This window comes from Ovis aries, chromosome 23 (genome assembly GCF_016772045.2).
Source record: "Ovis aries strain OAR_USU_Benz2616 breed Rambouillet chromosome 23, ARS-UI_Ramb_v3.0, whole genome shotgun sequence".
In the NCBI taxonomy this organism is placed as follows: domain Eukaryota; kingdom Metazoa; phylum Chordata; class Mammalia; order Artiodactyla; family Bovidae; genus Ovis; species Ovis aries.
The window spans coordinates 32,555,329-33,064,660 of record NC_056076.1 but is presented as its reverse complement, the minus strand read 5'-3'; the positions used below and the strand labels follow the sequence as shown (position 1 = coordinate 33,064,660).

At 41.9% G+C, this 509,332-nt stretch overlaps 5 protein-coding genes, 1 long non-coding RNA gene and 2 other non-coding genes across 30 annotated transcripts; 6 read left to right on the top strand and 2 right to left on the bottom strand.

Moving 5' to 3' along the window:
* The first annotated feature begins 39,480 nt into the window (after nucleotides 1-39,480).
* On the top strand, nucleotides 39,481-142,649 carry TTC39C (tetratricopeptide repeat domain 39C). 3 transcript variants are annotated; one of them, XM_004020472.6, is made up of 14 exons: nucleotides 39,481-39,651; nucleotides 82,767-82,815; nucleotides 85,802-85,930; nucleotides 89,032-89,146; nucleotides 91,411-91,765; nucleotides 93,858-94,026; nucleotides 122,470-122,563; nucleotides 125,657-125,764; nucleotides 134,257-134,366; nucleotides 135,413-135,536; nucleotides 137,037-137,134; nucleotides 137,479-137,583; nucleotides 138,855-138,893; nucleotides 139,409-142,649. In XM_004020472.6, the coding sequence occupies exons 1-14, from the start codon at nucleotides 39,500-39,502 to the stop codon at nucleotides 139,496-139,498; spliced, it is 1,737 nt and encodes a 578-aa protein (XP_004020521.3). In that variant the 5' UTR covers nucleotides 39,481-39,499; the 3' UTR covers nucleotides 139,499-142,649. The 3 variants fall into 3 exon arrangements, with proteins under 3 accessions (XP_004020521.3, XP_060261199.1, XP_060261200.1); XM_060405216.1 differs by lacking the exons at nucleotides 39,481-39,651; nucleotides 82,767-82,815; nucleotides 85,802-85,930; nucleotides 89,032-89,146 and having other exon boundaries at nucleotides 91,583-91,737; XM_060405217.1 differs by lacking the exons at nucleotides 39,481-39,651; nucleotides 82,767-82,815; nucleotides 85,802-85,930; ... (1 more) ...; nucleotides 91,411-91,765; nucleotides 93,858-94,026 and adding an exon at nucleotides 99,932-100,016.
* Nucleotides 112,667-112,773, bottom strand: LOC114110499 (U6 spliceosomal RNA). The gene has a single exon (XR_003586751.2). It is a non-coding gene; the product is annotated as a U6 spliceosomal RNA (small nuclear RNA).
* On the top strand, nucleotides 141,505-162,919 carry CABYR (calcium binding tyrosine phosphorylation regulated). Of its 14 annotated transcripts, XM_060405223.1 has the most exons (8): nucleotides 141,505-143,943; nucleotides 144,346-144,507; nucleotides 145,702-145,791; nucleotides 148,539-148,711; nucleotides 148,811-148,864; nucleotides 157,966-158,313; nucleotides 161,178-161,785; nucleotides 162,831-162,919. In XM_060405223.1, exons 4-7 carry the CDS (start codon nucleotides 148,564-148,566, stop codon nucleotides 161,774-161,776), a joined length of 1,149 nt encoding a protein of 382 aa, XP_060261206.1. In that variant the 5' UTR covers nucleotides 141,505-143,943; nucleotides 144,346-144,507; nucleotides 145,702-145,791; nucleotides 148,539-148,563; the 3' UTR covers nucleotides 161,777-161,785; nucleotides 162,831-162,919. The 14 variants fall into 14 exon arrangements, 9 of the variants coding, with proteins under 9 accessions (XP_060261206.1, XP_060261201.1, XP_060261204.1 ...); XR_009598143.1 differs by having other exon boundaries at nucleotides 143,525-144,507; nucleotides 157,966-161,785; XM_060405220.1 differs by lacking the exons at nucleotides 141,505-143,943; nucleotides 144,346-144,507; nucleotides 145,702-145,791 and adding an exon at nucleotides 146,152-146,211.
* Nucleotides 162,920-163,212: 293 nt separating this feature from the next.
* OSBPL1A (oxysterol binding protein like 1A) lies at nucleotides 163,213-385,050 on the bottom strand. 5 transcript variants are annotated; one of them, XM_004020467.5, is made up of 29 exons: nucleotides 384,835-385,050; nucleotides 375,572-375,745; nucleotides 371,392-371,514; nucleotides 364,060-364,145; nucleotides 363,070-363,144; nucleotides 341,750-341,861; nucleotides 337,093-337,178; nucleotides 335,823-335,967; nucleotides 325,807-325,868; nucleotides 325,663-325,707; nucleotides 324,744-324,817; nucleotides 324,566-324,629; nucleotides 316,569-316,667; nucleotides 314,643-314,765; nucleotides 303,883-303,964; nucleotides 288,015-288,121; nucleotides 251,122-251,284; nucleotides 230,535-230,691; nucleotides 203,077-203,152; nucleotides 182,943-183,077; nucleotides 181,680-181,777; nucleotides 180,356-180,538; nucleotides 175,771-175,878; nucleotides 174,344-174,433; nucleotides 173,121-173,247; nucleotides 170,422-170,538; nucleotides 169,725-169,848; nucleotides 168,614-168,704; nucleotides 163,213-164,454 (listed from the first exon to the last, which is right to left on the bottom strand). In XM_004020467.5, exons 3-29 carry the CDS (start codon nucleotides 371,510-371,512, stop codon nucleotides 164,352-164,354), a joined length of 2,853 nt encoding a protein of 950 aa, XP_004020516.1. In that variant the 5' UTR covers nucleotides 371,513-371,514; nucleotides 375,572-375,745; nucleotides 384,835-385,050; the 3' UTR covers nucleotides 163,213-164,351. The 5 variants fall into 5 exon arrangements, with proteins under 5 accessions (XP_004020516.1, XP_011958854.1, XP_027816581.2 ...); XM_012103464.4 differs by lacking the exon at nucleotides 182,943-183,077; XM_027960780.2 differs by lacking the exons at nucleotides 288,015-288,121; nucleotides 303,883-303,964; nucleotides 314,643-314,765; ... (11 more) ...; nucleotides 375,572-375,745; nucleotides 384,835-385,050 and adding an exon at nucleotides 280,625-281,119.
* Nucleotides 163,922-171,024, top strand: LOC121817740 (uncharacterized). Its single transcript, XR_006057782.2, has 2 exons — nucleotides 163,922-170,169; nucleotides 170,376-171,024. It is a non-coding gene; the product is annotated as an uncharacterized LOC121817740 (long non-coding RNA).
* On the top strand, nucleotides 212,136-212,242 carry LOC114110510 (U6 spliceosomal RNA). Its single transcript, XR_003586762.1, has one exon. It is a non-coding gene; the product is annotated as a U6 spliceosomal RNA (small nuclear RNA).
* A 21,434-nt stretch (nucleotides 385,051-406,484) lies between the features above and the next one.
* On the top strand, nucleotides 406,485-434,862 carry IMPACT (impact RWD domain protein). Of its 4 annotated transcripts, none has more exons than XM_060405215.1 (11): nucleotides 406,485-406,614; nucleotides 407,702-407,830; nucleotides 409,162-409,214; nucleotides 410,278-410,340; nucleotides 417,215-417,300; nucleotides 420,429-420,551; nucleotides 422,911-423,008; nucleotides 425,689-425,762; nucleotides 429,652-429,742; nucleotides 431,083-431,217; nucleotides 432,811-434,862. In XM_060405215.1, exons 1-11 carry the CDS (start codon nucleotides 406,579-406,581, stop codon nucleotides 432,865-432,867), a joined length of 945 nt encoding a protein of 314 aa, XP_060261198.1. In that variant the 5' UTR covers nucleotides 406,485-406,578; the 3' UTR covers nucleotides 432,868-434,862. The 4 variants fall into 4 exon arrangements, with proteins under 4 accessions (XP_060261198.1, XP_011958852.1, XP_060261197.1 ...); XM_012103462.4 differs by having other exon boundaries at nucleotides 432,231-434,862; XM_060405214.1 differs by having other exon boundaries at nucleotides 425,662-425,762.
* Nucleotides 434,863-470,652: 35,790 nt separating this feature from the next.
* HRH4 (histamine receptor H4) lies at nucleotides 470,653-484,879 on the top strand. The gene is made up of 3 exons (XM_004020464.5): nucleotides 470,653-470,986; nucleotides 479,366-479,529; nucleotides 483,927-484,879. Exons 1-3 carry the CDS (start codon nucleotides 470,734-470,736, stop codon nucleotides 484,725-484,727), a joined length of 1,218 nt encoding a protein of 405 aa, XP_004020513.3. The 5' UTR covers nucleotides 470,653-470,733; the 3' UTR covers nucleotides 484,728-484,879.
* Nucleotides 484,880-509,332: the final 24,453 nt, after the last annotated feature.

The window sequence follows — 509,332 nt, the reverse complement described above, 5'->3', positions numbered from 1 at the left end:
AATGATGTGTAAACTGTGAAGTGCCATTCAGATGCTATTGCTGGGGTGAGAGGCTTAGGGACCAGCAGGATCACCGGTGGTTGACCTGTTCACGATGGGTCCGTGGTTGGTGTCATTTTGATCCAGGTGAATGGGGCCTGTATTGGGGAAAACCAGCTTGAATCTCCCCAGGTAAGTCAACCCAGGGGCATCCAGTGACTAGAGTGATCCTGTGCCTTCATGGTCTGTCTCCTTCACTATCTCCCAGGGCACCTCTTGACCTCATTTCTCAAGACATGGGGTGGCTGGGTTTTGGCCACACTCCTGATAACCCCGTGTCAGAGAACAGTGGCCCTGGGCAGGACATGGTGACCTTCCCGCCCTCCCAGAAGGGAAATAACCTCACTTCCCCAGAGACCTTTGACTTAGATCCTCTTTCCTCCTCCCTACCCCACCCAGTGCTGCCCTGCCCAGAACCCCAAACCGTGCCTGCTGCCCTTCCTTACCGCCTCATCCACTCCACTCTCTTCCAGCTCCCCAGTTCTCTTTTCACTCATTCCAAATTTGGGTGGGTCTGTGCCAGCCCCCGAAAGACCTGATTCTCAGGAATGAGAACTCAAAGCCATCATGTAAGTGGAACCATTTTAAAATAACATTATGATATTGAATACAAATGGTATAAATGTTGATCACAGGAAAATTATAGAATTACCCATAATCTTATCACTCAGAATTCTGTTTCTGTTTGGTGATGTATCTGTTACTCAATTTTAAATGCATATTTATTTCCTTGTAAAATTACGATGATACTGTAAATATTATATATATATATATATATATATTTTTTTTTTTAACCACCTAGTGTCTCCCAAGTCTTTGACTGTGGAACATTCCATCAGATGAATTTACCAAAATATATTTGACCAACAGTTATTAAGCAACTGGCTTGTTTCAAATGTTTGCAATTATAGGCAACACCAGGATGAATAAGTCCTGGAATATAAAATTTATTGGTTTTCTTAGGATTAACTCCCAGGTGGCGCTAGTGGTAAAGAACCTGCCTGCCAATGCAGGAGACATAAGAGACACTGGTTTGATCTCTTCCCCAGGGTTGGGAAGATCCCCTAGAGGAGGGCACGGCAACCCACTCCAGCATTCTTGTTTGGAGAATTGCCATGGACAGAGGAGCCTGATGGGCTACAGTCCATGGGGATGCAAAAAAGTCAGACACGACTTAGCACACATGCAGGATAAATTCTTAGAAGTAAAAATCAAAGGATATGAGCCTTCTTGTTATTAGCTATTACCAAATTGCTTTCTAAAAGTTTTCATCCCCATACATCCAAATCTTTCTTTAACTGACTTTAGCCCCATGCGTGCATGCTCAATTGAGTCTGACTTTCTGCATTTCCGTGGCCCAAAGCCCACCAGGCTCGTCTATCCATGGGATTATTCTGGCAAGAATACTGCAGTGGGTTGCCATTTCCTCCTCCAGGGGATCTTCCCAACCCAGGGATCAAACCCTCGTCCCCTGCACTGGCAGGCAGATTCTTTACCACTGAGCCACCTGTGAAGCCTGACAGTAGCCCCTGACATCACTAAATATAAACTCACCAAGATCAGCTCATGGTTTTCAAGACAGGGAGCAGCAGTTGGACTAAGTTAGTTCACAGAGACCTTCCATGCTCCAGGCTCATTTGAGCCAAATGCACACCACCTGGAAATGAAGGAGCAGCTGATGGGCTCTGATGTGTGATGCCACAAAATGCCGTAAGGAATCGAGCAGTTCCTCTGTTTCTAGAAAGGAGCCAGGTACTTCTTGGAGGCTTGAAGAGAGGACTCTGCTCCCTGAGCAGTGGCTAAACCTCAGTCATAGGTTTTTTCTGGCAGCTTCTTCCTCCTCCACCTTGTAAGTTATTTTTTCATTTGTTTGGTTTTAAATCACATCATTGCTTTATTTCATGTATTTAGTTCTCTCCTTATTTAAATTTATTTTTAAATTGGAGGAAAATTGCTTTACAGTGTTGCTTTTGTTTCTGCTGTACAGCAACATGAATCAGCTCTAAGTATACGTATGCTCCCTCCGTCTCCAGCCCCCCTCCCCCTACCTCACCCCTCTAGGTTGTCACAGAGTTCCAGGCTGGACTGTGAGTGTTACATAGCAGCTTCCCATTAGTTCTCTATCTTACATATGATGTCTGTCTTATAAGTTTGCTTTCTTTGTGATTGAAGTTTTCCATAAGGATTTGCTCAAGCAAAACTTAAGGGCAAAAGTTCAAGTCCTCATCGCCCTGCCCTACCCGCCATAGAAATCTAATTACCAGGAGTGATCATGGTAATAACAGTGGCAGGCAACAGGCGTGTCATGTTTCCAGCTTTTTAATTTGCTAAACAAGAGAATTTCTCTGCATAAAAATTCTAGCATAATGTCTGCATGCCTTTGTATGGAAAGTGGAAGTGATAGTGTTAGTCACTAAGCTGTGTCTGATTCTTTGTGATCCCATGGACTGTATGTAGCCTGCTAGACTTCTCAGATTGAAATTCTTCAGGCAAGAATACTGGAGTGGGTTGTCATTTCCTTCTCCAGGGGATCTTCCTGACCCAGGGATCGAACCCAGGTCTCCTGCATTGCAGGCAGATTCTTTACCATCTGAGCAACCAGGGAAACCCTTTGTAAGGAAGGCAGAAATAAAATTGGAATAGCCCTGTAAATCATTATCAGAGTGAGAAATAATTATTCTCCCAGAGTCAAGGGCAAGGTCCTGAGATGAATACTATTTACTGAATATGCTTTCTCTTCCTTTGCTCATAAAGACTTCTCCGACCCCAGACTGCAGAGTGTACCTTTCCACTGCCAGAAGGGTTTATTCCCCATAAATTTGAATGTGGGGTTTGTTTTGCTCGACACCGAGTCCATGATAAAATGAGATTGGAGGGTTTGGGGCCGAGGGGAAAGGCCAGAACTTGCAGTCTTCATGAGTCTCGGTGATGGCACAGCAAACCCTGAGTAAGCCATCTCTGGCTCAAAAGGCTTTTGCTAATTAATCAGTAATGCATTTCATACTCAGGGAGCATACATTCCTGGACAGTTACAGTGGAGCTGGGAGTCTGCTGATGTGCCTTGGCGTGTGGTCCATTCCCAAGGCAAATCTCTGTAGGAATTTACTATTCCTGCAGGAAATACGCTTCCTCAGAAATAAAGTGTGTATTCTGGGAAATAAATGACTACATTACCTAGCATTCAACTGCAGTGCTGTCAACAAAACAGGATCCTTCATGTCCTGTTTTTACAGTGTCTTTGCTGAAGGGGAAGCCCTGAGAGGGAATAAAGTGTCTCGTGGGATTTCAGGGCTGTTTATCGGCCCAGAAAGCCCAGCTGCCGCTGTGATGGCTCCTGACAGGCCGGGACCCCAGAGGGTGTGTCTCCTGCCCCACTGTTACCCGTCATCCATCTCGTACCCCTTCCCCTCCATGAGAACAAAGCCCCTCGGGAAAGCACCCCCAGGAGAAACCTTTGCCCTTGGAAGTCACTTGGCTCAGAGCCACTTCTTATTCCCTTGATCTTGTCATCTCAGTTGCATTTCAAGCACGCATGCTTTCTGTCGTATGGTTTCGAATATACTAGAAGTTCAAGAGACAAAAAGTTAAGTCTTTTACTTCAGATGTCTTCTCTGAGAGTTACCTGAGATGATGGATGTAAAACTGTTATGAGACTGTCATTGTTAATTTTACCACTGTTAAGAACACTATAAAACACAGAGCAGAGGTATCCCATGTTGGGTACTTTGTTATGGCTTTAGTTACTCTGCGAAAGGAATTCCAGTGTCCGAAAGTATGAAAGCTGGGGTGCCTCTGAGAAAGCGTTGACCCTGAGTGGGGTGATGGTACCTCACTGCATCCATACCTCCCTGAAAACCCCATTTCTTATGCCCCAACTTGGACAAGTGTCTCCTGCCTTTAGCCTTTACCTTAATCAGCTGGAGTCTCTAATAAAACACCGCAGACAGAAGTGTATTTTCTTGTGGTTCTGGAGGCTAGAATTCTATGATCAGGGTTCTTACCTCTTTAGTTTCTGGTTAGAGATCTTCCTGGCTTTACGTGGGCATTTTCTTGCTGTGTCTTCATGTGGCCCTTCCTTGGGGTGTGGTGGGGAAGGCAGAGAGCCCTTTGGTGTCTCTTCTTATAAGATTAATCCTCTCTGATCAGGGCCCCACTCATTTTTTAAAAATCTTTTATTTATTTATTTGCCTGCATTGGGTTGCTAGTTGTGGCATGGAGCATCTTTAGTTGTGGCATATGAACTCTTAATTGTGGCACCTCAGATCTAGTTCCCTGACCATAGACTGAACCTGGTCGCTCTTCACTGGGAGTGTGAAGTCTTAGCCACTGGACTACCAGAGAAGTCCCTATTATAACCTCAACAACCCTAATTTTACCTCCATAAAGGCAGTGTTTCCAAATACAATTTTATTGGAGGTTCAGTCTCCAACGTGGATTTTGGCAGCCAGGCAAACATTCAGTCCATAACAACCTTCAATAGATATTTTACCCCTGGTGACTGAGGCCCACGTGGTTTCCCTGTGCAGGGACCAGAGAAGCCGTTTAAAATCCTCTTTTCTTCAAGATATGTCATCACCTGCCCCCACCCCCAGAAAATTCAAGAGCAATGAGGGGATATCCAAGGTTACATCAAACTCCCAGAGACCTGGAGATGACTCCCTTGCTGTGCTCAATCTCTCTTTGAGAGCTAACGACCCCGCTCAACCAGATGCCCTGACACTTGAACCACAGTTATGATCCCATGGCAGCACCGGCATGGGAGAATGTTAACTGGACTCACAGAAACTCAGCTCTGCCCTCCGCTTCATGCCTAAAGCAAAATGATAATTTTTTAACGCGTTTGGAGAAATCCAGTCTTGGGAGAAATGAGAGGTCAAGAGCTCACTCATGGGAATGAGGTATAACAAGTGATTGGTTTTGCCTTGATCTCAGATGTTGCTCGGATGTCCCCACTTTTGCTCAACCAGTACAGCGCTGCTTTTTCAATAGGTAATCGGCAGGCAATATGCTTAGCTAGCCAGCGTCGCTTACCTAGTGGCTCAGACAGTAAAGAATCTGCCTGCCAATGCAGGAGACATGGGTTCGATACCTGCATCAGGAAGATCCCCTGGAGGAGAAAAAAGAAACCCACTCCAGTATTCTTGCCTGAGAAATCCCAAGGACAGAGAAGCCTGGTGGACTGCAGTCCATAGGGTCACAAAGAGTTGGACTTGACTGAGCAACTGAACAATAACAAAGCCAAAATCACAGACCTACTTCTCAGAAGATGACAAGATTATAAAAGAATCATGAATAAAGGTGAACCCCCTGCTCTGGAGATTCTGATTCTCTAGGTAGGGTCAGGGTCTAGAAATCTAGATTTTTAATAAACACACCAGGTGATTCTCATAATCAGGCAAATGTGGGAAATACATTGTTACAGAGCAAATACTTTTATTAAACAGGACATCACATTTCATTCCCTCTTAGGTCTGCCTAGAAGATGATCCTGTTGCTAGCATCCAAACCAGTTATTGCTCTGACAGAGAATCTGCATTAGATGTTATGGGGAGGGAGGTGGGAGGGGGGTTCATGTTTGGGAATGCATGTAAGAATTAAAGATTTTAAAATTTAAAAATAATAAAAAAAATTAAATAAATAAATAAATAAATAAATAAGGGTAGGTGTAGCCTTAGGATAGATGCTGAGTAGCAGAAACCTCCTGAGCTGTTACAGCTGCGGAGAAAACCAGCTGAATAAAGCCAGCTGCTTCTGACCTTGTAGCAGTTGGCTCCACAGTTGGTTACCTAGCACAGGTTGGAGTTGAAGCTTTGGGGATATCACTCCTAGGGCCTGTCTCACCCACTACCATTGACAGCACCTTTTCACCTCTAGTCTCTTCTCACCTTTGACGCTTACCCCAGGCTGACCCTCCCTATGGTTCAGGGGAGGGGAGGCTGACCCCTTGCCTCCCTCTGACCTTGACTATGTCTTGCTACCTACTGTGGGTATTCTTTGCAAAGCAGTTGCCCAGTTGCTACGGCTGTTGCACATTAAAGCCTCCGCTTTTAAATCAGAGACTTGAAAGGGTGTAACCAGCGAGCTCATAGGATCTACCACCTCGGCATCACCTGAGATGCGGGCTGTGGGATGGAGTCAATTGAGGAGGGGACGGCTGCGCAGCCAACCTCCCTGGTTTCCCTTTGCTGAGCCTGATGTCCCACCGGTGACCATAGGGGGCACTGTGCGGCGTTATTAACCACGCCTCCCTGACGCTTCCAGATTTCACAAGGAGTCGCGGAGCAAGCAAGGTGCATGGGGCTGGTGCCCAGTCCGAGCTTGCTTGTCAGTAGTTTTGGCCACAAGAGGTTAGTCTTTGGTGAGGGAGGGACCACAGGGAGGAGCTGCAGTGGGGGCTGCAGTAGCTGAGGATCCAAATCCAGGGGCCGATGGGCCGGGGCGTGATGATTGAAACTGAAGGGTCCATAAGGCAGAGAGTCCTTCGAGCATCTTCTCCGGCATCTGTTGGAGCGTACTCATTTTGTTTGTTGTTCAGTCGCTCAGTCGTGTTCAACTCTTTGCGACCCCATGGACTGCAGCACTCCAGGCTTCCCTGTCCATCACCAACTCCCAGAGCCTGCTCAAACTCATGTCCATCGAGTCGATGATGCCATCTAACCATCTCATCCTCTGTCGTCCCCTTCTCTTCCTGCCTTCAATCTTTCCCTACTGTTTATATTCTGTTGTTGAGTTCTCACTAAGATCGCAACAACTAATGGGTCCCTTTGAGTTTCATGCCGCCTACAGACGTAGGAGATGTAGAAGGAAGAATGTATGTTGTGAGCTAGCTGAAGGGCTGGAGGCCTGGCCCTGGTTCTGATTGGAGCTGTCGTCTTTGGCAGGTTTTCTCACCCCGGAGGGGAAAAAAAAAAGCCCAACATTGTCTGGCCCACCTGTTGTTCTCTAGTCACTAAGTCCGTGTCTGACTCTTGTGCCATCTCATGGACTGTAGCCCACCAGGCTCCTCTGTCCATGGGATTTTCCAGGCAAGAATACTGGAGCAGGTTGCCAATTCCTTCTCCAGGGGATCTTCCCCACCCAGGGATCAAACGTGTGTCTCCTGCATTGGCAATCGTGTTCTTTACCACTGAGCCACCAGGGAAGCCCAGCCCACCTGTAGCGTTAAGGAACAAAGGCAAAAGACTCCTTGAGGCACCAGCATGCTTTAGCTAGGTCAAAGTCAAAGCCCTGCCTGGTACAGAAGAGGGTGCGTTAGCCTGGACTGCTGTCTGTGCTCTGTACACTGAGGGTCCCACCACAGCCCCAGAGGAGGCTTGGTGAAGTCTGGAGAAGGGAGGCATTCTGACCTCATCTCTTTTGAAAACAACTGACTGTGAGTGCATTCACCCCATCTTGCAGACCTGAAAGGCTCAGAAAGCTTAAGAGATTTGCCACAAGTTCAAAGCCAAGTCCTGGGTTATATAATGGTGACAAAAAGTGGAAAGACCAAGTTGGAGGGTACCTGAAGGGTAGTAACAGTGTGACATCTCTCTGCATCTCTGAACCTGACCTGCTGCTGACCTTGGATGGGGAGAAGCTGGGGTTGCAGAGAGAGATGACCGCTTCCAGAGTCAGCTGAGAGGGGAATGTTTCAAGTCATAGTTACCCACTGTTATTGCGCTGTCAGTTGTTCCACAAATCCAAGAGCTAACATCCCTTTGCTCTGAAGACACTGCAGAATAATTACAAGCTGGGTGAACCCCCGAGGTCGAAGGAAAGGAAAAATAAAACTAATTACTACCCAGGGCAGGCATTCTCTGGCCTCAGACTTTAATTTTTTTCCTTTGGTATTTTCATTTACACACTCACAAAAATGGAGATAAATCTAAAATAAAAGCAAAACCTGGTTGCATTTGTCCTGTTTCCTTCCAGTAAATTCTTTTATGTAAATTGCTTCCTCCCTGTGCCTCAGGTATAATAAATACTCACTGAAGGAAGGAAAGAAAGAAAAAGCACAAGTGGGAGATGAATTACAGTGAAGAGATTTCCCAAACTCACTCTCCCTAGCATCGTCTATTTTACTACTAAAGGTTAGGGGGGAATCTGGAGAAGGCAATGGCACGCCACTCCAGTATGCTTGCCGGGAAAATCCCATGGACGGAGGAGCCTGGTGGGCTGCAGTCCATGGGATCGCAAAGAGTCGGACACGACTGAGCGACTTCACTTTCATGCATTGGAGAAGGAAATGGCAACCCACTCCAGTGTTCTTGCCTGGAGAATCCCAGGAACGGGGGAGCCTGGTGGGCTGCCGTCTATGGGGTTGCACAGAGTTGGACACGACTGAAGCGACTTAGCAGCAGCAGAGGGAAATCAGTCAAGGGAAGAATTTCAGAGATGACTTGGCAGCTCATCTATTTGGTGAAAACTGAAGGAACCTCTTCCCTGGTGGCTCAGATGGTAAAGAATTCATCTGAAATGCAGGAGACCTGGGTTCAGTCCCTGGGTCAGAAAGAGCCCCTGGAGAAGGAAATGGCAGCCCACTCCAGTGTTCTTGCCTGGAGAATCCCATGGACAGAGGAACCTGGCAGGCTGTAGTCCATGGGGTCACAAGAGTCGGACATGACTTAGCAACTAAACCAGAAAATCACCAGTATTCTTTCCTGGAGAATTTCATGGACAGAGGAGCCTGGCAGGCTACAGTCCGTGCTGTCACAAAGAGTCAAATATAACTGAGCACAGCAAAAACAACAGGTATTATTACTCCATTTAGCAGAGGAGTAAACTGAAATTCAGAGAGTAAGTCTCAAGATTATGTCCAGTCCTCATAGAATGATGATGACCACATTATGTGAACCAAGTGTTTCTGATGACCTCAGGGAGGTAGGGGCCTGCTGACCCTGGAGGGGCTGCCCGCTCCCAGAGACAGCTGACTCCTAGAGAGAGTGGAGCACTCAGCAGTGGGCACGTGCCTGTCATGTGCTAACAAAACAAGCCAGAGCCCACCACCTTCTCTGTGGCTCTCACACACAGGGCCCTTTTCCCTTACCATGATCACCTTGGGGCCAGTCACCATGCAGCTGGAGACAGTCCCATGCCCCAGAGTCACTGAACTTACTCAAGCTAGCCCATCCTCACCCTGCCTACCCTGCCTCTCCCAATCTTCTGCAGAGACCACAGGGCAGGGCGGGTCCTTGCCCACATTGTCCTCTTCTTCTGCTTCCTGACCGACCTGGAATCTTCCCCGTGTGGCTCCCCAGTATCATGGGGTGTCCTCTCCTACTGCTATCCGTGAGTATAAATAACAAGTTCTGTTTTCAGTGGCAATTATCTCCTGCTGGTCTCACCTGCATAATAATACCTACATTTTTTTGGTTTTGTTTTTTCCACTAAGCAATATTTGAAAGTATAGTTGAATTACAGTGTTGCGTTAATTACTGCTGTACAGCAAAGTGACTCAGTTACGCTGCTAAGTCGCTTCAGTCGTGTCCGACTCTGTGTGACCCCATAAACAGCAGCCCACCAGGCTCCCCCGTCCCTGGGATTCTCCAGGCAAGAACACTGGAGTGGACTGCCATTTCCTTCTCCAATGCAGGAAAGTGAAAAGGGAAAGTGAAGTCCCTCAGTCATGTCTGACTCTTTGCGACCCCATGGACTGCAGCCTACCAGGCTCCTCTGTTCATGGGATTTTTCCAGGCAAGCGTACTGGAGTGGGGTGCCATCGCCTTCTCTGACTCAGTTATACATACATATATATGTTCTTTTTCATATTCTTATCCATTATGGTCTATCACAGGATATTGAATATCATTCCCTGTGCTATGTACTAGGACCTTGCTGTTTACCCATCCTATATACACTTGTTTGCATCTGCTAATCCCAAACTCTCAGCCCATTCCTCTCCCACCCACTCGCCCTCGGCAACCACAAGTCTGTTCTCCATGTCTGTTTCTGCTTCATAGATACGTTCACTTGTGTCGTATTTTAGATTTCACATGTAAGTGATATATAGTAGTTGTCTACCTCTTTCTGACTTATTCACTTAGTATGATGACCTCTAGTTGCATCCACGTTGCTGCAAATGGCATTATTTTGTTCTTTTTTGTAGTATTCCATTGTATGTATCTATGATATCTCTCTGCATTCATCTGTCGATGGACATTTAGATGGTTTCCGTGTCTTGGCTATTATAAATAGTGCTGCTGTGAATACAGGGGTGCATATATCTTTTAAAATTGTAGTTCTGTCTGGATATATGCCCAAGAGTGGGATTGCTGGATCATATGGTAATTCTGTTTTCAGTTTTCTCAGGAACCTCCACACTGTTCTGCATAGTGGCTCTATCAGTTTACCTTCCCATCAACAGTGTAGGAGGGCTCCCTTTTCTCCACACCCTCTCCACCATTTGTTTTCTGTAAACTTTTTACCAATGGCCATTCTTACCGGTGTGAGGTGGTATCTCATTATAGTTTTTATTTATATTTCTCTAATAATTAGCGATGTTGAGAATCTTTTCATGTGCCACCATGTTTCTTCTGTGGATAAATGTCTCCAGGTCCTCAGCCCATTTTTTGATTGGATTGTTTGCTTTTTTTGTTGTTGTGTAGGAGCTATTTATGTATTTTGGAAATTAATTCCTTGTCGGTCACATTGTTTGCAAATACTTTTCCCCATCCTGTGGGTTGTCTTTTTGTTTATGGTTTGTTTTTGTTTATGTTTGTTTGTTTATGGTTTCCTTTGCTGTGCAACAGCTTGTAAGTTTGATTAGGTCCCGTTTGTTTATTTTTATTTCTATTGCCTTGGGAGACTGACCAAATATTGGTATGATTTATGTCAGAGAATGTTTTGCCTGCATTCTCTTCCAGGTGTTTCATGGTGTCATGTCTTATGTTGACATCTTAAAGCCATTTTTGAGTTTATCTTTGATTATAGTGAGAGGGTGTGTTCTGGCTTCACTGATTTACATGGGACTGTCCAGCTTTCCCAACACTACTAGCTGAAGAAAACCTGTGTTTTAATACACACATCCAGGGTTATCCCTGCATTAACTTGCCTCAAGAACAAGGAAACAGGAGGGAAACATTGTATCTTGTGTATGACTAGTAGGTACTGCTATTCTCAAAGACAAATGATAGCCTTCTAGAGTATATCTCAAAGGCATGAAGAACCACTGCTCATGTCACCCTGCAGCCCTCTCCAGCCCCAGACAGCAGCCATCTGTTTCCTGCTTTGTTGGTGATGGGGAAAGGGAGTGTCAGAATATCTGGGGAACCCCAATTTGCACATGCATCCGAGGGCGGAGGGGGAGTGTAGAAAAGACAGTGAACTCTGCCCTAAAACAGAGTCATACTTCCCAGGTGATGGGTATCCATTCTTCCTGAAAGGCTTCTTCCAGAAGCTTTTAAATGAGGGGGCTTCTCAGGTGGTGCAGCAGTAAAGATTCCGCCTGCCAATGCAGGAGACACGGGTTTGATCCCTGAGTTGGGAAGATCCCCTGGAGGAGGGCATGGCAACACACTCCAGTATTTTTGCCTGGAGAATCTGGTGGACAGAGGAGCCTTGTGGGCTCGCATGAGAGTTGGGGTAACAGAGGGGTCCATGGGGTCGCAGAGTTGGACACAGTATGCACACAAAGTTAGCTCCCTATCGACAATTCACCTAATTAGCATACTGACAACAGATTATTAAGCCTAGACTTCAGATGAAAATACTAATTAATCATCAGAATAACTCCATTCCGCCTGGTTCCCCCCACACTGTTCTGGGCTCCCACACACGAGTTGTGTACCTCCTGGAGGCCTCCTCACCCGGCACCTCATCTGTGGAAGCAACTGACACCCAGTGATCTTAAGGTTTCTCCACGACTCTGATTCCTCTCACCCTCTCTTCCTTGAAGTGACTCCTGTACAGGAATAGAGAAATACCACGTAACGCTCTTAAAACTCAAACACTCAGTCACCACCTGGACCCACATCTTCTTTCAAAGGCATGCTTTTCAGAGGAGGCTTAGTCACCAGAGACAGAGCCAGCTTTTGTGGTGTGAGTCACACCATTAATAGGACCTCGCTGTCCAGGGTTGACCCCAGGGGTTACAGTCAGTGCGAGCTGGATATGCTGGGGACAGCCCAGAAATGTTGGTGAACATTATTACTCTTTTTGGTATCAAACAACTGTTACCTGTAAATGAGGGTGGAGTTACTTCTGCAAATACTGGGGGGCCCTGGGGCCCCACCTGAGTTCCTCCCTCTGTGCAGAAACCCAGACTCGCGTCCATCCATCTGCCTACTTTGTGGCTCCACTTGAATGGCAACAAGGCAACTGAAGCCGAATTTTCCCGAATCTGAACTGTTGATTCACCCAAAGCCATGCACCTGGGGCATTACTGCATGTCCCAATTTCAGTAAACAGTCTCACTGTCTACCTCATGGCTCACGCCAAAATGCTCTGAGTCCTTTTCAGTCACTTTTGGTTCCTCCGGCCAATCCTTTCAGTTCTAACTCCTACGTGCATCTCGCATCTGTCCACAAGTGTGTTTCCACAGCACATCCCAAATCAGGCTGCCGATCTTCCTCCTATCATGCATGATTTTTTCTTTAATGCATCAGACAGGTCACATCCGTCAAAAGAATTCTTTATTAAGAAATAAATGTTAGAGACACTTATTCCAGTGAATATATTAGAATCATTTAGTTCAATCAGAATGGAAGGGAGAAAGCCAAAGGCATGATACTTCTTAGGAAAAAGATGAAAAAGAATTCAAGTCCCTTAGGTATTATAACAGAGGGCTGAGTACAATTTTCTGTGCCAGTCAATTCATATGTTGCTTTAGGATTGGCAGTTTCATTCTAAAGGAAGTAAGTAGTGTTACTCTTTGAAAGTCCTGATGTCTCTATAATTGTTCTTACAAAGCAGCCAGCACATTTTCCTAAAACTAAATACAAAACAAGTCGGTCTGACCCATCTGGGCTTTGGGTTCACCCCACTGGATTAGGATTTATCGTCTAAGGCTTTCCAAGGCAGATGTCCTGTAAGCATTGCCAGCCTTTCTCCTTAACAATGAGCTATAAAAGGCTTTAAAGCTCAGAGTCTCCTCTCCCCAAGACTGAGTCATCAGTCTACCTTTTCAATGTTCTTTGCTAACAACTACTTATTAGTGGCCTTCAGTTTCTGGCTTCAGCATAATTTTTAATAACTTTCAGTCCCCTTTCAGGATTATAGATTTTATGGTTTTCCATTTCAACATCAAAGGGTATGGGATGTACATCCTCCTGTGACCACACCTTCCTCCCCTGCTTAAAGCCATCAGGTGGCTTCTCTTGGTTTCTGGAAGTCCTCATCCTAAAGTCAAGGCCGTGGAAGTGTTCCTTCCAGCCACCTCACTAGTCCTCTGTCCCCTGACCCCAGGTCACTGGCCAGCCGCCCACCCTGCCCTGTCCCTCTGTCACACACTCCACCTCTTGCCTGAACGCTCTTCCCTGGCTCGTTTCGTAACTGATGCTTCCAGCCTCAAACATCCCTTCTGGATTCCTGCCATAGGCTGAGTGTGTTCAGCTACAACCAAACTAGTTGTAGCATTATAAAAAATGGAGGAACAGTAGAGGCTTATTTTTCCCAGATGAGCTGACTCTGGAGGTAATTTCTGGCTGTGGTTCAGCTGCTCTGTGACGTCATCAAAGACAGTCCTTGCAGCCTTCTGCTCTGTGAGACTTTCATTAATGTCTGCATCCTTGCTGGTTTGTGATCTCAGAAAGGCCATTGCCAGTCCAGATGGCTCATTCATTTTGTCCAAGGCAAGAAAAAGAGGGGAAAGACACAAGGCTTCCTCCTCACCTAGCATCATCAGAGTCCTCACTGACCCCCCCAGACACAGGCTGCTTTCCAAATCTTCCTGGCTCGGCTTTTGTGCCAGTTACTCACCCAGGGGAGCGAGATTACCATAACTGATTTAGACCAGCCTTGATTCACCCCAGGGTTGGTGTGGGGGCTGCCCTCCCACAGTCATGGAGACCCTGTACGCCAGCTGAATGCACTAGGCGCTTCTAGAAGGGAAGAGGGCGGTCACATCTCTGCCCCTTACTCTGTGTCATGGCACCCTAGTCATGCCCTTTATTGCAGCAGCTGTAACCTGTAAGACCTTGTGTATTTATTTATTAACTTGTCTGTTGCCAGTGTCCCCCTCTGGAAGAGAAGCTCCAGGAGGGCAGGGTCCAGAATTCAATAAGTGTTTCTTGGATCCATGAGTAGAGACGCCCACTGCCATTTCTGTGACCACTCAGCATACATCAGCTGCTCTGCACACTCGTCACTGCTCCAGGGGTTCCAAGTGGCCCCTCCAGCTAACAGATGTGGAAGCCAGAGGCCTAGAAAGGCCTCACATTTGTGAAGAGAGTGGTGGAGGCTGGTCTGAGTTCCAGTAGCCACGCTCCAGGAGTCAGTGTTTCTCAGGTCCCTAGATAACCATCATTCCATGATGAGGAAGCTGCCCACTGCCCAGTTCGCATCCCCTTGGCCGTCTGTTTTCAGGGTCAAGATGCTTCCTTGTAAGTTGTTCTTGTTTGTGCTGAAAGGATCCAGTATGCTCCAAACCCCAGCACACCAGAGTCCACTTGCCTTGCCAGGTGCAGCCTAGAGGGGCTTGTGTGTGCTCAGTCACTTCAGGCATATCTGACTCTTTGCAACACTGTGGACTCCTCTGTCCATGGGATTCTCCAGGCAAGAACATTGGAGTGGGCTGCCATGCCCTCTTCCAGGGGATCTTCCCAACCCAGGGATTGAACCTGCATCTCTTGTGGCTCCTGCATTGCAGGTGGATTTTTTACCCGCTGAGCCATGTGGGAAGCCCACAGCCTGGAAGTACAGGTGAGTTATCTCCAGGAGGAACCAGCATCAGCAGGGCATGGGAGCTGGTAGACAGGTTCTCCAGCCTCTTGCTTCAGGAGGACAGTTGTGACATTCCGTGTGCTCCTTGGGGTTCCAAGGGAAAAGAGCCTCCCCTTACTGTGTAGCACCCACTGCCACCTCTGAATAGCAACCTGAGACCACCTCTGAGACCTCTAAATAGCAACCCTAAGACTGTCCATGTCCAAAACCAGAACCTGTGAATATTACCTTTACTGGCAGAAGGGTCTTGGCAGACAGGATTAAATGAAGACCTTGAGTTGGGGAAGACTATCCTGAATTAGGTGAACCCAGTCTCCTCACGTGGGTCCTTACAATTAGAGCATCTTTCCCAACTGTGGTCAGAAAAAGTATGATGACAGAAAAAGGGTCAGAGAGATGAGATGTTGCCGGCTTTGAAGATGGAGGAAAGGGCTGCAAGCCAAGGCATGCAGGCAACTCTGGGAAAGGAATGGAAGTGGATGGTCCGCTGGAGCCTCCAGAAAGGAACACAGCCTTACTGAGACCTTGATTTGAGTCCAGGGAGCCCTGAACTGGACTGCTGCTCTTCAGAACTATAAGATAACACAATTATCTTGTGTTGAGTTCTACCACTGTGTCTGTGGTTGCTTACGTTGCTGTTGTTGAGTTGCTAAGTTGGGTCCAACTCCTTACGACCCCATGGACTGTAGCCCTCCAGTCTCCTCCGTCCATGGAGATTTCCAGGCAAGAATACTGGAATGGGTTGCCATTTCCTTCTCCAATGGCCTCATATAGTTAACCACAAACTACAGTGATAACAAATAAACTCCATCCCCTTAATAACATGCACTTATATCAGTTTTTTTCTTCTTCCCTGTCTCTCCCTGCTCCTTAACTCCTACTTGCCAAGATAATTATTACCTACAGCCAAGTCCATGTCTCAGGTATTGTTTAATAGAGCAGCCAAACCAAGACACAAGTAAAAAGGATGCACTTTTTACTGACCTTATAGTTTTCATATTCCTGACTCCACTCCAATGATTCTGGAATTGATTCAGAGGGCAGCTAAGATTCTTGAAACTCCAGGCTTCTAGGCAAACTTTTAAGTTGTAATAAACCCACAGTTTTCTCAAATGAATAATTAACATGCTCTTGACATCTGAGAATTTAAGAAATGTGTAATCATTTCAAATTACATATATAATTGATTACTTCTAAATGTTGTCATCATGATTCGTGCTACGTGGGAGGAATTCATGCCTTAAAGAAACATTATTAAAATGAAGTGGAGCTCAGCTGTTTTAATGAGCTAATGATCTTTTGAAAATGTGCTAGTTTATATTGCTTAATGATGGAATTGATACTGTGAAGGAAATAATATTACCTATAGCATCACCTGTAATAAATATCACCTGTAATAAATAATCATCTGTATTGGAAAGAACACTATCATCAATAGTGGTCCACATGGAGAGCGTTTTTTAAATTCATTATTTTAAATGTATTTATTTTTAATTGAAGGCTAATTGCTTTACAGTATGGGGTTGGTTTCTACAAAACATCGACATGAGTCAGCCATAGGTTTACCCATGTCCCATACAGGGATCTTTGCAGGTTCCACTAAATACACGTCTCTTCAGTACACAGTTGTTCAATGATACACCTTTTTTCTGTTTTCACAACTTCAAGAGTATGTTCGTGCATCTTTAAAAGGAATTCTAACCCATATGAAGGAGTTGTGCGGTAATTACAAGGCAGCAGGAATCCTGAGATGGCGGTGTGGGGATGGTACAGGAGCCTTAACCGCATAACTGAGTCCTTACCCACTTTACATTTCTTTTCTAGTAACTACTCGGTACGCTGCTTGAGTCTGAAAAGGTGCAGGTCACTTTCTTTAGAAGAATTCATAACAAAGGACGATTGGAAGATGTACATGTCAGGAATCCTGTTTCTGGCTCACAAATCCTCTGAGTACATACATCTGCCATAAGAGAGAGATTTCTATAAATAGCAGACTGGGCAGTGGCTGGCTAGGCTCTGCGCTAGTGCCCCTGTGATGCAGAACTTGAGTAGTTGACTCCCTGAGCAGCGGTGAGCAGGCGCTGTCTGCAGGGCTCAGTTGAGCTGACAGCTCGGTGCTGGGGAGGGAAGATGTGGGGGCTCCTGACCCAGCGGAGCCGCCTCACTGCAGCCACCCAGGACCACTTCCAACTTGACGCAGTGCATCTTTGGACAGTGAGGGCTCTGAAAGCATTGCTCAGAGGAGACTGGGGTCTCCCTGGAACTAGATGACAACTAAGTAAGCATAGAAATCGCCCACTCACAGTCACCAGGCAGCTGGCGTCCGTGTCTGTCTCCCTGTCAGCTTCAGGAACCTGAAGAGCCAAAGCTGGCAGTGGATTCAAGAGCAAGCAGAGAAGGGAGACGGGACACGCCAAGCCTGTGAGATGCTCCCCTCCATGGTGCTGCATAGCTGATGTGACAGTGTGTGAATCGGTTGGGGTTCATTAAGTTTGTGTGCCTAAGGGTAAATCGGGGAAGGAGAATTGGACAGAGGGAGGCAGAGGGAAAGGAGGGAGGCTCTGCTCCAGGATCTACAGTGAGATTTTTGAAGCATGTGAGATTCATCTTCACGGCCTTCCCATCTCTCTGTGTTGGGTTTTGGAGCCTCCCAGGGCCCACACCTGGGGCAGCCTTAGTCAGATCAGGTCCCATTTCCAAGCTTTCCTCCTCACCCAGACCAGCCTGTCCTGCATCCACACGGTGAGATAGCACTACATGCCTTTTGTTGTTGTCAGTTGTGTCTGACTCCCTGCGACCCCACGGACAGTAGCCTGCCAGCCTCCTCTGTCCATGGGATTTCCCAGGCAAGAGTATTGGAGTGGGTTGCCATTTCCTTTTCCCAGGGATCTTCCTGACCCAGGGATCAAACCCAGGTCTCCTGCATTAGCAGGCGGGTTCTTTAGCACTGAGCCACCTGGGAAGTCCCACATACCTTTTAGAGCAACTAAAATTTAAAAGATGAACTACGTCAAGCGTTAGGTGACAGTGGAATTCCCTTATACCCACTCTAGTATTCTTGCCTGGAGAATCCCATGGACGGAGGGGCTTGGTGGGCTACAGTCCACAGATCGCAAAGAGTCAACTAAGTGACTTCACTTTCACTTCACTGTCAGGAGTAGAGAAGGACACAGACACTTGGGAATACAACTGGCAGATCCTAAAAGTTATACCTACCACCCGACCCATCCATCCAGCTTCTAAGTATTTAACCAAGAGAAAAGGAAATAGATATCTGTACAAAGACATGTACATGAATGCTCACAGTGGCTTTATTTGTAGGAGAAAAACTAGAAAGAATCCAAGTTTCCCTCCAGATAAATTAACTAACTATGCTGTATCTACACAATAGAATACTACTCAGTAACAAAAAGGGATGAACAGTTAATACATGCTTCAACCTGTATGAACTTCAACATGATTATATTGAGTGAGAGAGGCCAGATACTATAGAGTCTATACTATAAGATTTTCATTTCTGTTACATTCTAGAAAGTGCAAACTAATTTTTAATGACAGAAAACAGGTAAGTGTTTTCCAGGCATGGGTTAGGGCATGGAGTGGGCTGGAGCAGGAATGATGAAGGGCCAGGGAGGAAACTCGTTGGAGGAATGGATTGTTTCATGATCTGGATTTGTGGCAAAATTGAATTTCCTCCAGATATACAGGTTTCTCTGGTTTATACATATGTCAGAACTTATCAAATAGTATACATTTTATGTGTGCGGTATATTGTATGCCAATTATACCTCAATTAAGCTTTATTTTTAAGTTTAAAAATTATCCATGAATAATGCTTCTAGGCTTTAGCCCTTGACCTTGGCCAAGATGACTTCTGCATAATCCTTTGCAGAGGAGGCAAAGTCTCCTTCACTTCTGGTCCTAAGCCAACTGTTGAGCAAACACTGTAATCATAATAATAGCTGTCGTTCTAGCCCCTGGCTCATAGGAAGTACTTAACTTGTGTGTAGCACTAATCCTTCATGCGTAGTAGTTATATGGATTTAAAAATTCATTAACCAAAGGAATATAAGAATATGATTTTCCAGTAAGTTTTATATGAGGCGACATCTGTGAAACGCTGCACATGGCAAGAATGTGTATTTCTTCCAAATACACAGAATAAAATGGAGGAACCACTTACCAAGGCCTCCCCTGCAAAAGGTCCTGGAACCGTCTGATGATCCAGCCAGTGACTCAGAATCTGACTTAATGCAAGGAGTCATCCCCATGAAGATGCTGATCAGGGCAAAACCAAAATGGTTAGAAGATGCCTCCGGGAAAGAGCTGCCTGGACATTGGGCACAAGGAGCAAAGCATTTTAACTCAGGCAAACACAACTGAACTAAAAACAGCTCAAAGAGAGTGTCTGTAACTCACACCAAGTATTTAATAGCTGCAGTTTTCATTTTTTATTGCTGAGTTCAATTCACAAAAACAACAATAAATTTAACATCTGTTCTGTGTCAGCAGTATGGTAGTCATCTTTAAGACTGTTATGTATTAGAATAAATTACAAGAGGCAATGAAATCTTATTGCCAAGACTTCTTTATTATTTGGATATAGAACATGCCCAATCAGAATAAGTGTAGAAATTTCAAGAGACAAAGAAATGGAAACAATTGCCAGCTGGGGTGCTTCCTTGTCTGACTTTTTTTTTTTTTGAAAGTTTAATTTTTTACTGAAGCATATTTGACTTGCAATGTTAGTTTCAGGTATGCAACATACTTATTCAATATTCGTATAGTTTACTCCATTAAAATTTTTTTCACTGGAGTATACTTGCTTTTTTTATATGCAAGCTTTTGTGGTTATCATGCCTTATTACCTGAAACATTAATAGCTACAATGTCATTTCCTCCATGTCTGGCCCAATAATTTAACACAAACAATGTAGAGGTTATACCGAGTGTCCGGTTAACTTGGTTGAATAAGGTCCCATGAGTGAGAAAAATGTATTTGGAACTCCCTTCCTACAAATGAAACCCTATCGTCTTCCATTCATTAAACAGTTTTCTGAGTTCCTCCATGGTCCTGGGTATGTGCGATGGTGAACAATACAGACATATGGTCTTTACGCTGGTGGAGCCTACGGGCAGAGGGTAGATCCAAAACTAAATGTATAATTACACACTGTAATAAATGAAAAGATGTTTGGCCAAGAAAGCTCAATATACTGCCTCCCTGTCCTTTTAGTTCTTTTCAGAAACACAAAAGGCATTCTCCACGGCCCCCTAATTGGAGCATTTTTTCTGGGTTTTTGAATTAGTTGTAATTATGTGCAGTTGACATCTTTGTTCTTGGAGTGCAGCAGCCTGCTTGAGAAGCATAGCCTGCTTCTCTCAAGGCTAAGTTCTAAGTATCTGGCAGGCAGGCAGCCTAGACTGACATGCCACGCAGAGATGGAGCCCACAGCCAACCTCTTCAACCACTGTGCTCCTGGGAATGCAGTGCCGAAAAGACACGTAGGCTTCCTAATCCACCCATCTAGGTGACATCTAGGTGAGCCACAATGACATAAGCAGGTTCTGAGCAAAACTACAGGTGAGTTCTTTACCACTAGTGCCATCTTGGAAGCCCAGTGTCAAGTATGTGGCCTGCTTATCGACATTAAATAATTTAGCAGACCCCCACTTGTAGTTCTTGACCCTTGGCTTGATTGAGAATTATAGAAAAAGACCCAGAAGTTCACTGTGAATATCAGTTAAAGCTTATATAAGCAGTAAGATGTAGTCCTCCAGCTGTGAGGCTTGGAATCTAGTCTTCCACTCTCCTTGAACTATTGTGAGTGAAATGGCGCATCAAAGTTCACATTTCATAAATATGTAAATAATATCACAATGAGCAACACCAATCTGGATAATTATTTAAAGGCACTACCTATTATAAACCAGAAATTCATTTTCTAAAATGGTACACCAGTTTGATTATATGGGGAAACATAATGGGAAAGAAACAATTTGATCTTAGAGGTTTAGGTGGTTCCTATGACTTCACTGAGACTCAACCAGAAATCTTCATTTTAATATTAAATGCTTGTGCACCACTAAGACCTGAAGCAGCCAAATACGAAAAAAAAAAAAAATCTTCAATGAGACATTACAGTTAACGAAGCTTTCACATCTGAGGTTCAGCTGGAGAAATTCATTTTGGAAAGCATTTAAAACTATTAGGTACATGAATCCCTGGACCCATATGAAGCCATAGCAATAAAATAGCAAGAAGTAAATGGAGGCTAAAATCAAGGGAAAACAATCAGTGCAAAAGCTGTCCTGTTATTTTCATGATTAGTCCTTAGATATTCTGGCTGAAGATACAAGAAGAAAAATGTATTTCCCTCAGTAACTGTCAGCTTGTTTTGTGTAGTGGTTTTCATTTGTTTATGGTAAGATAATAGAGAAAAAGTTCTGGAAATTGAACCAATTGTAATAGCAAAAGGAAACCGGTCAGTAGCTCTAGGATCTTGTGTGAAGGTCCTTCAGTGTGGTCAGCAGATATTTTATAAACACTTAGGCAATTGCTTGTGCTGTGTGCTTAGTTGCTCAGTTGTGTCCGACTCTTTGCCACCCTATGGACTGCAGCCCCCCAGGCTCCTTTGTCCGTGGGGGGATTCTCTGGGCAAGAATACTGGAGTCGGTTGCCATGCCCTTCTCCAGGGGATCTTCCCAACCCAGTGATCGAACCTAGGTCTTCCGCATTGCAGGCAGATTCTTTACCAGCTGAGCCACCAGGGAAGCCTAAGAATACTGGAGTGGGTAGCCTATCCCTCTCCAGGGGATCTTCCCGACCCGGGAATCAAGCCAGGGTCTCCTGCATAGCAGATGGATTCTTTACCAACCAAGCTATCAGGGAAGTCCAGGGAATCTCTTAGGAACCTCAAATTGCAAACCAAGAGAGCATTTTATATCTGTCTAGAAATCTGGGGGAGCAAATGGAAATGAAACCTAGGGTCTTCCTTGTATGCATGTGTGCTAAGTCACTTCAGTTGTGTCTGACTCTTTGCGACTCCATGGACTGTAGCCACCAGCCTCCTCTGTCCATGGGAGTCTCCCAGCAAGAATACTGGAGTGGGTTGCCATGCCCTCCAGGGGATTTTCCCAAACCAGGAATCGAACCTGTGTCTCTTATGTCTCCTGAACAGGCAGGCAGGTTCTTTACCACTAGTGCCACCTGGGAAGCCCAGAGTCTTCCTTAACAAGTTCAACACCTTGTGCCTTGCAGCCCCTACCTTACTTCCCATTGCCATTGGAACTATCACCAGTTGACCTAGTTCCAAGACTTTTAAAAACCTCATCGTTATGTAAGTAATGCTAGCCCTCACAGCCCTGCTGTACACTGGACAACTGTTTCTATCAAGTACAATACTCAGCAAATGCCAGATTCGTGGCAGCAGAAGCTACGAGATGCCTTGTTACACTTGACCTCACCCTTGGCTGCACTGGTCATCCCCTGGGAGATTTGTGATGGATATGCTGATGCTTGGACTTGTCCCACCTCATCCATCATCAGAGATTCTGACCTCATTGGTCTGGTGAACATGCTGGGTATCGGCATTTTTTCCTTTTATTTTCAAAATAATTATAGCTTCACAGGAGGTTGCAAAGTTGTCCCTAATGGTTACATCTTACACAGCTATAGTTATGATATCAAAAGCAGGCAGCTTGCATTGGTATAATGTCTGTGCATAATCCCATGCCTTGTGTAACCACCACTGTAGTTAAAATACCTGAACTTCCTAGGGGGCACAGTGGTAAAGAATCCACCTGCAATGAAGAAGATGTGGGAGAAATGGGTTTGATCCCTGGGTTGGAAAGATCCCCTGGAGGAGGAAATGGCAACCCACTCTGGCTTTCTTGCCTGGGAAATTCCATGGACAGAGGAGCCTAGCAGGGTACCGTCCATGGAGTCAAAAAGAGTCAGGACACAGCCAAGCAACTGAGCATGCGTGCACAGTTAAGATACAGAACTATTCCATCATCCCCAATATCACCGTCGTGTTACCCTTTACACTATCACCTACCCACCCTCTCTCCCTACCATTCTGACAAACACTCATCATCTGTTCTTCTCTTTACCTCTGTCATTTCAGGAATGTTATATCAATGGATTCTACAGTATGTAATTTTTGAGGTTGGCTTTTTCACTCAGCATAATCTTCCTGAGACCCATTCAAGCTGTGTACATCAATAGTTCATGCCTTTTTATTGCTAGTTAGAACTTCATCATATGGATGTAATCTGCTTAATATTCACCTGTTGTGAAACATTTTGGTGGTTTACGGTTCAGGGCATGAATATTTGTATTTTTGCATGAGCGTAAGTTTTCATTTCTTTGGGATAAATGCCAGGAGCACAGTAAGCTCAGTTGTGTGTTAAGTACATGTTCGGTTTTTTAGAAGCTGCGAAATGTTTTCGAGTTGCTGTACCATTTTACTTTCCCACCAGTAATGTATATAGAGATCCATTTTCCCTACATTCTTGCAGTATTGTCACTGTGTTTTATTTTAGCCATACTGGTCGGTCTATAGTAACAAATCATACTGTGGTTTACTTTTCATTTCCTTCATGACAAATGAGGTTGACTATCTTTGCATGAGCTTATTTGCTATCTGTATATCCTCTTCACAGAATGTCTCTTTATGTCTCTTGCCCATTTTTCTGTTGCATTTGGACATGGGGTTGGGAGGCAGATTCGAAAATTCCCCAGATGTTTCTAAAATGAGGTTCAGTTCGTGGGGCACTGCCTTCTATCATCTGTATGTAGCATAAACTCTAAACTTAAGCTGTTACACCTGTGATAACCTTACACTAAGACCTGTGTGGTCAGGATCGCCTGGTTACACGTGCCTGCAGTACAAGGGAAGAGAGCAGGAAGTGTTTTCCAGGAGCTCAGGTGGTCCGCTTGTGCTCACTACAGGACTGGATGGGTGTCTGAAAGTGTAGAGGAGAATTCTGAAAATGTGGGCAGAGTACCTTCTGCCTCAGCATCATGGTGTGTGTGTTCTGTGTATGTCTGTACATGCCACATATGTAAAATGGTCATTCCCAGGCCCCAAACCCAGACCTACAGAATCAGAACTTTTCAGAATGGGGCCTGGGAACCTGCATACCTAGAACATGTGGTTTCTGTGCTGTCAATCTGAGACCCACCTTATTCAGGGAAAAATAAGGGCCCCACTTTCTACTTGGCCACAGGTGGTACCCTTCTGTTAAGGAATTGGCTTCCAGAGGAATTCCCTTCAGCCAGTCTGGGCTTAGAAATTCATATCTCCATCAGAAACCTGGGTCTAGAGAGGGCTGGTCTGGTGTTTGCATACTTCCATGCTGTATTCCAGAAGCAGTCCTCACATACAATCTCACCTCTGTGTTGAGAAGCAATCATTTGTGGTAATCATAATGTTAATAACAATAAAGAACACGTACAGAGCACTGATTATGTGCTGGACTTCTCCCACACACTGGCTGACTTAATTCTTATAACAACTTACAGAGAGGTTATTATATTCTCCATTTCGTAGAAGAGGAAACCGAGGTTCAGAGGTCTGGTCGTTTGCCCAAAGCCTTAGAGCTAATAGATGACAGGACTGTCTTTGCTTCTGGAATTCCCTCTCATTTATTTTTTTGTCCTTGGTTGTCCCAAATGCCAGTGTTTATTAATTTTTTTCAGACTACTTGAAGGTGAAGTCGCTCAGTCGTGTCCGACTCTTTGCGACCCCGTGGACTGTAGCCCACCAGGCTCCTCCGTCCATGGGATTCTCCAGGCAAGAATACTGGAGTGGGTTGCCATTTCCTTCTCCAGGGGATCTTCCCGATCCAGGGATCGAACCCAGGTCTCCTGCATTGGAGGCAGACGCTTTAACCTCTGAGCCACCAGGGAATTTCTTGAACCTCACTGAAAACAAAAAGAAGCACTAAGAGTTTATAATTACATCTACAGAGCTCTGAGTAGCCTAAGGGGTCACCATTTGTGTAGCAGGAATAAGTGCTTCACGGAGTTTGCATTTCTGAGGATCTCTGTGGTGCAGCGTTGCTGTGTAGACTGTCAGCGTTGAGCTGGTTTAAGTGGAGAGAGAGGAGCTCTCGGGAAGACTGAAGTGGGGAGCTACTGTACAGAGGCAGAAATGACTTCCCTCCTGCTCCTCAGGAACCTGCAATTAGGGGCAAAGAAGCCACACCCTTTTAAGTACACACATGTGGCTCTGGCCCCATTTTCACAGCCGCCTGCCCATGGCTGGCTCAGGTGAAAGCTCTTTTGTTTTCCGCGGGACATCCTGCATCATTTGGGTGAGCGCCTGGGTTCTCCTAGTGGCTCTGACATAACTGATGTTTTCGTAATACCCCCAGCCTCATTGCTTGTGGTTCCTGGTGGCCTGCCCTGGGGCTCGTCCTGTCTTTGGGTCCCAGGTGTGGTTTGGGGCTGTGGTCACAGGGGTATGAAGACATGGTTTCTCCTGTGCCTTCCCAGCTCTTGAACCAAAGCCTTCTCGCAAGGTTTTTGGGAATCAAAATGGATGGAAAGCAGAGCCCGAAGCAAAGCTTAACGTGTACAGCTTTGTTCCAGGAGGGCGAGTAAGGGAGAAAGGAAGTGAGTCAAGGAGAGCGCGGAAGCAGGTGCGGGTGGAGGTACGGCCACGCTGGCCACGCGAGCCACAGAAATCACGCCTGACCCTCAGCCGGCAGGACTCGACGGGGAGGCCGGAGGGCACCTCTGCATTTGGGGTTGTGGGTCACCGGGAGGAAGGGCCAGGAGTTCATCCTCTGGCTTCCGCCATCTTGACTCTCACCGGTCTAAGCTGGTGGCACGGGATTCGGCTCTCCCTCCATTCGGTTGTCACCCACCCCCTCCGAGATGCCATGGGACAGCCATCTTCTGCACCACCCTCCCCCGCCAGAAAGGTGGCAGGGGCATCACGCAAGCCTTCGAGTGATGGGAAGGGCCAGCTCCTTGCAGGCTCCTCGGAGGCCTGGGTTGGGCAGCAGAGCTGCCCCCATAGTGGCCCAGAAACAGTGTACCAGCACCCCACTCTCGGGGAAACTGTCTGTCAATGATGCCAGAAATGAGACTATAGCGGGAAGCAAGTAGCAGGGCCCAGCCAGCAGAAGGGGGCCAAGGGGAGTTGGGGAGGGCATGGAATTCAGGGCCCGTGCAATACCCTTCCCAATTTCAGCACAGCGTTTGAGTATCGAGTTTCTTCGTTACAAGCCACAGGAACACACTTCAGCTTTCTTAAGTCGGAGAGGAATCTATTGGGTGTAATTGAAGAGCTTTTGGAGACTGGAGAGTGGGTCATAAGGTCAGCCACTGGGAGCTGTCCCACTGGTTAGCCTAAACGGTGGCCCCTTCATACCCCGGTCACCACAGCACGCCTCTATCACAGTCCCACCATCAGTGCCTCCCCATGAGACTGCACACCACAACACACATCTCCAAAATAGTAGAGAGAAGGTGATGCTGGTTATGGGGTGAGCTGTATTCCCCTCCCAAATTCATATGTTCAAGTCCTAACCACCCAGTACCTCAGCATGTGACCTTATTTGGAGATTGGGAGGATGTTGCATGCACGCATGCTAAGTCACTCAGTCATGTCCAACTCTTTGCGACCCCATGGACTGTAGCCCACCAGGCTCCTCTGTCCATGCGATTCTCCAGGCAAGAATACTGGAGTGGGTAGCCAATTCCTCCTTCAGGGGATCTTCCCAACCAAGGGATCAAACCCGCGTCTCTTATGTCTCCTATACTGGCAAGATGGTTCTTTACCACTTGTGTTACCACAGTGGTATATTGCAGAGCTCATCGAGTTGAAATGAGGTCATTAGTGTGGGCCCTAGTCCAACAAGATCAGTGTCCTTGTGAAGACGGAAAGCTTGGACACAGACATGCACAGAGGGAAGACAGTGTAAGGAGACATGAGGAAAGATAGCTGTCTCCAAGCCAAGGAGAGGGGCCCAGAGCAGAGGCTCTCGTGCCAGCCATCAGAAGGAACTAACCTGCTGGCACCTTGATGTTGGACTTCTGGCTCCCAGACCTGAGAGGCAATTAATTTCTTAGTTAGCCCTGGAAAACTAAGGTAATTCTGGAGTGTCAAGAAGAGAGGGGAAAGAAAGAAAATCCTCACCACTTTGCTGAACTCTTTGTAGATAGCAAAGGCACTTTGATATATTGAGTTGGCCAATACATCATAAATTATGGAAAAGCCCCAGAGACCTTTTTAGCCAACCCAGTACCTTATCCCACCTGGCAGGGCTGGGATCTTTATAGTCATGCACGGCTCTGCTCTGAGAAGCACCTGGCACTTGGTTTAATGCACTGTGGTTGCCATCTTGAAATTCTCTAGGCTTTGAAAACAAGAAACCCCACATTTTCATTTTTTCAGTGGGCCCCACAAGTTACAAGTCATGTAGCTTGGTCCTGACTCCTGGATATCACTGCAATCTGTGTTTACTTGTGAGACAAACAGGGACTTTGCCATGATTTGTGTTTATCGATGATGAAACTGAAGCTGAAAGAGGTTAAGTAACTTCATCAAGATCAACAAAGGTAACCAGAATTGGATCAGGAGCTGAGGTTTCTGATGCAATGACCTCTGTGTACCATCCAGTTTGATATTCTGTAACTCAAGAACTCATCTAAAAAACAAAGAAAATATGGAGGTAAAACCTTTATATGGTTTCCTTGCCTTCCTTCAGTTATCTTGACTAAAGTTCAGCGCACGAAACCAGGTGCTGTGTCCTCCGGGTGACCTTTGATGTCCCTGCCTGCCTAGCTGAGAAGTTCCTCCGCCTCCTTCGCCTGGTGACACTGTCTTTTCGGCTGGTCCCCTTTAGTCTCCTCTTATCTGTCTTCCTATCAGATTCTGTGTCTCTGAAGAAGCAGGTTCTTGCCTGCCTGGGGCCCCAGGTCAACCTAAGTTTGGGTTTAGATAGAAACTGGTAACCTTGGGCCACTGGATCTGTGCCATGGATGTTGGTAATGTGGTCTGTGGTCATGGATATTGAGAAATAGGTTCAGGAATCAATTGACCTCTTCTTTGGTTCTAGATATTCAGCCTCTTGGCTTTCCTGGGATAAACCAACCCTTCTAATCTGCGTTTTGTGGAGTTTCATCATCTCTCCTTGTCTGTCTGCTTTTTCTCCTCTCTCTCTTCTATTCTCTCTTTGCTTTACTGATGCTCTGTTGTCAGTGAAGTTCCTTAGGCTCTCCTCTGATTTCTTTATCTTTCTTTCAGCCCCTAGTCTTTCTCATAGTCCCTCAGTCCTTCACAGCTCTGGCCCCAGCATCACCAACACATCTTGGAGATTTCCAAGTCAGTTACATCATCGGTGTCCTAAGGAGACATTTAATAAAGTTGTGCTTAATTTACTCTTGGGTTCCACTCAAATAGATCATTTTCCAAATCCATCAGTGTTTTTGGAAGAGGTAGGAGGTTTTAGGCTTTTAAAATGTTTTTTCTTTTCCTCTTTGTTACAGAATGGAACATTGGAGGGTGAGGTGTGCAGTAATTGTGTTGTTTATTCATTCTCTGAGGTAGATATAAGTTGCTCACCTGCACTCCTCTCTTTGAAAACAACTTTTCTCCATTCTGTGTGGGGCTGTTAGCCAGGATGCTCGGCCAACCCCCTGGCTGCCTCCCCACATGACCAAGGCCAACCAATCAGAATGCTCTATCCTCCAGTGCGGGGATCGGGGTTGCCAGGTGACTCGGGCAGCACTGATCAGAACCATCCTTGACAATGGCTGCATAGAAACTGGAAAGTAAGATGTCTCTTCCTCTGGGAATGGGTGATGCTGACAAGAAAACTAAAAGTGGGGAGTGGGATCTAGATTTAAAGATGACTTGAGAAGATCTCTTAGCTTGGTTACTAGTTTAAAGTCAGTGGAGATGGAATTGACCAGCAGCCATTTAGAGTTACTAAGGCTGGTGATGGGGACCTCCCTGGTGGCTCAGTGGTAAAAAAAATTAAATCCACCTGTCAATGCAGGAAATGCAGGTTTGATTCCAGATCCAGAAAGATCCCACATGCCACAGAGCAACTAAGCCCGTGCCCCACAACTACTGAGTCTGTGCTTTGAGCCCACGGGCCACAACTCCTGAGGCCCACATGATCTGAAGCCCGTGCTCTGAAACCTGAGAAGCCACCACAATGAGAAGCCCTCACACTGAAACTAGAGAGCAGCCCCTGCATGCTGCAACTAGAGAAAAAGCCTGCACAGTGGCAGAGACCTAGTGCAGCCTAAATAAATACATAAAATGATTTGGAAAAAAAAAAAAAAAAGACTGGTGGTGTTAGGGAAGACTCAAATCTGGCAAACAGGGACCTTGAATTTCTTATACCCCAGAACGATGATTCAAGGTGGGGAATGGATCATTCTGAGGACTTTTTTTTTTTTTGGATGTACTAGGAATTCCGAGAAATGGAAAGTCCTTGGGTGGTGCTTTAGGCATTGGGAGACAGGCGCGCTAAACTCTTGCCGCGTATGGGGCAGTCCTGCAGAATGGAGAGCTGCCTTGCTAGCTGCTCTCCCACTGCAGGAGAGAAAAAACTAAACCTGTAAAGAGAAAGCAGAGTCCCAGTATCTCTGAGAGCATCTGTTTTCAGCTCTGCAGTTGCCTGAGACCCACACTCAGGTCACGTCTTTTCCTGTGATGCCTCTTTGGGTTGGTTTTGTTCACCAGCAGGAGAACTGAGAAGCTCATGTACCAGGGAGTAAGGAGTGCTCTGGTTTTCTGCAGTTGCCTCTTGTACGTCTCAAGTCTTCTTCACGTTTAAGTGGCCCTTCATACAAAGTCAAGTGAAGTCAAATTCCTTACCAGCTCCTCATTGCCCTTACCTTCCTTCTCGCCGCATAGAAAACCTTCATGTCCTGACTCCTGCCCCCTTCCCCAGCATCATCCCTCGCCCATTCCTGCCTCAGCCCACACTCTAGAACAAGAAGACATCTCTAGAAGAGACGTCTGCTGTTTCCCATGGCCATGCTCTTGCTGTCCCTCTGTCTGGGGTACACTTTCTACCCTTCTCAGTTATCAGAATTCCTCCTTCCTTCATAGGAGGAAGGCTGCATGAACCCCCACAGCAGCCCGCATATACCTCTATCTTAAGACCATTTTATGTTAAGGTTATCTGTTGGTGTGCCTGTCTCAACCACTAGACCAGAAGATTCTCAGATTCGGGGACATCTTCTTTAACTTTGTCTTCCAGTACACCTAGCATACAGTGGCTGGCACCTGCTGTTGAACTGAACTGACCCTTGTTTTAAGTAAAATATAGTAATTAATTCATCTTAGACAACATCTGGGATACACTGCAATTTATATAATGCATCCTTCTTGGAGTGAATCACTGGTGGACCTATGACCTTGGTATGACATGTGTGAGAAAGCTCTTCACAGGCAAGTGGTTTTTAGATTTGCTTGAATGACTACAGAGAAAAACAGTGGAATGGTTATCTTAGTCTAGAGGAATGAAAAGTTGTTGTTGTTGTTGTTTTAATTTACATGAGATCGTTTTCGTTCACTAGGCATGTCTGGTAGGGCAGAGATATGAAAACAGTGACTTTGCTTTTGGGACAAAGGTGAAGGGCTGCCCACTAGAGGTAGTTTTCTTTCTGAAAAGGAGAGTAAAGAAGACAGAGCCCAAGCCCAGAAGGCGGTTGTTCTTTGTGTGGTTTGGGAAATGGAGAAACTAGTCCCTGGGTATCTGGGCATCCGGTTCCTTGTTGGTGGATATAAACTTGCTCTCATGTTGCCTTTTCCATCTCACAGTCACCCCCTGTCTTCACTGTTTTTGTCTCAGAGGAGATGGCAGGGTGAAGGAGGTGAGGAGAAGTGAAGAAATGTGTATTTTTAGCGCTGACACAGCTGAATGTTCTGAGTCTTCTTTTACAACCACATTTAAAAATAAATGTCAAGAGTTAGGATTTAAGTGATTTCTCGGTGTCCACATCCTCCTTTTCTCCTTAATGAGGGCCTGTCTTCTTCTGTCTGGTCACCGCTCTCTGTGGAGTGTATCTTTCAACTCCGGATGTATCAACCACTAATTGACAAAGCGCACAGAATTTCTTAAGGTATTACATGACACACTTTTGTGTTAAAGGTCTAAGGATATCCCTTTATCCTCAGATCAATAATACATCCAAGGATACACAGATGCTTTACCACCAGCATCTCCCGTTAAGCTGTACTTTCACTCATTTATTCATGCAGTGTTTCTGAAACATATCCTATGGGTAAGAAATGTACAAAGATGAGCAGTAGCTGCTCTACTTTCAGGATTATCACTCAGACAACTGTTTCTCAGAGGGCTGGTCCCTGACGTTAGCCTCACCTGGGGTTCTCAGTAGAACTGTAGACACTTGGGCTCCACCCTAGTATTAGTGACGCAGATTACATATGAGATCATATATTTTCCTGCATTCAAATCACATAAATGTGTATTACTTTGAGCTCCCCTGGAGCCTCAGACGGTAAAGAATCCACCTGCAATGCGGGAGACCTGGGTTTGATCCCTGGGCCAGGAAGATCCCCTGGAGGAGGGCATGGCAACCTACTCCCGTATTCTTGTCTGGAGAATCGCCATGGACAGAGGAGCCTGGTGGGCTACCGTCCATAGTGTCACAAAGAGTTGCACATGACTGAGCGACTAAGCAGAGCGTATTACTTTGAGGAAGAGGTGATGAGATGGTCATGTGAAACTCAGAATGATGTGTGTGTGCACGTACACCCCCTCAGTCAGGTGTGTGTGTGTGTGTGTGCATCCCCGCAGGCCTCCAGGAGGTACTAGGTTTTACTGTAACAACTAAGACTCACCCACTCTGTCCAATAAGACTTTAGACCTCACTTGAACCCTTACTGGCTGTGTGGCCTTGTGAAAATTATCCAACTTGTTTGTATATCTGTAAACCTGGGATAAAGCCCACCTCACAGGGTTCCTTTGAGAATTAAGTGGAGCAAAATGTGTAAAGTCTTAATGTAGCACTGAGTGTGTTGCGATGGCAGCCAATAACTAATACTGACTTATGGATACTCTTCAGGATGAAATTTTTTTAGCAATAAACTTTTTTCTGCATCAAATATGTGAAATAAAATAAAACCCATAAATTCCCTTCTTCCATCATTTTTCACTCAGTCATTTACAATGATTTAAATTTTATATGAGGTACAGCTTTATTGATGTATGAGTTATATCCTTTAAGATTCACCATTCACAGTATACATTTCAATGGTTTTTAGTATATTTGCAGAATTGTGCAGCCATCTTGGAAAAGGGAATGACTACCCACTCCAGTCTTCTTGCCTGAATAATCTCATGGACAGAGGAGCTTATCTAATTATAGAATATTTTCAAAATAATTTTTTCATGTGTTTGTGTGTACTCTTCATAAGGAAGCAGATTGTTTAATAGAATATTTTAAAACAAATATCCAATGTTATACATGGTAGTGGATTTTTTTCTCCTTTACATACAGAGCTTTTTGAAAAGATATTTTTCATCTTTCTAATTCCTTTTCTGGAATTGTCTTCAAAATTTTATTCATGTTGTTAAAACTACCTTCAGTTGCGGTGGATTTTCTTTTGAAGATAGATGTGAAAGTAACAAAAAATAGTGATTAACCCCCTTTGATAACTAATGGGGGAACTGAAACTGGGTGATACTATTTGGGGGCTCAAAAATCAACGACTGGTTATAAGTTAATGATAGAAGTGTTCTGGTGTGGTTCATATGCTAACTGTGAAAGGGTAAAGAATCAGCAAATTAATAGAAAATCAGTGAATATCAGTTCAAAAGTTAAATGTCTGTTATAACCATTTCAGGAGTAAATCCAGGAATTAAAAAGATTCTGACGAGCTTTGTACTGAGGTCTATAGATATGTATTTGACTACATGTTTCATCCGCAGTGTTGAGAAGCCTCATAATATTTGTCTAGATACTGGCAGCACTTACCGCTGTTCTGACAGTGAGAACACTCAGTGAGTGTCCTGTGAAACACAAGAATATCAGGGCACTCTGCTCAGTGGTGTCCATTCATTTGCACAAGCAACACCAGTGTGGGATTACCCACATTTCTAGAAAACTTTTTCAACTAGTTCCTTAAGGTACTGTGGGGAATTCAGTGGTGCTGAGTTTTGGATAGGGACACCCAGATTGCTAACTTAACCCCAGAACAGAACACAAGTGATTAAATGAATAAGGCATGATTTTATGTTAGCAGTGTGTCTCTTGCAAAGATAAAGCAACCATAACTGACTGACAAATATGTTACACGCATAGGACATAGAAGATGCATTTTTAAAAAACATTCATACTAAATATTATTGATTTCTCTGTCCAGTCCTTCAGGCAGTGTCAAAAACATATATTAATGAGTTATTAAAGCAGAGACAATTCACATCCAAATGAAGAACTCTAAAACCTAGATATTTTTACTTAATATTTTTTATACTCCTTGAATAAAATCGGCACTTCTTCCTTAGGCTGCATTAAAATAGCAAACTTATACTGTTTATATTAGAAATGGTTTAAATTAATCATTTCCGTATGATACATTTGGTTACTTAATTGCACAGATTTTCTTGTAGCTGGATATTTCAAGATAATGCTGTTGGGAAAAAAGATAGCTCTGTTGACAATATAAGACAAGGAAGAGCCACATGTCTTCATTAATATTAGAAAACTAATTGTGTAGATTCAGACAGTATCTTGCTGCTGTAGCTTACTCATGTGCCTACCCTTTCAGCTACTTGCCTTGAAGGTACTGATTGTCTTCATATCATTAATGAGGGAATTGAGGCCAAAGAGGTGAAGTAAAATTGCCCCAAGTCACAAAGGTAAGGCCTTGCAAAGCCCAAACCCTAGTCTATGATTTAAATGCCTGGCCCAGTCTCCATCTCCCTGCAACTTCCAACTCACCATACACTTGACAAACAGGGGCTGAGCACCTACCCCCTACTCTAGACTGTCTGAGGGAATCTGACTACATTTCATGATTAGGAACAAGTCTACCAAGAATCGCTGCTGCTTCCACTGACACAGATTCACAGAATGGTGTCCCCTCCCTCCGTCTACAGTCAGGGGAGAAGCCTAGAGGTTCGAGGGTACTGATGGTGCCATGTATTGTCAGCGTTGTTCTTTAGTCCCTCAGTTGAGTCCGACTCTTTCCGACCACACGGGCTGCAGCCCTCCAGGCTCCTCTGTCCATGGGATTCTCCCAAGCAAGAATACTGAAGTGCTTAGCCATTTCCTTCTCCAGAGGATCTTCCTGACCCAGGGATCAAACGCGCATCTCCTGCATTGTCATATTCCCTGCCACCAGGGAAGCCCTGTGTTGGAAGTTAGTGTAGGAGCAGCTTAATATCTTAGTATAATAAGGCCAGGATTGTTAGCAAGGCATGGATAACATTACATGAAGAGAAGGCAAATAATTTCCTTAGTAAAAATGGGGATTCCAGATATAAATTAATCACAGTGGAAGTTGTGCTTAGTTTTAGGTACTCCAGGAGAAAACCCACCAGGGCACTGAGTAACTTTTGGCACCTCTCCCCTCCCTCATCCATGGGGACCAGAACTCCTCTGCCTCCCCCACCACGTGCCCCCGACTGCACCCCAGAAGTCAGCAGACCCAGACCTTGAAACCAGAGATACACTGTCCCTCTCCAGAGCAACAGTCAGGGAACAGAGAAGAGAAGCCTTGGGCATTCCCCAGAGGCACAGGTCAAGAGAGGGGACCAGGGGAGGAGGCTTGATGATTTCTCTGAGGAGGAGGAGGGATGGTAGGTAGATCAGGGAACAGCAAGAACCAGTGCAAGGGAAGGAGAGAGGTTAAAGGGAAGGGATGAAGGCAGAGAGGCAAAAAGAACCAGAGCAGGGAGGAGGGAGCAACAGGAAGGTGGGGAGATGGAGAAGGAAGGTCTCTGAAGGCCAGGAGAGGACCCAAATTTCCACCGAAAGACGCATCCCAATCAGGGGCTTGGGCAGGAGGCCTCACTGCTGGAGCCACCCTGGGGGAGACAATGATCTAAACTCTAGTAAACACCTGTTTAAACACACTGGGGTCCTTTGGGTGTTTGGTTTGGGGAAAGACAGATGAGGTTTCCGATCAGAAGGGGATGGTGCTCTGTGGTCACTGCTCTAGTTTCCAGGGCAGGATGACTGTCCTGTCGGACACATTTTTCCTCCTGCTGGAGAAACAGCCAGGTGGACCCCCATGGGTGCTCCCCTCCTTAGAGGCCAGCTAGTGACCCACCTGTGACCAGAAAAGAAAGGCCCCGTCCACAGAGTCTGACATACCAACCTTTGCTTGACCTGACTTGCCTTCTAATTAAAAAGCAGTTAACTAAATCTACCCTCACAGAGCTAGCCTACTAAATCTTCAGGAGAGTTCAAGGACTGAGTTGGATAGCAAAGCTAGCATAATATGAAAATATAGTGTGATATTAATTTCTCTACTTTTTTCTTCTTCTCCTTTTTAGAGTCCCAGACATTCTAGAGACCTGCATTTATTTCAGCTGGTGGTGCAGATTTACAGAGATATATTAAGGCATTAGTTACAGAGATACATTAAGGTTATTAGTATTACTAAAGAATTTTTTTTAATTGGAGGAAAATTTTTTCTTAATATATATATTTTGTTGACTTACAATGTTTCTGGTGCACAGCAAGGTGATTTGGTTATACATATATTATTTTCAATTATAGGTATTATAAGATATTGACTATACAGTAATTGGAGGCAAGTTGCTTTACAATGTTGTATTGGTTTTTGCCGTATCACTCAGCTCAGTCATAATTATATATATATATCCTCTCCCTCTTGAGCCTCCCTCCCCTCCCCTCATCCCATCCCTCTAAATCATCGCAGAGTGCCAGGCTGGGCTCCCTGTGTTATATAGCAGCTTCCCACTAAGTATTTTAATATGCTGAAGCACAAGCAAGATTTTCTTAAAGTAGTGTAGTGTCTAAAGGCATTTAAAATATGATTCCAAAATCCAAAACATGTTTAAGAAGACAAGGTTAGGGAGAGTTTGTTGGTTGTCTTTCTCACATCAGGTTTCTACCTCCCTTTTCCTAATAGATATGGAATTTCCCAACCAAGGAGTTTGGGTTGAATTGGTTCCACCTTCCAGATCTGGGAGAAGACTCTGATGGACTTAATCCAATCATGATAAGCCACCCGCCGCCCACCCCACCCCCCCCACCGCTTTCCCCCCTCACACTGATTGATTAAGAATAAGGACCTGAACACAGGCCAATCAAAGCTAATGTGGCTGAATTCGAGGATTTTTGTTGTTAAGAGTTGAAGCAGTGCCTTCTTATCGGATGTCAAGAGGCATGTGGGCTAGGTTTTTCTGTTACTTGCAAACAAGACATCTTATTAAAAACAAAATCTACTGGGTAAAGGATAACACAGATATCTAAAACTTCTCACTGATCGTTTGAACTTGGAGTTTCATTTTCATAATGAAATCTCATGAGGAACCACAAAATACTGACAATACCCACAAGAGGTCTATGGAAAGGAAATGGGTTCTTTCTCCCTCTTCCATCAACTCCTCTCTCTCCTTCCAAAGGAAACACTTGGGTAAATTTTATTGGTTCTGCAGGAGGTGCTGAGAATTTCAGTTTCAATTGCCTCATGCCCTAATGTGTTAGTAATCTAGATTTTTTTTTTTTCCTTTTGCAAGTAATATACACCACAACCGCTTAAATATCTGTCATTAGCTGGCATTATTAGCCAGTGAAGAAGCACAACCAGCCTTAATTCCCCACCTGCTAGGTGAACCCTGAGCAGGTGGCAGTGCCAAACAGCTGCAACAAGTGTAACTACAGGTCCATGCGTTGTCTGCCTTCAGGATCATGGAGCCCACTTTGAATGCTGTTTGTGTCCCTCATCACAGAGCAAATATTTGAAAATGTCTGTTCATGCTGCTGCTGCTAATCTAATTGTTTTTGGTATCTGGTTAAATCCCACTCAGCACACATCTGGTGTATATTACATGGGAGAGTTTTCCTCTATCCATAATGCCCCCTCCCTTGCCTATTATGGGGTGCTGGGAAGTTGCACTGGATCTTGGTCCCTTTCAGCAGTTCAGTTTCACAAAGTCTGCATAACACATTGTGCTTGGTGCTTGAGATGGAACTAGCCCCACAAACATTGCTTTGATTTTGTTCACCCCACCTCCCACCCTCAGCTGCAGGGTCCCTGGAACAACTTGTTAACAACTCCCAGGGTGCCATCAGCACCTTCACTCCCCACCCCCCACCCACTGTTCTGGAAGTAATAGGGACTAGAGACCTGTGTGTAGCTGCCTTCTCGAGTTGAGGGAGTACAGGCAGTCTGCTAAGATTGGTGTTGCTCTCCTGGTTTCGCTCCCTTGTTGTTGTTGTTTTTAAATATTTATTTACTTGGCTGCATCAGTTCCTAGCTGCGGCACAAAGGCTTAGTTGTCCCGCTGCACCTGGGATCTTAGTTCCCTGACCAGGGATCGAACTTGTATCCTCTGCATTGGCAGGCAGACTGTTAACCCCTGGACCAGTAGATAAGTCCTTTCCTCCCTTGTTGACTAGATTTCTTCAGAGGTTTCGGGGTGGATGCTTCCACAGATCCAAAGTTCAGGCAGCTCGTAAACACTGGGCATGTCGTCAGCTCTCATGAGCGCTGGCAGTGTGTTCCAGGGGAGTTCCTTCTGGGACAGAGGCCTGTGTAAGCCATGTGGCCACTATTGTACCTGAGATCTGAGTTAAAGGACCCTGCTCATCAGAACACACACACATACAAACCCACATACACACATTTATCAACACACAGACACCTCTGTCACTGGAGTTCTGGCACTGAGTGCTGGATCAGTGGAACCTATAACCTGCTGATGCTTGAAAGTAACACTATTTTAAATGCGTGTGTGCTTGGGTTAAAAAAAAAAATGGTCCACTTGTCGAATCCTTTTCGGAGCACAAAAGGCAATGATGTCCTCCATTACAAAGTATTGTTTCCCAAGGCTGGGGATAATTCAGTTTCTTGCTGCTTTTCACTGTTCTAATTTGTGGCCCTAGAGGTACTCAAGAATTAGCCTGGTGTTGTAACAGTTACACACAGCAGCTGAGAAGTGACAACAATTCACATTACCCTGAAATTTGAGATTGTTGGGGATACTGTACGGTATGGGATGGCACAGACTATAAAATAAGTGATAGCCAGTTACAGTATGAAATTATATTATTTTGGAAAACTTTTTGTGATCAGTCATCTTGTTGATTCCATTATAATGCTGGATATGATACTTAGAATTCATGGGTTATCTCAAAACCTGAACATTAAGTTTTACAAACAATTACAGTGGTTAAAGCTTGGTCAAAGTTTCTCCAAACTGAATTTGATAAACTACACTTAAAGAATCACGACGATTTAAGAAAGGTGGTTTAATTATACATTAAGATCATAATCTTGATTGTAACACCATACGTAATTGATTTTGCTAAAATAAAAACGGGAAGAGTTAATTTATGGAAACTCAGAAAAACTGATTTATGTATTGTCTCCCTAATATTAACCCCCAACACACACCACCAGTCCATCATCAGAATTTAGTAAGTAATGGCTAAATTCAGTCATCTTCGGCGTTTTACTGACTTTTCGGTCCTACAGAAACTGCAGCTTTATAGTCATTTTTCTGTTGCATTGATATGAAACTGTAATTGTTAGAGTGAGAGTAGAACGCAACTGAACAGCTGAATTTATAACTTAAATATTTAGGTGTGTGCTAGCTGAACCCCTATTTGTTTCCTTGCCCCACGTTCCGGAGCCGGTGGGTGGCCAGACCCAGGCCCTCGCCCCTCTAGTTCTTCAACTCTGAGCTCCGGGCAGCCTTCGAGCAGGTGCCCGGGGCGCCGCCCCCGCCGCCCACCTCCTCGCGGATTGGCTTCCGCGGCTAGTGGGCGGTCCCAGGGTGAGGATAAAGTTGGGTGGCGCGCGCGCCGTCTGCGTGGGGTTTCGGGCTCTCGGGGTAAAAGCGCTGCGCGCTCTCGCCGCGGCCCGGGCGGAGTTCCCAGTTCGCTCTCCGATCCCGCTCGCCCTCTCCAGCTTCCCCGCGACTCCTGGGTCCGGTACTTTTGGAGGAGGGGGTCAAGGGCCGGGCCTCGGAGTCTCGAGGGGGTCCGAGCGGGCTCAACGCGCTGGCTTCGGGCTGCCGGGCGAGGGGCGCGGTGTGAGGGCCGGGGCCCGGGTGGCTCGCGGGGGCTGCAGGAAGCGAGGGCAGCCGGGGCTCGGCCCCCGCTCCGCCCGGAGAGAGACACCCGGAAACGGATTCACCGCTTCGGTGGCCGCGCGAGCTGGGCGCCTCGGAGGGGGAGCGGGCGGGCGGGCGGGCGGCTGCTGAGTAATCCCCGCGGCGGCGGCGGCGGGAGGCGGCGGCCTGGGCGCCCACGTCCCCGCCGCGCGCGCTGCAGCCCGGCCCCGGCTCCTCCCTCCGCGCCCGCGCCCCGCGCAGGTAGAGCCGGGCTCCGGGCGCGCGCGGGGGCCGCAGCGGCTGCCACCCCACCTCGCCTCGGCCCCGAGCAGAGCCTCGCGCGCCCATGGCCGGCTCGGAGCAGCAGCGGCCGCGGCGGCTGGACGACGGAGACGCGGCGGCGGCGCCCCTGCAGGACGCGGAGCTGGCCCTTGCCGGCATCAACATGCTGCTCAACAACGGCTTTCGGGAGTCGGACCAGCTCTTCAAACAATACAGGTGACCGGCGCGCCCCACTCCCCCGCACCTTCCCGGCGATCACTACTCCCTGGCGGGTCCTCGCTTCCCCGATTCGCATCCCTCGGCCTCTGCACCTTGGCCCCGTTTCCCTTCCGCCCCCACCCAGGCTCCGCGGTCCTTTCTCTCCGCGGGACCCGCAGTCTCCCCTGCTTTCTCCCGGCCTCGTCCTGCCAGAGGAGCGCCCTGTGTCGGTCCGCTTCTCTCTCGCGGGTCGCGTCCCCCGCCGCCGGGTCCGGAGCCCGTGGGCTTTGAGATCTGGACCGGACGCGATTCGAGCGGCAGCGAGCCCCGGACTTGCAGGGCCGTGACTCCGGCGAGGCGCGCCGCCCGCGCTGCCTTTGTGACACGGGCCACACCAGCTGCAGCGTGCCTGCTTCGTGCTCCTCGCGTTACTGTGCATCGTTGTGCATTCCAGACGCTTTCATTGTTTGAAAACAGATATGCATAACTGCCTGGCCATGTAGGAGTTAAAAAAAAAATCCAGCCGAGCTCTGCTCATTCACCTCTGTCTGCCTTTTATCTCAAACTCAATCCCCAAAATGAGTTGCTAATGCTTTTCAAGCAAGCGTATGCATTTATGATGGATTTCTCTTAACTCAGGGGTTTGAAGAAAATGGAGGGATTTTAAACATACGTGGGAGTGAGAGGAATCACACGTGTGTTCAGTTAATTGTTTGATTCGTCTTTTTAAAGAATTGAAGCGAAAGAACTAAAACCTCGTAGCTTTCTCGTGTGTGTGGGAGGAGCCTTCAGTTTCCTCGCGGAGCAGAAGAACCTGCTTTCTGGTTTAGGAAGCAAGTTTGTGATTTGCCCTTTTAGTGTCAGGACTCAAGGATGTTGATTGGCAGCTCCCCTGTCAGTGTTTTAAGGGCCAATTGCTGCCGGTCTTTAGGGCCGGTGTTTGGTAGGTTTTAGGGAACTCCTATGCAGCTGTGATTGAGCGCCACTGCCTGTAAGCAAATGAGAGGAGAGCTCAGCCTGTGGGATGCAGGCGCCTGTAGTTTTCAGACATAAAAGAATGGTGGTTTTCACCGTTGGGAGCGTCCGCAAGCGTAATGGCAAAGCGAGTATTTCACAAATAAAAACTTTTTCACTAAGACATTTTACTTTTAAATCAGTTTTGAAGAAAAAAAAAAAAAACCCCGCAAATGGAAACTTCTTAGCTCTATTCAGAACACTTTATTTTTAAAGCATACAAATCTGATTTCAACCCAGAGTTTCATCAGGGATTTCCAGAGGATAGATTTAAAAGACTTACTTGTCTCTCAATCTCTCATGCAGGTTTTTTTTTTTTTCCCTCCAAGCCATCTGAGAATGTATTTAATGAAAAATTTTATTTACTGTGCTTTGACTTTTCCAAAAAGACATACTAATTTATGTTGTATGAGAGGGGATGGAGAAAGTCTTATAGAGTCAAGTTAGTTTTCTTTGGTTGTTGATCAAGATATGGTATTGCTTCTTGCTTGGAAATGTTCTGTTACTTTAATGATCTCTCCACCCGTTCCAATTGCTTTAATGTACTTAAATTCCTGTCTCACGGTTCCCAGATACTGAAAGCATGAAATAACTCTCTTTGCCTCACGGCCCTATGGACTGTAGCCTGCCAGGCTTCTCTGTCCTTGGGGTTTCCCAGGCAGGGATAGTGGGGTGGGTTGCCATTTCCTCCTCCAGGGTATCTCTTCCTCCCAGGGCAGGGACGGAAACTCTGTCTCCTACGTTTCCTGCATTAGCAGGTGGATTCTTTACTGCCGAGCCGCCTGGGAAGCCTCTATGCATCATTACTAGAGGGTGAGTTATGAGTGCTAAGGAAGGCGTTTCTCTGCGAGTGTTGGGGGTGAGGGGAGGAGGTGTCCAGGCAGGATTTCCACTGCATAGTTAGGAGCTGTGGCTGTCTGCTTGTGTTTTGAAATGGGAACCAAGGATAAAGGAACACGATGTTGTGGTATCTCTTCTCTGCCAAGCACAGTTCCTTATATTTGAGCTACTCTAGTGACGACAAAGGAGTGAGGTGTATTTCGTCCTCAGTGTTCTCAGTTATGAGGCACTCAGCTTCTCAGTGTTTAGCATGGGCCAGGACATAGGTGCCGTGGTTCTCAATCCAGGGCTCTTTTCATTAAACCATTCTTTACTGTCCCATCTGACTGATTATATTTTGTAATTTGCCCCGTGACCTTGTTTGCCAGCAGCTTAAACTCTTTTAGGGGTGGATAGTAGTAGCGTCATCCTATCAGCTTCCCGGCAGCCAGGGCTGCCCTAGTTTCGCTACTTTCGTAGCTGCTGACTTTGATTTCTCAGTTGGCTTACTTGCCTGTAAAGTGGGAGTCGCGCATTTTAATGGGTGGTTAGTATTAGAATCCACGGTAGCTGGCACCATGTAAGCCATCAAACACTGACTAACTTTTGAACTTGATGCTTTCTCCACTATTATTGTACTTTCTACTTGATGGCGTGGTTTGAGTAGAAGACAGAACGTCCCGAACGCAGGTAGCCTTTCTCTTTAAAGTTGGCCTGGACTGTGCACATGCGCAGTCGCGTCTGCCTCTTTGCTACCCCCGGGCTATAGCTGGTGGGCTCCTTTGCCCGTGGGACTGCCTCAGCAAGAAAACTGGAGGGGTGTGCCATTTCATTTTCCAGAGGATCTTCCCAACCCAGGGATCGAACCCACGTCACCTGCATTGTACTAGGATTATTACCGCTGAGCCACCAGGGAAGGCCTCACATAATGCATTTCAAAAACTTAGGTCCTACTGTCCATTGGGACACTTCTCTTCCCTTTCCAGGGTTGAACGGGCTGCTGGAAAACCCAGCAGTGGTTTCATACTCTTTGAGGAACACCTCAAACTCAGTTTATTTGCTGAAGAGAGAACAACTTGATTATCTCATTCCTTAGGATTCTTCTGTCACCGCCCTTCCCTTTCCAGTAAACATTCTAGAATTTTATCATTACGGTTTAACAATAGAAACATTTGTGTCTAGTGTAACAGTAACACTGTAGGAAAATTAAGGCAAGAAGGTCACTTTCTCTTGCCACATTACTAGGATGATAGTTTCACCAGCAGCTGCCTAATGAGAAATGATTACTTCATAGAAACACTATCATGAAGGTCATTCTGAATTAGGGAAAGCTGGGGTTGTATAATTTAGATATTATACAGATAGGAATGTGGGCTTCCCAGGTGGCTCAGTGGTAGAGAATCTGCCTGCCAGTGCCGGAGACACAGGAAACACGGGTTCGATCCTTGGGTTGGGAAGATCCCCTGGAGGAGGGCATGGCAGCCCACTCCAATCTTCTTGCGTGGAGAATCCCATGGACAGAGGAGCCTGGTGGGCTACAGTCCATAGCAAAAAGTTGGACGTGACTGAAGCAACTTGGCATCATGCACATACACAGTAGAGGCTTTCTCTTGAGACGTAAGACTCCATAGCTGGAATTTCAAAATGGAGCTGTCACTTCTATTGTAACTATAGTAATAATATAACAAGCTGCCCAGTTGTTGATGCTGAGCCCCCATCATGTGCTTGGAGATGTTTTTGCAGAGGCTGAGACAGATTGGTGCTGATTTAAGCCCAACAATATATACCTTTGTAAGTGTGTGATCCTGATCCTCCATAATCACATTCTTTGTGTTGATCTGAGGGCTCAGTGCTGTAATCCAGCAGTGCTCACTCCCCTTCCTACACACACACACTTTTAACTGATGTTCATGTGTGTGATGCACACTCAGACCTTTAGGACGTCAGACTTATGACAAGAGACTGTGGCTATGTGCATGAGGCAGGCTCTAGATTTTTAGGTGTTGAGTTGCAGGTAAGCTTGGCTGGTGGGGAGAATCTGGAGATGTAGCCATGGCTGTTGTGGCCTGTAGGACTAGAGAGAAGCAATGTGTAACCCAGCTTGAAGGAAAATCTTACAGGGGAACTGAGGCTGAGAGCCATGATGGGATAGAAGTGAGCAGGTTGAAAGAGAAGGAGTTGGGGGAGGGGTGGGGGAGGAGGAGAACACGAGTGGAGGTGGGTGGACATGGAACTCTAGGAGAGAGATGTGAGTTGGCATCTGGAGAAGGGGGGTGAGACCTGGCAGCTGATCAGTGTTATTAGGTTGTCACGTCGGATGGGTTTTCCACACTTGTCTTCTTCTCAGATCTGCTGCTTGGTCCACGTTTCCTGTGAGTCAGTGTTGCCTTTCAGGGTGTTCAGTTAACTCATGCTCTCCATGCCCCTCACCCACCACCGTGTGGCCTGCACATCTGTAATTAACACCCGGCTGCTTGAGTCTCAGGGTCCTGATGTCACCATCTTTCTCTTTGGGGCTTGAGATGTTACTTTTGTAATCGGCAGACTAGGAGAGGTGAAACTCTGACTCCAAGGAGGACAGCGGACATTTGGAGCTCCTGAGCTGACGAGCTTTGCGGTTCTTATTTCACAGGCCTGGCACTTACTGTCCCTCTGCCCCTTGAGACCACCATTTCCATCTCTTGCTTTAATTCCCGGCATTCTTTCTGACCCTAAGACATCTGCACTATTTACCCCTGCCAACACGACTGCCACTTTCTGGCTGTAGATATTATTAAAAAGTCCTGTTTGGTCATTGTCAGGTCAAACAAAAAGCATATAATAGAATGAATGATCACTGATGATAAATATGCATAAATAAGGGCTTGATAGAGAATTAGTGCATAGTCGGTATAACGAATTGTGATATTTTTCTTTTTTCTGTCTTAAAGTATAAAAATGGCAAAAATGTATTAAAAACAAAAAGCAACAAAAACTCATGTTTAAAATGAATGTACAGGTCCTAAATTGTGTTAACACATTTTATGGCATATACAATCAAACTATTACATGTGGCCTTGTTTGTGAGCAGGTTGATTATAGAGCCAGTCTCACTGTAGAGATGGCTCAGTATAATTCGAGATTTCAGACTAGACTCTATGGGCCAAATGGGGTTGACTGGTTTTGTAAATAAAGTTGTTGTTGTTTTTTTAAATTTTTGGCTGTGCTGGGTCTGTGTTGCTACACGGGCTTTCTCCCGGCTGTGGTGAGTGGGGCCTACTCTCTAGCTGCAGGTCTGCGGGACTTTCATTGCAGTGACGTCCCTTGCTTCAGGGCACAGGCTCTAGGGGACGCAGGTTTCAGTAACTGCGGCACGTGGGCTCAGCAGCTGCAGCTCCCGGGTGCTAGAGCACAGGCTCAGTGGTTGTGGGCACGGGCTGAGTTGCTCCATATGCATGTGGGATCTCTCTGGATCAGGGACTGAACCTGTGTCTCCTATGTTGGCAGGTGGATTCTTTACCACCAAGCCACCAGGGAAGCCCAGTAAATAAACTTATTTTAGGATACAGCTAGACTCACTTCCCAAACGAACTTTTTGGCCAACCCAGTATCTTCTTTGGTGGTTCAGTGGTAAAGAATCTGCCTACCAGTCCAGGAGCTGCAGGGGACATGGGTTTGATCCCTGGTTGGGAAAGAACCCCTCAAGGAGGAAATGGCAACCCACTCCAGTATTCTTGCCTGGGAAATCCCATGGACAGAGGAGCCTGGCGAAGTTGCAGAGAGTGGGACAGGACTGAGTGATTAAGCAACAACAAAGTATTATGTGAACAACAACAAAGTATCTTCTTCATGAAGAAATGAATAGCTATACAGAGCCTACAGCCCACAAAGCTTAAGGTAGTTACTTTCTGGATCCTTACAGAAAGTTTGATGTACAAACAGTGGTACAAACCACTGTTCTTCCTGGAAAAACTTGAAAGGCTGCTGTAAGAGACCTGAACCCATATGTGTCCGAGCCTTTCATGTGCCCAGCGGTGTGTTGGATGCTCTGGACTCCAAGGGGAGCCTGCAGGTTGCCTGTGGGCTCCACATGATCTGGCTGCTCCCAGAGCTAGGTGCCTGTGCCTGGCTGCCAGAGGCTCCGGAGAGTCCGTAGGTGCAGAGATGCAAAAAAGGAGAAGCAACAGGAAGCAGAAATGGTGTGGGCAACTAGTGGGAGGGAGGAGGCTCAGTCGCTGCCCTTTTCCACCCTTCTCAGCTCAGCGGTGTGTATATGCAAAGGCTGGGGGATTTTTTTTCTCCTCCCAACTATTGCACTGTCTGAAAAGATTCTAATTAAATATTCACATGGCTTAATTGGGATGTTTTTTAAAAATGCAGTTGCCTGTAGAATAACGGGCAAGTTTGCAGGAAATTATTAGGAAAAAGTGACCACCTCTACAGTGGGGGTGGGGGTGGCATGAGGCTTTCTCTTCCTCTAGTTATACGAAACCCCCTGTGGACCCCCCAAACACATCATTGTGCTTCAGGGGTTAGACCTTTTGCACAGACTCTTAAAAAAGAGCAAAAACGTTTATCTATTAGGCTGTGCCGGGTCTTAGTTGTGGCATGTGGGATCAAGTTCTCTGAGCCGGGACTGAACCTGGGCCTCCTGCGTGGGAGCACAGAGTCTTTACCACTGGACCACCAGGGAAGTCCCTGCACAGACTCTTCTACATCCCACTTTTTACACCCCAGTCTCCTCTGGAGATCAAACCAGTCAGACCTAAAGGAAATCAACCCTGAATATTCATTGGAAGGACTGATGCTGAAGCTCCAATACTTTGGCCACCTGATGCAGAGAGCCAGCTCATTGGAAAAGACCATGATTCTGTGAAAGATTGAGGGCAGGAGGAAAAGGGGACGACAGAGATGGCATTACCAACTCAGTGGACGTGAGTTTGAGGAAGCTCCAGGAGAGAGTGAAGGACAGGGAAGCCTGGTATGCTGCAGTCCATGGGGTCACAAAGAGTTGGACACGACTGAGCGACTGAACAGTAACAGCTCCTCTGCCAGGGTTGCCCTCCTCCTTACCCAGTGACAGCAGAGGGAATATGAAGAGGGAATTGGCTGAGAAGGACTCTCGGAGAAGAGAGAAGATAAGGGAAGCTCAGAGAGCAGATGGCTGTTATTTCAAAACCTTGCTTAGTGCCAGTTTTGCCCCGTGAAAGAGGTTGGGGTGCCCAGGGAGGAACTCCTCTCTTAGACTTTTTCCATTGCTTCCTCTGTCTCACAAGTTCACAGTATGCTGTCCGGCTGGTAACATAGGTCTAATCTGGGATTGAATAGATCTTTTGGGGGTGGACCTGGGGATCTAGTCCTTACTTTAAGCCTTATGATTTGGGGAAGTGCATCCCACTTTCTGGACAGGAGACTTTGCATGCCTGTTCTTTGAGGTATAGTTGACACGCAGCACCCTCGTTTCAGGTGTTAACACAATGATGTACTATTTATATGTGTTGTGCAGCAGTCGCCACAGTGAGTCCAGTTAACATTTGTCACCGTGCATAGTTACAAACATACGTCCTAGAAGGCTGTTTGTTAATTGCTGTCTCGATTGTGTAGTGATTTCTGATGTCTGATTTGAAGACAGGACTGGACTCTTCTTCGTATGTAGAGATGCTTGCTGGTTGGCCAACTCTACCCTTTTCCCTCTAGCTAAGGTTGCTTTCTCCATCTCTTCCTTCTTGCTCAAGAATTTCAGAACATGAAAACTCGATACACAACAGGGAGTTACTCTTGTCTTACAGGAAAACGGTCAGTCTGTTAAGACAGAGAAAGCCCTTTGAGAAGGTCTACTGTGTGCTGGGCTCAAAGGTGAGAAACAGGTGCCTGCTTCAAGCAGGCGTGGCTCACTGAATACCTGTCAATCTGCTGCACAGTCACTTTAGCAGTCTTACTCAAAGCTGGAATGTCTGGGAAATTGCTGGTTTAGGTGCCTTTTCCTAAGATACATCAAAATAAATACATAAGAATCATAAATTATTGGTAAATACTAGGTGGTACTGTCTCTGTGCTAGGTCACACACTCCCCGTGTGTTCATCCTCACTTTATTTTCCCCATAGTCCTGTGCAGGGTGCTCTTGTCACCTCCCTCTTGGGGCGGGCGGGGTGCGTGGTGCCCAGTGATACTGGCTGAGCTGCCCAAGGCCTCACAGTAAGTGGGTGAGCTGGGTTTGACCCTAGGGTGTCCGGCTGCAGAGCCTGTGTTTTTAACCACTGCACCACACTATCCTGTTTTTGTAATAACCCTTATACTATGAGAAGTTGGCTTCCATGTGGCTTCTGTCACTTTGGGGTGAACTCCCCACTCCAAAGTCTGCAATGCACACTCCAGCACCCACAGGCAACCCAGTAAACCACCAGAGAGGTCTGTCCACAGGGAGTGTGTCACCCCGGTTTCAGATGTCCTGTGGCTCCCAGCTGGCCTCGGGGTGAGGTCCCAGGTCTTGTCCTAGGATGGATGTGCTCTGATCTGGCCCGTCTGCTTCTCTGCCTCCCTCCTGCCCCTTCCTTGGTCCCTTCCTCCTTAGCTGTGCTGGAGAATTTTGCGTCATCTGACTGGTTCTGACTTGTTATACATGACACAACTCAGGTTCCCAGGAGGAGGTGCTATGGCCCCTTGGTTGCTCCTCCATCCCTTCATCCAGCTCTGTGATGTGAGGTCGCTGTTGACATGGCTGCCTGTCTGGGTGCGAGGGCTGAGATGGGTAGACGTCTCGTCAGGTGTGCCTGAGGCCACCCTTCCTGAGGTTGCTGCAGACTTGTCATTGCCCTTTATCTGCACGTTCAGCCCAGGGGCACTGCCTGTTAGGAGCCTTGCTTCCTCCAACCCCTGCTGCATCCTGATGTGTAGTGGGCACATCCAGACCCTGTGGAGAGGCTCTGAGCAGCCCTGAACTGGTGCTCTGCGTTTCATACGTAGGTAGCAGGGCTCCTGTCTGGCCCTTCAGCCTCTTCCCTTTGGTGCATCCAGGCTGCCCAGTGCTTGGTGAGGGGCAGTGTGGAGCAGGGCTGCCAGCCAGCCTGTCCTGGTCTTGACAGGCGCCATCAAAGGAGAAGTGGAGGCTCTGATGAAGTCTTCTGCTTCTAAAGTGGCCATGGGTCTCAACTGCATCCAACCTGGGCAGGTAGCTCCTGGGCTGAGCTATCTTCTGCTCCTTGTTGCCTCTGGCAGGCAGACCCACCTTTCACGTCTCCCATCAGCCACCCCCGGTGCTCTAGGCTGCCCCAGGTGGGGGCTGCATGACGTGCTGGCGTCACTTGCCTCTTTGGCATGAGAAGGTGACAATCTAGCTTCCTGACTCCACAGTCCCTGTCCTGAATTTCTGGATGAACTGGTCTCTGGAAAAACTTGGAGGCTGGGAGGAGAAGCTTTCCAGACAGGTGGCTCGCAACTCTCTCAAATCTAACACCCTGTTTTTGTAACAGATGTTTTGTAATTCTCCTTCCACGATCCTAAAATGAAATCGATAGATGAAATGACCTAAGAAAAAAATGACCCGTGACACGTACACTGTCTAAAAGTCAGCACAATGCCCAAATAGTATCATAAAGGAGAATAAGAAATTCATAATAGAAAATTACACGTATTTCAAACCATAAATGCTCAGCACACCTTCATCAGAAGATAAAGTCATTACGTGCTTGCACCTGTGTATAATGAATAAATTTGGATTTGAGAGACAATCTGAAGCCATTCCATAGCAGAAAAACGAGAGCTTAGGTGCACTTGACGCAAAAGAGGTAACAGACCACACTGTTCTGTGTACGTTAAGAGAAAGCAGAGAAAGCCTTAATTGAAGTAAGATAATATGCCACAACAAGCCACAGGCTGTTGACATGGAGAAAATAAGGAAGCATGGCATTTTTGTAATGAGCCTATGTCAGGGTTATGTCAACATAATTCCCTGTATTAGGACATAGGATGTGTGCTGACAGAGGGTCTCACAAAACAAACTCCCATCTTTAAATCCCGCGCCAAACCAATTCCTCTGGAGACCAAAGCCTGTAATAGATTTCTCAGCTTAGAGGATGAGTTGGAAAAAAGTTTATAGCAAAGCTGGGGCAGGAGATGTATAACGCTCCTCCCAAAGGTAGTGTCAGAGTAAGACAGAAAAATAAGAAACCCCAAATAAATAATTTCTGTGTGCAATTCTAATGATACAGATTTCAACATGCTATAGATCCTTAATAGTGGATGGCAAAAATGAAGCTTATTCATGAAAATCCTTAATTAAATAATGAAATATCTGGATTTTCATGGTTCTTTAATAATTTGGCTTTAACTATATTTAAAGGAGTTTTCAATGTCCCTGTGAAATTCTGGCATGTGACTTTTGCAAACGCGGGCTGGCGTAGCTGTGGTGTGTTGTCAGCTCAAATGCCACAAGCGGTGTTGCTGTTGGTGGCATAGTTTTCTAAAATTGTGAAGACATTTTGACAAAGGGTATATTTAAACACGGAGAGAATGGTCTTGTGCTTCTGTGTCCAGGGAAGTGGATTCTAGAACTAAACAATGGAAAACTGTGTCATGCATGTGAATTTCCACACGTTCGGGGGTTGTGCAGGACGTGGGGTGTGATACTCAGGACTCTGGCACATTGAGGATGGCCAGGTCCTGGGCGCATTCTGCTACAGTTGTTGTGTCGCCCCAAAACGGCCCCCACAGGTTTCCCAAGGACCTCCATTAAGAGGTACTGGGCTTGCGGGTGTGGAGCTCAAGACAAGGTTCGTCTCTACAGCTGGGATCCCAGGGCTGCTGGGATCAGAAGCAAGGGGAGGCAAGCCCTAGCTGGCAGGGCCACTGGACAGCGCTTGTGCTGGAGGGGGCAGTGCCCCCAGTGAGTCTGTGACCTGGTGCGAGGCAAAGTGCAGGGTAGGCCTCCTCCAGGGATGGCCCCACTGGCTGCTGCTTCTAAACCCCGGCTTTTCCAGCTCACACACGGCTTCTTCCAGGGCCCAGACACCTCCAGGAAGGGATGTCAGCACAGGTTCTTTTGTCCCCTTCCAAGTGGAGGGTGGACCCCTGGGGCCCCTTCCCATCTTCTTTCTCATTGCAGAGCCAGCCTGCAGGACCCGTGTCTTTCCAGCCTCAGATGATTTCAAAGGCCTCCTCTCCCGAGTGTCCCACTTGGGTCTTCCTAATTGTGAATCTCAGGGTATAAAATAGTCCATAACTATATAGTCCAAACTATCTCCTAAGAAGTATGATTGTATTAAAAATCTAATCGAAAGGCCAAGATTGAAGAGGTGAGCAAGCTTTTTGCCCAGTAGGTTACTCTCACACAAAAGGGGTCAGATCCTCAGAAATCAGGATGCAATTGCCCCAAAGTTAGAAAGTCAAGGGGACCACAAAAGTGATTCCTCTAGAATGGAAGGAGATACGGCAGAAAGTGTCGTGTCGATTTTCTGAAAGCAGCTAGCAGGAACCACACCACCACCACCACGCATACACATATACACAGTTTAATTTCAGGTAGGGCACCTCCATACCCCGACTCCCAGAACTTTCCGTGGACCCACCCTCAGCCATGCCATTACCTGTATCCCATGGTACATGTGCGCTCAACCTGTTCTTTACCTGCTTGATTGCATCATTGTACTCCTGGGTGGGGCTTTTCTAGTGCAAAGTTTCTGAGGGTGATGTGTCTCTCTGGGTTCCCATGCTTAGTAAGCATTATTTGCTGTTGTTCCCACTTTGGCCTCTGATCGTCTAGACGGGCGCCTTTTGCTTCTGAATTCACTCTCTTGCCTCATTACTATAGCAACCCTCCCTCAGGTTTTACTTCCATGATGTAAATCGCTCACTGGATAAACAGATTTTCAAATGTTTGTATCACTTCATCTCTATCATAAGTAAAAAATGTTAGTACTATTCTAACTGGACAGAAAAGGAGGAAACATGACTTTTTATATCCAAATCCAAGTTGAATTTACTAAATGACAGAAACTCGGGTCTTGGGAAGCAATTGGTTTAAGTGGAAATCCACACTGCGTGGCATTTGGGGGGACTGCTTCCAGGATAACCAGTCACTGTTCAGGCCTCAAATGCTGCTTGTATGCCCTTCCCTTGTCTGGAATAGTGAATTGCAAAATCTCTAGTTATGTATTGTCAGCTCATCTCTGGAGCAAAGAAGAGTGGAATATCTTTGTGTCTTGTCAGTCGGGCTCACCCTTAACTTTTGTCGTTATTCAGTTGCTCAGTCATGTCTGACTCTCTGCCACCCCATAAGCTGCTGCACACCAGGCTTCCCTGTCCTTCACCATCTCTTGAAATTTGCTCAAAGTCATGTCCATTGAGGGCTTCCCAGGTGGCGCTATCAGTAAAGAGCTCACCTGCCAGTGCGGGAGAGATAAGAGATGCAGGTTCGATCCCTGGGTTGAGGAGATCCCCTGGAAGGAGGGCACGGTAACCCACTCCAATATTCCAGGGCTTCCCTGGTGGCTCAGACAGTAAAGAATCCGCCTGCAGTGCAGAAGACCCTGGTTCAATTCCTGGGTCAGGAAGCTGCCCTGGAGTAGGGCATGGCAACCCACTCCAGTATTCTTGCCTGGAGAATCCCACGGACAGAGGAGTCTGGCAGTCATAGGGTCACGCAGAGTCGGACAGGACTGAAATGACTTAGCACGCACATGTCCATTGAGTCGGTGATGCCATTCAACCATCTCATCCTCTGTTATGTCCCCTTCTCCTCCCGCCTTCAGTCTTTCCCAGCATCAGGGTCTTTTCCAATGAGTCAACTCTTTGCATCAGATGGCCAAAGTATTGGAGCTTCAGCATCAGTCCTTCCAGTGAATATTCAGGATTGATTTCCTTTAAGATTGACTTGTTTGATCTCCTGCTGTCCAGGGTACTCTCAAGAGTCTTCTCCAGCACTGCAATTCAAAAGCATCAATTCTTTGGTGCTCAGTTTTCTTTATGGTCCAACTCACACATCCAAACATGACTAATGGAGAAACTGTAGCTTTGCCTATATGAGCATTTGTTGGCAAAATGATGTCTCTGCTTTTTAATATGCTGTCTGGGTTTGTCATAGCTTTTCTTCCAAGGAGCAAGAGTCTTTTAATTTCGTGGCTGTGGTCACTGTTGGCAGTGATTTTGGAGTCCAAGAAAATAAAGTCTGTCACTGTCTTCATTTTTTCCCCATCTATTTCCCATGAAGTGATGGGACTGGATGCCACAATCCCCTTAACTTTATTGGGGTCTAAAATACGTTGAACCCATCAGTTGCATCCTGGTCTGACATATGACACTTGAACTATCCAAGGCGAAATGGGGTTGGCTATTGTAAGCCTGCAATTGTTGGAGAAATTGGCCATCTCCTGGCCAACACCAAGGTTTGTAGCAACTCAATTGCCTAGAAAAGAACAGTTATGAGTTTATAGCTGGAATGCTGTTTTCTTTAGCTCTCAACCATGGGCTTTCACAAGTTTTTTGTTACTTCTGTGTTGATGATTGGTGAGACACTCATTCCCTTGAATTATTAAAATTACAGATTGAGCTGAAATTACTCCTCTTGAAATACCATGGGGAAAGGAGGAGGGAAGGGCCATGGGTGAGAGGAAACAGCTGTCTAAAAAGTTTAGCCAAGGGTTGGAAACTGCTGTGGTGAAATTCCTCCGGATTTTTGTTCTGGAGAGATTATCAGTGTAAAAATGGCAAGAAATGACAGAATGGTTTTTTTGTGTCCCTTGTGTGGTAGTATTGGATCAGAGATGGGCTTATGAGAGACAGTTGTTGTTCAGTCGCCCAGTCCTGTCTGATTCTTTGCAATCCCATTAACTGCAGCAAGAGAGAGGATGGTTGAGGCTAAGTTGAAATTGTGAGCTTTTCTCTTGATAGAAGACTGAGTTTTACCTTGAAACGAAACCTCATCAAGGATCTATTCTGTTCAAGTCTAAGTTTATAGTTAAAGAAGCTTGTAAATAATGAACCAAATCCAAATGAAATTTTCCTGCCCTATGAAAAGAAAGTGGAAGTGTTAACTGCTTAGTTGTGTCCAGCTCTTTGTGACCCCATGGACTGTAGCCCACCAGCCCCCTCTGTCCATGGGATTCTCCAGGCAAGAATACTGGTGTGGGTAGTCATTCCCTTCTCCTGGAGATCTTCCTGACCTAGGGATTGAACTCAGGTTCCCTACATTGCAGGCAGATTCTTTACCACCTGAGCCACCAGGGAAGCTCTTTCTGCCTTATGGTCTACTGAAAACTAAAGGAAAATAAGTGTTTTGGTGAGAGAAAAAAACTTTCTTATGAAGTTCAGAGTTGTTTACTGAGCACTAATTTACTAAAAGTTTATTACAAAGAGTACATCTCTATAGTTACACTTTGAAATGCCTTTTCAACTGAAAAATAGAGATATCTAGAATTTCTAGGTGATTAAGATAATTTAATGTTTGAATTGCTTGTATAGATAGCTGAGTGTACTTAATTCTCAGAGTGTTCATGCAGTTTGTGGATTACTGCCACAGATAATAAAGGAGAGCCTATGTTAATTTAAAGATGAGAAAATTAATGAAAACATTATCAATTTTGTTTACTTAAAAAATAAGCTTTGAAGGGTTGTTGGAAAGACTTTTTAGCTAGTTGATAACGTGTGGTTTGGATGACCTCTGTTTAAGTTGCTTATCGACACTGGTGCCGTCTGCTATTAATGGAGATCTTTTTTGTTTCTTTCTTTTTTTAAAAAATTAATTATTTATTTTACTTTATGATATTGTATTGGTTTTGCCATACATTGACTTGAATATGCCGTGAGTGTACATGTGTTCCCCATCCTGAACCCCCCTCCCACTTTCCTCCCCATCCCATCCTAATGGAAATAATTGATTTGATTGTCTGTCTTTATGATTTAAGATAGAGAAGGAACTAAATGCCGATGAGTTAGGGAGATGTTTGATACACATTAATGACACAATTAGAAAAACTGTAGGAAAAAATTGACTTTATTTAGCCTAGAGAGTTATTTTCAGAGTAGATCAGTAACTCTAAATGAGCATCAGGCTTTAGCAATAAATGAATATGAATTAGTAAAGCTAGAGAGAAATTGGAATAAAGTAAGAGGTATCACAGTCTGGTAATCAGACAGCAGACTCAGTCTTTGCTTGCATTACTGGGCAGGTGAAGAGCAGCAGTGAGTGGTAATCAAGTTGGGGATCAATGCTTACCGTTAATGCACGCTTTGACGGGCACATTTTACCCTTAATCCCAGTGCTCTCCACAGCCATGCAGATAAGTATTATCACTGTCACTTGGCTCCTGACACAGTCCCTCCTCCCCAGCCCCCAATGATCTTTCATGTCTTATTGCCTCTGCTGAGTGAAGTCTTAACCCAAGTTTAAAAGACTGAGTGGGACATCTGGCCCCAATCCCAGAGTGTATGCTGGTTTCCCTACTTCCTCTGAAAAGAACTCTTGCTGTGCAGCTTGGCATCGCCCAGCAAGTCTTGCAGTCTCAGGGTCTCCTGTACTTCTGCTCTTCTGCCGTCCCCGAGCTCAGTGGGTGGCCCCACTTGAAACAAGGTTACAGACTCCAGAAGTCTCAAATGTCCTCTTGGCACCTCTCTCATCTTCTGCATTTGCCAGTTTTCCTCCCTGAGTACCCCTTGAGTCCATTCACTTCTCTCCACCGCCACATTATCCAGACCACATCTCCTTGGGCAGTTGCAGAGCCCAGCTGGTTTCCTCTTACCCTCTCTGTCCCTCCTCCCCAGCCCCCAATGATCTTTCACATCTTATTGCCTCTGCTGAGAACACTTTCATGACCTCAGTGGTAGGCTGAAAAGTGGTCCTCCAAAAGATACCTGTATCTTAATCCTTGGAACCATAGTGTGTTATCTTGCTGCCTTTGCTGTTCAGTTGCTAAGTCATGTCTAACTCTGTGACCCCATAGACTGTAGCCCACCAGACTCCTCTGTCCATGGGATTTCCCTGGCAGGAATACTGGAGTAGGTTGCCATTTCCTTTTCCAGGGATCTTCCCAACCCCGGGATTGAACTCATATATCCTATGTCAGCAGGTGGATTCTTTACCACTAAGCTGCTGGTGTTACCTTAGATGGCAAAAAAAAAAAAAAAAAGGATCTTTACAGACATGATTAAGTTAAAGATTTTGAGATGGGAAGATGATCCTGGATTATCTGGGTGGATAGCCAATCCTCCCGGAGTGAGGATGTAATCACACATATTCTTGTAAGAGGGAGGCAAAGTAAGATTTTATACACGCAGCAGGGAAGACTGTTATGAAAACAGAGCAGAGAGGTTTGAAGACATCAGCCTTGAAGATGGCAGTGATTGAAGCCACAGCCCAAGAATGCGGGCAGTCCCTGGAAGCTGGAGAGGTCCAGGCATGGCTTCTCTGGAGAGCCTGTAGAGGGAGCAGCCCAGCCCTGTCCACGTCCTGATCTTAGCCCAGGGAAATTCTGGACTGCTGGCCTCCAGAACTGAGCGAGAGGAAAAATCTCTACTGTTTTAAGCCACCAAGTTTGTGATAACTTATTGTAGCAGTCCCAGGAAATGAAAAATAACCTCCTCCTGCTCTCAGGATCAGGACCAAAGTTTCTAACAGCTTCTCTGCAGTGTGCCTTGGTTCTGTTTGGCTTGCCCCTAGACCATTTACTGCTTTATCTGGTTTGTTTCCTTATATTTCAAAATAATTTCATTGTGTTCCTTGTAGGCTGGGGCTGTACAAAGCCAAGGAAGCTCATGCTGCAGAATAGGTTCATAGCTCCTCTTTTCATATGATGAAGTGGAAGTGTTAGTTGTTCAGTCGTGTCAGAGTCTTGGTGATCCCATGGACTATAGCGCACCAGGCTTCTCTGTTCATGGGATTCTCCAGGTAAGAATACTGGAGTGGGTTGCCATTCCCTCCTCCAGGGGATCTTCCCAACCCAGGAATCAAACCTGGGTTTCCAGCATGGCAGGCAGATTCTTTACCGTCTGAACCTCCAGGGAAGCCCCTTCATATGATGGTTTATATAAAAATGGAAGAGTAAAGTAGCTTTTAAGTTGACAGTGATTTTGGTTTCAACAAGCTTAAGAATCTAGATTAACCTTGACTTAAAACATCGGCGCTTTATCAGTCATGTCATTCTGTAGCCTTATGTTGCATGTCTGTGCTCTTCCCTTACTCTGACCACTTTCAAATTCTTGAAGATTCTCAGAGAATCATGTTTCTTTCCTCTGGGCATCTTACCTCAATTTATGATTATACACAGATAGCACTTGCTTTGCTTGGTTCTAAACTGCATGCATTTCAGTTCCTGGAGGTTATTAGTTAAATAACCAGTCCCCCAATAACATGGTTCACATTTCAGTTCCATCAGTGTATAAACTGTGACTAACCATACACAAGCTGCTACTTCTTTAGCCCACAAATCCCCATAGATGTAACAAATACATATCATGATCAGTGGCCAATCACATCACTTCTTGCAGAGTCTGCTTGTCATTGATCACTGCACACCTCTTAGTTCCCACAGACCCCAGAGTATATTGTTGTTGCCTCCTTGTCTCGTACTGATAAACCCATGTGCCATTTTACAAAATTGGCCATTTGAAAGAGAGATTTGACCAAACAAAGATAAAAGTGCATCAGAGAAAAAGGAATCCCTTCACATTAAAGGAATCAGAAGCACTTTCACAACCTTGAAAGCACAAAGGCTACAATGTTGGAAGCAGACCTAAACTTGGTGAGAAGTATGATGATTCACCAAGGCATAGCAGCAAAAATGCTCACTCTGCATCTTGAGTTCTATGACAAAGAGAAAGCATGTGCTGTTCAAAGACTCCTGATAGTTACTGAGAAGTAAAACTCTTTAATGCTCAGTGTTTCTAATGGTTTCAATTACAAGCTACTAAGTAAATAAATTTTACTGTTTTTAATTTTCCTATACATGTATAACTGATAGTAAGAAAGTTTAAACTTCTCTAAATTGTGAAACATACAGAGGGATATAATTGCCATTGTAACCATTTTTAGAGTACACTTCAGTGGCATTAAGTCCAATTACGTCATTATGCAGCTGTCACCACCATCCATCTCCAGAACTTTATCTTTCCAAACTGAAATTCTGTTTCTGGTAAACAACAACTCTTCATTTCTTCCTCCTCTCAGTCCCTGGCAGTCATCCTGTCTTTTTGGATTTGATGACTCATAGGACCTCATATAAATGGAATCTTATATTTTATAACTATACTTTAAAATACATATAGTACTATATATGTACTATATGTATAGTACTAATATGTGTAAATACATATAGTATTTGTCTGTCTGTGACTGGCTTATTCACTTAGCATGTCTTTAAGTTTCATCGTTAGAATTTCGTCCCCTTTTAAGGCAGAATGATATCCATAGTGCGTGTGTATCACATTTCGTTTATTCATTTATCTCTCCATCAAAGGACATTTGGGTTGCTTCCATGTTTTAGCTATTGCGAATAATGCTGCTATGAACACAAATATACAGGTGTGTCTTTGAGATCCATCTTCAACTTTGGGAGGAATATACCCAGAGTGGAATTATTGGATCATGCTTCCCTGGTGGCTCAGACAGTAAAGAATCCGCCTGCAGTGGGAGACCTGGGTTCAGTCCCTGGGTTGGGAAGATCCCCTAGAGGAGGGCATGGCAACCCACTCCAGTATTCTTGCCTGGAGAATCCCCATGGATAGAGGAGCCTGGTGGGTTACAGTCAGTGGGGTTGCAAAGAGTTGGATGCAGCTGAGTTGACTAAGCACAGCCCACATGCGTGATAATTCTATTTGTAATTTTTTGAGGAATTGCCATACTGTTTTCCATAATTGTGATACCATTTTGTATTCTCATCAACCGTGCACAAGTGTTCTAATTTCTCCACATCCTTACCGACACTTATTATTTTCTTTTTTTTTTTTAGTGTTATCTCATTGTGGGTTTGATTTTTATTTTCCTAATGATGAGTGATGTTGAGTATCTTTTCATGTGACTATTGACCATTTGTATATCTTCTTTGGAGCAGTCTCATGTCTTTTGCCATTTAAAAGTCCTTAAAACTTTTATTCTTTATTGGAGTGTAGTTGATTAACAGTGTTGGATTAGTTTCAGGGGTACAGCAAAGTGATTCAGTTATACATATTCGTGTACCTGCTCTTTTTCAGATTCTTTCCCCATGTAGATTATTACAGAGCACTGAGCAGAGTTCTCTGTGCTCTGCAGTAGGTCCTTGTTGGTTATCTATTGATACTTTAAATAGAGTAGTGTGTAAATGTACTAATGTGTTCATGTTAATCACAAACTCCTGATCTATCCCTCCCCCTCCCCTTCCTCCCTGGTAACCATAAGTTCACTGTACTATTTTTTAAGATTCTGCATATAATCTTAGTATGATATATGAATATCTGCATATTCACTTAGTATGATAATTTACAGGTTTTCCAATTTGCTGCAAATGCATTATTTTATTCTTTTTTGTGACTAATAGTCCATTATATATATGTACCAAATATTCTTTATCCATTTATCTGTCGATGGACATTTAGGTTGTTTCTATGTCTTGGTTATTGCAAACAGTGTTTCAGTGAACATTGGAGTACATGTATATTTTCAAACCATGATTGTTTTGCCAGTATTGAAAAATCCTTGGCTTCCTGGGATAAATAGTACTTGATCATAGTATTTGATCTTTTTAATGTATTGTTGGATTCGGATTGCTAGCATTTTTTTTTTGAGGGTATTTTCATCTATGTTCATCGTGATACTAGTCTGTAATTTTCTTTTTTGTGGTGTCTTTGGTTTTGGCATTTGGTGGCTTCATAGAATGAGTTTGGTAGTATTCCTTCCTCTGCAATTTTTGGAATGGTTTCAGAAGGATAGGTATTAACTTTCTCTAAATGTTTGATAGAATTTGCTTGTGAAGCTATCTGGTCCTGGACTTCTGTTTTTTGGGTGTTTTTAAATCACAGTTTCAGTTTCAGTACTTGTGATTGGTCTGTTCATATTTTCTGTTTCTTCTTGGCATAGCCCTGGAAGATTGTACCTTTCTAAGAATTGTCCATTCCTTCCAGGTTGTCCATTTTATTGGCATATAGTTGCTTGTTGTAGTCTCTTACGCCTGTCTTTTATCTGAGGTGTAGCTTTCCCAAATATCAGCAGAGTGCCTTCCAGTACTGTGTTGAATAGAAGTGGTAAGAGTGGGCTCCCTTGTCTTGTGCCTGATCTTAGAGGAAACGCTTTAAGTTTTTCACCATCGAGTATGATATTTCTGGTGGGTTTAATGTTTTGATAAAAGAAATTTAAAGGTCAGAGGTCAATCATAATTTTTCCCATTTATCATTAAGGTCTTTTTGCATGTTTCAGCATCCAGGGTCCTTCTGGGGATCCTGAACTGCTGTGTCAAGGGGTATTGCTTGCTTTCCCTAATGTAATACTTTCCTCCACTAGACTATACTCCTTAAGATGAAGAGCATTGTCTAATTTGTTCACTGTTGTATCCCCAGCACCTTGCCTAATGTCTGGCATGTGGTAGGTGCTCAATCAGTAAGTATTGCAGGAACAGACCTTGCTTCCAAACATGAGTTTTACTGGGAGTCCTATGTCCATGTCATGCATTCCCCCATACTTCAAGTGTGCAGATCCCATGTGATAGAAGACTTGTCTGGGGTATTGGGAAGTAGCATTGGCTGGTCTCAGATTAACCGTCTCCCTGGGAAGATTATAAGACCACGAGATGTTATCTCTCACTTGTTTTAAAGCTTACGTATGTTGGACATTCTGTGTAGTGTTCATTGGTTATTGTAACACTTAGTATTCTCCATTTACCACTTAGACACTGGATACAATCCCTTTTAAAATAGAGAATTAAGGTATTATTCATTAAAATGCAGTTCTGTATTAAGTAAAATACAGAATTAAGGTATGATGGTGGTGAAGTGAACTTGGTGTCAGCGTTACTGTTGGGAACTCTGTGCTTCAGGGAGCTCATACAGGGCTGTGGCATTTTGCATGGATGTGCACCTGTGGGAGACAGGTGCCTGAAATCAGGTCAAGAGAGAAGACATTTTATCTTTTTTCATTCTTTAGGCTACATATGGAGACCTCTTTGTAGGTAGGGTCTCAACTTGGGGATCAGTAAAAATGGACCTAACAAAGCAGCAGTTTCTGTACATTCATGTCTCTGAACAGTCAAATGCAAGTCTGGCAGTGACGTTTAGCTCTAACAATCCCGCAGCTCTCTGGAAGGGTGTGTGCGTGCTAAGTCACTTGAGTTGTGTCCAATTCTTTGTGACCCCATGGACTGTAGCCCACCAGGATCCTCTGTCCGTGGGATTCTCCAGGCAAGAGTACTGGACTGGGTTTTCATGCCCTCCTCCAGGGAGTCTTCCCTACCCAGGGATCAAACCTGCGTCTCTTATGTCTCCTGCATTGGCAGCCGAGTTCTTTACCACTGGCACCACCTGAAAGGGTAATGTTTGCTTAAACTCGAACTCTTGTTATTTTCATTTATAAATTACAGATTTATTGATTACCTACTGTGTTCAGATTACCGTGTTAGGTTCTAGGAGGAAGAGACCCTTTCTGTGCTTTCAAAGAAGTACTGATCTAGCGAGAAAGGTCACACAGCATCTAATTTAAATGGAGTCTCAGAATGAGGAGGGAAACAAGGCAGCTAGGGCTGCCTAACAAAACACCACTGATTAGGGGCCCAAACGACAGAAACTTACTTTCTCACAGTTCTGGAGGCTGGAAGTCCAGGAGTGGAGTGTCAGCATGGTCAGATTCGGATGAGAGCCTTTATTCCTGGCTTGCACGTGGCCTCCTTCTCACCGTGTCCTTGTGTGGCCTTTTCTCTGAATACAAGTGGAGAGTGAAAGAGGAGAGAGGAACCTCTTCCTCTTCTTATAAGGTCATCAGTCCCTCTAGATTTGACACCCATCCTTCTGACCTCGGTTAACCTTAATAACTTCCTAAAAGCCCAGTCTCCAAGTCCAGTCACACAGGATGTTGCAACCCCATGGACTAGACAGTCCATGGGAATTCTCCAGGCTGGAATACTGAAGTGGGTAGCCTTGCCTTTCTCCAGGGGAATCTTTCCAACCCAGGGATCGAACCCAGGTCTCCCACATTGCATTCTCTACCAGCTGAGCCACAAGAGAAGCCCCTTTCACTTCTGACCTCAGTTAACCTTAACAACTTCCTAAAAGCCCAGTCTCCAAGTCCAGTCACACAGGACGTTAGGGCTTCAGCATGTGAATTAGAGGCAGGTGGAGGGCAGCACAGTTGAGTCCATAATGATAAGCATCCCAGACCTTGATGAGGACTCACCATGTGCCAGGAACTTGCCGCGTGTTCTCACTCAGTCATCCCTATGACCCTGTGAGATGGGAACTGCCATTTCCTTCCATTTTACAGGTGAGGAAACCGAGACTTGGCAGAATTAAATCGTTTTTCAGGACCACTCACTTCAGAGCCAGGTCTTGAACCCAGGGCTCTGGGAGTTGGAAGAGTGTCAGAGGAAGTGTCCTGGGGATGAGTAGGCAGGTGGCATGGGGGCACTCGGGCAGGTGGGGCAGCCTCTGACTCTGGGTGTGCTCCTCCCTGGCTGCACAGAGAGCATGCATGAGACGCGATGATGGAGGTTGTTGCTAGTGAAGCAGATGGGTGTGTGTTCTGTGCCATGGGTTGTTAATCTTGCCCTTTGGTGGAGCCATTGGGGGTTTTTGAGCAGAGGAGTGACGTAAGGCTTTTGTTTCACAAAGCTAATGCGGAGTGCAGTGTACACAGTTAACTTGGAGCCAAAGAAGCCCCACGGCAGTTGTTACAACACACGCCCGGGCTCTGAGGGCACTGGGAATCCACGAGAAAGGTTTAAGGAAGTAGAATCAACAGGACTGTTTGGTTTTCATTTGATTTTTCTTGTTGGGGGAGGAATTTTAGATATTCCAGGTCACTGACTTGATGTTGCTGCCATTCAGAGAGAGACAAGGAATACAGAAAGAGGAACACATTGGAAGGATTAAGTAATGTAACAATTTCTTCATCAATTTGTCATCAATTGGGAAATGTTATAGCAAATGTTTAACTGTCTTGGGAAAGAAATGTATGTTGTACTGAACATCAGAAAAGGAATTGAAGGAGCTAAATTAGTGTATTGGAGGGGCCTCTTATGGACCTTGATGAATCACTAGTGATTATTTAAAAAGTCAGTTAGGGACTTCCCTAGTGGTCCACTGGTTAAAAATCCACTTTGCAATGTAGGGAGCATGGGTTTGATCCCTGGTCAGGGAACTTGGGTCCCACGTGCCACAACTGAGACCCACCCGATGCAGCCAAATAAATACATAAAATTTAAGAAAATCAGTTATTGCAAGGGATTATATACTGAAAGAATATCTAGTAGACACTGTGTTCTGATTTTTGATGTCAGGCCAAGGCCTTGCCTTTTCTGAGTTTGCTGACGGATTCTCAATTGGGTTCCCTGCATGAGCCTCACCTATAAAGCATTCCTGTGATTTTGAACACCAGGGTCTTTAGAGAGGAGCTAGAGGGCGAAGTCATTGGCAGAGCAATCTGAGGAGCTTTTAATCTAATCCTAAAGGAGCTTTCAGAGTCATATGCCTTTGTCAGTCATATGCTTTTTCAAAGCATATGATTATTTTTCATATATAACACTTTTTAGAGTCTTGTTTCATCTGTTTACACAGTAAACAATGAATTCGATAATTGCAGTTAATAAAGGCAACAGGCACAAACATGTTTGGGCACAATTACTGCCCTTCTCTCAGTAAACACAGGAAAAGAGCCCACTGGCTGGAGTGTTTGGTAGGTGAAGGTCGTCTATTTTTCTCCCTCTAATCTTGGGTAATCTAGAGATTTAGGTGAGTAGAAAGTGGTTGAGTTTTGTTTGCTTGTACATGTGTAAACAATTGCAGGCATCAGTTTGAGAGGGTGGTACCATAGTTTTCTGGGCTGCAGTCTAAATTTCTGATTATGTTTATAGCAGTTACAAAAAGGAATTGTGGGTTGTACATTCTACAATTGTGAGTTGTCTCATTCTACAGTGAGAGTTTAAAATGAAGCTCATATATTAGTTGAATTTCTCATTAGATACAGTAGTGAAATGAATCAAATTCAAGAAAATAAGTGGGGGACCTGAGGGATTGTTACATTCTTAGTGGGAAATGTGTACAATTATTTCCTTTTGAGACTTAGATTTAGATATGTCCTTTCATAATTTATGGCTTCTTAGATTCCTAATGCTGTCAGTGAAAATGATCATTGCTTCAGAATGAGCCCACCCACTTTCTAGAAGTGCTAAAGGCATGGCTAATTGTAGCTTCTAAAACAACTTGCACACTAAGTCCATTATAACAGAAACTCACTTTCTCTCCCTTGATGACAGGATTAGCATTGATTAGCTAGCACAGGAGAACACTCACCTCCTCCTGCAGAGAGCCTGCGTTCGTGGAGCACGGTGGGCAGAGCACCCAGCCAGTGACTCCGTGGTGGGTGCACAGTGCAGGGAGTGGCCCGGGAGTGCTATTTGCCAGCTCAGAAGAGACCTAGCGAACATGAGATGCAAACGTTCTCTGATGCATGGTCCAGTGGCAGTATGGGTCTTTGTCATTAAGACCGGAATAGCTAGTAATTGGCAACTATGTTAGTGATCTCTTCCCTCTCATCTGTTTTCCTGGTTTTCTTTAGTCATTTTAACAATGGAGAGACATCAACGCTCTTAATGATTTGAGTGGGGGTATGATATCATTTTTTATATTATCAAATATTTTGAATATATAAAAAGTACAGCATATTATAAAAAAATAGGTGTCCTTCATACCCAGGATTAACAGATGTTACCATTTGCCATGTTCACTCCAGATATTTTTAGAGAAATAAGACATTGCGGTTACAGTTAAGATCCCCTTTGTGTTCCGATGCAGTGCCTGTTTCCCTTGTTCCCATCCCGCTGCCCTCAGATTGGCATATCTTTTCCAACCACATTTACACCTTTATTTCTCTCTATAGACAACATATATGTCTGTGTTTTTAAATGTATATAATAAGGATCCTTTGCAGATTATATTTTCCACTTAGTTTTTCATTTTTGAAGTCTACCCATGTTAATACATGTAAGTAATCATTTTAACTGTTTAGCATAATGTTTATGTAAGTAGAGGATGTACTTGTTCATTACCAGTAACTCTTTAGGTGAGTTCTGTTTCCTTCAGACCCCTAGCAGGGCTTAATGAACATCTTTGTACATGACGGACTTGTGAAAAATATTATCTGTGCATATGGCTGGACGTGGAATGATTTGTTAGAAGGATCCGTGTTAATATATGTTGCCAATTCTCATCCTGGGGCACACAGATTTTTCTTGAAATGCTTGTCCTTTTATCCATATAGATATATACATATATATATGTACATGTAATTTTAATTTTAAGATACAGTGCCCTAATGGCATTTAGGGTTACAGGAATTTTTCAGGGAGTCAGTTGTATGTTGAGCATACCTGTGCACTGAGGCATTGTGGGAACATCTATAAGCAGTTGGGAGCAGGGACCATGCTTCTCATAAAAATTCCTGGGTACAGTGCCTGTGGGGCAGTGCATGTTGGTGATAAAATACATGAAATTATATGGGGGAAATAAGGCATTGGAGAAGGCAATGGCACCCCACTCCAGTACTCTTGCCTGGAAAATCCCATGGATGGAGGAGCCTGGAAAGCTGCAGTCCATGGGGTCACTGAGGGTCAGACACGACTGAGTGACTTCCCTTTCACTGTTCACTTTCATGCATTGGAGAAGGAAATGGCAGCCCACTCCAGCGTTCTTACCTGGAGAATCCCAGGGATGGGGGAGCCTGGTGGGCTGCTGTCTGTGGGGTCGCACAGAGTCGGGCATGACTAAAATGACTTAGTACTAGTTGTAATAATAAGGCATGGTTTCTATCCTCAGGAAGTTGTGAATCTAGCTGGGGTTACACAACATACACGTGTGAAAGATAGACACTTCTGAAGGAAACTAAGAGTGGTAGAAAGTAAAATTTATAGAAATAGCTTAAATTCAACAGAAGCAGCATAGGTTGAAAAAAGGAGGGGAATCAAAAACTACTTGGTGATAACCCTTTTTCTTCCTTCCTCCTCATCTTAGACCTGAAGGTTTAGAGAAACAAGTTATAGAGCACTTAGCCAACACACTGGAAAATGAAGGCAGAAAAACCAGAGCTTTCTGAGAGTGCACTGGGCCAGAGACGCCAGGCCCTGTGCTGAGTGGCAGGCCAGGCGCTCCAGACGTGTCCCGGACACCTGCCAGGCTCTGCTGGACTGCGGCTGCTTTACACAGGGCCCCAGACTTTCCCATGCTGTCCCCACGCTCAGTGTTTCCACGCACACTCATGCCGTCTCATCAGAGTTCACAGGTGGTTTCTGGCCCTGAGCTGTAACCCCTGGTCCCGTAGACATCCCTGAGCAAGGGTATGCGAGGGGGTGCAGGTGTGGGAGCTCTCTGGACGGGAGGAAAACCTGTGGCGGCGAATGGCATTAAGGTGATTACAGCAGGCACAGGATCGAAGTTGTTTTGCACCTGCATAGCGTTTCAAGGAATTCCTCCCAGGCTCATTTACCTCTCCCGTCCAGCATCTCACAAGTCAGGACAGCATGTTAATTTCTTGCCAAAAGTCTCTTTACCCTCCAGCTGTTGGATTCTTCACCTGCTGGGAATGAAACTTCTGTCACAGACGTTGATGGGAAGAATAGTTTTGCACGTGTGTGTGTGCTTCATAACCAAGTTTGCTGGAGCCATGGAAAACACTGGGAATCCTGGTTTCTTGCTGTGGATGCGCTGTGGGCGCAGGTCACAGAGAGGCACCCTGGAAAAAGCGGGATCGTTTTCAGGGTTGGCGTCGGGTGTGAAGAGGAGAGGAGAGAAAATACAGAGGCTGAGAGGAGGAGACAGCAGTGAAGGGGTGGAGGGCTTGCAGGGGTGCGGAGCTGAGAAATGAGACAGAGCTGGTGAGGGCCGGACAGCTGGGGGACCGTGGCAGGAGTTTGCTGCATGATGGACAGAGGCTGCTGGGCAGGGGCAAGGGGGCACGTTGCAGTGTTCCTAGGGAAGGCTGCTTTTTTGGTGTGGACTTTTTTGGTCTGGGGAAGGCCAATGTGAGACAGTGAGGCTGAGGTGGAGGCTGGTGTGAAAGGAACAGGAGAGGAACAGAAAGACAGGGCCCCCAGCTCCCAGAGACTGGAAGATGAGGAGCTGGCTGTCGCAGTGGAAGGACTGAGAAATACTTTGGGGAAGGGGAGCTTAAATTTGGTTTAACAAAGCAGGTTTTAGTAAACACAAGAATTCTTTACTTCTGGGAGGAGATACTAACAGTGTTCAGTTTTTCCTTTCTAAAAGGTTGACGTTAGAATCCAGAGTATTTTAGTTTGCAGGAGTCTTCCAGCATTGTTAACTTCAATGGCTTCATTGGAGCAGAAATTTTGACAATGCCTCTGTGCTCAGTCGCTCAATCTTTGTGACCCCATGGACTGTAGCCCACCAGGCTCCTCTGTCCATGGGAATTCTCCAGGCAAGAACACTAGAGTGGGTTGCCATGCCCTCCTCCAGGGGATCTTCACACCCTGGGGATCCAGCCCAGGTCTCCCGCATTGCAGGCACATTGCCTCTAAGACTTTGATATTCGGAATGTGATTTGGGACCATCAGCATCACTGAGGGGACTGTTAACATGTGAGATCTCAGGCCTCACCTGAATGAGAATCTGCATTAAAAGGCAGGATTTGAATGTGAAGTAAAGCTTGAGAAGCAGTTTCAACGTACTTTTTTGTGACTTTTAAAACAAATTTTATAACCTAAAACATTTTTATGACATATTGTTTATTTACTGAAAGGTTGTAATAAATGCCAAAAATACCATTTATAAAGTGCTTATGTAAGGCTTTATTTGAATCTTTGATAAAACTATTGAAGAAAGAAATCTCACCTGAAATTGTTATTTCAAGTCATAGGAGATCATTATAGAATATAATGTTGATAGTGCTTTATTGGAGACCAGACCCACAGGGGAAGAGAAAGGATATGAAAATAGAACACCATTTTATCCATTTAACCATATTTACTTGATGCATTGCCTTTTTTTGAGATGTTCATATGATTTTTGTTCTTCGATTTGTGAGTGTGGTATATATCATACTGATTTGGGAATATCGAAAAATCCTTGCATCCCTGGAATAAATCCCACTTGATTGCGGTGTATGATCCTTTCAATGTTTTGTTGGTTTCAGATTGTTACTGATTTGTTGAAGATTTTTGCGTCTATGTTCATTAGTCATATTGGTCTATAAATTTATTTATTTATTTTTGGTATCTTTGTCTGGTTTTGGTATCAGGGTGAGAATGGCCTCATAGAATGAATTTGGGAGCGTTCCTTCCTTTGCAATTTTTGGAGTAGCTTCAGAAAGATAGGCGTTAACTCTTCTCTAAACCTTTGGTAGAATTCACCTGTGAAGCCATCTGGTCTTGGACTTTTGTTTGTTGAGTATTTTTAAATCACAGTTTCAATTTCAGTACTTGTGGTTGTCTGTTCATATTTTATATTTGTTCTTGGTTCAGTCTTGGGAGATTGTACCTTTCTAAGAATTTGTCCATTTCTTCCAGGTTGTCCATTTTATTAGCATATAGTTGTTTGTAGTAGTCTCTTACGCCTGTTTGTTTTTATCTGAGGTTTCCCAGATATTAGCACAGCATTTTTAATTTGGCAAAAAAAATGTTTTCATTCTGATATTGAACAGAATTTCTTGTAGACAGATTTAATCTGTTACTTTTTATATGATTTTGTGGTCTGATAGAGCCTTTACTAGAATAGAAATAAAAATACAGCATTATAGTTTAATAATTTGTGTGAGACTAACAAACCAGTGAATTTGGAAAACAAATACATGTGCTTTCTAAAATGTTATGAAGGTTTGGAGTTTTGATATACTTCGTAAGCTGTTAAGACATAGTTGCGTGAGTAGTTAAGGGCTTTTGAGAGTGAATTGATTTTGTTAAATTTAATTAAGTGCCCTATTCTTACTTCCGTAAACAAATGAGCTCTTTTTACAGGCTGCCCTTTTTCATTTATGCAAAGCTGCACACAGCCTGAAGGCAGTCCGGCCGGGATGAGTGGGAAATCTAAGGGCTCTGTCATTTTGATTTGAATTACTTGTTGATTTAAAAAGAATGATGGGCTAAACATCTGAATTCCATGTGAAGTTTTGGTTAAAAGAGGTAGTCTTTTTCTATATCTATTCTGGAGCGGCGGTTTTAGTGTAACTTCATTTGAGTAAATGGGCTTCCCTGGTGGGTCAGAGGTAACGAATCCACCTGTAATGCAGGAGATGTGGGTTCGATCCCTGGATTGGGAAGATCCTGTGGAAGAGGGCATGGCAACCCACTCCAGTATTCTTGCCTGGAGAATCCCATGGACAGAGGAGCCTGGCAGGCTACAGTCCCTGGGATCACAAAGAGTCGGACACGACTAAGCATGCACACATTTGAGTAACTGTTGCCTTCTGTGTACTGTAATTCTGTTTATTAAAAAATCATCACAGAAATGTAAGATACTGCTTTCATGGGATGTATCAGTGACTGCTGTTTTGAATTTGGTTTTATCTTCAGTGGGCTGCTCAAAGCAGGAAGTTCTTTTGGGGTTTGGGCTGACTGTAAAAATGTAGGTTAAAAAAAGATTAGTTATTTCCTATTGTAGACTATACTCTTAGTAAAAACCACAGTGATTATTTAAATTTCAGATTGTTAAAAATTAAATGCAGTTATAAAATGAACGTACCAGTGCGTGATTGTGAAGTTCTAAGATGTTTGCCAACTCGAGAGAAAATTTATAATTACATAATAAAGCAGTTTTACTTTCAGAATCTGCCTTTATAATATCACCATAAATATTTTTTAGACTCTTAGAGGTGAATAATTTAAGAAATAGGCTTGTAGGGTGAGTGAACAAGGAAGGCAAGAAATCACTTTTAAGTATCTTGTCTATTCTAGAGACTAGAGATAGCATCATCCACTCAATGGACGTGAATTTGAGCAAACTCTGGGAGATAGGGAAGGACAGGGAAGTCTGGCGTGCTGCAGTCCATGGGGTCGCAAAGAGTCTGACACGTCTTAGCGACTAAACTACAACAAGAAATGTAAGAATGCACCCTGTTGTCAGGAGTAGCTTAAGTATGAGAAAGATGCTTTTCTTTATGTAGACCAATCCCTTATTTGTTGCCCTTATTCGATAAACACTTACATTTTACCTTCCCTAAGCCAGCCACTGTGTAATGAATTTCTCCCACTTAGCAGAATAGGTTGGCAACATGAAAGGAAATATACAATATACCCTTGACATAACTCAACATGCAGATATCACTTTCTCTGCTTTCTTTTAGTTATTCCTTTGCTTGTTTGCACTGCTTCCCTCGTTTATTCAGTGGATGAATGGCATTCTAGATGGCAGCCCAGGTTGGGCACCATTTGGTGGGAAAAGATGCACTAGTGTGTGAGTAGCATTCTGAAGGGCAAAGGCTAAGGAAGCAGGGACAGCCCAGAGAAGGGCACTAGCCTGACCAGAGGGACCAGGAAGGGTGGCCTGGAGACAGCACCTTCTGGACCACGGCCTGGAGGATGAACAGGGGCCAGTGAGGAAAGGGAAGGTCAGGGAACCCTGTGTGCGAAAGCCCAAGGCAACAGAGCGCGATGGTCCCTTCTCACAGTTTATCTTGATTTGGAAATTTTATGGGTTAAAGTGAAAACTGGGCGGGGGAGGGGGGAGTGCAAACAGTTTAAAAGTTTCCCTGCTTTTCTCTCAAACGCTTTTTGTGTAGATGTTTTCCCTTCTAAATATCACCATGCTCAATAGTCTGTCTTATTCATTAGACCTTTTTAGTGAATTCAGGCTTCCCAGGGGGCGCAGTGGTAAATCTGCCCACCAATGGAACAGGCATAAGAGACATGGGGTCAGTCCCTGGGGTGGGAAGATTCCCTGGAGAAGGAAATAGCAACCCATTCCAGTATTCTTGCCTGGAGAATTCCATGGGCAGAGGAGCCAGGTGGGCTACAGTCCGTGGGGTCGCAAAGGGGCGGACGTGACTAAGCGTTCATTACACCAGTGAATTCTAACTCAGGAAATAATTTGGAAGTTGAAAGATGGGAACTTGGGGCCACACTGTTCTCCCTGGCTCTCCCTTCGCTTTCAGGGTCATTCCTCATCTCTCTCCTCACAGGCCTCACTGGCTGGGTGCTGGGGATACTGGGAGGGTGGCCCTCAGTTCTCCAGGCTGCCAGCTCCCCAACCAGCCAGGCACTCTGTGTCTTGCATCCTGCTGACCATTTCTCTTCTGTAAAGTGTGAAGTTGCTCAGTCGTGTCTGACTCTTTGCGACTCCATGGACTGTAGCCTACCTGGCTCCTCTGTCCATGGGATTTTCCAGGCAAGAGTACTGGAGTGGATTGCCATTTCCTTCTCCAGGGGATCTTCCCGACCCAGGGATCGAACCCAGGTCTCCTGCATTGTAGACAGATGCTTTACCGTCTGAGCCACCAGGGAAGTCTCTTCTGTAATTGGTCCCCAAATCTCCCTTCATCCCAAGTCTAAGATATACACCCCTGAATCTACTAGCTCGTCTTCGTAGGATACCAGAGGCAAGCCTAAAAAGTGAAGTCCTGTGTTTTGCCACATAATTGTAGAACCAGTCCGTATTTTAAATTACTGTAGTGGCTGTGAGGGGTGTCTTGCCATATGCACGGGGATGCGTTATTCATCCTAGAAATGCATCCACTGGGACAGTTGTGCCTAGGAGATTTTCCTGGGACTCTTGTCTGAAGGAAGTCAGGTTCAAGGGCCCAGTTATTTTCTCAGCGCTGTGTAGAGAGGCTCATTCGTTCTCTCTACCTGTAGATAATTACTTCAAGCTGTAGGGAGAGACAGACTCTCTGCTGCTGCCCCTGTGTGGGGAGGAGCCCCAGAGTCTCGCCCCCAGAAATCCTCCCATGCCCTACTGCAAGCTGATGGCCTCACTTCACTCTCAGTCCAGTGAGAGTCTTTCATGGTTTCTTGGCACCAGGCAGTGAATTGCAAGGTCATTTTCTGATAAGATGCAAGGCCACATCACAAGCAGTTGATGTAACAAAAGTAAACGGTCAGCCACCCTAGTGGCTGTGAGTGCAAACATTGCTGAGCACATGGCTCCCTGGGAACTGGCGGCCTTCCTGGATCTGAGCGGGGAGCCCCTGGGGCCGGCTGAGGGAGCACTAACGACCCCCAAATCCCTAAGAAGAGTGGGCAGACGATAAACACAAGTCTGAACAGATGATCAGACCTGATCCAAATGCTCATAAATCAAGTCATCAGCTGAATGACTGATTGCGAGGATCCGTGTTTTTAGAAACAGGCTATCCTTTAGCTAAAACGTCACCCAAGGATCGCACTATGAATTGTATCTGAAAGAGTAGACCTTTCTGTGGAATCCTCCACTGCTGTCTTCTGATCAAGAAAACAGGCGTGTTTATTTTTTTTTAGAGTAGAGTTTTTATGGGCTCGAGTTGATAAAAGTCCCATTTCTGGGAATTTGTTAGAACCTGTGGAGGAAGGCCCATCAGATGAAGTGGCATGAAGCGTGGACTTTTCGGGAGATGGGTGGTGGGTTTATTAGACAGCAGTGGATTAGGGCTGGTGATCTGCTAGGTTCTGTCCTATAAGCTCAACACAATGGCACTTGGTGAAGATGGGCTTCCAACCTTGGGGAGCTTTCACTTATTCAAACAAATGAGTGACTAATGGGATAAATATAAAATGGTAAGTACTCTGCAGAGACTTAAAATGCAGAGATGCAATTAGTCTTATTAATATATCCTCTTAAACGCTAGAGAAAGCGACAGAGTTGGCAAGTAGCCTCTGCTAGATTTCATCAAATGTGATATTCAAGGACGCCTCATTCATCTTTGAAAAGGATGATGACAAAGGATGACTTTGAGTAAAATGAACTGTCCACTCGCTTTCTGTCACCATTTGTTCTTTGAATATTTCTAGCAGCCAAACTGGACTGTGTGGGCTCCATTAAGAGGCATGAGCCTTCGTGTTTATCTTTGTGTCTCTGGTGCACAGTGCAATATACTGTATACTTGGTATTAAGAAATATAGTTTGTATGGAAGAATGACCCAAAGCTTATTAGTGTTTTTCCTCTAACACTGTGTATAAAAGAGGTCATTTTTCATTTAGTTTTAAATTATAGAATTTTATGACCTGCATATATGATTTTAAAATTAAACATCTGTTTGTTTTTTTAAGTTAATGTATAGTTTTCACCTAAATAACTGTTGATGAAAATGAAGAGCAGCCTGGAAAACCCTCGCTTGTTTCTTTGACTCTGGTAGTAGATTGTTGGCTTTTGTTGGACCTGATTTCTTTTTTTTTTTTTTTAATTTTATTTTGTTTTTGACTGCGCTTGGCCTTTCTCTAGTTGCGGTGTGCAGGGGGCTTCTCTTCATTGTGGTGTGCAGGTTTCACTGCAAAGGCTTCTCTTGTTGCAGAGCACGGGCTCTAGGGCATGTGAGCTTCAGTAGTCGTGGCGCACACACAGGCTCAGTTGCCCCGCGGCATGTGGGATCTTCCTGGGCCAGGATTTGAACCATGTCTCCTGCGTTGGCAGGTGGGTTTTTAACCACTAGGGAAGTCCTGGGCCTGGTTTCTTAATCACTCTCCTTATCATTTGGCTTGGATAAACTTGACACTTCAGTCCTTCACTGCGCAAGCTCAGAGGTGGTTGCATGCTATGGGAAGCTACTTTAAAATTGGAAATTTATCAGGGAGAATTAGAAGAAGTGGAGCAATGGGGTCTGTGGACCGGCTTCCTAATTCTCAGATCTGTCAGGGGGATGATACTTAGTGAATGGGATAGATCCACTGGGATTCCTATGAAGGCGATTTCTTTCTAGAAAAACCAGATCATGAATTTTATATTCCAGCTTGTAAAAAGTTTCAAAGGGAAATATTCCACTGATGCACTCTGATCCTATGTGAGACCTAGGGATGCTGTATATCACATGTAAAGGAAGCATGTACCTTTTAACTGAGGTGCTTTCAGAATAATCAGACTTTCCTTTTGAAAAATATCCTTATCTATTGCAAATCATGTCAAGAAAAATCCTTTCACATTCTGTTTTCCTTGGTCACCATCTGAGGGAATAGGGTACTTTTCTTGCTAGACCTGTGCTCTAGAGATTTTCCTTGCTTCCTTCTGAGAGCCCTCTTCTGCACCCAGCACATGCTCTGTTTAGCCATGTTTGTTGACTGCATGGTGGTGAGTGAGTTGCTGAGAACGTCGCTGTTCTTCCTCGCTTTCATGATATGAGAACAGAGAAAACTTTCAGTGTCTTTAGTCAGTGAGGACAGTTTCATATCTTTGACTCAGGAAGGTTAGATATCCCAGTCTGTATTATTGCTGCCACATCCTCGAATTAGGGTTGAAACCTCCAAGTAACTCACTGGGAGAATTTCCCATGTCTGAGTAGGGTTTAAAAAAAATGTAAGATCAGTATATTTGGGAAACATAATTGATTGCAGAAGAATCAAGTTCATCTTAGCTGTTGTGCTCACAGTGTACTCAAAGTTAGAGAACTTGAAACACAGGGCAGTGAAAATTGAGCCAATCACTTAGGGGCCCACAAGTCCAAATTAAGTGAAGTCTGCATTCAAGTTGTTGGCATCCCCAGAAATCGAAACGTTTCAAGACTTAATCCAGTTAATACGGACTTCAGTATGCTTTAGATTTTAACTCAGCTTCCATTAAACTCCTTCCTATTGAGCTTTTTACTGATTATTTTTCTTACAAGTTGTAGGGAGGAGTTAGCTAGATGGAAGATTTCAGTATTAAAAATTAAAAAAATGAGATAATTCATTCAAATGGCAAAAAGTTGTGTTTCTATTTGATATCTTTGTTGTTGTTCAGTTGCTAAGTTGTGTCCGACTCTATGCGACCCCACGGACTGCAGCACACCAGGTTTCCCTGTCCTCCACTATCTCCCAGAGTTTGCTCAAACTCATATGCATTGAGTCAGTGATGCCATCCAACCATCTCATCCTCTGCTACTCCCTTCTCCTCCTGCCCTCAGTCTTTCCCAGAATCAGGGTCTTTTCCAATGAGTCGGCTCTTTGCATCAGGTGGCCAGAGTCTTGGAGCTTCAGCTTCAGCATCAGTCCTTCCGATGAATTTTCAGGGTTGATTTCCTTTAGGACTGACTGATTTGATCTCCTTGCAGTCCAAGGGATTCTCAAGAGTTTTCTCTAGCACCACAGTTCAAAAGCATCAATTCTTCAGTCTCCTTTCTTTATTTTGAAAGGGATGCATTTAAGATCTTACGCTGCTTAAGTAGCTAATATGAAAAGCAATACCCAAGTCATTTGCATTTATTTTTGGAAAACAATCCAACTCTTGGGGAGTCCCCTCATATAAACTTCTCTCTTTCCTTTGTGGTGAGGTGCATTTCTCTATCAGCCTTTTGTTAACAGTGCCCTGGGCTACAGCTGGGCACAGCTAGTCACTAAGCGAATAACTCACTCCGATGTTAGCAGGTTCGGAGAAGGCAATGGCACCCCGCTCCAGTACTCTTGCCTGGAAAATCCCATGGACAGAGGAGCCTGGTAGGCTGCAGTCCATGGGGTTGCTAAGAGTCGGGCACGACTGAGCAACTTCACTTTTGCTTTTCACTTTCATGCATTGGAGAAGGAAATGGCAACCCACTTCACTGTTCTTGCCTGGAGAATCCCAGAGACAGTGGGCCCCCGTCTATGGGGTCGCACAGAGTCTGGCGTGACTGAAGCGATTTAGCAGCAGCAGCAGCATGTAAGCAGGTTTGGGCTGTTTTGCTGTTGAATCGTCCCATTATTCTGTTTGATTGACTGGATAATATATATATATATATATATATATATTCTGTTAAGAAATTGTATCAAAGCAACAACTGAAACACAGGGAGTACTTAGAACAACTAAATTGACTTAAATGATGCACTTTTCTCTCTAAAAGGTGTCTAAGTATAGAAAGTCTGCAGTGACATTACTGAGACGCACATGGTGATCAGAGCATCTTTAGTTGTGACTGTTTATTCCCGCAGGTACACACATTAATCATGTACAGAATCACCTTTAATCTTATTGCCCCTCCCCCACAACCAGTATTCTTTTTTTTTTTTTTCACTGTTTATACATACTGGAACATAATGTACACAGAACTTTTGTTCATGTTAAATTCTGTCAGGCATTTTTCTAGGTGATAATATTCCATCTGGTTATTTCATGACTCATCTTTTCTATTGTAGACTTCTTTCCATTTTCAGAAAATTTTTAGTTGTGGTAAAATAAATAACGTGGTAAATAACATAAAGTTTACCATCTTTAACCATTGTTAGGAGTACAATTAAGTGTATTTAAGTACATTCACGTCGGTGTGCAGCCCATCTCTAGAACTCTTTTCATCTTGCAAAACTGAAACTTCATATCCCTTAAACAACAACAGCTCATGCTCTCCAACCCCCAGGCCTTAGCAACCGCCCTTCTACTTCCTGTCTCTAAATTTGACTGCTCTAGGTATCTCATGTGAAATCATACAGTACTTTTCATAACTGGTTTATTTCGATTAGCATAGTGTCCTGAAGGCTCATTCATATTGCAGCATGTGTCCGAATTAACTTCTTTTTAAGGTCAAATAGTATTTCATTGTTTATACCCACCATGTTTTGTTCATCTGTCCCTCAGTGGACACTCAGGTTGCTTCCACCTTTGGTTATCGGTGAATAATGCTGCTAGAGTATGGGCATGCAAAAATCTATTTGAGTTCCTGGTTTCCGTTCTTTTGAGTGCATTCCCGTGTGAAATTGTTGGGTCACGTGGTAATTCTATTTTGATTTTTTTATGTGTGTGGAGCCATGATACTGATTTCTATGGTGGCTGCATCATTTTACATCGCCACTCACAGGGCACAGTGGTTTTCATTTCTCCATATCCTTGTCAACACTTGTATCAGTATATTTTCTGCTGTTTTGATGGTGTCCATTTTAATGGGTGTGATGTGGTATCTTGTCGTGGCTTTGATTGGGATTTCCCTAATGATTAGTGGTGTTGAACATCTTCTCGTGTGCTATTAGTCACTTGTATATCATTTTTGGAGAAATATCGATTCATGTCCCTTACTTGCTTTTTAATCAGGTTGTTCGCTATTTTTGTTGAGTTGTAGAAGTTCTTTATTTAGTCTGGACGTTAACCCTTTGTCAGGTGGGATTTGCAAATATTTTCTGCCATTCCATACGTTACCTTTTCACTTTGTTGATTGTGTCTCTTGGCACAGAAATCATTGCCAAATCCAGTGTCACGAAGCTTTTTCTCTATACATACAGTTCTTTTTCCCACCCAGGTTTTTCTTATTCTGGATAATGTTGCAGTGAATGACTTCATGGACTTAGCTTTTTTTCTTCTGTTGGCATTATCTTACTTTACTTGTAGAAAGACAAGTGAAATGCTGAATCAGTTTCGTCTCCTTAAAGCCCGTATTTGAAAATACACAGAGGCTATCACAGGTCCTGTTAGCAAACATTGTGTCTCTGAAGGATGGTTTGAGGCTTCTAGAGAAGCACTTAATGATGCCTCGATGGGTGATTCTTGACCCCTATTATCCTCTGGACTGTAATCTTGAAAACAGCATGGGTCACAGAAAAGGCACAGGCCTTTTAGGAGCAGTCCGTGTAGGGGGTTGAGTTTAGGTGACTATTTCTTCAGTCTTCAGGTTTGAAGGTGACTGCCATGGGCTGATGAAGTTCAGATGGCCCCAGATTTCCTTGGTAATACACCAAGTCCAGCCTCCCCACTCATTTGAAGGGGAGAAAAGTCATTTTGGAGATTCTAAGAATGTAACATTATATGAATACAGGACATTTTCAGAAAAATCAGTCTTAACTCTTGCCATTTGCCACCATGTTTAGGGGATAAAATTACATTTGAAAAAGCACATGCGGTTAGTTATAATTACTTAATGGAAGGATATTCCTTTGAGAATCAAATATGTATGTTACCTCCCACTATATTTTAAGAAACAGTCTTCATCAGTCCAATTTTTAATCTGTTAGAGAAACTTTGTTGTTTTTAAATTCCCATGGCAATGTTCATAAATTTAGAAACAGAATATCCACTGCATCTTTGTGTTTTTAACAGTTTTCCCACCTTTGGGAGAGGCTTCAGACAGAAAATTTTAAGTCATTTTATTACTGATGGTTCATACTCAAAAAGCAAACTATGACAGTGATTATTAGAATCCTTCTCATCAAAGAATTCCAAAAGACATCACCTTTGGGGAGTGTTTTTATGCTTTTTTAAAGTTTTTATTTTAAATAATAGCTTATAGCTTCCAAAGTATATAAAATAGTTTAATCCATACCCATGTTCCAATCAGGCAGCATTAATCAAGTCATGGGAAATCATGTTTTATGTACACTTCTGCTGACTTTTAATTCTCCTACCTCAAATTATTTTTGAAACGAATCTCAGCCATCATTTCATCTGTAAATGCTTTCATATTCATCTCTTTAAAAGTCCTTAAAATGTAGGAGTAATACCATTTTCATACCTAAAAACTTAATACTGATTCACTAATAGCATCAAATACATATCAGTGATCATTTATCTGATTTGTTTTTTGAATTTTCTCTTTTTCATAAGGAAAAACTTTCCATATAGTAAAGAATATGTAAATATCACAGTGTCAACTACTTACATCCAGATAAAAGATATTTCTAACATCACAGCATCCTTCCTTGGGCTCTTTCTCAGTCACTACCCCCTCAAAGGTACCACTGTTGTGCAGTCTGTCATCATTAGTGGTCAGAATAGTGATTTCGAACTTCATGTAAGTGGAATCATTCAGTATATACTCTATATCCGACTTCCTTCACTCTGCATCCGTGAGATTAATTCATGTTTTTACCTTTAGCAGTAGTTTGTTGTTTTCACAGCTGTGGACTATTTCGTCCACTGCTGCGATTATTTGATCCATTCTACTGTTCATGGGCATTTGAATTGTTTCCAGTTTGAGGCTGCTAAGAATAATACTATTAAAAAACCATACATGTCTTTTGGAGGCATAATAATGCAATTCTGTCGTACGTGTATACTTAGGAGTCAACTTAGTCATAGACAGACGTGTAATTAGTAGATCAGAAATGTGGGTGGGATGAGGGGAGGAAATGTGGATGGGGCTTTAGTAGAGTGGGCATATTGCTGTAGTAAATACTGCTAGGCAGTGTCTTAGAGTCCAGAGACTCCACATCTCACTAACACATGGTGTTATTACCAGTCCTTATAAGTGTGGCCAGTCTGATGAGCATATAGTGGTATCTCATTTTGATTTTAATTTGTGTTTCTCTGATAATGAGTGCTTTTCAACACTTTTTAATATATGTATTAACTTTTGGATATCCTCTCATGAAGTGCCTGTCCAAGACTTTTGCCTCCCCCCCATTTTCTTCAACTGGGTTGCCAGTCATTTTTTTTTTTAACTAGTTCATGGATGTTCTTTATGTGGTCTCAAGATGAGCTGTTTGTTGAATATGTGTATTTGCCATTTTCAGTCTCCTGTGAGTGACCAGAAATTCTTAATTTTAATTCAGTTATGTTATTAAGTAATGTAAATCTACAGCTTTGTTGGTCTTGCAAATTTGATTTGGCCCTTCTAAGTATTTTGCTTTTCCATGTATATTTTTAGTTTAGTTATGGAGCACTTTTTATCTCCATGTAGATTCTAGAATCAACTTTTCAACACACCCTCCCCTGGGATTTTGCTTGAGATTGTATTGGAGCCACAGTTCAGTTTAAGAGAAGGTAATTGCTGCTGCTGTTGCTGCTAAGTCGCTTCAGTCATGTCTGACTCTGTGTGACCCCATAGACGGCAGCCCACCAGGCTCCCCCATCCCTGGGATTCTCCACGCAAGAACACTGGAGTGGGTTGCCATTTCCTTCTCCAGTGCATGAAAGTGAAAAGTGAAAGTGAAGTCACACAATCGTGTCTGACTCTTAGCGACCCCATGGACTGCAGCCCACCAGACTCCTCCATCCATGGGATTTTCCAAGCAAGAGTATTGGAGTGGGGTGCCATTGCCTTCTCTGGAGAAGGTACTATGTCAGCAATTATGAGTCTTCCAATCCCTGAGAATTGGATGTCTCTTTATTTACATCAGTGTTTCACAACTAGGGTTGATTTTGTCCAGATACTACATTTGGCAATCTGGAGACATTCTGGTTGTCACAGCCTTTGGGAGCAGTGTGTGTAGAGGGAGGCAGTAGCTTGTACTCCTGTCGTCTTGTAGGTAGAGGACAGAGACGCTGCTCAGCATTCTACAACGCATAGGACAGCACCTCCCCGACAAAATTATCTGGCCCCAAATGTTAAGAGTGCCACTGTTGCAAAATGTTGACTTTCTCATTTTCTTTATTGTTGTGAGTTTTTGGCATAGCAGCGTTGTGCATCTTGGGTAGAGTTATCCTTAACTATTAATATTCTGGTGCTATTGTGATTGATAATATTTTAGGTTTCGTTTTGTAATTGTTGCTAGTGTATGTGTGGATAGAGGTGAAAAAGATGTGAGTTCTATCCCTGGGTCAGGAAGATTCCTTGGAACAGGAAATGGCAACCCATTCCAGTATTCTTGCCTGGAAAATTCCATGGACAGAAGAGCCTGGTGGGCTATGGTCCATGGGGTCGCAAGGAGTTGGACACGACTAAGCACACACACATATTTGTATTTGTTGTTTTATATGTCTCTTATGTCCCAGTTGTTTTATATGTATTTTACAAGCTCCCTTGCAGTTTTCTCCTCCTTACACTTTTTTATTGTTGTTGCAGAAACTAGCATCTTTCCTTCTTTGCCACCAGCATTGGTGTTGATGATTCTTGCACGCTTTGAGAACATTTCCAAATCTCCAAGTTTAATCAGTTCATGTAGAAACACATGTGGGGGTCAAGGTTGATTTAGAGGAGCTCGATTAATACATGATCACCCGGATCAGGTCAATGGAACAAGGGACTCTTGTTAGATGAAGTGCTTACAGCACCAGGCTAAGGGCAGCAGGAAGATTCCTGCTTCTCCATCAGTTCATTACCAAGTGGCTAATGCACCTCGGTGGCCTGGGGTTTATGGAGACAGTACCTCAAGGAGGGAAAAATGTTTCTCTTGGGCTGATTTGTCACTTAAATGAGAAGAGGGTATGTGAAGTACTAAGGGCTTGGCTAGGGCACCATGAATCATTAATAGCCTCGGCTCCCAGAAACCTAATTTTAGTCCAGAACAAGAAGCAAATGTAGCAACACTAGGCTCTTGATTAGCTTCTTTCGTTTCTCTCATGGACAGTGGCTGATGTGTGAGCAGGGAGCGGGCAAGGATGGAGGAAGCCGGGCTGCTCAGCGATTGATTGAAGTGTGTCTGTTTCTGAAAGGCGGAGCTCTTGCGTTCCATCACTGATTTGTCTTTGTTGGTTGCCCGCTGTGTGTAAGGCATGACGATGAGGGGGACAAGGCAGAAAATAGCATTCTGGAGAGGACCCTGATTACACAATCCAGATTATAATACTGCGAGATGGGAGTCTGTCATGACAGGTTAAGGGAGAGCCGTGGAGTGGAAAACTGACCTCTGACCTGGCTGGTGCAGAGTTGGGAGGACGGAGCCTGCCCTGCGTGCTCGGGAGGTGTGTTAGAGCTGGTTCATGGCTGTGAGCGCTGGTGTGGGATTCTTCACCCGTCACTAGACCTTCCTAATTCTTGTAGATCTAAGTACCTGTGATGCGGGGGTGGATAGGCTATTCGTCACCTTAGAGTTGGAGTAGCTACCAAGTTGATAGAGGATTAACATTTCAAATAAGAGTTGCTGATCCTCACCCTTGCCCTCAGTATACACCCCCAGTCCAAGAGGAAAATGGATGTGCTTGCCATTTGACCCAGCAATGCTACCTCTAGCAGTTTATTCCAAGAGTAAGTTTAGACTCTCTGCAAAGATACATGTACAGGGATGTTCCTCTGAGCACTGAGTATATGTGTATGTACACATACATATATCCATCTAAATGGCACACTTTTCCTCCCATACATACCCCCAAACACACACATGGTTACATAAGACATAGACTAAATTTCCTACAGGGGATTGACTAAATACATTGTTTGTGACTTTGTTTATAGTAAGCATATATTATTTACATAATAACAAAAGCAGGACCATTATTTTTAAGAAAGCTGTTACAATTTGCTTTCCTTTTTAGCGCCGTTTACAGAGATTTGGATTTTTGTACTAATTGTGAATTTGAAGCAGAACGTTTATCCTTATATTCTTTAAATTGGATTGGTACTAGTTTCATCTGGCTTCATATGTATAAAATCGGATAATGACTGTGTCTTATAGCAGGGTGGTGACTGGCTCCATGAGTCATTCTCAAAGTTCTTTGCATGGGATAAGTGAGTTTGGCTTAAGTTATAAAACCTTTTGGTCCACTCTGAAAATAATATTTTATGTGTGCTAACCTTTGAGCATGTTTTGCATTTTAAAAGGAAATATTAATGTCAAATGATATCACTTGTATGTGAAATCTAAAAAAGCAATACAAATGAGCTTATTTACAAAACAGAAATAGACTCACAGACATAGGAAACAAATTTATGGTTACCAAAGAGGAAAATGAATTGGGGGGGGGCGCGGTGGGTAAATTACAAATTTGGGATTACCGTACATATTGCTGTACATAAAACAGATAACAAGGATCTACTGTAGAGCACAGGGAATGCCTTGTGATATATTCAATGCCTTGTGATAACTTGCAGTGGAAAAGAATCTGAAAATATATGTAGAACTGGATCACTTTGCTCTGTACCTGAAACATTGTAAATCAACTGTACTTCAGTTTTTAAAATTTATAGAAATTTAAAAAAATAAATGTTAATAATCTTCCTTTGGCCACATTTTCCCAGATATCAGATTGATTTACTAAAGCAACACCTATTATAATATGACCTTGTTCTTGCTTTGAAGAGTCAGGTGAGGGGGAGGTTCTGTAGTGATAGATATGTGAACTTCCTTGCCTTTTTTACTTTATTCTTGGGGTAATTAAATTGACTTGAAGACCTTAACAACTTACATTAAATAATTATTAGGAGTCTGCAGTGATCCTGGTATATCAAATGTTTTTAAAATTTTTACAAGAAAGTAATTTTAATTTTACTTTGTTTTCTTAACAGAAATCATAGCCCGTTAATGAGTTTTGGAGCCAGCTTTGTCAGTTTTTTGGTAAGTTGATGTGGGAAGAGGTTGTGGTGGGAAGGAAGCAAACACCATAATGTCTGTCTTTTAATGGTTACTGGCTGTATAGATACACTCTTGTGGAAAATTGCAGTTTAAAACTGGAATATAACTTTTGCCTATACACCAACACGTATGAGATCAGTTCAGTTCAGTTCAGTCGCTCAGTCGTGTCCAACTCTTTGCGACCCCATGAATCGCAGCACGCCAGGCTTCCCTGTCCATCACCAACTCCCAGAGTTCACTCAAATTCACGTCCATTGAGTCCGTGATGCCATCCAGCCATCTCATCCTCGGTCGTCCCCTTCTCCTCCTGCCCCCAATCCCTCCCAGCATCATAGTCTTTTCCAATGAGTCAACCTCCGCATGAGGTGGCCAAAGTACTGGAGTTTCAGCTTTAGCATCAGTCCTTCCAAATAACACCCAGGACTGAGCTCCTTTAGAATAGACTGGTTGGATCTCCTTGCAGTCTAGGGGACTCTCAAGAGTCTTCTCCCACGCCACAGTTCAAAAGCATCAATTCTTCGGCCCTCAGCCTTCTTCACAGTCCAACTCTCACATCCATACATGACCACAGGAAAAACCATAGCCTTGACTAGACAGACCTTTGTTGGCAAAGTAATGTCTCTGCTTTTGAATATGCTATCTAGGTTGGTCATAACTTTCCTTCCAAGGAGTAAGCGTCTTTTAATTTCATGGCTGCAGTCACGATCTGCAGTGATTTTGGAGCCCCAAAAAATAAAGTCTGCCACTGTTTCCCCTGTTTCCCCACCTATTTCCCATGGAGTTATGGGACCAGATGCCATGATCTTAGTTTTCTGAATGTTGAGCTTTCAGCCAACTTTTTCACTCTCCTCTTTCACTTTCATCAAGAGGCTTTTAGTTCCTCTTCACTTTCTGCCATAAGGGTGGTGTCATCTGCATATCTGAGGTTATTGATATTTCTCCTGGCAATCTTGATTCCAGCTTGTGCTTCTTCCAGCCCAGCGTTTCTCATGATGTACTCTGCATATAAATTAAACAAGCAAGGTGACAATATACAACCTTGACGTACTCCTTTTCCTATTTGGAACCAGTCTGTTGTTCCATGTCCAGTTCTATGAAATATCCTTCCTTAATTTAAAAAATTAAATGCTTATGTTTTCTAGAGTATTATATTTTTTCCAAGCAAAGTCCTTTTTAAAATAAAAATGTAATTGAAAGATCAGAGGGCTTCCCTGGTGGCTCAGCTGGTAAAGAATCCACCTGCAATGCAGTAGACCTGGGTTCAATCCCTGAGTTGGGAAGATCCCCTGGAGAAGGGAACGGGTACCCACTCCAGTATTCTGGCCTGAAAAATCCCATGGATGGAGGAGCCTGGCAGGTTACAGTCCAAGGGGTCACAAAGAGTCGGACAGGACACTTTCACTTTCCAAAAATTAAAAATGCATTAGAGTTTAAAATAGTCAGACTTTGGATAATGAAAGTTTGAAACTAAACTTTTATTAAGTTTATCAAAAGTTTATTATTTATTATTATTTATCAAAAGTTTAAAACTATTGAATAAATGTGGACTGGAAGACAAGTCAATTTTGCAGACAAAGTTTCTCAGTTACTACTGTGTTTTTGAATGTTAGTATTTAGGAATTGAGGGAATAGGTTGCAGTTAGGTTTTAAAGTAAATTGGGCAATGCAGAAAATTGAATGCTTTTGTTTTTCAGAAATACTTATCATACAAACTACTTTCAAACATAATTTTAAAGAAAGTATCTTGTATATAACTGCAAAAAAAAAAAAAAAATAGTCCTAAGTAGAGACTGAGAGAAGTAAAGTGGGGAAAGCATTTAGATTCCAGACAGAAAAAACTCACCAAATGGGCGTGTTGTATGCAGCCTTGCAGCACCAGTGACAGGCACCAGACCAACTTCTGGTGACATGGGTTTTCATTCAGGCTTCTTTATTCTTATTACCAGGTAATAGAACAAATCTTTTTTAACAATTCTTAAGGCCTACTGTTTGCAGCATAGTTCCAGATCTTAAGGAAAGTGGTACCAGGTGGGGGTCATAAATGGTACCCACCCGTGTAGCAAGGAAGGATGCTAGAGAGACTTGGCAAAAGGCTTGCTGGGTGGGAGGAGGTGAGTGGGGGAGGGAGCCTGTAGCAGGGAGGGAGGCTTGCACAAAGATGGCTAGTGTCTGGTTGGAATGGAAAAGTAGTCTAGAGTCATACAGAGAAGGCCTAGGATACCAGAGTGGGCAGGTTGCATGTGATGGAGGTGGAGAACTAGTCACAGTGAGTTCATCAAGTCCTTCCAAGAACCTGGAGTCCTGTCTCTGCCCCAGTAGCGCATTCATCTCAGAAATCTCAGTTCTTCTGGGGGAAAGTAGCAGGTTTTCAGCAAAGAAGTGATCATTTCTATCCCAATGTGGCCTGAAAAAGTCTACCAGGATTGGGTGCTCAGAAACTAGCTGTCAGTGGGAATTTTTCACTGGGAACAATAAGAAATGAGTTCTTTATAAATGAATCCATTGGAATTGCTGTCCCTGAAAAGACTGATAGTTTTCAAAGAGTACCTGCTGGCTGATGTTTCATTAGCATTTTTTGCTGTGCTTGATGGACCCAGGGATCCCATGCATGGGTAGAAAGTCTCTATTCTAGACGCTGAATTAAGTGGGCCAATCAGAAATTGTATACAATGATTCTTTTTGTTACTGTGTTTAATAACAAAACCTTGTAGAACAGTAATTGCAAGGACATGTGTTAAGCATGTATTTTTTCATGCTGGTGTAGTGGAGATAATGTTCTTCATATTGAGATTATATTTTTTTCAATGAATAGTGTGTGTGGTAGCATTCTGATTCTTTTGCTAGGAATAAGTCATTTAGATGGCTTTCCCCCCCTCCCTCCTAGTTCGGAGTTGTATTGTGATAAATTGGCCTAAATTTTCAGACACTTGCGATTCATTCATTCTTTCCTTATTTCTTTCTTTGGAAGAATGCCATGATGACATTTGAGGAAGAAAAAATGCAGTTGGCGTGTGATGACTTAAAAACTACAGAAAAGCTGTGTGAAAGTGAAGAGGCTGGAGTAATTGAAACAATCAAGAATAAAATTAAGAAGAATGTAAGTACTGTGTCTTTAGGTTATGAACTATGTGCCTCTTACTTAGAACATTCTTCATTTACTTGGTTTTTGGTGTTTAGAATATGACTGAAGCACCGAGCGAGTCTTACAGCTTTTGATTACGTAAAGCATATTTCTTTCTTTTTTTAATGTGGACCATTTAAAAAGTCTTCATTGACTCTGCCACAACATTGCCTCAGCTTTATGCTTTGGTTTCTTGGTCCCAAGGCATGTGGGATCCTAGCTCTCCAACCAGGGATCGAACCCACAGCCCCTGCATTGGAAAGTGAAGTCCCAAGCACTGGACCACCAGGGAAGTTCCTAAAGCATGTTTCTTAAAGCAATAGAATCCCCCTTAGTCATTAGAACTTTTCAGTGCATATTCTCTTGGTATCTTAACATTATCTTCTTCCACAGTTGGCTCTGTGGCCAGGACGATTGTCATGACGCTTTCATATATGTGTTTCATGTTTTGCACTTTGGCATAATTCAGGAATTTAGCTACTACCTCCTTTTCCCCAGGCCTTCCCGGTCTTGGGTAATAAAATAGTCACAATGACATCATAATCCACTTGTCCTCTTTTTTTTCTTTCAATTTTCAGTGCAAAAGGGCTAGACTTTAGAGAGGTGTCCTCCTACCCCTGATGTTTCTGGAGCACCCAGGGGTCTCACACGTGTCACATGTTTAGCTGACAAACCAGCCTGTTAGTTTCAGACAGCAAGAGCCACTTGTCTTTTCTGCTCCCTTACGTCGCTCCAGGTGGCTTCACCTCTGCTCTGGCTTCTGGGGTCTCCCATGAGGAAGCCATAGATGGGCCCAGAGTACCGTTTCCTGTGGCTGCAGAAGGGCCAGAGTTCTCGATTCCTCTCTCTCCAAACCCTATATCAGTCAGTGACCAAGTCTCGTTGCCTCTTTCTTAAATACGTCCTGAGTTCATCTCCTTTCCTTGCCAGTTTCCTAGGCTAGCCAACAGTCTCCACTTGCCTAAGACAACCCTCACTGGCGTTTCTGCCTCCAGTCTTACTGTTCTCTAATTTGTTTTCCAAAGTACAGTCACTGAGATGCAAATTACATGTTGCTGATTTCGTTTTCAGTGTCCCTGCCCCCTCCCCCCGACCACTGCCATCACACTAAAACCCAGACTTCTTTATGTGGCATTGACTTTTCGTCTCCGTAGAATTTTTGTATCCCTCTTGACCTGGTTCCTGTCTTCTTTAGTTCTTCCTCGATGTCATTTTCTCCAAAGACACATATACTTAGTCCTAAGTCCTGTTCATGTGTCTCCTACAGGTTCCCATAGTTCCCTATACTTCATCCTTCAGAGCATTTGCTACATTATATGGTCATGAGTGTGCCTTCATTAGACTGTAAGCCTATTTACGTGTCTGTCCTGAGCATCTAGTACCATGCCCATCACATAGGTTAGTAATCAACATTAGTAATGGGTCCTAATGCAATTTAAAAAGCATTATCACATGGGGTAGAGTATCTCACTAGCCCTTCCAGCATCCCTGCAGAGTAGATGTTATTATAAGCAAAGAAAACAGAGGCATCAATAGATTGACGTTTTCTTGAGCAAACAAAGTAATAGGTGCTGGAAGTAGGACCAGGAACAACAGGGACCATGGGTGAATTCTACTAATCTAGAAAAAAGAGAAGCCAGCCATTTTGTCACATATACTCGGCATACTTTTGTCATGCTTGCAAAAGGCTGTCATTTCTCATATCATCCTGAAAGCATATGAAAACTATTTAACCTGTTTCGTTCAAGTTTACCTTATGTTAAGAAGGCACTGTTCTATTTCAGAGTGAATTTTCTTCATTTAGCATTCATAAAACCAAAATCTTACTAAAAAATAGGGTTTTAGGTAGTCATCTTTAGAGGGTATCGACTAAAATTTCAAGTGCAGTTTGTGATTCATTCAAAGCTAATTTTTAATTGAGAGTGTTTTCTCCTCAACTAACGTTATAATCAGGTTCCAACCCTCACATCTCAGTCGCATGCACCAAAGGAATGAACCCTAATATGGGTCCTTCCTGAAGGCAGATGACTGTCAAGTGGCTTTTCACATTATTTACCTGGGGTGGTGTTTTATGCCTTTAGTAATTTTTTTTTTAATAAATAACTTTGTTGTTTTTGTTCCTGTTGTTCAGTTGCTAAGTCATGCACAACTCTTTGTGAGCCCATGGACTGTAGCACGCCAGGCTCCTCCGTCCTCCACTCTCTGGGAGCTTACTCAAATTCAACTCATTTGAGTTGGAGATGTTATCCTACTATCTCATCCTCTGCTGTGCCTTTTTCTTGTTGCCTTCAACCTTTCCCAGCATTAGAGTCTTTTCCAGTCAGTTGGCTCTTTGCATCAAGTAGCTAAAGTATTGGAACCTCGGCTTCAGCATCAGTCCTTCCAATGAACACCCAGGACTGATCTCCTTTAGGATACACTGGTTGGATCTCCTTGCAGTCTAAGGGACTCTCAAGAGTCTTCTCCCACACCACAGTTCAAAAGCATCAATTCTTAGGCACTAAGCCTTCTTTATGGTCCTGCTTTCACTGTACATGACTCCTGGAAAAACCGTAGCTTTGGCTAGATGGACCTTTTGTCAGCAAAGTGATGTCTCTGCTTTTTAATACACTGTCTAGACAGGGAGGCCTGGCGTGCTGTGATTCATGGGGTCGCAAAGAGTCGGACATGACTGAGCAACTGAACTGAACTAGGTTTTTAACTTATATATATACAACTTACATAATGTAATAACTTTTTAACTTACATTGTTTTGAAAATGGTAAGACACTAAAGTTTTGTGTGGGCTTTCATGTTCCCCATGAAGTGTTTCTATTATTGAGAATATTTGTCTTTTAGTTACAAGGCTCTTTGAGTTACAGCATTGTGTTGATAACAAAATAAAGCTAGGCTTAATGGAGGAAGCTAGAACTCCCAGGCTCAGAGTGTTGTGTAAATTTGGTCTTGGATTTTAGTGACAACTGTTCCATACTTCCTATGTGAAGTTATTCCGCCCAGTAAAGTAATAGTTTTTTTGGAAAGAGTGTTGTTGTTCTTGGGTGTGATTTATCCGTGTGTACTTTCTTCCCACCAAACAGGTTGATGTCCGAAAATCTACCCCCTCTATGGTTGATCGGCTTCAGAGGCAGATAATCATAGCTGACTGTCAAGTTTACCTGGCTGTGCTCTCGTTTGTAAAGCAAGAATTGTCAGGTATGCTAAAGCATTGTTTTTTTAACAGTTTTTGCTATTCAGTGGACACAACTGGTAATACCCCACACTTTTTTTTAGAACACCTTGTATTTCAGTCTTTGAAAACATGTGGCACCTGTTTGGGGTGTGATTTTGGTTTATTACTTGAGAAATTGATACCATGAGGGCTTAAGGTGAATTTAGTGGAATAGTTTTAGTTCCAAAATCATTTTCATCCTCTTGTCTGCAGCTAGTCTGTCATACTTAGAGATATTACCTGTGCCTTAGATAGAGTGATAAATTGGCAGGTTTTTTTTGGTGTGTGGGTGGGAATCAAGCTGCGATAATCACCCTTGAAAGTGAAATATAACCAGTTCGTTTCTCAGAAAATTGTTATTGAAAGCCTGAGCATGGACTAAAGATTTCCTAACATACTTGAATGACCAACATTTTAACAACCCTTAATGAGGAGTATAAACTGATTCTTATTAAGTTTGCCCAAGACAAATTTTGTACAAGGATTTTGTAGCTTTAATATCTTCAGTGGTGTAGATTGGAATGGAGGCTCTCAAGAGTTCACTGTACGATTAACTCTGATACTAGTTCTTCCTCTTATGTGGTTTTATATCTCTGTTGCCGACGGCAGATATCTCACTCTTTGGAAGCTAGGGTCTACTTGAAAAAAAATGAGTGTTCAATAAGGAAATCAACTATAAATCACAATGAGAAAAGCATTTTCTTCCAAACCCGAAGTGAAGAAGGGTTTGTTGCTGCTAAGTCATGACATACACGTTTCTTGATCTGGACTACTGGCAGCCAATTTCCTTTTCTTTCTTCTCTGTCTCCATCTCATGCTTGAGGATGGTATGTTTCTTTGGCTCAAGTAAAAAGGATTTAACTTTTATTGTGACCTCCTAAATGTGGACTTTCTAGAAATTATCTTTGTGGGCTTAAAAAAAAATTCAGAACCTAAAAGTAGACAGCTCTTTTATTCAGTAGGAATTTTTAGGCCTTCAAGCCGAGGAGACAGTGTCTCAAGTAATTCTGAGAAAACTGCTCCAAGGAGTTGAAGGAGGAGTCAGGTTATATAGAAGTTTTGCAACAAAGAGCAGGTAGTGTGAACATCAAAAAATGATTGTTGATTAAAGGAAACCAGATAACCCAAGTTAAGGGATTAAATGCTTTTCTGTATATGGGAAGATACAAGAGTCTGGGCTCACTGAAATCATTCTGTTGATATGTACCTCAGCTATCTGGGGCCAGTATCCTGTTCTCACCTCCTGAGCTTCCTCAGGGCTCCCTGTAGTGAGCGGCTGCGGTCTGATGACTGCTAGAGGGCAGGTATTCTTTCCTTCCTGAGTTGCCTCAGGACTCACCAGCTTACCATTTGTGCTGGAGAGGCAGGGAGGCTGGGGAGGGAGACAGGTTCTTCCATACCACCCGAGGAAGGAATCTGCACTGTTACTTGGAGGTGATGCTGCAGAACAGCCAAGTGTCTAAAGTACAGGTGTAATAAGGTTTAGCCAAGAGCACTCCAGTGGTTTCATAGAGACTGCCAGTGGTGGTTCAGGAATGCGGTAGAGGATTTGACACTACCTGTGGGATAAGTTGGATTCAGATGGTGCTTGCATTTATTTCCTGATACTAGGAAAGAATGAAGGCAAAAGGAGAAGGGGTCAGCTGAGGATGAGATGGTTACATAGCATCACTGACTCAATAGACATGAGTTTGGGCAAACTCCAGGAGATAGTGAAGGACAGGGAAGCTTGGGGTGCTGCAGTCCATGGGGTCGCAGAGACAGACCCGACTGAGCAACTGAACAGCAGCAAAGATGCTGCGCCCTCACTACTGTGTGGTTGACTCTATTTAATGAACAAAATAATACATGGTTCTTGCCATCCAGACTAGTAAAGTGAAAGTGTTGGTCACTCAGTCATATCTGACTCTGCGACCCCAGGGACTGTGGTCACTAGGCTCCTCTGACCATGGAATTCTCCAGGCAAGAATATTGGAGTGGGTAGCCATTCCCTTCTCCAGGGATCTTCCTGACCCAGGGATTGAACCAGGGTCTCCTGCATTGCAGGCAAATTCTTTACCAGCTAAGCTACCCAGGAAGCCCCGAAACAGACCTCAAACAAGGAATTTAAGCCCTGTGAAGAAAAACCAGTTGTCATGGTGGATAATAGTTTTTTTTTTTTTTCTTCAAGTCATTCTTCAATATATTTATTATTAGTGTAGGAAAATGATTTCAAATGCTTTTTTTTTTTTCATGCTTCTCTTTATAGCATATATAAAAGGTGGGTGGATCCTTAGGAAAGCCTGGAAGATTTACAATAAATGCTATCTGGACATCAATGCTCTTCAGGAGTTGTATCAGAAGAAGCTAACAGAAGAGGCTTTGACTTCTGACGCTGCAAATGATAACCACATTGTGGCTGAAGGGGTGTCTGAGGAGTCTCTGAACAGACTGAAAGGTGCTGTGAGCTTTGGATACGGCCTTTTTCACCTTTGCATATCCATGGTGCCCCCAAACCTGCTCAAAATCATCAACCTGCTGGGTTTTCCTGGAGACCGCCTGCAGGGGCTTTCTTCACTGATGTATGCAAGCGAAAGTAAGGACATGAAGGCCCCTTTAGCTACGTGAGTAGCTATATTGCAATGCTTTGGTAGATAATATAGTTGAAAGTAAGTAAGCAACCATCAAAACCTTTATGGGAAACTTCAGGTAAAATCAGTGCTTGGTTGGTTGACATGTTGCCATGCCTTTTATGTTTCAATGGAATGCCAAGGACCATGTTTTTGGTGATGTTAAGGAGTTAACTTTGGAAAACAGAGAGAAGGAAATGGCAACCCACTCCAGTATTCTTGCCTGAAGAATTCCATGGACAGAGGAGTCTGGTGGGCTACAGTCCATGGGGTTGCAAAGAGTCAGACATGAGTGAGTGACTAACTTTCTTTTGGAGAACAGAGCACTGTTCTTAAGTCCCATGAGTCCTGTATTTAATTTTTATTTATTCATTTTTTAATTTTTGTGAAAAGTCCCTCTTCTTCACCATTTTCTTTTCAAAATTTATTTTTACTTTTTTGATGAGTCCTGTATTTTAAGCAGGCAAAGTGATCATGATTTATAAGCATTTAAAAGCACTGACCCTGACCAGTCACTGAGATTCATAATCCTGATTTTGGATTTCAGAGGATATAAATTTCATAAGGCTGTTCTGTGATTCTGAAATCTCTCATATCCTCATGTTGGATAATTTTTCTTGAGGACTCTAGTTGGTCCATTGGTCTCTTACTGTGGCCTGGATAGTCTGTGCTGTTCAACTAAATTGAGTTATATGGTATTGTTCAGACTTGAATTATAATTATTTAAATAGAAAAATGTGAAGAAGCTGATATAACCATCCAGAGCAAGGATTTATCCATTTCATCATCAATTAAAAATTGTATTTTTTTTTTTCAATCTGGTAAATGTCACCGACTCTATGGCCATGAGTTTGAGTAAGCTTCGGGAGTTGGTGAAGGACAGGGAAGCCTGGCGTGCTGCAGTCCATGGGGTCACAGAGAGTCGGACATGACTGCGTGACTGAACTGAACTAAAACATCTCCTGCTATTTGCAGTTTGAATGATTTTATGAAATACTGTTTGTGCTTTGATATTGCACCACTTGTCAGAATTTTTCCAAAAGATGTTGGTATCACAGAGAACCTTAGTGAGCTAGATTTCTGCTTACGTCAGTATTGAGGAATTTGGATGTCTACTCCTAATTGTTTGGTAGCGACTGTAAAAAGGTCATTCCTTTTTCATTGTAAAAATATTCATGCCTTCCCAAACTCATTATATTATACTAACAGTGGTCCTTCATTAATTTGACTTAGCAGGTTTATAACTTGTGATAATATGTCTTTTTAAAAGACATTTTCTGAGAAAGGAATGAACTGAATTAAAAATAATGTGAATTAGTCTGATCTCCAGAAAAGGATCAAATTTATGCACACTGGAAGCATATATTTACATAAAAACATTTGTTGTGTTGGTTACACGATTTTTGTCTTTTAAAGCCGATCCCAGTGACTCTGTTTTGTTTACCTAGTTTAACATGGCCTTTTTCTTGCAAGGGACAAGTTTGAAGTGAGAGAATTTTAAGTAACTTATTTGTTTGGTTTTCAAAGGCAGAGAAAGGGCCCTTCTTCTATTCCTGTAACTTATTTTTACTTAATTTGGTGTAATTTTGATTATGGTTCCTGTATTTAAATTCAGGGTGTGAGGCTTACTTACAGTCTAACTTTTGTGAACACAAGGGAAAACAAACGCTTTCCTTTTGTAAAAAGTAATGTGGAAAGTAATTATAAGGGGACAGTAAATTCATGATCACCAGTCACCGTCTCTAATTTATGCATTGATGAGTACAGAGTAGAATTCAGAGATTTACGTTAATGATGCCTTCAGCAGTCCGTCTAGAAGCCTTAGAAGAACTGCGTGCTCCTGTCACCTTATTCTCCTCCCCTGACGGGAGTATGCTGATTTATACATTGTGCTCGAAAGTCGTGGTTTTCCAAATATGGATCGAAATAACACGGGGAAAGATACAGAGTTTTACTTACTCAGGGACTGCTTAGCGAGTTTTCTGGAAGAAGTGTGTATGGGAGGAGCACAGGCTGCTTATTTTCGAGATTGGAAACACTGGCAGCAAAGTGCGCGTCTCTCACGGGTTCTGTCCCTCTTCTTCAGATTAGCGCTGCTCTGGTATCATACTGTGGTCCGCCCATTTTTTGCCTTGGATGGCAGTGATAACAAAGCCGGCCTGGATGAAGCGAAGGAAATTCTTCTCAAAAAAGAAGCTGCTTATCCAAACTCTTCCCTCTTTATGTTTTTCAAGGGACGCATACAACGACTAGAGGTACTGTGCCTTCTCCAGCTTTTTAAAAATAAAGCCTCTGTTGCTTGAATCTCTAACTGTCATTCAGAAGGGGCTAGTTCCTAAGGAGCCAGAATGTCACAGGGCTGACATTTTGCGTCTTGCGTTCGTCATCGCTGTGGGAGCCTCTTCAAGGAACCTGGAGTGTTTATTCAGTTCCCTTCTGTCCGTAGCTATGGGTGAAGCAGGGCCGGGATCCCTCAGAGGTAAGACAAGATGCTGTGCCCTGAGCTGAAGACACGGGAGCCCTTGTGAATGTCTTAGTTAAAATACTAGGTTGGCTAAAACATTTGTTCGGGTTTTCCCATAAGATGTTACGTGAAAAATCCGAACAAGCTTTTTGACCAACCCAATACGATTTTTTTCCTTCTCTGGAGTTACCAATAGTCTATTTCCAAATGTTCATCCTGGCTGGCAGTTGATTCATGCTCATGTTATTGCCTGAAATGTCAAGGACAGCAAAGACTCTGAAACAGTAGTAGTCCGTATTACTTTTTCATGGGCTTCATGTGGCTAGGTCCTATGCCAGGGGCTTTCACACACACCATCCCATTTAATCCTCAGAACAATCCCAGGACAGAGAGAAAGATCTCCTGCATTTTACAGGGAAGGTCAACAGGGTTCTGAACAGGCTTCATGTGACCTCTGAGCTCACCCAGCGAGCTAGGCTAGGCTTTCTCATTCCAGAAACACCACATACCCTGGCCTTTGAGGGGGTTCTGCTTCTCTCTGCACCTCTTTTTTTTTTTTTTTTTTTTTGTGGCTTCCCAGGTGGCTCAGTGATAAAGAATCTGCCTGCTAATGCAGAAGATATAAGAGACACGGTTCAGTCTCTGGGTTGGGAAGATCCCCTGGAGAAGGAAATGGCAACCCACTGGAGATTCCCATCGATAGAGGAGCCTGGCGGGCTACAGTTCATGAGGTTGCAAAGAGTCAGACATAACTGAGTGTGTCTGAGTACTAGTATGTGCCCCTAATTGTACACAGTCATCTACAGGAAGAATATACCATCTCAGTGCCTGCCTACCAGTACCTGCACCTCTTTTTTTATGTCAGCTTGCTTGAGGGCACAAGGAACTGAAGAAAAATGAAAATCTTTTTTTAAAAATGTATTTATTTTTAACTGAAGGATAATTGCTGTACAGTGCTGTGTTGGTGTTTTCCATACAACAGCGTGAATCAGCCATAGGTATACAGATGTCCCCTCCCTCCTGAATCTCCCTCCCACCTCCCACCACATCCCACCCGTCTAGGTCATCACAGAGCACCAAGCTGAACTCCTTGAGTCATATAGCAGCGCCCCACTAGCTGTTTTACATACAGTAATGTATATATTTCAGTGCCAGTCTCTCAAAGTTTCTCTTTGCCGCACTGCGTCCATAAGTCTGCTCTCTATGTCAGAGTCTCTATTCCTGGCCTGCAAATAGGTTCATCAGTATCATTTTTCTGGATTCCATATATATGCATTGATATGATATTTGCTTGTCTGGTTTCACTCGGTATAACATCGACCTCACTAGAACTGACTCACACGAATTCGTTTTTATGACTGTATCACAACTTCTTTATCCATTCATCTGTCAGTGGACATTTAGGTTGCTTCCGTGTCCTGGCTGTTGCAAATAGTGCTGCAATGAACGTTGGGGTACATGTATCTTTTTAAATTACGGTAAAATGAAAATCTTTGTAAGAACTGAATCACGCATGTGAAAGAAGGTGACTGTTAACACGATGTTCCACCCACATGCTCACTAGCAGCTACTAGTGCATTAGTGTGAGGTGTAATAACCTCTGCCCTCAGTTAACCAGGCATCCACAACATAATCCATGCTAGAAGTCAGCCCCCTTCCCCCCAAAAAAAAGCCCACACGTGCTTGTGAAGATGTTTGCCTAGGAGTGTTTTCATAAGCACAGGAAGTGATTTTTTCACTAATTTCTTGTTGGCAGTAGAGGGTATGTTACTTCCCCAATAATGTCTCTCCTCAATGAAGTGTCTCCTTAAATCGAAGGACGCCTTACGTTTATATATGGAATCATATTTTAAAGATTATACTAATATTTACAACTGAAACACTAAAACCTCCCCAGGATCAGACTTACGTAAACCCATGTCCAAGTCATTTTTCTTCTCATTATTTTGACACCGTTTTTCTTTCAAGTCAGGCTCATGAGCCTTCAGTGACATTTCTCTTCTTTTCTCTTGCTTTCTTAAAAACGTAGTTTTGATCAGACTCCTGTGTGATCCAGTCTGCTGTTAGTGAATTGTTCTTTCAAGCTCAGGGTTAGGGCCCTATATGTGGGGAAGGATGTTCAGGCTATTGAGGTTCCCGTCTCCCTTGGGTCTGTGCAGGGGGAAATAAGCCTGTAGAAGGAAAATTTTAATTGACTCAGCCTTCTCACTTCAGTGGCCATTTCTAAAATGAAGAAAGCTGGGGACAGGGTAAATGCTTTCTTAGATGCATGATGCCTTTCCTTTAAGAAACTGACATTCTGAATAACTCTGAACATGACGAGACTAGGTTTAGTGTTCAAAGGAGACTTGCTTAGTGGGGGTGAGAGCCTGACATTTGCAGTTGGGTTCAGTGCAGCAATGAGGCCAGGCGTTAGGCATGTCTAGATCTCTCTTGATCAGTGGATGCCCTTCCATCTCTCCCTTGATCAATGAGTGCTCTAAATTGGGTTTTGAAACTGCTAAATAGAAATGCAAAAGTCAGGATTTATGTTTCATTGTGCTTTCCATAAGACCCTGATGCTGGGAAAGATTGAAGGCGGGCAGAGAAGGGGACGACAGAGGATGAGATGGTTGGATGGTATCGCTGACTCAGTGGGCATGATTTTGAGTAAGCTCCGGGAGTTGGTGATGGAACAGGGAGGCCTGGCGTGCTGCAGTCCATGGGGTCGCCAAGAGTTGGACACGACTGAGTGACTGAACTGATGCTTTCCATTTTCATTAATTTTTCAGCTGGTGCTCTGGGACAACCCAGAGGGATAGGGTTGGGAGGGAGGTGAGTGGGGGGTTTAGGATGGTGGGGCACATGTACCATCATGTGTATGGCAAAACCCACCACAATATTGTAAAGTAATTAGCCTCCAATTAAAATAAGTTAATTAAAAAGAAAACAATGCTTATCTTGTACTGAAAACTAGTAACTTCTTTTTTTATAAAAAAACTTTTATTTTGAAAAACAGTTATTTATGTTTATTTGGCTTTCTTAAGTCTTAGTTGTGGCACATACGAAGCGGGATCTTCGTTGAGTCATGTGGCTTCGTCTTTCATTGTAGCTCACAGGCTCCAGAGCGTGTGGGCTCAGTAGCTGTATGCGTGAGCTTAGTTTCTCCCCAGTATGTGGGATCTTAGTTCCCTGACCAGGGATTGAACCCACATCCTGTGTATTGCAAGGTGGGTTCCTAACCACTGAACCACCAAGGAAATCCCTAATAACTTATTTTCCCCAAAAAAACTCAATTTAGCATGATTTTACCTTGTCCACAAATCATCTCTGGTAGGGACTGAGTGAAAACTAACTCTGAGTGCTCACTCGTTGTCATTGGGTTGGTTCTAGAAATGAGGAAGCCACAGCATCATCAAAGGGTCTTATTTATAAGCATGATTTGGGAAGGCACATACTGCTGCTACTGCTGCTGCTGCTAAGTAGTTTCAGTCGTGTCCGACTCTGTGCGACCCCATAGACGGCAGCCCACCAGGCTCCCCTGTCCCTGGGATTCTCCAGGCAAGAACACTGGAGTGGGTTGCCATTTCCTTCTCCAATGCATGAAAGTGAAAAGTGAAAGCGAAGTGGTACCCCCAGCAGATGTTCAGTCTCTTTCGCAGTAGGTCATTGGGATCTGAGTACCGGTGGTAGACTTCAGAGCTCCTCTGTCATGGAGCAGTTTGCTTATCCAGCTGATACTTGGTTTTAAGAAAAAAAAGGCTGAAAGATCCATTCCTGGTCTTGATTGGTGAGCTGAAGCCTGAGGGTCAAGTGAAATGTGATTGTTTCAGTTTGGCTCTTCCTGAAGGCTTACAGGATAAGAGAATTTTAGGGCTAACTTGAGATATTATTGGCATTTTCTTCATGGCATCCAGACACTGGTGTTTCATTAATCTTTCCAAATGATCATGTAGCTAGGTATCAGATGGTGGCATCCTTCATTTACTGAGGAATTGCTCAGAGAGGCTGTGACATAGCTCTTCTCAGACGCTTATTGCAAGGCCTTTAAGCTCCCAAGTCAGTTTATGAAAGCTTATAGGGTTTAGCTGACAAATTTGCTTGCAGAAAATCTTTTTCCTTTTCAGTAAGCATTTGGGTTAGAGATAAGGCTTCTTGAGATCTTTTTTTTTTTTTTAATTGGAAGATGGTTACTTTACAATGTTGTGTTGGTTTCTGCCCTACAACAACATGAATTAGCCACAAGTACACATATGTCCCCTCCTTCTGGAACCTCCCTCCCACCCCCGACCCTTGAGGTCTTTTTATCCATGAGCTTCTAGGGAACATGGTCTGGGGGCTCCTAATTTTGGCAAGTACGTCATGTGACCTGGACTTCACTTCTTCGGTGACTCAGAACTTCCAGTTGTTTGAACAGCTGCTTCTGTGCCAGCTTGCTTTTGTCCAGGATGACCGACTCAACACCAGCTGATGTGTTCATTTTCTTTTATGTTATTTGCAAATCAGGTGCAGGTACCTACTCTCTACGTTTCACGAACAGCCTTCTGCATTGTTTGAGACAGTTTGAAATCCATGGGGAGGGTGATCTTGAGCACATCCACCCCATCCCACCACTCGCATAGCCCTTGTGGCCATGTCTTCATTATTCTGCTTTGTCGTGGTCTAACTCTACACAGCGGTGAAGTTCCGCACCATCAGTGGTTCGTGGGGTGTTTATGCATCTTCAGGACGCCAAGCTCCTCTGCTCTTTGAGAGTCTGGGCCAGGTTGCAAGAAGAGCTTTCTTTCTTTGCCACCTTGGCTTCTCCCCGCTGTGTGTCTACAGTACCCCCACCTCCAGCCTCCTCCACCCTCTTGTCTTATCCTCCTTACCTGTCCTGTCTCTAGGCTTCTCCCATGTGACTTAGCATGTAGCCATGAAGAATACATGGGTTCACACAGAACTTGGCATGTGATAAACATTTTCCAAGTAGTGGAGTGATGGTTGTTGTTATTGAGTGTTTAAGCCTGGAAAGTCGTGTTATCAAATTTGCTCTCTTTTTAGGAGAAAGAACTTGTTTTGGTGTTGAGAGCTATCAATTGAGCTAGGCCTGTGATGGGCAAAGTAAGTATGGAGGACTTAGAGCTACTGCAAAGTACCCTGAATTTCCATAATGCACACCGCTGTTAGGAAGTGGACCCAGGGATTATATAGCAATCTCCATTTTAAAATATAAGCTAATGGTTATTATTTTGATTTTAATATATTTTTCATCCCCTTAAACTTATGGTAGTGATAAGTCCATTACCATCCAAGTGATTAATGAATACTTTTCTTGGTTATTTAAAATTATTAGGAACAAGTCTACATTTCAGTAAACTTCCTATTTCTCTCTAGTCTTCTTTTTTTTAAATAATATGGATTGGCACAAGTCCCCTCTCCTCCCTTTTAATAATCTACTTAGTATGTAATATACAAATACATGTATTTGGTTTTATGTATATATACACACCTTACATGGTGTAACTACTTAGTTATGAAACTTACTTTTTAATATTAGTCTTTCTCTAATTGCTCAAATATTTGAATGAATGACAGTTGATGGACATATTCTAAAGAAGTTACTTTATGAAGTTTGGGAACTTTTTGTGAAACTGTCTTCCAAGCTTGCACCCATACTTTCTAAGTGTCCTGCATGTTGGCATGGAAAAACCACAGGTTTTGTTCTTCAGGAGCAGAAATGGATCTCCCACGAAACTGGCGCTCAGTATGTTTTTATCGAATGGACTGATGAGTCTGTTGGCAGGAAGTCCGTTGATCAGGGTGAGTGATGGTGTTTCTTTAAGGGAGGAAGCTGGTCATCAAGGACTGTCACCTTTTCTTGGTGGCATCTCAGCCTGTTTCTACAGCCAGCACAGAAGGTGATGATGCAAGAAGGTCTCAACATTTGGTGTCAGGGTACCAACTCAGATACTGAAGTCCTGATGGGCTGGCTAAAGAAGCATGACTCAAAAGAAATACATTTACAGGAACTAAGAAAGTAAGAAAACAAAGATCATGGCATCCGGTCCCATCACTTCATGGGAAATAGATGTGTAAACAGTAGAAACAGTGTCAGACTTTATTTTGGGGGGGGGGGCTCCAAAATCACTGCAGATGGTGACTGCAGCCATGAAATTAAAAGACGCTTACTCCTTGGAAGAAAAGTTATGACCAACCTAGATAGCATATTCAAAAGCAGAGACATTACTTTGCCGACTAAGGTCCGTCTAGTCAAGGCTGTGGTTTTTCCTGTGGTTATGTATGGATGTGAGAGTTAGACTGTGAAGAAGGCTGAGCGCCGAAGAATTGATGCATTTGAACTGTGGCGTGGGAGAAGACTCTTGAGAGTCCCTTGGACTGCAAGGAGATCCAACCAGTCCATTCTGAAGGAGATCAGCCCTGGGATTTCTTTGGAAGGAATGATGCTAAAGCTGAAGCTCCAGTACTTTGGCCACCCCATGTGAAGAGTTGACTCATTGGAAAAGATTCTGATGCTGGGAGGGACTGGGGGCAGGAGGAGAAGGGGACGACCAAGGATGAGATGGCTGGATGGCATCACGGACTCGATGGACGTGAGTCTGAGTGGACTCCGGGAGATGGACAGGGAGGCCTGGTGTGCTGTGATTCATGGGGTCACAAAGAGTCGGACACGACTGAGCCACTGAACTGAACTGAAAAAAGTAAGTGGGTGTGGTTGAGGTCTGTTGCTGGAGGGTTGAGCCTCTGCACTCCCCTAGCTCAGGCGGCTGGGGTCTGTGCTGTGACAGCCCCTCATGGTCACAGTGATGACGGCCTTGCTCCATGAGAACCAAGAGGGAGCGTGCCCAGGGCCTCAAGGCGACAGCCTGCTTGGGTTTGTACTCCCCCTACCAGCCCTTGCTTCCGACAAGGGTGTGTGACAGGATGTGGTTTCTTTTCCCCGTGAGCAGTGCCCACAGGGACGGCTTTGATGGTTGCCCTTGACTTTGTCACCCTGGTGCTCCATGGCCTTACTTTCTGTTACCTGTGCGGTTCTGTCTGTGTGAAAGGCCTTTACGCTTCTGCCCCATCATTCCGTCTCTGGACCTTCCTCCCACTCATTATTTCAGGTTGCAGTTCTTTCTCTCTGTACTTCTATTGATGACAGTTAATTGTTTCACTCTTGCGCCTTAGAATAAACGAGAGATCTGTGTTGCTTTTTTTAGCCCCTCAGCTCATGATTGTGGCGGGGACAGAAAAGTGAAGGTTGATCCCCTTGGTGATTAATTTATCAGACAGAGACAAGAGGCAGGAGGGCTGCAGGGGACTTGGAACTTAGGGGCCAGAGCAGAAATGGCAAACCCAGGGGGGCCTGTGCCCAGGCACCCGTCTCGGGGACTTATGACTAACCAGAGCTGTCGGGTGGCAGCATTGACGAGCAAGCCTGCCTCTTGTATCTGAACAGCACGCCTTGCCAGCATGAGGTAATGTTGTTATTTATAGGATCAGGAAGAAGGCAATGCAGGAAGAGAAGTAATTCCCCAGGGTTCTATTAATTGTAGTCTTCTCTTCCGATCTCCGTGGTTCTTGTTATGACTTCAGGCACCAGGAGGTAGGGCAGCCATTTATTCTTAGGACACAGAGTGAGAGATGGGTTTAATCTGATGTAGGAGAGGTGGAGGATCAATTTGTCTTCACTTTCCAGTGCGATAAATCCAGTGTGTGGTTTAATGACTGTTCACTGAAATGAGATGATGATAACCCAAATTGCTAATAGGTTACATGCATTTGCTCTTCTTTTATCTCTACCCTTACAGGCCGTTGGGTTGAAAAGCCAGTAGAAGGTTAACACCAATTTATATCCCCAAGCTCATTAAATGTGCCTAAGAGGATGAGCTTTGCCTTGCTTACACGGGCCCTGGTCCTAAGGGCAGGGGTTAAAGGCAGGGTCTATTGTTAGGTGTCCTTGACAGCGATGCCGCTAAACCGATTCCACTGCTCAGCAGCAATAATGCTGAGTCACGTGCAAGTGGGTTGTCACATCATGTCCTAATGCTTGCTGCATGTGACAAGGGGGTGCCTCTCTTTAAAACACATACATAATAGTTTATTTTAAGATGGTAAGCAACCTCATAAAAATAGCCCAGCAATAATTAAGATGTTTTGCTTCAAGTTGGTTTGTGATGTGTAATGTATATATATGAAACTCCAGGCAGTTTTGCTTACAAATCTAGTGTTTACGTATTTGAAGATAGTTTTTATAGATAAGTGCTATGGAAACTATGTAGATTTCCATGGTTACTAATTTGGTTTTTCCGTTGTTGGGATATTTGACAGTTGTTATATACCTGGGATTTCCCAGCATTTCTCTGTGATAGAAAAGACCACGTATTATCTTAGCGTATTTTTACTTTTTATTTTCTTGAATTATTTCCTTTGGCTATAGCTTCAGTGGTGTCATTGTTTGAATCACAGTTCACACTTTGTAACTTTTACTGAATGATGAAAGATGATACTCAAGGAATAGTGAGTCAGTTTAATCATTCATTATTTTGTACATGGTATCAGCAGCAGTGTCTCAAATATTACTGATAAGACCTTCTGTTTATATATCAGAAGACTCTGTACTGCTAAGATGGCAATACTCCCTTGTTTTAGCTGTTTCAGGTTCCTTGAATTTAGTATCAGTTTGTACATTTCTGCGAAAAAGCACACTGTGATTTTGATAGGGATTGCACTAAATATGTAACACAGTCTTGGAAACAACAAAATTGGAAGATGTGTACTTCATAAGCTCAGCTGTATTGATAGTATTTACTATTAAAAATGTACATGAAAGAATATATGCAAATGACAAACAAGCACATGAAAAGATGCTCATCATCATTATTATGAAGAAATGTGAATCAAAGCCAAGTGAGATGCTGTCTCACATCCACCAGAGTAGATACAATAAAGACCACCCAGTAAGAAGACAGGCATGTGGAGAAATTGGAACCCTCATTCATTGCTGGTGGGAATGAAAAATAGGGTAGCCACTTTGGAAAGCAGTTTGGTGGTCAATCAATCAACATAGATTGATTATATGACCCAGAAGTTCCCCTCAAGAGAGATGAAAACATATATCCATATTATTCATAACTTAGCAAAAAAGTGCAAACAACTCAAATGTCTGTCAACTGATGAAGGATAAATAAATATGTATCCATACGGTGGAATAACTTTCAGCAATTGAAAAGAAGACCAAAGTACTGACACGTGCTACAGCATGGATAAACCTTGGAGACACCTTTAGTGAAAAAGCCAAGTCACGCAAGAACATCCATCGTGCAACGGTTTTATGTAGATGAAGTCCCCAGAGGATGCAGATAGCTTACTTGGGGATGGGTGGGGAGAATATAGAGCAACTGTTAGCAGGTACAGTATTTCTTTTGGGGTTGATGAAAGTATCCTAAACATATATTGTAGTAATGATTGTGCTCAGTTCAGTTCAGTCACTCAGTCCTGTCCAGCTCTTTTTGACCCCATGAATCGCAGCACGCCAGGCCTCCCTGTCCATCACCAACTCCCGGAGTTCACTCAGACTCATGTCCATCGAGTTGGTGATGCCATCCAGCCATCTCATCCTCTGTCATCCTCTTCTCCTCCTGCCCCCAATCCCTCCCAGCATCAGAGTCTTTTCCAATGAGTCAACTCTTCATGTGAGGTGGCCAAAGTATTGGAGTTTCAGCTTTAGTATCAGTCCCTCCAATAAACACCCAGGACTGATCTCCTTTAGAATGGACTGGTTGGATCTCCTTGCAGTCCAAGGGACTCTCAAGAGTCTTCCCCAACACCACAGTTCAAAAGCATCAATTCTTCGGTGCTCAGCTTTCTTCACATCCATACATGACCACAGGAAAAACCATAGCCTTGACTAGATGGACCTTAGTCGGCAAAGTAATGTCTCTGCTTTTGAATATGCTGTCTAGGTTGGTCATAACTTTCCTTCCAAGGAGTAGCGTCTTTTAATTTCATGGCTGCAGTCACCATCTGCAGTGATTTTGGAGCCCAGAAAAATAAAGTCAGACACTGTTTCCACTGTTTCCCCATCTATTTGCCAAGAAGTGATGGGACCAGATGCCATGATCTTAGTTTTCTGAATGTTGAGCTTTAGGCCAACTTTTTCACTCTCCTCTTTCACTTTCATCAAGAGGCTTTTTAGTTCCTCTTCACTTTCTGCCATAAGGGTGATGTCATCTGCATATCTGATGTCATCTGCATATTCTCCTGATAATCTTGATTCCAGCTTTTGCTTCTTCCAGCCCAGCGTTTCTCATGATGTACTCTGCATCTAAGCAGAGTAACAATATACAGCCATGACGTACTCCTTTTCCTATTTGGAACCAGTCTGTTGTTCCATGTCCTCTTCTAACTGTTGCTTCCTGACCTGCATATAGGTTTCTCAAGAGGCAGGTCAGGTGGTCTGGTATTCCTATCCCTTTCAGAATTTTCTGCAGTTTATTGTGATATACAGTCAAAGGCTTTGGCATAGTCAATAAAGCAAAAATAGATGTTTTTCTGGAACTCTGTTCCTTTTTCCATGATCCAAAGGTTGTTGGCAATTTGATCTCTGGTACCTCTGCCTTTTCTGAAACCAGCTTGAACATCTGGAAGTTCATGGTTTACGTATTGCTGAAGCCTGGCTTGGAGAATTTTGAGCATTACTTTACTAGCGTGTGAGATGAGTGCAATTGTGTGGTAGTTTGAACATTCTTTGGCATTGCCTGTCTTTGGGATTGGAATGAAAACTGCCCTTTTCCAGTCCTGTGGCCACTGCTGAGTTTTCCAAATTTGCTGGCATATTGAGGGCAGCACTTTCACAGCATCATCTTTCAGGATTTGAAGTAGCTCAATTGGAATTCCATCACCTCCACTAGCTTTGTTTGTAGTGATGCTTTCTAAGGCCCACTTGACTTCACATTCCAGGATGTCTGGCTCTAGGTGAGTGATCACACCATCGTGATTATCTGGGTCATGAAGATCTTTTTTGTATAGTTCTTCTGTGTATTCTTGCCACCTCTTCTTAATATCTTCTGCTTCTGTTAGGTCCATACCATTTCTGTCCTTTATCAAGCCCATCTTTGCGTGAAATATTCCCTTGGTATGTCTAATTTTCTTGAAGAGATCTCTAGTCTTTCCCATTCTGTTCTTTCCCTCTATTTCTTTGCATTATCTCTTCTTGCTATTCTTTGGAACTCTGCATTCAGATGTGTATATCTTTCCTTTTCTCCTTTGTTTTTCACTTCTCTTCTTTTCATGGCTATTTGTAAGGCCTCCTCAGACAGCCATTTTGCTTTTTTGCATTTCTTTTCCATGGGGATGGTCTTCATCGCTGTCTCCTGTACAGTGTCACGAATCTCATTCCATAGTTCATCAGGCACTCTATCAGATATAGTCCCTTAAATCTATTTCTCACTTCCACTGTATAATCATAAGGGATTTGATTTAGGTCATACCTGAATGGTCTAGTGGTTTTCCCTACTTTCTTCAATTTATTCTAAATTTGGCAATAAGGAGTTCATGATCTGAGCCACAGTCAGCTCCTGGTCTTGTTTTTGCTGACTGTATAGAGCCTATCCATCTTTGGCTGCAAAGAATATAATCAGTCTGATTTCATTGTTGACCATCTGGTGACGTCCATGTGTAGAGTCTTCTCTTGTGTTGTTGGACTCTATGAATATGCTAAAAACCACTGAATTGTATACTTTGTGAATTTTGTAATACTTGAATTATATCTCAATAAAAATGCTTCCAAAACATGTTACTGAGGGTATTTTCAGTAGGAGTATATATTCTTTTTTCCTTTGGGTATAATCTGTTGATCTAGTCAAGTTTGACTTTCGAGTAAGAAATGTTTTTATTTAATCAAATTCTCCTGTCTAATATAATCATAAGTTATGTTTGGCATATATTTCCCCTTTTCTATTACTGTCATTTTGAGAACAGTCTTTACATTTTATTGTGAAAATTTGAACATTGAAACATACATGCTTTTGTTACAACTGATTTCATTTCTTCGGAAATAATGTTTGTCTTCTCAAACTGGGACACGTAGACTGTTTTTTCTTCATACTGTAAAATGATATTTTAAAAACTCATATTCCCATACCCCTTTGCATGTGCAGATGGCTATTAATTCTGATGCCTACTAGATTCAGGAATATTAACATTTAAAAAATTATTATTAAAGTGTAGTTGATTTACAGTGTTGTGTTAGCTTCAGGTGTACAGCAAAGTGGATTAGTTATACAGATGCCTTCTTTTTTTAGATTCTTTTCCCATATAGGCTTTTACAGAGTACTGAGTAGAGTTCCCTGTGCTGCATAGTAGACTCCTACTAGTTACCTGTCTTATATATAGCAGTGTGACTATGTCAGTCCCAGTGTATACATCCCTGCCCCCTACCCCCTGGAAACTATAAGCTTGTTTTCAATGTCTGTGACTCTACTTTTGCTTTGTAAATAAGTTCTTTTGTACCCTTTTTAGGTTCCATGTATAAACAATATCATGCATTTATCTTTTTGTGTCTGTCTTGCTTCACTCAGCTGGATAATCTCGAGGTCCATCCAAACATTGTTCTATTTAAGGTTGTTTATCTTCTTGTTATTGAACTAAATCCTTAAGATAGGTGGAATCTATTTTTGATTTATCTTTATTTTCTACCTATTATAGATGTTTTAAAATGAAAATTAAGTGGCTTTGACAGTTGTGGTTCTGTGTCTTAGTTATAACAAATACATGACCATTGCCTTTGAAAATATATATTAGTATTTTTATACTTCTGTTTCTGTATAGTTATCAGTTTGTCAGGTTCTGTGTATTATAAGGAAATTTTAATACTTGTATTTCTTCCTCATTTCTGATGGTATCTCTTCATTTACTCGTCACCCTTTACGTCTCGTTACTCTATATTTTTTACATACATCTGTACATACTAAACAGAGGTTCAAGTGAAGTAAGTATGTGTACATGTACATACTTATTTTGGATTAAGGAGGAACTCGAATTCAGGCCTTCTGTCTCAATCCAATTCCCTTTTTACCTTTTATTTGCAAATAAGTTATATATATGTGTTATATATTTTACATATATTCTAAATGTAATGTTATGTATATGTAATAATAGTATATGTAGCTTACTAGCAAATAACATATATTTAAATATTTTTATGGACTACAAGGAGATCCAACCAGTCCATTCTAAGGGAGATCAGTCCTGGGTGTTCATTGGAGGGAATGATGCTAAAGCTGAAACTCCAGTACTTTGGCCACCTCATGAGAAGAGTTGACTCATTGGAAAAGACTCTGGTGCTGGGAGGGATTGGGGGCAGGAGAAGGGGACGACAGAGGATGAGATGGCTGGATGGCATCACTGACTCGATGGACATGAGTTTTAGTAGACTCTGGGAGTTGGTGATGTACAGGGAGGCCTGGTGTGCTGCGATTCATGGGATCGCAAATAGTCGGACACGATTGAGTGACTGAACTGAACTGAAATATTATTATAAATATCCAAGAAGGCTTATTCTTATTGGGCTTTAGAAATAAACTATTTTAAAAAAATGAGTTGCTTAATAGAATATTTTTTTCTACATTTTGGAGAAGCAAGTCAATTAAAGTAATTAAACCATCATTAAACATTTGAAAGTTGTTTAATTGAAAGTTGAAACATTAAGCATTTTTCAGTTGTTGTTACGTACTGTTTTGAAATTAATTCTTTTATAACTTTTATTTCTTCAGTAATCTGAAGATGTCCACTTACTGTTATACTCATCTTAGTTTTATATTTTACTTTTTCTTATTTCCACATATTTTTAAGACATATGACTATATCCAGGCATGTAAACGTGATATTACTTTTTATTATTAGTGGTGTTTTTATAAATTTATGTTCTCCTAATTTATGATTGGACTTAAGAGTTTCATATTGGTTTTTATAGAGAGAGATTTGATTTTTTAATCAATTCATATTTTACTTTCACTTTATTTGTGGTTTTCCTTACTTTAGCTTGTTTTATAGTTCATTTTCTTAATATTTATCATAACATATTTGTCTTATAAAAATTTTGAAATGTTAGTGTTCTTGTTTAGGGATTTGATTGTATCCCTTGAAATTCAGCCTGCATTTCGCTGGCCAACTGAGTGTTTGGGAAGCTGTGATCCTATGATGTAATAAGATACACACTGTAGCTGAGGGCTCAGATCTGGAGGCTGACTGCCCGTGCTGAGTCCTGGCTCCTCCACTCTGGCCCAGCAGTCTAGATTTGTTGGTGGTGTTCAGTCGCTCGGTCGGTTATAACTCTTTGCAACCCCATGAACTGCAGAACGCCAGGCCTCCCTGTCCTTCACTATCTCCAGGAGTTTGCTGAGATTCATGTCCATTGAGGCAGTGATGCTGTCTAACCATCTCATTCTCTGTTGCCCCCTTCTCCTCCTGCCTTCAGTCTTTCCCAGCATCAGGGTCTTTTCCAGTGAGTCAGTTCTTTACATCAGGTGACCAAAGTATTAGAGTTTCAGCTTCAGCATCAGTCCTTCCAATGAATATTCAGGGCTGATTTCCTTTAGGATGGACTAGTTGGATCTCCTTGCAGTCCAAGGGACTCTCAAGAGTCTTCTCCAACACCACAGTTCAAAAGCATCAATTCTTTGGCTCTCAGCTTTTCTTTATCGTCCAGCTCTCACATCCATACATGACCACTGGAAAAACCATAGCTTTGACTAGATGGACCTTTGTCAGCAACATAATGTCTCTGCTTTTAATATGCTGTCTAGGTTGGTCATAGCTTTTCTTCCAGAGAGCAAGCGTCTTTTAATTTCATGGCTGCAGTCACCATCTGCAGTAATTTTGGAGCACGCCCCCCAAATAAAGTCTCTCACTATTTCCTTTGTTTCCCCATCTGTTTGCCATGAAGTGATGGGACCAGATGCCATGATCTTCAGTTTTTGAATGTTGGGTTTTAGGCCAACTTTTTCACTCTCCTCTTTAACTTTCATCAGGAGGCTCTTCACTTTCTGCCATAAGGATGGTGCCATCTGCATTTCTAAGGTTATTGATACTTCTCCAGCAATCTTGCTTCCAGCTTGTGCTTCTTCGAGCCCAGCATTTCTCATGATGTACTCTGCATATAAGTTAAGTAAGCAGGGTAACAATATACAGCCTTGACGTACTCCTTTCCCAATTTGGAACCAGTCTGTCATTCCATGTCTGGTCCTAACTGTTGCTTCTTGACCTGAATACAGAGGTCAAGGTCTCAGGAGGCAGGTCAAGTGATCTGGTGTTCCTATCTCTTTAAGAATTTTCCAGTTTGTTGTGATCCACACAGTCAAAGGCTTTGGCATAGTTAAGAAAGCAGAAATAGATGTTTTTCTGGAACTCTCTTGCTTTTTTGATGATACAACGGATGTTGGCAATTTGATCTCTGCTTCCTCTGCCGTTTCTAAATCCAGCTTGAACGTCTGGAAGTTCATGGTTCACATACTGTTGAAGCCTGGCTTGGAGAATTTTGAGCATTATTTTGCTAGCATGTGAGATGAGTGCAATCGTGCAGTAGTTTGAACATTCTTTGGCATTGCCTTTCTTTGGGATTAGAATGAAAATGGACCTTTTCCAGTCCTGTGGCCACTGCTGAGTTTTCCAAATGTGCTGGCATATTGAGTGTAGCGCTTTCACAGCATCATCTTTTAGAATTTAAAATAGCTCAACTGGAATTCCATCACTTCCACTAGCTTTGTTTGCAGTGATGTTTCCTAAGGCCCACTTGACTTTGCATTCCAGGATGTCTGGCTCTAGGTGAGTGATCACACCATCATGGTTATCTGAGTCATGAAGATCTTTTTTTGTATAATTGTTCTGTGTATTCTTGCCATCTCTTCTTGATATCTTCTGCTTCTGTTAGGTCCCTACCATTTCTGTCCTTTATTGTGCCCATCTTTGCATGAAGTGTTCTGTTGGTATCTCTAATTTTCCTGAGATCTCTAGTCTTTCCCATTCTGTGGTTTTCCTCTATTTCTTTGCATTGATCACTGAAGAAGGCCAAGCTTTGAGAAATACAGAAACAGGCATGTAGGAAGGGCAAACAGGGTGTGGGTCACCCATGGTGCAACCATCATCTTCTGGGGAAGATGACCCAGGAGAGGGAATATTTGGATTGGCTCTTGAAGAGTCAGTAGGAGTTTCCAGATAGATATGAGAGCATGGTGCATGATCCTACATTCAAGCCTAGACCCAAGAAGAGGCCCCATGATGGGGACATCCAGGCTCAAGGGGGCTGGAGCATTTGGTGGAGAGAGGCTGGTGGAGTTGGAGTGACCCTAGAAGCAACAGATGATCTGAATTCTTTCTCAATCCCACTCTCTGCTCTTATAGAGGAGTTTCTTATACATGTTATGTATATGAAGCATGTATTTTCCTTTGCTCTCAGAGTTGCATTTATGATTATGTTTGTTTTCATTTCTGCTTACTATGGGGTTGATTTTTCCTTCAATTTGGATTGAAAAGATGATAACTGTATTTTAATTGTTTTTCTGCCATTCTAAAGCAGGTTTGCATATCCACACAGGTGGCGTTCTGCGTCTTTGTTCTCCCTTTCCTTAGGCCAGTGTCTGGCAAACTCCTATTGCTGGATTGCACAGAGCTAGTTTTAGGAAATAGTGTTCCCCACTTTACCTACCCCTGTCCAGAGCTCTTCTTTGAAATTCTGTGTTTTCTCGTAGTATTGCATTGAACCCTTCCATTTTTCTTTATGCTTCTGGACTCTCAGCGTGTGGGCACACTGCTTTCCTCAATCTGTGCATTTCTTTTTTTCTTGTGCTAGTCCTCATTTTTCTGTGGCTCTGAGAGTTTGTTGTCATTGTTTCAGAGCTTCAGGTTTTGACCTGTAGCATTGCAAAAAGATCTTCCCTGGTGGCTCAGATGGTAAAGAGTCTGCCTGCCATGTGGAAGATCCCCTGGAGAAGGACTTGGCAACCCACTCCAGTATTCTTGCCTGGAGAATTCTGTGGACAGAGGAGCCAGGAGGGCTGCAGTCCATGGGGTCGCAAAGAGTTGGACACGACTGAGCGACTGACACACACACACACAAACATACACACAAACATACACACACTCTCTCTCTCTCTCTCTCTCACTCAAGAGCCCTGGACTCAAAGTCTGAAGGTCTGGTTTTGGCTCTTTCATGAAGAATGAAAACCCTCTCTACTCCCACATGGTTGCTTACATGTCAATCAGTCTTGAAGAACAGTGAGACCTTGGTGAAGCCAGTCTTCTGGGGCTCTAGTCCTGTACCTGGAAAATCAAGAGGGTTGAAGTAAATCAGTGTTTTCCTGAAGCATCTTCCTTGGAGCACTGATTTGATGGACTAGTTAATAACATATTCCATGAAAAGAGGTTTCATATCATTTAAATTAGGATATCCTGGGGCTTCTTGGAGAGTTTAGTGTTGCATCATGAGGGAGGTAGTCTGCATATCTGCTGTGTTCACCCAAGTTGCTTGACCAGGAGGATTCTTTTTCATATTGTAGCCTGTGAGACATAGAAACATTCAGTATAACACACTTGAGAAACACTGCTACGGTGCCCTGCTCAGTCATGTCTGACTCTGCAATTCCATGGACTGTAGCCCACCAGGCTCCTCTGTCCATGAGATTTCCAGGCAAGAATACTGGAGTGGGTTGCCATTTTCTCCTCCAGGGGATCTTCCCGACCCAGGGATTGAATTTGTGTCTCCTGCGTTGCAGCAGAATTTTTTTACCACTGAGCCACTAGGAAGTCCTTGAGAAACACTAGGCTACATCATTTTTAACATTTCTTTCGGCTTACGAGTTGCATGCTTCTGTGAATATACTAAAAGCCACTGAATTGTACACTGAATTTCCTTTAAAAGGAAAGAATTTTCTCAAAGCTGTTACATAAAACTTTTTTTCATGGTTCTTGAATTTTCAGAACTGTGACTACCTGGCATTTCTGCCTTTTACAATGTATTTTTTAATTCCTCTTTGGAAAAACCCATATACCAGCTTGTCCATTTGACATCCTTTACAGAGAAGGTCATTCAGTTCTAGGAAAAGTTTTCAAAGTCACTTTCCTAATTATGGCTTCTATTTGTTCCTCTCACTTAAGTCTCTGTGGATATTAATCCCCTCCATCAGTTTCCCAGGTTTTCCTGTTTATCTTGAATTTCCTGTTTTATTTTGTGTAGGGTGTGACTCTTTGTAGACTTTTTTTTTTAACTTTATTTTACTTTACAATACTGTATTGGTTTTGCCATACATTGACATGAATCCGCCATGGGTGTACATGAGTTCCCAATCCTGAACCCCCCTCCCACCCTGTATCATCTCTCTGGATCATCCCCCTGCACCAACCCCAAGCATCCTGTATCCTGTATCGAACATAGACTGGTGATTCGTTTCTTACATGATAGTATACATTTCAAAAATATGGAACGCTTCACGAATTTGCATGTCATCCTTGTGCAGTGGCCATGCTAATCTTTTCTGTATCATTCCAGTTTTAGTATATGTGCTGCCGAAGCGAGCGCTGTAGACTTGTTTTTATGTATTTCTATGGTCTTTGTTTTTCTGGGTTAATTCTTTGCATCATCATCTCCTTCACTTGTGTTGAAAATTCTTTGATAGCACCTTTAAAATAAATACATTTCTTTTAAATTTACTGTCATCTTTCATATAGGTTCCTCTTCTGCAATTTTCAAAGGCAGCACAGGGTAGCGGAGCTCAGAACAGACTCTTCCACTTCCTGGCTGGCTGAGCTTTCTGAGCCTGTGTCCTTGTCTGTAAAGAGAGGACAGTGCCTCCCCTGTCAGCCTTAAATAATGTAGCATGGATTCTGCAAAGGGCTAAGCACACAATGCTTGGTCAGGACTTTGCCTGTTTAGATAGAACTGTGTCTTGGTTGTAAATCCAGTATGAAGCATTTCCCCTCACCAATTTTGTCAAAGTCATGGTCCTTACTGTTGAGGGACCAAGGACATCCTGCAAGTGGTGCATTATTCAGCTCCTCTACCCTTAATGGTGGATTTGGTTCCATAACTCACTTAGCAAGGAAGGTGCTGTCCATTTACATGGAGGTGCTGAAAACGCTACTGCTGTATTCCATTTGTGTGTAATCAGAGATTTGTAGCCTGTAATGGAAAAGGCCTTCTGGAGGGGATGCCAAGAGAACTAGAAAAAGCCTGTGTCCCAAAATAAACTTAGAATTTGATTATGAAGACTGGAATGTGAATGCATGAGAAGGGGATTGTATAAGACAGTAACAAGGGCTCGATGAATGGGTGGTGGTTGTGGGTGGTGATGACTGAAGAGGGGGTGGGGGTGACTGGGAGGGGAGCTGGTCTGTGGAATGAGAGGCACGGAGGTGAGGACTGTTGGCTTTGGAGTCTTGCTTCCCATTTCAACAGCTCTCCCTCTAACAGGCGCAAGATAAAGGGTGCCACGTATGTTAGCTTTAATGTTGGTGATGATTAGACCAGAATAAGCTTGTTTCAGCAATGATCTTTAAAGACAGGGAGGGGACTTCCCTTGTGGTCCAGTGATTATGATTTCACCTTCCAGTGCAGGGGGTGTGGATTTGATCCCTGGTCTGGGAGCTAAGATCCCACATGCCTGATGGCTAAAAAAACAAAACATAGAACAGAAACAGTATTTGTGTTTCAATTCAATAAAGACTTTAAAATGGTCCACTTAAAAAGATACTTAAAAAAATTTTTTTAATGTAGCATAAGGATGTATATTTTCAACTACCTTGTTAGATCCCTTGGGAAAGGAAATAGCTACCCACTCTAGCATTCTTGCCTGGGAAATCCCATGGACAGAGGAGCCTGGGGGACTGCAGTCCATGGGGTCTCAAAGAGTCAGACATGACTGAGCAACGAATACACTTTGTTATGTCTAAAAAATGCATACTCGTTTGGAAACATGGTAAAATACAAAAGTGCTTCAAAGAACAGATACAAATCTTGTATTCCAGAAATAGCTGCCGTTTACCTTTTTCTAGGTTCCACAGTATTGACTGAATTATCAGTTGTAGATGTGTGTCTTCTAAGTACTCAATGACAGTAGGCTCTGGGGGAGTTCTCATGTCAGAAATGTGCACAGGCCATGAAAGAGGAAGTGGGGATTCAGCGAGCATCCCTGTGGTGTAGAAGTCTGGGCATTATCCACTAATCTGTAATCTGTGTAGTTGGCAGGAACACATGGCATTCGTCCAGAGCTTAGGGACTCACTGCATTTGCTAAGAAATGTGCTACAACGTCACCATCTTTTCTTGCTGACTCTCTTTCATTTCTCATGTTGTTCACATCAGACAGTCCCTCCCTTATATATGGGATTTTATTAGGAATTTCGGAGGACTCTTCTTATAGCCTTTGCACTTGCTCAACATTCTTACTTTAAACACAGTCCCCATCATCATTTCGGAGGAGGTTGATTTGTGTGAACACATCTCAGGAATTCCACCTGTGTCTAACAAACTCTGCTGACCGATTACTTAAAACGTCTTGAGAGAACGTGCCTGTTTCAGACTCTTACTTGTTTAACAGAACTGAGGATTCCCAAAGCAGATGCAGCGCCATCCGCTGGCGCAGTAGCCGAGTCCACGGGAGAGGCTGTATCCTTCAGTCTGCCACCATCCGTGTGCTCTCCTCCCTGGGGTCTCACTCACAGAGGTAGGTGACACCAGCATCATTTGAAGGCCAGCGGACTGGCTCTGAGCTGAGACCGCTCTGTCTGTGAGTTGGTGCTGTCATTTAATGTTAAACACACCTTTGAGGTGGCACAGGAGAAAACTGCTCATTTGGGAAGCAGAGTCTTGGCGCTTCAGCCTCAGGGTTGTCTGGAACTTGCTTTCCCTCCGGCACTAGAGTTTGGGCCAGACCCCTGAAACAACTTGGCCTTGTTTCCATTTTTGCTTTTTTTTTTTTTTTTTTGCAACTCTAGAAATGGGACTGTTTGCTCAGTCGCTGGATTGAGAGAATCCTGTCAGCTTGCTATTGCTAGTGAAAATCTGAGTAAACAGGATATGACACTAAGCTTATAGTGCTGACTCTGATGATTATTCATACTTACTGTGTCTTCACAGTGTGCTCTGAGAGCTAGGCATTCATTCTTTCGTTCATTTCTTTGGCTTCACTGGATCTTAGTGGCAGCCCACGGGGTCTTTGATCTTCGTTGTGGCATGGGGATCTTTTTCAGTTGCTACCACAAATAGGTCACCTCTAGGTGACCACAAGCAGAGTTGTAAAAACAGTTTACACCATCTAAAGGAATGTAGAGGATGAAGCAAGTAAAATAGTTTGTATAATAAGAAAAAAGTAACTGTCAGGAACAAAATCAGAAATTAATACAAAAATATTAGTTGTCTAAATCCATTTATGTTTACCATATCTCTATACAAAAGATTATAACTAAGATTAGGATAAAAAAGAAATTAACAAACTAGATACATAGCAAACTAAAAATATTTAAATGGTGATACAAAAGTAAAAGCTAAAGTGTAGACAAAATAAATCAGGTGTATGTGAATGGAAACAAAAGACAGTAATGATAATGTCAGAATTGAAGGCAAAATGTATTAAAGGGAACAAAGCTGGTTTCAAATGTTATGGTGCTTGACAACTAAACTGTAACAATCTTAAAGTTATTTCTTCCTAAGAAACAGCATTTTTTCTTAAACATAATAAGAATCTGGCAGAAATACAATTATGAGAAACTAACAACTCTGTCATTCTTTGGTATAGTTTATAGTAAAATACTGACTTCTCTGCTCAGTTTTGCTATAATCCTAACACTGCTCTAAATGCAGGAGACCCAGTTTGATTTCTGGGTCAGGAAGATCCGCTGGAGAAGGGATAGGCTACCCACTCTAGTATTCTTGGGCTTCCGTTGTGACTCAGCTGGTAAAGAATCCGTCTGCAATTCAAGAGACTTGGATTCAGTCCCTGGATTGGGAAGATCCCCTGGTGAAGGGAGTGGCTACCCACTCTAATATTCTGGCCTGGAGAATTCCATGGACTGTATAATCCATGGGGTCGCAAAGAGTCAGACACGACTGAGCAACTTTCACACTCTAATACTGCTCTTAAAAAGTTAACTTTACTAATTAAAAACAAACCTGGAATGTTTTCGAGTGTTCTGAAATAATTTGTGAGAAGCTGAATTACTAATTACTGCATTGTTGTTTTTCAGTCACTAAGTCGTGTCCAACTATTTTTGACCACATGGACTGCAGCACACCAGACTTCCCTGTCCTTCACTTACCTCCTGGAGTTTGCTCAGACTCATGTCCATTGAGTCAGTTATGCCATCCAACCATCTCATCCTCTTTTGTCCCCTTCTCCTCCTGCCTCAATCTTTCCCAGCATCAGGGTCTTTTTCAATGAGTTGACTCTTCGCATCAGGTGGCCAAAATATTGGAGCTTCAGCTTCAGCACCAGTCCTTCCAATGAATATTCAGGGTTGATTTCCTGTAGGATTGACTAGTTTGATCTCCTTGCAGTCCAAGGGACTCTCAAGAGTCTTCTCCAACACCACAGTTCGAAAGCATTTTTTCAGCGCTCAGCCTTCTTTATAGTCCAGCTCTCACATCCATGTGTGACTACTAGGAAAATGACTACATGGACCTTTGTCAGCAGTGTGATATCTCTGCTTTTTGATATGCTGTCTAGATTTGTCATAGCTTTTCTTCCAGGGAGTAAGTGTCTTTTAATTTTGTGGCTGCAGTCAATCTGCAGTGATTTTGTAGCCCAAGAAAATGAAATCTAACACTGTTTCCACTTTTTCCCTATCTATTTACCATGAAGTGATGGGACCGGATGCCATGATCTTCAATTTTTGAATGTTGAGTTTTAAGCCAACTTTTTCCACTCTCCTGTTTCACTTTCATCAAGAGGCTCTTTAGTTCTTTGATTTCTGCCATAATGGTGGTACCATCTGCATATCTGAGGTTATTGATATTTCTCCCGACAATCTTGATTCCAGCTTGTGCTTCCTCCAGCCCAGCATTTTGCATGATGTACCTTGCATATAAAGTTAAATAAGCAGAGTGACAATACAGCCTTGACATACTCCTTTTCCCTATTTGGAACCAGTCTGTTGTTCCATGTCCAGTTCTAACTGTTGCTTCTTGACCTGCATACAGATTTCTCAGAAAGGCAGGTAACATGGTCTGGTATTCGCTTCTCTTGAAAAACTTTCCATAGTTTGTTGTGATTCACACAGTCAAAGGCTTTAGCATAGTCAATGAAGCAGAAGTAGATATTTTTCTGAAATTCCTTTGCTTTTTCTATGATCCGACGGATGTTGCCAGTTTGATCTCTGGTTCCTCTTTTCTTAATCCAACTTGAATATCTGGAATTTCTCAGTACATGTACTATTGTAGCCTAGTTTGAAGGATTTTGAGCTTTACCTTGCTAGCATGTGAAATGAGTGCAATTGTGAGTTTGAACATTCTTTGGTATTTTCCTTCTTTGGAACTGGAATGAAAACCAATGTTTTCCTTTATATTAGAATAAAGCAAATACGTGTTTGGTGCTTGCTAATATTCAGTGTTTTAACTGGTGTGTGTGTGTGTGCACGCGTGGATGCGTGTGCACACTCGCTCAGTTCCTCAGTCATGTCTGACTCTTTTGGACCCCCTGGACTGTAGCCCACCAGGCTTCTCTGTCCATGGGATTTTCCAGGCAAGGATGCTGGAGTGTGTTGCCATTTTCTCCCCCAAGGGGTCTTCCAACCCAGGGGTTGAACCCCTGTCTCTGTGTCTCCTGCACTGCAGGTGTATCCTTTACCAGTGAGCCTCTGGGAAAGCCCTTGTTAACCAGTGTCCTACCCAATTACAGTTGTCTATTGCAAATGAAGAGACAGCATGGTCACTATGTGCAAATGGTTTGAATGTTTCCGTGGAAAATCCAAAAGAAAAAAATATAAGAATGTTAAGAATTCCTGAGTGTAACAGACATTATACTTGAAAAAAAAAAAAATCCAAAGATTTCCACATACCAGCAATATTCACTTGGAGAATAAAATGGAACAACAGATCCCTTTTTCAGTTCCAACAAAAGATAGAAAATGCCTAAGAAGACAGCTCAGGAAGTCCCGAGTAACTGGAAAAACACTTGGGATCTCTGTAATCACAGTGCAGTAGCTGTCAGTCCTGCTGCTTTTAATTTGGCAATAAATATGCTCCATTTAATCTGGCAGAGATTCCTGCTTTTATTCTTCATGGCTTCCTCTGGAGGCAGATTAAAGCTTGCCAATGGTTTTTCCTTCCTTTTTGCCAGTAAGGAAACTGAGGCTTTTTTTTTGTCGTTTTTGTGACACAGTGTATCAGGGCACAATTCATGAGACAAAAGCCGATGTGATACTAACTCTTGATGTCCTAGCCTTTTCATACTAATCTATTTTCTGTATTTTCTTCAGGGTACATGTATTTCTTTAAAAATTAAGCTGGGAATTGAGTGTCAAATTGAGAATAATTCTCCTTTCTCTGCTGAGCTGTGGCTATTTTAATTTGTAACTGTAAGGACTCCCGCGGATCACTTTTGTTTTGAATTGTTTTGGTGAAAAGAGGGAAACATATTTCTACAATTTTAATGGCTGTTCATCGTAATTCCTTAATGAGTGATCAGACTAGAAGTGGAATTAATTTTGTAGCTATGCTTGCTCCTGGGATAATGCCGTCAAGCTCCATAAATGGCCTCGGTACTTTCCATTTCTATTTGGGTGCTTATAACACAAAGAGCCTGGGACTTTCTTCAGAGGTTAATTTTTATTTTATTGATTTACTTCTTTAGCTAGCTAGCCATGTAGGGTCTTAGTTGCCGCCCGTGGCATCTGACTAGGGATTGAACCTGGGCCCCCTGCATTGGGAGCTCGGAGTCTTAGCCACTGGACCACTGGGGAAATCCCCACAGTTTAATCTTTAAAGAGGTATGCTGCTCTGGTTTCCCAAGACGTTTCTAACAAATTACCATACTCTCTCACAATTCTGGAGGCTCGAAGTTCAAAGTCTCTGGGTGCAAATCAAGGCGGTGGGCAGTGCAGCCTTTGGAGGCTGTAGGGAAGCTCCATTCCTTGCCTTTTGCCTCTGGGGATCACGTAGATTCCTGGACTGAGGCCATATCACTCCGACCTCTGCCCCTGTGGTCCCAGTGCCACCACCTCTGCTTCCATCAGGCTTCCCTGGTGGCTCAGATGGTAAAGAATCTGCCTGCAATGCAAGAGACCCAGGTTCAATCCCTGGGTCAGGAAGATCCCATGGAGAAGGAACCAGCAACCCACTCCAGTATTCTTGCCTGGGGAATCCCAAGGACAGAGGAGGGTGGTGGTTTCCAGTCCGTGGGGCTGTAGGAGTTGGACACAGCTTAGTGACTAAACTACCATCTACTTGCGTCTGCTCTGTTTCCCTCTTGTAGGGATTGTTGATTGTATTTAGTGCCCTCTGGATAATCCAGGAACTGGCCCTCTTCTCCAGATCTTTCATTTAATCACGCCTGCATCTCTCTCCCTGAAGAATGCATGCTCTGGAGGCAGTTGGAGCAGAACTTACATACTAGTCAATTGCTAGCCCCCGACCTTGGCCAAGCTACCTAACCTCTTTGCACTTCAGTTCCTTCATCTGAAAATGGAACTAATACACACCTATCTCGGACTCTTCAAAAGGGTTAAGAGAAATAATGTTGATTCAGCTATTACTTGGTTTCTTATTTTCTTGAGTTGACAGCTTAGTTTGGACTCGTGTGTGTATCTCCAGAGCCCATTCCATCCCGGGCACAGTAGTTGTCTGATAAATGTTGACTGAGTAGTTTTCTGCCCTCTGAAGGGGAGTGTGGCATTGCACTGCCATCTGCTGGACCTCGGCTGGGGTCAGCTTGGTAGTGATGGGCCATGCCTGTGTGAGAGTTGAGAGCCATTAACTTGGGAAACTGGGGAGATCCATGCAAAGCAGAAACCCTAACACTGTGGTTTCTGTGTAAATGGGCTAAGTTGAGTGCATGTGTGATGCAGGGGAAGAACTTTTTTTATTAATTTATTTTTGGCTGTGCTGGGTCTTCATTGCTGGGTGGGCTTTCTCTATTGTGGCACGTGGGGGGCTACTCTCTAATTGCACCGGCTTCTCACTGCTGTGACTTCTCTTGTTGCAGAGTACAGGCTCAGTAGTTGTGGTGCATAGGTTGAGTTGCTCTGTTAGTTGATCTGTGGGATCTTCCCAGACCAGGAATCAAACCTGTGTCTCCTGCATTGGCAGATGGGTTCTTTACCGCTAGACCACCAGGAAGGTCCAGGAAGGAACAATTGATCCAGAAAGTTATAAATGGGCATAATGAGTGTCCAGATCTTCCCACACACACGCGCTTTTCTTAAGAGATTGATTTTTTACCTTTGGTATCTTGGCTTTGTGGGCTTCCCCAGTGGCTCAGCAGTAAAGAATCTGCCTGCAATGCAGGAGATGCACGTTCCATCCCTGGGTTGGGAAGATCCCCTGGAGGAGGAAATGGCAACCCGCTCCAGGATTCTTGCCTGGAGAATCCTGTGGACAGAGGACCATGGCTGGCTACGGTCCTTTGGGTCTCAAAAGAGTCAGATACCACAGAGCAACTAAACACACGCATACGTAGACACACACACATCTTGGCCTTGTGCTCACAAATCGGTGTAAACGTCTCGCGGTTAGGGAAGGGAGCTCGATTCATTCCTGCGAGGGTCCCCTCGGCTCAGTGTTGCGCTCCTTGAGAACACAGGTTAGCGAGGCAGCGATGCGTGTGTTCTCTGCCTGCCTGCCGAGCACTTGCGGGGTGACACGGGATTGAGCGCTCAGCCTGAAGCCTGCTGCCAGCAGAGTGAAGGGTTACGGGGCATGAGCAGTTACTGGCCCAGCCGTGGCCTTGGTTCATGAGTCATTCGGCTCCTAGTGCTCCTGAGTCACAGCCTGTCCTGCACATCTCCTTGCTGACTCATCTGTGCCCTGTGTAGGGTCCGGGGGCCTCCTGCAGTGATCAGGCATCACATCACTGAGGAATGTGGTGGGGGCTGGGCTCGGGGAACCGACAGCCCCTCTTCTCAGACCCTTCATGCTTGCTGCTTGCAGGGAGAGGAGGCAGCTGGAGCATTGGAAAGGGAGTGCCCTGGGAGCAGCAAAGAGGGATGCACAGGACAGAGTGCTGAGTGCAGGGTGGAAGAGCATCGCGTCGCAGATACCCGCGGGAGGGAGAAAGGAACACTTCTGAGCGTGCATCAGGGCTTCGGGACATTGAGGATTCATATCACTATATTCTTAGTGATAGGTGATACTTAACGCCTGTCGTTGCCATATTTAGGGTTTAATCTACCTCCCTTTCATCCTGATGATGCCTTTTAGGTGCTCTCACCAGTTACTTATGGCCACAGATCAGCAGACTTTGAAAGAGATCTTTCGTGGAAGGAGAAACTAAATGTATTTAACCAGGAAAGAGCAGGATAGACATTTGAGAGTCTCTTGGGCTCTAGACAGTACTGGACGAACGCAAAAGTAGGAAGAGAAATCTGGATCCTCAGTTTCTAAAGTGTCCGGAGAATAGAGGTGATGACCAGAAGCAATCTGACAATAGCACTGAGCTGTGGGGTTGAGAGTGAGGGGGTCCCAGAAGGGAGAGCGGCTGAGGCTGGACCTGGGGACTGGCTCCCGACAGTGCTGACTGCGAGTCTCTCTGGGCCCTGTGGGTATACACAGGAGGAGGACGTGCAGTCCCTCTCCTGTCGAAGTCACCTGTCCCAAGGATCAGCTCAGCTCATCACTGGACTCCACCAAGTTCTAGTGTACAGGTGCACAGAGAGCCCCAGTGGCAGGAGGGGTTGTGGGCCCAGCCCTCCCGGGGGGTCTTTCTGGCTGAACAGAAGAGGTACGCTAAGCTCGGTTCAGCTCACAACCATGGATGGGGCCATTTCCCCAGAAGTCTTCAGATCGCTCTCTTCTATACTGCTTAATCTGTTTAAAGTAACTAGAAGGGAAAAGACACTTTTGAATTTGGGGAAAAAACGCTTTTGTTGTTCAGTCGCTCAGTCACGTTAGACTCTTTACGACCCCATGGACTGCAGCACGCCAGGCTTCCCTATCCTTCACCGTCGCCTGGAGCTTGCTCAAACTCATGAACTTTGAGTCGGTGATGCTATCCAACCATCTCACCCTCTGTCGCAATGTTAATGATAGATCTTAAGCCAGTGACTCTGTTTTCATTTTTTTTCCGTAGTGTCAAATCAACAGTGCCTTGACTTCCTTCCATACTGCTCTGGAGCTTGCAGTAGACCAGAGGGAAATCCAGCATGTTTGTCTGTATGAAATTGGTAAGTGTTGAATGTCGGTCCAGTTGCCTGTCATGAAATAGTATATTAACACAGCAGTTTATGTCCAGCTTCTTGTCCTGCAAGTGTTAATGCATGCCTGTGCGCTCTTTCACTGGTAACGCTGTGCAGTTTGTGTCTTTGTGAAATGCTGGCTGCCTTTTGTAATAACAGTACTTTGTTACCATAGCAGAAGTAGCGATACTTATCTCCGTGAATTCTCATTACTTCTTTCCAATAATTTGTTCCTTTGACGATTTGACTCTAGGCTAATAGGCACAGTTGAATGAATAGAGTAAGAACCAATTTTGGGAAAAAAAAAAAAAAGAACCAATTTTGACTCTTTTATTGGACTGGATATTAAAATTCAGAACTGTTATCTCTTCCCTCCCACCAATGTGTACCTGAGAAGAAAAGTCCGGCTTAGAGATTGGGTGAATGGATTCCAAACCCAGTTAGCTCTTCTACCAACTAACTAGGAGACCTCGCCCTGCAGTAGCCCTTGGAACAGCTGTGTGGTTTAAATGAAAGTACCCGAATGAGCGTGAGGCAGGGTACCTGGCACACGTGTTAGCCACTTCCTCCTGCTTCTCCCCTCTCGGGAGATGCATTTATAGACAGACTCGGAGGCATTGTTTGCCCAAGATTTAGGTCCCCTCTCCCAAAGGGGGAGATCGCTCCCCCAAAGTTGTTGCTATAATTTTTTTTTTTTTGGCTGACTGCAGTAAAATATATTAGTGATTCCATAATCCTTGACTGTGACAGTGGCTTAATTATGCTGAGAAGCATAAACACAACTTTGGACTTGAAATAGCAGAAACACATTTTAGTAAGGGATTCATGCTTTTTAGAGATTGAGCCAAGACTTCAAGGTCACACTGTATATAGCTCACGTACAAGGAATGAAGGAGGGAGCAGAGACGGGAGAAAAGATGAGGTGGTGATGAGAACCAAAAGTTAAATTGAGACTCCAAAGGCTGTCGTCAGAGACACAAAAGAAGAGATGGAGGAAGCCTGGGGAGGCAGTTGTCACATGGCAGCATGGACCTTAAAGTGCCTGCTGCTTGCTTGCCTGCCAAAGATACATTTGTCTTCCTGAATCTTTTTTTTTTTTTTAAAGAAGAGTGCTAACTGATTGAGAACTGCCCAATAAACAGTATTACATTTTATAGGTCTGTGATAGCTTAGAAAGTGAAGATCAAATGTGATCCAGTGGGAAATACATTTTTCTGCAGTCTAACCTCTGCTGGGGGGCTTCCCTGGTGGCTCAGTGGTAAAGAACCCACCTGCCAATGCAGGAAATTTGAGTTTGATCCCGGGGTCAGGAAGCTTCCCTTGGAGAAGGAGATGACAACCCTTTCCAATATTCTTGTCTGGGAAATCCCCTGGACAGAAGAGCCTGGCGAACTACAGTCCATGGGGCCACAAAAGAGACATGACTTAGCAACTAAACAACAACAACCAACTTGCTGGAGCTCTGGTTTGTGGCCATAACGTGGAAGGGAATATGGTAGTATAGAACTTGAACTGGCTTTGATGACCTTTCATGTTTCTTGTTTAGGATACTCTTTTTTTCTTCTAGTTTCATGGAGATAGAGTTGACATGTAACATTGTAGTAAAGTGTCCAACATCAAGATCTGATACTGTATATATTGCAGACTGATCATGGTGGCCTTTTCTTGTGTGTGCACCACTTCTGGGTCTGTGGAGGGGCAGAATATTAGAGCTGAAGAAAGCTTAGAAATCATGGAACCCAGTGCTGGGGTCTTAGGGTTAACCTGGGGTGTGGGTGGAGGGCGGGAACAGCACAATCAGAACTCAGCCTCCTTATTTTGGTTTGGTGCTACCTCCCACCTCTACTTTTGCACTGAATCCAAGTCTTACCCTGAAGTCTATTTTAGGATGGAAATAACTAGCCCCAGGTTTTACTCTAAAATACGTCAACTTCATATCATATCCCTTGGAGTTTGACGCTGAATTTCCTGGAAGTGTGGCTTCCCCTCATCCCTGTAGGGTGTCAGGTGACGTGACTTCTTCGTGGAGTGGATAACAGAATTTGTTAGGCAGATTGCAGAAAGGAGAGCGCGATGGCCTTTGATCCTCAGCCCTTCCCTCTTCTAAGCCGTGTGACCCTGAGCAAGTCACGAAGCCTCTTTATGCCTTAGCCTTTCTCCTTGGTCAGGCGCGGCACCATCAGCCACCTTTCCAAGACTGCACTGGTGTTAGAATTACATCAGATCCCTGGCACACACAGGGCTGGCTCTGTGATGGGGAGCTGCTGTTACTAACAACAGAGGATAAAACTCCTTATATCCTTGCTGCTGTTGCTTCTCCCCACCCCTACCTACCCCCAGGATGCCAGCCTAAGGATGTTTTTGCTCTGAGAGAGCTGGGTCCTTTCTCTGCCCCCCAGAGGGAGAGTGGCAAATACTTAATGTCTCACTGGCTCGCTCTCTGCTCCTCTGAGCAGTTTGCTAATTACCAGTGATCGTGAACGCGCTGGTGAGTATGTGAGACTTCCGAGGTGGTCACCGTGTTATATAATCTAGTAGTCTCTTTTTCTCTGCCTGTTCTTGGGAGAGAAGCACTGCTGTGCTTAGGTTTATTGCACAACTGGAGACAAATTAGACCATTTTCCTCAAAATCTTTATACCTTTCCCTTCTATACTGCCTCACCGGTTGTGAAATCAGAGATGCTGTGTCTTCCTCAAAGCATCCCACTGAAAATGTTTAAGAAGAAAAAGAGAATTATGAAGTTCTCAGGTGGTTTACATGGAACACTTGCAGAGGAAGTCAGCAGGATGAGAGATGTATAACCTACAGATGGGCTGAAAAGCCTGTTATTTTGCTGTTCAGTCGTTAAGTCGTGTCCAACTCTTGCAATCCCATGGACTGTAGCTCACCAGGCTCCTCTGTTCATGGGATTTTTGAGGCAAGAACACTGGAGTGAGTTGCCACGTCCTTCTCCAAGGGATCTTCCTGATCCAGGTATCGAACCTGTGTCTCCTTCATTGTCAGGCAAATTCTTTACCACTGAGCCACCAGGGAAGCCTGTGTTACTTTAGGATCCTTTTCTAAAAACGTCTGTTTCACAGGTTGGTGCAGCATGATAGAGCTGAATTTCAAGGACGCGTTCGATTCCTTTGAGAGGCTAAAAAATGAGTCCCGGTGGTCCCAGTGCTACTACGCCTACCTAACCGCAGGTGAGTGGATCCCGGGACACGTGGTCACAGCACGCCCTCCTCTGTCTCAGACTAGCGCCTTCTTGCTGTTGGATGGAGAGCGACGGGCAGAGGGCAGAGGGTGCGGAAGAGTGTTCTTGACAGTTTCCCACAGCACGTGTTGTTGTTTCTGTTTAGTCGCTGAGTTGTGTCTGACTCTTTGAGAACCCATGGGCTCCAGTAGCCAGGCTCCTCTGTCCTCCACCATCTCCCGGGGCTTGCTCAAACTCACGTCCATTGAGTCGGTAATGCCATTGGACCATCTTGTCCTCCGTTGTCCCCTTCTCCTCCTGCCCTCAATCTTTCCCGGCACTGGGATTTTTTCCAGTGAATCAGATCTTCAGATCAGGTAGCTAAAGTACTGTTTTGGACTGCAAGTAAATAGCAGCTGAATACAGCTCCCACCCACCCAGTGGAACATTGGGAACTTCGGCGCTGCACGCCCTGCCCCTTCCAGTGCCCCCCCAGGGCTGGGTCCGTCACATGCTGGTCCTGGACATGCCTGTTATGACATTCTCGTTTTCATACACTTTGTCCTAAACAGCCTCAACTTACCCTCGCCCCTCTCCTTTTTTTCCTCAAATCTATTGTTCGTTTATCAGGCGCTTAAAGAATTTTAAAGCATTGAACACGTCTTTTAAATCGTGTTCATATCTTCGTTTGCATTGTTAGTGCCCTCGTTTTGAGCTGCACAGGTTTGGGGTAGTCTGTTCCAGCATTGTTTTGCCTCTTAACCCAGTTATAATTAGTGTGATTTTGCAGAGCACAAGGTGTTTAAACATTGCATGTCATTATGGCAGAAACAACTTACACTTTCTGACAGGCGTATCAGTGTACGTTGCCTTTTCCCCTGTCATGAACAGATAGGTAAAGACATGCTGCCACCTGGTGGACAGAACAGCTCTCTGTGCCCTGAGCCCCATGAATTGCCTGTGTGATGCAGAAGGGTTTAGGTAGGGATTGAAGAGACCCAGGGAGTGTACTTCTCCTGCCTCTAGCAATGAGCTTTCCTTACACACCCACAGAAGCGATTCTTTTACTTAAAATTTAAAACTGATCCAAGCATTATTTTAAATATATTCTTATTTCTCTGAAGGTTTGCATTTAACAGAACATCTCCTGTCATTCCATCCCTGCAACTGGTCTCTTTAAAATGGGAAAAGAAGTAACAGTGACCCGTGTGTATATCCAGAATGTTCTGGAACTGCAGTCCATTAGCAATCAGGATGGAAGCCCTTACACCCGCAGGCCTTCCTATAGACCTCACAGGGTGTTAATCCATTTTCATCTGGCTCTTATTGTTGATGTTTGAGTAGGAATATTTTCAGTATGCTGCTAGGATACTTTAAGGGTTGATTTACAGAACTCAGAGGCATCTCATGAAAATTGCAGCTGTTTATTGAGTGGGCTTGGTGTGCCCTGCACGGTGATGAACCAAAACAGAGAGGCTGCTGTCGCTGTGGGGTGATAGGATCAGGTAGTCAGTGTGAGCAGGTATTTATTTATTTGTTTTATTTTAATTGGAGGATAATTGCTTTACTATATTGTGTTGGTTTCCGCCATACATCAACATGAATCAGCCACAGGTGTACATATGTCCCCTCCCTCTTGAGCTTTCCACCCCTTCCCACCTCTCTAGGTTGCCACACAGCACCTGATTGGAGTTCCCTGCATAATACAGCACTTTCCCACTGGCTGCCTGTTTCACATGTGGTCCTTGTGTTTCCATGATACTGTCCCCATTCGTCTCACCCTCTCACACATTGTGTCCACAAGTCTGTCTCCATGTCTGCGTCTCCACTGCTTGATGAATGGATAAAGCTGTGGTATATATACACACAATAGGATATTCCTTAGCCATAAAAACGAACACATTTGAGTCAGTCCTAATGAGGTGGATGAACCTAGAGCCTGTTACACAGAGTGAAGTGAGTCAGAAAGGAAAAAACAAGTATCATATATTAACGCATATATATGGAATCTAGAAAGGTGATACTGATGAGCTATGCATTTTTTTTTAAATCTTTGTGGAGCATAGAGCATGAAGAAATAAATGTACAGTGTGGCTCTATAGAGGAGCATTTATTCTCACTGGAAATCCCAGGATCACATCAGTTGTAGGAGATGATAAAGCATGAAAGACTCCAGTCTCCACCTCTCCACTGGGGTTTCGTGAAGATGATGTGTGAAGAGCTTCACATAAAGAGGGCTCGGCGGGGGGCGGGGGGGCGCTCGCCATAGAGCTCTCAGTGCAGGCTGCTTGCAGGAGCTGTTATCTGAGTTGGCTTGAAGGACTGGTATGCGTTACAGGCAGCGCCTGAGAAGATGGGCATTACAGGACTGGAAGCACTGCCACTGGGGACTTAGTTCCTTGTTGTTGTTTTAAATCATTTTTCTTTTTTTCTCTACTCTTGGCAGATTTCAATTTACAATACAGTATTATCGTCTGTAGTCACCATGTTGTTATACATTAGATCTTCAAACCTTGTTTATCTTATAGCTGAGAGGTTTCTTTAAATTATGGTTCAGTTCAGTTCAGTCGCTCAGTCGTGTCCGACTCTTTGCGACCCCATGAATCGCAGCACGCCAGGCCTCCCTGTCCATCACCATCTCCTGGAGTTCACTCAGACTCAGGTCCATCGAGTCCGTGATGCCACCCAGCCATCTCATCCTGGGTCGTCCCCTTCTCCTCCTGCCCCCAACCCCTCCCAGCATCAGAGTCTTTTCCAATGAGTCAGCTCTTCTCATGAGGTGGCCAAAGTACTGGAGCTTCAGCTTTAGCATCATACCTTCCAAAGAAATCCCAGGGTTGATCTCCTTCAGAATGGGCTGGTTGGATCTCCTTGCAGTCCAAGGGACCCTCAAGAGTCTTCTCCAACACGACAGTTCAAACGCATCAATTCTTCGGTGCTCAGCCTTCTTCACAGTCCAACTCTCACATCCATGCATGACCACAGGAAAAACCATAGCCTTGACTAGACGGACCTTAGTCGGCAAAGTAATGTCTCTGCTCTTGAATATACTATCTAGGTTGGTCATAACTTTTCTTCCAAGGAATAAGCGTCTTTTAATTTCATGGTTGCAGTCACCATCTGCAGTGATTTTGGAGCCCCAAAAAATAAAGTCTGACCCTGTTCTACTGTTTCCCCATCTATTTCCCATGAAGTGATGGGACCAGATGCCATGATCTTCGTTTTCTGAATGTTGAGCTTTAAGCCAACTTTTTCACTCTCCTCTTTCACTTTCATTAAGAGGCTTTTTAGTTCCTCTTCCCTTTCTGTCATAAGGGTGGTGTCATCTGCATATCTGAGGTTATTGATATTTCTCCCAGCACTCTTGATTCCAGCTTGTGTTTCTTTCAGTCCAGCATTTCTCATGATGTACTCTGCATATAAGTTAAATAAGCAGGGTGACAATATACAGCCTTGACGTACTCCTTTTCCTATTTGGAACCAGTCTGTTGTTCCATGTCCAGTTCTAACTGTTACTTCCTGACCTGCATAGAGATTTCTCAAGAGGCAGGCTAGGTGGTCTGGTATTCCCATCTCTTTCAGAATTTTCCACAGTTTATTGTGATCCACACAGTCAAAGGCTTTGGCATAGTCAGTAAAGCATAGATGTTTTTCTGGAACTCTCTTGCTTTTTCCATGATCCAGCGGATGTTGGCAATTTGATCTCTGGTTCCTCTGCCTTTTCTAAAACCAGCTTGAACATCAGGGAGTTCATGGTTCACGTATTGCTGAAGCCTGGCTTGGAGAATTTTGAGCATTACTTTACTAGCATGTGAGATGAGTGCAATTGTGTGGTAGTTTGAGCATTCTTTGGCATTGCCTTTCTTTGGGATTGGAATGAAGACTGACCTTTTCCAGTCCTGTGGCCACTGCTGAGTTTTCCAAACTTGCTGGCATATTGAGTGCAGCACTTTCACAGTATCATCTTTCAGGATTTGAAACAGCTCAACTGGAATTCTGTCACCTCCACTAGCTTTGTTCGTAGTGCAGCTTTCTAAGGCCCACTTGACTTCACATTCCAAGATGTCTGGCTCTAGATTAGTGATCACATCATCATAATTATCTGGGTCATGAAGATCTTTTTTGTACAATTCTTCTGGCTCTAGATTAGTGATCACATCATCATAATTATCTGGGTCATGAAGATCTTTTTTGTACAGTTCTTCCATGTATTCTTGCCACCCCTTCTTAATATCTTCTGCTTCTGTTAGGTCCAGAACATTTCTGTCCTTTATTGAGCCCATCTTTGCATGAAATGTTCCCTTGGTATCTCTAATTTTCTTGAAGAGATCTCTAGTCTTTCCCATTTTGTTGTTTTCCTCTGTTTCTTTGCATTGATCACTGAAGAAGGCTTTCTTATCTCTTCTTGCTATTCTTTGGAACTGTACATTCAGATGCTTATATCTTTCCTTTTCTCCTTGGCTTTTCACTTCTCTTCTTTTCACAGCTATTTGTAAGGCCTCCCCAGACAGCCATTTTGCTTGTTTGCATTTCTTTTCCATGGGGATGGTCTTCATCCCTGTCTCCTGTACAGTGTCACAAACCTCATTCCATAGTTCATCAGGCACTCTATCTATCAGATCTAGTCCCTTAAATCTGTTCCTCACTTCCACTGTATAACCATAAGGGATTTGATTTAGGTCATACCTGAATGGTCTAGCAGTTTTCCCTACTTTGTTCAATTTACATCTGAATTTGGTAATAAGGAGTTCATGATCTGAGCCACAGTCAGCTCCTGGTCTTCTTTTTGTTGACTGTATAGAGCTTCTCCATCTTTGGCTGAAAAGAATATAATCAATCTGATTTCGGTGTTGACCATCTGGTGATGTCCATGTGTAGAGTCTTCTCTTGTGTTGTTAGAAGAGAGTGTTTGCTGTGACCAGTGCATTTTCTTGGCAAAACTCTGTTAGCCTTTGCCCTGCTTCATTCTGTACTCCAAGGCCAAATTTGCCTGTTACTCCAGGTGTTTTTTGACTTCCTACTTTTGCATTCCAGTCCCCTATAATGAAAAGGACATCTTTTTTTGGTGTTAGTTCTAAAAGATCTTGTAGGTCTTCATAAAACCGTCAACTTCAGTTTCTTCAGTGTTACTGGTTGGGGCATAGACGTGGATAACTGTGATATTGAATGGTTTGCCTTGGAGACGAACAGAGATCATTCTGTCATTTTTGAGATTGCATCCAAGTACTGCATTTCGGACTCTTTTGTTGACCATGATGGCTACTCCATTTCTTCTGAGGGATTCCTGCCCGCAGTAGTAGATGTAGCGGTCATCTGAGTTAAATTCACCCATTCCAGTCCATTTTAGTTCGCTGATTCCTAGAATGTTGACATTCACCCTTGCCATACATAATGTAAAATCTACTTTAACCATTAAAAAAAATCTTTTTTTGGCTACACTGGACAGCTTGCAGAATCTTATTTCCCCAGGCCTCTGAAGGTGAAAGCCCAGAATCCTAACTACTGGACCGCCAGGGAATTCCCTGTTTTAACCATTTTTAAGTGTGTGGTTCAGTGGCGTTAAGTTCTTTGATAGCCATCACCACTGCCCAACTTTCTTTTTGAAAAGTGAAACTCTATGATCTTTATTTATTTTGTGTGTGTGTTTGTGTAGCAGTTTTATTAAAGTGAAAAAGGGACAGAGAAATCTTCTGACACAGACATCAGAAGGGGGATGGAGAGTGCCCCACTGCTAGTTTTGATCAAAGCCTTATATACTTTTACCAGACCCATCCCCACAACATACTTCTTAAGGTAACAAGACTAGTTGGAAGGTTCTTGTTAAGGAGAAACATGTCCTCAAGCAAGATACATTGTTACGTTGACTAAGACAAAACAATGTGGAAAAAAGTGCTTGTCCTTTTCGCCTTCTTGAGGACTCCAGACCTCTATCCCCTTCCCAAAGCCCCAGACCCCTTTCTCCTCCTCGGGGACTTGGGACTTCTTATCAGCCTACCTAGGAATTGACTCTCTCATTCCCCTCTTTTCTTTTAGGCGTGGAACTCTATGATCTTTCAACAAGAACTACGCACCCCCCCGCGGCACCCCACCCCCCCCCCCCGCGCCCATGCCAACCCCTAATAAACTCTGCTCCTTCTGTCTGTATGAATTTGACTATTCTAGGTTCCTTAAGCAGGTAGCCTCAACAGTATCTGTTGATTGAATCTGGCTTATTTCACTTAACATAGTGTCCTCAAGGTTCATCCATCGTGTACTATGTGTCAGGATTGCATTCATTTTGAAGGCTGAATAATATTCCATCGTGTGTACAGACCACATTTTGTTTATTTGTTCATTGTCCATGGACACTGGTGGTGTTCCCACCCTTTGGCTGTCGTGAATGATGCTGCTGGGAATGTGGTTCTTTTTGAAACCCCGGTTTCTGTGCCATTTAGTACATTACCCGAAGTGTAATGTAGGAAGTGGGATGGCTGGACCATATCCTTGTACTATTCTTGCAAATTTTCTATGAGTTTGAAATTACATCAAAATAAGTTACCCCAAAAGATTAGAATATCTCTTTAAGGGCTTCCCTGGTGGCTCATTGGTAAAGAATCCACCTGCCAGTGGGGGAGACGTTAAGTTTAATCCCTGGTCCAGAAAGATCCCCTGGAAAAGGAAATGACAGCCCACCCCACTGTTCTTGCCTGGAAACCCCGTGGATAGAGGAGCCTGATGGGCTACAGTCCATAGGGTCGCAAAAGAATCGGACACGACTGAGCGACTAATGACAACAATAAAGCTTAGTCCTTATGGACGGGCCAAGCATCCTAAGTCTGTGTAGGTCTCAGACTTAGGATAAATCAGAGATGCTCATGCTTTCTAATATCTGCATCCTTTGAGACAACTGTCTGTAACTTATGAAAAGGAAGTGGTATATATATGCTTTAGGATCTGAGGTACTAGTGTTATAGACCTGCAAAGGTGATTCAGATCCTGATATTGTTGATGTTTATGACTCTCTTGTGTGCCCACATTTGCTCATTCCTTTTTAGAAAATTATATGACTATATAATAATATTATCAGTTATGTAAGGAAACCCCAAGCTAGGGGCAGCAGAAATTACTCTTTTTCACTGATTTACTGTGTGACCTCAGGCAAGTCTTTTAACTTTCCTGGGTCTCTAATACGATCAAATTGTTTTACAAAACAATCACCGACCTTCCTTCTGGTTTTGAAATGTTGTAACACAACAGATGAGGTCATTTTGGATGGGTTCAGACCCCACATTGGGACCAGTACTGCTTCCAAAACTGAGAATAGGATTATCTCTCCCTTTTCATAGTCAGGCTAATCCCAGTGATTCCCAGTAGAAATCTTCTGCCTTTCCCATCACCTTGATATCCTCAGCTTTCTCCAGGCCTTGCTGCTTGTGTTTCTTTGACCTTCCAGTAGCTGCTCATCCTCTGACATGCCACAGCCCTGTGCCTGGCTTGACCAAGCCCCAAAATGTGAGAATGGGACCATCTAGTTTTAGGATTGCTCAAATAAAGAAGGAAGAACTAGCAAATCAATGGGCATTCCAAGTGGGGATTGAAAAACAGTATGTGCCAAAGACAAAATCAAGAAATTAACAGAAAGGAATTCAGTGTCATAGGAGTTGCAAAGAGGATGACAAAGAGTGGTTGGTAAAGTCAGATGGAGGAGGTGGGACTGCAGCCTGGTATGAAGTTTGGAGAAGGGAGAGAGCAGGTGAAGCAGAGGCAGTGTGATTTGAGTCTTTGCCTGGGGCTCGGGGTAGATGAAGATCAAAGTCTTAGCCCCCTCCAAGGCTCAGCTTGGCTGCATTGTTCCTTAGAGCTGTCCGACCACTCCAAAGAGGAACCATCCCTTCCCTCGTTGAGCTTTTTGAAAGTAACTTTGATGCCTGGACTCCCAAGGTGCTCTTCCCTGCGTCCATTGTAGCTCTGGAATTGTGGGTGATCTCTCTCCAGCTGAAATTCAAGTTTCTTCTGGCTGTAAGCACGTGTACTTCTTCTTCACATCCTTGATGGTGGCTGTAGGTAGTAGGTGCCCAATGAACATACCCGTGACTACTTCATGACAGTGAAGGACTGTCATATACAGGACTACTTCATGACTTTCTTTCCAGGCACAGGGATGTCCCTCTACTAGTGTGAAGCTTTCACAGTCCTCCCAGTTCTTGCCTAGTTTTCATTTTTCTTCCACTTTCCAAGTGTGTGAGCTCTAATGGGACTGTGCTCCGTGACAATATCTACGACGATAGTTTCCCCAACATGTTCCTGTAAAGTTCAGGGAACCTAGCAGCAGGGAAATAATTATTGAATCAGTGGAATGAGGATCAGCAGGTTGGTGTAGTCCCACATGTAACAGTCTTTACAAATATCTCCTCCCATTTTCTCCTTTGGTAATAACCTTTTCCAAGCGTCATCGACCTGGGTATCCCTTAGTGGTATTTTCCCCCTAAATACTTTAAAGATTATGACGATGGTTTCTTACAGTTTGTCAGGGAGCCACCGGTGATGTGGACGGGGCACAGATTGTCTTTAAAGAAGTTCAGAAGCTCTTCAAAAGGAAAAACAATCAGATTGAACAGTTTTCTGTGAAAAAGGTTTGTTGGAACTTGTTGATCTGGTGTGTCATTTATAATGGATATTTCTAACCATGGTCACCTTGGACAGCAAATGGAAATCCTAGGAAATTAGGGAATCCTGTGCAAAGCTGATCTCCTTGCTGAGCAAGTAGCTCACGACTGTGAGAGAATATTCTGGCGTGTCATCCTGCTCCGAATGCAAAGTACTGGTTGGTTGCAAATAATTAAAGCTATTGTTTGCTATTGTTTCTTTGAATGAAAAGAGACATTACTGACCCTATGGAGCTCGTGAGGCCCTGGAGAGGGAGTGCATATATCTGAAGGGTGAGGTAGCCTCAGAGGAGTGCAGATCAGCAGAACCTGGGCAAGAGATACAGACTCTGGGTTCTCATCTAGTGAAACTGCCACATTGGGTGATGAATAAAGAGCAAGAGCATGCATCAAATTGACCAGCAGAAAGGCCCAGGGCTGTAGTGAGAAAGGCCCTCATATATTTCTGTACTTTTTTAAGAATACAGTTTAGCTGAATTATAGTAGGTTATAGGACAACTTGTCATATCCTGAATTCTGCATGTTTTTAGTTGGACGTTTTTATTGAATGAACATTTAGTGGTTTAGTTGAGTATAAACTGGGTTGTAATGGGGAATGCCCCCAAGAGGACTGGGACTAATTAGAACACTAAAAAGTCAATAAAACCATAACTAAAAGGCCTCTAGTATTACAGCCTTCATATAAACCCATTGAGTTAATATCTGTCACCCAGCTTTTATAAATTCCTTTGACTCAAACCGAAATGAATCTGGTTTCATCCTGCAATTTTTAAAATATGTCCTGGATCTCGACAGTAGATTGAATTGAATAATGAGAGAAAGGCATATCTACCAATATAACAAAAATAAGAAAGCAAAATTCAGAGAGAAATTTTCTTTTTTAGCTTTCTTTGTGGGAGGGGATTTTTCATATCAAATATGAACCATGCATTTTTTTAATGTCTCTGAAGTATTTGTTTTTTTAGTTTGTTTGTTTGTTTTAAATGTAGCCTAATCATTCTAACTGCTTGCAGGCAGAGAGATTTCGGAAACAAACCCCAACCAGAGCACTCTGCGTGCTGGCATCCATCGAAGTGTTGTACTTGTGGAAAGCCCTCCCCAACTGCTCCCCACCGAACCTACAGAGGATGAGTCAAGGTAAAAAAGAAAGTACACACAGCAGCCTGTTCCTTCAGTGTCTCACTCATCTGCTCTGACTCAGAGTACAAATCTGTCACTCTCTGGGACTGATGGCCTAGTGGTTAAGAAAATTCCATCACTTAGGTATTAGGGATAGAAAGCCCTGGAAGGGACAGATTCAGGAGTGTGTGGTGATGCTCTCTGATCATCGGGGTTATTAATCTTTTGGAAATGTCATCTTAGGTATATGCTGCCCTTCTCCAGAATTGATTTTGTATTAATATTTTGGACTCAGATTTATCGGATTGTTCTGCAGTGACACTAGTTTGTGATCAAATATAGCATTTTCCGTTGAATTCCAGTGGAATTGGGCTAGTCTGGGTCTTTGTTGCTGCATGCAGGCATTTCTCTAGATGGGGCAAGAGTGGGGGCTGCCGTTCATTGCAGGGTGCGGGCTTCTCATTGCAGCGGCATTTTTGTTGTTGTTTCGGAGCACAGGCTCTAGGGTGCAGGGGCTTCAGTAGTTGCAGCATGTGGGCTCAGTAGTGGCAGCTCCCGGGCTCTAGAGCACAGGCTCAGTAGTTGTGGCAAACGGGCTTAGTTGCTCCACGGCAGGTGGGATCTTCCCAGACTAGGGATGGAACCCATGTCTCCTGCATTGGTAAATGGGTTCTTTACCCCTGAGCTACCAGGGAAGCCCCTGAGTCCCATGCTTTTATCATCAGACTTAGATGTCTTTTGCTTATTAAGAAAAAAAACAGGTTTCCTCTCAAAGGTCAAAAAGTTTGTCAGTATTGATATTCCAGAGCAGAGTAATACATCTCCAAAAGAAGTTGTACACTGAGGCCTTGTATTTAGAGTAGGCGTGTAACCCTCCCAAGGAGATTGAAAAGTGAAAGAAGGTGAAGTTGCTCCGTCGTGTCCGACTCTTTGCGACCCCATGGATTGCAGCCTAAGAGGCTCCTCTATCTATGGGATTTTCCAGGCGGGAATACTAGAGTGGGTTGGCGTTTCCTTCTCCAGGAGATCTTCCCGACCCGGGGATCAAACCCGAGTTGATCCCACATTGTAGGCAGACGCTTTACTATCTGAGCCACCAGAGAACCCAAGGAGATTACTTGAAAGGAAATAAAATCGTTTTCGGATGCGCAAGTTCTGCTCTGTTATTTAAAAAGATTCACAATTTAAAACCCATTCCTGATTGTTGATGCAAGTCTGGAATGTCTACCAATGTCTAACTCAAAGGAACAGTGAAGAATCCTAGGGACTATGTTCTTTTGAATGCACAAGTGTAGGCTATGTATTTAGAGATAATTCAAACACACATGCAAATATAAAATATAATTGGCAGGCACAAGAAAGATTATCACTTTCTTGGACTAAGGAGACTCACTAATGGATGAGGAAGGGGAACCTTCTCAGTTTGAACTCAGTAGGTTGCTAAGCAATGAGATTCTTAACTCCTGATGATACTAAAGTGAATGTATTCCCTTCTTGCTGTCTTTACTTCTCTTTAAGCTTGCCATGGAGTAGATGATTCATCTGTCGTTGGATTAAAGTATTTGCTTCTTGGTGCCATACACAAATGTCTAGGGAACTCGGAAGATGCTGTTCAGGTAAACTGTTCATGTGGTGTGATAGCTAAGGAAACTGAACTATGAAAAGCTACATATAGGCTTGTGAATGAGAAAAAGGAAAAAGCATTGCACAAAGCCAGTCTCCCGTCACAGCATGAATTTCATCCACTTCATTAGATGAAGGTCATCCTCTCAGATGCCAGAAGTTGGTGATGGTTCATGTTCGTTTTTAATGTGACTTCAGAGCCTTTGAATATTTCTTCACCTATGGGCTCCTTTTCTGACAGTATCTGTTTATCAAAGATGACAATCTTAATTGGTGGAGGAGGAAGTGAGGAGGCAGTTTTGTTAGTTCATTCCAATAACATCTGTATTACTTTCAGTTCTTTCACAGAGCTGTCAAAGATGAGTTGTGTCGTCAGAATAACTTATACGTTCAGCCATATGCTTGCTATGAACTTGGCTGTCTTCTATTAGACAAACCAGAGGTAAGATCTTGCCTATTTTCTTAAATAGTGTTCATCAGCAAAACTGTGGAAGTGAACAGGCACAAAACATCCTTCATTTAAAACAAGTTGGGTTTTTTTTGTTGTTTTGTTTTCCTTGATTTCACATGGGATGAATCCAAGAAGCTACTAATCCTGTATCACTGAGTTGAAGGACGTAATCTATTCCCTGGAGTTACAATGATAAACATAGCTTTTGGAACAAAAATTCATTTGAGGCAGAATCATTCTTTTTTTTTTAGAGTTATAATATGATTATAATATAATCATTATAATATGATGTAATGTGGTTTATTCAGATGAATACAGAATTACATTGTGATCCCAGTGCTATCATTTATTTTTAGTGTATGATACCAATTAAGTTACTTAACCATATACTTTGTTCCTAATCTATAAAACAGGATAAAAAATACCTGCCTTTCCAATTTAATAAAGACTGTAGTGAGAATAAATGAGGATGATGTGTAGGATTACTTAAAATTTTTTAGAATACCTTTTAAATTTGATGGATTATTAAGATGTATATTTAAGCACAATGGTGCAGTTTTTAAAAAACAGAATTTTAACAGTGCTGGATTTGCTTAATACCCTCTTTTAGAAGCTCAGTTATTGACTATATAAAATTCTAAGTTTCAATAAATTCAAGTCAGCTTTCAAATATATGGATTTTTTAAAAAGTTGAGCTAAATCAACAGAAATATTCTAGCCTAATCCTTAAATATGTCATCTGATAAGTCTTGTCATTTGAAATTCTAATTTTACCAAAAGAGAAAATGCAGTTCTTATGAATTTTGGTAGAAATTTCTAACGCCATATTCTTTAAGATAATTTTTACTCTTAATGCAACCTAAAATACATATACATAAAATACAACAAGTATGATTTATCTCTTGAACAATGAAGCTGATTGTTCTCAATTAGTATTGCCTTCAAAAAGAGATCTAGCTTACTGACTTCCAATAAACTTAAATTATCAAATTTAGATTGTTTAGTAGGGTCTTAAACTATTTTAACTCTTTTAGTTGTTTATAGAATAATAGTTAAAATTATGAAAAATTATCAAGTAATTCCTTGATATAAACATCATTATATTAAAGAAAAATTGAGTCATTATGCTTGAATGAGCAGTTGACTCCCCTCTAGGTCACCATGAATTGCTGGAATTAACAAATCTTCTATTATAACAATTTCTGCTTGAGTATATATAAACATAGGTGTTAAGAGATAATGTGTTTTTCTTATATTCATAGACTGTAGGAAGAGGCAGAACTCTCCTTCTTCAAGCAAAGGTAAAAATGCCCAAAAATCCCCAATCTCTCTTTTTCCAGTGACCTTGTCCTCTGTGTGTACTCTTGAGCCTGAATTCAAGAGGTTTTGTGAAAAGATTGTCCTGGTTGATAATATTTCTGGAGGGGGAAGTCATAACTGAATCAGTGAGCAGTTGATTTTTAAGTAAAATTACACAAAAAATTCCTATGAAATTGCTCATCATGCTTTATAGAAACTCTTCTTGTTTGAGTGGGAAAATAACTTGATTTCACAACTGTGTTCGTGAGTTGAGAAGTTTAGCAGCAACTTCAAATAACATAAGGGAAATTTTCCAAAGACAGCGTTTAATAATATTCAGTTGACATTTTAAAAACAGACAAGAATTTGAAGTTTGGGGAATTAAAAAAAAAAAGTGAATGTGAAGCCGTTATTAGGAGCATAAGGAGTTTTACTGTGGGAAGCACAAGGTGCAGTGTGGTTAATACTGTAGGCGCACCGACAGCTTAGCTAATAGTCTCTCTCTCTGGTCTTGCAGGAGGATTTCTCTGGCTACGACTTTGAAAACAGGTTGCATGTCCGCATTCATGCTGCTCTGGCCTCAGTGAGGGAACTGGTCCCTCAGTGACAGACCCCGAGTTCCTGCTGTGTCCCTCCCCAACACAGGTTCTGCACTTTAAAAGCAGAGCACACCGCTCTTACGAAGATCAGCTTTTCTTCCGAAAACCGTCTGGGCCCAGGACACGTTTCCTCAGTTAGGCTGATGTATTAAAGATCTCCTCTTTTAAACACATAGCTTAAAAAAGAAAAATGATGATGATGGTAGTAATAATAACTAACCACCTGGGGAGAGGGTTAAGTGACCTTGTTCAAACATTTTAGTTTTGTGATTTATTATTTTTAAAATAAAAGTAAACTAAATATTCAACCTGCCATCTTGTAGGAATGCCTACCTGAAGCACACATCTGACTGGGTAACACAACGTACCTATAAAATTATTAACAGTATCACAACATAGTATTTATATTGTGTTTTGAAAAAATAGCAGTGCTTTCCAGTTTTACTTTATCCTCAAACTATTCCTGTGAATAATAGCACAGATATTCTAATCTCCATTGTCCAGAAAATGAGCCTCAGGCACAAAAAAGCAAATTGAATTATTCCAATTAATTATTCCTCTTATTATAGAGTCTTGAATAGAATGCAGGTCTCCTGACCACAGACCAAATAATTTTTATTGTAAAAACAAATATAACCCAGAATTCCAAGTTTTCCTTATTAAAAAAAAATACTTCTCAGCTGAAGTTGCGTCATCAAAATATTTATCTCCAGATTGTCTACAAAAATGTTTCAAAGGACAAACATTTTTTTCCCTTTGAAAGCAAATAGAAGATAGTTTTACAGCCCAAAGTATAGCTGTTTTGCGAATGTATTAGAAGACCTAGACTACAGACAAGATTAGTAACACCTACATTATAGGTGTTTCCCATCCTTTGTTATTAATTGTCTAATTTCCAAGTTTTGGAACTTTTTCAGCAAATTGCATGAAAAGGCTGTTCTTGAAAGCACACAGATTTTTTTGCCTCAAAGTATTTGCTGGTGAAGGATTTGCTGGGCTGTCTATTGCCAGGATTTAATCATTTTCCCCTTAGCTCAGGTTATTGATATTGTAAATAGACTTCAAAGTTATTTTTTAATCCTTTGTTGCTAATTTTTATTGTCATTGAATTTACCTCTTTGTTCAGTACTGCACACCTGTGTTTTCAAAGAATCTAAATACCTCAGTCATTTTAGAATTTATGTCATCATTGTGTGGCTAACCTGGATCAATCTTAAGGGTAGTTATTTTTAAAATTTCCAGTACCCTATAGAATATCCTCTTGGGGTGTCATTTAATTTACATATCCTTTTAGCTGACGTATAATCTCATAGAACATCAGCAGTTTTAATATTTCACTTCAAAACAAACATGGGAGGGGCAGCTAGAGCTTTGGCAGCTTTAATCTACTTAATCAGGTTTTGAGGGAATAATAGTTTCTTTAAAAAAAAAGTTTACTCCTCACTGACTTTGGCTGAACTTGCTTCATGTTTTTTTTACTTACAAAGCGCTTATTAACATTGACTTTCTTTCTAGTGGGACTGCTGCATGGGTTTTAGATGCTAGCCAGAGAGAAAAGATGCCTACCTACTTTCATGAATGGGAAGATCCAGGAGCCAGGTAGATGCCTTCTGAAGGGAAAAATTGGTGTCTAAAAATTTTAGATACCTGGTTTGAAGGAAAGAATGTTATGAATCTTTAAAATATGGCTCTCGCCATTTTCATGTCCTCTTGGTTATAGTTTATATGGCAAATTTCTCACTTATGATTGTGGAGCATTCTGAATCATGAAGTTCTTGCTCCAGTATTCATACTTATTTGAATTTTCAGATCAGGCATTGTTCAAACTACTTATTATTCAGTAGTAAAAGATTACATAAGGCTTCATACTTTTCTGCTTTAACTGCTTTAAAACTTTTTGTTTTTCCAGAGAGATCTCAGGATTTCAAATAAATCTGTGTTCAGTTCACTTCACTGAATATACATGATTGCAACACTGCTCAGTGAGTCTCTTTACTAGTCCACGTATAGATATGTTTATAAACTGTCTCTGCTAGGTTCCAGAGAAGGCAATGGCACCCCACTCCAGTACTCTTGCCTGGAAAATCCCATGGATAGAGGAGCCTGGTGGGCTGCAGTCCATGGGGTCGCTGAGAGTTGGACACGACTCAGTAACTTCACTTTGACTTTTCACTTTCATGCATTGGAGAAGGAAGTGGCAACCCACTCCAGTATTCCTGCCTGGAGAATCCCAGGGACAGCAGAGCCTGGTGGGCTGCCGTCTATGGGGTCGCATGGAGTTGGACACAACTGAAGCAACTTAGCAGCAGCAGCAGCTGCTAGGTTTGATGCAGCCCTGGCAATTTATCTGGAACCTGGTGGTAGAGCTCTGAGAGGGGGTAGACAGTGGTTCTGAAAATACTAAAATGGCAAAACTGCGCTGAGTACACAAAGCCATTAGATTCACTGAAATCTGAGTACATGATTGAGTGGAGTAATTTATAACAGTCTGGCCTGCGTGCTGTGACTTACCCAACCTTTGAGTTACTGTTATCTGCCTGGAAACCTAGTTTGGTGTAAATTGCTCTTTACCCCTCTCTGATGAAGAAAATAATCAATAATCATGTTTGCATCTGTGTGTGCTTTTTTAATATTGGCATCATTCCTTCCCCTTTTCCTGTTTTGGAGGCTGTCAAGTGGACCTTCTAATTTCTAAGTGTCAGATATATTTTTGTATTAGATTGTGCCTATGATGAGAGAAATCTCTAATGTATATTTTCTGTACTTGGAACACAATTATAATCTGACACACTTTGAGGCATGGTCTAGTAATAATATGTACCTCTGTGATTAATGTATTTAAGATTTTACTTTTATTGGGATAGGTAGGTATCTTTTTGATTTTAGCACATGATAGCTAAGTAAAGAATTATTACTTTCAGATGTCACAGAAAATTAGAATATTTATTGTCCCATATTGTGTAAGTCAGTTATTTAGAGAATTTGCATTTTTATCTTTCTGACAACTAAAATTGAAAGACAGTGCATACATGGTTTTTTAAAATACACACTTTGCTTTGCTATGTAAACTTTCCTAGTTGATTGCTTCCTTAAGCAGATTGTGGTGGCAAGTATTCAAATATGGATCTTTATCTATGAAGATACATGGTCACACAGTCACGTTTTGTTTGTTATGTCTTTTTATTTTGGTTTGGATGTTGTTTGTACATTTTATTTACATATTTTTTGGCCCCACCACTTGGCTTGTGGGATGTTAGTTCCCCGACCAGGAAATGAACTCATGCCCCATATAGTGGAAGCTCAGAGTCTATCGCTGGGCCACTAGGGTTTTATTTTATAGAAAAAATCTTTTTAGGCCCAGATCCTCCCAAGAAAAGACATAGTTGGGGTGGGGGGAGGCTTGAACTTGAACTTAGGAAAAGGAAATACTTAGAAAATTTAGAAAAGGGCAGGGAAGGGAGAACAAAAAAAGGTAAAGTTAGTTCCTAAAGGTGGGGCTCCTTCAGTTAAAGTGATATTCACCCACTTGGCTAACTTGTGAAAACTAGCAAGGGGGCTGAGTTCCTAGTTGATCAGGATATTCAGTAGAAGCAACACACTTGTAACTTAGATGGACTCTGGAGTGGTTCTCAAGTTGTAGTTTTACAACTACAGAGAGATAGTAATTCAATAGGTTCTAAGTAGGGCTTGAGAAATCTGTATACAGGTCAGGAAGCAACAGTCAGAACTGGACTTGGAACAACAGACTGGTTCCAAATAGGAAAAGGAGTCCGTCAAGGCTGTATATTGTCACCCTGCTTATTTAATTTATATGCAGAATACATCTGAGAAATGATGGGCTGGAGGAAGCACAAGCTGGAATCAAGATTGCCGGGAGAAATATCAATAACGTCAGATATGCAGATGACACCACCCTATGGCAGAACGTGAAGAAGAACTAAAGAGCCTCTTTATGAAAGTGAAAGAGGAGAGTGAAAAAGTTGATTTAAAGCTCAACATTCAGAAAACTAAGATCATGACATCCAGTCTCATCACTTCATGGCAAATAGATGGGGAAACAGTGTCAGACTTTATTTTTGGGGACTCTAAAATCACTGCAGATGGTGATTGCAGCCATGAAATTAAAGGACAATTACTCCTTGGAAAGAAAGTTATGACCAATCTAGACAGCATATTCAAAAGCAGAGACATTACTTTGTCCACAAAGGTCTGTCTAGTCAAGGCTATGGTTTTCCGGTAGTCATGTATGGATGTGAGAGTTGGACTATAAAGAAAGCTGAGTGCTGAAGAATTGATACTTTTGAACTATGGTGTTGGAGAAGACTCTTGAGAGTCCCTTGGACTGCAAGGAGATCCAATCAGTCCATCCTAAAGGGGAGATCAGTCCTGGGTGTTCATTGGAAGGACTGATGTTGAAGCTGAAACTCCAATACTTTGGCCACCTGATGCAAAGGTCATTTGAAAAGACCCTGATGCTGGGAAAGATTGAGGACAGGGGGAGAAGGGGACGACAGAGGATGAGATGGTTGGATGGCATCACCGACTCAATGGACATGGGTTTGGGTAGACTCTGGGAGTTGGTGATGGACAGGGAGGCCGGGTGTGCTGCGGTTCATGGGGTCGCAGAGAGTCAGTTATGACTGAGTGACTGAACTGAAGTAAGGCTTAGGAAGACCTTTTTAACAGACTCCTAGGATAAGTCTAATGCAGATAGAATACATTAGAGAGAGATGGCCCTAGGTTATCATCTTTTGGTAAGTATTTAGTAAATCAGAGAGTCAACTATATGGCAGAGTTATACATATTATGGGGCTGATGGAAAAAATGCTTCTAACCCTTTGGTTTTCTAAAGCAGGAGATTGCTGAGCTGAGTTTTAGAGGAGGAGAAAGATGCATTCATGTGAAAATGATGGCTGGAAAGATGTCTCAGGCCTTGGACCTGATGAGCAAAGGCACAGAGTGACAAACTGCATGTGTCTTCAGGTCCAGTCTCTCGAGGGTCAATGGAAACCAGATGGTAAGATGAGATAGTTACACAGGTCACTGCAAGAACCGTGGACTTCTGTTGAAGCAGGGAGGGACGGGGAGCAATGGAGAACCAAGTAGGTTTGTATTTTAGTTAGATCCCCAGTGACTGAAAGAGATGAACACAAGGACAAGAAGATTGTAAAGCCACATCAGATCACTAGGAGTTCTAGAAATTGAGCAGCACAGAGAGGTTTTAACATTTGTTAGGTGCTTATGCTGAAACAGTTTGCTTTTCAGAGGAACTTGGACAGAACTTCCACATTACAGAAATGTGGAAAAGTATATAGGCTTGCCTTCTGTGTTGCAGATTTAGCACAGTATGTAACACCTAGTCGGTGTTCAAGGTGACAGACCAAGTTTGGTTAGGTTACGTAAGCATATGTCCCTCATTCCAAAAGTCACCATAAATGAGATATCAAATGTTTGTACTCGGGGTTCTTAGCTCAGTGTCGTTACACCTATGATAATTAAATATATTTTAAACTAAACAAGTGGAAAGGAATCGTCCACTTTCATTTCTCTTTTACTTACACTACAAAGTCGGGGGGAGAGGGTGAGGAGACAGTGATGAGCACCAAAAACTACCACCTGCAGATCTATCATCACACTCAAAAGTCACACTAAAAGGGCATTTCTTCTTTTAAAATGTAATATTCATAAGAAGAAGGGGCTTGTCTGCCGCATAATAGGCACTCATTAGTAGGTAATGGACAAATTAATATCCTCATAAAGTGGTGTGTGCAGCATAGATGTAGGCCAGGGTTTTAACACTGCTTCTTACTGTAACCTGCTCTGGTAGTCTTCATTTTTTCTCAAGTTAAAGTTTTGTCAGATATGTGCCCTGATGATATTTAATCGTTGATTTACAGTGATTCTTGTTGCTTTTTAAACGTGTGGAAATAGATTACAACGAAAGCTGCTTGGAATTTGACCATCATGACTCCGATGGTATAAATGCCCAGCACAAACATTAGAGCCCGAACGGGGTAGAGAAAAAGCAGAGGGTATTTGAAGGAGTCAGTTTCACTTGGGTAAAAGGGAGCTAAAGCTACACTGTCCTTACGGACTTGCAACCTGCAGCTGATGGTATGGTTTGCGAAGGATATACCATGCCTGAAGTATTGCAAGATCTGGAATTACGAGAAACAGGAAGATTCGGGATCAATGCCAAATTCTCTTTCAGCAGGCATGTTTCTTGAGAGGAGGGCTGTGCTGCACCCTATTATTGTACCAGTGTGTGTTGTGTACATCGGCAGAATTTTTTTTCAAAAAGGTGAGTAGAGAGCAACAGAATAAGGGGGACAGGGGAGAGTAGTGTGATGCAGTGACAGCAAGACAAAACTGCCGTAAATCTCTTTTCTTCGAAACTAGACCCAAAATGGAGAGCCTGCTATGGTGTGGAGACTCCCGTTTCCTATGCTCCTTTGTATTCTTGCTTGAAAAGGCAAAAGCACTCCTCCCTGCTCCGCGGAGTTCCGACCTTTGTGTCTCTCGGCTTCCCATTGGCTGTGGCCGCCAAACTCCCGCCTCCTTCCGCGCCCGTTCAGAGCTCAGAGAGGGCCAGGCTTTGTGACGTAGGCCTGACGTGTCCCCCAGGAGTATAAAAGACCCTACCGGGCGCGCAGTCTCCTCCAGGAGCCGCCGGCAAGGGGGCAAGGAGGAAGCTCAATAGAGCGTGGCCGGAAAGGAGAAGGTGATCTGGACGAAAGCACCCCCCCGCCCCGCGCCGCCCCCACCCTCTTCCGGCTTGGCGACAGTTAGGCCCTCGAGGTCTCTCGAGCACGGTGTGGTTGCTGGAAGGTTCCTCTAGAGTCAGGGGAGTGGGAGGCCTGCGGGGAGGGGCGGGCCCACATCCGCCAGTGAGGCGGTCAGCGCCCTTGAGGCGGACTGGACTTGCGGGTCCGGGTGAGCGGGTCCGCCACCGCCAAAGTAGTCGATGTGGAATCGGGACGCCTGCTCTCCCAGGTCTCTCTGCCCTTTCCACCAAACCAACCAAACGGCAAAAACGAACACCCGGCGCAGTCTTTAGGGAGTGAGTGGTGGGTACCCTTGACGTTTCCTGTGGCTCCGAAGCCCCCAACTCTCGCATCTTCAGCCAAAGGCGCGCCGTTCCTGTTCAGGCGTTACTTCTCTGTGGGGGTAGGGGTTGTAAAATTTGTTGGTTTTAGACAAATATTTGTCAAATATAAGTTTGGGGAGAACTAATAAGCTGTCATTTTACACAGCCCTCAACGGCCCTATGTGTGACTTTACCCGGTGATGTAGGTACGATCCGTGTCACGGTCATTTCTCATCTTTAGGACGATTCTTTGTAAGGCACTGCACTGCAGGACGCACAACCCTTGGTCCTGGGGCACTAAATACGCCGCACATTCTCGTGGGGTGGGGTGGGGTGGGGTAGAGGCGCTCCCCTCACAGTTGGTAGCACCAAGTGCTGACTACAGTTAGCTGTCGGGGTTCCTGGTAAGCCACTTTGAAAACACTACCTGCCTACTCAGCTCACACTGGGGTGCACAGGATATACTTGAAAAAATACATAAGAAATGTACATGTGTCATGCATTTAATTACTACCTGTGTCCCTTCAGCATGTGGGCCTGCCAGAGGTACACTACTAGTTAGTTTAAAGACGGTTTAATTCAGTGAAGCTGTTGGATGAAACTCTTAATAGTAAGTTTTCATTAGGGACTTGAATATAGTATCCTTAATTATGTTCTCAAAGAGTTTGCTTTGGCCAAAACATTTTTTTTCTTGACCTTTGGGAAGTTGTACGTTTAAATATTCAGCATTTTGCTATGCCATATGAGTTGCTTTTTATTAGAGGCTGGCTCCTTGTATAATGGCTGTAACTGAACTGTGTCACTTACCCTATGAAACTCATTATTCTATTTATTATAGAGATATTGTTGAGGACCTGGTTCATGATTACACTGTTCTCTTTATGAGGACCCATAGGAGAAATTTCTCCTGGGACCCAGTGCCCAGAATATCTGTGATTCTCCCAAGCATCTATTGTTTTTTAATCTCAGGAAACCTGAATCATTTAACTGTTTATTATGTGATGGCTTCTTGGTAATTCAGAAGGCTGATCTGACTATCGATCTCTAGTGTAGGACCTAAGGTTTTTGTATTGAGATACTAACTTTACCTGTGGCTTAATCCTATTTTTCCTACCATAATTTCCCTCTTAACTACTGAACTGGGTTCCTTAAATATTTTATTTTGTTCTTTATGAGTATTTATAAGCCTTCTTAAATGTTTTTAGAATGAAATAAAACACACACAAACACTGACAGTTTAGGGTAGCAACCTCTGCAGCTTAGAGTTACAGTAAATGTTATGCAATGCCTTTGGTACTACTTAAAATCCAGAAAGCCAAGAGAAGGGAAAGAGGAAAACTAGGGTAGAGGTTAAGGGAAGATAGGAGAAAAGAGGTATGGATGGTGGTGGGTGGTATAATACCACATGTAACTACTCTAATTTTAAAAACAAAGCTAAAATATATACACTTAAGGATGATCAGTGTGTCTGGGGATATGCTTAGGAGAGTGAGGGGAAAATATTTTCTTGTAGAAATTTACTCTATTTGATGAATGTACAGAAAAGCCAGTTCCCAATGTGGTTTGGAAGGATGTTTCTTAGGCACAGATAAATGAGCTTAATAATTTATCTTTCTTGAAATTCTACTGCACAAAATACTTACTGAATTTTGTAAAAACAGGTTTTGTCTGGTTTTTGTTCTTTGTTTTTAGTAGCATCCTAGAGTTGCTGGCAGGGCTTTTGCCATGGATTTCTATAACAGTACTTGATTGCTCATCTGCACATGATATATTGTTGGTAGTATGGTTTTTATTGTTTTTCAAACTACCATTAAACATTAGTTTTCCTTGAATAAATACCTAGAGATCTGCACTAAAACTAGTAATTTTAATAGGTTTATTCTTAGAAACTGTAGTTAACTCATAACATTTTCAATAGTAAACTTCCATACTATTTATAAGACTGTTTTTCTTCATTGTAGTTGAGATTACAGACATCCCGCCAGCATGATTTCTTCAAAGCCCAGACTTGTCGTACCTTATGGCCTCAAGACTCTGCTTGAGGGAGTCAGCAGAGCCATACTCAAAACCCATCCACCCAACATCACCCAGTTCGCAGCAGTTTATTTCAGAGAACTTATTCTCTTTAGAGAAGGTTTGTTACTGCTTTAGATTATACATTTGTTGCTTTGAACAAGAAAGTATTTTAAATTGGGAATTTTATGTATCTCATTTCCTGTTCTTATTTCTTCAGGACATTCTTGTCTGGATATAAAAGATCTGGTTAAACAATTTCATCAAATTAAAGGTAAGTACCATTAGTAGTAACAGTTTCATAAAAACCTAGTTATGAATTACTGTATCATGCCTAACATATGCTCAAACTTAATGATACAAATATTGTCTGTTTAAATAATTACACTGATGTTTAATCACACTGATGCTTTATTTTTTATTACTGAATCAGTTTTTTTAAGAAATCTGACACTTTGCAGGAAACCTTCAACTTTTGTTGGTACCATGAGATCTAGAAGGAAGGGTGTGTAAACCCTTTCCAATATGCCATCTTTGAACTGAATTTTGTAGTGGTAAAGACTCAAATTATAATGAGACACAATACTTAGGAATGTTGTATATAAACTCTCTCTGAAGATTATTTTAATAGAAAAGGTTAGTCACCCTTGTTTTTCCCCTCCCCATGACGGTTTAAACTGTAGTCCAGCTTGGAGGACAGGGCAGCAATTAGGTGTCATTAAACATACTTTTCATAGAAAATTCAGAAAAGTTTTTCATATTATGTGGTCTCTGGCCTGTTTTTGGGATTATAAGGCTGTATATATCTGGTTGGAGGAAAAAATTGTTTTATGTATATGTATGTAAATGTCTATCTTATGTGAACATAACAATGAAACTGAGGATGGATGAACAGTGAGGAAGTCAGAAGGGGAAAAATGTAAAAGGCAAAATTTACATGATGAACATTTGGAAAGATCAATATGAGCAAAAGAGTCTATACTGGTTAAATCCCAAGAACAGGCACACATGTCTAAAAGAATTGAAAGAAAAAGCTTTTGGAAGAATTCTGTGGAGGAAACGGTGACTTACAGTGAGTGTGAGAAGTAACTAAGTAATGCTCCACTGGCTGACCAACATTTTGGAATGACCATAGAGAAAAAAGGTAGGATCAGTGAGTTACAGCCATGTTTATTCTCTGCTACTGATGTCAATAGATAACTTAGCCAAGATAGGGAGAAATTAGGGATAAAACCTAAGAAAATGTAAAAATCCTGAGGGCTTGGACCTACAGTGACAGACACACCCGAAACAAAACAAGACAAGGAATATCAAGAGTCAGCATTTCACAGGGTAGGGGAGTGAGTCGCCACTCAAATAGGAATGTTTTATTGTCTAGTCTGGTGGCTTCCCTACAGGGTCCTGATGGTATTCTCAGCTTACCATGGGAAATAGGTCTGGGATTTGCTAATAACCTTGGGGCTTCCAGGTGGCACCAATGGTAAAGAACCTGCCTGCCAAAGCAGGAGATGTAAGAGACACAGGTTTGATCCCCGGGTCAGGAAGATCTTCTGGAGGAGGGACAGGAGGCAAAGTTATTATGGCCTTTGTACTAGTTTATACCAGGAGCTGTTTGAGAGGACTGGCTGTGCAGGCTGGCTATGTTTGAGAATGGTGATAAAGTCAGTGAATCTTTATGGCGGCAGGTAACTAAGTGGTAGCCTTTGAGACTTAACTTGTTTACTGAAGAGTTTATCCACCATTCAATTTAGGATATGGACTAAAGGGATGGATTTTGGTCCAGCAGGGATTAACATCTTTGAATCTCAGGTTCAAAATAAACAGACTGAACTAATGGAGCAGCTGTACTTCTGATGGAGGTAAGGGGTAAGAGACACTGCTCTTTCTCTTCTATAAACTATAGGTATCAAGGAAATTGACAGAGCATGTACAGATAATCCTGAAAGCAAGCTCACTGTATGGCTGTAGAGACAGATTGCTCTTTAGACAGCAGAGCAGAAACAAATGTTGTTTGTTCTAGTTTACCACAGAGCAGGGGAAGGTAACACAAAGGTATGACCAGAAAATATAATGAGTTCAGTGTTACAATCCAGTATTGATGTCTGCCTTTTATTGTCATCCCAAATGGGTTAATGGACTTCTACATTATTATATATAACACCACATTGTAAATCAACTATACCTCTATTTAAAAAAAGACAGCACCAGTTATTAACACTTAATGATGTGGGCAAGAGCTTAATTGCCATCCCTAATGCACTGGTGTCCACTCATCTCCCAGATACCAGATGTATCCCCCAAAGTTATTTCCAAACTGGTGAGTTTGCTGCCTAGCAGCATTACTACCAAGCTACCCGTATGCATGGGAAGTATGGAGATAAGTATGTCCTGCACAGACCGTTTGATTCAAACACTTCAATTTGGGATTTTTCCTAGAAGGAGCCCCACTGTTGGTAGGCCTTGTCATAGGACCAGTACTGTTTACCTATCGCCCACCACCTTCAGAATTTCATGCAGAGTCAGGTGATGGAGAGAAAAGAACCAGATATGGGAGCAAACTTTTCTCACTTCTGTCATTTCTCATCTTTTCTCCCATTTTCCAGAGCCTGCCTCTATCCAGCCTCCACTCTGGCAAATATTTCACCTATGTGTGCTCATTCCCAAAGGTGCTCATGAAAAACCCTCTTTTGGATCCTCTTTTGACTTTTCTGCCATTTGATTAAATAGGTCTCACTACTGTATCAGTCAGTGAAAGCGTTTCTATTTCTCAGTCTTCTCAGGAGAATTTCTTCACTAATCTGCATGAGTCATTGAGGGGACTTTAGAAACTCAGGCACTATTTTAAGGCAAAACAGTTGTGTCAAGTTCTACCACTCAGTATATCTAGCAAAAGAAGGAGAATAGAATTTATTGACTACCTGTTTTGTCCTAGGCAAAAAAGTATATTTTGTCAATTAAGACAACTCAGTTTTACTCAAGAGAAATCTGATGCTTGGGAGTGAGTTGGTAACTTGTAAGTTTCTAAAATACTATTTGATAGAGTTGGGATCTCAACTTAGATCTTCTTAGTAGCATGAAGATTTTCCTAGTAGTATGACTCTCTTTCCACAATAGACAGAGTAACACACCAGTAACATTTCTCTAGAAAAAACTTTACTTTTTGAACTTGGAGCGAAATCTCAGTTCTCTTTTCCCACATTATCTCCCACTTTTCACTTCTTCCTCCTGTCAGCTTCTTGTATGGAGCCTATAGCCCAGATTGTACTAATTCTGACCTTTCCACCACTCCATGAAGAGGGCAGTGGTCTCTCCATCAGAGTGGCACCTTCCATCCTCCTAAGCTTAATTGAGTCTAGTTTCCAATGTTATTCCTGTCTTGGCTTCCAACAGAGGCAGGAAATAGCCACTACTTTGGAAGAATCAAGAAGGCTTAGGCCACCAAGGTCCCCAACCCAATTAGCCTGTTAACTATTCTAACTGATTCTGGTTGGACATTCTTGGTGTGGCCATAGTTGTGAACTGCTGCTGATCACTGAGCCCAATTTCAGTTTTTATGTAGCATCAGAGTAGTTATGTGTACCATTAAATACTGTCTTATGTATTCATATTAGATATAACAATGTCTCCAGTTTCTTAAGCCCAATTCTATCTTTATGCCTTATAGAATTCATTACACATACTTGTAGCTTATCCACCTTTATTAAACAAAAAAGGAATATCTATTTCAGGACTATCCATACCAAATTTTATGAGGCTTGGGTGTTCACTCTACTTTTCTGGGCAATTTTTTCAAGTAAGGCTATACTGATTTCCTAAACAGGGATGAGTATTGTGTCAGAAGGAGTCTTTCATTTCTTTGCCTAGGCAGGCTGGTAATTTGTACCAAGATAAGAATTTCATTAAGTTAAAAAACTGGAATAATTATCTGGCGATGTTGTTGGGAGTGGGGCTTAGGTCCTTCATGCTTTAATGCTGTGGGAAGATTAAGTATTTGGGGAGTAGTCTATACTAAAGAATGGAGAAGGCAATGGCACCCCACTCCAGTACTCTTGCCTGGGAAATCCCATGGACGGAGGAGTCTGGTAGGCTGCAGTCCATGGGGTCACTAAGAGTCGGACATGACTGAGCGACTTCACTTTCACTTTTCACTTTCCTGCACTGGAGAAGGAAATGGCAACCCACTCCAGTGTTCTTGCCTGGAGAATCCCAGGGATGGGGGAGCCTGGTGGGCTGCCATCTATGGGGTTGCACAGAGTCTGACACGACTGAAGCGACTTAGCAGCAGCTATGCTATAAGAAAAAGGGTATAGTTGAGAGCTGGGGTCAGATTGTCAAGACTAGGGACAGAAATACAGGGTCAGGATTAAGAGAGGAGAACGCTGGGCTGAGAAGCAGATAAGGAAAACCAGATGAGGTCAGGAACACAAGGAGAGGTCAGTATGAGAAGCAAGACCATCCTGGGCCTTATAAGCTAAGCATCTGACTGCTGGCCAGACACTTTGATAGCTCCCTATCAACCCCAACTCTTCAGTGTTGTAGGTATATTTCTAAAAGATAAATTTTTTCCTGTTTTTTCCTATTTGCTTTGTTGATCTCTACCCATTGAAGCATTAATTTGCTTTAGGGAAAAGGCAATAGAGTCTGCAGCAAAGAATCCATTACTCGATTCATAATAAATCCATTACTCGGTTCATAATAAAAACGGTAACACTTTGGAGTTGTAGAAGAGCCTGTTTTTGTTGAGAGATTTTCTTAGAATTTTCAAGACCTAATGTTACCAGAATCAAGTTTTTACTTTAGATAAACCATAGAGGAGGCACGGAAAAAGACAGGCTCCAAGGCCATTTCCTGTGGCACAGGAGAGGGAAGTAGAAAGTCCTTCTTGACAGTGGGATTGTGGTGCATGAAAAGTGCTAGCTGAGGCTAAAACTGGCGATAAGGAAGGTAGGTAGAATTTCTCATCAGAATTCCCTAAGACCCAAGCAGGTGGCTTGTTCTCTGCATTCTTGGGCTGCCTAGAAAAATGCATGCTTCTCAGGAGCTCACTGGTAGCTCACTGGTAGCATGGTGCTGCATTTAGCACATCACATGCTACATTCAAATCCTACACTATCACTGTCATGATCAGACCTTCAGGAAATATTGGTTGAATAAACTAACTGCATGTGATGCACTGGATTAGAAACACTGGAGAGTCTTTCTCAGATAGGCCTGGGAAAATATTTGTTTCCTATGGTCTGTCTGGCTTTTGGTGGGTCCAAATGTGTTTAGATGTCTCAGAGTCCTGACTAGCAAGTAATCCAGATGGGAAAAGTGAAGTGACTCAACCCGGCAGAGAGCTAAGTGCAAAATGTCCAAGCTGGGACCAAAATACTGTCAACTAGTCCTTAATTGCTAAAGACAACCAAATTATGCAGAATATCTTAGTCCTTCAGTGAATTAAGCACACAGACCACCCTTTCCAGAAAGTAGAAGTGTGAGTAGAAATACAGTGGAGTCAGAGACCAGCACCCAGGTAGTATGCGTTACGCTTCTACCTAGGTAACTAGGAGGCAGCAGAAAAACACAATGTGTGGGTCAGAGCCAGAGCTCAACCACAAAAGTTCACAAAACTTGAGCCCCATATTCACCATGGTAGCATTTTTCAAATTCGTGTGCAGGAAAAGAGACTAAGCAGAGACTGGAAGTAACTCCAGGAAGAGAAAACAGCAGCAGAGTTTGGGGCTACTGACGGGGCTGGGATCTAGGTGACAGCACCAGAGAGGAGGCAATTGCAGAGAAGGGTTTCCCAAAAGTCTGCAAAGATACTTTCTTTGGTTATTTTGCCAACTCCTAAGGTGCTCATGTGTGGACTCCAAGGTTTGAGAAGGCTTAGCAGAGAAGAGCTGCTGGAAGACTGAAAGCTAAGTAGGATTTTCACAAGTGGTACAGTGTTGTGGGGAGGCTTTGGAGTTTGGACTCAGCCTAAATGAAGAGACTTCTGGAAACTGGCAATTCAGTTGAGACCCCAGGAACATCACAGCCTGGGAATAAGGACAACGTGCTAGGAGTAAGGAAGTGTAATATACCTACTTTGACAAAATATAAAATGAAGTCTCAGGAGGATCATATTTGCCATATTAGAACAAGATCAACACCATTTAGAAGAAGGTAATTAAAAGATAGAAAGCATGGATGAAAAGCTGGAGAACGTCAACAGAGTAAGGCTCTAAAAACAACAACAAATGGTTATTCTGTAACTTCAAAATAAATTTTTATTAAATAGCTTTACTAGCAGAAGACAAAATTAGGAACTAAAAAACAGGGTAGTAGAAAATACCCAAATTGAAGCAAGAAGAAAAATAAGAGGACAGAGTGTAAGATAGGTGTGGGACATGATCAAAAGGAGGGAAAAATGTGTAACTAGAATCAAGGAGAAAAGAGAGTAGATGAAAAAGTGGCCAAGAATTATCTAAGGCTGACTGAAGGGCATCAACTTACAGATTCAAGAAGTTTGAGCCCACAGCAGAATAAGTACAAAGAAAACCACACCTCAGTACAGCATGGTCAAATTGCTGAAAGAGACAAAAATCATGAGAACAGGAAGGATAAAGAGGTGTATTACTTTCAGGAGAATAATCGGACAAATAGCTGACTTCTTAACAGAAACCACAGAAGCCAAGACAATGAAATGACATCTCTAAAGTGCTGAAAGCAAAAGCTGCCAACCTAGAATGAACACATCCTTTAAAATGAAAGAATACATTCTCAGGCAGACAAAAGCTAAGGTTACAAGTCAGCAATCTTTGGAACTGTTAAACAGACCTTTAAAACATTAGGAGAGAATGTTTTACCTTTTGTAGATAAACAGAAACTCAATGTAAATTTAAGTTATATATATATGATAACTCATATGTATATATTTGTTACATTCTCTTATGTATTCTAAACCAAACCCAGTGGTTAATCTAGTGCTTTACATTTCAAAACCGTTATTATAGCTTAAGGCATTTGATCTCAATGTGATGAAATGTGACATATGTGTCTGTGTGTATATATATAGACATATAGTATAATGGGGAAAAACATCCTGCATCTTATCACCAGATTAAGAAATAGCCAACTAATTTTAATCAAAGCTGATTTAAAATTTGATGTCACATTTCAAAACTTTTTAACTAGGTGTTGATTTATTCCTTCCCCATTTATATGTTATTTGGCTCAGATGGTTAAGCGTCTGTCTACAATGCGGGAGACCCGGGTTCAATCCCTGGGTCAGGAAGATCCCCTGGAGAAGGAAATGGCAATCCACTCCAGTACTATTGCCTGGAAAATTCCATTGACAGAGGAGCTTGGTAGGCTACAGTCCATGGGGTCACAAAGAGTCGGACACGACTGAGCGACTTTACTTTATAGAGTAACTTTTAGGTGAATAATTCCATTTAATCTCTACAAAGACTCAAGATCTTACAGACTAGGAGGCTGAAGCTCAGAACCATTGGCTTGGCCATTAAATCTATTCAGTTAGGCCTAAGATCCAGACTTTCTCATATACCTTTTTACTATGAAAAGTTGTAGGGAAGGCAGCAATGTCATAAATTCTGAGTTGTTATGATTCATTATTATATAATGCTTTACCTTTCCCACTCCAATATTCTTGCCTGGACAATTCCATGGACAGAGGAGCCCAGTGGGCTACAGTCCATAAGGTCACAAAGAGTCAGACACGACTGTGAGCTACCAACACTTACCTCTCCGGAATGGTCATTAATAGGGGACTTCCAAAGGCAAAAATAAGAAGCATAAGGATTAGTCTCTTAGATTTGATAAGCCTGTTTTAAAAGGACACATGGCCTTCTCACAGTTGCTGAATTCCTCTAAGTGACATCTCAGATGGGTCCTATGCAGGCGATCTATGGACTTCAGTGATCCAGTCTCAAAGCTGATTGTGTTCTTGAGAATGCTCATGGTAAATAAATGACTGCCAGCTTTGGGATTGGAAGTCCCCATGAGGGAAAAGAGAGTTGCTGGCATAGAGTGGGCAGGTGAGTCTAGAGAGGAGTGGGCTTGGGTTTCATGGTGGCTCTACCTTCACTGCACTACAGGCCTCAAGTTCCTTTAGCAGTGGGTGTCCTGACCTTGCCTTTGCCCTAAGGGTGGGCTCAGGTGTTCGGCTGGAGGGACTCCAGACACAGGAAGTTCACACTCATAGGCCCTTTGTGAAAGATGGAAGCAAGGCAGAAGGCCAGAGAGGAGTCCTGTGTCAACATCAAATAGAGGACTCCTTCCTAGCACTGGAGGAGAAGCAGAAACATTGGCTCAAGACTGACCACAGATAGAAAGCAGAGATCAGCTGCCATGGATGACCCACAGGAACAGTGAGAAAGGACCACCTAGGTCAGCGAGTCCCTGCCTGGCATCATCGATGAGAAGCAGCAGGCTGCCCCCAGGGGGAAGAGCAAGAGTGTAGGAGAAGGGGCTGGGGGAGAACACTCTCAGGGCCAGGACTTAACCCCCAAGCACCGGTTTCTTTACCATGAAGACACGTTTCCAGAGTTTTGACTTGAAGCAAATATAATCTCCTGAGGCAAATTTAACTTTCCTTGCTGATTTAATGACATTAGGAAGATGCTTCCCCCAAGAGGTAATCCTAAGTGGGCAGATATGAAAACGTTTGAGTCATGACTCAGGTGGTTAGACAAACATGCGTGACAAGCACAATGTTGAGTCCAGAAATGACTTTACAGCAGTTTTCCAGCTCTGGGAGTTTCTGTATGGCATCAGTTGACTTGACCTTGTGAGCCATGGTTATTTTCTTCCCTTCCAAGGACTTGCTGAGGCCCACTTCCAGAACTCTTTCTGCTGCTCTTGTCTGGGTCAGTGCTTCAGCTGCATCAGCCCACCTTGCCAGCAGGTGCTAGCGTGTTTAGATAAGAATACATGACATTTTCTAATGTAAAAATATGCTATAGTAGCCCAGTTTTACAGTTGAGTAAATTGAACTTTATATACCAGTTTTCTTAAAGAATGCCTTTTAATATGACAGCATGTGTTTCATTTAAGGTATGAAGTGTTTTTTTCTTTCCCCAGTTTTCTGTGGAAGTTTGGATCAGGGGATTTTTTCAGGGATGTTTTCAGCTGATTTATGCTGCAGCTGAAGGTGGTATCTGATTATTAGCTTTTGTCATTGTGCTACTTAAGTAGTCCCTTATTTCTCTTCAGTAGATAAGGACAGGGGAGTTTCACTGCCCACACTTAAGTTACAGATGTTCGAGAGTGAAACAAAACTTTGAAGGTTGTGTACATGATGACTTTGGTATGCTCAATCTATGCTTCCTTTAAAATTCCTTTTTTGAGGACTGTGTACTTATTAACTCATTTGACCTTCATTTTTAGTGGAGAAATGGTCGGAAGGAACGGCACAAGAGAAGAAAGCAGAAAGTGTGAGAGAGCCAGAAAAAACATCTACCATTTCCCTAGAGCCTAAACGGATGGAAAAATCGACAGACACAGAGGAGGATAACATAGCAGCGCTGCTGTTCAGCAGCAAAACCACTCAGTTCCCGTCAGTCCAGGCCGACCTGGCCTCAGAGCCTGAGGACACAAGCGAAGCACCCCGGGGCCCGTCCAAACCGACCAGCCCTAAGAACGCTACCCCACCGTCCTCACCGTTGCCAGCGGCCGTCACTTCCGAGTTTGCCTATGTCCCTGCGGACCCTGCCCAGTTTGCTGCTCAGATGTTAGGTAATGTTCCATCTGTTCATTCTGATCAATCTGAAATTTTAATGGTGGATGTGGCAACAAGTATGCCTGGTATTTTCGAGGAGATGCTGAGCTCGAAGGCTGCTGAAGAGAACGCGGTGGCCACTCCTAGTGTGTGTTCTGGCAAGATGGTAGCAGAGCAGGTTGTGAGCGAACAATCTGTCCATGTACGTGTGGGCAGTAAGGCTGAATCACCAACGGCTTCCTCATTCCCCTTGCAGGGTGAACAAGAACCTCCTGCTTGTGACCATGCTTCTGAGGTCCCTTTGCAGGCTGACATTGAGGTGACATCCACCATGCACATAGCCTCTATCTATAATGATGAGCCTGTAATCGAAGGAGTTACTTATGTTGAGCAGTTACCAGAACAAATAGTTATCCCCTTCTCTGATCATGTTGCTCGTCTTAAAAGCAAGGAGCAGTCACCACCACACAGTCCCATACTTGTAGTAGGCAAGACAGCCTCAGGCGGGTCTGAAAAATCTGTGGGTTCCGCAAAATTTGTGCAGTTGGAGAGTACAAAGTATGACTCCTCAGTCCATGTGGAGGCAGACGGCTCTACCAAAGCAGTGAGCTCTGAGAAATCTATGCACCTTGAAGTGGAGATCTTTGCGCTGGCCCCTGACAGTGCTGGGCAGGAGTCCGGGGAAAACCCTGCGTCCCAGGAGACGGAGGTCAAACCCGCGCGCTCAGGGTCCATGAGATCATCTAGTGGCCCCCAACCTCCTGTTCCAGAAGGTCTTTATGAGCCAGAAATGGACCCAGAACGGGATGCAGCACCTTCCAACGAGGTTTGATGGAGCCAGGTAAGAAAATTACTTACAAAATTAAAAACTACACTTCTGGTGACATCTCTATTTCAGGTGACCATCTAGGTAGGCTCCCTGCAGACTGGTCAGAAGTCTTTCAATAGTACTGAAAATGCCAAACCTATTTAAATAAAGGCTTTGTTGTATTTGAGATTTTACTCTCATGAGATGAGTGATTTTAAAGTGACATCACCACCGCTTGGCCTCAAAGTTTGGTTGAGTGCTCTTCCGTTGTTTGGACACACCGTGTCGCGAAAGATGTTCGAGCCTGTTGTCAGGCACAAACGTGCTCATGTGATCTGGATCCTGCTACTGCAAAACTGTAATCACGGGGTGTTGGTTTGAAATTTCTCACTCGTGAGTGTAAAAGCGAATGGCAACAACGCATTTACCTAGGTGGTGGCATTGAAACATGGAAGAAATGGTGGTGTGTTTGACTGCTTTCGCGCTGAGGGAGAGCTCTGCAAGCTGGTCTGGGGGGCCAGTTGAGCACTGCCGTCTTGCCTGGGGGCTTCCCACAGTGGAGGGAGCAGCTTCATAGCTGGATGGAGAGGGGAAAGGTCAAGGTGAAGTTCTGTCCCTCAGGGGAGCAGGGTGGTAGCGGCAGCAGGAAGGATGGACATGCCAAGGCTGGCTGGCTTCCATCATTACCCCAACAGGAGCCTAAATCAACCTGCGTGCTTGGCTGCTGAACTATCACTACTGCTCTCCCGTGACACAGACGCACCGTCTCCCCTCCCGTCTTGGTCTAGTCAGTGGCCTTCGGTCCACCCACCCTCCTGCTTCATCCAGGCGAGTGCAGCGGCCCTTCTCCCTTAGGTAGCTGGGACGCGCAGGGACCAACACCCCCCATTCCTTCTGCAGAAGCTCTCTCAGTCACGACTCTTACCAGAGTCAGAATGATAAAGAGGTGTTACCACAGCAGGTGTTTAGGGATGAAATTGTCTGGCAGTGTGACGGGGACTCTGCACAGCTGGAAAGGCAGGGGGCAGCGTTGGAGCGTAGCCTGTGGGCGCTGGCATTACACTTGTGGCCTGGGCAGCACTTCATCCCAAGTTACTGTTCTCAAGCGGCTTAACTGCTTCCAAAGCACTGAAGGTATTTCACAGACACCTGACGACTTCGCTTGTGCTTATCTTTAATTAGCTTCCAGAGGGATCAGTTTCAGGAGCCTGAAAACGCAGCTTAATCATGTGCATAGTGTCTTTTTCTTTCCTGAAGAAGGAAGAAAAAAAAGCTGCACAAAGGCTATATGTTGCTCTTCTGTCCCATCTTCTGGGACTCAGTTCTCCACAACAGCACTGGCTTCAACTAGGCAACTCTAACCTGACATGATAGCATCCTTGGTGGAAGTGGATGGATGGCACCCCAAGACCTTTTTTTTTCTTCTTCCTTAAAGAGCCACTGTGCGAACACGCAGCCTTCTACTGCCACCTAGGACCTATAATTTCAAGGCTCGCCTAAGCCCGAGCAGTGCTCTCAAGTACTGAGTCCTAGAGTATGTGATGTTTTGTGTGTGGTGACCAAATGGCGGGCTACGATGGCACCTGTGAGGGCCCGATACCTGATTATGTGATCAAAAGATGCCACCTAGTGCTGAGTGCCGATTTCTTCCGAGAAGAGAAGAATCATTATGCAGATGCAGTAACTCTTTTTCCAGTGGCTTCACACGCTCTTAAGTTGATTCTTTTGGTGGAGCTGGAAGTGCTGACTCTTCATTTCCTGAGGACCCTGGAGAAGCCAGGTCTAAAGTTAAGTTCCTGGAAACAGCAGCTTAGAATGAGACTGCTCCTCAGCCACAACCCTAGTGTCCCTGCCACTTGCTATCAAAACACTGTTCTCATTTTCCAACTGTAGAGAATCTCTCTTTCACATTACCAAACACATTTTATTTAGCCCTCTCTATAGCATGCTTTATGGCACATATTACTATAGCTGTTTGTTTATATGTAAAAAAAAAAAAAAATTACATTTCTGTGCATAGCGCCTGATACAGAGACCAAACCTTTAACGCCTGCAAATTTTTTTTTTTTGTAGCGATAGCAGCAAGCGAAGCAGGACAACCACCACCATATTCTAACATGTGGACCCTTTATTGTCTAACTGATATGAATCAACAAGGCCACCCATCACCGCCACCTGCACCTGGGCCTTTCCCCCAGGCGACCCTCTATCTTTCTAATCCTAAGGATCCACAATTTCTGCAGCATCCACCGAAAGTTACTTCTCCAACTTATGTGATGATGGACGACAGCAAGAAGACCAGTGCCCCGCCTTTTATTTTAGTAGGCTCAAATGTTCAGGAAGCACAGGATTGGAAGCCTGTTCCTGGACACGCTGTTGTTTCCCAGTCAGAGGCCGTGAAGAGATATGCCGCAGTGCAAGTGCCCGTTGCTCTTCCTGCAGACCAGAAATTCCAGAGACACGCCCCCGCCCCCCAGAATGCTAGTCCTCCTCCAAGTGGACAAGCTGTGCCCAGACCAAAAAGCCCAGTGTTCCTTTCCGTTGCTTTCCCGGTAGAAGATGTAGCCAAAAGAGGTTCAGGATCTGGTGACAAACGTTCTCCCTTTGGAAGTTACGGTATTGCTGGAGAAATAACCGTGACTACTGCCCATGTTCGCAGAGCAGAAACTTAAAACTGGCAGGTAAATTCTCCTCCTCGTGTACCTGGGCCTTTGCGTTCTTGGCAATTTGATTTGTTGACCTGTAGACAAAGGTATTTTAAGACAGTGAGCTGAGTGCATGCCTCCCTGACGCCCAGTTACTACTCGGTGCATGGCAGGCACACAGCACCAGGGATGCTCACCAAGGCTCTGGTGTCAAACGTGCACCAACCAGCTCCTTTACCTTTGAACACCTAGTCCTGTGTCTAGCCTTGCAGAAGATGCCAAAGGGATGGAGTCACAAAAAGACAGTCTTATGTGGTCATTGTAATCTAGCTGGCAGGTTTAAAGGGCGGGGAGGAGCAAGTTGAGCAATTCTAGAGGCAGCACTCGGTCCATGTGGTAAGTGTGCTCCCTCGTACAGTGAGTACTCAGAGCAGAACAAAGAGGGTGGAGACACATTAAAGAGCTAAAAAAGCAGCGTTAACTGTAGTTTTATCCTCACAAATCAGTACCTTTTTCTTCAACCAGTACTTATTACCACATACACGAGCACAGAGGTACTGATGCAGGCCCTCGTCTATTAGATGAGGTGATCTGGTCCCAGTGTAAACAGACATGTGCCTAGGAGGAGCTGGCCACGCAAGGAGCCCACAGAGTCCAAAGGCAGGAAAGAACAGACGAGAGACCCTTAAGGTGAAGTCAGATGGGAAGAGGGGACCTGCCTCCCAAATGAAAAGATGGGATTAAGAGTTTAGTGGGGAACCCGAAGACAGCATCTGAACCCCAGAAGCTCGATGTCAATTAGAGGCAAGTGCAAGTGGCATAATGACTATATTTAAGGAGGCACTGTTTTCAAAATACCTTAGGACATTTACTTACTCACACCCTTTGTAGACTTCGGTGGAACTGTCCAAATGGCTGTCTTGAGCATGAGATGCCAGGATATTTTAGTGCGCATGCACAGGTAACATTAGTTTTGAGCTTAGCAGAGCAGGAGCATAGGACTTGCATTTCTGATCATCCACTCATTTTACATGTTCAGTTGTATGAATAAACAATTTACTGTTTACATTATTCCTAACAGATGCCGAAAATGACATTGTTTGAGTCGACGTTCAAGGTGGAGTCTGCCACCAAGCGCACTATATCAATAAACTTCATGCAAGCATAAAACCTTGTCATCTTGCTTATTTTGTAACTTAGGGGGTATAGAAACAACATAACCAGGTCTTAAGCACACATTGTAAAAAATATATATATTTCCACTCGAGCAGTTTTCTAGCAAGGTTTTCCACTTACTCATTCCCTGCGCTCACACCGAGTGAATACAGTGGCACCATATTCTTCTACTGTACTTACCCAGAAGACACTCAGTGCGAACTTCTTTGTAAGGACACTCTTGACAATTTAGGATCACATGAATTGCAACTGTGAGTATATTTGAAAGTTTAAATGAAACCACACTGTTTAGAACATTCTAAAGCCTTTATTAGCATCAGGTAGATTATTTCATTATAACACTTGTTAACTTTGAGACAGCCATTGAAATAACTTACTGGCAGTTAACCTAAGGCCCCTAGGAGCAAAATCTCAGTCTGGGGTTGGGTAGATAAATACCATATGATTAATGTACCCCAATTAAAGGGGCAAAGCTACTGTACAGTAGGTCTCCGTACATATCCTAAGTACACAGGTGCCTTGAAAACCTGAAATGCACAAGACCTCCTTTTATATAGTTTGATATTTATAATACATGAATACAACTGAGTTTCCCTGGTGGCATTTGCCACTGGAAGTTGAAGCATTTAAAAAGGTTTGTCATTATGTAATGATGGTGCCTAAAACCTCTATTTCTATGGTACTTTTGTGAATTGCTAGGTTTTATACATATTTTCAAACATACAATTCAAACACCTTTTAATTCTAATGACATTAATTATAGAAAATTGTAAAAGTAAATTCAGAGTACTAAAATAAGCAAATGAAATACCTTTTCCAGTTTTGAATTTTCAAATTAGGAATGTCTCTTCCAAACATTCAGGCATTTTTTTTTTTTCTTTTTAGGGATGGGAGGGGGCAAAATTGAGAGGATTAGTGTAAAGAAAAGCCATCTTTTCAGTGTCTTTACAAAATGACATACACCTTCTCTATATTTGAGCATATAAACCTTGTATAGGAGAATTTTAAACATTTCAAAGTTAAATCTAAAACATTCAAGCATGGCAGCATAAAAATATTCAAAATAACTTGATTTGGGTTACTATATAATTCCATAAAGCTAAAGTTACATTTAGGTATAAACCTTCGGTAAATATGGCAACAGCAACCATCAAAAGCATATTTGCCAGCAGTTTCCCATACCTCTGTATAAAATAGTATTCCAAAGAAGCACGACCGGATAGCAGAATTACCCATTTTTCCTAAGACTTTCATCACTGGTATCACCCTATACCCCACTTCTGTTGGGTGAGGTGCAAGTTATCATGAGAGGGTTTTTTTCTGTTTTTTTTTTTAAAAGATGAGTAGAAACCAAGGAAGAAAATTTTAAAACATAGGTTTAAGACTTATCTGCAGATGAGTCAAAACGCCCCAACTTGTCTACATTTTAATAAATGTCAGGCAAATTGAAGTAGTTTCTGTCCCAGTAGCTGCCTGAATAAAGCCAGTCCTGGGCTCCGCTGTAGGGATTAGGGCCTTGATGGAACCACCTGTTAAGACAAGATTTACAAGGGAAACTGTTTGCAATCACAGAATCCTCACTGCTTCACCAGCTTGCAGACTCCCCTACTGCAGTGATTCACTTCATTCTGTGAGCTAGAGGTTTCCAAGACTTAAGAAATGTTTTTAGATAGCACTTACGTAGAACAACGGGCTTCCCGGGTGGCTCAGTGGTAGAGAATCCACCTGCCAGTGCAGAAGACATGGGTTCCATCCCTGACTCGGGAAGATCCTCTGGAGGAGGAAATGGCAACCCACTCCAGGACAGAGAAGGCTGGTGGGCTGCATATAGTCCATGGGGGTTTCAAAGAGTCAGACATGACTGAGCATGCACCCAGTCGTGCTCAGAATATGTAAAACAATATTCTGAAATGTGTAATAAGACCACTTGAAAGATAAGGATTTTCCATGGCATTCAGTAACGGTATCTAATTGTCCACCACTTACCTTCCAGAATAAAGCAGCATTTAAGCAATGAGGAATAAGGAATCAGGGTGAGGAGACTTTTACAGTCTACCTACAGTAATAGGAAGGTGCCTGATTCAGAGTAAATCTCCCCACCCCAAAATACTACTTCCATTTCACAAATGAGGAGCTCAATGTCAGAGAAGTTAAATAACTTGCTCAAGCTAACCATGATATCAAATAAGCCTTTTTAAAGATCAGTTTCCAAACATACTATGTTACACATAATCCACTGAAATTAATCTGGCCCACATCTTCCTTGGTCTCTCTTTTTTCCACACTAACATAGATTTATAGGCTGCATCTAGCTTCTAACAGCCTTACCCATCTGATCAAACTCTAGAAAAAGCTGCCCTAATTTTCTTGCCCTTTAAAAGAATTCACCCATTTCCTAAATATTCCCAGCTTTCTTGAGGTAATGGAAATGCAAAATTCTTCAAAAGGTTCCAATTTCAATTTGTGTAACATTTTCTAGTAAGATTTAGTTTTTCAGAGTAATATTTATAAAAAGTTTCATGTCTGTCATTCTTTCCAAATAAATTGCCTCAAAAATATTTAACAATTAAAGTGAGGTTAGATAAATCCCAAGTGGTCCCTGTTAACCACTGCAGCAACACGAAAAGCCCCAAGACGGAAAACGTGCTTCAGGTTAGGCAAATTCCTTGAAGGCTGAGAAAGTAAATGCCCATTAGGCCCAGATTTCTAAATTATTACAGAAGTTATTTGGCTTTGGGGACTGACTTTTCCTTAATTAAAAAATTTTAAAGTCAAATATCAGTATCAAATATTTATCAAGATATGTGTTTCTTAAGACTTTGGTAACCACGCTGAAAATACTTTAAGGATTTTTCTTTGATCAAAGTCACAGAATTTTTGTCTAAATGAAGCATACAGTTTCACTCCTTTTGGTCTCAGAAGTCCAAGCAATAAAAGCACTTTTGTAACCAGGCTTAACAAAATCCAAGCACTTCAGAAAATCAATCAAATCAAAATCAAGGTCATCAAAAATGACTCTAAAAATTAACCAAGCCTCAGGCCTGCACCACAGGACTTCCTCCATACAAAGTGGACAACGGGCAAGTCACATGCAAAGAGACCACAGACCAGGAGATTCAATAACAAAGGACTCTTTTGGATTCACACATAAGCCACTGAAGGCCATGTCTGCAGGGCCTCCCTGTGCGGAGCACTTGTTCTTGGGAAGAACTGGAACACAGCACGGAAGACAATCAGGTTTGAGGATCTGATACTAAGGACTAGAGTTTCTCTCAATGTCTGGTCTTCTCATTTCCAGCACTCAGGTCTGGAAATCTCTGCTGCTGTCGGTGTATCCCCTCCACAAACAGAAAAGTCCATGCTGTCTTTCCAAAGTCAAACACTTTAGACAAGCATGGGCAAAAAAAGAGGGGATGGGGAGATGTCTTTGCTGCCTTTTAGCCAATGTTTCTAAGAATCCATGAGTCTATGTCAGTAATGTGTGTGAGTCAATGACTGACGTGTGTGTGTTAGTTGCTCAGTTGTGTCCAACTCTTTGTGATCACATGGACTGGAGCCCGCCAGGCTTCTCTGTCCATGGAATTCTCCAGGCAAGAATACTGGAGTGGGTTGCCATTCCCTTCTTCTGGGTGTCTTCCTGACCCAGGGATCAAACTTGGATCTCCTGCATTACAGGCAAATTCTTAACCATCTGAGCCACCAGGGAAGCCCCATGTCAGTAATACAACATTCTATAATGTAATCAGTAATATAACATTCTACATAACATAACATTCTAGAACGCAGTTAATTCTGCATGATGCTCTTACTGGGGGAAGAGAGGGCTTCACCACATTTTGTGGCGTCATCACCCACCTTCTCTTCAAAGCCGTGTCTCTCCCCAGTCCCACCCCTTCCTCTCCACATAACCCCACTTGCTAAGGTCTCTGGGCTTCTCTCAGAAAACAGCGCAGGCTCACAAGCAGGCATTTTCATGTGTATGAACTGCAGTTTAAAGCCTGAAAAATCCCAGAGCCTGAACTTTTTTCAAATGACTGAAACTGGTATCAACATGAAAGCCAGCTTTTAGTGTGGATGAGTTCGGGACAGGTTATAGTAAGGACTGGTTTCAACTCTCCCCTGCAAAACACACCCCTTTAGAAGCTGCACAACCTCTACCCCGACACAAACTGAACCCAGCTGCTCAAAAGCACATTATCAGCCAGAAGACCCAGTCAGAGAACACCACCTCTCACCCCTAATGGGAAAGGGCTCCAAGCACATATTCTTTTGACCAAGGGTCAGCAGCATCGTTTTTAATGTCTGTATATCCATATAAGAACTATGGATGCTAAGAGACAGCAGTGGAAGCAAGCATGTGTAAGGCTCCAAACTGGAGCTCACAAACCTAGCTTCCAGTTTTATTTCCAGGCCACCACAGAGCTGTCCAAAGCTCGTTGCTTTCTGAAAGTAAGACTTCACTCAACAGTAAACATGCTTATTGGACTTTCGCTTACTTCGCACACTTGAAAATGTGGTCAGAAAAATAAAGGAGTTAATTAGAAATACAGCACAAAGTGGGCTTTCTGGAAAAGACTAAAAACAATGATAAAAACTTATCAAGTCTTTTCAGAAGGGATTGTACTAAAGCAGTGTGGTTTTGGTTTTTGTGGCTCTTTCTAATCATGGTCTGCAGGGTGTACTTGTCCCTGAGCAACTCTCTCAAATGAAATACAACCAGCATTTGTTTCTTCACGTACAAGGGGATTTCTAGACTAATGGCTTTCAGAGGTCCCCCGGATTCTGCATGTGTGCGGGTGGGAGAAGGTGAACCTCGATGCTCAGCCCTCATCCTACATCCGCAGCTCTGTGGCCATGTGCTCTGTATTTGCAAATTCTTCGTATGTTCATTGGCAAGAAAGATTTTGATGCTAACAAAAAAGAATCCCAAAACTGTTAGACTTGATGATACCTAAGATCATTCCTGGTTCTAATAAAGGTAGAAGATGCCAAAGGGGCTACCAAGTAATATCCTCTAAACTGTTTGTGAAATTATGCCCACACTGGCTCTGAAATTTACTTAACAACTCTGAATAATGGGACAATGGTTTCTATTATATAAGTGTAAAAAATGTTTTCGTTCTATTCCTGTTTATAAGAGATTCTATTACTCAACCCAAGTGACTAAGTAACTCCTGATTCTTTTGAAAATTTTTCAAAACTTGGACATTTTACTGCCCAGTTTCCGATTCTTATTGGAATCCAAGATGTCACTTTAACAAACTGTATTTCCTCGATGTGTGCCATGTTTGGAAGAGTAAAGGAATTGTCTAAATGTCCTTGGATCCATGATATATGTATAAGCAAAGCTCCTAAAATTTACTCAAACAACTCTGAGCCTGTTTCATACCAAAATCTGTAACTCTACTTTCCCTCTTATAGAAGGGACAAGTGTTTTGCTGGATAAGGAAGAGAGTTTGCTTAATTGACATCGACCTGTGTGAACTGTACAGAAACATTTTAACCTTAATTTCCAAATAGTCCTTTTTCTTTGCACATGTGCAGCCCTTTCAGCTTGAACTTGGTCAAAGGAAAGTACTTTTCTCTCACGCCCAGGGACAACTCGGAGGGTGTGGTGAGCCCCGCTCTGTAGTCCACACATCTGCCAGCCCCCCACCTCCATCCACACACCCCAGCCCCTCGGCGCACCTCGTCTTCCAGTCCTCCTCCGACTTGGACCTGTTCTTGCGGGCCGCTCTCTGTTTCTCCTCGAGTCGCTTTTTTTCTTCACTAGCTTGATCTAGAATCAGCGTAGCAGTGAAAAAACAGTTATTGTACGAGCAGAGGCTGCCCGGAACAGCACCTGGCACACTCACTCCATGGAGGCATGTGTTAGCACAGCCACCCTTTATCAGAACACAAGCACCACAGTTACGGCATGTCAAAACTTAACACAGCCCCAAGCTGGTGAGAGATGACGCTGGCATCCAGGACCTCTCACCTCCTTCCACAGCCTCTGTCTTTACCCAAGGAGCCTGCTTATTCTTAAGACCTCAGAAGTCATGTTAAAATGCTTCCCTGATGGTCCAGAGGCTCTGCACTCGCAATGCAGGGGGCCCGGGTTCAATCCCTGGTCTGGGAACTAGATCCCATATGCCGCAACTGAAAGCTTCCCCATGCTGCAACTGAGATCTGGCAAATTAACACACATGTGCTTCGTCACTTCAGTCGTGCCTGGCTCTGTGCAACCCTATGGACTGTAGCCTGCCAGGCTCCTCTGTCCATGGGATTCTCCAGGCTAGAATACTGGAGTGGGTTGCCATGCCCTCCTCCAGAGGATGGATCTTCCTGACCCAAGGATCAAACCCGAGTCTCCTATGTTTTCTGCACTGGCAGCAGGCTCTTTACCACTAGCATCACCTGGGAAAAGTATAGGTGCTCAGTCATGTCCGATTCTTTATGACTCCAAGGACTATACCCCGAGGACTAGTCAGAGGACTAGCCCGACAGAGGACTAGTCTCCTCTGTCCATGGGATTCTCCAGGCAAGAATACTGGAGTGGCTTGCCATTCCCTTCTCCAGGGCATCTTCCTGACCCAAAGATAGAACCCAGGTCTCTTGCATTGGCAGGTGAATTCTTTACCATCTGAGGCACCAGGGATGCCTTGTGTTAACACCTAAAATGCTAACATGTAAGATGCTTGTGCGAGCATATAAAATGTTATGCCCTAACAGACTAAAACGCAGACAGTGACTGGGAGTAAGGCAAACCATCCTCCTCAAAGAAATCCACCTTCCCTGGAGCTGCCAGGCACATTACCTATCTCCCCATTCTCCATGGCTCTGATGTCAGGCCGCAGCCTGCAGTCTGTCTTAGGAATCACGCTCTCCATCTCCTTGTCTACTTCATTCAAAACCATTGCAAAGCTAGTAAAGTTGTACATCTAAAAAGAAGAAAATGTTCAAATTAACATGTACTGGAGGTTAATGCAGAATGAAACCCTGAGGCTAGAAGATTCTACGGGGATCCCCTGCTCTTTTCTAGGGTGATGATGGCCGGCCTCTCTGCACCCACACATCTCCATGTTTTCTCCCAGGTCTGTGCCAGCTGTGGGAGTCTGTCTCAAGGAAACCCCCAGGTGACACCACCATCACCTCCAGGGAGAACTATGAGTAAACCAACAGTCTCCATTCACATGAAAAGTCTCATTTGGTAGATCTGGCTGCATCACCACGGACTTAAAGAGAGTCAGTCCTACTCCTCAGTAAGTATAGAGGAAGCCCCTTCAAAGGCCCACACCCGTATGTATGGAGAAAGCCCCACAAATGCCCACCCCAAGGCATCTTGGCCAGACACCAGGAGGCCTGGGCGGCAGCAATGCCAGGGCCTGGGCGGGAACCACAGAGGGATGACTGAGGAGCAATTCGATGACCCGCTTCTCACCCCCGCCCTCCTCTTGGTTCCATCCAGGCCGGGCAGAGAGCGCCATCAGATCCAAGTAAACAGGAGGCCTTACCTGGGCCGAGTTCGGAGGCCGCGGGGCTATTCGCCACAGGAGAACGCTCCCGGGGATGACGAACACACTCTCGGAATCCGGCATTGGCATTTCATCAGACTCCTCAGAAGCACTCACCTGGAAGAGCCAACAGAGGAACAAAACCGAAATGCTTTGAAAAGACTGTGCTTACAACCGTGAATATTCACCAGAAGGACTGATGCTGAAGCTGAAGCTCCAATACTTTGGCCACCTGATGCGAAATGCTGACTCACCAGAAAAGACCCTGAAAAACTGAGGAAAGGGCCGGGGGTGGCAGAGAATTAGACGGTCAGATGGCATCGCCAACTCAATGGACATGAGTTTGAGCAAATTCTGGGAGTTACTGAAGGACAGGGAAGCCTGGCGTGCTGCAGTCCATGGGCTCGCAGAGAGTCGAACATGACTGACCACCACCACCAACAAATTGTAAAATAAGCAGTTTTCATTGTGCGGCATTAGAATGCAACCCCATGAGTGCCAGGGCACCGAGCCTTTCTCACTCTCACAGCCTCACCTTTCGATCCAGGCCAGGAAGCCAATAAATGCGGGTCGAGTGACTGAGTCCATGCTGGGAGCCTGCAAGCCTGTGTTGTGTCATTTTTAGGGGCTATGGGCAAAAAGGCTTTACCATCACCACTGCAGTCATCATGCCTTTACTGTCGTGTTTTGATATTTTTAAAGCTTTTTTTTAAAATCCAAAATAACTCATTTAAGTAGTTCGTGGAACATTATGAGGGCAAGAAAAGGTTAAACTCTTGGAGCATTTAACTAAATTTATCAATGACCCAAACCAGCAGGGATCCTGAAAGTTTTCAATCGAAAGACGTCAGGCTAAAAAAGAAAGCAGCATCTCCACTGGCTGCCTGCTCCCTCCCCTTCCCCAGTGGAGCTATGCCAGCAGCTCTCTGTATATTTAGTCCTTACGTAACTAGCCCATAAAGTTATATATATAAAGAATTTAAGCCTTTGGAAAGTGAAGTCATATTCCCAATGTCATTGTTACCAAATCTAGAACTACTGGCTGAGACATGGGATTTTAAAAACAGCAACAAAGAGGGGACGACACTGGTAACAAGCTTCGCCTGGCATCTCAATATCCTCAGGAGCATCAGAAACCCACAGTGGCCGAGGCCCTGGGAGGTGAGACTAGACATGGGGAAAGCGTGAGGGTGCCTTCTCCAAGGGGCAAGGCCCTTCTGTCTGCAAAGACTGACCGGGGCTTTATGGGACATGAGGGAGATTTTCTGGAATTTCCGCAATGCCTTCTGCTGTACTGAACCCCACTTCTGCAAGGGGAGAGCAAGGCTCTGCCTCTTGCAAGCAACACAGCGGGGCGAGGGGAGCCGGGAGCAGAGAGCCAGGCTGTGATGCTCAAAGAGGATGGTACCTGAGCTGTCTTCACCCGGGGCCCCTGACCTCTGTCAACTGCTCTGACACGACGGTGCCATTACTGTCTCCATTTTACAGATGAGGTGCTGAGGCAGAGAGAGGGTAGGGATCTGCCTAAGATCAAACCACTCAGAAGCGGGGGAGGCAGGATTCCAAGCAGAGCTCATGTTCTGATCCCTGATGCCCGTTACTGGAAAAAAATAACCAGTCCTCCAACGCTTCCTGTCCAAACAGGTGCAACCTCTCTCTAGCTCAGACTCCAGTGAGCAGTCCAGCCTCCCAGGGTCCTGCGACAAGAAGCTGTGGCCTCACAAGGGGAGAGTCTAAGGTTGAACTGTCCCGTTAGGAGGAAGCTTCCCAAGAGGAGGATGGCCGTCAAGCAACAATTTCCCTTAACTGTGATGCTCTCAGCTCCCGGGATCTCAGATACAGAGGAGGGCAATAACACTGCTGTCCGCATGAAAACCCACCTGATTATTCTGGGTGTAATTTCAAATATTCAGAAGAGCTCAACTGCTAACGCACATAAACAGAAAGGAGAGTAAGAATATTTGTCTAAGACGAACTCCAACTTTCCAAAGCGATGTGAATTCAACACTGTGTGTAACTGCATAGCACACACCCATACTCCATGGGAGAGTATCCCAAGCATTCACTAGCAAGTCCGATCATCTGTTCATTACTGTATAGCACATGCAACTCTGCTCAACGTTATGCGCCAGCCTTGACGGGAGAGGGGCTTAGGGGAGAACAGATACATGTATATGTACGGATGAGTCCCTTTGCTGTTCACCTGAAACTGTCATACCATTGTTAAATCGGCTATATGAAAGTCACTCAGTCATGTCTGACTCTTTGCGACCCCATGGACTGTAGCCTGCCAGGCTCCTCTGTCCACAGGGATTCTCCAGGCCAGAATACTGGAGTGGGTAGCTGTTCCCTTCTCCAAAGTGTCTTCCCAACCCAGGGATGGAACCCAGATCTCCCACATTGCAGGCGGATTCTTTACTGTCTGAGCCACAGGAAAGTCCAAGAATACTGGAGTGGGTAGCCTATCCGTTCTCCAGCAGATTTTCCCGACCCAGGAATCCAACCGGGGTCTCCAATTGGCTTTAGCCAATGCAAAATGTTTTTGGTGTTAAAAACAGCAACAAAAGTAAAATTAAAAAAAAAAAAAGGTCAAGGAGAAACATCACATGCATGGCACCAAGTATAAAAGGTAACACCGTGACCCACTAACAGGCCACCATCCAGGGATCCCCTCGATTCCATCTTCTGGGATTGTTTACCTGTTTGCTGTTCTTCTTCTCTTCAGTATTTTTCTTATCATTTTTTTTGTAAGCATCAAACGTGGCTGGGTCAACACTGTACAAACATTCTGTCCATTTCCCGTAGAGGGCACAGAGCTTCTTTTTACTGCCGAGAGAAATCAATGCTGAGCCAACAATTAAACCAGTGTCTTGGGGTAATTGAATATTATCATAAACTGAAAGTACTAGTCACTCGGTCAAGTCCAACTCTTTGCAACCCCATGGACTGTAGCCCACCAGGCTCCACGGAATTCTCCAGGCAAGAGTGCAGTGGGTAGCCATACCCTTTCTCCAGGAGATCTTCCAGACCCAAGGACAGAATCTGAGTCTCCTACATTGCAGGAAGATTCTTTGCAGTCTGAGCCATCAAGAAAGCCTCTCTTTTCATAAATAAAGATGCTTACGAATCAGATTCTTTAAAGAAATAGGTATTTCTTGCAGAAGAGTATTTCAATTTCCTGAAATGCTGTTTCCTAGATAACAGCAGGAAACCTAGACAGCATGTTAAAAAGCAGAGACATTACTTTGCTGACAAAGGTCTGTCTAGTCAAAGCTAAGGTTTTTCCAGTAGTCATGTATGGACATCAGAGCTGGACTACAAAGTAAGCTGAGCACCGAAGAACTAATGCTTCTTCCAACTGATGTTGGAGAAGATTCCTGAGAGTTCCTTGGACTGCAAGGAGATCAAACCAGTCAATCCTAAAGGAAATCAGTCCTGAATATTCATTGGAAGGACTGAAGCTGAAGCTCCAATACTTTGGCCACCTGATGCAAAGAACTGACTCATTGGAAAAGACCCTGATGCTGGGAAAGATTGAAGGCAAGAGGAGAAGGGGATGACAGGATGAGATGGCTGGATGGCATCACTGACTCGGTAAGTTTGAACAAGCTCCAGGAGTTGGTGATGAACAAGGAAGCCTGGTGTGCTGCAGTCCATGGGGTCACAAAGAGGCAGACATGACTGAGCAACTGAACTAACAGCAGATTTTCTTTATCTTCCTTTTTAAATTTTTTTGGCCAGACCACACCACATGTAGGATCTTAAGTTTCCCCATCAAGGATCGAACTGTGCCCCCTGCAGTGGAAGCATGCAGTATTAACCATTGGACCACCAGGGAATCCCGGTGTTGGCAGATTTTAATAACAACACTTTACTCAGTGAACAACACCTATACCAGTCAACATTTAAAATGGAACTTTACCTTTTATCTTGAATGTAGCCTTCAACTTTGTGTAATTCTTTACCAAAAAGGCCGCACGGCTTAAAATTCAACACGCATTTGTCCCCAGTCCTGTAAAGGAGACAGTGAGCTCAGGTTATTGTTCAACATGGAAGCAGCAGCAGAGAACAGTGACTCTCTGGCAGCGCCTGCTGTTTAATGATTTTCTAACTCACACAAGGCTCCACACAGAGAGTATCACAATTAATCCATAATCAGTACTGAACCCACCACAAAGGAAAAGCAAGCAAGATCCATAAAAAAATAAGTGAGTTGCTGCTATGGAATGAATATCTACCTACTCCTCGTTCCAATTCATATGGTGAAGCCTCATCACCCATGTAAGGCTATTTGCGGGTAATCTGGTCCTAAGGGTGGAACTGAATGGATGCATGGTCTTTGAATAAGAGACTTTGGGGAGATGATCCCTCCCTCTGCCCCGTGAAGATTTGAGAAGATGGCCAACTTGAAACCAGGAAGAGGGCCTTCCCCCAGCACTGAGTCTGAGGCCACCCTGACCTGGGCCTCCCAAGTCTCCAGAAGCATGAGATATAAATGCTGCCCTTGAAGCCACCCAGTCCACCATGTTCTCTCACCACAGCCCGAGCTGACTAGGACACGGGCCTAGGCTCACAGTAGAATTTGAATCCACCTCTTTCCAACTCTCCTATCCCTCCTGTCACTGGCCCCATGTGAACAATACAAGCTAAACGGTGTCAGCAAGATGAGCTGAGGGAGGGAGGAATGAAGATTCCCTGAGGCTGCCGAAGCTCTGAGTTCACCAGTCTTCCATAATTAGAGACTTAAAAATATAAACTCTATTCATTAAGGACTTCCCTGGCGGTCCAGTGGTTCAGCATCCAAGGCAGGGGACATGGGTTCGATCCCTGGTCCTGAATATTCCACATGCCATGAGGCAACTTAGCCTGGGAGCCCAGCTACTAAATCCTGTTCATTAAATGGACTGGCTTCTATTTACTACAGAGTTACACTGCCTGGTTCTTAAGTTGTCATTAGACTCTACTAGAATTTTTTTTTTAAATTTATCCACATATACAGAACTTTTAAAAATGATTTATACATATATTCTTGGCCGAGCTGCATAGCTTGTGGAATCTAAGTTCCCCAATCAGGGACTGAACCCAGGCCTTCCACAGTGAGAGTGTGGAGTCTTAACCACTGGACTGCCAGGAAACTCCTTGTAACGCAATGCACTTTTTTTTTGGCCACACCACATGGCATGTGGAATCTACATTCCTGGACCAGGAATCAAACCCAGGCCCCCTTCATGGGAAGTGCGAAGTCTTAACCACTGGGCCGCCAGGGATGTCCTCTACTAGAACTTTTACAGAAAGACTACCAGACCCCTCTGACGCAAATGAAGGGACGGGGACGATGAACCATCTCACTTGTGGTTTGTGATCTCCACATTGCCGTATTGCTCAATCCAGAGCTTTCCCACGATGATGTTGTGCACACAGCATGTAGGATTCGTCCACGTATATGCTTCATTGTGTCTAGAAAACAGAAAGCCAAAGCCCAGACAAAGAAGTGAGAAGTGTTACTCTGTTTAAAAAGCACATCTGCCTCAAATGCCATGACTCAGGATAACCTATCAGGCTGCTGGAGAGCACTCAACTCTAAGACTATAAAAACTGCTGATGTTAATCCCAGTAAAATAGGTATCATTTGGTTGATTCTTATTGTTTCTTAAAAGGATGCAAAAACTTCAAAACAAAACAAAACTATGCTTCTACCAAACTCCAAATTAAACTATGTACATAACCATCTTAAGCCTTCAAAAGTTTGGTGAAAACATAATAAATTTAGAGGTAGAAAAGAAAAATGGTCTATTTGGTACTTTCCAGCTTGCCAAAGGGAAAAACTTGTGTATGTGAGTAAGTTCCAATTTTACACATTCTTTGCTTTTGAAAACACTCATTTTACATCTTCATACACTTATGCGTAAATGTATTTTTAATTCACAAGCAGTAAAATTCACTTTTCTTGGTGTTATCTAGTTCTGTGAGCTTCAGCGCATGTGTAGATCATTGTAACTAGTACCACAACCACCAATTCCATCACACCCTCCACCAATTCGCTCATGCTGACTCTCCATGGTCAAACCTTCCCCCACCTGGAATTCCTAAACAACTCATCTGTTCTCCATTGCAATAGTTTTGCCTTTTCTAGAGTGTCATATAAATGGGATAATACATCATGTCCCCTTTGAGATTAACTTCATTTGTATAATACATTTTAAATTCTATGTATCAATAATTTGCTCTTATTTCTGAGTAGTATTCTACTATACGGATGTATCACAGTTTAACCATCTGGGCTTCCCTGGCGGCTCAGAGGTTAAAGCGTCTGCCTTTAATGAGGGAGACCCAGGTTCGATCCCTGGGTCAGGAAGATACCCTGGAGAAGGAATTGGCAACCCACTCCAGTACTCTTGCCTGGAGAATCGCATGGAGGGAGGAGCCTGGTGGGCTACAGTCCAAGGGGTCGCAAAGGGTCAGATATGACTGAGCGACTTCACTTTCCTTTCCTTTCCTTTAACCATGTACTCACTGAAGCATGCTGGGTTGCTTTCAGTTCTTGGTGATTATAAGTAACACTCCTATAAACATCTGGGCATGGGTCTTTGTGAAAATACACCTCTTTATTTCTCCAGAGTAAATGCCTATGAGTGAACTGAATCATCTGGTTAACAGAAGGTCAACTCTGTAAGAAACAGCCAGACTGTTCTCCAGAGTGGCTCTACTCTTTTACCAGATCCCCCAGTAATATATGAGATTTCCGGTTGCCCTGCATCCTAGTCAGTACTTGATACTGTCAGCTCTAAAAATTTTGATTTTAGACATTCTAACAGGTGTGCAGTGGTATCTCACTATGATTTTAATTTTGCATTTCTCTAATGACCGATGCTGTTGAGCATATTTTTGCGTGCTCATTTGTCATTCATATATCTCTTTGGTAAAGTAACTGTTCACATCTTTTGTCTAATTTCTTACTGGGTTGTCTGTTTTCTTACTGTTTTGAGAATGCTTTATATATTCTAGATACAAGTTCTTTGTTGATAAATGATTCACAAATAATGTTTATCCATCTCTAACTTCTCTCTTTGTTCTCTTAAGAGTGTTTTTCACTGAACAACAGATTTTTATAAAATCTATCAATTTTGTTTCTTCTAGATTATCCTTTGGTATTATAAGATGTCATTGCATAACCCAAAGTCATAAACAGTTTCTCTTGCTTTCTTCCAAAAGCTTAAAGCTGTACATTAGATTTTAGCCTATGATCTACGTTGGGATCATTTTTGCCTAGGATGTGAGGTGTAAGTTGAGGTTCATTTTTTAACACATGCATGTTGAACTGTTCTCACACCATTTGTAGAGAGGACTGCCCTTCATTACTCAATAGTGCTTTCTTTCACCTTCATGAAAAATCAATGGACCATGTTTCTGTGGGTCAGTTTTTGGATGCTATTCTCTGTTCCACTGATGTATGTGTCTGTCTTTCTGTCAATACAACAGTCTCGATGGCAACAGCTTCACTGTAAAGTCTTAAAATTAGGAGGTAGGAGTCTATCATTCTGTTCTTCCTTTTCAAAACTATTTTGGCTACAGTGTTTCATCTGTCTTTCCAAATAAATTTTAGGATCCACTATCTCTTGATCTACCAAAATTCATCCTAGGACTTTTAAATTTGGATTGTGTTAATACACACTGTTTATAGATCAATTAAAGGAGAACAAACATACGAATTACATTAAGGATTCCAAGTACAGTGAGGCATGGTAGATGCTCCATTACTCAAGACAGCCTTTGATTCCTGTAACCAGGGTTTTATAGCTTTCAGCCTGTGGATTCTGTACATATTTTATTATCTTTATTCTGCTGTTGAATCTATCCCAGCTATTACATTTGTTATTGTATTTTTTCAGTACTAAAATTTCCAGAAATATGTCAATTTCTTTGCTTCAATGTCTTTCTATTCACTTTAAGAGTATTCATCTTTATGTCATGGAGTATAATTATAACAGCTGCTTTAAAATCTCTGATACAAATTTCAATATCTGAGTCACTCTAGGATTAAATTCTGTTTATTACTTTTTCTCCTTCTCCTTCTTTTTCTCATATAAGGAGGTCATAGAGTATTTGTCTTTCTCTGACTTCTCTCACTTAGCATAATGTCCTTGAGGTCCAACCATGTTGTTGCAAGTGGCAAGATTTCATTCTTTTTAATGGCTGAATAATATTCGTGTATGTGTGTGTACCACAATTTCATTATCCATTCATCTAATGATGGATACTTGGGTTACTTCCAAATCTTGGCTGTTGTGTGGAACAGGTATATATATATTAATATAACACATTATACAGGTATAATATGTATAATAATGTCATGGGGGTGCAGATATCTTTTTGAGATAATGTTTTTGTTATCCTTGGCTAAGTATTATCCCAAAGTGGAACTGCTGGATCACGGTAGTTCTACTTTTAATTTTTTGAGGAATCTCCAAATTGTTTTCCATCGAGACTGAACCAATTTACATCTGCCAACCATGCACAAGGGTTCCCTTCCACTGTGGTTTGATTTGCATTTTCTTGATTAATGACATACAGTATCTTCTCATTCCTGTTGATCATCTGTATGTCTTCATTGAAAAAAATATCCATTCAGATTTTTGGCCCATTTTTTAATTACTTTTTTTTCTTTTGCTACTGAGTGGTATGAGTTCTTTATGTATTTTGGATGTTACCCTATATGATTTGCAAGTATCTTCTCCTATTCAGTAGGCTGCGTTTTCATTTTGTTGATGGTTTTCTTTACTGTGCAGAAGCTTTTTAATTTGATATAGTCCCACTTGTTTATTTTTGCTTTTATTCTTTTTGGTGTCAGATTCAAAACATCATTGCCAAGACCTATGTCAAGGAGTCCACCACCTGTGTTTCCTCCTAGAAGTTTTATGACTTTCAGTCTTAGGTTCACGTTTGTAATCCATTTTGAGTCAATTTTGTGTGTAGTGTAAACCAGTGGTCCAGCTTCACTCTTGAGCATGTGTCTGTCCAATTTCTCCAACTCCACTGAGAACAGTCATTCCACTGTATATTCTTGGATTCTTTGTTTAAATTAATTGACCCTACTTGCATGGACTTATTTTTTGGGCTGTTTCACTGATTTATATATCTGTTTTAATGCCAATATCATATCTGTTAATTACTATAGCTTTGTAACACAGTTTGAAATCAGGGAGCATGATGCCTCCAGCTTTGTTCTTCTTTCTCAAGACTGCTTTGCCAATTTGGGGTCTTCTGTGATCCCATACAAACTGTAGCATTGTCTTCTTTAACTTGTGCAAAAAATGTTATTGGAATTTTGATAGAGACTGCACTGAATCTGTACACTGCTTTGTATATCCATGAGCACAGAATTAACAATTTTACTTCCAATTGCCTCAAAAAAAAATACCTAGAAGTAAATTTAAGCAAGGAAGTGGAAGACTTGTATAGTGAAAATGGTAAGACGGGAATGAACAGAACTGAAGATGACACAAATAAATGGAGAGATATTTCATGGCAATCTTTTTATATCGCAAAAGGAGAGAACTTTCAACTAACCTAATGTCTAAGATGTGCCAATGTGATTGTTATTTCAATATTTCTCAAAGTGAATTAATTGTAAAAGATGATTAAACAAGGCATTACCACCATGATAATGTCACGGACTGATTAACTCCATTTAATCTTAAAATAGATCTAAATAAACCCACTGTCATAGTTAAACTGTTTACATATACCTAGGCTGACTAACCACGGCTGTTGCCACATTTCTCAAATTCTTTTACATGACAGCAGAAAATTTATGTCTTATAAAAGCAGCTTTGTTTTCTCCAGCTTTCGAACAACAAGGTCAGGTCTGCGTGTAAGTGTATATGCTAATGAGTACGTACACATGAAATGAGTAAAAGGTATGATTCTAACTCACTCAAGAAGCTCCAACGTGATGGTTCCTTTGGGTTCTGCTTCTACGCTCTTCCCCCAGAACTTCAGTTTGGGATAGATTGAGCCATGAAAGATGAAATCATTGTTCAATCCTTCAGCATGAAATGCACTAATGGGTGGGTGATGGCTGACCTGCTCAGAGATGAGTCTGAAACCGAGGTCATCTCTTAAGATTTAAAAAAAAAAAAAAAAAAAAAGGTAGTGTTATAATAAACTCACCACAAAATATATACATTATTGTCATTTCAGTCTGAAAGCAATGTTAATATATGTACTACCATGCGTAAAACATACATCAGACGCCGTTGTATAGCACAGAGGGCTCAGCTTGGTGCTCTATGATGATGAGAGGTGGGAAGGAGGGTGCGGGGGTGAGAGGGAAGCTCAAGAGGAAGGGGATATATGTATACTTGGAGCGGAGTCATGTTGTTGTACAGCAGAAAGCAATACAACATTGTAAAGCAACTATGCTCCAATTAAAAATAAATCTTTTTCAAAAGCAATGTTAAAGTATTAAGGAAATGGATTTGACAAACTGAACAATTCTTTATCATCCTGATGAAAAGGACAATACATGAGAAACTGCAAAAATGCACCCCAAACAACTAAAACCAGTGTTATTATACATCGAGCTACTTAAACACATTAAAACAAGGAATACCCATGAATTGTGGTGATTTTCATGAATTGACAATACTAGCCATGTAAATTTAAAACTTATCATCCCATCATCCCTTATACTATCATCCCTTAAGTTAAAACTTATCATCCCTTATACTAAGACAGAAGAATCTAAAGTGTCTCCTTTTCAAACATCTAGGGAATAAATGAGATCAAAACTTGTGGATAGAAGAGAAAGATTCAGAAAAACAAAAGCCAAATGAATTATCTGTGTGTAAAGAAGCAAGCAATTGCAGGCAGGCAGGCAGTACTGCACCCTTAGATACATTCACTGCCTCTATGCCAACAATCTAAGTTTATGCTAATATATTTTATACAGTTATTTTTTTAAAATCTATCCTAATGGGCTACATAACTAGAACGGATGATGGCTAATCCTGCAAGATCAGGAATACTGAAATTCTTTTATTTACTTTTAAATAATGTATTTACTTTTCATATATGCTTTCATATTTTTGACAATCTCTAAAATAACAACTATCACAGAAACAAACATCAAAATTGTTACCTTTTCTCCAGTCATACAAAATGTTGGTAAATGCTCAAAAAATATCCATTTTCATTTGAAGAGCTATATAAATCATGCAAATTCAACTATCCGCCTGGAATAGAGTGGAAGATCTTACCGAACTAATTCGTAAGTCTCTCCCAGAAGTGGGTTGAAAGGCTTTCCAGTGCGTTCCCACTGCGAAGCAACAGCAGAGACAGCAAATGCAGCTACACACTGTGGGACAGAGAGTTAGCATTAGTTAAAAATAGCCTCACTGGCTCCTCATTCTTTCAGGAACTGAACTTTTGCTGAAGACAGTAATTTACAAAATGATTCTGTGGAGTTTAATTATGTTGTATTTTTAAGATGGCTTAATAAGCAAACTAATAAGCCAATGTGGATATTCAGAATGAAAATGACTCTGAGTCTCTTCCTGTAAGTCATCCCAACTGTGGTTTTCATAATATACTCACAGTGTTACAAATACTCTCAAGGACTTTAAAAAAAGACTCTCAAATCTGACATTACTTTTAATTCCTTTAAAATTTCTAAAAAGTACATCACCAGATGGTAAAGAATCTGCCTGCAATGCAGGAGACTCAGGTTTGATCCCTGGATCTAGAAGATGCCCTGGAGAAGGGAATGGCAACCCACTCCAGTATTCTTGTCTGGGAAATCCCATGGACAGAGGAGCCTGGTGGGCTACAGTCCACTGGGTCACAAAGAGTCAGATGTGACTGAGTGACTAACACTTTCACATCCCTTTTAGGATGCGGTAAAGAGATAAAACCAAACAAACTGGTATCAAGTCCAATGAGGTTGGGAAAAGCTGCTTTACATACATGAAAGGACACAAGACTCCATTTAGAATGCTATTGCTTTGTTGGAAGGAGAACAGTGTATCCACTCTCCCTGTATCTAGTCCATCCATATACATCACATGAATATTTCCCTTCAAAAAAAAAATCAAGACGTACAATTCCTCCTTGTCCTCTTTTTTAACCTATAGTAGTATGTGTATATTTATATAAACACATAAGCATAAATACGTTTATTTATATGTGTATGTATATACATGTCTTCCTAGAAACACTCTGAGAAGTCTGAAAGGCTGAATTGTCTTCCCCCAACACAATGCCACTTTCTAAAACAATGAATCAGAAACAGCTCACCAAACTCAGGTTTGGTTTTGGACCTTTCTGCTTTCTTCCAATCCTCACTGGTCTGCGGAAGGAACACAGATGACAATCCAAACATGCTATGTATTAATAACATTTCCTAACCTAGCATTAAACTTAACATGACTTCTGTGCGTGTAGGTTGGGGGCGGGGAGGCAGGGGAGGTGGCAAAGAAGACCTTCCAAGACTTCAGTCTTTCCCAGGGCTTGGTGACACGCACCTGCATCCTTTCCACAGGATCAGCGAGCGAACTGGCCTTGTGGATGAGGTATGTATGCTCCATATATTCAGTGAGTCGCTGGAGGAAGCTCAAAGGCTCATTAAATATAACTGGCATGGTGATCTTGGAGAGTTCCTAGTGAATAAGAAAATGGAAACTGATGTCCAAAATACACAGTAAACCTACATGCTTCCGTCCCGACATAACAGGTTCCTGGAAAGAAAGTCACAGAAAACAGCGACCCAGGAAATTTAATTAGTATTAGTTCAATTTCCTAAGTATTCCCAGATCATCTAACCATGTGGAATATACTGTTCTAGGCCTTGAAGGAAATACAAAGACTACCCAGACGGTCTTCCTTGGCTTCGAGGAGCTTGCAGTCTACTAGTGATCAGTGAGATGATGACTGTTACTAAGTCTGCCTCAGCTCAGAATTAGCAAATGACAAATAAAGGTGATGGGGACGCAAAGACCAAACATCTCCACAATGGGCTAGGAAGCTACTGCAGAGACCATTTTGGGGGACGATTTTTCAAAAGAACTTCAGACTGCTTTTCACAGACAATATTGAGGTTTTCTGAGCACATTCATATGCATTATGAACTAGGGTGCTAGACGGCTAATGTATATTTCACAGAATAGATATTCAATTCTGTCTGATAGAATGACACAATCATGTAGACTTCCGAGAATAATTTAATGACTGGGCAGGGGTCCTCTAACCTCAATTGCAACCTTTCACCTCTATTTACCATATCCTGGGGCTTCCCTGGTGGCTCAGAAGGTGAATCCACCTGCAACATAGGAGACCTGGGTTCAATCCCTGGGTTGGGAGATGCCCTAGAGAAGGGAATGGCAACCTACTCCAGTATTCTTTCCTGGAGAACTGCATGGACAGAGGAGCCTGGTGGGCTACAGTTCATGGGGAAGCCAAGAGTCGGATACGACTGAGCAACTAACACTGTCACTTCCACTACCATATCCTGCCAGCAAACAGGAGCACCACAGGATCTTAAAAAAAAAATTCATTAGATAACAAACTTATCTTGGTTTTCTCTAGATTATTCTGATAATCTTCCCAACCTTCCACCTATCATTATTTACCTTTCTCGTGGGAATCAGGTCTTTCATGAAACCTGCTAACTAAAACCACGATCATGTGAACAATCCCAAGGCACCATCCAGGCTGAATGCCATCTGCTTCCTCCCACCCCTCTAAGCATCTACATTCTTACACATGTGCACAATTAAGAATAAAGTGACCTTCACAAAACTACAACCAGCATGTGCACACGCACACACACAAAAGAAGCTCATGTATTATCATAAAACACTGCAGAATGCAGACAGATGTAGCATCTCAATGTAATGAAAAGAAATGATAGGTTTACACTGCCTCTCTGGGAAGACAAAGGAGAACAGGAATGCATAAGGAGATAAAGAACAGAAGGCTCTTTACTATGTAACACCCTGAGATCTTGGTAAATGCAGAAACTCACTGGTGGGCCAAGTCAAGAAAGGGGGGACTGCCAAGGCTTGTCTTAACTGAGATGTCTCAGACTCTCCCTTTTACTTAAAATACCTTCATGGGTTTTTTCTTTTTTCTTTTTTAAAAAGAGGAGTATGCAATGCTCAGTAATAGAAGTAAAAACATGAAAATGCTCCTTTCCTTAGAGGCAAAGCATCAACAACAGTTTGGGGTACACTGTTGTGTATACACACATGTATGTACATGTGTGTGTACACATACACCTTACTGGATTTTTTAAAAGCATGGCATCTGCTCTGTGTACTGGCTCACTGACTTGCCTTTTTTGCTGTCCCGGTGTTTGGAGGTCTTACACACACGTACAGTACATCACTAAGTCTGTCAAGCTCTTTGTAATCCCTGTACTATTCAGTGGTTAAGACATCAGAACCAGACTGAGCTCCATGACAGGCTCTCTCATTTAGCAGTCATGCAACTCTGGCCGAGTTAAACTCTGCCAGCTTCCTTACAATACCATGGCATTAATCTAACAATGTATATAGCATAATCTACTACAAAGCATTCTTCTAAGACCATTACTTGCAAAACACTTAAGACTAGTTCTCGGCACATTAGCAAATGCTACATTTATTCATTAAAAAAAAGTTTTAAGTCTATATATACATAGAAGGGAATGGCAACCCACTCCAGTATTCTTGCCTGGAGAACCCCACAGATGGATAAGTCTGGTAGGCTACAGTCCACGGGGTTGCAAAGAGTCGGACACGACTGAATAACTTCACTTTCACTTATGGTATATGGCTATACCATGGACTATATACTATGGTATATAGCTATACCATGAACAATTTAATCTTTTAGAACATGAGCAAATATGGTTTTAAAGTAAATTTCTATAAGTGGGTTTTTTAGGTCAAAGGTGTGTACTCATTTAAAATTTTTACTGTTACTCCCAAGCTGAATGCCTTCCAAAAAGCCTTTATCCTATTTGTACTCCTACCACTGCTGCCTGGAAGTCAGATTTTCTTTTAACATCAAAGGGAGGAGCAGTACTTCCAATCTGTTCATTCAATCATGGTCATTTTCTTTATAGAAAAGTTTAACTGAAGGATAGTCAAATATTGAATGGGGCAAAGTAGTCCACTTTTAAATCTAGAATGAAGATTAAAAAACAGAATCCTAAACATAAACATTAGGGAGTATCAGACCACCTTACCTTACCTGTCTCCTGAGAAAGCTGTACGCAAGTCAAGAAGCAGCCGTTAGAACGACATGGAACAAATGCCTGGTTAAAAATTGGGAAAGGAGTACAACAAGGCTATATATTGTCACCCTGCTTATTTAACTTATAAGCAGAGTACATCATGAGAAATGCTGGGCTGGATGAATCACAAGGTGGAATCAAGACTGTAGGAAGAAATATGAACAACCTCAGAAATGGATAAATTCCTGGAAACAACATACCTACCAAACTTGAATCATGTAGAAATAGGAAATCTGAACAGATCAATTACTAGTAAAGAGACTGAAGCAGTAATCAAAGACTTGCCAACAAACAAAAGTCTAAGACCAGATATCTTTACTGGTGAATTCTGCCAGACATTTAAAGTAAAATTAATACTGATCCTTCTCAAACTATTCAAAAACAGAAGAGGAGGGAACATTTCCAGTCATTTTACAAGGTCAACATTATCCTGACACTAAAACCAGAGAAGGACAAAAGCAGACCCAGAAAAGAAAATTATAGGCCAATATCCACGATGAACACAGACGTAAAAGAAAACATTACCAAGCTGAACTCAACAATACATTTAAAGCATCATACACCATGCTCAAGTGGGATTTAGTCCAGAGAAGCAGGATGGTTCAACACAAGCCAAGCAATCAATATGATATACCACATTAGTAAAATGAAGAATAGAAATACATGATCATTTCAATAGATGCAGAAAAAGCATTTGACAAAATTCATCCTTTCACGGTAAGTTCTAGCCAGAGTACTAACGCAAGAAAAAGAAAAGGCATTCAAATTAGGAAGTAAGAAGTAAAATTATCTCTATTTGCAAATGATATTATAAATAGAAAACCCTAAAGACTCCACCAAAACACCAATGGAACCAATATGTGAGTTCAGTGAGTTGCAGGGTACAAAACCAACTTACAAAAATCAGTTGTGTTTCAATACACCAAGAATAAGCTATCAGAAAAAGATATTAAGAAAGCAATCCCATTTACAATATCATCAAAAAGAATAAAATACTTAGGAATAAATTTAACCAAGGAGGTGAAAGATCTATACACTGAAAACTGTAAGACGTTAACAAAAGAAATCACAGAAGACAGGAATAAATGGAAAGATATTCTGTACTCATGGATTACAAGAAGTGAAGTGAAGTCGCTCAGTCATGTCCGACTCTTTGCGACCCCATGGACTATAGCCTATCAGGCTCCTCCGTCCATGGGATTTTCCAGGCAAGAGTACTAGAGTGGGTTGCCATTTCCTCCTCCAGGGGATCTTCCCTACCCAGGGATCGAACCCAGGTCTCCTGCATTATGAGCAGACGCTTTATCCTCTAAGCCACCAGGGAAGCCCCATGGATTACAAAAGTTGTTAAAATGTCCAAACTACCCAAAGTGATGTAGTCAATGCAATCCTTATCAAAATTCCAGTGGCATTTTTTCACAGATAAAGGAAAAACAATCCTGAAATTTGTATACGACCACAAAAGACCTTGAATAGCCAATCTTGAGAAAGAGCAACAAAGCTGGAGGCATCGAGCCCCCTGATTCCAAACTCTATCACAAAGATATACTAATCAAAATAGTACAGAACTGGCATAGTAATGGACAGGTGGATGAATGGAATAGAGAGCCAAGAAATAAATCCATGCATTTATGGTCAACTAATTCTTGCCAAGAATACACAATGGAAACAAGCTAAGTGTCCATCAATGGATAAATGGATCAAGAAAACACGGGTGTGTGTGTATATCTATATGTGCACATATACATGAATATTACTTGGCCTCACAAAAGGAAATCTTGCCATTTATGACAACACGGATGAAACTGGAGGTACTTATGCTAAGTGAAATAAACCAGACAAATACGGTATTGTGTCACACAGAGGCGAACCATAAAAAATATATATATATTGAACCAATAAAAACATAGTAGAAAGTCATTGCCCAAGGGCTTCAGGGTGGGGAAATTACGCAGAAGTTGGTAAAAGTGTATGAACTTTCAGTTATAATATGAATAAGTCCCAAGGATCTACCACATAACATGGTAGACAACTGATAATGCTGTTTTGTATGAAGGAAAGAAGAGGAGAACTTAAGTGCTGTCACCAAAAAATGCTACACATGTGAGGAGCTGGGGGTGTTAATTAGCTTGATGGGGGAATCCTGTCACAATACATACATACATCCAATCATCTTGATATAGACTTTAAATATCTGTCAGTTGTACCAAAAAAAAAAAAAAAAGTCCACCAAGATGGTCTCTTTTAAAGCAACTTGACCATACAAAGTACACATATAGAAATAAAATTCTTCCAACATATTTTTTTTTCCAACATATCTTTCTAAAAACTTTTAACTCAGCACCTACTAGGTGCCAGGCACTGCTTTAGACACCAGATTAAAAGTCTCATTATGCAACTTCCCTGGAGGGTCCAGTGGTTAAGACTCCACACTCTCAATACAGGGAGTGTAGATTTGAGCCCTGTTCAAGGGAACTAGATCCCACATGCTGCAACTAAAGATCCCGCCCAGTCTAATTAATTAATTAATGTTTAAAAACATAAATGTCTTGTCATAGCCAATCCTGACCCGGAATGCCCTCACTTCCCATAATTTTTTTTTGGGGGGGGGGGTATCTCTTCCCCGGTAGAACTTCAAAGCCCAGTTCAAGCCTCTCCTCCTTGATTTCTCATCTCTCCCAGCTCTTGGAACACATAATCTGTATTGTACAAGTGAGCATCTGATCACAGATTGGATGACCTGCTGCTATGTCAGAAGTATTAACCAACACAACTTGCTAAGTACCCAGTGATACAATTCCCGAGGGAAGGGATAATAGCTCATACTTGCCTGTGTCCTCATGCCCTCAGAACAGAGCACAACACAGGTGCCCCTGCCCCCACGTGCTCCCGTGTATTCCCACTGTCCCCGAGTTTACTCCGATTGGGCGTTTATCACAAAGCACTAGCCTCTCTCAACTCTTTCACCGGAATACAAACTCCCTGAGCTCAGAACCCTCTTGCTGAATGATGCACGCTAGTTCACATGGGAAAATGTGTGAAAAAGTAGGTTACAATGCAACATGTTTAAAAATATTTTGTAAACTCTATGTTATATAGAGAAATATTAGAAGGTAGCGGTATCAAAAAGTTAACAGCGGTTGTCTCTAGGAGTTGGAAGTCCAGGTAATCTTGATGATCTTTGCGCTTTTCTGTATTTTCTAAATTTCCTAAAAGGGACGTGTATTTCTCTTACAATCAGGGGTAAAACAAGAGATACAATTTAAAAATCTTAACACTTTCAGCCTGGCCAAAGGAAGGGATGGGGAAGCTGACAACCTGGAACCATGGAAAGTGGACCACCTTAGGACACACAGGCTGACATTCTGCTAGTCATAAATTAGACAAAAGAAATACAGTGTATCTGGCATGATGGAAAAGGAGGAGCAGCTAGATACACTCAGAATGGTCCAGTCCTGGGGTCCCGGGACAGCAGAGTGTTGTGGCTGAAAGAAGGCCTTCTGAACAGAGGGCACAATAGTGGCTGCCAGGGCTGGGTGTGGGGGAGAGGGGCAGAGGGGGCGTTGCTGACCCAGGGATGCAGAGCATCGGCTACGTGAGATGAAAAGAGTTTCGTGGAGAGAGAGCGGTGAAGCAGCACAAGGATAAAGTACAAATGCCACTGAACCGCACGCTTCCAGTTAGAATGGTAACCATTACACTGTATGCATCTTATAACTTGAAAAGAACAAAAGAAACGAATGGGCTGAGAGCACACGCCCCTGCTACCTAATGCTGGTGTCACTTCTCCACCAAGCGGGGACTTCGCTTTTGGGATTAGATTAGTTAGCTCACACGAAACACTCACAACAGCGCCAGGCATACATTAGGCGAGCAATGCATGTCAACTATGGGATCACTACTGTTAGCAGCACATGCAAGACGGCCAAGCCCTCCAAGGTTGTGAGGAGGCAAGGTGGCTTCAAAGGCTGGGATACCGTGTCCTGTCACCTGGCAGCCAAGCTGCAGAAGCGCCACCCTGGGGGCAGTGTGGCTTGAGTTCTGACCTTAAAAGGTGAGGGAGTGAGGGAAGGACACCTCTTTCTCCCCTCCTCCCCGCCCCAGCCGGGAGGCATCGTGTAGTCCTGCCAAGGCTGGCTGTCGGGTCCAATCGCCAAGACGACAGGGGCTTCACCAGGGTGGCGATGTGAGCCCTGGCCCTTGACGGTATGTGACATGAGTGATGCCATTTCTGACTCTGCTCTCGTTTCTACATTTTGCTTTGTGGTGCACACGAGCAGGGTGAGGTTTAAAGGAATTTTAAAAGGATTTATTCAGTAAAGGAATGAAGGACTTTACCTGGAAGTTTGAATTTGAACTTTTCCCCTAAAAATACTAGAATGGCTATTAAACACTCACTGAGGGAACAAAAGATATGCCAGTGGGTGACACCTGCTGCTTTCATAATGATGGTGGGCTTCCCAGGTGGCGCTACTGGTAAAGAATCCGCCTACCAAAGCAGGAAATCCAAGAGATGTGAGTTCGATCCCTGTGTTGGGAAGATCCCCTGGAGTATGAAATGGCACCCTACTCCAGTATTCTTGCCTGGAAAACTCCACGGGCAGAGGAGCCTGGTGGGCTGCCGTCCACGGGGCCACAAAGAGTTGGACACGACTGAGCGCACGCATACACACTATGCACACACCATAATCACGGTGGCTCAGGGCTTCCCTCGTAGCTCAGTCGGTAAAGAATCCACCGGCAATGCAGGAGACCTGTTCGAGTCCTATGTTAGAAGATCCCCTGGAGAAGGAAACGGCAACCCACTCCAGTATTCTTGCCTGGGGAATCCCATGGACAGAGGAGCCTGGCAGGTTACAGTCCATGGGGGTCACAAGAGTCGGACATGACTTAGCAACTAGACAATGATGATGACGCCAGATGGGAATCCAGGCCTAGGGCCTTAATCTTTTATCTCTATGCTATGCATTGCCATACCCTCACATATATATTCCTGAGAAAATAAACAAGCAAGAATGGGACAGTCACAAGCCTGCTAGATACTGGCTATTTAGCACCTGTTGGTTAGACTTCATATGAATCAGCAAGTCAATGAAAGAGTGTGGTGTCAACTCTGGAGACCAAGTCACAAAGGACATGGTTTTATCATCCATTCAATGGGCAGATTCCTTTTTAATCATTTGAAAAGCTTCCCAAATTCTAAAAGGGTCTTTACATCCAATTTTGTCATCAAGAATAATTTAAACACCTTCCTCCTGCTTCTTTCAGTAATTCAGAATGCAAGCACTCAAGAAAATGAAAAGGCAAGCTTGTGGCCCAAGTAACAGGGAGTGGAAGGGACAGAAAAAGCCCTGATAGAACATACAAATACAGATCCAGACAACCATAAAAACCACCTCGACTGTGTAGAACAGTCTAACAGATTATTTAAAATATAGCAATGAACTTGCAATTTTTTTTGCCTCTATTAGCCTGTAATTATTATTAAACTTGGAAGGAAAGTTATAACCAACCTAGAAGTGAAGTGAAGTGAAGTCGCTCAGTCATGTCCGACTCTTTGCGACCCCATGGACTGTAAGCCTACCAGGCTCCTCAGTCCATGGAATTCTCCAGGTAAGAATACTGGAGTGGGTTGCCATTTTCTTCTCCAGGGAATCTTCCCAACCCAGGGATTGAACCTGGGTCTCCTTCATTAAAGGCAGATGCTTTACTGTCTGAGCACCAGGGAAGCCCCATAACCAACCTAGACAGCATACTAAAAAGCAGAGACATTACTTTGTCCACAAAGGTCCATATAGTCAAGGGCTATGGTTTTTCTAGTGGTCATGTATGGATGTGAGAGTTGGACTGTGAAGAAAGTTGAGTGCCGAAGAACTGATGCTTTTGAACTGTGGTGTTGGAAAAGAATCTTGAGAGTCCCCTGGACTGCAAGGAAATCCAACCAGTCCATCCTAAAGGAGATCAATCCTGGGTGTTCATTGGAAGGACTAATGTTGAAGCTGAAACTCCAATACTTTGGCCACCTGATGCGAAGAGCTGACTCATTTGAAAAGACCCTGATGCTTGGAAAGATTGAGGGCAGGAGGAGAAGGGGACAACAGAGGATGAGATGGTTGGACGGTAACAACGACTCAATGGACATGGATTTGGGTGGACTCCAGGAGTTGGTGATGGACAGGGAGGCGTGGCATGCTGTAGTCCACGAGGTCGCAAAGAGTCGGACATCACTGTGTGACTGAACTGAGCTAAATCTTACAATTATTTTAATTGCTTAATTTAAATTTATAGAATGAAATTTATATAATGGATATATAATGAAAAACTTGGCAATACAAATTATATTTCGCTCCCTCTTGGAAATTCACAGAGACACCACTTTTACTTACAAGACAATGAAGTTTGGTACTGGATTCTCTAGATGCTGTATACAACCAATGAATAGGGTATATATTCCAGTAATAGGAAAAACAACAATGCATATTATGAAGGTCAAGTTTCAGGAAGAAACATGAGCTAGAATGCTTTTATCACTGAAAGCTTCAGTCAGCTGGAAAAATTAAATATTTATGCCAGGCAATTCTACCTTGTGACCCAGCTGAAAGCAAAGTTTAAATTTATCCATGCAAATTAATAGCAACCAATGATGAAACCGAAGAAACTCTTAATTGCAGCTTCTCATCAGCTGACAAACTGAGAAGAAAAAAAAAGCAGGCTGCTTTGTCCCTTAAGCACTATATAAACAACCCACAGGCAAGGCCAAGTCTGAAATGAGAAACAGTTTATAAGTGTTACGCCTAGCATCATAATGGCCAACCGTGCAAATATTTAAGACCCGGGTTAGACAGAGCAGCTCAGCTTGGGTCTTAAGCTAAGTCTGCCAGTAGGCAGGATGCTCACCCAGGTGTGCAACCCAAGCACTAGGCGGGCTGCTAGGTTCCTCACTGACGGGCAGCACTGGTAGCAGCCTGGGCTCTGTCCCCTGGGTGTGCCAACGTTGGCACTGGATCCTCTCTCCACAACAGCCCTCCTACCTTGCACAGCTACCAAAGACGTGAAAATGTATCCTCCTTACACAGAAGGGCCTTGGACGGTCAGAGGTCTCTTTCCCATCTCATGCTACCCAGTCCCCTCCCTCTCCACAAGAGGTCTGTCCTCTGTAAGTTGACCATCACGTGAGGGGTTCTTGCCATCCTAATACACCAATCACACCCAAAGTGGCCACACCAAGACCTCGCAGGACAGCCCTTGGGGACCACTCTGGAGGAACAGACTGAACAAGCCTGCCACTCTCCTGCCTCTTTCTGTGGTTACACCTCTGCTCCTCGGCTCTCACAGACCAGCCCTGGGGAGCACGCCACCCAGAAACAAAGGAACTACACACCGGACAGGGGTGTCTGTGTGTGAACTGAATGAACCACACCATGGATAGCTGGATGCAGCCAGTGGCAAAAAAAAAAAAAAAAAAAAAACAACACCATGGAGGAAAAAGACAAGAAAAGCACTGAAGGGCAATATATTCCTTTCCTGTTCTTCCTGTCTTGTAGCTGTACACTGTCAGGGTTGGGAGGCTGCGCGAGCCCTCTTACTAGACCAGCACCAGGTGGGAACATGGAAGGATGCCTAAAGCACTGGCTGGACGCTTGGACCAGAGCCACGGTCTCCACACTGTAGTCCCCGAAGGTTCCCTGTGACTGTGGGCAGGGATGCTGAAGGGGAACGGACCCATGGGTGCTCACCCTCCACACGCGCCTACCTAAGAACTGATGGGCCGAGGATGCACCTGCACTGGAAGTCACTCTGTGGCCCTTTTCCCACTTCTTTTACAACGCCCTTTGTTTGATAAAGAGTCTGCCTGCAATGCGGAAGACCCGGGTTCAATCCCTAGGTTGAGAAGAACCCCTGGAGAAGGGAATGGCAACCTACGTCGGTATTCTTGCCTGGATAATTCCATGGACAGCCCACAGAGTTGCAAAGAGTTGGACACGACTGGGCAACTAACATTTTCACTTTTCATTTACTTGGTGCAGGGAGGGGTGGGAGACCCCACCCCTTACACCATCCTGAATCCTAGCGTAGCAGTTTTGCCCCAATGTGTGAAAATCTTCAGGACGCCAAGCAAAGGAAGTTTAGAAATACAGTACTGGCCACACTGCTATATTTAAAATGGATAACCAACAAGGTCCTATGGTATTGCACAGCTAACTCGGCTCAATGTTATGTGGCAGCCTGGATGGGAGGGAGTTTGGGGGAGAATGGATACATGTATATGCATGGCTGAGGGCCTTCGCTGTTCACCTGAAACCATCACAACACTGTGAACTGGCTGTATCCCAATGCAAAATAAAAAGCTGAAAAAAAAGAAGAAAGAAATACAGTACTGGTTCGTACCAAGGAAATCTCCTTAAGTCAAGGCCTGTTGTTTCTCATAAGACAAAGACCCGACATTAGAAGCAGGGTCTTCCGGTCACTTCTCGGATATTCATTTCAGATCACTGTAGAGTGGGGTGGTAGAGATGACACATTTTGTTTAACTACTTTGCCTCTTCTGCCTCCTGTCTCTTAAGTCGGTATTTATGTTATAATGTACCCGTTTGGGCAAAGCTCCGATCTTATCTAGAGCTTATATTTAGAATTCAAGAATGAGACAGTTGTCGTGACACAGACCAACGTGTTTATCTGAACCCCAAAATAACATCACAGTCCTGACAGTGACTGACCGGGGATGCGTCTGAGGTCACTTGGCAGGTACTCTGCATCAAGAGAATGAGAGGAGTCTAAGGTTTTCAGGGAAAACATTTAAAGCTCATGGTAAGACAAAAGAATTTCATGAAAAAAAGATTATACAAGGTACGTTTTAGGGAAAATATCTTCCGTTTTCTCAACCCACTCTCAGTATTGCAAAGTAGATGTGAGTTATAGGAACAGAAATTGAGAGCCCTGGCGAAGCAGCTCCGCTGCATTTCCCAGAGACCCAGACGCCCAGGACTCCAGGGAGGGTAACAAAATCTCCTGCAAGTTAAGAGTTTTCTAATGTGGTTTCCAATAACGTTAAAAGAAGTCTTAATTGAGCTGTCAACTTGTGGATCATAAAAAATTATTTTTGATGGGTGATATATTACCATTTGACTCAACGTACAGTCGGGAAAAGGCCAAAGAATGGATGATATTGCTAGATATTAAAAAAACACAGAACTCCTACTCCCATCTATTAATATAAGCAAGCCTTCTTAATCTTCAAATCTACTAAAAAATAAGAACATAACTGTTACTGCCCTGTCTCATTCTAGCAATGCATGAAATTCATTCTCAGATATCTTAACCCAAATGAAAAAATCCTTTTTAATGAATAACATTTTATCTTTTGTGGTACAGTTTCATAAACTTTGTAACATTTGTTATTTTGATCATTCATGTAAGAAGAAATTGAAACTTCTAGTACTCAAGTCTTATGGCCATAAAATATAAATACTTAAATTTTAATTTTACTCTATATTTTTGGGATAGCAAAGTATGATACAGTACTCAATAGAAGACTTACAAAGATGAAAAAAATTGGGTTAGGGTAATACTCTATAGTAAATATAGAGCGGAAATAGGAGTTAAAGGAGCAAAAAACCAGATAAAGTTTTCAAATCTCTTATGGAATTTGGTTGTACTGAGTAACTTTAAGAATGATTGAATATTTCCACTTTAGTAACTTAGTATTTACAATATAACAGATCTTCCTCACCCTTTTATAATAATCTAACATTAAGAGTTCCAAAGAATAGCAAGAAGAGATAAGAAAGCCTTCAGCGATCAGTGCAAAGAAATAGAGGAAAACAACAGAATGGGAAAGACTAGAGATCTCTTCAAGAAAATGAGAGATACCAAGGGAACATTTCATGCAAAGATGGGCTCGATCAAGGACAGAAATGGTCTGGACCTAACAGAAGCAGAAGATATTAAGAAGAGATGGCAAGAATACACAGAAGAACTGTACAAAAAGGTCTTCACGACCCAGATAATCACGATGGTGTGATCACTCACCTAGAGCCACACATCCTGGAATGTGAAGTCAAGTGGGCCTTGGAAAGCATCACTACGAACAAAGCTAGTGGAGGTGATGGAATTACAATAGAGCTATTTCAAATCCTGGAAGATGATGCTGTGAAAGTGCTGCACTCAATACGCCAGCACATTTGGAAAACTCAGCAGTGGCCACAGGACTGGAAAAGATCAGTTTTCATTCCAATCCCAAAGAAAGGCAATGCCAAAGAATGCTCAAACTACCACACAATTGCACTCATCTCACATGCTAGTAAAATAATGCCCAAAATTCTCCAAGTCAGGCTTCAGCAGTACATGAACTGTGAACTTCCTGATGTTCAAGCTGGTTTTAGAAAAGGCAGAGGAACCAGAGATCAAATTGCCAACATCCGCTGGGTCATGGAAAAAGCAAGAGAGTTCCAGAAAAACATCTATGCCAAAGCCTTTGACTGTGTGGATCACAATAAACTGGAAAATTCTGAAAGAGATGGGAATACCAGACCACCTGACCTGCCTCTTGAGAAATCTGTATGCAGTCAGGAAGCAACAGTTAGAACTGGACATGGAAAACAGACTGGTTCCAAATCGGGAAAGGAGTACGTCAAGGCTGTATATTGTCACCCTGCTTATTTAACTTATACGCAGAGTACATCATGAGAAATGCTGGACTGGAAGAAACACAAGCTGGAATCAAGATTGCTGGGAGAAAAATCAATAACCTCAGATATGCAGATGACACCACCCTTATGGCAGAAAGTGAAGAGGAACTAAAGAGCCTCTTGACGAAAGTGAAAGAGGAGAGTGAACAAGTTGGCTTAAAGCTCAACATTCAGAAAACGAAGATCATGGCATCCAGTCCCATCACTCCATGTGAAATAGATGGAGAAACAGTGGAAACAGTGTCAGACTTTATTTTTGGGGGGCTCCAAAATCACTGCAGATGGGGACTGCAGCCATGAAATTAAAAGATGCTTACTCCTTGGAAGAAAAGTTATGAGCAACCTAGATAGTATATTCAAAATCAGAGACATTACTCTGCCGACTAAGGTCTGTCTAGTCAAGGCTATGGTTTCTCCAGTAGTCATGTATGGATGTGAGAGTTGGACTGTGAAGAAGGCTGAGTGCCGAAGAATTGATGCTTTTGAACTGTGGTGTTGGAGAAGACTCTTGAGAGTCCGTTGGACTGCAAGGAGATCCAACCAGTCCATTCTGAAGGAGATCAGCCCTGGGATTTCTTTGGAAGGAATGATGCTAAAGCTGAAGCTCCAGTACTTTGGCCACCTCATGCGAAGAGTTGACTCATTGGAAAAGACTCTGATGCTGGGAGGGATTGGGGGCAGGAGGAGAAGGGGACGACAGAAGATGAGATGGCTGGATGGCATCACGGACTCGATGGACGCAAGTCTGAGTGAACTCCGGGAGTTGGTGATAGACAGGGAGGCCTGGCGTGCTGCGATTCATGGGGTCGCAAACAGTCGGACACGACTGAGCGACTGAACTGAACTGAACATTAATATTTACGGCTCCAAGACATTTAGCAGAAGTGCCCGCAGGGGCAGGCACCTACTCAAATTTTTTGTCCAGATGTCTTGGTTGCTCAACCTGGCACTGGCTCTGGTTTCCAAAGTCACTAAGCATGGTGACCCATGACCTAACCACTGGGTGAGTCCTGCTGACAAATCGTAAAAGGATTGGAGAGAAGAGGAGAAAGAAAACAGGGGACACAGAAGACAATGGGATTATGACATTAGAATCCTTTAAAGGACGATGGGAGTAAGGAAATAAGGAATAAAGAATTCAAACTCCCAACCAACACCAGTATTAATGCTCAGATGGGAATTTGCTTAGTAAAAGCTTCAATCACAGAGAGACTTAGGATTGAATTCCAGTTATGTAAAGTATTCATTTCATGTAGTATATAACCCAACATTGGGTAACATAATCCTGTCCAAAACAAATTGGGAGAAAAAAAAAAAAGGGTGTCATTAGTTTTGGAAATCTAAGTCTCTATGTTCTTTTGGGAAAGAAAGCAAAGGAAAATGTGTCCTGTGTGTGGCAGTGGAGGATGGAGCACAATAAGCCTGGCTGGAGCAGGTCCTCAGGCCCAGGACGTCACATGCCTGAAGACACTGACTTTCTTTCCTGATTGGTGGTGTTTAGGTGCTAAGTCGTGTCCGACTCTGCGACCCAACGGACTGTAGCCTGCCAGGCTCCTCTGTCCATGGGATTTTCCAGGCAAGAATACTGGAGTGGGTTGCCATTTCCTCCTCCATTCCTTCCTGATAAAATGAAGCTATACCTAGACCACATCTGGCAGGCAAGAGCCTATCATGGATTCTTAAAAGCCATGTCTTACTGGCTTCCTGACACTATGCCATAAACTACAACATCATAAATGAGGAGCACTGATTTCGAGAGCTGGGAGGGGACTGGGAGGTTTCCAGCAGAATGTCCACTCTCCCCACTCTGCTCTCACCGCTCAAGTCGACAGAGATGTCATGAAAAGCTATGGTGTGTATCAGATTTCCTCTGCAACTTTTGAGACTTCTTATCATAAAAAGATAAGCCAGGGCCTTCCTAGTGGCTCAGACTGTAGAGAGTCCACCTGCAATGCAGGAGACCCAGGTTCAATCCCTGGGTTGGGAAGATCCCCTGGAGAAGTGAATGGCAACCCACTCCAGTATTCTTGCCTGGAGAATCCCATGGACAGAGGAGTCTGGTGAGCTACAGCCCATGGGGTCACAAAGAGTCAGACACGACTGAGCGACCGACACTTTCTTTTCATCATGAAAAGAAGAAACTGAATGTGAAGCTATGGGAAGAGCTAGCTGAAGGGTCTGTCCATGGCTTCTGAGAGCTACTCACACAGAAAGGACCTGAAGCCAAGTGACTGGACTGCTAAGTGGAACAGAATCACCAAAGTGCAGTGGGAGAGTTTTCAAATCTACCTTCACTTCAAATTCGAATCCCAATTGGTTTCACAGCCACCTAGCACCTCACACAGGCTGTTACCTGAGGGGTGCTAAGTTGCTTCCATCCTATCCAACTCTTTGTAACTCCATGGACTGTAGCCCACCAGGCTCCTCTGTCCATGGGATTTTCCAGGCAAGAATACTGGAGTGGGTTGTCATTTCCTTCTCCAGGGGATCTTCCTGACCCAGGGATTGAACCTGTTTCTCATGTCTCCTGCATTGGCAGGCGGGTTCTTTACCACTGGCACCACCTGGGACTGACACTTTGAAGTTAAGGTAATAAACTCTATGAATGTTAATACTCTATGAATGCTGCTGCTGCTGCTAAGTCGCTTTAGTCATGTCTGAGTCTGTGCGACGCCATAGACAGCAGCCCACCAGGCTCCTCCATCCCTGGGATTCTCCAGGCAAGAACACTGGGGTGGGTTGCCATTTCCTTCTCCAGTGCATGAAAGTGAAAAGTGAAAGTGAAGTTGCTCAGTCGTGTCTGACTCCTAGCGACCCCACGGACTGAAGCCTACCAGGCTCCTCCGTCCATGGGATTTTCCAGGCAAGAGTACTGGAGTGGGGTGCCATTGCCTTCTCCCTATGAATGCTAATACCTTCTAATTTTTGACCTATTTTCCTTGGGAGGGGAGAGAAGGAGGCAGATATGAGAGAGGTTGATACCAAAAACTACTTTAAAAATTTACTCTGGGGATGTTACTTGCTTTCTCTCTCAAGACCTGCTGTACTTTAAATCTCCATTGTGCACAATGCTGGCCCTTTTGGACTGATTCTCCTGCCCTTTAGAGGGGAACCTACAACAGCGCCCAAAGAACAATACTTCCAAATGCCAGATCACATGAATAAATATTCATCTAGAACATTACTCTCTTACAAAACATCACCAGGGAACACTTGCCCCGAATATTGCCTCCTCTGCAGCTCTTTCTCTATGATTTTATTCAGAAAGTTCTACAGACACAAGTTTCAAAACACGCCATGGTCCCCTTTCAACCCAAACAGCTCTGTTTTTATTTGCTTTATCTATGATTCAGCCTGTCTCTGTACAAACAGTTCTGCACCTAAAAATAAAGGTAAAGCCATTCTTCTGAAGAAATAGCGCATCTTTCCAAGTATGCCAACATAACATTATATACCATCTTTAAAAGGATGGTTAATTTCCATTTAGATATAATGCTTGCTTGACACATACACCAGATGACTGTCAGTTAGTAGCCTGAACAAACTCAGGACACTACTGCTAACTCTGACATCCAGTGAGACAGGAGATGGCAGGAGACAGACTTAAGAGAGAGAAATACAGAAAGCTGGACTTTCCCTGATCACCAAAAAACACCAAACCACATCTGGTTTTCATACAAATTCTGTTGACTCAACAAACGTGATTCCAATTCTACAGTAACTGTGGATTTTATACACTGCGCTGTGCTCTGCCTCTCAGCTGTGTCCAACTCTTTGCGATCCCATGGACTGTAGCCCGCCAGGCTCTTCTGTCCCTGGGGATTCTCCAGCCAAGAATACTGGAGTCGGTTGCCATCCCCTCCTCCAGGGGATCTTCCTGACCCAAGGAATCAAACCCAGGTCTCCCGCATTGCAGGCGGATTCTTTACCGTCTGAGTAACCAGGGAGCTCTTTCATTAGCAGGTTACAAAATCAATTTAATGAGCTAGAGTCAGCATTGATCTAACAGAAAAATATCATTTGTTTTAATGACGAGCATTTCTTATGAAACTAGCTTTAAACACACACATACTGATATACTTACATATTGGATCTCACTGATAATTACGTTTACTAAGGGTTTGAAAATATTAATTCTATAGGATATCATTTTTTGTCCTGAAAATTCCAGTTAAGAGATTAATGTGTATAATTAACATTTTATTTAAGAATATATACATTTGCCTTGTCCTGATGAGTCTTAATGTAAACAAAATGGAGTTAGAGCCCAGGTGTTCTGATTAAATGTGATTGAAAACCAAAAGTGAAAGTCTCTTAGTACTGTCCGACTCTACGACCCTATGGACTATACAGTCCATGGAATTCTCTAGGCCAGAATACTGGAGTGGGTAGTCTTTCCCTCCTCCAGGGGATCTCCCCAACCCAGGGATTGAACCCAGGTCTCCAGCATTGCAGGTGGATTCTTTACCATCTGAGCCACCAGGGAAGCCCAAGAACACTGGAGTGGGTAGCCTATTCCTTCTCCACTGGGTCTTCCTGACCCAGGAATCGAATTGGGGTCTCCTGAATTTCGGGCAGATTCTTTACCAACTGAGCTATCAGGGAAACCCTAAGTGTCGTTAACTATTGATAATGATGTTGAGCATTAAGCTAAACCAGGGACTGTCATGACATTTTACATAAGTTATCTTATGTATCTCTCAACACAGCTATAAAGTAATAATTATTCTTCTAACTTTACTCAGGGAAGCAAGGCAACTTGCCCAGGGTCTCAAAGACAGGAAGTGGTAAGACCGGCATAAATCTTATTATCCAGCTACAGAGAGGTTAGCTGAGTTACTCTCCATACAGTGAAAGCAAAAGTTAGTTGCACAGTCATGTCTGACTCTTTGTGATCCCATGGACTGTAGCCTGCCAGGCTCCTCTGTCCATGGAATTCTCCAGGCAAGAATACTGGAGTGGGCTGCTATTTCCTTCTCCAGGGGATCTTCCGACCTGAGGATCTAATCCGTGTCTCCTGTATTGCAAGCATATTCTTTACCAACTGAGTCACTAGGGAAGCCCTTAAAATAGATGTTTCTGAGATTATCTCCTTGGACATTATGTTCAGGAAGTCTCAGATGACATTACTGCATGCAGAGAACCCGAGTGTTTGAAAAATGCTAACATGGGCACCCCAGCAGCTGAAAAGGATTTCAGACATCAGAATGAACATGTTTAGGAAGTGACTACATTTCCCAGTAGGCTTCCCAGGTGGCTCAGTGGGTAAAGAATCTGCATGCAATGCAGGAGACACAGGAGATGCAAGTTTGATCCTTGAGTCAGGAAGATTCCCCTGGAGGAAGAAATGGCAACCTACTCCAGTATTCTTGCCTGGAGAATCCCATGGACAGAGGAGCCAGGTGGGCTACAGTCCATGGGGTCGCAAAGAGTCGGACACGCCTGAAACGATGGAGCACAGTACACTTCCCAGTGCAGGGACAGTTCCTGGGGTACTAAGGATGCACTTTAAATTGCAAAATTAAGAAACGTCATGCCCAAGCAGATTCTTTAGCAGCTCAAGACTCACATGCTTTAAAATTTTCATCATTCTAGTTGGTCAAAGGTCATGCTGGAAGAAGTAAGAGAACTTTACTCAGAATCCAAGTCTGACTGGCATAAGGTAGTGACGTGGACTACTATTTTAAAGGGAATCTAAGGATTTATATGGATTTCTCAGGTGGCTCTGAGAGTAAAGAATGTGCCTGCAAGGCAGGAGACACAGGTTCGATCCCTGCATCAGGAAGATCTCCTGGAGGAGGAAATGTTAATCCACTGCAGCATTCTTGCCTGGAGAAACTTATGGACAGAGGAGCCTGGTGGGCTACAGTCCATGGGGTCGCAGAGTTGGACACAACTGAAGTGACTAAGCGTAGGATTTATATAATACTCAGTTTCGCCATCCATCTCTCTCCTCCCGAAAAATCAGATCCACCTGCAGATAACTAAGCAAAAATACATTCCAAATGTCTGACATATACCACACTTACAAAGTACAAAAATCTGCTCTGTGCACAGAAGTGTAAGTGAAATTATATTCTATACTGTGGGGAGTCTGTTCTTTCTGAGAGTATTTCTGAGTAATTCCATGCTGCTGCTGCTGCCACCAAGTCGCTTCAGTCGTGTTTGACTCTGTGAGACCCCAGAGACAGCAGCCCAACAGGATCCTCCATCCCTGGGATTCTCCAGGCAAGAACACTGGAGTGGGTTGCCATTTCCTTCTCCAATGCATGAAAGTGAAAAGTGAAAGGGAAGTCGCTCAGTCATGTCCGACTCTTAGCGACCCCATGGACTGCAGCCCACCAGGCTCCTCCGGCCATGGGATTCTCCAGGCAAGAGTACTGGAGTGGGTTGCCAGTGCCTTCTCCAGAGTAATCCCATGGGTACATACAAATGTGGTGTGACAATGAGGCAAGAGCATTTTCTTTTCCTATTTCCTTATAATGAAAAGTCACATGAAAGTCATATTAAATAACATAATAAATGGTTAAAATTCTGTCAGGAAAACCTAGTGATAAGAATTTTCCTAATTTCCGATTCTCAAAAGTTTTCAGAAACGTTGTGTATCACTTAATGCCAACATTAAGATTCTCTTCCAAGGATATGCATGAAACACATATCAGCTTCATATTGTGGAAATCAGAGTTAACTTACCATTCCGATACATTTTCTGAGGATGCTCCAGATACTGAAGTCATTTCTGGAAAACATAGGGGAGGGCAGGCTTGTTCTAGGAAAAAAAGAAAAGAAAAACAATATAACCTTAATAGCACTGGCAGTAGGGAAAAGAAGCTACTGTCATCACCACGAAAGCCACAGGCATACATTAAGGAGACATTAATATGCACGTAAAAATCTGCATGTGCAAAAGCAACAACACGAAGGATGCTAAATATCACTAGTCACTAGGGAAATGCAAATTAAAACCACAATGAGACATCACCTCACACCTGTAATAGCATCACCCAAAGATAAGGGATTACAAATGCTGACATCAATGTGGAGAAAAATGAAAGCTGTGCACTGCTGGTGGGACTGTGAACTGGTACAACCACTGCAGAAAAGAGTGTGGAGGGTCCTCAAAAGATTAAAATTGAACTCGCATAATATCTACCAATTCTGCTTCTGGGAACACATTAAACACTAACTTGAAAAGATGTCTCCATCCCCATGTTCATAGCAGCATTATTTATGAAAGCCAAGACATGGTAACAACCTGAGGGTCCACTGATAGATGGACAGTAAGATGTGGTATGTACTTCTCTGTCTCTGTCTCTCTCTCTCTCTCTCTCAGACACACATACCCACACACTCACAAAGAGGAATATTATTCAACCATAAAAAAATGCAGAAACCTGACCATTTGCAACAAAACTGATGGACCTTGAAGGTATTATGTTAAGTGAAACAAGTCAGACAAAGACAAATACTTCACGATCTCACATGTGGAATCTAACAGTAATGACAACAAAAGCCTCATAAAACTCACAGAAAAAAGATCAGATTTGTGGCTGGAGAGAAATGGAGAAAGGTGGTCAACATGCACAAACTTTCAATTATAAGATAAAGAAGTACCATGAATATAATGTACAACGTGACTATAGGTAACACTGGAAGATATAATTAAGATACATAGCGAAGTTAAGAAAGTAGATTTTAGAGTTCTCATCACCAGGAGAGGTGAATGGATGATGACTAAATCTACTGTGGTAATCATGTCACAATACTGCAAAATGTAAGATATATGTAACTCGAACCACTGTACTGTACACCTTAACCTTAGTGAGGTATATCAATTATTTCTCAACAAAACTGGAAAAAAGGTGCATCATCATAGAGAGGCTAAAACAGGGTCATTCTGGGCTTATATTCCCAGTCACTGCTATTTTGGGCCCTCAAAAATTTCAGAGCAGATCAACTGGCCCCACATCCTCACAGCTGTCCTGATCAGAATTCTCCTAACCCTCCTGCGCTGCTGTCCAGCTATTCAAACCACCTCAAAGGGACACTGTTCTGGCATATCTGACCTGCTGTCTGGTCTAAGACAGACCTCTCACATTCTGATACTCAATAAATTATTTTCCTTTAGCTATTAAATAATGGAAACAAAAATGCCATCTGATAACCTATTATCAGATTGTTTTTAAGAAATTAAATGGGAAAATGCCAACTCCAAACCCAAAGTAAAATTTAGGCTGGGCATCATATATCAGTACTTTCCCAGAGGTACTGATACTGAACCAAACTCAACCAATTCTGGATATACGGGAAAATCCTCTACAAATTAACCTCTAGAGAAGGAACATTCCCAAAGCCTCTGCAGGAGCTGAGAAGTTGCTGAGAGGAGGGTGGCTGTTGTCGGCGAAGGGTCTGCTGTTCCAATGAGCAACAAACCGGAGCTCAGGCATCCTGAGATCTCAGCACTACCAGGGGCAGGAGCAGGGGGTGCCCCGAACAACTTCCTGAAACACCCTTATAATGATGCTTTCTTTTCCATTATCTTAGGTTATGGTCAAGGGTGCTGGTTTTCCAATGCTGTTTGAAACATACCCGTGTAACTAAAATATTAAAGAAAATTTGAGAGAAGAGCATTGAGACATATACAGTACCATGTGTAAAATAGATGACCAGTGAAAGTTCGATGTATGAAGCAGGGCACCCAAAGTTGGTGCTCTGGGACAACCTAGAGGGATGGGGTGGGGAGAAAGGTGCAGGGGGGCAGTTCAGGATGAAGGGGACACATGTATACTGTGGCCAATTCATGTTGATGTATGGCAAAAACCAGCACTATATTGTAAAGTAATTATCCTCCAATTAAAATTAAAAAAGAAAATATTAAAATTTTTACCTTCTATAGAATCTATTTCTATAAACTACTTCAAATTATACAAGTTACTAAAATTTTAAGTTTTAAAATAAATAATATTTTAAGATCCTCCGTGGTAGAATCCTTCTGATTTTCCTTTTTTTAGGAACATACACTGCTCATTTGGCAGATTTGTTATCTGCCCAATCTGCTGGATAAGTGGCCACAGATGGTACTGAAATCACATTCTCTATACAATCTAAGACTATCAATCTCGATGATGTGAACAATTGAATCAAGGGATAGAATCTCTGCCATTACCTAACATTTGCATGTATAATACAGTTTTAGAGATGCATATCAACTACATTTTTCATCTCTTGTCTATTAAAAAGCAAAATCTATGTCTAGGAAGTTATGAGCCTAAAATAAGTTTTGTGAAAACTGAATAAGGGACTGTATTGTCCCCAACAGATGCTTACATTAAATGTATGTGTATAGGTTACTATTCTAATTAAAGGCAAGAAGAACAAAAAAAAAAAGGACATATTTTACAAGCAAGAAGGCAGGAGATAAGAGACATCCAAGCTTTACTCGGAATAGAGGTTTAAGTATTTGATGAATGAGTTTTGGAAATTTATAAGGCCTTTTGGTACACATTACTCCTTTCATAAAGAATCTAGAGGGGTAGGATGCGGTGGGAGGTGGAAGGGAGGTTCACAAGGGAGGGGACATGTGTATACCTATGGTTGATACATGCTGATGTATGGCAGAAACCAACACAATATTATAAAGCAATTATCCTTCCATTAAAAACTAAATTAAAAAAAAGAATTTGGTTTATGTTGTGCTACTTAAGAGATCAACACTAGGGTCACTGGTGGAAGCTACAGGACAGCCAAGGTAACTATACTATAAACCTAACATTCTATAAAGCTAACATAACAGCTATGAGCCTCCCTGGTGGCTCAGTGGTAAAGAATCCACCTGCCAATGCAGGAGACACAGGTTCGATCCCTGGGTCGGGAAGATACCCTGGAGAAGGAAATGGCAACCCACTCCAGTATTCTTGCCTGGAGAATCCCATGGACAGAGGAGCCTGGTGGGCTACAGTCCATGGGGTCACAAAGAGGCGGTCATAACTTAGGTACTAAATAACAACATAACAGCTAACATAAAATATAACCTGTCTTATAGTTAATTCGAAATAGGGGAGACAAGAGATCTCAACAAGGAAGGGCTTCAAACAGATGCTGGAGGATCCCTTTCGGTCATGGCCCTGACAGGCATTCCTGCGCTGGGTGGGAAGTTGGTCTCCATCAGCTCGTCCAGGGATGTTGCTAAACGTCCCACATGGAATAAGACAGGTCACCACACCAAAAAATCATCCAGCTTCTAAAGAGCCTCTTGATGAAGGTGAAAGAAGAGAGTGAAAAAGTTGGCGTAAAGCTCAACATTCAGAAAATGAAGATCATGGCATCCAATCCTATCACTTCATGGCAAATAGATGGGGAAACAGTGGAAACAGTAGCTAACTATTTTTTGGGGCTCCAAAATCACTGCAGATGGTGATTGCAGCCATGAAATTAAAAGATGCTTGATCCTTGGAAGGAAAGTTATGACCAACCTAGATAGCATATTCAAAAGCAGAGACATTACTTTGCCAACAAAGGTCCATCTTGTCAAGGTTATGGTTTTTCCAGTAGTCATGTATGGATGTGAGAGGTGGACCATAAAGAAAGCTGAGGGCCAAAAAATTGATGCTTTTGAACTGTGGTGTTGGAGAAGACTCTTGAGAGTCCCTTGGACTGCAAGGAGATCCAACCAGTCCATTCTGAAGGAGATCAGTCCTGCATATTCACTGGAAGGACTGATGCTGAAGCTGAAACTCCAATACTTTAGCCATCTGGTGTGAAGAACTGACTCATTTGAAAAGACCCTGATGCTGGGAAAGATTGAGGGCAGGAGGAGAAGGGGAAGACAGGGGATGAGATGGTTGGATGGCATCACCGACTCAGCGGACATGAGCTTGGGTAAACTTCGGGAGTTGGTGATGGACAGGGAGGCCTGGCGTGCTGTGGTCCTTGCGGTCGCAAAGCCGGACACGACAGAGTGACTGAACTGACCTGAACTGAATGTCAGTAGTGCCAAAGTTGAGAGACTTATCATAGAAATGGGACTTCTGCAGTGGCTCAGATGGTAAAGAATTCGCCTGCAATGTAGGAGACCTGGGTTCAATCCCTGGGTCAGGAAGATTCCCTAGAGAAGAGAATGACTACCCACTCCAGTACTCTTGCCTGGAGACTTCCATGGACAGAGCAACTTGGCGGGCTACGTCCACGGGGTCACAAAGAAGCTGGACATGACTGAGCAACTAATACATACTGTATACTGTATCACAGAAATATGAGAGTTTCACAGATAATTTTAAACTTTGCAGTGTTTTTCTTTTTAAAAAAAAGCAACAAGATAAATTAAGTTTAATAATATCTATGATTAAACCCAATAGGGTCCAAAATATTATCATTTCAAATGTAATCAATGTAAAAATATTAGTGAGATATTTTATACTTCTCCCACACCACGTCTTCAAAATCCAGTGTTGATTTTACACTTAGAGTACATCTCAATTTAGCTACCACATTTTTAACAAAATGAAATGCAGTCTTACCAAAGCAGTAATGTTATGTTTAACGGCAAAATACTTTGTACTGCTTCACTTTTACAAACTATATTATGAAATTAACAATAAAATCTATCCTTATTAAAATTAAGTAAGACTAAAGACTCAGCTTCTTGGTGGTCACACTAGACACATTTCAAATGCTCAAAAATCACCTGTGTCTACTATTGGACATAATGGATTTCCGTGATTACTTCTGAACACAAAAGGCTAGGATTGCTCTCAGACTGTAGAGAAGAGCACAAAATTACTCACTTACATGAGTCTAAAGTCAATGAGAAGCAACACAGTCCACAGCCCAATCATTAAGAGGAGGTGAAATCTGCAGTATTATCTAAAGAAGCAGAGGGAATGGATTTTTTGAAATTAGGTAGATCAAAGTTTAAAGAAAATGATTTGTACTTAAAAGGGTATGTTTCTATATTTCAAATGTTCACTCCTTCCACACGGGGGTAGGGAAGAATAATAAGAATTCCCTACTGATCTTGGATGAGGCAGTGTTACTCCAGGCAGAAATCAGAACCATGGAGAGAGGGCCTCAGAGTTTTCAGGCTGAGCACACAGATCAATCATTCTCTTGCCTTCGAGTTTATCTGAGAGTCATTATCCTGAATTCTATGCTTCCTTTTTCCCTTCACACAGAGAGAAAACACCCTGTACCAGGGACTGAGAGCGATGTGGCCCGGTTCTATTTTCAACCATACAGATGCCACTCTGACTGTGGACACAAGGGCACAATGACTGGTCTTTAAAGGAAGGTCCCATCCCAGTTGCTTCATCTCCGTGCTGCTCAGGGCTCAGCCGCTGCCCCGACACCACGCCCTGCATCACAGGGTGTACACAGACCCCCAGCTGAACCGAGTTAACGTGAAGTGTGACTCACAAAGGCTGTGCTGGGTTCCCCTTGCTCTGAACATGCTGTGCAAAATTCAGACCACTGGCCCCCATACCTTTGGGAGATGCGCCTGTCTTTACCAGGCCACTGAGCTCCTCTGGGTCTTAGGAATGGGCATGGATGTGTCCCATGGGAACAGCACATGCAGTGTAGGCCCTCACAAAAGGGGAGGAAAGACCCAGGGGAAGGGATCCAGGGCTGCAGCCCATGCCCCTGCCTCCCAGCATGAAAGTGAAAGTCACTCAGTTGACCTTTGTGACCCCGTGGACTATACAGTCCCTGGAATTCTTCAGGTCAGAATACTGAAGTGGGTAGCCATTTCCGTAACCCAGGACTAATCTCCAGCAGGGTGATATGGCTGGCTGATCTACTTCAGGTGGAGGCTACATCTGCAGTGAGAAAAGGGACAGCCGAGATAGACCTAGAGATTGTCCTACTGAGTGAAGTCAGACAGAGAAAGAGCTATACAGATGATGTCGCCTATACGTTGAATCTAAAAAACTGGTTCAGGGTTCAGCTCCCTGTGTTATACAGCAACTTCCCATTAGCTAGTTACTTTATACATGGTCATGTATACGTTTCAATTGTACTCTCTCAATTCATCCCATCCTCTCGTTCCTTTCCCCCACTGTGTCCAAAGTCGGTTCTCTATTTTGCATGTGTATTCCTGCCCTGCAAACGGGTTCATCAGCACCATTTTTCTAGATTCCATATGTATGCATTCATATATAATATTTGTTTTTCTCTTTCTGACTTCACTCTGTATAACAGGCTCCAGGTTCATTCACCTCACTAGAACTGACTCAAATTTGTTCCTTTTTATGACTGAGTAATATCCCACATATATCACAACTTCCTCATCTATTTCATCTGTCAAAGGACATCTAGGTTGCTTCCATGCCCCAGTTATTGTAAACAGTGCTGCAAAAAAACACTGGGGTACATATGCCAATGTTCAATTATGGTTTTCTTAGGGTATATGCCCAGTAGTGGGATTGCTGGGTCAGATGGTAGTTTTATGTCTAGTGTTTTAAGGCATCTCCATACCATTCTCCAAAGTGGCTGTTATCTATTTACATTCCCACCAACAGTGCAAGAGCGTTCCCTTTCCTTCACACCATCTCCCTCATTTATTGTTTGTAGATTTTCTGATGATGGCTATTCTGATGGGTAGTGAGGTGATAACTCATTGCAGTTTTGATTTGCATTTCTCTAATAATGAGAGATGCTTATGTGTTTGCCAGACATCTCTAAGCAATGCAATTTTAAATGCACTCCAATGTGCTAATTTCAAGAAACGAGGTTTGTTGGTGTTCCATGGTATACTTAAATTCCATAGTTTTTCATTTTCCCTGTCTTCATTCATATCCTCTGTTATTTCTGTACACATCTGTCACTTACTAGAGACTGTAGCTCCTCCTGAGATCAGGGACTATGTCTTATTCTCTTCTGCATGCCCCACATTGCAGAGTATTTTGCACGCTAACAGATGCTGTATGTCTTTACCTAACATCTCAAGTTAAAATGAGCAACAGGAAGAAAACCAGCAAAAAAATGAAAGATATGAATAAGTGGTAAGTGAGGCATGAAGAACACAGATAATCAAATTTTCTGCCTTTAAGTGATCTCTTAAGGAAACATTTTCAAAACCAAATTCCTTAACATATATTTTCAGATCCATTTCTTAAATCTTCTGAAGGAATAACCATTTTTAGCAGAATATTCATTAGGATATTTAGAAAAGCATAAAACAATCTAATTCTAACCTTTGATTCAAGATCAAAAGAATCCTAAGAACTAAAAATCTAAGAAAATAATTTCATAGAGAAGCAGACTTTAAAACATGTATAACTGTAACACTGAAAATTTACATGTGTACACTTACACATGTATTATGTGTTTTATACTTCTGTGTGTGTTTCTTCTTGCACTCATTAGGTGCTTATCACCTCTCCTTTACAGCTATCAGAATTCTTCTCTTTTCCCCCAAATCATCCCTTCCATTAGTCCCAATTTAAATATAACCCTAAAGAACACAGATTGTATTTGAAACTAACCATTTGTAATTTTGCTTGCACTACTGATGTTTGCTAAACACCCAAAATGAAAGTCTTCCAAACAAGGAAGCCATTAGGAATAAACTAAAAAAAAAAAATTATATTCAAAAAATTGAAGACTAGATTTCAAAATGATGCTGCATGAGTAAATTATCATAGTAATTAAAAGCCTTATTTTCACAAATTATGTAAAATCTTACATAGTTCATCTGGGGTACAATTTGCAAATCTTTTATAAACGTTTAAAGAAAATAATGGGCAGAAAAAGCCTAGTAATCTCAACGTTAATGCAAAAAGATACTCTTACTTAAAAGTTAATTAAAAAGTATCAAGTTCCATTTTTGGAAATGGATCACTCTCTATCCTTTCTTCCTCCTGGTCAGGATAAACAACCATAGAGAATATAACACTCTTATTAACCCTCCACTCATTACTGAAGGACATGCAAGGCTCCTGTTGAGCATTTACTTATATTCTTATTAAATGAGATTCTGAACTCTGTTGAAACTGTGGTTGGAACACCACAGGTACTCAGTAAATGTTGAGATTTTATGCCAGTTGGTTTTCTATTAACTAGGGCTCTAGGTTGAGTCCCACAATCCATTTGTCCTATAATTTTTCAATAGCAATCAAAAAGGGCTATTATTTACTCTCAAACTATTATGTCATTCTCATTAAAAGATACTGATGACGTTAACCTGAAGAACACACATCATTAATGATACTAGACAGAACCAAGGACAATGGATAATATTTGGGAGAAGCAGAGGCAAAGATTTCTTAGAGTGAACCCCAAAAAGCCCTAACATAAAGGAGAAAAGTTGTAAAATGGATTTCATAAAACCAAAACCTTGTGTTCAAAGAAGGTATTAAGAGGTCTATTTATTATTAAGGCAATGGAAAGGTGAGCTATCAACTCAGAGAAAATATACATACTACATATGTCATTCCTAAAGGAAATCAGTCCTGAACATTGATTGGAAGGACTGATGCTGAAGCTGAAACTCTTAATACTTTGGCCACCTGATGTGAAGAACTGACTCATTGGAAAAGACCCTGATATTGGGAAAGATTGAAGGCAGGAGGAGAAGGGGATGATGGAGGATGAGGTGGCTGGATGGTGTCAACGACTCGATGGACATGAGTTTGGGTAAACTTCGGGAGTTGTTGATGGACAGGGAAGCCTGGCGTGCTGCAGCTCATGGGATCGCAAAGAGTCAGACATGACTGAGCAACTGAACTGAACATATATTTGATAAAGGATTATATCCAGTGCTAACTTTAGCGGCATATATACTAAAACTGGAATGATACAGAGAAGATTAGCATGGACTCGGCTCAAGGATGACGCAAAGTCATAAAGTGTTCCGCAAAGTCATGAAGTGTTCCACATATTTATAAAATTGATAATTAATCAGAATCTACAGGAGCTACCCCACGCCCGAGGTCAGGGGCGGAAGCCAAGAGGAGCAATCCCAGGTCCAAGGAGTGGCGGCTGCATGGGCGCAGGAGGACCGAGAGGAGCTACTTCACGTTCAAGGTCAGGAGGGGTGACCTCATCGAAGGTAAGGAGCAGCGGCTGTGCTTTGCTGGAGCAGCCGTGAAGAGATACCCCACGCCAAGGTAAGAGAAACCCAAGTGAGACGGTAGGTGTTCTGAGAGGGCATCAGAGGGCAGACACACTGAAACCATAATCACAGGAAACCAGCCAATCTGATAACACGGACACAGCTTTGTCTAACTCAATGAAACTAAGCCATGCCGTGTGGGGCCATCCAAGATGGGCAGGTCATGGTGGAGAGGTCTGACAGAATATGGTCCCCTGGAGAAGGGAATGGCAAGCCACTTCAGTATTCTTGCCTTGAGAACCCCATGAACAATATGAAAAGGCAAAATGACAGGGTACGGAAAGAGGAACTCCCCAGGTCGGTAGGTGCCCAATATGCTACTGGAGATCAGTGGAGAAATAACTCCAGAAAGAATGAAGGGATGGAGCCAAAGCAAAAACAATAGCCAGCTGTGGACGTGACTGGTGATAGAAGCAAGATCCGATGCTGTAAAGAGCAATACTGCATAGGAACCTGGAATGTCACGTCCATGAATCAAGGCAAATTGGAAGTGGTCAAACAGGAGATGGCAAAAGTGAACATCGACATTCTAGGAATCAGCGAACTAACGTGGACTGGAATGGGTGAATTTCACTCAGATGACCATTATATCTACTACTGTGGACAGGAATCCCTTAGAAGAAATGGAGTAGGCATCATGGTCAACAAAAGTCTGAAATGCAGTACTTGGATGCAATCTCAAAAATGACAGAATGATCTCTGTTCATTCCCAAGGCAAACCATTCAATATCACGGTAATCCAAGCCTATACCCCAACCAGGAACGGTGAAGAAGCTGAAGCTGAAAGGTTCTATGAAGACCTACAAGACCTTTTAGAACTAACACCCAAAAAAGATGTTCTTTTCATTATAGGGGACTGGAATGCAAAAGAAGGAAGTCAAGAAACACCTGGAGTAACAGGGAAATTTGGACTTGGAGTACGGAATGAAGCAGGGCAAAGGCTAATAGCGTTTTGCCAAGAGAAAGCACTGGCCAAAGCAAACACCCTCTTCCAACAACACAAGAGAAGACTCTACACATGGACATCACCAGGTGGTCAACATCTGAAATCAGACTGATTATATATATATTCTTTGTAGCCAACGATATAGAAGCTCTATACAGTCAGGAAAAACAAGACTAGGAGTGGACTGTGGCTCAGATCATGAACTCCTTATTGCCACATTCAGACTGAAATTGAAGAAAGTAGGGAAAACTACTACACCATTCAGGTATGACCTAAATCAAATCCCTTATGATTATACAGTGGAAGTGAGAAATAGATTTAAGGGACTAGATCTGATAGAGTGCCTGATAAACTATGGATGGAGGTTCGTGACATTGTACAGGAAACAGAGATCAAGACCATCCCCGTGGAAAAGAAATGCAAAAAAGCAAAATGGCTGTCTGAGGAGGCCTTACAAATATCTGTGAAAAGAAGAGAGGCGAAAAGCAAAGGAGAAAAGGAAAGATATAAGCATCTGAATGCAGAGTTCCAAAGAATAGCAAGAAGAGATAAAAAAAGCCTTCCTCAGCGATCAATGCAAAGAAATAGAGGAAAAGAACAGAATGGGAAAGACTAGAGATCTCTTCAAGAAAATGAGAGATACCAAGGGAACATTTCATGCAAAGATGGGCTAGATAAAGGAAAGAAATGGCATGGACCAGAAGATATTAAGAAGAGGTGGCAAGAATACACGGGAGAACTGTACAAAAAAGATATTTTGACCCAAATAATCACAATGGTGTGATCACTCACCTAGAGCCAGACATCCTGGAATATGAAGTCAACTGGGCCTTAGGAAGCATCACTACAAACAAAGCTAGTGGAGGTGATGGAATTCCAATTGAGCTATTTCAAATCCTGACAGATGATGCTGTGAAAGTGCTGCACTCAATATACCAGCACATTTGGAAAACTCAGCAGTGGCCACAGGACTGGAAAAGGTCAGTTTTCATTCCAATCCCAAAGAAAGGCAATGCCAAAGAATGCTCAAACTACCACACAATTGCACTCATCTCACACGCTAGTCAAGTAATGCTCAAAATTCTCCAAGCCAGGCTTCAGCAATACGTGAACCGTGAAATTCCAGATGTTCAAGCTGGTTTTAGAAAAGGCAGAGGAACCAGAGATCAAATTGCCAACATCCGCTGGATCATGGAAAAAGCAAGAGAGTTCCAGAAAAACATCTATTTCTGCCTTACTGACTATGCCAAAGCCTTTGACTGTGTGGATCACAATAAACTGTGGAAGATTCTGAAAGAGATGGGAATACCAGACCACCTGACCTGCCTCTTGAGAAATCTGTATGCAAGTCAGGAAGCATCAGTTAGAACTGGACATGGAACAACGGACTGGTTCCAAATAGGGAAAGGAGTACGTCAAGGCTGTATATTGTCACCCTGCTTATTTAACTTCCATGCAGAGTACATCATGAGAAACGCTGGGCTGGAAGAAGCACAAGCTGGAATCAAGATTGCTGGGAGAAATATCAATAACCTCAGATATGCAGATGACACCACCCTTATGGCAGAAAGTGAAGAGGAGCTAAAAAGCCTCTCGATGAAAGTGAAAGAGGAGAGTGAAAAAGTTGGCTTAAAGCTCAACACTGAGAAAACGAAGATCATGGCATCCAATCCTATCACTTCATGGCAAATAGATGGGGAAACAGTGGAAACAGTGCCAGACTTTATTTTGGGGGGCTCCAAAATCACTGCAGATGGTGATTGCAGCCATGAAATAAAAAGACGCTTACTCCTTGGAAGGAAAGTTATGACCAACCTAGATAGCATATTCAAAAGCAGAGATATTACTTTGCCAACAAAGGTCCGTCTAGTCAAGGCTATGGTTTTCCAGTGGTCATGTATGGATGTGAGAGTTGGACTGTGAAGAAAGCTGAGTGCTGAAGAATTGATGCTTTTGAACTGTGGTGTTGGAGAAGACTCTTGAGAGTCTCTTGGACTGCAAGGAGATCCAACCAGTCCATCCTAAAGGAGATGAGTTGGGTGTTAATTGGAAGGACTGATGCTGAGTCTGAAACTCCAATACTTTGGCCACCCCATGCAAAGAGGTGACTCACTGGAAAAGACCCTGATGCTGAGAAAGATTGAGGGCAGGAGGAGAAGGGGACGACAGAGGATGAGATGCTGGATGGCATCACCAACTCAATGGATGTGAATTTGAGTAAACTCCAGGAGTTGGTGATGGACAGTGTGGCTTGGTGTGCTGCAATTCATGGGGTCACAAAGAGTCAGACACGACTGAGTGACTGAACGAAACTGAATTATATGCAAATGGAAAGGAAATCTAAAAGAGAAGGGATATATGTAAACATGTAGCTGATTCACTTTGCTATACAGCAGAAACACAACACTGTAAAGCAACTATATTCCACTAAAATTAATTTTGAAAATTAAATCAATAATACACAGACATACAGCTCAATTTAAAATGGGCATAAGCCTCAGGCACTTCCCAAAAAAAACTTTAAAACTGACTCATAAATGCATGTGTAAGTGCTCAAAATCATTTACGAAGTGTAAATTAAAACCAGGACGTGATTCTGTGTTATACCCATAAAGCATTAAACGTTGCTGAGGCTGCAGTGTAACTGAAATTCTCACACAGAGAAATGGTACACTGACTTCGGCAAACATTACAGTAACTTTCTGTAGCTAAGTACACACCCTCTCTAGAACCCCCAAATGCTACTCCTACATAACAAAGTGAAAAACTGTCCATAAGGAAGACGTGTATAAGAATGCTTAAAGCAGCTTTATTCAATAAAACTCCCAAGTGAGAAAAGCCCAAATGTCCATTAACAGGGATACAGAGAAACAAACTGCTGCACATTCAAACGATGGCATTATCACTCAGCATTAAACAAACTGAACGCTGAACCACATGACATGGATGACTCTCAGAAACACTGAGCGATGAAAGCCACGCTAAAAAAGAGATTGCACGCAACACACTGCTGTGTTTCAAATGGATATCCAACAAGGACCTACTACTGTACAGCACCTGGAGCCCTGCTCATTGTTAGGCAGCAGCCTGGATGGGACTGGGTTTGAGGAAGAATGGATACATGTTTATGTATGTGTATGGCTGAGTTCCGTCCCTGTTCACCGAAAACTATCACATTGTTAATGGCTGTATTCCAATACATGGCAAAAAGTTTTAAAAAAAAAGAGAGAGAGAGAGAGAGCACATGCATATTCCATCCGCAATGCAGTTCAATAATAGACAAGAATAACCTATCGTGACAGAAATGACAATGGAGGGTGGTTATGGGCGGGGCGGGGGGGGGGCGCGGTGGTGGTTAGTGACCAGGAGGCAGTTACAGGGAACTTTCTGGAGTGATGGAAACAGTCTGCATCTTGATGGGGGGAGGGAGGGTTTGTTTCATGAGTATATGAATTTGCCAAAACACATCAAATTGTATATTTAAGAGCTTGAATTTCAAAGCATGCTAAATTTACTTCAACAAAGAAGCAAAAAGAAATTATAATTTGTTGGTTTCCCAAACTTTTTGGTCTTAAGATCTACTTAATTCTTAAAGGTTATTTGTGACCCCAATGAGTTTTCTTTTATAGTGGATTACATCTATCACTACTTACTGTATCAGAAGAAAAAATAAAAAACACAAGTTTTACTTATTAATAACAGTAAAATAAATATGCTAACTTAAATGACATTTTTGTGAAAAAAAGTAACTGTATTGTCCAAAACAAGAATACCTTAGTAAGAAGAGTGGCATTATTAAACACCTTTGCAGTCCCTTTAATGTCCGGTTTTACAGAAGATAGCTCGTTGCTCATAACTGCTCCTGCACTGAATCAGTGATGTCGCACCATCACGTAGTATCTAGAAAACTCCACTGTATGCTTATTAGTGGATAGTAATTTTAAAAAGGCTAATACCTTAGTAATATTAAGCAACTTGTTTTAACCTTGTGGTTCTCCCTAAAAGGATCCTAGGGGACCCCCTCTCCCCAACAATGGTCAAAAGACTAGTTTATAGAAGCACTGGCATAGACAGTCAGCAAAGGGGTCATCCGCTTTCCACAAGGTATCTTTAGGAAACTTTAGAACAAGTCAATTAAAAAAAAATTGATTCAATAAATATGGATTGAATTTCAACTACCATAATTGATTTTGTGACTAAGAGGAGGCTGGATCACAAAATACTCAAGAATGTTTACAGTTGAGATACTTCAGTTTCAAAATGTTATTTCATTTCTGGAGTCTGTTTCAATACTTTAACATTTAAATCTGGGTATAAAACAAGTTTCTCTGGCCTTGCAACTCAAGGAATTTCAGCTTAAGTTGATGCAATCTGGTTTTTTTTCATCATGAAAATGATGTTTTCATTAAACCAAGGAAAACAATGCTTGCCCTCCAAAGTTGACTTATGTCCATAGTCTTAAAAATGCTATCACTCTTCAGTCATGGAAGAGTAAATAAAGTTGTACTTATATGTGGAGATATAAGATCTTCAAAGGCATTCTGTTTATATGAAACATTTCATAAGTGTAATATATTAGTATCAACACAAAATAACTAAAATATATCTATACAATACAATGACGTTTCTAAAATCTGTCTATCTCCATTTTCAACAGAAGCAAGCTTGGACTGATTACAATATCAATGAGTACACTGATATTGTAATGTATCTTCTATCAACTTCCAGACTTGAATTCGGACAAACAGAGGAGTTGCAAGTTCTCTCTGCATACCCAGAATCAGCACCTAACTTAGGGCTGAGTCAGACATGCAGGTCATGGGGTTAGGTGGACAGCTGGGTATTTAATCTGCTCCTAGACATCTTCATGTTGAAATCAGCCTTTAGTCTTAGAAGAAAGTCCGTACAAGTCTAAGATGAGATCCTTAAGACTAGTCCAGAGCCTTTTCAGGGACTATGCATATTTTTAAAAGTCCAACAACTTGGTTTCCTATTTTAAGCTTACTGTGGTAACTTTATGTAATTATCTGATATTGCTATCTGGTTTTGCAGTGTATTTTAAAGATTATTTTTCATTTTGATCTCTTAAATTATGAAAAGCCTGTAATTATCACTTAATAAATCTGGCTCTATATAGCAAGGAGATGAAGGTGATTATATGGCCTTGCTTTATAAGAGCTATTACTTATTTTCATTTTAATAAGTTAAAATGCATATTTAAAATTTCAAATTGCTTTCCATATGGCTTTCTAAAATTTAGAATTCTTTGTCCAACTTCAGTAACGTAATAAATTGACTTCCTATTCTTGTTAGTTTATTACCTTTACCAGATTAAGAGGAAAGCCTACAGAAACATCACACCGCCAAGCCAACATGGACCGATGAACACATACCCAGAAAGCAGTCGTTCAGTTTAGAGAGAAATTGGCCCCTTGGGCAACAGGATTTCCTCACGTCAAGCCTACTGAATGGTGTTTGGCACAGCTGGCAAGAAGGCATGACACGTTAAGTTAAGGCCGACCTTACTTAACTTAGGGACAGAGTATGTATTCTCTGCTCAGCTTATCTCAAAGAATTAACTAAGACTTCATGCAATGAGGGGGCTGGAACAGATGTAAACTAATGAAGTATAGAGAGCAGGTCATGATAAGGTCATCTAAGACCTAAAGGAAATGGTCTTAAAGACAGAGAACACAGACAAAATGCAAGCTGCTGCGCGCAGTACAAGTCAGAGCCAGTTTCTTCATCCCTGTCTCATCTGAAAGGCTGACCTAAGCCCCTCTGCAGTGTGGACAGCTAAGCAGCACAGACGCAGGGAGCACGAAATCTTCTACTAACACCTTCCCACATTCCAGAAAGGATCTAAAGCTGTTTTGCTGCCAGTAATTTTGTTGGCAGGAAATGGGAAAGCAGCCTTTCCTGACTATAACAGGAGTTTCTTGGACACTACACTAGGAGAGGTCCCGTCTTAGAACCCGGGTGTGCTCCAGTTGAACTAGGAGTCTGGCAGCAGGCAGTGTGAGGTATGGCAAGACCCCAGAGTAGCCCTGAGCGCCTGATGGCAACAGTTGATACCTGAACACAACTCTGGAGCAAAGCTGTGTCTAACAGGCTGCGTGTCACCTGGACACTGCAGTTAAGGGCTTCAGATCCCCAAAACAAGAGTCTGGGGACTATGCAAGGTGTGGTCAACAAAAAGAGAAGACACACAGAGGAGCAGATATGCACTGGATAATTAAGTATCCTTCTGCAAACACTACTCTGCCTCTTTCTGTAGCTCTGAACTTTTTAATACCATTACTGGATTAAGAGGAAAGCCTACAGAATCATCACATTGCCAAGCCAACATGGACTGATGAAAACATATCCAGGAACCAGCCCTTCAGTTCAGAGAGCAGCTGGCCCTTTAAACCACACGCATTTTTCTAGAATGAACATAACAGTTTGTGATCTGCTTTAGCCAGATCAATAGCCTGACTTAACTTCCTTTTAGAGTGACCTGAGATCTTTTTGACTGCTTACCCATCAGAGGGACAGAATTTCTAAGGAGAGATGAATTTCTGGTTCCTTTCTTCTCTGCAACACATAACACCTCCATGGACGTTATTTGACATACATGCCAGTTTCCTTTCTGATTTCTTGGAGCCCAGTAAGATACCTGTACTGCAAAGCACAGTATTCCTCTCTTTCCTAAGAAGGTTTCTTCTGCTAATAAAGATTACACAGTGTCCTCAAACACAACAGTCAGGAGGAAGAAGTCTACCTCACCTTCTGAGATTTTCTTGTTCTTTCCAATAAGATAATGTCAATCATAATCCTGGGAAAAAAGCCAAAAATCTTGGCCTTCACTCATAATAAGAGAACACACAGTTATTGAAGAGGAACAATTTCCATGGAACATTACACCTTTAATCACTCCTACATCCTTTGGAATATTCTACTTTGGTAGGAAATCGGTAGACAATAGAGATTATAGGAAGAGAAATTTTTATATCTGTTTGAAACTGGCAGAATTTTCAATGCATTCATGTGTTCTTTTGTATACTCATGTTAATACAAGTGGAAATGTGCAAAGGCCCAGAAAATGCGTTCCATGTCCACTGTAATTAGCAACAGTGCCTAGCTCTGAGCCAACAGCAGATGGGTGATTAATAAACTCTCTGGGACTATGATGATGTTAATTCTCTGCAAATTATTACATAAAAGAAACAAACAGAACTGCACTGATTAAAAGCTGGGACAGACTGTTTTACATTTCAGAATATCAATCCAGGAATTTGCCTAAGCATATAAATCTCTGTTCTTCTAAACATCTATGAAGACTCTAAATTTTAAGAAAATAATGGAGGCTCTGAAGTCAGAATATCTGGCTTGCCTGCAGGTCCTATCATTTATTTGTTAAATGATCTTGGGCAAGTCAATTAAACTTTCTGTGCTTCAATCTGTTCATCTGTTGAATTGAGGCTATAACAATAATTGCCCTACCTATGACTCAGAGCTATTCTGAGAATCGAAAGCTATGGAGTTTGTGAAAGTATCTTATATATATCAATTTACAATCCAAATGTACGTTGGGGCCATTAATATTACGCATCTGAAGATGCAGAAGCACTCTGGGTCTGAAGTTAACACACTACAGCCAGAAGACAGTGGCTCCAGCAAACAGTCAGACCTAGGTTCTAACATCTTGCTTCTGGACTGTGCTTTTGTGAGGTGTTGCTCAAGTCAGAGATGAAGCATGGATGGGCTAAATGCTAGCCAAAGCCACAAAGCTATGCTATGTCATCTAGCCAGAACCAGATGCAAAAGGAAAGCGTACTATGTTGACAGTTCTCGATTGCTTTATTATCATGGTACACTTTCACCTACTAGAATTTTTCACAATCTACTTAAGGGACTCAAAGACCCAAAACATCAAAGCACAAAAGCGAGACAATATTGTGAAGGATCTGTGTTTATAAATAATCTACTTGGTTCACCCAGCCAGCCTTGCTGAAACTGGGGTTTCTCACAGCCCAGAACACACTATTTCACTCCAGCTCTAGTAGGACACCAGGCTCCGTCTCTTTGCTCTAGCACAAGTCATATTATATTCCCCATATATCGTCACAGTGTGCAGATCTGATGACAGTCATCTACGCTTTCCACATTTGTCAGACACAGAGGCAACGCTTCCTGCTCGAGAACCAGGATGTGTAATTAATGTGAGTCTTTTCCAGAAGAGCAAGGAATTGGCTCTGAGAATCCTCACTGCAGCGGAATGGCAGCTCATGCTTAGACTTCATATCCTGGCTGAGCATGGTGCTGTACCAAACATGACTCAACAACAGGCTGTACCCCATGAATAGGATCTGTCACATTCTACAAGGCTTGAATGAGCTGTGTAAAGAGTTGTGCATGAACCACGTTTTCCAAAGATTTTAAAGGTACAAGGCAAAGAAACGGTTAAAGGATCTTTTTGTTTTGAAAACAAAATAACTTTCCTAATTTACATCTTGCAAATCCTTACTCACGTCCCTGGTAGCTCAGATGGTAAAGAGTCTACCTGCAATGCAGGAGGCTGGGGTTTGATCCCTGAGTTGGGAAGATCCCCTGGAGAAAAAAATAGCAACCCACTCCAGTATTCTTGCCTGGGAAATCCCATGGACAGAGTAGCCTAGCAGGCTATAGGCCATGGTGTCACAAAGAGTTGGACACGACTGAGCAATTCAACAACAATAACAACTCCTTATTATTATATATGGTGCCATCTAAAATAGGAAAATCTTTCTGTGTTAACAAGCACAACAAACAATACAGAACTCTATGTCCCCTGAGGCTGTTTTCTCCTTCAGGCAAAATTCAGGTTGGCACGGTTCCAATGGAAGACACTTCGATGTGTTTGTAAAGACCAAATCCCACCGGTCATCAAAAGCCAAGATGCCCAGTCTATGAATTACCATTAAGAAATGGCCAGAGTAAACAGAATAAGGCAGACCATTAAAAGACTAAGCTACACTGACTATTTCCCAAGCACTCAGAACCTTGTGTTTATGCACATGGAAGAGAAGGAGGCTGCATCTTCAAATAGAGTAAGATGCCAAGCAAGGAAACACATTTTATTAAATATTTAATTTCTTCTTTCTTCTGACATTCTGAGGATTATAAGTGCATATAAAGCAAACCTGAAATAGAAAATGGATATTTACCTAAGAGATTCAAGAAGCCTAGGGATAGAAAAGAGAAGTAATGAGACCTCTGCATGGGGAAGGTAATATCAAGGGACTAAGGAATGAATAACAGGCTTCAAGCCTCTAGTCACCTTTTGTTTACACTTCTGACAACATAAGCTTACAACCGGCCATACCTTTGTAATCTTAATGAAGAAAAACTATGTTTAGATGTAACCATTACTTTAAAATGTCCTTATAAAATATAATGAAAAGGAACCATAAGAGATAGTTTTCCTTATCTCGCATTCAAAAGAAAACAATTGTATTTCAAAATAAACACTTTTATTTTAGCTACTTGTTTCCCTGAATATTCACTGGAAGGACTGATGCTCAAGCTGAAGTTCCAATATTCTGGCCATTTGATGCAAAGATCTGCCTCACGGGAAAAGACCCTGATGCTGGAAAAGATGGAGGGCAGGAGGAGAAGGGGGCGACAGAGGATGAGATGGTTGGATGGCATCACCAACTCAATGGAGATGAGTTTAAGCGAACTCTGGGAGTCAGTGAAGGACAGGAAGACTGGTGTGCTGCAGTCCATGGGCTTGCAAAGAGTCAAAAGTGACTTAGCAACTGAACAACAACCTGTTTCCCAAATTTCAAAGGCCAAAGTAAACTTCTAAAACCCATCCAAAGTCCTTTTCTTATGAACTAAAAAAAAAAAAAAAAAAGTTCCATTTATTTACTTTTGCTTAAGGTTTATTAGTTTTCTACTAATAACAGCACCTGAGATTTAATGAGTAAAAATCACTATGATTCCTTTGCAAAGATTATCTCATTGAATTATCACAACAACCCAACAAGGTAGACCCTGTTATTATATCCTTTTTACAGAAGAAGTTGGATTTCAAAGTGATTACAACTTGCTTACAGTCAGGAATGTGGTAGATATGAGATCAAACCCAAGTAACTCTTAATAGCTACACTTTTCTAGGTCACATTTTTTTCAAAGGACATATAGTGATAAGAATTACATGGTAATTATCTGCTATGTGGGAGGAATTAGAGATTTTTCTAAGAATTATCGTCCCTTTTGACAAACCTAGAAAAAAATATTTTCAACTAGTATCACATACAAAAAGCTAGTAATGGTATTACAGAGCAGCTAAAAATTAGTAAGTTGAACACTCCTAGAAAAAAATAGGCAAGATGTATTAGCAATTCACAGGAAAAAAGTACAGATAGATCACAGAAAGATTCTCAATCTCCCTCAATTCAGAAATGGGCACTTCAACAGAACAAGGGCTTGGCTTGTTCATTACTGTAACCTCAGCACTTTGAATAGAATATGGCATTAATAGTAGCTCATCAAAATATATTTGTCAAACAAATAACTTGGCACATATGTATTTTTAAAAAGCAAGGGCAAGAACTGTATGCCTGCATTTTCTATCATTAGTGTGAAAAACAAAATTGTATGTATTGATGATTGCAATTGGGAAAAGGCAGAAGAGTGGGAGTTTAAAAAGTGGAAGTTAAAATTTGCAAAATATACCCTATTACATTTCTGAATTTTGAACCACATGAATCACCAATTAAATATTTTTAAAGAGAATCATCTTTGCACACACACATATACACATGCATTTTTAAAGAGCTGTTGAAGAAAAACCCAACTGACTAACATCAAAGCAAATGAGACCAACAGAATTGAAATCTGCTCATGCTGTGTGCTAAGCTGCTCAGTCGTGTCCAACCCTTTGAGACCCCACGGGCTGCAGCCCACCAGGCTCCTCTGTCCATGGGATTCTCCGGACAAGAATACTACCATTTCCTTCTCCAGGGGATGTTCCCGACCCAAGGATCGAACCTGTGTCTCTTGTGTCTCCTGCAAAGGCAGGCAGGTTCTCTATCACTAGCATCCTGGGAAGCCCCAGAATTTTTAACTGTTAAGTATTTTGCTTAGAATTCCTAAGCATGACCAAGTGTTACTGGAAAGAGTCTGTGTTTTTCCAACTGTGTTTTATAGATCCCCAAGCTCCCAAGAGGCATTTTAGGGGTCAGGGCAAGATCAGAAGATGGGCCTGTGGGCATCTAAGCCTCGGCTCTTTCTTTCAAAAGAGCAACTCCTTTTAACTGACTTTTTAAAATTGGTTGGGAAGAGGTTGAGTTCTCTAGAAAGAAGCCTCCAGGACTTTCTCAGTGGTCAAGAATCTGCCTTGTAATTCAGGGTCACAGGTTCAATCCCCGGTCGGGGAGCTAGGATCCCCCATGCCCTGGCGCAACTAAGCCCGAGGGCCACAACTAGAGGGCTGGTGTACTGCAACGACAGATCCTAAGTGCCGCAAGTAAGACTTGATGCAACCAAACACATAAATATTGAAGAAAAGAAAAAGAAACCCTCAGGAAGCCTTAAAAAAAAAAAAAAAAGATGCCTTCATTTTCCTAGAGTCACTCTTGGCAGTAAGTTCAGCAAGTCCACTTTGGTTTGTGAAGATAATTATTATAAATCTTGACTCATACTACCTTTTTCCCCCTTTCTTAACATAACCCCAAGTGACCACAGCCTGCCAGCTTCTTACCCTAGATAAAGTTTTTCTTATTGTTTCAGGTTATCTTTTGAACTCTCTTTGCTGGTTGACTAACCCCCATCTGCCAAGCTGGCAATCCCCTCTCCTGGTCAAGGAATCTCCAAATATGTTTTTGCCGGAGAGACAGGTGCCGCGTGGAATCGGAGTGGCCTGCTGGCTCTTACTCCTCAGCGTTAGCCACTGTCATCCAACTTGCCAGTCTCCGTGTCCTCTGATGACAGAGACCCACGGTTCCAGAGACAGGATTGTCTCTGGCCCAGCTTCTCTCTTTAGAGGACACAGCACCTTCTCTCTCAACCTTCTCTCCTTGAGCTGTTACCTGTTTCCTGGTCCCGAGCACTCTTCTCGCTTGGGCTAGTGACACAGGCTGGGGTCTGCTTTGTTAATGAGCAAGGCCCCACAGGAGAGCTGCGTGAGCTTCTAGTGATACTTTTTTTTTTTTTTTTTCAATTACAGTCCTCTGCTTTCCAGAGAAAACAAGTATCCTGAGTCAGGGAGTAACGTGAGAGCATAAAACACGGTGTCTCTGGAACCTGCATGCTTCAGTCGTGTCTGACTCTTTGTGACCCTATGGACTGTAGCGCAACCAGGCTCCTCTGTCAATGGAATTTCCCAGGCAAGAATACTGGAGTGGGTTGCCAAGCCCTCTTCCAGGGGATCTTCCCAACCCAGGGATCGAACCTGAGTCTCTTGTGTTTCCTGCATTGGCAGGCGAGTTCTTTACCACTAGCACCACCTGGGAAGCCCCAGGCACTACCTCAAATCTGGCTAATTCTGGGCAAGGCTCTTCCCCCTAGGTCCTTAGGTGTCTCTAGACCCCTGGTCACTACATGACAAGGAGCTACCCCAAACATTTCCTGACAGACAAGGGTGTTTTTCTGCCCAGGGTACCTTCGGGCCTCTGAGTGGGGTGACTTGCTAGTAATTCTATGTGTGCGTGTGTGCTCAGTAATGCCTCGCTCTTTGCAACCCCCTGGACTGTAGCCCACCAGACTCCTCTGTCCATGGGATTTTTCAGGCAAGAATACTGGACTGAGGTGCCATTTCCTTCTCCAGGGGATCTTCCCAATCCAGGGACTGAACCCACATCTCCTGCTTTGACAGGTTGATTCTTTACTGCTGAGCCACCAGGGAAGTCCAGGTGGGTTTGTACTACTGATAAAATATATCAGAAGCTGAATAATTTTTATACACAACTAACAACATTTTCTCAGTATAATCCTACTTCTTGGCAGGCTGCCTTAACTTATATTCTCAACCTTTGTGTTTGACTTCAACATGTCAGGATATTCTTCACACACAGAAAACAGCTGTTATTCAGTCACCCAATAATTCTAAAGTAGTCACGAGGGATAAACCAAGGGTAAACTAAGGGATTGTCTACAGTCTGAATCTACCACTTCAGCAAACTAAACATTTAAGATTCTTGGCCACATTTATGAAAGAATGCAAGGCTTTTATTCAGGTAAATACATCAAGAACAAGTACATTAATTAGAGTCAGATAAAACTTAGTCCCTATCACATTTCTGTTGTAAAAAACCCTTCTTTATTTTAAAATTGCAAAGGTATTTTTACATTTTCTTATGAAAATTTTATTAAGTTCTGGCCTTACACATTTATGTTTGGTTCATCTAGAATTTAATTTATATTTGTGAAATAGAGGGCCATTTCCTTTTTTTTTTTTCCTGTATTAAATGATTCTCCCAGCAGCACTAACCTAACAGTCCATTTTTTCCCTCCACAATCTGCTATGTTGCCTCTCTTACATATACCAGGTTTCCTTATACGTCTGGGTCTTTGGACCTTTTACTTTCATTCTTCAGCTCAGTCTTGCCTGCAGGACAATTCTGCACCAAAGATTTGTAATCAACTTGGCATTTAGTCAGGCAAATGCCTTCCCTCCCTCAAACCAGGTTCTTGAGCAGTATCTTGGCTCCTCAAAGCCCTCTGAGCTTAAAGATATAGCTCAGAAACCATTTTCCAACTTCCAAGGTAAAGTGCAACTTCACTTAAAAGCATGTTTGAGTCGATAGATCAATTTGGTAAATCAAACTTATGATAATGACTTTTCCTTCTTGATAAGTTTTATATCCTTCAGTATTCGTTTCATGGTAAGTGACTTTTTAATAAATATTCTAAAATCGACCTCCACCCCCAGGTTTAACTGCAGTTTTTGTCTGTTGATGGTGCACAGAAATGTATTAATAGTTAGCTGACTTTGTAGCAAAGCAACCTTGCCAAACTTTCATCGTAACTATAATGATTTATCTGTAGACATCTATGGTTCTGTTTATTCCTAAATCTGGGGGCTGTGTTATGTCTCTAGCCATGGCCTCTGAACAATGTTGAACAGAAAAGGTGATGGCAGGCATCCTTCTCTTATTCCTGAAATTAGAACTGTTGTTTATAGTTCATTATCAAGTATTTTTTTGTTCCAACTTTTAACCAGATTAAAGGAGTTCTCTTCCATTTGTAATTTGCTGATGTTTATTAATCATGAATGCCTAATTTCATTGAATGTTTTTTCTTTATTAGGATGATCATAGGCTTTTATCTTTTAATCTAGTAATACTGGGAATACCATTTATAGCATCATAACATGAATCCAACATTTCAGATTCTGACTAGCCTGTTCTACGTTAGCATCTTTCACATTATATATATCCAGATTAGATAAATATCAGTATCTGTACCAATTATACCTTAGGTCAAACTCCTAAAACGTTAAAAGAGGAGAGCTCAGAGTAAGTGTAATAAATTGGGCCCAAGACTAGAGAACTGATCCCACAGAACACAGACCACCGAGACGACAATAAGCCCTATAAACATAAACCTGACCAGAATGGTGAAAGCTAACCTTCCACAAGGCAACTCAATGTATTTTCTGGAAAAAAGTGCCATCAAAACAAAGCACTTATTTTGTATGTTTTCCGTCTCTGCACTATTTTTGGTTCTAGGTCTTAAATCAGTCTCTGATTCTGTTGATATTTCTCTACAACTAACCTAAAAGCCCAAAGACATGCACAGAACCACAGAAAAGATCAACGGCCAGCAGAGTACACAGCCTATCAGGAATTCAGAGTGAATTAAAAAACACAAAATACTTTTTCTCCCCAAGTCTAATCATATCAAAAGACATTGTAGAAGTTTCCTAAACGTCAATATGGTAGAAAAACCATGTTTCCAAGATTTCAGTTAGCGATCACAAGACTTTCAGAGTGAGAGGAGAACTCAGTTCATTTAGTCCAAATTTTTATTTAAGAGATGAGTTAATTTACCTAGCCAACAGATGAATTATTTTTGTGGTAATCATCACATAGGATGGATTAAAGATCCATAATATCTCTGTTTTAATTATCATAGAAATAAACTCAATGAGTCTGGCATACCTTGTTTTACATTAAATGACCACGACATAGGCCTTACAGCTTATGATTCTCTGGGTCAGAGATTTTTCAAACTGCACTCCATGATGTCATCCTATGATAAGGGGGTAGAAAAGGGAACAAGAGGGCAGAGGTTCTCCAGAGTTAAGCAGATCGTTGTTGAGGAGAAGGAGAGTAAACAGAGTTAAAAGAGGTCACTTACACCGAGTGCCGCCCGTGTGGTGGGCACTCTCCTAGGGACTCCATGCTGACACACCAGAGAGGAATAGGAACAGGGTCTGCAGTGGCTTCATATATTATATTTGGGGGGAACCTGTTGTTTCCATAATCCATACTACAGAAAGTAAAGCCTAAGTACTTCCGTTGGCTAAGAACATGAAATAGATAAAGTGACTTCAAGTGCAGCAGGGGACGGGAGGCAGTTGGGGTGGGGGGTTTAAGGGAAGAGACTTCCACATCTGCGCCATTCTGGGTTGGACTAATAAGAGAGAACACAGACTACATGAATACAGTATTAATATAATAAATTTCTGTCAGATGCAAAATAACTCCTGTTATGATGCATTATGGCACACACACAAACAGGCTCCCAGGCTTTTGAAAAGCCAAGAAATTCCCCCTTCAGCCATAGGCTCTGACAGCATCTAATAAGCACAGTGTTCCTTCCGATATCTTAACGATTCTATCTCACTACTTGTGTACTTTGAACATTCCAAAGATTTCTCCTGTGTTGTCAATAGACCATCATGATGTATGTTAAACAGTTAAAGGCTGTCTTCTCTTTAGAGGCCAGGAAACTGAGATCTGCTGGGTTTACACTTAGGTACTTTATGGCCTGCACAGAACTGAGTCCCAGACCATAAAGGAGAGGATAGCAACTGCAGCGCAGAGTCAGGATGGGCCCTCACGGCTCAGGACAACAGCTGCTGTGATAACCTCCATCAAAAGATAAACACCAACAAGCATGTTTAGAAGATACCCTCTAACTGCACAGAAGAAAACTCTGGTCTGTTTTCTAAAACTCACTGATTTTTTTCAAATAAGTACAAAGAAAAAACATTCCTTGTTAACATGGGACAGATACATATCAGAAGTGCTGAGTACCATTTTTCAGTACAACAACATTTGAGACCAATGGTAGCCAGAATCCTATAGAGAAACAAAGTTAAAGCTATACAAATCTATAAATATTAAACAGTAAAAAAAAAAAAAAAAAACTTGTAGAAATTAATAACTACTTATCCCCAAAGTGCTTTTTACAATGACAACAGAATACAGTTTTCACTGACAATTTGATAAAATATTGTACCCTATGAATACCAGCATGTACACAAGGCACTGTGCCTATAAACTTGTGTGAAACCAGAGAACTCCAGTGTCTGTGACATCTCATTAAACTGGGACAATCTCTAGGACTAAATCATCAAGGGAATAAAAAAACAATACTAATGTTATTAGACAGTATTAAAGGGCTATGTTCAACAAACCCCAGGTCTTAATAAAAGTCTCTGTTTAAATGTAACTAAATTGTTTCAATAAGCAGGCAATATTACCATCCATTGTTAACAAAGCCAACAGGAAGATCAAATGACAAGAAACTAAAATAGCATTGAGAGGCAGAGTCATTAAAGATGCATGCTCAAAAAAAGGAAGCCAGCATCACTTTCAACAGGGAGCTTGAAGAGCCTTTCTAAACAGCCAGTTGAAGGATTTACGGTTCCCTAAAATCATGGTAGCCAAAACCACGTTTTGAGCTTAGTTCCTGCAATGACAGCTGATGATGTTCTTTCTGTAAATGGACTAAGTATTTAAGTCGAATCCTTTCCTTGAGGTGCTAGAGCAATATACATGTTCAGCAGAGAGGAAAAAGCAAAATAAAAAATAAGGACTCGGCCACACACTTTGGTTTACAAACCCAAATGCGCTTGAGAACAGAGGCGGCAGTGTTGGCTGGGAAAGGCCTTCCTACCTGTGTTTTTTGATGCCATTGGAGAGCGCGTCTCCACCACCACAGTCCTTGCCTTCGGACATTCTGTGCTGTCTACTGCTCGGGGCTTCTGCTTCCTCGTCAAAGGAGTGTGCGGTCACTGCTTCCAGTCTGCTCAGGGACCCTTCGGACTCGGAATCTGCGGCAGAGCAGGTTCACAGTCAATGAACTGGGCTTTGGTGCGAGGCTGCCGTAACAATGGATTCCCTCCCTTCATGCATCAGGCTTTGAAACTTAAGCAGCCTACTTTGTCCTTCAACAATCCAGCCGTTACCTCCTCCTCAGGGATTTCAGAGAACCTGCACCCAGTAAGGCTAAAGGGGATTTAGAAAATGGATACAGGATTATATAAACTTACAATTAAACAGATTTCATACATTAAAAGAGACTTTACAAAGATTACCTAATTCTTTAGGAAATTGTATTCAGTGGTGTCCCCTCTAAAAGAAGTTGTTGTTTTCCTTCCCTTCTCAAAGCAGTTTAAACATAACTTTGAAAAAGCTTTTTTAAAAAATTCATATATAAAGAAAAAGTTACAGTTGGATGTACTTGGGGAAAGCATACATTTCATATGATACTAGAGGTACAAAGGTAATTTTTAAATACTTAAAAAAACACTTCTGGTTTTTATATTACTTAAATTCTCAACAGCAACAGCCTGAAGTAGCCATAGAGAATCTAACTATGAGGCAGGCATTTTTAGGAATGAAAATGCCACATTCCCAACTGCCTGTGTATTGAGTGTGGAGCCATCTGCCTGATCGGGAATAGCAGGACAACTTCTTTCCATACAATACGGTATAGTTTTCAGGCGCACACACATGGCCTTCCTTTCCTTTCAGCACCTCCAAGGTGCTCTGGGGTTAATGAGCTTGCTGACGCTCTCCTGGTTTGTTAGTTGGGTTTTCAGACTCTTTAACGTTCTGCATATATATAAATTTAACACATATATATGCATATATATATAATGTTCTGCATAACATTCAAAGTAGCAGCCACTCAATCTCCAAGAGACTTTAAACGATGCCTACATTTATATTAATAAGTCAATTCCAGATAACGTGCAACTATCCTTCAGCAGATGACCATACACACAACTGTCCTCTGCTCTAGGGAAGTCCTCCTACATACATGCAAGCAAACTCCCTATTTAAATAAAAGTTTCACCCATCTGCCTAGTATGTATTATGGTGCTCAGGAAATAGTACTTTCTTTTCCCACTACTACATTCTGCAGCTCAGCCCAAATCATGGGCCCTTCTTTATATCACATTAGAACTGATTAGTAACAATTGCTACACAGCTGCAGCTTGCCCAGCACACCTTAAACTCTGGACCCTCGGAATGGTGCAAGTTATCTGCCCAAAAACTCAGTACTAGGGAAGTTATCTTCATTTTCTATAAATATAGCTTTTTGTCCTGACATATACCTTATAGCAATGAAAAATATTTTAATGTTAAGTTTAAGGGATATTTATTTTTCACTGTCAATTTTGGCAGGTAGTAACATTTTATTGCAAAACACTGAAAACCTGCATAGCCAGTGACAGGAGACGGTTATTCCTTTGATGAAATAAGCAGCTGCTAAAATTATAATAAAATAGAAAAATACTTTTAACATAATACTAAGACCAAAAAAAAAAATCAGGCTACCATTTTACAACTCTAAAATACAAGCAAAAAAAAATTTAATTTTATTCTGCCTTAGAGAAAAATCAGTCTGGTTCAGGTAAACAGGTTAAATGTCCAAACGAGAACAGTGAAGTGACAGAAGTTTGTCCTGGGCACAGTAGCAAAGGATACAGGAGAGGTGCTATCTCCCCCAAATTGGGTTCATCTCTCAGTGGGTATCAAGCAAAGAGATACAACCAAGCCAGAGAGCGGGAGAAGGAAGGAGTTTTTAACTGCAGCAAATAAAGAAAACACCAGGGATCTTTCTCAAGGCAACATCTCCCCAACACCAAAACTAGGAAAGTTTTAAGCTAAGTGTGCATGCATCACCATCAAGTGGCCTGGGCAGTATATGCCTATTCATGAAGGGGTCTTGAGCAGAGGAGAATTTCTGCACGGAACTGGGGCAAATGTTGACAGGACTCCAAGCTTCAGCTGACTTAAGTTATGAGGGTCAGAAAAGGCCAAGAGCATCTTTCCTTAGGTTCCAGTTGATCTTGTGGTTGAGGGCTCAAGGCAGAGGGAGGGGTGTTGGAATTCTACAAAAGAGCTCAAAGTGCTTCAGGCTAATGTTTACTTTGAAAACAGAACTGGGAGTCTTTACAATTGATTTATTAACTTTGTTACTGTAACTTCTCTTGCCTGATAACAGTTCTGTTTCATTCCCTTTGATCATTAATTACTGAGACCTGTTCAAGGGCAAGCATTTCAGGCCAGGCTTAGCTCTTCCCCTGCAGCTCAGCTGGTAAAGAATCCGCCTGCAATGCGGGAGACCTGGGTTCCATCCCTGGGTTGGGAAGATCCCCTGGAGAAGGGAATGGCTACCCACACCAGGATTCTGACCTGGAGAATTCCATGGACTGTATAGCCCATGGGGTCGCAAAGAGTTGGACACAACTGAGTGACTTTCAGTTTCACTTTAGATCACAAAACAGCTTAGGCCCAAGAAAGCCATGTCCAGTCCAGTTCATTTTCTTTGGGCACCAGCCGCCCTCACCTTAGCTGCCTACAATGGTATGGCAGGTAAGTCTCAAACAATGAACGTTGTGCTGAGAGAGGAGTTTTCAGAGGAAGCAGCATGAGGCACAACCCGGACCCAAGAGGTGACAGTGGTCTTGGCGGGTAGACCAGGGTGGTTTGTTCACGTCTACATATTCCTGTTTCATGTGAAAAAAGAATTTCAAGTGCCAAATAAAATAATTTTGCCTTTATTGGTTAGTATTATTCATGATGCATTGTTACTTTATAATTTAGATGTCAGGAAAACCAAAACGCACTGAAGCAAAAACTTCAAGCATTTACTGAACATCACTCTGCACAGGATACTGTGTTTGCTATTGAAGGGATACAAATCTTAAGATGGGGACAAATCTACCTCAAAAGAAAATTCTTAACAAAAAGCAGATACACAGTAAACACTAACAAGAGGTAAGGCAGAAAGAGCTGCTGTGAAGTAAAGACTTGACTCAAAATAAGATTTCACCTTACTGAACACCAGCTGGAGACCAACCACCTTCACCCAAGCATGGGAGCGCTATGCTTTACCCCTAGAGACACACGTAAGATGGCAATATAGACTCTGATTGCTCCACGTGACTTCCTCTTTCTGCCCCCTCTCCTAGGCTCTCTCCCTGTTCCTCCCAACTCTTCCTTGTCTCCTCCATGCTCCCAACCTCCTTCTCCCTCTAACAGAATCAGGCTATGCCCACCCTTCCCCTGAAGGGCTCTACCAACAACCTCCATATTGCAGTCAGTCCAGTGATCATCTGTGAATTCTTATGGTGACTCATCTACCACATCTGACACTGCTTAATTCATTCTCTTTCTTTATCTTGTGCAAGGCATGACAGGATTCAAGGAACAGTAAGATCCGGTCCCTGTCCACCGTTAAGCAGAGGCAGACTGTTTTGTGAACACGTGAGTTCAATGAATTTTTTTTCCTGGTGCCAGAACAGAAGTCTGCATGGGGGCAATGGGTCACACAGGCGGTATCAGCCAACTTCACCCAGTGAGGGACCGGTTGTCTAGAGGAGATTGTGACTGATGGTTGAGCTGAGTAAGCCGACAAGGAGTAAGAGTGGGGGTAGGGGAGAGAGTTACAATAGAGGAACTGTCCTCTACTGAGCAAAGGGAATGGACGGTCCACGGCAGGGAGAAGAGAACATTTGGGGAGACGGGAGTGGACGACACGAGAAAGGAGTGGTGATGGGGCGGCTGGGTGGACATGAAGCTATGACTCAGCCATGAAGCTGACCACTCAGGGTGAACAAAAATCAGGGGCAGGCAGTGGGACAAGGAGGGTATAAAATGAAGCAGGAACAGGGTAGTACCCCAGTACCTGCCATGAGGTTCTTACACCTGCTAGAAGCAAATCGCCCGGTCATCTCTAAGCATTCTAGCTTCAGAAGGAAATGACATCAATGACGTGATTCACAGTGTCCTCGAGATAAAAACTTGTTGATGGAGAACAAAAAGCTCAGTTGCTAATAAGAATCTACTATATAGCACAGGGAACTCTACTCAATGCTCTGTGGTGACCTGAATGGGAAGAAAATCCAAGTAAGAGGGATACACATATATGTATAGCCAATTCGCTTTGTTGTACAGCTGAAACTAACAACACTGTAAAACAACTATACTTCAGTAAATGTTTAAGTTCAAAAACTCAGTTACTTCTAGTACTATGTATATAGTACTACATGCTTAGACTTACTTTGTTGGCAATAAGGTTGTTGTTTAGTTGTTAAATCATGTCCAGCTCTTTGGCAACCCCATGGACTGTAGCCTGCCAGCCTCCTCTGTCCATGGGATTCTCCAGGCAAGAACACTGGAGTGGGTTGCCATTTTCTTCTCCAGGGAATCTTTCAAACCTGCATCTCCTGCACTGCACTCTTTACCACTGAGCCACCTGGGAAGCCCATTGGCAACAGGGAGCCAACCTCAACTTCCATGCCTTCATAGTATGAGTCGTACCAATCTGCCTCCAGCAAAGCATCATTTCATTTGCAGACCCACAGATTCAGATATATTTAAATTCAAACATGTTTACCTGAGTAGCAAAGGTCACAGCCACTGTGGAGGTTTATTGATTAAGAAGGCAAAGCCTGCCTATAAGATTAATTTTCAAGTGACAGATCTTAGTGCAACTAAGGTGATAATTCAATCTTAAAACATCAGGTTTTTCAATTTTGCCTGAACATACACGTATCAAATAGACCAGACATTATCTGCCATTCAGTGTTACTGGGCAACACAGTAATGCCTTAGTGGAAAGTATCAAGTATTGGAAAGACTGTGCTTAATGCGTCATACGGTGGTCACGATAGTAACAGAGTACTGTACATGCTTTAAAAACAAACAGGGCCACAGAGGTGGGGAGTTGCTGGTTAGTGGGTACAGTTTCATTTGGAGATGATGGAAAAGTTCTGCCAATGGATGGCAGTGTTGGTTGCACCATCATGTGCTGGATGCAACTGAACTACATGCTTAAAAATGGCTAAAATGATATACACACTATGTATGTGAAGTCGCTCACTCGTGTCCGACTCTTTGCGATCCCACGGACTGTAGCCTACCAGGCTCCTCCATCCATGGAGCTCTCCAGGCAAGAGTACTGGAGTGCGTCGCCATTTCCTTCTCCAGGGGACCTTCCTGACCTGGGGATCAAACCCAGGTCTCCTGCACTGCAGGCAGACGCTTTACCGTCTGAGGTACCAGGGAAGCCCATACATTATGTATATTTTACCACAATGAAACCAAAACAAAACTCAAACAAGCAAACAAAAACCTGTCAAGCCAAAGCCACATATCCATCATGCCAGATGTGTGGACTATATTCTCGTCCTGTCATCTCTCACCTCAACGCCAATGACGAAGCAAAGCCACACAGACACAGAGCAATCTTGATGGATTTTTATACAGGTGTATTTTTAAACACAGTAGCAGAGATTTTAACAAAATCCATAGCGAGATTTTGAACAAAATTAGTCTTTCACTCTTCCTTTTATTTCCCACAAGATAAATGCTCTAGTTCATGTACAAGCATTTAAGGCAGACAAAATCTCTGCCTGATTATCTTCCCAATTAAATCAACAGTCTTAGTAGAAAGCTTGTTTACAAGTCTCTGATGGCCCAGATCTTGAAGGCTCTGTCCAAGTTGGGGACTTAAAATTATTTCTAACACATTTTGGATTGAACACTATCCCCGCCTTTCAACCAAACATCATGGAAGCCAACTGCTGTGATTGGGTTAATTTGGCTTTGGAAACTTCGCTCATCAAGTTGTATAAGATATACAACCTGTATGTCAATCATATCTCAATAAAGTGGCTTACAAAAAACCCTTCAGATTAAGAGGATCATTACCTCTATGCTACTTTTTTTGAGTTATTCCTATTAAAAGGCTGAAAGTAGAGGTCATAAAGTTAACAATAGAAACAAGCCAACGATTCTTATGTTCTCCTGATAAACATTTTTTTAACATGACCTTTGAAAACTAGCTTGAGAACAAACAGTACAAAGGAGCAAGATGTGGAAGACTGTGGATAGTGTCCAAATAACCCCTCCCCGTTACTTACGGTTAACAGGAAATGGTCAAGAGGCACACATGCTCAATTTAATACCTTCATTGTTTATGGTTTCCCCAAGAACCAGGCATGTTCTAAGAATGTCCAAGGTAACCCAAAGTAACCCAACCTGAAACTATCAGTGCTAAATTTTTATTCAGCTTTAAAATACAATTTTACAGACTAAAAAAATAACATAGTAAACACAAAGGACACAAGGAAAATCAATGAGGCCTACCACCTTCAAAATAAATTGTAAACAGAAAATCAGGAATCAGGATGAGTCCAGAAGGGGCTGCCAAGAGATTGCTACAATAACCTACAGAGGAAGTGACAAAAGCTTGAAACAGAATCTTGGCAGCAAGTGACAAGAGTCAGAGCCATTCTAGACATATCCTCCCCAAATGAGGCGCAAGGTCAAAATGAACCAAATGGTATAGTGTTGATTACCACAGAGTTTTTTTTTAAAAGGACTGGCATGTCCCCAAGCAACTAAATCTACTACTGTTTTCCGCAACTTGCAAAATCTGCACATGTAATTGCAGATGAGGAATTATTCAAAATGTGGTGTATGGGCTATTGAAAATTTTATCTGTTTTGGATGACTAAATTTGGAGCTTCCCATTTGTCTTGTTGACATTCTTAAAATCATTTTCAAGGTCACCTATGCATACATTCTACAAAGAAAATAATCCTAGAACTAAGGACCAGTTACAAACTAATTCATACAAATGAAAATGAAGTATTTTCATGTGACTTCAGTTTAATAAATCAACGCTCACCAAATAGCTACCACATACCAGGTAAAGGGCTTGTTGCTGAAACAGTTTAGAAAGATTAATGAGATATGGGTGGTGCCCTCCAAGTAGTCAAAGTCCAAGCTAGTGAAAGACACACAAGTAAACAAATGTTTACACAAAGTGTGGGAAGAGCTGAAGAAGCCACTCTTAGGGAAACCAGGGAAAGTTTCCATGCAGAGATGGCATCTGAGCTGCCATGATAACTAAGAATTCAAGGCCAGGAAAGAGAATACCAGGGGTGAGAGGAACAGCAAACAGTCCAATGGCCTGAAAGAACAAGGTGTGTGTCCAAGAACATCTGGCATGGCCAGAGAGGAGGGCAGCCAGGAGGGAAAGATGTGGTCATCAGAGATAAAGCTGCAAAGCGGGTCAGATCACAGAGTCTATACTGACCCTGTAAGTACGGAGTATGGAGCCTCTGGATGCTCTGTCAGGGAGAGGTTAAGACCCATTTGAGACTTTACAGACAACTCTGAGCTTCCCTGGTGGCTCAAACAGTAAAGAAACCACCTGCAACTCAGGAAACCTGGGTTTGATCCCTGGGTTGGGAAGATCCCCAGGCAAGAATAATGGAGTGAGTAACTCCAGTATACTTGCCTGGAGAATTCCATGGACAGAGGAGCCTGGCGGGCTATAGTCCATGGCATCTCAGAGTTGGGACACGACTGAGCAACTAACATTTTCACCTTCTGATGCATCAGCATCCCAGGGCCACTGTAACAATGACTATAACTTAATAGATTCACTGACCATGAACACTGGGGGAGAAACAGAAAGACAAGAAGACAACTAGATACTCAGAAATGGGGAGGATGTGAGGAAAGCAGGTAAGAGATGACTTTCACATTTGTAGTTTGCACGGTTGGTAGACGAGGAAGCCATCAGCCAAGACAGGCAAGGTCAGGATGACAAGGGGGCAGGTCAGGATGACAAGTCCAGTTTCCATTATTTGGAGTTTGAGATGCTTTGGGCCAAAGTAGGACTTTTCAGTAAACAGATGCAAAGTCTAAGAACATCACTATCCTCCACAACCAACTCATCCTCAAGTTCAATTTAGCCTTTGAAATGTACCCCCAAATTTTTTTCACTCAAATATCTTCACTCCTAATCTGTGCCAAAATCTATGCCAGTTGTGAGGGGTGCAAAGTTCTTCAAGGAATGTTCTATCTGCTTGAGTGACAGGGCAGGGAAAAAAAAACAATCGTATAAAATGTCAACTACAGGAAATACTATGGCACTACGATGCATGGAAAACTCAGCAGTGGCTGCGGGACTGGAAAAGGTCAGTTTTCATTCCAATCCCAAAGAAAGGCAATGCCAAAGAATGCTCAAACTACCACACAATTCCACTCATCTCACACACTAGCAAGGTAATGCTCAAAATTCTCAAAGTCAAGCTTCAAAAGTACATGAACCATGGAACTTGCAGATGTTCAAGCTGGATTTGGAAAAGGCAGAGGAACCAGAAATCAAATTGGCAACACCTGCTGGATCATCAAAAAAGCAAGAGAGTTCCAGAAAAGCATCTACTTCTGCTTTATTGACTATGCCAAAGCCTTTGACTGTGTGGATCACAATACACTGTGGAAAAGTCTTTGAGAGATGGGAATACTAGACCACTTTACCTGGTATCCTGAGAAATCTGTACGCAGGTCAAGAAGGAACAGTTAGAACTGGACATGGAACAACAGACTGGTTCCACATTGGTAAAGGAGTGCGTCAAGGCTGTATATTGTTACCTTGCTCATTTAACTTATATGCAGAGTACATCATGAGAAATGCTAGACTGGATGAAGCAGAAGCTGGAATCAAAATTGCCGGGAGAAATATCAATAACCTCAGATATGCAGATGACACCACCTTATGGCAGAAAGTGAAGAGCTAAAGAACCTCTTAATGAAAGTGAAAAGGAGAGCGAAAAAGTTGGCTTAAAACTCAACATTCAGAAAACTAAGATCATGGCAACCAGTCCCATCAGTTCATGGCAAATAGATGGGGAAACAATGGAAACAGTGAGAGACTTTATTTTGGCTCCAAAATCACTGCAGAAGGTGACTGCAGCCATGAAATTAAAAGATGTTTGCTCTTTGGAAGAAAAACTATGACAAACCTAGATAGCATATTAAGAAGCAGAGATGTTACTTTGCCATCAAAGGTCTGTCTAGTCAAAGCTTTATTTTTTTCCAGTAGTCACATATGGATATGAGTGTTGGACCATAAAGAAAACTAAGCACCGAAGAATTGATGCTTTTGAACTGTGGTGTTGGAGAAGACTCTTGAGAGTCCCTTGGACTGCAAGGAGATCCAACCAGTCCATTCTAAATGAGATCAGTCCTCAATATTCATTGGAAGGACTGATGCTGAAGCTGAAACTCCAATACTTTGGCCATCTGATGCGAAGAGCTGACTCATTGGAAAAGACCCTGATGCTGGGAATAATTGAAGGCAGGAAGAGAAGGGAACAGTAGAGGATGACATGATTGGATGGCATCATCGACTCAACGGACATGAGTTTGAGTAAGCTCCGGGAGTTGGTGATGAACAGGGAGGCCTGGTGTGCTGCAGCCCATGGGGTCGCAAAGAGTCTGACTTGACTGAGCAACTGAACTGATGATGCATGGGGCATCAACAGTAGGGATCTGATCTAGCCCAAATGTCAAGCAAGCTTCCCTGAGGAACAAAGGTCAGGATATGTATTCATTAAAGCAATAAAGAGAGGAACTGAAACTTTCTATCCAAGTTGCTTTCATGCAAACTCTTGTCATCTCTCATGAAGGACACCTGGATCTCAAATCAATTTTAACTCTCAACATACACACTTGCTAACAGACTGTAAACTCCTGAGCTGGGATCATGCTTTATTTGCTCTTAATTTCCAATTCTTAGTATAATGCAAGCATATTATAAAAATTCACAATGTTTACTTTAAAAAAGGAAACTATAAAATACTAACCTGACATCATCGGTATACTTGTTTGCTGCTCCCCATCACTTACAGATTAAAAAGCAAATTCTTCAGCAGAACCTTATCACAAGACTCATTACAGGCTGGTCCTGAATTACTTTTGTGGCTTCATCTCATCACCAGTTCTCAGCATTTGGAACGCTTAACCCCTGCTCCGGCCACAGTGCATTTTCACGATGTCTTGGAAAACAATTCTCTACCTTCGTGTGTGCTAGCTTCCTCCACAAAGCATACTCCACCTCCACCTTACCCTGCTGGAGAACTCTTCACTGACTCTCTACTCAGGCACCAAGAAAAACGGCTCCCTCACAGAGGAGCTTACACTCTACTTGTAGGAGTCCAGGAGCAAATGAACAATGTGTGTGAAAGATTCTTTTTTTTTTAAGGCAAGAGAAAAAGGAGAGAAAATAATGCAGTGACGGTCTTTCTGAGCAGAAAAAGGAACGGAGTGGAGGGGCAAGCCCTGCAGATGTTTGGGATGAGAGAGCTCCGGGTGAGGGGAAGCGAAGGCCTGAGGGGATGCACCTGGCAGGAGCAGGGACAGCCTCTGAGGAGTGATGGAAGGAAGGGACTGAGGAGGACAGGGCAGGCCTCAGCAGGCAGCAGGCAGCCAGACGGAGGGCACCTGGCTTTTATTCCAGCTGGAAGCAAAGCCATTACAGGGTCCCGTGCAGGGAACTGATCTGAAGCGACTCACGTTTGGAAACGGTCCCTCTGAACGCTGCACTTAAAATATTGCCGGAGATGAAGATGCACGCAGAGAGACCAGTCAGAAAGCTGTCACAGTCCAGGCGAGAGATGACGGGGGCCCGGGTGGTGAGAGTGGAATGATGATAAGGGGTCAGATTCTGCTGAATGTGGTAGGAAGAGCTGACAGAATGTGTTGATGGACTGAACGTAGATTCGACATCTTTCTCCCGACCCCCCGAAAAAAAAAAGAAATCAAAGAACAATTTTTTAAAAACCAAAACAAAACAACCCACAGTCCATGACAGATAATTCAAAGGTTCTCAACCTCAGCTGAAGCAATTGTAAAGACGCATCCTTCATCCACCAAAATATGCAGGAGGGACAGGCTTGTGAGCAGTAGTGAAGAATTCTCTTCTGGACATTTTAAGACACTTAGGAGATCTCACTTAAGTGACCGTGTCAAGTAGATAATTAGACAGGAGTCTGAAATTCAGAGACAAGACTGAGTCTACAGACACAAACTGACAGATTTATCAGAATTTGGGCAATATTCGCAGGTGTGGGACTAGGTGACGTAACGCAAGGCAAGCTGTTCAAGCTTTAATGTCTGCACAATCCCCTGCAGATGTGAAGAAAACTGCCAATTCTTATTCACTGAGTTGGGACCTCTGGTTCTGCAATTCCGACAAGCTCCCACGTGACGCTAACGCTACTCAGAACTCACTCTGAGCACAAGGGCACTAGAGCAGCACCGCCCAACCTTTCTGGCACCAGGGACCGGTTTTGTGGAAGAGAATTTTTCCACAGACTGGATGGTGGGGGATGGTTTTGGGACGATTCAAGCGCATTACATTTATCGTGCAATCTGTTTCTATTATTATTATTAAACTGGCATATGTAGTGAAATGATGATACAACTCTCCATAATGCACAATCAGTGGCAGTCCTGAGCTTGTTTTCCTGCAACTAAACCAGGGCTGACGGAAGACAGTGACACCCATACTGCACTGCTTATGTTTGGTCTACTGCGTGAACTTTTTGATTGCTGTACTGCAGAAAACCTTGCTTCACAAAGAGAGAATGCTGGAAATGGAAGCAGGCTTTTCAGTGCTTTTATAGCAATCTTAGAATATTCTACCTTGACTTTAATTCAGAATCCATGGAGATCTGAAATTGTCTCAAACATATTTTTAAGGCCACCGTCATTTGTGATCTCAAGCGGTCATGCAAGCAATGGGGAGAGGCTGTAAATACAAATGAACCTTCACTCACTAGCCCATCTCTCACCTCCTGGTGTGTGGTCTGGTTCCTTACAGGCCACAGACCAATACTGGTCTGTGACCAGGCGACTAGGGACCTCTGATCTTGAGGGTAAATGCAGAAAAGAAAAGAATGACTGCACTCCAGGACATTCTACTACCAAAAGTGAGAAAGATGCAAGAACACTAGCAAAGGAAACAGAAATAAAATCAAATGAGGGTGGTATTCTGGAAACCAAGCAAAGAAAGCGCTCCACGAAGGAAGGGGGCATCAGCAACTTGAAGCGCTGGTAAAAGGCCGACAAAGATGCAAACTGGGACAGGACCATGCACCTAGGCAGCTGAGCCTGTGACAGTGGTGACCCGGTCAAGAGTGGCCGCTGGGAAATCATGAGAACAAACGTAAATAGAGGCTGTTCAAGAGAGAATGCTAGAAGAGCAAGGTGATGCAGGTCAAAGTATTTGTATAGGACACAGCATTTCTGAAAGATAAAGACAGCTGATGGGAACCAGGAATAACTGATTACCCGGGAGAGATAAGGAGATGTACTAATATCCTGATGAAGGTTGAAGTGCTAGGTTCGATCCCAGGCTGCGTAAGATTCTCTGGAGTAGGAAATGGCAACCCACTCCAGTATTCTTGCCTGGAGAATTCCACGGACAGAGGAGCCTGACAGGCTACAGTCCATAAGGTCACAAAGAGTTAGACACAATTGGGCATGCACGCACACACAAAGGATAAATCACGTTAACCAGTGTTTTACCTACAACATATACACATCATGAGTAAGCTGCTGGATAATTTTTAATGCTATAAGCCCAAAGTGAGATTAAGAGCCCTTGGCACTACTTAAGATTTTCCACAGAATGCTGTACCATATTCCACACAAAAGGTGTTTAATAACAGTCACAGTCTGTGGTACCCAATTTGCTGCACATCACACCAACCAATGAACGTGTTCTGTCCTGGGCAACAGAGGAAATACACAAGTTCACACGGTAAGGTCTCTTGTTCTTGAGGGAAATGCAGGCTTAGGGAAAGACAAGAAAGAAATGCACAAAAAGTGATATAATGAGAAACAGGGCAAGAACAAGGTAGCATGGCTAATCATTCAATAGATAAATAAGGACAAGAGAAAAAAGTGCTAGGAATACAGAAGTGAGTGAGCTCTTCAAGTTCTGGGCAGGTCCAGACCACAGTAAAGACTCACAGAAATGGCCCAGGCAGGAAATGTCCAGGTATTTCAGAACTAACTAAACCACAGGACTTCCCTGGTGGTACAGTGGGTAAGAACCTGCCTGCCAACGCAGTTAGACACGGGTTTGGTGTGTGGTCCAGGAGGATCCCACAGCCACAGAGCGACTGAGCCCGCGCCCCATGTGCGTAAGTACTTAAGCCCAGGCACCCAGAGTCTGTGCTCTACAAGAGAAGCCACCGCAGGGAAGCGCAGCCTGGCTAGCCACAGCTAGAGACAGACCACACACAGCAAGGAAGACCCATAAGAGCACCCCCCCCAAAAAAAAACCGAAATAAGTAAAAATAAATAAATTTTAAAAAACCTAAAATGCAGGAGGATAATGGGCTTAGGAACATAAAGAACGGAACACATGGTATCTTATCAGCCTTCCTGCCCACACTTCTGGTCACTTTGATCAAACCCTGCATCTTCTATGTGAAACTCTCAGCAGATGTCATTACTTTTCTCAGCTATTACCAACTGTAGTTGTTGGATTAAACGTTATTTCACAGGGGTCATAACTTCCTATGTTACTCTCCTCCAGACAAAATCAAAGTCATTATATTACCACTCTCCACTCTTAAAGCTCTGATTTAAAAAGACATGAGCACCCACCCCTGCAACTGCTGAGACATGCTAAAGCTGGCTTCGATTTCATAACCTAACTTTCCACTGGTTTTGCCAATCTACACTATAGGATTTGGATGCATTATTCATGCGCATTTTGACCAAAATAGCATTAAGAGTTTAAGCAAGAAAGCCTTTTTTGCACAACTGATCTCAACATGTTTCTAAAAAGGAAAGCGAACAGACAGTAAGAAAAACAATAAATTTTTAAGTTTTAAAATTCAAAAGGCAGAAATTTTTGTGCAACTGCTATCCCAGACCAGTACTAAAGAGCAAGAGCCATGAAGTTATTTAACTGGTTAAGAAACGTTTCAAAAATAATGCCTTAGGAAATCACTAGCGATGCATAAGGTCAAGCACCTTTAATTTTCTCCCCGTTAGCTACTTTTTCATTTACCCCTCTCTCTGAGAGCCAGTCTCTTAGCTCCCACATTATGGTAAATTCCTGGAGAACAAATTTTACCTTTTAAATCATCCCAGTTCACTCCCTCTGTCACCTACCCCTCCTGTTCCCCACAGTATCCACAGTGGAGCACGCAAGCTGCATGAAATTAGCAAGTGTTATGGATTCTTTTGTGTTCTTGATTGAAAACCAATATATTTTTAGGGAGGGCAGAAATATCAATGACATTCGTTCAACAACCTGCACTTAATAAACGTTTAGAGAGCAGTTTAGTCTGTGCTAAGTACTTCAGGAATATAAATAGACAGGGTCTCTCCCATCAGATGGGCTTCCCAGGTGGTGCTAGTGGTAAAGAGCCTGCCTGCCAATGCAGGAGACATCAGACTTGGGTTTGATCCCTGGGTTGGGAAGATTCCCTGGAGGAGGGCGTGGCAACCCACTCCCGTATTCTTGCCTGGAGAATCCCATGGACAGAGAAGCCTGGCGGGCCATGGTCCACGGGGTTGCCAAGAGTCAGATACGACTGAAGCAACTGAGCACACACGTACTACCACTGAAAAGAGACAGGCACATCACAACCAAAGGGCCTTGAAAGAAATGTAAAGGCAAGAAACGCAGAAGATGAAACAACTAACTGAGGGAGTGGGAAAAGCTGCCCAGAAGAGGAGATGGTGATCATTTAGAGACATTTGAGAGTTTTGGTAGGAGAAGCAGGTGCAATGGAAAGAGCGGAAAGATGGCAGAACATGCAGAAGGAGCTGCTTCATTCTTCCCTGAAGTGGAACCTACTACATATTATAATTTCTGTGTTTTACTTGCACAATAGAATTTTTCTACAGAACTAGTCAGTCTCTAGTTTCTCATTAAATCCTTTGTTTTAATACATATGAATGTTTAGCCCTCTTCCCAGGAAGTGTTCACTTACAGGTAGTAGTATCAGAAATTTCACTCAACATAACCATTTCATTCCTTAAAGATAGACGTGCAATGAAGACAGGAAGTGAGGCTTCATTAGGTTTAATGCCTTCTCATCTGTTATAGAATGGAACTCAACCCAATTTGTGAGAAAGAATGTTTGCCGTATGGGATCTGATGAAATCTTCAGTCACTGAGCATACTGGAAAAAAAAATTTAAATAATTAAAAGACCCACGTGGGGTTGGAAAAAATACTCTACACTGTAGGCTTATATCAAGGTTTGTCTCACCTACTGTAGTACATTTTCACTGACCCTGCTTATCTAAAAAAATTTAAAGGGAAAACAGGAAGTCACACGGATTTAATTTTAAAGGAAGTAACAAGTTGTAACTGACTTTTAAAAAGCAGACTAAGCATTTACTGAAAATTATTTAGAAGTATTTTAAAAGAAGTAGCTTTAAAAGACTTTTCTCATTTCTTTTAAACATTAAGGTAGGCTTGATTTACTCTATTATTCTGATTCAGAAATTATATGAAATGCAAGTTTGTATACTTGTTCCTGCTCTTGTTTACCTCCCACCCAACAGCCTCTGTCACATGTGCGTGGTGAGGATGGAAGATGGCCGGTGTGGCTGGAACGAACAAGGACGGGCAGGGTGGGGTTCACGTCGGGAGCCTGGAAGGCCCGTTAGGGAGTTTGGATTTTATTCCAGGTGCAGTGAAGAGCCACTGAAAGATTCTGGGCAGGGGAATGTGATGCCATGACTGTCTATAAAGCATCGGTGTGGGTGGTATGTACAGAATGAAGTCAAGAGGGCAAGGTGGGAAGCACGGCCATCAGTTAAGAGGCTGGACAAGAGCAGGCGCAGTGCAGGTGACGATACTGCGAGTGAAGGCGGGGCAGCCCCTCAGTGCGCCAGCACTGCTTACAGTACACACGAGTTGTTTATTCCCCCCGATAATCCTATGACCCACTTGCAGATGCAGAAACGTGGCACAGGAAAGCGAAGTCATTTTCCAAAGGCTACAGGAATTGGTAGAACCACCGTTTATCAACAGTCTTCCAGCAGCAGCACCTACACCTTTAATGATCACCTTGCAGTAACAGAACACAGATGGATTCAAGGTAAGACTGAAGGGCAGAACGGACGGGCCCTAGGCTGTGTTTCGTGGAGGGGGCCTGAGAGTGCCATGAATCTCCCGGATTTCCAGCTTTAGGGGATGAAAGAGGCGCCATTTACTAAAATTAAGCAAATTCCAGGAGGAAAAGGACCTAGGAGGAAGATCAAGAATCCATCTTTTATTTATCCAGCTAACAACTGAGTATATACATATTTCACAAGAGGTCAGGGCTGGAGAAACAAATTCCAGAACTGTGGTAGTCAGAACAACTGTCCCTCCTAGTCTCTGGAACCTGTGGAGGGGTCACCTTCCACTGAAAAAGGACTCTGCAGGTGTGACTGAGTTAAGGGCCTTGACTTGGGGAGGTTGCCCTGGATTATCTAGATGGGTCCATTGTGATTGCTATGGTCTTTATAAAAGGAAGGGAGGAAGGTCAGAGAGATCAGAAGTCAACTTGCTGGCTTTGAAGACGGGAGGATGAGGCCTCGTGCCAAGGAATGCAGGTGGCCTCTAGAAGCTGGAAATGCAAGGGGGCAGATTATCTCTACAGCCTCCAGGGGAACACAGACCTGCCAACACCTTCATTACAGGACTTCTAACCTTCAGAGCTGAGAGAATAAATCTGCATTATTTAAGCCACTACATTTACGGTAACTTCTTTTGACAACAATGGGAAACTATTATAGGAATTCTAAGTTAGTATTTAAGATAACGTGGTATTGAAAGAAACAGGTGAAGGAGATGAAGAGGTATAAACTTTCACGTGTCTAGACTTAAGCTGACCGTTAAAAAATGTGCAGAAATATCAAATCACTATGTTGTGTAAGTAAGTGTTAGTCGCTCAGTCATGTCCAACTCTTTGCAACTCCAAGGACAGTAGACTGCCAGGCTCCTCTGTCCATGGGATGTCCCAGGCAAGAACACTGGAGTGGGTTGCCATTCCTTTCTCCAGGGGATCTTCCTGACCCATAGATCGAACCTGGGTCTCCCACATTGTGGGCACATTCTTTATTGTCAGAGCCACCAGGGAAGGGCATCCCTGGGCGGGCAACAGGAACTAACACAGTGTTATAGGTCAATTACATTGCTTCAAGAGCAAATAAACCCACAGGAAAAGCTCAGATTTTTGGTTACTGGAGGTGCAGAGAAAGGGGAGGGAGAATAGATGAAAGGAGGTTTCAGAGGTACAAACTTCTGGTTACAAGATAACTAAGGATGTGACATAGATCAGGATAAATATAATCAGCACCGCTGTATGTTATACATGAAGTTGAGAGTAAATCCTAACTTAGAAGTACCATCACAAGGAAAAAAAATTTTTTCTATCTCTTTAATTTTGTACCTTATGAGATGATGGATGTTCCCTAAACTTGTGATAATCATTTCATGATTTAGGCCCCATCATTAAGCTGTATACCTTTAACTGACAGGGTTGTAAGTCAATTATTTCAATAAAACTTGAAGAAAAAAATAAAGGGGAGGGGGGAGAAACTGTAGGTGAAAAAATATCTAAACCAAAGTTCTGGAGATGGGTACCAGAACGAATCAGGAGGAAATGGCCTTAATTAAAAGGGAACACTTCTTTTGTAACAGAAGAGAAAGAGGAAGTGGGAACGAAGGCTAATGTGTAGATTACAGTGAGAAGATGAAGTCATTCCCAAATGATGGCTTTTATGATCTCAGTGAATTACGTGGCTGGGTCACCAGCAGGGGAAGACTTCAACCCGGGTAGCCGACTCGCAATTCTAATAGAGTTCTACATTGCACCAAAGGATTCCCAAGATTTGCGGCAGGAAGGAGGAGGAGTGGCCCAAGAAAGGCTACTACGTTCAGGCAAGTGTAATAAAACTCAGGTGGGTCACACAGGGCAGGGACCTGTCACTGCTCGCCTGTCACTCAGGGCAACAGTCCCTCTCCCTCATCTCCTCCAGCCACGTGGAACACGCGGACTCAGCGGGGCGCGGACTCCACGCCAGGATCCTTCTCAACACAGCAACCCAGCAAGAGGCAGGTACTGCAAACAGCCCTGAACTGGCACTTGAGAGGAAATTCATTTTCTAGTCCTGACCGAGAGACTGTAGTTCTTTTTATCTCCTTCTCCCCGAGGAGACGACTATGGAAACAAATGTTAAAATACACCCGAGAAGCGGAAAGATGAGAGCATCCCCTGAATGTCTATCAGGCAGAGAATGACAGAAAATTCTGCTCAACCGTATCACTGACTTTCACGGAACCTTTAACAAGAATGAGCTAGAGTTGTAGTACTGGTGGGAAATATACTGGTGTATTATTTCCAAAATACATTGTAACATGAAAAGCAGACCCAGGACAATTACATAGCTACTTCCACTCACCATTAAAAAAAAAATAACAGCATAGATACACAGGCACATATACATGGGATTGCTTTAAAAAGGTCTGCAAGAGAGTGTATCAAGCTGTTAACAAGAACCTCTGAGGAAGCGTGCAATTAGGATGAGGGATGAAGGGAAAATTTCACTGGTCACCACTATAAGAACTTCTCTCTTGAACTGTTTATAACACGATCTTTCTTAAAAATTAATTTCTTTTTAAATGACGAACGCAACAAACAAAGCTTTACTGTATAGCACAGGGAACTACAGGCAATATCTTGTAATAACCCATAGGAAAATAATTTCAAAATTAATATATGTATATATGTATAACTGAATCACTTTACTGTGCAACTGAAACATTGTAAGTCAACTAGATTTCATAAAATATATATATTAAAAAAAAGATTATCAATGATGAGCAGCTGAAGCATGTAGGTTCTTTTACATTCACATCTCTTTCTGGATATCCGAACAGAAGGAACACAGGGGATAACGGTACAGGATGTGGCAGAGGACAGACGGGAAGACATGTCAGCAGCCTTAGTGACTTCTCCCCGCTTCCCCCAATCAGGCTAAAAGCCTCCTTTAACCCCGCCACTCATTCCACTGCTTTCAAATCTGATTTCTACTTTCTCTTCCCAATTTGAATCACTATTTTCACAAATACCCCATCTAATAGCCATCATCGTAGTCGTTACAATCCGTTCTCTAATTATTCCCCAATCAGGTTGTTAGAATTAGCTTTCCCCCATCTTTTGATCATGTCACACTTCTAAAATTAATGTTCCTGTGTGCTCTGCTGATCTTCTGCAATGAACCTCTTCTCTGTTAAGTCCACCAACATCACTTTCCTTGTCCTGTATCATCACAGCACTTTAACTTCCTTAACCAAACTTTCTGTAGCTCTCATTTCTGTGACCTCTCACTGCGCTTCCTGTGGTTTCCTGTTAGGAATGTGCCCCTTAACTCCATGTCCACTGAGATCAGCTGCCACCATCAAGTTCTCTGAGACCCAGCAATTGCACACGTTCATCTACTAAATAAGCGCTTAATTTCCTCACATAGAACTGTTCTCAGTCTCAGTCGTCTCCAGCCATCCCCTCCAGGATTCCTTCCATGACTCTACCCACATCCACCTCAAATTCTAAAGGAAATTCATAAAAAGTCAAAGCTACTCAGCAGTACCTCCTCTTGAAAGTCATTCTTAACCCTTCACATACATCGCCCATTTTTTGAGTACCTGGTACCTGTCAGGCTCTACTGAACATACGAACTCATTTAATTCCAACTCGACTCACTGCAATGGAAACTGTAATTATCCCCATTTTAAACATGTAAAAGCTGAAAACCAGAGAGGTCATGGGATTTGCCCAAGGTCACACAGCTCACACCAGTGTCAGAGGCAGGATTTCAATTCAGAGGATCTGGCTTTAAAGCCCCTGCCTGCTGCCAGGGTGCTACACTGCTCTGAGGCCAAGGGAGGTTCTTCCTTTTCTCTGTTCCAGGTACACTGTGGCCTCACCTCTCCCTTCGGCACCCAGCATACCATATTCCTTAACCAATTCCATAACCAATTCTTCCTTATCTGTGTCCTTTACTCTTAGACCTCTCTGAGGATATAAACCATCCACCTCTCTGTCCTTTAACAGGTAATAGCACCTTGTACCAGGAGGTATTTAACAGTCAGTGAATAAAATAATAAAGCAGATTCACAGCCCTCTGGCCCTACTGGAGCACAGGCTGTCAAAAAGGCAGACTCAGTGACGACTTCTGTTTCAAACTTTCGGGCTCCTGCCTTAAAAAAAAATCACACAAAAAGTAGGTCATTGGGGAGCTGTAGCAATACATTTCCATCTGTTTACTCCAGGGAACTCAAGGTGACATCTACCTTAAAACAACATTTAGGTGGTCAACTGTGAATTACCAAAGACCCAGATGGCGGGGTTCTAGAATTACCTGACAGTGCGTCATAGAACTCGTCCTCACTAAAGATGCTCAGAGGCGGGGAACCTTTAACCAGAGACTGCTCTAATTCGTGATGTTCAGTGGCTAGAGTCGCCAGCGCTTCTGATAAAATTTTGTTTTTTTCTTGTTCCTGTTCCAATTTAAAATTCCTCACCTAGAAGAAAACAGATAATACAAAAAAAAGACTTCAGAGTGACAGGAGAGACAGACTTACTCAAAAGGATGTGAAAATAACTCACGTTAGACCCAGTTCAATTGCAACATCAGGAATGAAAACAGTGGTGCTACATACGCACGCTTGAAAGAGCAAAATTACTAAGCTAATTTTGTTCTTCCCGTGGGGACTCTTTTCATAACAGCTCCAGCCAATGCAAATAGATTAAGAAAAAGCAAACAAATTCAGCCCAAGTGATCAGGACCTTAGTAGAAGGACATCAGTCAATTTGAAAATCATATAAAAATTTATTTTAAATAGTATTTCATTCAACATTAATCAAATTAAACCAGCTTTTGAACAAAATAAAGAATTAAAACTGTTGTAAATATTAAAATGTGAACCACATCAAAGATTAAGACATAATCCTCCGGTTTACTCTCAAAAGAGTTGGTATATCAAATAAAGAGAAACAAGAGGCTAGGTAATGACATTTTAATTACCATTTTCCAATCCAGATTTTGATTCTGGTTGCATATTTTACCTTGAGTTTAGTGAACAAAAGTAAATAAATAAAAGATTATAGAGAAGGCAAAGTCATACTCCTTTGATGATATAATCTGTTCTTCCTATCTAATTCAAGAGCTTCTGAATTTGAAGTTAATTAAAGCCTTCTAAAATTTAAGTAGTCTAATTCTCATATAAAATAGCAGGTACCAGATTCAGTATGAACAGTTTCATCCACTCTTGTATTAGAACTCTGAAAATCACAGCTACTCCATCAACTCCCTCAATTTCTAGGGGTCATGTGGGTCTTTAGACAGGAGTTGGAAGAGCTGGGATCCACCTAATCTCAGATTTCTCTTGTGCCTGTTTCTTTACCTATAAAATCAGGATTCTACTGCCATGGAAGAGTCTCATTGGTGGCTTCAACTTAGTGGTCTTCAAGAAAACAAAAAGAAAAAAATTCAACAGCACAACCTATTTCTCAAATCTCAACGCATGAAATCCAATGTTTCAGGAAGCAGCAGTGCATAGGAGGATGCTGGGTCCAGATCGGGAGCCTCTTGGACTTCTCCCTCCAGGCCCAAAGCCAAGGGCTGTTCCAACAATTCGGGGCAAAATTAGGGTGACCTCCAAAACCCCCTCCAGTCAAAACGCCTGCCCCTGGGTCTTCACCCTGGTGACTTCTCCCCACAGCTCCCAGCTGCGCTCTGCTGAACTCCGCTCCCACTTCCTGGCCTCTCTCTCAGTCTCCTTCCTGTGGTCCCCAAGGACACAGCATCTTCCTCCACATTCTGACTCCACAGTCACACGTATAGGGACAACGCTCCAAGAATCCTGGATATGACTTAAAATATAGCCTTACCAGAAAATGCTAAGTGTGTAATAAAAACAGAATTAAACCCTCATTATTTTGGTAACAGCTCTAGTCCTTGGGTACCTTAGTATTTATTATCATTATAGGAACATACTTATTATTAGAATTACAATAATGAAATATAAACAGCAATAAATGGTAAGCAATAATGTGCAGAGAAGACCCAGAAAACAGGAAAAAATTAAATAGGTATATAATTATAATTTTTAAGAAACTGAAAAATACATGCAAATGTTCCTAGAATCTAAAATTTTATATCCAAGGAGGAAATACTCTTGGTATAGCTGAAATCAACCTTAAAAAAAGCTGTTTTTCCTCCACTTGACCAGGCAATTCATTTATCTATAAATAAGGACTACAGAATTCATCATAATATCCAAAACAAACCCTTCTTTAGATGGAAAAACATCAGCACTGCTGCAGATTCCAAAAAATGCCATTGCAGATTCAAACTCTTTCACCCCTATCCACTCCTCTTTCATTAAGCTTAGGTTTGTTTTTTTTTAGCTGCTCAAGTATCAAAATGCAAATGTGCTACTGACAATGTACTGTTCTACATAGTGTTTTAAAAAGTGTTAGTCGCTCAGTCGTGTCTGACTGTTTGCAACCCCGTGGACTGCAGCCCACCAGGCTCCTCTGTCCATGAGATTTTCCAGGCAAGGATACTGGAGTGCGTTGCCATTTCCTTCTCCAACTGTTCTACCTAAGAATCAACTAAGTTACCTCTTTTGGGTAAAAAATATGTAAGTTCTAGTTTATTGATTTTATTGTTAATCTCTTATGATGCCTACTTTATAAGTTAAATTTAATCACAGGTATATGATTATGTATGTAATCATATGTATAGGAAAAAACAGTACATATACACATTATTCAGTAAATCCAGTTTCGGGCATCCACTGGCGGTCTTGGATCATACCCTCCCCAAGGATAAAGGGGGAAACTACTATAGTTACTGAAAAAAAATTGGTTTTAATGCTTTAAAACGTCTATGTTAAATTTAAATACCTGAACTCAATCCCTAGATTTCAGAAAAGGGACAAAATAAATGATTGAGGCTCCAAAATATCAAGTTCTCCCAACAAGATTATACTCGAAATCCTGATCTTTTTATCCATGAAAAGCAAACACACCTGTATTCTGCTGCCTCAACATCTGTTCTCAGAGAAGACGGTCTTCAGAGAAGGAGGGAAAGGGGTGAAAACAAAAGGTGGAGAAGAGGCTCTGACCACAGACTGGATTTCACCTCGCTATTATCTGTCAGCTGATCTGAGGACACATGTATTAGTTTCAAGTCTAACAGGATCTGCGATACTGAAGTCATGTTACTCTCAAACTTCCTGCTGAATGGCAACACCTCGCCATCCGAAAAAGGGATGCAGCTGAGACAGCAGGTGTGCGTAGCACAGAAACTGCACTAGGGAAGAGCTGCAAAGAAGCACCTAAAAACATACTTCACTGGCATGGATGCTTTTTGGTCAATCAGATCAATCAGCTGGAATAGTCAGCTGGAACAATCCAAATCTAACCCCGCTATAATCTCAGTAATTCAGAAACACTGGGAGGATACCTGCACTGGAAATAGTGTAAACTACTCATCAAGCCATGCAGAGTGTAACTTCATAAAATCCTCGTCTTACTTTCCAAGTCTGTCTCCAAACTCTCATTTGCTAGTTGAGCAACTGTGGTGTGAGATAAACAGTACCTGCATGCAGTCCCTCTCTGCAGTTCTAAGTGCTGCTCTTCACCTTCGTGTGTATCAATTCACGCACACGGATGACTCAAAGGATAACTACCCTATTATTGTTCAAAGAACAGATAACTTCACAAAATTAGTAAAACCCAACATGCGCTTATAATTTAATTAGACCATTTCCAGCATATGGACATTTTCTTTTTCAAATTTCACATAAAATTCACGCCCTCAGCCACTCTGCCACAACATAAAACCAAGTAAACATAAATGTCAAACTTTTTATTAGAAACATTTAAGAACTGAATCATCACACATTTAATAGTTACACATTATTATCAACTATTAGTAGACACATTGCTCTGTGTCTTCAGTTCCTTCAGACTAATGCACATTCAAGCCTTTCCAATAATCTCCAAAATCACCTTAACACGACCCCTCTTTCATCTTACTCAATTTCATGCTGGCAGAAGAAACTCACAATGAATACTTGCAAAGTGTTCTTCACTCCATCAGTGAATGGATGCCAACAAAAGAATTCAGAGTTTTAAAAAGCCTTGGTGCTAGCCAGTGAATATACATTTTATCAACTTCTCCTATAAAGCACCCTGCTATTTACCTATGTTCCCAAGAGGTTAAGCCAGGCAGAGGCAATGATTAAATCTGGCAAAGACACACCACTAAGTGGGAGTAAATTATTAGTATTCAGAGAACACCATGTCCAATTATCCAATTATAGGTTAGGTGACATTCTGGCTCTGATGATCAATCTAGTAAAGCTCTTTCAACCGGCTACATTCCAGTCAGTTAACAGCATCAGTCAGTCAGTTCAGTCGCTCAGTTGTGTCCAGCTCTTTGCAACCTCAAGAACTTTAGCATGCCAGGCCTCCCTGTCCATCACCAACTCCCAGAGTTCACCCAAACCCATGTTCATCGAGCCGGTGATGCCATCCAAGCATCTCATCCTCTGTTGTCCCCTTCTCCTCCTGCCCTCAATCTTTCCCAGCATCAGGGTCTTTTCAAATGAGTCAGCTCTTCTCATCAGCTGGCCAAAGTATTGGAGTTTCAGCTTCAGCATCAGTCCTTCCAATGAATATTCAGGACTGATTTCCTCTAGGATGGACTGGTTGGATCTCCTTGCAGTCCAAGGAACTCTCAAGAGTCTTCTCCAACACCACAGTTCAAAAGCATCAATTCTTCAGTGCTCAGCCTTCTTCACAGTCCAACTCTCACATCCATACATGACTACTGGAAAAGCCACAGCCTTGACTAGACAGACCTTTGTTGAAAAAGTAATGTCTCTGCTTTTGAACATGCTATCTAGGTTGGTCATAACTTTTCTTCCAAGGAGTAAGCGTCTTTGAAGTTCATGGCTGCAATCACCATCTGCAGTGTTTTTGGAGCCCAGAAAAATAGTCAGCCACTATTTCCACTGGTTCCCTATCTATTTGCCATGAAGTGATGGGACCAGATGCCATGATCTTCGTTTTCTGAATGTTGAGCTTTAAGTCAACTTTTTCACTCTCCTCTTTCACCTTCATCAAGAGGCTCTTTAGTTCTTCTTCACTTTCTGCCATAAGGGTGGTGTCATCTGCATATCTGAGGTTATTGATATTTCTCCCAGCAATCTTGATTCCAGCCTGTGCTTCCTCCAGCCCAGCATTTCTATGATGTACTCTGCATATAAGTTAAATAAGCAGGGTGACAATATACAGCCCTGACGTACTCCTTTTCCTATTTGGAACCAGTCTTCCATGTCCAGTTCTAACTGTTGCTTCCTGACCTGCACACAGGTTTCTCAAGAGGCAGGTCAGGTGGTCTGATATTCCCATCTCTGTCAGAATTTTCCACAGTTTCTTGTGATCCACACAGTCAAAGGCTTTGGCATAGGCAATAAAGCAGAAATAGATGTTTTTCTGGAACTCTCTTGCTTTTTCCATGATCCAGCGGATGTTGGCATTTGATCTCTGGTTCCTCTGCCTTATCTAAAACCAGCTTGAACATCTGGAAGTTCACGGTTCATGTATTGCTGAAGCCTGACTTGGAGAATTTTGAGCATTACTTTACTAGCGTGTGAGATGAGTGCAATTGTGCAGTAGTTTGAGCATTCTTTGGCATTGGTTTCTTTGGGATTGGAATGAAAACTGACCTTTTCCAGTCCTGTGGCTACTGCTGAGTTTTCCACATTTGCTGGCATATTGAGTGCAGCACTTTCACAGCATCATCTTTCAGGATTTGAAATAGCTCAATTGGAATTCCATCACCTCCACTAGCTTTGTTCGTAGTGATGCTTTCTAAGGCCCACTTGACTTCACATTCCAAGATGTCTGGCTCTAGATGAGTGATCACACCATCGTGATTATCTGGGTCGTGAAGATCTTTTTTGTACAGTTCTTCTGTCCATTCCTGCCTCCTCCTCTTAATATCTTCTGCTTCTGTTAGGTCTATACCATTTCTGTCCTTTATTGAGCTCTTCTTTTTTCAGCATCAGCCTTTCTCATTTCTTATCACTGGATGTACAGCTATAACAGAACATACTGGCTTCAGACTGAAATACATCTTAAATACAAAAACATCTAATTTTACCTCTTAGATAAGGAATTACATTAAGACTTATTTCTGTGGTTAGAGGACCAATGATATGCTGACTTTTCTCTGCTGTTGCCACATTGCTGTTGAAAAGTGAGTCTGGTCCTTTACAGCTGGGTAAGGGTTCTGCCAGGTTTCCTTAGAGGTTCAGTGGTAAAAAACAAACAAACAAACAAAAAAAAAACCCCACCTGCCAATGCAGAAGACACAGGTTCGATCTCTGGGTCGGGAAGATCCCCTCGAGTAGGAAATGGCAACTCACTCCAACATTCTTGCCTGGGAAATCCCATGGACAGAGGAGCCTGGTGGGCTATAGTCCATGAGGTCACAAGTCGGACATGACTTAACTGAACAACAACCACAAAGGCTCTTCTGCTTGTAGAAGATGACAGCGTTGCTGGAGGTGGGAGGCATAGCGCTCTCATGTGACCTCAAGCAGAGGTTATCTAGGTTCATAGCTAGGCTGAATCATGCTCTCAGCCCAGGAAAAGTAAGATTTGATCTCATGTCCCAGGCACCATCAAGTATGGAAATACATCTTCAAGACTGGATGGTAGACACGCACTTTGTTTTACAGATTTACAAAGTGCCCTCACACACATTAGATTTTAGCATTTTCATTGACTTTCATGCCCTGCTTCTACGCTATCTCACCAATGCCTCTCCAACTGCACAAATTTTTTTATGTTTCTCAAGCCCTTTCCCCCTCTCCCCCTGCCCCAGTTCTCCTCTTACTAAGAAAGACATTTAAAAATAAAGAAGTATCAGCGGCCAAGCAGATTTGTCTGATGGGAAGAAATTCAGATGAGGGAGTATATGGAAGGAAGGTGTGGGGAGGGGAGGGGGACTGCACAGACCTTGCTGTGCTGTGCTTAGTTGCTCAGTCGTGTCTGACTCTGCAACCCCATGGACTATAGCCCACCAGGCTCCTCTGTCCATGGGGATTCTCCAGGCATCAATACTGGAGTGGGTAGCCTATCCCATCTCCAGGAGAACTTCCCAACCCAGGGATCGAACCCAGGTCTCTTGCATTGCAGGTGGATTCTTTGCCATCTGAGCCACCAGGGAAGCCCCAAAACACTGGAGTGGGTAGCCTATTCCTTCTCCAGTGGATCTTCCGGACCCAGGAATCGAACCGGGGTCTCCTGCATTGCAGGAGGATTCTTTACCAGCTGAGCTACCCAGGAAGACAATAGATCTTACAGATCAATGTGAGAACCCCGGCTTTGACTCTGACTGACATGAGGAGCCATTGGACAGCTTTGAGCAGAGAAGTAATGTTACTTGATTTACATCTTAACACAATCTCTTTGATAAAAGCTGAATAAGAGACCTGGAGGGGAGGGCAAGCTTAGAATGAAAAAGATCTTTAAAAGGCTACTGGGACAATCCCAGTAAGAGATGGATAACAGCAATGGAGGTGATGAGAAGTAGTCAGATTCTGCATGTATTCTGAAGGCAGGTCTATGGGATGTGAGACAGGGTCAAGGATGACTCCATAGTTAAAGAGAGAGTCATCTTGACCCAATGCAGGAAGACTACAGGAAGGACCTGGAACAAGCAGGAACTCATACATGGTAAGTGGGTGGTATCATCAGGCGTTCAAGGGCAGATGTCATGTAGATAAGTGAAAGAAAGTGAAATCGATCAGTTGTGTCCGACTCTTTGCAGCCCCATGGACTGTAACCCACCAGGCTCCTCATCCATGGAATTTTCCAGGCAAGAGTACTGGAGTGGATTGCCATTTCCTTCTCCAGGGGTTCTTCCTGACCCAGGGATCGAACCTAGGTCTCCTGCATTGCACGCAGATGCTTTACTGGCTGAGCCACCAGGGAAGCAGATCTTCAGGGTCAAATTCCAGGCTGGAGATACAATCTGAGAGTCCTTCGCAAATAGATTATGTTTTAAGCTGTAAAACTAGATAGAATCACTAAGGGAGAAAGTGAGACAGGCACAGGAAGAAATCTAAGGACTGAGCTTTCCCTCTGGTGGGAGACACAAGAAAGAACCGGCAAAGGAAACAGACAAAAACAGGTGGAAGGTGGGGGGTTGAGTGAAGAAAACTCAGGAGTGTGTGCTAATTCTAGAAGCCTAAACAAAGTACTAGAAGGGGGAACAAGTGATTATGTTGAACACTGATGACAGATCAAATAACATGAGGTCTAAGAAAAGCCCTCTAGATTTGATGATGAGGAAGTCAATGGTGACCTTGACAAGGACAGGTTTAGCACAACAGTGAGAGAACACTGAAGACAAAGGCTTCACAGGACTGGGTCAGAAGAAATGAGAGGGGACTTGGAAAGGGCAAGTACGGCCCATTCTTTCTGCTAGAAAGGAAAGGAGAGAATTGGGGCAATTGCTGAAAGGGGGTGAGGGTCAATAAGGCTTTATTATGAAATATATGCCAGCGTGTTTCTACATCTATGGGAAAGATTCAACAAAGGGGAAATTAATGATATAGGAGTCAAAGGAGAGAACTGCTGGAATAAGGCTTCTGAGTTTGCAAAAAAAGGATGGGATCTAATCCATACGAGTACAACTGGCCTTCGCTAAGGCAGGACAGCTCATCCTTAGCTGGAGGAGAAAAAAGCAGCATGTATGTGTCCAGATGCAGGTTTCCTCAGTGGTTCAGCAGCAAAGAATCCACCTGCAATGCAGGAGATGCAGGTTTGACCCCTGGGTCGGGAAGATCCCCTGAAGGAGGAAATGGCAACCCACTCCAGTATTCTGGCCTGGGAAATCCCACAGACAGAGGAGCCTGGTGGGGTATGGCCCATGAGGTCGTAAAAGAGTTGGGCACGACTAAGAGACAACACAGCATGCGTCCAGATGCAGACAGGTAGGTATGTGTAACCGAGTGTTCTTTTAGAGGTTCCTTTTGTCTTGGTGCACGTAAGAACTGAAGAGAACAGGAAACAAAGAGGTCTTCAACCAGTAGGTCCCAGTATATGCCTTACACACAGCATTGAAAAGTGCACCCTGAGATTTCAAAGGAGATCAGATCCAAGGCCCTCCAAAGCCTCATTCACACTCATCTGGTCAACCCAACACAAAGCAGCTGTTCCAGCATTTTCCCTTTGCTTACAGGAGACCATGGCTTGCTCCTGGCACTGTTACATGCTCCGTTCTTACTGGCACTACCGTGTTCCTCAATCTGGCTCCAGCCAACAGGAAAGGAAACTCTGCTGGGAATTGCCTCTATACTTCTTTGCCCTTCAGCCCTGTCTTGGGAATGAAGGAGAGGGTGTTATCTTCTTGTTGACTTACTGATAAAGCTCTAAGTAAAATGACTGCAGTGGAGCTTGGTAATTGCTAATCATCTGTTAAATCCATTACTCTCAAATGTATCTTCAGACATTTCAAATCAAGGAGGAATTGTGCAATAACTGTGTAGTCCTACATGTAGGACAGAGCCCAGTAACTAGTCACTCAAGCAATGTAGTAAATAGATGAGTTTTAAAAGCAAAGGCTTAAGATACTCGAATTAATATAAACCCAGAATATTTGATAGTTATTTTTGTCAGATTGATTTAAAAATAACCTCTCATAAAAATAAAACCAATGGGAGAATAATGCTACAGACAAATGACCATACGTCTAAGTTGACGTTTTACATGTTTTTTTTTTTTTAAAAGAAGAAGTAAAAAAGAAAAATGTCTTCTGAAAGAAAAGTACCATTCACTTCCATGGTATGCCACCAACAGCAGATTCAATACACATGAACTTCACTCCCTTGCTCAACAGTTCTGGCATTTAAAATAACTCGGTACAAGTAAGATCTCATAGTAATTTTCTCTTTCAATTGCAAAGCTGAGTCAGTTGATACTGTAACAGTCACATAAGGAACTACAATAACCAGTACTTTCCATAACTAACATTTTACATTCTAGAAGTTAGCACTTACAGAATTACATTCCTAAAAGCACCACATCAATGTATAATCTCCAAATTATTCTAGTTATAGTGCATTAAAAATTTCAAAAGGTTTTTACGTATCATGTAAATTACAGAACAGGATGTTAAACTGCCATGTAATGGCATGTATTAAACACACTGCAAACAAATTCAGTGTAATGTCAAAAATCATTGCTGGCTCTATGAAAATGGTAAAATTCCAAATCAACCTACTCAATAAAAGTTCAGGAATTTTAAAAGGCCTATTCTTTTAACCATGTCTCTTAAATTCTCCATTAAATAGCTGTTCATGAGTGTATTCCCTAAGTGCCCAGAATGGGTTGCCTATGACATGCTCAACAGTTAACTGCTGAAATAGCATTTTAAAATGAAGAAAATTCAGGAGTGCAGTAACAGGAGAAATAGACGGGGACTGACGCAAGGCAAAACGACTTTTATCATAAAATCTCTTTAACCAGTATTAACAAGTATTATTTTTCACAGTTTATTCCAGAACCAATCATTTAAGTGAGCAAAAATGTCTCTTAAAATCTGTGTATTCTTAACTTCAGTATAAGAGTTCACCTAGCCAAAAAAAGAAAAAAAAAAAAGGACTTCATAAGCATTTGTGTAAACAATGGTTCTGCTTACACAGGGCTGTTACTGTGTCTACAACTGATAAAGTACATGCATAGCATTTTAGTTTTCAAAAGGCACTTTTACACACTGTTAGAGTTCATTAAATCTTCCTAACAACACTATGAGGAATGCATATATGTTTAAACTGAAGATCATCATGTTTAAGTAACTTGCCAAAGGTTAGCAGAAGAATACAAAACTGAAACCAACATCTTTTAACTTGGAATCCTGTAAGCTTTCCAACCCATGGCATTGCCAATAACCAAAATATCCAATAACACTGTTGACAGCAATTCATGACCAAGAGTCTTAGAAGCAGTTGTTCAGTCTCTCAGTCATGTCTAATTCTTTGCAAACCCATGGACTGCAGCATACCAGGCTTCCCCATCCTTCACTGTCTCCCAGAGTTTGCTCAAACTCATGTCCATTGAGTCGGTGGTGCCATCCAACCATCTCATCTTCTGCTGCCTCTTCTTGGGCCTTCTATCTTTCCCAGCATCAAGGTATTTTTCAATGAGTCAGCTCTTTACATCAGGAGGCCAAAGTATTGGAGCTTCAGTATCAATCCTTCCAATGAATGTACAAGGGCTGACTGCCTTTAGGACTGACTGGTTTGATCTCCTTGCAGGCCAAGGGACTCTCAAGAGTCTTCTAGCGAACCAGTTTGAAAGCATCAATTCTTTAGCACTCAGTCTTCTTTACGGCCCAACTCTCACATCCATACATGACTGCCAGAGGGCCTCACATTTTTGGGTAGATGGGATTACTATACTGATGGGCCAGACAGATGAGGGAGGGCAAGTAGAGCTGCCTGGACCACAGCAAAGCACTTGTTATAAAACCATCCCTTGGACTCCTGTCAGGAATGACATCACTATAAAATGGTGAGATTGTTACATAGACTAGGAACCTGACTGCAATCACACCCTCCAGGAGAAGGGTTTCGTTTTTTTAAAGATCTCTTCTGTTCCTAACCTGCTTAGAGCTAAGATTCTCCACTATGAAGAGTGTACCTAGAGCAGCTGTAGAGCTGACTTGGTTTTTTATCAAAAAGCCCAGTTTCAGCCCCAATCTACTGCCTCAAGACAAAAAATGAACAAGGTCCATGTACTGTGATTTCTCCCAATATCTAGTGTCCTCTTCTTCCTTAGTAAGAAACCCACTTTGTTAGCTGAACTCACTGCCCTGCATCTTCTTAAAAATTTTTTTATTTTATGCTGAAACATGGTTAATTAACAATGTCAGTCAATCCTAAAGGAAATCAGCCCTGAATATTCATTGGAAGGGCTGTTGCTGAAGCTCCAACTCTTTGGCCACCTGCTACAAAGAGCCAACTTGTTGGAAAAGACCCTGATGCTGGGAAAGACTGAGGGCAAAAGAAGAGGGCAGCAGAAGATGAGATGGTTGGATGGCATCACCAACTCAGTGGACTTGAGTTTGAGCAAACTCCAGGAGATAGTGGAGGTCAGGAAAGCCTGGCGTGCTGTAGTCCACGGGGTCACAAAGAATCAGACATGGCTTAGCGACTGAACAAAAACGAACACCATCTTAAACTCTACTGCTCAGTCTTTCTGGCAGCTGTGGCCACATGACTAAGTTCTGGCAAAGATGGAAGTAATTTAAGGAATTCACCGGGTCTCCTTAAAGGGAAGGGCACAGTCCTATTTTCTGCTTGCTTATCTGTTTCCTTCCTCCTAACTAGAATTTGGTATTTGGAACAACCCCCAACACTTGAAACTGCCATGTAGTGTTTTTTCAAAAGCACCACTAAGTATTCTAATGCGGCTTCTGGATAAGAATTGCCAGTTTAGGGGCTTCACTGGTAGTCCAGTGGTTAAGAACCTGCCTTGCAATGCAGGGGACCTGGGCTCAATCCCTGGTCCAGGAAGATTCCACATTCACGAGGCAACTTTAAGTCTGCGAGCCACAACTACTGAGCCCACATGCTGCAGCCACCGAAGCCCATGCACCTCGAGTCCGTGCTCCACAGCAAGAGAAGCCACCGCAGTGAGAAGCCTGCACACCCCAACTAAAGAGTAGCCCCAACTCAAGGCAACTAGAGAAAGCCCGTGCACAGCAAGGAAGAACCAGTGCCGCCAGAAGATTAATTTTAAAAGAAGAACTGCCAACTCAGGAGAATTCCAATTTAGTTAAAAAATATTTGCTGGGCACGTACTACTATATTTCAAGGTAGGGTTAGGGATACAAAGTAGAAGAAGAGATTGGTGAATCCTTGGATAGTTTATAGTCTGGAAGGAGAAAAAGACAGCCGCTTCACACTCCTGCCCAGTACACCTATTTAAAATGCAAACTCAGCATTACTGTTAAGCTTTTCAATGGTTCTTTATTTGCTTTCCCTTACAGTCTCCAAAGCGGAGTGTGTTTATCCATGAGACATATGAATATTAGAAAGTCTTTTATATTTACTTTTGTAAAAAATGCTAGACCATATGTTACATATACAGATACGATACAGACAGACTGACAACGGTGCCATCACACGCACCTCCATGGATCACCTGGTCAAGGGTCAAGTGCAGGATACCCAGTAACTTCAGGGAAGAGTGGTGACCCCCCTCAGAGGCTGACCAAAGTGCCTGCTTTCAGGGTATCGTGACGCACACCGCACTTCATGAGAGCATGGTTACAAGGATTACAGACTGTATTATCTAGATTTAGTTAAGTCACAAAATACAACCACAGCATCAAGACCATGCCAAAAAGAACGCCAGACTGAAGACAATACTAATGATGGTAACGAAAGGAGCAAAGAGAATAGAGCAAAGGCTTCTACTGCCGGCGGGAGCTCTTTGCCAGCTACCCTGGTTAAAAAACAAAACAGGGCACATATAATCAGATGACAATAAGCCAGTTCTCCAGGAGACTATATGAAATATGGATGTATGTAGATATATGTATAGAAATCTGGATGTGTGCAGGTCACCGTCTATTTATGGGTTGTTGGTGGCACTTGTGGTAAAAAACCTGCCTGCCAATGCCAGAGATGTTAGAGTCTCAGTTCAATCCCTGGGCTTCCCTGATGCCTCAGTCGGTAAAGCGTCTGCCTGCAATGCAGGAGACCTAGGTTCAATCCCTGGGTCAGGAAGATCCCCTGGAGAAGGAAATGGCAACCCACGCCAGTACTCTTGCCTGGAAAATTCCATGGATGGAGGAGCCTGGTGGGCTACAGTCCATGGGGCTGCAAAGAGTCGGACATGACTGAGCAACTTCACTTTTTGTCTTTCGATCCCTGGGTTGGGAAGATGCCCTGAAGAAGGGAATGGTAACTCATCCCAGTATTTTTACCTGGGAAATCCCATGGACAGAGCCGCTTAGTGGGCTACAGTCTAGAAGGTCGCAGAAACAGATGCAACTGAGCACGTATGCACGCATTATCTCTTGAGATACAAACTAAGAAGCACATGAAGTCATGACATTTTTATCATTTAAAATCTGAGCATCCAGCAGGTGAAGATACCACTGAAGAAATCTGAGGAGGTTTATTTACAGTCACAAGACATACAGAAGTTTTAGGCTTTAAATTTCTTCACTAAATGTAATCAAATATTTAGCAGTCTTTTAATGGTTTTTAATAGAAAAGACAAAAAGCTACATCATTTGAGAAAACACTTATTCTCAAAGTACAAAAAACAGCAGACAAAGAACAATGTGATGAAAAATTCAGATATATTCCTTTGTCAGAAAATACTGCTGTAAGATAGAAAAAACTGCTGAAGATATTTAGAAAAACAATTTAGTGTGGGATATTTGCTCTATAGAAAATTACAGCTGCTTTGAACATGTCTTGGCTAAACCATGTTAGAGTAATGAACTACAAGAATTAGGTTATTGGTTTTTTTTAAATGAACCTCTAAGGGGAAAATGTATCAAAGAAGATATATTTTCAATAATAATTAAATAAAAATGTTTTATGGGAAAAGTGTGTATATATATATATGTGTATATATATATATATAAATGTAATATCCTGATGAAGCCGTTATTTTGACCTAAGGTTTTTACACAACCACCCAATTTTAAAATGAGCAAAGAACTTGAACAGACTTTTCTCCAAACATATACAAGTGGCCAACAAGCATAAGAAAAGAGGCTCAATATCTTTAGTCATTAGAAGAATGCAAATCGTAACAATGAGGTTATCATTTTACACCCACCAGGAAAGTAAGTGTTAGCAAAGATGTGGAAAAATAGAATCTCTGTGCCCTGCTGGTGGGAATGTAAGATGGAGCAGATACTGTGGAAAACACTGCAGTGGTTCCTTGAAAAAGCTAAACATAGAATTACCATATGACCCAGAAAATTCACTCTTAGGCATATACTCGAAAGAACTGAAATGTGTCCAAACGAATACTTGTGTAAAAATGTTCAGAGGAACACTATTCACAATAGCCAAAAGGTAAAAACAACTCAAATATCCATAAAGGGATGTAGGAATAAGATGTGTTACACACATACAATGGAAAACTATTCCACCATAAGTGAGAAATTCCTGATACACGCTACAGTGCACACGATGCCCGAAAACAAGCTGGAGAAGCAACACTAAGGGTCACACGTTGAATGATTTCATTTCCAGGAAATGCCCCAAACCGGCAGATCCACATAGACAAACACAGATCAGTCATTTTCATGGGCTGGGGGCAGGACTGGGGATGGGGAATGACTGCTTAATGGGTACAGGGTTTTTGTTTTTGTTTTAATTGGAGAATGATTACTTTACAACATGTTGGTTTCTGCCAAACAACAACATGAATCAGTCAGAGGTATACATATGTCCCCTGCCTCTTGAACCTCCCTCCCACTCTTCTCTCCATCTCATCTCATCCTCAGGGTTCTATTTTGAAGTGATAAAAATGTTTTGAGTGACAGTTGTACAACACTGTGAATTACCAAATGCCACTGAATCTTATGCTCAAAATAGTGAATTTTATGCTACATAAATGCTGTAACTTTCTGAAAATTAAAAACTCAAAAAACCCCCACAAAGATGCATTTCCTATACGATCCAGCCATTCTACTTGCTCCTAGGTATTCACCTAAGACGTTATGAAAGGGTATGCCCACACAAAGATGTGCAGTAAGCCAACACCTGGACACAATTCAAACGTCCATCAAGAGGTGAATGAACTGTGGTACGTCCATAAAGTCGAGTACTGCTCAGCAATAAAAAAGAATGAACTATTGCCATGAGCAACAACTCAGATGGATCTGCAGATAATTAAAGAAGCTGAACTTCCACCATGCCCACAAAGGTATGAGTCCACATACGTAAAATTCTAGGATGTGCCTACTGAGCACTAATTAATTAGGGACAGAAAGCTAACCAACAACTGCCTGTGAACAGGAAAAGAGGGTGAGGTACTACTAAGGCAGGAATAAGCTTTGGGGAGTAACACAATTATTCCTAATTCTGAAAGTGATGATGGTTTTACAATGTTAACATGCCATCAAAGCTCACTAAACTACACTTTAAATGTGTGCGATTAATTGTACGTCAATTACACCTCAATACAGCTAAAAATTGAGCATATTTAACAATGGCATAGCGAAAAGACCGCTCACTTAGTGGCAATGGGAATTTAAAATACATTTCTTACATACTGCAAAGAATATGTATGACAAAGAAAAATACTCTGATACTATGGAAGACAATGAAGGATATTAAACTGCACTGTATACTGTATTTGTGTTATTTGCCAATGAACGGACCAAGACCAATCAAAACTTCCTGCCTGTAGTTGCCAGGTTCTAGTGTTTATATTCTTGCCTATACTTTACAGAATTTTTTATGTCTTTTGTGTATCTCATAATTTCACAATAAGCAAAATATCTTTACGTGTATCTATTTATGAAGTGATGTTTGCAAACTTTTGCATCAGATTCACAAATATGAAAAATCTGTATTTGCATCAAACACAAAATGATGCTTACTTATAAGGTATTCTCCAATAGTGCAGTGTGCAAGGCTCTCTTAGCCATCTACTATAGGAACCCAATCTGAGATTCTGTTAAGCACACTTTTGCTTCACCATGGCTGCAAAGCTTCTACCTAAAAATAGCTTACTCTTATATAATCACTCACCACAGATTTATATATCTTATGTATCCTTGAAATGCATTTCTCTTTTTAGAGATATGCCACCAGAGGTAAACAATCATTTTTAAAAGCGAAGAAGTTAAATCCTAATCTAAACAGTTCTTATTGTTAGATCTTATTCCAGGGCTCTGTAGTTGAGAGTTCTGTTGATGAAAACAGAAAAAGTTATAAATAGGAGAAGAAACACCCTATTGACTCTTAATTTTTTAAATGAACTTTGAGAGATTACTTACATGCAATGAAAAATCAAATTTTAAATGCACAGTTCAGTGAATAGTCACAAACGAATACCCTATGTAACCAGCACCACTATGAAGATATAGACCATTTCTCTTTGCTCCTTCCCTGGGGTCCCTGCCCCCCTTTACAGTCACTCTCCCTGTTCTTCCCAGGTCCAGTTCTGGCAACCACTGCTCTGATTCCTCTAACTCAGGCAATAGAGTTGTCTGCTCTTGAACTTCAAGTCAATGGAATTATGCACAGTGTACTCCTTGTGTGTGGCTTCTTTTGCTCAGTAGAATTTCAAAGTCACTCATGTTGCTGCAGGTATGAGCCGTTCTGTCCTTTTCACTGCTGAGGACTAATCCACTGCAAGGCCATGCTACCATCGCTGACTCCCTGTTTCTAATGCCTTCAGCTCTGTTTCTGGAAATACCTTTCCACATACATGCTGAACACCATTAAGTCCACAGAATTTTGATGGTTTATTCTGCTTTGACGAGTAGTTTTCATGGTTCTCAAATTGGGGGTGGAAGGGATGATACATTGGAATCACAACTAAATAGGTTTTAACTCCATCTGAAGAAAACATTTTAACACATTACTGACCAGAGATGTATTACTTACAATATGTCTTTTGTTACACAGACTTTATTGTCTGGAGACTATTCAGTATTTATTTACAAAACAAATCGCCAGCCACAGGGGTCAGTTTCTGCAAAAATCCCCCAGTCAATAATGAGTTAAGTAAAATAGATAGCCAGTGGGAATGTGCTGTATGACTCAGGGAGCTCAAACCTGTGCTCTGTGACAATCTAGAGGAGAGGGATGGGATGGGAGGTTCAAGAGCCAGGGGGCACCTATGGCAGATTTATGCTGATGTATGGCAGAAACAAACACAATACTGTAAAGCAATCATCCTCCAATTAAAAATGAACAACTTGTTTTTAATGAATCAAGTGTCTTAAAGCACTGCTTCCCAAGTTTTGCAAGTCCATGGGAAACAGATAGGGAAACAGTGTCAGACTTTATTTTTTTGGGCTCCAGAATCACTGCAGATGGTGACTGCAGCCATGAAATTGAAAGAAGCTTGCTCCTTGGAAGGAAAGTTATGACCAACCTAGATAGCATATTCAAAAGCAGAGACATTACTTTGCCAACAAAGGTCCATCTAGTCAAGGCTATGGTTTGAGAGTTGGACTGTGAAGAAAGCTGAGGGCTGAAGAATTGATGCTTTTGAACTGTGGTGCTGGAGAAGACTCTTCAGAGTCATTTGGACTGCAAGGAGATCCAACCAGTCCATCCTAAAGGAGATCAGTCCTGGGTGCTCTTTGGAAGGACTGATGCTAAAGCATCAATACTTTGGCCACCTCATGCGAAGAGTAGACTCATTGGAAAAGACTCTGATGCTGGGAGGGATTGAGTGCAAGAGGAGAAGGGGACGACAGAGGATGAGATGGCTGGATGGCATCACCAACTCAATGGACATGAGTTTGGGTGAATTCCAGGAGTTGGTGATGGACAGTCCTCTTGCCTGGAAAATCCCATGGACGGAGGAGCCTGGTGGGCTGCAGTCCATGGGGTCACTTAGAGTTGGACACGACTCAGTGACTTCACTTTCACTTTTCGCTTTCATGCATTGGACAAGGAAATGGCAACCCACTCCAGTGTTCTTGCCTGGAGAATCCCAGGGACAGCGGAGCCTGGTGGGCTGCTGTCTATGGGGTCGCACAGAGTCGGACACAACTGAAGCGACTTAGCAGCAGCAGGGAGGCCTGGCGTGCTGCGATTCACATGGTCGCAAAGAGTCGGACACAACTGAGTGACTGAACTGAACTGACACACAGCAGAGACCAAGCACCTGGTGTAGGGTTCTGCCCAGTGGAAGGGTTGACAAGATCATGACTCTTAAAGCCACTACTTGGAAAGCTCTGTTTAGTTACATTTAAAGAATACACATTCTTGTTTTAATGACCAATATTGATTTTTGCAAAACAAAAACCTTATGAGCAAGTAAGATTCTATATAAAATGTTGATTAAGCAATCAAAGTGACTGGAAAAATTTTCAAAGTCTTACAACAATGAACATGGATTTTAATTTTCCCTACTTCAAGTGCACTTAAATCTTTCCCTGATTTTTTTTCTTTTTTTTCAAAAGAAAAAATGAGCCATGACTGAACCGGGGGCGCCCAAGCACCCCTTCCCAGCAGAGTACAGTCCAGCTTTTAAGGAGAGGGAAGTCGATTCTCGCTCGCACTGTGCTGTCAGGCCACAAACATTCATCCACCACCTACACCATGCCAGGCATTCCAGGCTGTGGGCATTGGCAGGGAACACAGCGGACCAAAGTACCTGCGCCACACAGCTTCCGGTCTACCGTGGGGAGACAAACAGGTGAAGGCGGGAAACACACGGTGTGTTGAGCGGTGGAAACGCTAAGGACAAAATAAAGGCGGGAGGGGGAAGGCAGCCCTGGGAGCCAGGGTGTCCAGAGGACTCACCGGGCGACCGGGGTGAGGGAGAGGCAGGCAGGCGTCAGGGAAGAGTGCTCCGGGAGGGGAGGAGCAGCAGTTCCGAGGTAGGAAGGGGCTCACCAGTGAGTCTGCGGCACAACAGGAGGCCACTGTCCTCTGAACAAAGTGAGCTGGGTGAGACGGCAGCAAAGGAGAGGCCGGAGAGGCAGCCTCACCCCACAGGGCATCGTACGGGACCCATGCCAGGCTCATTTCTGGGGGACATGTTTTCAAGACAGTACCCGCAGGGGCTCCGTGAAGAGTAAGAAGGAAGGGTCTGGAAAGGCTGACACACGAGTAACTGCGGAAGGAACTTGGAGATGTCTGGGGTGAGGAAAGGAGGAATGTACAGGATGCTCCAAATACCAGAGGAACTGTCAAGAGAAGTAGTTCCTTTTCAGGGCTTCCCTGGTGGCTCAGAGGTAAAGAATCTCTGAGGAGATTGCAGGAGACTAGGGTTCGATCCCTAGGTCAGGAAGATGCCGCTGGAGTAGGAAATGGTAACCAGCTCCAGTATTCTTGCCTAGAAAATTCCACGGACAGAGGAGCCTGCCGGGCTACAGTCCATGGGGTCGCGAGGAGCCAGACACGATGGAGGGCCTGAACAACAACGACAAACCCTTTTACTTTTCTGTGAAAAAGTGGCAGAGCACAGACTTGAAACCATGCATTTAAAAAGGAAAAGAGAAAAGGAAAACCTCATCTTAATTTTTTAACTTTCTAGTATTCATCATTTTCCTACAGTGGAATGGGTGGCCCTAAAAGATTATCCAACTGTAACAGCGGTAGTAGCACCTAGAAGAGCAGGAGCTAACCTCTAGGTATGTCTTCCGCGTGTCAGAGGTGGTAGCAATAAATACTTGGTGCGCTACCTCATGTGACCCTCCCACAATCCTATGAAGTACGTTTCATTAATTATGAGGCAACTCAAGCTCACTGAGATGACATGACCCGCCAAGGATCGCAGAACCAGTAAATGATGGAGCCGGGCTCAAACCCAGGTCTGTTTGACTGAGGCTCCAAGCCTGTAACCACTGGCACCCACCACCTGTATGCCCATCAGTGGCAGTGTTTACATGGCATGTAAAAGTACCATCTCGCTGGCAGGAAGTTGGAGATGAGATTCTTGCAAAGGGAGGAAAATTAGCCTCTAAGATCCCTTTTTATAATTTTGTGGTTACATTTTCCCAAGTTTCCATCTTATTTTTAAAATATTTCTTTGACTTCAGAGTTTATAGAAATTCTGTATTACTAAATATGGCTAAAGATTAAATAATAATAATTTCACTACAGAATATGTTAAATTCCCAGTCCAATTCTAACACTTTAGAATTATCATGCTCTGGTCTTGAGTAACAAATGTTACTTGATTACATTTATTTGATTACTTCCCTTGCACAACTGAAGGTAGGCCTGACTTTTCTCAAGTACAGCCAATCCTTGCACAATGCAGGGGTTAATCCACTGTTACTTATAATCTGCTTTCCATATCCAAGATTCTTTCACATCTGCTGATTCTACCAACTACAGACCATGTAGTACTATAGTATTTTCTATTAGAAAATAATGGGAATCCATGCAATTTAAACCCACGGTGTTCAAGGGTCAACTGTGTATCAGTTTCCTTGTCTCTTTTATATCTTCCATGATTCAAACATATCTTCGCTTTCATTTTCCTATGCAGACAAAATTATTTTCAACTGAGCAATTATCTTCTGAAATACAAATCATCAACATTTAGTATCTAAAGTACAGAAAGATACTATTAAAGTAGAATACACATACCTGGACTTAAACCAAAAGTCTAAAGTCCATGGAAACCTTAAGAATCATCCCTGGTTTGTGTGGCTGTTTTTTACTGGCTGGAGGAAAAAGAATTGAGAGCGTGCACGCATCCTTCACCACACGTCAGCCAGGGCAACTTCTGAATGGTTTGACAAGAGGAAGCCTACTGCTCTGAAGGGCAATTATGAACCAATGTAAGAAGAGAGTCTGGCAACCATGGGGTTAATATTTGGATAGAAAACAGGATTAATTCCACTTATAAAAAATTCTTTTTTTTTTTTTAACCCAATAGGATGGCTACCATAAGAACAAAAACAAAACCCAGAAAAGAGAAGGTGTTGGGGAAGATGCAGAGAAATTAGAACCCTTGCACACTGTTGGTAGGAATGGAAAATGGTACAGCCAGTATGGGAATCAGTATGGTAAGTCCTCAAAAACTAAATAATAGAATGACCACATGATTCAGCAATTCCACTTCTGAGTATACACTAAAAAGAATTCAATGCAAAGACACAAAGAGATATCTGTACACTCATGTTCACAGGAGCATTATTCACAACAGCCAAAAGGCTGAATCAACCCAAATGCAATACTGATGGATGTGTGGATAAACAAAATGTGGTATATATACATATGATGCAATATTATTCAGCCTTTAAAAAAAAAAAAAGGACATTTTAACACAAGCTATAACATGGATGGACCTTTAAGGAATTATGCTGAGATAAGCCAGTTAAAAAAAGACAAATAACGTATGACTCCATTTATATGAGATTCCTAAAGTAGTCAAATTCAGAGAGACAAAAGTAAAATAATGACTTCCAAGGGCTGGGAGGAGAGGAGAATGATGAGTTATTGTTTGATGGATATAGATTTTCAGTTTAGGAAGATGAAAAGAGTTTTGGAGATAGATGGTGGTTAAGGTTACACCACAATATGAATGTACTTTAATGCCACTGAACTATACACTTATAAAGATGGTAAATTTGATGCTACGTGAATTTTACAACAAATAAAAGTAATTAAACTTTTTTCTGCAAATAAAAATATACAGCTAGTTTGATTTGCATTAATGTGAAAAAAAAAAAAGGCTCCCATGGTAACATCCATTATACAGTATAAGTTGGGCTCTCGCAATGATCTATTACAAAGTCAACTAAATATCAAAATGTGTATGTTCTTCACATAAGATAAAACCACAGTTATTAAGTACAAATCTATTCCAAACATTTTAACAACTATTTACTTAGAACTTACTACTTTATACTCAAATTACCATCATGGTATCTGAATGCACTCTGAGGCCCAGCCACATCCAGTCGGTTCACAAGTGAATGCTGTAATCCGTGACTTCTAAACCATGAAAACAGAATGACTTCAGGCGCAGATTAGGGTAGGACCTACAAGCAATGGTGCCTACACAGACACTGCGGACAAGTCACAAACTTGGGGCTGCATTCTCTTAAGGCCACACCAGAAAGTGAAATACAATTATGCCCTTTTAATTATCCACAAGGAAAAAAAAAAACAAAACTGGCTCTTTAGGGAAAACAACTCCCTCTTTGCCCTTGGCTCTAATTTCTCATTCAGTGTAACATATAAGGGGATTAAGAGTATTTGCAGAATAACCAATAATGCCACTTCTGGCTCTTGAAATGTCCCCTCAATAGAAACCAAAGGGGTAATTCCAACTTAAAATTCAGTGAGGGACATTTTTTCAGAAAATCAAGAAAATATAACCCAGGCTGTAGCATTCTGATAGTCTTGTTTAATTTTAGGATGAAATTTACAATATGTAGAGACATGGTAAATTCTATGTATTCCAAAAATGTGATCTATACACCAAGCAAAATTTTCACAAAAAGATACAGTGTCTCCTGTTGAAGACCTGGAATACAGCTATTCTGTGCAAAATGTGAAGACACTGCAATATTCTTGGCCATCTGCTTATTTTTAAAATTGGTATCCTTTTATCGAGCTGAGAAATTAGCTTAGAAATGGCCAATTCAGCTTCGAAACAAGGTGAACTGTCTTCTCTGTAACAGGTGAATTGTCCTAATTCAAGCTGTGTGTGATATAGTGGCTTGCTCTTCAGCATAGCAATTAGAGGCAGATTCCTGGTTCTGGTTCTAAGAGTAGCCCCTTCTAACTACACAAACTTGGGGAGGTATCGAGCCCTCTCCCCAGACCCTACTCTCATCTGTAAAAATGAAGGAGAAGAGATCGACAGTATCAGTTATTTCAAACTCTGTTGTTTGGAGGAACCACAATGGAAGAGGAGTCTGTACTTTCCTCTCTGTTGTACACTGCCCATCTACCTTTGTGGTCGCTTGGTCGCTAAGCTGTGTCCAACTCCTTGCAACCCCAAAGACAGTTGCCTGCCAGGCTCCTCTGTCCATGGGAATTCCCAGGCAAGTATACTGGAGTGGGTTGCCATTTCCTAGTCCAGAGAATCTCCCTGACCCAGGGATCAAACCAGAGTCTCCTGCTTGGCAGGTGGATTCTTCACCACTGAGCCACCTGGGAAGCTTGGGATCTACCTTAGCCCACAATAAAACCTTAATAGCACCTGAGGATACACTCTACAATCTAAGACTGAGCCTATGGATTGGTGATTTTAAACAACTCATCCATAACACAAAATAAAGTAACAAAAATAAGTGAAGAAAATACTGAAAGTTTAAATCATTTCTAAGAAATTTTATTAAGGAGAATTATATCCCCAAACTTCATTTGTAATGCAGCTGTTTAGACCCTAGAACAACAAAATCTCCCTCATATCAACATTTTCAGTGCAGGGTAACTTCTCAAGTGCCTCACAAAGGCACAGTGTCCTGAATGCATCAAATAAAACCACAGGTAAAGGAACAGATGGTATTGATGCAGTTTACGATCCGGCCGCCACAGGTAACAACGCGCCCGTGTCTCCAGCCGGGGAGGCTGTGAGCTCCCCGCCCCAGAGGACGAAGGCCTCCCTATGAATCCTGCTGGATTGCTGAGCACAGCTGAGCTCTGGTCACTCCACCTGCTTCTTCCCACCAGGGTTTCTCTGATCCAACACCCCAGGCCACAAACCACTTTTATGCCACTTCTCTGTCCCTGAATTGAGCACAAAATCCTTTCAAGACATTTTTCTGAAAATTAAGCATGAGAAGGCTCTCTTACACAGGACCGACAGGTTTATGCTTATCTTATTTGAGTCTCGCACTAACTCATGAAGTAGAGAGAAGGGATCTATGTCAATAACCCTGTTACCCAGGAGGAATGTGGGATCCTGAGTCACTAACACTGGAGACCACATTTCAGGACTCTAAGTAACAGCAGCTCATACTCCACCATCTAGGCCACCTCCCTAGGCCTACCCTATCCTCTCCCTAACCTTACTGTCAGTTGAACTGCCTAAGGAATAATAAAGATCATGAGATACAGAATGATGAACCTTTGAGCATCTAAAGGAAATTAGACCCAAGTTACTGGCATCTTCCTCCTTTGCGCTGCAGCCAGGGTTCTAAGAAGGAAGAAACAAGACAGACTATGTGGAAGCAGATAATGGAAAAATTCTCCGGGTATGGAGGTGGGGTAGGGGTCAGAGGGCAGAAAGCTCGGGAGACAGAGAAAAAAGTAGGGAAGAGGGGAAGGGAAGACGGTCATCCTTCTTCCACTGCATAAAGTATCTAGGGATAAAAAAGAGGGGGTGAGAGGGAAAGAGGAAGAAAGTGACCAGTGAGGTGGGGAAGAGAAACGGAGAGAAATGCCAAGCAATGAAAACAAGGAAAGTTGGATAAGAGGAAAAAAAAAAAAAAAAACAAGTCACCAAAACCTTCTAGAAGTTTCAGGTTTAAATATTAGGAGGGCGTTATTCTACATACAGGCTTCCCTGGTGACTCAGTGGTAAAGAATCCACCTGCCAGTGCAGGAGATGTGGTTCAATCCCCATCAGGAAGATTCCCTGGAGGAGGAAATGGCAACCCACTGGAGCATTCTTGCCTGGGAAATCCCACAGACAGAAAAGCCTGGCACCTACAGCCCATGGGGTGGCAAAAGAGCCAGCTATGACTCAGCGACTAGACAACAACTCTACATACATTAGCAGCCCTTCGTCTGGAATGATGAAGTCTAGGAAATATTTCATTCAAGTCCCTAAAATAATCAAAATAATGGATAAAGCTAACCGTGATATATTCACTAAATTAGAAAACACTAGAATTAAACATACAACTTGAAATCTGGAAAAGAATTTTGAACACATCCACTTTAAGGAGACAGAATAAATGTATAGATACTCAAGGACAAAAGAGATAACTACAGAAATTTAAAAGATGAACTAGATAAAAGCTAGGTATTTCTTTGAAATATAATCAAAGCCTTAATGAGTCTGATCTTACAAAGAGAGCAAAATTCATTTGGAAATGGCCAAATATTAGAAAAAAAATGGGAAAAGATTAGAAAAGGGAATATATAATTACATAACATAGGTGAAAAAGACAATAAAAGAATATTAAGAACTTCCTTATAACATATTTCAGAACCTAAATGGAAAAGGTAAAATTCCTTGAAATATATAACGTGTCAAAATTGACCCAAAGAGAAACAGAAAACTAAAATAGCACTATAACCATTAAATATATTTAATTATCAGTCCAAAAATTCACAAAGTTGGTTTTATAAGAAAATTCCACTAAATTTTTAAAAACTAGACCATTTCAATTTTATACAACTCTTTCAGAGAACAGCAAAAGGGAACACTCCTGAACTCATTATATGAGGCCAGTGTAACCTTGATATTAAACCCTGATGAGGACAGAACAAAAAAGGAAACTACAAACCAATCTCACTTATAAACAGATGCTAAAAACCGAAAGAAATGAACTTGAGGCTAATGTTGAAAATAATACATATGACCAGATTAAGTTTATTCCAGGTACATGAGGAAGGTTTATCGCTAAAAAGAATCTAAAAATATAGCTTGCCATCTTAACAAATAAAAGAAAAATCTCATGATTCTCTTGACAAATGAACATTTGGTAAGTTTAACACCCTTTCATGATTTAAAAAAAACCCTCAGCAATATAAGAATGAGAGGGAACTTCATTTATCTTATAAATGGTATGCACCAAATATTTTTAACAGGGAATCATTAATTCCTTTTAAACACTAGGGACAGGGGCTTCCCTGGTGGTCCCGTGGTGAAGACTCCGAGCTTCCAAAGTAGGAGAGACAAGTTCAATCCCATATGCCTAGAGGCCAAAAAAAACTTACCATGCATGAACAAAGATTCCTACCATCTGGGCTTCTATTTCAACATTGTCTAGAAGGCCCTACCAGGGCAGGAAGAAGAAAAATAAATAAGAGGTGAAGGACTGAAAGAAAGGAACAGAAGTGTAATTATCCACAGACTGTCTACAGAGACTGAATCCCAGTCTATCTTCATCATTTTTACCTTCTACTCCCCACTCAATCCTCCGCTCACTGCAGCCAGGCTTCATGCTATCCTGCTTTGAAAACTTCCCTCATCAAAGACACCTGGCTACCAAACCTAACATGAGAGGCGATGAGACTCAACTCAGATGAGTCTGAGTTGTCTCCTCACCTCCTGTCCTCTGGGCTCCCTGGTCAAGACCCTGCCTTCTCAGGCTGCTTTTCCACAGTCCGTTCCACGGGCTCTCTTCCATAGGTAGAATTCAATCCTTTGATTTCAAGGGACACTTCTCCTAAGTGATGTTTACTTCTTCAGCCTCAATCACCATGTTGAACCCAGGTGACTCCCAATCTAAAGATTCCCAAGTTTTTACAGGACTAGTCAGGAGGATCTTATTTGCATGTCAGCGTGTTCAAAGGTGAACTCATTCTCTAACCCTCTACACGTCAGACTCCTTCTAGCCCATGACTTACCCCATGAGTCTAAAGTTATCTGACTCCACCTGCTTCATTCCTTTTATCCAATCTATGATCGGCTCCTAGTCATCTTGTTTATCGCAAAGTCTCCTCCTCCTCTCTGCTCTGTATCTTCCTTTCCACAGCCACCAGCTGGGCTCAGATTCTGATTATCTCTCTCTTGAATTTCTGCACCTGGCCACCCTGCTTTCAGGCCTGCCCTCTAATCCTTCTCATAAGGAACAAATCTGATTAAATCTCTCCCCTGATTAAAATCTTTCAGTGATTCTAACTGCCCCAAATAATCCAAAGTCTTCAGGTATGTTTTACAAAGTTTTTCAAGAAGACTCTGCTTCTATTCATCTAGACTTGACTTCTCTTTACTCATCCCCCTCTGCTCCAGTCTTAATGAACTGTTTGCTGGAATTCATCCCTTTCTCTTCCCCACTGGATATGTTGTGATTTCTCTTAAGAGCCCAGTCATCTGGCTCTTGCAGTAATCTCTTTAAGTTTTATGGAGACAGACTGGTACAGCACTATCTTATAAGGTAAACATTCTGTAAATACTGAACTAAAGAGAAGATTTTGCATAAAGTAACATATCAAATCCATCGCGGATCATTATAAAGATGTACAGGGGTTATATATTTAACACTCTGAAGTTAAAAGTGAGAGGAAAATTATGTATACCTGTAACTCATTCAAAAATTATTTAGCTAGAGTAGAAGTCAGGCACCACACTCTGATAAGAAAATGGCACCAAACAACACAAACAAACTGCATGCGGGTTATAAGTGTGAGATACAAAAACATATCAGGGTAAGTCTTGGATCACACCAAGCATCACAAGGCTAATACACACAAACCACACACTTCACACTAATAGAAACCTTATGTACTCCTGTTCAAAAAGTTCACAAAAGTTATCAAAATGAAAACCAGCTTAATTGTACATAAACTTGGCATTTATTTATGTCCCAGCCGCTTCTGAGATTAGATTGCAGCAGTATACTTCTGGATTATATACACAACAAGCTAAAAATCCAGGAATAATGCAGACTGAATAAAAATTCTAAATTTCTACTTTTTAAAGGAATTAGAATTTCCTTACAATCTTCGTGGAGTTGATAAACAGTCATAACTATGTAATCACAACTCACAGTCCTTTTTAAGAAAATGTAAATAACAAAGTATAAACTATACATAGAGCTTAAAATAGGATGCTGCACAATTATCTTACAAATTATGTACAATATTTAAAATGTGCTTGAACTGTACTTATATAGTACCTTGATTATCAGTAGATGCATTTGCTTTTTTTTTTTTTTTGCATTTGCTTTTAATATGGAAAACCTAATAAACTTTTTAACCCCCCCCCCCCCATTCTGCACAGTGGACAACTAAGGGAAGGGAGATTATGTGGGCCACTTTCACCATCACAGAAATCCCCTGAAATTAACGTTTAAAGATCTTCTACAGAGGGAAGCCTAGAGTTCTGCCATTATACTCACAGCGATACAAATCCCATTAGGCCCACAATCTAGTAAAAGTGGCACTGTGACAAAGGCTAAAATAGCTCTCAGGTCTTCACGATCAGATTAAATATCTACTCAATTGAAGCTGAGCTAACTTGCCAAAGTCAATAGCTTCCGGGTCAAAATCAAACATTATTTGGCCTGGAGATTAACTCTGATGTGTCCTCAAACTGAAAAGGAAATTTATATTTAGATCTCCAGATTCTAGCCTACACATTACTCCACCAACACGCATTTCAAGCATTTTTCTCTTCTGCAAAAGATTCCTGCTAAGCAATGCTATGTCTTCTAAATGAAATGCCTTCGTTCTGTCTTTGAACCTGATTAAAATTAAGAAACTTTTAATAGCTTTAATAACTCTCAAAAGCTGCAGAAGCTCTTCTCTGGCATCTTCCCCAGTACCATCCTCCCTCCAAATCCAGGAAGAAAAAAAAACACCCGCACAACAGAAAAACACAAAACAACTAGCCACATGCGATGAACGCTGCGGAACGTGACTCTCCACTGGTTTAGGCTACAAAGAAAGCCCATGAGTAATCAAAAATCGCTAATCAAAACAAAGTTAAAAGCCACTTCCCAGCTCCCCAGCCCCAGTATGATTTCCCTTTCTCTTCTCAGTCCACTCCAGCATTCCCCCCTCCTCTGTTTCTTTTCGGGGGATTTTAGCAGCCTCTGAACAGCGGACGGTTAAGTTCATCTCAATGTCAGCCAGGGCAGAGACAAACGAAAAAATCACTAACTTGGAAGGTTATTTAGGACAACAATGTCTTTCACTGTCTTACTCCTCCCACTCCGGCCCTACTTGACCTACTACCAATACTGAGCCGAGAAAAATACCCGTTCAAGGGGCTTCCACTACCGTCCCCCCTCCACCCCCGACCCCAGCGGCTCTTCCCGCAGGAGCCCCTGCAAACCCACCGCGGCCGGGCGGACAGGGTCCCCGGCTCCGCGCACCCCTCCCCAGGCGCCAGCGGCCGCGCTCCGCACGCTCGCGTCCAACTCTCCTCGGACCCACTCACAGCCCCCGATCCCGCCCGGCCGGCCCCCTCCCCGGCGCCCCGGAGCGAGGCCGCCCGGGCGCCCGCACTGGCCCACCCACCTGAGCCGGGGTCGGGGGTCCCCCGGCGGCGCGCTCCGCCCGGCGCAGCTCGCGGCTCCCGCACGAATGCGCTCGGCCTGTCCCTCCGCCTCCCCTCCAGCCCAGCTGGGAGGCGCGACCCAGGGCGGCACCGCAAGGTCTCTCTAAGTCACCTTCGCGCGGCCCGCCCCCGGCTCCCGGCGCGGTCGAGCAGGGAGAGAGGCGCGGCCCAGGACTAGCGCCCGGGCCGCCCGAGGTCCGCGCTGGCCCCTCGGCCGCACCGCCGCCCTCCGGGGCTACAGCCGGCGAATGGCCTGCGGCGGGCGGCTCCGCGGCGGCTGGCGTCGTCCGTCCCTCCTCCCCGCCCCTCCGCCCGCCCGCCCGCTCCGCGGCGCAGGTAGGGACCTGCTGGGGGGGCGGCGGGAGCGGCGCGCGGCCCGGGAGCTGCCCGGCCGGGTTCCGGGGAAGGCGGTCCGCTCCCCGCGCTCGCTCTGCGAGCATCCGCGGAGGCGCCCCTGACCCGGCCCAGCCCTGGATCAGGCGCTGTGTCCCTCGCCCGTCCTGCAGACGCGGCCCTGGCAACTTTTAAATCCGCCACCAGGAAAGCAGAGGGATCCTCTCTTCTGCAGTCTTCCACTTGAAGGTAACTGACACTCAGGCTCACACTGAAGAGTTAACTGCAAAGCCTGAGCTAGTCTGCACCTATTTGTTTTTTTATGCACTCCTGGGGCTCCCCTTTGAGCAATGAGGAAAACAGTAATTAACCCTACTAACGTGAAACGTACTCGCGTGAAACGTACTCGCGTGAAACAGATGGTTTGAGATTCTGGCCACACTTAAAGGGTGGACGAAGGCGCAGTGGTCAAGCAGACCCGCCACGTAAATGCTATACTTCAGTGGGATGTTCAGGCTAATGAAATTCCTAGTTAATTAGGAGGCTCTGTTGAAGAAAAACAAACCTTTTTTTTTTTTTTTTCAACAGTAGTTTTAAACCTTTCTATGGTATATAAATGTGTCCCTCACTTTGGGAAGCAGAGAAATACTGAACAAAATTAAATATTTTGTTGACAAGATCCTAGGGCACTTTAAGCTCACTCTTCTAGCAGTGAACTTGCACTACAGATGGGAAATGTGTAAAAAATGAGACAAGGCCACACTTGGGAAAAGGGAAATTAATGTCAGTGAGGTTTCACAGTGTCTTTGAAAAGTCAGTTTGCTTTCTATTTTTTCTTCCCATTCTAAATTGGTCACTAAATATTACCATATTTTGAAAAGTCACATTTGGAACTAAAGAGGAGACCTTGCTACAGGTTATTTCTCCCTAGGCCCTAAGAATTAGAGAATGAATTTAGTTTACAAAAGTAGTACTAGGCAGCAAGAGGAAACAATGAACAATAATAAAGGCGACTTTGTTTCAGAAGGCAGTTTACAGAGCACCTAAAATGTGCCAGGCACTGTACCGAGGAGCTTCACATAAAACAACTCATTTGTATCCTCATTTTCAGATTTAGAAATGTAATTTCCAAACACATTAATTTGCTCAGAGTCCAGATTTTAGGTCCTGATTGGTCTGACCCCAAAGCCTGTCCTCTCTACTTGTGCATTCCTTATTCATTTAGTCATGTACATTCACTACGGACTGCAAGGAGATCCAACCAGTCCATCCTAAAGGAAATCAGGCCTGAATGTTCATTGGGAGGACTGATGCTGAAGCTGAAGCTCTGATACATGGGCCACCTGATGCGAAAACTGACTCGTTGGGAAAGACCCTGATGCTGGGAAGGATTGAAGGCAGGAGGAGAAAGGGACAACAGAAGATGAGATGGTTGGATGGCATCACCGACTCAATGGACGTGAGTTTGAGCAAACTCCGGGAGATGGTGAAGGACAGGGAAGCCTGGCATGCTGCAGTCCATAGGGTTGCAAAGAGTCAGATAAGATTTAGCAATTGAGCAACAACAAAGTAAGCAAACGCTATGCTAGACACAGATGCTACAAAAACAAGATACTTGAGTTCTACTTAAGTAAAAATATAATCAGACAAGTAAAATATACACAATGTCATAAGCAATATAACAGCGTGGAAGCCCTAGAATAGGATGGACTTTAACTCAGTTTTGAAAGGTGGAACCTGGGGTTGGGAAATGGTAGCAGTTCTCCAACAGAGAGGAATCCTGAGAACTTTATCTAACACAATGGTGATGAGGAATCTGTGTGCTGGGTTAGGGGAGCAACTAAGATAACTACAGAAAGTAAAAGTAGTCTTTGATTAAAAGATAAGATGAGGACAAACAAAGCAAACAGCTCCCAAGTTTCCAGCTTGAGTTACACAATAGGTAACTTTGGGTTGATCAACAACTCAGTTTTAGACACTTCGTTTTGAAACGCCTCTGATGTATCCATATGTAAATGTCCAAAAGGCATCTGGATATACTGGTTCATAGCTCAGGAGATCCAAGGTGGAGATATCTGAATCATCATGGAATGCTGGATTGAAGGAGTGGGTGAGATCCATGGAGAATACTGAGTGAGAAGGTCACCCCGGAAACCTAGGGACTACCAACATGCAAAGCACAGGCAGAAGAAAGATGCTTTAGAAGACGACTGGGGAGAAGTGGCTATATAGAAAAGAGATGCCAGAAGAGGCAGGCACCATGGACATCACAGAGAAGCATTCCAAAAGGCAAGCAGCAGTCAGTGGCAGATCCTTCAAAGGACAAGCAAGATAATTTAAAGGTGTCTCTGATTCAGCAACAAGGAGATACTGGCAAGAACAGGCTTGGTGGACCAGCTGAGCAATAAAAAAAGTAGAAACAGACGGTATCACATTTCCAAAAATGGATCTGGAAAGGGATGCAGGGAGCTAGAAGCTGTAAGGGAGAATTCAGAAGACAGTAGCTGCTTTTGAAGCAAGATGGAGACAGATGCCACCAATAATAGGAAAGAAGACAGATTAAAAAAAAAAAAAAAACACCTGGAATCAGGGAGTGGTAGGGAGTTGACAGCATAATACAGTGATCACCTAATATTTAACAAAGAATTTTGCTTAGAATAGAGATGAGAGAAGGGTAAAGGCCTGAAAGATGTAAACATTACAGATGAAAGAGAGGGGGATTAAAGGCCTATGAACAGCTCAGAAAGCTAAATGAGTAACACAAACCATGCCTTGACAAAATTAGGAATCCACATGAGGGCATGAATTTTCTCCAAATACTTTAGCATCTGGCCCAGAGCAGGAGTTCCTTTGGCTGGTTCCAACTGAGTCTGAATCGTTCCATTACACCACAAGCTTGGCATCACTACCGTCCTAACCATACATTTGGGTTATATCTCTTTATCAGTCAGAAGATTTAATAGGATAGTATAAAACATAAGCAAGTTTACCTTAAAAACTGATCTGACTAATCATATTGAGGGAAGCTCAATAATACACAGAACCAGAAGGGCACCAGTGATGACTTCTGAATGATCTTTTACCCACTGATACCACCCACTGGTGAGAAAAACTACAGAAACCATGATTCACGAAACCAGTTTCTAGCCTTTTCAACAGAATTTGCAAACAAAGTTAAAGAAAAACCATAGCCATTATATTGTTATATTTCCTAAGCACATCACTCTAAAAACATTTAGCAAAGTTCCCTTTTGGAGAAGGAAACGGCAACCCACTCCAGTATTCTTGCCTGGGAAATCCCATGGTCAGAGGAGCCTGGTGGGTACAATTCCATGGTGTCACAAAAGTCAAAGATGACTTAGGAACTAAACAACAACAACAAAGGTTCCCTTTAGTAGATCAATCACAGACTCTACAGCTTATTTTATATATTGCTGGGGTTTTTTTTGGTTTTTAACAACATAAACAGTGTTATGTCATGTAAAATATGCCTACATAATGCCTCATTTATAGAGCGGTCACATGGATACTTGGAATATCTAGGCCATATCAGAGCATCTCCAAGTAAGCAAAGAACATCACAGGCTAGAATGCTCCAGGTCCAGACTGAGGTCTGTGCTCATTGTCCACCCTCATAAAGAACATCTTATTTTTACTGAGGACATCATTTTGCCAAGTTTAGTTACTACCGTTTTTCTTTTTAACAAACAGGCAATTAGTATGGGTAAATGAGAAAGAATCAGTATTCCACTGCTAGAGATAGCCACCCAGCTGATCTAAAAATCAAGAGAGAAAAAAATTTTAAACCAAAAGAGTATAAAAAGGAATTCAAAAAGCAGCAGCAAGATTGGGCCATTTAATCAAAAAAGAGTCCTATAAACACTATCCCCTGAAGGTACCTGTATTAAGGCACAGAGTAATTATGAACAGAAGAAAGGACAATCCTGAGGCAGCCAGCAGAGATAAAGGGTGAACATTTTAGTTTAAGTTGAATGTGTAACACTTAGAGTAACTGTCCTCAAAAAAGATTAGAGTAGGAATGTTTTACTGCCCTTGGAGCTGGGATCGCTTACATCTACTGGTCCCTATTCTGTGATGCCTACTATAGGACGCGTTTGCCAATCTGATCTCATTTACTCCTCAAAACACTCTTTCCTGGTTGGTTACCACTTTAAAAAGGAGATTGTGTTTTAAAACTGAGTCAAAGACAGAGATTAAAGAGCAGAGTCTGGAACTGGACTCAGGTCTATGAGTTCAAATCTTATCAATGCTCTTTGAATAGAATTTTTAGATGATGAAAATTTAATTTATGATGCCTGATAAATAAGGCATTATGGTGCATAATTATTCCACTCTGACCTCAATTAAGCTATTAAATTTCTATGTTGTAATCCTTAGCTACTTGATAAGACCAACTTCAGTGATACCATTTATCTTTCAAATATTTTTTAGGCTTTCACATCATCTATAATCATATTTCTCAGAAGGAAATCCATGTATTTCTACTTAGGGACCCATAGGGGTGATATTTCACAGAATTACAGTGAAAAAAAAAATTGAAGATACTCTGAAAGTTTGAAGCAATAAATGCTATCTACGAAACGAATACCTTGTACCCTTTTGATATGCTGATATACTCTATTACATATTATTCATCAACACACAGTTGATCACCATACCCAACATTCAGGAGTTCATATATTTTCATTCTTTAGAAACTCACCCAAGGTCCTCCAGTTGGTTAGAAAAAGACTGAGACTTAAAAAAGGTCCATTAGACTTTCACACCAGGGCTCTTAATGACTTTCTACATGTCTCTCTTATTTCAAACATGATCGAAGTTCAGAGAACTTAAGCAGACTATCATCCCTTAAATAATAAGGATGGAAACACAGCACAGTCATTCCACAAATGGTCCAGTAAATATTCTTTACTCCACACCACCTCCATCCAAAACAAGATGAAATCAGTGGTAGACACGGAAGCACCAGGCATCAGAAAAAAAGGGGTCATAAGTGTTCATTAGACAGCATCCTGCAGTAACAACTGCTGACTCATACTCAAGGCTTACTTAGGAACCATGCTAAGCATTTTGCTCACAATTATCTTATTTAATACTCATGACAAATTTTAAAGGCTTATTTCATCCTCATGACAAATTTTAAAGACCTAAAGAGGTTAATTAGGCTAAACTTTAAGCTAATATTTTTGTACATGTAAATTTCCACATGGAGGTGATTACCTAAGCTTTTTCTTTTTCTAATCGGTTAAAGATTAGAATAGATCAGCTTCTTCAAGAATTACATGACTTCTAATGTAGTGTTTGCCTTCAAGAATGGCTCAACAAAAGAGCCATCAAGACCTTCTCCTGTAACACACAGGTGATGCAAATGTAGTTTTACAATGTAATAAATGTTACCTGAATCAAAATTTGTTGTGTTTGTTCTGATAAGATGGTATCATCCTATGTGGATTTACTGAAGTCACTATATCATTCCTCATTTAAACAAGCTAGAATAGGAAATTCAGAAGCCACCAAAAATAAAAATGCTGAGAAGTGATGATTTCAAACAAGAGATGATTCAGCCATTTATCATGCTTAATGAACAATTATTTTTTCCCTAAGGTATTTAACAGAATTCTATTAATTTTCTGTAAGTTTAAACGAGTTCAGATTATTATTACTTTTCCTTGTTGGCTGCACCTCACGGCTTATGGCATCTTAGTTCCCCGAGAAGGGACTGAACCTAGGCCGTTAGCAGTGAAAGCACAGTCTAGCCACTGAACAACCAGGGACTTCCCACATAGACTTTCTTATTGCCCAAATAAAATGATTACAGAATTTGTGGTATAAATAACAAACACAGCGTTTTTTAAATCTCCTATTAATTCTCAAGGCTTCTATTCTAAAGATGGGAAAACAGAATTTTAGATCCTTATATATATGAGAAACATATATATATATATGACCATTTTAATCTACCTTGTTTTACCAAAACCTCAACTCTAAACAAAAGGCACAAATCAATTATAACAAGAATAGGAAACTGAGTGTACTTGGAAGGTATTGTGCTAAGACCAGTAAGTCACATAGAGGAAAAACATATCCTACGATTTTACATATATGTGGAATCTAAAAAAACAAACAAAACAGAAATTTGGTGTCAATCTAAAAAGTTTAAGATTAAACATATACCTAGAACTTATATGGAAGAACGCCTATTGCTACTTGGCTTGCATTAAAATCATGAAAATGGGGGAATTCCCTGGTGGTCCAGTGGTTAGGACTCTGCAGTTTCACCACTAAGGGTACAAGTCCAATCCCTGGTTGGGGAACTAAGATCCCGTAAGCTGTGCAGCATGGCATGTAAACATACATACATGTGTGCATAAAATCATGAAAATGGGGTAGCGGCGGGGGAGGGGGAAGCATACAAAAGAGAAGTCCAAGTTCAGGCAGCCAAAACGCACTTTAACGACTTTTCAGTCCTTAGGAAAACAGTTACTAATGGATAGCATACCACTTGTACTCATATCTGGAAGAGCAAATGACAGATTTTTAAATGGGAAAGAATAAATGGCAAAGAACACAAAAGAACATTTAATCCATTAAGTTCAGTTCACATAGGTAAATGGGAGAGCAATACATTATCTAAAAAAAGCATGTATTTTTCACATAAACCTTTTGTTTTGTGTTTTACATACAGACCTTTTGTTTCTAGAATATTTTCATACCCCTCTTATCGAAACGCCACAACATCTCTGAATAGATCAACTATAAACATACTTGTTAAGCATGGGTACATAAGCAAATTAGATGATATGAACACAAGTTATTTCAGAATCAATCTACTTAATCAAGAATAAATAAGTTCTAACTTCTGGTGAAAACTGAAGCTTTCATTTCCTAACTCTGTTTCCTCCTATCTTTGGACAATTTGAAAGCAATGATGTACTGAATAATCAAGCATGTGGCACCCAAACAATGACTGTAAAAATTCAGTTCCAAACGACCTACCCCTTCTTGTTTAGTGAAGAGATGAAGGCAGTCACTCAAAGCTACACAAGTTTCTCTAGAAGCTTCAGCGACAACTTCAACTTTCTGAATAAACGATGGAAGCATTTCTATAAATAAAATAAATGAGTGGGATTTTAAGTAATAGTAAAGTAAAACAAGACCACGAACATATTTTCATATCTACTAACCTCATTTTTTCCTTCTAGCTGCCTTAAGCATACAATTACTGTACCTCTGGCGTGATTATTAAGCACCTACTGTATGCAGGGCATATAAATTCATATAGAAAAAGAAAAGGAGAAAGCCTTGACCTAGAAAAGCCTATATCTTAAAAGGAGAAGAGCCAGGACTAAAAAAAAAAAAAAAAATTTTTATAGACATAAATAATGTTTAAGAAAAACAGCTGTCAAGAAGGACTGATATCATTACTTATAAAACATTAACACTTCTCCTTTCATGATATTCATTACTAGATAAGTAATTTTATTCCAAGGCAAAGTGCTAAAAAGAGACAAAAATAATTCTTTAGTTGACATGACAGCTAAGAGATCTGAAGGCGGTATTAATTCAACTTCCTCTACATCTTATTTGGATAACCGTTCTGTATAAATAGGTCTTTCGCTCTCAAATATACAGCCTTGTCAAGGTCCAATATCCTTCCGTATACATAAGTTGGGAAACAAATGATAATATCAGTATCTTCCTTGGACCCCCTAAAGAAAATCTTAATCCACTTTTCCCATCATTCTTTTTTTTTTTCCTGGCAAGAGAAAACCACAAAATGCATACATGTCACTTAAACAAGTGAAATGTCATATTAATGTGAGAAAAGTGTACTTAGTTGAAATAGCCTGGAATTTAATGTTAATTATACATTAAGATCCTTTAAATCTGTCCCTTCCATCAAAACAGAGAAATTATAATACGAAAGCTTTAAGAAAAAAATAAAGGGAGAAAGACAATTAAATCTGTCGCATCCTCTGTATTGTAAGTAATCTTGATGTACTTAAACCACTATTCTTAAAACATGGTAAACAAAGTCAATAAACAAAAAGAATCAAGGGAATCAAATGCCAACAAATCTGAACAAAAATTTTCCAGTGGGAAGAAAATCTATAGGAAATATGACAAATAATATGACAAATTATTTAGCCATTATTTCTAAGTGATCAAGTTGTATTAACCTGTTCTCTTTCTAAATTTTCCAAATGTTTTAGATGAATGAGATATATTTTGGCAAAGATAAGTCCTTTTCTTGGAAAAATTATTTCTTAAAACTCATAAGGCAAAAGTATGCAATAAAAGGTAAAGATCGTAGTGAATGAAGTAAGAACAGTCTTATTAGTATCTTGATATAAAGACCAAATGACATTTTATCATATTTTGCATCTCTTGGGATAGAGTTTCCTAGGGTTTGCTATTATTAATGACACCCAAATAACTGGAAACTACTAAATTTTAAGATAAATTTGACTTTACATACTTCTTTTGCAATCTTTGATACACATTGTAAAGATTTATTCTGTACTTAGTTGCTAAATAGCAAAAGAGAGTACCATATGCTAGACGCCATGTGACTCAAATAGTACCTCAACAGATGTCTTACACAGAGCTGGGGACTGGGGATGTGAGGAGATGCACAAGAAAAAACAGACACAGCCTCTGCCTCCCGTAAATTATCTGGGTAATCTAGTAATCTTCCACCTTCGTGGCACAAAGGACAGAAAAATGGAAGCACGGTCCATTCATGGATATACTTGTTTTTATTAAATGCCATCATTACCTCCAATTATGTCTGTTTTAGATATCTCACACTTAAGATACTTACTGATTACCATAAAACATTAAATGTCAAAATAAATTTTACTGTTGTTGTTTCTCAGTCGCCAAGCTGTATCTGACACTTCGCACCTGCATCAGCTGCAGCCCGTCGGGCTTCCCTGTCCTTCACTATCTCCCAGAGCTTGCTCAAACTCATGTCCGTTGACTCAGTGTTACCATCCAACCATCTCATCCTCTATCACCCCGTTCTCCTCTTGCCCTCAATCTTTCCCAGCATCAGGGTTTTTGCCAATGAGTTTTAGGGGCACTTTACAAATTGTTAAACAAGCTTTCAAAAGGTATTCCAAGAAATATATATTAAGACAAGTTTTTATAAGAATCTCTTATTGAATGTCAAATTCTTCTGTCCAGAATAGTCAAAAGTTACCTAACTTCTCTGACAATCTAGTGTCCAAACAACATGCTAGAATTAATATTAACCCGCATGGTGGGATAGTATAGAACCATGGACTATGGTAAACACACTGGTTCAGGGCTACGTATCAAGGCCAGTTGGTTGACACCAGTATGCCTCTTATGCAATGACGTCTCATACTGATTACATAAAGGAGAACGGCTAAGCTTCTAGAAAAGTTACCAACTAGGAATCACTGCAAATATGCTTTAGCCAACTAATATTTAGAGACTGAGCTATAATACATGCAAAAAGGCAGTATGTTACCATATCTGGCCTACCCTGAGGATTGGACACTTAAATAGTACCAGTTAATTTGAGAGAAAAAGTTATTTTTTGTACTAAAAATATTGTTGAACTCAGGAAAGATGCTGGAAGATTATATGTGAAAAGCTTAATTTTAGAGACATGTATAAAAAGCTCACAATCTGTCGTTTCCATGATTACAATGTACAATTTTTAATTGGGTAAGTTTTAAAACTAGTGGGGAAGTGCTTGTTCCTTGCTGTTAAACTAAACCCTAATACAGAACACCTCCATTGTTCTCCTTACAGAGAAAAAGTCTACACTCCTTAGATTAACATTTAAATCATTCCAGAAATGGTCAGTTTCAGCCAGTCTATTTTCCTGGGAATATCTGTTTTCCTAGAAATATGATCCTATTTCACTACTTCTAAACTTTTGTTAAAGATGTTCCCTTTTTTGTGAATACTGGAAATAGTAATTAAGAAGTTTCTCCTCTTAACTAAAATTTAAGGTCAAGTTCAAATGCCATTCTCCCCATGAAGCCTTTCTTAAAAGTCACTGTGGGAGGTGACCTCTTGTACTGGACTCCATACATAGCCACATCCCCTTGCTGAGAACTCAGGCCCTTTGCATACGCTTCGCTACTCTGCTCACATGTACACGGTACATATGCTCACTGTATGCTGCTAATCTCAGTAAGCTCTAAACCTCTTTAACCGCCCCCCCCAATACTGTACACCAAACCTTGTACAAAGACTCAAATATTAAAAGAATAACGAAAAATAATAAAAAATATTTTATTCCCATTGACTTGCATAGAAAATCCAAATCACTCTGGGTTATTTTATTTTACAACAGAAGAATTATTAGATTTTAGCTAAAGGGTTAGCCACTCAGTCGTGTCCAACTCTTTGCGATCCCATGGACTGTAGCCCACCAGGCTCCTCTGTCCATGGGATTCTCCAGGCAAGAATACTGGAGTAGGTTGCCATTCCTTTCTCCAGGGAATCTTCCTGATCCAGGTATCGAACGTGGGTGTCCCACATTGCAGGCAGATTCTTTACCAAATGAGCCACTAGGGAAGCCCCAGAAATATTTAAGACATAAACATTTTCATTTATATTACTACAGGTTGGTTAATTAGTACAGGTGGATAAATGTATTATTTTAAACTACACTTTCTTTTTACTTGAGGCACAAGAAAATCTCTTTTGTCTGTTTTTCAATTTAACTCAAATATTTCTATCATTGGGGACAAGATATTTAAGAGGAAAAAACTGGATGAATGGCATTTCCTCACCCTCTCACCCTAGTCCTTCTGGACACAGTGTTGCCTTAAGTGTTTTTTGTTTTTTTTTTTAAGTAAACACAAACAGTTGAGAATAAAAAGTCCCAAAGCTATCTAGTGACAAAGCTAAGGTGATAGGAAATAAAGAAAATATCAAAATAAGACAATTTTTCTCTTGTGGTGGAAAACAGAAAATGTAATGTATCTGAATATGTCCATGAGAAAAGGTATTTTGAAAGTGATTCATACTCCATTGGAATTATATAAATCCCTCAAGACAATCAATACCCTCTCCCCCAAATGGGGAAAAAGATTGCTGGACATAAAAATCAACTACTCTTCTAAAAAACTTCTACTGCATAAAACCGTAATTTGAAAAAAAATCAAGATTGCTGACATCATATAAGATATAAAAATTTAAATTTATCTATTTCTTGTTCAAATTAAGATGATTAGCTTGAAATCAATCACCCACTAAACAAGTACCACTGAGCATCTGATCTATGTATCTACATCTATAAATCTGCACTAGTTGCAACGGAAATGTAAGATTTATAATTCAAGCAGCATGTGTTAAATGAGTTAAAAGCATGAGTTAAAAAAGAATAAAAAGATCATAACAGGGATGCTACAAGATATAAAAAGCAAACAAACTGTACACACATAAATGTCACACATTTAGAGAAAAGAGCTACCATTATGGGATGGAATAATAAAGGGGAGTTTGATAAAAGTAAAGGGTACTTGGGTCAGATCTTGAAGAATAAGTTTGTTATTGTTAAATGTCCAATAAAACAAATTTATCCAAAATATCTATAACTGTTATTTTCAGATAGTCTGAAAATACTGGTTCTGAGAAGAGTCTGAGAATTATGATCAATGAGAACTTGACAGGTAAGAGGACCTGCATCTACCATTTACTGAGAGGCTGTCATGTGGCAGGCACTACATTCCAGGTGCTTGAGATAAAGGGGTAAGTAAGCAACTGAGAAACAGTTTCTGTCCTTACATTACAGTCTAGCAAGGAAAACAGAAAGTAAAACAATTATTATTCAATGAACAGTATTGATCAGAGGGAGTCTTTAGAATAGTCAGAGGTAAAGCATATATTTATTAGAAAAACTAAAATGAATTAATTCAACAATTTTAGAAAAGAAAGCACCAGTTGGGAAGACTTTTGGGGTTCAAAAATCAGGAAGCAGCCAGCAGAGCTATGAAATGTATTTTGCATTCTTTTACAAATAAGAGTGAATAGAAGAAAGGAGGAAAACTGGATTAAAATCTCCACCAAAGGCTGTAACTGGACTTGCATCGCCCGTGACTACACTGCCCTGGCAGTGGCTCCTAACCTTTTGGGAGTAATCTTGAGAGAAAACCCAATCAACGAAACAAACGATACAGAGTCATGTGGGACCCAGGGAGCCCTGCCTCCAGGAAAGTCAGGAGGGAAGTGCTGGTAAAGTCTGTGCCTCAATGAGTAAGGTGAGGAGAGAGAAAGTGATGGTGTTTTCTCCTATGGACCAGGCAAAGTAAGAGTACTAAATCACTGTTTCATAACCACTTTGTCTCCTCTATCTGACTCCTCCACCTGGCTGCCTGAAAGGAAGCCTGGACCAGAACAGCATCCCGCTCTCCAGCCAGTGCCCTGTCCCTACTGAGATCAGGGACAGCGCTTAGAGCAGGGTGGTGCTGGTGGTAGTTTAGTCATGAAGTCATGTCCAACTCTTGTGACCCTACGGACTGTAGCCCACCAGGCTCCTCTGTCCATGGGATTTCCCAGGCAAGAACACTGGAGTGGGTTGCCATTCCCTTCTCCAGGGATGGAACCTGGGTCTCCTGTATTGCGGGCAGATTCTTTACTGACTAAGCCATCTGGGAAGTCCCCATATTACAGGCCTGGGCAGGTGTAAAGGTAGTGGCCTGAGCTTTTGCTTGTTCTTCTGTCCCCTTCTGAGACCTGAGGCAGCTAGGTCTGCCCAGAGCGGGAAATGGAAACAGAAAGAGGTAGTGATGCGAATTAGTTGGAGGGTCATTTGGAAACACAAAGTAAGAGCACGTAGGCTAGTCTTAGAGAAGCCAAGAAGTTTCTAGAAGCTACACTTAAAAGATGAGGAAAAGCTAGTATTTCACATGATGAGAACAATGACCCTAAGGCATGAGAAAAGTTCAGCGCTGCTGAACTCTGAGGAGGAGGTGAGAGGTGATATTGCTGAAGTGAGGAGACACAGGTCAAGGCAGAGTTCAATTACCCCCTAAGGCACTGAGGTCTCAAGAGCTGATTTGTGTTTAGAGGCACCTCTCAAACCACAATGTGCAACACTCCCTGGAGGGAGCATGGCCAGATGAGAAGAGCTGCAACCTACGGACAGGATGGCTGTGGCCTGCGTCAGTGCAGGGACAGAGGGACAGAGAAAGGGACGGGGAGATACAGGAGACACAGGATGCGCATCGCTGCAAGGATGCACTCCAAGATTAAGATGACGCCAAGGCTTGGGCAAGCATATCAAATGGAGATGTGTTCTTTGAGATGAGAAATACCAGAAAGAGCCTCAGGACAAGAGTAAAAAATAATAACAATAATTGACAGAAAAAATACGAAGGATTTTTTTGTTGTGAGTTGGAGACTTCGGCCCTGCATCAATTCCACTGTCCCCTTGAACTTCTGAATGGGAGACCTTAAGGACTGGAACAATACCTTAGCAGCAGCAGCCAAGTGACTGTCCTCAATGAGTTCTACCTTTTACTGTAGGTGCAGATCTAGGCATGAAAATCTGTAACCTTTTCTAGTTCACAGATCAAAAGTTTAGAAGGAAATACAGAATTTTTTTATTTAGTCCAGGTTCTTTACTGGTGAAGAGCAGTCTCTGCAGCCAGGCTGCCTAGAATCAAACTCTGTCTGGTTTCTACCAACCGTGTGACCCAAGACAAGTTACGTAAGCCCTCTGTGCCTCCGTTAGCTTATTTATAAAATGGACATAATAGGCATGCACTAACATTGGATTGTCATAAGGAATAGAAGTGTTAATATAAGGACCTCCCTCATGGTCCAGTGGCTATGACTCCACGCTCCCAATGCAGGGGGCCCAGGTTCGGTCCTTGGTGATGGAACTAGATTCCACACGCTGCAACTAAGAGTTTCCGTGCCGCAACTAAGACCTGGGGCAGCCAAATCAATAAATATTTTTTAAAAACGAGTAAATATATGAAAAGTACACACACAGAAAGGGCTATATGTGGCTGTATTCTAGATAATACAATTTGTGTACTACTGACATATTTCACATTAGAAAGTGCATGGGACACTTGTGGTATCTAGCTGACTACACTGATGAGGAAACATCCTTCAAACCCAAACCCATAAAGATGCTGATGAAATAATAGTAATGATATAATATATATCAGAGGTGGAAAGAACAAAATCCCAGATATGCTGGAAACCAACAGAAAAGTCAAGGCTGATAGAACAGGAACAGGCAGAGGTGCAATGGGGAAGGCCAAGTACTGGGGGTGGGGGGAGGGGGTCGGAGGTCAGCTGGACAAAGCTGGGGAGCTGAGAGCTGCTCCTTCACATCCTCGTGAAGGGAAATGTGGCTCTGATCTCACCAAGCAGAGCAAGGCCTTGTAAAGGGCTGGATCCCCAGAAAAAACAGAAACGGGCAGGGCAGCAGTGAAGAAGGGCATTTCCCTCCAGTGCTCTGGGTGGGCATCATGAAAAACAGAAATCCCTAGCTTGTACCACATTTAGTATGCAATCCGATTTTAAAATGATTACATACTCAACAGAAACAAAACTACTGTGAAGGGACAGTTCCATAATCCAGGAGGAGGAAAAACATACTCTCCATAAAAAGTTAAAATCCAAAGTGAAGCAAACAATCCATTCCAAGGGACAGTCAGCCAACAAAACCAAAGAACCGGCTGCACCAACAGCTTGAGACGTAAGAACACACTGAAAAGGGCCGTTTTATATATTTAAAATTATTAGCGATAAAGTTAGAAATACATGCACTATGGAAGAGCAGTCCATAGAAATACATGTACTATGGAAAAATATAAAAACTTTTAAAACCACCACCTAGAATTTCTACAATGATGAAATACAGTCCATTAGGATTAGAAAGTCAAAGGACTGAACAGACCAACTAGATCAAATTGAGAAAGAAACTGACACTAGAAAGTAGATCTGAGGAAATTACTCAGAATATAACACAGAAAAAATAGAAACAGAATGAGGCACTAAGAGACGGGGTATAAAAGAAGAAGCCTCCCAACATGACCACAACAAGTATCTGCGGAAGAGAAGGAATGAAGAAGTCAGGTGTGAAGGGACAACAAAGAGCTTTCTTAGTCTGAAGAAGGAATGAACGAGTCTTTGAATTAAAAACAGTCTCAAATAGCAAATGTAAGACACTTTAAAACTGCAAAACGACAAAGACAAAGGGGAGATCTTTGAAAAGCAATAAGAGAACTTTAAAAAGAAAAAAAAAAAAAAGTCTACCAAAGAATCATCATTAGAATGTTAGAAGTGAAAGTGAAGTCGCTCAGTCATGTCCGACTCTTCGAGACCCCATGGACTGCAGCCCACCAGGCTCCTCCTCCATGGGATTTTCCAGGCAGGAGTACTGGAGTGGGGTGCCATGTTAGAAGCCAGAAGAAATTGGAATTGCATCTTTAAAACACTAATGGAGGGGTTTCCCTGGAGGCTCAGCGATGAAGAATCTGCCCGCCAGTTAAGGAAGCAGGGGGTTTGATCCCTGATCTGGGAAGATCCCACATGTTGAGGAGCAACTAAGCCCAGAAGCCACGACTACCAAGCCTACGGGCCACAACTCCTGGAGCCTGTGCCCCCCACAAGAGAAGCCACAGCACTGGGAAGCCTGACCATAGCCAGAGAGCAGCCCCTGCTTGCCACATCTAGAGAAAAGCCCACTCAGCGACAAAAGACCCATAGCCAAAAGTAAGAACTAAATAAAATTATATATTAAAAAAAAAAAAACTAATGGACAGTAACTGTAACCCAGCGGAGGTCAAATAAAGATCTACATGAGAGGGAAAGTTCGCTACTCACAGATCCTCAGTGAAAAGAACTATTCAAAGGTTTGTCTGAGGAAAATCACTGAATCCAGAGAAGAATCCGATATGAAAACCAACGGCATTGACTGAGGAAACCCCATCTGTTAAAGAATGCAAACTGCTCCCGAGGGGAGGGCTGACAGTTTCTTCCCTACTTAAGTCCCTACAAGATTTCATTGATTTCTTTCACCAGTGTTTTATAGTTTTCTATGTAGAGGTCTTTTGTTTCTTTAGGTAGATATATTCCTAAGTATTTTATTCTTTTCGTTGCAATGGTGAATGGAATTGTTTCCTTAATTTCTCTTTCTGTTTCCTCATTGTTAGTGTTTGGGAATGCAAGGGATTTCCTGTGTGTTGATTTCATATCCTGCAACTTTACTATATTCATTGATTAGCTCTAGTAATTTTCTGGTGGAATCTTTAGGGTTTTCTATGTAGAAGATCATGTTATTTGCATAACAGAGTTTTACTTCTTTTCCAATCAGGATTCCTTTTATTTCTTTTTCTGCTCTGATTGCTGTGGCCAAAACTTCCAAAACTATGTTGAATTGTAGTGGTGAGAGTGGGCAACCTTGTCTTGTTCCTGACTTTAGGGGAAATGCTTTCAATTTTTCACTGTTGAAGATGATGTCTGCTGTGAGTTTGTCATATATAGCTTTTATTATGTTGAGGTATGTTCCTTCTATTCCTGCTTTCTGGAGGGTTTTTATTATAAATGGATGTTGAATTTTGTCAAAGGCTTTCTCTGTATCTATTGAGATCATCATATGGTTTTTATTTTTCAATTTGTTAATGTGGTATATTACATTGATTGATTTGCGGATATTGAAGAATCCTTGCATTCCTGGGATAAAGCCCATTTGGTCATGATGTATGATCTTTTTAATATGTTGTTAGATTCTGTTTGCTAGAATTTTGTTAAGGATTTTTGCATCTATGTTCATCAGTGATACTGGCCTATAGTTTTCTTTTTTTTGTGGCATCTTTTTCAGGTTTTGGTATTAGGGTGATGGTGGCCTCATAGGATGAGTTTGGAAGTTTACCTTCCTCTGCAATTTTCTGGAAGAGTTTGAGTAGGATAGGTGTTAACTCTTCTCTAAATTTTTGGTAGAATTCAGCTGTGAAACCGTCTGGTCCTGGGATTTAATTTACTGGAAGTGGGTTTTTGTTTGCTGGAAAGACAGCCTTCAGAATGGGAGAAAATAATAGCAAACAAAGCAACTGACAAAGAATTAATCTCAAAAATATACAAGCAACTCTTGCAGCTCAATTCCAGAAAAATAAATGACCCAATCAAAAAATAGGCCAAAGAACTAAGCAGACATTTCTCCAAAGAAGACATACAGATGACTAACAAACACATGAAAAGATGCTCAACATCACTCATTATTAGAGAAATGCAAATCAAAACCACAATGAGGTACCATTTCATGCCAGTCAGAATGGCTGCTCTCCAAAAGTCTACAAGCAATAAATGCTGGAGAGGGTGTGGGGAAAAGGGAACCCTCTTACACTGCTGGTGGGAATGTAAACTAGTACAGCCACTATGGAGAATAGTGAGGAGATTCCTTAAAAAACTGGAAATAGAACTGCCTTATGACCCAGCAATCCCCCTGCTGGGCATACACACTGAGGAAACCAGGATTGAAAGAGACACCTGTACCCCAATGTTCATTGCAGCACTGTTTATAATAGCCAGGACATGGAAGCAACCTTGATGTCCATCAGCAGATGAATGGATAAGAAAGCTGTGGTACATATACACAATGGAGTATTACTCAGCCATTAAAAATACATTTGAATCAGTTCTAAATGAGGTGGATGAAACTGGAGCCTATTATACAGAGTGAAGTAAGCCAGGAAAAAAAAAAAAAAAACACCAATACAGTATACTAACACATATATATGGAATTTAGAAAGATGGTAACGATAACCCTGTATGCAAGACAGCAAAAGAGACACAGATGTATAAAACAGTCTTTTGGACTCTGTGGGAGAGGGTGAGGGTAGGATGGTTTGGGAGAATGGCACTGAAACATGTAAATTATCACATGTGAAATGGATCGCCAGTCCAGGTTTGATGCATGATACAGGATGCTCGGGGCTGGTACACTGGGATGACCCAGAGGGATGGGGTGGGGAGGGAGGTGGGAAGGGGGGTTCAGGATGGGGAACACATGTACACCCGTGGCGGATTCATGTCAATGTATCACAAAACCAATACAATATTGTAAAGTAATTAGCCTCCAAAAAAGTAAATAAATAAAGTAAAAAAAAAAAATGTCACGGAATTGTATGATCTGTATAATCATTAACTTGACAGAACAAATGTAGTACTTGTTTCTCCCCAAATTCAACAGAAATGTTATAAATTTATTAGCTAAATATGTTACTCATTTCATTCACTCAAAATGCGTGTGTGTGTGTGTGTGTGTGTGTGTGTGTGTGTGTGTGTGTGTGGAAAGGGAAGGGGAGGTTGGACAAGGGCCAAGGGAACACAAGAGCCTACTATGTGCTATGCACATAGTTTAGGAGAAGATAATCAATGAATAAAACAAAGTTCCTCCCTCCGTGGAGTTTATACTCCAACAGGAGAGGCAGACAGCCAACTCCACACACATGCACGAAGGTTGCTAAGTGACAAAGAGAAGAACAACGCAAAGACGGAGATGCAGAGAGTCCGAGGCGGACGTTGAGACAGGACTTGGTATCAATAACGTCATGGCAGAAAGAGCCCACAAAGTCAAAGTGTAACTAAGATAATTTTAAAAGGAGGAGACTCACAAAGATGAGGAGGGTGAGCGGACAGGCAGGCAGGCAGGCCCATCCTGGGACAGAGGGCAGAGGGAGAGGGCGGTGGAAACTGGAGTCACAGACTAGGGCCCTGGGCCCATCGAGAGGGGAGTCCAGCCACAGGGAGACCACAGCCATGCAGGAGGGAGCGGGGTGACCCCAACCTACCCCTCCTCCCACCCTTCCCCCATCTCCTGACAAGATCTCTGTCAGCTGGAGCCAATCAGGGCCAAGGGCAAAGAAGCCCTAAGAATGCTTCTAAAGTTGATAGTGATCAAGGGCCCAGGGCATCAAGCAAGGTTCTGCTGGAACAAGGGGGAGGGGGTCAGGGAAAGTCCTGGAGAAAAGCCTTCCAGGCAGAAGGGCCAGCACACCCAGGCAGCTTTAAGGAAGAGCAAGGCCAGTGAGGCTGCAGAGAGGCAGGCAGGAGAGGAGGACAGAGAGGTGAGACAGGACAGGAAGACTCTGTATCATTAGAAGGACTTCATCTTTGACTCTAAGTGAGGAGCCCTGGAAGCAAAGGGGTGTTTTGAGCTAAGAGTATCAACCCACTAATGCTTTAGAAGGATCCTTGGGGCAGGGACTGTAGAGAACACAGGTGAGATTTGAGTCAGGAGGCTGTTTTTAATAGCGCAAGAAGGAGATGAGGATGGTTTAGACTGGTATGGCAACAGTGAAGGGGCGATAAGAATCCTTACTCAAAGTCCAGGACTTTGACTAAAGTAAGTGGGTTGAACAAAAGTGCTTTTCAAGATGTTTTCTTTTCGGTAAGTGAAAACATGATAATGTCTTCAACCAGGGATTTACTATACACATTTAGCAATAAAGCGCATGCATTAAACTTGGCGTGTAAAGTAATATCTTTTTTGGAAAGTTACTTATAAGTATACATCAATAGGTTCAAAAACATTAATACATTTTCACCCATTAATCTCATAGCCAAGAATCCTATGGTAATAAAGTGATGTGATCAAATATAAGTGTACTATACAACATTATTTACAAGGGTCAAAACCTGGCTATTACAACTAAGGGTAAATTTAGAGTTGTCGGGTAGAACAGATTGACTACATGGCCTTCAGGAAGTCTTCCAAAAGTTTTATAAGTTTGAGTTATTTTATTCATTTTTGCAACCAGGTTTTTGGTAAAGATCAAATTGTGGCAATTTCAATACTGCATTCTTTATACCTTGAATGATGTATTGTCCATATCAGATACGTAACTTTGGCATTAATCCAGGTAGAAATTAGGCTTAAGGTCCACTCATGAAAACGATACTGGCTCAGATAATGAAGAATCTGCCTGCAACGTGGGAGACCAGGGTTCAATCCCTGGGTTGGGAAGATCCCCTGGAGAAGGACACAGCTACCCACTCCAGCACTCTTGCCTGGAGCCCATGGACAGAGAAGCCTGATGGGCTAGAGTCCATGGAGGTCACAAAGAGTGTAGATACAACTGAATGACTAACACACACATGAAAACAAAAGTATTACTTTAACAGAGGATCAAAAGACACAGTGTTTGGTCAAAAGTGTTCACAGGGATCATGGGGAGAAGAACTGTAAATTAAGCTAAAAAAATCAGTTTGTGATCAGGTTAAGAACATCCTTCAGTCGCTCAGTCATGTCCGACTCTTTGCAACCCCATGAATCACAGCACGCCAGGCCTCCCTGTCCATCACCAACTCCCGGAGTTCACTCAGACTCACATCCATCGATTCCGTGATGCCATCCAGCCATCTCATCTTCTGTCATCCCCTTCTCCTCCTGCCCCCAATCCCTCCCAGCATCAGAGTCATTTCCAATGAGTCAGCTCTTCGCATGAGGTGGCCAAAGTACTGGAGCTTCAGCTTTAGCATCATTCCTTCCAAAGAAATCCCAGGGCTGATCTCCTTCAGAATGGACTGGTTGGATCTCCTTGCAGTCCAAGGGACTCTCAAGAGTCTTCTCCACCACAGTTCAAAAGCATCAATTCTTTGGCGCTCAGCCTTCTTCACAGTCCAACTCTCACATCCATACATGACCACAGGAAAAACCATAGCCTTGACTAGACGGACCTTAGTCGGCAAAGTAATGTCTCTGCTTTTGAATATACTATCTAGGTTGGTCATAACTTTTCTTCCAAGGAGTAAGCGTCCTTAAACGCCAAGATAAAAAGTTTGCATTTTATTCTGCAGTTTCAAGGACACTTAAAAGATTTTCTCAGGCAAAAAAAAAAAAAAAACAAAAAAAAAAACCACCACATTTATAATCATTTTTAAACTGTAACTTTCTAAAATTAACCTGGCAGCAATAATGCAGTATTTCATAGCATTTGAGTTGCAAGAGTTCCTGAAAGCCTTCTGACTCAACCCCCTTTAAGCATGGAAGGCAGGGAGAGTAAAGGCCAGGCGCTGCGGTGATCTGGACGCAGGCGGCACAGAGCGGAATGTGTACCCTTCTTAGAAGATGCAGTAAGAAAGAGGGTGTGGAGTCTTAAAGTTCACATTCATACAGTTTTGTACCAAAACATAAACCAACTAACAATCCCAACCACAAGATCTGGATTCCGTCCACAAACATTTTAGTTTTTCCTCTTGAGATGTCACTGGAAAACTACGTAGGCAGTTTGGAGTAGGATGTGTATCTATCAGCTTCCGTGAATAAACCACATGGGCCAGGTTATTCTGTACAACCCATTGTCATTAAGAGCAGACTCGGTCACCTTCAAACTCTAACTCCATTCATGAAATTATCTCTACTCTATTCCTGAGGGTGTGTTCTATTTACCTATGCCAGTCTTTCAGAAAACAATGTCTATAACTGTTCATGTATAAACCCACTGACTTTTACTGCGGATACATGAAATAGCACTGTCAAATCACAAATATTTTTCAAAGTTTCCCAGACGTCACTGTGCAAAGTGAATGCACTCTTGGTACTGAATACCATGTGTGTCTCTAAGAGCACAACCGATGGATGCCATCATTATGAGTGACAGGTCATGCAGGTGACCTGAACCAAGACATCTGTCTCAAGGTTCAAAAGAAGACGAAAAAAAAAAATTGGTTGCAGTTCTGATATAATTTCTTACTTTGGTCCAGATGAAAAAAAATAATCTTTACCTTTCACCTCACTCTGTACAGTTTCTGTATCTTTTAAATGTTGTTAGTATCTCAGCTGAGTTTTGATGATTCTTGGTGAGGATGGTATTTTGAAAGCCCATTGATAGTCATAGTTGCATAAGTCTGTGACCATACTAAAAAGCCACTGATACACTCCACATAGGTGAATTCTAGGCTTATGTGAATTAAATATAATGAAGCTGTTATTTAAAATCCCATTGAGCATAAACAGCACTGAGTAACAAAATATTCCAGCTGGCAGTTAATAGTCAAAGTGACTGCTATCCTTTCCAAGCTGTCATCACTCATATAAATAAGTGTTTGTTGAACTGAAGCAAAGTGATGCCTGAGGTACATCTGCACAGATACAGAACTTTTATGCTCAGTTTATTGTGATATCAACATACCTTCACCTTTCCCGGGCACATACAAACTAGATCATGATTAAAATTGATATAGTCAGACATCTCATAGACAACTAAGTTGATTAAATTTTAGTGGAGTTATTCACAAACATATCAGAGCTAAAGTCTAAAGCAATTGTTAAAAGTCTCAAGTCTAAGGCGCACGATAACTGTTTAATTTACAAAGTAATCAATTTTTTCTCAAAACCTAATTTGCATATTGGATTTTATATTGGGATTTTTGTATTTTGCACTGGGTTGTATTTTGATTTCCAGAGTACTTATAATTAACTCTTGGTAATTCATAACTAAAGAATAAAGGTATAAAAATTTACTTTTGAAAAGGAGATTAATAATTAGACAAGTTCATGTATACGTTCACAGAATGGCAAAGACCAAGACCTGGGAACTGCCAACCCCTTCATTTTATAGACAGGGAAACTAAACCTCTGAGAAATTAACTGTCCTGCATAAAAGTAACAAGTGGTAAGTAGCAGAACAAGGATTCAAATCTAAGACAATTTGACTCCAAAACCCAAGTCTTCTGGGATTCATAAACAGACCTCTCACTCCATAGCCAAAATGAATTAAAAACCCAGAAGGTTAACTTTGTTTTTCAAATACAGTTCTGAATTCAAAACCAAAAATTATCTGTAATGTATAACCAAAGGATGAACATCTATGATGATGGGTGTCTTAAAGAGTGGGGTTTTATTTTTTTTTACCTTGAGCCATGTCACACTCCTTGATCATCTTGAGAAAGTTGGAAATGTCTCTATCTAGTCTCTGTTGGCATATCTGTGCTTTCTGGAAAAGAAAACAAAAGGAAAGTTAAATACAGGATTTTTACCTTGCTTTAATGTTGCCATTGAAACTTTTTATCTCACAGGTTGATATACTGTAATCATTGAGACAAGTTCCTAACAGAGAGAAAAGGGTGAGAGAAAATCACCTTAGAAACTGACTATAACCATGTACAAATTAATACAAAAAATTTCTAAATTTTAAATACATTCAACATGCCAAGATACTAAACAACTGTATCAATTACTTCTACTGACTCATTACACAATATATATCTGACAGATTTCTGATTTATTCACACCTAGTAGGCTTGTTAAATTCATCAAGAAATTACAAAATGCACTCATTAAGTATATCTTTTAGAAATTGTTTTTGTTTGAAAAAATCCAGATGATACTAACATTTGGAAACCACAACCAGATTTTCGTTCAGCAAATCTAAGTGAGCACAGCCCCCACATAATCAGACCAGTAGGACATTTTTTCAGTCAGTGAAAGCTTATAAAAATAAGGTAAAGCAGTCTTCCGTGTAATCTGAAAATTCTACATATTTAGATCCCTAAAAGCAAAACATAGAGTTTCATGATGTAAAGTGCATCCCATCTTAGTATAGATTTGTAAGTCCAAAACTGAAAAATCAGATAAATCTAACAATGTAGTTCTGAAATAAGTTTTTTTTTAGTTTCCCTTTAAAGGAAACTAAGAAGCAAGAATAAGAAGCAAGAAAATCATCATTGTAAAGTTGGTTGGTTATGGCAATAAGAAAATATTCTGAGAACCTTGACCTTATCAAGATTATCACACTATTGTAGGTTGAGTAATACATTAAGCGCATGAATTCTTCTCTGGAGGCTCATTTTTGAAAGAATCCGTCTGCCAAGCAGAAGACCAGGGTTTGATCCCTGGATTGAGAAGATTCCCTGGAGGAGGAAATGGCAATCCATTCCAGTATTCTTCCCTAGAGAATCCCATGGACAGAGGAGCCTGGCGGGCTACAGTCCAAGGGGCAGCAAAGAGTCGGACATGACTGAGCACGCACGCGTGAATCTTCTCTACTTTGTACTCCTAACATCAACTGGCTCATCACCCAACATTTTTACTCCCCCTAAATCAGACCTACGTGCCAAGGTGATACAGGTATGCATGCTTCCCACCTGATAAATCTTTCAGTGGTTCAACTCAGCTCAACCACAGCGGAATTAATCACGGTATCACATCCGTGACAGGCAATGTTCCCTTTAAAATGTACATTACTCCATTTTGAGAGCTCCAACAACATAAAAGGGCAGTTCATTTTGGGGGGAGGAAGGGGGATAGGAAGAATACCTACACTGCGCCAATACCTCTCTGTGCCACCACAGATATGCTGGCTAATTCTTTCAGCTAATCTTTAAATACACACTTAAGGCAAGAAAAAAGTCGATCAGGAGCCACTGGAAACATCCACTGTAAAACCAAATGTATCACTCATAATTTATTAATAGAAAATTGTCATTTCACTCTATACATATTTAATACCCCTGCCCATGAGCACGTCAATACTTCTGTTTTCTGTCTCTTTTTTTTCTATGGTGAAAAGTTAGCTGGGTGCACAAAAGCAAACACTAGCTTCACTTGCAGACTGTGAATCTATAATCGTAGTTCCTGCGGTTACAACTGAAGACGAGAAACACTCTCCTGCATCATCCTCAAATACCTGAACTATATTCATCGTCCTTCAGCATCTCTCACAGCAAAAATCTTACCCTGATCCACAATTTACTTAAGAGTTACATAGTACGTCAGCTAGAAAAGATTCCATCTACACATGCGGTTTCATAGTTGTATACAAACAGGTATCTGCTAATCTTAACAATTAATGTCATTTAATTGCAGCAGCAGTAATTATAAACACAATTTTTAAAAATCCACATTCTTCAATTTGTTATCAGTTCCTCTTAGTGGCTATTGGTTACAGTACAAAAACCTAAAAATCTAATAGTGTGTGCACGCTCAGTCTCTCGGTCATATCCGACTCTTTGCCACCCCCATAGAATGTAGCCCACGTCTGTCTGTGGAATTCTCCAGGCAGGAATACTGGAGTGGATTGCCATCTCCTTCTCCAGGGGATCTTCCCGACCCAGGGATCAAGCCCGGGTCTCCTGCACTGCAGGCAGATGCTTTACCCTTGGAGCCACCAGGGATTTAGGAAGGTTAATGTTCATACATTCTTCGCAGAGCCCAGCGTGGTGTCTCACTGACTTCCATGCCACGCACCCGATGTCAGGCACTCTTCTTAGGTTTCCATTTTTATTGAGCCTACATCAATGAGCTCTCATGCGAGCAGTGTTCTAATAGCTGAAGTGTGACAGTATTTTATACCCAGGATACCTGGGCACAGAGCCCAAGAACAGGAGCACACCAACAGACCTCGGCCACAGAGGGTGGCAGACGCCCGGGTGGGCAGCTGGGCCCCACTCGGGACACAGGTCTCCTGCTGCTGCTCCTTCCCATCCAGAGTTCTGCTGTTGGGTTTAAGTTGATATTAAACGACTTTGTCCACCCTGACACAAGACACAGTTCAAAAATGTGTATCAGCAGAATAGGTATCTACAGAGGAGTGGCTAGGATAGTAGAGAGGTCATTAATTCCAGCCTATTTGCCACATACAGACAATCTCATAGCTGGTTAATTGAGAGCTGAAGCATAAGCAGATAAAAACTACTATATATAAAATAAAAACTAAGGTCCTACTGTACAGCACAGGCAACTGTATTCTGTAATATCCTGTGATAAACCATAATGGAAAACAGTAAGAAAAAGTATGTATGTATAACTGAATCATTGATGTACACCAGAAACGCAACACTGTATATCAATTACACTTCAATTTTCAAAAGAAGGACCAAAGCAGACTGCCTTCTACTCATCAATAAAAAAAATACTACTGATACACACAACACTGTGGGTGAAAGATGACAGCCACCAAAGAGACATATGGTGTGATTCCATGCAGCCGGAATCCTAGAATGGGCAGAGCTGACAAAGACTGTGATGACAGAGTAGCTCAGCGGCTGCCTGAGATGGAGCAGAGAGCACTGTCTGGAAGAGGAATGGAGATCTTTTTTCGGTGATAAAAACATTCCACACCTGGATAGGAGTGACGGCCGCACAGGGTATTTGTCAAAACATATCAAACTGAAGACACTACAATGCCCTCATTTTATTACATAAAAACTGTACCTTAATAACATTAAACTTTAAAAATAATGGATTGTAGAACCCAGATAACTTTCTTCTGCAGACAACAGCCAGCATCCTGAGCCCTGGAGCCCCATACTCATCTCCAAACTTTCCAAACTCCAGTCAAATCCACTTCAAGGATAACCCAGTACTCCATATATATGTGTGTGTGTGTGTGTGTATATATATATATATATATATATATATATATATATATATATATGCTTGATTTCTTGTATGGGTACCACTCTATCAGCTTTGAGTTGATGTACACTCATCTTCCTGCATTCACTTTAATTAGGAATCATTTACTCTTTGGTCAAGAAAGTCTGATATCACTTTCTCATATGTTTAAAATTTAGCATCTGTTCATTACTTCTTTTAACACAGGTATAGTTCAGAGCCTGTAAGAATCAAGAGATCCTCAATGAATAAAACCCCTGCTTTCCTAGTACCACCCCAAATGTAAGAGCCCATCCTGGTTTGATCCAAAAGAACTTTCTATGATGATGACACTCTATATCTGCATTGTCCAAGGTGACAGCCACATGTGACTATTGAGCACTTGCTCAGTTCAGTCACTCAGTCATGTCTGACTCTTTGTGACCCCATGGACTGCAGCAAGACAGGCCTCCCTGCCCATCACCAACTCCCAGAGATTGCTCAAGCTCATGTCGATCAAGTCGGTGATGCCATCCAACCATCTCATCCTGTTGTCCCCTTCTCCTCCCGCCTTCAATCATTTCCAGCATCAGGGTCTCTTCAAATAAGTCAGTTCTTCACATCAGCTGGTCAAAGTATTGGAGTTTCAGCTTCAGCATCAGTCCTTCCAATGAATATTCAGGACTGATTTCTTTTAGGATGGACTGGTTGGATCTCCTGGCAGTCCAAGGGACTCTCCAGAGTCTTCTCCAACACCACAGTTCAAAAGCATCAGTTCTTCGGTGCTCAGCTTTCTTTATAGTCCAACTCTCACATCCATACATGACTACTGGAAAAACCACAGCCTTGACTAGATGGACCTTAGTCGGTAAAGTAATGTCTCTGCTTTTGAATATGCTGTCTAGGTTGGTCATAGCTTTTCTTCCAAGGAGCAAGTGTCCTTTAATTTCATGGCTGCAGCCACCATCTGTAGTGATTTTGGAGCACAAAAAAAATGAAGTCTCTCACTGTTTCCATTGTTTCTCCTTCTATTTGCCATGAACTGATGGGACCAGATGCCATGATCTCAGTTTTTTGAATGCTGAGTTTTAAGCCAACTTTTTCACTCTCCTCTTTTACTTTCATCAAGAGGCTCTTTAGCTCTTCTTCGCTTTCTGCCATAAGGGTGCTGTCATTTGCATATCTGAAGTTACTGATATTTCTCCTGGCCATCTTGACTCCAGCCTGTGCTTTATCCAGCCTGGCATTTCACATGATGTACTCTGCATATCAGTTAAATAAGTAGGGTGACAATATACAGCCTTGACGCACTCCTTTCCCAATTTGGAACCAGTCTGTTTTTCCATGTCCAGTTCTAACTGTAACCTCATGACCTGCATACAGATTTCTCAGGAGACAGGTAAGGTGGTCTAGTATTCGCATCTCTTTAAGAATTTTCCACAGTTTATTATGATCCACACAGTTAAAGGCTTTGGCATAGTCAATAAAGCACAGGTAGATGTTTTTCTGGAACTCTCTTGCTTTTTCCATGATCCAGCAGATGTTGGCAATTTGATTACTGGATGTTCTGCCTTTTCTAAAACCAGCTTGAACATCTGGAAGTTCATGGTTCACATACTGCTGAAGCCTGGTCTGGAGAATTTTGAGCATTACTTTTCTAGTGTGTGAGATGAGTGCAACTGTGCAGTAGTTTGAGCATTCTTTGGCATTGCCTTTCTTAGGGATTGGAATGAAAACTGACGTTTTCCAGTCCTTTGGCCACTGCTGAGTTTTCCAAATTTGCTGGCATATTGAGTGCAGCACTTTCACAGCATCATCTTTTAAGATTTGAAATAGTTCAGCTGAAATTCCATCACCTCCACTAGCTTTGTTTATAGTGATGTTTCCTAAGGCCCACTTAACTTTGTATTCCAGGATATCTGGTTCTAGGTGAGTGTTCACAACATTGTGGTTATCTGGGTCATGAAGATCTTTTTTGTACAGTTCTTCTGTGTATTCTTGCCACCTCTTCTTAATATCTTCTGCTTCTGTTAGGTCCATACCATTTCTGTCCTTTATTTTGCCCATCTCTGCATGAAATGTTCCCTTGGTATCTCTAATTTTCTTGAAGAGATATCTAGTCTTTCCCATTCTATTGTTTTCCTCTATTTCTTTGCATTGATCGCTGAAGAAGGCTTTCTTATCTCTTCTTGCTCTTCTTTGGAACTCTGCATTCAAATGGGTGTATCTTTCCTTTTCTCCTTTGCCTTTCACTTCTCTTCTTTTCTCAGCTATTTGTAAGGCCTCCTAGGACAACCATTTTGCCTTTTTGCATATCTTTTTCTTGGGGATGGTATTGATCCCTGCCTCCTGTACAATGTCACAAACCTCCACCCATTGTTCTTCAGGTACTCTATCAGATCTTATCCCTTGAATCTATTTCTTACTTCTACTGTATAATCATAAGGGATTTGATTTAGGTCATACCTGAATGGTCTAGTGGTTTTCCCTGCTGCTGCTGCTGCTAAGTTACTTCAGTCATGTCCGACTCTGTGCGACCCCACAGATGGCAGCCCACCAGGCTCCTCCGTCCCTAGGATTCTCCAGGCAAGAACACTGGAGTGGGTTGCCATTGCCTTCTTTGTGGTTTTCCCTACTTTCTTCAATTTCAGTCTGAATGTGGCAATATGGAGTTCATGATCTGAGCCACAGTCAGCTCCTGGTCTTATTTTTGCTGACTGTGTAGAGCTTCTCCACCTTTGGCTACAAAGAATATAATCAATCTGATTTCAGTGTTGAACATCTGTTGATGTCCATGTGTAGAGTCTTCTCTTGTGTTGTTGGAAGAGGGTGTTTGCTATGACTAGTGCGTTCTCTTAGCAAAACGCTATTAGCCTCTGCCCTGCTTCATTCTGTACTCCAAGGCCAAATTTGCCTATTACTCCAAGTGTTTCTTGACTTCCTACTTTTGCTTTCCAGTCCCCTAAAATGAAAAGAACATCTTTTTTGGGTGTTAGTTCTAAAAGGTCTTGTAGGTCTTCATAGAACTGTTCAACTTCAGCTTCTGTAGCATTACTGGCTGGAGCACAGACTTGGATTACTGTGACACTTTTGCCTTGGAAATGAAGAGAGATCATCCTGTGGTTTTTGAGATTGCATCCAAGTACCACATTTAGCTTGCAAGATGGTGGAGAGAAGGACGTGTGCTCATCTTCTCTTGAGAGAACTCCAAAATTAAAACTCACTGCTGAACAACCACTGACAGAAGAATGTTCGATCACAGCAAAAAAAAGATACCCAAGTCCAAGGGCAAAGGAGAAGCACCAGCAAGACAGTAGGAGGAGCAAAATCGCATTTAGAAAAAAACCTTATACCTGCCAGAGATGCTCGGAGGGCTCAAACAAAGCCTTGTGAGCACCAGGAGACTCCACAAGACTGAGCCAGACCTGCCTTTGAGTGTTCGAGTGTCTCCTGCGGAGGTACAGGTCAGCAATGGTTTGCCACAGGGGCAGGGGCTCTGGGTGCAGCAGACCTCGGTACTACATAAGCCCTCTTGGAGGAGGTCGTCATTAACCCCCTCCACAGAGCCACCAGAACTTACACAGGACTGGGGAAACAGACTCTTAAAGGGCACAAACAAAACCTGTGTGCACTAGGTCCCAGGAGAAAGGCACAGGGACTCCACAAGAGACTGACCCAGACTTGCCCGTGCGTGTCCAGGAGTCTCCAGCAGAGGTGTGGGTTGGCAGTGGCCTGCTGCAGGGTTCAGGGCACTGGGTGTGGCAGTGTGTGCTTGGGACCTTTTGAAGGAGGTCACCATTATCTTCATTACCTCCACCACAGTTTGGCCTCAGGTCAAACAACAGGGAGGGAACATAGCCCCGCCCAACAACAGAAAATTGGATTAAAGATTTATGCAGCATGGCCCATCAGAACAAGACCCAGTTTCCCCCTCAGTCAGTCCCATCAGGAAGTTTCCATAAGCCTCTTATCCTTCTCCATTAGAGGGCAGACAGAATGAAAACCACAACCACAGAAAACTAATCAAACTGATCACATGGACCACAGCCTTGTTTAACTCAGTGAAACTATGAGCCATGCTGTGTAGGGCCACCCAAGACGGACAGGTCATGGTGGAGAGTTCTGACAAAACGTGGTCCACTGGAGAAGGGAAGGGCAAACCACTTCAGTATTCTTGCCTTGAGAACCCCATGAACAGTATGAAAAGGCAAAAAGACGGGACACTCAAAGATGAACTCCCCAGTTTGGTAGGTGCCCAATATGCTACTGGAAAACAGCGGAGAAATAACTCCAGACAGAATGAAGAGACAGAGCCAAAGCAAAAACACCACCCAGTTGTGGATGTGATTGGTGATGGAAGTCAAGTCTGATGCTGTAAAGAATACTGCATAGGAACCTGGAATGTTAGGTCCATGAATCAAGGTAAATTGGAAGTGGTCAAAACAGGAGGTAAGAGTGAACATCAACATTTTAAGAATCAGTGAACTAAAATGGATTGGAATGGGTGAATTTGACTCAGATGACCATTATTATCTACTACTGTGGACAGGAATCCCTTAGAAGAAATGGAGAAGCCATCATGGTCAACAAGAGAGTCCGAAATGCTGCACACTTGAAATGTGGCTAATTAAAATAAGGAACTAGGACTTCCCCGGTAGCTCAGTGTAAAGAATCCACCCGCCAATGCAGGAGACACAGGCTAGACTGCAGGTCACAGAAGACCCCACATGTTAAGGAGCAACTAAGCCCGTGTGCCACGACTGTTCAGCTTGGGCTTTAAAGCAACGACTGAAGCCCATGCACCCTAGAGCCTGTGCTCCGCAATGAGAGAAGTCACCACAATGAGAAGCTGGCCCTCTGCAACTAGACAGTAGCCCCCGCTTGCTACAACTAGAGCAATGAAGACCCAGCACAGCTACAAAAATTAAAAACAAAAAGTTCCTGGATTTTTCATTTAACTCTAATTCATTTAAATGTTAATAGTCACATGTATCTAGTAGCAATCATATTAGACAGTAAAGCTCTATACCAACACCTGCTTTAATTTCTCTTCCAGTTTTTATTTCAGAAATACTTTCAAGTTGCCATGAAGGCAACACTGTAAGGCCAATATTTTTATGATCTGTCTTACACTTCTCTCCCTGTAGGCCAAACCTCGAGACAGTGACAGACTGAAGCCTAAGATAAAATGCTTAAGTTTCTGAAGGCCCCTCATTGAAGAGGTACAATGGGACCAAGAGCATCCTATGACACAGTCACTCTGTGGACACTCCCCTAGGCCCCCCTGCCCAGTTTCTTATAAGTCTACTTACTCGTTCAAAAGCATGTTGAGGGAATGAGGTTAATTTTTGTTAATTCAGGTAGTTTCAGGACATTCCAGTCCGAGAGTTCCTCATTTCCTTTAGAAAGTCTATAGACATCTAGAATAGATCTATTTCACAAATTGGTCCCAGTATTTCTCTGCAACCTAAGAGTCCAAGGACTGAGGGTGTTCTGGAGCGGGTCTACCACAAGCTACAATTCAGGCTCATGTCAGATTGTACCTTTTCTGACCAACCTCCAGAAATCGAGACAGAGGGAAGGATTCAACTTCTGCTAGAAAGAGTAAGTGTCAACTTGCAAAACCTCAAGTACTTAATACTGGCTGAAACTCTCACTGACTTCAGGTGCTATAAAATCTACAAGGCAAAAACCTCATGACTTTAAAGTTAACATAAGAACACAATATTCAACTAAGGAATAAAAGATAGAGTTGTGCTTGATAACTCTAAAATTGGAAAATGAAGCTAAAGAAGAAACATTTCCTCAAGGAAGTTTTTTAATGATATGCAACTTAGTATATTTATATTTTACCTGTAGCTTCCATTAAAAAGGTCTTAAAATTACCATAATCCTGGGAAAGAAGTTGTCATGCCTTGTAAGCCCTTCCAGGTTTTATTATTTACCCTTCTGTTGAGGGTACATAAATAGGGAAGGATTTCTTTTTACTTGAGGAACACTGATTAAAAGTTAAAATATTTAGCACAGTTTTATTTTTTACTTGTCTCACATGACTTTGGGTATAGAAATTTAAACCTTCTTTATTTATTTGAACAGTTTAATGTTACTTAGATGTTCTGCTACATGTTACTTTTGCAAAGTTCACCGATCTGAAAATTATGTTTATGGTTGTCATTTTACATATTTGGCTTTAAAAGAGAAGGGGTGCTGGTAAGGCAACAGTCAACTTCTGGGGAATGTCTTCAACAAACATGGAAGAGCTCAAATTTTTTCATGTTCCATAATAAGATTAGGGATATAAGTCAATAAAGGGCTTCCCTGGTGGCTCAGAGGTTAAAGTGTCTGCCTCCAATGTGGGAGACCTGGGTTCGATCCCTGGGTCGGGAAGATCCGCTGGAGAAGGAAATGGCAACCCACTCCAGTATTCTTGCCTAGAGAATCCCATGGACTGAGGAGCCTGGTGGGTTCCAGTCCATGGGGTCACAAAGAGTCGGACACGACTGAGTGACTTTACTTACTTACTTAAGTCAATAAAATTCCTTAGATATTAGTAAACAAATTCACTAAAGTTGTTGACGTAGAAACATTCAAATTCTGCAATAAATTCATTTCATTTAAAAAAAGATTAAATTTAGTAGGCAAATTCACATGTTCCAATATAATTATTTAAATCAAAACGCATTATCCTTTTGTAGTTCTAATTCTTCCAAACCCATTCATCATTTAAAAGGTACAGCCACAAAACTGATGCCAAGAAAAAAGATACCTATTTCATTTCAATTACTTATGTTGGTATGTTCTATGGATGAGGCATTGATGTCACTTCAGATGAGGGCCTCTCCATTCATCACTGACGCTTTAACCTTACCTCTAATCAAGAAAGTTAGAGATTACACGTGCTTTTAAATGAAACTACAGACCAGGGAAGGTATCACTATGGTTGCATTATTTAAACTCTGAAATATACAGTGAAGTCATAAAGGGCAGTAAGACAAGCAATGCATGCCTCCCCTCCTGGCGGCAGCTTTCAGAGAGAATGATAATCTGATCACAGCATAAACATATTAACCAAAAAAGATATACGTAGGCACATGCCTATTATTACAGCCTATTTACAGAGATATTTGACAGTTGTTACCATAAGAGAGACGGTATAAGTAGCAGAAGAATATTACTAAAAGAGTAATACTATTTGCATTGTGGATAAAAATCTTAATTTCAAAACCTCACATTAAGAAAAATATTCTTAGTAAAACCTGAGAGTTAGCTGTACAGGTCAAGTTACATTTTCTACTTACCTCTAAGGATTCCTTCAAGTCTACAGCAGAAACTGCATCGTCTTCTTCATCATCAGTCACTTGGTCTTGGGAACAGTAGTGCGTGCTATAAGCAGAATGCTCTTCTATTGCTTCCAGCCAGTCCTGAGATAATCCAAGGATTTAAGTAAGTGAAATACACTTTTAACTCGAAACACATATTATGACAACCTGAAAAGCATAAAATTTACATGGAGAAAAAAAATATTATGGCTTCAAAAAAACAAAGCAAAATACACCCAACAACAAAGTAATGATGCACGTCTCTTGTTTATGATGTGTCTGGATAAAAAATTTTCCCAATCCTTTAAAAAACATCATCTGTAAGTTTGTGTATTCATTCATATTAATACTGAAACACATTACAAAAACAAAACAATGGGTGGAGAATTTTTCACTTAAGAATTATAGGTTCTCAACTCTGTTGAGTAAGTTATTGCATAATAATACATCTAGCAACAATTTACTAAGCTGCCATAAGCACAAGAAACTCACATCATTTTAAGAGAGTCAAAAAATTGCCCTGATGTTTTAACTTTTACTGTTTTTGAAAAATCAGTGATTTACAAAAAGATGGAATGTTTGCCCTAAAAATACCTACCTAACTTCCACCTGATTTCTCACAGCATTTCTCAGGATGAAATCTTACCCTTTTATGAAATGTTAGGACAGACATGGTTTGGATTGTTTAGTGCATCTCTGCAAGGCAAAAGTTAATCATTCTGGAAAACACATTTTTAGGAAAATTTTTATTTTGTATATTTATTTTTGGCTGCACAGGCTTTTTCTCTAGCAGCTGAGAGCGGGGGCTGCTCTCCAGTTGTGTGAGGGCTTCTCATTGTGGTGGCTTCTCTCGTTGCAGAGCACGGGCTCGAGGGCACATGGGCTCAGCGGCGAAGGCTCCCAGGCTCTCGAGCACAGGCTCAGTAGGTGTTACACAGGCTCTTCCTAGACCAGGGATCGAGCCCATGTCTCCTGCACTGGTAAGCAGATTCTTATACGCTGCACTACTTAGGAAAAAGTGAAAGTTGCTCAGTCATGTCTGACTCTTTGCAACCCCATGGACTTTACAGTCCATGGCATTCTCCAGGCCAGAATACTGGAGTGGGTAGCTGTTCCCTTCTCCAGGAGATATTCCCAACCCAGGGACTGAACCCAGGCCTCCCGCATTGGGTGGATTCTTTACCAGCTGAGCCACAAAGGAAGCCCAACGATACTGAAGTGGGTAATCCATCCCTTTTCCAGCAGATCTTCCCAGCCCAGGAATTGAACCAGGGTCTCCTGCACTGCAGGCAGATTCTTTACCAACTGAGCTATCAGGGAAGCCCACTACTTAGGGAAGCCCCTGGAGAACTGATCCTTTTAACCCCTTATATAATTTATAAAAAAACAAGGTAAGTTTACAATACTGCCTTGATCTAAAGGAATATGGAGTCTCCATTAAATAACTACACAATGAATTTTTGTCACATTAATCCCAATTTTCTTGCTTGCTGCTATCATACAAATTACCACAGAGAGAGGCTGAGTCTACAGTGTAATAAAGCAGAAACCCTGGGCTGGAGCCAGGCTCTGTTGCTTGCCAGGTGCAGGATCATAAGAGGGCACTTCAATCTTACCGTCCTAAGTTTCCTCACCTATAAATTCAGGGGCAGACTGAATAATCATTTAGGCTTTTTTCTAAAACAACTAAGGGCCCCTTATTTTCACAGAAGCAAACTCTTAAAATACCTGCAGGTACATGTTGATAAAGAATTAATTCATAAGCCAAATTTCAAAAGTTTTATATCATCACTCCCATTAAAAATAATAATCAACAAGAGGGTAGATGTTAATATTGAGCCTATTTGATATTCTTTATGTCCTTAAATGTTGTTTTACAAAAGACAAATAAATCCATAAAATTACCTCTCTTGTCTGCTGAAGGCTGTTCTTGGGAACCCTGAAGCTATGAACAGTGTCATCGAAGCATTTAATAAAGAAGAGGCAGCTATCAGTGGATTTTACCTTGGATATAAAGAAGTCAGTAAGACAATACCATTCATGCCCGTAAAACAGAACCTTTAAATGATCTACACATAAAATCAACACTATTAACATGACAATAATACCCAAGTAAACATTTTTTTTAAATTACTTGATAATATTGTATTGGTTTTGCCATACATCAATATGAATCTACCCAAGTAAACATTTAAAATACTGAGAAAAAAGTGGTAATGTTGGGAGTATCAAATGCATTGCAGCTTATCTACATCAACTCTGGCTTTCATATGCTTCATTACTCAAAGTAAATACTAATAATATACACTAGGTATATAGTTTTTTCCCTCATCCTATTAAATATTTAACATAGCATGCACTTGGGCTACAAAGTCCTTTAGATACCAGAGCTCCAGTTTCTCACTCATGCCACTCTCCTGAACCTTCTGTTTGATGTGAGTATAGAAAATGAACTGCGTGTAAAAGCATGAGGCGTAGAAAAGGAAGAGCTGGAGTCTGAACAAGGGCTGGCCGACTCGATGGGAGAGCACGTCACCTTGCGACCAAGTTCAGCTTCCCAAGTGGCTCAGACGGTAAGAATCCGCCTGCAATGAAGAAGACCTAGGTTCGATCCCTGGGTTGAGAAGATACTCTGGAGAACGGAATGGCAAACCACTCCAGTATTCTGGCCTGGAGAGTCCCATGGACAGAGGAGCCTGGTGGGCTACAGTCCACAGGGTAGCAAAGAGTCGGACACAATTGAGCAATTAACACTTCAAATCCCCAAAACTGTTCACTGAGGTAGCACAGTCCTGGGGGGACACAACAGCAGCGAGGGTGTACTTGGATAACAGTCTGTCTCTGGGCAGCCATAAATACTAGAGACAGTAAGGGAATCCTCCAAAGGAAAGAGAGAGATGGGATTCCCCGACTCTGTTCACATCTCTTACTGATGCACAGAAAATAGATTCCAAGCAGTTGCTGAGATACCACCTAGCTGAACGCAGACCAGAGCCACTGTATGAGAAACAGAGTTTACAATCCAAACCTGGGAACGAAAATGACCTGAAACAATGGAAATAACCTTCAATGGAGAAAAATAATAGGATCCAGGATCTCTAGAACTTAACATTAGCGATACCATCCAAAAAAGTGGACCAGAATCTCAAAAGAATTTCTATTAAAGGTAAAAAATGTCAGAATGGTTAACAGGGACCCAAATACATACGATCTGCAAGAGACAGAAAATAAATATAAAGATATAGGTAGGTTGAAAGTAGATACAAAAAGAGATATTATATAAACAATAACCATAAGAAGGGCTGAAAGGTTATATTAATATCAAACAGAACAGATTTCAAAACAAAATACATTATTACAGGAGATAAAGATGGCCACCAGATAACGATAAAAGGGTCAATTAATCAGGAAGAAATCATAAATATGCATGTGATCAATAACAGAAATAAATAATGCTACAAATATATCTGGAGTTTAAATACCATTCTCTCAGCAATTGACACAATGAAAAAAAAGTCAGCAAGACACAAAAGATCTAAACAACACTACCAACCATCATGACTGAATGTTTATAGGACATGCCAACAAGAGCAAAATACACGTTATTCTCTAGTGCATTCTCCACAATAATCCATATGTAGAGTCATCAAGCAAGTCTCAATAAATCTGACAAGATGGAAATCATATAGAAAATGTGCAATGACCAAAATGAAATTGTAAATCAAAAACACAATCATGAAAACTCCAACTATTTGGAAATTTAACAACACACTCCTAAACATCCATTGGTTCAAACAAGAAATCACAACAGGAATTATAATATATTTTGAATTGTATGGTAATTTGAATAATCTAAGCTATAACCTTAAGAAACTATAAAATAGAGCAAATTAAGCCCAAAACATGGAGAAATTCTTTATTTTTTTTCCTTTTATTTTTTTAAATTTTAAAATCTTTAATTCTTACATGTGTTCCCAAACATGAACCCCCCTCCCACCTCCCTCCCCATAACATCTCTCTGGGTCATCCCCATGCACCAGCCCCAAGCATGCTGTATCCTGCGTCAGACATAGACTGGCGATTCAATTCTTACATGATAGTATACATGTTAGAATGCCATTCTCCCAAATCATCCCACCCTCTCCCTCTCCCTCTGAGTCCAAAAGTCCGTTATACACATCTGTGTCTTTTTTTGCTGTCTTGCATACAGGGTCGTCATTGCCATCTTTCTAAATTCCATATATATGTGTTAGTATACTGTATTGGTGTTTTTCTTTCTGGCTTACTTCACTCTGTATAATCGGCTCCAGTTTCATCCATCTCATCAGAACTGATTCAAATGAATTCTTTTTAACGGCTGAGTAATACTCCATTGTGTATATGTACCACAGCTTTCTTATCCATTCATCTGCTGATGGACATCTAGGTTGTTTCCATGTCCTGGCTATTATAAACAGTGCTGCGATGAACATTGGGGTACATGTGTCTCTTTCTATTCTGGTTTCCTCGGTGTGTATGCCCAGCAGGGGATTGCTGGGTCATAAGGTAGTTCTATTTGCAATTTTTAAGGAGTCTCCACACTGTTCTCCATAGTGGCTGTACTAGTTTGCATTCCCACCAACAGTGTAGGAGGGTTCCCTTTTCTCCACACCCTCTCCAGCATTTATTGCTTGCAGATTTTTGGATCGCAGCCATTCTGACTGGTGTGAAGTGGTACCTCATTGTGGTTTTGACTTGCATTTCTCTAATAATGAGTGATGTTGAGCATCTTTTCATGTGTTTGTTAGCCATCCGTATGTCTTCTTTTGGAGAACTGTCTATTTAGTTCTTTGGCCCATTTTTTGATTGGGTCGTTTATTTTTCTGGAATTGAGCTGCATAAGTTGCTTGTATATTTTTGAGATTAGTTGTTTGTCAGTTGCTTCATTTGCTATTATTTTCTCCCATTCAGAAGGCTGTCTTTTCACCTTGCTTATATTTTCCTTTGTTGTGCAGAAGCTTTTAATTTTAATTAGATCCCATTTGTTTATTTTTGCTTTTATTTCCAGAATTCTGGGAGGTGGATCATAGAGGATCCTGCTGTGATTTATGTCGGAGAGTGTTTTGCCTATGTTCTCCTCTAGGAGTTTTATAGTTTCTGGTCTTACATTTAGATCTTTAATCCATTTTGAGTTTATTTTTGTGTGTGGTGTTAGAAAGTGATCTAGTTTCATTCTTTTACAAGTGGTTAACCAGTTTTCCCAGCACCACTTGTGAAAGAGATTGTCTTTTCTCCATTGTATATTCTTGCCTCCTTTGTCAAAGATGAGGTGTCCATATGTGTGTGGATTTATCTCTGGGCTTTCTATTTTGTTCCATTGATCTATTTGTCTGTCTTTGTGCCAGTACCATACTGTTTTGATGACTGTGGCTTTGTAGTAGAGCCTGAAGTCAGGCAAGTTGATTCCTCCAGTTCCATTCTTATTTCTCAAGATTGCTTTGGCAATTCGAGGTTTTTTGTATTTCCATACAAATCTTGAAATGATTTGTTCTAGTTCTGTGAAAAATATGGCTGGTAAACAAACAAAAATCAATGAAATAGCAAAAGCCTGAGAAAATTTTCAATGAAATCAAGAGAATGAAATCATAAGAAAAATTTCAATGAAATCAATCACTTCAAAAATAAAAGTGACAAAGTGCTAGGCAGATCTTTGGAAAAAAGAGAAGACATAAATTACCAATATAAAGAGCAAAAGAGTGTACAACATTACCTATCACAAAGACATTAAAAACACAAGAGAATATTATTACCCTAAGTTTTATAGCCAAAAGAAAATGGACCAATTCCTTGAAAGGCAAAAATTACAAACACCGACCCAAGAAGAAATAGAAAATATGAATAGCCCTATAGCAACTGAACAAGTCAAATTTGTAACGACAATACACACACACACAGACACACACACACACACACACACACACACACACACCCGGCCCATGTGACTGCACAGGCAAATTCTAGTCAGTATTTAAGGAAGCAGTAACGTAATCCTATACAAACTCTTCTAGAAAACTGAAAAAGAACATTTTCCAGTTCATTATGTGAGACCAGATAATACCACTGGAGAAATACGAACACCACAGGAGAAACATAAACCAATAACCATCATGAACAAAAAAGCAAAAATTCTTAACAAAGTATTTATGAACAGTATCGGACTTCCCTGGTGGCTCAGACGGTAAAGCATCTGTCTACAACGCGGGAGACCCGGGTTCGATCCCTGGGTTGGGAAGATCTCCTGGAGAAGGAAATGGCAATCCACTCCAGGACTATTGCCTGGAAAATCCCACGGACAGAGGAGCCTGGTAGGCTACAGTCCATGGGGTCGCAAAGAGTCGGACACGACTGAGCGACTTCACTATTCACTATGAACAATATATTAAAATGGTAGTATATCACAACCTCGTGAGATTTGTCCCAGAAGTGTAAGATTGATTTTAACACCCTAAAGTCTATCAACATAATCATATTAACAAAATGAGTAAAACTATATGAACATTTTGATAATATGGGAAAAGCATTTAATAAAGTTCAACAGATTTTCACAATGAGGACTCTCAGTTAACTAGGAAAGGAAAAAGAACTTCTCAACCAGATTAGGGGCTTTATATGTTGAAGCCCTAATCCCCAGTGAAGCAACATTTGGAGATAGGGCTTTTATAAGGTTTTAAAAGGGGTAATTAAGGTGAAATGAGATCATAAGGGTGGGACCCTACTCCAGTATGACTGATGTCCTTACAAGGAGAAAAGGAGAAAGCAAGGATGCCTGCACACAGAGAAAAAGCCACGTGAGGACGCAGCAAGAAAGCTGCCACCTACAAGCCAAGGAGAAACAGATGCCTCAGGTCAGAGCTAAAACTATAAAACCCTTACAATAAAACATGGCAAGAAAGTTTCATGGCCCTGGACTTAGAAATGGCTTCCTGGATGTGATACCAACAGTCCAAGTGACAAAAGAAAAAAACATAAATTAGACTACATAAAACGTCTATGCAAAGAACATTATTAGCAGAGTGAAAAGACAACCTATGAAACTGGAGAAAATATTGCAAATATTTAAATAAAAAAATAAATATTCAAAAAAAATGTTCTTGATAAGGAGATAATATCTGGAACAGACAAAGAACTCCTACAACTCAATACCAACAAGGAAAAAAACAAAAAACTTGATTAAAAAATGGGCAAGAAAATTAAACAGGCATTTCTCCAAAGACAATATACAAGTGGTCAATAAGTACATGAAAAGATGGTCAATATCACTAATAATCAAGGCAATGAAAATCAAACTGTAGTTAGATGCCATTTCATACCTATTAGAATGGCAAAGAAACAAACCAAACCCTCTGAAATAAGTGTTGCAGGGAGGATGTGGAGAAAGTGGAGCAGTGTAGATACGAATGTAAAACGGCGCAGATGCTATGGAAAACAGTACAAAAATTCCTTACAAAATTAAAACCAGAATCACCATATGACCCACCAATTCCACACCGACGTTTACATCCAAAAGAAATGAAAGCAGGAACTTGAGGAGACATTTTCACACTCCTGTTTATAGCAGCATAATTCACAATAGCCAAAAGGTGGAAACAATTCAAACATCCATTAATAGAGAACAGATAAAGATAATGTGGTCTATACCTAACAGTGGGATATTATTCAGCCTTAAGAAGAGAAATACTGTCACATGCTATAACATGGATGACCCTTAAGGATGTTATGCAAAGTGAAAGAAATCTGACAATTATTGTATAATTCCACTCAGGTGAGATATCTAAAGTAGTCAAAGCATAGAAACGGCAAGTAGAATGGTGGTTGCCAGGGGGTGGGGGTATGGGAAATAGAGAGGTGCTCTTGCATGTGTATCAAGCTTCAGTTCTGCAAGATGAGAAAGTTCTAGAGATCTGCTGGGCAACAAAGTGAATACAGTCAACACTGCTGCTGCTGCTGAGTCACTCAGTCGTGTCCCACTCTTTGGAACCCCATGGACTGTAGCTCGCCAGGCTCCTTTGTCCATGGGGAATCTCCAGGCAGTGGGTTGCTACTGGAGTGGGTTGCCATGCCCTCCTCCAAGGAATCTTCCCAATCCAGGGATTGAACCCAGGTCTCCCACATTGCAGGTGGATTCTTTATCAGCTGAGATACTAGAGAAGCCCAGAGTTAACACTACTGAACTTAAAAATGGCTAAGAAGGTAAGCTTTTACATTATGTGCATTTTACTATAGTTTTTTAAAAAAGAAACTTATAGATGTAAACATCTATATTAGCAAAGAAAAAAGGTCTCAAATCAATGACCTAAGCATCTACCTTTAGAGTCTAGAATGTAAACAGAGCCTGCCTCATAGTAGTCGCTCATTTAATGCCCATTACCTTCAGTGGATCCATATGGGTTCCTAAATGCAGGCTTTAAGCAGATGTTTATAGAAGAAGCAAAAACTATAAACAAGGTGAAGCGTAACGTAGAAGGATCTAAGCAATTCTAAAGAAATTAAAGATCAGGAAATTTTAAAAGGATCAGGGAACAACTTCTGTGATTTTTTAAGGTAGACAAGAATGAGAAAGAACAACAACCAAAAAAAGAAAGAGAAAGAACCCAATTGAGGAAGAGCCTCTGAGTTCAGTAAATGAATCAAAAGCTGGAACAAATGAGAATGGCTGGGAAGCACCAACAAAAGAGAAGATTAGATGGCTGAGACTAGACAGCATTTCCCTGGCCCTCTGGTCCAATGCAAGGGAGAAAGAGGTGTGAGGACACTGAGGGACCAGGTGTGTAAGGAGGCTGGATTGCAGAGGCAGGGGACCGAGCCTGTGACATCTCCAGGGTGGTGCTGCTGGTCCCCCAGCAGTGTTCACATAGAAAGGTGGGTGCTGGGTTTTTTGTTGTTTTTGTTTTGAAATGGTGCTATCAGTTTACTTTTGGCTGTGCAGTACGTGAGATCTTAGTTACCTGACCAAGGATCAAACCCACACCCTGCGCAGTGAAAGTATTGGAACTGCAGAGTCTTAGCCTCTGGACCACCTGGGAAGTCCTGGGTCCTATGCTTTAAAAAAAGGGTGCACCTCTGTGGCATGCTGACAACCCTAAATAAACTGAAGCAGCGAGCTAACAAGTGTGTCCAGGCTCCAGTCTTAGACTAATCTTCATGGAGGAAAAACTCTTTTCTCCTGGCTGGTAAAACAGCCAGATGGGATTATGGAGAACCTAAACATCCTGATTTTGATACAGGCTTTAAATTTTACCACCAGAAAAATTTTCATTATCCAGATGTACCCACGTTCAAAGACACACATACATGCACAAATATAGATATCTACGTGCATACATGTGTTAATATGTACACATACATATATTACATACATATACAAAATGGTAAATGTTCTGTATAAATGTTTTTGGATCATGCTTCTCTTATCCTACAATACACAGACTTTTAAAAAAACTTGATTATAGTTTTTAAATGGAATTCCACAACTTTACTTGTTCTCAAGTAAAAACATATGCAGTCATCCCTCTGTATCTGTGGGCGACAGATATACAAGTAGAATACCAAAATCTACGGAAGCGCAAGGCCCTTATATAAAATGGCATAGTATCTGCACACAACTCTGGCTTGCTTTAAATCATCTCCAGATTATTTATAATACCTATTACAATGCAAACACTTCGTAAATAGTTGCTGGTGCATCCAAATTCAAGTTTTGCTTTATGGAACTTTCTGGAATTAAGTCACAGATAGGGAGGGCCAAACTGCACACATGCTTTCCAGCCCCAAGATTTTACAAAGCAGCTTATTCCAATGACTGAGCACAATCACTTGCAGGACTGAGTTCACAGTTTAAGCAAAAGATGCGTGTGTCATCCTACCGTGCATACTGCTTGAGTTAGGTGTTTGCATCCCTGGCGATAAGCATTATGGACTGCATCGGGCCTTCAAAATAAATATAGATTATCAAGGCAAAAGGAAAAGAGATTAGTGAAAAGTTTTAATCATTCAAAATGTACATGCTGAGACTCAAGAAGTATTAAAGATCATAATACTTACTGTTTCCTATACCATGAGAGGACTCCATGTTCTAACACTACCCAGAATAACCTCCAGCCAAAAAACCTTGAACTCTAAGGGGAAAATAACACAGATTTTTTCCAAGCTGATACATCTAGATTCAAATACTTGACTGATAAAAAGTAATTAAGTTATGATAGTTCTATCTGAGCCTTTCATCTTGACAGTACCACTGCACACTCAAACATGATCAAAAGTCACCTAGAAACTGGGTGCAGAAATGAAAACACCCTACCGAGTGACAGGAGCAGAAGCAATGCCACATTGGTAAGATCAACAATGAACACGGTCTCCAGTTCTGACAATACCGTGCTAGGATATTTACAGGGGAATGTATCAGTTGTGGGCTTCAAAGACAATTTCCTCAAAGTTCTGAAAGAGCTTCTAAAAAAAGAAAATTATCCTAAATTTTATACACTACAAGCAGACTTGTACACAAATATACAGAAGGAGCGCTTTCAAATGCGGAAGAAACTACGTGCTCCAAAATAGTTAATTCTAGAAAATAACTGAACTCTAAAACACAAAGAAATGTTTATAAACCAGAAAGATTTTACATGTGTGTTCTGTGACAATTTAATATTAAATTCCTCCTGAGTATTCTATAGATCAATGTTCATAACAAAAATGATAGTATAATCCTATCCTTAAGAAATCCCTCCACTCTGCTCTGTACAAACTTGGCCATCTAAAGGTGTCAGACCAACACAAGAGACAGTTAATTGCTACAATCACTGGATGCCTAATGAAGCCCAGCAGTAAAACAATGGTTTACATTATAAGATCAAATAATTACTAAATCACATACTTCAGAAAATAATGAAAACAAATTTTAACAAGAGATCACCTAAGAAATCTTCTTTCCCAGTATTATAATTAAAAACTCATTCCAACCTACCTTCCAGAGAGGACCTTCATATCGTTTCAAAGCTTTGTGTATGATCTATTAAAAAAGAACACGTTTTTGTTAAAAGTGCATCTATGTGTTTCAAGAACTCAAATTTTCTTTCTACATATACAAATGCAATCCATTATCACATACCTTATTACCAACAAGAACATGTTTCATTTCAGCACCCTGGGCAAGATCAAGAGGCTTCTGATCTGTGTAAATACAAGAAAGCAAGCCATCAAGAGCTTAATTCTACTAAAAACTGATGCTGCTATGACAGCACGTAATAATCTTTCCTATGCCATCAACCACAACCCAAATCACCTACCTGAAGTTGCCATCTCAATTCTTTACAGCCTCTTTTTCAGTAACTATTAAGCCAGCAAGTCAAACTAAATTCTGAACACTCTGGATAAGTTCTGTGATCGTTCAGGCTTACTTGCCGAAAGTCAATCCGCCAGTTTCCTACTGCTATTGTAATAAATTACCCCTGCAATACAGGAGATGTAAGAGACATGGGTTCGATCCCTGGGTGGGAAGATCCCCTGGAGGAGGGCACAGCAACCCACTCCAATATTCTTGCCTGGAGAATCCCATGGCAAGAGGAGCCTGGCGGGCTACAGTCCATAGGGTCACACAGAGTCAGACAAGACTGAAGCGACTTAGCACGCACATTGTGGGTTAAAACAACACAAATGACTTCCTTACACCTGGGGAGGTCATGAATCCACAGTTTCACTGGGCCAATAACCAGGTTGCTGGCGGGCCTGCCATCCTCTGGAGACTCTTGGGGAGCATCCTCTTTCTTTGCCTTTTCCAGAGGTCGCCTACATCCCTTGATTTGTGGTCCCTCCCTCCATCTTCAAAGTGCATCATTCCAACCTCTGTTTACATTTTTTCTCTCTCAATATTCTGATCCTCCTGCTTCCTCCCCAAAAGGAAGGACCCTCGTGATTACACTGGGCCCACCTGGAGAATTCAGGATTCTCTCACTATCTCCAGATACTCAACTAACCACATCACTGGAGGAGCATTATTCAGCTCATCACAGCTGGTCTTAAGCTATCTCGCTGGAGAATAGGAGGCAGAGACAACTCATAGACTAAGTCTGTGATGGTCTACAACTGAGGACAAAAGGAAAAAGGGATCACAGAGAATGAAACCAGCAAGGTGTCACGGTAACTTTCTCAAGCTTACACACACAAGCACTCTGTGTTGCGCCAAATGACAAAAACAGAATTTGTGTGTAAATTATTTAACGAGTTCTGAAGTGAGCACTATGTAAAGGATACAAACTAAACAATCATCTCCTACCCTCAAGAGTTTCTAATTCCTAGAGAAACAAAGGCGAAAGTGTTAGTCGCTCCATGGAGTCCGACTCTTTGCGACCCCACGGACTGTAACTCACCAGGCTGCTCTGTCCACGGAATTCTCCAGGCAAGAATACCGTAGTGGGTAGCTATTCTTGTCTCCAGAGGATCATCCCCAACCAGGGACTGAACCTGGGTCTCCTGCATTGCAGGCAGATACTTTACCATCTGAGCCACAAGGGAAGCCCAGAGAAATAAAAGATATTTACAAATAAAAAAACAAAAAAACCTAGGTCTTTGAAGAAATAACCTATCAGACTGGAACTCTATTTACACAGGAAGTGACACATTCTATCAAATAAACTTTTTATAAATACCAATCACCTGGTATGTGTAGGACAATTTTTTGTAAAATTGTCTAATGAATCTATTATGTGACAATATCTCAGGCACTGGGGATTCAGTAGTGAACAGGACAGAAAAAAATTGGGGGGCAGTGATAAAGAAAAAGGGAAAGACAGACAAATTAATAAAACGGGATACAGCAAATAATAACCCAAGCTATGACAAACCCAGACAACATACTAAAAAGCAGAGACATCACTTTGCTGACAAAGGTCTGTAAACTCGAAGCTATGGTTTTTACAGGTGTCAAGTATGGCTGTGAGAGTTGGACCATAAAGAAGGCTAAGGGCCGAAGAGCTGATGCTTTTGAACTCTGGTGCTGGAGAAGACTCTTGAGAGTCCCTTGGACAACAAGGAGATCAAACCAATCAATCCTAAAGGAAATCCATCCTGAATATTCATTGGAAGGACTGATGCTGAAGCTCCAGTACTTTGGCCACCTGATGCAAAGAACCAATTCACTGGCAAGACTGATACCGGGAAAGACTGAGGGCAGGAGGAAGAGGAGGCCACAGAGGATGAGAAGGCTGGATGGCATCACTGACTCAATGGACATGAGTTTGAGCAAGCTCCGGAAGATAGTGGAGGTTAGAGGAGCCTGGCGTGCTGCAGTTCATTGGGTCACAAAGAGTCAGACACAACTCAGCAACTAACAACCACCACCCACGCTGTGCCAACATTTTTAAGTGAATGTTCTGAAAAAGAATGACCGAGATGCCACTTCAGATTGGAGACTAGAAGAGTGATGGGGAAAGTCTTTCTGAGGGAGGATGTTTAAACTGAAAGGGTCCAGCCTCATGAGAATCCAGGGGAGAGGCCCTGCACGCGGAGGCAACAACTGATGCAAAGGCCCTGAGGTAGGAACAGTTAGGTGGGCAAGAGAGAGGCAGAGGGAGAGAGAAGTCACATCCTGTGAGGCTTGCTGGTAGGTCAGACCTCTGTGAACCAGCACAAGGAGTCTGGGTTTTATCCTAAATATGATGGAAAGCCACAGAAAGGTTTTAGCTAAAAGAATAACATGATCTGACTTATGTTTCAAACTCTGTCAAAGTGTGTTAAAAGAACTTTTCAGCAATATCTGGGGAAATGTGGACTTTCGCTATTTGATGATTTTTGAGAAATTATAAAATTATTAACAGGATAGTGCCATTGTGGCTACTTAATAGCTCTATTGAGAGAATTCACACACCATATAATTTACTTATCTAGAGTGTACAATTCAATGGTTTTTAGTATATTCGGAGGTGTGCAACTATCATGACTTTTTTTTAAAGAAGACCATATCTTGTAAAAAAGAATTTAAGTATTTATAGACAAAATAATATGACATCTGGTGAGTGGATTATTGATAATGCCTGAGAGAGGATAATTTCTACATTAATTATACTCTTTTTAAGCTCTGATAATTTCTGTAATAAAAATTAAAAAAAAAAAAAGATCTCTACAGTGTCTGTGTGGGGAAAGCTTGTAAATGTGCGCAAGAGAAAAGCAAGGATACAAGTTACAAAGCAAAGGTCCAGGTGAAAGATACTAGTTACAAACAGCTCATGCAGCTCAAAATTTTAAAAGAAAAAAATTTTTTTAATGGGTGGAAATCTAAATAGACAATTCTCACAGGCACATGAAAAGATGTTCAAATCAGAGAAATGAAAATGAAAACTATAATAAGATACCATCTCACACTGGTCAGAATGGCCATCATTATAAAAAATCTACAAACAATAAATGCTGGAGAGGGTGTAGAGAAAAAGGAACCATCCTACACTGTTGGTGAGAATATATGTTTGTGCAGTCACTATGGAGAACAATATGGAGGTTCCTTAAAAAACTAAAAACAGACCTACCATGTGATCCAGCAATCCCACTCCTGGGCATGTATCTGGATAAAACCCGTAACTCAGAAAGATACACGCACCCCAGTGTCCACTGTAGCCCTAGTTACAACAGCCAGGACATGGAAGCAACCTAAATGTCCATCCACAGAGGAGCGGATACAGATGTGGTACGTATATACAATGGAATACTACTCGGCCACAAATAAAGAATGAAATAATGCCATCTGCAGTGATATGGATGGTCCTAGAGATGGTCATACCGAGTGAAGTAAGTCAAAGAAAGACAAATCATATGATGTTGCTTATATGTGAAATGGTACAAATGAACTTATAAAACAGAAATGGAGTCACAGGTATAGAAAACAAATTTATGGTCGTCGAGGGGGGTAAACTGGGGGACTGGGACTGACATACTCACATCGCTAGAGATAGATAACTAATAATCTACTGAAGAGCACAGGGGACTCTACTCCATACTCTGTAATGACCTATATGCAAAAAGAATCTAAAAATGAGTGGATATATGGGTATGTATACCTGATTCACTTTGCTGTACAGCAGAAACTAAAACATTACAGATCAACCATACTACAATAAAAATTGATTTTAAAAAAGAGATACTGGTAGCTTGAACTAGAGAGTTAGTAGCAAAATGGGGACATCAGTAGGTATGGAGAAAAGTACATGGGTTTGAGATTTATTTTTGAGGTAGATTTATCAGACTGCTGATGGATAAAACTTAAACTGGCCACAGATTACTTTCTTGGTAGGGAAAAAACTTTTTAAAATGTTAACTGAGCAACTGATAATCACTTTAGGTTTTCTAGCCAGCACATACGAGGACGTCTTCTGAAAAGCTCTGGCAACTTGTTATTTTTATTCTATCTACAGTGCACTTTTGAGAAACTATTCCTTTAGGTAGGGAGAAGGACAATGTGATTTCTTTCACAGAATTCTGTCCTAACACCAAAAACAAATTCTGAACTCCTGCCAACCAGTTGAAATCCCATACAGAGCCCTCATTTCCAGATTCAATGTCCACAGTACCTAGCACATTGTGAGAATCTAATAAAATATTTTTGAATGGAATGAAATAGCCTCCTTTCCTGGTTGGGCACCATAACCAGCTATTTCAGAATTGCACCACTTCTTATCAGCCACAACAAAATAAAGTGAAAAACAGGAATGATCCTGTTTTTAAATTTTTGCATGATACAGACTTGGCCCTTAATGGGAAAACCAAATACAAATGTCAACACGCCTCAAATTAATTTACAAAGAATGCAATCTCAATCAGGGGCCAACAGCATTTTTACTAAGAACCTACGAAAATTAAAGCCATTTGGAAAAACAGTTAAGGAACGACTGTCAAGGAAAATCCTCAACAAAGAATAGTACGGGGAAAGATTACCAGCGAATAAAATCTTAGAAAAACAAACATTAAACGCGCAACACTGTTGAAGGAAAGTGACGGATGGGGCCACGAGTGAGTACAGAAAACACAGCCAGCTCTTCAAGTGGATGAGAAAGGGCTAATAGAACAATGGAAGAGGAATGGATGGATGCTTTGATGAAGGGTGCAGAGGTAAGTGATTAGCAAGTTGAGGGTCTCACATTCTAAGTACACGCTCACATCATCTTTTCTGCTCAAAACCCTCCACACTGGCCAGCAGGGCTGAGCCTCTGGCTATTGTCTGGAGTTACCACTCTCCCTGATGAGCACCTTCTAGGCACCCAAGCAGCTCTCTTCCTCAAATATGCCAAGTGCCCGCCTACCCTGAGCTTTCACACTGGCCTCTTCTTTGCTTTCACTGCTCTTCCGCTTGAATCCCTCACCAGGGCTCCCTCCCATCCTCGGTCTGGCTCTCTGCTCAAGGTCACTTCAGAGCGACCTTCCCTTCCCTCCCTGCTTCCCAAAACATCAGCCCCGCTGACTCACCCTCTATTCCCTTCGGCCTGTTTTATTTTTCCGCACATCACTGCCCGACATTGAACGTATTTTTTGCTTTGTCTGTCTCCTCCCACCAGAACACAAGCTCCAAGAGCGTGGAGACAGATTTTGTTCACTTTTGGGTCGCTAGTAACTACCACAGCAGAGGCTCGGCATGTCTTGAATAGACGTGCCACAGACACACTAGGGGAGAACAGAATCGGATATGCCCCAACTGCTGCCTAAGCTTAGTGGTTTTAGAAGAAATCAAAGAGGAGGACCAACAAGTTTGACTTAAAACATCTTTGTTTTAAGAGACTTGGAAAATTTAGTCATAAAAAATATAGAAATTATCATTGTTCTTATCACTGAAGGTTTGGAGGCATGGAGCCCATTATACCCACACAAAATACTACGCAGAAGGCGAGCTATGAAGATCATGCTTCCAAGAACAACATGGAACACTGCTGATGCTTAATATCAGTTCAGTTCAGTCGCTCAGTCATGTCTGACTTTTTGTGACCCCATGAATCGCAGCATGCCAGGCCTCCCTGTCCATCACCAACTCCCAGAGTTCACTCAGACTCACATCCATCGAATCCATGATGCCATCCAGCCATCTCATCCTCTGTCATCCCCTTCTCTTCCTGCCCCCAATCCCTCCCAGCATCAGACTCTTTTCCAATGAGTCAACTCTTAGGATTTTAATATGTCAACTCTATTTACAAGCCATAAACTAGAAAGAATGGTAGATACTCTCCTAGGTGTTTGCCAGCCCATACTTATCACCATCCTCTGGGCACCCTCTGCCCTTTGTACACCCTGCAGGGGAAGACCCCAGCCACCATGTTTGTACCTCCACCCCAACTCCTATTGACTGTACCAATGGTGGGCACCTAACACAAGTGGGCGCCATCATACTGCCCCCCACTCAGACTTAAAACTGAGGTTAACGGACAATGATCCACTGAATGTAGCTACCAGGCAGCCATCTTCCCTCATGTAGGCCGGAAAACAAACGAGCTCGTCTGCTAAGCGACAGAAACGAGGGACCACACAGTGCAGAGAGGCACACACACAATGAGTGGCAGCCGCCTTGGGGCCTAACAGCATCCTGTTTCCTGATTCCATCCCCTCTGATGGTGAACAGCATTTCCTGTTTTGAAATACAGAGAGATATCTCTGTATTCTTATACTAATAATATATGATCCTCCTTTTGCTTACACTCTCGAGTTGGTATCTACTATTTTAAATTTTAAAAATCTAGCCTACCATAGAACAGCAACTAAAACCTAAATCTTTGGATGTTTGGGTAGAGGTGATTATACCTTTTCAGTGTCTTCATTTTTCCTCATTTTGGCCACAAAAAAGCCGCATGCTTTGAAACTTTAAAAAATGCTCAAAAATATGTATGAGAATAAATCCGAATGGTATATAATATGCCAAAATACCAGAGGCTGTATTGGAGTAATGTATGTTCTTTCTCTATTTTTAAAACTTCCTAAAATGCAGACACTATTACTCTTACGGTAGTAGAATAAGAAAAACTCTTATTTTTTAAAAAATAAAAAAATTTTTTTAAAAAAACAAGTAAGAAATAAGTACTGTCTCAGAAAGCACCATCTTAACTTTTATCAAGAACACATTAACATCTTTTAACAGGCATGCTGAACTTTCCAAATATCTGTATCCACCTTCCGTTACTTTTAGAAGTTTACCCTTCAATCATTTTGTAAACTGCTACTAACTTTCACAGGTAACCATGATGATTCTTCCCCACTTCCAGCTTTATTATTTTGTTTTCATTTTTTTTGATGACACAAATTGGTAGCATCATCATTCTCAAGTGTGTATTCCACTTTTATTATACAGGAATGTACCCATAAAGTGCTTTTTAAAAATTTTTTCTTTTTATTTGTCTATTTATCTGGTTGCACTGGGTCTTAGCTGCAGCATGTGGACTTGTAGCTGTGGCATGCAGGATCGAATTCCCCATCCAGGGATCGAACCTGGGCCCCCCACATTGGGACCACAGAGAGTCTTAGCCACTGGACCACCAGGAAAGTCCCCCAGGAAGTGCTTTTACGTGTTCAGTATGGTGTTAATACTGAAATAATGGCTTATCTATTATGCTTCAACTTCCTTTCTTTGCTCATTGTTTTATTTATCCACATTGATATAAGTAGCCCCTGTTCTCTCGATTTTAGTATTACCGCAAGTATTAAAGCAAACCTCAGCTGATTCGAGCTGTTAGGCTTATGTCTACCTTTTTAATATTTTAGACAGAGCTGAAATAAACATCATGGTACATACTCCCTGTATTTATGTGAATGCACTTTTTTCATGGAAATGAATTTTAAGTTCTGTATCTCTATACGGATCTTTTAGAAATGTGATTTTTGCCATCTGTGTATCTTTGGTGAAATGGCTGAAACTTTTCAGAATTGGGTTATCCTCCTCTTAGAGTTATAAAGGTTCTGCATATATCCTAGATAGAGGTTCATTGTTGTATATGTTTTGCCAATATTTCCTCCCATAAGTTGCATTTTCATAACAGTGCCTATTGAAGAGGAAATGTTCTAATTTTGACAAAGTCCAATTTATCAATATTTTATCACTCATATTTTGTGTGTCATATTTAAGAAATCTTTGCAAAAACCAAGATAACTAAGATTTTCTCCTGCATTTTGTTATACAGTTTTATGGTTTTAACTCTTATGTTCATTTCTTCGATCCATCTAGAGCTAGCTTTTACACATGATCCCCAAATTTGTATCTCTACCCAGACCCCTCCCACCTAGACTCAAAGTTCTTTTTCCAACTCTATCATGTGCATTACATGACAGTATTTCAAAATTGTAATGTCTTAAAAACCAAGCCCCTAATTCTCAGCATCTGCTCACCTGCCCCTCCTACCGTCTTCCCCTTCTCAGGAACTGTAAATTCCAGTCCTCCAGGTCCACAAAAGGGGATGTGGAGCAGCCCTACTAGGATGTCCCTCCACTGAATACCCAAGACACACTCTGCAGCTTCTCTTAAGGTTACCCAACTCTGTCATCAACACTGTCCTGGGTATATAATCTATCCTCCTTATTTGAGAACTCCACATTTACAGACTTGCCTATTGTTAAAATTTACTTTAATCACCAATCAATACTCATAGCAATTTTCTGGTCATTCACAGACACATCCAGATTAATAAAAAATTAGTCTTCTTCCCACCTCGCCATGTTTCTACCCATCATGAACCCTGTACATTTGCCATTTTACTGCCTTTTTTTCATACACAAACTAGGTGCCTTCAAAGGCTGATTAAATAACCTTTTTTTAAGAGAAAAAAAATTGAGTCTTCTGATGCATTGGTTCCTGAAGTGAAAAGGCTGATGCTCTGCCCTTTTGTCTCAGCCCTCAGACTGTAAACAAGTGTCCTCATCACAGTCTACCTAGGGCCACACTTTTCACCTTTCTTGCTTCTTGTTTCTGCTGATTTCACTGCTGAAACTGGCCCCCAAGCACGGTGATGAAGTGCTGTCTAGTGCTCGTAAGCTGAAGAAGCCTCTGATGTGCCTTCCAGATAGAATACATGTTACAGGATCTTAGTTCAGGCTTGAGATATGATGTTCCTGGTAGTGAGCTCAGTGTTAATCATCAATAACATACATTAAATAAGGTGTTTTTACACAGAGGCTCACATAAAACAAGGTTATGTGTGATCTGTGGATGGGATGCTGTGACCAAAGGCTCATAGGAGTCTCACTCAGTATTTCCCTTATGAGCAATGGTTCAGTATCCACTAATTCAGAGGTCCCAGCAACATTGTATTAATAGAACAAAACTACCACAAATAACAAGAACCTATATTTTTGGGCTCCAAAATCACTGCAGATAGTGATCGCAGCCATAAAATTAAAAGACGCTTACTCCTGGGAAGGAAAATTATGACCAACCTAGATAGCATATTAAAACGCAGAGACATTATTTTGCCAAGGTCCGTCTAGTCAAGGCTATGGTTTTTCCGGTAGTCGTGAATGGATGTGAGAATTGGACTGTGAAGAAAGCTGAGCACCGAAAATTGATGCTTTTGAACTGTGGTGTTGGAGAAGACTCTTGAGAGTCCCTTGGACTGCAAGGAGATCCAACCAGTCCATCCTAAAGGACATCAGTCCTGGGTGTTCATTGGAAGGACTGATGTTGAGGCTGAAACGTCAATACTCTGGCCACCTCATGCGAAGAGCTGACTCACTGGAAAAGACCCTGATGCTGGGAAGGATTGAGGGCAGGAGGAGAAGGGGACCACAGAGGATGCGATTGCTGGATGGCATCACTGACTCAATGGACATGAGTTTGTATAGACTCTGGGAGTTGGTGATGGACAGGGAGGCCTGGCATGCTGCGATTCATGGGGTCGCAAAGAGTCGGACACGACTGAGCGAGTCAACTGAACTGTACATTTCCTCCCCTTGAGGGTAGGAATCAGATTTTAAGCCATCTTTAGTGCCTCAGGTGAAATAGGCATTATTAAACATTTAGGTCTTAACTGGGAAGTAAATCAATAAATTTTTTCTTTTGTATAAATGCCTTGACTTCAAAATTAAACAGTTTAACACAGGCTGGATGCTAAAACGAAATGCCTTTTTTTTTATAACTTCAAAATGTCCATCAATGGCTATTACCAACATGCTTACCATTCTTGTTCTTCAGATTAGGGTCTGCTCCACTTTTTAGAAGCTTTAAGGCACACTGTTTATGAGCCCGGTAAGCAGCACAATGCAAGGGTGTGTTGCCTAACTGATCCGAACAGTTAACATCAGGAGGATTCGGCCGGTTGAGCTAACAATTGAAGAAATGCAATGCGAATTATATGCTGAAGACAGTCTTTCTCCCATAAAACCACATAACAGATAACTAAGGTGGACCCTCCCGCTCCTGAGCCTGGGCAGCTGGGCTCCCTAGCATCTCGACCATCAGTGGCTTCCTGCTCGGAAAAGCGGTGAACCCACATCACCCTGCATGCTCCCCTCAAGCTGCTGTGGGGTCTCAGGTCCCACACTTCCCTGACGACAGACACCACACACCAAGCTGGGGCACTGGGATTCCACGAAGATCCACTCGCTCCTACCAGTCTTGCAATTCACAATTGTGACAACAGAATTACAAACTGGTCTACCAGAGACAGCCATTCAGAAGAGTTAAAACCATAAATGTTAAATGTGTAGATATTAAAGGGCTACTGAATTTGTTGTTCCCGGTTGACTCCTTTAAATACAATTCTTTACAGTCTCCATTTCAGAACGTTTAAAAAACGTTTTAGGCCCCATCCTTGGAAACCAGAGAAGCCTTTTCAAACAAGCTGAAATAACTTTAAGGCAAACAGCCGTGCTTCAGTCGTGAATTTAGAACACATTCAGAGTTTTGTGTTTAATGAGACTATTTTCAGGAAATGGAAACTGGAAAGTAGGTCTCCTAAGGACAAAAAAATAAAATGGGTAAAGTTTTCAACCTGTTCTAACATGATATAAATATTTCAAAACTAATGTCCCTTGTCTGTATGTTAATTTCTGGAAGTACAGCATACCTTTCAGAAGTAATTACTCATCAAAATTAGAGAAAGATATTCCTTTATAAGATTCTATACATTACACGTCAAGTTTAAATTGGCTTAATCATTAAAAAAAAAAAAACTACCCTTACATTAAATGTTTACCTTGAAAAACCAGATTCTTAACCATTAGGTTTTCAGTAGAAAGTGTGGAAGTAAATCAGAGAAAAACACCATCATGTAAAATGAATCCTGCTTAAAGTATCACCAGACTGTGTTTTTAGATATTTAAAGACTTCTGTTCTATTACTCTGATCTCGAGTATTTTGGTCCCACAGTTTGACTACGTTATGAACTCAACATTAGATCGAAAATTTCCCGCAGCGTAAAGAAACAACACATTTTTTTTTTTTTACCAGAGCTGTAAGTTCTGCTGTTCTGCCTTCTCTTGCTGCTGCTAAAAGTAATTCTTCAAGCTTTCTTTGTTGAGTCCTTTCTACAGCTGCAAAAGGAAAGGTACATATTACTCTACTTCTAGGCTGGATCCTATTAGCAAATATATCACAGAGATGTATAAAGAATAAAGGGATAGTGGTGAGAAAAGTCACAATGTTTTGAATTGTAATTCAAATGCTGTGAGACTTCATTATTATTCTCACTGCCTTAGACTTCAGATTACAGAGCTGAACTTCCCTCACGTTCAGATGAATTTATGTTTTCAATTCAGAGGTCTTTAAGTATGTTACTCACTATAATACCCATGACAGATAATTAAGAATTATCTTTTTATGCTGAAATATTATTATTTATGTGCCTTGGAAAGACATATTAAGTGGGGAGAGGAGCTCATATCTTCCAGATCTTTAGAATGTGAAAAGTAATAATAAGAAACAGTGTTACTAGGAAGACATTATTATTGTTCAGTTGCTAAGTCGTGTCCAACTCTTTGCAACCCCATGGACTGCACCAAGCCAGGCTTCCCTGTCCTTCACTGTCTCCTGGAGTTTGCTCATACTCATGTCCACTAAGACATACAAACCATATAAATATATTTAGGTTTATATATCAAGTCCATATTTTTATAAGAATATTTTATGTCCTTAACAAATACTATAGCATTTACTACATGCCAAATACCTTTCAAAACACTTAAAAAATATTAACTCACTAAATCTGTGTAGCTACTCTTTGACGCATTACTATTTTGCCAGTTTTATAGGTGAAGAAACTGAGGCAGAAACTTAACCTAAGGAACTTAACCTAAGTCACAGTCAGGACATGGAGGAGCTGGGACTTGAACTTGGGCAGGGGGGTTTCAGAGTACCTGTTCTTACCGTTACTCTGTGCTGCTCATACTTGCAGGGAATGAGAGCAATCTGGTTTAAGAGAGTGGAATATGTAATAAGGTCTCATTTCTACTATATCTGAGTTCTGTTTTGGCTTCCAGAAAAGAAGCAATTTCATAGAAAGGTTAGCAATAATCCCTCTTAAAATATGTATATAATGTCCTCTGCAAAGGCTACAGGGGAGGAATATAAAAGCTTCCCAGGTCTTCCTGAGAAATAATGAACATTTATTAATAGTTAGTAATTACTATGCACTAACAGTTGTTCAAGACATGACGCATGCCCCTGCATTTCAACTACAGGAAACACAAAGCTTGAATACTCCAATAGCTGGAACCAGTTTAGCTTTGTCTAAAGAACTAACCTTACTATATACCAGCATCTGCTATTCTCACATTTTTATTTCCACACCCAGATCCCCTCCCTCTCCATCTTGGAAGAAGGCTGCCAAGCCTCCACACAGGCTCCCAGTACTGCCTTCTTTCGCTGGAACTGATGCTCTTCAGCCTTTCTTCTCACTGGTTCTACAGCCACCTGTCTGGGAGCTTTTGAGAACAGTCCCTAGCCTTCCTTACATACCTCTGCTACTGCATGTATTTCCCAGAGCTGCACTTTATCCCCACAGTCATGCCTGGAGTCAGATACCTGTTCTTACTCTGTGTATCCTAGGCACTTATGACAGTATCTGACACAGTGCATGTTTAGCCAATAAATAGTCTCTGAATACTCAAACAACGCTTAATAATGATCATTCCAGACTTTAAGGAAGGGTCATTATGTTTCCCTACGACTTCTCTCTAGATTGTCTAGGCTCATAAATGAAGGAAAACAGGATCTAGAGGTGAAAACTCTGCTTATGTTCCTGTCCTATACTCATTCTGGATACTGAAAAAAAAAGACTGTTGGTCTAGCCAACAAAAACAAGTACTCCAGTTGAAGGGACTTAAAGTTTCTAGAGTGCCAATAATATTCTATTCCTTGATGTGGGTGCTGTTTACATGGATATGTTCCCTTGTGAAAACAGCAAGCCATACATTACTAATGTGTACTTTTATCTCTATACTTTATACCTCAAAAATGTTTTTAAAGCCAATACTCTACCCCCAAAATAATTTGTCCTTTAAATTTTAAATGTTATATGACTGTAAACTAGCTCTTTTCAATCAGAATTCAGAGTTAGGGAAGACCCCAAAGATCATGAAGCCGAACTCTATCCTGACAAGACACTCACATACATGCCCAGGGTAGGTTGAATAGCAGTGCACCTGAAATGCAGGTGAGAAACTAGCAAATATACTCATTAACAGAAAATCACCATTTTGCAATTTCTATAGTAATAAGTGATTCGGGCAAGAATTATCAATGAACACTAAAATCATTGATCTGAAGTTTGTCGGTAATCAGGATATTTACCATGGTCTCAATTTTTCTCCCCAAGGATTATTTACTAATTACAAAAGTGGGACTATGTACTAAGTACCTTTACAGTGGACTACTAATGATCAAAGATAATTTCACCAACAGTAGAACAAATGACATCAAGTACCTAAAACAATGCATTTGTAGAAAGCATACAACCTCATCCTATGTCAACTACAATGTACGCCAAGAATGGATAGCCTGAATCTAATTTTTATGAGAAGAGAAAAGCCCAAATTGAGAGGCACTCTGCAACAGTAATATTATGATATTGATGTTAAATCTCATGAAGTTGATCATTATATAAGGAAATATCCTTGTTCTTAAGACATACAAACTGAAGTATTTAGGGCTAAAGTATCATGTCTGTAAATTACTCACTTATAGCGTAGGGAAAAAATTAGAAGTACATAAGTAACATTAAATAATGTAAACCAGATGTAGCAAAATGTTAGTAACTGGTGACTAAGTGCAGATGTACAAGTGTTTGTTGTATTATTCTTCAAACCTTCCTATAGGTTAGATATTTCTCAAAATAAAAAAAGTCAAATGATATGAAGAAGGTACTAGAGTCCTCTCTAATACCTGAGAAGTAGTAATCTATCCTTTCCCAGGATTAGAAGTGTCTGGGAAGCTCACTGCATCTTTTAAGGCAACCCAGGCCACTATTACAGTAGACTGCACCCAAAGATGAACTCCCTGGCACTCCATTAACTAGACTCTCAGCTGGCCCTGGTCAGCCTCAAATAAGAAAATCCATCTTCCAATGTAACAGCCCTTGAAGTACTTGAGTATGATTGCTGTATCTACTAAAGCCTGTCCTTCTGGGGTGAAACGTTTCTTATCTCTACATGCAAACCTGTGATAGGATTTCTGGTCTCGGTAGGTTGTGGATGCACTCCCTGTAGTCTGACCCATTGATCGTGTTAGCCACAAATGATACCACACCTGGCTAAGGGAATCAGAGCAAAATCTCTCAATTTCTACTTCCACTTCCCCAGCCAGGATCATACTGTAGCTGATAAATCATAGAGCCCATCACGTCAACCAAACTCTTGCCCTTAACACAGCTGGGTTGTGAGGGTGTGAAGTCGGGTGCTTAGAGCATGTCTTTACAACTAGCCCCATTAAATGTCAACTTGTCACGCAAACCCAGTATCCCAGTCCAGCAGTTCTGGGTTCTCATCTTATTGCAAACAAAATGATAGAACAGTCATTACAAACACTTATTACAAACAGATAGTACCTCATCCTCCCAATCAGATCACGGTTTAGTAAATGGCAGGGATCACATCTAGCATGTTCAATTTCCCCCAAAATCACATAATACTGAGCCTTATAGAAGATGTTATGCGTTGATTTATTAAAAATGAATATTAAATGCAAGAGCGAATTAAAATACTGACCTAAAAGGTGTCTGACAAGCAGACATTACCTTATAACTAGAGAAACAAGGGAGATTTTAGGTTTCAAGGCCAACTGGAAAGTAATAAAAACCAAGACTGTGCCTTGTCCATAGATAAAAATACTACTATAATAAATAAGTCAATGCCCTTCAAATGAAACATTTTCGTGCCCTCCTCTAAACTGCAAAGAACAAAGGATGTGTGTGAAACTGCAACTTAAAATTCAATACCTTTATTCATAAGGGAGTAAATAAGAACTCTTCCCTTCTCTCCTACAGAAACACTACCCAAAATAATTACAGCCAAAACCCTGGGTATCTGAGTAACAATCCTAACAAACGAAGTTTCCTGATGTAAGCATTGAGATATTTTTGCCTTAAACTATTTTTAGAGAAATCCCTCCTATGTCTTCGTAAATGTAATTGAATCTTTGAAGTTCATCCAGCAATGAAGCTGATCCACAAAGAAGTTACTGTGACCGTTGTGTTACAATGATGCCCTCAGGATAACAGAGTGGCCAGAGCTCTCCTTGCCAGAATCACACGACTCCCAGGAACCACACACTTCTAGTTTCCCTGTTCTATGCTCCTATATTCCTATATTATCACACTTTTGCTGCCTTTCAGCTCTACTCTCTCATGTCGCTAATTTTTACTTTTAATTATACTGGAGATTGAATTTTTAAAACTTGCCATAATGTTATATAAAGTAAGAATTCAAAAGCTCTGAGGAAGCTCTCATACAGTTTTACATCCAATCGATGACTCTCAAATTACAGTATCTTTGGAGCACAGGCTCAGTGTCATCTATTTTGGCGTCTCAGAAGCCATTTTCTACTTATATCCTGGGCCATGGCTATAATGAAGATAAATGCTGTCTCGAGTAAGATCTGTAATATTTACCTTCAAGCATGTTTCTGATTTCTTTGTCATGAGTGACCTCCTTTGCTGTCTGTCCATTCCCATTAACAACAGTAGTATCAGCGTTGTGCTCTAAAAGAAGCATTACCAACTCCTAAAATAGCAGAGAAATTATTTTTAGCTATTATTAAACTAAAACTTTTTGTACTATAGCCCTTATTCAAATTTCTAATTACTACTGAATGTTTACAATAGAAACGATGATTATGTAGGAATCTTTAAAGTCCTTCAGCTCTGTTTAAATTAAATGACTACTAAGTAAGCATCATTAATGGAATACTCTACAGCTCAACTAATTGTGATAACTGATGACTGCCTACACAGTAGCCAATCTCCAATTAACACAGACCACTTCTGTAACTGATTTTTAAAGTAGATTATCTGGTTGTTTTACCAAATTGATTCATGTGGTCACACTAAATATGAGTTAACAAAGCTATTACTTAAAGTAGTAATTTAAATTAGATAATTAGAGCAGACAATACATTCATTTAACATTATTCCAAGGCCTGTTGAAAAAGAATAAATTCTTCAGCAGACTTAGATCTTTTAAAAATTAATTTCAATGTTTATAAGAAACAAGACATAATTTTCTGAAGTGATACAGACTGATGGGATACGACACTAACAAAGGGACGGGTTATAATGAAGCACATGACCTCCCAAAGTCAATTTTCAACAGCGGAGTATCAGCTACACCCTTCATATTTACTCTGAGTGGCTAACAGCTCTCTTGGGAATTTGAAACTAATCAGCCCAGTATCACTGGTTCAGTTATATAACTTAAGACAGTACAGGTGGATGAGCATGCAAGAGATTTACAGGAAACTATTAGAGATTTGCTGTTTAATTTCACCAGGGTGTGTAGCACTCAGGCAGGGGGTGTGGTAACACTCGCTCTTTAGTTCTATAGGAAGACAGGATGAAACACAGTGCTACCCTAACTAACCTCTAGGTTGACAGTACACTGATACCTGCAGGAATTGATATTCTGTGTCATTACATGTTATGTTCTCCTATGAGTTTCCTTTTTCCACAGGGCCATACAATTTTTACCCTTCTTTAAATAGAATTTTTTGTAGTTTTAAAAAAAAACAAACCTTAAATACACATGCAAACACAGACAGGAAAACAAAATACTTATTGTCCTGGTCATTCCATGACCACCACAAACATTTTGGCAGGTTTTTTTCTAATCATTTTTCCCATGTATAAGTTTGAGATTTTTCTAAAAAAATATAATTTTATTTGTATGACACAAGTTATATTCCACTTGCCTAATATATCATTTTCTAGGCTATTATAGTGTTCATGAACATACTTTTCACTAAATATTCTATAAAATGTACTACCACATTTTACAAATAGAAAAATTACTAAAAAGTGTAATATGTTAGTAAATTCTTACAAAATATCTTCGCATTTCCTATCTTTTTAAAGGAAAGATTTTGGGAGAAGTGTTTTCATGCTTCATGCAGAGAGTTCGTATTAGTAAAGAAAGTAGAACACAGAATGATAGAAAATATTTATAAATCATATCTGAAAAGGAAACCGCATGCAAGATATATGAAGAACTTTTTACAACTAAACAATAAAAAGATAATCCAATTAAAAAACGGGCAAAGATAAAATGAACAATCAGAAAAGAAAATTAAGAAAAACGATTCCATTTACAATGGCATCAAAAAGAATAAAATGCTTTGATGTAAACTTAAGCATGGAGATGAAAGATCTGTACACTAAAACTACAAAATACAGCTGAAAGAACTTAAAGACATAACTAAGTGAGAAGACATCTAGGAGTCATGAATGGGAAGACAATATTGTTGAGAAGTGACCACTACCCAAAGCAGTCCACAGATTCAACGTAATCCCTATCAAATCCCAATGATTTTTTTTGTCCAGAAACAGAAAATCCCACCCTAAAATTCACATGGAATCTCAAGAGACTCCAATCACCAAAACAATACTGAAAAAGAACAAAGTTGGAGATCTCACACTTCCAGATTTCAAAATTTACCTCCAAGCTGATCAAAGTAATCAAGACAGTGCTATAATGACATAAAGACAGACATATAGACCAATGGAAGAGCACAGAGAGTCCAGAAATAAACTCTCACATATGCGTTCAAATGATTTTCGACAAGAGTGCCAAAACCATTCAAAGGGAAAAGGACAGTCTCTTCAACAAATGGTGCTGGGAAAAACTGGATAGTCACATGTGAAAAAATAAAACTGGACCCGCATACTTTACACCACATACAAAAAGTGACAGAAAATGGATGAAAGACTTAGTGGAAAACTTAAAACAAAAACTCTTAGAAGAAAACATAAGAGGAAGCTACATGACATTAGATTTGGCAATGATTTTTTGGATACAACACTAAAAACATAGGCTAAAGAAAAATAAACTAGACTAAATCAAAATTTAAAAATTTCTACAACAAACAGCAGTATCAAGAGCGTGAAAAGGCAATCCTGAGTGGGAGAAAATATTTGAAAATCATGTATCTGATCTAGGATTTATATCTAGAATATGTAAATAACCCCTAAATAACTCAACACCAACCAACCAAACTATCGATTTTAAAAATAAGCAAAGAATCTGAAAAGGTCACATACTGTATGATTCCAACTACGTGACATTTGGGAAAAGGCAGAACTGTGGAGACAAGAGAAAGATCAGTGGTTTCCAGGGGTTGGAGTAGGAAGAGGGATGAACAAGGAGAGCATAGAGGATTTTTAGGGCAGTGAAAACACTGTAATGATAGACACATTTCATTACATTTTTCTCAGTGCACATACAACAAGAGCGAACCCTAAAGTAAACTACAGACTTTGGGTGGTTGCAATGTGTCAGTGTAGGGTCATTGCTGGGAGCCTGCGTGAGGAATCCCACCTGTGACAAAGGTCATGAGGAAGGAAGCCCGACAAAATGCAAAGGCACGATCCGGCTTCGGGGGTTCCCCCTGAGTTTTCCTGAACATCTACCCCCCAAAACCAGAGTCTGCCTGCTTTATTACTGTGCTTTTCATTCTTCTGACATTCTCTGGAAAAAAGTTAATTCAGGGCTTCAGTCTCCTGCATCAACTCAAACCCCTTTGATGGCTCTCTAACTTGCCTGACAGGTTCCCCCGGACGTTTTACAGCTTGTAAATTGCTTACAGCCCCTCAACTGGGAGAGGCACAAAGCTTAAAGCATCTTAAAGATACAGAGCCTGTTCTAAAGAGCTAAAAATTATATTGGTGACAGGTTTTCACTGTTGACTCAATGACTGCTGCCAGGCCTCCATATTCTTTATCTTTTAGGCACCTGAGGGATATTAATCAATGTAATCGGGATGCAGAAATAGGAATATAGTAGTTTTGATGTTAGCAACACTAGACTTTTGAGTTACTTTTCTTTGTTATAAATCACTGTACTCCTTTTACTTGTTATAAATTGTTGTATCTTTGCTATGTAAGAATGTAACTTTATTTAGTGCTTTCTGAGAGCGGCACCAGACTTTGGGAAGGACAACACTGTTAGAGCAAATAAGTCTTCTGGTTGACAAACCCTTATCAGAAAAAGGGCTGTAAAATGTTAATTGGCCCTCTGGCCAGAAGATGATGTAAATCACCTAAGACTTGTGTATACAACTAGGTATGCAAAGAGAGAGCCTGGTCTCGATAAGAGTCAGGGCTGCTGACGCTGCATAATTTTATATTATCCATTGATCTCTATGTACAAAAAAAGGTATAAAAGGCTTTTCTGGACAACAGAGGATGGGCCAGTCATTGGACTGGTTTCCCCCGTGTCTTTACTCTATTTTCTGGCTGAATTCCCATCTGGGGCATGGAGGCTCGCCATGTCTACTTACTTGCCCCGGCTTCTAAGATCCACGCGAGAGGGAGCCCAAGGTGGGGCACCCAAATGCTATTCAAGAGGACGCCGGTGGCCTAATGTAGATGGTGCAAGTTCCTTGCCTTGGAACTTTATTGGTTTTCCACGTAAACCAAGTTATTCAGCATCTTTTCTCCACTAAATTTTCCTACTATACTATTTCCTCTTAATTTCTTTTGTATTTCTAAATAAATAAGTTTTTCCTCGCCTACGCCGTCTCCCCTTCAAATTCCCTGGATCCACGGGGGCAGGACCCCGGCAGGTCATAACTTGCTTTAAGGGAAAAAAGAAAAAGGACCACCCTGGTGAGGAATGTTGATAATGGGATGCATGTGTGTAAGCACAATATACATGAGAAATCTGTATCTTCCTCTCAATCTTGCTGGGAGCCTGAAACTACTCTACAAATTTGTCTTTAAAATTAAATAAATAAATAAATATATGGGCAATGGATTCAACAGACATTTTTCCAAAGAAAAATGGCCAGTAAGTATATGAACAGATGCTCGATAAATCATTATGGAAATGCAAATTAAAACCAAATGAGATACCATTTCACAACTGTTAGGATGCCTAAAATTAAGACTGACAACAAGTGTAATTAGGATGTGAAGAAAATGAAACCTTCACACAAGGCCAGTGGCAAAGTAAAATGGTGTATAGCTGCTTTGGAAATCAGTTTGGCAGCTCTGCAAAATACTCAACATAGAAATACATGTGGTATGGCAATTCCACTCCTAGGTAAAGACACAAGAGAAATGAAAATATATGTCCATGACAAAAATCTTGCACATGAATGTTCAAAGAATATTCATAATATCCCAAAATTGGAAACAACCCAAATGTCCATCAGCTGATGGTGGGATAAATAAAATGTTGTTCCATACAATGGAAAGCTATGCTTAGTCGCTCAGTCATATCTGACTCTTTGCGACCCCTGGACTATAGCTCTCTGTCCATGGGGATTCTCCAGGCAAGAATACTGGAGTGGGTTGCCATGCCCTCCTCCAGGGGATCTTTGCAACCCAGGGATCGAACTCAAGTCTCCCACAATGCAAGCAGATTCTTTACCATCTGAGTCCACCAGGGAAGCCCAAGAATACTGGAGTGGGTAGCCTATCCCTTTTCCAGGGGACCTTCCCAACCCAGGAATCAAACCCAGGTCTCCTGCATTGCAGGCAGATTCTTTACCAGCTGAGCTACCAGGGGAGCCCTTACAATGGAATATTATGTGGCAATAAAAAATGAAGTACTGATATACACTATAATCATGGATAAGCCTTGAAAACGTTGTGCTCAATAAAAGAAGCCAGTCACAGAGAATCATGTGTTATATGCTTCCATTAACGTTAAATGTCTAGAATGCACAAATCTAAAGAGACAGTAAATTAGTGGTTGCCAGAGCCTGGGGAGAAGGGGTGATGGAATAACAGCTTGTAAGTACAAGATTTCTTTTTGGGGTAATCCAAATGTTCTAAAACTGATTTGTGTTAATGGTTGCACAGGTCTGTCAACATACCTGAATCACTGAATTGTATATGGGTGACCTGTAAAGTACATGAAACAGACCACAATCATGTGCCTATAGAAAGAGAGTAGAGATTATTCAAGCTGGGTACCACATGGCATATTCAAGTTAATGTGTTATTTCTCAATCCAGCTCATCTAATTGTTTCATACAATCTCTGCAGCTGCACTAGTGTTCTAGTAATTAATTGTCCCAATTCTCAAGAGAGTATAAGAACTAATGTGGTGGACTTCCTGTTAGGGAAATTAAAATGGAGGAAGTCTTGTTCAGGCTTCAGAAGCAGGAGAGAAGATCTCTGACCTTGCTTCTGACCTGCCTGAGCACTGCCTGTGTTCTCTACCTCCCAAAAGCACAGCTAGTCAGGCAGCACTTTAAATAAGCAGGGTAGTGGGGTCTTGGAATTGAGTCCCTAGAGGCCTGCTAACCAGGGTTTAATGATATCCTGTGACTCACACTTCAGTCGCTCAGTCATGTCCAACTCTTTGCGACCCCACGGACTGCAGAATACCAGGCTTCCCTGTCCATCACCAACTCCTGCTGGAGCTTGCTCAAACTCATGTCCATTGAGTCGGTGATGCCATCCAACCATCTCATCCTCTGTCATCCCCTTCTCCTCCTGACATCAATCTTTCCTAGCACCAGGGTCTTTTCCAATGAGTCGGTTCTTCACATCAGGTTGCCAAAGTACTGAAGTTTCAGCTTCAGCATCAGTCCTTCCAATGAATATTCAGGACTGATTTCTTTTAGGATTGACTGGTTGGATCTCCTTGCTCTCCAAGGGACTCTCAAGTCTTCTCCAACACCACAGTCCAAAAGCATCAGTTCTTTGGCACTCAGCTTTCTTTACAGTCCAACTCTCACATCCATACATGACTACTGGAAAGACCATAGCTCTGACTAGATGGACCTTTGTCAGCAAAGTAATCTCTCTGCTTTTTAATATGCTGTCTAGGTTGGCCATAGCTTTCCTTCCAAGGACCAAGTGTCTTTTAATTTCCTGGCTGCAGTCACCATCTACAGTGATTTTCGAATCCCCCAAAATAAAGTCTCTCACTGTTTAAACCGTTTCCCCATCTATTTGCCATGAACTGATGGGACCAGATGTCATGATCTTCGTTTTCTGAATGTTGAGCTTTAAGCCAACTTTTTCACTGTCCTCTTTCACTTTCATCAAGAGGCTCTTTAGTTCCTCTTCACTTTCTGCCATAAGGGTGGTGTCATCTGCATATCTGAGGTTACTGATATTTCTCCTGGCAATCGTGACTCCAGCTTGTGCTTCATCCAGCCTGGCATTTCACATGATGTACTCTGCATATAAGTTAAATATGCAGGGTGACAATATACAGCCTTGATGCACTCCCTTCCCAATTTGGAACCAGTCTGTTGTTCCATGTCCAGTTCTAACTGTTCCTTCTTGACCTGCATACAAATTTCTCAGGAGGCAGGTCAGGTGGTCTGGTATTTCCATCTCTTGAAGAATTTTCCAGTTTGTTGTGATCTACCCAGTCAAAGACTTTGGCATAGTCAATAAGGCAGAAGTAGATTTTTTTCTGGAACTCTCTTGCTTTTTCGATGATCTGATGGATGTTGGCAATTTGATCTCTGGTTCCTCTAGCTTTTCTAAAACCAGCTTGAATATCTGCAAGTTCACAGTTCACGGACTGTTGAAGCCTGGCTTGGAGAATTTTGAGCATTACTTTGCTAGTGTGCGAGACGACTACAATTGTGTAGTAGCTTGAACATTCTTTGGCATTGCATTGCCTTTCCTTGGGACTGGAATGAAAGCTGACCTTTTCCAGTCCTGGGGCTACTGATGAGTTTTCCAAATTTGCTGGCGTATTGAGTGCAGCACTTTAACAGCATCATCTTAACTCACAAGATAAAATAAACAGCATTGTAAAAAGGTTACAGTAAAACCAGAGCTGCATTTTTGCATGCAAATTGATGGTGATATCCATTTGTGGCATGGGATTGTAAGCGGGAACCCTGGAACCTGCAATCTGAAGTCTCGCCCGTGGAGTGGAAACACTGCTCAAGACCCTCCCCCAATTAGGACTCCAGACTGCTGTTCCTCAGGGCTCCCGAGCATGCGGTCTAAGCCTGGATGCTGGTCAGCCCAATTTGGTGATGCATGTGCTGTTACTCTGCTCTCTCGTTTCTGTTTCTCTTTTCTTTTAATGACTGTATATTGAAATTAAGTTATACGATCCTCTATTAAATACTGAAATTGTTCATTTGGGTGTAATGAGTGGTTTCTTTTGTTAATGACTCCTTCAAACCTGAAACAAAAGTAAAACTTTCGGCCATGGAGAAACAGACATAGAGAACAGGCCTATGGATGAGGCGGGGGATGGGGGGGTGAGGTGGGGAGAGGAAGGAGAGGGTGAGATGTATGGAGAGGGTAACATGGAAACTTGCAGTACCATATGTCAAATAGATAGCCAATGGGAATTTGCTGTATGACTCAGGAAACTCAAACAGGGGCTCTGTGACAATCTAGAGGGGTGGGATGGGGCGGGAGGTTTGGGAGAGAGGGTATATGGGTGTACCTATAGCTGATTCTTGTTGATGTATGACAGAAACCCACAAAAATTTGCAAAGTAATTATTCTTCAATTAAAAAAATAAAATGAAAAAAAAAAAAAAAACCTATTTCCCTGGTTGTCTAGCAGCTAAGATGCTATACTCCCAATGCAGGGGATCCAGGTTTAATCACTGGTCAAGAAACAAGATTCCACATGTTACAACTAAGTATCTCACACTGTGATGAAATCCCTCATACCACAACTAAGACCCAGCACAGCCAAATTACTTGTTTAATTTAAGAACATTTTTTTTTTTAAAGAATTAATGTGGAGCCAGACTGATATAAATCCCCAAAGGGCTGGACTATGGAAAATGGGCAGAAGAAATGGTATGCACAGAGATAGACAGGTACCTTTAAGAAAACAGAATGTGCTTCAATTATGTGAAAACAGGCCACAGCGGGAATCAATGCAATGCAGAGGGTCGGAGCTGCTCCATGCAATCTCGGGGGTTTGGCAAGGGAAGGGACACCTTTGAAACAGTTCAGAGGAATGAAATCAGACTGCAAGTTACAAAGAACACCTGACCACCCTGTGAAGAAGAGCAAACGTTCCCCGAGTGTGGTCCCCAGACCTGCAGTATCTGCATGAACCATGGAATTGCCAGAAGTGCAAGCTCTTAAGCCCCTCTCAGACCTACTGAATCAGAAATGCCAGGGATAAGACCCAGAAACTTGTAGGTTAAGAAGCCCTCCAGGTGAGGAACTCAAGTGCTCAGGCAGAAGTCATCAGAAGAGGTTTTTATTTAAATCACAATTAGAAAAAAGAAGGCAGCTTGGTGATTGGATTCTACTGCAGGGATGGGAATGAAACACCCCTAACAGAGAGGTCACCAGTGATTTTTAGTATCTCAGTGGGTAGAGGAAGTTTTAATTTTCTTCAAGGGTCTGCTGTAGCATTATTCTTATATTTAAGGAAAAGAAGTTTTTAAGCCAAACTGTGCTTCTCTATGCCAACACTAAAGACCATCCTGCCCTCTAACACTGTATGTGCTCAGCTGTGTCTGACTCTCCACGACCCCATGGACTGCAGCCTGCCAGGCTCCTCTGTCCATGGGATTTTCCACTAAGAATACCAGAATGGGTGGCCATTTCCTCCTCCAAGGGATCTTCCCTACCCAGGAACTGAACCCACATCTCTTTCATCTCCTGCACTGGACCTAACATTTTGTACAGATAGCAAAAGATTAGCTGTAATCTTCATCCCTCAGGATCTAGAATTCCTAATATAGTCCTGAGCAGTCTCTGATGCTTTTTCACAAAATTTCAGCTCCAACCACTGTTCCCTAACAAGTTTCCCTCATGTCAGCTGAATATGTGGTTCTCTTCTGAACGGTCTGCCAACTCTCCACACTCATTAATTATTCAGTTAACATACTTAAGCTCTTACATTGTACAAGGCCCTCCACACGTCAGGGAAAACATATTTGGATGATGAATACGGAAGGGATCCGAGAAAGAGAAAGTGCTGACGAAAATCAGAGCTGAGATTAGGATACTGACTGGGGCATTGCTGGACAGGGTGGAATTACAAGGTTGGGGAAAAAAAAAAAAAAAGATTGGAAAAGGCAGTGGGAAACAGGGCAGTCCAGGTAAAAAGCAATGAACATGTTCTCAAGCAGTCAGTAAAAAGAGAATTTAAAGTGACAAGTACTTCAGTGACCAATACAAATACCGCATAAAGAACTTGTGTGAAGGAAGAGACATCCCACGTTAGAAACGCGAAATTCCAGATCCCTGAGCGGTGAGGAGCCCAAACACACAGCGAAGACAGAAGACCTGGATGCCTGGAAAGAAGTATGAGGTCAAGATAGATTTCCAAATAATCCTCCAGGAGAAACAATGAAGCCTTAAGTGCGGATGGGTTTCTTAGGGGGACAGTTTCAAGAGGAAAGAGAAGAATGATTTTTTTTTAAATCAGAGGAACACCTAAAATGAAAAGTAAGGAAAACGAGCAAATACAAACAGGTAGGAACCAGAAGAGCAATCAAGGATGCAGTGAGAGAAACGGGCTTCGCAGTGCCTTTTCCCAGAGGAAGGATCAGCTTTGTGAGAGCACAGCTCTGGAAAATATGGGATGAAACCTTAAAAACAGCGAATCCCTGAGACTTCCCTGGGGGTCCAGTGGTTAAGACTTCCTTCCCACACAGGGAGATAGGGTTCGATCCCTGATCAGGGAACTAGATCCCACACACCACAACTCACAGTTCATATGCTGCAACTAAGTCCCAGTACCGCCAAGTAATTAAATTAAAAAAAAATTTTTTTTAAGTTAAAGGAAAATGCTGGAAATAAGAGAAAGAATGCCTTTAATGACCTCAGTAGACATCAGAACACAGTTGAGAAAACAATCAGTAAATCTGAAGACAGGTCAACAGAAATTAGTCAAACACTAAGAGAAAAAAGATGGCGTGGAGGAAGGAAGTGGTAGGAAGAAGGGAAAAGAAAGGAGAGAAAACACAGAACTGAGCACCCGTTTAACAAATGCATAGTAAGTTACTGAAGAATTTGCATGAAGTAGTACCTTCTGAATCTAGCCAACTCACTCATTCATTACCTTAACTACAGCCACTTGATTTCTGATGTTTAAGTGCCACCTCCAGGCCTCTACTGTCTGGGGGGCCTGTCCCCACTGCTACCAATGGAGCAGATCTGCACAGGCAGATCCTTTTTCTTGGTGGCATGCAGGATTTTAGCAGATCCCCGACCAGGGATGGAACCCACGCCCCGTGCAGTGGAAGCACAGAGTCTTAACCACTGGATCACCAGGGAAGTTCCCCACAACGCAATTTCCTAAAGGCAGCCCTGGACCTCAGAGGACACAGAAACAGTTTCTCAGTGGTGCTGGGGCCTTTTCTGCCCACGATTTCTCAGTGTTTTGGTAGATGATGCATCTCCAAGCCCTCCCAGGGCACAAACTATCTGGTATGATCCATATTCAACTCAGCATGCCTGCTGATTTAAAACCTTCAATTATCTGCCATGGCATTTCTGGCATTTTGTCCCCTATAATGGGGGCCACTGCTTTGTTCATGCTGCTAGGAGCCTTCCAGATACACCTCAACTTGTACCATCAAAAGAAATCAACAATGGTCAGAAGCCAAAGACAGATGCTCCAATAAAAGTCATGATTCCTTGTCCAGTCTCTGGACCTGATTCAATTTCAGACTTAGAACTATGTTATCGAAGGAGAGGCCAGACCCTGGAAGCGAAGATTCTGCAGCCCCAAAGCAAATATTCATTCATAAATCTCTCAGACCATCCCCAAAGGGACCAATGACCATTTACTCAAGTAACTGTACACCAGGGAAAGGGAAAACCCAAACATTTCACAAGTTACTAAGTATAAGATGCAAGAGACTCAGCATTATCTGGCCCTTCTGTTAGACACAAGGCACACAGAGGAGTGAGATAATAAAAGACACCTGGGCCAGGTCCGCTTCAGAGCGTATGCACTGAGTCCACAAACACATCCAGAGGACCCTCTCCAGTCCCTAAATGTGTAATCGGAGCAGACATGTTAAGCTGTTGGCAAACACTCACATCCCTGCCTTGGTCTACAGTGTAAAAAAGCCACACGGAAGGCTCTAAGTCTGCCCTACCCGATATCCCGGCCAGGATAAATAAAGACCAATATCCCACTTGGAGAGGATGACAGCAATTAGTGCCACCCTTAAAACCCCGAGTATGCAGGGCTGACGGTCCCTACAATGCTTCTATTTAAGTCACCACTCTGTCACTGTGAAACCAGAAGGAAAGCAGAGGACGGCAGTGGACTCCCACAAACTCAACCAAACAGCCCCAATTCTAGCCATTCTGCCAGATGCCAAATCTTTGCTGGAGCTGGTTAATACTACTTAAGTACGTAGTACACAGCAACTGATCTGGCAAACATATTCCTCTCTATCCTCACTAAGAAGAAAAGACAGAAGACACTGTATTCACACAGACAATGGTACACATTTACACTTGTAATTCTGCCTCAGAACCATCTGGGCATCCTGCAGAAATCACCCTGGTCCACTTCACCAATGATGTCCTGGTAACAAAACCAGATGAGCAAGGAGGAGAATGCTGAAGGTCTTAATAAGATATATGTGCTTCAGAGGGTGGGCATCTTATGATTCAGGGGCTTTTTTCGCGTCAGTAAATTCTCAGGGGTTTAGTGGTACGGGTAACGTCAGGACACTGCTCCCAAAGTGATGAACTTGCACTTCCATCTTGCACTTCCTGAAACAAAGGAGGAAGCACAACGCCTTCATTCAGTTGCAGGGACAGCATATTCCACATCTAGCAGAAACGTTCTGATTCCTGTGCCAGATGAGAGAGGAGACCTGAACATTTAGCTCCTGTGTCAAAAGACCAGGAAGCAAGAAGAGTCACCATCTTAGTAGAGGTGATTAACGTGAACATCAGAAGAAAGGAGGACTGTACACAACAGAAACACAGGACCACACTTCATGTGCAGATGATACACTGAAGGGTGTCTCCTGGTGTGTCCTTGTCCAACTTTGACAGTAAATGGACAAGTGTAACACCCCAGTCTAAGAAGGCATGATATCCAAGGACTGGGACCTCCAGGCTTGGGGGCCTGAGCCCCACCCCCAGGTAAGCCCCAAAGACAAGATCTGCGAGCCGAGGGGAGGGGGGGATCTAGAGCACGTAGTCCAAGAGGGAGAGGAAGATTCATCTGTGGCCCCAAAGCTGATTACAGCAATGGGAGCTCCCCACGGTCAGCTGAGGCCGCCCTCGTGGGAGGGTCAGCTTGACCCCAGCCTCTGCTCACCCCTCCTTTCAAAGGTGTGACTCTTAGCACTTTGATAAGCCTGTTGCACACTAACCTCCATCTCTGCCTTCTCAGAAGCTCAATCTACAGTCTACAAGAAATAGCAATGTTTATACCTAAATTTTAGGAATATCATGTTGTGGTAAATGCAACAATACACATCAAGTTGTCTGGACAGTGCTCGACTCACAGAAGACACTCAATCTTTAAGCATGAGAAAGCATACCCTAGGGAACAAGACAGACAAAGCTTATGCAGATGCCAGGATTATCTGTATCCTCTAGATTCCAGGTGAGAGATACAAAATACTTGAGACACAGAACACAGGAAGCCTTGATTTCTATGTAGTCTCAGCTCCAGCAAAAGATAGTAAGTGCAAACGAAGGTCCATACTACAATCCAATCGCTAACTGTATTGACTGTATTCCAATATTCAGTTGATTGTAGGAGATGTAAAAACCCCAGAAAGAGAACTGCATTTGAAAAATACAGAAACAAATGCTAAATACAACATCTTAAAATCCTGAAATATTAATTTTTATTACAGAACAGTAGAGGTCGCTAGTGGGCCAAGAAAAGCCTACAGGTTCCTTATAAAATTTTGGAAGCTGCATTTTATATATTTGACAGGATAAGAATTTAAAGTGCTTTGTAACAAACCACATCCCTTTTCAACTCCTCATTCTATTTATCAAATCACCACCCAATCATAAAACTATCTCCGTGGTAAAAGATCACATCAGAAGAGGATAATTTGATTCCTTTCATGAGTACAATTAGAAATTAAACATTTTCAAAATTTAATCATGCTTAGATATTGAGCACATAAATTTTTAATGTTTTGTCCGTGGCACGACCATTTAGCTTCAGCTCAATCTTATTTTCTAACACAAGTGATAACATCACGTGTATGCTAATGTTCAAATCAAACTAAGGCCTAATTTAGCATGGTCTTATGTTCCAAGTTCAAGGAAATAGTCAAATATGCAAAGAAGCCAGCACAGACCAATGAACTGATTGGATCTAGGTAATTACACAGATGGTAATTATGCAGTAAGACTGGTGCTTGTGGAGGATACAAACTAAGTGGAATGTATACAATTTCTTGGGAGCAAGATTAACACAATCTAGTGGTAGAATTAAGACACAGCAACGAAGATTCCATGTAGAAGATGGATGACAATGCTATAATATTCTCAGGAAATCTGGAAAATAACAGCTTCCTTCTCATTGCAGTAAGTTAGGAAAGAATTTAAGGAGACGGCACTTGAGCTACACTTTCAAGAATCGGTAGACATGGGTCATGTGGAAATAGATGACCAAGAACTTTCCGAGGCTCATAGAGAAGAATGAGAAGGGCAGGGCTATGAAGGAAAACAGCAAGCAGTTCACATATGAGTCAGGAAAATCAAACTATCTGCAGCTCATTTTTTAACCTCCCCCCTCCTCTGACCTCAGAGTCAAGCATAGCAATTAACCCACTACCTTAACTTTTTTTTAAGTATAATGGGGTTTTTTATCCATTAAAGACTCTGTATCTGGTCCACAAATATCAATATACGAACCCATAGACCAAATAGTGTGGAATGTACTAATTCAAACATGGTGAGCACACACTTACTGGGTTGATTAATAATTTATATGAAAATCAGTTAAGTCTAATCATAATAATGAAAAGTATAAAACCATATAATAAATTTTTAACTTGTGATATATGCACATAAATCTTCCAATTATGGGGATTACAAAACTACCTTTACGGAGTATGTTAGACAATGGTTAATAATCAGAACAAACAAGAAATTCACTCTATGTCATAGTTAATTTACCAGATCACTGAAATAATAAAAGTACCAGGAAAAAGATGAAGTAAATTTTGGCTATGGTGGCACAGAGATCAGTGAATTATCATCCTGAAACATAGGGACAAAATTGGACAAAATTATAAAACTACTCATTTCATGGGGCGAGGCATCAACTAAAGCAGGGGCCCCCAAACTGGGATCTAATGCCTGACGATCTGAGGTGGCGGTGATATAATAATGGAAGCAAAGTGCACAATACATGTAATGCAGTTAAATCATCATCAAACCACCCCTCCCTGCCCCTGGTCCTTGAAAAACTGTCTTCCACGAAACTGGCCCCTGGTTCCAAAAAGGTTGGGGATCACTGGATTAAAGAAACAAATTGCGAGGCACACTCAACAGGAACTAGAACTTCAGGTAAGAACAACAGGAGTCTTTAACCTAGCCACAGGCTATGGTCACGCCCCAACCCCCATTCCCCAAGAAATCTGACCAGGCCAAGGCTGGCAATGACCCAGTAGCTCTGCCAGAGGGAAATGATTTGGAGCAATAGGACAAGAGGTCTTGTCAGTAAAAGTAGCAAATTCAGTAGGAAATAGACGAAAAACCTACATCACAAGGCTCCTTTTCCCATTAGAGTATATCAGCCTTCTGAGTCTGTTTCCACAAACCCAGCAGCTGAAAACATCATAAATTTATTACTTGACAGTTCTGGATTTCAGAAGTTCAAAATGGACCTCACCGAGCTAGAATCAAGGCGTCAGCAAGGCTACTGTCCTTTCAGGAGTTCTAGCAGAGAACTCACTGCCTCGCTTTTCTAGCTTCTAGAGATTACCCACATGCCTTGGTCCCCTTGCTCCATCTTCCAAGTCAGAATCACTGTCTCTCTCTGCCCATTCTCTCCTCGGCACCTCTCCCTCTGATCCTTCTTCTGCCTCCCTCTCACTTTTAAGGGCCTCTGTGGTTACACTGGGCCCACCAGATAATCCAAAACAACTTTCCTATTTTAAGGTCTGCCGATGAGCAACCTCAATTCCATCTGCAGCTTTGACTTCCCCTTGCCATGTAACCCACCACGCCCACAGGCTTCAGGAACTAGGATGAGCACATCTCTGGAAGGCCATATTATGCCTACCACACAGGGCAAACGGCAAAGCAGCCTGGAAGTGAGAGAACCAACGAAGGATGAGGCAAGCCACCCACACACTCCTGGCTGAGAGTGCAGGGGACACAGGAGCAGGCCCTGCACGAAGTAAGAGCAGAGCAAGAAGTGAGAAATGGCTTAAGGCTGACAGCGCTCTACACACACACACAGACACACACACACAGACACACACACACAGACACACAGGCACACACAGACACAGGCACACACAGACACAGGCACACACAGACACAGGCACACACAGACACACACACAGACACAGACACACACACACACACACACACTCACACTCACACGGACCCTGTCAGCAGAGGGCAGAAGCCCCATGGGACTGAGCATTCGGGTAAAGCCTCCACCCGAACACTGGCTGAGCACTAGGCTCTGCAGACGCAGGGGGTGAAATCTAGGAAATTTAGTCCACTGAAGGTGTTACAACAAAACCCCCACGGACAGGATGGCTTAAATGTGATTTATTTCTCACAGTTTCCGAGGCTGGGAAGACCAAGATGAAGGCACAGAGCTGGTGGCTGGTGAAAGCCTATTTGTTGCTTCACAGATGTCTGTCCACCTTCTCACTTTGTCCTCATTTGGCAGAAGGAGCACAAGAACCCTCTAAGGTCTCTTCTGTAAGAGAACTAATCCCCTTCACAAAAGGTCTACCATCATGACTTAATCACCTCCCAAAGGCCTCCTAATACCATCACACTGGGATTTCTATCTCAGGGGGACACAGACATCCAGTACATAACAGAAACCATGCTCAGACATTAAGACAATTTTTTAAAAATCAGCAGAGACCTTCCCTGGTGGTCCAGTGGTTAAGAATTTTGTTTGTAAAAAAAAAAAGAAGAAGAAGAAGAAGAAGAAGAATTTTGCTTGTGATGCAGGGGATGTAGATTTGACCCCTGGTTGGGGAACTAGGATCCTGTATGCTGTGGGGCAACTAAAATCATGCCACAACTACTGAACCCATAAGCCACAACTAGAGAATCCCTGTGCCACAATCAAAGATCCCGTATGCTACAACCAAGTCCTGATACAGCCAAATAAATATATAATTAAAAAAAGAAAACTACTCTCTGTCTCTCTCTCTCTCTCTCTCTCTCTATATATATATATACATATATATATATATGTATGTATGCTTAAAAGGAGAGAGAGAAGAGACATTAGCCGGCCAGACACATTCCAGATTTCACAGATGAAGACTAGGCAAGTTAATAAAAAATACATATATATAATAACCTCAAGAGGAAAACAATCAGAATTCAGAGTTGCTAAAATACGTTATATAGAATGTTCAGTTTTCAGTAAAAAGTTGTGAAACATGCAAAAAAAGGAAATACGGCCCCTACTGCAACAAAAAGCAGTAGAAACTGACTTTCAGTGGGTCCATATGTTGAATTTAAGTTCAGTTCAGTCACTCAGTTCTGTCCGACTCTGAGACTCCCATGGACTGCAACTCACCAGGCTTCCCTGTCCATCACCAACTCCCCAGAGCCTGCTCAAATTCGTGTCCATCCAGTCAGTGATGCCAACCAACCATCTGATCCTCTGTCATCACCTTCTCTTCCTGCCTTCAATCTTTCCAAGCATCAACATCTTTTTCAATGAGTCAGTTCTTTGCATCAGGTGGCCAGAGTATTAGAGCTTCAGCTTCAGTCCTTCCAGTGAATATTCAGGACTGATTTCCTTTAGGATGGACTGGTTGGATTTCCTTGCAGTCCAAGGGACTCTCAAGAGTCTTCAACACCAGAGTTCAAAAGCATCAATGCTTTGGCGCTCAGTTTTCTTTATGATCCAACTCTCACATCCATACATGACTACTGGAAAAACCATAGCTTTGACTATATGGACCTTTGTTTGTTTAGTCTATTCACATTTAATTACTATAACTTTGGACTTACATTTTCTATATTGTATTTATTTCTACATGCCTCAGGTTCCTCAGGTCCTCTTTGCTTTCTGCCATAAGACTGGTGTTATCTGCATATGTTGAATTTAGCAGATAGAAAGTATAAAGCTGCTGTTATATACTCCAAAAGTAATATCCAGAGGGATAAAATGATACAGTAAAGAATATTTGTATAAAACAAGAGCAGGTGCTGGAGAAGACTCTTAAGAGTCCCTTGAGCAACAAGGAGATCAAACCAGTCAATCCTAAAAGAAAGCAACCCTGAATATTCATTGGAAGGATTGATGCTGAAGCTCCAATACTTGTTGGCCATCTGATGCAAAGAGCCGACTCACTGGAAAAGACCCTGGTGCTGGGAAAGATTGAGGGCAGGTAGAGAAGCGGGTAACAGAGGATGAGATGGTTGGATGGCACCACTCACTCAATGCACATGAGTTTGCACAAACTCCAGGAGATAGTAAAGGACAGGGAAGCCTGGCGAGTGGCAGGCCGTGGGAGTCTCAAAGAGTTGGACAGGACTGAGAGACTGAACAATAGGCTAAACACGACATCAAAAAGGAGAAATTTTCAGATGATAAAAACACACAACTGAGTTATATCCTGCCAACAACAGGCATGTTAGATTCAAAGATACAAAGATGTTGAAAGTAAAAGAAGGGAGAAACTAGTAACTGTAAGAGCACTAGAGTGGCTACATTAACATAAAACAAAATTAACTTTATGGTAAGAAAGATTACTGAAGGCAAAGACAGACATAAATAATGATAAAGAGTTTAATACATCAGGAAGGTATGCATATCCCACATAATCCCACTGTAAATGGATATGCATCTAACAGAGCCACAAAATTTATGAAGCAAAACCTGACAAAATTAAAAATACACAATTCAAGAATTATAGTTGCAGACCTCACACTCTCAGTATCTGATAAAACAAATCAGTTAAAGATAAGAGATCTGAACAGTCCTACCAGTAATTTAACCTAATGTGCATTTATAGAATCCTCTGCCTCAAAGTAGGTATTTTTTCAAGCACTCAAGGAACATTATCCAGGATAGATCAAATGCTATACTGTAAAAATAAAATTTTAAAAGAATTTAAAATACATTCTTCAAAAAATAATTTAAAGTAAGTTATCTGATCATAAGGGAAGTTAAATTAGAAATTAATAACGGAAACTTGGGAAATCTCGAAATATTTAGCAAACAATATACTTCTATTTAACCTGTGGGTCAAAGAAGAAATCACAAGGAAATTTATAAATTACTATTATTAATAACTTTACACCAACAAATTAAGACAACTTGGGTGAAAAGGGAAAATACCTAGAAAGACAAAACAACCAAAACTGACTCAGGAAGAAGCACCAAGTCTGAACAGATTTGTATTAAATGAAATTGATTTGGTAATTTAAGATCTTCTCTCACAGAAAATCCAAGCATAGATGGTTTCACTGGTGAATTTTATCAAATATTTAAGAAAGAAAATACTAATCCTTCACAAGCTATTTCAGTAAGCAGAGGAGGAAAAACCACCTCTCACCTCATTCTACAAGGCTGGTATTACCCTGTTACCAAAGCCAGACGAACACATCTATAGAAAACTACAGAGCAGTATCTCTCAGGAATACAGACTGAAAAATCCTTAACAAAATATCAGAAAATAGAATCCAGCAACATAGAAGAAGGATTAATCAATACCAAGTGGGATTTATATAGGAACACAAGGCTGGCTAAACATATCTAAATTAAGGTAGTATACCATATTGACGGGCTTCCCAGGTGGCTCAGCTGGTACAGAATCTGCCTGCCAATGCAGGAGCAGCAGGAGTCACGGGTTTGATCCCTGGGTTGGAAGATTCCCTAGAGTAGGAAATGGCAACCCACTCCGGGTATTCTTGCCAGGATAATCCCATAGAGGAGCCTGATACAGTTCACGGAGTCAGGAAGAGTTGAACACAACTGAGCAACTAAGCACACGCTCACCGTATTAATAGAGTAATAAGCAAAAACCACATGATCATTTCAAAAGACATGAGAGCCATTCATGATAAAGAGAAAAAACAAACTAGAAACAGAAGAAACTTCCTGACCTAATGCAGGGCGTCTAAGAGAAATTTACAACTACCGTCATTCTTACTGGATAAAGACTAGATGTTAGTCCCCAAAGATAAAAAAAAAAAATCAAGGCAAAGATTTCCCCTCTCACCGTATTCAACACTGAACTAGAATCTAGTTAGTAGAACAAAGAGGGGGAAAAAGGATCTTGCTTTTCAGAGCAAGAAGTACATTTGTCTTTATCTGCAGATGGTATGATCCTGTATATAGAAAATACTAAGGTCTCTGCAAAAACACACTAACACTAAAAAGCAAGTTCAGCATGAACACAAGAACAACATAAAAATTGTCTTTCTATACAGCAGCAATAAGAAATCAGAAAAGAAATTAAGAGAAAAACTCCATCGAAGATAGCACCAAAACAAATACAATGCATAGGAATAAGTTTAACCAAAGAATACAAGATCTATATATTGAAAACTTCAAAACATTGCTGAGCGAAATTAAAGGTCTAAAGAACTGTACAGGCATTTGATGTCCCTGGATTGGAAGACAGTGTTCCAACTTTATCTATAGGTTCAAGACAACACAATCTCTATCAAAATCCCATCAGGTGTTTTTATAAGAATTGACTGAATAATCCTAAAATTTGTATAGAAACAAACTTTTGACTGAGAATAGCCAAAAGAATTTTTTAAAGATCAAAAGGTTGGACAACTTACACTACTCAATATCAAAACTTAATTACAAAGCTACTATAATAAGACAGTGTCTGGCACAAAGATAGAATACAGATCAAACAAAGAGAACGGAAGTCCAGAAACAAACCCATTTATGATCAACTGATTTCCACGAAAGGTGTCAAGGCAATACAGAGGGAAAAGTCTCTCCAATAAACAGAAGACAGACTTAAAAATGTGGAATATGCATACAACAGAATGTTATTCAGCCCAAAAAAGGAACAAATTACTGACACACGCTATGTCATGGATGAACCTTAACTATATTATACTACAGAAGTTAGACACAAATGTTGATATGATCCCATTTACATGAAATGTCAGAAAAAGCAAACATCTAGAGACAAAGCATACCAGTGCTGGTCTGAGGCTTGACAAGAAACAAGTAATGATTACAAATAGGCTCGAGGAAACTCTCTGCAGCAAATGGAAATGTTCCAAAACTGGACTGTGGTCATGGCTGCACAACTGTGTAAATGCACCAAAAAAACCCCACTGAACTGTATACTTACAGCAGGTGAATTTCAGGCAGTGTACATTATTCCCCAATAAAACTGTTTAAAGATGATAAAGAAGGTACAGGAGTTCCCCAATCCTGGGGACACAAGCAGACACTGAATGAGCTTCTATCAGGGACACTAGAGTGGAGCCCCATGACCTTCGTAACTGACCTCACTGTCCGTCACTAAGAGCCTGCGGTCTTTTGGACCCAAAGTGCTGGTATATACATTTTTTGTGGCTTTTCCTATTTGCTATTCCCAGGACTATAGAGGAGAAAACATTTGTGAGTGCTTTTCCAAATATTTCACTTGAAAATATTGAACATAGAATGTTTTTCACCTTTCGTCCTGTAAAGGCAGCCCGATGAAGAGGCGTGTCTCCCATGTCATTTAATACATTTACTTCCGCACCAGCCTAGTAAACATGAAAGCTTGAAACATCTTCCACATATCAAGAAATATACAAAGGTGAAAGTAATTCCCTAAGAATATATTAAATATTTTAAAAAATTAAAATACTTGTTAATAGTGACTGGTTGTCACTAGTAAAAATAACTCAGTTCACATTAATATACTTGGTTGGCCTAAAGGTTTGTTTGGAAAAACCCAAATGAAATTTTTGGCCAACCCAACAGTAAGCTTCTTGAAAGTAAAAATCTACTTGATAGACAGAAAATAGTTTCTTTTGTTTAAAAATCTATCTGCCCTTCACTCTACTTTAGAAACACAAATGTTGAAAAAAAAACAGGAAAACCGTCTCTGAATAAAACAGCATATTTTCTCCACCAATTTAATAAGTTTTAAGGGGAAAAAGAAAGAGATATCACAAATTAAATGGTGGAGGAACTGGAGGTTTAACTGGAGCTGCGCTGGCTCCTGGATTTCATATTTGGGGCCAACAAATCAATTTAAAAATGTAATCCAATTTCAGAAATATCAGTATAAGTGAAAAATTATTCATCATAGAACTGAGAAATACAAGCTCCTGAATTACACAGTGCTCATTAAGAGATTATGACATTATTTTTTAAATACATAAAATGAGCTTTGGCTTTTTAAACTATGCTCAAAAAAGCAACGTAGTATCTTCATTAATTCCTATGTCTATTTTTGCAACTTTAAAAAGTCAATAATGTAAAAATCAAACAACTAAAAAGATAGAATTTTAATTAAGCTAATCAAACTCATGTATTTAACAAAGAAAATCAAGTGATAAGCAATTGCTAAGGCTGTTATGCATTATAGCCCAAATGGCTTTTCCTAAGACTTCTATAATTTACACAGTAGCCATATTTTTTTATTTATTGAAAAATTAAAGCCATAAAAATACCTTTAATAGATCCTGGACCACCTGTCTATGTCCAAAATAGCATGCCAGGTGAAGAGGTGTCCAGCCCAAATTAGACTTACTTCGTCCTAAAAAAAAATGGAAAGAGGCATTTTTAGATGTTATTGAGGTAACTTTACAGTAAAATTTCTCCCTAATAGTTGCTCCAACATACTGGCCAGGGGCTCCCTTTCACCCAGCACGGCTGAAGTGTGAGAGTCACGAGACTTGACACTAAGAAGGGTTTGGAGTGAGATGGATTAGGACTTAAAGGGCCCAGATTCTTGCCACCTTCTAACTTAGTGTCCTCTTCTTAAAAGGGGGGCAGGAGGCCTGATGGGGGTTATATTCCAACTAGTCTGTGGCTCTAACGTGCCGAGTGTCTAACCATTTTGCCAGCATCAAATGAAGATGCGCTTCTCTTGGCCACAGCATTTCATGAAAAGCACCTTTTTGAAAACCTGTCCCGTGTTAGCGGGCTGGACAGGAAGGGGAAACTAAGAACCAGTCTTTCCTGCGTCTGGAAAGCGGTCAGCGCTGCAGATAGGGACTGAAAACGGAGTCCTGACTTCAGATAAAACCTTGAGAAAACGAGGGTAGGGGTTACCAGTGTGGTCGAGGCCAACCAGAGAACAAGAACCAAAATAAAAAGCAATGAAATGTCAGATCCCAGCTGAGGAGAGGTAAACAACTGAGTTTGGTGAAAACGAGCAATATAACTCAGTTCAGGGAAGAAAAAAAAAAGGCACTATAGTTTAGAGCTGAGAGATTTCAGAAGGTCACCCAACTTCCCAATCAAGCTGGAGAGAATACAGCTTGTCAAAGCACCAGAGCCCACCGCCCTGGAGGGCCTACTGAAGCCCAGAAGCCACCTGGCCCCCCGAGGAGGAGCTGGAAGTGAATGGCTGCTCTCAGCTCCTGGATTCAGGTTGAGGAGCCAACAGGAAATCCACCATCAGCCTCGCTGTGCCCAGAACAGACCTTTAACCGCTCCTAGAGGGACTGCCAGCACCAACAGCATCCCTGTGACTGTCTTCCATTCACTAGACTCCAGTACTGTCCCCTCTCAAATGGGCGCCCACCAGCGCCCCTAACTCCAGAGGCAACACATCCATGAGCCACAGTCTATTTCACGAAACATTTCTCTTTACCCTCTGTCCTTAACTGGCAGCTAGCTCTTTCTGATGACAATGATTCTCCTTCATCTCTTGGACAAGGGAGGCCCTCCAGTTTCCACAGCCCCGCTGGTCCTCACGGCACAGAAGCCCCGTGAATCTCGCCATTGAAACCCAACTCGGTCTTCGGTCGGTGACCTCACTCACGTTACCATCCCTCTGTTGAGGCTTCTGCCATTAAGCACAGCTAGCCCAGGCTCCACCCCCACCCCAGAAGACTTTCTCTGCTGCCATCTACACCCTCCCAGTGGCTCACCCCTCACCACTTGACTCTGGGCAACATAGTCTCTCTGGGGCAGATCCCGCCACCGCCACTGTCTACTGCAATTCAGTAACCTGGTATCTCAGACTCTCAGCTTCCCTCATTTCCCCACAAACCTGGCCTCTGCTCTGCACTGGGTACCTGATCCCAGAGCCCGAGTCTGAATATCACCGTCACGTCTGAACTCAGGAACAGAGTCCCCATTTCCCAGCTTGTTCACACAGGCAAATCCCCAGCTGGTTCTTTAATGGGACCAACCGTCAAGTTCTTTAAACACTTTGCTTATACGTAAACATCCCCACCATCCTCACTTCCTTCAATCAGTCCAGCGTCTGTTTCTTGGTCCTCACATCAACATTTCTCTGCCGATACCCTCCAATATCCTATCTTTGTCACAGCAGCTTAGAAAAACCCCAGAGCCTGATAAACACATTCGCTCAGTTTTTCTGTAACCACAGCCAGGTCACTAACAGCGGCGGAAGAGAAATAACAGAACCCCATGGATTCGTGGCTCCAACAAGTCAGGATCTCACACTTCGGTGAAGCCCTCGCCAGCGTCCTCGCCACAGCACCCTATTCAGGGGTCTCTCCTACGCTCCACCACAGGTACTTCAATCCCCACTACTCCCTCAAGCCTCTTTCCCAGACACTTGCTTCTTAGCAAACAATCTCCTCTCAGCTTCAGGGAAAAGAGAAGTTTTCGGAGGACTCTCTGGGCTTCCTAGCAACCAATCCACCCCTGCACCTCTGCCCACAGGCACCCTTCCGCCCTTCCTCCTGGGGCCTCAGGATAATCACGCTTCCCATACCCTGGATCCCATGCTCTCCTCCTACTTTCCGGGCACTCCTTTTCCTCCTTATCTTTAACCGCTCCCTTCTTCATCGCAAATAGGAAGGAGCAGATAAGCATTTGCAGGTCTTCCATCCAAAGAGCAAAAGCATCCAACTCTGACCATCGTCCCCTTCCTTCTCACCCTCCCCTTGCCCATCTACACTCTTTCCACCTCGTTCCCTCCAGGAGCTTCCCACTGACTGCAGACTAGGTTCACTTCCCACCACATCACTAAAGCTGTCCTCACTTCATCCCGGTAAGTTGTGTCGCCGGATCCTAGGAGCACTTTCCAGCCGGCAGCACACTGCATCACCGGACAGTGTCAGCCAGCCCAGCCCACAAGCCTCCAGAGCGCTGCACCTCCTCCAAGGGCTCTGAGCAAACTTCCACTTTCTCTACTTCCTCTGACTGGGCCGTTCATCACTGGAATCTCCAACAAAGACACCTCCTGGCCCTTTCCCACAGCTTTACCTGCATATATGCTCATGACTTCAAACTCCACATTTCCGTGTGTTACTCAGTTCTACCATTCAACTCTCTACTGTTCACCTCCACCTGGAGGACACAGGAATACCTTCTGCTTAGGAAGCACAGAGTTGAACTCACTTATCTCACACATGCCCACTCGCACACAAAAACTCCCTGTCCCCACTCCCACTTTTCACAATCAACTGTCCAATTATTCACCTCACTTCTCAGTTCAGAAAAAAGCTGCTGATGCTGAAGCTCCAATACTTTGGCCACCTGATGTGAAGACCTGACTCGCTGGAAAAGACCCTGATGCTGGGAAAGACTGAGGGCAGGAGGAGAAGGGGGTGACAGAGGATGAGATGCTTGCATGGCATCATTGATTCAATGGACATGAGTTTGAGCAAACTCCGGGAGATACTGAAGGACAGGGAAGCCTGGAGTGCTGCAGTCCATGGGATCACAGAGAATCAGACACAGCTGAAGAACAACATCCACTTTTCTACGGCCATACCACCCTGAAAGGGCTCCATCTCATCCGATCTCAGAAGCTAAGCAGGGTTGGGCCTGGTTAGTACTTGGATGGGAGAAATAAGTACCACTTGCTGGCTTTCTCCTTTTCACCCCTTCCACAACTCAATCAGTCCGATCAAGTCTACCTCCTAAATGTTAACTATATCTAAACACTTCTCACCACTCCCACTGCTTCCAGTCCCACATGACCCACAGCAGTCTCCTTTGAGATACTCAGCAGCTTCCTCACATCCAGTATTTCCACATGGGATTCTGGATCAAGAAGCTGACATTTCCAAAATCTTAAATTATTCTTAAAATACTCCAAATATCCTTTACACTCTTCACTATTTATTATGGATATCCAAAATTTTTGATCAGTAAGAAATAATCAAGTTTAGAAATATGTACAGAAAATTATACCCTACACCGAATAGTACAACACTGGGAAACACCAGCAGATATTATGGGTGATGGGCTTCCCAGGAGAGGCTAGTGGTAAAGAACCTGCCTGCCAATTCAGGAGACAAAAGAGACGGGAGTTTGATCACTGGTAGGAAAGATCCCCTGGAGAAGGAAATGGCAACCTACTCCAGTATTCTTGCCTGGAAAATTCCATGGACAGAGGAGCCTGGTGGGCTACCGTCCATGGGGTCACAAAGAGTCAGATACAACTGAGCAGGTACACACATTATGGGTAAAACTCAAGTATTTTCTCATGCAGACCTCTCAACAAAGTGAGAGGACAGCGTCATACAGAATCATCTTTATATTACCAATACAAGCTCTTATTCTGCTTTAAAAACTTGTTTCTTGGAATACGACTCACAGAATTTATATAAAGCATGTTATTCAAACATACTAGCATTTATTTGCAAGAATATCTCACCATTAGCAATAGACATGAACACACACTTCTAACGTGGCAACAGCTGCAAACAAAACTGCCCAATTAGCTCCTCCTTTGTGCCCCAAGCCTAGAAGTACTGACCTTCACCTACGGAGATTCCCTCTCTCCCTTCAACCTGACATCGTATCGGTTGGATTCCTTCCAACCAATCCCATCTCTTATGTTGACTTCTGAGCTTTAAATCTTGCAGAAGAATTATACTACACTTTACCATTTTCTCAACTTCCCAGGGTTTGGAAAAACAAATGAGATAGAATATCAAGAAACGGCAGGCACCAAGAGTCCCACCCACAAACACTCCCAGGCCCAGTCCCAGCTCTCCCCACTCAGTCCTGTGGGTGAACTCACTCACCTGATTATGCTGTTCCTCTGCATAAACCCTTCAACCCACCCTTAAGACAAGCCTGACTGACAAGTATAATGAGGGTGAAATTTTGAAAAAGCATTAACAACTGTCTGTCAAATGTGTTTTACATTTCCTAGCAGGTGACTTTCCAAGAATTAGCCCGAGGTAACCATGGTCAGGGTGGAGGTTGAGTAGAAAGTAAAGGGTCCCTGATGATGGTCCAACCAGGCACGTTTCTGGCATTCAGAAGAGAACTCCAGGATAAAGATTAAGAGCCAGGTTTCCATTTTACATATGGTAATGTGTATGTTTCAGGACCATTCTCTCCAATCACCCCACCCTCTCCTTCTCCCACTGAGTCTGAAGCCAGTGCTCCGTGACAGCCTGGAGGGATGGCGGGGGGTAGGGGGGTTCATGGTGGAGGGACACAAGCATACCCAGGGCCAATTCATACTGAGGAATGGCAAAAACCATCACAACATTGTAATTACCTTCCAATTAAAACAAACTTTTAAAAAATAGAACCCGGTTTCTGGTGAAGGATGAGAAGATTTTTAGAATTCCTTTAGCATTCCACCTCGGGCTAACTTTTGGACAACTCGGAGCATGTTTTCTTCCCTGCTGCAAAGATAATACTCTGTCCCCACTGAGGGTAAGGCCATGAGGTCTATTGCTGGAGCAGAGGAGGGCAATGTGACATGGCAGAACAAAATACCCATTAGGGACTCAGGGCTATGTGAGAGGAAAAGACGTAAGATGGGACACGTGGCTCCTGACCCTGAGCCCAGAGAGCGAAGTAGGTCCAGGGAACAATGAGAACAGGTAGTGACAAGTGGGATGCTAGGAAAAGGGCCCCGAGCAGGCACCGAGCCGAGCACCAACCTGCACAGCGGCCAAGTCAAAGTAAATTCGGCAGTAAATTCAGCAGTGCGGGCAGAGGAAGGTCAAATGCTGGTCCCCAGAGCTGCTCTGAGCCCCCACGTATCACTCAAGACCCTGTGGCCACACCCAAAGAGTGTGTCCAAGGTGAACCAGCAAGCCTAGGCCATGTGTCGGATGGAAGATTTGAGAGACGGTCAGGGTGACACGGAATCAGCAAGAGCCAAGGTGAGACTCCTGAGGCAGCCAAGGAGCACCTCTGTGCTTGTGATAAACTGGAACATCTGTGTGTGACTTCCTGTGTGTTTTACCTTAGCTACAGGGACGTGCTAGGAAGAGGGGCTGCAGAGGAACCAAAGGCAGTACACACAGAGAAAGGCTCGCCTTCACACTTAAAGGCCACCTTAAAAAAAGTCCACCTTAATGAGATGGGCTTCCCAGGTTGACGCTAGCAATAAAGGAACTGCCTGCCAATGCAGGAGACAAAAGAGACCTGTGTTTAATCCCTGGCTCAGGAAGATAGTCTGGAGAAGGTGTTCTTGCCTGGGAAATCCCATGGACAGAGGAGCCTGGCGAGCTACAATCCATGGGGTCACAAAGAGATGGGCACGACTAAAGCGACTTAGCACACACTGAGATGGGAAAGGACACAGGTGAGAGGCTCTGGGAGGCCAATCGTTTTACGAAAAAGCCACTGTGAGAGAGGGACCCGAAGACTAATATTTAGTCCTCCAAACTCCCGGAAGGAGAAGGCGCTTGTTGAAATATCTGAGCCAATTTAAAAAATAAATTCTATGCACACCTGAGTTTAATATATTTGTAACCGTGCTACGCAAGACACGCTGTGATTTGGTGGCTGCTACTTACTCACCCCTCCTATCTGCAAAATCCCGGTCATCGAGGCTGCTTCTCACTTCAAGACATTGGCACATGGCCTTCCTTCTGCCTTGAGCCCTTTTCTTCTCTATTTTTACCTGGTTATGTCTATGCACTCTTCATACATCACCTTAGGATGATTTCCGCCAAGAAACTAATCCTTCAAGTTCTACTTACATACTTCTTATATATTCCATGATACTCCGCACGTCATAGCTCCCATACTTTGTACATATTGTGCAATAAAGACTAGCCTGAGCTAGTAATCTACTAATCTCAGTGAGGGAAGGATCCTGTCTGACAGTATTTTAAGGTACTTCACATAATCCTGGACATAAACACTCAAAACTGCTGCTTCAACTGCAATGTCTTTGAGGAGAAGAAATTGTCATAGCATGTATCCTGTGGGCTCATCTCATTAAGGTGGCCTTTTTTTTTTAAGGTGGCCTTTTTTTTTAAGGTGGCCTTTTTTTTTTAAGGTGGCCTTTTTTTTTTAAGGTGGCCTTTAAGGCCTTGTAGTTCATAAGGTTTAGGATCCATGACAATTTTAAGACTGGATCTCAAGTTTGGGGGAGAATGGATACATGTCTATGTACGGTTGAGTCCCTTTGCTCTCCACTTGAAACTATCACATTATTAATGGGCTATGCTCCAATATAAAATAAAAAGTTAAAAAAAGGAAGACTGGCACTCAATTTCTCTTACTTAGAGGGGAGTAGAAGAGTACCCACTCTTACAGGGCTTCTTCTTAGGATAAGAGATGGAAATTTATGGCAGGCAAGTTCAAAAGGATTAGCAGTAAATAAATGATGAAGTAGTGTATACTTGTGTGTGAACTTAGTCGCTCAGTCATGTCCGACTCCTTGCAATCCCATGGACTATGGCCCACCAGGCTCCTGTCCACGGGATTCCCCAGGCAAGTATACTGCAGTGTGTTGCCATTTCCTTCTCCAGAGCCTCCTTCCAACCCAGAGACTGAACCCAAATCTTCTGTATTGGCAGGCAGATTTTTACCACTGAGCCACCTAGTGCATACTCACAAGAAAAAAGTGAAAAAATACATTCAAGGCTTACCTTTGCAGTTAATGTCAGCAATTACTTCATTCCTTTCCATGGTTTCTAACAGCTGTCTTACTTCTTCAGCGTTGCCGTTTCTGGCATGATGGAGAAGCTGTTGTTCTGCGTCTGTACTCATTTCTAGATTTAAAAAATAGTAACACTGCTATGAATCTAAGAACATATATTAGCTTTTGGATACTCTGCCAACAGATAAATGGGAAAAAAATCATCTTCATTTTGTAGCTAATAAGACAGACAAAAGGAACAATTAAACGAATCAGCTGCAGGGTCAAAATCTGATCTTGAGACTCTGTGCCCTGTGTATTATTTCTGAAGCCTCAGCTTCCTTACCTGCAAAATACAATCAACTTCACGACCTGTGGTAAGACTGTGTCTATGAAAACTATCAAAGTATTTTGTAAACAGTTATTAGTACAACATTAACAACCTTATGTCTATAAAGTTACAATATAGCAATTCATCAGTTCACATAGAATTATCAAAAGACTGGAATGATCTAAATGAACACATTGGAAACTTATGAGAAAATAAATTACAGATAAGGATCCTGGAGCCACCATACTTATCAATAAACTCTCATTTTCTTATCAAGCCTCAAGACAACTATAGAGGAAAACAACCAAATTCAAAGCATTTATCTCAGGAAAAATAGAAATTTATTTCATACTAATAATCATTTGGGCTTCTCCGATGGCTCAGAAGGTGAAGAATCCACCTGCAGTAAAGGAGAGGTGGGTTCGATCCCTGGATCAGGAAGATCCCTGGGGAAAGGCATGACAACTCATTCTAGTACTCTTGCCAGGAAAATCCCATGGATAGAGGAGCCTGGCTGGCTACAGTCCATGGGGTCACAAAGAGTTGGACACGACTGAAGTGACGGAGCACAATAATCAGTTAAATGCAAATAGATCAAGCACAATGGTATTTTTTGCCTACCTCATTAGCACAAATAAAAATAGTAAACACACCAAATGCTGGCATGAACAGAAAATGTGCAGTCCAGTAAACTGTTAATACTATGCATATTATATGTAACTTGCACACAAGTTATTATACACATGTTATATACACAAGTTATTGCACACATATGTTGCAGAGGGAGGAAGAGACAACAAACTGTCAAGATGAAATAATTTCAAAATACACAAATACCCAGGGAGGATGCCAGGAGATGGCCAAGGAAGAAACACCAGGACCTGTCTTTCCACCTGAACAAGTGCACTTGCAAAATCTGTCTGATGTAACTACTGTGGAACTCTGGAGCCTACTGAAGACTTGCAACTGCCAGGGAAGACTTGGAAGGTAACTGGTGATTTCAGCTCTTAGCAGAGCAGCGGTTCCCTATCCTTCAGACACTCAGCAGGCATCTGTACACATGCTCCTGGAGAAGCCTGCTGCAGTCAAGGTTGGCAAAGAGGACCCTGTCCTCCCAATACTGGGGAGCTTGGCTCTGATCACTGATTGCTGCTTTTGATCACAGACGTGCAGACAAACAAGTGGGCAGCCATTGCTGCTGCATCTGGCCCCTGGTTGCAAGTCTTTCCAATGGACTGGAATGCCAGGAGATTTAAACAGCTAGCACCCTTTTGACCCCCATTCATTTTTCCATTTTCCCCCTAAATTTCCCCTAATAAAAACTAGGACATTTACAGCCAAATGCATATGTGGGGGAAATTACAACGCAACTGCTCATTCCCACCCGAAAGCTCAAAAGACATGAGACAACCTTAAGTTTATACCTCAGGCTGGCCTTCAGCAAAGAGGCAGTCTACATCAAAACAAAAAAAATGGCAAACCCTGGGGAAGAAGGTGTATCTGATTTCTAGAGTTACTGTATTAGATTCAAATGTCCTATTTTCAGCAGTGCTGTTCCCTCCCAGAAAGACACAAATCACACAAAGAAACAGGAAAGCAGGGCCCACTCAAAGGAAAAAACCAAGTCAACAGAAACTGTCCCTGAGGAAGAATTGATGGCAGATATACCAAACAAAGACTTTTTTAAAAAACTGTCTTAAAAATGATTAAGAACTAAAGGAAGAAGCAGAGAAAGTCAAGATGTATAAACAAAATGGAAATAAAGATAGAAAACCTAAATGAAGCCAAAAAGAAATTTTGCAGCTTAGAAGTGCAGTCACTAAAGTGAAAATTTGACTCGAGCGATTCAAAAGCAGATTTGAGCAGGAAGGATCAGTGAACTTGAAGACAGGACAACAGAAATTAATAACTCTGAGGACCAGAAACAAAAAAGACTGAAGAAAAGTGACCCCAACTGAGGAGATCTGTAGGACACCAACAAGCAAACCAACCCAGGAATCATAGGTGTCCCACAAGAGAGAAGGGGGTAGAGCATTTGAAGAAATAATGGCCCAAAGCTTCCCAAATTTGGTCAAAGACATGAACATAAGTATTCAAGAAGTCAAGGAACACCAAGATGAAATCGGAGATATTTACTCACACTTTCAAAAGACAGAATTTTGAAAGCAAGCCAAGAGAAAAGCAAAACATCACACAAGGGCTCCTCGATAAGATGATCGTGTTTCTCGTGAGAAACTCTGAAGGCCAGCAGGCAGTGGGTAAAGAGTAAGATACTTAGGAGTTAAGTGTGCCTGGCTTGGGTCTTAACCATCCTTGGACTGTCTGGGCTTCGTGCTAGTCACGCTCCTGCGCGCCTGTGTTCTGCTGCCTGATCAGCTGTGGGTGCCCATGTCCCTCCCTGCAAGTCTTCTGCGTCCACCCATCCCTGAGAACTAGAGCCGGGCCTCCGTGTGCTCAGAAGAACAGGAAGAGCAGCCTGTGTACCTCACAGACTCCTGCCGGACAGGGGCCCAGAACCTGGTCTCTTCAGAGCGCTACCAGATAACTGTGCCCAGCACTCACTCACGTCCCCTTGAAAGGGCTCTTATAAACCCTCAGGGAAGACAAACTCAGACTCTAACCCAGGGACTGATTTCAGAGAATATTTTCCTAGGAGATGTCATCTAGTAGTGACCATAATGTCCTTTCCTCTCAACAGATTGTTGATCGGCATTTACACTAACCACCCTAAATCACCTCCGCGTTCATTTATAATGCATGCTTATTAGAACATTCGATTAGTCATTTAAAAAGCTTAATACTTATATTCACTGCAGCCCTATTTATAAAGCAAAAATGTTAATGTCCATTAGTAAAGGTTTGTTCACAAAACTGAATACTATAAAATCATCAACAAGGTTGTAAAAGGAATTTCTAAAACTATGGCACTGCAATGTATCATCAAGTCAGATGGATTTACTGTAACAATCTCTGTATATGTTTTACATATTCACCAAAAAAGAAAAATACATTAGGATAACAGTGGTTACTTCTCACAGTGAAATTATGAATGGCTTTGATTGTCTTTTGAGGGTTGTGCTTTCTGAACTCCCTACAATATAAGAAAGTTACTGAAGATACAAAACAAAAAATCTTGTAAAATTAAATGGACATTTCATCACAGGTGATTTTTTATATATATATTTTAGCAAGACAAGTACATTATATAAGAAGTGACAATCTATTTTTGCTGGCATAATACACGCAAAAATGTTCATTTAATATCTTTTTCCTGCTTTTCAAGAATGAATCAAAGAACACTTGAAGTATCTTCAGAACATAGTAGAAGTTGTTTAATGTTACCTTGGGTTCTTACCACACTGGGTTTACAGAAAAAAAGTTGTAGTTTTAAGTTTTTCAACTTCTGTATAATAAATATGAAAAGGGTACAGTCAAGTCTATTATTTAAACAGTCCACAGTAATATTCATATGAATATCATATGATATTCAATAATATCATATTCACCATGACAGTTACTGATAAGCACTGGAATTGAGATTAAGAATTATTCAAGGGTTTGGGAATTCCCTGGTGGTCCAGTGGTTAGGACTGCTGGGGCCTAGGTTCAATCCCTGGTCAGGGAACGAAGATCCTGAAAGTCGAGTGGCATGGTCAAAAATAAAAAATAAAAAAATTATTCAAAGGTTGCAAAACACCCACTAAGGACAGAAACTGCTACAGGCACTGGCGGTATCATACAGTCCCTGCCCTCCAGACAGGACACACATGTGCTCGGTCACACCAACATGCTCCAAGTACAGTAATGAGCAAGGGATAGCGGCTGTCCAGAGGACAAAGGGGGGTGATTAGCCCTTTACCTGCATTAGTGAAGGAAGGAACCACAGAGAAAGTGAAATTCAAGCTGGGACTTGACTGAGGAGGTCACCAAGACCAGCAGGACAAAGGTTTCTGCCCCAGCTGGACAACTGTTACACCAGGAACAGTCTTGGGTGAAGATGTGATTCCATTTGGTTGTGGTGAGTTTGAGATTCCTGTGGGAAAAAGAGAGAGACGTCCGGTAAGCAACCAGCTTATACCAGCCTGAGCACAAGAAAACAGTTCTAGAGGACAAGTACAATAGTCAGTACATTAGTGTTCATTAAAATCATGGGGGTAATCATGACCTCTTACTGAAAGAAGACCAAGAGTGAAGGGAAAGAAGGCCAGCGACAACGTACCAAGGAAGATCTAAGCGTGGATGGGGGCAGGGGTGGGTGGTACCAGAGGAGGGTGGGAGTGCCACCCAAGAGAGTGTTTCCAGGGGTTAGAAGGTGTGAAATGTCAAAGGAAGAGCAGGAACAAGGCCTGAAAACGCCAACTGGTTTGGCAAGGAGGAGGAGAATTCAAGAATATTTCAAGTAGAAATGACAGACCTGCAGACAGACGTGGGTAAACTGAGGAGTAAAAGGGGGCGACAGGGAGAGAGTGAGGCAAACTCCTTAGAGAGACTGTTTTGAACGGCTGGTGATAAGTTCGGTTTTCAGATTTTTAGATACCTGGGCATGTTCATAGCTGTGGGGCTAGAGCCAGGAGAGAGGAAAAGCTTGAAAGACAGGAGAAAGAATGAAGATGCAAAAGATCCTAGAAGAGCCTGAAGCAGGTGGATGAAAAGCCCAAGGGGAGGATTAGCCTTGAAGAGAGGAAGCCCCACACGAAGCTGGCTGGGGGTAGGGGTTAAGGGGCCAGTGGGGGCTGGGTAGATAGAGCTCCTTTCTGATGCTGACAACTTCCTGAGACACAGATTCCTAAGTACCTTAATAGGTGAGAGTAGTCTTAGTATGAGACAGGACAGTTGCTGACAGTGGGCTTGTGGGGGAGGGAGTCGTCCCTCCTTTTCAAAACAATTTACCACCACATCCACTGAACCTAGCTGCTGTCTGAAGGCTAAGCAGACTCAAAGGTTTGCAACTGTTAACACTTGGCTTGAGACATAGTCAAATAAGCAAGACCTTGAGGATAAACTCCAAAATGCAAGCAGGCATTTCAACACTGCTCCTTTCTAAACTTCTGTTACTTTGGAAAGGAATGGCGGGGGGTGGGAGGGTGGGGGGATAGGAGAGGGGGCTGACACTTCTTCCTTCTCCCTTAGTGGCTCTAACACCAAGTCAAAGAAGCACAGCTCCAAAAATATCTGTAATTTAAAGACCAAGAAAACTTCTTAAAATGATAACAGTACTATTTAATTAGCCCAGTAAAACATGATTGTTATGTTCCTTTCTGCTATGCCGCAAAGAAACTAAGATATTCCAAACCAAGACATAAAAACATTTGTATTTTTTCTTAATCCAAGAACCATTATAAGGCAAAGTGTGCTGCTATCTATGCATACCTGAAGATTCCGAATTCGATACATCTGCAGTAGCTAAAACTTCACTCAGGTTGGATGGATCTAGGTAGCCAGCATGGGCTAGGAAGGTGTCCACCGTGAAGTCCACAAGGAGCTGCAGTTTGCTCACCACCAACTAGGCCAGCATCCCTTCCCCTTTCTTTCCTGTCACTGCATTACCGTCAATAAACACTTCGCTGAGGGCGGACCACGGTACAGGCACTGTTCTATTAGGTCGTGATACACCAATGAATAAAACCAGGCCTTGCATTAGGATAACTTTATGTTTTATCTACGTATTTTTATATTTAAAAACATAAAAATCCACGTTTTATCTATATATTTTTATGCTATGTTTTATCTATACATTTTTATATTTTATATAAAACACATTTGTATAATACTTATATATATTTGGGGGCAGGCACCACAATGCAAGGCTTGCAGGATCTTAGTTCCCCAACCAGAGATTGAACTTGGGCCATGACACTGAAAATGCAGAGTCCTACCCACAGGATCACCAGGGAATTCCTAATAACTTATGTTATAGAAAAGTTAACTGTACAAATAAATTACTGTCCACATTTCTCGAGGTCTAACTTGCCATCTCCACTCCCAACTTCAACTAGTTCCCCTTAATAAGCCTTCTCAGCACCTCATGTTTGCCACAAACATTAGTCTGTAGGTGCTCGAGTGGTCATTTCTTTGTTCTCCCCATACTACACTAGAAACTTAATTAGAAAAGGGGTCCCAAGTCTATTATGTGTCCCCACTAAATCCCTAGTATCCAGCAAGGTACCTAGAACACAGCAAGCAACCAAACATTAAGTGGATGGATGAATGGATGAACGTGAACTTAGTTTTTCAAGATCAAAGCAATCAAGATAGACTGATAGGAAGGTCTAAAAGTAACATGTTTATTGTAAGTGGTACACTTTCATCCAGTGATCAAAAAAATGAAGGTTTTTTTCCCCCTTATATGCCACAAGATATTAAAACCATAGCAAAAAAGGAAGATCTTTTAAAATATATATTCCAGGATAATTTAGGATGATCACTGCTAATTTGATATTAATACATCTCTAACTTATGAATAATTTGTGGTTAACAGTTAACAAATAGAAGGGGGAAAAGTGCAGACAGTGACAGATTTTATTTTCTTTGGCTCCAAAATCGCTGCGGCCCATGACTGAAGCCATGAGATTCAAAGACCTTTACTCTTTGGAAAGAAATCTATGACAAATCTATTAAAAAGCAGAGACATCACTTTGCTGACAAAGGTCCGCATAGCCAAAGTTATGGTTTTTCCAATAGTCATGTACGGATGTGACAGCTGGACCATTAAGACTGAGTGCGATGCTTTCAAATTCTGGCACTGAAGAAGACCCTTGAGAGGCCCTTAGACTTCAAGGAGATCAAACCAGTCAACCCTAAAAGAAATCAGTCCTGAATATGCATTGGAAGGACTGATACTTTGGCCACCTGATGTGAAGAGCCAACTCACTGGAAAAGACCCTGATGATGGGAAAAACTGAAGGCAGGAAGAGAAGGGGTACCAGAGAACGAGATGGATGGAGAGCATCACCATCACTCATGACTCAATGGAGGTGAATTGGACAAAACTCCAGGAGATAATAAAGGACAGGGAGGCCTGGGGTACTGCAGTCCATGGGGTCACAGAGCCAGACACAACGTAGTGACTGAACAACAACAGTTAACTTTAGAAAAAATACAAAAATCAAAGAATCCAAATTCAAACGTTGAACAGATGTTAAAAAATATTCTTTGGACTCAGGAGAGTTTATTTCAGAAAAGCACTGTCTCTGATGTTTAAGCCAAAAGAAAGACAAGTAAACCCTTAATGCATCTTATGAGACTAGATTTTGAACAACATTCTATCAGCACACATAGTATAGACATGTTTCAGTATCACTTTGTGGATGTATTCAGCCATTCTTTTCACATACAAGCAGCTCCAAACTCTTGTTTTTAAGATTAATTAACGAGATTTTAATAGCCAAGGTGTTCAAGAAAATAGACAAAAACATCTTGAGCTTCAAAAACTAGGAGACTAGAGGCCACTTTGCCTTGACTCCCCTCCTCCAAGGTTCACTGGGGAAGACAAGCTTCTAATTCTGAATTATTTTGTGGAAAGCAAATTTACATTTTGCTGTTGTATAAACACTGTGAGTGAAGTGAAAGTTGCTCAGTTATGTCTGACTCTTTGCGACCCCATGGACGATACAGTCCATGAAATTCTCTAGGCCAGAATACTGGAGTGGGAAGCCTTTCCCTTCTCCAGGGGATCTTCCCAACCCAGGGATCAAACCCAGGTCTCCCACATTGCAGGCGATTCTTTACCAGCTGAGTCACAAGGGAAGCCTGTACATTACTTAATTAAACTGGTTCCTATACTTGATATATGCCACTAAATCTCCACTAATTACAGTGGATAAATTCTACGGCCCTAACAACTCTGAAATCTTGGCAGAGAAACCCTAAAACTGTAACTTAAAGGGCAATCAACTCGTTCAGTTCAGCCAGAGGTCTATTATTTTACAAACTGAATGCTATTTTTCTTTACTGTTCCAGCTGAACTTTTACAGAATCAAAGAACATTCCTAGAGAAATCAAAGACAGTAAAGTTCAATAATCAGAGCTAATTCACTCAAGTACCAGAAATTCAAAATATTAAATGATGTGCTTTGGGACTTCCCTGGCAGTCCAGTGGATAAGACTGTGCTCCCAGTGCAGGGAGGCTTGTGTTCAATCCCTGGCTGGGGAAACTAAGATCCCACATGCCACATGGTGCAATCTTAAAAGAAAAAAAAAAATTACTTGTCTTTTAAAAGAGTTCTTAAAGGTGTCTGAAGTTAAAATTCAAAGACATCCAAGGCTAACTTTATTAGATCACAAATATAGCAATATTTAACGGGACATCATAAAATATCAGGAAAGCATGGTGATGCTCAAAAACTTAAACATGAAACTACCGGATGATCCAGCAATTCCACTTCTGAGTGTACGCCCAAAAGAACTGAAGGGACTCTTGAAAGAGATATCTGTTCATGATCACAGAAGTGTTCTTCACAACAGCCAAGAGGTGGAAGCTGTCCAAGCGCCCCCTCGCAGATGAATGGATAAGCAAAATGTACTACATACGTACAATGGACTACTATTCAGCCTTAAAAAGGAATGAAATCCTGAAACGTGCCACAATAACGATGAAGCCAGAACACATTATTTGAAGTGAAATAAGCCAGACACCAAAGGACAAATACGTAACTCCACTTATATATTTGGAGTAGACAAATTCATATAGCCAAAAATTGAAATGGTGGTGAATAGAAGCTGGAAGAGAAGAAAATGGAGAGTTAGTGTTTAATGGGTGCAGAGCTTCCATTTGGGATAAGAAAGTTCTAGAGACGGACAGAGACAGTGGCTACTGCATAATATATTTTAAAATGGCTAAAAAGATTTTATGTTCTATGTAATTTACAATTTTAAAAAATGAGAAAGCATCTGAAATTTGAGTCTAACAAGTGCCAAATAGCTTTTGTACTAGTAAAAAGTCAAAGGAAGCTAACTATTCAAAACACCTTATGACTATGTTGCAATTATTTTTCAGATTCTCAGATATTGATTTTATGCTTGGTAATACATTAAAATATTTGAATTATACTGTATACTAAGAATTTGAATAGTGAGAAAAATTAAATATTTATGAATATATTTTACAAACCAAAAAAAAAAAAAACAACACCCAGTGTGCTCAGCACTGTATTCCAAAGTACTCAACTGCTTAATGGTATATTTTTCCCCAATATTTTTCCAATACTATATTTTAATATAAGGAAAATATTAAAAATCAAAGTGACTATGTTAAAATATGACAGAAATAAAATAGCTTTGCTATCAATCTTATTAGTTCCTAGCAAGTAATCATTCAGTTCTTTTATATTATGTATCCCAGGTGTATGTATGTGTGTGTATATACCTATTTGTACATAGGCATATACAAACGTTTATGTATAAAACTATGACATTTGTGATAACACAAATAATTAAATGCATTTTTGCTTGTTTTAGGAATTTAGCCTTGGTAGACAGATTCATGGAGAAGGCAATGGCACCCCACTCCAGTACTCTTGCTTGGAAAATCCCATGGATGGAGTTGCTAAGAGTTGGACATGACTGAGCGATTTCACTTTCACTTTCATGCACTGGAGAAGGAAATGGCAACCCACTCCAGCGTTCTTGCCTGGAGAATCCCAGGGACAGGGGAGCCTGGTGGGCTGCTGTCTATGGGGTCGCAGAGTCGGACACGACTGAAGCAACTTAGCAGCAGCAGACAGATTCATATTTAATCTAACACCACTTCTAGAGATGAAGAAACTGAAAAGCACAAAGGGTACTTGCTAAGGGTATGACTTTACCAGCCACAACCAGAGTTTAGAACTTCTAGTCAAGGTGAAATATTATTAATGCAGCAGCAGCATTTCATAAAACTCAATTCAGCCTCTAAAATTAAAGGTCCCTGATCCTAGTTATTGTTCACATGTGTGAACACCGAGGAAGCTGAATCTGAATTTTAGCTTAATCCTCTCATGTTAAGAAGCCTTATTCATTGAAATAACATATCCAAAATATGGCAATTTAAGGAAAACGACGGCAAATTTTAAAGTCATTTTAGGAAGCACCTGCCTCTCTTTTAAAATTATAAAATTAAGTTAAAAATCAATATTTTTAATTCAGTGAAACTTTCTTGCTAACTTCAACAGGACTCTGTGCCCAGATCAACAGCATCATGGAGAAATGAGAGACACCTGGCTATAGGTGAGAGACACCTTACTACAGTTCTAACTGTAGTAAGACATACAATTTGTAAGCCACTGAAATCAATGTAAAATGCCTATACCAAATTATATTTGACCTATTTACATTATCTTCTCTTATTCATATTATATACCCATACTGACTTGGATGCCATACAGATATAATAAAAGAATAAGCCTTCTTGCTATTATTTTATCTTCATTCAGTTGAAAATGCTAATGTTTAAAAGAACCGATAAAAATTAAATAAGCTTCCCTGCTTTATGAAATTATTAAAATCTGAAATTGCTATAGATTTTATCTGCTTTTACAACCAAGAACTAACCCTTACATTCATCCCTGATTTGAATTTGAACTTCATAGATTCTAAAAACTATTAACTATAATTTCAAAATAGGTTGGACCCATAGAAGCGAGAAGTCCACAAATTAGATGAATCTAGTTTTATATAACAATAATATTCACCAAAAGAAGGCTGATCAACTGTCACATTCTAATGATAAAATTCCTTATATGTCAGATAAAGTATATTTAAATGTTTCCTATTTCCACATTTGAAAATTATCTTCTAAACGTAATGAAATATGTTGCAGTACTGATCAGTTACCCACTATATAACCAGAACTTTTTCTTTAAAGGAAAACTTTAACCAAAGTAAAATGTGGTTACTTTTCATTGTCACATGCTGGGAAACTGCACAGTTAAAGACCACTTTCACTGTATAGCACACAGTAATTCCCTGTTTGCTGGCTGATGAGTATAGTGACTCAGAGTGACCTACTACATCCTCTTTAAGCGTTTAAAAGTATTTCTTATACTTGCCTATGTTATTAGTGAAAGAGGACACGTAAGAGAAAATCCTACATTTCTAGGGATCAAGAGCATCCTATAAGATAATTATATGATATGATCACCAATATATTCCGTACAAAATGCACGAAAGCATCTTTTCTGAGCCCTCATTAATGACTTCTGGAAAGATCCGTATAAGCTTGTTGCTAACTATACTGCTAACACGTGTCCTTTTTCTAGGAACTAGAAAGAATTTACAAATCAATAAAGTTCTAATTACCACCAGACTTGGCTTATTAACCACTTCAAATTTTTTTACATGCCCTGGCTTTCTCCCCCATATGTTACTAGTTAAGCTGATTTCTACTTTCTCCTGACTACTTTTCTCAGTGAATGCACATAATGTACAAAAGCTCAGTTCAGTTCCGTTCAGTTCAGTCGCTCAGTCGTGTCCGACTCTTTGCGACCCCATGAATCGCAGCACGCCAGGCCTCCCTGTCCATCACCATCTCCTGGCAGCTCCTTGCAATAGCAAGAGGTAAGAAACTGTCAAAGCATGAAGATTGATATATTATGATTAAATACAGATGTATCTAGGTAAAATAAAACCACACGAAGAAAAATTTTATTTTGTTAAACAGACATTGCATCATGTTATCATGCAAAAGAAACGCTATATTTTTCTACCTAGTCGCTGGTTCCAATCAAGCATCATTTCCCTTTGCTTTGGGGAAAGAGCGGAAAAAGCAATGTTTTACAGAAATAACATTTAGCTGCTCTGAATTACAGGTGTTAAGTGCTGGGCAAATAACACCTGCAAGGCTGAGAGCCTCCAGAGACAAGGATCAGCCACCCCCACAACCTTTTACTGAGGAAAAAGGAGATATTCAGCAAGTGTCACCTGATAAACAGACCCTGGCAAAACCCTACACTAATACACAACTGCTTCAGATAAATCTATTCAACTTGCAGCAGTTAACTCCTGTTTTGCTTATCAGTTGCTCAAGGCTAGAAGAAAAAGATACTTTCTAACAAGGAACCATTACTGACAGTTTTCTCCCCTTTCTCCGCCCACAGATTATAGTAGGTAGAGCTCCAAGAGTAGAACCAGGAGATGAAAAGAGGGTGGATTTTGTAACTACTCTGTAATTAACACAGAGACCTTTAAAATTTCACCAGGGGGATCCGGAAATTATACCTACTACTCACTGCAAAAAATTTCCTTGCATCAGAGTCAGAACGCGAACACTCCTAAGCCATCAAAACAAGTATTTTTCAAATTCTGAAATAAGAGGTGAGGACATTCCGAACTCTAAACCCAGAATGCATCAATTACAATATTACCATATGGCTGAGATTGTCAAGAAAAATACATCTCTGATTCTACCCACAAACACCTAATCACTAAATTTGCAACATTCTAACAGTCTAGTTTAACTTAATATCACATGCCAACTGTTCACTTCACTATCTGCATAAAGCTAAGACTTTCACAACTAACAGTAACTACATCAAGGCAACCCTTTTCAACGCCTCCTGCGAAACAGCAGGGCCACCGGATAAATAAATCTTTGTTTCTATTCGGTTCAGTCGCTCAGTCGTGTCCGACTCTTTGCGACCCCGTGGACTGCAGCATAGCTTCTATTAGGCAGCTGCAATCTTTCATACTGTTTCTGAGCTCCTTTGATGGTCTTTGGTGCTAGTGGGAACTGACCACGAGGCACACAGTGAGAAGGGTCACGTGAACAGCTCGTGACTTCCACTGTGAATCAACCCTCTGCAGGATAGTAGGAAACTCAAAGTTGGGATGCACACATCCAAGTACCTAGAAAGCACGCGGCTGATGACTTCTCAGGGAATGCCTGAGGCAGCGGGACGAAGTCCTAGCACCCAGAGTGGAAATGCAACAAATGCCAACGTCCTACTACTTGCAACAACTTCCCCGCAGCGCCAGAGTAGCCAGGGACTTCGGGGCGGTCGCGGTCTGGGTCCGAGCCCGCTACCTCCAGACCCAGACCGTGCCAATCCTCGGAGACGCGCCCTCACTCCCCACCATGCGAGGACAGACCACCCCCAGCACCATGCAGGGGAGAGCCCGCTTGCCCTGAAGCCGGCCTAGGAAACTGACCTACGCGGTCACCCGGGTTCCAGATCTCCCGGGGTGGGGACCACAATCGCAGGCTGCCCGTCTAACGCCCAGGAGGCGGCCGTCACCTGGCTCGCACTCCCGGAAGACTCGCGGCCCCGCGGATCGTCGGTCTCGGAGATCCCGGCGCCCGGCGGAGCCAGAGGCCGCTTGGCACCACTCCGCGAGGTGGCGCCGCCCCTCCGCGCGGCCAGCCCCGCGAGCGCGCGCGCGCTCCGGCTTTATTTACGCCTTGCCCGGGCACCACGTGACCGGCGCGCGGGCCGTGTGGCGCGCTCGGCCCGCGGCCCCGCCCCCGGATGGCACACCCCGCCCCCGACCTGGCACGCCCCGCCCCCAACGCTCTCCAGTCCGCCCCGACCGCCGAGGATGGTTCCAGGATTTGCAAACTGCTGTCAGGAGGGACAAGGACTTCACGCTCCTCCCACACGCCCCGCCCCAAGAGAAGGACGGACCCTACTTCGAGAACACCCAGGAGCTGTGGCACGGAAAGGAAGCCCTCCAAGCCAAAGCAAATATATTTATAAATACTCAATACATTACCCAGCTGCCCAGGCTTTTTCTTTTCTGCTTTGGTTGCGACTTTACTCGTGGGAGCGTAATCGGCAGTGTAAATTAGCTGCACCTCTCTTTTCACATGACAAAGGATGATCTTTAAATGCTATACAGGTGTAAGCATCTAAAATGGATATGAGTAAGGTATGCTTAAAGAGAGATTTTACAAGTTCTCCTTCACTTCGTCCCCCCAATCACACACCTCTCATGGAGTCCGTCTCTACGGACTCGCACAACAGGTCTAGCCGGAGTAGTTAACACATCGTCTATTATGTGAAGGTACACACTCTAGTGTAATTACGCCTTTTAAAAATATGCATAGCTGAAAAAGACGAGGTTACGAGCATGCGAAAACACTTTGAACTTTCTTGTATTTTCCAGTGTATTTAATGAACGTGTTCTTTTGTAATGAACATTAATAAACAGGTATCGTATTTAAGGGGCGTAGGTTTTCAGTTAAGTCTAGAATCCTGGCTGAGAGCCTATTGCAGGCCAGTTGGTCATTGCGCTTGTATGTGACACATGCTGTGTCAGACCTCTTAGAATGTTTCTGGAGAACGCAAGAAACCTTGCTTATATATCCTAGGCTAACATCATCTTTTCATAGTGAAAAAGGCACTTGAAGAGCACAATGCTTCAAGGGTGCATTGTGTGGTAACTAAGGCAGTCATACTTGCCTCACAAGGAAACTTCAGAGCGTATTTTCCAAGAATACTGAACTACCTTCACAGCCAAAATAAAAATTGACTACCTGAATAATTATCCTCATTATTCCACAAAGGTCTTAATTCTCACTAACATGATTTAATTGCCTAAATTCACTACTCGTTTCTTCTTTCAGTTCACGAAATTGAGTTTGTAAATATTCTAGCCAATAGGAGGATGAAAGTAACAGGAGGTAATCACCATGACTACCAATAAAAAGTTCTAATCTTGGTAAGATCACTCCTTGTACATATTTTTACGGGCATCTCTTTGATATATATATAGACAATCTTTAGGAAAAGGTATCTCTTTGGCATTTTTATTTCTGACTAGTACAGATATAAACACATTAAGGATGTAACAATTCTTATTGTAAAGCACTACTGTCCAATGCAACTTTCTGCAATGATAGAAATGTTCTATTAATATAATTCTACCCTGTCCAATACAGTAGCCACCAGCCACATATGCCTGCTAAGTTCTTGAACTTTGGCTAGTATGATTAAAGAACTGAGCTTTATGTAATTTTAATGTAAATAGCCACCATGTGGCTGGTAGTGGTTTAGTTGCTAAGTCGTGTCCAACTCTTACAATCCCATGGTCTGTAGCCTGCCAGGCTCCTCTGTCTATGGGGTTTTCCAGGCGAGAATAATGTAGTAGGTTGCCAATTCCTTCTCCAGGGGATCTTTCCAACCCAGGAATCAAACCCAGGTCTTCTGCATTGCAGGCAGATTCTTTACCAGCTGAGCTAGGAGGGAAGCCCACTTCCTCATATGGCTGCCATGTAGCCAGCAGCAACCATAATGGATAGTGCTATTCTATAACAACAAAGAATTACTATATTGCCCCCAACTGTATCATACTCTAATTAGAGAAGTGTTTGATAGACACAGAACATGTGGAAACAATTAATAAACTCTTCTGAGCTTGTGAACAGGTAGATATTTTAACTTTGCAGATGGAGCATGTTAAAGTTACTGTGTCACCCTTTATCTACAATGAATGTAACTAGGACAGAATTGGTAGCTCTGGGTGAATAGAAAAGGGATTTGGAAGAAACTAACTCTTTGCCCTGCCATTCCCAGGCCTGCCTGACCCAACGGGAAAGTTAACCATCTTCAGATCACAATATGCTTCATCAGAATTATCCACGGCCTAGTTCAGACTGGATCCACTTAGGGTTCTTTCAGATAATTTCGTTTGCTTGTTTCAGATAATTTCATCATCCTCAGTCGCAAAGTCATGTCCATCTCTTTGCAACCCCATGGACCATAGTCCACTAGGCTTCTCTGTCCATGGGCTTTTCCCAGCAAGAATACTGGAGTAGGTGGCCATTTCCTTCTCCATGGGATCTTCCAACCCAGGAATCGAGCCTGCGTCTCTTATGTTTCTTGCATTGGCAGGGGGATTCTTTTACCACTGAGTCATCTGGGAAGCCCAGGAGCCCACAACTACTACTGCCCACCCCACATCCCAGCGTTTTCCACCAGAATAAGATTCCCTCCAGATGATGTTTGTGTCCCTGCAGTTTTGTTAAGCCTGGAATGCCCCAGAATGCACTTCGCAAACTGCATATTTTAAAAACACTCCCCTGGTGCCCATGTGATTTTAAAGTGCTGCAGAAGGCACACTAAAGGCTTATTAAGGCTTATTAAAAGGAGGGTTTTATGGACTGAGACTTTGGGGAGGGCTTTGGGTAATTATTGCCTGGAATGCTGAAAAATAGGTCAGATGTCATCAGGCAAATCCAGACAAACTGTTGAGTTGGGGGAAATTAACCATCCCCTACACCTACATATTAAGTACTTTGTAGTTATTATTAACCCAATACCATCAAAACTGTGATGTCATTGTCTTTTATCTCTTTAAAGCTGTCTAAATTTTTTTGTCATTTGTACCATACACTCAGATTTTTTAATAACTGAAATGAGTTGGTACATTTTCAGATATTAAGTTATTTTTATCTAAACTTAATTCTGTACCTGTCCCTCTTTTGCCAGGTATGTGACACACAGATGTCTAATCAACTGCCTTCCACCGATGACTGATTCTGCTGGGTCCCCACACAAAAAGTTTAGGAAGGTCCCCTCTATCTATTGTTCCTTGATTGCCAGCAACAAGCAGTGACACTGGCTAACCTAAGCAAATAGGGAATGTTTTGCACAGTATCAAATAAACAGCTGAAAATCTGGCCCAGCCAGGACAGGACTAGGGCACTTCCAGGGATCTGGGTAGGAGGGGCTAGTCTACAGGTTTTCTAGGTTGCTCCCACCAGGAAAAAATAAACTCCATTCATTTTTGTTTTCCTATCATTTCGTCTTCCTCTTCAGAAGAGGCAAACTTGAGAGAGAAACAGATAGAGAGACACTTTTTGGTATACAGGGCAGGGCACTTTGGCTGACAATCCCACAAAACTACCTTCCGTGAGAGTAGTAGTGCCCCATTGACCCATGCATGCGCATGCACACGCTAGCGAGGTCCAGTGCTGTTACCAGAAGGACCAATGAATTATGAGCAACCACAGTCACAAAAATGCCTATTACAGTCTCTCTTTGTTTTTCAATCAAGCCCTTCCTTTCATAGCTTTTCCCATAAGGTACGGGCTCCTTGGGCAATATTTTCAGCTCCACATTTAGCCCTTTGCTCTCTTCATCACGAGCACACCCCTGCTTTTCCATCCATAGTTGTCTGGTCAAGCAGTGTGCCTGACAGTTACACTACCCCTTCCTGGAAGCCTCAGAAATTCTGCCTTGCCCACAGCCCCTCTTTGAGGGCTTCCTTACACAGCCTCTGATTCCTGGCTCAGTGGAAGGCGCAGGGGCAGGACCTAACAAAACAGCACCTTTCCTCAGGCTTACCAAAAGTCCGTAGATATGCTCTGCCCAACAGAAAAGATCTCTGCTGGGTAGTATTAAACTACGAGTATAAACTGTCTAGTATAAACCATCTAGATTCTCTGTGGGTCCATTTGACTGTGCAGTGTACAAAGTACAGTGTTTAGGGCAGAAGCAGTAAAACATACAGAGGAAAGTGAAGGCAGAGAGAAAGCAGAAACCATGGGCGGTCAAGGAGAGAGGAGAGGAGACCGGGAATCTCTGAGGCAAGAGCAGAGAGAGATTGAGACTCCAGTGTGTGGAAACACCCATGTAGGGCATGAAGGGTGAGGCTCCCTGCTGAGAGGCGCTAACTCCTGGCTGCAGCTGTATCTCCAACCACCTGTCAGGGTAGCACAGATGTTTCTGCTTTTATCTCTACATATCGTTGCAGTAAATCCCTACACTCTTACACCTAATGTAACCTGTTTCTCTGTTCCTTGAACTCAGAAAGAGCCTCACACCGTGATGACCCCTTTCTTGCTCTCAGCTCTCCTGTTCCTGATCTCTAACAAACAATCCTGGTATACTGCCTTTCAACAGCCACCGTTCACTTCAAGGTCTCTGCAACTCTTTTGAAACTTCTAGAACACATCTCTTTTCCAGATCCCCAGTAACTCCCACTGTCCATTCCCGAGTCACCTGTCAACACCTGATGAGCGGCCATAACATGCCACATTCATCCACTTGGTGAAATCACAAAGATCGAAGAAAGGGGGTTTGATGGGCCAGCCTGGGGCCTAAATTGGAAGTACAGAGCAGCTTCCAGACTCCTGGATCTTAGATTTGGAAGAGTCAGCAGAAACCTACCAGCCCAACATCACACCTAAGCCAGATGGTCTTCAACCACATTGCGAAGAGGAATTTACCTGTCTGGAGCCCAGGAACTTCCTGTATCACTGCCTCACGTGCGTGCTAAGTCACTTCAGTCGTGTCCAACTCTTTGCGACCCTGCAGACTGTAGCCATCGGGGCTCCTCTGTGCAACTCAAACCACTCTCCTGGCTGAATTATTCCTGGTAGAAGTTCCTCCTACGGAGGCAAATGCCCACTCCACACAGCTCTCACCAGGTATTCAATGTAAAGATGAACAGAATAAACTGTATTAGCCTTCCACAGGCTGTTATTTTAAAAAGTTAAAGAAGACTAGTGAGCTGCCTTGATTTCTCTTTCCTGGGCTTACATTTCCAGAGGCTCCAGCCTGTGATCAGGCTCCAGCAATCGTAGCATTCTGAAACCCAATCTGTACTTTTATCTCTTAAAATTAACACCCAGGATTAAGCAAATCATATATGTTTCTATAAAACTAAAACCAGTAATCTTAGTACTATTATATCCACTTTTGTGAAACTAAACTGCCTTTTTCCCAACCTCATTATCTTGATCTTTCCACTGCCCTCTGGTGGTGGTGAATTTTTTTCTCAACTGATAGAATTGGAAGAGAAAAGAGATCAGAGAAAGAAGGGAAGTAGTGCAGAAAAAAAGTGATTACATTCATATGCAGATTTGTGGCCTCATGAAGTTTATAATCTAATTTTGGAAGCAAACTATACAATGGAAACTAACCAAAAAAACAACAACACTTATAACTGATAAAACAAATTCTAAAGAATTTGGGAAGACGAGATCAGTGAGGACTAGAACAAAGGTGTATAGAAGTGGTGGTATATACACTTAGCTTCAGCTTTAGGTCAGAAACAGTAGGAAATGGGAAATGAGTACCTTCAACATAATAAGTTTGAGAGATGCACCAAGAGACTGAAGATGTGAGAATTTATTTGGGGTAAAAGCTTAGGGCTAGAAACAGATTTGTGAATCATGCACAAATATCCATGATATTGTAGGATTACCAACAGAAAGAAGATTAGAGTAATGACATGCAAGGACGTATAAGAGCAGAGAACCTCTCATTCATCATCGATTAATTCGTGTCTTCATTAGTCATTAAATACATATTAACCTAGTAACTGACATGACTTTGTGAGTGGATACATGTGCAAGGCACTGTTTAAGGCTGAGAGAGAAAAAGATAACTCTGAAACAGCCTTGTCTTCAGGAATTTAAGAACCTAGGGACACAGATGAGGCAATGTAAGACCTATAAATCAGCAGGTGAGTTAAGAGATAGAAAATAATAAGAACCATAAGAAAACTTCAGATAAAGGAGGAATAAGAGGAAGAAAGTTTCGTTTGCAAGCCGGGGCTATTAGTGAATGCTTTGGAGGAAAGATGGCTTTTAGAGTTAAGCCGTTAATTCACCTGAAACTATCACAACATTGTTAATCAGCTATACCCTGATACAAAATAAAAAGTTTAAAGTTTGGGAAAAAAAAGTTCAGTCATTAATGGATAGGATTTGAGCATATGGAAATGCTGGAGAAGACTCTTGAGAGTCCCTTGGACTACAAGGAGATCAAATGAGTCAATCCTAAAGGAAATCAACTCTGAATATTCATTGGAAGGACTGATGCTGAAGCTGAAGCTCCAATACTTTGGCCACCTGATGGGAAGAACCAACTCACTGGAAAAGACTCTGATGCTGGGGAAGACGGAAGGCAGGAGGAGAAGGGGACGACAGAGGATGAGATGGTTGGATGGCATCACTGATGCAATAGACATGAGTTTGAGCAAGCTCTGGGAGATAGTGAAGGACCGGGAAGCCGTGTGCTGCAGTCCGTGAGGTCGCAAAGAGTCAGACATGACTGAGCAACTGAATGACAACAAAGTCCGGGAATGTATACAACTTTTAACAAGAACTCTTGGAAAAAAGGAAACACGGTGCATGGAATATTTTCAAATGTACTGTCTCAGCTAAACCTAAAAAATAGGAACAAATGGTTTTTAAGCAGATAAGACTGTGAGCAAAACTGGCTAGGAGGGGGTGGGCAACATAAACTAGCGCAGGACCTACACGTGCAGACCGCAGTGCTGACTCATGAAACAGACACTGGCTGGATTCTCAGCACTGCCTGGCAATCCTTTGTCCTTCCTTGTTAGAAGTTCTGAGTGGAAACTGAAGGGGCAAGTAGTGGAAAGAGCTTGCGGAGGCTCAAATGGAGGTGACAGGTAGACTCTGGTTGAGAGCTCAGAGGGGAGCTCTGAACCAGAGAGCTACATCTGTGACCATCTGTGTCGAGGGGAGGTGAGCCTTCAGCTTTGCAGGAGATGGCTTAGGGACAAAGAACAGAGTGAGAAGATAAGGGGCCAGGACTGAGCTTCTTTTCCTGCTCTTCACTGCACTTTCTTTTCTCCTAAAATCCCTTACCTGCCAGCTCCCCAGGACACCCTCAGCAGATGACTGTGCTGCCCACTTTACCAAGGACAGCTTCCCTGGTGGCTCAGTGGTAAAGAATCCACCTGCTAATGCAGGAGACCCATGTTCAACCCCTGGGTCAGGAAGATCCCCTGGAGAAGGAAATGGCAACCCCCCTACAGTATTCTTGCCTGGAGAATCCCATGGACAGAGGAGCCTGGTGGGCTATAGTCCATGGGGTTGCAAAGAGTCGGACACAACTGAGTGACTAACATGTTCACTTGCACTTTTACCAAGGACACAAAACCATTAGTTGAGACGCCTCCGAATTTCGTACCACCAAACCAACATGCTTACCTGCAGTCACACCCTTCTTAGGTTTCCAAGCCCCCCTCCTCAGCATCAACCCTCTCCTAGATCTTCCAGCTCTCAAGATGAACCCACTCCAATCGCTGCCATCTTTTAAAAACCCTCCTCCAGAGAGTGGTACCCTGTCTCCCTCCTCCTTCAGAGCTGTTGTTGTTCAGTCACTCAGTCGTGTCCGATTCTTTGCGACCCCATGAACGGCAGCACACCAGGCTTCTCTGTCCTTCCCTATCTCACAGAGCTTGCTCAAACTCATGTCCACTGAGTCAGTGATGCCATCCAAACATCTCATCTTCTGTCATCCCCTTCTCCTCCTGCATCAGGAATCTTTCCCAGCCTCAGGGTCTTTTCCAGTGAGTCAGCTTTTCCCATCAGGTGGCCAAAGGATTGGAGCTTCAGCTTCAGATCAGTAACTCTTTTGGAGTTAAACAGCTTTAAAACTCAGTCTCTGCTGGTCTCACCGTCTCCTCTGCACTCTATCATCTCTCTGTAGCAGCTTCTGCTCCCGCTACTCCACTAAAACTGCTCCTGTTGGGAACCCCAAAGGCCTCCCTGTTGCAAAAGCCTGTGAGTCCATTAAGTGTCCTAACCTTAACTGACCCTTGGTCGCATCTGACACCAGTGACCACTTCCCGCCTCCTGGGAATGCTCTTCTCTCACTTTCTCTGAGCTCCTTCCCCGCAGTGTCGCAGGTTCTTCCGTAAACTCCCCTTCTCCTCACACTCTCCATAGAAGAGCTCCATGTCCCCATGGCTTCCTAACCCTCTGTCTGCTCATGTCTCACCAATCTGAAACGCAGGTCCCCAAACCACTGCTGAGCTTCTGACCAAACACCGACACATCCAACTCAGCACAACTAAAAACGCAGCTCCTCTCCCACTTCCCTCCTGTTCTCATTCTCAGTGGCAAGCACTCTGGTCTCTCTTCCTTATTCTCCCCATCCTACCTTTTCTCCACACTCAGCCCTAATCTATTCTTCACTCTGTAGTAAGAGGCTGTTTCCAAGATTTCAATCAGACCACCTAACCTGCCTCTTGAGAAGTCTGTATGCAGGTCAGGAAGCAACAGTTAGAACTGGACATGGAACAACAGACTGGTTCCAAATAGGAAAAGGAGTATGTCAAGGCTGTATGTTGTCACCCTGCTTATTTAACTTCTATGCAGAGTACATCATGAAAAACGCTGGGTTGGAAGAAACACTAGCCGGAATCAAGATTGCCGGAAGAAATATCAATAACCTCAGATACGCAGATAACACCACCCTTATGGCAGAAAGTGAAGAGGAACTAAAAAGCCTCTTGATGAAAGTGAAAGAGGAGAGTGAAAAAGTTGGCTTAAAGCTCAACATTCAGAAAATGAAGATTATGGCATCTGGTCTCATCACTTCATGGGAAATAGATGGGGAAACAGTAGAAACAGTGTCAGACTTTATTTTTTTGGGCTCCAAAATCACTGCAGATGGGGACTGCAGCCATGAAATTAAAAGACACTTACTCCTTGGAAGAAAAGTTATGACCAACCTAGATGGTATATTCAAAAGCAGAGACATTACTTTGCCGACTAAGGTCCATCTAGTCAAGGCTATGGTTTTTCCTGTGGTCATGTATGGATGTGAGAGTTGGACTGTGAAGAAGGCTGAGCGCCAAAGAATTGATGCGTTTGAACTGTCATGTTGGAGAAGACTCTTGAGAGTCCCTTGGACTGCAAGGATATCCAACTAGTCCATTCTGAAGGAGATCAACCCTGGGATTTCTTTGCAAGGAATGATGCTAAAGCTGAAGCTCCAGTACTTTGGCCACCTCATGCGAAGAGCTGACTCATTGGAAAAGACTCTGATGCTGGGAGGGATTGGGGGCAGGAGGAGAAGGGGAGGACAGAGGATGAGATGGCTGGATGGCATCACAGACTCAATGGATGTGAGTCTGAGTGAACTTTGGGAGTTGGTGATGGACCGGGAGGCCTGGCGTGCTGCGATTCATGGGGTCGCAAAGAGTCGGACACGACTGAGCGACTGAACCGAACTGAAGTGAACTGAACACAATGCTCTTGCTTAGAACACTACTCTGCCTCTTCCTTGCTTCCTGCAATGTCACCATTCAGCTCCTGTCATTATATCTGTGGTAGTCTGCACTTCAAATCAAATTGCCAACATCCATTGGATCATAGAAAAAGCTAGAGAATTCTGGAAAAACATATACTTCTGCTTCACTGACTATACTAAAACCTTTGATTATGTCGATCACAGAAAAACTGTGGAAAATTCTTCAAGAGATGGAAATACCAAACCACCTTACCTGCCTTCTGCGAAACGTGTATGCAGATCAGGCATCTACAGTTAGAACTGGACATGGGACAATGGTTCAAAATTGGGAGAGGAGTACCTCAAGGATGTATATTGTCACCCTGCTTATTTAATTATATGCAGAGTACATCATGCAATATGCCAGGCTGGATGAAGGACAAGCTGGAATCAAGATTGTGGGGGGAAATATCAGTAACATCAGATATGCAGATGACATCACCCTAATGGCAGAAGGCGAAGAGGAACTAAAGAGTGTCTTGATGAAAGTGAAAGAGGGGAGTGAAAAAGCTGGCTTAAAGCTCAACATTTAAAAAATGAACGTCATGGCATCTGGTCCCATCACTTCATGGCAAATAGATGGGGAAACAATGGAAACAGTGACAGACTTTATTTTCTTGGACTCCAAGATCACTGTGGATGGTGACAGCAGCCATGAAATTAAAAGACTCTTGTTCCTTGGAAGAAAAGTTATGACAAACCTAGACAGCGTATTAAAAAGCAGAGACATTATCTTGCCTACAAAGGTCCTTATAATCAAAACTATGGTTTTTCCAGTAGTCATGTACGGATGTGAGAGCTGGACAATAAAAAAGGCTGAGTGCTGAAGAACTGATGCCTTCAAATTGTGATGCTGGAGAAAACTATTGAGAGTCCCTTGGACAGCAAGGAGATCAAGCCAGTTAATACTGAAGGAAATCAGTCCTGAATATTCATTGGAAGGACTGATGCTGAAGCTGAAGCTCCAGTACTTTGGCCACCTGATTCGAGAAGCCAGCTGATTGGAAAAGACCCTGATGCTGGACAAGATCAAAGGCAGGAGAAGAAGTGGACAGCAGAGAATGAGAAGATTGGATAGCTTCACTGACTCAATGGACATGAATTTAAGCAAACTCCAAGAGATGGTGAAGAACAGGGAATCCTGGCATGCTGCAGTCCATGGGGTCGCAAAGCATTGTACACGACTGAGCGACTGAACAATTCTACACTTCAGCAATTGTGAACAAATTTCAGTTCCCTGATTTGCCATGGTCTCTGATGCTTTAAGACTCTGCTGATGTTGTTCTTTTGTGTCTTGAACTCTCTTCCTCAGCTTCCTCAGCTTCCCGAGGCTTATGCTACGTACTGTCAGAGCTTAGAAATCAAGTCTCTCCAAAGACCTTCCCTGACCCCCTCCTGTAGTCTTTCAGGTTTACCTTGTATGTACTCCTATAATAATATCTGTCACATAGTGATACAAATGTGTCTTCATTCATCTGTATCTTTCATCAGAGTAGAAGTATACTAAAGCCAAGGAATGCCTTGTTCACCAGTTCGCCCCCTATCTAACACTATGCATGACACATATTAGGAAATCAAAACATATTTGTTGACTGAATGAATGAACTGGGACTTTATGTCTAAAATGTTTTATCTCAAGTTAGGAGGCAATGCAGTAAAATGGTTGCTGCTGCTGCTAAGTCACTTCAGTCGTGTCCGACTCTGTGCGACCCCATAGACAGCAGCCCACCAGGCTCCCCCGTCCCTGGGATTCTCCAGGCAAGAACACTGGAGTGGGTTGCCATTTCCTTCTCCAATGCATGAAAGTGAAAATTGAAAGTGAAGTCGCTCAGTCGTGTCCGACTCTTAGCGACCCCATGGACTGCAGCCCACCAGGCTCCTCTGTCCATGGGATTTTTCCAGGCAAGAGTACTGGAGTGGGGTAAAATGGCAGGTACACAAAACTCAGAAACCTGAACTGCATCCCAGCTCTCTACCTGTTAGGGGCTTCCCTCTTGGCTCAAATGGTAAACAATCTGCCTGCAATGTGGGAGACCCAGGTTTGATCCCTGGGTCAAGAAGATCCCCTGGAGAAGGGAATGGCAACCCACTCCAGTATTCTTGCCTGGGAAATGCCATGGACAGAGGAGCCTGGTGGGCTACAGTCCATGTGGACACGACTAAGTGACGACTAACACCACTTTCACTTTCTTTACCTGTTTACCAGCTGTATGACCATGAACAATTTAACTTCTCTGAATTCAGAGCCCACCCAATGCCAGGCACTGTACTGGGTGCTTGCAAGGTAAAGATGAAGAGAGACACGCTAATGGCCACCAAGGAAGCCGAGTCCAAAACAATGTGTTGGATGTGGGAGGAAAGAACATTCCAGGTAGAGGGAGTAACACTGGAGAAGGGCTCGAGGTGAGCAGTCAAGCAGGTGAGCAATCGATCACATGCCTCCTGAGAGGAAGTGGATCTAGTTCAATAAGTCTAGAAGAGAAGGTGTGGGACAGAGAGTTGGGATGAAGCAATGAGACTGGAGACATAAAACGAGCCACATCACAAAGCATCCTTTACAGAGTGTCAGAGACTTTGAGATTCATCCTCAAAGGCATGGAATTAAAACCCCAAAGAGTTCTAAGCAGGAGAGTCGCAACACTAGAGCTCTATCAGAGAGAGAGCTATGTCAAGTGGCAAGGCAGAGAATGGGCTGAAAGACAGTGAGGTCAGAAGCAGGTTACGGGGCTGTTGTAGCGGTCCAGTCAAGGGGCCTCAGCTTTGACAAGGACTTTGAAGATGGAGAAAAGTAGTGGGAGACTGACTTGAGAGATACAAGTGACAGAACATACAGACCTTGGTGACTGATTCCATGAGTGGGGTGAGAGACAAGGAAGAATAAGGGTGGCGCCCAAGTGTCTGGTACAGGCAGTTGGTATAGAGAGGTGCCATTTACCGAGATGGGGACTGCAGAAGACGGAAAGACTTTTGAACAAAGGACTGGCATGATCACAGTGATCCTTCAGTGAGAGCGTTCGGTTGGCAGGAAGCAGAATGGGAAAGCGAAATGTCTGGAGTCAGGAAAATGAACTAAGAAGTTATTGCAGTGGTCCAGGGGAAGCTGAGAGGGCCTGGACTAGGATGAGCAGTGAGCCTGGAAGGGGAGCTTCAGTAACAATAGACAGGGTTGGCAATTACAGTGGAGAGTCTTGGAGAATAGGATTAAACGGCTGCATTAGGAAAGCTGACCTGAAGGTCTTTGAAAGCCAAGCAGAGGAACTGAGACTTGATACAATAGGAAAAAATAAAACTTTACAGTGTTACTGAACAAAGTAGCATTAGAGGATATGTGCTTACTAAGTCCATTCAGTCATGTCTGACTCTTGGCGACACTAGGGACTGTAGCCCGCCAGGCTCCTCGGTCCATGGGATTCTCCAGACAAGAATACTGGAGTGGGCTGCCATGCCCTCCTCCAGGGGATCTTCTCAGCCCGGGGATCGAACCTTTGTCTCAAGTCTCCTGGTTTGGCCACCAGGTTCTCCACCACTAGCGCCACCTGAGAAGCCCCAATATTTTCATCAGGCATTTAAAAATTTCACATGATCATCTCCTTTGGGGTACAGAGGGAGCTGATCCTATTCTCTTTCTACTTTCAGTCTGAGGAAAACCTTTAGAGAAAAAGAAAACTGAAGTACCACGTAAGACGAAAGGAGGTGGAAGAACCCAGGGCCAAGACAGGGTCACTGTGTGTGATGCTGAGGGAGGCTAAGCCCCTGGTTCACTCCTCTCATTCCCTTCCCTGATCCTCTTCTCTGTTGGCCGTAACTCAATCCGTTCTAAGGTTTTAACAATTAACAATAGAACCGGTAACTATCCCTTCTAGAACTTTGTTAAGAGGTTTCTTAAAAATTAAAAAAATTTTTTTCTTTCTAAGCCAGAGTTAGTATTTTTGGCAAATGGGGACCCAGGTCCTTCTTAGTATTGGATCAGAAATAAATATAACAGTGACCTTTATCTTGCATCACCAGGGGAACATAAAGTATAATGATGCTAAGTGGGGATAGTGTTTATCTAAAAGCGTTCTAGTAATTCTACTGCTCTAAGATTTTAGGGGGTGGAGAGAGGTGGGGATTCCTTAGTTAAATTCTTTCAGAAAAGCTGCGTACTACCATCCTCTCTTGGAGATTTATATCGTATGTTAAAATATTAAGGGCGTTAAGAGTTTTAACACAAAATCATCAGATGAGGTGTGTTTAGCACAGAGATGATAAACTCGACTGACCACGGAACACCTCACTTTATGACCTTCCTCTCTGAGGAATAAATTTCTATGGAATACACCTTTGGACACACTGTTACTGAGAAACCATCCCCTGTCCCTGAGGTCACTGAAGTGGCCGCACACTTTGTTTGGAGATGGGGTGCCTATTTCTGAAATGGGGTTGCTGATCAGACCAGTGCTATCAGGGTCCTTACCCTATGGTTTCATGGTATATGAGCTCTTGCTAAGTCACTTCAGTCATGTCCGACTCTGTGCGACCCCATAGACGGCAGCCCACCAGGCTCCCCTGTCCCTGGGATTCTCCAGGCAAGAACACTGGAGTGGGTTGCCGTTTCCTTCTCCAATGCATGAAAGTGAAAAGTCAAAGTGAAGTTGCTCAGTTGTGTCCAACCCTCAGCGACCTCATGGACTGCAGCCTACCAGGCTTCTCCATCCATGGGATTTTCCAGGCAAGAGTACTGGAGTGGGGTGCCATTGCCTTCTCCGATATGAGCTCTAGTAGTATACATTAGGTGTCACCCTTCCATTCTCTTCAAATCTCCTGAAGTCAGGAAGTGCCTAAAATTATTATTCTTTCTTGGTACTGTTTGTACAATTGCCAGCTAACCTTCTTAGGCTGCTATGTTATTTATGGTGATATTAAAATATTCAAGGATTTCCTTCCTTCCCCAGTTGCTTGTTAATCTTGGCTCTGTTTCCTTGACTTTTTTTTTTTTTTTTTTTGAGAGCTTCTCCTTAAAACTTATATTTTAATATGCATCATGTGAATCCTCCTTTGTGCCTCTGTCACATTTCTTGGGCATAATTGGTCAAACGGTTGGCCAGAGCACAAATGGGACAAAGAGAACCTACAGCCTCAGCATTCACTGGCCTGCATCTGCCACATTAGCTTTCATTAGCTGGGAGCATACAATAAGCACAGGAATCGAGGAAAGACTCATTAATAATGTGCCAAGGTGTTTGTGTTTTGCTTCTTAAATATTTTAAAGACATATTTCCCTCAGAAAAATATTTCAGGAACATGTATGACTTCAAGTCAGTACTATGTAGGCAGAATTCACCCGTGTTACATTGTATCTTAGAGCAGCCTGTGCTGGGTCTTGAAGAAACAGATGCCAACCTGAGCTTAAATGTGCAAGAAACTTGCTGGAGGAAATGCCTGTGAGGAAAAATAGGAAAGAGCCTGAAGAGGCTCTGAGAGCCATCAAACTGATGCAAATCTGACCTTGAGTGGAGAGACAGAAAGAAGCGACAGAGGAAGGCTGTGTAGCAGTTGTTGTTCAGTTGCTCAGTTGTGTCTGACTTTGCAACCCCATGGACTGCAGCATGCCAGGCTTCCGTGTCCTTCACTATCTCCCGGAGTTTGCTCAAACTCATGTCCATTGAGTAGGTGATGCTATCCAACCACCTCATCCTCTGTTGCCCCCGTTTTCTCTTGTCCTTAATCTTTCCCAACATCAGGGTCTTTTCCAATGAGTCAGTTTTTCACATCAGGTAGCCAAAGTATTGGTGCGTCAATGAATATTCAGTGAACGTTCAGGGTTGATTTCCTTTAGGATTGACTGGTTTGATATCCTTGTTGTCCAAGGGACTCTCAAGAGTCTTCTCCAGCACCACAGTTCAAAAGAAGCACTCAGTCTTCTTTACGGTCCACTCTCACATCCATACACGGCTACTGGAAAAACCATAGCTTTGACTATATGAAACTTCGTCAGCAAAGTGATGTCTGCTTTTTAATATGCTGTCTAGGTTTGTCATCGCTTTTCTTCCAAGCAGCAAGTGTCTTTTAATTTCATGGCTGCAGTCATTGCTGGCAGTGACTTTGAAGCAGTAAACCTAAGGAAAGTTCAGCAAGACCTTTGGGAGCCCAGGAGCCCAAGCCTCCCATTACAGGAGTGTCTTATCCCTCAGGAATGGGTCGGTCTGGGTCACTGCTGTGTGCCTGGCTGAAGGCAGCCCACGGGAAGTACAGTCTCACAGTGCAAACACAGTAACAGATCTCAGAGCATAGTGGGGCCCTCAGTCAATTACCCTCCCTGTCCTCCAAGATCTGAGAAGTGCTTTCCCATGGCCATCACACAAGATTCTCAAAATTTAATTTGCATGAGAATCACTCAGGAATCTTACTAAAACGCAGACCCAATGGGTCTGGCATGGAGGCCTGAGTTTCCATACTTCTACCAAGCTCTTAGATAACATGATGCTGTTGGTCCACAGACCTCACCTTAAGTAGCAAGGTCCTAGAGAATATTTAGAAGACCCCTATTCAAACCATCAATGTAGGTTGAAATAGGTTTATGGAGAACTGTTCACAGGCCTCTTTCCTCATGTTCACAGGCCATTTCCTGATGTGACAGTCATCTCAGTTACAGTCAGATGTATATAATTCCAGCTTAGGTTTTTTTCCCACTCAAATAACTCATTCCTCTTCCTGTTATCACAGCTGTCAACCCCTTTTGTCGCATTGCTTATATAACCTGTTAATGATCATTTCCACATCTCTCTACCTATATGCACTCATTTTGGTACCAAGAGAGAACTTTGGTCCTTTATGGTCTGAGTATGACTCCTTCTCCCTCCATGTATTTAGTTTGGACAGTTTATGTTTCTTCAGTTCAGTTCAACCACTCAGTTGTGTCTGACTCTTTGCGGCCCCATGAATTGCAGCACGCCAGGCCTCCCTGTCCACCAACTCCCGGAGTTCACCCAAACTCATGTGCATTGAGTCAGTGATGCCATCCAGCCATTTCATTCTCTGTCATCCCGTTCTCCTCCTGCCCCCAAACCCTCCCAGCATTAGGATCTTTTGCAGTGAGTCAACTCTTTGCATCAGGTAGCCAAAGAATTGGAGTTACAGCCTCAGCATCAGTCCTTCCAATGAACACCCAGGACTGGTCTCCTTTAGGATGGACTGGTTGGATCTCCTTGCAGTCCAAGGTGTTTCTTAATCTTAAGCAAAAATTTCTAAGCACCTCCTTCCAATCATATTGGGTTCTGAAGTCCACTCTACATAGAAATTCTGGTACAGGCAATCATATTTCTCCTCTATGTGCAAGTTCTGAGGGATCTGGCCACATGCCTCCCCATCACTTGAAGACTTCTGCAGTTATCATCCTAATACCACGAAGCTGTCCATCTATTGTTAAACAGATGCATCCTCTTCCTTCACTCCATTCACTGGTCTCTTTGTACATCTTCCCTGGTGGCTCAGATTATAAAGAATCTGCCTGCATTACAGGAGACCCGGGTTCTATCCCTGGGTCAGGAAAATCCCCTGGAGGAGGAAATGGCAACCACTCCAGTATTCTTGCCTAGAGAGTTCCAGGGATGGGCTACAGTCCGTGGGTCTCAAAGAGCTGGACATGACTGACAGAGTAACATATCCATTTTGTATGTCTTCACAGCCCACACAGTTTCTATGGTGTAAAATATCAGTTTTCACATTCCCCCCTGCCCCCTGCTAAATCCATAGAATTTTTTCATCAAAGAAAGCTTCAGTAAAATAGTTGAGGCTGGTCTGGGTAAAATAGCAGGAAATAAAATCAGAGAGGTAGCCAGGAACACATCTTGTGTGTTAGGGTATTTGAGTATTACCATGAAAGCTATGGGGAGCAAATAAAGGATTTCCAGGGAGGAAAGACACATCAGACATGTGCATTTTGAAGTATTCCTCTGGCAGATGTGAGGTGGGTAACTTAAAGAGGGTCCAGATGGAATCAGAAAAACTAGGAGAATATAAGGAAGGTAAGTGATATTAAGGAATCAGAATCATTAGAACTTGTCTGTGTATGAAGACAGTGAAAATTGTACAGTATTCCTCCCAGGTTTCAGGCTTGGCAAATTATTGATGCTCAGTTGTGTCCAACTCTTAATGACGCCATGAACTGTAGCCCACCAGGCTCCTCTGTCCATGGGATTTTCCAGGCAAGAATATTGGAGCAGGTTGCCATTTCCTTCTCCAGGGGATCTTCCCAACCCAGGGATTGAACCTGGGTCTCCGGCACTGCAGCCAGACTCCTTACTGGCTGAGCCATGAGGGAAGTATGATGCAGGGATCAGGGGTTGCCAATATGGAAATGGGGAAGATAAGCAGAGGAGTAGGATTAGGGAGAAAGATACTGAGTTGTTTTGAACATACTGAGTTTGAAGATGTTCAGTAACCAGCCATTTAGGTAAATGGACGGGGAAATCAGCAGAATCTGGTGTAGAGACCTTGCATCTTTCCAAATCTGTTATTTGCTGTCCATTCTCAGCAACTGCTTAACTGCTCAAAGTTCCTATTAAGTAAAGCCTTTTCAACTAAATTGCCTATAAAATCTTGCTTTCTGCAAATCTAGGTTGTCTGCCACACTTATTACTTCAGTAATTGTTTCCCTCTTCTTTTTCCAAAGTGCTCTTTGAATATCTGAGTTTAGAACCTTATTCAGGGTTGTTTGCAGGGAATGATGTGAAGTGTAAAAAAAAAAAGCTTACAGAGGTCCTCTTTGCAATATGAAATAGACACAGCCACAATCTCAATTTGCAACATCCTTAGTCTCATGCCCCTTAAAATGCATTTTTAGGTGGGAATAGTTATAATAAGCTGTTCAAATCATGTTAGTATTCATATGGACATACTTTAACTTCCTCTGTGTGTAGACCCAGAAAGGAACATTTGTAGTGTGATGGGATATTGCATAAAGTAGTCAATGCCTTGAAAATGAATCATTTCATAAAGTGGTGGTGTAAATATTTTTGTGTACTTTGGCAGAAAGAGTAACTTCAATTTAGAATCTGAGCTCAAAAGATTTAAAGACTCTAGCTATAAAGAAGTAGGAATCAATAGAAAATCATGGGTGCAGTCTCCAGAAGGTAAAATAGACTGGGTTGATATCTGTGGCAAGAAAAGAGGTGCTATGTATGAGAAACTAGATATACTAATACTATGCCTTGTTTAGAAGGTTAAGTTGTGCTGCGCATTGTTTTCTATTATATTTTAATGCAATAGTTTTAAAATCTGGGTTGAATGTCTTTGCAGGTCCACTGGGAGGGAGGTTGCTAGGTAGCTGGGACTTCAGGCCCAACACCACTATTTCAGGCAGAACAACCTAATCTGTTTTACATAAGCTTTCACTGAAGAAAGGATTCTATGGCTTTTTTTTTTTTTTCTTTTTTAAGGGTGACAGTTACTATTTTTTGCAACAAGTTGTAAGATGTTAAGAAGAGATCAGTAGAGTGCAGAGTGAAGGAAGAAAAACAGCTGTTTAAGAATAGGCAGTCGTCTAGGTAGTATTAGGATGGTAACTGCAGAAATCTTCAGGCAACCTGGAAATGCACAGTGGCCAAAACTCACAGTGCGTGTGTGCACACTACATTGCTTCAGTCGTGTCCAACTCTTTGTCATCCTATGGATGACAGCCTGCCAGTTTCCTCTATCCATGGGATTCTCCAGGCAAGAATACTGGAGTGGGTTCCTTGTCCTCTTCCAGGGGATCTTCCTGATCCAAGGATCATCTATGTCTCCTGCATTGGCAGGTAGGTTCTTTGCCACTAGTGCCACCTGGGAAGCCCAAACCTCAGGTAACTTTCAGGCAAATCCTCACCAAGAAGAAAAATACCGTGATGGACTGGTCACACATGAACTTTGGGGCCCTACTTGATTGGAAGGAGGAGTTTAAAACTACTTTTATTGAAGATGAAGGAAAACATACTATCCAAACCAAATAACTGGAGGAAGGGGGTGTGGCTGACACGAAAGAGGGCTGTCCTTCAAGCCTTCTCTTGGAACCAAAATGAGTGCACATGTGCAGATTTATGGAGACAATCATAAAGGGATTATGCAAGTCATATGACAAAAAGAGGTTGACAGCTGTGATGTCAGAGGTAATGAAATGCATGACGTTCCCTAAATGGGCCACAATTTTTCTGCTAATATTTTTTTCTCCATTGAAAACAATTTCCTTCCTTTTTCAATGAGCTAATCTCTACCTCTTCTTCTGTAACTCTCTTCAAGCATCTTCTGGAAGGAGAAGCCCAATAAAATTCGAATAGATGGCCCTTCCTTTAAAAAAAAAAACTTAAAATTTCTGTTAACTCATAGCCGATTAACAATGTGATCATTTCAAGAGAACAGCGAAGGCATTCAGTAGAGGCCCTTCCTTGCGCTACTGCTGCTGCTGCTAAGTCACTTCAGTCGTGTCTGATTCTGTGCGACCCATAGACAGCAGCCCACCAGGCTCCACCATCCCTGGGATTCTCCAGGCAAGAACACTGGAGTGGGGTGCCATTGCCTTCTCCGCCTTGTGCTACTAAGTGAAGTTGCTCAGTCCTGTCCGACTCTTTGCGACCCCATGGACTATAACCTACCAGGCTCCTCCGTCCATGGGATTTTCCAGGCAAGAATACTGGAGTGGGTTGCCATTTCCTTCTCCAGATCTTCCCGACCCAGGGATTGAACCCGGGCCTCCTGCATTGTAGGCAGATGCTTTACCATCTGAGCCAGATGGTAATTCCCACCCATTTAAATACTAATTTACTTTTGTTCTCCCTCATTTTAGCTTCTTAAAGGCAGTGCACAACATCTAAATCTGCATTTCCAAAGCTTAGCACAGTAAGAACCTAATAAATGTCTGTTGAATTAATAAATCCACAAGACTTATAATAAGATCCCTTCAAAGTTAATTCGGGTGGAATTCTTCGTGTAATTCTCCTGATTCAGATAAGTGTTTCAAAGCGGGGAATAAAACACGCCCGTGATTAGGGAAGACGAGAGGAAAGGTGCAATATTTTGAGTTTGTGTGTGTGCGCGTGAAGAAAGTGAAGCAAAAGGGGATGAACTGTGTTTCGAATAAGACATTAAGGGACTTGATTAAGGTGTCTCATGTAAAGTGACAGATGTTAGCCACAACCAATATACTGGAATGCATGGGTTGGGGACAGGGGAGAAACGACACAAACAGATCCAAATGTTTGGATAGTGAGACAAGGACTTTTATGTTGACTGGTAAAACCTAGAGTCTTGAGCGAAAGCTCTCCCGGAAAAATAGTCCAAGGACACCCAAGAAAATTATCACAAGACAACAGCGAGTTCTAAGTTTTTCAGCAGGTTTTCAAAATTGCCTTCTGCCCTCTCCTGCTCTATAGTTTTGGGGAAATTAATCTTACCCTTGCTCAAATCACAAAACATCTTAAAACACGTAAAACAAAACAAAACCACCCTGCTTAAAATGCAAAGATGAGTCTTGGGACTGTGGACTGCGGTGAGTCCTGTCCTGGGACGCTGCGGTGAACCCGACTCCCCAGTCTACGGGTGAGTTCGATAGCACCGACGGCGCCGTGGGCGAGCAGAAGCCCCCAGCCCCGGAGTGTTTCAGGAGCAAATTCCAAGCGGACTCCTGCCGCTGCTTGGGAGGGACTGCGTCCAGAGACCCGGCGGAAGTGGTGGGGAGAGGCTGGCGCGACGAGGCCCTAGCGCCGGCAGCCCCCTGCCCAACCTGGCCCGCAACCCGGAAGCAAAGGCGAGCCGCGCGGCGTGGCGGGGTTACGGTTCCGGGTCGGGTCTAGCTGCCGCCCGCGCTCCGCTCACTGCCGCAGCGCCCCGCCCCCGCATTCCGGACCTGGGCAGGCGGTGGCCGCCCGGCAGCTCCCGGGGCCACATGGCTGAGGGGGACGCAGGCAGCGACCAGAGGCAGGTGAGGCCCCAGCGGGGCGCCGACCTCCAGGCTCGGCTCGGCCTCGTCTTGCCGCCCCGGGCCTCCTCGGCCGAGGGGGCTTCTGCCCGGGGCCACCCCCGGTTTCGCCCGCACCACCAGGGGCTGAGGCTGCGCCATTCTCTCAGCCGTATCCCATTTTCCCGGTGCTTGATCTCAGCCCATCTATCGCGCTGGCGGATCCCGGGCGTCGGCGCACGGGGCCTGCCTTGGACGGTGCCATCGTCAACCATCAGCACGCGACTCAGCAGCGCCGGGCTGGAGGCAGAAACCAGGGTTCTGCTCCCCAGCCTGTCTCTGCCGGGTGATCTTGTAGTGGCCACTTAAGACCCCAGTTTCTGCGTTTGCAAAAGGGGCAGTTATAACACGGACCCTGGAGTCCTCTGAGGACCCGTGGATCTAATGCTCTTGGGCTTGAGCTTACCCCCAGCGCGTGGCTCACGTGGGCGCTATTGAAGCTTTTCCTAAAGGGCCCTAAGGACAAAATGAAATCATACAAAGTTGGAAGTGTACGTTGCTCCCCATTTTTTCCTTTAGATCCCGTTTTATTTTTAACCTGAAACCAAAGGTTATTTCTGAAACGTTTCGAGGATTTGATTACCAAAAACCCCAACAATCATCCAGCCTCGTGGCCAAATTCAAAACAAGCAGGAGATAGGCAGTAGTAATATAAGGGCAAACATAATAGGTAGCAGTGGGCCAGGGGTTGGGGGCGGGTGGGACGGGTTACCTGTTAAAAAGAGAAGGTGGAGCGGAGAAGATACGTTTATCCTTTCACTTGCGAGTCTCATACAGAATATAGGAGTGCATATATGTTTTGGCTCAGTAGTGGTCAAAGGCATAGGGACGTAGGAGCAAGGCTGGCGTCAGTCATTGCTATAGAGTCTGGTACCCAGGGAGTAGGACATTTCGACCCGCTGCTGAGAACGTTTGGTGTCGTTCCTTTAGGGCTCCTTCACCCAAGATGGTTATGTTAAATGCAAATACCTTATAAAGCAGTAAGGAAGACTCAAGTTTTTTAGGGTAGTCAAAAATTTTTTGACTTTTTCCCCTCATCAATCTCTTTCAGAATGAGGAAATTGAAGCAATGGCTGCTATATATGGCGAGGAATGGTGTGTCATTGATGACTGCGCCAAAATATTTTGTATTCGAATTAGCGACGATATAGATGACCCCAAGTGGACACTTTGCTTACAGGTATTTTTCTTCTTCATCTACAGCCGTTTTCCAGTTACACTATTGATTTTGTATCATTGACTACTGTTGTATTCCTCTAATTATTCTTGTGTGACTTGCTCTGATTTGTCATTTTGTTGCTGACTTTTGTTAACGATTGATGATCTAAATGTATGGGTAGTTAGATCATTCTCCAGTAATGCTTGCATTGATAATACCCGTCTTTCCTATGCCAGTTCTTTAAGTGTTCTTCATGTACCTTTGGCAGACTCCAGTTTCACTTCCTTTCATTATCTTCTCCATTTAATAGAAGAGGGTGTAAACCTGGGAAGATGGCTAACGTTTTCTGAGAAAGAATAGATTAGTAATTTAGATGGTTCATAGAATAGATAACTCATTTCTTTGTTAATTGGGAATCAGTTGTGGTTAGGATACATACATGAAACTTACGGCTTTGTGTTTAATGCTTATTCTTTGGTGCCTGTCTGTACTTCGAACATAAAAGATGCCAAATTGAGTTTTTAATCCGTATTCATTTTTATAGTAATACTGATTTCAAAAGAAATATGCATGGTTTTCTAATAAGTGTTAGCTATTTAATAGTATTTGGTAGGATTTTTTTTTTTTTTTTAATTTCTTAAAAATATCTGGAACATGTTACAATGCCACCCTCGTCATCCGGGGTTGGGGTATAATGACTCTATTTCAGTTTCCCTTTTGTCTTTGTCCACCCTACTTTTTCTAATTTTAATTGCTTTTATACTTTCTCGGCAAATAATCTCCTTAAAAAATTGGTATCGTCTTAACAACATATTTAGGGCTTCCCTGGTGGCTCAGACGGTAAAGCATCGCCTACAATGCGGGAGACCCGGGTTCAGTCCCTAGGTCAGGAAAATCCTCTGGAGAAGGAAATGGCAACCCACTCCAGTATTCTTGCCTGGAAAATCCCATCGACGGAGGAGCCTGCTAGGCTACAGTCTATGGGGTCCCAAAGAGTCGGACACGACTGAGTGACTTCACTCACTCACTCACTCACTAACAACATATTTACCCTAGAGAAGGGAATGGCAACCCACTCCAGTATTCTTGCCTGGAAAATTCCATGGACAGAGGAGCCTGGTGAGCCACAGTCCATGGGGTCGCAAAGAGTTGGACACGACTAAGCAACTAACAACTATTTAAGGTGGAAGCATAAATGTGAGGAGGGAATTCGCTTTTGAAATTTGATAAAACAATGGTTTTGTGTCTTAGTTTGGCAAGTTAGAAATCTGTCTGGTGACTGGCTTTATGAATGTTGTTGTTTTTGAACCACGATAAAGTATAAGCAGGTTTGTTTTTAAACTGCTTTGCAGGTGATGCTACCAAATGAATACCCAGGTACAGCTCCACCTATTTATCAACTGAAGTAAGCTATATTTCTACATTTATATTTTTATAAAGAGTTTTACTTTGCAAAGATTGTTTGTACTGTACCTTGTGTTCATATAGACTGTAGTCAATATGTATATAGAAAATGTCAAAATGTATATAGAAAGTAAAAACACGTTGGACTTAATGTGGAGTATTTACATTTAAAAATTAAATTATGGGGACTTCCCTGGTGGTCCAGTGGCTAAGACTCCGTGCTCCTAATGCTGAGGACCAGGGTTCGGTTCCTGGTCAGGGAACTAGATCCCACATGCTGCAACTAAGACCTGGCTCAGCCAAATACAGACATATTAAAAAATAAATAAAAATAAATTTAAAAAAATAAAAATTAAATTATGTAAAAACACACTGACGTTTGCCACTTAGTATAAAAGAATCAAGGGATTCATAGGGGATAAAATAGCTCCAGAATGTCGTTAGAGATGGGGAAGGGAATCTTCCTCATTAGACAGTCTAGTAATCTAGAAACCTTGGTCTGTAGAGTCATTCCTAACCTGTTTCCCTGAGTGTTTTAAAACCACAGCAGTAAAGTTTGCTGTCACTCATGGTTCTGTAATTTTTCATTTTTATTCATTGAGAATGAAAGATAGGATTATAGAAAGCTTGTAAACATAAGTGCTCTTTTCAGAAAATGTTGATTTATAGTCATGTGGCAATTGACTTACTTGTTAGAGTTGTTTTTTGGGACATCAGTTAGAAAAAATTGGGAACTCTGGTTGTGTGGCAAATACTGTGAATTTGGAAATATAGATTCTGGAACATATCTGCCACTTAGGTAAACTTAGGCAGCTTTTATGATATGCACTCCTCAATTTTTTAAACTAATTTTAATTGAATAATTTGTTGGTGTCATCATGGTTTCCTGAGAGGACTAAATGAGTTAATGCAAATGTTTAGATTTTACAACATAAAATAATATTTTGATCAAAGTAGAAAAGTTTTAAAACTTAAAATCAGTTTGTGATTAATCAGTATTTTTTCTTTGTGATATAAACACAGTCTTTGAGTAATCATCTTTATTTTGTTTTATTTAATCTTAGTGCTCCTTGGCTTAAAGGGCAAGAACGGGCAGATTTATCTAATAGCCTTGAGGAAATATACATGTAAGTAATGGATGATAAAACAATGCTATTAGTGACTCTTATGGGCTTTGTTGGAACTGTGATATATTAGGCCCTTTTGTAAACTTTACGTTAATCTGTTTTTCCATTAACAAAAAGAGTACAGTTAAAGAATCCTTGAAAGGTTAGTTATATAGTTTTATATATACATTTGATATAAATTCTGTTTAGAAACAAAAATAAAAGTATCATTTAGAACTAATAGCTATAAAAACACTTAGCTAGCTGTGAAAGTAAATTCAGAGACACTGTTCTTATTTTGATATTTTCATAGGCTATGTTGAATGAAACTGGTAACAGCAGAATCCTAAGCATAATTACTCTTTAAACTACCATGTACTGTTAATGGTAATGTTCTTGTATTAGGCCATAGGACTGAGAGTCTATTGATAGTATACTGTATTTTTCACTCATTCATTCAGCAGATACTACATAGCAGGTATTATACTAGATCCTGGATATATATAATTAGTAAAAACAGAAATGGTCCCAGTTTTCATAGCATTTAGAATTTGCTGGTAGGGGAGATATTACTGATAACTCTGTAAAAATGGATGTCAAACTGCAGCTGTGATAAGTTCTGTGAAAGAAGGATATTAATGTGTAGTACTGAGTTTGAAATAAGACCTGACCTAGTAGGAGGTGAGGGATGGCTTGTTTGACTTAAGAGCTGAGTTACTTAAGTGAAAAGAACTCCAGTGAAAGGCCGCAGCATGTGCAGAGGCTCTGTGTCAAGGAGTTTGGAACATATGAAGACACAAAATAATGGTGGTATAAGGAGGGGGTGTTGGGGGGAAAAGGGAGCATGGTGGGAAAGGAACCTGGCGAGGTGAGCAGGGGAAGTTATGGAGAGTTCTGTAGGCCATGTGGAGTGTCTGTCTTTGTCCTGAGACCTATGGGAAGCTTAGAAGAGCCGAAAAGTACTTTGATGTTGTGGTGAGATTTTCATTTTGAGAAGCCCGTTCTGTGTCTGGGTGGAGAACTGACTGGAAAGGAGCAACTACATTTGGGATATCAATTAGGAGGCTGGTGCAATAGTCCCGAGAAGATGTTTCTGTGATTCGGGTGAATTGTATTAGGATATATTAATTTAGTACAACAAATAATGTTCTGAAATATCAGCTTTACTGTAATCCAGGAACTGATAAGGATTGTCTTACACGTTCTAGGTGGCCTCCCCATCTGGCACAGTGAGAAAACCCACTTTGTGTCTATACCAGGGTTCTTTCCCTCACAGAATAGTAAATTTAAAAATACTAAGTCTTCATGGAATTGATTCTGTTGGTTCTTACCAAGAGGAAGTGTGGTCTTCCTTGAGTCCCTAGGTTTACATTTGACTCAAGAAGTAACCTAGAACTGGAGATATCAATGGCAGATGCTCCCATTTAGTGATTCCATAGTCCTCAGAATATAGATATTACATGTTTTCTCAATGAAATGTTTTCTGTCCATGATCTTACTGGCCATTCCAACTTTTGTGCCCCCAACAAACTTCTTTCTGTAATCTTCTATTTATGCCTATTTACCAATGTAGCCCCTAAGGTAGAATAAGATAAATAACGCTGCGGATTTGCTCACCAAGGATGTTGTAATTTTACATCTTATGTTCATTTTTCAGTTCTTATCTTATTTGGCCTCTAACTTTTGATGGTGTTGAACACTTCCTCTTCTTGGAAAATCTTCCCACACTTGCCTTCCGTCCTGTTAGTCATATTCATCAGTGAGATTTTTCTATTTTGCACAGTGTCATGCACTCTGAAATGGCTTCCCATCTGCCTTTTTTCTACCCCAAAGTGCCCCCTTTATTAAGAGATACCCTCCTATAGGGCACAACTTGCCGATCTCCTTAGCTGGTTCTCTTGAGCTATTAGAGAATTAGGAAGGATCAGAAATAACAAAGCAATTTGTTCTGAAGATAGGATATTGTTCGTCCCATCTTGTTTATTAAAGGCACTTGAAAATAACCCTGGTCCAATAGTATTCTTTTCACACATGTGGTCTAGGTAGAAATGCAGATTGTGTTTTTAAAAGTTTTGTGTGACAACTTTTAATGGTATTTTTCCATAAAATCCCAGCAAGGGGCAACAAGTGAAATGCTATTGGTCATTGAAAAGTAAACATTTAAAATATATAAATATAGTTCTTAATGTTTATAGTTTCATTATGTTCTAAATATTATAACATTATCAAGATTTTCATATTTATTTAGAATCATTTTGACTGCTGAAAAATTTTTTTGCCGAGATAAGAAGGTGAACTATGTTTTCTTTTATGCCAAGGAGGGAAGAAATCTGAAAGCTAACAGTCTTGTCCAGTAAACATTTTATAAGTATTTTCTATATGCTAGCACTCTGTTAGGAGTTTGGAATTTAAAAATTAAGATAGATGTGTACCAATACACTATAATGACATAATTGCTGAGAGGTTTGGACCAAGTGCTGTTCCTTTTAGAGGTCTCTGGAAATGTGGTGAGGTTGCAAAGGAGGGTTCCATTGTGAAGGCGACCTTTGGGTGTGGTGCTTGGCAGATACTCAGAAAGGGAGAGATTTTCAGATAGAAGGAACTGCAGAGTTCAACAAACAGTCTGATATGCTGGGGATAGGAATTGATATAGGTGTAAGAAGAACCTGTTACCTGGGGTAAGGAGCGTGGGCATTATCTTTAGGCTCCAGGCATTTTAGGCAGGGGAGTGATGGCAGTGTGGAGGGTGGGCAGTGAAGAGTCTGAAGGAAGGGACTCCGTCAGAGCAGCAGTCAGTAACTAGGAGGGAGACAGGGGAGATCTTCATTGAGGCAAGAAGAATGTAGGGGAGAAGAATGGTCAGTTAGAGGAATACTTAAGAACATAAACTAGGATTTGGCGATTGGGTAGATGTAGAGTTATTTGCTTATCATACCTTATTTTTGTTTAAACATTTTGCATTTTAAACATGGATAGTTTGAATATATGAAAATAATGATTTTTATAAAACAAAAGGTAAATGATAGATTTTAAAAATATTTCAAACATTATACCACTTGGTATTAAGAGAAAAATGAAAAAGATTAAGCTTTTTTAAAATTTGAATTTATGATAGTTCATTTCAACAATATTTACTTTTAAATCCAAGAAAATGATTAATTTCCCACAGCTCTTCACAGTGTGATGTATCACATGAAGTCTTAGATTTGGAACCTAGAGAATGAGTCTTGTCAAAGCAGAAAGTGCACCAAACCAAGTTAAGCAGGCGAGGAATACTCTCTTCAAGACTATTGTAACAGGGGAGAGAGGCAGAACTCGGTCTGAACTCAGCTGGCTGAAACAAAAGGCAGCACGGTTTCTGAGGGCTGGGATAAGCTGTGCTAACCTGTAGAAAAGCAGGGGGGAATGCTGGGGAAGGTTGATCAGAGAGTGTCCAGCACATTCAGTTACTTCCTGAGTTTGCAAGTGTTTCTCGTGGTCAGGCCATCTGTGTGTGCAGATCGTGGCTCATCAGTAGTTAGATGCTCCTTCCAACAGAGACTGGGCAACAGGGCATTCTCTTCCTTGATGACTGCATTTCAGAAGAATGGCTCCCAGGTCCTTGAGAAAGACACTCCTTGGTTCTAAAGCTGACATAGCTTCTAAAAAGATACCCATAATCTCAAAGGAGCAAAAGAAGAATTTATAATGACAAGTTTTCTAAAGGAAATGCTCTAAGAACAGAGAGGTAGGGCCTAGAGTCAGGAAGCTCTGCCTGTCTGAAGTTTAATCAAGCTGATGTTAAGGGTGTCTTGGGCAGGCTTCTGGGGTCAGTTTTTGAAATAATGCGACCTCTTTCTCATCTGTAAAATGAGGATAATAAAATAATATCATTGTGAGGATTAAGTGACATAATCCATGTGATATATTTTAGCACTTTATAATAGCAGCTCTCATTTTTGTTCTTGTCAGAAGAGTCGTCTCATCAAGTTTTGTCATTTTTAAATGAGATGATGGAAACTCAGATTGAGTGATTTGTCTGAGGTTACCCAGCTTTGTAGTACATTTTAGTGTATATCTTTACCCTTAAATAACAAATATACATACTGGAGAATTAAAATGAAAATTAGAGCCACAGGTCAAATGAGAGTCACAAGTAACTTGACTTTGTTTTGATCATTCTGAATTGGATTATAGTTATTTAAGTATAGTTAATCACAGTTATGTCTCAACTAAAATAGCAGTTTTTAATCCAAGTTGATCTTTTATTCAATTTGAAAAAAATTTGTTCTAGACTTTTTATATTCAGCTACTATACCACAATAATTTCATAAATTAAAAGCTTAGCATCTCACCGTATAATGAATATTCTGATTTTGCACCGATTTTTAGAATTCGGCAAACTTCCTCCAGGACCACTGGGGTGCTTGAAAAGAAGGGCACAGGAGGGAGGGCTCCAGCTTTTGTCTATTTTAATTTGTTTTTGGTTCCGTGAGAGATTTCATTACAGTGAAGGCAAAAGTTTGAAAACCGCCAAATCCTAGTCTGCAGTTAAAAGATATAAGTAATCAACTCTTCTTTAAAAAAGAGGGGGGTGGGTTTACAAACTACTGTTGTGAGAGAAAACACAAAAAAGCAGGAACAGTGACATCACCCAAACCACCATCAGTGATAGAATTTGGAGGTCCAAGGGAAAGAATTTTCATTTTCTTCAGGAAACCTTTCACATCTGCTACCACTTCCTTAAGCTAGATTTCAGTAAATCTAGTTAAATAGTAGGGACAAAGGAAGTAGTCAATAAATGATGTTAGATGGAGTGCTCTGGAATATTTTTCTTCAGGAAGCCATGGGTTAGAGGAGAGGAAATTTATAGAGTTAAGGTTTAATGTCTTATTATTATTAGAAAAATTAGTTATTAACTGCAGAAATTCTTCCAAGGCATTTTCCACTGCCCCTTCCCCCAAAAGTCCCCTAACAAAAGTAACAAATCTGAATATGAGTATATATTCACAGAGGGATGATTTTCCCGTCTCAAAGGGGGCTGTAAAGATTAAATGAAGTAACCAAGCATTTTCTACACCTTACATATGGTAGGTGTTCAATAAACACTAGATATTAGTGCTCCTGCTTTTGGTGATGATGATGATGTGATGAATTCAATAGAATGGGGTTAGGAGATGGAGAGAATTACATATAAAAGCATATGTTTTTAAGAACAGTAATTGCAAGCACTGAGACCAAGGACCCAGTTTTCTCATTCACTGCTGTACCCTCAGGGTTGCACATAGTGCCTGGTGTGTAGGCGAGGCCCTTGCAGATCTGTTGAGTGAATTAAGACAGGTCCACTTGAAGAGACTGCTTTTGTAAAGTAAGACAAGATGCTGTAAATCTGTTTTGTAGGTGGGGAAACTGAGGCAGTTCAAGTGTCTTACTTGCCTAAGGGCACAGCTGCTTGCTAGGAGAGCAAAGTGATGTGGGCGACCTGAGCTCTGGAGTAAGTCTGCATTCCCATTCTCGCTCTGGACTTCTTACTGCTTACAAGACTGTCTTAGGCAAGTTAATTGATCTCTCCAGGCCTGCTTTCTCATCTGTACAATGGGAAAATAAAGCCTACTCTGTTAGCAAATTATGAGCATTAAATGTGTTGGTATATCAATATATAATGTACTTTGGGCTTAGTATATATTCAATACATTTTACCTTTCTCTGTCTCTATACCTCTGAATCTTTTATGGAGGAGAGAGGAAGGGAGTAGGAATTGTTTAAAAGAAACTCAACCAACGTTCTTAATTTTTAAAACTTTTCCAGTTGACTTTTGCCCTCTCTAAATAAGACAGGTTGTCAAAGAGCACAGAGGGTCGTTTTAGTGCTCAGGGATTATGGGTGGGATGGGAGTGTTTGAGGGTACAGAATTATTTGAAAACAGTGTTGTTTTCTTCTGTATGCTTGTTTTGAAAGCTTCCTTTGGGTGCTGATGAGTGGTGATAAAGAGAGATAATGGTTTCAAGAGCAACTGTTAGAGGAAGGGGTAAGGTGTTATGAAATAGTTTGGTGAGTTCCTTAAACACACGTATTAACACATCTAAAATTAGTATCATTCCCTAAAAAACAGACACTTGGGCCTTTATTTTATTGCTGTTGCCATCATTTAACATAACTCTGTGGAAATGAACTATGACTTCTTCTTTTTCTCAGTGAGCCTTTGAGATGGATTCAATTATCTGATGCAGCCAGACAGCTCTTTGGAACCGAAATGAATTTGGGCAATAGAATATTATGTGGAAAACAAAATAAGAATCTAAAGCTTTGCATTGCATTAGTGTTGTAAATTGGCTTTCTTGGGGAGTTTCTAAAATGCTTTGTATTCTTAATTGTTGAAATAAGTATACAAAATAAGTGGTTTGAAATTGTTCAAAAAGTTTAGGAAAGCAAGCAATGACTGGGCATCAGTACTGCAATTATATTCACTGACAGAAACAAAATCATGTTTATATCTATCTTAATTCCTTTCAAGTTCAGAAATTCTCTTTCCCCTCTTTGGTTGTAGCTCTTCTACTTATTTTAAGTAAGCAATGTTAATTTGGGAGCCATTGGGATTTTTAATATTGATGTATTAAATACTCATCTACAAATGTTAGTAAATCTCATGTTTTTATAATTTCTTTTTAAAAGGCATGGCTAGGGAATTCCCTGGTGGTTCAGTGGTGAAGATTTGGAGCTATCACTACAAGGGCCTGGGTTCAGTCCCTGGTTGGGGAACTAAGATCCCACAAGCTGTGCAGCAAGGCAGAAAAAAAAAAAAAGAAAACACATGGCTAGATATAATTTAATTTCTTAGATTATAAATATATCTATATTATCTTGAATTTGAGAAATAATTTTTTTAATAACAATTTTTCCCCTGAATTTTGTTTAGCCAGAATATTGGTGAAAGTATTCTTTACCTGTGGGTGGAGAAAATAAGAGATGTTCTAATACAAAAATCTCAGATGACAGAACCAGGTAGGTTTGAAAAACGTTATCATTGCTCTTTTAATTTACAGTCATTAAATTTTCATGTATATATTCTCACTGAAACTTTTAATAAAGATCTATATCTTGTTATATGGTTTTATATAATAAAATATATTCTCTGAAAAGTTCTTTACTCGTGTAAATATGGTTATTCCTTTCAATAAGGTGCAGCCTCTTTGGTTTCAGATTACTGTAAGCTCTTACAGAGATAGAATTTTATGGTTAAAGAACTTTGCTCAAAAGCCTTTGCTTTCTATGGCAATATCAACCATGTAACATTCTTCATGCATTATTGATATGTTAGACATTAGCTTCAAATGAGTGTAATGTTTATAGAAAAAGAACTTTGGAAAACACACTGACCGATATTTAGGGTATAAAAAGTGACTTTGAAATTTGATTTTTAAATTGAGATAGAATTCATATACTATGATCATTAACCTTTTAAAATGTATATTCAGTGGTTTTTAGTAGATTCCAAAGTTGTGCAGCCATCACCACTATCTAATTTCAGAACATTTGAGAATTAATATTTTGCTTTATTATTATTCTTTCATTGAATCATAAGTGTATAACAGCATAGAAGTTTCTTATGTTTTCTGTTTACTTTGCTAGTCTTTGCTCCAGGTACTACAAAAGCCTTTTAGAAAGGAAAATTACTAAGCATGATTTTATTTCCAAATAGAGTTTTATTGTTATCACTGATAGAATTGTTTTTAGTTTGGGGAGAAGAAGAATTAAAGAACAACAATTCAATAGTCTGTTGACTAAGTTTTAGAAGGTTATTTACAGGAAACCAATTATTGAGGATTCCCGTAGCAAAATCAGTAAACATTTAAAGTTGATAGAAATATATATATTTTTGGAGCATTTTGCAGTTTTTCTATAGAAGCAAGTATTTTTACTGCTTCCATTAAAATCAGAGGGATAAATGGTCTGAAGATATTCTGATCATGGGACAGTATTTTTTGAAGTGTTTTCTTTGACTTTTTATGATTCATGTTCTGATTTTGTGGCATTTCAGGGTGTCTGAGAAGAGTGGTCTTAAAATTAGTTTGTGCCAATCCCCCATTCTAGGGTGGGATAATTGCAAAAGTATTATGTATACCAGTAGAAATTTAGAACTCCAAAACTTTAGAATCACTCTCCTCTTAGGAAGGTTTTTAAATTGTTGATTTTAATGTGGTATTTTCCTTTTCCCACCTATATCTGTAATTTAGTTTCACCACACTTCAGTTTTTTGAGTTACTGATTTAGGTTATATAATTTATAATTTTGAAAATTTTTCTTCAGAATTTTTTAATAAAAAATTTTCTAGACTTCATATTAAAATGGAAGTGATCAGGGTATGTCATGAGAATTTTCTTCTCCAGGGCACCCACTTGACAAGTAATTCATTTTTATTTTACTACTAATCTTTAGTATGTATTTATTCTTTATTTTATTTTTTCTACTATGGAAATATTAAATCTTGAAGTAGTTATTTACAGCTATTTATACTTGAAAAAATTCTGAAGTAGTTTCAGACTTACAGAAAAGTTGCAAAAATAGTAGAAATAGCTGCTTCCCTGAGTAGTGTCTTATGTAACCATAGTATAATTATTAAGAACAGAAAGCAAGCGATGGTAAATACAATATAACAATGTTTTCACTAGTGTTCCTTCTGCTGTTCTAGGATCTGGTCCAGGATTCTTTGTTGCATTTTTTTCTCCTTACTCCTCTATAAATAGTTCCCCATTCTTTCTTTGACTTTTATGACCTTTCATGACCTTGAGTTTGTCCATTGTTTTCTCATGATTGGAGTAAGACTAGGCATTTTGGCAAAAATATCACAGAAATGATATTGTGTCCTCCATAGTGTATGTACTATATCAAGGAGCTGATGATATCAGTATGCTTTATTATTGGTGATATTTACCTTGATCCCTTGGTTAAGGGGGTACCTGACTCCACTATAAAGTTACTGTATTAGTCAAGTTTTCCAGAGAAACAGACTAATAAAATGTTTGTGTCTTATGTATTTATGTATGTGTGTGGATGTATCTATATATTGGGTTGGTCAAAAAGTTTGTTTGGGGTTTCCATAAGATGTGATAGAAAAACCTGAATGAACATTTTGGCCAACTCAACATTTATAGAGAGAGGTGGGGGGAAGGAAAGGTTGGGGACAGAGGGAGAGGTTGATTGATTTTAAGGAATTGGCTCACAAAATTATAGAAGCTTGAAAGTCCAAAATCTGCAAGGTAGGCTGACAGCCTGGAGACCTAGAGAAGAAATGATATTGAAACTCAAGGCTGTGAAAGCTGCGTGTTGGCAGAATTCCCTCCTTGTCTTGGGAGGTCAGTCCTTTTTCTTTTAAGACCTTACCTGGATGAGTCTCGCTTGCATTGTGGAGGGCAGTCTGCTTTATGCTAAGTCTACTGATTTGAATGTGGTTTCCATCTAAAAAATACCTTTGCAGAAATATGTAAAATAGTGTTTGACCAAGTATCTGTGTACCATGGTCTATCTAGGTTGTCATATCAAATTATCACAGTTGATAAGTCTCTTGGGGGAGATACTTTGAGGCTGTGCTAATACCCTATTTGTCTTCAAACTGTCATCCCCCCGCCCCCTGGTTTTAGTATCTATTAGTGTATCTTCCCAACAATATTTATAAACAATATGGTGTTGTAACAATATGGTGATTCTCACTTCTTTCTTTCCTTCTTGGTATGATTAATTGTAATTATATTGTTAGAACAAGATGTCTCTTCTCCACATTTATTTGGTTATTTACATTAGAATGAACTTATTTTATTTAGTGAGCTAAAATTCCATACTGTCATTATTTTGTTGCTCAGATTGTTCCAGGTTTGGCCTTTCAGAGTGCTCGCAGGTAGGCTCCTGTGTTATTTTTATAAGCTCCCATCTTTTTCTGAACATCCCTTTACTCTCTACAATCACAAGATGTCCCAGCTCATCTTACATTTTCCTTGTCCCAACTCTGGAGACAACCGCTTGTGAACACTGGTTCCTTCTGTTGAAGACTGACGTTTAGAGATGAAGACTCAAAGCTTTTAAAGTGTCGTTTCTTATTGTCGTATGATCAGTCATAATGTCTCATATCCACATAGGCCCAGACGTAAAGAAGAAAACTGAAGAGGAAGATGTTGAATGTGAAGATGATCTTGTTTTAGCATGTCAACCAGAAAATCAAGTTAAAACTTTGGATTTTGATGTCAGTGAGAATCGAACAGGTATAGTGAATGTTACCAGTTTATTTTGAGGACAGTAGTGATGTGGCTTCCCTGGTAGGTCAACTGGTAAAGAATCCACCTGCAATGCAGGAGACCTCGGTTCGATTCCTGGGTTGGGAAGATATCCTGGAGAAAGGATAGGGAACCCACTCCAGTATCCTTGGGCTTCCCTGGTGGCCCAGGCGTAAAGAATCCACCTGGAATGTGGGAGACCTGGGTTCAATCCCTAGGTTGGGAAGATCGCCTGGAGGAGGGCATAGTAACGCACCCTTGTATTCTTACCTGGAGAATCCCCATGGACAGAGGAGCCTGGTATGCTTACAGTCCATGGGGTCACCAAGAGTCAGACACAGCTGAGTGACTCAGCACAGCACAGGGGGTAGCACTATGATTTGTTTTTGGAATGGTGTCAGTTCAGTTCAGTTCAGTTCAGTTCAGTTGCTCAGTCGTGTCTGACTGTTTGCGACCCCGTGAATCGCAGCACACCAGGCCTCCCTGTTCATCACCATCTCCCGGAGTTCACTCAGGCTCACGTCCATCGAGTCCGTGATGCCATCCAGCCATCTCACCCTCGGTCGTCCCCTTCTCCTCCTGCCCCCAGTCCTTTCCAGCATCAGAGTCTTTTCTAATGAGTCAACTCTTCGCGTGAGGTGGCCAAAGTACTGGAGTTTCAGCTTTATCATTCCTTCCAAAGAAATCCCAGGGTTGATCTCCTTCAGAATGGACTGGTTAGATCTCTTGAGAGATTTAGTAAACTGTCACATTTTAAGGAATTCTTATTTACAGAGAACTGGGTTATATTTTTCCTGCCTCTTGGTCATTTTGGTGTTTTCTAAGTCTATCAGAATAGTGAGGACAAAAATAGAAACTTAGTTTTTCTTTTCTCTTTTTTTTGCTGTTAGAGTTTTGAATTAGTGGTGGGAGAAATTGAAACTAAGAAAGCTATGTTAATGTTTTCAATTCATACTGTTTTTATATTTTTAAAATCTTAGATCTACTGATGGCTCAGAGTTAAATTTTAGTCTGTGCTAACAAATATAAGTACAGTAATTGAAGGTGCAACCACTGAATTAAAGCTAATGAAACGCCTTTGATTTTAGTTTTTGCTCAAATTTGTTCCATAATTGAGTAGTATTCAACTTATGAATAGGTTGCTGTGATAAATTAGCTCTTTGTTTCTATCAGAAAGTATGTTCCATTTTAGTATTTTAAAATTTTGAATGATATTGTCAGTTCCTCACCTGTCTTACAAAAACATGGTAGACCTGAGAGGATGTTCATTTTCTTTGAAGATAGGGAGTTTCCTCTGCTATCATATAGTACCTTTTAAATAGTGAATGAAAATTTAAAGTTCTTGCATAGTTTCTCAAAATTAGTGGAAGAGAGGACAAAGAAGTGAATGAGTAGGGGGAGAAGACCCAGGATACCTGCCCCTGCTTCACTCTGAGTAGCTCTCATTTTATTCATTTACATATTTATGGATTTGGCATAGGATTTCTTTAGAGAAAGAAGATTCACTATAAAAAGAGTGAAAATTAAAGTCATAATAAATCACATCCAGTTCATATTGACCTTAGTAGTGTACCAGTACAGTGGTCACAATCTTTTCAAAAAGACAACACAACTCGGGGGAAGGTCAAACATCCTCCATAAACCTGGCTTCTTATTCTATTCCTGTCATAAACCAGAGCAGGGATTTGAGGCAAGTTATTTGAAATGCTCCAGAAATATTTTTGTATGAATTAGTTGAAGTATTTTATCACTTGTAAGGTAAACTAACTTGTAGAAATAGAAAAAAATTAATTGTTCTTAAGCTTGTTTAAAGGGCAGAATAACTGGAAATCAGGTACTCAATGGCATACCAATATGGTGTACTGTTGATATATTTAATTCAGTCCTACGAAGTAGGAACGGTTTTATTAGCAGAAAACATATTACAGCTATACAAAGTAAAGTCATAGGTTTCCCAACCCAGAGGTCCATCAACAGTAAAATAAATAAATACTCTATTAGCCGATCTTTTTGGTCTCAGGACTCCTTTATACTCTTAAAAGTTAGATATTATGCCAACTTATACTGTGGAAACAGTCCAGTATTTGTATGCCAACCTGCCATTTTCACTGGGTGACCACTTAGCAGGTGAAAAGCATTTATAAGTCAAGTAGTTTTATCTTAATGTAGGATATACTGGGGGGACATTTTAAATTGTAATTTAACAGACAAACAGTATTGGTTATTTGAGTTGATTGGCCGTGTAATTTACATCTCTTTGCTAACTCCCTCCGCTATACCATTTGCCCGGTTTTCAGTATTTGTATGTAAGAATTTTAAAAAGTAACATAATTCTTTACATTTATAGAAATAGAAGAATTACCTCCGATTGATCATGGCATTCCTATTACAGACCGAAGAAGTACTTTTCAGGCACACTTGGCTCCAGTAGTTTGTCCCAAACAGGTAAATTTACTGTGTCCAGTTCACTTTGATGTTGTTTTATCAAAGTAATTCATGCAGATGGTTTTGCAATAAAATATTTGTTTTTGCTTTTAATTTTCATTCAAGACAAAAATTATTTCTGATTTTTCTACCCCCAAATTATTGGGAATCATGGAATATTTATTTCTGTCGATGACTGCTTTCAAAATTATATGCAGACTCTGATTAGGGCTTAACTAATGGATTTTCAAAGAAGAAAAACCCATTGTGGTGGCATAGAAAATTATGATGCTTACTAACTTGTTAAAAAATCATTGGTGAAAAAAAAAAATCATTTGTCGTATCACAGGGGAGTTCTATAAAACCTAGCCTGATTTGTTGTTACCCAGGTAGGGGGACAGTAGACAGACTGGTTGAGCTCAGTCTTTCCAGCCTGAATTCCTTTTCCTTTCAGCTTTCTGATTTTAGGTGACCTGATAACCACCAAAGGATATCATTAGGGAAACTTTTCAGTCAAAAATGGTATTCATAGGTCTTTGTCTTTCTCAATCTCTTCAGCAGAATTGTTTTCTTCTTCCTTGCTGCTATAATCTACCCTAAACTTTATGAATGTAAGAGACAATTTCAGTACACATATGAAGTTAAATTAACCAGAGAAGTCTTGGAGTAAGCATCGGTCTTCCCTTTGGTCTCTCCAAGTTCTTCTAAAGCCCTATATATAGGAATATAATTTTTTGCACCAGGTTGCCTTTTAATTCTCTGTTACTCTCTGGAAGAGGAAGTTCTTTTCTTCATTAATTTGTGGTTGGGATAAGAGCTTCTGGTGCAAACTTCTGAGATTTTCCCTCAGAAACCCTGTTTTGCCCTTGGCCATTACTTATACTCTTGTTGCCAGAATCCTTACACATTCTATTCTGAATCTCTTCATCCTGGATCCCTTTTCCATTTCTGATTATAGTCACTTAGACTTAAAGGATCATAATTTGTGAGAGCTGAAATAAATCTTAGAGGTCAGTGTCTACTTATTTTACTAATCAGGAATCTGAGTCTGAGAAACACAAGATAGCATCATTTCTGATCCAAGTTGGTGTCCCCGTCTCTAACTCAGTCTTCCTACCTCCAGTTTTATCCGTGTCCCTTGCCAACTACTTTTCTGGAAGATCTGACCACGTGTCACTCTTCCCCCGCATACTCAATAATCTTTGCTGATTTCCTTTGGCTGCAAGGAGAAATTCAAACATGTTATACAAGTCACTTTGTGCTATGACCCTGCTCTAATCATCTGATACATCTGTCATTACATTCATACTCTAAAGGCAGAGCTGCATAAAACTGTTGGTCACTTTCTGAACCTTTCTCTTTTATGTCCCTGTTAAGGTTGCCAGGATACCTACCTAAATTGGAATTTCAGATAAACATTATTGCATAGGTCATACTTATAATAAAAATATTGTGGTTTATCTGGAGTTCCATTTCAACTAAGTGAGAGTCACTCAATCATGTCTGACTCTTTGTGACCCCATGGACTATGTAGTCCATGGATTTCTCCAGGCCAAAATACTGGAGTGGGTAGCCTTTCCCTTCTTCAGGGGATCTTCCCAACCCAGGAATTGAACCCAGGTCTCCTGCATTGCAGGTGGATTCTTTACCAGCTGAGCCACAGGGAACCCCAAGGATACTGGAGTGGGAAGCCTATTCTTTCTCCAGCAGATCTTCCCAACCCAGGAATCAAACTTGGGTCTCCTGCATTGCAGGCAGATTCTTTACCAACTGAGCTATTAGGGAAGCCCAAAGTGAAAGTTGCTCAGTCATGTCTGCCTGTTTGTGACCCCATGGGCTGTACCGTCCATGGAATTCTCCAGGCCAGAATACTGGAGTGGGTAGCCTTTCCCTTCTCCAGGAGATCTTGCCAATCCAGGGATTGAATCCAGATCTTCTGCACTGCAGGCAGATTCTTTGCCAGCTGAGCCACAGGGGAAGCCCAGGAATACTGGAGTGGGTAGCCTATCCCTTCTCCAGCGGATCTTCCTGACCGAGGAATTGAACCAGGGTCTCCTGCATTGCAAGCAGATTCTTTACCAACTGAGCTATCAGGGAAGCCTCCAGTTAAACTTAAGCATTGTGTATTTCTTCCTACTAAATCTGGTTCATTTGTACATGCTCTTTCCTCTGAAGGAATGACTTCTTGCCCCACCCTACTCTTCAGTTTTGATGCAGAATTGTCACTTATCGTTCAAGTTCTGGCTCTTGTTACGTCCTCTCTGAACCTTATTTCTTCCAGGAAGAGTTTGGTTTCATAAGTTTTGAAACATACCATTACTCTGCACCTCTCACGCTGGTAAATTTTCAGAGCCATTTCTAGAAATTCTCATATTCTCACTTAACTTTCTCTCTACAGTATGGGGAAAATTTCTTATATGCAAGTATCTTGGACATGGTTACTGCTCAGATATTTGTTGAAAACTGGTGCTCAAAAATTCTAGAACTGTTTTTTTGTACCAATTGGAGTAATTCAGTTTTTGCCCCTAAAAATGAGGAGAAAACTTTGGAAATGGCTTTTTCAAAATGTAGTTGATTCTTTAAATAACTGTTAATTTCAGTTCAACAGTATGTATATCAATATGCTTTAAGATTTTTTTTAGCATTTACAGAGAAAATAAAAAATATATATCAGTTTATTTATATTGTTGCTGCTTTTAAGGTGAAAATGGTTCTTGCCAAATTGTATGAGAATAAGAAAATTGCTAGTGCCACCCACAACATCTATGCGTACCGGTAAGTGATCATCACTACTTTAGGAATGTGCAGTTTGTCAAAAAAAAAAAAGGAGGGGGAAACAGATGCATGATTCAAAACAAACACCCAATTATGTGTTTTCTTTTTTCCATTGTAAAAGTAATATTCATGTGTAAAATATTTGGAAATGGCAGAAAAAAAAGGAAAAGGTTAACCATTCTCTGCCATTCAGTGTAACTGATATTGTGAAATGTTTTCTATCTTTTCTATGCAAAGTTTATTTTTTAATGCTTCATTCTAGTATCCAGGTTTTTCCTTAATATAACAAAAGCATTTTTCCATGTTGTTATATTGCTTTCTAAACATTATTTTAATGGCTTTGTAATACTTGTTTGAGATTCCACACCACAATTTATTTAACCATTTCCTTTTTGTTTCTCATTTTTTAAAACTATTATAAAGAATAGTCCTGTGAACATCTTTGTATACTTTTTAGATTATTTCCTTAGGATAGGTTCTGATTATTTCATATTCTTTTTTGAAATGAAACAGAAGTATAGTTAAAAAGGAAAAAATGAATAGATTCCTAGAAGTAGAATTATCAAAAAATGTGAACATTTTTGAAATTCTTAATCCATATTACCAAATTTTTTCTGAAGTTTTTTTTAAACCAATTTATGCTCCTATTAGCAGTGAATTTGGAGTGCTTCTTTCACTACACGTCTTTGAATATGAAAGTTTTATACAAATCTCTGCAAAATTTGTTGTAAAGAGATGAAGGGTGTATTTTTTTAAATATTCAAATTTATACAGACTTAACATAGTTTAGGACTAAAATAGATCAGAATATAGACATAGGAATTTGGTATAAACTTAAAATGTGATTGAGACTATCTGTAAAATCTAGGCTATCTAAAATTCAGAAAACTCAAAAAAAATTATCACTTTTGATTGGTGTATTTTTAATATTACTTAGTCACATCCCATTAAATGCCAAATCTTCCAAAAACCTATTTGTTACATAATTCCCTACTTATTAGAGTATCAGGGTATAGAATTTTGGTGTTTTAGTGAGCTAGGGTCATCAGTAAAAAGGAGAGATTAGATTGTGGTTGCTCTCAGTGGTTAGAATGTACTGTAAAATTGTTAATAGGTACCATTTATTTAGTTCACATCTTTATTGAGTGCCCACTCTGTGCACTCAATTTACATGCATTAATTCTAATTATTTAAGTGATTGTGCCCCTGTAAAAAGGTGAACTTTTTCAAGATCACATCGTCGTTAAGTGATAGATCTGAATTTGAGAATTTAATGTTATTTATCTCTATCTTATTCCTGTCAATACACGGCTATGTGGCTGCCCCTTCAACAGTCACTGGACATGATATTGATTTTACGTTATCTGAAAGTGAAAGAGGAGAGTGAAAAAGTTGGCTTAATACTCAACATTCAGAAAATGAAGATCATGGCATCTGGTCCCATCACTTCATGGGAAGTAGATGGGGAAACAGTGGCAGACTTTATTTCTTTGGGCTCCAAAATCACTGCAGATGGTGATTGCAGCCATGAAATTAAAAGACGCTTACTCTTTGGAAGGAAAGTTATGACCAACCTAGATAGTATATTCAAAAGCAGAGACATTACTTTGCCAACAAAAGTCCGTCTAGTCAAGGCTATGGTTTTTTCAGTGGTCACGTATGGATGTGAGAGTTGGACTGTGAAGAAGGCTGAGTGCCGAAGAATTGATGCTTTTGAACTGTGGTGTTGGAGAAGACTCTTGAGAGTCCCTTGGACTGCAAGGAGATCCAGCCAGTCCATTCTAAAGGAGATCAGCCCTGGGTGTTCTTTTGGAAGGACTGATGCTGAAGCTGAAACTCCAATACTTTAGCCACCTCATGCGAAGAGTTGACTTATTGGAAAAGACTCTGATGCTGGGAGGGATTAGGGGCAGGAGGAGAAGGGGACGACAGAGGATGAGATGGCTGGATGGCATCACTGACTTGATGGACATGAGTTTGAGTAAACTCCAGGAGATGGTGATGGACAGGGAGGGCTGGCTTGCTGCGATTCATGAGGTCTCAAAGAGTGGGACACGACTAGATGACTGAACTGAACTGAAAATAAATAATGTGCCAGATACTGTATTTCAAGCCCCAGGTTTAAGTACTTGAGTATTTTTGCATATTGATGGTGATCAACTATCACTTCTCACAGATGTCAGCTGACTGCATGTAACAGCTCCTCCAAATCACCCCCTTATATAATTGATATTTGGAAATGAAGGAACTTAGCTTGTCAGAATTGTGTGTCAGAGAAGACTAAAAAGGCACAAAGTGGAGGCTTAAAGGACTCCACTGGGAGTTAAAGAAATAACTTGTATGTGGTCCATGGACTTTGTGTTCTGTGTTTTGAATGCTTAGGGTCCTTTTAAGGTTACTTCCTGGTTCTGGGGCTGTGTCCCTGCTTTGGAGTTATGGGGCACTCTTCAGGCCATTGGTCCACACAGGTATTGGATGCTGCATCTTTGTCTTCCTGGCATGTGAGGAAAGGGGTAGTGAAAGTGTCCATGATACTTCTTTTTTTAAAAAAACAAAAACCTAACAGTACTGATTTATATAATTAAATTTCTTTTGTTCCTTAAAGTCAATCCCTGACTCCTTTTTACCTTAAATTTGCCATACAGAATTTTGGTTAATAGTACTAACTCTCTCTTCTTGAAACCAGGCCAACTCTAAATAATAGTAGAGCTTGGTTCAGTGTGTGTGTGTATGCATGCATGCGTGCTCAGTGGCTTCAGTCTTAGCCGACACTTGGTGGCCCCATGGACTGTAGCCTGCCAGGCTCCTCTTTCCATGGAATTTTCCAGGCAAGAACCCTGGAGTGGGTTGCCATTTCTTCCTCCAGGGGATCTTCTCAACCCAGGGATCGAACTGGGCAGTAAATATTTACTGAGTAAATGAATGGATAAATGGATTGGTGGATGGATAGATGGATTGGTGGATGGAAAGACGGATGAATGAATGAATGAATATGATTGGTATAATAAAACTAATAAAGTTGACTTAGGTGTATAGATAAGGTAGTATTTGGCTTTTTATCACAATAGCTGGAAAGATATCTTTGCTATATTTGCCTAGTCCTAGATAGAATATTACTATTTGTAGGGGCCCAAAAAATCCACTAGATGGCATATCTTAACTGGCACTGTTTTCTTTTTATACCTCTTACTTAGCTTCCAAGCTTGTTGAACTACAGTGTAGCCCTATTTATTATTCCAGATGCTAACTTTCTAGATAATTTAAATGGGTAAAAACCCTGTGATTTATTTCTGATACTGATAACTATCCAGGGGGAAATTCTGGAGAAAAATAAATCTTATAATCCTTATAGTGGGGAAGATAAATGCTTCGTGGCTAGAATAAAGACTTTAGAAAAGTATAAAATATTGATTTAGGTTGGTTTTATCACCTCCATCTTTTTAATGTACTTTTTTTCTCCTTCACTAGAGCTTAGGCTCTTTGAGGACAGTGTACCAGCTGTTTCCTTTATACCATTTGTTAGTGCCTCTTATGTGTAATGTTCAGACAGCTGACTCTCAGTAAACGTTTTTTAGTGACTACTCTATCTAATCTCAGCTTCAAGATTAAATGAAGCAGAGAGTGTCATATGTGTAAGCTCACTTTCTGAAATTGTAGCATTTCTGATTCAAAGGAAGTACCCTTGATTTTAGCTTTCCAGAATATAAAAAGGGAAGCATATTGGATAGTAAATCATCAGTGAAAATAAAACCAATGTATATCAAGAAAGATTTTTTAAATAAATATGCTAATTTTGGAAGTAAATTGATGGCAACAAGTATGAGGGGGTATAACATTTATTTCAGTATTTCAAGGTTTCAAAGTGTAACACTGTGATATGGATTTCTAGAATATACTGTGAGGATAAGCAGACCTTCTTACAGGACTGTGAGGATGACGGGGAAACAGCAGCTGGTGGGCGTCTTCTCCATCTCATGGAGGTAAGTGTGAGTTAAACCCTTTCAGTCCTGTTCTGTGAGCCATAAAATTTCTCAGCCAAACAGAGCTCCATTTAGGAATAAGTCAATCAGTTATATGATATATAATGAGCCATATTTGGTTTTATTAGGAGATAATTTTTAAACATTGATTGAGAGATAACTTTAACCACTGGATATGGGGCAGAAAGCAAAAGGTTAATAACTTGTGCTGTGCTTTCAAGCTCTTCCAGTGATAGACAATAGAAGATTATCTTCAGCTCTGGAAAAAGTTATCCTTTTTTCTTCATGACAGTTTCCTCTTCTCTGTTTTCTCTGTTCTGTCTTTGTAAAACTCATGTTGGTTGGATATTGGACTTCTGGGTAGATCCAGAATGTTTCTTTTTTTTTATTAAGTTGTTCATTTCATTGCTTTATGTTCTGAGACATTTTCTTGACTGCCTTCCAAAATATCTGTTGAATAAAAATTTTTTTTTTTTAGCAACCATATTTAATTTTCAGGAGTTCTTTCTTGTTGTCTATTTTCCCCTTTTCATAGTGTGCTTGCTGTTCTGCTTTTATGAATGCAAGTGTCTTCTGCAGTTTTCCTGAGTATAATAATTAGGGTTTTTTTCAGATGTTTTCTTCCTTAAATTTCTCCTTGTCCATTTTAGTTTGTTTATCTTGCCCTTTCTCTTTCATGCTGCTGGATTTTCTTCCATCTATCTGGTGACCATTGATTGTTCGTTAATTTTAAGAATGGGTTGGTTTTTTTCCCTAAGGTAGCTGCTGTAGTTTCTTCTGCCACTGTATGTAGAGGTTTGTTTTCTAACCAGGCCCTTCCCTTGATAGGAACTTAGTGGGTGTCAGGCCTGTAGACCGGTGGGCATCATGTTAAGGGCAACATTTAACAAATGTCAAACTGTGGAAGACCTTACTGGTAGGCACCAGAGATTACTCATACAGCCTCAGTTCTGTCTAGCGGTTTGTTCAAAAGCAGGTTTTGTGCTGCTGTTTGACGTAAGAGTAGAAACCTGCCTAAGCTCAGCTATTCTGGTTGAAGTTACCAAGAACCGTAACCTACTGTATGACCTCCCCTTCACTCTGACTGGTGGCCTCCAGGTTTAGAATTTGAGGACATTGTGGAGCACAGTGATTGTTTTCCAAATTCCCTTCTCATTCTAACATCTGTCCCCTCAGTTGTTACTAACCTCACTCTACTCACTCATGGTTATGCCATTAAAGTCGGGGGGAAATTTTATGTGCAATTTTATATGTGTGTATATATATTTTTTCATTTTTCTTTAAAACTCACATTTGTACTTGTCCATATCTGTACATAATTATGCTTCTGAACATAACAGATTTTGAATGTGAGAGATGTCATGGTGGTGGTATCACGCTGGTATGGAGGGGTTCTGCTAGGACCAGATCGCTTCAAACATATCAACAACTGTGCCAGAAACATTCTAGTGGAGAAGAACTACACAAATTCACCGGTAAGTGGTTACTGATACTATGTCTAAAGAGTGTCTCACTACTGCTTGTGAGATTACAAGAAAAACATGAAAAAGAAAATTAAGAGTGAATTAGAATGAGTGACGTACATTAGAAGAACCTTTAAACTAGGAAACTAGAGGCTTAGGTTTTGGTCAGAACAGTGTGAGTGACTAGTTGTGTGATCTTGGGCAGATTGGTTCATCTCTTCAGACCTTAATTTCATAGATTCATGGGGTTTTATAAAAACCTTAAGACCAGTCAGTTTCCACTCCCTAAAGTTGAGGCCTGTAGAAGTTGCAGCTAATGCTACAATGAACTGGATGGTCTTTAAACATCCATAAAATTCTAATATTCTCTGTTAGTGTCAAAGTATATCCCCTTTTCCCTGGCATGCCTTTAGATGCCTTCTTCTTTTATATTTTGAGATTTTTGTCTCATATTTCAGATATGTTCATATCTAATTCATTTAAATTTTGCTGCCTTACTTTGGAAAATGAACAATAGATTAAAAAACATTAAGGGGAATTCCCTAGGGTCCTGTGGTTAGGACTGTAGGCTTCCACTGCAGGGACATGGGTTCAGTCCCTCAAGCTCTGCAGCATGGCCAAAATATATATATTCACAGAAAATAATAAAATTCTCCAGGCAAGAATACTGGAGTGGGTTAAGCCATTCCCTCTCTAGGTGATCGTCCTGACCTAGGGTCTCTTGCACTGCAGGCAAATTCTTTACTGTCTGAGCCCCAGGGAAGTCCAATAAAAATAAACTTATAAATAAAATTGATACTACTTAAATATAAATTTGTTAGATAACTGAGATAAATGTTTTCTTTGATTACCCTTGACTGTTTTGGAAATATTAAAATAGAGTGTGATAAGTGAAAGAGCCCTGTAAAACGGAAAGATGATACATATGGAAGTAATTACACTTTCACTATTCTGCATATTCTGTATGACTAGATTTAAGATTCCTAAGTGTAGGAAGATACTACATTAATTTACATCTTTTTCAGGAGGAATCATCTAAGGCTTTGGGAAAGAACAAAAAAGTAAGAAAAGACAAGAAAAGGAGTGAACATTAACATTCGAAACTATATGAAAGGTTAATTTGCCTATAATTATATACAATTTCCATGGTCATCCAAGAATATATTGTGCAGAGAGAGAACCCTGGACTGTGTAAGTCAGCCAATTCATTGTGAACACCAGCATATCTTTTGTTCTTTGGTTACATCATCTGCCAAAATAGAGAACTTGTGATATTTTCATGTGTGTTTCAGGCTGATTCAGAAGGATTAATTTGAAGTTAATCACCATTGCATCTAATTTTAGAAAGGTAACAGTTACCCAGGGCAGTACCTGAGTTAATTGTCCATTTTATTACATGTCAAGTGCCTTTGTTAGGTGGGGAAGAAGTGTCTCTAGAGGGACATAAATACCTGATTTCTTGTCATTGGGATTCTCATTTTGTTAAGTGAGCATTACCTTTTACTGCTCTTTATGGTTTATTGGAGTAGGAGCTCATTGAAGATGATCTTCAAGAGTTTCTTCTTGTGGTTTTAATTCATAAGTCTGTCACCTTTCATTTTATAGTGTTCATCATGGAGTAATGGATTAAGTGAAAATCCAGGCGTATACACCTGCAGTTAATGTGCTGAAGTGATAATTCATCTAACAGATTTGTTAGTATAAGTGTTATGCCTCAATTTTCTGTTGCAAATTGGTATTTGTGAATTTTAAAAGTGATTTTCTAGTCTCTACTTTTTTGTTTAATTCTAGTACTGTTAAGCAATAAATATGGTGTGCCAGTAGTCTCCTCCAACCGCTGAAATGTATTGGTGTAATAGTCTGGTTTCTTTGAACAACCTGGAAGTACTTTTCTTGTGATCTTCATTGAGGAATTAGAACTGTGCTGCCACTGTGATAGGTTAATGGGACATTTATGGAGTGGGATAGAGGCGGCAGAACGCTGCTGGTGCAGAGTGACGGTGTGCTGTGGAGTTCCGTAAATGTGGTGCGCTTTTCCTATTCATACTCCAGCTATCTTTCTCAGCTCCATGATTTCTGGAGAGAAAGAATGAATCTTTGATGGGAAAAACAGAAAATCCCTCTTTTTTCCCCCCATTCTTATAAAATCTTCCTTTCATCAGTTTTTTGTAAAAGTTGCTTTTTTCATTTGCAAGTTGTGCAATTTGCCACTAGGCATTTAGAAAATAAATTTATCTGTGAGGTATTATAAGTCATTAACTATTCCCTTTCAGATAATAGTTAAACGCAACTATTAAAAATGATTAATTAGTCACATATTTGCCTGAAATTCTTTCGAAGAGAGGGAACAGAAATAAGGAAGCAGTTTGGAATGGTGCTGGAGCATGGAAAACATCAAAGAAAAGTGGACACATTGTTTTTTTTTTTTCCTATTCTCTAATGTTTTAGGAGATACAACATCTTGACTTGGTATTTTTAATTAGAATTTAGTAAACTGCTTTAGTCTGGAATGAATTCTGAGAGGTAAAATCTAAATTACATTTGTTGTCAGTGTGTTTAATTGTTGTAACCCATATTTATTTAAAACATTTACTTCAAATTCCATGAAAAAGTATGTTTTATGTACTAACTGTTAAAGAACTTAAAGGCTATTAATTGACATTAAAATGATTTCCGTTTTGGCATGTCAAAACCTGTCAAAGAAGATAAAAAACAGTAAGAACTGGTGCTACGGAAAAATGTGAGTTAATTTTTCTGCAACACCAAATTTGAATTTCTTTCTAGCTGTTTTATCTAACATGTATTTAGGTCTTTATGCTGCTGCTGCTAAGTCACTTCAGTCGTGTCCGACTCTGTGCGACCCCATAGATGGCAGCCCACCAGGCTGCCCCATCCCTGGGATTCATCTTTATAGAAAACCTTTTAATCTCTGGTCCCATTTTCCCTTACTAAAAAAAGCAACAACAACAACTTATTTTTGCTTCTTTTATTAACCACATTTTCCAGACTAAAAAAACCCTAATATCCTTTGCCCAAAGTCAGCTAGTAAAAAAGAGAGATCCAGAAGTCTCCAGTTATGGAACCTGAGTTATTTCACACTCTTCATTATGGACCCCTAACTAGTTATAGTATCCTTTTGTCTATTTAAAATTTCTCTTTATTAGAAGGTTTTCAAATTCTCCAAATAATAATTCTCTATAGCCAGATCTATGCTGTGGCGTATTTTATAGTATATTGTGTTAGTTAAAAATATTCTCCATATGCCAGTATGAAAGAGCAAGTAGCATCTACTTTTTAAATGGCAATAACAATATGATTTAGAGGTATATATCATGGTACAGAACCTATTTGAAGAGAAATTGTATCAAATTGATCACAACCAAGAAAGAATAGCATGAAGCAGATACTGTTTGGAAGGCAGGTAAAATTTATTGTGAAAATTGTATAGCCACTTGTAATTCCACTGTCTAGAGATAACGTTATTAACATTTGGTATGCTTCTATTTTTTTTCCTATGCATGATTTTGTATATATGGCTATTTTTCTTTCCATAAAAATGGTATTAAACTGTATATACTGTTTTGTATCTTGCATATTTCATATAGAGGTATATTGTTAACATTTTCCCATGTCAATAAATATTCTTCTATGGCTTAATTTCTTATGGCTTTGTCATAGTCTCTATTCTGGGTATATCAAAATTTACTCACCATTTAGTATAAACTAGTTTCCAATATTTAAGTTTTTTTTCCAGTTTCTCACTATTATAAACTATTAAGAGTTGTGTGCCAGAGATGGGGATGAAGACCAGATACATATTTCTAACTATAAATACAATACCACAACATGTAAAAACCATTCTTAACTCAGGAGACAAACTATGGTTTGTGATCCATACTTTGCCAACCCTTCGTGTAGACCAAGTAGAAAGAGAAACAGGCAGGTCAAAAGTATAATGCTAACAGATAGGATTTGGGTCTCTGGACCTAGAAAAAAGTTTGTTTGTTTTTTTTAGTTAGCCCAGATTTTCAGCTATATACTGTTTAGGGGCATGATAAAGTTAATTCATAGTATCAGGATGCACAAAAGGGAGGCTGCCCCAGAGGCCTGTCCCATGTCACAAACCTAAAACCTAAGTCAGCCTGGACTGTCCAGAAAACCTAACACTAATCACAATGCTCCAGCTCAGTTTAGCTAGCTTATCTTGCCCGAGAAAATAGGACCTGCTCACCTTAGAAGGTAATTCCTGACCTCCTAGCCAATCATGCCATTCCTGCCTTGCCTCTTCTAATCCTTATAAAAATAGCACTTGCTGAAAATCTCTCAGGAAGGGTGTTCTGCTGCTTGCCAGGCACTGCACTCCACCAGTCCATGGACTGTTCTTCCTTGAATAAAGAACATCAAACTCATTACCAAGTTGTATTATTTTTGTCATTTGACAGCCAGACATACATCACAAGTACATGTTTCTAATCAAGTAGATTTGGAAGGCAGAGCTGGATTTAAATTTTGCTTTCACTGGGCATGGAGCCATCTTGTAACTTATCTGTTACTTCTTTGAGCCTTATTTTTCTCATCTGTAAAGGGGGACTGATAATCCTTCCTCATAGGATTTTTGGAGGGTTGAATAAAATGAGATAATGTGCGAATTGTCACTAGTGTAAAGCTTCACACAAAGTGGGAGCTCAGTAGGTGGGATAGTATATTATTGTAAAAGAAGTGGAATCAGATTTGTCTGTAAATCAGTAAGATCTTGGTACTGACACCTGAATATGCCACCCTAATATATCTCTGGCACACTGAGTTACTTTGAGCTGATTTTTTTTTTTTTTTTTTTTGAAAACTGCAAACACAGCAGAAGCTCTGAAAACAGAGTAGGAGTTACCTTTTTGTAAGGGAAATTACATTCATAAAGAAAATTTACATTAGAAGGGGACCTATACCCGGAAGAGAGCTTTTACCAGATAAAACTTTTTAACCTGAGATTTATCTGCCAGCAGGGCAATTTTTGCTGAGAAACATTTCCTTCTCTCACCTTCCTGTAAATTGCCTTTTCCCCACCCCCTACTCCCCAAATCTTTCCTTTGTATTTACTGAGGATGGTATTTAACGTAGTGGCTTGGTCCATCTCAGAAAGTTTTACCCTTTTTTTTCCTGGTTATCTCCAGTGTATACATGCAGCATAGTGTTAATAAACTGTTTTTCTCTTGTTAATCTGTATTTAGCCAAGAACTCAGAATGGTAGAGGGGAAGTCTGTTTTCCTCTTACACTACAAAAGGGCATGAAAAGAAGAGCCTCTAATGAGAGATGACGATGGCCTGAATTACTAATAGGGGAAGTGGATGGAAATAAATAGATTTAAGGAGTATTGAGGAGGTAAATACTTTATTTTGGGGGGTTCCAAAATCACTGCAGATGGTGACTGCAGCCATGAAATTAAAAGATGCTTACTCCTTGGAAGAAAAATTATGACCAACCTAGACACCATGTTAAAAAGCAGAGATGTTACTTTGCCAACAAAGGTCTGTCTAGTCAAAGCTATGGGTTTTCCAGTAGTCATGTATGGATGTGAAAGTTGGACTATAAAGAAAGCTGAGCACTGAAGAATTGATGCTTTTGAACTGTGCTGTTGAAGAAGACTCTGGAGAGTCCCTTGGACTGCAAGGAGATCCAGCCAGTCCATCCTGAAGGAAATCAGTCCTGAATATTCATTGGAAGGACTGATGTTGAGGCTGAAACTCCAATACTTTGGCCACCTGATGCGAAGAGCTGACTCATTGGAAAAGACCCTGATGCTGGGAAAGATTTGAAGGTGGGAGGAGAAGGGGATGACAGAGGATAATATGGTTGGACGGCATCACCAACTCGATGGATGTGAGTTTGGGTAGACTCTGGGAGTTGGCTATGGACAGGGAGGCCTGGTGTGTTGCAGTCCACGGGGTTGCAAAGAGTTGGACACAACTGAGCGACTGAACTGAACTGAGGAGGTGAAGTTGAGAGAACTTGGCACTAGATTTGAGGGCAGCAGGGAAGAAAGGAGTTAAGATGGCATTCAGGTCCTGACCTGGGCAACTGGGTAGCTGGAGGTGCCATTTAAGTCTAACCTGTTTTTCTGATTGGGAAGCCATTTCACTGCCATTTAGATGCCCCTTCATTGCTATTGCTCTACCACCTTACTCATCTACCCCTCAGGTTGTTGCCTACTGAATGCTGCCAGTTTGGGTGTGATGCTTTGGTTCTGTCTGGCCCAGATGCATTAGGTTGGATGAAGGAGAAGCCAGACATCAGAGAAATTGGATTACCTGATGAAAGAACCCACAGAAACTTTCTTGAAAAAGGGAAGGACTTCCCTTGTGTAGGGGCTAAAACACTGGGCTACCACTGCAAGGGACCCAGGTTCAATCCCTTATTAAGGAACCAGATCCCACATGCCGCAACTAAGAGTTCATATGCCACAACTAAAGATCTTGCATGCTGCAACTGCCACAACTAAAAAAGATTCTGCATGCTGCAACTAAGACTAGATACAGCCACGTAAATAAATATTAAGGAAAAAAGAAAAAAAAGGGAATGATCAAATCAGCATTATGGGCTGATCTCCAATCAACATGGAGAATCTCTTTGGACCACAGACAGGAGAGTGAGTCATGAGACGAGCAGTGGTGTGCAGGAAGAAAGGCTGCTGGCTCCTGTACAGCTGTGATTCTCAACTGGTGGGCTGTGTGGGAAGGTGTGTATGAAAAATCCCAGAGGAGTCTTTTGTCCTTTCAGTAAGAAACACCACCATAGAGTCAAGCACAGTGGCACAGCTGAAGCCAAGGGGTAATTCAGATTTAAAACTGGCAGAAATATTGTCAAAGAAGGAATGTTGGCAGGATTGAATATTTTGTCAGAGGTAAGACTTGACAATATATAGAAGGAAAATGCCTATAGGTTTGAACCAGATGTTTATATTGCATCATGGAAAAAAAGCAGAAAGAGTATAGAGCTCCAAGAAAAATAAGACTATAGTTATGGATAAAGTAGGCATCAGTGTTGACTCTATGTAGAAACTTTTTATTCTTTTAAACTCGATATTTCCCATTTATTATTTTATCTATATCTGATTCTAGTATAAAAATACAAACTAATAAGACTCATTGGAAATAACACCAACAGCACAGGTGAAGAAAGTAAAGATAGGTAAATTGGATAACATCAAAATAAAACTTTGCATCAAAGACAATTAAGAGTGAAAAGGTAACCTATGGAATCTGAGAAAATATTTGTGAATCATGTTTCTAATAAGTACTCAAAATACTATCCAGAATATATGGATAACTCTTTAAACTGAACAACAAAAACCCTGCAATTTGAAAATAAGCAAAGGACTTGAATAGACATTTATTCAAAGAAGATAAGCAAATGGCCAATGAGCACACAAACAGCTGCTCAACACCATTAATAATTAGGGAAATGCAAATCAAAACCACAGTGAGATAACACTCTGCACCCATTAAAATGGTTAGTAACAAAAGAACAGAACAGATGTTGGCAAGAGTGTGGAGAAATTGGAACTCCTGTTCCCTATTGGTGGGAATATAAAATCATGAAGCCACTATGGAAAACAGTATGGTGATTCCTCAAGAAACTAAACATAAAATACCATATGATCCAGCAATTCCATTTCTGTTTTTAAACACAAAAAAATTGAAAGCATGGTTTGGAGAGAGATTTTACATCTATGTTTGTAGCAGCACTACTCACAATAGCCAAAAGGTAGAAGCCACCCAAGTGTCCATCAACAGATGAAAAGAGACACAAAATGTGTTATATACACAATGGTATATTTTTCAGCTGTGAAAAGGAAGGAAATTCTAACATATGCTTCAATATGGATAAACTTTGAGGACATAAGTGAATAATCACAAAAGGACAGATACTGTACAATTCTACTTATATGAGAGAACTAGAGTAGTCAAATTCATATAGGCAGTAAGTAAAATAGTAATTGAGAGGATTAGAGGATGGGAAGTTGGAAACAGGTACACAATTTGGGGTTTGCAAGTTGAAAGAGTTCTGGAGATTAGCTGTACAACAGTGTTAACACACTAACACTACTGAATGGTACACTTACAAATGATTGAGATTCGCAGTTTTATTTTGTGTATTTTGCTGCAATTTGAAGAAATAGTGACAGGACCCTAAGTGGTCTAGAGTGGCAGTGGTTTTGTTCTAACTGTGGTGAAGTAACAAAGCAGGAGGGAAGAAAGCTGAAAGAAAACTCCAGTGAAAGGATGATAGCTGATGGAAACTGTCCAAAGGCATGCGGCTGATGAATTTGAGAAAAAAATTCCCAACTGAAATAAAGGATCTGGGGAATTTCATTGGTGGAAGAGCCTACCTAACAGTTCATTTTTCTGTTATAAATTTATTGACAACTTCTACTTATAGGAAATGAAGTGTTGATGTCACTAGAGTGCATGGGGCTAGAGCATCTTGTGAGATCAAGGAGAAAAGGTCGGTGATGAATCAGTCAAGCAGAATCTTGTAGACCCTGATAAGATCTTAAAAAGAGTAATATGAAACAACTGAAAGATTTTAAGCAGAAGAAGGGAACAATCAGATTTGTCTTTTAGAAACATAACTCTGCTTGCTTGGCAAAAAATACATTGAAACGTAACAAAAGTGAATCATGGAAAGCATTTAAGAGGCTATTGCAGTAATAAAGAGATTGTAATAGTTTGGACTAGGAATAATGGCAAGAGAGATGAAATAGATGGATTTCAAAGATATTTAGGAAGCAAAATTACAATCCAGTGATGTACTAGATAATAGGATGAACCATTGGCATGGATCCATATTCTGATACTCTCATAAATACACCAGTTGAACTTTCTTTTCTTGGAGTTTCTCTGGTACTCCTATCCCTAGGATTTTGTGAGTTGCCAATGACACATGTTTGCCTTCCCTCAACACAATACGCCAGCAAATCTGGAAAACTCAGCACTGGCCACAGGACTGGAAAAGGTCAGTTTTCATTCCAATCCCAAAGAAAGGCAATGCCAAAGAATATTCAAACTACCACACAATTGCATTCATCTCACATGTTAGCAAAGTAATGCTCAAAATTCTCCAAGCTAGGCTGCAACAGTATGTGAACCATGAACTTCCAAATATTCAAGCTGGATTTAGAAAAGGCAGAGGAACCAGCAATCAAATTACCAACATCCGATGGATCATAGAAAAAGCAAGAGAGCTCCAGAAAAACATCTACTTTTGCTTTATTGACTACACCAAAGCCTTTAACTGTGTGGATCACAGCAAACTATGAAAAATTCTTCAAGAGATGGGAATACCAGACCACCTGGCCTGCCTCCTAAGAAATCTGTATGCAGGTCAAGAAGCAACAGTTAGAACTGGACATGGAACAATAGACTGGTTCCACATCAGGAAAGGAGTCCATCAAAGCTGTATATTGTCACCCTGCATATTTAACTTCTATGCAGAGTACACCATGTGAAATGCCAGGCTGGATGAAGCACAAGCTGGAGTCAAGGCTGATGGGAGAAATATCAATAAACTCAGATATGCACATGGCACCACTCCTTTGGCAGAAAGCAAAGAAGAACTAAAGAGCTTCTTGATGAAAGTGAAAGAGGACAGTGAAAAAGCTGGCTTAAAGCTCAACATTCAGAAAACTAAGTTCATGGCATCTGGTCCCATCACTTCATGGCAAATAAGATGGGGAAAGAATGGAAACAGTGATAGACTTTATTTGGGGGGGCTTCAAAATCACTGTAGATGGTGACTGCAGCCATGAAATTAAAAGATGCTTGCTCCTTGGAAGAAAAGGTATGACCAACCTAGACAGCATATTAAAAAGCAGAGACATTACTTTGCCGACAAAGGTCTGTCTAGTCAAAGCTATGGTTTTTCCAGTAGTCATGTATGGATGTGAGAGTTGAACTATAAAGAAAGCTGAGCACTGAAGAATTGATGCTTTTGAACTGTGGTGTTGGAGAAGACTCTGGAGAGTCCTTTGGATTGCAAGGAGATCCAACCAGTCCATCCTGAAGGAAATCAGTCCTGAATATTCATTGGAAGGACTGATGTTGAGGCTGAAACTCCAATACTTTGGCCACCTGATGCGAAGAGCTGACTCTTTGGAAAAGACCCTGATGCTGGGAATGATTGAAGGCAGGAGGAGAAGGGGATGACAGAGGATGAGATGGTTGGTTGGCATCACTGATGTGATGGACATGAGTTTGGGTAGGCTCTGGGACTTGGTGATGGACAGGGAAGCCTGGGGTGCTGCAGTCCATGGGGTCACAAAGAGTTGGACACGACTGAGCGACTGAACTGAACTGAACTCAGGGATGACAAATGTTTGCCACTGTTTCCAAAACTAGAATACTATAGAATGTATATCTCACATTTTCTTTATTCAGTCATCTGTTGAAGGACAATTAGGTTGTTTCCATGTCTTGGCTAATGTAAATAACACTGCAATGAACATGGGGCTGCATCTATTTTTTCCAGTTAATGTTTGCCCTTTTGTTCTTGCCCACACTGCCTACATTTTCTGACTAGAACCCTTAGTATATTCATGATAGTTGTTTTAAATTTCTGGCCTGATAATTCTAACATTCCTGCATGTTTGGCTTGGATGATTGCTCTATCTCTTCAAACTGTCTTTGCCTATTAGTATACCTTGTGATTTTTTTTTTTCTTTTCCTTGAAAGGCCAGCCATGATGTACTGTATAAAAAAACTGCTGTAAACAGGCCTTTAGTAATGTGCTGGTGAGGTGTGTATGGGGGAGAGGAAGTGTTCAGTGTTCTGTGATTATTAGGGGATCTCAGTCTCTCAGTGAGCCTATGCCTCTGGACTATGAACTTCGCAAATGTTTCTCAAGTTTTTTTTTCTTTTTTCTTTTTTTTCTGCCTCCCCTCTTAGATAGGACAGGATAGCTTCAGTGGGCTAGAGTTGGGTACTTCCCTTTCATCATATCTGTTAGGGTTTGATAAAGCCCTGGTAGATCAGGCTCCAGTTAACTAGTTTCCACTGGGTAGGCCTAGTTAAGAAGGACAGACTGCTCGGTCATATTTCAAAGTGTTTCCTTTCACCTTCCCCTGCATGCGTGGGTTTTTTCTGACATTTCTGTGGGAACCTGGTCAAGCTCCAGGAGGTAAATCTCACAGTATTGTGGGTACCTCCCTGTGAGCGGATCCCCCTTTAGTTGTTTTTCTTTATTAAGAAAAGTTTTTGTTTGGCTGTGTCACATGCCATGAGGGACCAGGGATGGGACCTGAGTCCCTCGCAGTGGAAGCACAGGGTCTAATCACTGGACTGCCAGGGAAGACTCCTAACTGGAGTTTTTAACTCTCAGAATTGTCGACACTGATCTTATAGTTCAGGCTTTCTCCCCTGGCGCTAGTTCCCATGGCATTTCCTGTTTTCAAACTCTGTTCTGCTCTAGTAACTTAGGACTGTGTGTCTATCTCTCCAGTTTTGGGGAGAGTGGTTTGCCCTATGTCCTTTCTTCTTTTATGAATTCTAAAAGAGTTTATTTTTTAGTCCATTCATTCTTTGACTTGGCAGAAGGGAGTGGCAACTTCCAAGTTCCTTACATGCAAAACCAGAAGTTTTTAAGACCAGGTTTGTATATAATTTTGTTGTTCAGTCACTCAGTAGTGTCTGACTCTTTGCGACCCCAAGGACTGCAACACGCCAGGCTTCCCTGTCCTTCACTGTCTCCTGGAGTTTGCTCAAACTCATGTCCATTGAGTTGATGATGCCAACCATCTCATCCTCTGTCTCCCCCTTCTCCTTCTGCCCTCAATCTTTCCCAGCATCAGGGTCTTTTCCAATGAGTTGCCTCTCTGCATCAGGTAGCCAAATTATTGGAGCTTCAGCTTCAGCATCAGTCCTTCCAATGAATATTCAGGGTTGATTTCCTTTAGGATTGACTGGTTTGATCTCCTTGGAGTCCAAGAGACTCTTAAGAGTCTTTTCCAGCAGCACAATTAGAAAACATCAATTCTTCGGTGCTCAGCCTTCTTATGGTCCAGCTGTCACATCTGTACATGATTACTGGAAAAACCATAGCTTTGACTATAAGGACATTTGTTGGCAAAGTGAGGTCTTTGCTTTTTAATACACTGTCTAGGTTTGTCATAGCTTTTCTTCCAAGGTGCAAGTGACATTTAATTTCATGCCTGCAGTCACTGTCGGCAGTGATTTTGGAGCCCAAGAAAATAAATCTGACTTGTTTAAATGTAGTCATAATGACTGGATTTGGAAATAAATTCTCTACTTAAGACTGTGGAAAATCACACTCTTCAGTTCTTTTGTCTGTCCACTGTTCTGCTGTGTTATTTTGTTTTTGTTTTGTAAGGGTTTGGAAGAAGCTACATTGAAGAAAACATAATAGTAAATCTTCATGACTGCCGGGAGCCAGCACGGGAGATCCCACCCATGACAAGGTCATGTGGAAGAGACCTGATAAGCAAGGCTTCAGGACTCAAGAGACCCCCTGGACCTGCTTGAGCATCTACCCCAAAAACAGAATCCATCTGTCTTACTATGTTTATGCCTTTCACCAACTCTTCTGACAATAACAGGGAGCTATCCCCAACCACCTTTCTCTGGGAAAAAATCAACTTAGGGCTCTAGTTGATAAATCTCCTGGGCATGAAAGGGGTATTTCAAACCCCCTGTTAGCATTCTAGCTTACTTGGCAGGTTTATCCAGACTTTTACAACATTGTTGAGCCAATGCTTGCTGCCAAGTTCCCACATCCCTTATCCATTGTGTTCCTGGGAGTGCATATAGTCAGGATGTAGAAAAAATAAGCAGTAGCCTTAACATTAGCAATAAAAGGCTTTGAATTAATAAGTTCTTTCTTTGCTGTAACCCACTGAATCTTTGCTCCATAAAAATATAACTCGGTACTTTAAGGGTGACGCAGGCTAGGAATTTAAGAAGAAACACTTCAAGGGAAAATTATTGTTCTGGCTGACCACCCTTTATCAAAAAGAGGTAATAAAATATCAACAGGCCTCCAGGCCAGAAGATAATGTACAAAAAATAGGACTCTTGCCTGAAGGAACCTGGTATTGATAAAAGTTAATACTGATGGAATGTTGAGTTGACTCTGAATTTTTCACTTAGCTCAATGTACAACTCAGGGTATAAAAGTCCTCTCTGAAAATAAAGTGACGGGCCTCGCTCACTGAAGCTTGGTCACCCCGTGTCATTCATTCATTCATTCGCCAACGGTGTCCATCCTGAGGATATCCCTGGACTCTGCTGAGGCTGGACCCTGACAAGTGGTGCCCGAACAGGGACATCCGAAGGTACGCTCCCCCAGTTTTCAGGATGACTAGGACCCCACTCAGGGTGCCGCGGACCCCCCTGCATAAGATAGGTAGGGTGAGTAAGACTGGATGGTGAAGGATTGAAAGAAACCCAGTTGAAGGGTTGAAAAAACCCCAGTTGAAAGGTTGAAAGAAACCTCCTTTACAGAGGTTGAAACAAACCTTTACAAGACAAAAATCTTTCTTTCTCTACAAAAATTTTTGACATTGGAAAAAGTGAGTCAAAAGAATGACAACTCTTTATAGGAGTAATTTTGCAACTGTTAAACAAAAGAGGAATCAAAGTTTAAAAAGCCAGTGTTCAATCCTTTTTTACATTAGTACAAGAGCAGTGCCCTTGGTTTCTAGAAGAGGGCACTGTTAACTTAAAAACTTGGGAAAAGGTAGGGAAACAGCTAAAAACTTATTACACTCAGCATGGTCTGGAAAGGGTGCCAACTGATACCTTTTCCTTATGAAATATGATTAGAGATGCTTTAGACCCTGCTCATGAATCTGAACGAGTGCTTACTAAGGAAAAAAGTGAGGAAGAAGAGTCCAGGCCTAGCTATCGGCATTTAAAAAGTATGCTGGCTGCCATGAACACCAATAGTCATTTAGAAAGCGGGGATGAAAAGGAGGAACAGCTTTCACCCCAAGATGAAAAAGATTTAGAAGAATCAGCAGCTCATTATCATTCTGATGAAGATTGGTATTTTTTAGCTAAAGATACTCCTAAGAGCTTGAGAGAAACGTCCCCAATCAGACCATTTGTAAGATCCAAACAGCAAATAGTTAAATCTCCAGAACAGGAAAAGAGAAACATGGGACACCCCCGTCCCCTCATGCCTCCTCCTACATATGGGAGTAAGGGGCCTCCGTTAGGAGTTGCTCAGAAGAGGGTTTTCTCAATTCCATAGTTATCAACAGACGGTATAATTAATAATACTTATACATTGTTATAAATACATAATATATTTAAATATAAATATACAAATTTATATTTAAACTGTTTGCCTAATTAGGTATGGGTATGAAAGCGTTCTTCAGTGATCAATGCAAAGAAATAGAGGAAAAGAACAGAATGGGAAAGACTAGAGATCTCTTCAAGAAAATTAGAGATACCAAGGGAACATTTCATGCAAAGATGGGCTTGATAAAGGACAGAAATGGCATGGACCTAACAGAAGCAGAAGATATTAAGAAGACGTGGCAAGAATACACAGAAGAACTGTACCAAAAGATCTTCATGACCCAGATAATCATGATGGTGTGATCACTAATCTAGAGCCAGACATCCTGGAAAGTGAAGTCAAGTGGGCCTTAGAAAGCATCACTATGAACAAAGCTAGTGGAGGTGATGGAATCCCAGTTAAGCTGTTTCAAATCCTGAAAGATGATGCTGTGAAAGTGCTGCACTCAATATGCCAGCAAGTTTGGAACACTCAGCAGTGGCCACAGGACTGGAAAAGGTCAGTTTTCATTCCAAACCCAAAGAAAGGCATTGCCAAAGAATGCTCAAACTACCGCACAATTGCACTCATCTCACATGCTAGTAAAGTAATGCTCAAAATTCTCCAAGCCAGGCTTCAGCAGTACATGAACCATGAACTTCCTGATGTTCAAGCTGGTTTTAGAAAAGGCAAAGAAACCAAAGATCAAATTGCCAACATCCGCTGGATCATGGAAGAAGCAAGAGAGTTCCAGAAAACATCTATTTCTGCTTTATTGACTATGCCAAAGCCTTTGACTGTGTGGATCACAATAAACTGTGGAAAATTCTTCAAGAGATGGGAATACCAGACCTCCTGACCTGTCTCTTGAGAAATCTGTATGCAGGTCAGGAAGCAACAGTTAGAACTGGACATGGAATAACAGACTGGTTCCATATAGGAAAAGGAGTACGTCAAGGCTGTATATTGTCACCCTGCTTATTTAACTTCTATGCAGAGTACATCATGAGAAACGCTGGACTGGAAGAAACACAAGCTGGAATCAAGATTGCTGGGAGAAATATCAATAACCACAGATATGCAGATGACACCACGCTTATGGAAGAAAGTGAAGAGGAACTAAAAGCCTCTTGATGAAAGTGAAAGAGGAGAGTGAAAAAGTTGGCTTAAAGCTCAACATTCAGAAAACAAAGATCATGGCATCTGGTCCCATCACTTCATGGGAAATAGATGGGGAAACAGTGGAAACAGTTTCAGACTTTATTTTTTTGGGCTCCAAGACCACTGCAGATGGTGACTACAGCCGTGAAATTTAAAGATGCTTACTCCTTGGAAGAAAAGTTATCACCAACCTAGATAGTATATTCAAAAGCAGGGACATTACTTTGCCGACTAAGGTCCATCTAGTCAAGGCCATGGTTTTTCCAGTAGTCATGTATGGATGTGAGAGTTGGACTGTGAAGAAGGCTGAGCGCCGAAGAATTGATGCATTTGGACTGTGGTGTTGGAGAAGACTCTTGAGAGTCCCTTGGACTGCAAGGAGATCCAACCAGTCCATTCTGAAGGAGATCAGCCCTGGGATTTCCTTGGAAGGAATAATGCTAAGGCAGAAGCTCCAGTACTTTGGCCACCTCATGTGAAGAGTTGACTCATTGGAAAAGACTCTGAATTTTGGAGAGATTGGGGGCAGGAGGAGAAGGGGACGACCGAGGATGAGATGGCTGGATGGCATCACTGACTAGATGGACCTGAGTCTGAGTGAACTCCAGGAGTTGGTGATGGACAGGGAGGCCTGGCGTGCTGTGATTCATGGAGTCACAAAGAGTTAGACATGACAGAGCAACTGAACTGATAAATAAAGTATGATAAAGATATACCTAATTTTATTTATAAATTTATAGTTAATTAATTTATATATAAATTAATATGTATATTATATATACATATATATGTACACTGCATACTTATATTATTACAGTACATTAATTTATATTAATTAAGATTAGTTATATACATTTTATATTACTGTAACATGTATTGATGAATCTAATAATTATAAAGATTAATTCAAATACATTGATTTATATATATTATATGTCAATAAATTTATACTTATTACCGTATATAAATACATATATAAATACATTTTGTATTTAGGTATATCTGTATACCTAAATGAGACTAAAAAGTTATACATTTATTATTTAAATTTATACAGAGACCTAAACTAAACATTAGACCTAATTTAACATATCTCTAAATTAATTTTTTAAAACATAAATTTTAAAAATTTAAAATTTAATTGACAGCTGCTTGGCAAGTCCTTTGCCATAAAACCCCCGTAGGTGTAATTGGGGTAGCCAGACAAAAAAAATGGTGTTATGGCTAAACGGCCCCTGGTCAAGTGAAAAGACCTCCTTACCAAAAAGTAAAAAGGACCAAATGTGTTCCTAACTAGTGGTAGAGGGTATGCTTGTGTGTTTCCACAAGATTACACTTCTCCTGTTTGGATCCTGGACAGACTGACTCACCATGTCACAGTCCCCTGGGCACCTGGTTCCCCCATCGCCTCAACTACAAAAGAAGAAGAGCACTCCTCTGCTCCTGCCTCCACCACCCACCTGGAAAGTCCAGCAGACTCTAAGTCAACCAGCAGTGGAGATCCCAAAAGAACCACCCACTAAGCAGGTGTCACGGTTTTACACAAAAGACCGTGATCCTCCCTAATCTTAAAAAATTCAGCTTTAATAACAGCAATTACTTCTGTTACTTCAATTACTACTATTACTGTTACTGTTGCTGTGGCAGCAATGTCATTGACTCAACAAGTGCATACTGCCCAGTATGTTGATACTATGTCCAGGAATGTTTCTTTGGTGTTGGCAACACAAGAGGTTGTAGATGCCGTGGAGGAGGCGGTGATGCATGTTGGGACTAAATTGTAGGCTTTAAAAGTGGAGTTTGCATTGTCCTGTCATGCCAACTGCCGGTGGATTTGTGTGGCACCCCTGAGGGTAAATGAAATGGATTGTGGCTAAGAGGAAATTAAAAATCACATTTTGAGGGTATGGAATAGTTCCAACATTAGTTTAGATTTAGAGAAACTTCATAATCAGATAAAGACCATGGAACACTCCTGATTAGATTTTGCTGCTGCAGGAGAAACAAGTGACTTTTTCCATACACTCTCTAACTTTATTTCAAGAAAAAAATCTGTCTACTATTCTGTCTACTATTCTTAGCTATGCTGCTGTGGCCACTCTAATTCTGCTTCTCATAATTATTCTTCCTTGTATTGTCAAAACTCTTTGACAGAGCACTCAGAAGCTCGCGCCTGAATTACACCTGGCTGTCTTAAAAAATAAAAACGGAGGAGATGGCGGGTGCCAGCATGGGAGATCCCACCCATGACAAGGTCATGTGGAAGAGACCTGATAAGCAAGGCTTCAGGACTCCAGAGACCCCCTGGACCTGCTTGAGCATCTACCCCAAAAACAGAATCCATCTGTCTTACTATGTTTATGCCTTTCACCAACTCTTCTGACAATAACAGGGAGCTATCCCCAACCACCTTTTTCTGGAAAAAAAATCAACTTAGGGCTCTAGTTGATAAATCTCCTGGGCATGAAAGGGGTATTTCAAACCCCTGTTAGCATTCTAGCTTACTTGGCAGGTTTATCCAGACTCTTGCAACATTATTGAGCTAATGCTTGTTGCCAAGTTCCCACATCCCTTATCCACTGCGTTCCTGGGAGTGCATATAGTCAGGATGTAGAAAAAACAAGCAGTAGCCTTAACATAAGCAACATTAGACTGTGAATTAATAAGTTCTTTCTTTGCTGTAATCCACTGAATCTTTGCTCCATAAAAATATAACTCTGTACTTTAAGGGTGATGCAGACTAGAAATTTAAGAAGAAACACTTCAAGGGAAAATTATTGTTCTGTTTCTCAAAAATTATTGCTGTGTTTTTCAAAAAGAGGTAATAAAATATCAACAGGCCTCCGGGCCAGAAGACAATATACAAAAAATAAGACTCTTACCTGAAGGAACCTGGTATTGATAACAGTTAATACTGATGGAATGTTGAGTTGACTCTGCATTTTTCACTTTGCTCAGTGTACAACTCAGGGTATAAAAGTCCTCTCTGAAAATAAAGTGACGGGCCTTGCTCACTGAAGCTTGGTCACCCCGTGTCATTGATTCATTCATTCTCCAACGTCATCCATCCTGAGGATATCCCTAGACTCTGCTGAGGCTGGACCCTGACACATGACCTTGGATTAAATAATAGATTCTTAGATATGACACCAAAAGCATAAGCAACTAAAGAAAAATAAATAAACTGGAATACATCAAAATTAAAACCTCTGTGCTTCAGTTCAGTTCAGTTCAGTTTAGTCGCTCAGTCGTGTCCGACTATTTTTGACCTCATGAATCGCAGCACACCAGGCTTCCCTGTCCATCACCATCGCCCGGAATTCACTCAGACTCACGTCCATCGAGTCTGTGATGCCATCCAGCCATCTCATCCTCTACTGTCCCCTTCTCCTCTTGCCCCCAATCTCTCCCAGCATCAGAGTCTTCTCCAATGAGTCAGCTCTACTCATGAGGTGTCCAAAGTACTGGAGCTTCAGCTTTAGCATCATTCCTTCCAAAGAAATCCCAGGGTTGATCTCCTTCAGAATGGACTGGTTGGATCTCCTTGCAGTCCAAGGAACTCTCAAGAGTCTTCTCCAACACCACAGTTCAAAAGCATCAATTCTTCAGTGCTCAGCCTTCTTCATAGTCCAACTCTCACATCCATACATGACCAGAGGGAAAACCTAGCCTTGACTAGACGGACCTTAGTCGGCAAAGTAATGTCTCTGCTTTTGAATATACTATCTAGGTTGGTCATAACTTTTCTGCCCAGGAGGAAGCGTCTTTTAATTTCATGGTTGCAGTCTCCATCTGCAGTGGTTTTGGAGCCCCCCAAAATAAAGTATGACACTGTTTCTACTGTTTCCCCATCTATTTCCCATGAAGTGATGGGACCAGATGCCATGATCTTTGTTTTCTGAATGTTGAGCTTTAAGCCAACTTTTTCACTCTCCTCTTTCGCTTTCATCAAGAGGCTTTTTAGCTCCTTTTCACTTTCTGCCATAAGGGTGGTGTCATCTGCATTTCTGAGGTTATTGAGATTTCTCCCGGCAATCTTGATTCCAGCTTGTGTTTCTTCCAGTCCAGCGTTTCTCATGATGTACTCTGCATAGAAGTTAAATAAGCAGGGTGACAATATACAGCCTTGGCGTACTCCTTTTCCTATATGGAACCAGTCTGTTGTTCCATGAACAGTTCTAACTGTTGCTTCCTGACCTGCATACAGATTTCTCAAGAGACAGGTCAGGAGGTCTGGTATTTCCATCTCTTTCAGACTTTTCCACAGTTTATTGTGATCCACACAGTCAAAGGCTTTGGCATAGTCAATAAAGCAGAAATAGATGTTTTTCTGGAACTCTCTTGCTTCTTCCATGATCCAGCGGATGTTGGCAATTTGATCTTTGGTTTCTCTGCCTTTTCTAAAACCAGCTTGAACATCAGGAAGTTCACGGTTCACGTACTGCTGAAGCCTGGCTTGGAGAATTTTGAGCATTACTTTACTAGCATGTGAGATGAGTGCAATTGTGCGGTAGTTTGAGCATTCTTTGGCAATGCCTTTCTTTGGGTTTGGAATGAAAACTGACCTTTTCCAGTCCTGTGGCCACTGCTGAGTGTTCCAAACTTGCTGGCATATTGAGTGCAGCACTTTCACAGCATCATCTTTCAGGATTTGAAACAGCTCAACTGGAATTCCATCACCTCCACTAGCTTTGTTCGTAGTGATGCTTTCTAAGGCCCACTTGACTTCACTTTCCAGGATGTCTGGCTCTAGATTAGTGATCACATCATCATGAGTATCTGAGTCGTGAAGATCTTTTTGGTACAGTTCTTCTGTGTATTCTTGCCACCTCTTCTTAATATCTTCTGCTTCTGTTAGGTCCAGACCATTTCTATCCTTTATCGAGCCCATCTTTGCATGAAATGTTCCCTTGGTATCTCTAATTTTCTTGAAGAGATCTCTAGTCTTTCCCATTCTGTTCTTTTCCTCTATTTCTTTGCATTGATCGCTGAAGAAGGCTTTCTTGTCTCTTCTTGCTATTCTTTGGAACTCTGCATTCAGATGCTTATATCTTTCCTTTTCTCCTTTGCTTTTCACCTCTCTTCTTTTCACAGCTACTTGTAAGGCCTCCCCAGACAGCCATTTTGCTTTTTTGCATTTCTTTTCCATGGAGATGGTCTTGATCCCTGTCTCCTGTACAATGTCACGAACCTCCGTCCATAGCTCATCAGGCACTCTATCGATCAGATCTAGACCCTTAAATCTATTTCTCACTTCCACTGTATAATCATAAGGAATTTGATTTAGGTCATACCTGAATGGTCTAGTGGTTTTCCCTACTTTCTTCAATTTAAGTCTGAATTTGGCACTAAGGAGTTCATGATCTGAGCCACAGTCACCTCCCGGTCTTGTTTTTGTTGACTGTATAGAGCTTCTCCATCTTTGACTGCAAAGAATATAATCAATCTGATTTCTGTGCTGACCATCTCGTGATGTCCATGTGTAGAATCTTCTCTTGTGTTGTTGGAAGAGGGTGTTTGCTATGACCGGTGCATTTTCTTGGCAAAACTCTTATTAGTCTTTGCCCTGCTTCATTCTGCATTCCAAGGCCAAATTTGCCTGTTACTCCAGGTGTTTCTTGACTTCCTCCTTTTGCATTCCAGTCCCCTATAATGAAAAGGACATCTTTTTTTGGTGTTAGTTCTAAAAGATCTTGTAGGTCTTCATAAAACCGTTCAACTTCAGTTTCTTCAGCATTACTGGTTGGGGCATAGACTTGGAGAATTGTGATATTGAACGGTTTGCCTTGGAGATGAACAGAGATCATTCTGTCGTTTTTGAGATTGCATCCAAGTACTGCATTTCGGACTCTTTTGTTGACCATGATGGCTACTCCATTTCTTCTGAGGGATTCCTGCCCGCAGTAGTAGATGTAATGGTCATCTGAGTTAAATTCACCCATTCCAGTCCGTTTTAGTTCGCTGATTTCTAGAATGCCAAAGTTCACCCTTGCCATCTCTTGTTTGACCACTTCCAATTTGCCTTGATTCATGGACCTGACATTCCAGGTTCCTATGCAATATTGCTCTTTACGGCATTGGATCTTGCTTCTATCACCAGTCACATCCACAACTGGGTATTGGTTTTGCTTTGGCTCCATCTCTTCATTCTTTCTGGAGTTATTTCTCCACTGATCTCCAGTAGCATATTGGGCACCTAATGACCTGGGGAGTTCCTCTTTGGTATCCTATCATTTTGCCTTTTCCTACTGTTCATGGGGTTCTCAAGGCAAGAATACTGAAGTGGCTTGCCATTCCTTCTCCAGTGGACCACATTCTGTCAGGCCTCTCCACCATGACCCACCCATCTTGGGTTGCCCCACAGGCATGGCTTGGTTTCATGAGTTAGACAAGGCTGTGGTCCTAGTGTGATTAGATTGACTAGTTTTCTGTGAGTATGGTTTCAGTGTGTCTGCCCTCTGATGCGCTCTTGCAACACTTACCATCTTACTTGGGTTTCTCTTACCTTGGCGTGGGGTATCTCTTCACGGCTGCTCCAGCAAATACAGCCACTGTTCCTTACCTTGGACGAGGGGTATCTCCTTACTGCCACCGTTCCTGACCTTCAACATGGGATAGCTCCTCTAGGCCCTCCTGTGCCTGCGCAGCCACCACTCCTTGGGTTGCTCCTACAGGCCGCCGGCCCTGGCCTCAGGCTCCGGGTGGCTCCTCAAGGTCACTGCCCCTGGCCTCGCGTGAGGTGGCTTCTCCTGGCCACCCCTGATCTCGGATGCGGGGTGTCTCCTCCTGGCCACCACTGACCTAGGACACGGGGTGTCTCCTCCCGGCCGCTGCCCCTGACCTCAGACGCGGGGTAGCTCCTCCCAGCCGCCGCCACTGACCTCGGATGCAGGATAGCTCCTCTCGGCCGCTGCCCCTGACCTTGGACACAGGAAGTGAAAAGACAACACAGAGAATGGGAGAAAAATATTTGTAAATTGTAGATCTATAAAGGTGAGTATTCAGAATATGTAAAGAAATCTTACAACTCAACAACAAAGTAACAAACAACCCAACTGAAAAGCAAGCCAAATACTTAAATATACATGTCCCCAAAGACAAAATACAAATGGTCAAGAAGCACGTGAGAAAATGTTTGACACTAGGAGACACCAGGGAAATGTACATCAAATCCACAATGAGAAATCACTTCATATCCACTAAGATAATATACTAATTTTTAAAATGGAAAATAACTAGTATTGGCAATAATGTGGAGAAACTGAAATCCTTGTGTATTACTGATTAGAACACAAAATGATGGTGTAGCTGCCTTAGAGAACAATTTGGCTGTTCATCAAAAAGTTAAAAATAGAGTTACCAGCAGTTCTGTTCCTAGGTATAAACTCCAGAGAATTGGAAACATATTTGCACACAGAAACTTAGAAACAAATGTTATAGCAACATTATTCATAATAGCCCAGAAGTGGAGATAACCCAAATGCCCATCAATACACAAATAGATAAACAAACGTGGTCTATCCACGTAATGAAATATTATTCAGTCATTTAAAAAGAATGAAATCAGATTCATGCTACAACATGGATGAATATATTGTCACCCTGCTTATTTAACTTATATGCAGAGAACATCATGAGAAACGCTGGACTGGAAGAAGCATAAGCTGGAATCAAGATTGCCGGGAGAAATATCAATAACCTCAGCTATGCAGATGACACCACCCTTATGGCAGAAAGTGAAGAGGAGCTATAAAGCCTCTTGATGAAAGTGAAAGAGGAGAGCGAAAAAGTTGGCTTAAAGCTCAACATTCAGAAAACGAAGACCATGGAACCCAGTCCCATCACTTCATGGGAAATAGATGGGGAAACAGTGGAAACAGTGTCAGACTTTATTTTTGGGGGCTCCAAAATCACTGCAGATGGGGACTGCAGCCATGAAATTAAAAGATGCTTACTCCTTGGAAGAAAAGTTATGACCAACCTAGATAGTATATTCAAAAGCAGAGAGATTACTTTGCTGACTAAGGTCCGTCTAGTCAAGGCTATGGTTTTTCCTGTGGTCATGTATGGATGTGAGAGTTGGACTGTGAAGAAGGCTGAGTGCCGAAGAATTGATGCTTTTGAACTGTGGTGTTGGAGAAGACTCTTGAGAGTCCCTTGGACTGCAAGGAGATCCAACCAGTCCGTTCTGAAGGAGATCAGCCCTGGGATTTCTTTGGAAGGAATGATGCTAAAGCTGAAACTCCAGTACTTTGTCCACCTCATGAGAAGAGTTGACTCATTGGAAAAGACTCTGATGCTGGGAAGGATTGGGGTAGGAGGAGAAGGGGACGACAGAGGATGAGATGGCTGGATGGCATCACAGGCTCGATGGATGTGAGTCTGAGTGAATTCCGGGAGTTGGTGATGGACAGGGAGGCCTGGCGTGCTTGATTCATGGGGTCGCAAAGAGTCGGACACAACTGAGCGACTGAACTGAACTGTGTAAAAGAAGCCAGTCACAAAAGAGCTTGTAGTATATGATTTTATTTATATGAATCGCCCAGAATAGGCAGAACTATGGATACAGGACTTTTCTGGGGGTACAGTGGTTAAGAATCCACGTGCCAATGAAGCATTTATTTTATGTAATTTCTTAATTCCAGTCTCTAAACTGGAGAGGCTAGAGAGCATTCATTGTGAAGCAGGAAGGAAAGCAAGGTTGATAAATACACTGCTGATGTTGTAGTATTAGATAAGGTGCAAAAGTAAACAAGATGACTCTAACCGCTGTAGATAAGATGGTGAATGGATACTGAGTAGGTTGGTCCAGAAAGTAAACAGGGATTTACTTTACAGATTGTCCAGATAACTTACACCTTTTGTTTTTTTTTTTTTTTCCCTTGCAATTCTATGTGGAAAGAGAAAGCAATTTGACAGCCCTGGAGACCTAGCCTTAGGTTGTGTCGAACTGTTTTCACAGAAATGGGCTGCCAAGTAGAGAACATTGAGGAAATAGGATAATGATGAAATCACATTGGCTACATTTCACTCTCTCACTTTGTGTGAACATACAGTTGTTAGGAGCAAAGCTCAGAATTTTACTCTTGGTGCTCTATTTGAATTTATTTAGATTTATTGAAGTGTCAAGTCTTTTTGTAACTTGTGTACCAGTTCCCTTCCTTCTCTATCACATCTGATGTATGTCTATTTCTTTAAGTATCTACAGTACTTTAAAAATTCAAGCTCTGTAAACAAAAATATACATAAATAAACCCTGCCAACAATTAGCAATTTGCTATTAAACAAAGAAGTAAAATAATTTTCTTTTAGTGGATTGTGACTAGTGGTCCAAGATCTATTGACATTGTTTAGATCCTTTAACTTAATTCATTAACTTTCTAATATAGCTAAGAACAGAAATAAACATTACCTTGCCTTATCCAGTCACTGTGGAAAAAAAGTGAATAGAAGGCAATTGAACACAGACTTAAAGATTCATCTTGCTTTTGTCAAGAGGGACACAGTAAGGAGAGGGTGTGGAGAAAAGGGAACCCTCCTACACCATTGGTGGGAATGTAAGTTGATACAGCCACCTTGGAGAACAGTATGTTGATGTTGTTTTAGTTACGAAGTTGTGTTCACTCTTTGACGATCCCATTGCCTATAGCCCACCAGGCTCTTCTGTCTACAGGATTTCCCAGGCAAGAATACTGGAGTGGGTTGCCATTTCCTTCTCCAGGGGATCTTCCCAACCCTGGATCGAACCTGCATCTCCTGCATTTCAGGCAGATTCTTTGCCACTGAGCCACCAGGAAAGTCTGGAGATCAGTATGGAGGTTCCTTAAAAAACTATAAACAGAGTTACCATATGATCTAGCAATCCCACTCCTGGGTATCTATCTGGAGAAAACCGTAATTCAATAAGATACATGTACCCCAGTGTTCTTCCCTGGTGGCTCAGAGGGTAAAGAGTCTGTCTGCAATATGGGAGACCCAGGTTTGATCCCTAGGTTGGGAAGATCCCCTGGAGAAGGAAATGGCAACCCACTCCAGTATTCTTGCCTGGAAAATCCCATGGATGGAGGAGCCTGGCAGGCTACAGTCCATGGGGTCACAAAGAGTTGGACTCAACTGAGCAACTTCACTTTACCCTAGTGTTCATTGGAGCACTACTAACAATAGTAAGGACATGGAAGCAACATAAATGTTCATTGATGAAGGAATATATATGTGTGTGTGTGTGTGCGTGTGTGTGTGTGTAATAAAATGTTACTCAGCTATAAAAAAGAATGAAATAATGCCATTTGCAGTGATATGGATGGACCTAAAGACTGTCATACTGAGTAAAGTTAAGTCAGACATAAAAAGATAAATAAATAACATATGATGTTGATGATTAGAATCTAAAAAATATTACAAATCAATCTATTTACAAAACAGAAATAGAGTCACAGATGTAGAAAACAAACTTATGGTTACCAGGGGCAAAAAGAGGTGGGGGGGGCAGCAACAAATTAGGAGATTGGGACTGACATATATGCATTGCTATATATAAAATAGATAATTAATAAGAACCTACTGTATAGTATAGGGAACTCTATTCAATACTCTGTAATGACCTATGTGGGAATAGAATCTAAAAAAGAGTAGATACATGTATATCTGTTTCATTTTGCTATAGAGCAGAAACTAACAACATTGTAAATCCACAATGCTCCAACAAAAATTAATTTGAACAAAGAAAAGGACAAAGCAAGAGGCTTAATCTTACCCAGTAGATGATGGACTCTGTATCATAGTCTTGATGCCAAAAATACGGCCTCTGTACATCACTATCTAATGGAATCTCATAGAGTTTGGGGTGAAGTAGAAAAGTATAGTTTCATTGCTTTGCCAGACAAAGAGGGATACAGTGGGCCCCTGCCCTCAGAATTGTGTGTCCCAGTCTGGGGGATTTGGTGAAAAGTTTTACATCAATGGTTAAAGGGTGAGGTTGCTGATAAGGATCAGGGTGTGTGCAGGCTTGCATTCCTTTAATCTAGCTTCAGGTGGTCTCCTGAGGAGCTTCTGTGGTTCTTGAGGTTAAGAAACTGATTTTATCTCTGAAATGAAGAATGCCTTGTCTAGTAGTTAACATCTTCATTTAGATACTGTTATATGTATCCCTTGAGGCAGAACCAGGACCCTGCCTGCAAGGCTGTATTATTGTTTCTTGACTGCTCCTCCCTTGTCTCTGCATGGCCTCCCTTTTCTGATAGCAACCTGCCCTTTGGAACTCAGGGAAGCTCATAGAGGCTGAAGCCTAATCCCTACAAAGAAGAAAGTTCAGTTCATTTCAGTCGCTCAGTCGTGTCCGACTCTTTGCGACCCCATGAATCGCAGCACGCCAGGCCTCCCTGTCCATCACCATCTCCCGAAGTTCACTCAGACTCACGTCCATTGAGTCCGTGATGCCATCCAGCCATCTCATCCTTGGTCATCCCCTTCTCCTCCTGCCCCCAATCCCTCCCAGCATCAGAGTCTTTTCCAGAGAGTCAACTCTTCTTATGTGGTGGCCAAAGTACTGGAGTTTCAGCTTTAGCATCATTCCTTCCAAGGAAATCCCAGGGTTGATCTCCTTCAGAATGGACTGGTTGGATATCCTTGCAGTCCAAGGGACTCTCAAGAGTCTTCTCCAACACCACAGTTCAAAAGCATCAATTCTTCGGTGCTCAGCCTTCTTCACAGTCCAACTCTCACATCCACACATGACCACAGGAAAAACCATAGCCTTGACTAGACGGACCTTAGTCGGCAACGTAATGTCTCTGCTTTTGAATATACTGTCTAGGTTGGTCATAACTTTTCTTCCAAGGAGTAAGCGTCTTTTAATTTCATGGCTGCAGTCACCATCTGCAGTGATTTTGGAGCCCCCAAAAATAAAGTCTGACACTGTTTCCACTGTTTCCCCATCTATTTCCCATGAAGTGATGGGACCAGATGCCATGGTCTTCATTTTCTGAATGTTGAGCTTTAAGCCAACTTTTTCACTCTCCTCTTTCACTTTCATCAAGAGGCTCTTTAGTTCCTCTTTACTTTCTGCCATAAGGGTGGTGTCATCTGCAAAGAAGAAATGAGGAACACAAAAAGGTTTCCATGCCCAGGAACCCTACAGATCTTGCTCGGTTTCAGCCTCCAACGTCTTCCATTTCCTTCAGCCAACAGGAGAACAGGGCTTTCCTCACGCTCAGTAGGTAAAGAATCTGCCTGCAATGCAGGAGATCTGGGTTTCATTTCTGGGTTGGGAAGATCATCTGGAGAAGGAAATGGCAACCCATTCCAGTGTTCATGCCTGGAGAATCCCATGGATAGAGGAACCTGGCAGGCTACAGTCCATGGGATTACAAGAGTTGAACATGAGCTGGCAACTAAACCACCACCAAGAGACTAAAACCATCACCATGCAGGGACTTCCTAGCAGGCTTACATTGAGGGATGAAGGGAAAGTACAAAAACCAAGCTCTTTTCTTCCTGAGACTATCTTGCATTTTCTTTATAGCTTTTTCCTTCTTTTATTCTTTTTCATATATTGATTTTTTTTGTCTCCTTTTTTTCTTAAGTTAAGCTGCCATAACTTTTCTGTATGCTTTTCAGTTTGTGTATTTAATTCCCTTTGCATTTCTAAAGGAGTACTTGCTAAAGCTTTCTTATTGTTTAATGATACCATGTTTTATAGCTCCCACAGCTCTGTCTAGTTCTCTCTGACTCATGTCCTTCAACTTGGTGGAAAGCTTTTGAAAGATCACAGAGAGAACGTAACAACTGAAAACATTTACCATCCGTGAGTACCCAGGAAGGAGCCCACTGTGAGGTGAAGGAAACACAGCTCCTCATTCTTCAGGAGGCCTCAGGCCTCTCCCCAGGCTGTTCTCCATCCAGCTCCTTGATATGTTTTCCTGAGCTACTTCTTTTTTTCTCCATCATTCATCCAGTTCTGGGAAAACACTAAGGCAAGGGTGCAATGAAGGATTAACTCAGCAGGCCTGGCTTGTCTAAATGCTTCCTATTTCAAAGAAAAGTTTGGCCACTGATCAGATCCTAGGAAATAACCTCTAAGGTCTTGGAATATCTTAGCCATGTAAGTGTTTTTGTTTACTTGGGGCCTAGGCAAAGCCAGATAGTCTGTGTTAAGAAGGTGATTCATGGTGTGAATCTTGGGCCATGTGGTATCAGTGTGATCTCTGGAAGGGTTGGAGACTGGGTAATGAAGATCAACCATGTGGATGCTAAATGCTCATATGATCAATCCCCAAGAAAACCCTGGACACCAAAGCCCAGGTGAGTTTCTCTGGTTGGCAATAGTTTATGCGTGTTGCTGCTCATCATTGCTAAAATTATGCACTATCCATATGACTTCACTGGGAGAGGACAATTGGAAGTTTGTGCCTGGTCTTTCCTGGACTCTCTCCTTTGCTAACATTACTTTGTATCCTGTTGCTGACTTAAACTGTGACTGTGAGTACAGCATCTTTACTGCATTGTGAGCCCTTCTAGCAAATCATAGAACATGAAGGTGGTCTTGGTGAGCCCCGACAATAGAAAGGCAGACCAGTCAATCCTTCTGGTTCTTCCTTGAGATCTCCTCTCCTGGGGTGAGGTATTGAGAGCCTGACTAGGGTTGGGGGACTCACTTGTGGCTTACAGTAGTGGGTCAACATTGAAAAAAGATCAGATGGCAAATATTTCAGGCTTTGCATGTCATTTGGCCTCTTGCAACAGGGTTAAAACCTGCATAATATATTTTCTTAATAAAGTTTTATCTACCCTTTGGAACATCCACTCATTAACTACATCATCAACTCCAGCACTCTAGTAGCATCAACTCACATACCCTACTCACTCTGTGAGGGTATTCTGAGCGCCCTTACACCTTTAGTTAGGTCAATTTTGTTCCTTGGTGTCTATCCATTAACAGGTTTGTGTCCATAGTGGTACTGGGTAAGGGGTGGCATATATCTTCTGGGTGGCTCAGTTCTAGGATATGAATCTAAAGTATGATATAGCTGGACACAGCACTCAAGTTCAAAAACCCTACACGGGAGCCCCTAATGTAACCAATGAGACAAAACCCATTCCTTCTTGTCTACAAGATGAGTCCTTAGCTGCCATCTAAGAAAGGTAAAAGTTGGAAAGATGGCTGCTATTACTCTTTGCTGGAGAAAAGCTCTTGGGATTATAACTATGTAGTCAGTTATCTCCTTTGGCCTCACTGCTGTGGCTCATACCTTCTGGCCTCCCACCTGCCAGCATCTGCATTTCCTTGCTGATGGCTTTTTCTGGTGGCCTGATACTGCTCTGCATATGTACCTCAGGCTGGAAATACCAGAGAATTGATGCCACCCTCAAACTCTAGCAATCTTTATCCAGTGATTTGTGGCTCCCTTACAACTATGGGAATAACTCTGAGAAGCCCATTCTACACTGGCTTCCAGAGTGTCCCAGGAGGATTAAGATTTCATTAGTCAAAGTGTAACTTCAATGCACCCTTCTTGGCTTGCTTCCTTTTCCCACTCTTCTCCTAGTACTCCTGGAATCAGCTCTCAAACTTCCTGTATAGATCTTTGTCTCAGGATCTGCTTCTGGGATTACATAAATTAAGACACCTGTCGGTTTGTCTCTTGTTCCCTATTTGCCTTGGGCTTCTCTTCGGTTTTGTTGATTTCGAATACACTGATCCTTGATGCAGGTTTAGGTAGCTCTTAACTGTAAACTTTCAGTAGAGTCTGACCAGTACTGTGGATGGAGACTGGCTTGGGTTTTATGGATGGGTCCTGTGACAGCTTTTTTGCGCCCACAGTGAGTGAGGATATAAGGCTTTAGCAGTGTTCCAAGTGAATGTTCTCTCAGACTTACTTAACATTTTTATTTTAGCCCATTCTTCATGTCTTTCTTCGTTAATCACCCCCATTTCTTACCAAAGCCCTTTCCCCACTATTTCCTGGGATTTCCCCGTACCCCACAGATAAGATCAAGTCCCAGGAGTTTCTTGTATCTTGCAGTTTTTGACAGACTCAAGTTTCCACTGTGTATTATTTAGGCGGTCTGCGTTCTCCTGGGTGAGAGATGTGAGCTGTCATCCTAGGAGAGAGTGTGTACGTGTTTATGTATGTGGTGCGGGGGTGGGGAGGTGAAGGGGAGATGAGGGTGAGAAATTATGGCTGTCACGCCTTATTTTTCTAATGCATCTGGAATCTAACTGCATTAATGGTGACAGCTAGATAGCATTCAACCACTAAGGAAGACTCACAGAACCAAAATGAAAATGCTTACAAATCCGTGGTTTATTGCAGGAAGGGGATCTGATACAGCATCAGCATAGAGGAAAGATAAACGTCACCGCCCAAGGCTGCTTTACAAAGAGGGTCTGGAGAAGTCAGGCTGAGCTCCAGATGTCCTCTCTTTGTAAGGGCCACACATGTGTGCTTCTTCCCTAGGATCAACTGACTTTGAGCACCTTGAACCTAGGGAGCCAGAATGGGAGTCTCAGCCAGGGTTTCTTATTCCCTGCTGGTTACATAGGCATATTCTTGCTACATAATCTGCCCAACAGCACAGCTTCCTGAGACATGAAGAGCAGATGCAAATCATCAGTCTCACTGTTATCGATTAACAATGCTCAAAGCTGGAACAGACTGGCTGGGAACTCCTCAAACTCATGGTTCCAAAGTAACTCCATTAACCAGCACATTCTGTGTCTTGATCTGGCTAATTCCAGTTCTTCTGGAACTGGAACTTCCCCTCACAGCATGGTCTAGCTCCCTGACCTATGAGCAAGCCCTTTTTAGACCTAACGATAACTCTTGGTTTGAGAGTAATTACTTGCCTTAAAGCATGACATAATCACAGAGACAATCAAAATTCACCAAATTGCAAACATCTGTAATAACTAAGAAGGGTTTGGTATGGATTTAAACAGATGAACAATCCAATAATATTAGTACAGACTAGCACAAACCTCCTCATATTTTGAACTAACTTTATAATACTTCTGTCTTCCTGACTTACAGTTATCAGCACTTAATGTACATATCCATTAGGCGAGAGAGATTAAGCCATTTCTCCTCCATAGGAAGAACATCATGAGGGGGTTTTAATATAATCTCATAATACAGTAGATCAGCCTTGGTAATGCCATAAATTGTATTAGCTTCTACAATATTAAATTTATCTATGATTTGTGTATTATACCACACAGTAGTGTCATGGATACACAGTACAATATAAATCAGATGTAATTACATATCATTATTTTTGTCCATTCCAACAAAATCTACCTTTTCTCAGAGAGGTGTAGGTTAGAGACCATGTGTGTCTCTGTTATTTCAGGACTCCAAACCTCTTGAAAACACAGTCAAATTCCTTTTCTCTGTCTGAGAGACAGTGGTTCTTAGTGAGATGTTCCACAACTGGGAATAACTCTTCTCTATGGGGAGCCCCCTAGTCCTGTTTAAAGTCTTGTCCAATACCTGCTAGTCATGTTACAGGAAAGGAATGGTTCGCCATCAGTCATGACACTACAGTTGCTACAGAGCACTTTGAGAGGTAACATTCTCCAGTTACAAATTTCCACAGACTGTAGAGCCCACAGGTCTCCCATGCAGTGAGAATCTCTGGTTATTGGGCCTCAGGCAGCTCAGACTCCATTTGAGTTACGACAGCGAAGAGCCCAGATGTGGTGATGTACAAGCCTGTTTCCGCTGCTGAGTTTAGGCAGATTATCACAGTGTCTGTGCTGGTTGAAAAGCCCATTTTCCCAGTGCTGTGTTACCATTCAATTGCCATCTTTATCTTTCCTCCTGGAGGAAAATGCCTTGGAGGTCCCCCATTTGTCCCAGAAGTCTTTTTTTTTCCTTCAAAATATCTTTCCTCATTAAAAGTGAATCCCTCTTCATCAACTACTCCTAGACCAGCTCCTAATTCTCCTAAGATTCTCTTTTTTCAAGCTGTTTGATCCACTAGACCTGCTGTTGACATTTAGAGTATTAGCTTCTCACAATTAGGGCTTCCCTAATGGCTCAGCAGTAAAGAATCCTCCTGCAAGGCAGGAGACAAAGGGACTTGGGTTTGATCCTTGGGTCAGGAAGATCTCCTGGAGGAGGAAATGGCAACCCACTCCAATATTCTTGCCTGAAAAATCCCATGGACAGAGGAACCTGGTGGGCTACAGCCCAAAGGGTCGTAAGGAGTTGGACACGACTGAGGAAAAGTTTTCTTACAATTAGGAAATACACCTGGCAGCTGATCACATTGACCCCCCTTAGGCTGTAAGATACTGCAAGTACTTGTGACTGCTAAGTGGAATTTGGTTTGGATATGACATAGAGCTTCCCACAGCCATCCACACAGACTTTCAGGCTTTTCATTCTCAGTGATCCAAGTATACCAAGTTATACTAAATTCTTTTCCTTTCTCAGTGATCCGAGAGTCTCATTGTTCCTCTACCTCTTTATGGCTTTTCACCCACAGTGTTGGGCAAGGAGCTATTTTCACACACAATGTTTTGACAAAGGAACATTTAGAAGATGAACTTCTACTCTTGCATTCCAGAAGATGAGCTTCTGTTTTCATATTCCTTAAATCTTCACCATCAAAATTAATGGGCGTGCAATTGCTAACCTAGATGATTATTAATCAGTGTGGATATATATTCCCTTTATTTTCTTCCTAACTCAGGTCTTCCATAATAGCTCTATCCTATGAAATAGTAACCAAAAGACATAGCCACCTTCGTATTGTTCATATGGTTACGGTCAGACATTTCGTTCATCCATCATGAGGACACAGACCACTCTCACAAATGTGTATATGTATGTTCACTGGGTTGGCTATTCTGCTTACTTCTTGATTATTCAAAAGAGAATATTTTGATAAATGAGTCCTTCACCCAAAGGGCATCTGAGTTAAAACTAAGAGAATAATATTCTCTTGCTCTATGCTTCTCTTAAGGTACCAAAATTTATTAGACTTTGCCTTTTGTAACACCTATTGATTAGCTAACTTCCCCTTAGCAATAATTTCAATTTTCTTCCACTTATCATTACTTTAATCCAAATATTTCTCCCTAATGAAGGTCCCTCTGGTTAACTCACTGGGTTGGTCTATATGGCTGGCACAAGATATGATAATCCTAAACAATAAGGTCCCACAGTAGAGCATAGTGAACTACATTCAATACCCTGTGATAAACCATAATGGAAAAGAATATGAAAAAGATATAACTTTTAATATAAATCTGTATCTTTTTGTATCTGTATATATATCTGTAACTTTTATATGTATATCTGTGTATAACAGTCACATTGCTATACAGAATAAATTAAACATTAACACTAAATCAACTATACGTGCATGCCAAGTCACTTCAGTTGTGTCCAACTCTTGGGATTCTTAATGGTAGCTCTAGTTTTAGGGATTAACCACCACTGAGAAAGAAAATTTTGATGAGGTAGGGGGGACTTGTTTGTAAATTCCTGTAAAAGATAAACTCTTCCCCCTTAATTTCACCACAAAAGTGTAATCATCTATCTCACAAAAGCCTATTTTTAATTCCCCTCACCTTATGTTGCAAAACCCAGTGCTGGAGGTTTGTATATCAGTCCCTTGGTTCTTTGTCATGGCCGTCTTCTTAAGCAAGTGTGTTGGTTATCCATGCCAATTTTCTATTAACCTGTGCCTAGTCCTTCAGTCATGTCTCATTCTTTGGGACCCCATGGACTGTAGCCTGCTGGGTTCCTCTGTCCATGGGATTCTTCAGGCAAGAATACTGGAGTGGGTAGCCAGTCCCTTCTCCAGGGGATCTTCCAGACCCAAGGATCGAACCTGGGTCTCCTTCATTGAAGGTGGATTCTTCACCATTGGAGCCGCCAGAGAACCCCTCTATTAACCTACTACTTTTGGATTGATAAGTAAAATAAGTCAGTGGTATGTGATATTATTTTCCTTATTGTTGCCTGCATGGGCAGCGAACGGAGGACCTTGATATCAAGAGATGTAGCTGGAAGGCTAAATTCATTCTAAGTTTGTACCAAGTGTGAGGTAAGAGGAATGAGATGGAATGGGAAGAACCAGTTTGCTTCTTCCTTCATCAGTCTCTTTCCTTTGGAAAACTATATATATTCGAAAGATATGCAGGTTCTGAGGTATATATCCTCTTTTATTACCCAGATCCTACTGTAGGTTTTTGAAGTGGTTACCTAATGAATACATATGAAGTAGATTTGTCCAATAAGGAAGCTCCAGGCTCAGCTTACAGTTACCAAGTAAGAAAAAATAGTTTTTTTTTTCCCCCTTCCATTGAAATTATAAGAAAAGGGGAAATGTAGCCAATTCTTTTTTTCTTCACTTTAGTAAATTTAGAAGCACTGCAAATGAAATTAACAAATTATACTGGGGTAGAATATATTAAATATATTAATACAAGTTTCTTATAATTTAATCATGTCATATAGAGTATATGAAGTATTTTAATGTAAATTTTGAACAGTTTCATTTATAAAATACAAAAATGGGCATAATTAATTTATGATTGTAAATGTCAAGACAGCTTTACCCACAGGGTTGACTGACTAGGTAAAGGAATTTTTGAGGTGCTTGCTTCTTTTTAAAAAATTTCTCCTTTATTTATTTAGGTCATGCCATGTGGGATCTTTGCTCCCTGACCAGGGATGGAATCCAAGCCCCCTGCATTGGATGTGTGTAGTCTCAACCACTGGACCACCCAGTCTCAACCTCCAGGGAAGTTCCCAAGGTGCTTTGTTTCCTGCCTGGGGTAGTAGTTCCAGGGCTATGTTCGATTTATAAAAATTAATCAGTTACACATCTATGATGTGTATACTTTATACAGTTGTGATTTATGTACTTTGGTCGTATATATCATACTTAAATAAAAAATAATAAGACAAAATGAAACAAAATGCAGCCTTATTCCTTAGTACCTTACTTCTATTTAGGGGAAACAAGCAAGAAAACTTCCATTTCTGTTCTTTCCTTTGTATAGATTCCTATTTCCATTTGGATCTATTTTCCTCTGCCTGAAGAACTTCCTTTCACATTTCTTGTAGTGCTAGTTTCCTGATAGTGAATCCTTTCAGCTTTTATACATCTGAAAAACTCTTTATTTCAACTTTTTTTTGAAAGTTGTTTTTATTAGGTACAGAATTCTAAGTTGATTTTTTTTTCAGCCCTTGAAAGATGTTGACTAGTATCTTCTTGCTTACATTGTTTCTGATGAGAAATCTGTTGCCACCCATATATTTTTTAATTTTGTATGTAATTTTCCTCCTCTGGATGCTTTTAAGACTTTTTCTTAAAACACTGGTTTTTAAGGGTTTGATTTGATGTGCTTTGTTCAGTTTTCACCAAGTTTCTTGTGTTTAAATTTCACTGTACTTCTTGGCTTATAGTTTTCATCAAATGAAGAAAACTTTTGGCCATGATTTCTGCAATTTTTTCCCTTATGTTCCCTCTTTTCTACTTTCCTACAGGGACTCCTGTAGGTATATATTAAGTCACTTGAAGTTGTTCTACAGTGTAGTAAAGCTCTGTTAAATTTAAAAAAAAACTCTCTTTTACATCCATTTTTCACTTTGAGTAGTTTATATTGCTCTGTGTTCATGTTCATGATCCTTTCTTCCACAATTTCTGATCTGTCATTAATCTTTAGTTCATACATTTCAGTTTTCATTTCTAGAAGTTTCATTTGGGTCTTTTAAAAATATCTTTTTTATCTATGTGTTTAGTCACTCAGTTGTGTCTGACTCGTTGCCACACCATGGACCGTAGCCCGCCAGACTCCTCTGTCCATGCAGATTCTCTAGGCAAGAATACTGGAGTGGGTTGCCATGCCCTCCTCCAGCAGACCTTCCAACCTAGGAATTGAACTGGGGTCTCCTGCATTGCACATTCTTTTCAGGGGAGCTACCAGGGAAGCCCTTTATATCTGTTATCACTTCAGTCAGTCAGTCATGTCCGACTGTTTATGACCCCATGGACTGCAGCACACCAGACTTCCCTGTCTATTACCAACTCCTGGAGCTTGCTCAAACTCATGTCCATTGAGTCGGTGATACCATTGAACCATCTCATCCCCTGGCGCCCCCTTCTCCTCCTGCCTTCAATCTTTCCCAGCATCAGGGTCTTTTCCAATGAGTCAGTTCTTCACATCAGGTGGCCAACGTATTGGAGTTTCAGCATCAGTCCTTCCAGTGAACACCCAGGACTGATCTCCTTTAGGATGGACTGGTTGGATCTCCTTGTAGTCCAAGGGACTCTCAAGCGTCTTCTCCAACACCACAGTTCAAAAGCATCAATTCTTTGGCACTTAGCTTTCTTTATAGTCCAACTCTCACATCCATACATGACTACTGGAAAAACCATAGCTTTGACTAGAGGGACCTTTGTCGGCAAAGTAATGTCTCTGCTTTTTAATACGCTGTCTAGATTGGTCATAGCTTTTCTTCCAAGGAGCAAGCATCTTTTAATTTCATGGCTGCAGTCACCATCTGCAGTGATTCTGGAGGTCAAGAAAATAAAGTCTGTCATTGTTTCCCCATCTATTTGCCATGAAGTGGTGGGACCAGATGCCATGATCTTAATTTTCTGAGTGTTGAATTTTAAGCCAGCTTTTTCACTCTCCTTTTTCACTTTCATCAAGAAGCTCTTTAGTTCCTCCTCACTTTCTGCCATAGGGGTGGTGTCATCTGCATATCTGAGGTTATTGATATTTCTCCCAGCAACCTTGATTCCAGCTTGTGCTTCATCCAGCCTGGCATTTCGCATGATGTACTGTGCATATAAGTTAAATAAGCAGAGTGCCAATATACAGCCTTGACGGACTCCTTTACCAATTTGGAACCAGTCTGTTGTTCCACATCTGGTTTAACTGTTGCTTCTTGACCTGCATACAGATTCCTCTGGAGGCAAATAAGGTGGTCTGGTATTCCCATCTCTTTCAGAATTTTCCACTGTTTATTGTAATCCACACAGTCAAAAGCTTTAGCATAGTCAATGAAGCAGAAATAGATGTTTTTCTGGAGTTCTCTTGCTTTTTCTATGATCTAGTGGATGTTGGCAATTTGATCTCTAGTTGCTCTGCCTTTTCTAAATCCAGCTTGAACATCTGGAAATTCTTGGTTCATGTACTATTGAAGCCTGGCTTAGAGAATTTTCAGCATTACTTTGCTAGTGTGTGAGATGAATGTAATTCTGTGGTAGTTTGAACATTCTTTAACATTGCCTTTCTTTGGGATTGGAATGAAACCTGAACTTTTACAATCCTGTGGCCGCTGCTGAGTTTGCCAAGTTTGCTGGTATATTAAGTGCAGCCCTCTCACAGCATCATCCTTTAAGATTTGAAATAGTTCAACTCGAATTCCGTCACCTCCGCTAGCTTTGTTCTTAGTGATATTTCCTAAGGCCCACTTGACATCACACTCCAGGATGTTTGGCTCTAGGTGAGTGATCACACCATTGTGGTTATCTGGGTCACAAAGATCTTTTTTGTACCGTTCTTCTGTGTATTCTTGCCACCTCTTCTTAATATCTTCTGCTTCTGTTAGGTCCATACCATTTCTGTCCTTTATTGTGCCCATCTCTGCATGAAATGTCCCCGTGGTATCTCTAATTTTCTTGAAGAAATCTCTATGGGGTTTGATTCTAAATGTGATTTCGCCCCTCCTACTGTCTGGTTGGGGCTTCTCCTTTGCCCTTGGAAATGGGATATCTTTTTTTGGTGGATCCAACATTCTACTGTCGATGGTTGTTCAGAGCTTAGTTGCAATTTTGGAGATTTCACAGGAGAAGATGGGTTCACATCCTTCTACTCTACCATCCTGTTTTTTAAAAATTGTATCTGTATATATCTGTTTAAAAATATGGAATACAGCTAGAATAACCGCTTTAATGTCTTTGCATTTGTGTCAGTTATGGGTTTCAGTGATTGATTTTTCTCTGCATTATGGGTGTTATTGCCTGCTTGTTGGCATGTTTGATTATTCTTAATTGGATTTCAGATGGTATAAATTTTACCTTGTTGGGGACTGGATATTTTTATGTTCTACAAATACTCTTGAGCTACAGTTAAGTCACTTGGAACTAGTTTGATCCTCTAAGGTTTTGCTTTTAAGATTTGTGAGGCAGGATTCTAGCAGTATTCAGTAAGGGGCTACCTATTTCTGACTACTGAGGGAAGACCTTTCTAAATATGTAATATTACTCAATGCCTCATGAATTGAGATTTTGTGTCTAACTGGTGGGAACAAAGTTTGTAACTGGCTCCCTGTGACTCCTGGGTATTTTTAATCTTTTTGAGTGGCTCCTCTTCCTGTCTGAGGACGTTTCCTCACACTCTGTGCTGGTCAGTGTCCTGGTGAATGCTTGAGGAGGGCCCTCTTCAGCTCCCCAGCTCAGAGTTCTGTCAGGCACTGCCCAACTCTCAGCTTACCCTCCCTATCTCAGGGAATTTGCTGGGCTTCCCCTGGGTACCCTTCTCTGCTCCGTGCCCTGGAAGAATTCTCAAGACAGTGAGCTGGGGCAACTGCGGGGCTCTCCTCATTTTCTCCTCTTCTCTCAGGGATCAATATTCTTCATTTCCTGATGTCCAGTGCCTCAAAAACTACAGTTTCATAAATTTTGTCCATTTTTTTTCACTGTTTCAGCTGCGATGGTGAATTCAGCCCCTGATATTATATCTTGGTCAGAAGGGGACATTTAACTGGATCTGTATCTTCTCATCTGAGCCCAATTTCTTACCTATAGAGTGTATCAATTATATTTCATATAATATTGTTCTATTAATGGGAAATAGATGAGTTACATCAAAATGTTTAAGATAAAACCTTTCACTGTCTTTGGAAACACTTCTTCAGTGTCAGTTAAGAGGAAACTGTTACCACAAGTTTGCTTTTATCAAGAATCAGGAAGTACTATGAGATCAGCATTAGACTTTTTTAAAATGTTGTTATGTGTAGGAGACTATATCTTTTAGGTATTCGACTGGAGAAGACACTTGTCAGAATTGTCTGGCTGGCTTAGTTCGCTGTAGTAAGTTTGATGTCATGTCTACTCATGGCGCAAATTCTTCTCATGTGATGCCATTTGCTAATGACACAAATTCTTCTGATGTGAGGACAGCTAGTAATGACATAAATTCTTTTTCAAACATTGCTTTAGCATTTTTAATGAGCTTACTAGCTTTTGCTATAATGCTAGGAAATGCTGTGGTCATTTTAGCTTTTGTGGTGGACAAAAATCTTAGACATCGAAGTAATTACTTTTTCCTTAACTTGGCCATTTCGGACTTCTTTGTTGGTAAGTTACATATATTTATTTAAGATAATCTTTCTCGATTATAATTTATTTCTAAAAACATAAAATGAGCTTTTATTATTTCAAAGGACTGTATAAAATTGGGTACTATTAGAAATAAAAAGTTTAAGGATTTAAATTCAGGGGAGGCTGTATGGTACTATATGGGAATGATATATATATGTAAATAAGGTTTGTAGGGGAATTTTCCTCTAAAAAGAGTGTCTTTTTATGGAATAAAAATAAGTCCAGTATTGCTTTAATCTAAGAGTTATTTTTGTTTCTGGAGCTATTTTCCTTGCATGTTTAGGTTTATAAGTATTCCTTTTTAAGTAAGCATAGTTTCTTTAATATCACAGTGTTAGAGTTATAGGAAATGATGCATATACTGGTAATTGGGACAATCAGAAAATAGGATGTTCAGGTCAAATAGTATAGCTGATATTATTTTATGATATGATATATCATAGCATGTTGTAAAGTACACCCAACACTAACCTACTTTGCATATGATATGCTATCATAGTGTTAAATAACTATAAGATCATAGAAATCAAAGTAATCATTCTTTGAAAATGTGCACTTCATAATTTCTTACTGCCTGATGATCATTTTCCACAATCCTTATAATAGTGAGTAAATAGTGAAAGTCACTCAGTTGTGTCTGACTTTTTGTGACCCCATGGACTGTACAGTCCATGGAATTCTCCAGGCCAGATTACTAGAGTGGGTAGCCTTTCCCTTCTCCAGGGGATCTTTCCAACCCAGGGATTGAACCCAGGCCTCCCACATTGCAGGTGAATTCTTAACAAGCTGAGCCACCAGGGAAGTGCATATCCTTGTAATAATAAGTAAATATGCAGAAGTGTCTACTGCTGATATTGTTTTATAGGACCTCTTAATTTGTTATTGTGTATAGCTACATAAACACTTACAATTATGTTAAAATGGAGCAAGACTAACAGAACACTTAAGTTTAGTGCCTAGAACATAGTGATTGCTCAACTTGTGTTAGTCTTTTCACTCTTGATCTCTCTGTAGACAAATGTCAACTCAAACCAAGTTCACAAATGTTAGTAGAGTACCTACCATGTATAAGTACTGTTAAGTACCAAGTGCAAATAGATGATGAGGAGATATAGACAGGACTAGGTTAATCTGTTTCTTTAATAAGCCTTCAAAATAGTACAGTAGATAAGAGAAGTTCAGAAATGACTAACAGGACAAATTGATATGAGAACCTACAAAGACCTACGAAGTGTTATAGGCATTCAGAGGTGGGTGGCAGGGAGCGGTTGGTGGGTGGCAAGGGGAACACATTTTGTTAGAGGATGCTGCCGCTACTGCTGCTAAGTTGCTTCAGTCGTGTCCGACTCTGTGCGACCCCATAGACGGCAGCCCACCAGGCTCTCCCATCCCTGGGATTCTCCTGGCAAGAATACTGGAGTGGGTTGCCATTTCCTTCTCCAATGCATGAAAGTGAAAATTGAAAGTGAAGTCGCTCAGTCGTGTCCGACTCCTAGCGACCCCATGGACTGCAGCCCACTAGGCTCCTCCCTCCATGGGATTTTCCAGGCAAGAGTACTGGAGTGGGGTGCCATTGCCTTTGTTAGAGAATAGTGGCCTCCAAAATGAATGTTAGGGGATGGGAATAATTTCCATAGGCAGAGATGGGGAGGGCAGAGAATTCCAAGAATCAACAGCGATATGCTGATAGAAAATCATTGCATATAGCTTTCTAAGTGTAAGCTCCAGGCTGGCTTGTGTGCAAATGGGCTATATGAGAACAGCAAAGGGTGAAGATGGAATAGTTGGAATCTATACAATGAAGGCCTTTGAATACTAGTGTGAGTCTGGATTGGAGCTTATTCAGAAGGCAATGTGACATTTAACTGAGTAACTGGGTTGAAGCTTCACATTAGAGGCATCAGAAGAGATGTAGGAGGTGGGAGAAGCTGGAGCAGGGGGTGGCTTGGTTTCTGAGAATCTTGCAGTGACCCTGGCAGAAATCAGCAGTGAGGCTCTGAGCAAGGGTCAGTTCAGTCACTTAGTCAGTCCAACTCTTTGCAGCCCCATGGACTGCAGCATGTCAGGCTTTTCTGTCCATCACCAACTCCTGGAGCTTGCTCAAACACATGTATATTGAGTCAGTGATGCCATCCAACCATTTCATCCTCTGTTGTCCCCTTCTCCTCCTGCCTTCAGTCTTTCTCAGCATCAGGGTCTTTTCCCAGGAGTCAGTTCTTGCCATCAGGTGGCCAAAGTATTGGAGTTTCAGCATCAGTCCTTCCAATGAATATTCAGGACTGATTTCCTTTAGGATTGACTGGTTGGGTCTCCTTGCAGTCCAAGGGACTCTCAAGAGTCTTCTCCAACACTGCAGTTCAAAAGCATCAATTCTTCGGCACTCAGTTTTCTTTATAGTCCAACTCTCACATCCATACATGACTGCTGGAAAAACCATAGCCTTGACTAGACAGAAATGTGTTGGCAAGGTAATGACTCTGCTTTAAGTAAAAAGCAGAGACATTACTTTGCCAACGAGGGTAAGAGTGGAAATAAGTTTAGGAGGCGAGATGCAATGGGGGTGGGGTTGTCAGGCAGGAGAAAGACGTGTTAAAGACCCAGTTCTGGAGACGAGAGAAGTATGACATTCCTCAGAGAAATAGGGAGCATTTGGGAAAGCAGTTTATGCTTCTGATATTGCAATGATAAAAGTTTTGGAGGGAATCTCTAGTTGGAAACATTGACTTAGGAATCCAGGTATAGAAATGACAGGATCACAGAAAAAAGTGGAGAACGAATATAGAAGCATTAAAAACATGCAGCAGTCTCATTTTTCTCCTCAGTTCTGCCCCTCCAGGTAACCAACACCAACAACTTGATACAGATCCTTCCACATCACTCTCTTTGCTCACATGTGCAAGGGTGTGTGCTCAGTTGCTCAGTCACGTCCGACTCTTTGTGACCCCATGGACTGTAGCCTGCTAGACTCCTCTGTTCCATGGGATTTTTCCAGGCAAGAATACTGGAATGGGTTTCCATTTTCTTCTCCAGGGGTTCTTCCTGACCTAGGGATTGAACCCAAATCTCCTACATTGACAGGCGGGTTCTTCACTGCTGAGCCACCAGGGAAGCCCTTTATGCTCACATAAACAGATAAAGTGAAAGTGAAGTCAGTCGTGTCTGACCCTTTGTGACCCCATAGACTGTAGCCTACCAGGCATCTCCGTCCATGGGATTTTCCAGGCAAAAGTACAGGAGTGGGTTGCCATTTCCTTCTCCAGGGGATCTTCCCGACCCAGGGATCAAACCCGGGTCTCCTGCATTGTAGGCAGATGCTTTACCCTCTGAGCCACAAGGGAAGCCTGCACAGATAAATACACGAGTATATTTATATGAACAGAGAATATTCTATTATAAATATATGTATCCCCCTCCTTCTTCACAGAGCTGTACAACTTTTAGATGATACTCAACATTTAAAATGGATGATGTATTTTGACTATTCCAAAGGAAGGACGGACTTGTATACCTCATGGTCAGAAGGGATGGGGTAAAAATATATCCAAGGGAGAAAGACTGAGGCCTGAAGCTTTTGAATGAAGATGGTTCTAGACAAGAACAGAGTGCCTCTGTATAAGGCCCAGGGTCAGCATCATGGCAGGCCTACCATTGTGGTCTTGAGCATCACAATCTGTGGTTCCTCTTTGAGAAATGTCCCTGCAGATGTGATGACTCAGCAGTCCTGGCGGTCCTCCTCTATCGTCAGGTGGATGGGAAAAGAAATGGCTTTGCTCCTGATGACAGCAGCTGGACACAGGCCAGAATCTCTCTTAATCAGCTGGTCTCATCCTTCACATTTTCCCTGCCCCCTGCCAGCTCCATCCAGAGGTCCACTGATCTAATGCAGTAGTCACCATGACAACACAGGGCTTGGCAGCGTCTTCGAGAGCATTTTGTAACTAGATCTGAGTTTTGTGTTAATGCTGTTCCTTCTCCTTTGCCATGCTCGGAAGTGTGTCTTTTTAGCTCTGAGCCTATAGGACCTCACGGTGGTGGTGGTGGGCCAAGATGGGCCTTATGAGAGATTTTCTGTAGCTGTAAGATAGCAGTTCTTAATATTTAGGGTCATGAGATCCAGAGCTCCACATCCATGTGGTGATGCCAGTGCAGGTTAGAGCATCATGTGCTCCAAATGGTGGGCTTTCTGGCTGAATGTCCTCTTTATCACAGGTTTTTGAACTGGACTCCTATAGAAGTAATTTCTTAAAATTTTTGCCACCTGAGCAGCTTCCTAGGCTGAATTTAGTTGAAAAGGAAAGGTTTATTGAGGAATCTATGAGTGAGTGAGTGAAGTCGCTCCGTCGTGACCGACTCTTTGCAACCCCATAGACTGTAGCCTACTAGGCTCCTCTGTCCATGGGACTTTCCAGGCAATAGTACTGGAGTGGACTGCCATTTCCTTCTCCAGGGGATCTTCCCAACCCAGGGCTTGAACCTGGGTCTCCCACATTGTAGACAGATGCTTTACCATCTGAGCCACTAAATTATCACATGACCAATGCTTCCATCTATGGGTACCTTTTTCATATCTACATTTGTGTGGGTATGTATGGGCTACAAAGCACATGATGGGTGATCCAGACAGGATCTTCAAGGCAAAAGGTTATTGTTGATGACAGAGTCTGAACCACATTTTCAGGATGGCAAAGTCTATCTTTAGTATAACTCAGAAGTATTGTGGGTTCAGTTCCAGACTGCTGCAATAAAGCAAAAATCAAAATAAGAGTCACATGAATTTTTTGGTTTCTCAGTGCATGTAAAAGGTATAGCTGCAGTCTACTAAGCGTGCAATAACATTATGTCTAAAAAAATAATGTCCACACCTTAATTCAAAAATATTCTGTGGTAAAAAATGCTAACCATTTTCCAAGCCTTAACACAGTCATAATCTTTTTGCTCATGGGAAGGTCTTGCCTTGATGTTGATGGATGCTGACTGATCAGGGTGGTGGGTGCTAAAAGCTGGGGTGCCTGTGGCAATTTCCTAAAATGAGACAACACTGAAATTTGCCATATTCGTTGGCTCTTCCTTTCCCTTGAATACTTACAGGTCATTCTAGGCTTATTAATCGGCTTAATTGCAATGTTGTTATGTCTCATGGAATAGGGAAACCTGAGGAGACAAGGAAATGGCAGGCTGGTGAGGCAGTCAGAACACACACATTTATGAAGCTCACTGAATTATTTGGGCAAAGTTCATGGAGCTCCAAAACAATTAAAACAGTAATGTCAAAGATCACCACAACAAACATAATAATAAAAAAATAAAAATATTGTGAGAAGTAGCAAATGTGACACAGAGACGCAAAAGAAGCGAAGGCTATTGGAAGAAATACCGCTGCCCGACTCTGCTCGATGCAGGGTTGCCATGACCCTTCCATTCATAATAAATGCAGTATCCGTGAAGTGCAACAAAGCGAAGTGTAACAGAGTGAAGTGTGCTGGTGCCTTGAGGCCTCAGGTCCGGACTCTTCTCTTTCCCTCTGTGTTAGTCAGCTTGGGTTGCCCCAACAGAACCACCACAGTCTGAGTAACTTTATAGCAGTTCACTCTCTCAGAGCTCAGGAGGCTAGGACATCCCAGGTGCCAGCTGATTTGGTGCCTGGTGAGGGCTCTCCTCCTGGCCTGTAGATGGCTGCCATCTTGCTTCATCCTCATCTGGCCTTGAGAGACAGTGAGCGAGTGAGCTTCCTGGTGTTTCTTCCTCTAAGAACACTAAGCCTGTTGGATTAGGGCTCTACCCTTACAACCTAATTTAACTTTAATTACCCCCTTATAGGCCCTATCACTCTGGGGATTCGGGCTTCAGCATGTGAATTTTGGGGGAGGGTGACACAAACGTTCAGTCCATAGCACCCTCAATACAATCACTGTTATCCACACACTGCTCTGTTGGTCCAAAGAATTCACTAGGGCTTTCAGCTTCCCCTCTACCTTTTGACTGTCATCTTCTCATGGAAGATGCAGTTTTGTTTTTTTTTTTTTAACTTTATTTTTAATTGGAGGATAATTGCTTTACAATACTGTGTTGGAGACCCAGGTTTGATCCCTGGGTCGAGAAGATCCTCTGGAGAAGGAAATGGCAACCCACTCCAGTACCCTTGCCTGGAAAATCCCATGGACAGTGGAGTGTGGTAGGCTACAATCCATGGGGTCACAAAGAGTCAGACATGACCGAGTGACTTCACTTTCACTTTTCTGCCATATATCAATATGAATCAGTCATAGCTATATATATGTCCCCTCCTCTTGAATCTCCCTTCCACTTTCCACAAGATGTAGCTTCTTAACTGGCTTCAGAAAGAAGGGGCTATACAGGATTGACAGCAATTTTTAATGAAAATAGACTTCCCCATTTTCATCTACTCATTCATCCGATACTGATTTATTTTGAACCAGGCACCCTTTTAGGTGCTGGGGATATATCAGGGAAAATACAGTAAAAAAAAAAAAAAAAATCCCTGCCCTCATGGTGCTTGTACTTTTTCGGGGAACATGGGTGGGGAGACAGACAATAAACAATATAAATAAATAAATAAAATTACATGACATTTTAGAGGGTGATCATTTGCTACTGAGAAAAACATAGTGGGGAGGAAGTATGTTGGAGGTAGAGGTTACAGTGTTAACTTCAGGGGTGGGGCTCTCTGAGGAAGATTCACTTGAGTAAACAGAAGGAGCCTTGAGTAAACAGCAGGGAAGTGTGCTGCATGTCAGGATACCCACGCAAGGATCTGAGGGTGTGGGTGTGGGTGTGGTGTATTTGAGGTCAGATAGGGTGAAGAGATATCACTGTCAACAAAGGTCCATACAGTCAAAGCTCTGTTGTTTCCAATAGCCATGTACGGATGTGAGAGTCGGACCATGAACCGAGTGCGAAAGAATTGATGCTTTTGAATTGTCGTGTTGGGAAGACTTTTGAGAGTCTCTGGGACTGCAAGAAGATCAAACAACTCAATACTAAAGAAAATCAACCCTGAATATTCACTGGAAGGGCGGATGCTGAAGCCGAAGCTCCAATACTTTGGCCATCTGATGTGAAGAGCCAACTCTTTGAAAAGACTGTGATGCTGGGGAAGATGGAAGGCCAAAGGAGAAGGGGGCAGCAGAGGATGAGACAGCTAGATAGCATCACTGACTCAATGGACATGAATTTAAGCAAACTCTGGGAGACAGTGGAGGACACAGGAGCCTGAGTTGCTGCAGTTCATGGGGTTGCAAAGAGTCAGACATGACTTAGTGACTGAACAACAACAAGGGTGAAGAGGAGTGAGCCAGGAGTGGAGGAATAGCAGAGGGTTTTTTCTCTCACACTGTCCCTACCTCTTGCCTGGAAAATCCCATGGATGAAGGAGCCTGGTGGGCTGCAGTCCATGGGGTTGTGAAGAGTCAAACATGACGGAGCAACTTCACTTTCACTTTCATGCACTGAAGAAGGAAATGGCAACCCATTCCAGTGTTCTTGCCTGGAGAATCCCAGGGACAGGAGCCTGGTGGGCTGTGCATCTATGGGGTCACACAGAGTCGGACACGACTGACGTGACTTAGCAGCAATCCCTACCTTACAGAGTTTCTATGACAGTTAGATGAGATGATATACGTAATGCACACAGGACAGTGTCTGGCATATGGCAATTGTACAATACCTATTAGCTGTTATTAATTTATTTGAGTTAAATGTGTGCGCCATTAGTCAGTTCTAGATGTTGTGAAAAATACGAAGACCGACTTCCAACATGGTCCCAATCTTAACACGTGACAATGTTATAAAGTAGGATGTGTCTGTATACGAGAGAGGGAGAGATGACTGAGGTGCCAGGAGAGGGCAGGTGACAAAGGGTCACTTCTACCTAGGAAGTTCCAATAAAGATGATAAGAAAGATATCATTTTCTTTTACACTAAGTGAAGAATGAGAAGGAGTTAAATAGACTTCTCTGTAGAAGAGAGATCTTCAAGGAAGAAGAACGTTCTTGGCAAAAGCAAAAAGATGTGGCAATGTGAGATGTGTTTAGGGGAAGGGCGGTCCATCCTGTCTGGGTTGGATCATGAACACAAAACATGTTGGGACCTGAACTTAATTTGGAAAGTAATAAGGAGCCATTGAAGGTATGATGTTTGTGACAGCTATTTTTAAAATGACATTTAAAGAACATGTAAGAGATCAGTACTGAATTTGTTGATGAAATACCATGAATTTCTAAATTATAATCAAGCAGGTCTGGTCATTTCAGATAGTTCATTGTGTCGTGTTTGCGTCTCTTTGTATTCATTGATACGTGCTATATTTTTTAACCTTCATTTTTTCCCCCCATGCAGGTGTGATCTCCATTCCTTTATTCATCCCTCACAAGCTCTTCAGCTGGAAGTTTGAAAATAACATTTGTGTCTTTTGGCTCACTACTGACTATCTTTTGTGTACAGCATCTGTGTATAACATCGTACTCATCAGCTTTGATCGATACCAGTCAGTCTCAAATGCTGTAAGTCAAAACATTAATTTATCCTGCTTAGAAGATTAGATATTTGTAAATTTTATAAATTTTGGGTCCCTAAGCAAGAATTTTTGTCTGTTTGTTTAATTGACCAACCTTAGAGAAGCCTGATTACCCTTTTGTTGGCACTAAATTCTCACTGGCTGTTAGTGAACACTTTCTGTGTGTTTGGTTAAGTCACTCCCCTGTGTCCAATGAGAATCGGAAAATGTCCAACAGAATCCAAGGCAAGTTGTAAGAAGTGGTAAACTGAGTCTGTAGTAGGTTGGATATGCATGAGTCTCACAGTAGGTTTATCTGTTCAACTCCTTAGAAAACTTGAGACCTAAATGTGTTCTTCACGATTGAACTTGGTGGGCAGGTAGAAAGACTCCCAGACTTCTGCGTTTCATGAGGAAATTAAGTTTGAATGACCAAAGGAAAAAACAGTGTACAGGGAAGCCACAGGCTATACCAGTGAACTAACCAGTGCCAGTTTAGGACCCAGGCCAAGCAAGTCTGAACTAACCAAGATCTGGAATAGTCTCATCAATTAGTTCATGACAGTTCTTAAGCAAGCTAAATTTATCAGCAACAAGGGAGAGAATAAGATTGATGTTAGGAAGGATGAAGGATGGGAGGAGGCCACAGAAATAATGGGACAGTGATCTGAAGAGTTTGAGGCCTTGATGGGAAACTTCCTTCACTCCCGAGTCCCAGGGACCTAAATGTATAGGGAATGATTTTGTGACAGGGATTTTGTTAAGGACTAGAATACAGCACTGAATCTGCAGTCTTTTTTTTTTTTTTTGAGGAACATAACAGTCTAATGTGGAAATGGATCCATAAACAAAGGGACTAAGTGTGGTGCTGGAGGCATTGAGAGGCTAGGGACAGCTCTGTCCTGGGAGAGCTGTGCATCTTGGAGGCAGACAGGACTGGGAGGGCGCATTGGATAAGGATAGGATAAAATACCATTACAAAGAGATTCCAAAATGCTGAGACTCAGACTATAAGGCAGAAGTTAATTTCTCTCTCATAGAACAGTTCAGGAAGATTAGAAGGCTCTGCTCCAGCAGCTCACCCAAGGACCCAGGCTCTGTACTCTCTAGAGCAGGCACTTATGACCTCTGTTGCAATTGCTCAAATAAAACTTTATCATCCAAATAGTTGGTGGGCCACACGTGCTCCATGATCAGTGGTTTGCTGACCCCCATCCTAAGTCATTAACCTCCTTGGCATGCTCAAAGTCAAGTTGTTGTCATTTCAGGCTTCAGAAAAGAAGAGCAGAAGGCAGAAGTCCAGGGCAAAGGATTTTCTTTTAACCAAGTAGTGCAGAATCACACAATCATTTCCACTCACCTTTCACTGGTGAAATGTAGCCACATGGCCTTACCTTATTGTAAGGGAAGCCAGGAAGTGTGTTCTCTAGCTGAGCTGCCATATGGCAAGGAAGAAGAGAATGGGATGTGGTGGGACAGCCAGACACTTGACATTGAGTACTGCACTGGCACCAGAGTCCACTGCAGTTTGTACTGGATGAACTCTGGAGAGAGTACAGATCAGTTTGGATTAGCAATCCAGAAGCGTATGATCTATTTTTCAAACTGCAGGCAGTAACTCATTATTGAGTCACGAAGTCAGTTCAGTGGCCTGGTACATCACTTTTTCTTAGAATGAAAAAACACGAAAACAAGTAGAACAGAACTTACAAATTAGAGTAAATCAGAGTACCCTGTGTATAATAAAGGTAAGAACTGTTTTATGAATACTTCTGTCAGTATCCTTAAGGGTTTAAAATGCATTTCTTACTTGAGGTTACAGTCAAAATGTTTGAAAAGCAGTGCTCCAGTTAATTATCTTTACCATTTGTACTTTAAACATTTCCTTTCCTTCTGTGTCTTTTTTTAAATCTCAACTGAGTGTTCCTAGTTAGTGTTCACTGGGACATTTCTTCATTGCAGGCTCAAGCTCTTGAGTGAACCTCAGGTTTGTGTAAAGGAAAGGGGCGGCTTTCCCAGTTAGAAAAAAGGCTTAGACATTATAGAGAGTTGAGGAGTGATGCCCAGAGAGAAAAATGGATGGGTTTATTTCTTGGTCTTGCCCTGAGAAATTCCCTGACAATGCAGGCTGTAAACTTGGTGAGGGCCAGGTCAGCTGGACCCGGGTCCCTAGCACACGGCAGAGACAAGTGTAACAGGTGCTAGAGGCAGCGGTGTGTGAATGCTCATGGGGGTGAGCAGGCAGCACCAGCACCTCTGTTGGCTGAGTTCCAGCACAGCTGTAGGAAGCCAGAAGGAAACCTTCAAAGACCACAGGAGCTCGTAGGAAGTGATCATGGGGAACAGAGCCCTTGCTGTAGCTAAAAGTTGAGAAGACAGCGTAACAGGTCAGGGTAACAGGAGGGGCTTGAGAAATGGAAATCTGACAATAACCGAGGAAAGGAAGGTTCAATGCAAATGGCCATGCCTGACAAGCACTTAGAATGGCCCTGCAATCCCATCTCATTATTAACACCAGCATGTTCCAGGGGCTGCTCTGCCTCACAAAAGAAACCTGACTGACAGAATGCTTGGATGTCTTATGGAAGTGGGGAAGGAGGCAGGGTAAGAGGAGACATCCTGAATAATAGACATATTGTGTAAAAGGTGAGAAGCGGGCCACGGATGAATTTCAGGGAGGCGTGGGCCTGGATTCAAGCAATTTTGAACTGTCATCTGTCTAACATGCTACCCAGAGATGAGGGAAGAGACTGGCATCATCATCTCAATTCCCTTGGATGTCTGTTATTCCATTTGACCTTATACATAACAGAAAAGAGATCACTTTCCAGCGTATTGTACCATATCATTACAAAGGCTGAACAAAGCAATTAAAAAACTAAATGCAGCTTTATGACCATCTGGGTATTGTTACTATCTTCATAATCATTAGACTTAAGTGCAAGTATTAATTAGTGGTATGAGAAGCAGAAGGCAAAAAGATGTACTGTACATGGGAGCTTGTGGTTAGCACCATATACATTTTAGGTTAGCCTCAGAAATACCAGTAATTTGGAAAAAGGGTAAAAAAAAGGGGGGAAAAAACAATTCTAAAAAAGTAACTTAAAAAATTTAAACAAACCTCCTTTTACCTCTAGCCCGTTGGTGAGCCCTCCTCAGCACATACAAGCCATTAAAGAAAGACAGTGCTTAGCACTGTTATACCCTTTTAATAAAAATGAGAACATACTTCAGGACAAGACTTAAAAACTCAGAGAAAATGGTACTTGAAAGATGGTGAAAAGGGAAGTGTGTTCCCACGTCATGGGTAAATCATTTCCTTTCCCTTGAGTATAAGCAGAGAAACATGGAATATGGCTGGAAGAAATCTTACTGATCTGAAAGGGGTTTGGAGAGATTGTCTGCTCCAAGTCCCCTTGGAAAAGTCTTGGGTCACATGGTTACCCCTAATACAGGTAGTTGGCATCTTAGATTTCTTATAGAAGATATTCTTTAAGATTTTAGAATCTATCAAAGGTCCTGGGATCTGAGAGCAATCCTCCCCCACAGAATCTCATCTTTCCTGATAGAAGCCTGTCCCTGTGCTCAAGTGGGCTTAGAGTATTCTTCACTCCTAAAAAAGACCGTGGCACTCACCACAGCCACATCTCCCCAAGTGGCTGGCCACCATTGCTTCAGTACCATTTTTGCTGGGTGGATACGTTTGTAGAAATAAATGCTAGGTTTTGCTCGTAACACTGTAGTCTCTTCCTACAGCTGATTTAACTCTCTTTCTTTTTGTGCATCATCTTGTGGGAGGAATGTAAGAGTTCTGTCCTTTTTGACCCCACCTGGAAGGCTCAGCATAAACTGCAGGATAGGTTCTGTCTTTCAAACTTTTTTTACTGTGATTTCAGTGATAAATGCATTTTACACTGTGATTTGGTATGCACATTTCTCTCTCTCTTATGTATATCTATTAATGTTTTCCCAAAGCAAGAGTTTCATCAAACAATACATAGCCTTATGATGTGTGAGGCATTCTGACATTGATTATCCCAATTTGTTAAAAATGCTGCTCACGACCCAGCTGGCAGGTTAAAAGCACTGTGAACGTGTTCACTCAAGTTTCAGTTAACAGTTCAGATTAGTGTCTGTGGACTAGGAAAAATTGTGTTCTTCTTTTAGATATTAACCTTGACATTTTCCGTAGTGTCAGATGTTTAACCTTAAACTGTAAGAAAGCCTACATCTAGGCCCAGGGTTCACCAAAACCAAACCCTCTGCCCCGGCCCAATCACATTACCCAGATTCAGTGACCAGCTCCACTGTGCACATCACGGAAACTCCAGAGGGCTGACGGTATGCTTTGTGCAATCAACATGTGCTCATTGTATTAAAAATAATTTATTTGGTTTCTTTTAGGTGTCTTACAGAGCTCAACATACTGGGACCTTGAAGACTGTGACTCTGATGGTGGCCGTCTGGGTGGCGGCCTTCTTAGTGCATGGGCCAATACTAGTTTCAGAGACTAGGAAGGAATTGGGGGCGGATTGCAAACCTGAATTCCTTGAAAAATGGCATATCCTTGCCCTCACGTTACTCTTCGAATTCGTGATCCCAGTCTTGCTAGTGGCTTATTTCAACATGTATATTTACTGGAGCCTATGGAAGCGCAGTCATCTCAGTAGGGGGCTTTCTGGATTCATTTCTGCCCCTTCCAGTAGCAGTGGACGCTCATTCAGGAATGGACTGTTTTCGAGGCCATCTCTTTCCAACCTGGAGGAATCAGCAGCATCCCTTCGTTCTGAGAAGTCAGGAAGAAAGAGCAGCCTCTTGTCTTCCTTAAGACCCCAGATGAATAGTTTAACCGCTTCCAAAACGAGCTCTCTCTCCCATTCAGATTCCCTAGCTCTTCACCAAAGGGAACATCTTGAGCTGCGCAGAGGCAAGAAACTAGCCAAGTCACTGGCCATTCTCTTGGGTGTTTTTGCTGTTTGCTGGGCTCCCTACTCTCTGTTCACAATTATTCGTTCATGTCATGGCACACACTCAGATCTCTCAAACGCTGTGTACGAGTTCACATTTTGGCTTCAGTGGTTCAATTCCTTTGTCAATCCTTTTTTGTATCCCTTGTGTCACAAGAGTTTTCAGAAGGCCTTCTTGAAATTATTTCGGGTGAAAAAGCAGTCCATACTATCACATAATCGGTCAACATCTTCTTGAAGATAATCGTTTTGCTTATGTAAATTTCAGTCTTGCTCTCACTTAAATGAGTCTGGCTTTCATTGTGCCCTTTCCACTCTACTGAAAAAGTCCATAAAAATGTAACACTTGAAACACTGAACAAACAAATAAAAAACCCCTGGAACCTATAAGTCAGTGGAAAATTATTCTGGTGAATAACAACATTATTAGAAACTGACAAGAATATTTCTGTAAACTCAGAGCCACAAAAGCACTATATTTTTCTTAGTCATCACCTCTTCTTTGTCTTTTAGATCTTAAGATAACTTTGATTGTGAAATTCAAAAATTTTGGTTTTCTTTCTAGATGTTCAGTGTTGCCACAGTCTTAAGTGAATTTCCATTTTCATTTTACAGTGATGAAAACTCATCACGTTTTAAGATCATTCTCTAAAGCATACAAAAGGAAAACGAGCTCTTTAGCCCTTTTTCCTGGGGGTGGGTAACGCTGTTATGGTCACTGGGCAGGAGAATTAGGGTTTGAGTGAGGGTGAGGAGGTGAGGATGCTCAGATGAAAGAGCAGAGGGCATGTATACTTCCAGACTCTGCATTCCTGATCCGAGAAAAGAAGAAAGTGTGGGATGATGGGGGAAAGAGGAGGTCACTGCAGCTCTTGAAGGTTCTCAATGAAGTAATCTTGGAGTCCCTGGCAATCATAGGATGACAGGGTGAGGGATAGGTAATGGGTTGAAAGGATGGCTTTCCCGTTTCCTTCCTGCCCCCTTGTCCTAACTTGCACATCAGCTAAAACTTCTCCATGAGAAAATATGAAAGAATGAGAAAGGCTAAGAGATGCAAAAGGACTATAAGATTAAACCTGATGTATCTGGTATAACATTCACAGAACTAGTATGTGTCAATAATTATGAATCAAATATATTTCTGTCTTTGATCTTTTAACTCATGTGCTCAATATTTTATATTGTAGTGCTCAGAGTGATTCCTTCACTATGCAGTTAATGTAGGTTATACCTAACTGATGAGTTGCATTTTATTAGTCTCGTGACATTTTGGTCTTTTTGTCATTATTAATTTTTTAGAGTATTCTTTACCTGTCTTTGTCATAACATTTCATTGTGATTTCATAGTTAATCTCTTCAGTAAGATTTTACCAGTATTTCTATAATTTCTTACAATTCTTATAATACAGATTAGTCATTTTCATATCTTAGATCTTTTAAACTTTTGATTCATCTAAAACACTAAAATATTAAAATCTTTGAGGTGTATCATAAATGCTGAGAAATGCACATGGTTTTTTATATACACTTACACATTAACATTAGTTTCAAAATAGGAAATATGTTCGATATTCAATCATAATTGAAAAATTTGAGAAATAAACCCTCATAAACACACAAGTTTTTACAATGCTGTAGCTTGTTAGTTTTAACATTTATAAATCAGTACTTGTGGATTTCATCTCATTACTGGAGGTTTGAATGATCACTGAATGGAGTGGCCCCATGAAAATTTTTTCCAGTTGAACCTTGGAGGAAACATGCCTAAATCGTCATATGTATTTTCTAAAGTCAGAAAACGTAATATGTATTGTATTTCATTCAATCCAAGATACTGTCCACCTAAGACATACCATCTTATATTATAAAAGAGAAAATGCTGCAGATTGTCTATGAAACAAGGTTTAAAAGAATCACACTTATAGGTAAGTCCTATTCTAATTTCAGAATTGTTGAAAAGTGAGAAATGTATGTTTCAGAAGTGATGAAATGTGAGCCAGGTATGAGAAATGCACAGAACAGGGCTAATCTTCTATGAAGTGAGACTCTGAATAAAAACTTTGGGTGGTACATTGAGGTATTCATGAAACAAACGTGAATTAGGAGTCTATCACATATTAGCTACTTAGTATAAAGATGACTGTGAACCTTGACAATAAGGTTTAGATTCCCTGGGGCAGAAATATTATTGGGTTGGCCAAAAAGTTTGTTTGAGTTTTATCATAAGATCTCACAGAAAAGCCCAAATAGTTTTTTTGCCAACCCAATACATTGGGGTTCTCTTAGTACAGTGCACTTCATAGCTATTTATTGAAAAGGCACGCACACGAGGCATTTTCCTTAAAAAGGGAATGTCAGTCTCAGTCTTTTAAATCTGCACTGTAAGAACTTTTAAAATGTTTTTCATTATAACGAAAATATATGTACTTATTACAAAAAGACAACAGTTAAACAATTTCTTTACCCAAGAACCAGCCACAATTATTAGTTTTGTGTAGATGTTTCTAAAGAAAAGAATGATATAATCCCATTTTCTAGAAACATATTTATATATCTAAACTTTGATATGACCGCCTATAGATATCCTCAAGTGAGACTTATCATAAAATGAAACTTCCTATTCTAGTATGAGTAATTACTAGCCTCCACTTCCCAGTATAACTGGTTTATAAGTACTTACTAAATTTTAAAATTAAAGATATTTATTTTAAAATTATTTAAAAATACATATTAAAAAAACGAAAGTTCAGTTCAGGTCAGTCACTCAGTCATATCCGACTCTTTGTGACCCCATGAATTGCAGCATGCCAGGCCTCCCTGTCCATCACCAACTCCCAGAGTTTACCCAAACTGATGTCCATCGAGTCGGTGATGCCATTCAGCCATCTCATCCTCTGTCGTCCCCTTCTCCTCCTGCCCCCAATCCCTCCCAGCATCAAGGTCTTTTCCAATGAGTCAACTCTTTGCATGAGGTGGCCAAAGTATTGGAGTTTCAGCCTCAGCATCAGTTCTTCCAGTGAACACCCAGGACGGATCTCCTTTAGGACGGACTGGATGGATCTCCTTGCAGTCCAAGGGACTCTCAAGAGTCTTCTCCAACACCACAGTTCAAAAGCATCAATTCTTTGGCGCTCAGCTTTCTTCACAGTCCAACTCTCACATCCATACATGACCACGGGAAAAACCATAGCCTTGACTAGACGGACCTTTGTTGGCAAAGTAATGTCTGCTTTTGAATATGCTATCTAGGTTGGTCATAACTTTCCTTCCAAGGAGTAAGCGTCTTTTAATTTCATGGCTGCAGTCCCCATCTGCAGTGATTTTGGAGCCCCCCAAAATAAAGTCTGACACTGTTTCCCCATCTATTTCCCACGAAGTGATGGGACCAGATGCCATGATCTTCATTTTCTGAATGTTGAGTTTTAAGCCAACTTTTTCACTCTCTATCACTTTCGTCAAGAAGCTTTTTAGTTCCTCTTCACTTTCTGCCATAAGGGTGGTGTCATCTGCATATCTGAGGTTATTGATATTTCTCCCAGCGGTCTTGATGCCAGCTTGTGCTTCTTCCAGCCCAGCGTTTCTCATGATGTACTCTGCATATAAGTTAAATAAGCAGGGTGACAATATACAGCCTTGACGTACTCCTTTTCCTATTTGGAACCAGTCTGTTGTTCCATGTCCAGTTCTAACTGTTGCTTCCTGACCTGCATACAGATTTCTCAAGAGGCAGGTCAGGGGGTTTGGTATTTCCATCTCTTTCAGAATTTTCCACAGTTTATTGTGATCCACACAGTGAAATGCTTTGGCCTAGTCAATAAAGCAGAAATAGATGTTTTCTGGAACTCTCTTGCTGTTTCCATGATCCAGTGGATGTTGGCAATGTGATCTCTGGTTCCTCTGCCTTTTCTAAAACCAGCTTGAACATCAGGAGTTCACGGTTCACATATCACTGAAGCCTGGCTTGGAGAATTTTGAGCATTACTTTACTAGCGTGTGAGATGAGTGCAATTGTGCAGTAGTTTTGAGCATTCTTTGGCATTGCCTTTCTTTGGGATTGGAATGAAAACTGACCTTTTCCAGTCCTGTGGCCACTGCTGAGTTTTCCAAATTTGCTGGCATATTGAGTGCAGCATTTTCACAGCATCATCTTCCAGGATTTGGAATAGCTCAACTGGAATTCCATCACCTCCACTAGCTTTGTTCGTAGTGATGCTTTCTAAGGCCCACTTGACTTCATGTTCCAGGATGTCTGGCTCTAGGTAAGTGACACTATCGTAATTATCTGTGTCGTGAAGATCTTTTTGTACAATTCTTCTGTGTATTCTTGCCACCTCTTCTTAATATCTTCTGCTTCTGTTAGGTCCAGACCATTTCTGTCCTTTATCGAGCCCATCTTTGCATGAAATGTTCCCTTGGTATCTCTAATTTTCTTGAAGAGATCTCTAGTCTTTCCCATTCTGTTGTTTTCCTCTATTTCTTTCCATTGATCACTGAGGAAGGCTTTCTTATCTCTTCTTGCTATTCTCTGGAACTCTGCATTCAGATGCTTATATCTTTTCTTTTCTCCTTTGCTTTTCCCCTCTCTTCTTTTCACATCTATTTGTAGGGCCTCCCCAGACAGCCATTTTGCTTTTTTGCATTTCTTTTCCCCGGGGATGGTCTTGATCCCTGTCTCCTATACAATGTCACAAACCTCCGTCCATAGTGCATCAGGCACTCTACCTATCAGATCTAGTCCCTTAAATCTATATCTCACTTCCACTGTATAATCATAAGGGATTTGATTTAGGTCATACCTGAATGGTCTAGTGGTTTTCCTACTTTCTTCAATTTAAGTCTGAATTTGGTAATAAGGAGTTCATGATCTGAGCCACAGTCAGCTCCCGGTCTTGTTTTTGCTGACTGTATAGAGCTTCTCCATATTTGGCTGCAGAGAATATAATCAATCTGATTTCTGTGTTGACCATCTGGTGATGTCCATGTGTAGAGTCTTCTCCTGTGTTGTTGGAAGAGTGTGTTTGCTATGACCAGGGCGGTCTCTTGGCAAAATCCTATTAGCCTTTGCCCTGCTTCATTCCATACTCCAAGGCCAAATTTGCCTGTTACTCCAGGTGTTTTTGACTTCCTACTTTTGCATTCCAGTCCCCTATAATGAAAAGGACATCTTTTAGTGTTAGTTCTAAAAGGTCTTGTAGGTCTTCATAGAACCATTGAGCTTCAGCTTCTTTAGTGTTACTGGTTGGGGCATAGGCTTGGATTACTGTGATATTGAATGGTTTGCCTTGGAAACGAACAGAGAGAGGTCAGTCTGTCGTTTTTAAGATTGCATCCAAGTACTGCATTTTGGACTCTTGTTGACCATGATGGCTACTCCATTTCTTCTAAGGGATTCCTGTCCACAGTAGTAGATATAATGGTTGTATGAGTTAAATTCACCCATTCCAGTCCATTTTAGTTCACTGATTCCTAGGATGTCGACATTCACTCTTGGCATCTCCTGTTTGATCATGTCCAGTTTGCCTTGATTCATGGACCTGACATTCCAGGTTCCTATGCAATATTGCTCTTTACAGCATCGGACCTTGCTTCTATCACCAGTCACATCCACAGCTGGGTATTGTTTTTGCTTTGGTTCCATCCCTTCATTCTTTCTGGAGTTATTTCTCCACTGATCTCCAATAGCATATTGGGCACCTACCAACCTAGGGAGTTCCTCTTTCAGTATCCTATATTTTTGCCTTTTCATACTGTTCATGGGGTTCTCAAGATAAGAATACTGAAGTGGTTTGCCATTCCCTTCTCCAGTGGACCACATTCTGTCAGACCTCTCCACCATGACCCGTCTGTCTTGGGTGGCCCCACACACATGGCTTAGTTTCATTGAGTTAGACAAGGCTGTGTTCCATGTGATCAGATTTCCTGTGGTTTCCTGTGATTATGGTTTCAGTGTGTCTGGCCTCTGATGCCCTCTCGCAACACCTACCATCTTACTGGGGTTTCTCTTACTTTGGACGTGGGGTATCTCTTCTCAGCTGCTCCATCAAAGCGCAATCACTGCTCCTTACCTTGGACGAAGTCGCCTCTCCTGACCTTGCATGTGGAGTAGCTCCTCTCGGCCCTGCTGTGCCCGTGAAACTGCCACTCCTTGGATATATGGTAGCTCCTCTCGGCCCCCGCCCCTGACCTCAGGTGTGGGGTAGCTCCTCTTGGCCCCCGCCCTTGACCTCAGGCATGGGGTAGCTCCTCTCGGCCGCTCCTGCACCATTGCAGCCTGGAGCTCTTGGTCATCTTTAAGACTAGAGAGAGTAAAAGAGAAGTGAAGTTATGAGAACCTAGGATCTTGGAGAAATCATTAGAGGGTTAATGTTTGAAGGCCTGATTAATTTCTGATGCCAGTGGTAGAGCTTGGACAACCAAAGGGATGGGGCCAGTCGTGCTCAGGTTGCCCTCGGGGGTGGGGTGGAAAACGCAGTTAGGGCTTCTGCTAGTACCTTTGATGGGAGCCAGCAAGGCAGAAACATTGGTCTTTAAGGTCTGGTCCTGGCTACTGGTAGGTGTGTTACTAATATGCTAATGTAGTAAAATCAAGATATGATGAAATTCAGTTTGTTAAGAGGTCAGATTTGTTGCCATCTTGGTTCTATCTGGGTTTTCTCTTTGCGTGTGTGCAGCTTCCTTTCTTATCTCTAGATTCTTTAAAGATTTATGTTCACCTGCTAAAGGTGCAGGGTCGGCAGGTTCTGAGCAAGGACACGCTTGCTAATAGTCGGGGGGTGGAGGATTTTGAGCAAAAACCTGGAGCAGCTCTAGCAACACTATGCCCAGCACCCTCATTCCAACAAAATCTACTTCCCCTCTGTTCTTATCACGTGGACTTTAGTGCTTAAGAAGTGTACAACATTTTAATGTTGATGCAAGTGACAGAGGAATGAAGTCCAGGAAAGCATGGTACTCAGCAGTGGCTATCGTTGGTGGGTTCCCTACAGAGATGCCAAGCTGGTGGTTCATAAAAGTGTCTGACTATAGGATCAGTGGATTTGGGTGTTATTATTTAAAAACTTAAAACACTGAATGTTCCTTGGAAGGACTGTTGCTGAAGTTCCAATACTTTGGACACCTAATATGAAGAGCTGACTCATTGGAAAAGACCCTAATGTTGGGAAAGACTGAACGCAGGAGGAGAAAGGGACAGCAGAGGATGAGATTGTTGGATAGGAAAACCAACTCAATGGACATGAATATGAGTTGGATACAACTTAGAGATGGAACAACAACAATAATTTAAAACCTGGGGAATTCAACATTAAAATTGAGGTTTTCAGGTTGTTTTTTTTTTGTTTGTTTTGTTAGAAATTGTAAGACATAGCAATATTGGGTCCACCTTCCCTCAGGAAAACAATTTGCTGGGAGTTCCTTGGCAGTTCAATGGTTAAGACTCAGTCACTCAAACATTGTATGAAGTAGAGTGGAAGTCCCTCAGTCATGCCCAACTCTTTGTGACTCCATGGACTATACAGTCCATGGAATTCTCCAGGCCAGAATACTGGAGTGAGTAGCCTTTCCCTTCTCCAGGGGATGTTCCCATCCCAGGACAGAAGCAAGCTGGTGTAGCCATGACCATCTTAAGAGTAGCCAGCCTCCAGCTGACTCAACAGTTGACTGGAGATGCCTGGGCACATGTTGGCTAAATGAGGCCAGCTGACTGCAGCCTAGCACTGCCCAGACCAGGAGAGCTGCTCAGTTGACCCAGAGACTCCTGAGCAATGAAAGTCACTACATCTGGGGAACACTCTGATATTCAGTAATAGCTAACTGACATGGGGAGTGTCCACTTTCCGGTGTATTCAATCCAGCCTCTGAAAGTTGAGTATGAGACAGAGATAAAGATTTATATCGCTTGTTCTTTTGCAGTAACTGAGACAAAAAAAGACAAACATTATTATGTAATAGGACAGTATTTTTTTTAAAGGTCATGGTTACTTCTCTACAGGAACATAGTCACTGCAAAATGATTTAGTAGCAAAGATAACTGATTTTGAAACACTGTAAACTAGACAACATAACAATAGTAGGATAGATACACATGTGAGGCTAAAGCTATACCATGGGGAGAGAAAGATCAAAACAAGCTGTTCTTCAGTTCAGTTCAGTCCAGTCACTTAGTCATGTCCAACTCTTTGCGACCCCATGAATTGCAGCATACCAGGCCTCCCTGTCCATCTTCAACTCCTGGAGTTCACTCAAACTCATGTCCATCAAGTCAGTGATGCCATCCAGCCATCTCATCCTTTGCCATCCCCTTCTCCTCCTGTCCCCAATCCCTCCCAGCATCAGAGTCTTTTCCAATGAGTCAACTCTTCGTATGAGATGGCCAAAGTATTGGAGTTTCAGCTTTAGCATCAGTCCTTCCAAAGAACACCCAGGACGGATCTCTTTTAGAATGGACTGGGTGGATCTCCTTGCAATCCAAGGGACTCTCAAGAGTCTTCTCCAACACCACAGTTCAAAAGCATCAATTCTTTGGTGCTCAGCCTTCTTCACAGTCCAACTCTCACATCCATACATGACCACTGGAAATGCTAAGCTGTTCTTAGCTATGTGCATTTCTCTTTCAATCATCAGGTTCAGTCTCTTCACATTTCCATCTTAAGTCAGATACTGCAATCTACAGACTGCTTATACACTTTGTATTAAATAGCCTCTCTTTTCGATCCTATTCTTGCTCAGGCCTGCAGCAGTTTCTTAATACGATTAAATGTCTACCAGGGAATAAGAGAAGAAGGACTTTTAGTAGAATGAGCCAGTTTTGTTAATGATGAGTAGTTCTGTGAAGGGAGAAGGCAATGGCAACCCACTCCAGTACTCTTGTCTGGAAAATCCCATGGACGGAGGAGCCTGGTAGGCTGCAGTCCATGGGGTCGCTAGGAGTCGGACACGACTGAGCGACTTCGCTTTCACTTTTCACTTTCATGCATTGGAGAAGGAAATGGCAACCCACTCCAGTGTTCTTGCCTGGAGAATACCAGGGACAGAGGAGCCTGACGGGCTGCCATCTATGAGGTCGCACAGAGTTGGACACGACTGAAGCGACTTAGCAGCAGCAGCAGCAGCAGCAGTTCTGTGAAGATCAGTGGAAGAAATCAAATTTATCTCTCCTTTCAAATTTTTATATTGCTTTTCTCTGCTCTCTTACTACTGATCATAAGGAACTGACCATAAAAGAAAACATCCTTCAGAAAAAGTTTAGTTTAGTTAACCAGAGTCTAACCTGCTGGGATAATATCAGAGCCTAGCTGACCTGGGGGAAGGGAAATAGTCAACTCCAGCCGTCTCTAGCTGTCCTGACTCACCTAAGTTGTGGAGATAAAAAATCTCCCAGAAATACATTTGGAGTGCACAGCGAAGATACAGTTTCATTCAAAGATGGAGACCTAATCATAGGACTACAGAAAACTTCCCCTCCCCCAGACCTCACTACCACATTGCTAGAAATCTATGGTGGTTTCTTTTATGCAGGATATTCAGCTATGAAGAAAAAATTACAAAGCATATCAAAAGGCTAAAACCACAATTTGAAGGCACTGAGGAATCATCAGAAGCAGCACAGTGTGGGTGTTGGAATTATCAGATTGGGAATTTAAACCCATTCTGATGAATGTGCTGTGGTCTCTAGTGGATGAGGTAATCAGCCTGCAAGGTCAGGTGGACAATGTAAGCGCAGAGACAGAAATCCTAAGAAATGTTTAGGTCACTTAAAACATCTTTTGGACATTCACTCTAACTTAAAATTTCCAAGTCAAGATAAAGATGTAAAAGACATGCCTTTTTTCTCCATAGAAAGACACTTATCAGCTCCTTCTTAGAAATGGGAAGACAACTTGTTTTTAAATTATTACTCCATCCTTCCTGTGTCCCCACCCCACTCTAGGGCATCTGGGTCATGGCTGAGGTGGCGGTTAGGCAACTGGTTGGATCTTCTGCCCTTTTTGGCTTCTGGAATCTCAACTTTTGAGTTTTGAGTTCAACCCTTATTTTTGGGTTTTGTCCCTCTGGCTTCTTGTGGCTCAAGCTGGGCTGAAGGGCCTCATTACCCCTGAGTTAGGAGTACTTCTCAATGGGCTTCCCTGGTGGCTCAAAGGGTAAAGAGTCCACCTGCAATGTAGGACACCTGGGTTCATTCCCTGGAGGAGGGTGTGGATGCCCACTCCAGGATTCTTGCCTAGAGAATCCCGTGGACAGGGGATCCTGGCAGACTACAGTCCGCATGGTTGCAAAGATTTGGACATGACTGAGAGACTCTCACTTTCAGGAGTACCTCTCAAGGTGTTGCAGTCCCCCGTGGTATGGAGCTGGGCACAATGGTCTATTCCTCAGTGTTCTTACTTTTTGGCTTTCATGAGGACCAAGAAAAAGAAGGTCTGGAATTGGAAAGCCGTACTCCTCTACACTATTCTCAGGACCGAGGAAACGTCTGTTGCTTTGAGAGCATAGCCCCATCGGGGTTTCTATAATGTAGCAGGCAATGGGGGGCAAGTTTGTTAAGGAGTTATGTATCATCTGGCTTGAAATCAACAGGGATATGCACACAAATGTGCTCTGCAGTGTAGTGACAGAGCGTGATGAATTATTTCTCTTATAGTTATGCTTGTACGGATGAGAGGGCAGAGCCCCTAGAGTAGAACCATTGCAAACTGCCCCGCTTGGCCTTGTATCTTTCCAAGCAACCTGGCCCTTTTGTGCCAAGGTTGTGTAGCTGTACTCCTAGACTAGTATAGACACGGCTTTGCCTGCAGATGGCTTGAATTTGCATGGTTAAATCAGAATAGTATTTGTATGGATAATGCAGAAACTTAAATGAGAGGCTTTCCTTTTGCCAGATAGGATTCCTTAGAGATGGTATCGGTAAAATAGATACCACAGCTATTCTTAGTCGACAGAGGAGGTAGTTAGTGAATCAGAGCTTTTAGGAGGTGAATGTGAGTGAACTAAACAAAAACCTGAATTAAATCCTAAAGAAACAAAATCAAATCAGTTCAGTGCAGTTCAGTCGCTCAGTCGTGTCCGACTCTTTGCGACCCCATGAATCGCAGCATGCCAGGCCTCCCTGTCCATCACCAACTCCCGGAGTTCACCCAAACTCATGTGCATCGAGTTGGTGATGCCATCCAGCCATCTCATCCTCTGTCACCCCCTTCTTCCCCTGCCCCCAATCCCTCCCAGCATCAGGGTCTTTTCCAGTGAGTCAGTTCTTTGCATGAGGAATCAACAAAGTTCAAATCTGAAGGTCTTTCCCCCACCTCACTCTACACCAGCAGTCTCCCATTTTCTCCACCAGATGGCAGTAATTCCACATAATTTTTCTCCCTTTTATTTCTGAGCAGCCACTGGATAAATGGGTAATGCCGTTTTGAGCTACAATTTACAGGAATCTGATAACAGCCTCCTCACTTGCCAATATGTTATACTGAATTAAACTCAGAAAAACAGTTAAGGGTACACAAGTTCTATAAAAAAATCAAGTAGTGACTGCTCTCCCTAGCGAGGTAAGGCTGCCACAAAGCATTCACTCAAGGCGGGGCATATGGACACACATGCCCCCACACAGATTCACTGCCCCCCAACCCACAGGTGAACACACAGATAAACCAGCTCCCTCTCTCTCTCTCTCTCTCCAAGAGGAGGAGTCTTTTCTCAAAGAACCTCTTAAAGTTCCTTAGGATGATAAAAAGTTTTTCTTGCCTATTTCATGAGTTTCACTTGCTAATCTTTCCTTTGTAAAAACTACAAGTTATTGGCTCAAAAAAAAAAAAAAAAATCACTGCATTTCAGGAATTTCAAAGCTTATGAAACTCTTCCTTCCCTGAAAGTCACTGGAAAAGAATAATTCTCTTCTAAGTTTTCACATATACAAATCTATGCCCATCTTTCCTAAACTATTACTTTATTGGCATTTTCCCTACATCTACTCTTTACATTCCAGTGATCTGTTAAAAGCGTTGTCTATTTCTCACATATCCCAAAGTATTCAAAACTTTAACAGTCACAGGTAGCTGTAAAGTCATGGTCCTCTACCTTCAAGTATCTTCAGTTCAGTTCAGTCGCTCAGTTGTGTCCAACTCTTTGCGACCCCATGGACTGCAGTACGCCAGGCCTCCCCGTCCATCACCAACTCCTGGAGTTTACTCAAACTCATGTCCTTCGAGTCGGTGATGCCATCCAACCATCTCATCCTCTGTCTTCCCCTTCTTCTCCTGCCCTCAATCTTTCCCAGCATCAGGGTCTTTTCCAATGAGTCAGTTCTTCGCATCAGGTGGCCAAAGTATTGGAGTTTCAGCTTCAACATCAGTACTTCCAATGAATATTCAGGACTGATCTCCTTTAGGATTGCCTGGTTGGATCTCCTTGCAGTCCAAGGGACTCTCAAGAGTCTTCTCCAACACCACAGTTCAAAAGCATCAATTCTTCTGCGCTCAGCTTTCTTCACAGTCCAACTCTCACATCCATACATGACTACTGAAAAAACCATAGCTTTGACTAGACGGACCTTTGTTGGCAAAGCAATGTCTCTTCTTTTTAACATGCTGTCTCGGTTGGTCATAACTTTCCTTCCAAGGAGCAAGCAGCTTTTAATTTCATGGCTACAGTCATGTGTCTTCATAAAAAAATAATTTTCAACTTCAAGTATTTCCCGTTTAAGAAAGCACCACCTACTGGCTAGATTTGGTGTTGCAGCTCAGTTAGCACACAGCCTCAAAGATGCAACAGCGCTTCTTTTTTATTAGTAATTCTATGATCAGGAGGTTAAAAAGGGAAATTATGTTTATCATAAAGTAATTTCCAATTTCATATTATGCTGGATGCCATGAGTCTAGCCACATTTAAAATCTTTCTTATCAAAAATTTTCCTATCATTTAATTGGGGCATCTCTCAGTCCTAAAATTTTGTTCTTATGAGACTCTTTGATATAATGGATGCTCATAGGGAGAATATTGTACATTTTTGAAAATCTTCTCTATGGTCAACTTCTCAGGAATAAGGCTATTTCACACTGTGGGTATTATTTATGATTCATAAGGTAAATTTGTTTTTGAAACTCTCAGCTTAAAGAAAAATACAACTAAATGTTGGCATAATGATAGGATTTTTAGATTTATTCAAAGTTTTGAGAAAGGAGAGTCCCAGATATTGTTGATGAAAATAATACCTTCATCTCATCTCTATCATCAGTGTTTCATATTAAAATCCTATGAGGTTTTATCCTCCAACTTAAATTTATTTTAGAAAAGAAAAGCTGAGAAGAAAGAGAATAAAAATAAAGGAGTGGAAAATAATATATATTTATTTTCCTGGCTTATATTTGAGCTCCTCTAAAGAGAGGAACCAGGACCAGAAGTTAATAAAATTATTTTACTGGAGGACTACCTTCCAGGCAAGAGGTGATCCCAGAAGTTGGTAAAACATTGAGACTTTGTGATTCTCTTGGCGTAACAGAGCAGCCTTGGGTGGCCACATGTCAAAACATGAGGCAGAGCTAGCAAGGAAGCTATTCCTCCACCCATGAGGAACCCAATGTTGTTCTGACATCTGACTCTGGCATGCCGGGCTCCCCAGAGGCAGCATGTCATCTGGAGTCCAGGATGACCGCTGGAGTCTCCCAGTGGGCAGAGGCAGCACTGGGCCTCCCCCACCCCTGCCCCCTGACCCAGGGGGCTCCATGTATGGTGGACAAAGGAGAGCTGGAGGCAGAAAAGAGGGTGGTCACTCCATGCTGATCGCAGCTGACAGACTGGTTTGTGGGCATGTATGATGGCGCCTCTTTAGGGATTAACAGAAATGTCAGGACAGGCACAAGTTCAATGTCTGGAAATCAAAGCTGAGCTTAATCACAATTTGTTTCTAAAAATATTACGTCTCTCTGTGGCAGTAATGTTAGCTGCTCAGTCATGTCCAACTCTGCAACCCCATGGACTGTAGCCCCCCAGGCTCCTCTGTCCATGGGATTCTCTAGGCAAGAATACTGGAGTGGGTTGCCAATCCCTTCTCCAGGGGATCTTCCCAACCCAGGGATGAACCTGGGTCTCCCACATTACAAGCAGGTTCTTTACCATCTGAGCCACCAACGAAGCCCCTGTATATAATAATAAAACTATTATATGTATATATGTGTATGTACATATCTACGTTTATATACAGTTATGTTTAAAATAGTCACCAGCTAATGAGGTCTGGGATACTTAGGCAACACCTACTAGTGTAACTAGCAGCTTCAACAATAACCCACTGTACTGTGGGAACAGGTATAATAATGGACAGTTATTGCTTCTGCACAAAAGGGATAGAGCATGGAGCTCACTCTAGCTTCTCTATTCCAACTCCATCCAAGATTGGGTGGGATGGAAAAGGGGTGTAAACACAGGGAGCGGGGCTGAGAATTTTTTTCAGACTCATGCCTGTAGCTTCACTCTACTTTGAGAAGTTACCTGGGCATGGATCAGGGTTAACGCAGGACTTGGCTCATTCCATCTGAAAAGCACACATTAGTTTTCACAATAGCCCATCAAATGTCTAAAGCCACAGAAGAAGAGAGACAGGAAATGAAAGGTGATAAAAACTACAGACTCTGGCTGCTGCTCTTCTTTGCACATCTGCGTGGCTTCTCCACACAGGCAGACTTCAATGGAAGCTCTGCGCCTGTAGAACTGCCCAGGGACCTGGCCTCCTCACCCCTCATCACATTCTAAGGTGGGCAACACCAGCTTTTGAATCAGGAAGCAATTTTAAAATCAGTCATGTTTTGATCCCGCAGGCCTGGTTTCATCTGATTAATAAGCTATGCTTTCAAGGCCCTACCCGTTTGCTTCCCCTGGTAGCTCCCCTCCCAAACCCATCCTCCAAGTGTCTGCAACAGGACGCTTTTCCCCCGTGACCCAGCCCAGCAACAGGATTCCACGCAGCCCGACCCAGAAGGACTAGCCTGGTGCAGGCCTGACCTTGCCAGGAGGAATTTCTCTCTCCAGCTGGAATTTCCTTCCCGTCTACCTCCAGGCCTTTCCTGCCGGCCAAACTCCCCTTTGACCACCCTGAATAAATCTTCCCTGCATCCCTGACAGCTGCTGATTTGGCTTCTTTCTTATTTTTTTTAATTGAAAGTAAACCTTCAAAGCGGCCCAGCCACCTAAGAAGCTCTGCTGGGCACTGCAGCTGGGCCAGTGAACCTCAAACAGACGTGGTGCATTCCATTGAGTCCCCCTCCTGCCCTGGGGGTGTTGGGGAGGGGTAGGAATCATGGGGCTTTGTGTGCTGGCAGGGCCACTCAGCTTTCAATTTAGCTTCTGCATTAGAAGAAGGGAATGTGGGCATGGATAGAGTGGTTGTGGAGAGATTTTGAAAGTGGTTAAGAGAGAGATGGAGAGAGGGGATGGCAGGGGGAGGAAGGAGGTGAGAGGGTGGGGAGGTAGGGGAAGATCTCCAGAGGGAAGTGTGAGTTTGCAGGCAGAATGCAAGTACAATTTATTTATAAGAGAAATCTGGGGGTGTCTTTGTGCTGCCTAGTTAGACTATTGGGAGTACTTTGCAGAGGGAAATTAATTTAAAAAGGCATATCCAAATTTAGCAAACAGTTTGCAACACAGAAAGGAACAATGCAGGGGAGGGCACAGAGGGTTAGGAGCCAAGATTCCTAGATTTCCTTCTTGGGTCTTCTCTTAGCTACTTTGCACTTTGAGCTGGTCATTCAGGGCTCTACATCTTCCACCCCTGCCCTCCACCCCCAACTTACTATAGAACAGGGGTCCCCAACCTCCAGGATCTAATGCTTGATGATTGGACATGGAGCTGATGTAATAAAGAAATAAAATGCACAATAAATGTAATGCACTTGAATCAGCCCCAAACCATCCTCCACCGCATCTCCCAAGTGTGAATGGAAAAACTGTCCTCCACAAAACCAGTCCCTGGTGTCAAAAAGGTTGGGGATTGCTGCTTATAGAAGACTTTAAATATTTAGAAAGATTGAAAAAATAACACCTTTATATCCACTACCTAGATTCAACAATGTGCGTGCGTGTGTGTGTGTGTTAGTTGCTCAGTCATGTCTGACTCTTGGTGATCCCATGGGCTGCAGCCCTCCAGGCTCCTCTGTCCATGGGATTCTCTAGGCAAGAATATTGGAGTGGGTTGCCAGTCCCTTCTCCAGAGGATCTTCTCGACCCAGGGATCGAACCTGGGTCTCCTGCATTGCAGGCAGATTTTTTACCCTCTGAGCTACCAGCAATCCTTAGATTCAACAATGGTGAACATTTTTTTCCCCTGTATTTGTTTTATCTTTATCTCTATGTGTGTACATTCTTTCTCACATACAAACATTCTCACAGAATCATTTGAAGGTAAGCTATAGACATTATGACGTTTTACCTTTCTAACTACCTTTAAATACTCCAGCATGCATTTCCCAATAGGACATTCTCCTACATAACCACAAAATAACCATTCCATCTAAGAAAACTAAAAATCATTTCCTAGTAACATTTAATATTTAGTGCATATTAAGACTCTAATTGACTCCAAACTATCTTTTGTAATTGACTTTTGTTTTGAACCAGGAGCCAATCAAGACCCACCTATAAAACTGGCTGTTAGGTTAAAAGTCTCCTGGTTTCTCTTCTCTAATTGAGATGAAACCTATATTCAAAGCGTACAAATCTTAAATGTATATCTTGGTGAATTTAGACTTTTATAGCAGTTTTAGATTTTTGATGAGTTTTTTATGTAGGTGAAAGATGGTTAGATAGCATCACTGACTCAATGGACACGAGTTTGAGCAAACTCTGGAAGATAGTGAAGGACGGGGAAGCCTGGCGTGCTGCAGTTCACGGGGTTGCAAACAGTTGGATACAACTGAGCGACTCAACAGCAACCCCTACATAACTAGTAACCAGATTGATAAATAGAATGCTTTCATCACCCCAGAAGGCTTCCTCATGCCCTTTCCCTGTTAATAGCTCTTCAACTTCTCCCAAAAGGGGTGAGGTTATGAAATAACTGGGAGTCTCAGATCCTTCCCCAAGCCACCCCCCTCACCAGGTAGTACCTCCCAGCATGTGGGATCTCAGTTTCCTCACCAGGGATCAAACCTGTGCCTCCTGAGGTGGAAGCACGAAGTCCTAACCAGGGAACTTCCCTGGACCACAAGGGAACTGCTGACTCTCAGATTTTTTTCAACGTGCAAATTGGTTCAAATATGTAGGAAGGTTGTCTGCCAATATCTAATAAAATTTAACATATACTGACTATGACCCAAGCAATTCTATTCCTCAGTATATTCTCAAAGGAAATTATTATTTATAACACTATAAGACCTGTGCCAGAATGCTCATTGCAACTTAACTCATCATTTCTCCAAACTGAAACTGTCCCAAATGTCCATTAGCAAGAAGATGGATATTTATACAAGGGAATACTACACAGCCATAAAAAGGAGAAAGAGATTGAATCATGCAGTAGCTTGAGTGAAGTTCATATATTGCAAATCAAGCTTAATACAAAGAGCATACACCATATGAATTCTAGAATGAAGGTAAAAAAATGGGCAAAAATCTACTGAGAGAATTCATTAGTTTCCTTTTAATTAACAACCAGCACTTTTTCTTCATGACATTTTTTTTTGATGAGACCAGGTGAGTTTTGTGGAATGCCTCCAACTCAGGATGGTCTGCCTTTTCCTCATTTAACTTGATCCTTCACAACTAAAGATCCATGAAAGAATTGAGATAATGTATTGTCCTAAGGCACTCATATAGCAAATTGAGTTCTAGTCCATGCATCTAGCGTAACCTACTTGATGGACACGAGTTTGAGCAAACTCTGGGAGTTGGTGAAGGACAGGGAAGCCTGGCATGCTGCAGTCCATGGGATCGCAAAGACTCGGACACGACTGAGTGACTGAACAATACACAATACAATTACGTTTCATTCTTGAGAGAACTGAGGAAATTGTCACAACTCATTTTCTGTGATCGATGGTTCAGTTGAGGAACCTCAGCTGAAAAAGGGGTTAGGTCTTAAAGTAGATTAAACATTTTTAGCAAGAATACTTTACAGGGGTGAGTGCGTATTTCCTATTGTATCATGCTGGGAAGCATATAATGTCAGATTGTTCCTCTATTAGTGATATGGATGCAGAGTGTGACCATTTGGTTACGGTGATGACAGCCAGGTCTCTCTATTGCAAAGGATGCTTCCCCAAGTCTTGATGGCTTAACAACCTCATTTGTCAACATGAAGCATCACAGGTCAGTTATCTCCCACTTGGTGGAATAGTTTCTTTCCAGCAAGTTTGGTTGCAAGATATAATTGTTCAAAGCAAAATGGTTACCTCATCTATAGAGCTTCTCCGTAAAATGGGACCTTCACGCCATGGAAGATGTCTTACCTCTAAGAGAACATTTCTAATCTTTGATATTTTTAGGTAACAAATTAATTCCCTTCCTACTTGAGATAATTTGATAAACATAACATTTTGGAATTAAAATTGCTTAGATTCTTAGATTTAGGACATATAATGCATTCATATGCATTTTACTGGTGATAAATATTATGGGAGGTAGTGTTTAAAGTCCACTGTTTAAATCATTGGTAGAAACTAAAATAAAGGGTTTTATATATACACTTAGATCTCAGCCTCAGAAGTGATGTGTTTCATAGCATTTTGTAGTTTTAAAAATTACTCTTAAGAACTCATCCCTGTACTCTAACTTAGAAGAGTTGTTGAATATATTATCTACTGGTTTCAAAGGAAAGAAATAATTTCAAATGACTTAGATGAATTTTGGTGCACTAATCATCACACCAATCCAGAATAGTTTGGTGGAGAAAGAAAAGGGTCTCATCAGCTGAGTAACCATAGCTGATCCATTCTAAGCCTTGATGTCCTGTAGAAGATTAAAGATGGCCACAAATCGGTTAACATCCTTCCCTTAAAGAGATTGGGCCCATGTTTGTTCTCTGAATATTGGTGGGCTCTGTAGACACAGATCGAGTGATGATGTGCCAGCTTGTGGACTCAAGCCTTAAGAGACTTGGAGAGTCCTGAATTTTGGAACAACCACTTTTGAAACCCTGCATTGTAGGAATCCCAAGCAGCCCTGTGGAGGGGCCCATGCGGACAAGACCTCTTAGTTGACATGCCAGCACCAACTTGTCGGCCATACGAGAGAACCATTCTTGGGAGTAATTCTCTAGTCCTTATCGAATCACCCCAACTAATGCTTCATGGAGCGGAGATGGCCATCCCTGCTAAGCACTCACTGCTCATAATTATAGATTGGTGAGTAAAATAAGTGAAGTATTTTTCTTAAGTCACTAGGTTTTGGAGTAGTTTGTTATTCAGCAAAGGTAACTACAAAAATGCTCATCTGCAATATGCTGATAAACCTACTTCTTTCGTACACACAGGGAGTCCACTAGGATACGATATGTAAAAGTGCTTTGCCAACTACAAAGCAGTTCTATATCAACGTAAGGTGATAGTCTCTGAAGTAACCAATAGAATGGAGGGTTTCTGTAAATATGACTGCTCTGAAGTTGTGTACTTAGTCTCTCAGTAGTGTCTGACTCTTTGCGACCCCGTGGACTGTAGCCCACCAGGCTCCTCTGTCCATGGGGATTCTCCAGGCAAGAATACTGGAGTGGGTTGCCAAGCCCACCTCCAGGGGATCGTCCCAACCCAGAGATCCTACTCAGGTCTCCCACATTTGAGGTGGATTCTTTACCGTTTGAACCACATGACTAATTTTCACTGACCCCAATCCTTCCTAGGTTAAGATAACCTGTTACTTTTTCTTGATTCTGGCAAAATATATAAAAAATGGTTAAAACATACACTTTTTGCTAAGTCTACAGTTTTGTGACATTTAGTACATTCAGATGGTTGCACAAACATCACCACCATCCATCTTCAGAATTCCAGTTACTTTTGATAACAGACTCTATCTTCTTAAGGTAATTTTCTAGTCTAAATTTGAAGTGAGGCTCCATCATCTCAGCGCTGACTATGACGATGATAATTTAAGGACTGAGCCCCTTTATTGTAAAGATAGGTTTCCGGAGAGACTCCGGGAAGAAGAAATGGTGCAGCCCAGAACCAGCCATGGGTCCTGAGACTGCCCTCATTCTTCCCAGGGCTCGTCCCATCCCTGTAGAACTTCAATGGGCCATTCATTAGTCAGCATGATCATAGGGGAATATTTAGAGAGAAGTGAGCACTTGTTAAAAGGGACAAGAGAGCAAGTTTTCAAAGCTCAAACACTGCAACGAAATCATTTTATATATAAGCAGACCCTCTGGAGTCAGCACACATACTTACACCTGGACCCCACCTGGATAGAATTAGTTTCCCCATGCTCAGAGTGAAGAAAACACTGAAGAAAATGATTTTAAAAAGCTGAGCAATCTGTCATGATCTGTGTCGCACAATTAAAGCAGCATGCTTTTTGGAAGAGTTATGTAACACAGACAACATGGTATTTCGATAGCCAAGACTGGAAAACTACCTGGTGATGTTTGACTTCACGACCACTATGGCTCTTTCCTATGTCTGACTGTGTACTTGAGGATGGAAGTCATAGGAAGGAAAGAGGAACTGCTCTTAGTGGATTTGTAAGAAGATCATTTTGTTGTTTAATCGCTAAGTCCTTTCTGACTATGCAACACCACCCAGATGATCTTTTATCTACTTGCAGATTAAACTAGGACTTTGAATTCTAGGTAAGCAGACTCCTCCATGTTTGGGGACCAAAATATAAAAGCCCACAAAGACCGGGTGGGCCCATCAGTCACAGCCTCAAGCACAGGGCCAGAAAACAGTTAATATACCATGAAACAAGTGGAGAAATACATTCTGGAAGCTTCTGTGAGCTTCTCTCCTCTATGTCCAGGTCTCTCTCGTTCATGTCTTAAGCATCCACCCCTCTGTACCCTATTTTCTCAGGCTGCAAGTCGCCCTCCACCTGCATGAGATGCACGTGGAAACTAGGCCAGTGTTTCCCTCACTGGATGATCTCAGTGTACAGTTAATCAGCGCTTATTGACCAACCATGGCGTGCTAAGCAGTATTATTTCCTTCCGGGAGGAGAGGGATCACAAAGGAGTAACTAGAAATAATTTACAAGAGAATCAAGAGAGACAGGTTCACAGGCAACAAAAAGGGTAGAATAACAATTGTTACCCAATGGGGTTCTAGTTCTGCCTGAGGTATGGCCTACACGACTGACTCTGAGGCGAAGTTTGCAGCCAAAGAGAGGGTTTATCCTCCAAAAAGCCAAGCAAGAAGACAGGAAGACAAACCTCAAATCTGCTTTCCTGGAAGGCCAGGGGCTGCAGTATTTCTGGGATAAGGAACAAAGTAGTAAGCACTCTGTGGAGCGAGGAATCGTCAAGCTGTGACTGGAAAAAAAAGTGGCTTTTTTTTTTTTTGGTGCAGGCTCATAAGGCTACGGGTTCCTGCAGGGATCAAAACATCGCCCAGCGGCCATGCGCATGCGCAGTGGAGGGTGGGTGGGCCTATCCAGTGTTAACCCACTCAGCTCCAACAAGGCACAGCTGAGTCCAAGTTTCTAGACGATTCGGGCAAACGTTGTTTAGGTTACTTGGCCCTAGAAGCATGTGCAAGTTGCAAATGACCTTGATTAGTGAAGGACCTGTTTTCAACTGGAGTTGCTGAGGCCGGGCAGAATGTACCCCAATATTTTAATTTCTTCCCATCCTACCAGGAGGAACCCCGCACCCTCTCCTCCACCACAGCGTTTGCCACTGTCATAGTCTGCTTTCTGCCCCAAGACTGTCTTCCTTAGGGGCTAAGGTTCAAGTTCCAGCAACATTTCCTGGGTGCTCGCTGGTTCCCACCGCCATGCTCCTCCTCCACAGCCCTGGGAGACATCGTCCTCCCCGTCCCAGAGATGACGCGGAACAGGTCCCAACGCCGACGCACAGCCGGTGCCAGGCCAGGTGAGGAGCTGGGGTTCAGGTGCATGTGACTTATCACGGGCTTTTTAGGAAAACCGAGGGGTGAATGGGTGACAGGAAAGGGTGAAGGAGCGGAGCAAAGCGTGGTCTCAGGTCAAGCCAGTCCTGGCCTGAGGAGGGTGGGGAGGAGGGAGGGCTGGGGACAGGCCCTCTGGAGAAGCTGTCCCACCCGGGCCAAGGAGTCGGGCTCTTTACCCCAGAGTTGGTCACTGGCTGGGGGGAGGGGCCGCGGGCATAGGAGACATCACCCTTCAGGTTCCTGGCAGACATGGTGGCCTTAGGTGGGGCCCTCCCCACGGTGGGGCCGGCACCCGGCAGCAGTACGTGCGGGCTTAACTTGAGCCCAGGTGTCCCTTCACCGCTTGCTTCCGGAGCCCGCATCCCAGTCAAGCCCTCCCACCCAAGCCACCCTCGCTTTGCTGTCCTTATTGGATCCCGCCTGTCCCCATGCCCAGCAGTCACTGACCCAATCAACGCCTTAGTTCAAGGAATTAGAAGGAAAATGAAAAGTAAGCGCTACATCAAGGTGCAGAATGTTGTGAGAACTCAGAAGAAATGAATTCTGGCTGGCGGAAGGGAGAAGAAGCAGGATGGCCTCACAGAAAAGCCGTTTTGAAGGTTGAATCGGTGGGAAAAGGAAATTCTGAACTGGAGGAAGGCACATTGGAGGGAAAGGCGGTGACACACTGGAGAAGTAAAGAGCACACACCCCGAGATTTAGTTTCAGGTATTTGAAAGGATACCTTGTTGAGATGGGCCTGCAGATATTACTTGGAAACATTCTATAGTGTCCGTCTAATTCTTCTAAAAAGTATGGTTTAATTTTATTCTTATGCTCTTCTGTGTTTTCAAATTGTCTGCAAGTCACAAGGGAAGAAAAAATAAAATGTATGTCTGCATTGCAGAGGGAGGCAATGAGGGGAGATAGTCTTGATGAAGAGGCAACAGGAAGAGAGACAGACAGTAGATGAAGATAAAAACACATTTTGTTGGGGCAAGAGAGATTTGAGGAACCCACAGTAATTCTTTTATTTTCTCAGTGAAGAGGGCATTGACATTATTGGTTATAATATTGAGTTGGTATGCAGGTTGGGAATTTGGGAAAAAAATGCATATGTTTGATTTTTACTAGCTTGATTTACAAAAGTTGGATCCCCCCCCCCCCCCAATATTTGACTTCAACTTCTGGAGAATTCTGTATACACAGAATATAAAATACATTACTGTGCTATGCATGCGCTGTCACCCATCCATGGGTGACAGACCAGTTCACTTGATACTGTCCCTTAATAGGAGCCAATACCATATTTCCAAGTGGGACAGATCTTTGTGACCTTAGGGCCTGCAGTGCTGTCTCTCAATGTCATAGGATGTACGTGAGGCTACCAGAAAACATCTGCAAATAAAGCGGGCCCACATTAAGTTCCTTATAGGGGCGGTGGTATAACGTGGTATCTCACATTGGACAGTTTCTTTCTTTCTGCTGCTCCCTGTGCAGACTGCTACCTCAGACTCTAAGATTAAAATGGTGGTGGCACACATACGATGGCTATAAAATGAAAAAATGGAATAAAAAGTGCTATGGAACAGTTTGGCATTTCAGTTCTTCAAAAAGCTAAACATACAATTACCGTACGGCCTGGCAGTTTCATCCCTAAGTATGTACACAATGGAATCAAAAGCGGGGACTCAGACAGATCCTTATGTGCTCATGTTCATTGCAGTATTATTCATAGTAGCCAAAAAGTGGAACCAACCCAAGTGTGCATCAACAGATGAGTAAATAAAATGTGGTGTATACATGCAATGGGATATTACTCGGCTTTAGAAATTCTGACACATGGGGCAGTGCGATTAAACCTTGAAAACAATATGCTAGGTGAAATAAGGCAGTCACATAGGCACAAATGTAGTATGGTTCCACTTATATGAGTTACCTAGAATAGGCATATTCATAGAGACAGAAAGTGGAATAGTAGTTACCAGGGGCTGGGAGGAGTGGTATCGGGTGGTATTGCCTGAAGTTTAGAGAGTTTTTGTTGAGGTAATGAAAAAGTTTTAAAAATAGTGATGATGGTTGCATAACATTGAAACTGTAGTTAAAGTCAGTATGTTTAAAAAACTGTAGTTAAAGTCTGTATGTTTAAAAGTGGTTAAAATGTCTGATTGTACATTGCATATGTATTTCACCACAATTTAAAAATTAATACTGTAATATATGCAAAACCATTAAATTTTACACTTAAAATGGGTGAATTGCATGGCATATGAATTATATCTCAATAAAGTAGTAGCTTATACCTTAGGGACACTTTTCCTTCACTCTGCTCTCAGGCCACAGGGACCATGAAAAACCTGGACTGGAAAAATAATAAAGTGTGAGTCATGGGAGAGGGAGATCTCTTCACAGCTTGAAGAGATTCAGGTAATTAACTCAGAAACTTGCCACGCATACGGGGCTGAAGACCATGGGATATGGCAGAGGAAGAGTGGGTGGTTCAGAATGAGAATATTTTGTACGGAATTATATTTTGTATTGTTATGAGTAGGGTTATTCTACTGAAAGGCTTTAGAGAGAAGTCACCATGTGTTGCAGTTAAGTAGGTTTTGGATTGTAATTGGGGAGCCACCTTTTGGTTATCAGCCTGAACTTTTACAGGCTTGGAAACAGCAATGAGTTTGTGTTGAGTTTGATGAGCCATGTCAGCCTGCCCTTCTTGTGATAATACGTCTGGGATGGGACATGATTGATTTTTTAAAAAACATGCATTTGGAGTTATAGGCGAGGTTATCCAGAGTGTCCACAATGTCACTGGAGGAGA

Bases quoted from the DNA above. Each gene is read 5' to 3' on its own strand.
- TTC39C (XM_004020472.6), top strand. From the start codon at position 39,500: ATGGCCGGCTCGGAGCAGCAGCGGCCGCGGCGGCTGGACGACGGAGAC. The intron at 39,652-82,766 runs GTGACCGGCGCG...TTTTCTTAACAG, and splicing joins CAGCTCTTCAAACAATACAG to AAATCATAGCCCGTTAATGA. The intron at 125,765-134,256 runs GTGAGTGGATCC...GGTTTCTTACAG, and splicing joins CTACGCCTACCTAACCGCAG to TTTGTCAGGGAGCCACCGGT.
- CABYR (XM_060405218.1), top strand. From the start codon at position 148,564: ATGATTTCTTCAAAGCCCAGACTTGTCGTACCTTATGGCCTCAAGACT. The intron at 148,712-148,810 runs GTTTGTTACTGC...TTATTTCTTCAG, and splicing joins ACTTATTCTCTTTAGAGAAG to GACATTCTTGTCTGGATATA. The intron at 148,865-157,965 runs GTAAGTACCATT...CTTCATTTTTAG, and splicing joins ACAATTTCATCAAATTAAAG to TGGAGAAATGGTCGGAAGGA.
- OSBPL1A (XM_004020467.5), bottom strand. From the start codon at position 371,512: ATGAGTACAGACGCAGAACAACAGCTTCTCCATCATGCCAGAAACGGC. The intron at 363,145-364,059 runs GTATTTTTATGG...CATGTTTACTAG, and splicing joins TGGTCCAGGATCTATTAAAG to GCTGGTGCGGAAGTAAATGT. The intron at 174,434-175,770 runs GTGAGATGGTTC...TCTCCTTTACAG, and splicing joins GTGGAGATCACAAACCACAA to GACTGGGGACAAATGCGTGT.
- IMPACT (XM_060405213.1), top strand. From the start codon at position 406,579: ATGGCTGAGGGGGACGCAGGCAGCGACCAGAGGCAG. The intron at 423,009-425,661 runs GTAAATTTACTG...AATATATATCAG, and splicing joins CAGTAGTTTGTCCCAAACAG to TTTATTTATATTGTTGCTGC. The intron at 425,763-429,651 runs GTAAGTGATCAT...ATGGATTTCTAG, and splicing joins CACAACATCTATGCGTACCG to AATATACTGTGAGGATAAGC.
- HRH4 (XM_004020464.5), top strand. From the start codon at position 470,734: ATGTCTACTCATGGCGCAAATTCTTCTCATGTGATGCCATTTGCTAAT. The intron at 470,987-479,365 runs GTAAGTTACATA...CCCCCCATGCAG, and splicing joins CATTTCGGACTTCTTTGTTG to GTGTGATCTCCATTCCTTTA. The intron at 479,530-483,926 runs GTAAGTCAAAAC...GGTTTCTTTTAG, and splicing joins ACCAGTCAGTCTCAAATGCT to GTGTCTTACAGAGCTCAACA.